Source organism: Elephas maximus, chromosome 2 (genome assembly GCF_024166365.1).
Source record: "Elephas maximus indicus isolate mEleMax1 chromosome 2, mEleMax1 primary haplotype, whole genome shotgun sequence".
Taxonomy (NCBI): Eukaryota; Metazoa; Chordata; class Mammalia; order Proboscidea; family Elephantidae; genus Elephas; species Elephas maximus.
In genome coordinates, this window is record NC_064820.1 from 86346574 (window position 1) to 86923289 (window position 576716).

At 37.9% G+C, this 576716-nt stretch overlaps 3 protein-coding genes and 1 pseudogene across 9 annotated transcripts; 1 reads left to right on the plus strand and 3 right to left on the minus strand.

The window, feature by feature from the left end:
- Positions 1–11757: 11757 nt before the first annotated feature.
- On the plus strand, positions 11758–21571 carry ZCCHC9 (zinc finger CCHC-type containing 9). 3 transcript variants are annotated; one of them, XM_049866916.1, is made up of 6 exons: positions 11758–11839; positions 14208–14614; positions 17583–17733; positions 17989–18081; positions 19707–19775; positions 21060–21571. In XM_049866916.1, exons 2-6 carry the CDS (start codon positions 14234–14236, stop codon positions 21176–21178), a joined length of 813 nt encoding a protein of 270 aa, XP_049722873.1. In that variant the 5' UTR covers positions 11758–11839; positions 14208–14233; the 3' UTR covers positions 21179–21571. The 3 variants fall into 3 exon arrangements, with proteins under 3 accessions (XP_049722873.1, XP_049722884.1, XP_049722862.1); XM_049866927.1 differs by having other exon boundaries at positions 11760–11839; positions 14177–14614; XM_049866905.1 differs by having other exon boundaries at positions 11775–11839; positions 14162–14614.
- An 11617-nt stretch (positions 21572–33188) lies between these two features.
- On the minus strand, positions 33189–111347 carry ACOT12 (acyl-CoA thioesterase 12). The gene is given in 17 exon segments (XM_049867782.1): positions 33189–33734; positions 34007–34129; positions 47549–47689; positions 58442–58525; positions 59203–59266; positions 60803–60862; positions 61497–61643; positions 62983–63102; positions 64662–64818; positions 89437–89498; positions 89500–89567; positions 92761–92862; positions 94486–94546; positions 100131–100200; positions 107827–107960; positions 108078–108228; positions 111263–111347. Coding segments are annotated over 17 exon segments (1809 nt in total). The 3' UTR covers positions 33189–33554.
- Positions 111348–145284: 33937 nt separating this feature from the next.
- Positions 145285–447995, minus strand: SSBP2 (single stranded DNA binding protein 2). 5 transcript variants are annotated; one of them, XM_049866943.1, is made up of 17 exons: positions 447852–447995; positions 355178–355250; positions 332631–332692; positions 322074–322158; positions 241021–241110; positions 212126–212185; positions 198507–198573; positions 197393–197463; positions 190443–190534; positions 184542–184590; positions 174005–174040; positions 172102–172156; positions 168469–168539; positions 165088–165166; positions 162389–162417; positions 157378–157476; positions 145287–147311 (listed from the first exon to the last, which is right to left on the minus strand). In XM_049866943.1, exons 1-17 carry the CDS (start codon positions 447911–447913, stop codon positions 147282–147284), a joined length of 1110 nt encoding a protein of 369 aa, XP_049722900.1. In that variant the 5' UTR covers positions 447914–447995; the 3' UTR covers positions 145287–147281. The 5 variants fall into 5 exon arrangements, with proteins under 5 accessions (XP_049722917.1, XP_049722924.1, XP_049722900.1 ...); XM_049866952.1 differs by having other exon boundaries at positions 145289–147311; positions 190443–190510; positions 447852–447994; XM_049866960.1 differs by lacking the exon at positions 241021–241110 and having other exon boundaries at positions 145285–147311.
- A 55335-nt stretch (positions 447996–503330) lies between these two features.
- On the minus strand, positions 503331–503448 carry LOC126070721 (uncharacterized; annotated as a pseudogene).
- Between the last annotated feature and the right edge of the window lie 73268 nt (positions 503449–576716).

Consider the following 576716-nt stretch of genomic DNA (forward strand, 5'->3'; position numbering starts at 1 on the left):
AATACAAGACAGCTTGCAAATTTTGCCACTTACATGTAATTTAGATTGAAGTATTCCTCTGAAGCACTTGGCACCCTAGCCACTAAAAAGCATGATTAGGAACTTGAACTTGAGAGGCACACCAGAAGAGGGTGAGAGGAGAGTCAGAAGGCTTCCAATGCTATTCTTTTGTATGTTTTAGCACTGAATATAAAAAAGACTCAGGCTCTTCTGAGAGAACATGCAAACTTTATACTATTCCCATTCCGTATTGCTTAGCAACCCGAGGAACTTCCACTGATGTGTTTTTCCTCCTAGACACTTCAGATACCATTTTCTTTCATTTTTTGAAATAAAGCAGTATTGCTTGTAACTTTCTTATTGAGAAAATCACTGATGCAAATGAAAAAATAAAAATATAGGATGACCTCCATTTGCATGTCAGGAGACAAAAAACTCTGTCACTAGCAGATTATGGGGGAAAAAAGAATAGAGCCTCAGGGACCTATATCATAAGAGTCCCAGATGGAGAGGAGAAATAGTTTTGTATAGAAAACATATTAGAAGAAATATTGCCTGAAAACTTTCCAAATTTGATGAAAGATATAAACCTATAAGGAAGCTCAGTGAACCCCAAACAGGATAAACTCCAAAAAATCCATTCCCAGACACATCATAATAAAACTGCTGAAAATTAAATTCAAAGAAAATAATTATGAAAACCACCAAAGAAAAATGACACATTCCTTATAGGGAACCACATTCAGATGGCTGTGAATTTCTAATCAGAAACTATAGGGACTGTGATGGTTAAAATTGTGTGTCACCTTGGTTGGGCCATGATTCTCAGTGTTTATATATGATCACTCCTATGATGGTATCAATCAGTTGAAGGGGAGTTTCTTTGGGGGTGTGGCCTGCATTTGAACATAAGCAGACGTTCTGGCTTTTTGCTCTCTCCGGATCCTGTGGCTGCCTCCTGTTCATCTGACCTCCAGCTCTTGGAGCCTGAGCTATCAGCTTATTTGCCAATCTTGGGATTCATCAGTCTTTACAGCCTGCGAGCAAGAACCCTTCTCTCTGACCTGCCTATCTTGGGATTTTTATTTATTTATTTTTTAAGGCTACACGAATAAAGAGAAGCCTCTATCCTGATCCATGGACTTGGGACATTCTAGTCTCTACAATCATGTGAGCTTTCTCCTTGATATAAATCTCTCTATATATGTATTTATATTCTTTACTGGTTTTGCTTCTCTAGAGAACCCAGCCTAAGACAGGGACCAAAAGGAAGAAGAACAGTATTTTCAAAGTGCTGAAAGAAAAGAACTTTTGATCCAGAATTTTATATCTAGCGAAAATATCCATTAGGGATGAAAGTAACATAAAGACAATCTCAGGCGAAGGAAAACTAAGAGAATCTGTCACCAGGGGGTCTGCTTTAAAAGAACGGCTAAAGAGATTCTTCAAACAGAGGGAAAATAACATCTGGAAAAAAAAAATATATCAGGATCTAAATGGTAAATATCTGGGTATATAATGGACTATTCGTTCCTACTGAGTTCTTTACAATATGTTTGACGGTTGAAAGAAGAAATTATAACATTGTCTGATGGGTTTTTCAATTTGATTAGATGTAATACATAAGACAACTGCAGGTAGTTCCCAACTTACAACAGGGTTCCATTCTGATGACTACTCCCTCATGAGTTGGTTCTGACATAAATAAAATGCGTTTTTTAAAATTTTCATTTTTTTGCCTTTTATTATCAGTATCTCTATAAATCCGGTCTTTATTTGTCTTTGGAGGTTAGAAGCATTACATCTGAGAATAATGACATCAGCAAATTATACGCTACAACATTGTACGTAGTGCATATTACTAACAATAAGATGTACAGAAAAAAGGATGGTCCTAAGTGTGATTCGTCTTAACTCAAATGCGTCATAAGTTGAGGACTACCTGTACAACATAAAGGAAGAAGGGGCCTATGCTGTGATAAAGTTTCAACATTCCACTTGAAGTGGTAAAATTAATTCCAAGTAGACTGTGGAAAGTTAAATATGTATATTGTAATCTCTAAGGCAACCACTTAAAAAACTATAGTAAGAGATAGAGTAAAAAACACAATAAATATTAAAAATTGTTTAAACAGCCCTAAGAAGGGCAAGAAAGGGACAACGGAGCAACAAAAAAAGAGGTGGAAAATAATAAAATGGTAGAGATATTTTCAAAGTACACTACTAAGAATTTGAGATTGATATTATAGTCTTCTTCTCAAATCTCTTCAAGGTAATTCAAGTACAGCTCTGATCTAAAGCTAGGTATTCATATGGGAAAAGCCAGCTCAGATGTGTACACTGTCTTGCTTCACATGCCTCGCAGAATGCCACTGTCCTCTGCTCTACCGCAACAATAGTGCTGATCCTGTTTTCCCTTTGCCTCAGCATTTCTCCATATAGGTCACCTTAAGCCTATAGCCATCCTTTCCCTGTATCTATTTTGTCTTTTTCCTTTTCCTGCCTTCCTTCTGCGAATATAATACACATGAAGAAAACCTGAATTTGTGCTACCTAGTTAAATACATACATACTGAGTGCCTCCTATATGGAAACTGTCACAATAGGAACTAAAGGAGAATTCAACAAAATAACCCTTTCCCTCAAAGGGCTTGCTGCCATTCCTTCTGTGTGCAAAGTTATGTTGCTAAATCTATCTCCGTATGCATATCGGTGTCTTCAATTTTCTAACAGAAAGCCAACAAGGGTTTCACTGTCCTGTCAGAAAATAATTCTTCCCCTCTGGGTTCATGGGACCCTGGGACTTGTAGTAAGAAAGTCTGTCTCACAGAAAAAGAAAATTCTTAGAGTGTAAATTCTGCATCTGAGCTGAACAAGAAACTCAAGTTCTATAAAATATACAAAAGTATCTTTACAACATATGAAATCTTACTTGGTCTGATTCTGCTTGGTTCCCTACTCACAAATTCTATTCAGGTTTTTTTAACTTTATGCAAATATCCTTCCAGACGCCTTACACTGAGTTTTAGCTTTTTATGGTAATTTTCATTATCATTGCCTTTTAGTAAGAGGTAGGCTTCCCTGTACTTACAAATACCAATTTACTCTTTTCTCCTGTAACTGGGCCTTAGTTTAAGCGATTGCTTTGTTATATCATTTCATAGAGTACAACTTTCAGAAATAACAAATTCTACCCCTATAGGTATAAACTCCATAAAAAGGAAAATTTGGCAAAGAGAATTTATTTCTGAAAGTTGTACTCTATGAAATTAGCTTTTATATTAACCAATTTATCAAATTAATAAGTTTTAATTATCTGTAGATTGAGAATTTAAATAGACATCAAGTATGGTACCTTAAAATGCATATTTGGTTTATAAGAGGCATTTAATAAACATTTGCTAAATAAATAACCAAAAAACTACCAAACCCGCTGCAGTCGAGTCGATTTTTGACTCATAGTGACCCTACAGGACAGAGTAGAACTGCCGCACATGGTTTCCAAGGAGCTCCTGGTGAATTCAAACTGCCAGCCTTTTGGATAGCAGCCATAGCTCTTAACCACTACACCACCAGGGTTTCCAAATAAAAGGATTAATTAAAAATTCTATGTGAAAACACTCTCTAAAATGTCAGGTCCTATAATAATGTGAATTATTAATAAATATTATAATAGGGTATTCAGTGAGTGAGTGTTAGTAGAATTAAATCTACCTTTACTGGTTCCTAAAATATTTTGATATTTCTTCCCAATCCATACACTATATTATTAACCTAGATAATTTCTGGACAAAAGAAAATCAGCATTAAGTTGTTTTAAAATTAACTTTGAAGTGTAGTTAAAGCTATATTTACTTCTGAAGTAAATACATAACTGAAATACTTCATGCATGAATATCCTTTATTCGTGCTGTGGGTTATTCTTTACCATTTTTATGCCCCATGTGAAAAATACATTAATACGTTTAAAAAGAATATCTGTCAGTGGTCACGTTCTTAAACTGGATAATGTTTATATAAGCATGTGTTTTTATAATTACTTCATATGTTTTACACCCTTTGCTGTATGTATGATACACTTCATTTTTAAAAATGAGGTACTTCACCATATGATCCAGCAATCCCACTCCTAGGAATGTATCCTAGAGAAATAAGAGCCATCACACAAATAGACTCATGCACACCCATGTTCATTGCAGCATTGTTCACAAAAGCAAAAAGATGGAAACAACCTAGATTAACAAATGAATGGATCAACAAACTGTGGTACATACACACAATGGAGTATTATGCAACGATGAAGAACAATGATGAATCTGTGAAGCATCTCATAACATGGATGAATCTGGAAGGCATTATGCTGAGCGAAATAAGTCAATCACAAAAGGACAAATATTGTATGAGACCATTACTACAAAAATTCATGAAAAGGTTTACACACAAAAAGAAACAATCTTTGATGGTTACGAGGGAGGGGAGGGGTGGGGATGGAAAAACACTTAATAGACAATAGATAAGTGGTAACTCTGGTGAAGGGTAAGACAGTACACAATACTGGGGAAGCCACCACAAAGTGTACAAGGCAAGGTCAGGGTAGCTCCATAAACACAACCAAACTCCCTGAGGGACTGAATTGCTAGGCTGAGGGCTGTGGACACCATGGTCTCAGGGCCCATCTAGCTCAACTGGCATAACATAGTTTATAAAGAAAATGTTCTACAATCTACTTCGATGAGTAGCGTCTGGGGTCTTAAAAGTCTGTGAGCAGCCATCTAAGATACTCCACTGGTCTCACCCCTTTGGGAGCAAAGAAGAATGAAGAAAACTAAAGATACAAGGGAAAGATTAGTCCAAAGGACTAATGGGCCACAATTACCATGGCCTCCACCAGACTGAGTCCAGCACAACTAGATGGTGCCTGGCTACCACCACTGCCTGCTCTGACAGGGATCACAAGAAAAGGTCCCAGACAGAGCTGGAGAAAAATGTGGAACAAAATTCTAACTCACAAAAAGAGATCAGACTTACTGGGCTGACAAGAGACTGGCCACTTGATACCCTTTTAGCTCAGTAATGAAGTCACTCTTAAGGTGCACCCTTCAGCCAGAGATTAGACAGGCCCATAAACAAAATAGACTAAAGGGCACAACGGCCCAGGGGCTGCAGGAGGGGACAGGAAAGCTGGTAATAGGGAACCCAAGCTTGAGAAAGGAGAGTGTTGACATGTTGTTGGGTTGTTAACCAATGTCATAAAACAATATGTGCACTAACTGTTTAACGAGAAACTAGTTTGTTCAGTAAACCTTCAGCTAAAGTACGAAAAAAAAAAAAAGGTACTTCAGCCTTTCATAACCAAAACCTGCACCCTCATTTAACATTTACTCAGCTGATATTTTTATAAATAACACATTCACAGTATTTCAATGATAACTGAATGAGAAAACTGAATTTTAAAAAAATCTCCTAAACTGTAAGAATGAATACATTCTAAAACAAAATACTAACACGGGCAAGAATAACTTAGAAAGTTTGGTTTAAAGTGGGTTCGAGTATTCCAATAATCCTCTGCAGTATTTCAAAGTTGTAGAGCCCACGGGCTTTGCACTGAGAACTCGGTTCAAATCCTGATTTTACCTCTTACTAGCTTGGGACCTTGGATAAGTTACTTCAGCTCTCTGAGCTTGTTTCTTCGCTGTAAAATGTAGAAAATAATAGTCTACCTCACAGTATGTTGGGTGGATTAACGAGATGATGTATGTAAAGCATTAAGACTCCAAAGCAAAAACCAAACCCACTGTCATCGAGTCGATTCCGACTCATAGTGACCCTATAGGACAGAGTAGAACTGCCCCATGAAGTTTCCAAGGAGCACCTGGTGGATTCGAACTGCCAACCCTTTGGTTAGCAGCCATAGCACTTAACCACTACGCCGCCAGGGTTTCCGGCAGATGTACCACCAAAAAACAAACAAACAAAACAAACCTGTTGCCCTCAAGTTGATTCCAACTCATAGCAACCCTATAGGGCAGAGTAGAAAACTGCTCTATAGAGTTTCCAATGAGCTCCTGATGGATTCAAACTGCCGACCTTTTGGTTAGCAGCCATAGCACTTAACCACTACACCACCAGGGTTTCCAGCATAGTGCCAGGCACCTGGAAGTTGTTTGATAAAATTAGCAATTAGTAGTATCTGAATCCCAAAGAATTTCCACGAAGTATCTCTACCCATCATTGTTTGACACACCTACACACGCGTGTGGGCACACACACACACACACAGATGGGATGACGTTCCTTCACAAAAACCTCCTACAGTTTAAAATTCAGCTTAAGCAAAGACAAGTTTTAGTTGAATGCGCCCTCTAGTGGTATATATTATGTGCAAAGTACCTGGGATCTACCAGATAAAACCTCTTTATGAAATGTCACTAGGTTGGTGCTTAGAAGCTGAAGCCACCTGGTTGGTAACGTTATGGTGTGAAGAGCACTATCATGCCTTTTTTTTTTTTTTTTTTTTTGCTGTTGCTGTTGTTAGGTGCCGCTGAGTCGATTCCAACTCAGAGCAACCCTATGTACAACAGAATGAAACACTGCCTGATCCTGCTCCATCCTCATACACCTGTTGCTATGTTTGAGCCCATTGTTGCAGCCACTGTGTCAATCCATCTCGTTGAGAGTCTTTTTCTTTGACCCTGCACTTTACATAGCAATGATGTCCTTCTCCAGGGACTGGTCCCTCCTGATAATATGTCCAAGGTACATAAGACAAAGTTTCGCGATCCTTGCTTCTAAGGGGCATTCTGGCTGTACTTCTTCCAAGACAGATTTGTTCTCTCTTCTGGCAGTCCATGGTAAACTCAGTATTCTTTGCCAACACCATAATTCAAAGGTGTCCATTCTTCTTCTGTCTTCCTTATTCATTGTCCAGCTTTCAGATGCATATGAGGCGACTGAAAATACCATGGCTTGGTTCAGGTGCACCTTAGTCTTCAAAGTGACATCTTTGCTTTTCAACACTTCAAAGAGGTCTTTTGCAGAAGATTTGCCCAACACAACAAATCATTTGATTTCCTGAGTACTGCTTCCGTGGGCTTTGATTGTGGATCCAAGTAAAATGAAAACCTTGACAACTTCAATATTTTGTTTATCATGATGTTGCTTATTGGTCCAGTTGTGAGGATTTTTGTTTTCTTTATGTTGAGCTGTAATCCATACTGAAGGCTGCAGTCTTTGGTCTTCATCAGTAAGTGCTTCAAGTCCTCTTCATTTTCAGAAAGCAAGGTTGTGTCATCTGCATATCCCCCAGTTATTGAGTCTTCCTCCAACCCTGATGCCATGTTCTTCATATAGTCCAGCTTCTTGGATTATTTGCTTAGCATTTGGACTGAATAGGTATGTGGAAAGAATACAACACTGACACACACCTTTCCTGACTTTAAACCACGCAGTAGTCCCTTGTTCTGTTGGAACAACTGCCTCTTGGTCTATATAGTTTCCTCATGAGTAACATTAAGTGTTATGGAATTCCCATTCTTTGCAATATTATCCATAATTTGTTATAATCCACACAGTTGAATGCCTTTGCATAGTCAATAAAAAACAGGTAAACATCTTTCTGGTATTCTCTGCTTTCAGCCAAGATCCATCTAAGTTTTACCCAGAAACTTACAGGTAGATTATTTTTCATGATAGTTACTAAATCTGTACCAAACATTTTGGCCACTTGGTTCTGTTCATTTTCTTTGTAAAGTACTAGCTTACACTCTGATCTCTTTCTTGTATGTTAGCCTCAGTTTATTAGACAGGATGGTTACAGTGGGTATTTCTTTTTTATTAACTCCTCCCAATGATATCCCTCGTTCCATATCCTCTTCTGAATTCAGCTTGAATTTCTCACTGTTCCCTGTCGATGTACTGCTGCAACTGTTTTGGAATTATCTAGAGAAAAATTTTACTTGAGTGTTATAGTAATGATATTGTTTGACAATGTATGCATTCTTTTTGGCCACCTTTTTTGGAATAGGCACAAATACGGATCTCTTCCAGTCAGTTGGCCAGGTAGCTGTCTTCCAAATTTCTTGGCATAGATGAGTGAAAACCACCAGCATTGCATGCATTTGTTGAGACATCTTAATTATTATTCCATCAATTCCTAGAGCCTTGTTTTTCACCAATGCCTTCAGTGTAGCTTGGATTTCTTCCTTCAATACCATCATTCTTGATCATTTGGTACCTCCTGAAATGGCTGAACATCGACCAATTGTTTTTGATACAGTGACTCTGTATTTCTTCTATCTTCTGTTGATGCTTCCTGTGTCCTTCAAAATTGCAGCTTGGGGCTTGAATTTTTTCTCAGTTCTTTCAGCTTGAGAAATGCTAAGCATGTCTTCTCTTTTGGTTTTCTAACTCCAGATCTTTGCACATTTCATTATACTTTGTCTTCTTGAGCTGCCCTTTGAAATCTTCTGCTCAGCTCTCTTACTTCATCATTTCTTCCATTTGCTTTAGCTACTCTACGTTCAAGTTTCAGAATCTCTTCTGACATCTATTTTAGTCTTTTCTCTCTTTCCTGTCTTTTTAACAGATTTTTTCTTTCTTCATGTTTGATATCCTTGATGCCATCCCACAACTTGTCTGGTCTTTAATTGTTAAATTCATCAGTGTTCAATGCATCAAATCTATTTTTCAGATAGTCTCTAAATTCAGGTGGGATATACTCAAAGTCATACTCTGGCTTTTGTGGACTTTTAATTTTCTTCATCCTCAACTTGAACTTGAATATGAGCAATTGATGGTCTGTTCTGCAGTTCACCCCTAGCCTTGTTCTGACTGATACTGAGCTTCTCCATTGTCTCTTTCCACAGATGTAGTCTGTTCGATTCCTGTGTTTTCCATCTGGTGAAATCCACATGTATAGTTGCCATTTACGTTGTTGGAAAAAGGTATTTGGAATGAATAAGCTGTTGGTCTTGCAAAATTCTATCATATGATCTCCAGTGTCATTCCTATCACCAATGCCATATTTTCCAACTACTTATCCTTCTTCTCTACTTCCAGCCTTCAAATTCTAATCACCATTAATTACCAATGCATCCTGATTGCCTGTTTGATCATTTCAGACTGCAGAAGTTGGTAAAAAAAAATTTTTCTTTTTAAAAAATTTCTTCATCTTTGGCATTAATGGTTGGTGCATAAATTTGAATAATAATTGTATTAACTGGTCTTCCTTGTAGGTGTGCACGTTATCCTACCACTGACAACGTTGTACTTCAGGAGAGATCTTGAAATGTTCTTTTTGATGATGAATGTGACACCATTCTTCAATTTGCCATTACTAGCAAAAAAAAAAAATGCAACATATAGTGACCCTATAGGACAGAGTAGAACTGCCCCATAGGGTTTCCAAGGAGCAGCTAGTGGATTTGAACTTTTGGTTAATAGCCTGAGCTCTTAACCATTGCACCATCACGGCATTCCTGGCATAGCAGACCATATAATTATTTGATTCAAAATGGCCAGTACCAGTTCATTTGATCTCACTAATACCTAGGATATTGATCTTTATGCATTCCATTTCATTTCTGATGACTTCTAATTTTCCTAGATTCATACTTCGTACATTTCATGTTCCTTGGAAATCCTGTGGGGCAGTTCTACTCTGTCCTGTAATGTCACGATGAATCAGAATTGACTCAACTGCAACGGGTTTGGTTTTTTTTTTGGTTCCAACCTGTGGGGCTCAACTTCTGGCATTATATCAGACAATGTGCCACTGCTATTCATAAGGTTTTCACTGGCCAATTTTTTTTTTTTAAACTACATCACCAGGTCCTTCTTCCTAGCCTGTCTCAGTCTGGAAGTTCCGCTAAAACCTGTCCACCATGGGTAACCGTGCTGGTATTTTAAATACCAGTAGCATAGCTTCCAGCATCACAGCAACACTCAAGCCACTACGGTATAACAAACTGACAGTTGAGTGATGGAGGCATCTTTTAGGAAGCTCATTACCTTCAAGGTCTGGAGGATTTTTTTGCCTTTAAAAATTTTCCCCACATCTGACCTAGGAGTACTCTTTCATGATATTTACACCAAATTCTGATATTCCTATAGTACTGACTTTAAACTTTCCTCTTAAAAAATTATGGGGTACACTGCAAAGTGTTCTTCATTCAGTTATAAAAATAAATACTGAGCACCAACTATGTACCAGGCAACACACTAGATAAAGAGAATACAATATAAGAAACTGATCACACAATTCATTATGTAATTACAATTTTGAAAAGTGCCATAAGGAAATAGTCATAAGCATACAATATAGAATTTGGTCTAGTTTTGGAGGGCTTTAGAAGACTCCTTGTTGTTACCTGCCATCAAGTCTGCCTCCAACTCATGCCAACCCCATGCAAGACTGTGTTAATCTAGAAGCTCTGCTGAAACCTGTTCAGCATCATAGCAACTCACAAGTCTCCACTGACAGGCGGGTGGTAGCTGTGCTTGATGTGCCTTGGTGGGAACTGAACCCTTGTGTCCCCCGTGAAAGACGTAAATGCTACCATTGAATCACTACTGCCCTCTTGGAAGACTTACATACTTGAGAATAAAATGTTCAAAGACTTGAATAGTGAGTGGAAATTGGGAGAAGAAAAAGAGTATCAAACAAACAGAACAGCTCATGTAAAGGGCCAGGAGTGATAGTAAAGTACATATGGCATTTGAGAAACTGAGGGAAGCTGCCCACAATTAGGGTTAAAAGAAGAGGTGGAGAATTGGGTAAGCCAAGACTGGTGGAGTTGGCAGGGACAGAAGAGGAAAGGCCTTAATATCATGTTAAGTAGTTCAATTTTCTTCCTGAACAATGGGAAACTCTGGAAAAGTTTACAGCAGGAGAGGAATGATCTGATTTGTATTCTAAAAAGTTCATTTGGCTGCAGCATGGAGAATGGGTATGCTGGGTAGGGCAAAAATGGACGCCAAGACCAGTTGCAGCAGGAGCCCAGGTGAGAAATGATGCAAGCTGGGGAAGATGTGGCAGTAGAGATAAAAAGTATTGGGCAAATATTTAAAAGGTAAAATGCATCGAGCAAAATGAGGGGGCAGGAATGATGGGCCTGGTGCACTGGGTGGATGTGATAATACCATTTTTTTCACTGGACACAACTGATAGGGGACTCCATCTGGGAGGGGATGGGGAGATAATGAACTCAGTACAGGAGTCGAGGATTCTTCACTCGTGTGAAATTTCAACTGACTGCTCAACCAGCATTGGGCAGGAAGACTGAGGCACTGCCCACTCCCCCCCACTCCCCCGGGCTCCAAATGCTCTTTTCTGGCTTGTGTCACACTGATCCACTCCCACTTTTGTCTTGTCTCTTCCCGGAATGCCCTCAATTCCCTCCTTCCGCCAATTCCACCAGAATTTTTCTTTTCGTTTTTCCAAGCCCAGTTCAAACGTCTCTTTCTTAGGGAAGCCTTTCCCGGAATCTCACCCCACTGATCCCACAGAGCAATTATTTTTTTCTCCCGTCTGTCTCGCCAACTAAGCTGTTAGCTCCTAGAAAGCACAGATTGAGCCTTCTTCCCATCTGTGTCCCCGACGTCCAACGCAGCACCCTTCAAACGTTAGACGCTCCACAAACTTCCATTCAGCTACGTTTAGCCATCCAAAGGCCGATCCGGGCCCCCAACCGCCCGCCTCCAAGCGTCGGCCCGGGTTTGATCTGCCGGAAGTGACGTGCTCTCAGGGACAATGTGTTTCCGGTCCAGAGTGCCGACGTTGCTGCGGGGACGCGGGCTTCTCTCGCTTGCTAACTCTCCTGCTCTGGAGGATTCAAGCGCGGTAAGAAGCTGCGCGCGGCGTAGCACAGTGGGCGACCTGGGCACCTCGATTCGCTGGGGACCCCTCATTCCTTCTCTGGGGCTTGCCGGGACTGTCTGTGGGATGCGTGGGAGGGCAGAGGAACTGGATGCGGAGTTTCCTGGGGTCCCGGCGCCAGGTGGGGCTGGAGTGCCGGGGTACGCTGCTGGCCGAAGGCGCCCACGGAGGAGAACGGCCTCAGCTGTTAGGCGCTGGCTGCTTGGGCCGGCGCGTCCAGCCCCACTGAAGCCTGGCGCGCGGGTGGGCCTGGCCGACCTGCGCCCTTTCACCTCACCCTCTTGAGACCCAGATCCTGCCCTTCCCACCTATTCGGGGGAACGATGATCCACTTCCTCTTGAACAGTGCCCGTCCCACTGTGACAGTCACAGAATCTTCAGCGCCAAGTGTACGCGCGGTGGGTGAAGTGGCGTGCAACGTCTTACCCCAGTTCATTGGGTCGCGCCTTAGCGTGTGTTGAGGGGCCGTGTTTCGTGACCTCTCGGTGGGCAGCAGCTGGGGCTTTGATGTTGATTGGTGCCCGGGATGCTGCCTCAAAAAGGTGGCAGGTTGATGATTGAAGGTGATTTGAAACCACTAGATTGAAAGTAGTTTATACCCTGATTAATAAAAGAAAGTCCGTATTTTCACATGACTTTAAACACTTAAATATTTTGTTAATCTGCGGGAAAAAGTTGTAACGACAAACTTCAACTTAAAGGACAAGATTTCTGTATAATTACAAATCTACAAATTGTGCTGAGATGGCAGACTAGGATGAAGTGACGTGAGAACTTGTTAGGTGAGTGGAGATGGTTCCAGTTCGTAAGGACCCCTACAACAGAAGGAAGCACTGCCTGGTCCGGCACCATCCTCACAATCATTGCAGTGTTTGAACCCGTTGTTGCAGCCACTGTGTCAGTCCATCTCTTTGAGGGTCTCCCTCTTTTTCGTTGACCCTCTACTTTATCAATCATGATGTCTTTTTCTAGGGACTGGTCCCTCTTGATAACATGTCCAAAGTACATGGCTCCATCCCCACTGCTAAGGAGTATTCTACCTGTACTTCTTCTAAGGCAGATTTGTTCCTTCTTCTGGCAGTCCATGGTATTTTCAATATTCTTCAAAGGCATCAATTCTTCTTCAGTTTTCCTTATTCATTTCCCAGCTTTCACATGCATATGAGGTCATTGAACATACCATGGCTTGGGTCAGATTGCACCTTATCCTCAAAGTGACATCTTTGCTTTCGAACCCTTTAAAGCGGTTGTTTGATTTTGTGTGTGTGTGTGTGTGTGCTTTAGGTGAAAGTTTAAGGAGCCCTGGTGGTACAGTGTTAAAGCAATTGACTGCTGACCAAAAGTTCGGCAGTTCGAAACCACCAGCAGCTCTCCTGGAGAAAGATGTGGCAATCCTCTTCCATAAAGATTTATAGCCTTGGAAACCCTATGGGGTTGCTATGAGTCAGAACTGACTCCATGGCAGTGGGTTTTGGTTTGAGTTTAAGTGAAAGTTTACAGTGCAAATTAGTTTCTCATTAAACAATTAACACACGTAGTGTTCTGTGACATTGGTTGCCAACCCCACGACATGTCAACACTCTCCCCTTCTCTACCTTGGGTTCCCCATTTCCATTTGTCCAGCTTTCCTGTCTCCTCCTGCCTTCTTATCCTTGCCCGTAGGCTGGTGTGGCCATACATGATTGAACTGTTACCGTTCGTCTTACAGGCTTTTCTAATCTTTGGCTGAAGGGTAAACCTCAGGGTGACTTCAGTACTAAGTTAAAAGGGTGTCTGGAGGGGGGGACATACTATCAGGGCTTCTCCAGCCTCTGTCAGACCAATAAGTCTAGTCTTTTTTTTTTTTTTTTCTGAGTTTGAATTTTGTTCTGCATTTTTCTCCAGCTCTGTCGGAGACCCTCTGTTGTGATCCCTGTCAGAGCATTTGGTGGTGGTAGCCAGGCACCACCTAATTGTGCTGGACTCAGTCCAGTGGAAGCTGCGGTCCATTAGTCCTTTGAACTAATCTTTCCCTTGTGTCTTTGGTTTTCTTCATTCTCCCATGCTACAGATGGGGTGGGACCAGTAGAGGTATCTTAGATGGCTACTCACAAGCTTTTAAGACCCCGGACACTACTCCCCAAAGTAGGATGTAGAACATTTCCTTCATAAACTATGTTATACCAGTTGAACTAGATACCTCCTGAGTCCCCAGCCCTCAGCCCAGTAATGCAGTCTCTCAGGGAGTTTTTTTTTTTTTAAATATCTACGTATAGTGAAAAGTGTGATATGGCATATGTCTCTTAGGTTTTTTTTTTTTAGTGATGATGAACCACCCATGCTTGTCTTGAAGTTTGCTAAGGTACGTCTGATGAAGCCATGACCAGGTGGGCACGAGTTACTACCCAAAACACCAAGAGACCGTTGGCTGCAACATCATGGGAGGATATGAAGAAGGGATCTGTTGAGGGAACAAGTCAAAGCCTACCAAAGGGTAAACGTGAAGCCAATAGACTGTCTCTTAAAAATGACACACTCCAAGCAAAACACAAAAAGAACAAAAAGAAGAAAGAGTACTTAAATGAAGATGTGAATGGATTCATGGAGTACCTAAGACAGAACTCACAGATGGTTCACAATGAGGAGATCATAGCAACAGACAGCCAGAAAATAAGGGAAGAAATTGCAGTGGCTTTAAAGAAAGACAGTCGACGGGAAGGAAGAAGATTAAAAAGACAAGCAGCAAAGAAAAATGCAATGGTAAGATTGTTACTTCTGCCGTGCTATTTATTTTTATGTCTGGAAACTCTATCATTCACACATACACACATCTTAGCAGGGTCTGAATGCTGTTATGTACCAGAGTTATAAAGCATCTTTATAATACTAGCAGCTACCACTCCTTTGGAAACCCTGGTGGTATAGTGGTTAAGTGCTCTGGCTGCTAACCAAAAGGTCAGCAGTTCAGATCCACCAGTCGGCTCTTAGAAACTCTTTGGGGCAGTTCTGCTTTGTCCTGTAGGGTCTCTATGAGTCAGAATCGACTTAACAGCAGTGGGTTTGATTTTTGGTTTATAGGGCCACTATGAGCTGAAACTGACTTTGACAGCAACGAGTTTGGTTTTTTTCTATGTTCCCTAGGTCCTTGGGTGACACAAATGGTTTGCGCTCAACTACTAATCGAAAGGTTGGTGGCTTGAACCCACCCACTGGCATCATGGAAGAAAGGCCTGGCATTCTGCTTTTGTAAAGATTATAGCTAAGAAACCCTGTGGAGCAGCTCTACACTCTAACTCGGGGGGTCACAATGAGTCAGAATTGACTTGACCGCATCAAGTTTCTGTGCCCCTGAGTGGGGCAAATAGTATTCTCGGCTGCTAAACTGGTGGAGCTAGGCTACTCAGGTGCCTCTGAAGAAAGGCCTGGTGATCTACTTCAGAAAATCAGCCATTGAAAACCCTGTGGAGCACAGTTCTGTCTAACACACGTGGGGTTTCTGCATCCAATCGGCTTGACAGCCACTGGTTTGGTGGTTTTTATATGCCAGGCATTTGGTGTACTGATTAATCACCGCAACAACCCTGCAAAGATGGTGGCATTACTCCCATATTGTGGATGGAAAACACCGAAGCTCAGACAGGTTTAAATAACTTGGTGAAAAGCACTTAGCTAGCATCAGCTGTGAAATTCAAACCTGGAGTTGGTCTGACTTCAAATTTTAATGTTCTTTACCTTGTCTTCCAATAACTATTTTTCAAATAGCTTTTTTAAAAATATCAAAACGATAAAGATTAAACCCAGCAGGCTAAGTGTGTCTTCTGTTGTCTTTTACCCTGAAAAACTGCAGCACAGGAAGGAGAGCTAACTGAATCACTTGAGTAGTAGGGCAGAATAATAGAGTTAAAACTTGCGATCTCCCTAGTCGTTGCTCCTTCCCTGATTTTAAACTGGGAGGAATGCTGGAGGCAGCAGGTTTATTTCTGTAGTGCGGAGCCCTAGATTTTAAACTTTGTTGGATACAGGAAATGAAATCCTTATGATTCTTTCCCTTCTCAAAGTTCACTTCCACAGTCTTTGAGCAGAGTACTACAGAAGACACAAGACTTTCGTTTATTACACTATTATCTTTTATTAGAATTACTAAATGTAGAGCAATGCAGGCCTAAAACTACAGCTTCTGTGAATGTGCTTCCGACTATTTGCAGGATTAGCTCTCTGCATTGCCATATTTAAAAATAATTATTTGTAGATAGTACTGGTGAAACGTCATGGATAAATTTGAATAAAAAAGACAGTTATTTCTATTTGGATCAGGATAGAGTTATGTTTAGATCTTAAAGTTATGTTTTTAGTCCAATAAGCTAATTTAAAGTCTAAAGATAATTAGATAATTATATTGACGTAGGTAATATGATGAAATGCATACTACTTGAAAAAGTTTAATATCGTGACATTTTAAGAAGAGCTTTCTATTTGTAATTAAGGGTTTTTTTTTGTTTGTTTTAAAGGGAATGCCTTGTAAATAGTATATGGCTTGCTGTAATCTACTTTCAACTCATTTTCTTGCTAATATTTTTAATTTCTCATACTAGCACCAGTTTTTAAATGGAAATAAATTGATTAGGCTGTAGACGTTTACCAGGTACCTCTCCACAATACCATCTACATTAAATTTTAGGATCACTCAAGAAAGTTGTGTTTGGTGATGGTTAGGCTGTAAAGGTCAAGACAGTGAATCGTCAAGTTAATAGACAGCACCTTGCCCAGGAAACCAAGATAAATGCATTTTCTTTGCTTGAATCAACTCATTCTAAATGTAAAAATCATTAAAAGAATTGAAAAATAAAAGGCATCATTCTTTTCCAATGTTAGGAAACCAGAACAAAGGAAAGTGAGGACGTAGTTGCAAAGTATTGCGTATTTTAATGTGTCTGTTTTTTGAAAATGTATGCATACTTTGAAAGATAATGAAATGATTAACTGTTTGCTAACCAAGGAATATATATATTTTTTATTTCCAGATTGAATAAAGTAAATTATCTGTCATCTTTGATTATAGCTGCCATTCTCGTTCATTGTAGTAAGAAAATATATTCTAAATTGCTATGTGGTCTGTAAAGTAACCAAACCATTGTTCATTTTTGGCCAAAAATTTCCTCTTAGACTACATTAATCCTTTAAAAGGTAATGTGTGTATATTTTTAAAATAAAACCTCTATTTGTGAGTATCAAAGAATATTAATGTTGTAAAAAAAAAATTAAGGATCTACTTGATGTGAAAATATCTTATGATTTTAGTCATAATTTAAATGAAATTATTTGACCCAAATTCATTCAATTATGTGAACTTTAAAACTGCAAATATAATTTTGAGTGAAAATTTTACAGCCATTGTTTATCTTCTACATCACCACTAATGAAATAGTCCATATTTGCTTCATTCATTTAAGCAATTGCCTCCTACAGAGCCATTTATAACCTTTTTTCTGAGATTGGTGGGTTTATGCCCTGAGGGTTTTCAAAGGCACTGATGGAAGTGACATTTCTCATTGTTCAGGAATATGTGAAACACTTTTTTCTGAAAAAGCTAAAATATTGAGAATTTTTAAAAAAGAGTTAGATTATAACTTTAAGATAGGAAAAGCTTTAAAGATGCTTTTGAGAACAGGAATTGATGGAGCCAGTGTAGTATTAAACAGTTGTAGGAACTCACCTTTTGTTTTCCCAGGTATGTTTCCATTGTAGAAAACCTGGACATGGGATTGCAGATTGCCCCGCAGCCCTTGAGAATCAAGATATGGGCACTGGAATATGCTATCGGTGTGGGTCCACAGAGCATGAAATAACCAAGTGCAAGGCCAAAGTAGACCCAGCTCTTGGTATGTTTTTCTGTCAGCATTTTGTTCAGTTGGTAGGGAAAGTGGCCAAGAAGTAGCCAACGGTTTTTTGTTTTGTTTTGTTTTTCTTGACAGAGTTTGTTATGAGCATGCCACTTAATGTTTTGAAATTATGAGATTAAATTTTAAATTATGTAGAACAAATACATTTTCTGTGCAAAAATATTTTTAAATAATGTGAATAATGTGACTTGGCACATATATAATAAACTTAACAGGAACTGTTGATTCTTACAGGTGAATTTCCTTTTGCAAAATGTTTTGTTTGTGGGGAAATGGGGCACTTGTCCAGATCCTGTCCTGATAATCCCAAAGGACTCTATGCGGATGGTGAGTACTGCTACCCTCAGGTATAAAAAAAAATGCTGAGTTATCATGCAGAGTTGTGATTTAATTTATTCTCTGCATCAGAATCCTAGCACAAATAGCAAAACCTTGAAAATTTCATAATTTTTATTAAATGTTAGTTGTATGTACTGGGCTTTCCAGGCAATGTGATTTGATATATTAATAAATCAGAAAAAAACTAAGGTGTATATTTCAAACTTTTTGTGTTTGCTTCAGCATCATTTGTGAGAGTATTTTATAAATTTCTACTTAAAACAAACATTATATCGCAAGCTAATATAAGATTTTAAAAATAGTGTTGTGTATTGAATCTCAGCTTAGTGTACCATTTTGAGTAGAAGGGCTGGTACACACTACCCTGTCCATGTTTGTCCTGATTTTGTTTCTGAGTTTTTTTTAGTTAATTACCTGGCATGGGATCATGTAACTTCTTTATCTTTAGCTCAGCTAACATCTTAAGATCCTGAGTTAAAGTCTGTGATGTTTAAACTTTTAAGGAGGAGATTATCATCTGTTAATATGAATCCACACACAGGCCAGTGTGCCTGTGGCTAGTGCCCTGAGGTTCTAGACCCCTCTCAGCTCATGTCCTGGGTTCCCTGGCAAAGCCCAATGGAAAAACATAGCTTTTTGAGTCAGTCAGACAGGTTATAACCCCAGCACCACCACTCACTAGCTGTGGGACTTTGGCCAAGTTATGTAACTTCTCTCATCCTCAGTTTCCTCACTTATAAAATGGCAATGATAAAACAGTATTTCATTGATTCAAAAATGTATATATTTTTCACATTTTAATATCTCTGAAATCAGGATGCATTTTACCATTGGTTGGTGTCACATAATTGGCAGAATTTTTTTTCTTTCTGAGTGGCATATAAATTAATGATACATTTATAATTAGTGGTATCTTAAATTGATGAATTATGGTTATTTTCCTGGAAGAGTTATTATGAGAATTAAAATATATTATTTAAATGCCTCTTCTTCTTTGGATTATAAAACAATAAAGAGGCCTGGGCCTGGAAAATGCTTATAGGTGCCTTTCAGATGTGAACTTATGAAATAGGCCAGATAACATGGCTAATGAGCAAAGACAACTTTGGACTGTCAGCCAGAATGACTGGATATTTAAAAGAGCGCAGCAGGAGAAATCGAGCACACAAAAGTAAGAGTTAAGCAGGCTTATATTCTGTAGGGCCGTTTTTCTAAGTGGCTTGACACTGTGAGAATGATCATGATAATGCTTGGCCATTAAGCAGTAGTGTTTGACCATTAAGTGGAAGAGTCATTTTAAAATCACAGTCCTAGAATGTTGCTTAAATCAGGCAAATAGGTATTTTCATAAAGATTAGGGTGTCTGACAGATAGAAGGCACCTGGAACAAAAGGTCATTTTATTCCTTTCCTGACTGCTCATCCCCATCTGAAGTGTAGAGCAGAGCAGTGGTTCCTAACTTTTTTGGGGGGCCATGGACCAATTCATGTCAGAAAAGCAGCGACCTTTACTATTGATGATGATGTGAGAATTCGATATGATAATGAAAGTGCTTTGAAACGTTAAAAGACCTATGTAAGTATGAGGCGATATTTAATTTGTTCTTTTAATAGGTGGTGGCTGCAGACTTTGTGGCTCTGTGGAACATTATAAGAAAGATTGCCCAGAAAGTAAGAATTCAGGTGAGATCCCTGACCTCCACTTAGAAGGGGCCAGATTAGTATTTCTCCGTGTGTTTTGTTGTTAATTACTGTCATTGAGGACCATTGATTGTAAGGCAGCCTGTTTTCCCACTGCAGTGATGACTTAATCACTTCACTGTTGACAGCAGACGCAGTACTGAGTAACTGAGTGTTACCTGCTATTCTCAGTTCGGGGGACATGACCATTAAGCCTTAGAGGAGACTGGTTTTATAAAGCATTTTATTTATAAATGCTTATATTTATGAATTAACTAATGAATTTATTAATCTCTAATTAATTACAATAGAGCCAATTCTCTTCCTTACAGAAAAGTCTTAATTCACTAAGAGAAAATAAAAAATATGAAAATTACTTTCAGTCTGCTTATGATTGAGTATCTTCATATGTGTGTGTGCCTAAAGGATTCAGTGTTGACTGTGATAAATGCTGAAAATATTAAAAATGCATTATCCATGCAGCATCTGTCCAGTTATTGTCTTCCTAATGAAATACTAGCTGTGGTAGTAAAAAAACTGTATGTTCTGTATACCTAAGGTGGACTTTAGGAGATGTGGAAACCATTATTGCATTAGTTTATCTGGATTAGAATAACAATAATCTATGTGAAAGAAAGTGAGACAGTAGGATAGTCCAATAGTGCTTTGTAGGGAAAAAACACATTTCTTTTTATTTCATATAGTCATAGTACTACACAGAATGCATTGCCCATTCGTACTTCCTACCCCTAAAATTGATCTGAAAATCAAGAGTCCTTGTTTACAACCTTGGCTAGAAGAAGAGAGTTTTTACTATATTGTAGGCAGTGAGATTGAAATGATGAAGTGGATTTGAATTCCCCCTCCTGGGAGGATTGCCACTTTCCAAGTGACAAGACTGACAAGCAGATGTTGTATAATTTTACAGGTGGAATCTTGTGCATTTAAAACTGATGCTTCATAAGTCGTGCTGTTTACAGACTCTTGGAATTCATTGAGTATAATGATGAACTCTGGAAAAGAATGAAAGCGCTTTCTCATCAATTTGTGCATTGCAAAGCAGTTGCTGCATTTCCCTAATTGGAATGAGAAATTGCCTGTGGTACTCTGAAATCAAGGGTTATAATCAATTACGGAATTGCTCACTTTCCTTTAGTGATGGAGTTTTCCCTGCTTGTGATTATTCATGTCAAAACTAGTTCCTTTGCTCAACCAATACCTTTCTAAGTGGATGTCTTTGATTACATTCTGTTTTTCTTACATTTTGACTTTTCTATTCCTTTACAGATCAGATTGTCACAGTTGGTCGCTGGGCAAAGGGAATGAGTGCAGACTATGAAGAAATTTTGGATGCTCCCAAACCGCAGAAACCCAAAGCAAAGATACCTAAAGTTGTTAATTTTTGATAATATCTACTTCACAAGATGGAGCAGAGCTTCCTAGGAGCCCTGTATGATCGGGACTTCGTCAAAGACCATTTCCTGAGTTCTGCCCATCAAGGAATACTTCTGTCTTTGTTTGGAGAACACCATTGGAAAAAAGCATAAGATGCTTAAATGGAATTGTCTAGAACATGTTTAACAGGCAGAACTTAGATATAACTAAGAGGTTATATTCCTGATTTTAACAATCACCTTTTCTTAAAAAAACGAATTATGTATTAATGTGAACCACCCTTAAACAAAGGGTGTATTTGTGTTTGGAGATGAACTTTTGTTATATTGTTTCAAAAGAGAAATTTTATTATTTTATTATTACAATAGAAATTAATTTATAATCTCCACAAAATTGCTGTATTTTTAAAATACTGAATAAAAAGTTATTATTATTTGCTTGTTTTTTCAGAATACCTAATTCTGACTTGAATGAGCCATTATCCATTAATGTCCAGGTAACAATCCTTTTCAAGACAAGGTCTTTCATGAATCCTAGTGAGGATAAACAAGGTTTGGTAAATTTTTGTTTTAGTTTTGAGCTAAAGAATTAGAAATTTTTAAGGGCAAAATTGAAGGCACCTCAATTTAACAGCAGCCCTTTCTTTGTGGTTTTCAAGAGAGCAATTCTAGCCAAATGTCTTAATTTCATAGTGTTGCTGTAACAGATACCACAAATGGTTATCTCTAATGAACAGAAATTTATTTTCTCACAGTTTAGGAGGCTAGAAGTCTGAATTCAGGGTACTGGCTCTTGGGGAAGGTTCTTTCTGTTGGCTCTGGGGGACGATCCTTGTCTCTCAGCTTTTCTAGCCCCAGCTTTCGCTGATACCTTAGTTATCTTCAGATGGCATCTTCCCCAGTCTGTGCTTGCATCAATACCTTGGTGATCTTCAGATGGCACCTTCCCCAGTCTGTGCTTGAATACCTTGGTGATCTTCAGATGGCACCTGCCTTCCCCAGTCTGTGCTTGGGCCTGTGTCTAATCTGCTCTTTTTATAACTCAGAAGTGATTAGGTTTAGGACACACCCTCACTGATATGGCCTCATTAACGTAACAAAACCCCTATTCTCAAATGGAATTACATCCAAGGTATACCAGAAAACCAAACCCATTGCCACTGAGTCGGTTGTGACTTACAAAGACCCTATAGGACAGAGTAGAACTGCCTCATACAGCTTCCAAGGGGCAGCTGGTGGATTTGAACTGATGACCTTTCAGTTAGCAGCTGAGCTCTTAACTACTGCACCACCAGGGGCTAGGGTTTCATCACATATGTGGGAAGGAAGGGGAGGGCCACAATGCGAACCACAACACCAAGATTCAGTTTGGACTATTTAACCAGAATGATGGCACATAAGAGATTATATATCAAACTTAACAGCATTTTGTTCACATGTTTTAGATGAATCAGGGTGAGATGGATGTATCACCATAATAGAACAACCAATCAGAGACCCATTAGCTGCTTTGTTTGATTTGTTGAATACATGCATACTCAATACATATATTTCACAAGGCTTAGCGCCACCATTGTATAATGGAATGACTCTGGTGGACTGTGTGTTCCATTTGAAATTTTACCTGATTGGATACATTTGTACTAAAGGAGACAGCTGTGATTAGTTACTGATGTCTTGAAAGCAAAATATTTACCAAATAGGAAAAGAAACACTTTTCTCTGTCTTAATGTCTGCACAACTCGACAGTTCTAGTCTTGATAGGAGTTGTTCTGTTATTGTCAGTGTGAGAAGAAAACATGATGACAAAATGCTGCCCAGCATCCCAGAGCTTAAGGAAATGAGCACCATTTGGAAGGAACCGCACAAGTCACGCAGCTGGAGAAGGATGACGATGCTTTAGTCCTAAAACACCCTGATTTATTCATCTGTCTTGTCAGGAGCAGGGGGATCCCTGGGTGGTGCAAATAGTTAGCACGCTCAGCTGCTAACAAAGGTTGGAGATTCGAGTCCACCCAGAGGCACCTCAGAAGAAAGGCCTGGTAATCCATTTCCAAAAAGTCAGCCATTGGAAACTCTATGGAGCAGTTCTACTCTGACACACGTGGGTTTGCCATGAGTCTGAACTGATACACTGGCAACTAGTTAACCGATCAGTTATAGATAGGAACTACAGACTAATAGCAACAGTTATGCAGCAGAAACTAATTGTTATTGAGTCCTCAAGATATGGCCTTTGTTAACGATCTGATATTCTGCTACTAGTTTATCCCTTCGTCGCTTCTTTCCAGCCTTATTGGTGTCTTTGCTGTTCAACACCGGGTATCCTCCTTCCCCGGTATCATTGCATTTATCTATTCCTTTTTTTTTTTCACATCAGTATCTCCAAGGCTTGCTCCCTCACCTCTCCCTAGTCGTTGCTCAGATGTCATCTTCTAGGGGAGTATAGTGGTTAAGAGCTATGGCTGCTAACCAAAAGGTCGGCAGTTCAAATCCACCAGGCGCTCCTTGGAAACCCTATGGGGCAGTTATACTCTGCCCTATAGGGTTGCTATGAGTCAAAATCGACTCCATGGCAACAGATTTGGGTTTTTTTGGAAGGGAAACCTTTCCTAAGCACTTTTTAAAAATTCCCTGCCCTCAAGAACTCCCATTCTCCCTTTTGTTTTCTTGTTAGTACTTACCATTATTTGATTATAAACCAAACCCGATGATGTTGAGTTGATTCCAACTCAGAGCAACCCTAAAGGACAGATTACAACTGCCCCATAAGGGTCTCCAAAGAGTAGCTGATGGATTCGAACTGCCGACCTTTTGATTAGCAGCCTAGTGGCCAAGCTTTTAACCACTGTGTGTCAGGCCTCCATATATATATATATATATGTGTGTGTGTGTATAAATATATACACACATACATATCCTATTTAATGGAGCCCTGGTGGCAAGATTGTTAAGTGCTCGGACGCTAACCGAAAGGTTGGTGGTTCGAACCCACCCGCTGGCTCGAACCCACCTGCTGGCTCCACAGGAGAAAGAACTGGAGATCTGTTCCTGTAAAGATTACAGCCTAGAAAACTCTATGGGGTGGTTCTGCTTCATCACATGGGGTCGCTATGAGTCGAAATCGTCTTGAGAGCACCCAATGACAGTTTATCATCTCTCGCTCCCAACTAGAATGTAAACTTCATGAAAGCTAAGATTTTGCCTTTTTTGTTCATTGCTGTATCCCCAGTACATTACCTGGGATGTACTAAGTATTCAATAAATATTCGTTGAATGAATAAACACCCCTGTCTTCCCCAGCTTGGGGAAGAATTTAAAGTTTACTAGTATCTATTCTTCACAACAACATTATGGTAGAAGATTTAATAATACATTATAATGTAACACTTACAATCTTAGATCTTATACTTAATATCACTTTTCTTCTTCCAAAATACAAATATGGAATTTGTGTTAGTAAGGAGCTATGGGTGGTAAATTCTATCTTGTTTAACTGCCAGTGGCTTAATTTTGTCCTCATTCTTTAAAGATAGGTTCAGTGGGCATATAATTCTAAATTGAAAATTATTTTCCCTTAGCACATTGCAGATATCCCATTGTCTTCTGGCTGACATTGTTGCTATCATGAAGTTGCAAATTGTTCTTTACAGGCAATGCCTTTTCTCTCTGAATGCCTTTCAATCTTCTCTTTGTTTTGGGAGTTCTTCATTCACTATACCTAGGGTGCGCCTGACTCAAGCCATGGTATTTTCAATCACATCATATGCTTGTGGAAGCCGGACAGTGAATAAGGAAGACCGAAGAAGAGTTGACGCCCTTGAATTGTGGTGTTGGTGAAGAATATTGACTATACCAAGGACTGCCAAAAGAATGAACAAATCCGTTTTAGATGAAGTACAACCAGAATGCTCCTTGGAAGCAAGGATGGAGAGACTGCGTCTTACATACTTTGGACATGTTGTCAGGAGGCATCAGTCACTGGAGAAGGACATCATCCTTGGCAGAGTACAGGGTGAGCAGAAAAGAGGAAGACCCTTGACAAGGTGGCTTGACACAGTGGTTGCAACAACAAGCTCAAGCATAACAATGATTGTAAGGATGGCTCAGGACTGGGCAGTGTTTTTTTCTGTTGTGCATAGGGTAGCTATGAGTCGGAACTGACTCGACGGCACCTAACAATAACGACAAAGTTGTGCATATTTTTTAAGATATAAGCATTGAACTTCCTGAAGAAGAAAAAAAATTCCTTAACACTTCTGGAAAATTCTTGACCATTATTTCTTTGAATATTGCCTCTTTGCTATTCAATTATATATTTGTAAAACCATGTCATTCTATCCTCAATATTCATTGATCTCTTTTCATATATTTCTCTATGTATCTTTGTAGGGAGCCTGGTGGTACAGTGGTTAAGCACTCAGCTACTAGCCAAAAGGTCAGAGGTTTCAACCCACCAGCTGCTTCCAGGGATGTGTCAGTCTGCTTCCATAAAGATTATAGCCTTGGAAACCCTATGCAGCTGTTCTACTCTGTCTTACAGATCACTGTGGATCAGAATTGACTCAATAACAACAGGTTAATATATCTTTGTGCTATATTTGAGATAGTTTATTTGAAATTATCTTCCAACTCACTGATTCTGTCTTTATCTTGCCATTTTTTGACCTACAATTGAGTTTTTTAGTTACTGTATTTTTCAATTTTAGACATTTCAGTCGGTTACTTTTTAAATCTGTTTATTTTTTTTTTTAATAGTCTCCTGTTCCTTGTTCAATTTTTAAATTTCCTCCTGATTTCTTAAAACATATTGTCTTAGTCTGAGTTGTCTAGAGGAGCAAAATCGGTGAAGTGTATATAGAGACATTTACTTCAAGGAAATGGCTCATGCAATTGTGAGGAAATGGCTCTCATGATTGGGGAGCTGGCAAGTCTGTGGGTCAGGCCACAGACAGAAGACCTTTGCTGGCTCACAAGGTTGTGGGGGCTGATGAACCCCAAATCTGCAGGTCAGGTGGCAGGCTGGAGATCTCTGCTGGCTCATGGCTTGCTGGGGTTGGTGAATCCAAAATCTACAAGTCAGGCAGCAGGCCAGAGACTTCTGCAGGTTTTTGTCACCAGAACCAGAAGTGAGGCAACGACAAGAGTGCAGTGTCAAGAAAAAGAGTGAACTTTGCCAGAACATCCATTTATATACTGGAGGCAGGCCCAATTCCAAGGAAATTCTCCTTTCAACTGATTGGCTGCTCACATCAGATCACAAAATGGAAGGGGATTACATAGTGTCTGCCAAACCACAGAATAATAGCCTAGCCAAGTGGGCTCGTAACAGTAACCTGGTAATAGTAACCAGGTTACTCTAACTATCACACATATTAAGCATACTTGTTTACATTCTGTATTTGACGACTGCAAAATCTGAAATCTTTGCCAAGCCAATTTTCTACCTGTTGTTGCTGTTTTATTCATGACATCTTATTTTGTGTGTTTTTGTGGTTTCTGATTGTAAAGCCTGGCCCCTTGAACTTTGTATGAATCCTTAGAGGGCTAGGTTAAAGTAGAGTGTTTCCAGGATGGATTAAGTTTCTGCCAGTTGCTTGCAGAGTACATCCAGCTTGGAATGATTTTAAATTAAGAGCTCAACTTGAGCTAATTTTACCATACAAGCAGTAAGAAGGAAGGTTGAAGACCCAAGTGAGAGGACACTTAAGTTTCAAGTTCTCAGGGGACATTTTTTCCGTGCCACTCAGTGTCAAAGTGGAGACAGGCAAGGAGTTTTCTTTCTGTCTCATCCTATGGAGCACGTTTATTTCTCATTCACATTTACACTGAGGGTATAGTTCTTTCAGTCTCTGCCTGATGCAAAGATTAACCAAAAAGAACCCATTGCTGTGGCATTGATTCCGACTAATAGTGACCCTATGGGACAGAGAACTGCCCCATAGGGTTTCCAAGGAGCCCCTGGTAGATTCAAACTGCTAACCTTTTGTTTAGCAGCCAGACACCTAACCACTGTGCCACCAGGGCTCCAGCGCAAAGATTAGACTTCCCATATTAGATGGGCGCTGGACTTTATTTCCTGTCCCTCAGGCAGCTCAAGGTCTTTAGGGCTCAGCAGATGCCCTGAGGTAAAAACTAGCTTCAGTGACTGCTTATCTCCCACAGCTCTTGCATTCACTTAATATTTGGCCTCTGTAGATTCCATGCTTTCCTGTAAACTCAGTGATGTGTTTAAAAAGATTTAAAAATCAATTTACCCCATTTTTTAGTCTGTTTGTTATTTTCAGTGGTAAGATCAATTGGGGGGTCCACCCTCTTGCCACAAACTAAATTCTGTGTCCATTTCTGCCTTTCTTCCTAGGTGCCTCTGGGTGGACTCCAATCACCAGCCTTTAGATTAGCAGACCAGCACATTAACCATTTGCCCCACCCTGGGGCTGGGTGCATAACAACCACAAAATCTCAGAGGCATACAAGGCATTTATTTGGCTCATGTCTGTGGATCAGACTAGCATGAGTTTACTGGGCAGCTCTGCTAATCTCAGTTGGGGGTTTACTCATGTTTATCTGCAGTTTGGTTTGTGTTGTCTAATCTGAGATGGACTCAGACTAAGTAACTGTGTTCCAAGTATCTGTCATACCCCTCGTGTATTAGGAAGCTAGCCCTGGCATATTTTTTTTCAGGACAGTGTCAGAGACGTAAGAGGGCAAGTCCATTTGCAAAAACATTTCTCAAGCCTTTGGTTGCAACATATCTGCTAACATTCCATTGATGAGTCACATGGCCAAGCCCAGAAACAAGAGATAGAGAAGTACACTGTGTTCATGGAGATAGGGAATGGTGGTGAGGGAGTGAATGTTTATGAACAATAATCTCATGTAGCACATATGCCCTTGTAGACTATTGTAAGACTGGCTTTTACTCTATTGTAAACAAAATTGTTTGTGGGTTTTGAGGAAAAATGTAATATGATCTGACTTCTGTGCTGAGAGTAGAGTGAAGGGAACAAGGTAGAACAGGAAGATAGGTTAAAATCCAGGTGAGAGAAGATGGTGTCTTTGATTAGGGTATGAATGGTGTAGTTGATTAGAAGTGGTCAGGTTCTGATTATATATTTTAAATAGAGCTGATAGGATTTGCTGAAGGAAGGGAATTTTATGGGGGGAAGGGCAGCAGAATTAAGCAGTCTGTTTTAGAGGTGTGAGCTCTGAGATGACTTATATTAGTAGAGATATCAAGCAGGTAGTTAGATATGCAAGTGTGGAGTTCAGGAGAGCTTAAGAGTATAGACATAAATTTGGGAGTTATTGGCAAGTGGATGATTTTGAAAACTCAGAGACTAGGTGGACTCACTAAGGAATGGAGGTGGAGGAGAAGAGGACAAGGACAGAGCCTTAGGACAGTCTAATATTTGGAGGTCTGTTGTAGGAGGCAGAACCACAAGAGGAGGCTTTAAAAGTGTGATTAGTGAGGTAGGAGGAAATCCACAAGAATGATATGGGAGCCAAGCAAAGAAGAAGGAACTAGTCAACTTCATCAAAGGCTACTCAGAGGGTAAGTCAAGAACAGGGCTATAGGATTTAGCAGTATGGAGGACATAGCTGATCCTGATAAGAGAGGTACTTGTGGAGTAGTGGAAGTAGAAGTATGATTGGGCCAGAGAAATGAGGATGCAAAGACCACATCTATAGATAACTAGAATAGGTATTCAGGAAATTGGATCAAATGAAGTATTTTTCTGCTATGTCTTGTTATGTTTTAAGATAGAAGATATTATAAGTTATAGGACTAAGCCAATAGATGTGAAGAAACTCCTGAGCATAAAACCAAGACAATTGAAGGAGGAAAGATCTAATAGCCTGTATGAAATAAGGGAGGATAGAAGACACGAGACATTTAAGGGGAGACGAGGCACTGTGAAATAGCAAATATACACGAAATATAGCAAGGTTATCAGAGTGCTGAGTGTCCTTTTGAAATCTGTGGCCATGAATTTCGAGAGACCAGTCCACAAATTTTAGCTTCTTGGGGCAGGGATGAAGTATGATGAATAGAATAATTTAACCAAGGTTGGGTTTTTTCCAGACAAGTTGAATGAAAGGAGAGCGAATTACAGGGAGTGATTATAACGATGGACCATGGAATCTAAGATGACTAAGGAAAGGGAGAGGGGGACTGCACTGTGAGAATGATATAAATATGTGTTTTTAATTTATTGTTAAGTGCCCCTAAAATTGTTGCATTTCAAAATGAGGAAGTAAAAGATAGCTTCAGATGCACAGATTTTTATATGATATGTCATACTTGCAAGTATAAAATTAGAATGGAATTTTAATCTCTTATTTCTCTGACTTTTGAATCTGGAGATGTGTTACTATCAAGAATTGTGAAACATCTGAGATTCTTAATAAGCTGTTACCTTGTTACTGTTTCCTGGATGTTGGTAGAAGACATGAGAATCTTGGTTCAGAGACAAAGGACTGTATTTCTCTGGCACAGCATGTAGCATGGGTATCAGCATATTTGTGTCTCTTCCCTTTGCCTCCAAGTCTCTCAAGAGCGACAAGATGGGCCTAGATGGGTTCTGCACATATAATAAGTTTGCATCACAGTTGAGGAACCCAGCGCTCAGCACTTTTTGAGCAAATAGCAAATACGGTAGCAAGCAGCAAACAAGGTGCAAGCAGTTACACCATACTCATCCTATGTTCACCTTGACCTCCTTAGTTGCCTATGGGCTAGTTATAGAAATTGCTCAGAATCAGAAGACAGATAAGTCTTGCATTTTGGTACACTCAGAAAGAATGTGCAATACCAGTGAGGGCCCATTGTGAACTGCCTCTCTCCATAGTTACATTACCTTCAAATGGGTGAAGTAAATAATGAACAAAAATAAAAATTCTCATTTTAATAATTTATTCTAAACTGCAAAACATTGCTTTACATATACATTTTCAACATGTATTTTCAAAACTACCACTATAAATATATCAATAAAAATTTCCTAGGTTATCTCTGAGATGTTCAAGAAGAAATATGAACAAAGTCATATGACAGTATACTTAAAAACACTCTGGTTTCTTCAGATTTTTATTAAAATTGTTCCTAATTTCCTAAGGCTGAGTATAAGGTAAGGGTAAATTGTATCATCAATTTTCACATTTTTTCCTAGGTACCATCTAAAAAAAGAGATGATAGAAAAACTGAACGTAGATCAGCAAGTTGGTTGCGTTAAAACAAGGAAGAATTAATAGGACTAAGCTTCCTCTCTTAATCAAAAAGCTTTTCAGTTCCATTAGAAGCCCTTGAAAATGCTTACCATCAAGAAAGGCATGAAATTTTGAGTGTTCCTTAAGGATACTTTGATATTCTAAAGGAAGAAATAAGCATGACAACATTTTATGTTTCCTCTGTCCTAAGTCTCTAGGGTTTGAGGGTGATTGCTGATGAACAGCTTAGCTGCTTATCCTTGGAACAAGAGAGTCTGCCTAAAGTCTGGGTACCAAAGAGAGCAGGTGAAGGCTGTCTCTCATTCAGCTATCTTTAATTATGTCTCACTTTATTCCAGCCCCTCCAGCTTCCCTGTTTTTTTCCAGAATGCACCAGAAACACCCCCACCTCAGGGACTTTGCCCTGGCTACTCCTTCTGTGGGAAACATACCACATCCAGAGATCCTCATGGTTCACTCCCTCTCTGCCTTCAGGTTTTTGCTCAGTTGTCCCTCACAGAAGCCTACGCTAAGAATGCTATTTAAATTTCCAACAACCACCTCTACCCACTCCCCAGGAGTCATCATTTCCTTTATTGTGCTTTACTTTTCCACATAAAAGTTATCCTTAAATATCAATATTATTTATCTAATCTATTTTATTCATGATGTGATCAATACAATTCTGTTCCCTGATGAACCCACAGTCGCTAGAAGTTAGTCTAGTGCAAAATACATTTTCAATAAAAATTTCTTGAATGCATGATAGAATGACCAGATGTATTCCCACCGTTGTGTTGTTGTTGGGTGCCATTGAGTTGGTTCCGACTCATAGTGACCCTATGTACAAGAGAATGAAATGCTGCCTGGTCCTGCGCCATCCTCACAGTCGTTGCTATGTTTGAGCCCATTGTTGCAGCCACTGTATCAATCCATCTCGTTAAGGGTCTTCCTCTTTTCCACTGAGCCTCTACTTTACCAAGCATGATGTTCTTTTCCAGGGACCGGTCCCACCTGATGACATGTCCAAAGTAACTGAGACGAAGTCTCACCATCCTCGCAAAGGAGACTAACACCCTTAATGGGAATATCATACTTGCTGGATGGTATTCCCATTAAAAAAGGAAATGCAAACATAAGGACTGACGTAGAATATTACTACTGCAATGCCTTAGTAAATGTGGCATTGTTTCAGACCAAAAGTTTCAATTTTTTTTTCAGGTACCCTAAGTGGAGCCCAAATACATGGCTATCTTTTCCTCTACCATACCTTTTCAAAGTCTCTAAAGTCTAGTAGTCCTGAAAGTGAGCACTTCAATTTAGGCTACCCGACTAATCCAAGAAAAAGCCAAGTAGATGAGCCCTGTCTTTATTCAGAGGCATAAAAGCAAAGTCTTTTAGAAAAGGTGGCCTTTGTTTGGTACAAAGGGAAATGAAGATGGGAAAACAGTAGTTCTGCCTGCATTATAAGACTGGAACAAACTGAATACATCAGCATTACTTACAGGACTTTTCTGTGATGATGGAAATGTTCTATATCTGCACTGTCCAATAAGACAGTCACTAACCCCATATGGCTGATGAACATTTGCAATGGGACTAGTGTGCCTGAAGAACCAAAAATTTTAATTTTATTTAATTTTAATTAATTTAAATTTAAACAGCCACATATGACTAGTGGTTACCATATTAGCAGAAAGTATGCACTATGCCTGTGGTATAAGTTAGGGAAGGCAACATTATGTTTAAAAATAAAAAAAATCAGCTAAGGTTATTTTACTCCTTCAACCTTGGGATATTTCTGTAATGTTAGGAAAAAAGCTTCAAAAAAATACAAATTCAAAGACCTAGGCTAGGCTAGGCAAACAGCATTTCGAAGTGTCTCAATTGTAGGTAAGGTCTGAAAATATAGCATACAAAATTTTAGTGAAATATAACCCCTTTACTACTAACTTCTTTTCTACCCTTTGAAAAAAAAACTGAAACATATTCTCAAAAATCCTTCTGTCTACTTCTGGAATGGAATATGTAATCATTTTAACCTACATATCCACTCTTCTTATTATATACAAACATTAATTCATAAAATTGGAGCACATCCCAAAGTCTACATAAATGAAAACCTGCTGGCATAGAAAAATACAAATAATTATAGCCAGGCCTCCACTATGTGTGTGGTTGTGGGAGGAGATGGAGGTAGAGATTTGGCAAACTAACAGCAGGATATGTGTAAACTTTTAAGTGCTTTAGACTTTTATGGAGAAGCCCTTCAACTTTTAAAAAGGTTGTCCTGCAGAGGAGGCTAATGACATATCCTGGTTTGCCTTATGAGTTAAGTCAAATCACAGGGTAGAATAATGAATGTTGAAGTGTAAGGAATAAAGTGCTAATGTAATGGTTATAAAGGAAGAGCTCAGTTAATATTCTCTTTCTTTGTAATATCACATTTTGCAGGTACTTTGTGTGTATATATAGCAATAGATACTAAATTGGTCAGCCACCTTGAATATATGTTAAATGACACTAGTAAAGTCAGTCCTATTATGAAAATTGATTGGATTCCATTATGCTTTAATGTCTTCCTAGTTTAAAGCTCTAAAACATGTAATACATCTTGTCAGATGCTCCTGACATACAGATACCTGCTGCACATGGAACAAGGCCATATTAAACCTATAACAAATCATTTTAGATTGTATAAAATAAAAACTTCAAACAGAACACATTACACACTGTAGCCTAAAAATGTTTATGAAATTTTAACCACATTTGCACCATTTTACAGAACATATAGTATTATATACAGGCAATTTTCCAGAAGCAAAGATGATTAAAAACAGAATTTTAAAGTCTTTTAATAATCCAAATCACTGACATTTGACTTGAGATGCATTTTGATTTTTAACTGCTTCCTAACCACATTTTGCTTAAACACCCAAAACCCATTGCCATTGAGTCAATTCCAACTCATAGCGACCCTATAGGACAGAGTAGAACCGCTCATAGGGTTTCCAAGGAGCAGTTGGTAGATTTGAACTGCTGACCTTTTGGTTAGCAGCCAGATGCTTAACCATTGCATCACCAGGGCTCCTTGCATTTTGCTTAGACTGATATTATTTTGTATCCAATAAACTTGCCAGATATCAGGGGTAGTATGCTTGGGATTAAAAGTGGGAAATTAACATACAGATAATTGAAAAATTGAACATTTAAATGTGCTTACAAACTTTTCATCAATAGCATTCTTTATGAATTGTATACAAGAGGCTGCTGATTCTTCAATGGATTTTGACCAGCCGCCGATATTTCCAGCAAAGTAAGGAAAGGTGCTAGAAGAAATCTGGTTATAGTAAGATACCTGTTCCAAAAAGAAAATACGATATTTTTATTTACAGTCTTATTGACTTAGAGCTTTTTCAATCAGTGATCTGAATCTAATTGGTAGTAGAGGAGGCTATGACCCTAATCTTCTGGGGACCTTCTGGAATAAATTTGAAAAGTTGATCTTAGGATTTCCCCCGTGCAGACACACATCACAGAATTACAACTAACTAGGAAATTTGGGTAAATTAAGAGATTTCTCTCTATCTGTAAGTACAACTGAGTCTGCAGATGTTTCATCAGATTTACAGTGCATGAGTTGCTGTCAATAGTGTGGATCAGAAACCCGGCACGTATGATTTCACTTCTGATGTACTGTGGGCAAGGCGGGACTGACGGCAGAAGAACCGATTTCACTGCTACCGTGTGTCACTGAAAGATTAAAGGAACGTTTTCTAAATTCTTGCAAGAAATGAAGAATAATTGTTGGAAAATAAATTACTAAAGTGAACGCAATTTATTTATATAGGTAGAAATGAAACTTTGAAGACCCAGATCTCCTAGATTAAGTGGTCTGCACTAGAAAGCATTCTCTATGGCTACATTCAAATATAGGAAATAGTAAGGACCACAGGAATTTTCTGTCTAAGAACTGCATATACTTTGCTTAACTCTACAAAGCTGGAGTCAATCTCCAAACTGATGTTTTATTGTACTGTAAAGAATTGAAATTTCAGACCTCCCCTTTTTTAATTATAAAAATAATACCCATTGCTTAAAAAAAAAAAAAAAAAAAAGTCCTTAAGCAATACAGAAACTTATAGGCTAGAAAATAAAAGTTTTCTTTCATCCACGCTAGCCCCAATTCTACTCCCCAGTCCAGAGCTGACCACTGTTAGCATTTTGTTGTGTATCTCTCCAGGCTTTTCCTTAAATATATGATAACATTTATGTAAGCAAATACACATATATAGATTTTTACATAAATATGGTTATTTTATAAATTGGTCTACAGTTTGATTTTTCTCCTAACAAAATCGTGGAGGCATTTTTACGTCAGTGCATCTATAGCTACTTCATCCTATTTAATGACGGCATAGTACTTTGTAGCATGGATCTACGATAATTTGCAAGAAGGGCATTGTCATAGATTGAATTGTGTCCCCCCAAAATATGTCAGTTTGGCTTGACCATGATTTCCAGTATTGTGTGGTTGTCTACCATCTTGTGATCTCATTATCCTCCATTTTGTGATGTGTTGTAAATCCTAGCCTCTATGCCTATGATTTGGAAACTCTGGTGGTGTAGTGGTTAAGTGCTATGGCTGCTAACCAAAAGGCTGGCAGTTCGAATCCACCAGGCACTCCTTGGAAACTCTATGGGGCAGTTCTACTTTGTCCTATAGGGTTGCTATGAGTCGGAATCAACTCGACGGCAATGGGTTATGCCTGTGATTGTGGTCCCATTTGGGAGTGAGCTGTCCATTATGTTAATGAGGCAGGATTAGGTCATGTTAATGAGGATTAGGTTATGTTTGTTATGTTAATGAGGCAGGATTGGGGGGGAGGTATCTAGAGTCACTGTCCTTCACTGCTTTACCAGCGATAAAAGCAGAGAGAAGCTAGCAGAGGGAGAGGGACCTCCTGACCACCAAAAAAGAAGAGGTGGGAAGGGGCACATCCTTTGGACTGAGAAAATCCTAGACCCAGGGCAAGATTGACAACAAGGACCTTCCCCCAGAGCTGAAAGAGAAAGCCTTCCCACAGAACTGGCTGCCTGAATTCAGACTTCTTGCCTCTTAAACTGTGAGAGAATAAATTTTGGTTTTTTTTTAAAGCCATCCACTTATGGATTTCTGTTATAGCAGCACTAGATAACTAAGGCAGACATTCAGTTTATTTCTAGTATATTTTGCCATGTTAATGATACTACACTGAATATTCATATGCATTAATATTCATATACATGTGGGACTGTTTCTGTAGCCCAGCTCTGACACTAGGCATGATTCTGGTCAGTTCCAGGTGTAGACCTTAACTGTTCTAGCAGTTTCCATATCTTCCCTCTTTGGACCAATTATTCTTGGGACATTTTCTCTCTGAACTTGGACATCATGCTCCAAGAACCCCAATGCACATGGCGAGGCCATATACAGGCACCCTGATTGACAGTCCCAGTTGACAGCCAGCCATGTTTGATGTCTAGCCCAATTGAGCCTTTAGATGACCGTAGCCCCAGCTGGCATATGACTACAGTATCACAGGAGACCTCAAGCAAGGATCACCCAGCTAAGCCTAGTCAAACCACAGAACCAGGATTAATAATAACAAATTTTTGTTTTAAGCTACTAAGCTTTGGAGTTATGACTTATGCAATAATATATAATGGGACATTTTTTATTTGTCTACCTGTCTAATGTTCCCTCCCTCGTTGACTTCTTTTGTACTATCTAAATATGTCTTATTATTCTGCTTCCCCATCTCTTTGTTCAATAGTTATATGATTTCACTGTTCTTTTAATGGTTATCTGAGTGATCACAATATGATCCTTACATAACAAAATCTTATATAATATCATACTTTCATGTATTCCTGGACAATGCAAAAACCTAAAAACACTTTAACTTCATTTATTCTGCTCCTGACCTATATGTTATTGTTGAGGTGCATTTTAATTTCAAAAATATATTTTTATTAATGTTATTATTATTTTATGTAGTCTATATTCATTCAGCTCTACCAATATATTTATTCTTTCTATTGCTTTTCATTCGTGCTTACATCTATGACCTTCAATCTGGAATCATTTTCATTTGGCCTGAAGAAAAACCTTCATTATTTTCTTTAGTGTGGGTCTGCTAGTGACACTCTGTTTGTATCTGAAAATATCTTTATTTCACCTTCATTCTTAAAAAATGCTTTTGCTGAGAATAGAAAAATTGGCGATTGTTTTCTTTCAGCACTCTGAAAGTACCATTTTAATGTCTCTGGCTTCCATTTTTTTTCTTTAAATTAAGCATGCTTTTTTTTATTTCTGTTTGCTTTAAGATTTTATTTTTGTTTTTGATTTTTAGTGATTTTGGTATGGTACAATTTTGTGTGGTTTTATTTTACTTATCTTGGTTAGGGCTTGGTCTTCTCAAACATGGAGCTTGATGTCTTTAATTAGGTTTGAAACATTCTCTGTTATGATCTCTTTAAATGTTACTTATGCCCCCTTTTCTCTCTCTTCTGGACATTCAATTACCTGCATATTAGTTTTTCTTGATATGTCTTATCTGTCTTATCTTATCTTTGATAATGTCAATCCTTTTATACCTCTGTGTTTCAAGCTGGATACTTTCTTTTACCCTATCATCCATTTCACTAATCCTCTCCTCGTCTATGCCTAATCAGCTGTTAAAACCATCCACTGAGTTCTTATATATGGCAATTCTAGAATTTCTATTTTGTTCTTTCTATAGTTTTCAATTCTCTGTTGAAATTTTCAATCTTATTGTCTGCCTCCTTGAATATGTTAAATATAGTTACTTTCAGACTGTGTCTAATAATCCCATTATCTTCTTGTTGCTGTTGTTGTTAGGTGCTGTGGTGTCAGTTCTGACCCATAGTGACCCTACATACAACAGAATAAAACACTGCCCAGTCCTGACTCATCCTCAAAATCACTGCTGTGTTTGAGCCTGTTGTTGAAGCTACTGTGTCAATCCATCTTACCAAGGGTCTTCCTCTTTTTTGCTGACTCTCTACATTACCAAGCATGATGTCCTTCTCCAGGGATTGGTCTCCCCTGATAATGTGTCCAAAGTATGTGAGATGAATTCTTACCATCCTCATTTCCAAGAAGCAGTCTGGCTGTACTTCCAAGACAGACTTACTTGTTCTTCTGGCAGTCCATGGTATATTCAATGGTCATCACCAACACCATAATTCAAAGGCATCAACTCTTCTTTGGTCTTCCTTATTTATTGTCCAGTTTCCCTATGCATATGAGGCAATTGAAAATATTATGGCTTGGATCAGGGGCAACTTAGTCCTTGAAGTGACATCTTTGTTTTTGAACACTTTTTTTTTTATATAATTTTTATTGTGCTTTAAGTGGAAGTTTACAAATCAATTCAGTCTCTCACACAAAAACCCATATATGCCTTGCTACACACTCCCAATTACTCTCCCCCTAATGAGACAGCCTGCTCTCTCCCTCCACTCTCTCTTTTCGTGTCCATTTCGCCAGCTTCTAACCCCCTCCACCCTCTCATCTCCCTTCCAGGCAGGAGATGCAAACATAGTCTCAAGTGTCCACCTGATCCATGAAGCTCACTCCTCACCAGTATCCCTCTCCAATCCATTGTCCAGTCCAATCCGTGTCTGAAGAGTTGGCTTCGGAAATGGTTCCTGTCCTGGGCCAACAGAAGGTCTGGGGGCCATGACCACCAGGGTCCTTCTAGTCTCAGTCAGACCATTAAGTCTGGTCTTATGAGAATTTGGGGTCTGCATCTCACTGCTCTCCCACTCCCTCAGGGCTCTCTGTTGAGTTCCTTCTCAGGGCAGTCATTGGCTGTAGCTGGGCACCATCTAGTTCTTCTGGTCTCAGGATGATGTAGTTTCTGGTTCATGTGGCCCTTTTTGTCTTTTGGGCTCGTAATCACCTTGTGTCCTTGGTGTTCTTCATTCTCCTTAGATCCAGGTATGTTGAGACCAATTGATACATCTTAGATGACTGCTTGCTAGCATTTAAGACCCCAGATGCCACTCTTCAAAGTGGGATGCAGAATGTTTTCTTAATAGATTTTATTATGCCAATTGACTTAGATGTCCCCTGAAACCATGGTCCCCAGACCCCTGCCCCTGCTACGCTGACCTTCGAAACATTCAGTTTATTCAGGAAACTTCTTTGCTTTTGGTTTAGTCCAATTGTGCTGACCTCCCCTGTATTGTATGCTGTCTTGCCCTTTGTCTAAAGTAGTTCTTGTCTACTATATAATTAGAGAATGCCCCCTCCCACCCTCCCTCCCTCCCCCGCTCTGGTAACCACAAAAGAATGTTTTCTTCTCAGTTTAAACTTTTTCTCAAGTTCTTATGATAGTGGTCTTATACAATATTTGTCCTTTTGCAACTGACTGGTTTCACTCAGCATAATGCCTTCCAGATTCCTCCATGTTATGAAATGTTTCATAGATTCCTCACTGTTTTTTATCAACGCATAGTATTCCATTATGTGGATATACCATAATTTATTTATCCATTCATCCTTTGAGGGACACCTTGGTTGCTTCCATCTTCTTGCTATTGTAAACAGTGCTGCAATAAACATGGGCGTACATATATCTGTTTGTGTAAAGGCTCTTATTTCTCTAGGATATATTCCAAGGAGTGGGATTGCTGGATAGTATGGTAGTTCTATTTCCAGCTTTTTAAGGAAGCGCTAAATTGATTTCCAAAGTGGTTGTACCATTTTACATTCCCACCAGCAGTGTATAAGTGTTCCAATCTCTCCACAGCCTCACCAACATTTATTATTTTGTGTTTTTTGGATTAATGCCAGCCTTGTTGGAGTGAGATGAAATCTCATTGTAGTTTTGATCTGCATTTCTCTAATGGCTAATGATCGTGACCATTTCCTCATATATCTGTTAGCTACCTGAATGTCTTCTTCAGTGAAGTGTCTATTCATATCTTTTGCCCATTTTTTAATTGGGTTATTTGTCTTTTTTGCAGTTTAGTTTTTGCAGCATCAGTAGATTTTAGAGATCAGGAGCTGATCAGAAATGTCATAGCTAAAAACTTTTTCCCAGCCTGTAGGTAGTCTTTTTACTCTTTTGGTGAAGTCTTTGGATAAGCATAGGTGCTCGATTTTTAGGAGCTCCCAGTTATCTAGTTTTTCTTGTGCATTCTTTATAATGTTTTGTATACTGTTTATGCCATGTATTAGGGCTCCTAACGTTGTCCTTATTTTTTCTTCCATGATCTTTAACATTTTAGGTTTTATATTTAGGTCTTTGGTCCATTTTGAGTTAGTTTTTGTGCATGGAGTGAGGTATGGGTCTTCTTTCATTTTTTTGCAGATGTATATCCAGTTATGCCAGCACCATTTGTTAAAAAGACCGTCTTTTCCCCATTTAACTGTTTTGGGGCCTTTGTCAAATATCAACGGCTCATATGTGGATGGTTTTATGTCTGGATTCTCAATTCTGTTCCATTGGTCCATGTATCTGTTGTTGTACCAGTACCAGGCTGTTTTGACTACTGTGGCGGTATAATAGGTTCTAAAATCAGGTAAAGTAAGGCCTTCCAGTTTGTTCTTCTTTTTCAGTAATGTCTTATTTATCCAGGGCCTCTTTCCCTTCCATATGAAGTTAGTGATTTGTTTCTCCATCTCAGTAAAGAATGTCATTGAGACTTGGATTGGAATTACATTAAATGTATAGATCACTTTTGGTAGAATAGACATTTTTATAATGTTAGGTCTTCCTATCCACGAGCAAGGTATGTTCTTCCACTTACATAAGTCTCTTTTGGTTTCCTGCAGAAGGGCACTGTAGTTTTCTTTGTATAAGTCTTCTACTTCTCTGGTAAGATTTATTCCTAAGTATTTTATCTTCTTGGGGGCTACTGTAAATGGCATTGATTTGGTAATTTCCTCTTCGATGTTCTTATTGTTGGTGTAGAGGAGTCCAACTGATTTTTGTATGTTTATCTTGTATCCCAAAATTCTGCTGAACTCTTCTATTAGTTTCAGTAGTTTTCTTGAGGATTCCTTAGGGTTTTCTGTGTATAAGATCATGTCATCTGCAAACAGAGATACTTTTACTTCTTCCTTGACGATCTGGATGAGTTTTATTTCTTTATCTAGCCTAATTGCTCTGGCTAGGACTTCCAGCACAATGTTGAATAAGAGTGGTGATAAAGGGCTTCCTTGTCTGGTTCCCGATCTCAGTGGGAATGCTTTCAGGCTCTCTCCATTTAGGGTGATATTGGCTGTTGGCCTTGTATAAATGCCCTTTATTATGGTGAGGAATTTTCCTTCTATTCCTATTTTGCTGAGAGTTTTTAACATGAATGAGTGTTGAACTTTGTCAAATGCCTTTTCTGCATCAATTGATAAAATCGTGTGATTCTTTTGTTTTATTTATGTGGTGGATTACATTAATTGTTTTTCTTATGTTGAACCATCCCTGCTCACCTGGTGTGAATCCCACTTGGTCATGGTGAATTATTTCTTTTGATACGTTGTTGAATTCTATCTGCTAGAATTTTGTTGAGGATTTTTGCAGCTACATTCATGAGGGATATAGGTCTATAGTTTTCTTTTCTTGTGGTATCTTTACCTGGTTTTGGTATCAGGGATATGGTGGTTTCATAGAATAAGTTTGGTAGTATTCCGTCCTTTTCTACGCTCTGAAATACCTTTAGTAGTAGTGGTGTTAACTCTTCTCTGAAAGTTTGGTAGAACTCTGCAGTGAAGCCATCCGGACCAGGGCTTTTTTTGTTGGGAGTTTTTTGATTACCTTTTCAATCTCTTCTTTTGTTATGGGTCTATTTAGTTGTTCTACCTCTGTTTGTGTTAGTTTAGGTAGGTAATGTGTTTGTAGGAATTCATCCATTTCTTCTAGGTTTTCAAATTTGAGTATAGTTTTTCATAGTAATCTGATATGATTCTTTTAATTTCAGTTGGGCCTGTTGTAATGTTGCCTCTCTCATTTCTTATTCAGGTTATTTGCTTCCTCTCCTGTTTTTCTTTTGTCAGTTTGACCAGTGGTTTATCAATTTTGTTGATTTTCTCGAAAAACCAGCTTTTGGTCTTGTTAATTCTTTCCATTGTTTTTGTTTTCTATTTCATTTAGTTCAGCTCTAATTTTTATTATTTGTTTTCTTCTGGTGACTGTGAGTCTCTTTTGTTGCTCTCTTTCTATTTGTTCAAGTTGTAGGGATAATTCTTTGATTTTGGCCCTTTCTTCTTTTTGGATGTGTGCATTTATTGATATGAATTGCCCTCTGAGCACCGCTTTTGCTGTGTCCAAAAGGTTCTGTTAGGAAGTGTTTTCATTCACATTGGATTCTCTGAATTTCTTTATTCCATCCTTAATGTCTTCTATAATCCAGTCTTTTTTGAGCAGGGTATTGTTTAGTTTCCAAGTGTTTGATTTCTTTTCCCGTTATTGATTTTCACTTTTATGGCCTTATGGTCAGAGAAGATGCTTTGTAATATTTCAATGTTTTGGATTCTGCTAAGACTTGCTTTATGACCTAATACGTGGTCTATTCTAGAGAATGTTCATGTGCACTAGAAAAGAAAGTATAGTTGGTTGCTGTTGGGTAGAGTGTTCTGTATATGTCTACGAGGTCAAGTTGTTTGATTATGGCATTTAGATCTTCCGTGTCTTTACTGAGCTTCTTTCTGGATGTCCTGTCCTTCACTGAAAGTGGTGTGTTGAAATCTCCTACTATTATTTTGGAGCTGTCTATCTCACTTTTCATTGCTGGTAGAGTCTGTTTTATGTATCTTGCAGCCCTGTCATTGGGTGCATAAATATTTAAAATGGTTATATCTTGTTGGTGTATTGTCCCTTTAATCATTATATAGTGTCCTTCCTTATCCTTTTTGATGGATTTAACTTTAAAGGCTATTTTGTCAGAAATTAATATTGCCACTCCTCTTTTTTGATTTTTGTTTGCTTGACATATTTTTTTCCATCCTTTGAGTTTTAGTTTGTTTGTGTCTCTAAGTCTAAGGTTTGTCTCTTGTAGGCAGCATATAGACGGATCTTGTTTTTTAATCCACTCTGTCACTCTCTGTCTCTTTATTGGTGCATTTAGTCCATTTACATTCAGGGTAATTATGGATAGGTATGAATTTAGTGCTATCATTTTGATGTCTTTTTTTGTGTGTTGACAGCTTTTTTCCCACTTGATTTTGTGTGCTGAGTAGATTTTCTTTATATATTGTCCTTTCCTCATATTTGTTGTTATTAATTTTGTTTCTGCTGAGTCTTTATTTTTCCCTTGTATTTTATTTTGATGAGTAGGATAGTTTGTCTCCTTTGTGGTTACCTTATTATTTACCCCGATTTTTCTAAATTTAAAACTAACTTTTATTTGTTTGTATATCTATATCTTCCTGTCCATATGGAAGGTGTATGATTACATTTCTTAGTCCTTCTTTATTATTTTAATGTTGTCTTCTTTTATATAGTAACATTGCTGTTATACTGTTTTTTTTTTTTTTTTTGGTATCATCTTGCTTTGTTTTTTTGTGGGGGAGGTTCCCTGTCTGGGTTGACTTCTGGTTGCTCTGCCCAGTGTTCTAGTCTTGGGTTGATACCTGATATTATTGGTTTTCTAGCCAAAGAAAACCTTTACTATTTCTTGTAGTTTTGGTTTGGTTTTTACGAATTCCCTAAAATTGTTTTTATCTGGAAATGTCTTAATTTCTCCTTCATATTTAAGAGACAGTTCTGCTGGATATATGATTCTTGGCAGGCAATTTTTTTCCTTCAATTTTTTAAATGTGTCATCCCATTGCCTTCTTGCCTGCATGGTTTCCTTCAAGTAGTCTGAGTTTATTCTTATTGGCTCTGCTTTGTAGGTGACTTTTCATTTATCCCTCTCTGCTCTTATAATTGTCTCTTTGTCTTTGGTTTTGGCAAGTGTGATTATATCTTGGTGACTTTCTTTTAAGATCTACCTTGTGTGGAGTTTAATGAGCATCTTTGATAGATATTTTCTCATCTTTCACAATATCAGGGAAGTTTTCTGCCAACAAGTCTTCAACAACTGTCTCTATATTTTCTGTTATCCCTCCCTGTTCTGGTACTCCAATCACTCGTAGGTTATTTCTCTTGATAGAGTCCCACATGATTCTTAAGATTTCTTCATTTTTTAAAATTCTTTTATCTGATTTTTCTTCAAATATATTAGTGCCAAGTGATTTATCTTTGAGTTCAGAAATTCTAGCTTCTACTTGCTCAATTCTGCTCCTCTGACTTTCTATTGAGTTATCTAATTCTGTAATTTTATTGTTAATCTTCTGAATTTCTGATTGCTGTCTCTTGTCTATGGATTTTTCCAGCTTATTGAACTTTTCATTATGTTCCTGAATAATCTTTCTAATTTCTTCAGTTGCTTTATCTGTGTGTTCCTTGGCTTGTTCTGCATATTGTCTCATTTCCTCCCTGATGTCTTGAAGGTTTCTGTATATTAAACTTTTGTATTCTGCATCTGGTTATTCCAGGAATGCACTTTCATCTAGAAGATCCCTGGGTTCTTTGTTTTGAGATCCTGTTGAGGTGATCATGGTCTGTTTCTCTATGTGACTTGATATTGACTGTTGTCTCTGAGCCATCTATAAGTTATTGTATTAGTTTATGCTTGCTTACTGTGTCATAGCTGCTTGTTTTGTTTTGTTTTGGTATACTCCTATGGGCTGCTTGCGTGAGCTTGCTTGATTATTTTCACCTTTGGAGCTCTGGTGTCCTGTCCCCAGCTGGCTAGAGCTGTTATCAGGTATATGAGTCTAGGATTCCATTCAGTTTTCTTGTATGAATTCAGCTCAGGTTTCCAGGTAGCTGATCATCACATGTGTGGTACAGGCTCTGTCCTACAGTCTTGGAAGGGCGGGGTGATTGGCGTATATACCGGTATCTGATTACAGCAGGGGGTCATGCTTTTAACAAGGCAGGGGGCTGAGAACCGACCCCCAAGTGTCTCTGAAGAAAATGTGTTTCTGTTCCCTAGAGCGTGCTGGTGGGTGGGTTCTGTGGAGGGACCATGGGCACCCAAAGTTTTTGGTTGTAAGGACTAGGAGGTACCAGTTTTTGGTTGTAAGGACTAGGAGGTACCTGTTGTGGGTGGCTGGATGACCTGAGTGGAGCTTCCAGTCCTTCGGTCCCTGATGTGGGTAGGTGAGGACCTTGTTTAATAGGCAAAGCAATGTCAAACATCAAACACCCACCTCTCCACTGCACAGCTGAAATGGTTGGAGTCTGCCAACAAGGGCCTGTTCTCCGGAAATAAGCCTACACATGTCCATGCAGAAGGGAAAGGTACTCAAGGTCCACGGATGGTTTATGCCTGGACAGGAGCCGCTTCTGTCCTGAGCTCCTCTGGTTAATGGAGCTAGCAAATTATCTTTTCCCCCCAGCTACAATTTTTTTCCTTCCCCAAGGCCGGGAGGATGGCTCTAGGTGCTCACCAGGGCGTATCTCATGCCCAGGGATTCAGCCGCTCAGGCCGGCTTGGGGGCGGGGGGCGCGGTAAAATATACGTAAGTACTTAGCTTTTGCCGAGAGTGCTGTTCTCCTCAGGTTCCGGAGGTGTGAGGGGGCTGTGTGGCTAGCTGCTTCTCCCTGAGGAAATTGAGGCCAAGCGCCAGGACCAGCCCACTGCCGCCGCCGCTCTGGGAATGGTGCCTGAGGGCTCCCTGCGATTCAGGTCCGGTAACTCCTCTCCACTTCTAAACAGTCTCTTCCTTCCCCTGCCCCTCAGTTCATTGTCTAAGCTTGCCTTTGATGCTCAGGTCTCCCAGCTTGTCACAAATATACTCATTTCACTTGTTTTTTCCGGTCTTTGTTGTAAAAAGGGCTCGCCAGAAGTGTCTGTCTATTCTGCCATCTTGGCTCCGCCTCTCTTGAACACTTTAAAATGGTCTTTTGCAGCAGATTTGCCTGATGCAATAGGTCATTTGATTTCTTGACTGCTGCTTCCATTATCTACAGGCCCTATAAATCTGTTTATATTTTCTTTTGTTTCTCTTGGCTTTTATTTACATTTTCAAGTCTCCTGTGTGCCTGGTTATTTTTGAGTGAATGTCAAACATTATCATTCTGGCATAAAGCTATAGAAATAATTTGAGGTATGAAGTGACCTATTTTGGAGAGGATTTACATTTGCTTCTGGCATACAGCTATGAAACTAGTTCTCCAGGATCATTTCAATCTAATTTTAGAGTCTTCAATGAATAAAAAATGTGTGTCAGTCCCTTGGAGAGCCAGTCCAGTTTTAGTTCACCTTTACTGCTAGGAAGTAGTCCTATAGGGTCTAAATCCCATGAGTGGAGGGTTAACCACCCCGCCTCTTCCCATAAGTCTGTCAAAAAAACCCTGCTCAGCTTCTTATACATCAGCTGCCCCTTCTGCAATCACCCAAGGTTCCTAAGGAGAAAATGACCCCAAAATGGCAACCTCACCTTTCTGGGCCTCTGTTTTCTCTAAAATCTTGCCTTATTATTTTTCACTGCTTTGTTTGTATTCTGATAGCTTTAAAAAATTATCTCCCTTAAACATGTTGGCAGTTGACTATATTAATTATCTAGTGCTGATGTGACAAATTACTACAAACTGGATAGTTTAAAACAACAGAAATTTATTCTCTCACAGTTCTAGAGACTAGAAGTCCAAAATCAAGGTGTTCGCAGGGATATGCCCTCTCCAAAGGCTCTTCCTAGCTCTGGTGGTTACCAACAATCCTGGCATGCCTTGGCTCATAGGCATCACTCACATTTCTGCCTTTATCTTCACATGGGCTTCTCTGCTATGTGTCTGTTTCTATGTCTCTTTTCCTCTTTTTTTTTTTTTAATTTTTTGATTAATTATTTTTTAAATTGTGCTTTAGATGAAGGTTTACAGAGCAAATTAGTTTCTCATTAAACACTTAATATACACATTGTTTTGTGACATTGGTTGCCAACCCCACCACATGACAACACTCTCCGCTTGTCAACCTTGGGTTGCCCATTACCAGCTTTCCTGTCCCCTTGTCATCCTTGCCCCTGGGCTGGTGAACGCATTTAGTCTCATTTTGTTTTATGGGCCTGTCTAATCTTTGGCTGAAGGGTAAACCTCAGGAGTGACTTCAGTACTGAGTTTAAAGGGTGTCTGGGGGCCATACTCTCAGGGTTCCTCCAGTCTCTGTCAGACGAGTAAGTCTGGCCTTTTGTTGTGAGTTAGAATTTTGTTTTACATTTTTCTCCAGCTCTGTCTGGGACCCTCTATTGTGATCCTTGTCAGAGCATTTGGTGGTGGTAGCCGAGCACCATCTATTTGCACTGGACTCAGTCTGGTAGAGGCCATGGTAGTTGTGGTCCATTAGTCCTTTGGACTAATCTTTCCCTTGTGTCTTTGGTTTTCTTCATTCTCCCTTGCTCCACATGGGGTGAGACCAGTGGAGTATATCAGATGGCTGCTCACAAGCTTTTAAGACCCCAGATGCTACTCACCAAAGTAGAATGTAGAACGTTTTCTTTATAAACTATGTTATGCCAATTGAGCTAGATGTTCTCCAAGACTGTGGTCCCAAGCCCTCAACCCAGTAATTCGGTTCCTCAGGGATCTTTTTCTTATAAGGACACCAGTCATATTGGATTAGGGCCTCCCTAGTTCCAGTATGACCTCACCTTAATTTGATCACATCTGCAAAGACCCTATTTTTGAATAAGGTCACATTCACAGGTACTGGGGTTTAGGACTTCAACATATATTTTTAGGCGACACAATTTAACCCACATCATCCTAAGTTAGGAGACATTACTCTGTGGATTCTAACTCAATTCATGGTGTTTTATTTGGCTTTCAATGCATTTTGACTGATAAGGTAGTGTTCTAAAGATTTTCTAAATATCAGTTTTGTATCTGCATAGAGCAATAGTAAAGAAAATTGCTTCAGGAACCTTGCACTCAATCGATGATTATTGCTTTCTTTTTTTTGGTAATAATAGCTAAAGTTCCATCTAGAAAAAAAATCAAATGAGCAACATTCAAGACCAGAAACGCCTACACTGACTTTCTTATTTTCATATCACTTTTTACTTATACTCTATGCTCTAAAACATTGGTGTAACACTTGAACTGTATATACTCACCCATCTCCAAGAGGCTTTCTTCATGATACAAGTACTACAAAGTCTTTGGGTTTGTCACCATTCACTACAGGACTGGTGATGTGATATATCTGATCATCTTCATTCACCCAGTCTATGACTTTACAGGACCTACCAGACTAGTGGGGAAAAGAAAAAAAAAAACAAAAAAAACGTATTATTCTACCTGCTATAATAAGGCATTCACTTCTCTTATTGGCTTGCACAATCTCATTATTGGTGTTCATGTTCACTCCTTCAGCTCCTGTCCCTTCAAAGTCAGCTTCATTGCTCAAAGTCTGTCTTTAGAATGAACTGTGTGGTCAGGAGGAATAAGTCTGCATGTAACAGAGAGGATGGTGGCCATCTGACTCTAATGTCATTGTCTTCAACACTTCATAGAAAGGCATTTCATTATTTTCTACAAGATTATTTTTCTCAAGATCAAGTAAAAATATTTTGACTACTAGTGAATTATCTGAATACTCCACAAAGAACTATTAAGTAAAGAAATGTGGTATATGGGAAAGAGCACTAAGTTTGGAGTTAAACAATTCTCCTTTGAACTCAGGTTTCCACTTAGTAGCTATGTTACATCAGCTTTATTTTTTTCATCTGTAAAATGTAGACAATAAAACATATTGTACTGGGTTATTGTGAGGATTAAAGAAAGCATCTAACACAGTGCCTAAATCATAGTAGGTGTACAAAAAATTTAGGGTGAACTGGAATTCATTCATTCAAGTTGGAATTGGCTAGAATGTCAGGTTACATAGAGAATAGTGGGGGAAACATTTAAAAAAACATTAATACCAAGGTTTAAACATTGTTCTTCCTAAAGGTTTTGTACTCACAGAACATCTACAGATGTTGATGCAAAAAAACAACTGTTTCCTCTTTCTCAGAGTGTTTTCTTATGATAGCATTAATCATGGTAGATCATTCTGGCATCTGTGCCAGTATAATTTATGATACCAGAGACATTTCACTTCGGTGGTATTAAATTGTCTGTTAAAACCAAAACCAAACTTGTTGATGTCAAGTTGATTCCAACTCATAGCAACCATTTAGGCCAGAGGAGAACTATCCTGTAGGGTTTCCAAGGAACGGCTGGTGGGTTTGAACTGCCAACCTTTTGGTTAGCAACTGAACTCTTAACCACTGTACCGCCTCTATTTCATGGTATTAATCACAGTAATTTTTAAAAGTTTTAAAGATGAAGCTCTACCTTGTCAAGATTAGGAAATATAGATAATGCTTAAAATACTAGGAAGCTTATCTCACCAATCCTTCCCTTCCAACAAAGTATCCATGAGGCCCTGAATGGTGCTGTACCTGAGGTGGCTGTGTCTCAGGCTGCGGTACCTCTCCTTGGAGGAGGGGGCTGGGTCTGAGTGCAAGCAGTCACTGTAGGTGCAGTTGACAAGGAAAGGAGGAAGAGTGGAGGAGACTGAGTTAGGGATGCAGGAGGTAACAGATGTAGGGAGATGGAAAGAGGCTTTGATCAGACAGGGAGGGCAGGAAGAAATGCATTTCATATCAGTATGCGCACAGCTTCCTCTCCTACTTTTTCACAGGGAGTACTGTTTCACAGGAAAACAATGAACTGCCAATTAAGTATGAAGAGTAGGAAGTGGGAAGGACAATGAAATAACCACTTCCATAAAGCCAGAGTGCAAGAGTGTGAAACTCAGAGCCTGACCTGGATTCAAATTTGAGGTCCGTCCCTTTACTGTCTGTGCAATCTTGGCAAGTCTCAGGACCTCTCTCCCACTAAAACCCCCAACCACCCAAAAAACAAAAGCAAAAAACAACCCGTTGCTCTCGAGTCAATTCCGACACTAGCTAAGGGAGAATAATATTAACCCTGAAGAGCTCTTGGGAGAATTACACTAGATGTGGGTAAAGCATGTCAACTCAATATGGGTGGTGAACAAATGATTATAATACTCTTTGTGTCTCTCAATAGCATCTGATACATTATTCTACGCAAAGCAAGCTTTACAAAATACTTTTTAATTAGTAATTGAGTGACACGTTGGGCAATAGAGATGAACTACAATATGGAGGTCATCTTTTACATTATGTAAGAGTTGACTGAGAGAAAATTTTAATTTATTCTTATACGTAATGCTGATCCCACAAAGGTCGCTTTGTAAAATCAGACAAGAGATGATATGCCAAGTGTGATGGTCTTTCCACATGCTTTTCAACCCAAACACATAAAACATTGTACTCCTCCAAAGTATATATTTTTATCTGAAAGGAAAAATAGATAAATTACAAAAGAAAAACTTATGTTTATATATAAACATACACATTTATATATAGTCTGAGATTGATCGTGCTAGCTAAGACATCTTGCTACGTGGATAAAATGAAGCTAAGATGGCAATTTGTGACTTGAGGGTGGTTTGTTTAATTACTATGCAACAGTTTTTCTTATAAAAAATGAAGGGCATTAGCCTTTCTCTCCTTTTCTCTTTGTAATGTTTCCTTGCCTCTACTCAGGAACAACACAAGATATCAGAATACTAGGCCTCATTTCCCTCAAGAAGCCCTGGAACCAAGGTTATACTCTAGGCCATTTTCCCAAGATGTCAGGTGTGTCTCTAAGTGTGCCGAGGGGACCAAGGAAGCAAGCAACCCACCTCCAGAACCAACCCAATTTCTCAAGAGGACTCCTGAAGCACTATATTTATTCACCACAAAGCATTTTTTTCATTTCTAAATCACAGGGGCTCATCCTTCTGGGAGGTCATTTCCTGGGTTTCTATTATATATTTTTTTTCTTTATTATATACCATTCCCCTAGAAAAAGAGACTTCTCTTGGCAAGCTATTTGACCTATACCACTCGTTACTCTGAACTTTCCTTCTACTGTGCTTTTCACAATAATCAGAGTTATGTGTTCAGCTAAGAGCATATTTCTATCCTGCCCATTTTCCATTTTCCATTTCTTTGAAGTTAGGGTTGAAATATGCCATCTTATAATTATTCCCATGGCAACAAGCTGTGAGGAGACAAACAAACATGAGGTTAAGACTTCACCGCAGGAATCAAGCAGATGGAAAAACCAGGCTGCAAAAGAGAAAACCTTTATTTGAACACAAATGTCATCAAGAGAATGAAGAAATGGGAAATTAACTAAAAACAGCTTAGAAAGGAAAGAAATGACTATTTGCTTATGCCATTTTACCTTTTCTATTGACCTTAGTGCCAACCCTGTCAGTAAGCCTCGCCCTCAAAGAAGGACATGATCTAGACTGTGGGTACTTATCAAACAGAAAAGAAAATACGAATGGGACTCCAGTAGATTGGTGCAGCTCATGCCAGCATGGACAAGCCAAGTTTTACCCCCAGCACAGTGAGGGTAGAAGAAGGTTCATTGGCATAAACCCAGAGGGAAGTTACCTTATCAAGCCTTGGAGGCTGGTGGCTCTAGGCCAGGCTGCTGGGGGTCTACAATCTCAGAAGAGCTGAGGGCAGGTGACCTGGGTGAGCTCCACAGTCCTAGTCAGATTTTGGCCTTGGGGCAACCATTAGCTACCCCATGAGTAAAGGGATGCAGTATTGGGTTGAGCACTTTTCAAGAAGTTGCTACTCAGGCTGCAGAAACATTTTGCTGCTTCCTATCCTGGAGCCAAAGCAAACATCAGCTATGTTGTTGTTAGGTGCCACTGAGCCCATTACTACTCATAGTGACCCTACACACAACAGAATGAAACATTGCCCAGTCCCACAACATCCTCACAATTCTTGCTATATTTGAACCCATTGTTGTGGCCACTATGTCAATTCATCTTGTTGAGGATCTTCTTTTTTTTGTTGACCCTCTACTTTACCAAGCATGATGTCCTTCTCCAGGGACTGACCCCTCCTGATAATATGTTGAAAGTACATAAGATGAAGTCTTGCTATCTTCCCTTCTAAGAAGCACTCTGGCTGTACTTCTTTCAAGACAGATTTGTTCATTCTCCTGGCAGTGCATGGAATTTTCATTATTCTTCACCAACGTAATTCAAATGCATTAACTCTTCTTCGATCTTCCTTATTCATTGTTCACCTGTTGCAAGCATATGAGGCAGCTGAAAATATCATGGCTTGGATCAGGAGCACCTTACTCCTCAAAGTGACATCTTTGCTTTTTGAACACTTTAGAGAGGCCTTTTTCAGCAGAATTGCCCAATTCAATATATCCTCTGATTTCTTGACTGCTGCTTCCATGTGTGTTGACTGTGGATTCAAGTAAAATGAAATCCTTGACAACTTCAATCTTTTCTCTGTTTATCATGTGGCTTATTTGTCCAGTTGTGAGGATATTTGTTTTCTTTTTGTTGAAATGTAGTATGTGTTGAAGGCTGTAGTCTTTGATCTTCATCAGTAAGTGCTTCAAGTGCTCTTCACTTTCAGCAAGCAAGGTTGTAAAATCTGCGTAAGGCAGGTTGTTAATGAGTCTTCTTCTAATCCTGATGCTGCATTATTTTCATGTAGTCCAGCTTCTTGGATTATTTGCTCAGCACACAGATTGAATAAGTATTGTAAAAGGATACAACCCTGATGCACACCTTTCCTGATTTTAAACCACTCAGTATCCCTTTGTTCTGTTCCAACAACTGCCTCTTGGTCTAGGTACAGGTTCCTCATGAGCACAATTAAACACTCTGGAATTCCCATTCCTCACAATGCTATCCATAATTTGTTATGATCTACACAGTCAGATGCCTTTGCATAACCAATGAAACACAGGTAAACATCTTTCTGGTATACTCTGCTTTCAGCAAAGATCCATCTGGCATCAGCAGTGCTAGCCCTCATTCCACGTGCTCTTCTGAATCTGGCTTGAATTTCTGGCAGTTGCCTATCGATGTACTGCTGCAACAGTTTTCGAATTACCTTTAGCAAAATTTTACTTGCATGTGACATTAATGATATTGTTTGATAATCATATTCTGTTGGATGACACCTTTCTTTGGAATAGGGACAAATATGGATCTCTTCAAATCAGTTGGCCAGGTAGCTATCTTCCAAATTTCTTGACATAGACTAGTGAGTGCTTCTAGCATTGCACCCATTTGTTGAAACATCTCAATTGGTATTCCATCAATTCCTGGTGCCTTGTTTTTCGTCAGTGCCTTCAGTGCAGCTTGGACTTCTTCCTTCATTGCCATTAGTTCTTGACTGTGTGCTACCTCCTGAAATGGTAGAAAGTTGACCAACTCTTTTTGGTATAGTCACTCTGTGTATTCCACCTCCTCTTGACACTTCCTGCGTTGTTCAATATTTTGCCCATAGAGTTCTTCAAAATTGTAACTCAAGGCTTAATTTTTTTCTTCAGTTCTTTCAGTTTGAGAAATGCCAAGCATGTTCTTGCCTTTTGGCTTTATAACTCCAGGTCTTTGCATATTTTATTATGATACTTTGTCTTCTCAAGCCACCCTTTGAAATTTTCCATTCAGCTCTTTTACTTCACCATTTCTTCTAGTCACTTTAGCTACTCTATGTTTAAGAGTAGGTTTCAATCTCTTCTGACATCCATTTTGGACTTTTCTTTCTTTTCCATCTTTATAAGCAGCCACCATTAAATTCTATACTTACAAAACTCACTACACTTGTCCAGTAGAGTATCAAATAAACAAATTATATTTTGATCCTTCCCCTTGAAGGTGCAGGCTGCAGAAATTTCTTTTAATTGCCTTGCTGTTAAAATCAATAACACTGATTCAAAAGAAACAGACAAGGAAAGGCAGCTGTTAGTTTTGTCTCTCCTTGTTGTCGTTAGGTGCTGTCAAGTCAGTTCCGACTCATAGCGATCCTACGTACCACAAAACAAAACACTGCCCAGTCCCGCACCATCCTGACAATCCTTGCTATGCTTGAGCCCATTGTTGAAGCCACTGTGTCAATCCATCTCCTTGAGGGTCTTCCTCTTTTTCACTGACCCTCTACTTTACCAAGCATGATGTTCTTCTCCAGGGACTGATCCCTCCTGATAACATGTCCAAAGTATGTGAGATGTAGTCTCGCCACCTTTGCTTCTAAGGAGCACTCTCGTTGTACTTCTTCTAAGACAGATTTGTTCATTCTTTTGGCAGTCCATGGTATATTCAATATTCTTCTCCAACACCACAATTCAATGGGGTCAATTCTTCTCTGATCTTCCTTATTCACTGTCCAGCTTTCATATGCATATGAGGCCATCGAAAACCTTAGTCCTCAAGGTGACATCTTTGTTTTTTAACACTTTAGAGATCTCTTATAGCCCATTTGCCCAGTGCAATGCCTCTTTTGATTTCTTGACTGCTGCTTCCATGGGTTTTGATTGTGGATCCAAGTAAAATGAAATCCTTGACAACCTCAGTCTTTTCTTTGTTCACCATGATGTTGCTTATTGGCCCAGTTGTGAGGATTTTTGTTTTCTTTATGTTGAGGTGTAATCCATACTAAAGGCTGTGGTCGTTGATCTTCATCAGTAAGTGCTTTAAATCCTCTTCACTTTCACCAAGCCAGGTTGCATCATCTACATAATGCAGGTTGTTAATGAGTCTTCCTCCAATCCTGATGCCCAGTTCTTCATATAATCCAGTTTCTCAGATTATTTGCTCAGTGTACAGATTGAATACATGTGGTGAAATGATACAACCCTGATGCACATCTTTCCTGACTTTAAACCACACAGTATCCCCTTGTTCTGTTCGAACAACTGCCTCTTGATCCATGTACAGGTTCCTCATGAGCACAATTATGTGTTCTGGAATTTCCATTCTCTGCAATGTTGTCCATAATTTGATATGATCCATACAGCATAGTCAATAAAACACAGGTAAACATCTTTCTGGTATTCTCTGCTTTTAGCCAGGATCCATCTGACATCAGCAATGGTATCCTTGGTTCCAAGTCCTCTTCTAAATTCAGCTTGAATTTCTGGCAGTTCCCTGTGGATATACTGCTGCAGCCAGTTTTGAATGATCTTCAGCAAAATTTTGCTTGCATGTGATATTAATGATATTGTTTGATAATTTCTGCATTCTGTTGGATCACTTTTCTTGAGAATGGGCATAAATATGGATCTCTTCCAGTTAGTTGGCCAGGGAACTGTCTTCCAAATTTCTTGGCATAGACCAGTAAGCACTCCAGAGCTGCAACCGTTTGTTGAAACATCTCGATTGGTATTTCTTCAATTCCCAGAGCCTTTTTTGCCAGTGCCTTCAGCGCAGCTTGGAAAACTCCTTCCTTCAGTACCATAGGTTCCTGATCATATGTTACTTCCTGAAATGGTTGAACGTCGACCAATTCTTTTTGTCATAAAAAAAAATTTTTTTGTTGTTGTTTATTCCTTCCATCTTCTTTTGACACTCCCTGCATCACTTAATTTTTTCCCCAAAGAATCCTTCAGTAGAATCCGATGTGTCTGTCAGTTTGTTGTACTGTGGGGGTGTGTGTGCCATGATGTTGGACGCTTTGCTGTTGGTATTGTCTCTCCTTAAACTCTGAGAAATGCCAGGTTTTGCTTAATGAAAAAAATTCTCCATACCAATTTTCCTAGAATATGAGTTCTCTCATGCTCTGCAGAATGCATGTTAGATTCCTCTATAACTAACTCAAACTACCTTCAAATTCTTTTTGTCGTTTGGTGGTTGGTGATTTTTATTCTATGAAATGAACCTTCAGGTAAGGGAGCTCAAAGTCTGCTAGGGCTTGCTAACATTTTATTAATGATATTATTTTTTATTCTAATAAGATCATATTTAATGGGTTTGGAAGTCTTATATAAATTGCACAAATTTTAGAATTTTGTACTATTTGTTGACGAATATGTTTTTTTTTTTTATGTTATTGCGACTACAGTATGGGAAGAGGGCAAAATTGGTTTTCACAGAGGCCTGGGGAGCCCTTAATTTCCTTGGAGGTGTCTGAAAGCTTACCACATGGATATGGGCTAGACAGATGGAGTTCAGAGCCCACCCCCTCACCCAGCTTTGGTGAGAATAACTTCACTTTGCTTTGTTTCCAGTATTGGGGTTTTATCCTGAGTAAAGGTTTCCAGGTGGCTCATATCATCTGGCTTTTACCACAACTTTTCTAGTACAGTCTCAGCTAGTCCCTAAGTAAAAAGCTGCTCCTGTCAGGCCAGTCTCCTTCCCATGCTAATTGTCCATCATCAGGACTTGGCTCTAGCTATCCACTAGCTAGAAAGCCCTTTTCTCCTCCAGCAATCTATTTCTTATACTATCTGCAAGGAGTCTTGTAAGAATCACCTCCTCCTTGACATTCTCTCTAAGTAATTGTCTTCTGTTACTTTGAATTGCCTAAGAGCTGACCTTTACGGTTTAAACTTGTTTATGAACTACCTTAAAATATTCTTCCCTGTTTCAAGTATATGTGTGATGGTTCCGAAATAGACTATAAGCTTCTTTAAGATGAGGGTACATCTTTTGCTCTGTGTATTAGCACTATTATTAATTCCTTCATTATACATTGAAAATAAAATATGGATTAAAATAATACTGTCCAAATTCCTTATGGATACCAGAAGTCTTATATGTTTGCCTAATTTATATTGAAAATAAGTGGAAATTTTAAAGCCTGTAATAACCATGAAACTTAACAGATAATAGTGTTGTAAGAATTATTCAACTAAAAAGTAACAGAAAAATAAGAGAGCTGATTTTTAAATTTAAAACATATGAAATCTGTAAAAAGTGGGAGAGAAAAGGCAAGTAACTCAAAAGGAAAATATCCAATTTTTATTGCAAATATAATCTGAAAAAAGGAGGAATTCAAATTCAACAGAAATAATATAAGAATACTTCCTTAATTATACAATATTCTCTGCTAAGCATCTGCACAAAAATTAAGAAATAATTATTGATAGCTTTTCAATGACCTCAGAAAATACACTATTTATTTGTTTAGGTTTGTTTATACCCCTTATCTCCCAAAGAACCGATATTTTAATATAGTATATGGCTTCACTAAATTAATTCCATGCATGAGTTTGTCTTTTCCAATGCTGCTCATGAATATTGAGATGCAAGAAGAAGATTTTATGTTAGTAAAAGGAAATAAAGTCTTGAAGTATCTGTTATGAGAACTAAAGAGAAACAAATAATTCTGTAATGTTAAACATGCTGCTAAAGCAAACAAGACAGAGACCTAACTATATCTGGAGGAGCAAGGAAGCCTCTCAGACTTCACTAGTGAGAACAAAGAAATAATAAAAGCAAAAAAAAAATGCCTGCCAAGAATCATATATCCAGCAACACTGTCTCTTAAATATGAAGGTGAAATTAAGACATTTCCAGTTAAACACAAGTTTAGGGAATTCATAAAAACCAAACCAAAACTTCAAGAAATACTAAAGGGAGTTCTTTGGTTAGAAAATCAATAATATCAGGTGTCAACCCAAGGCTAGAGCACTGGGCAGAGCAATCAGAAGTCAACCCAGATGGGGAACTCCAAAAAAACAAAGCAAGATTATAAGGAAAAAAAAAAAAAAAAGCCCAAAACAGGGTAACAGTGATGTTATTATATAAAAGAAGACAACATTAAAATAATAAAGAAGGACTACGAAATGTAATCATACACCTTCCATATGGAGAGGAAAATATGGTGATACAAAGAAATAAAACACAATAAAAAAAATTAAAAAAAAAAGAAGTAATAAAAGCAAATAGGGAAAAACAAAGCATACAGAGAAGGTCAGTGTCAAAGTTAAAAAGAATTGATGGAGTATCTGAATTTTCTTTGATTTCAGGGTAAAGTGATCATGTAATTTGTCAACCAACCTGGGTTACTGAGGCCTGTTAATAATTATGATGGCACAACAGGTAGAAACCAGAGCTTTCCTGGAGAAACCAGGACATCTGGTCACCCTATTTTAGGGGCTACTGCTTCATTGATGATGAAGACTAGTGTACACTGAAACATGAACACAACTGAAGGGCCAACATTATTGAGCGTTTCCTGAATGCCAGGCAGTATGAAATTCTGGGAATATAGTGGCAAGAAAAATAACCTTCATTGAACTGCCAGTCTGGTGAGTGTGGGCATCAGCCTCAAAGGCTCTCTGAAATTACATACAATTAAAATCCAAATTATATGTTTATTTACTGCTGATCACATGAAAAACACTATAAAAGGTACTAAGGGAGATAAAAAGTCAAGACTGGTTTATCTTTATTGAAGTTTATAATCTAGTAAAGGAAAGAAGATCATGTATAAAAAGTTAAATTACTATGTAAGAGTTAAATATCAATTCAAGGTAGCCATAGGATAAATGTCACAGGATAAAAACAAACAAAAATACCCCAAACCAGTTGCCATTGAGTAGATTCCTACTCACAGTGACTCGTGTGTCGGAGTAGAACTGTGGCCATGGGTTTTCAATGGCTGTGCTCTCTCAGAAGTACATCACCAGGCCTTTCTTCCAAGGTGACTCTGGGTAGATTTGAACCACCAATCTCTCAGTAACCAAGCACTTAACCATTTGTGCCATGACAAATTAATTTTAATGAAATAATTGCTAAAGGAATTCCTAAAGGGAGAAGTTTCTTCAGAGAGGGGTGAGAGGAGAGACTTTATCAAAATGGATTTGCCTCGGGTTCTCAGGATCTGCTAGGGTTTGGGTAGATGGAGAAGAGAAGGAAAGATAGAATATGAGGCCCAAAACTCAGCAGCAGGAACACGTAAGATTATTTGAGGGACCCCAAATCAGCCATCATGGAGTAGTAGGGCCAGGGCTGGACAAATACTTGACTCTTAGAAATAGTTTCCTCAAAAGATTTTTTTAAACTTTTTTAAAAGCAGCAGTAGAAGCAGCAGAACCACCACTACCATGACTTTCATTTGCGAGGGACAAGGGGTTGTGTATATATCTGGACACCTCCTACCTTTCCCACAGCACTGGTGACCTCCCAACCACTTTTGGCTGCCAGTTTTCTGAGAGCTTCCACATTGCCATTACTCAGGGACACCTAAAATAAAGATACTTTAAAAGCTGGGTGTTCAACATGCAAGTACAGGATTAAATACCTTCTGCTTAGAGGATGGACACCGTTAGAGGAGGTATATGTTTAGTCAAAATGTTGGTGTTGACTTTAGCACTAAGCTGCAGCTAACATAATTTCTCTCTCAAACACTTAATTCAGAATTCAGACAAGGTAGTTAGTGTAAGTCCTGTATGCTTAGAAATTACTACCATTTTAATTGGTGTCCTGAGCAAAGATGGTTTATGTTTCAATATGATTTATAATCCACATGTAATAAAGAAACTTGGAATTCCCTTTGATTTTTATGATCTAAAACTTAAAGGTGACTAATAATACCTTGTTATTGTTCTATAAAAATACAAGCTTGTGAGCATGCTATTCAGTACAAATTATGATAAGACGCCAGATCTCAATGTATAGAGCTGCTCCAATCCGTTTGATGGCAGGGATTCTACATTTGTAGTTTGGGAACTGCAGATATAATTCAGAAAGGCAGTTACTGAGAGCCTGGCTTTGTTTCATTTTGAAATGACTGGTGGATATCATTCACCTTTTCAGCTAACCTGTGTAGACATGATCCGATTCAGTTAAACAAGTGGATTTCAGCTTTTTTAAAAAAATGTGATTTTCACATGATGATCTCTAGATCATAAAACTGTCACCTGGTTGCTTATATCCCAGTGCACACAAAGTGGAATCTCTTCTTTGTGGGAAATAACATATTTTCTGGAAAAAAAAAAAAGAGTGTTAAATAAGAGTTTTCTACTCCGCATTTGACACACAAAAATAACCATGGCACTTTCTTGAATGGAAATCAGCAGCATTAAAAAGCTGGTTTTGCTGGTGGAACAATCAAGAACAATTTCCATCATAGCCTCAGAGAACCGCAGAACTTCTTGCTCTGCATATATGTATATAGAGACCCAGAGAGAGCCCTTTGTTATGTAACATATCAGATAACTGAAGATTCCATAAAAGTCTTATCTGTTACACGTAGTCCTCAACTTACAAAGTATTGAAGTTACGATGAACCGCACTGATAACTGTCTTTTTTTTTTATATACATCTTTTGGCTAGTAATATGTAACACATATGATGTTGCAGCATGTAAATTGTTTCATCTCAGAAGTGTGTCCCTACTGCCTTGAAAAGAGCATTTCTTTCAAGATTCTGCTATTTGTCAATGCCCCAGGGCATCTTCCTCACATGGCTGATCTAAATCAAGATGTGAAAGCGGTGTATCTACCTCCCTGTACGACAGCTGTGATTCAGCCTGTGGACCAAGGTGCAATTACCACTTTCAAGGTATACTACCTACAGACTACATTTGCTCAGGCAATAGCTGCAACAGATGGCACTATGGTAACATTATGTGATTTCTAGAAGAATTACAATGTTCTTCAGTGTCTCTGGAACATTGCATCTTCCTGGGAGGAAGCTATGGGAAAATGCATACAGGGGATTTGGAAAAAATTGCTAAGTTATGTGAACATGTGCCAAGCATTTGATCAGATAATATGATGAAAGAGGTAGAAAAATCATCCACATGGCAAAAATGCTGAATTTAGGATTTAATATGGCCAATGTAGAACAGCTCGTAGAGCACATAGAAGGGGAATTGACAGATCAGGACTTAATAGATTTTCAAAAGGAAAAAATGCTGAAGAAGAAAGAAATAATGAGGAAGGGGAAGAAGAGAAGCTGTCAAAGATTTAACTGTGAAAGGATTAGCTGAAGTTTTTTTCTAAACTAAACCAGGGGTTTTTCAGTTGCTTGACAACATGGACCCAAATGCTGATCGCTTTGCTAAAGTCAATAGCAGATTCAGAAAGCAGTGAGATGTTAGACTGAAAAATATATGCAGAAAGAAAGAAAAGGGCCACACAGACAACTCTCACTAATTTTCTGACTAGAAATGCCATCCCTATCCCCAGGAATAATCCAGATGATCCAGAAATTATCACCACAACCGAAAAAAAGCCAATGCTGTCCAGCTTTTCCTAGTTGTTGGAAAAATTTTTATGATTTGTGTATTTTTTATGTCCGTATATACTAAAATATATCTGTAAATCTATGTATGTTTCCAGCCCCCAAAGACAAATAAAAGTTGAATTTGTAAAGATACTGATAATAAAAGGAGGCAATAATGAAACCTTAAAAAAAAAAAACAAAGAGGTATATGGCTTACTTCAGACCCAACTTATAAGGGAGTCATCAGAACGGAGCCCTGTCGTAAGTCGGGATCACCTGTATATCCCTTACCTGCCAAGGCGAATTCTCCTGCGTGCAATTGCTCCACGATACCTTCTAAAATCATCCTTTAATGAAAAAGCAAAGTAAAATCTATATGTTATAATTTGGTGCTCTCTCAAGTCATTTGAAAGGTCTGTTGGGATGTGTTGGCGCTACATGAACTTTCCTCATCAATCAGAGCTGCCTTGGCCGAACCCACAACAAGGCAGACTTATGGATAAAGGTGCAACTATCACAGCTATTTTAGTTCTTTTTTTTTTTCTTAAGTGGAGATTGTTATCATATCTGTTACCAGAATTATATATATATATCATTACAGAGTTTTTAGAAACGGTGAAAGATGGCACTAACACAATTCCAGAATGAGGGGAAGAGATACAGTTCAGAAAACTGTGCAGTAGCACAGAGAACTGGGTGTAAAGAAATGAGAGAGGAAGTCAGAAAGGGGACACGGAAAATGATGTGCCACCAACAGGAGCATGTGGTCAAGTACAGGTGAAGTTAAGGGCCCCCATCATTTCAGCAAATGATCAAAAAAAGTCTACTTTACTTTATGATGCAGAAAAGCAAGAAAATCAAAGGGATGTAGCCATGGAGATTGTTGATGATGCCAGGAGATTATGGGAAGAGAACTCTGTACCCACAGCTTCCCCCAGAATAAGTGGTCTGATTATCGAGCCTCAGGTGATAATAACTCATCTCTGAAATCGGTTTGATTCTTGGAAACGTGATGAGCTTTTCCTTATTATCAACAGCATTATAAATAAGAAAAGCCCTGTTGATGTGCCAGCCACGGCGTTCAGACCATTCCTGACAGTTAAAGGCCTCCATGCATACTCCAACTTCAACACTGCAAGATGAGCACACGGGGCGGTGGGCACAGACAGCCAGAGCACCAGTAGGCCGCCCTGCCCACCAACACCACCACCTCAGAGCAACCAAGAGAATGAGGGCTCCTCGTTTTTTTTCTTTGTCATCTGCAAATCTCTGCCATTATTCAAACCCATTTTATCAGCTCAATGGATCTGTTTGTACAAGCCCTTGGGAGCATTTCCACTTTATTACCCATGTACAAGTGGGGCAAAGGTCACTTGGGGCTTTATATATTCATGAACATATTTTGGTATGCGGGGTGAGAGTGTGGGATTAAAGTTCTCTTCCCTATAAACAGTAGTTTTGTAATAAAAAAAGAATCAAACACCAAAATTAGGTAAGAACCATAGATATTCTCTTTTACACTGAAAAAGAAAAAAAAAAAAAACACTAACTTAAATCTTTTCATTGTGTAACAAGAATTACAAGAATAAAGAGAAAGTGGTACGGATTTCATGGTGGTAAATGACAGGTCCCTTATGAGCTGGCTGATCAGACAGTCACTGGGATGCTTATTAACTTATATTAATTATTAAAATATTTTAGCTTATGTTGTTGTTGCTAGGTGCCCCTGAGTCGATTCTGACTCATAGCGACCCCATGTGACAGAGTAGAACTGCCTCATAGGGTTTTCTTGGTTGTAATCTTTATGGAAGCAGATCACCAGGTCTTTTCCTGTGGAGCTACTGAGTGGGTTCAAACCTTTTGTTTATTAGTCAAGTGTTTACCTGTTTGTGCCACCAGGGCTCCTTTATTAACTTATAACTGCATTATAATTTATCAGAAAAAACAAAACAAAAAATATATATATAATTTATCAGAAGGACAAGTATAAACTGAGATGTCCTGGGCAGACTAGGACATACAGTCATGCTGTATGAGACATTTTGAGACAAAGCCAGCCCTCACAACTTACTTGAGGAGGCCCCAGGCAGAAAAAGGAATTAAAATATGTATCTACTGCTTTTGAAGACTGAGGGCAGTTTTGAGGAGGAAAAAAAAAAGAAAGAAAGAAATTGGCAGGGTCTTGGTTACGGAGTAGTCTTCTACTTATGTGCAAACTTTGTTTATAGCAGCCTAAGGAGATCCTGGGCGACACAAACAGTTAAGCACTCAACTAGTAGCCAAAAGGCTGGTGGTTTGAACCCATCCAGAGGTGCCTTGGAAGACCTGACTCTTACTTCCCAAAAGGTCACAGCCTTGAAAATCCTAGGGGGCAGTTCTACTATGCACAAGTGGGGTTGCCGTGAGTTGGAATCAACTTGAGGCAACTAAGAGCAGCAAGAAGAAGCCTAAGAGCCTTGGGCACACTTCACCAGTTCTGAAATGCATTGTTGACAATGGCATTGAAGACAAGATGATCTCCAACTGTAGATGGACCCTGGAACTTAAACATGTCCACGGATTTCAGAAGAGAATGTCCTCCACAGAGGCGACTGATGAAACAAAGGAAAGGAGAAAGAGAGAAGAAGGCAATCATTTTCCAAAATATTTTTATGAACTGCTAATTTACTTAATGGATGCAGTAGACAAGTACTCAATATGCTTTCTAAATAAGCATTTCTTTTAATTCAAAAGTGAAATAAATAACCGGATTGTGTTGAGAGTAGTACCACACACTATCTGCAAATATTTGGGGGAAATACCATCTCCCCAAGCAGTGGGGTCTTTACAAGATGCTGGTACTTTTACTCTGTTCTGCGGTGACAGCCCAACTCTTGTCTATGAAAGTCCCTCCAAACAACAAACCAATACCTTTTGTTTTAATCTGAGGGTCAGTTTCCTCCTGATGGGTCATGGGCACAGTGACAGGGAGAGTGTTCCAGGTTGGAGTGGGGCACGTGTGAAGGTAACTGCCAGCTGGTGCCATTCACACTGAAGCCTCAGTCTCAGAGTTAACTGAATTTGCCCACATAGGAAAAGAATAATTTTTTTTTCCCCACAGAAAGAAATTCCCCGGATTGCTTGCTGTACAAAGCCTGAAAGGCTATGAGATACACATTTTACAATTTGTGTGTGTGAAATTTTGAAATAGTTATGAAGAATATTTAATCTAAGAAAATGACTTCCATAATTTTCTTCATTTTAGATTCCTACTGTAGTCATTCAATTACTCTAAAGAATTGTCAACATTAAGTGAACAGACTCAGCCATGGTTAATTACATTGTAAGCCTTTCCAACAGAACGTGTTCAAATGCTTTATTGTCATTAAGAATGACAATCTCATTTTAGAAACAAGCTCCCTTATTTGTGCATATTTCATAGGAAGCAGAAATACAGGTTTCTAACTATAGTTATAACTCTAGGCATATTAATAATAAAATTCTTTTAATTTGGGGAAAATAAAACCCTAATAATTTTCAGTGGTTACAAAAATTTTCAGAAGGGCAGATACTGTTCAACTGTTTTTTCAGAGTACACAGTGTTCCTTAAAGCTCCTCAATTACCTACAGGGTTCCATTAAGAATAAAATAACCTTGAAATTGAGGAGAGTTTAAAAGTATTCTTCTAGTACTCGCCTCTTCCTCCTCTTATTTTTCAGTTAAGCCTTTGGTTGTAATGATTCTAACCAACACCTTCAAAGGTCTGATCCAATTGTGAGTTGCCTTTAAAAAGGTTTGTAACTAGATGGACTATTTTTAAGCGTAGAGGCTGTCTTCTACATCTATTCTGGATCTCATTTTTCATACACTGTCTTTACAATGAGTTACAGTGTCACAGGAACAGCAACCGTAATTCTGAATAAAGTATTAGAACTGTCATTTCATTTTTATTTTTAAACCAAAGACTGAAATATTTACTTTCAAACAAAAAGACAGATCTATTCTAAGGTAAACAGGTAAATGATTTGTAGTTTTCTCATTTTGATAAAAGGCCGCATTTCCCTCAGTCCTTTCTTTGTCTCCTTAACTAGCCCAGTAACTAAATCTGGAGCTCTTTTTAGTCTCTCCCCACTGAGCCCCAAATCACACACCAAAGGTTAAAGCAGAGAACCTTGCAGAAATAGTAGCCACGGTCTCGATCCAAGCCATAATCTGACCACCAAATGTATTCCCATGATGATCTCCATGAGGTGGAAGGACTAGTTCAATGCTCTGAACAGAGGTGCCCTCTGTAGAAACTGTTCTTTCTTCTTCATCACAACTGGGATCTGAAAAGCGGATATAAACATTAATGAAGGAGCTAACCACAGAACCTGGGGTTATGGCTTTTCCTTTCCAGCAGTACACTCAAATCATGGAATTTTTATAAAAACTAAATTATTTCCAAAGATTTAAACCCCTTGAGGAGGCAAACACATTTTATTCAAAGTGAGTGACTTTCAACTGAATGGCAGATATTTCCAGTAAATTGAATCAAAATAGCATTTTAGAGATTGTATTCCAACCGATGGAGTTCTGGGGTGGTGCAAATTGCTAACACACTCGGCTGCTAATAAAAGGTTGGGCATTGGATTCCACCCAGACGTTCCTTGGAGGAAAGGCCTGGTGATCTACTTCTGAAAAATCAGCCACTAAAAACCTGTGGAGCACAGCTGTACTCTGACACTCGTGGGGTTGCCATGACTGAGAAATGACTTGATAGCACCTGGTACTGGTTTATTCCAAATGATCTAAAAATCCTACTAGAATTTTGATTAAAAGAATGATTAAATTTAAACCTGAGTCATTTGGGGTGAAAGGACAGATCAAGGGGCAGAGCGGTGAGAAGAGACTTCGGCATTGACGGATATGTTCATTATTTTGATTATGGCGATGGTTTCATGTCAAAACTTACCAAATTGTACACTTTAAATATGGACCATTTATTGTATGTCAATTATACTTCAATAAAGTTGCTAATAAGAAAAGAATTTGAATTATGAAGGGCCATAGACACTGAGAATCTGAAACATGTTTGTTGTACTATAAACTTCAGAAGGGGAATGTGGCCTTCTGTGGAAGCTGTTTTGTAACGGATGCAATCACGAACGGAAAAGACACAATACATTGCATTTCCAAGTGTCCTCCTGCTTCTTTTGAATCATATCTGCTTCACGTACTGACTAAATTGGTTTTTACTCTTAACAATGAAGTAATCATTTACTCTGGCTGCAAAGAAGTAAAATGTTTCCTGCATCATCAAGTGACTCACCAGCTTGGCTTAAATCTCACTTGCTGTTGTTGGGGGAGTGGGGAGGATTTACAAATTAAGGGACCTATCCCGGTGGTACTGTCAGAGGCAGAGTGTGAAAGCAGGGTACACCCAGCTGGTGTTCAGAACTGAGAACTGGGCCATTCTCAGCACAGCCACATATAGGTGAGCAAAGAAGTATGGCTCCAGAGACCTTTCATTCCATTTCCTAAGGCAATTTTTAGAGTTATAACTAACTGATGGTCTTTTTCTTTGCTTTTTGTTTCCTCGTTCACTCCAATGATCATTTCAGTTCCCAGCTTAAAACATCAGTAACTTCCCATTGCTCTGGTATAAAGCCCCAAAACCTTCCCATGACCTACATGCCCTTCCTTTTTCATCTGGCCTGTGCCTACCTCTCCAGTCCCATCCAGTTTATTCTCACTCACACCTGTTCACCACCCTAACCAGCACATCCTCACCCTTTCCGTCAATCTCTCTCCCTCTTTGCTCCAGTCACACTGGCAGGTTTCTTTCAGCTCCTCCAACTCAGCTGTTTTGATGTCAGGACATTTACATAGGCTGTTCCCCCTTGTTAGCAATTCACCTGGCCACCACCTATTCTTATTCTTTCTTCAATTCCTATTCTTTCTTGGCTCATCCCAGTCATTACTTCCTCTGGGAAGCCTACCCTAATTTCCACAGCTAATTCCCACTATTATAAGCTCTCATATATACATTTCTTTCACAGCTATTGCTTTGTTTATTTGTGTGATCTTTGATCCTCTGACCCACTAGACCCTAAGCTCCCTGTGGGCAGGGACTGTAAATTTGTTTTTCTCTTCTAACAATTCCTGAACATGGGTGCTCAATAAATATTTGTTGAATGAAGGTATCATGGATTGAATTGTGCCCCCCCAAAATACGTGTGTCAATTTGGCTAGGCCATGATTCCCGGTATTGTGTGATTGTCCACCATTCTTTCATCTGATGTGATTTTCCTATGTGTTGTAAGTCCTACCTCTATGATGCTAATGAGGTGGAACAGGCGGCAGTTGTGTTGGGGAGGGAGGACTTAATCTACAGGACTGGATTGAGTCTTGAGCCAGTCTCTTTGGAGATATAGAAGAAAGAAGCAAGCGGAGAGACAAGGGGACCTCATACTACCAAGAAAGCAGTGCCAGAAGCAGATCTTGTCCTTTGGACCCAGGGTTCCTGCACAGAGAAGCTCCTAGTCCAGGGGAAGATTGATGACAAGAACCTTCCTCCAAAGCTGACAGAGAAAGCCTTCCCCTGGGGCTGACACCCTGAATTTGGACTTCTAGCCTACTAGACTGTGAGAGAATAAATTGTTTGTTAAAGCCATCCACTTGTTGTATTTCTGTTATAGCAGCACTACATGACTAAGACAGAAGGAATGAATGAACTTAACTTTGCTGAATTATTTTACACTTGTATTCCCTATTCTCAAGAGAATATCTTTAAGTAACATCTTTGCTGCCATTTAAATAGGGAAACTATAAGGTTCTACATCATTTTTGTTTTTACAACTTCTAATGGCGAGGTGCTCCTCCCCAAAGCTAGTATTTGTTATTCTAAATGACTTTTAAACTCTGTTACCACATAGTAAACTCTGCTGTTTATAGGTATTAAGTCTACATCGTCATTATAATAATATCATCACTACTTTGTGGTGCGCTCCATTGCTTGTATTATCTCATTATAGCTCTTGAAGGTGGGTATTATTATTCCCAATGTACCGGTGGGGAAACAGATTCAGAAAAGTGAATGGCCTCTGAAGATCCCACAGCTGGATCATGGACTGGGTAAGAAGTCTGTCTGATTCTACACTCCATTCTTTTCACTACACCATGCTAACTTTATGTCAAAGTCAACATTGTCAAAATAAATCAAAGCCTCAAAATGAATACGGTTTCTTCTGTATAGTGAATACAGAGGTTCTGAAACTTTCTAAGCCTTTGTTTTCTGATCTACAAAATAGAGATATTACCACCTGCTTTGTGATGTCATAGAGTTAGTAAGTGAAAGTGAAAACTTAAAACTGTTTTTTGTTTTTAACTCAAGTCTAGTGCTATTTGGGGGGATATAATTATATCACAACATCTATAACATGTATTACGTACTTGGAATGAATTGTGGTGTTGGAGAAGAATATAGAATATACTATGGACTGCCAAAAGAATAAACAAATCTATCTTAGAAGAAGTACAACCAGAGTGCTCCTTAGAAGCAAGAATGGCGAGACTACATCTCACATACTTTGGACACGTTATCAGGAGGGATCAGCCCCTGGAGAAGGACATCATGCTTGGCAAAGTAGAGGGTCAGTGAAAAAGAGGAAGACCCTCAAAAAGATGGATTGACACAGCGGGTGCAATGATGAACTCATGCGTAACAACTATTGCAAGGATGGCACGGGACCAGGCATTGTTTCATTCTGTTGTGCATAGGATCGCTATGCATCAGAGCTAGACTTGACGGCACCTAACAACAACAACATTTCTTTGTCTGATTTCAACCTACTCCCTCCCATCATAATTCATCAAAGTAAACACTATACACGTAGTCCCTGATTTACAATGTATTCAAGTTACAACGAACTGTACTTATGACCATCTTTTTTTGTCCATCTTATCATTAGTAATATATACTACATACAATGTTGCAGCATATAATTTGCTGATGTTATTCTCAGATGTTCACTCACAATGTTATGATTTAAAAAGACACTGACGGGGCGGGGCCAAGATGGCGGACTAGGTAGACGCTACCTCGGATCCCTCTTGCAACAAAGACTCGGAAAAACAAGTGAATCGATCAAGTACGTAACAATCTACGAACCCTGAACAACAAACACAGATTTAGAGACGGAAAAGGAAGAAATACAGGGAAGCAGCGATTGTTTTTGGAGCCTGGAGCCAGCGTCCCAGTCAGGTAACCTTTGGCGCCCGATTTAGGGCAGAGCCCAGGGAAGCTGATGGCACAAAAAAGGAGCCCAGCCCTACCCCTCTGAACTCACCCTGGGAGGGGACCCAGCTGGTTCCTGTGGGCGGCATGGCCACGCAGCTGGTGGGAGAAGTCCCCGGGAGACAGTGACTGGTCTTGGAGCTGGGAGAGCAGCGTCCCAGCCGGGGAATCGTGCTGCCGGGATTTTGACTGGGCGCTGGCACGGCACAAGCATGGAGAGCTGCTCCACTCCCCTGAACTAACCCCGGGATGGGGCCCAGCCGGTCCGCGGCGGTGGCGCGGCGACGCGGCTGGCGGGACGAGAAGTCCCTGGGAGGCAGCAACTGATTTTGGAGCCCAGCAGGGGAACCTTGACACTAGGATTTGGACTGGCAGCGGGTGGCTTCAGAGAGCCAGACCCCCGGGGGCAATCTCCACACAGCCAGCACACATAGGCGACATGCCCCGCGGGAATCTCAGATATAATAGTCATTCCAAGCAAGACAAGCAACTCTGGCTATATTCTGAGGTGCTACTCTCCTATCTCTCTGATCCCTCCCCCACCCTCCCCAGGCGGCTTCATTAACATTGGAATTGCCTGAGCCGGAGGGAGAACGGCTCCGGCTCCGCAGCGGCTTTGCTTTCCCCCTCTATTTTTTTTCTTTTGGTCTTTTCCTAACCCACTCTTTCAGCCTGAGAGAAGGAACAACAACAACAAAAAAAACCCAGGGACCAAAAATCCACCACTAATTGGACTAAAAACACAGAACCAGCTACAGCCAAGCATATATGATCCAAATCTCAGACTTTCATCCTTACAGGGAACAAAGTGGCAGTTATAATCCAAAGGCTATTCTGATAGGGATCTGACTGCATTTTTTTTTAGCGGATTTTCTGGAAAAACTAGTTTCCCAGTGATGGCTCGGAGACAGCAGTCCATATCAAACCACATAAAGAAGCAGACCATGACAGCTTCTCCGACCCCCCAAACAAAAGAATCAAAATCTTTCCCAAATGAAGATACAATCCTGGAATTATCAGATACAGAATAAAAAAAACTAATTTACAGAATGCTTCAAGACATCACAAACGAAATAAGGCAAACTGCAGAAAAAGCCAAGGAACACACTGATAAAACTGTTGAAGAACTCAAAAAGATTATTCAAGAACATAGTGGAAAAATTAATAAGTTGCAAGAATCCATAGAGAGACAGCATGTAGAAATCCAAAAGATTAACAATAAAATTACAGAATTAGACAATGCAATAGGAAGTCAGAGGAGCAGACTCAAGCAATTAGAATGCAGACTGGGACATCTGGAGGACCAGGGAATTAACACCAACATAGCTGAAAAAAAATCAGAGAAAAGAATTAAAAAAAATGAAGAAACCCTAAGAATCATGTGGGACTCTATCAAGAAGGATAACTTGTGTGTGATTGGAGTCCCAGAACAGGGAGGGAGGACAGAAAACACAGGGAAAATAGTTGAAGAACTCCTGACAGAAAACTTCCCTGACATCATGAAAGACGAAAGGATATCTATCCAAGATGCTCATCGAACCCCATTTAAGATTGATCCAAAAATAAAAACACCAAGACATATTATCATCAAACTCGCCAAAACCAAAGATAAAGAGAAAATTTTAAAAGCAGCCAGGGAGAAAAGAAAGGTTTCCTTCAAGGGAGAATCAATAAGAATAAGTTCAGACTACTCAGCAGAAACCATGCAGGCAAGAAGGCAATGGGATGACATATACAGAGCACTGAAGGAGAAAAACTGCCAGCCAAGGATCATATATCCAGCAAAACTCTCTCTGAAATATGAAGGCGAAATTAAGATATTTACATATAAACACAAGTTTAGAGAATTTGCAAAAACCAAACCAAAGCTACAAGAAATACTAAAGGATATTGTTTGGTCAGAAAACCAATAATATCAGATACCAGCACAACACAAGGTCACAAAACAGAACATCCTGATATCAACTCAAATAGGGAAAGCAACAAAACAAATTAAGATTAATTAAAAAAAAAAAATTCTCATAACAGGGAATCACGGAAGTCAATATGTAAAAGATCACAATAATCAAAAAGAGGGACTAAATAAAGGAGACATAGAACTGCCATATGGAGAGTGATACAAGGCGATATAGAACAATACAAGTTAGGTTTTTACTTAGAAAAATAGGGGTAAATAATAAGGTAACCACAAAGAGGTATAACAACTCCATAACTCAAGATAAAAGCCAAGAAAAGTGTAACGACTCAACAAACATAAAGTCAAACGCTACGAAAATGAGGATCTCACAATTTACTAAGAAAAACGCCTCAGCACAAAAAAGTATGTGGAAAAATGAAATTATTAACAACACACATAAAAAGGCATCAAAATGACAACACTAAACACTTATTTATCTATAATTACGCTGAATGTAAATGGACTAAGTGCACCAATAAAGAGACAGAGAGTCTCGGACTGGATAAAGAAACACGATCCGTCTATATGCTGCCTACAAGAGACACACCTTAGACTTAGAGACACAAACAAACTAAAACTCAAAGGATGGAAAAAAATATATCAAGCAAACAATAAGCAAAAAAGAAGAGGAGTAGCAATATTAATTTCTGACAAAATAGACTTTAGACTTAAATCCACCACAAAGGATAAAGAAGGACACTACATAATGATAAAAGGGACAATTGATCAGGAAGACATAACTATATTAAATATTTATGCACCCAATGACAGGACTGCAAGATACATAAATCAAATTTTAACGGAATTGAAAAGTGAGATAGACACCTCCACAATTATAGTAGGAGACTTCAACACACCACTTTCGGAGAAGGACAGGACATCCAGTAGGAAGCTCAGTAGAGACAAGGAAGACCTAATTACTACAATCAACCAACTTGACCTCATTGACTTATACAGAACTCTCCACCCAACTGCTGCAAAGGATACTTTTTTTTCTAGCGCTCATGGAACATTCTCTAGAATAGACCACATATTAGGTCATAAAACAAATCTTTGCAGAGTCCAAAACATCGAAATATTACAAAGCATCTTCTCAGACCACAAGGCAATAAAACTAGAAATCAATAACAGAAAAACTAGGGAAAAGAAATCAAATACTTGGAAACTGAACAATACCCTCCTGAAAAAAGACTGGGTTATAGCAGACATCAAGGAGGGAATAAGGAAATTCATAGAATGCAACGAGAATGAGAATACTTCCGATCAAAACCTCTGGGACACAGCAAAAGCAGTGCTCAGAGGCCAATTTATATCGACAAATGCACACATACAAAAAGAAGAAAGAGCCAAAATCAGAGAACTGTCCCTACAACTTGAACAAATAGAAAGTGAGCAACGAAAGAATCTATCAGGCACCAGAAGAAAACAAATAATAAAAATTAGAGCTGAACTAAATGAATTAGAGAACAGAAAAACAATTGAAAGAATTAACAAAGCCAAAAGCTGGTTCTTTGAAAAAATTAACATAATTGATAAACCATTGGCTAGACTGACTAAAGAAATACAGGAAAGGAAACAAATAACCCAAATAAGAAATGAGAAGGACCACATCACAACAGAACCAACTGAAATTAAAAGAATCATATCGGATTATTATGAAAAATTGTACTCTAACAAATTTGCAAACCTAGAAGAAATGGATGAATTCCTGGAAAAACACTACCTACCTAAACTAACACATTCAGAAGTAGAACAACTAAATAGACCCATAACAAAAAAAGAGATTGAAACGGTAATCAAAAAACTCCCAACAAAAAAAGCCCTGGCCCGGACGGCTTCACTGCAGAGTTCTACCAAACTTTCAGAGAAGAGTTAACACCACTACTACTAAATGTATTTCAAAGCATAGAAAATGACGGAATATTACCCAACTCATTCTATGAAGCCACCATCTCCCTGATACCAAAACCAGGTAAAGACATTACAAAAAAAGCAAATTACAGACCTATATCCCTCATGAACATAGATGCAAAAATCCTCAACAAAATTCTAGCCAATAGAATTCAACAACATATCAAAAAAATAATTCACCACGATCAAGTGGGATTTATACCAGGTATTCAAGGCTGGTTTAATATTAGAAAAACCATTAATGTCATCCATCACATAAATAAAACAAAAGACAAAAAACACATGATCTTATCAATTGATGCAGAAAAGGCATTTGACAAAGTCCAACACCAATTTATGATAAAATCTCTCACCAAAATAGGAATTGAAAGAAAATTCCTCAACATAATAAAGGGCATCTATGCAAAGCCAACAGCCAACATCACTCTAAATGGAGAGAACCTGAAAGCATTTCCCTTGAGAACGGGAACCAGACAAGGATGCCCTTTATCACCACTGTTATTCAACATCGTGCTAGAAGTCCTAGCCAGGGCAATTAGGCTAGACAAAGAAATAAAAGGCATCCGGATTGGCAAGGAGGAAGTAAAATTATCTCCATTTGCAGATGACATGATCTTATACACAGAAAACCCTAAGGAATCCTCCAGAAAACTATTGAAACTAATAGAAGAGTTTGGCAGAGTCTCAGTTTATAAAATAAACATACAAAAATCACTTGGATTCCTCTACATCAACAAAAAGAACACCAAAGAGGAAATAACCAAATCAATACCATTCACAGTAGCCCCCAAGAAGATAAAACACTTAGGAATAAATCTTACCAAGGATGTAAAAGACCTATACAAAGAAAACTACAAAGCTCTACTACAAGAAATTCAAAAGGATCTACTTAAGTGGAAAAACATACCTTGCTCATGGATAGGAAGACTTAACATAGTAAAAATGTCTATTCTACCAAAAGCCATCTATACATATAACGCACTTCCGATCCAAACTCCAATGTCATTTTTTAAGGTGATAGAGAAACAAATCACCAATTTCATATGGAAGGGAAAGAAGCCTCGGATAAGCAAAGCATTACTGAAAAAGAAGAAGAAAGTGGGAGGCCTCACTCTACCTGATTTCAGAAGCTATTATACAGCCACAGTAGTCAAAACAGCCTGGTACTGGTACAACAACAGGCACATAGACCAATGGAACAGAATTGAGACCCAGATATAAATCCATCCATGTATGAGCAGCTGATATTTGACAAAGGCCCAGTGTCAGTTAATTGGGGAAAAGATAGTCTTTTTAACAAATGGTGCTGGCATAACTGGATATCCATTTGCAAAAAAATGGAACAGGACCCATACCTCACACCATGCACAAAAATTAACTCCAAGTGGATCAAAGACCTAAACATAAAGACTAAAACGATAAAGATCGTTGAAGAAAAAATAGGGACAATGTTAGGAGCCCTAATACAAGGCATAAACAGAATACAAAACATTACCAAAAATGACGAAGAGAAACCAGATAACTGGGACCTCCTAAAAGTCAAACACCTATGCTCATCTAAAGACTTCACCAAAAGAGTAAAAAGACCACCTACAGACTGGGAAAGAATTTTCAGCTATGACATCTCTGACCAGTGCCTTATCTCTAAAATCTATATGATTCTGTTAAAACTCAACCACAAAAAGACAAACAACCCAATCAAGAAGTGGGCAAAGGATATGAACACGCACTTCACTAAAGAAGATATTCAGGCAGCTAACAGATACATGAGAAAATGCTCTCGATCATTAGCCATTAGAGAAATGCAAATTAAAACTACGATGAGATTCCATCTCACTCCAACAAGGCTGGCATAAATCCAAAAAACACAAAATAATAAATGTTGGAGAGGCTACGAAGAGATTGGAACTCTTATACACTGCTGGTGGGAATGTAAAATGGTACAACCACTTTGGAAATCTATCTGGCGTTATCTTAAACAGTTAGAAATAGAACTACCATAGAAACCAGAAATCCCACTCCTCGGAATATACCCTAGAGAAACAAGAGCCTTCACACAAACAGATATATGCACACCCATGTTTATTGCAGCTCTGTTTACAATAGCAAAAAGCTGGAAGCAACCAAGGTGTCCATCAGCGGATGAATGGTTAAATAAATTGTGGTATATTCACACAATGGAATACTAAGCATCAATAAAGAACAGTGACGAATCTGTGAAACATTTCATAACATGGAGGATCCTGGAAGGTATTATGCTGAGCGAAATTAGTCAGAGGCAAAAGGACAAATATTGTATAAGACCACTATTATAAGATCTTGAGAAATAGTAAAAACTGAGAAGAACACGTACTTTTGTGGTTACGAGGGGGGGAGGTAGGGAGGGAGGGAGAGGGTTTCTTACTGATTAATTAGTAGATAAGAACTGCTTTAGGTGAAGGGAAGGACAACACTCAATACATGGAAGGTCAGCTCAATTGGACTGGACCAAAAGCAAAGAAGTTTCCGGGATAAAATGAATGCTTCAAAGGTCAGCGGAGCAAGGGCGGGGGTTTGGGGACCGTGGTTTAAGGGGACTTCTAAGTCAATTGGCAAAATAATTCTATTATGAAAACATTCTGCATCCCACTTTGAAATGTGGCGTCTGGGGTCTTAAATGCTAACAAGCGGCCATCTAAGATGCATCAATTGGTCTCAACCCACCTGGATCAAAGGAGAATGAAGAACACCAAGGTCACACGATAACTAAGAGCCCAAGAGACAGAAAGGGCCACATGAACCAGAGACCTACATCATCCTGGGACCAGAAGAACTAGTTGGTGCCCGGCCACAATTGATGACTGCCCCGACAGGGAGCACAACAGAGAACCCCTGAGGGAGCAGGAGATCAGTGGGATGCAGACCCCAAATTCTCATAAAAAGACCATACTTAATGGTCTGACTGAGACTAGAGGAATCCCGGCGGCCATGGACCCCAGACCTTCTGTTGGCACAGGACAGGATCCATCCCCGAAGACAACTCATCAGACATGAAAGGGACTGGACAGTGGGTAGGAGAGAGATGCTGATGAAGAGTGAGCTAATTATATCAGGTGGACACTTGAGACTGTGTTGTCATCTCCTGTCTGGAGGGGGGATGGGAGGATAGAGAGAGTGGGAAGCTGGCCAAATTGTCATGAAAGGAGAGACTGGAAGGGCTGACTCATTAGGGGGAGAGCAAGTGGGAGTAAGGAGTAAGACGTATATAAACTTATATGTGACAGTCTGACATGATTTGTAAACATTCACTTGAAGCTCAATAAAAGTTAATAAAAAAAAAGCTAATATGAGATGGAGAGGTGAGAGGGATAGAAAGTGAAACAACAAGGTAAATATATTACACAAAGTAGCAATCAATTAAATATTTGGAATCAATGGTCTCTGAATGGCTTAAGTAAAAATTCCCCCTTCCTGGTGGTCTTGGGGAGCCCTGGTGGCCTTGGGGAGCCCTGCTGGCACAGTGGTTAAGAGCTCCACTGCTAATCAAAAGGTCAGCAGTTTGAGTCTACCAGCCACTCTTTGGAAATCTTATGGGGCATTTCTACCCTATCCTATAGGGTTCTTATGCATCAGAATTGACTCAATGGCAACAGCTTGGCTTTTTTTTTTTTTTTTTTTTTTGGTGGCCTTGGGCCCTCGTGGATGTGGGACCAGGCATCCTTATTTTACCAGCTTTGCTGAGGTGCATGAGCCCCAGACACACTGTTTAATTTTGTATTGTGTAACAGCCATTTGTGCCCATCTGTTCCCAATGAACAGAAAGAATCAAGGAGTAGACTGTATCAGAGTACCCTTGGATAAGCATGCCAGGTAAACTGGGGCAGGGGCAGCGTTCAGTGTTTTGGGTTATGAGAATGTTCCCCTCACCTGTGGAGACTTAGCTGCTGGGACAGTACAGTGTTGTGAAGCTTGGGGTAGTCCTTTCCCACAGGAAAACTTGTAAGAGTTATGGGCAGGGGGAATAAAAGCCTAAAATTGTTAAAAAAAAAAAAAAGACACTGATAATAAAAGGCAATAATAAAGAAAACTAAAAAAAAAAAAAAATGAGGCATTTGACATGTCAGAACTGATTTATGACGGTGTCAATTGAATGGGACCCCATCATAAGTCTGGGACTACCTGTATTGAATTTTGGGTTAATCATCCTCTTACTAATCATATTTTCTGTTTTATCTTGTGCCTATTTTGTTAAGTTATATTTTTTAAGGAATGTGTTCATGTCCTCTAAATTGTAAAATTAGTCGACAGAAAGTGTTTCATAATATTCCTTTATTAATCTTTTGATGGCTGTAGGATCTGTAGTGATAACTCCCTTTTCATTCCTAATATCAGTGGTTTGTTGTCTCTTTTATCTTTGAGTAGCTTAACTAGACATTTGTCAATATTGTTGATCGAATAACCAACTTTTGACTGTTAAATTTCTGATTAGTTTGTGTGTTTTCTATTTTTTAGTTTCTCTATTTCCTTTCTTCTTAGGTTTACTTTGTTCTTAAATCATAGATTTTAGACTTTTCTTCTTTACAAATATATGCATTTAAAGCTATACATATCTCTCCAAGCATTACTTTGTCTGGATCCCATAAATGTTAAATTTATTATCATTAAATTAAAAATATTTTTTAATTTCTCTTGTGATTTCTTCTTTTATTCCTGGGTTATTTAGAAATGTTCATTTAATTTCCAAGTATTTGGGGGTTTGCTAGACATCTTATTGTTATTGAAGTCAAATTCTATCAGTTTTCTTTTCTTTGAAAATGTTGTTTCACCTTTATTATTTTATAGGTTGGTAGTTTTTTTTTCCCCCCTCACTTTAAAAACATTGTTTCAACTGTTTTCTGGACCCCATTGTTACTGATGATAAAGCATCAATCTTTTAAAATATCATTTCTCTGTATGTAAAGTTTCATTTTACTCTGACTGCTTTTAAGATTTTCTCATTATCTTCAATTTTCAGCAGTTTGACTATAATAGGCCTAGATGTGGCCTCCTTGAAATACATTCTACTTAGGGTTCACCGAGATTCTTGAATCTGTAAATATATGCCTTTCACCAAATTTGGGAAATTTTCTGTTATTATTTCTCTAAAACTTGTTTTGCCCCATATTCTCTCTTCTCTTCTTTTGGAACTCAAATTACACACGTTAGCTCTTTTAATACTGTCCCAAAAGCCTTTCATTCCCAGGTCTTTTTTTTTTTTAATCATTATTTCCCCTTAATTCTTCGAGTTGTCAATTTCTTTTTATATAGCTTCAAGTTCACAGATTCATTCCTCTGTCTCCCTCTATTGTACTATTAAGCCCATCGAGTGAATTTTGTATTGAAATAATTTTTATGAAGTATTTTATTTATTGCATTTTTTGATAATAGAATTTTCAGTTAGTTCTTTTTTGTATTTCATATTTCTCTGCTAAGATTACCTATCCATTCATTAGGAGTATACTTTCTTTTACCTCCTTTAGTTATAGTGTTGTTGTGTGCTGTCAAGTTGATTCTGGCTCATGTTATAATAACTGCACTAAAATTGTTGTCCACTAATTCTAATATCTGGATCATCTGGGGGTTAAATAAACCAAAACAACAACAAAAAAAACCATTGCCATCAAGTCAGTTCTGACTCACAGAAGCCCTACACTACAGAGTAGAGTTGTCCCATAGGTTCTCCAAAGCTGTAATCTTTCTGGAAGCAGATTGCCACAGCTTTTTCCCCTGAAGCAGCTGGCAGGCTTGAAGCACCAACATTTTGGTTAGCAGCTGAGCATTATAACCACTACGCCACCAGGGCTCCTTATCTTGGGGTTAGTCACTATTGATTGTATTTCCTCATGAGAATGGACCACATTTTTGTGTTATTTCATATGTAAATTAAATTTGTATTACCTTATAAACAATATGAAAGTTATTGTGAAACTCTGGATTCTATTACGTTTCTCTGAAAATGTTTATGTTTCTGTTTTAGCAGGCAATTAAATTAAATGTTCTCAAAAGGCAAACACCATCTCATCGATAGCAGCTCAAATCTCAGGTCAGTTCTTTTAGGCTTAGCAGGGCTGCTTGGAATCTGCCCAACTGCCAATCTGTTTTAGGGTTCAGCCAGAGATTTGGGAAGCTTATACACAGAATTTTGGGCTCCCCTTTCTGGCTATCTCCTTATAGGATTATCCCTGTCACTTTTAAACAGCTGTCTTGTTTTAGATTTTTTTAGGCCAGAAGACATCAGGGTTTGTTTTAAATCAGTTTCAGCCACTCTACCCAATGCCAGCTGAGGCCTGCCTATAGGCTAAAAGCAAAAAAAAAAAAAAAAAAAATGAAATTCACCATATGCTGTTCTTTTCTTTGATGGGCTGACGTCCCTCCAGAATATTCCCCCTTTTGTAATCTTGTAGTGCTTTCAGATAGTTGTAATATTTTTGTTCAGACTTTCCAGTTGTTATCTGCAAATGGGTTGATCTAATAAAACCTTACAGACCACACCGGCATTGGAATTCTCTTGCTTTTCTTTATGGTTTTAGCCCTTATGTGTGCTTCCTTAAATGATATATTGATTTTGCCTGTTTTAGGCATTTATATAAGTGAAATCAAACTCAGTTTTTCTTCCATGGCTAACTTTTTTGTTCTACATCATAATTTTAAGATTTAGTAGTTAGTTTGTTTATTCATGTTCATTGCTATACATTATTGTAGTCCAGGAATATGCCACAAATTTATTTATCCATTCTCCTGTTGTACTATCTGTTCTAGGGCAGGCATTTTTATTGTCTCCAATTTGGAGTCACCAAAATGAATGCTGTTATGAGTATTTCTCTCTGTGTGTGTGTATTTCTTACTGTACATATGGAAGGGTTTCTCTAAGGTATACCTCTAGGAGTAAACCTGCCATGCAGTAAGTTATGTTGCTATTCAACTTTGCTTAGTAAAAAAGGTTGTACCGATTTACACTTCTGCCTGCTGTTTATGAGAGTTACCACTGAATCCCATTTTTGCCTAAACTTAGTATTATCAGACTCCTGAATTTTTTCCAATCTCATGAAAGTGAAATAGTATCTCATGGTGGGATTGTTCACATTTCCCTGATAAATCACGAGGTTCAAATCATCTGGGCGCAAGAGCACTGTACCACCAACACAGTGCCACTTCACACTAAATTTTACCTGGTCTATTTTACCCCAAACAGGCAAAGTGAATTTCAACCCTAAATCTGTGTAAGAATGTACCTGTGACTGAATTCTCAAAGGTAAAACAAAAGTAAAAATGTCACTTTAAGGACTAAGGTGTGCCCGACCCAAGCCATGGCATTTTCAATTGCCTCATTTGCATGCAAAAACTGGACAATGAATAACAAAGATTGAAGAAGAATTAATGCCTTTGAATTACGGTGTTGGCAAAGAATATTGAATATACCAAGGGCTGCCAAAAGAATGAACAAATCTGTCTTGGAAGAAGAACAACCAGAATGCTCATTAGAACAAGGATAGCGAGACTTCGTCTCTATACTTCGGACATGTTATCAGGAGGGACCAATACCTGGAGAAGGAAATCATGGTTGGTAAAGTAGAGGGTCAGTGAAAAAGAGCTCAAGCATAATGATTGTGAGGATTGCACAGGACCGGGCAGTGTTTCGTTCTGTTGTACATAAGGTTGCTATGAGTCAGAACCAACTTGCTGGCACCTAACAACAAAGTTAAATTTATTTGCTTACCCTTTCCACTGCTTTTGCTAGGTTATGTTCTATATGCATCTGGAACTAATAATGACTGAGATTTTTTTCAAGCTAAAATATCTTACACAAATGGTACTTTGCTATTCAAAATAAAATAATATAAATTGACTCTAAAATATATTAAATGAAAAAATTCAAAGCGCATAATTCTGTGGTAATATATTACCACTGTGAGCCAGTGCGTGTGTGTGTGTGTGTGTGTACATGCATGTAACAATGGTTGTCTCTAAAGATGAGAACTGGGTAACTGAAAGACACAGATAGTAGGAAAACTTACTTTTATACCTTTTGAATTTTTCACCTATATAAGTGACGGCACTGAGTTTTTTTAGTTTTTATATGTGTTATGGATTTGCATCCCCCAAAAATATGTGTCAACTTGGCTAGGTCATGATTGCCAGTGTTGTGTGATTGTCCACCATTTTGTCTTCTGATATGATTCCCCTATGTGTTGTAAACCCTGCCTCTCTGATGTTATCGAGGCAGGATTAGAAGCAGTTATGTTAATGAGGCAGGGCTCAATCTATAAGGTTAGGTTGTATATTGAGTTTATCTCTTTTGAGATATAAAATAGAGAAGCAAGCAGAGACACAGGGGGACCTCATACCACCAAGCAAGAAAAGCCAGGAGCAGCATGTCATTTGGACCTTGGGTCCCTGTACTGACAAGCTCCTAGACAAGGGGAAGGCTGATGACAAGGACTTTCACCCAGAATCAACAGAGAGAGAAAGCCTTCCCCTGGATTTGGCATCCTGAATTCAGGCTTCTAGCCTCCTAGGCTGTGAGAGAATAAATATCTCTTTGTTAAAGTCATCTACTGGTGGTATTTCTGTTACAGCAGTGAGATAGGCAGCCTCAGAGCTCAACACTTCAAGGAGACAAAGACAGCTTCAGAGCTGAGCACTTCTAAGAGACACCTGCTCTGCCTTATCCTTCTACACTGAGCAAAATAGGCTACATACTCTTCTGAAACTGTCCTTGAAAAGATGGCTATAGAAAGGGCCAGAAATTGTCCTTGACAAGATAACCTCAGAACAGCCATAGTGTGGGCCCCAACCTGTCTCAGCAAACCTTTCTATGCTATCTCAACACTTCAAGTGACCTATTTGCTTATTAAGTGCACAATACATATAAGCACTCCACCAGAGAATCAAACCCTTGTCTAGAGAAAATGCAGGATCATCCCCAAGCCCTGAGCACCTGCCTGAATGTCAATCCTGAATATTCATGATGAATTTGCATTTCCTTTTCTGCTCTCTGTAAAAACCCACCTCCCCAAGATGTCTGCAAGCAGTCTTGGAGACAGCAGCCCCGGTTGCTTCTTTCCTTGAACAATGAAATAAAGGCATCTTTCTGCTCTCCCACCTCAGCCCCTTGTTTATTGGCTGTCACAAGTTACATCGAGCAAAACCTGGGGTTTTTACCTGGCAACAGCAGCACTAGATAACTAAGACAGCATGTACTGCTTATTAAAAAATAATTATAAAATAAAAAATGTAAGAGAGTGCCTAATAATAATATGATAGACATTGTAAAGTCTCAAATATAAGGCAACTCCTTCCTCTCTGATTGCTAGCTTTAAAGAAAAAGCCAATTACTTTCTATTAAGGCATATATGGCATATGTTGTGATACGTAGAGGCATGTGCTAGGACAGGTCATACGTACACAAGCATCAGCTATGATATGTATGCAGAAGTGTAATGAGTATAGGTGACTTCAGTGCAGAAATACGCCTATTTGCAAGTAATTGCCAGCCAGTAAATAAATAGTACTTTCCTGGGTTCAGAGAGCAAGTCAGGCTAACAGCTCTGGCTTGGGTTAAGGATATAGTAAACAGATCTTGTCCTTTCTGTAGGCTTCCAGATAGGAGTAATTATTGCCCAGTGGTCAATTTCAACACTTGGACTTTGAATATTCTTAAAGTAACATGTCACAGTCCTGGTAGGACTACAGTAATTCATTCCATATTTCAGGTGAGAAACTTTGACCTGAATTGAGAATAATGCTTATAGGACCTGATTCCTTACTGAAAAGTTGTAATTAAAATGTCTCAAATCTCAATCTTATATGCTAAACTTCCAAACAATGACCCAGTGGTACGAGAGCATATCCCTCAGAAGTTTTGCCTTTACATTTCTGATATCGTCTTCTCTTTTCTTCTGCAAGTATATGATTTGGGTTCAGTTTTCACACCGTTCTAACAACATGCATTTCAATCATACAACATCTTGAAAAAGATTCCCTTTTTTACATCTGATATTACAACCAATGCAGAACCATGATTTTCTCAAAACCTGATTCAATAACAGAGATGATCTAGCTATCTTCCATTTCAACATATTGTCTAGTTTAAAGCAAATTCCATCACAGCTAAGGGACAGCTGGTAGACAAACCACACTCTATGACAATTTTATGTTTTGGGGTTTGGCTCTTACATTCTTTAAGAAAAGTTTTTTGAAGTTCTTAGTGATGCCTTTTATGGCATGGAAGTTAGTAAAATTTCTAAAAAGAAGATCGAATCAATGACATTAGGTGAAAAGTTGTTTTGTGGAAAGGAATGTAGAATCATCTATTTTAGTGCAGATTAGATAAAACAGATGATAAAAGCAGGCTTTAAAAAATCTACCAGACATGTAGATCTGATCTGGCCAACTGTCTAACAAACTAAAAATTAAAGTCATTTGCAATCATTTTACTTTTACATATGAATGATGGTAACACAAGCCTGTTATTAATTAATTCAAAACGTCTCTAGTATTCAAAGTACCTCTGGTGTTGTGGAGAGAGGGGTAGAAATTGCTACAGATTTTGTTTATTGATACAATCTGTACAACACCAGAGAAAGCAATTGCTGCCACCCAAGTTCACCTGGCTTGTGTTGCCCTTGACCGGGGAGTGAAGGAGGTTTAATCATCAGTCCAACCAATCTTTCCCAATACACGGACAATTGGGAGAGAGGTCACATTAGCAGAGATCGTCAATAAATTCCTTCCAAGAAAAATAAAGAACAAATTTCAAGTTCTTCAAGTACAGGTCTGACACCAATTATCTTTTCCTCCTATAATAAATCTCTCCTTCTGTAATGATTTTTGGCCCCTCAGGCTATAATTATGATCAAGTTTTTCCTAGCCTGTAAAACAATTCCCATTGACCTTGGGAGTCCCCTCTAGCTCCAGGCTGTTTCTTCCATCCTTCACAGCCAGGTTCCTTGAAAGTACAGCCTTCAACTGTTGCCCCCAACGCTTCCTGTCAAAGGAGGCCTCTCAATAACAGTAACACTTTGCATTCCTGCCATTGTTCTAAGTGATCTATCTGTGTTACTAATTTATTTAATCCTCACCTAAACCTATTAAATAGATACCATCATTCCCATTTTACAGTTCTGTTTTTATTTAAATTTTTAAATAAAAATTTTAAAATTAATTTTAAAAATAGCAAATATTTTTAAAGTTGCATTAAACACAAAAATGTTTTTAAAAAGCCTAGTGTTAAGAGTGTTTAATTTGGCCATGTGACCATGACATAGAGCTATTTCCCATCCTCTTTATTCCACTTACTAGTACGGGCTCATCAGAATGTTTTGCTTTCCATACTCAATTTATTGTACTCATGTTAGTGGGACCCCACTCTTGCCAGCATCACCAATAACTTCCCTATCCAGTGGACAGTTTATATTCCTCATTTACTGGAACACAGTTGACTACTCATGTCTTCTTGTAACGCTACTCCCTTGGCTCTCTGATTCCCCTTGTGTCTCACTGACTAGTACCTCCAGGTTTCCCATGTAGATTCATCCTCCTCTTCTGATTTCTTAGATGCCAGTGTTCCTTGGGTTCCATCCTTGAACCACACCCTTGTCACTCATGAGCTTTCCCTGGGTGGTTGCCATGTGCCATTCTGGTTTGAATTACCATCTGTAAGCTGCTGTCTCTTCCTTTTTGTTGTTCCATAGGCACTTGACTCCATATGCCTAAAACTGAACTCCTTATACTCTCCATCAAAATTGCCCCTATGGAAAGATTAGTCCAAAAGAATAATGAACTGCAAGTACCACAGCCTCCACCAAACTGAGTCCAGTACAACTAGATGGTGCCTCGCTACCACCATCGACTGCTCTGACAAGGATCACAATAGAGGGTCCTGGATAGAGCTAGAGAAAAATGTGGAACAAAATTCTAACTCACACACACACACAAAAAGACGACACTTACTGGTCTGAGAGAGACTGGAGAGACCCTGAGAGTATGGCCCCTGGACACTCTTACAGCTCAGTACTGAGGTCAATCCTAGGGTTCAATCTTCAGCCAAAGATTAGACAGGCCCATAAAACAAAATGATACTAAATGGGCACACCAGCCCAGCGGCAAGGACAAGAGGGCAGGAGGGGAAAGAAAGCTGGTAATAGGGATCCCAAGGTCGAGAAGGGGAGAGTGTTGACAAGTCATGTGGTTGGCAACCAACGTCACAAAATAATATGTGTATTAATTGTTTAATGAGAAACTAGTTTGCTCTGTAAACCTTCATCTAAAGTACAATAAATAAAAATATCACCCCTCTGTCTGCCCCTCATATTCATTATCTCTGTTTATGGTATCATCATTCAAACCTGAAAGGTACACAAACTCCTCCTTCTCCACCCCTCACATCCAATCAGTGACCTTATTCTGTCGATTTTACCTCCTATATATTTTTGTGTGCGTCAGGTTTGTATCCTTTCACCATACTCATTCAATCTGTGTGCTGAGCAAATAATACAAGAGGCTGGACTATATGAAGAAACATGTGGTATCAGGATTGGAGGAGGATTCATTAACAACCTGCATTATGCAGATGACACAATCTTGCTTGCTGAAAGTGAAGAGGACTTGAAGCACTTACGGATGAAGATCAAAGACCACAGCCTTCAGCATGGATGACACCTCAACATAAAGAAAACAAAAATCCTCACAACTGGACGAACGAACAACATATGTTGAAGGGAGAGAAGACTGAAATTGTCATGGATTTCATTTTACTTGGATGCACAATTGACACCCATGGAAGCAGTAGTCAAGAAATCAAAAGATGAGTTGCATTGGGCAAATCTGCTGCAAAAGACCTCTTTAAAGTGTTCAGAAGCAGAGAGGTCATCTTGAAGACTAAGGTGTGCTTGACCTAAGCCAAGGTGTTTTCAATTGCCTCACATGCATGCAAAAGCTGGATAATTAATAAGGAAGACCGAAGGAGAATTGATGTCTTTGAATTGTGTTGGTGAAGAATACTAAATACACAATGGACTGCCAAAAAAGAACAAGTCTGTCTTGGAAGAAATACAACCAGAATGCTCCTTAGAAGCAAGGATGGAAAGACTAAGTCTCACATAGTTTGGCCATGTCATCACGAAGGATTAAACCCAAACCCAGTGCCGTCGAGTCGATTCTGAGTCCCCGGAAAAGGACATCAAGCTTGGTAAAATAGAGGGTCAGCGAAAAAGAAGAAGACCCTCAATGAGATGGATTGACACAGTGGCTGCAACAATGGGCTCAAGCATAACAACAATTGTGGGGATGGCACGGGACCAGGTAGTGTTTCATTCTGCTGTACACAGGGTCACTATGAGTCATAACCGACTCACCGGCACCTAACAACAGCAACAACAACAATATGTGATTTTGACTCTTTCCCTCTTCTCTCTCTCCACTACCATTGTCCAGTTCAGGCACTCCTTGCCACTTGCCTGGTCTCCCTCCATTTAGTATTCCCTGGGGGGCTATCCTATGGCCAGAGTGATCACGTTGGGTGTAAACCTAATCATGCAACGACTGTTCTCAAAGCCTTTCAGTGGCTCCCATTAAGGACAGAAGGAAGGCCAAGTGTCTTAACATGACCTAAGAGAACCTTCACCACACTGTCCTTTCTTTTTCATCTCTCGCCTTCTTCCATCTTGAACTTCCTCTCTAGTAATACTCTTGTGATGGTGGTTCCCTACACACAGCAGTCCTTTGTAGTATTTACATGCAAATAACCCAAAACTTCTACTTTTGTTTGCCAACCTAGCCCTCCCCCAGAGGTATTTTCTATGCCAATTTTTTAAAATTGTTTCTGTAAGAAAAAATTAGTATAGTGTGCTTAAGAAAATACCTGGTGGGGAGGAGGAGGTTGTGGTTGGCAAACAAAGTAAAAGGCCTGCGCTATTTGTGTAAAAATATACAGTACAGTTCTACTCTGACACATATGGGGTCACCATGGGTCAGCATTGACTCGATGGCACATGGTTTTATGGGTTAATGTATCTATCTCTGGCACTAGACTACAAGTTACTCAACAGCAAAGACTCTGCTTTTTCATCTTTGTACCTCTTGCTTGGAGGATATAGTTCATGGCACACTGTAGATTTTTGTGTATTCTCTTCCTCCTTCCTCTCTTCACATTCGTATTTATTGGGCAGAACTAAATAGTCAATGTAGTATTCTTTCTTTCCTCTGCTAAGAGGAAAGCAGCCCATCCATCTATATGATTTTAAATGATCTTATCCACAATCACACATGCACTTCATCCAGCAAGCAGTGGACTAACCTGACCAGCACCTCAGTTTGCATAGACCACCATCTTTCTAGTGGCAACAGCTAGAATTGTAGGTTAAGAGGGTGGAGAATTATCCTAGGATATATGACTATGTGAATGATATCTGGGAGAAGATGGAAGTACATTCTTGCAAGGATCTCTGGGTAAATATGCATTGATTTAAAAAAAAAAAAAAAGTTTTCTGACATTACCAACCAGGGTTCTGGTTGTTTAGTAGCTTATTTCTACTTCCTGCTTACAAAGTCAGATAGTGTAATTTCAATGAGGAGAGAAGGTTTTCTTTTTAAAGGCAATTATGAAGAAAGGAAGGACAGTGAAGACAGGATAATTGCACATACTTATTAATAGCCATGTTAAAGGCCTGAGTTTTCCTAAGATATCCCTAGTTATACATAGTAAGGGTTTGAGCATTAATAAGTATTTTGTCTGTCATTTCATTTCTTTCCTGGGATTTTAGGAGTGCAGAGAAAGCAGGATGCATTTGGAATTGATTGCTTTCTTGAGTTTTGTTTTTTATTAATGCTTGTCTTGTCTACCTTAGAGTTGTTCTCATGGTTCAACTATCTCGTTACTTCAGCAAAATGCATTTTAAATACATTTTGGTACATGGAACATCTTTGCTAAAGGAGACTCACTCTTCTCAAAACAGTCATTTAATGATGCAGAAGTCTTCATTTCCTTACACATTTCTTGGTAATGGGTATGTTCTTTTAAAAGGTCAGCAATGCACAGATGCGTCTTGAAACTTTTTTTTTTTCCCAATTTAGAGGTCTTCTGTGGGGCTGTCCCAGGATAAAGATGCTGTCACCCGGGGCAAAATAAAACTTACACATTTCCATCACCCCTGCTTCTGCCTTTCCTCTTTTCTCTGTCTTTGTGTATTCTCTTCTTCCTTCCCCCCTTTTCATATTCTTACTCTGGTCCTTTCTTGTCTTCTGCTTTCCTTCTTCTTCTTCCTGTGTCTTCTCTTGGAGCTGTTATGGATTGATTTGGGTCCTCCAAAAAGATGTGTTGAAGTCCTAACTCCTATACCTGCAAATGTGGCCTGATTTGGAAATACGATCTTTGAAGATGTTAAGATCAGTTAAGTTAACATGAGATCATGCCAGAGTAGGGTGGACCCAAATCCCATCTGAGTGGTATCCTTATAAATGAGCAGAGGAGACACAGAGAGGCAGACAGAGAGCGATGATATCCATGTGCAAGCCAAGTGACACTTGGAGCTTCCAGAATCTGAGAGAAATGAGGACGGCTCTTCCCCTAGAGCATTCAGAGAGAATATGGCCCTGAGGACATCCTGAATTCAGGTTACTAGCCTCCAGAAGTATGCGACAGTAAACTTCTGTTATTTAAGGCCAGAAGCTCTGGGAAAGGAACACAGAAGTTACAAAGAGTGAAACCTTCTGTGAGCCTCCGTGTCCTGGCAATGGTGAGTAAGGGGGGGCTTGGCTGGATCACTCTGCTTCCTCCTCTCACCTGCCTCTTGTCTACCATAAGTCACTGCCCCTGGGCTGCAGGAGTCCAGGTAAGACAAAAAAGAAGAACAAGGCCCCTGCCCTTCACTGCCATTCTGGCTCCTTTAGGCATCAAAGAGCCAGGCAAAACACTGCCAAAGAATGAAGAAACTTTGGGACATAAAAATCCATGTTATTATGGAAAGAGCCAAGAAACGGGAGTATAATATTTTATCTTCCATTCATTTCTCATACGATCTTTAGCAATTTCTTCATTTTTTGAAGTTTCAGTTCCCCCATCTGCTGAGATTATTATGCAGCTCATAGGAAATAAGGGGCTCTGGTGACACAGTGGTTAAGAGCTATGACTGCTAACCAAAAGGTCAGTAGTTCAAATCCACCAGCTACTCCTTGGAAACCTTATGGGACAGTTCCACTCTGTCCTATAGGGTTGCTATGATGGATGAGAAACTGCTTAGTAAACTGAGAACCTGTTGCCTTCGAGTCAGTTCCAACTCGTGGTGACCCCACATGTTTCAGAGTAAAACTGCACTCCATAGGGTTTTCAATGGCTGTAATCTTATGAAAGTAGATGCCAGGCTTTTCTTCCATGGCACCACTAGGTAGATTTGAACCACCAACCTTTTGGTTAGCAGCCCAGTGCAAACTATTTGCTCCACCTAGAGGCCTAGTAAACTATGAAGTACCATATAAATGTATGACATTGTTACCAATCCTTCATTCCTCAATAATTGACCACACACTGTTACCAATAAGGACTGCCTGATCCCTCTCGCCCTAATTCTCCTCTTCTTCCCTGGAGATGCTCCAATTTAAATAGGCCTTAAGTTGTATTCTGAATGGCCATCTCATCCTTTTCCAGCCACTGGGATTGTTGGAAAAGATATCTAGCATTACCAGGACTATATGATAATAATGAGGTGAAAATAAGTGTGCCTTACAAAGGACCCTTTTGCTTGTCACAGTCATATAATTAAAGTTCCTATAAGTAGATTTACTGACTATCGAACGTGCTACTTTCCTTCTTTAAGCTGTTAAAGGTACGCTCATGTTGTAGTCGAACTTCTCTCAGTGGCCAGATTGTGCTCCAGGTGATCTTGTTCAGTCAAAAGCATGACTGGTTTTAACTGAACCTAGAGAAAGAAAAAAACATTCATCTCGTACTGCCTTGTTAAATTCTAAAATCACAACACGAGTTTTGCAAAAACAAAATGAAATAGGCCATATTTTCCCCAATTCAAAGTAAATAGAACATTAATGAGTGTTTTCACACACATATTATTTTGACTAAAATTTTTGCCTTAAAATATTTTTTAAACTAACAAAATCAAATGGGTTGAATTAGTGAAAACACTGTGTAACTATGCTGTTTCTTCACGGAGTAAGAGATATGCTTTCAAAAGTTTTCCAAATATTCATTTTTCCTGATTTAAAAATTTCCCACAGAACTACAAAATAAGAAATTCTTCAAATAAATGAGTGAGGTGAGAGACCACGCTGAATTCCTATTAAGTGTTTTTTACCTTTTGCAAAATTAGGACATCGAAGGTAGGGAAAAAGATGTTCACTAGAGAAAGTGATCATGTACCAAGAGGTTCCCATTTTTGGAAATCTCATCTCATGGTGAAAGCATGATTTAATAAGAAAACTGAAAGGATCGATATGTCAGAATAAAGCTTAAACTTGCTTCCGCTATACTGGAAATATGATGCAACAGAACCAAGAGCTCGTGTTCCTATCAACTCCTTCTTTGCTGAGCCTGAGTGTGTAAGAAGAGTTACCTTCCAGCTGGACAGCTGGACACGGGAACCTCTAGGCTGATTTCCAGGACACGTAAAGCCTGCTACTGACCCAAGATAAGGGTGAGATAAGGTAGTGATTTATATTACGCTGTTAAAGTCCAAAACCAAGCTGGAGATGCTCTGTACTGTTGCTGTCAGGTGCCCTTGAGTTGGTGCTGACTCATGGCGACCTTATGTATAATAGAACAAAACATTGCCCAGTTTCTGTGCCATCTTCATAATCATTGCTCAGTTTGAGCCCACTGTTGCTGCCACTGTGTCAGTCCATCTTGTTGAGGGTCTCCCTTTTTTCCACTAACCCTCTACTTTACCAAGCATAATGTCCTTCTTTAGCAGTTAGTCCCTCCTGATGATGTGTCCAAAGTAAGCGAGATGAAATCTCGCCATCCTTGCTTCTAAACCGTTTAGGAGTGTATAGGTTGATGGTTTGCACTGATTTAACTGTTTACACAGCCTGGTTTTAGTTATATGACCAGTGGGATATAAGGGACCGGGTGGTAAATTTGTGCCTTGGCTCTCCAGTAACCAACTCATAGCGACCCTATAGGACAGAGTAGAACTGCCCCATAGGGTTTCCAAGAAGTGGCTGGTGGATTCAAACTGCTGAACTTTTGGTTGGCAGTCAAGCTCTTAAGCAACCTCACATGTATCTTGGTGGTCCATAATCCACAGAAAAAGTGCATCTTGCGTAACAAAATGACCCTGTGTGCTATGCTATGCCTGGGGGTCTGGAACCTCTCTGATGTTTGCCTGTACTCTCTTTTTCCTACTGTAATGTTACTAAAGGCTTGTGTGAGCATGCCTGATGGAGTCTTGTGAGCCCTTTCAATTATCTGATCCTGTGCAATTGTTGAGCTAGGCCTAGTTAATCATTGCCGATTTCATCCTGGGAAATGCACTTTGGCCAGAAATCCAGGTCAGCCTGTAGGCTCAAACCAAACCACTGATTTTTCATGGTTCTTTTCATGATGTGCTAATGAACAAAAATGTTACCAACTGGAAAATAAGTTTATCTGGGAAAGCTGTTCCACAATTAACATTATCTGGACCAACCAATTATGGCAGGGCTGTAAGGTACCTGACTTCCCAGAAATGCCTTCGAAAAACAATTCTTCAGGCTCAGCAGACATTGGACTGAAGTGTAACTATTATATTCTCATCCCACCAGTCCCTGAAGTCAGAGTGGTCTAAGGTTGGTGGGGGAAAGTGATGACCCTCTTTTCTCCTCCATCTGAAGAAATGGGACAGCAGGTTGCTATTCCATTCTGTTACTTTCTCTCAGATATTTCTTTCTAATACAGGAACTTGGCACTCACCCCCTTACCCTGTCATTCCAAGGATTTAGAGGTTGTTTGGTATTCCAGGGAAATTCCAAGAAAAGCAGAATGGTTGGTAAGACCTATCTCAATGCCTTAGATTTTAATATACATAATACTCCTTGAGGTGCTTTGCCAGAGTATACATTCTGAGCTTCTATAGCCGTGATTCTAATTCTGTAGGCCTGAAGTACAGCTCAGAAAGCTGCATTTTTAATGATATATTAGCTGATATCTATGAACTTCGGTTTGAAAAATATTGCCTGTGGGTAATATAAACTTGCCTTGGAGCCTTTGTGATGTTAGGCAGAGAATGGGAGTAGTGCTCCAGTGAACAAAACTCTGCAGGGATACCTGCCACCGTGGCACCACGGTGGCTAACTCAGCCTAGCCCATCTCTGTGCCTCCCAGCCTAAGGGAATAAGAGCAGGTGAGTGAGGCTCTGCTGTTACCTCTCTTGGATGCAGTGGAAATACTGCTTTGTCCCAGTTCTACAGCTGGAGGCAATCACAGGGAGAAATACTCCTTTTCCCTTCAAAGGGAAGCTAGGAGAGGTACTGTGCTTACATCTGGAGGGAGTCTTGGATGGAAAGATTTAAATTCTAAATGAATTCTTACATTAAAAAATGTTTATTCCCAATGGAATCCAGGTAAGCCTGTGGGACACTCATATTAGCCCATGTATTTTTTTAAGGGTGTTTTTAACCCATATACCTTGAAGCTTATTTTTAAACTTTAACAACTCAACAACTTTGACATTTTTCCTTCAGGTATTAAAAGAAAGAAAGAAAGAAAAGTGCTTGCTAAATTGCTCTTCCTTTTTTTTAAAATTAAAAAAAGACAAAACTAAATTAAATTTTGCGTTATATAACCACAAAAAGAGAACAAAACCAGTGAGCAATATTTTGAGAACCTGATATGACCTTCAGATCATTTAAAATACAGCATTTTTCCCTCTTTCACAACTGGCTACATTTTCTTTTCTTTAAAATAGAGAGCTCATAATACTGCAATGTTACTATGGAATGTTAACTTTTAAGAAAAATATTGGTGAATAACAAATCTCAGGAAAGTACATCTCATGGTAAGAAGAAATGTCTATTTTTCCATAATAACCTGAGAAAAAAATTTTTTTTTTTTTAATCTGAAGCAATTGCTAGTATGCCCCTGAATTACATACTAAATACCTCTTCATACAGACAATTTACCTTTTCTTTTCCAACTGGTTTGGCTACAAACGTAGAGAAAGCCACACTAACAAGTTTCTCAATGCCAGTGAACACGTCCTGTATTTTGACCGCGATAATGATCTAAAGTGAAAACAAAAATAAATACATAAACTTTCAACCACCCAGATACAGATTCAATTGTAGCATCCAAAATTCAATTATTCACTTTACCGTTCTTTTCTTTCATTTTTAAAAATGAAACCAGTATTTTATCTTTAAGCAACGCTCTTTGTTCACTGATGTTCTATAAAATTAAACAATAACTATTTTTCTGATTATAGAAAATATATTTACTATAAATTTTTTTTAAATATATAAAAATAGGTAAGTGATAAAAATGGAATCAGAATACTCAGAGTAAATATTATCAGTAATTATTCTACCACCCAGGGATAATCATTATTAACCTTTAGATAAATTTCCTTTTTCTGAAAGAAAAAAAAAAGAAATACACACACACACATAAATATATAATTGTCATACTGCATATTATATTCAAGGGGCCCTAGTGGAGCAAATGTTTAAGTGCTCCGCTGCTAGCTGAAAGATTGGAGGTTCGATCCCGCCCAGTGGCTTCACCACAGAAGGACTTGGTGATCTGCTTCCATAAAGATTGCATCCAAGAAAATTCTATGGGAAAATTCTACTGTCACATAGGTCACTATGAATTGAAATCGACCCTACAGTGCCTAACGACAATGACAATACTCTATTTACAGTTTTGTATTCTGATTTTCAAAAATTTGGCATTATGTTAAGAGCGCTTTCTAATTCCATTACTAGTGAATAAAGGAAAAGGGACTTTTATCTGTTTGAGATGAATATAAAAGAGAATGTGAGTCCCTGAGGAGAGAGGTCAAGCCCCCAGGCTACCTTGTGGCAAAGGGCACAGAGCCCCACAGTTGGGAAATCAGGGTCTGGAAGCACCATTACAACTGTCACTGACAGAGCCGAGCTTTCACAAACATTTCCTTCCTGACTTCTCTAAATGTTTGGTATTCTGTTTATTTGGATACTGGGTGAAACGGACTAACACATAGTAAAGTCATAGGTATGGTAGTGATTGCCAAAATAGTCCTTACAAGGCTTGTGTGCCCAAAACATCAAAGGGACTGCTACTAACCAATCCAGAAATTGTCCTGTGGGATCCAGCAACTCTCATCCTACTAATTTAACCTGGATAAAAAAATAGAGACTCCAAAAGCCCCAGAGAATGTTGTATTCACAACTATGGTAAAGGAAGGAAAGTCAAGTGGATTCAGAAGAAAAATCATCTAAACTTACCTTCTTACCAATCGGTTACTCAGAAAACTACTAAACCACGGGGCTAGTTTCCACTGGGAGGTGAGGGAATGGAGAACAAGTAGAGCCAGAGTAATAGTTGTTGTGAGTTGCCATCAAGCAGGAATAACTGAGAAAGAAAACCCATACCTTGCAAAGAACGAAGAAAGTGCCCTTCTCCTTTGTATGTTTACTTTCTGTGTGTTCTTCTATATAAAGAATACTGCATTCTATTGCATTACATTTTAGAACAACGGTTGGCTGGGAAACACCAGCTTCTTATTATTTGTCTGTGAGCCTGACTACAGATTCAAGGGCCCCATGAAATTTTAATTTCATATATTATCTCAGGCCTCCTACTCCTCCCTCTGCAGTGAAGAGAAAAGCACTAATAGGTAGAAGTAAGGAAAGGGTGCCTCTTACCTCCATGCTTGTGATGAATGCTCTAGTAACTTTTGCTTTGATGGTTATAACTTGTCCAACTCTAGTTAAAAAAAAAAAAAAAAGACTATCTCAGTAATCCTAGTAAATTTCATTTCAGACTTAAAGATTTACTCAAATGCATGTCCTATAGAATAGTTCCAGCTGACCATGCTGATGACGTCCATGCTTGGAAAATTCATTTTAATAATAACAGAAAAAGACAACGCTAACAAACAGATGCTGATCATTGTAAACTACACTAAGGGTTTCATACATTAGTTCACTCCCTCTATTTAAACAGAAAAAAGAGTCTTTTCAAAGATAGGATGCAACTTGATTTCCAAGTCTTCAATAGATACTTTGACTAAATAGCAATGTTTCTTTAAACCCAAAAAACCAAACTCTTTGCTGTCAGTCAATTTTGACTCACAGTGACCCTACAGGACAGAGCAGAACTTCCCCAACAGGGTTTCCAAGGAGTAGCTGGTGGATTCATGCAGCCAGCCTTTTGGGTAGCAACTGTAGCTCTTAACCACAGTGCTACAAGGGCTCCATTAAGAGATGTTAAAACAAACAAATAAACTCATACAATTGATATTTATTTTAAAATTTTAGCTAAAATAAGTAAATAAAGGAATAAACATAAAAACAAACAAGCAAGCAAACTGACCAGCTTTATTAGGTTTACATGGGCCCTTGATGTTACTAGATGATCAATTTACTCCCCATTATTGGAACTCTGATCATGTGACCCAGAATTGTTCCTTCTCTGTTCAAGCCCCTCACCCATTTCTGATACCTCCACCTCAACAAAATGTAAGAATGCCTCCAATATCAGGCACCTTGATTTTTCTCCCATAATTTCAAAGTCAAGCTAACCCTTCATTGTTCTTTTCCTCATCCTTTTGTTTCAGGGGAAAAAAGATCTCTTCAAGACCTAACCTCTTTCTTTACCTGTGTCCTTGATCCCATCCTCCCCCTTTCCCTCTTCCACTATCAGCCTTGCTCTGTCACCTCCTTCCTCTTTTGTACCTTCAGCCTTTCCCTATTAGGTGACTCCATATCAAGCTATGAAAATGTTCTCCTCTTTCTGAAAATCTTTCTCTCAAACCTATTTTTCTCTCAAGATCTTTTCTCTTTCATATTCAAACTTACTGAAAGAAGTTTATTTTTGTAATTCATACATTGATTCTCCAGTCAAAATGTAACTTTCAACCACCCCATAGAAATGAGTTTATATTTCCCCCTAGGCATGTATTTCAATCATGCTTTCCATTTTGATAAGTGTGTGTTTGACTCTTGCCAGCCTGAGTGGCCGCCATCCTCAGGAATTGTGTCACACTCACCCAAATAGCCTATGGAGCCTAGAGTAGTAGTTTTTGCATAAGCAACAGATGTTTGTGAACTTCAGAAAGAGAAATATCTGATATAACTTAACTTAGTGATTTCTGTATGTAACTTCCAATTTTTTTTTTTTTTTCTATTGGTACAGGTCTCATAAAAAATACAAGAAGTTCCCCATCCCTGATTTTAATGACCACAAATCCTTTCTGATAACGCAAACATAAAATGGTACAAAATGGCAAAAGCACGTTTTATTGATGAGGTTACTATTTAAGTCAAAGCTACAAAATTTGATATTGGAAAGGGCATACTAGATGTTTTATCATTATACTGTTAATATTCATATATCTAATTTACTGTTGTTACTGTTGGGTGCAATGATCTCGCCATCTTCACTTCTATGGAACATTCTGGATCTGCTTCTTCCAAGACAGATTTGTTCATTCTTCTGGCAGTCCACAGTATATTCAATATTCTTCACCAACACCGTAATTCAAAGGCATCAATTCTTCTTCACTTTTCCTTATTCATTGTCCAGCTTTTGCATGCATATGAGGTGACTGAAAATACTACGGCTTGGGCCAGGTGCACTTTTTGCTTTTGAACACTTTAAAGAGGTTTTTTGCAGTAGATTTGTTCGATGTAATATGTCGTTTGGTTTCTTGACTGCTGCTTCCATGAGCACTGATTGTGGATCCAAGTAAGATGAAATCCTTGACAACTTCAATCTTTTCTCTATTTATCATGGTGTTGCTTATTGGTCTAGTTTTGAGGATTTTTTTTTTTTAATGTTGAGGTATAATCGGTACTGAAGGCTGTAGTCTTTGATCTTCATCAGTAAATACTTAAGTCCTCTTCACTTTCAGCAAGCAAGGTTGTGTCACCTGCATAACACAGGTTGTTAATGAGTCTTCCCCCAATCCCTATGTCCCGTTCTTCTTCATGTAGTCAAGCTTCTCAGATTCTTTGCTCATCATACAGATTGAATAGGTATGGTGAAAGGATACAACCCTGACCCACACTTTTCCTGATTTTAAACCATGCAGTATATCCCCTTGTTCTGTTCAGCAGCTGCCTCTTGATCTATGTACAGGTTCTGCATGAGCACAATTAAGTGATCTGGAATTCCTATTCTTCCTAGAGTTATCCTTAATTTGTTATGATCTACACAGTCAAATTCCCTTGCATAGTCAATAAAACACAGGTAAACATCTTCCTGGTTCTCTCTGCTTTCAGTCAAGATCCATCTGACATTAGCAATGATGTCCCTCGTTCCATGGCCTCTGCTGAATCTGGCTTGAATTTCTGGCAGTTCCCAGTCAATGAATTTCTGGCAGTTCCCAATGTACTGCTGCAAATCCTTTTGAAATATCTTCTGTAACATTTTACTTTCATGTGATATTAATGATATTGTTCTATAATTTCTGCATTCTGTTGGATCACCTTTCTTTGGAATGAGCACAAATATGGATCTCTTCCAGTTGGTTGGCCAGGTAGCTGTCTTCCAAATTTCTTGGCATAGACCAGAGGGCACCTCCAGTGCTGCATTTGTTTGTTGAAACATCTCAATAGGTATTCTGTCAATTCCTGGAGTCTTGTTTTTCTCCAGTGCCTTCAGTGCAGCTTGGACTTCCTCCTTCAATACCATCAGTTCTTGACCATATGCTACCTCCTGAAATGGTTGAATGTTGACCAATTCTTTTTGGTACAGTGACTCTGTATATTCCTTCCATCTTCTCTTGATGCTTCCTGGGTTGTTCAATATTTTGCCCACAGAATCCTTCAAAATTGCAACTCGAGTCTCGAATTTTTTCTTCAGTTCTTTAAGCTGCAGAAATGCCAAGCATGCTGTTTTGGTTTTCTGTTTCCAGGTCTTTGCACATTTCATCGTAATACTTTATCTTCTCATGCCACCCTTTGAAATCTTCTGCTCAGCTCTTTTACTTCATCATTTCTTCCATTTGCTTTACCTACTCTACATTCAAGAACACTTTTCAGAGCCTCTTCTGTCATCCATCTTGGTCTTTTCTTTCTTTTTAATGTTTTTGCTTTCTTCCTATATGATGTCCTTGATGTCATCTTACAACTCGTCTGATCTTCGGTAATTAGTGTTCAATGTGTCAAATCTCTTCTTGAGATGGCCTCCAAATCCAGGCAGGATATACTCAAGGTCATAATTTGGCTCTCACAGACTTGTTTTAATTTTCTTCAGCTTCATCTTGAACTTGCATATGAACAATTGATGGTCTGTTCCACAGTTGGCCCTTGGTTTTATTCTGACTGATGATATCGAGCTTCTCCATCACTTCTTTCCACAGATGTAGTTGATTTGATTCCTATGTATTCCATCTGGTGAGGTCCACATGTATAGTTGCCATTTATGTTATTGAAAAAAGGTATTTGTAATATATAAGTCATTAATCTTGCAAAATTCTATCAAGCAATAGACATACATCTAATAATGGTTGTTTAATCTATCCCAAATAAGGAAACCCAGATTCTAAGCTCCCTGGGTCCCTTGCTGGCTCTGGACACTAGGATTCTAAATCCTGCCAAAAATTCTTCTAGATCAGTTTTGAGGAAGTAGTTTTTTTTTTTTAAATTGTGGTTTTATTTCACTTAATTTTGTTTATAAATCCCTCTCTGTACGTGTATATATATATATATATATGCAGCAAAGCTGGAGGGATGAACTGAGAATCTCATTGACTAGTCTACTTAAGAAATGAAAACTGGTGGCAACTGTTCCATGGTCCTTGAGGGTAGTCCCATTCTGGAAGCAGATGATCTTCTTTCTTCTCTTGTAAAGTGTAAATTTGGCTGAATTATCTAGAGTCTACATTTTTAATTATTGACTGATGTTAAATTTATTTAGTCTTCTTTTTTCTAAGTGGTCACAGGGTTGTTTAAATTGTTGATGTCATCTACATTTCGTGGAGTTATTCTTTGTCAGGCAATGCCCATTATATGACTTGACAAATGAAATTAGTTCTGGTTCGGTGTCATCAACACTGGGAGTTCCTCCAGAACAGAGATGATAATAATGAGCTAACTAATAAACTACAGTGAGGTGAAATGGCTTGGACAAATAAGTGAGTGCTTTCTTGTTAAAACAAGGATTTTTTTCCCTCTCATTCTTGTTCTTCCCAATTTGCTGCCTGGGGTCTATTTTTTCTAATGAAAAGTTTACAATATCTAAAGAATCTAACATTTCCCAAGGAAGAATGTCTTGAGAGAGCATTATTTGCTCTGTAACTAATAAAGTAAGCTGATAAAACTTATCAACTATAAAAAAAAAAGAATCTAACATTTCCCAAGGAAGAATGTCTTGAGAGAGCATTATTTGCTCTGTAACTAATAAAGTAAGCTGATAAAACTTATCAACTATAGGTGATGACAACTCCAAAGAAATTTATATCAAAACATTTGAAGATAAAACTGATTCACAAACAAGACCAAATACTTATACATAGAAGGCACAAGTTCTTTAAAAACAATAAAAAGTTGTGTGATCATAAAAAGCTTGTAAAAGAATTATTGACAATTCATGAACAATAAAAATCCTTGCTACTAATTAAAAGTAGTACTGTTTCTCAGCCTGACTATACTAATAATGACTACCTTTCATTTAATGATGTCTGTAAGCCAGGTACTGTGCTAAATGCTTTGTATCATAATCTTACACCATGTCACTCACTGTGCAAAAACCCTATGAGGGAGGCATGATCATCCCCATTTCACATCTAAGATAATGATCTTAGAAGGTGCCATAACCTAAACTGGCTAAGTTATATTAATATGTTTAAGAAGCAAGTTAGTCAACATAAAATAAAATGAGATGTTAAAGCACAGACACGTTCCCACACATAAAAATGTTTTTCATAATTTACTCCCTCTACTCATCTCTATTCATCTCTACTCAGATGAATTAGTGTTTACCCAACAACCTAATGATGAAATTCACCATCATGGAGATACTTATTATAATTAATTATTCTTCTTATGGAGGAAAGAACCATTAAGAATGAGCTTATAGAAAGCCTGCTATGCCTTATCCTAAAATGCATCTAATGCTGAATGCTGCTTCTCAGCAAAATTAAGACTGTGATTTTACACCTACAATGTTTACTACAAATAAACCCTGTGATTTTTTTCATTGATTTACATTGGGTCAAATTTTAGTGATTTTATTAACAAATCAAATAACTGTGGCCAAGTGAATAAGTTCAGGCGTCACAAATGCATGGCACGAATGAACCAAAAGACCCAGAAGAAAGGAGTGATGGAGCAACACCACCTACCTAGCAGTCTCCTCAAATTGTATGTCATCCACTGAGGCTGTAACGCAGGAAATCCCAGCATGCTTTTCAGCTTCAAAAATAGATAAAAATATGCTTCGCTAGTAATTACATTTGAATATTTCAGCATAAAGGAAAAGGAGTAAAATTTAAATGGCTGTGTTCTAGTAACTCATTCTCTCATTCATTATAGCAGCACTGTGACCCCGTGGTACAGTGGTTAAAGTGCTTGGCTGCTAACCAAAAGGCTGAGAGTTTGAAGCCACCAGCCACTCTGTGGGAGAAAGATATGGCAGTCTGCTTCTGTAAACATTTACAGCCTTGAAAACCCTATGGGGGCAGTTCTACTCTGTCCACTGAGTAGAATACGACTCAAAGGCAGCGAGCTTGAGTTTTTGGTGAGCACTTGTCATGATGATCTGGGTCAAAAAGAATTCCTTTGCTCTATAAGTTATGTTTTTATTGCATAGTTATTGCTGTACTTTACACAACTGATTTGAAATTCAATTCCAATACCCAACATATCTATTTAAATAGCAATTTTAGTACGCTGCTGCCAATTTTAAATATTTTTCAGTCACTCCTCTTCATTTGTATCCATTACTCCACATAACCACATAATCAATATCCCACATAACCAATAAACCAAACCAAACCAATCCTGTTGCCATCGAGTTGATTCCAACTCATAGCGACCCTACAGGACAGAGTAGAGCTGCCTCATAGGGTTTCCAAGGAAGGCCTGGTGGATTCGAACTGCCAACTTTTTTTTTTGGGTTAGCAGCCACGCTCTTAACCACTGTGGAACCAGGACTCCACATAACCAATAGCCGAAGATATTTAAATTACATAACAACTCTAAGCACTGAGCAGTATAGCATATCCTGAAATAATATCCCATATCATAGAGGAACTTCTCTGGACATGACAGAGAGAGAGAGAAAGACATAGAACCAAACTTGTTACTGTCAAACTGATTTTAATTCATGGTAAACACATGTATTATAGAGTAGAACTCCTCGGTAGGATTGTCTTGGCTGTAATCTTTATGGAAGCAGTTCGTCAGGCTTTTCTTCCGTGGAGCCACTGGGCGGGCTTGGACTGCCAACCTTTAGGTTAACAGCCGATTACAATCCTTTTGGGCCACCCAAGCTTGTAGGTAATCATTGTCTATTATTTAGTATTGCCAAATTAACACCAAATATATTATGCATTCTGTTGGAGGAGAAGAGTTTTGATAGGGTGGAGAGACACTAGGGAGGAGTTTCAGTCATTTCTGTGTTCCATATCTGCATTTCATTTGTTCAGAATTTTCTTTTTGGATTGCTGGTTTTGCTTCATATAAAAAGACCAGAATTTATTCTCTTTGGGGAAGGTTTTGACACATGCTTCTGACTGAATCTGATTTTTTGATAACAGTCAATTAAATACCGGATTGCTTTGGCTTTTTAAGAACTTTGAACTCCCCTTTTATTTTGGAGACATCACTTCTGATGCCATACTATGAAAAGAAAAGAGATAAATAGTGACTTATGCTGAATTTATATTCCTTCTCTACGATGAATTACTTTCACTGAAATATATATTTATTGATAGTCTCAGGTAAAGAGAGTGAGAAAATATTACAGAGAGCAAGTATTTAACACGTTGCTCTCTATGATCTAATTCTACAGAGAGTTGGTTATTCTAGTTTTACTAGTTGAAAGTAACTTACTGTTCTTCTAAACATGCACATAACATGAATTAAATTACCAGAAAACTATGCATAATAGAAATCTGTATGCAAGTGATGATGAAGGATGGTGGGCTTCCCAGCTATAAAGCTCAGTGAAAGGAAGAGAACATGGAAGTATCAGTCTTAGAAATGCTTAAGGCAGGCTTAGTTTAACTCAATGTGTTAAACCAAAAACCAAACCCATTGCTGGGGAGTTGATTCTGACTCAAAGTGCCCCTATAGGACAGGGTAGAACTGCCCCATAGAGTTTCCAAGGCTGTAAATCTTTAAGGAAGCAGACTGCTACTACATCTTTTTTCCACGGAGCCCCTGGTAAGTTCTATTATATACCCAATAATTTGGCCTGGCGATCTACTTCTGAAAATCAGCTAATGAAAACCCTAGGGATCAAAATGATTTGTCTGCAACTGATTATGGGGCAGGTGCAGGACCTGGCAGTGTTTCTTTCTGTAGTGCATGGGGTTGCAATGAGTCAGGGTTGACTCAAAGGTAGCTAACAACAACAGCAACAATTTCCCGATAGTGTGCTGATTCAATTCTATTTTTCACCAGTCTATCAGTGACAGTTAGAGATATAGCCATAGCCAATGCCCTTTAGGGCCTTAAGTTTTTCAGAGAACTGCCAAACACTAGCAAATACACACAGTAAAACATTGGCCAAAGAGTACCTTATAGACATTAATTCCAGTTGCCTGACATGAGGAAATGGAATGTTGAGGTTATTAAAATTTTCTTAATAAAGTGTTACCATGTATCTCAATCATGAGTTACCAATTTTGAATTATTTCAACAATAATTAAAATATAATAATCAATAATGACAGTTTTTATTATATATATTGGGTATTTACTAAAGTCAAACACAAAAAACCAAACCCATTGCCACTGAGTCGATTCCGACTCATAGCAACCCTACAGGACAGAGTAGAACTGCCACCTAGGGTTTCTAAGGAGCAGGTGGTGGATTTGAACTGCTGACCTTTTGGCTAGCAGCTGAGTTCTTAACCACTGTGCCTATACTAGACAGCACGAAGCATGAAGAAGAAACAATCACAACAATAAAAAAAAAAATCACAACAATGCACTGGGGCAAGCATTTATGCATATCAAATCCATGAGGTTGGTAATATTATGATTTCCATTTTATGAAGACATTTAGGCTTAGCAAGATTAAATACATTGTTCTTATTAGTGGTTTTGACTATAAAAACAATATGAACCCTGAGAAAAGAACAGGGTAGACCAGTCAGAAAATGCTTCCCAGACAACCTGGCTGACAATGGGCTTCAGAGGCTCAGTAAGCATGGTTCTCACACTACAGGTTTTTAAGGGTCACTAAATTGAAAATAAAAAGATAAATATCTGGGACTCAACATACGGTCCACACTCTTTTTTTTTTTTTTTTAATTGTGGTAGAAACACACAAAACATATGCCATCTCAGTAATTTCTACATGTACAATTCAGTGACATTGATTGCATTCTACAAGCTGTGCCCCCATTCTCACTATTGTTTTCCAAATCATTCCACCATCATTAACATAAACTTAAAGCCCCCTAAGCATAAATTCCCCCCTTTTCACATTCTTATGAGTGATTATATTTCATTGTTTTCTTTTTATAAGTGTATCCATTAGATAACATGAATTCAACAGGACCAGCTAGTTCTGGTTTTTCATTTTGATTGTCTTGCATACAGTATGTCAATATTGTTGTTCTCAGGTGCTGTTCAGTCCAGTCCAGCTCATGGCGACCCTGTGTGTTACAGAGTATAACTTCTCCATAAGGTTTTCTTGGCTGGATTCTTTACAGAAGCAGATCACCACGCCTTTCTTCTGTGGAGCTGCCGGATGGGTTTGAACCACCCATATTTAGGTTAGTAGTTGAGAGCAAACTGTTTGTGCAACAAATCAAATGGAGAGGAAAATGTGAGTCTAGGATATTTCAAAATAAAAGTGGACATGGGAGGCAGAGAATGACTCTGAGATTGCTTCAAGCCTCTAGTCTTGAGGGACTGGAAGAATAACAGGGCCACTGCCAGAAATGAGGTTTAATGTCAACATAATAGTGAACATATTTAATCTTTCTTTAAATACCAAGAAGACATTTCAGAATCTAACAGTGCTTGGGGCCGTAGCAGTGCCTTGGGGCCATGGTGATGATCATTATTTATCAAAGTAATGTAGCTATATAGAAAAAGTGCTGGCCAATAGGGAACTCTGGTTGAAAAAATGCCAGGAAAAAAAAAGTTTTTTTTTTTTTGTATTACTCCTATCGCTACAAAGTAAAACACTATGGTGGAGCATTTTTCTGTCACAGATTTAGTTACACCTAGGAAGCCCTGGTGGAGTAGTGGTTAGAGACCTATGGCTGCTAACCAAAAGGTCAGTGGTTCAAATCCACCAGGCACCCCCTGGAAACTCTATGGGGCAGTTCTACTCTGTCCTATAGGGTCACTATGAGTAGGAATTGACTCAATGGCAATGGGTTTGGTTTGGTTTTGGTTCACGTTAAATAATCCCTTGCTTAGTTGGTGCCTCTCTCACCATAGAATGTTTAACACAGGCATTATCCATTTTCCCAGACCAAATTTGTCATAAAGTTTTCTTTAATATTATATTGTTAGCAATGTAACTATTCACCTCCAGAGCATCCAAACCTTAAATGTTAAACCTTAGAAATGTTTAAGCCAATTACAGAAGGGGCAATTATTTCTCCATTGTAGGATAGAGGTACTAAGCAAGGTAACTTTAAAAAAAGCCGTATCAATATTCACATAATGCATTCAGTTGCCTTGGCAACAGGCATCATTATTACTAGCAACCTCAGTGGCTTCTATACTTGTTTCTTTCTCCTGCATGAGGATTAATTTTATATTCATATTTCCATTATTATGTTATTATAATCCACCTCAAATCCTATTAAAAACTACTGATGCAAAAACTAAGATCTAACAACAAATACAAAGCAAACTAACAGATTGGCATCAAATATATAAATGAATTTGCAGATGGTTAACATACAGGGTATGAGAAATTCCATTAACACTCATTGGGAAGAGCAGGGTGTCCATAATCATTTGAGCTTAACTTTTGTCTACTGTAAAATAAAGGGACTGGAATACATGAACTTTAAAGCCTATTTCAGCTCTAACATTTCATGTTAACAGTTTTTAGTTTAAATTGTGCATTTGTTGAGTCTATAATGTGCTTTTACCAAGTCTGGCATCCTTTCAGAAATGAGATTCCAAGCTCTGCATCTGTCCATCCACCCATCCACCCATCCACCCATCCACTCATCCACCCATCTACCCATTCATCCATCCAACCATCCATCCATCCATCTACCCATCCTTATAATCAGTAGGTTTTTATTTAGCACTTACTAGGTGCTAAAGAAGGAACCCTGGTGATGCAGATCGTTAAGAGCTCCGCTATTAACCAAAGGGTTAGAGATTTGAACCCACCCAGAGGCTCCTCAGGAGAAAGGCCTAGCTATCTGCTTCCATAAAAGCTTACAGTCCAGAAAACCCTATGGGGCAGTTCTACTCTGTTACATGTGGTCATTATGAGTCGGAATTGACTTGAGAACACCTAACACTGACGACACTGACATACTATATGAAAGACAATCAAAATCAAGAACCAGAAAAAGCTTTGACTGACATGCTAATTGGCCAGACAAAAAATAAAGAGGTGAACAAATTAGTATGCAAAATAATTACAGACTATGCTAAGTGCTAAGAAGGAAATAGGAAAGTGCACGTGATAAAAGTGGTGAAAAGGTACAAATATAAACAGGTATTCAGGAAAGATTTCTCTGAGGAAATGACATTTTATAATATGTAATGCATGGAACTGGCCAAGAGAAGAGTGTGAAGGCAAAGAGAAGAGCAGGTGCAAAGGTTCTGCGCAGAGAAGAGCTTGGCAAGTTCTGGGAAATCTCAGAAGACTATTGTTTCTGGAGCTCATGAATCAAAAAAAAGGAGTGTACCAAACAAACTGGGGAAGAGACAGAGGCTGTACCTGTGGCCTGGTCCACTGCACAACGTTCGTCTGTGCAGTATAGTGCTATAATTTTCCTTAACAGTAAATCCTTTGATGAAGCACTCTACAGTTTACCAGGTAACCACAATTCCCTGATGTCCTAACCTGGATTCGTCTCACATTTATTGTTATCTGACTGGCCCCTCAAAGAATATGAGTCTTTCATTCTTTCAAGAATGAAAAAGGGCTTGGATTTTATTCCGGTGAGACGGAAAAGCACTGAGAAGTTTTAACTCAGGGGGTGGCATATCTGATTTAAGTATTTGAAACTCACTGTGGATTCTGGGGAAACCCTGGTGGCATAGTGGTTAAATGCTATGGCTGCTAACCAAAAGGTCAGCAGTTTAAATCCACCAGGTGCTCCTTGGAAACTCTATGGGGCAATTCTACCCTGTAGGGTCACTATGAGTTGGAATCGACTCTACGGCAATGGGTTTGGTTTGGTCTTGGTGGTTTCTGGTTGGCGAACAAATCTTAGAGAGACAGGATAGTGGCAGGGAAGCCATAGGAAGCTTTGTAAAAGTGAGGGATGGAGGGACTGAACTGCACCAGAAATTGCTTTTCTTTTTTTTTTTTTTTTGCTGATCTGAAGATAAGAGAAGTAAACTAAGGGCACAAAAGACCCACTTTGCAAAAATACTGCCCCACTCACCCTTTCAATTAGTAATGCATTTACATTACAGCCTGCTTTTTTTTTTTTCAAAAGTAGAACCTTTATCTCTTGAGGTATGTCTAAGTGAGAGGTTCTCAGTAGTCTGGAGCGTCCTTGAGGTCGAAACTATTTTCATAATAGTGTTGTTGTTTGTTGCGACAGAAACTGCTCCATACAACAGAACAAAATGTTGCCTGGTCCTTAGCCGTCTTCACCGTGATTGGTATGTTCGAATCCATTGTTGTGGTTATTGTGTAGCGCCTTCCAGCCTAGAGGGCTAGTTTTCCAGCACTACGTCTGACAACATTCTGTTATGATCTATAAGGTTTTCATTGGCTAATTTTCAGAAGATCACCAGGCTTTTTATCCTGGTCTGTCTTAGTCTGGAAGCTTTGCTGAAACCTGTTACCATGGGTGATCCTGCCAGTGTTTGAAATACCAGTGGCATAGCATCTAGCCTCTTAGCAACTTGCAGTGCTTGACAAACTAACAGATGGGTGGTGGTTCATAGTAACCCTAAAGTGTTATTTGCTTTTCACTCTCTCACAATAGTACAGTGGAGCTTTCCAGAGACTACACAAGGGTCTGGTAAGCCACAAATTAAATGCAGAAGCAAATATGAGAATTCAGTAATCTTCTATAAAACCAGACACGAAATAGATTTGCAAAAATGTAAACTAATACTACTCGTCTGCCTATATTCCTTTTGTTGTGTGAAATTGTTACTTTTATAAAAATGTGTTATTTATGTTAACATATAATTGGTTTACTCTTGTTCTTTTAAAATGAATTAATATCTTTTAAACTTTCAAATACGGTAAACGTCAACAGAAATATCCAGGATCTTCACTTATCTATGGGTGTAATGGTATCCTAAAACTGAAACGTTTCAGAACCGCTGACTGGTCTAGGTCATTCCCGGTGTTGGATGAATTGTCTCAGTCATCACCATCCTTGGCTGCAGAGGTTACAGTTTCTCTGTAAAAAACCTCCTCTCCTGCCTTCAGGCCTCTGCTCCTGATTCCCACCATCCCCGACCCCCGCCCTCGGGGCCCTCCTCACTCCCGCAGCCGTCCTGTATCCCCCACCATCCCAGACCCCTGTCATCCCGCACCCCCACATCCCAGCCAGCCTCCCACACACCGGACCGTCCCCCTGCCATTCCGGACACCCCCGCCTTCCAACCCCCTCTCCCCTACCATGACCCCCGGGATCCCGGCCCCTCTCCGTCCAGTCTCCCACCCGCGGGGCCACGCCGCTCCCTCTACCAGCCAGACAGGCGGTAGCGTCGATCCACTTGAGCAGCTGCCCGGCGCTCAGCTGGCCACGGGGGTTGGTGTGCGCCGGCTGCACGGTCTGGCTCGTGAACACTTCGGCGGACGCCGACCCCTCCATGGCCAGGCTGTAAGAGCCAAGCCCCGGGCAGAAGGCGCCCGGCCAGACCCGCGCCCGCCCACCGGCCCTCCCGGCTCCAAAGGGCACCTGAGCGTAGACGACCTTTGCCCGCAGTGGCGCTCACCGCTGGCCGCCAGGCTCACCCGGTGCGTTGGTGAGGTCCAAGTCCACCTGTTGCCCCAGGGCGAGGAGGTGAAAGACAACTCTCAGGTTTTGGAAGTTAAAGTCTGGGGCCACCGTGGTAGGCAAAGCAGGGAGCAGCCGCGGTTTATTATCTGTAAAGGGAAGATAAATATTTATTTCGTAGGCTGTTGAGAGAGTAAAATGAGATAATATAAAAAAACCCATAGCATGTCTTTGGCTGAGGTGATATAAAAAAAAAAAAAAAAAAGAGAGACCAAACCAGTTGCTTTCAATTTGACTCAGGGCGACCCCATTGTATATCAGAGAAAGGCTGTGCTCCACAGGGTCTTCAATGGCTGATTTTTTGGAAGTAGATTTTCAGGCCTTTCTTCCTAGGCACCTCTGTGTGGATATACCAAAAAACAAAACCATTGCCGTTGAGTCAATTCTGACTCATAACAACCCTGTAGGACAGAGTAGAACTGTCCCACAGGGTTTCCAAGGAGTGCCTGGTGGATTCCAACTGCCGAACTTTTGGTTAGCAGCCGTAGCACTTAACCACTATGCCACCAGGGTTTCCGTGTGGATATAAGTATTTGCTAAATAGATAAATAAGGTTATCATCTGTATGAAGAACTTGACAGGCGATGGGGTGTTAAGAATTGATTAATTAAATGCTGTGCAGAAAGTATAAACTGTTTCCTTTAGAAGCTGATTTTAGAGTACTTGAATCTCTTTTCTTCTGACTGTTGCCCACCAAGCAGAGAAGACACTGCTCAACCTCTGGTTCAAAATTAACCTTCTGATTCTTAGGATAGTATAGTGACTCTACAGAACCATTTGTTACTGATCATTTTGCCATGAAATTACCCCACTGCCAAACAAACAAAAAAATGTTGATGTGTGTAAGCGCATCAGAACCACCCAAAAAGGGAAGGCTGCCTTTTGGTTTTTATCTAGAGAATTTAAGATTCGAATTTGTCACCTAGTTGCTAACAGTCCCAGTGAACCATAAGACAATCTCTCTTTGTGGGAGACAAAATTCAGAACTGTAAACGAGAGTTTCTCATCTCAGCCTTCAGCTTACAAAAGCTGGGGCACTTTCTGGAGCTGAAATCAGTGACTACAGAGCAGTTCTCATTAGAGAAACAGTGACCCAGAAAACCTCCAGCATGTCATGGATTTGTAGATGTCATGTGGTTAGGCTGCACCTGGGAGAGCCGGGATGAGGAACTGAAGACCAGAGAGGTGAAGCAAAGTGCCAGGCATGTGGCTAACATAGCAGCGGGGCAGCTAAGGTAGTGGGAGCACCAGGCTTGAACCCAGGACTCCTGACTGTTCAAGAAACCTAATTGACTCAGACAAATTGGTGGTACTTTTCCATCCTTATATATCACTGGGTGGTTGTTCCGTATGTTTATATAATGCTCTCAAATCCCATAAGGTATAAGTCACTATTATACTTTCAAAATACATATGTGGAAGCACTCATAATACAAACTTAGAAAATGTCTGCCTTTGTGAGTCTCTCTAACATTAACTGTAAGTCGTTAGAAACCTGTGAGTCATAAGAAAGTTGTTTAGAAATGTTCTGAACTTAGACAGAGAAACATAGAAGCATGTGAAGTATGTAAACAGCATAAACAACTTTTAAATTCTCTTTGACCCAGCATGTTTTGACACAGGAAAACATAACATAATCTAAACAACCTCCCTAATCTCTAAACTTGAAGAGAAGATAACGTCATTTAGCTACTCTCTAACCCTGGAGAAAAGACAGAACAATACTACTCTTTGATGTCATACTGGCCCTTGTCGTATGGAGCCATGGTGACAAATTCACGTATAAAATCTAAATTTCTACTCACTCACTGAGAGAAGGTAGAGATGGAACTGAGATTCTGCTTGCCGCCGCTGACCTTGGACCCTAGCCACGAGAGACCTCCGCTGAGTTCAAGCTGTGTTTAAGCCTTCCTCTTGAGACCTCTCGTTAAAGGTAAAATCCTGAAGTCTGAAGATTTGGACTCTAACCATTGAACTAACATTGTAATTTTAATTGTTAATTCTGACTCTCTGGTTCTAAATGAATGTTATTGTGAGATCTTACTTGTGTGCCTTGCAATAAACTAAAGGAATTGTCAAATCTAAGTATCTCTCTATTAATTTCATAAGATTCTAAAATCCTGCACAACAGTAGTGCAACGGTTAATGTGCCAAAATGTTGGTGGTTCAAGTCCACCCAGAGGTCTGGTGATCTAATTCTGAAAAATCAGCTGTTGAAAACTTTGTGGAGCACAGTGGTGCTCTGACAGCCTGTGGTTGCCATGAGTCAGAACTGACTTCATGGCAACTGTTTTTTTCCTTTTTTTTGAAATAGCTGGTCTGCCAAGATCCAGCATGGAAACATCAGAATGGAGATTGCGCTAATTTTGCTTCCCCTACATTTTGTTTTCTTTTAATGTGGAGGAAATAAGGGAACGTTGACTTAAGATAGCTTTTAGGAGCTTCCGTGGGTATCTTTCCTTCCCATGTAAGCATAAATAAGAATTGGACACATTCAGTTAGGTAAGCATGAAGGTTGATTATACCAACAAATTAAAACTTGTGTATCCAAGATGGCCCCCTTATGTGGCCATATACTTATTTTAATGACAGTGTTATTGCTCATGTAACTTTTGACACTCCTCTTTGGAAAATGCCTCTAGGGTTATTAATACTTTCTTCCCAATATCTTCTGTATTGACAAATCATCATCATAATTTAGGAATTGGTAAATTAGATTATTGTTCCTTCTCTCTCCTGGCGACAATAAGAGAAGCATTTACTACTTTCCTACTTTACTGATGTTGAGCGTAACCATGTGGCTGTCTTTGGAATGGAATGTGGGGAGGTGACAGTGTATCAGTTCCAAACCTATCCCTAGATCTGAAAAACTGAAACAAGAAGCATGGAATGTAAGGAAAGGGATGAGGGTTGGTGGGGGGGAGTGCTTACCTGAACAGAAATGTAACTATACTGCTCCTCCCAGAAGCAGACACTCTGACAGGATTTTGAGATCAAGTAGTTCATTTCAAAGCCACCACATGTTCCTGTTCTCATGGAACATCTGCCTTTTCCATGACAAAATGACCAGCTGGAGTGGCTGCTGCGCCATCAGCATCTGGGCGCCAGAATGAATGCACGTACTGCAGACCTTCCTAGCCACCTGCTGACCTGCATTCTGAAGCAGAGCCAGCAGACATGCAGACTCGTGAATGACACATAACAACATATTGCCACTGAGATTCTGAGGTTGTTTGTTATGCAGCAATAACTGACAGTTACATGAATGAATTGTATTTATTAATATTTTAGGAAATTTATTGTTGTTGTTGTTAGGTGCCGTCCAGTCAGTTCCAACTCATAGTAATCCTATGTACAATAGAAGGAAACACTGTCTGGTCCTGCATCATCTTCACAATCATTATGTTTGAGCCCACTGTTGCAACATTGTGTCCAATCTCACTGAAGGTCTTCTTTTTCACTGACCCTGTACTTTACCAAGCATAATGTCCTTTCTTGTTCAGGGACTGGTCCCTCCTGATAACATGTCCAAAGTACATGAGACAAAGTCTCATCACCCTCGTTTCTAAGGAGCATTGTGGCTGTACTTCTCCCAAGACAGATTTATTCATTCTTCTGGCAGCCCATAGTATAGTCAATATTCTTGGCCAACACCTTAATTCAAAGGCATCAATTCTTCCTCTGTCTTCCTTATTCATTGTCCAGCTTTCACATACATATGAGGCAATTAAAAATACCATGGCTTGAATCAGGCGTACCTTAGTCCTCAAAGTGGTATCTTTGCTTTTTAACACTTTAAGGAGGTCTTTTGCAGCAGATATACCCAAAGCAATACGGTATTTCATTTTGTAACTGCTGCTTTCGTGGGTTGATTGTGGATCCAACTAAAATGAAACCCTTGACAACTTCAATCGTTTCTCCATTTATTGTGATGTTGCTTATTGGTACAGTTGTGAAGATTTTGGTTTTCTGTTGAGGTGCAATCCATAATAAAGGCTGTAGTTTTGATCTTCATCCGAAAGGGCTTCAAGTTCTCTTTACTTTCAGCAAACAAGGTTGTGTCATCTGCATATCACAGGTTGTTAATGAGTCTTCCTCCCGTCATGATGCCTGGTTCTTCTTTGTATAGTAGGGCATCTCAGATTATTTGCTCAGCATACAGACTGAATAAGTATGATGAAAGAATACAACCCTGACATACACCTTTCCTGATTTTAAACCACACAGTATCCCCTTGTTCTGTTCAAATGACTGCTTCTTGGTCTATGTACAGGTTCCTCATGAGCACAATTAAGTGTTCTGAAATTTCCATTCTTCGCACTGTTATCCATAATTTGTCATGATCCACAGAGTCGAATGCCTTTGCAGAGTCAATAAAACTCTGGTAAACATCTTTCTGGTATTCTCTGCTTTCAGCCAGGATCCATCTGACGTCTGCAATGACAGCCCTCATTCTACATCCTCTTCTGAATCCAGCTTTACTTTCTGGCAGCTCCCTATCAATGTACTGCTGCAACTACTTTTGAATGATCTTCGGCAAAATTTTACTTGTGTGTGGTATTAATGGTATTGTTTGATAATTTCCACATTCTGTTTGATCACTTTTCTTTGGAATGGGAACAAATGTGGATCTCTTCCAAGTGGTTGACCAAGTAGCTTCTAAATTTTTTGGCATATATCAGTGAGCACCTCCAGTGCCGCGTCTGTTTATTGAAACATCTCAACTGGTATTGCATCAATTCCTGAAGCCTTGTTTTTTTGCCAGCACCTTCAGTGCAGCTTAGACTTCCTTCAGTACCATTGGTTCTTATCATATGTTACCTCGTGAAATGGTTGTAGGTCGACCAATTCTTTTATTAAATTATTAGAAATAAAGCTTATATTTAAGCTGGGTGGTATTGTTTGAGTAAAAAACAGTGACTAAAGTTACCACTTTATTAAATATACAAGTAATTCAATATTTAATAAAGTGGTAACTTTAAAACCCAAAAAAAAACAAAAAAATTTTTTGTGAACTTGATTTCTTGTGAGCTTGAGGAATTTTAAAAAATATTTTAAGCATAAGTGTAAGAGGGTGGCTTTCCAAAGCGATTACCTGGAAAGGGGCAACATGTATCTGAATATATATGTCTAGGGAAGTTTGATCAAAAAGCAGACACAGTGTACACACTCAGTGTTGTATCTTCTCATATTTATTATTCCCTATTTATATGTTCTTTGATTATGATTTCATATCTTTTGTTGGTTTTACATGGATTTTCATTGTAAAAGAGCCTCTGCCTAAAACCACTGTTCTTGTATTTTACTGAATAGTCTCTTTCTCTCTCACATAATGCAAATGTCATCTGCATGTGTGAAGATTCCTTAAATCCATTTATCTCTGACGTCAAGAATGTTTGCTATTATGTTCGAAGAAAGGGCCTCCATTCTTCATTTCTGTTTAGAGACATCATTTAAAGATGAGCAGGAGGCGCAGCCAGCTTGATTTGAAAAGGTCATGCACAAGAGCAGGAAAGCTGTTAGGGAAGAGTGTGGAAAGTTCCATAATCACTAGGATACTGAGAAAATCTTGAGAACGTTAGTGCAGGGAGGAAACTAGTCAGTGTAACCCTCTCATTCTACAGATGAAGAAATGAAGTGTTTATCCTGGGTCACACTGTAAGGTAGTGGTCAGGCTCTGTGGAAACTGAGAAAAAGAAGCATAGACTATAAGAAGGATGGAAAAAAATGCTTAACTGAACAGAAATGTAAACATACTGCTTTCCCCGGGAGCACGCCCCTCTGACAAGAATTTGAGACCAAGCAGTTTATTTGTAACTTGTAGGGGAGTTGTTATAGCTTGAATTTTGCCTCCCCACCTTCCCCCTCAAAAATATATGTAGGAATTCTAACCCCTATACCTGTGTAGGCACCCTAGTGGCATAGTGGTTAAGAAAGCTACAGCTGCTAACCAAAAGGTCAGCAGTTGAAATCCACCAGTTACTGCTTGGAAATACTGTGGGACAGTTCTACTCTGTCCTATAGAGTCGCTGTGAGTTGGAATCGACTCGATGGCAACAGATTTGTTTTCTGTTTTTCACCTCTGTATGTAATCCTATTTGGAAATAGGATTTTTGTTATGTGAATGAGGCCACATCAGTGTAGGCTGTGTCCTAAAATAGAATCACTTTTGAGAGCTATAAAGAGTCGCACAGACAGACAAAGGAGCAGACACAGGTGGAAGACAAACACTGCCTGAAGACAATGGAGGCCGACGAGTCTAGAAGCCCAGGAACTGGGAGGACTGCTGGCTATTAGAAGCTGAAACAGACAAGAAAGGACCTCCTCCTAGAGCCACACACTAAATTCGGGCTTCTAGCCTCCTGAACTGTGAGGAAATAAGTTTCTTGTTTCTTAAAGCCACCCACTTGTGGTATTTTTGCTACAGCAGCACTGGTTAACTAAGCAAATATGCTGCAAAAGACCTCTTTGAATTGTTAAAAAACAAAGATATCATTTTAAGGACTAAGGTGTCCCTGACCTAAGCCATGATATTTCAAATCACCTTACATGCATGAGAAACAGGACAGTGAATTAGGAAGACCAAAGAATTGATGCAATGGACTTACGGTGTTGGTAAAGAATGCTGAGTATGCCATGGACTGCCAGAAGAATGAACAAAGCTGTCTTGGGAGAAGTATGGCCAGAATGTTTATTTGGAGGAAGGATGGTGAGACTTCATCTCACTTACTTTGGATGCGTTATGAGGAGAGACTAGTGCCTGGAGAAGGACATCATGCTTGGTGAAGTAGAGTGTCATTAAAAAAGAGGGGGACCCTCAACAAGATGGATTGACACAGTGGCTGCAGCAGTGTGCTCGAACATAGCACCAATTGTGATAATGGCCCAGGACCAGGCAGTGTTTCATTCTGTAGGGTCGCTATGAGTCCGAAACGACTCAACGACACCTAACAGCAACAGCCACCACAACAGCAGCTAGCGAAGACAAGAGTCAAAGCTTGTTCCCCAGAACAGCTGCGTTGGCATCCTCCGGGAGCTCGCTAGAAATGCAGAATGAGGACCCTACTCCAGACCTACTGAATCAGAAAACGCATACTGTTAAGACTCCCAAGTAATTCACAAGCACATTAAAGTTTGTGAAGAACAACCTTACAACAGAGGCACGGAAGCCGAAGTGTTTATCCTCCAGCTCTCATTGGCTGATGGCTGCTGGAGAGGGGGTTAACTCCCCAGCACCTACCCCCAGGCAGAGCTTCTCCGAGCTGCGGCAGGACACTGTCTGTCTGCAGGTGCTGGAACCCGGGAAGATGAGTGCTGAGGGGATGTGGGCAAGGCACAGACAGTGTCTTCTTCAACACTTACACTGTTAAGACCTTTAGAGGTGGCTGCAACTCCACATGTGTCAAAGTAGAACTTAGGTTTTTAATGGCTGATTTTTTGGAAGTAGATCACCAGGCCTTTCTTTGGAGGCACCTCTGGGTGGACTCCAACTTCTAAGCTTTAGGTTAGCACCCAAATGTGTTAGCCGTTTCATTACCTGGGGACTCCAGTAACACCTTACTGTCCTTACAGCTACAGGATTTTATCTTACTAGGGCTAGCAAATGTTGGACACAGTTTCACAGAGTTTGTAAAGCAGGCAGGCTCTAAACCAAAAACCAGATCTGTTGCCGAGTAAGGTAGGTTTGATTCAAAGTGTCCCCATGTGAGGAGTGTAGAACTGTCCCATAGGATTTTCATGGCTGTGACTTTTCTAAAGCAGATCACTAGGCCTGTCTTCCAAGGCGTTTATGGGTGGGTTTGAACAGCCAACCTTTTGGTTAGTAGCCTAACACTTAATTGTTTGCACCACCTGGGGACTCCCAGGCAGGCTTGAAGTGGCTAAAAATCTGCTTATTTGGGCTATTTTAGCAAATAATTGGATGTGTACAAATTTGAGTTTGATGTCAGCAGGCTTTTTTGGGCACTGGCCTGTCCCACCCTGGGATACATGATAGGTACACCACACATCTGTGCTAGAATTGGTTGAGCCTGTATGTACTTACGTAAGTGCAGAGTACTAGGACATCGGATGTGAGCACGGCACAGTGCGTGCCCGTGGAGCCGCCTGGCTGCACACACCGCTTGACCAAGGAGTTCTCTTCCACTGCTGTGGGGCCATCAGCCGTGTTGGCCCGGGGGGTGGTGGTGTGAGGTTAAAACCAACCCGAGAGGACTTAGAGGCTTTATTTCATTTAGGAAGAGGCATGAACCTAAACATCAGAGGCCCTTCCTGATGGCAAAATGGACAATATTGATCCCATATAAGATAGGGATCAATCTTCCCTGAAGAAGCTTTTAGAATAAATTTCAGAGATGTAACAAGATTAGTCCTGACAGGTATATAGAGCCTCAGAGAATACGCACTAACTCCTCAAAAAAGTCACAAATATTTTTATGGCAGTTGGCACTTTGTAAAGAGCTGCTATTACTTACATCTGATAATATACTGCCTTAAATTTAAAAATTATTTAAGGAAAGCGTGTCATTTCTCTCTGAGGAGATTCATTTAGCTATTAATTCATTCAGCACAGATTGTTTGAGTACCTAATAGTGACTGGGTGGGCAGTGATAGTTCAGTGATAGAATTCTTGCCTTTCATATGGGAGACCCGGGTTCCGTTCTCGGCCAATGCCCCTCACGCGCAGCGACCACCACAGTCAGTAGAGGCTTATGTATTGCTACGATGCTGTCTCAGTTACCTAGTGCTGCTATAACACAAGTATCACAAGTGGATGGCTTTAACAAATAGGAAATCTTTTCTCTCACTGTTTAGGAGGCTAAAAGTCTGAATTCAGGGTGCCAGCTCCAGCAGAAGGCTTTGTCTTCTTGTCAGCTCTGGGGGAAAGTTGTTGTCATCGATTTTTCCCTGGTCTAGGAGCTTCTCAGAGCAGGGACCCCGGGTGCAAAGTATGTGACCTGCTCCTGGCTGTTCTTTTTTTTTTTTTTCTTCAAATAACAGAAATTTATTCTCTCACAATCTGGAAGCACAAATCCAAAAGTAGTGTGTTGACAGGGCCGTGCCTGTGCTGGAAGCTCAGCAAGAAGACCCTCCTCGCCTTTTCCAGTCTCTAGTAGCCTCACATGTTCCTTGCCTCTGGGCAACATAATCATCAAATTCTGTCAATCACTTACATTTAAAATTCAGGGCCTCAGAGCCTCAGGTCAAAGCAAGTGATTTAAACTATAATAAGCTGTATAAAGTCAGATACTTCCTGGGACATCAGAACTTGCTTTGCAGATAGCTATCCCTTTCGGAATAGGGTACATTTGTCTCCTCACTTTTTCCCAGTATCCACGATGGTGCTGTTATTAGAACAGGAATGAATAGGCTTGAACGAAGTATTTCTTTCCATTTTCTTTGAAAAATAAACTTACATTAGAAGATGAAGACACTACATTAACTTCCTCTGTAGTATAGACACTGCACTTAGGGAAACACTCTGTCATAGATACTCCCAGGGTACTAATGTGTTTGTTTCTTTTTTACCTCAATTTCCACATGCCTAATGTACCACAGAATTTTTTAGTCTTAAGAATCTTTTTGTTTTTAATTGAATTTTAGATGAAGGTTTACAGAACAAACTAGTTTCTCATCAAACAGTACACACATGGTTCTATGACATTGGTTAACAACCCCATGATGTGTTAACACTCTCCCTTCACAACCCTGGGTTCCCTATTACCAGCTTTCTTGTTCCTTCCTGCCTTCCAGTCTCCGCCCCAGGGCTGGTGCGCCCCTTTAGTCTTGTTTTGTTCCACGGGCCTGTTTAGTCTTTGGCTGAAGGGTGAACCTCAGGAGTGACCTCATTACTGAGCTGAAAGGGTGTCTGGGGGCCATACTCTCAGGGTTTCTCCAGTTTCTGTCAGGCCAGCAAGTCTGGTCTTTCTTTTCGAGTTAGAATTTTGTTCTATATTTTTCTCCAGCTCTTTCTGGGATCCTCTACTGTGATCCCTGTCAGAGCAGTCAGTGGTGATACCTGGGCACCATCTGATACTGGACTCAGTCTAGTGGAGGCCACAGAAGATGTGGTCCATTAGTCCTTTGGGCTAATCTTCCCCTTGTATCTTTAGTTTTCTTCATTCTTCCTTGCTCCCAAAGGAGTGAGACCAGTGGAGTATCCTAGATGGCTGCTCTCAGGCTTTTAAGAACCCAGACGCTACTCACCAAAGTAGAACATAGAACATATTCTTTATAAACTGTGTTATGCCAGTTGAGCTAGATATTCCCTGAAACCATGGTCCCCACAGCTCAGCATCTGGTCCCTTAGGGAGTTTGGATGTGTCTATGGAGCTACAACAACCTTGCCTCGTACAGGCTGTGCTGACTTCCCCAGTATTGTGTACTGTCTTATCCTTCACTGAAGTTCCCACTTAATGTATTGTCTATTAAATGTTTTTCCATCCCTACCCCTTCCCTCCCTGGTAACCATCAAAGATTGTTTCTTTTTGTATGTAAACCTTTTCATGACTATTTACAGTAGTGGTCTCATACAATATTTGTAGTTTCGTGATTGACTTATTTCACTCAGCATAATGCCCTCCAGATTCATTCATGTTAGGAGCTGCTTCACAGATTCATTGTTGTTCTTTATCATCGTGTAATACTCCATTGGGTGTACGTACAACAGTTTGTTTATCCATTCATCTGTCGATGGGCATCTAGGTTGTTTCCATCTTTTTGCTATTGTGAACAAAGCTGCAGTGAACATGGGTGTGCACATGTCTATCCACGTGACTACTCTTATTTCTCTAGGATATATTCCTAGGAGTAGAATTGCTGGATCATATGATATTTTTATTTTTAGGTGTCTAAGGAAGCGCCATATCATTTTCCAAAATGGTTGTATCATTTTGCATTCCCACCAGCAGTGCATAAGAGTTCCGATCTCCCTGCAGCCTCTCCAACATTTGTTATTTCCTGTTTTATTGATTAGTGCCAGTAATGCTGGGGTGAGATGGTATCTCGTTGTGGTTTTCATTTGCATTTCTCTAATGGCTAGAGATCGTGAGCATTTCCTCATGTGTCCGTTGGCCACTAGAATGTCTTCTTTGGTGAAGTGTCTGTTCGTTTCCTTTGCCCATTTTTTGATTGGATTATTTGTCTTTTTGTTGTAGAGGTATTGGATTTCCTTGTAGATTTTAGAGATTAGACCTTTGTCTGATTTGCAATAGCCAAAAATTTCTTCCAGTCTGTAGGTTCTTTTTTTACTCTTTTGGTGAAGTCTTTTGATGAGCATAACTATTTAATTTTTAGAAGATCTCAGTTATTTAGCTTATCCTCTATAGCTTGTGTGTTGTTGGTTGTGGTTTGTGTCCTGTTAATGCCGTGTATTAGGGCCTCTAGCATTGATCCTATTTTTTTCTTCTGTGAGATTCATACTTTTTGGCTTTTATATAGGTCTTTGAGCCATTTTGAATTAGTTTTTGTATTTGGTGTGAGTCCTGGCTGTTCTTCCTTTACGGTAATGAGGTCCCTCTCATCTATTCTTGATTCTCTCTTTTATATCTCAAAATCTAACACTGTAGCTTGAGTCCTCCCCCATTAACATAACTGCTGCTAATCCCACATCATTAACATCATAGAGGTTAGGATTTACAAAACAGGATAATCACAGTATATCATAAAATGGTGGACAACCACACAATACTGGAAATCATGGCCTAGTAAGTTGACACACATTTTGGGGGGACGCAATTCAATTCATAACAGATGCCGAACAGGTTTCAGTGGAGTTTCCAGACTAAGATAGACTAGGAAGAATGGTCTGGCAATTTACTTCTGAAAAATCAGCCAATAAAAACCTTATGGGGTCACTATAAATTGGGGGTCGACTGGACAGCAGCTAACAACAACAACTCTATTGACTAGACACTAGGCTAAGCATGAGGTAAAGTCCCTGTTGTCAGGGAGCTCTTGGTCAGCTGGGGAACATAAACAGGTAAATCAGTAGTGTAGTGTGATAAGGGCACATCAGAAGATGGTACACAGTGCCATGGAGTAGAGAGGCACTCCTTCTAATGAGCATCCCCAGAATGGCTTCACCACTCTGTCAGTCAAGCAGCAGAACCGAAGCAACCTAAGCAAAGGAGAGTTGACTAGGTATGGAGAACCAGGCTTGGCAGTGGGCAGTGGCAAAGACTATGCTGCAGATCTGGGAAGCACAGCAAATGTTGCTTAGCAGGAAAATTCTGATACAGTCTGTTCCATGCTCTTTTCATCCTTGTGGAACTTGCTCGAGATTCAAAGTGCCAGGAGAGAGCATCTACTTGACCAAGCTGGTCATGACCTGAGGTCTGGGGAAGCGGCAGCAGAGGGAGAGGTGAAATCTGCTACTCTCAGTTTCAATAGAGATTAGACAAGTGCCTGGAATAACCATTTTACTAAGAGTAAGCACAGTGGGGGAGAATTTATTCCCCAAAAGGAAATTGGGCTCTGATTAGGAAGGGAGAATGGAAGCTAGACAAATATCAGAAATTACCAACGACTGCTACAAGGTCACTCAGGCATAGAGAAGACATGGGTAAATGCACGTAACAAGGTCATTGGTAATGATGAGCGGCTGGATGAAGCCTCACCTGAAACCAAGTACCTTGTAATTTACCAATCGCGTACACAAATTAACCTCCCCCTTCCTTTTTTTTCTTTTTTGCTCTAAGCCAATTTGCGTTTGGTTATCTGTCATGTATAACTAATAGATTTCTAACTGACACATCCTCATAACGCTCTTCTAAAATTGCAGGCAGTCCTTTATTTTCCTTTCAGTTCCTATGAAGATGTTCATTTCTGTGTATTATTCTCAGTCTCGGAGTGACATCAGTGATACTCATTTACAGCTCGTATCAGGCAGGCAGTTGAGCCAGCTCATAATCTAACCCTTTTAAGTCACTTTTCTCAGACAGGTGGTATACATTTATAATGAAGTTTGATTACACCTTCGATAGTACATAGCCTAATAAAACAAAGGCAACATTACATTAAAATGTTTTTGTTTTGTTTTATTTTTTTTACCGTACTTTTAAAATCAGCTTTTCAGCCACGTAGCTGATTGTATAGAGATGGAGAAACCTACACGGTCCTCTGTATGTGATCTGAGTGATGTGTCCTCAGATCAGGCCACCGGTCAGCCACCAACAGGTCGCACCTGTGCAAGTCCTGCCATCAGTGCTGTGGGGAACACAAAGGGGCCCAAACAGGATGCAGGCCAGTCCTCTCCTATTGGACACTAAAAGAAAAATAATCTAACTGCATGCAGTGTATATCCTCAGGGGCGTTATAACCATTAGTTCACGACAGATTCTGCATGGGGTTGACCATTATAATTATGACATTTTTTAAGTGAGAAAATGAAGATTCAGAAATTTACTCCAAATTACACAACAAATTAGTAATCAAATCTGAATTCCTGAGTAACACTACCGTTGGATTCACATGCTGAAGGCACTAAAACCACTTGCCACTTGCAATATTATTTAGACAAAATAATATTAAATTTTTTTGTAATACCCTAATAAATCGTTATAAAGCATTTGAAAGGAAAGGAAATGTTTTCCATAATACAGATACTGACATCCTGGATTTTTCATTTAGGATTTCTTTTTTCCTCTTACTTTTATCACACGTAAAAAGATGGAAGAAGAGAAAATGTGGGAAAGTAACTTGATGTCAGTCCACAGCAGTTTGTCCGCATTGCCAGTCTCCAGCACCGTAAGGAGTGTGCTAGAGTATGACTGTGATTGATGTGATTTTAATAGTTTTAAGAATGACTGTCTACTGTCTGATTCCTTTAATGAATTTTAACACTATTCACGTTTACTTAAAAACAACTTCTCATTGTTGTTGTTGTGTGCCATCGAGTCAATTCTGACTCATAACAACCCTACGGGACAGGATAGAACTGCCCCATAGGATTTCCAAGGAACAGCTGGTAGATTTGAACTGCTGATCTTTTGGTTAGCAGCCAAGCTCTTAACGGCTTTGCCACCAGGCCTTTAACTTTACCTTAGATATCGGTAATTTGTAGGCCAGGAAATGCTGGCTTACATATAAGAACTAATAAAGATAAACCAATAAATCCTAGAAAAGTAATGTTTCTTACCTGTTGGAATTTCGACTCTCTCTCACATCCTCCTCAAGAAAGAGTTATATATGAAGATTCCTATTCCAAAGGGACAAAAAATGGGCTACCATTGCATTTTTATTTGAGTCCCTCATCTCATCAGTTAAACTAGGTCAGAAGAAATTTGGAGACAACTGACAGCCATAGAATCATCTTTCAAAATCCTAATATGAACCGGAGTGGAAATACAAATGAGTACTATTTCTTCAACAAATATTGAGGGCTTGCCCTTTGATAAGCCCTGATCCAAGAGAGTCTATTGTATATATACCATCCTATGATAAACTTGGAAACCTTGGTGGTGTAGTGGTTAAGTGCTATGGCTGCTAACCAAAGGGTCGGCAGTTCAAATCCACCAGGCGCTCCTTGGAAACTCTATGGGGCAGTTGTACTCTGTCCTATAGGGTCGGTATAAGTTGGAATCGACTTGACGGCCCTGGGTTTGGTTTGGTTTTTTGGTTATGGTAAACTTTGGTCAAGTTAAATAATTTCCTTTTTCATTTACCGGAAAATTTCTCTCACTCAAATTCCCCCCACACTCCAAAGAAATGATTAGCTCTGACAAGAAAAACCATCACCTTTAATAAATTCAGACACAGTTCTCTTTTGATTGAGGACTTAGGGCAAGAAATAAGAAGCATTTCCCTGGGGTCTGTTACTCCTCAGAGGGCATATTTAGGGTTAAGGATGCTGCTCTGCCAGTGAGGAGTGCCAGGTCCCTAGAGACAGAGTATCTCTTTGTGGTTAATACATTTGTGTGCCTCTGCTTGTGACACATGCAGCTTTTTAAAGTGCAGGACCTGGGACAGGGTCCCTTTTGCCTGGCTGTAAGGGCATTGCCACTCATTGTCCCATGATATGCAGACAGGTGTCTTAGAAACAATGGTAGAAATCTCCAGCAGTGCCCCGGGCGGAGGGGGGGGAGGTGTGCAGGGGATGTGGACCTAACTGAGTGACACTGTTAGAGGGGCTGACACCAAAATAACTGTCAATAAATTTTTTGTGCAGTGCTTCAGCAGAAATTTATTATTTTTTATAAAAGCATCCCTGCAATTAGTTATAACGACAAAAACATTTTTCATAAGCCCAGCTTACATGTATCAATACACCTACAAGGCTAAAGCTCTATGTTAATTTACTTTTTGAACCTTCTAATGCACTCCATACATGCAAAAGCTGGACAGTAAATAAGGAAGACCCAAGGAGAATTGATGCCTTTGAATTGTGGTGTTGGCAAAGAATATTGAATATATCATGAACTGCCAAGAGAATGAACAAATCCGTCTTGGAATACGTGCACCAAGAATGCTCCTTAGAAGCAAGGATGGTGAGACTGCATCTCACATATTTCGGACATGTTATCAGGAGGGATCTGTTCCTGGAGAAGGACATCATGCTTGGTAAAGTAGAGAGTCAACAAAAAAGAGGAAGAGCCTTCACGAGATGGATTGACACAGTGGCTGTAACAATGGGCTTAAGCATAACAATGATTGTGAGGATGGCACAGGACCCGGCAGTGTTTCATTCAGTTGTGCACAGGGTCGCTATGAGTCGGAACCAAATTGAAGGCACCTAACAACAATGCACTCCGGGAGCCCTGGTGGCATACTGGTTAAGACCTCAGCTGCTAATCAAAAGGTCAGCAGTTCGAATCCAACAGCTGCCCCTTGGAAACACTACGGGGCAGTTCTACTGTGTCCTATAGAATCACTATGAGTCGGAATCAACTTGACAGCAGTGGGTTTTAATGCACTCAGGTCAGAGCTGTCATTATTACCCAATTGCAATGATGCTTTGAATCACCTTGTTTCATCTGCTTGGTGCTACAAACGTGCGCTGTTGTTTTCATTGCTGCCAGTGTTTTTATAGTCACTGATTTTGTCGCATTTTCTGATGTTTTAACGACAATATTGTGGTGAGTAGTATCTGTGAACCGATATCGATAACTTTTGAGAATGAAGTAATTAAAGGAAAAGAAAGGGAAAAATTTAAAAAAGGCTTCCAGTCAGTTACTAATAGTATAACTAATAATGTGCAATGTAGAAAGATTTTATGAAACAGTTTTGTTGCTAATATTCCTGTAATATTCATGTAAGAAATATTACATTTAAGCAATTTACAACTATGTCACGTATTATTCTATGGTTAAAGTTGATCATGAACAACAGTGACTGATAATATAACTCTTTGATAACTAAATAGAGACATTGACAGTTTAAAACATGAACCAGGGGAAATGCTATGTTTCTTGATACATGTTTAGAACTACAACTTAAATTCAGTTTTTAAAATATTTTTTAGTTTTCTTTGAAAACATCACTGTCTTGCAAATGCATATGTGATTTTAATGAAATTTTCAGGGCTTAAGTTTGAGTTATGGTTTTAAAATAGTGACATATTAAAATTTATATTTGATAGAACTAACATAACCAATAGTTTTACATCTTCTTTTTTTTAAAAAAAAAATTGCTATTTTATTTTATTTTTTAATTGTACAAGGATATCCTATCATGCCACATGGAGTGCATAAACCAAAGAGGCCAAGTGGATTCCAGCTAAGGAAAGCGAAAGAGGCAAGAATGAAATCACTCAGAACACTTGCTGGATCCACGCTTCAGTATGTCAAAAGCTCAGATGATGCCCAGGGTTCATCAAAAGACACGACTTGTCAGTCTCCAATCGATAAAGCTGATTCTCCTGATGCTAGCATGCGTTCTGCAGAGTAGGGTGGAAAATGGCAGAATATGAAGCAGGAGAGAGTGCTGAAAGTGACTCCAGCCATGACACTATCAATGACATGAGCGATGTTAAGGACAAAGATCTGCAAATTCTCTGGGATGTTTCCTCCTGGGAGACACCCACTCCAGATCATTTTCTGGTTGAAATCACCAAAAGGGGACATGCTTCTTTCTAGAACAAAGATGGGTCTTTCAATGCTGTGGCAAGGCAAGATGTAAAAGCAAAGGGAGATGTGGGAGAAAATTTTGTGCTCATGGACAGTTTACTCACTCGTCAGCGAGAATTTATACTGTTTTTGCTGCTGACTGTTTGCCCTTAGTGCTACAGATTCAACATCCAAATTTGTGACTGGGTTTCAGAAGTGGTGGAAACTGAGCTGTAAAGTACATAACCATCAGGCGTCTGAAGGGCACATATGTTGCCTTGAAAGTGGAAAATCCCACTGGCAACAGGACTGAGGCTGCACAGCCCATTGACACTGAAATGGTTGCTTTGATGGAAACGGGGAAGAAAAAGTGGAGGGGCTTTTGCATAGATTGGTTAATAACATTTTTTCTTGCCAAGCAGAACCTGGCATTCTATAGCCACCAGGAAGATGAATCTTCATTGAATAAAGGGAACTTTCTTGCAATGGTTGAGATGCTTTCAAAATGTGATTCATGCTGAAAAAATACCTAGTGAGATTAAAGCGGAGCACACGCAAACTTAAAGTATTCGCCTCTTCTCTTGCACCAGAAGCACAGAATGAGTTTATAAGTGCTCTGGCAAACCATGTGAAGGAGAAGCTTGTCATGGACGTAAAGTCTGTGAAGTACTTTGGGATCATGCTTGACAGCACGCTTGACAGATCACGTGCTGGCAAGATGCCCAAAGTGATCAGATATGTAAAAATCAACAATAGGAAAGTTGAAGTGAAAGGAGTTTTTCTAGGAGTTTTCCCCTTAAGGGGGGTTGGGGCGGGGGAAGCTGCTGACCTCAGTTCTGACATTCTTTACAAACTGGAAAGTGATGGACTGGACATAATGATGTGCTGTGCACATGGTTAGGATAATGCTGCCACTATGGCTGGAATCCATGGAGGTGTACAAGCCATTCTTAAGGGGAAGAACAAGAAAGATATTTTTAATGGATGTGTGGACCATTCGCTTAACCTGTGTGGTCAGCACTCTTTTGCTGAGAACGCATCCTGTGTGGCATTTTTTTGAATTCTTGAGACAATGTTTTCTCTCTTTGCTGTTTCACCCATCGATGGGGTGTGTTAATTGATCATGCTGTAGTGTCAGCAAGAAGGCTGTCAACAACATGCTGGGGTGCGCTTCACGCTGCCGTTAAGCCAGCTGAAGAAAAGGTGGGTAAGTTTATGGCGGCGATTGAAGCTCTTTGTGATCCACATGAAAATTTGGACACAAGAGGAGCAGCACAGAGTCTTCTGCCTGCTGTCTGTGATTTCACTTCTCTGTGCTACCTGTACTCCTGGTGTGATGCACTTCAGGAAGTTAATCCTACACAGCAGTACCTGAAGAATAAGGGTTTAACTCTCAACAATGTGGTGATGAAGTTAGAGGCACTAAGACTTTTTCTGCACGAGGAGTGCAGTTACCTAGTGGAGCACACAATTGAACAGGCACTTTTAAAATCAGATGAACATGGCATTGCAGTAGCGAGAACAGCCAGGTTCAAGAAGAGGATGGCAGGGGATGTGGAGCAGACAAGCAATGCTGGATCCACTCTGCAAGAAGAAAATAAGAGGGTAATGGTTGAGTGCGTTGATCCCTTTCATTCTGGACTCCAGATCAGATCAAGAGCCATCAAGAAAATAGCAGCCATGTATGAGGCTGTTCAACCGAAGAGTACCGTAGCTGCCACTGAGGAAGAGATAAAGGTATCCATTCCAAAACTGACCACTGTCTATGATGAAGTACCTGAAAGTGAGCTTTTAACAGAAATACCAAAGCTGAGAAGGCACCTGAAAGCAGCAGAGATTGATCTGGAAGAAGCCAGAGATTGGGCAACACTAGACGTTTTGAATTCATAGGTGAATGGGACTTTGTAGAATCTCTCCCAACCCTTTCGCTAAGCTGAAAATTATTTCTGACTACTGTGTGTCTGTGGCTTCATGTGAGAGGAGAGTTTCAAAGCTGAAACTTACTTAGAAATATTTGCCACCTATAATGGCACAATCAAGGCTTCCTGATCTTGCAATATTATCAACTGAGAGTGAGTTGGTGAAAGTCGTTGATAATAACAAAGTGATTCACAAGTCCAAAGTTTTGAAGGCCAGGCAAGGAAAGTTCTGATTTAGTTGAGATGTTCAGTTAAGTGGTGAAATGCTCGTGTGTTTGTTCCTGTTTATTCTTATGCTATTATTTCCTTTTTGAATATATTTCCCTATGCATTTATCTGCAACTTCTACATTACTTGGGCCACTATTGATTATGCAAACCTAATCTATTAATGTATCTCATGTAAAGGTGAAGTTTTCATTAAAACGAACATAATTTTGATGTAGCTCTTAAATGATTTTACTTCGAATTCTACTTTTTTTAACCAAATTTTCACTTTAACCACATGAAACTATGTAAATGTAAATACATTTATGCTATGCGTACTGTAATTTAATTTTGCTAGTCATTTATGTCACTACTACTGCCATTACAAGGGAGCACTGGTAGCACAGTGGTTAAAGCACTCAGCTGCTAACCAAAAGGTCAGCAGTTCAAACCCACCAGCTGCTCCAAGGGAGAAAGATGTGGCTGTCTTCTCCTGTGAAGATTTACAGCCTTGGAAACCCTATGGGGCAGTTCTACTTTGTCCTATAGAGTCAGAATGAACTCAACTCCTGTGGGTTTGATTGCCATTACATTCAGTGACATATGGGAGTTAGGATTTACCAGTGACATTAGTACAAAAAAAATTACTAAGAATTCTGTATGGGCTGGTATGGGAGGAAGTCCATAGGTGGGCTTTGATATCTTGAGTTACTGTACTGGGTGACATCAACCCTAGTGACGCTACTGGGAATCTAACTAATGTGGGGTTTTATCCATTCCCAATCCCTAGCCCTCCAGCAATATAGAACAGTAAGGAAAGTTCTGACTTAGTTTATGCGATTCACATTCAGCCATTGTTTTCATTCATTCATTCGTTCACTCAGCATTCACTATTTGCTAGATGTTGTGAGCAAGGTAGATAGAGTTCCTGCTGTGATAGAGCTCACATTCTAGTGGGAGAAGACCAAAGACAAACACATAAACCAATTAATAAGTAAGATAATTTCACATGGCAATATGTAGTATAAAGAAAATAAAGCAGCAAATGGGATGGGGGTAGGAGACTATAGCAAAGGTGGTCAGGGAAAGCCTCTCTGGGGAGGCCACATTTGGGCTGAGGCCCAGATGGAGAGTAGAAACCAGTGATGCAAACTTCGGAGAGAAGCTTCCTGGGCAGATGAATAGCAGGTGTGAACCCTCCAAGATGAGAATTAGCTTGGCCTATCTGAGTGATAGAAAGAAGGCCTTTGTGGCTAGTGCCTAGTGAAGCTGGGAGGGTGGGAGGAGAACTGGTAGGCAGGGGTTGTCCTAGGGCCTTGTAGGCTGCAGTAAGGAGTTTGGATTTTACGTATCTCTAACTGTAAACCCTGGTGGCATAGTGGTTAAGTGCTAGCGCTGCTAACCAAAATGCTGGCAGTTCAAATCTACCAGGTGCTCCTTGGAAGCCCTGTGCAGCAGTTCTACTCTGCCCTGTAGGGTCGCTATGAGTCAGAATTGACTCGACAGCAATGGGTTAAGTGTAATGAAAAGTCCCTGGAGGGCCATAAGCAAGGAACGTATACGATCTGATTTATGTCTTTAAGAGATAACGTTGACTTTTGCATGGAGAATGTATTAATGTTTTTAAGGGGGCAAAAGCAGAAGCAGGGAGGCCATTCAGGAGGCTCCCGCAGCAGTGTAAGTATGTAGGAGTGGAGATGATGAGAAGTGGGTAGATTAAGTTTATATTTCGGAGGTAGAATCAGTAGAATGTGCTGATGAATTGGATGTGATATGTGTAGGGAAAAGAGAAGATTTAAATTTTGTGCCTGTCCCCCGCCCTGACCAAAATTGGGCAATGGGATGCCATCTAACAAGATAGGAAAGACTGAAGAACTAACAGATTTGAGAGAGAAAACCAGTAATTCAGTTTGGGACATAGCAAATTTGAGACACTCGTCAGACACCCAAGAGGAAACACTGAGTGCATAGATGGATGCGCACACCTGAAGCTGAAGGCAGCTTACGGATTTAACCAGCGTTCCAGATCTGACTACCGCCATACTGATAGCATTTGAAGCTTAGAGTTGGAGTGCTTCTAAGACTTTGCATGGTAAAATGTCCGTGCACTCTGGGTTGAGGATTACTGAACATCCAAAGACACAGTAAAATACTGATGCTGAACACGCCTGAGAAAGAGGGTAAGATTAGCTAAATGGGTTTCCTGTATCAGAAGGTTAAACAGAACCACTGTTTAAACTTCAACGCTTGATGAAGATGTTTTTCAAGTACTTTGGTCCATTTTCTTGGCAAAGTCAAGAGTACAATGAATATAAAATCTTCTGATTTCAGCACACCTTCATGACCAAAAAATAGAATACATGCTGTGATTAGACCAACTCTGACCTGAAACCAGAATAAAACTCTGACCTGAAACCAGAATATACCCTACAAAATGCATTGTGTTAATAGGCTTTTTATATCAGCTAGTTTTCTGTTTCTCTCTCTCAAATAGTGGCAAAGTAATACAAAGTTGAAAATCATTGAGATTTCTGATTAATTAATGTTGTCTGCAATTGATTTCAATATAAAGACTGAATTTAGCCAGGTAAACTTTTATATAGTTTCTAGACTATATATTTCTGGCAACTTTAGGTTCATAGAAAAATTGAGCAGAAAGTACAGCATTCCCATATAGTCCATCTCCCCCGCCCACAATTTCCGCTATTATTAACGACTTGCATTCATGTGGTACAGTTGTTACAATAATGGACCAATATTGATACATTCTTAACTGAAGTCTATAGTTTACATTACAGCAGGTGCATTTATACTTTACATTAGACTTTAGTTTTCATTTAGTTCAAAATATTTAAAAATTTTTCTTGAGATATCTTCTTTGACCCATGTGTTCTTTAGAAATGTGTCATTTAATCTCCAAGTATTTTGGAATTTCCAACTATCTTTCTGTTATCCATTTCTAGTTTAACTCCACTATGGTATGAGCATTTGTGGTATGTGATATGAAAGTATATTTTTTATCATTTATATTCTTTTAAATTTGTTAAGATGTGTTTTATGCTCCAGGTTGTGGTCTATCTTGGTGAATGTTCATGTGAGCTTGAAAAGAATATGTATTCTGCTGTTGTTGAGTGAAGAAACCCTGGTGGCATAGTGGTTAAGAGCTACAGCTGTGAACCAAAAGGTCGACAATTCGAATCCACCAGGCGCTCGTTGAAAACTATGGGGGCAGTTCTACTCTGTCCTATAGGGTTACTATGAGTCAGAATTGACTCAACGGCAATGGGTTTGGTTGTTGGATGAAGTAGTCTATAAAAGCCAACCGGACCCAGCTGATTGATAGTGCTGATTTTCTGTCTGCTGGATTTGTTAATTACCAGTAGAGGGGTGTTGAAGTCTCTAACCATGATAGTAAATTTGTCCATTTCTCCTCGGAGTTTTAGCAGTTCTGTCGCACGTATTTTGATGCCCCGTTGTTAGGCACATGCATATCCAGGACTGTTATGTCTTCTTGGAGAATTGATCCCTTTATCATTATGTACTGCTTCTCTTTATCCCTGATAATTTTCCTTGCTCTAAAATCTACCTTATCTGAATGTAGCTACTTCAGCTTCCTTTTGATTATTGCTAGCTATCACGTTGTATCTTTCTTTATCCCTTTGCTTTTAATCTATTTGTGTCTTTACATTTAAAATGAGTTCCTTGTAGACAACATCTAGCTGAAGCTTGTTTTTTATCTACTCTGATGATCTCTTGTAGATGTATTTATATTACTCACATTTAAAGTCGATTACAGCCAATCCCCAGGTTAGGAATGTCTGGCTTACATACAACCCGTAGTTACAAACCAATACCCATAAAACTTATTATATTTAAAATTTGAGGTACATACAATGGTTCGTAATAACAAACAAGCACTACTTTGCAATGTGCTTCAAAACATTACTATTACTGTAGTATTATGTTAAAGATGTTTTAGTGTATGTGGAAGTGTTTTTTTAAAATGTTTTTATGCAAAGAAAGGTACACTATTACACTAAGACAAACATTTGACTAACTGACATTGATACAAACTGTACCTAACTGTTCAGACAGAATTAGGAATGGAACTTATTTGTAATCTGGGGATTGCCTGTACTGATATAGTGAAATTAATGTCTACTGCAATTGTAATTGTTTTCTATTTGTTGTCTTTGTCCCCTTTTTTATCTTCCACCGTTTTTCTCCCTTCTCTGGTTTTACTGAGCATTTTATATGGTCCCATTTTCTCTCTTCTCTTAGCATATCAACTATGCTTCCTTTTAATAATTTTTTTTTTAGCAGTTGCCCTAGAGTTTGCAATATTCATTTACAAATAATCAAAGTCAATTTTCAAATAAAATACTGCTTCACAGGTTGTGCAGGATTCTTGTAACACAGTATTGCCAATTCCTTTCTCTCACTGCTTATTACATTGCTGTCATTCATTTCACTTATCTGTAAGCTACATCCAGGAGCCCTACTGATGTGTGTGAGGTAAGGTAAGGTGTGGGGAGAGGGGAAACATTCTATGGTCCTATGACTAGGTTTCAGTCTTTTAGTGAGCATGGATCTCTGGGCTGTGACCTTCACAGGTTCTTCTCAGCACCTCCCCACCTCCAACCTTAGTCAAGACTAGAAGTCGAGAGGGTGCTGGAGTTGGTGCTCTTTTCCTCCAGGTCACCTAGACTTTGATGAAACCAAATTGATTAGGCTCTGGTAAACCAGTTTCCCTTAAGGGCAGGCCTTCTTATGAGAACAGAGAACTCTGGGCAAATTTCAAAATGGAGACTTTTGAATGGGTTCCTCTGCTGGAATCAGGAGGAAATTTTTCTCTGATCTTCAGAGTGAGAGCAGAATCAGGCTCCTGGAGGTAAAACTCATGAAAGTGTGGGGCTTCCCCCAAGACCGGCTTCCCCCAGAGTTTTTAACTCTCAGGATAGATCACACTGAGCCTCCAACAATCCATCAATTATAGTTTTAAGTGTTCGTACTAGTACTGGCTGCAGCTGCAGGCAAGCTTCTCTGCTCCTAGCCTTTTGTTCCAGGTAATCTGTGATTCTCTGTTTCCACCTGCCTGTCTTGCTGTTGTAGGGTAGGAGTTTGCCCCATGACTTCAATTCTCTGAGGGATCTAAGAACAGTTGTTGATTTTCAGTTTGTTCAGCTTTTTTCTTGTAGGCAACCACTTCCAAGGTCTTTTACATGTTATACCAGAAACCGGAAGTCCCTCCCAGGTAAGTTTTTTAAAAAGCTAAATCAACATAGAATGTGATTCTTGTAAAACGTTTTTAATAATTTAGTCCTATACACATTTCCTGAGATTTTTAATTAAATTAAGGATTCTTGGAGTTCAAAGTCAGTTGACATGCTCAGAGAGAAACATAGCAAAAGCTTAATTTTTTTCAATTAAAAAAATTAAATTTACCAATTGATCTTAAGAAAAACATGCATGTGTAATTTGAGATTACTTTTGTAAACCCTAAATATTTATTCATATAATAAGATCAATTTAAGAATCGTTTTTTCTTTCAATATTTCCTACTTACAAAAGGGAATCATTACTTTATTATTTTAGCAGTATGTATAGTAATTAAAAAAAATTTTTTTACAGTAATTATAGTAGCATTTATTGTGTCCGATGGCATGCAAAATACTTTATATGATTCATGTCATATAATTGTCATAATACTCACATAGACTGGAATAGAGCATTATTAATAATTCTCATTTTATATTCAAGAAAATAAGCACAGAAAAGTTAAATACCTTGTCCAAAGTCACACAGTGGAAAATGGTAGAGACAGATATTGAACCAGGGCAGCCTGACTTCAGAAAGAATTTTGTACTGGAGATTATGACAATAATTTTCTGGATGTTTTATACTATTATTTTTTGACACAGTGGTTAAGAGCTATGGCTGCTAACCAAAAGGTCAGCAGTTTGAATCCACCAGCCGCTCCTATGGGGCAGTTCTACTCTGTCCTACAGGGTCTCTATGAGTCTGAATTGACTCGCCAGTACTTAAAAAAAAAATTCTTTGCAGTATTGTAATGATTACAAATTTCATCATCATAATTAATCTGGAATTTATTTTATCCTAAAGTTTTTTTTTTTTTAAGGTTAATAATAATGGCAGAAATTCAGCACAATTTATCAAAATGAAACCTTATTTTAAAACATATCCAAAATTGCAAGAAACAAGCACCCTTGAAACAGATAAATGTGTATGTATAGAGAATGGTGAGACATAAACAATATAAATTTAAGCCTTTTTAATGTGCCTTTAACGATAAAACACAATTATTTTCTCTTTCAAAATGATTTAAATTATGTACATTGGCTCTAGTATATTCCAAAATTATAGCCAAAGTCAAATACAAAACAGTGAGGTCAAATATAAAAACAACATACGTATGTATTTGATGAATCCATGCAGACACAGAGTGCACCAAATTAATTATCATCTAATTCAGTGCAAATTGCACAACCAAGGAAAAATGTTCATAAGAAACCACAGTCTAACTAGAACAAACATTTTACAAAAAGATTGTCAAAGGATTTATTTCCAAAATCTCTTATATGATCTGGCAACTGCCTCCGCTTCCCCTTTCCCTACCTGCAAAATAAATCAGGCTCTGTCAACTCCGTTGTGAAACTATTGCATGGCTTCTTAGCCTTTGGGCATTTTAATTAAGATCTTTTCATTAAATATGCCTTCCCGTGGCATCTTTTTTCATCAGCTTGTCTTCTAAATTTCTAAACTTGCAGGTACTAAAATCTCATTACTACATCAGTACTATTATTATGGTAGATTTCTTCCTCAAATAGACATTTAGAATTCTCTTTAAAAAAATGAAAAAGAATAGACAATCTTCACAAGAACAAGATGATGTAATTAAAAAAAGAAAACAACAACTATTTTTATGGTTAACCTCAGCCCTTGAAGTACTATTAACAGCTCACCAGGGCACAGTTTCAGAGCTCAGAGTCAAGTTCAGAACGTAGTTGAAGGGGACAAAAGTTAGTCCTGTAAAGACTTAGACTTTTTTTCATTCTTGTTAAATATTGTGTGAATGAGCTTAAGGCATGGGGGAATTGTTGTTAGTTGCTGCCCGTGGAGTCAATCTGACTCACGGAGACCCAATGTGTGCAGAGTAAAACCATACTACAGAGTTTCAAGTCTGTGATCTTTTGGAAGCAGAGCCGCCAGGCCTGTCTTGCAAGGCACCTCTGGGTATGTTTGAACAGCCAATCTTCCAGCTAGTAGTTGAGTGCTTAACCGTTTGTACCACCCAGGGACTCCTGCATTAGGCAAAGGATGTATTTACCCACTGTAGCTCCTGACTTTTATCAACTCTTAGTAGCTTTTTTCTTTAGGAACCTAGAATCATCTGGGAAGATTGACATTATTGGACTGTTCCCCTGGTGAGAGCTGATTAATTAACCTTGAAAGTAAACTAAAAAATAGTGGCAACTTTTTGAAAAGGCAGGTCCCAAAACTCACTCTTATTGGCAGAAAAAAGGAAAGATTTAAAATTTTTTTCAGGTTGTTTCTCTACTTCAATACAATTTTCCAGTTATTTATAGGACCTCATTTTGACAATAAGTGTCAAGGTTATTGCATTGTTGTTGTCAAACTGCGATAGCCAACACTGAAAAGAGAAATTTTATCAGTTACTGCCTTGAGAAGTTTTTAGTGCTTAGGGATTTTTTCAAACAATATTCTTACCTTAGAACTGAAAAAAATGAGGCTGTGAGAGAACAGTGAGATTCGAACCCATGTTTTCTATCTGCTGATACTGTGGTCTGTCACTCTGATATTCACACTGCTTCTACTAAGAAGCCTTTTGTTTCTTAAATTGCATAAACTAAAGAAATTTCAGGGTACTTTAAAAATTAAAAAAAAAAAAAGTTAATACTTGGAAAGCCAAAATCCCAGTGGAGGGGTTACTTGGGGTGGGGAGGGGGTGGGGTGGAATGTGCAGAAGTTATATATATTCCATTTTAGGAGTATATCTCCATCTTCCTGTCTGGAGTGAGTTAAATTTTCATGTTTTGTTTAATTTTTTGTATGTGAGGGGGCAATCAGTAAATGAAATAGCATAATGATTCAACATTAAGGCTTTAAACGTTTTAAGAATGTTGCTGTTCTTGACATTTGCAGTGATCATGCCCTGAGAACATACTACTACTGAGATTTCTGGGGACCTTTGGGCTCCCACACACCTTTCAGGCTCAGGGAGGCGATGCTTACTCTGAGAGGACTTGTGAGTATAACCGCTCTGTGGCCCAGCTGCCGAGTTGGCGGACTTGGACAGCGGAGCAGTTGGCATGCACTCCTCGACGCTACCTACCTCCTAGCCCCTCAGGTTTAGCCTTTCAGCATATATGTGGATCATTTTTTATTCCAACTTATGGCATAGGACTTTCAATGGATGAGTTTTCGGAAGTAAATCACCAGGCCTTTTTTCCCCAGGCATGTCTGAGTAGACTAGAACCTCCAACCTTTCAGTTAGCAGCCAAGCACTTAGGTTAGAGCCACCAAGGTCTTGCCTATTTATAAAGGATCAAGTCTTAGCTTGGGGATGTAAGCTGTTAATTTTTATTACAAGCAATCTTTACATACTCAGGTTTCAGAAATACGTTGGATTATGATTTAATTATTTTTAAAAAATAACGCTTAGTCTTTTAATATTTAATGTTCATATTATTAATCAATTGCAACTGGGTGTAACAGAGGATTGTCTCACACCCTCCCCACTGCCACTGCCCATCAGATGTTCAATTAACTGAATGGTTGTGTTTGAATGAAAACTACTAGAGTGCTTTAGGTTCACGGAGAAAATCCATAGATGAAATGGGTATGCAGGCTAAAATAAATTTATGTAACTTATATAACACGTTTTGGGAAGTCTTAGAAGCCTAGATGTATTTACCAAATCATATTTAGGAACTTTTGATTTAAGAGGTGGACGTGGCTTGTTATAAAACAATCATGTCATACTTCATCCATGTCAAGGACCCGTAATTAAGGATGAAGAGACATATTCTCTCTCTCCTCATTGTTTCAAAGCATGAAATATTCAGAAGTATTTGACTAAAAACGTTACTAAAAAAAATGTTACTACGCACTTATAATACTCCATTAAAGCTAATACATAAAATATTAATAGACATTTGTCTCAGTGTTATGCTGTGTAGCATAAAAAAGCAGCGTTGAACTCAGGCTCTTCGAGGGTCATTTGCCTACCATTTATGATATGCCTCACATTTATCAGTATAAACCAGCCTGTTGTTGAACTATCATTTTCTATCAGTCACCAAACATTTTGTTTCCTTTAAAAACGGCTAAAACACAAAGCTAAAAAAAAAAAAAAAAAAAAAAATTTGACAACCCAAACTATAGAATTTCTGAAACATCTTGATAAAAAATTAAAGTTGAAAGTAAAATTTATAACAGCTAATAGCAAAAAAGAGGAAGACCCTCAATGCGAAGGATTGACATGGTGGCTTCAACAATGGGCTCAAGCATAACGATTGTGAGGACCACGCAGAATCAGGCAATGTTTCGTTCTGTTGTACATGGGTGGGCTTGCTATGAGTCCGAACCGACTTGAGGGCAACTAAGAATAATGGTTTTATGGGTCTCCACAGAACTACCGGCAGCTAGGGGATTGGTGAGGAGAGGTACCGTGGTGGTACATTCTAAGGAGTTGCTAATGTTGACTCCAGGAGCCACCTGCTGATGGTATGATCAGTGTTCACTAACATTGCTCCTATAATAGGATGCTGGGCATCAATGGCGAGGGCTACAATGAGGAACAGATGGAGAAAGATTGCTGTAAACTGGGTTGAATGCAGACACTGGGTCTTGTGGTAGAGTTGAGGAATATGGTTAGACTCAAAGCAAAACATCTTGAAAGACTGCTTAATGGAGAAGTAAAATCCTTTCATCAAAATGTAAATGATTGAGAAATCATTCATTACAGGTAAGATTACAGTAATAGTGAGATGCTGTTACTACTTGCAACTGTAGTTTAAGATCTGTATTGACTTGGGCTTCTAGTTAACTAGGTAACTGTTTTCCTAGAGTCTTTTTTGTCTTAAAAATGTTCTGAAAAAGATTGGGCTCTGTTCTTACCAGTGTCTAAGTTACTCCTTAAGGACTAGAGTAGGTATTTCAAAAGCTACTTGAACTCTTTTAAGCTAATGGCTACTTCTGAAGGTGCATTAACTTTTCAATAATTCTAAATGGTACTTTAATGAGTTCGGTAGGTAAAATAATACAACGCTGTTTGCACACACATATCCTCTCTCTCCCAGGACAAAATCACTTAGGGATTTGGCAATTCTCTTTTGGGTGAGTCCCTAGTTTCCTAATTCAACAAATCTTTCGCAGCTCTTTTTCTGCCAGAAATAGATTTGAAATGCTTTAATTATTGGCATTTGTATCTGAAAGCAGTTGAAATCATGTAGCTTATTTTTGGCAAGCAGAATCAAGATAAGAACACAAAGTTATCTACAATATCAAGGCTATAGGATAAACCTTCATCTTCAGCAGGAAGAAATCCCCAACAGGTCAGCAGTTACCCTGTATGCATTTAAATTCTGAACAAGTAGATATGGCAGTTGAACGATTAATCACTGATCTTGGTAAATGGTAAATGTTCTACTTATTAAAAAGAAGAACATCTATTTGTGCAACTCTAAATGAAAAGGTTGCTGATTAATTCACTTGTCTGCTCCCAAACTCCTCTTCAGTTGGATAGGCTTATCTATTTCCAGTTCTGCTTTAATGTACAAGTGGGGTGAATGGAATCTCAATTTTTGAGGTCCAAATGCAAGAGCTTGAGTTATGGTAAACTTGATGAAACTCAATACTGCCAAGTAAACCAGAAAGATATTTTATTTTAAACAAACTTCAAATGAACATAAACGTTTTACAGAACACACACTTCTGCAATCTGTATTTCATGTCTCTTAAAGCGCCTACTGCCCAAGCAAAACAGAGAGGTATTTCTGGTTACTTGAAGGAAAAAAATTTGGTATTAGTTATTCATTTTTTAAAACACACAGTTCAATAACTCTTACACAGAAGCATTATGCAGATCTTCCTAGGACTTAAAATACAGCAGTAAATATCTTTCCAAACAGGGTTTTAAACCATCTCTTAAGAGATGTAACCAGAGACAGCCTGTCAGACTTCTATTCACCCAGACCATTCTCCTCCGAAATGATTTCAGAGGCTCGTTTTAGAGATACTTGTGGCATCCAAATTCTACACAGATTTGGACTTTGAATGTTTTGCATTCTCAGCTGAGCTTCACTGGACCATGTAATTTTGCAACTAGAAATCCTTCAGCAAGATTACTATTTCCGAGAACAGCCTGAGATGATCGTGCTGCCCGTTTCAAATGGTACTTTTTGCTAAATGGGTTGAATTTTAAACTCTGTGACTCAATATTGAGAATTTGGTTATGGTCTGATTTTGTAGAGATCATTATCTTAGAAACACTGAGTGGGTTTACTAATCCACCTTTGATGCAAATTAGATATGGTTCTTCAGTTGGTTTTGGTTATTTGCGTCAATAAACATCTTCTCGTTATTAATAGGTCTACTGAGCAGTTTGATTTTGAATTTGAGCATTAGTTTGAGAACTTCTATGGTGAGATGGATCTCTTGCAATTTCTAGTGCTTCTGTTTTCACTGAAGACTTTCATTTATGACTTGTATTTTTGAATGTTTTAATTGGATTCTAAGTGAATTTTTCAGTGAATATAATTTCAGCTGTTTTTTTCCATTGAATAAAAATTGTGCCTAGGTATTTCTCAAATAAAGATGACTATATGAAAATTTGGTTAATAACTGTTGAAATAGCATGCTGAGTTCTCAAAATTAACATCACTTCCAATGGTTGATACATACACATGTTGTTATAAAAATTTTGTGACCACTGTTGCTAGGTGCCATTGATTATCAACTCACAGTGACCTTGTGCGACAGAGTAGAACTGCGTCATAGGGTTTTATAAGCTGTGATCTTTACGGAGCAGTTGGCCAGGTCTTTCTCCCATGTAGCTGCAGGCGGTTTTGAACTGCCGACTTCTAGGTTAGCAGATGAGCGCTTAACCATTTTGCCACCAGGGGTCATTTTGGGACCTCTAAGTATGTTCGACTCAAAGGCACTGGGTTTTTTAAAGTATGTTTAATATTCTTCAGTCGTAAGTGAATAATGGCTAACTTGATGACAAAACAGTGAGCACCAAATTATAAAAGACTATATAAAGAATGCATGTCTTTTCAATTCAGAAGCCATTTCTTTAAAACAATATTTACATGAATAAGTAGTGCTGAATTTCTTTTATACCACCTGTAACAATCTACATAATCTATATGATTACTGAGATTAAATTGCAAACACATTTAAAAGTATATTCTTCCATAAATGACTAGATATCAAGTGTTCTCTCCCTATTTCCATCAAGAACTATGGACTGTAAGATGCAGACTCAATCTTGTGAGTAAAATTTGAGAGCACAGCACACTGAGAAAGGCAGGTAAGCCAAGCAGAGCCCAACCTTTCTTTCAAGGGAAGCTTTGCAAGATGGATGACAGTCAAACATTTGTTTGTATAATGTCTACTGGCTCCAGAACTTTCTAAAAAGCTGCATCATACACATTATCAGAAAATTTGTGTAGGGAATAGAATTTCTGGGATTTTCTTTAATCTTCATGACTCTTTTGATGTAAAGGGTTTCTTCACCATGAGAACACACACTTGATTCAGATTGCTTAGGGGCTAAGTACGCACTCTCATCCCCTTTTATTTTGAGCGATTTTGCTATTGGCTATCTCATTAACCAAGAGGAGCTGCAAGGAAATTAAACAATTCTGTTGACTTTTATCTATTTACACTACTGCTGCTCTACATCTACATAATGCTACCGCCACTAATAACCATTTTGTACCATTGTTGTTAGGTTCTGTCCAGTGGCTTCCGACTGATGGTGACCCCATGTGATAGAGTAGAACTGCCCACAGACTTTTCTAGGCTGTAATCTTTATGGGAGCAGATCACCAGGTCTTCCACCTACAAAGCTGCTGGGTGGGTCAAAATGCCAACCTTTTGGTTAACAGTCTAGCGCTTAACCATTGTGCCACCAGGCACCATTAGAGATAAGTTAAATATCAATTTCCAGAAAAGCTCTTAGTTATATGACCTCTGCCTGTTTTAAAGGACCCTTCAGTTGTCTTGCTACTTACCCTCTACCCCCTAGAAATCCAGACACCTTGCTAAAATTTCCTGGCAAGTTACTAGAGGTAAACTTTGGCTCAATAAGGTGTCTGGCCAGTAGGGATTTAGAGCATTTTCCTTTCTAATCATTATGTACAAATGTGCTGCATCACTGAACTGGAAGACCCCATTTTGATCAAAGTCATAATAAATGATGTGAAGCCGATGTTTAAGAATTTACTGAAAATAAGATTTTTGGGGGGTGTTGTGTTTTCATTGATATCTAAGGAGGGATGCTTAATCTTAATTATAGAACTTCCTCCTCCTATATTCATATTTATCCATACAATAGTAGGCAGAGCTTACTTTAAAGTCCCTATTTGGGCCAAAGCTCATAGTGAACTGAGGCAACCATCTGTCCAGGTCATCGGAAAGATTAATGCAGTTGTGGAAAAGTATGCTTTTGCACGAATTATCTGCATAATTGCTTTAGACTTCTATGTTATGTGTAATCTTATTTGTAATAAAATACCCAACTTTTATCCATGAACAGATATCTACTTGCTAATAGCAGTTTTTTTTTTGTATACAAAATTTGTTTATCTGACCACATACAGCCAGCTACTCAGTCTTTTCTTAAATGCATAGAAATCCTTTGATATTAGGGACTCCTGGTTTTTACATGAGGCATATGTAATTCAATTATATATACAGAAGTTCACATTAGTTAGGTTTTGATTTGCCATTCAAAAAACATATAAGCTTACTTCATATGGATAATTTCTTTTACATTTTTAATAAATAATGTAGTAGAAGCTAGAAATGAAAGGGTAGAAATTATAAATGAAAAGCTGTGTTTTTAAAATTGAATATGCAACATTCATGTACATTTTTATGGCAACCTTCCCCATTACACGAATAGCTCACGTATTTGTACAGAAACACTAAGTGATAAACCCATTTGAGAATAAATGTAATAATGCACACACACACACACAGAAGATGCTATATTTTTAAGATGTGTCAAGTAGCTGGTGGCCTGGTTGAATTAAGACTAGTAGAACACTAAGCGTCATCCCAGTTTCCAGTTATATTTATACATAAACTGTGCATTTATAAAAACCTTACAGATCTGTTTTTTCCAGGAAGACATTATAGGTAACAATGTAACACATGTAGTAAAAAAAAAACTTAAAATCTTACAATCACAATTAGATAAACTAAAAGGTTACACAATTCAGTAAGCTGATGGCTATCTCAAGTAAGGAATTCTGTTCATAAAGACTTTTTCATTTTTCATGTCTGCAACAACAGCATGTCCTTTATTCATTTCAACATATAGCTTGTGTCAGTTTCGACTGTATTAATTCAAAGAAAGTAAAACATTTTTGAAATAAGAGCTGATAGAAAACCATATACATGTTTCAATCAGTAATCAATGAAATTTCTAAGATGTTGCTAAATTTAAAGTATATTTGCTTTCAAATTATGTAAATTGGCCAGATTATTTGATTTTTTTTCTTAATAAGTAGGTGTGTAATTACATTTAACGGAGCAATTTTAGCAGAACGATATGATGGAAATTTAGCTGACAACCTATTGTATTATGTTCTGAGAACCCCGTGAGAAATCTAGATTTTGCTGTCTTGGCAATGCACTGAGGTCATTTGGTGCAAAAAGAGAAAGTGGGATCAAGTTTTAATGTTAACTGGGATAAACCTTTCTATAAGTTTTTCTGGGAATATTAAAATTCACCTCTGTCATGTTAATGGTGAATCTCATTTTAAAAATGAAATGTTTAATATTTCTAGAAACAGATTATAACATTTCAATGACTGGGATAATCAAAATGAGTCCAACAGTTATCCTGAGAATAGTAAATCTGCAAAGGGAGAAGAGACAAACTGTAATTCTCATACATGGAAACACCTATTACCACTTTAAAATTTACAATATCTATGATTTCATTTTTAAAGTGTAGACAGCAAAAATATTCACATCTAAATTAGTTACAGAAATTATTTTCCCCTTTATCAGGAAAACCAATTATATTGAGTTAACAAGGAAAACATAACAGAGGAAATTCTCCTTAGGAGATTCATTCAACTGAGGATTTCTCTTTAGAATATAGTTTAGAAAAGTAATTAAAGAGGTCTCAGGTGTTTTTTCATCTGCAGGTCATCCTTTCAATCTGAACTACAGTTCATGGGTAAAGTTGATGGTTCTGGTAAATAAATTAATAATGCCAATTAATTTTCTTGTAAACAAACGTCTACAGAAAAAAATTACAATTATTGCACAATTCCTGGCAGCAAGGACTTAATGATTACCTATGCTCTTACCTTTAGATGTAGCACCTTCGTGAGAAGGCATAATGTGGGCAGGCTAAGATGAGTAACTCAACAGTGAGCTGGGCACAGGAGACTCCATTTGTTTATGTGCTATATTCCTCTCTTTCCATCCCAAAACCCCTTTATTCAGCTATTTTACCATTGAAATAGTCAAAGAATTATGTTTAAATAGTTATCTGTTGTGCTACAAAATAATGTAAATCACAGTGGGAGTGTTTTGTGAGCAAAATCCATACCACTACCCCTGACACACATGTGAGTGCACATATTCATACTCTGTGTGCAAAAAATGGAAGTGTTATTAATAGTGGTTCACCCTTCTTTTACTTTTCCAATATTTCTCAAGGTATGGTTCACAGATCCAAGCAGACTTCACACATGGTTAAAACTGGGTACTCCTGCTTTAACTAAACAGGGATTTCTGCTTCTCATGGCAACTGGGTATCTTATTCCAGCAGGAGGGAAATCAGATAGAAAAAAAGGACTAATCTATTTTTGGAAAATACATGGCAACTTTTCTCCCCTTATTGGACTTCTGTGTCCCACACTATACACTCATGGGCTACTCATGTAAATTAGTGTTTTCAAGGAAAGAGACATCATCATACATAAAACATAAAAGAAGGGAAAACCAGTGTCAAAATACCCTAATGCATTCCAAGGCCAAATAGATATGATTTGTGGTGCTGCCGCTGATTAACAGTGATAATCAAGAAATGAAAACTGTAATTATCTCCCCTGGGAAAGCTACTACTAGTACTAAATACTACACATTCTTTCAGGCGCAAATCCTAATGGCTGAGAAGGTAAAATCGTTCAGGCTGTATCTTATTTCTCCTTGGGGATGCCGGGATTGGGAGAGAGGCCTGGGGAGGGCTGTGGAAACACCAGTCAGGACTCCACTGAGGAAGCAGTTCTCAGTGCTTTGCTGCATTCCCAGAACGACATGATGAAGAAAGGATGTGGAGAGATGGGGGCTCCTCACGCCCTAAATTAAATTTACCAATTTCCATATGCTGTTTTTTATACTACAGAAGTGGTGTTGACTGAATGACTCTATGAAAAGCAAGAGTTGAGATATCTTAAAACTCCAAAACCCGAACTCACTGCCGTCAATTCCGACTCATAGCGACTCTAGAGGACACAGTAGAACAGCCCCATAGTTTCCAAGGAGTGCCTGGTGGATTCGAACTGCCGACCTCTTGGTTAACAGCCGTAGCACTTAACCACTATGCCACCAGGGTTTCCTCAGATATCTTAGAGAATCATAAAAATAGAAATGGAAGTTGTTTTCTCAATTTTATTCCCGGGGGAAGGGGTGTTTTGAGCACTTTCCATGGCTTGGGGGATAGAACTGACTTGTTCATCCTTAGGCAATAGAGAAATAAATCCAGACCTCAGGTTCCTAGCTGTGAAACAGCTATTCACCAGCAATGGAGTCCAAACTGGGAACACTTTTAAAGGGGTGCTGAGATTCTCCCATCACACATGTGGGTTATTACCAGATCGGTGGCACCTCATAGCCTTTGTTTCCATGGGCAACTTTGCTACAAAAAAGCTGGTTAAGAATCATACATACCTTAGGAAAAATGTGACATGTATTTTCAACTGTAGTTGAGTTAGGCAGAATGCAGAGTAATGAGAATGAATGTTTTCACCTCTCAGGTATTTTCAAACTCTGTGTGTTTATTTTATTTGCAGGTAGCAGGTTATGTTCCATGCAGCCAAGAATGACTGATGTTATTACTGTGATGGGAAATGTGTAAAAGCAACCGTAACAACAGCTAGTTTATATCAGGACCAACACAAATGCATGGGTAGAGATGGAAAAGATAAGAGAAAGGTTAAATGCTCATATTATAAAAGGATAAGATTTAAATGACTCAAAATTAGAAACTAACACACAGATACACTATTTTCTGTTCAGTGCATAAGAAAATTATTTGGATATTAAGTCTCTTTATATTGTGGTTTTCAATATTCTCCTGAAAAATAATTTTTCAGCTTTTCCAGGAAATTTTCTATCTGTAAGTTCCAGGAGAGAAAAAGAAATATGAGTTGATTGCTCTAGCTTGAAAAAAAAAAATCAAATTTTCTTTTTTGACCATATAGGTTGGAAATAATGGAACCCCTGGTGCCATTTATATTCCAGTATTACTCCTAAATAAGGGCAATTAAAGTCAGGTTCATGATTTTTTTGTGATGATAAGAAATAATACCTTCTCAGAAGGCAAAAAAAAAAAGAAATTCAAGATCAGTAACAATGGAGAAAACAGTCAATGAAATGGAGAAAACAGTCAAGACAATGTTTGAAAATTCTAGCATTATAAGGTTAAGCCTAAAAATCAAACAATGTCACTTTCTGCAGAAACTGTCATAAAAAGTGATAGTTAAAATTACCCTTGGTATATTCAGATGTCTGTACAAAGTGTTTGTCTTCACGTTTCCTCGGCTTGAGTTAAAGATGTCTTAGTTTGAATTTTTCATGAAAGGTCCCTGCAGCTTGAGGCCTTGGAGCAATCCGAGGCTCCTGCACACTGTGTAATTAATGCTGACTCATTTTATTAGAGTTTAAATCTGTAACATAAATTTAATTCAGTTTCTTTTTTTCCCCCTTCGACTGTTATGTCCAGCATCCCTGACATGCACAGGAAAAAATCTTTATTTTCAGAAGGAATAAATCATTATGGGTTTGAGAGAAATAAGTCATTGGGCACCAGGAGTTAGCAAATACACAGACTATAAGCCTAAAGGAAGCAGAAGGGTCCTCTTACCTGAGATGAAAAAATGCTTCTCATAGTCTCTGGAGTTTGGATATATAGTTGATGTTAGTGAATATTCGTATCACAATTATAAGAGTAAGGATCACCAAGTTATCTTTTAGAGTGTGAAATCAAACTCTTCTCACTTTCCTATTGTGATTTAGGTGTCTGTACATGTGATGGGACACACACAAGTGAAAGATCTGGAAAGCGCCATAGAACGAGATATTTTCATAAGGGAAGTGGAGAATTAAAAAAAAAATTTTACCTTTTTCTGAAAAGTCAGTTACCCAACATGGACTTAGCCTGCTGAAGTCAACAGGCAGATGAAGCAAAGTTACTAAGATGATTTGCCTCTGAATCAAACCCCAGTATTCTGAGAACAGAGCAGGCACTTTGCTGCCAGTGAGGAGGTGTGCGCAGAACGGACTTTTACCAGTCAATTCTGGGGCTGGTAAGGAAGCTACCTGGGTAGAAAGGCAGCACCCTAGAGCCCCTCACATATGGCAAAAATTCCTCTTCCTCTGGTGCTGAAGGTCTCAATCATTTCACTGCATCTGCTTTGCAAAGTCTATGTGGAAATGTTCACAAGAAGGCTGACTAAAAATCAGACATCATTTCACATAAGTGTGGTATTAAAAATTTAGCTTCAGTACTCCTTCTGAGAAGTGACAAACCCAAGCAAATGACTCTGTTATCACTTGTGGGCTTTATCACGTTAAAGAGAAAACATTTCTAAAAATACAACAACTCCTGTTATTTTATTGCTGTGGTCTGAGCAATGGGACTTAATGATTTTCTGTATCATCTAAGACAGACAAATCAAAAATTCCACTGAAAGCTGTTATTGCAGAAATATATCATTAGGCTCCACGTAAGCTTTTGTTGATTTTAAGCGTCTAAGTGAAAAGTCCACAAATACTTTTCACTGAAGGTAACTGAGAAGTTGTTTGATTTGACATAGACATGACGGCACGCTTCCTTCTGTTCTGTGAGACAGTACACTTTGTGACTCACAGGATAACTGGCATCAGACGCAATTTAATGAAAGCTCTCAAATAAGCAATTTTATTCCTATCCATGATCGCAGACATTTACAAAACCATAACATCTGAGTTCACCTTAAAAAATAACTTATATAAAGCAGTGATATACACAGCACAAAATAGTTCAGGGAGGGGCAGGAGCAACTTTTAATAATTAAAATGTAAACGTGAAAAAAAGGATGGAATAAAAGTCCCTACTTACTTCTACTTAATATGTCATGTGATATTTTACAATGTCCTGTGGGTCAATGCATGTATGTGCGAATGTCCATATAACATACACATATACAATGCATTCTCTTTCCCACACATATACATACACAGATAAGTATTTTCAGTTCAGTTTGGGGCAATTCTAATATGCCACTCCGTACAGTTGTTTGAATCACGTTTGGACCCGCTTTCTTCACAAAATAGGGGAGAGAGCAGGAAATAAAAAGGTTGGTTTGGTACGACTGAGATTCCTTTGTTTAACTGTACACTGCGATGAATAATTCTCTTCCGTAGGAGTTCTGTGAAGGACTGACTCACTGTGGTTTTCATGAGGAGACTTGGTAATGGATCACACACTCATTGTCATGCTAGGGGAGTACTGGAAGGAAAGAAGAAACCATATTTTAACAACAATTCTTTTACAGACCACTAAGGTTCTTCTTGGTGTAACAACAGTAATTGTGAATTTTAATTTCTTATCGTCTTTTATGCTCAAGCTTTTAACCTCAGACACCATAAAAATAAGAACCTATAAAAAAAGAGTTAATTTATGTCACCTTAGTCCTAAAATTTTCAGTATTTTCTCTGGAAACCAACCAGTCCCATTTTCTCCCTAGGCCTGCTGCTGCTTACCCATCACCACCCACTGCCTTTGAGTCAATTCCGACTCATAGCAACCCTATAGGACACAGTGGAACTGCCCCATAAGGTTTCCAAGTAATGGCTGGTGGATTTGAACTGCTGACCTTTTGGTTAGCAGCTGAACCATTAACCACCACACCACCAGGGCTCCTGTTGTTGTTTTAGAGGCTGATACTTACCCAGTCCTTCAGTCTTCTCCTTCCTGTTTCCTGGGCACTTGTAACAATTTGGGTTGGATCACAATGAAATACCTCTGAGAACAGTCTCTGCTATCTACTAGCTGTGTTAAACTTGAGAGGCTGCCTAATCTCTCTGCTTCAGTTTCCTCACTTGTAAAATGGGTTTAATGATAGAATCTATTTTAAGGGGTAATTGGGAGAATTAAATGTAAAACCCTTAAAGCGGTGTATTTATTGAATACATAGAAAGTGCTCAATAAACTTTAGATTAGTAGTATGGGGAAACAAAACAGAACAAAATAAAACAAAAAGCAATGCCCAGCTGGCTGACAAGTTCTCATTAAAAGCATTTAAAATACTTAAGAGTCTGATTTATAGTTCAGCACGTAAGCCTCATGCCCCTCATCTGTGGCTCCAACTTCAATCCACAATTATTTTTAGCTGGGGTGGGGGCATTTTTTTACACACTTACTTGGCAGTTTGATGGGGCTGACAATTGATAAAGGTGAGGCATTCAGAAATTTAAAAAAGTGGTCTCATACAGGGACTGAGAGGAGGACAAAGAGCAATTATTTTGATAATTATGCCAATCTACCCTCATATTTTGGGGGAACGGGCTATCAAAGAGAATTTCTATAGCAGTGCTGTCCAATAGAACTTTCTTCGCTGAATGACATGCTCTATAATCTGTGTCCAACATAGAAGCCACCATATTGATACCGAGCCTCTGAAATGTAGCCAGTGAATTTATTTAAATTTAAATATCCACATGCAGCTACTGACTACCATTTTGGATGGTGCAGGTCTCAGATGTGTGAGATGTGGGGAAGGCATCTACTCCCAAATGGTAATAATCTCCAGATGATGAGGGTTTCTAAATAAAAATATAAATGTAGACCCTTAAATATTTTTACATGTTATACTAAAAACCTCTATTAAAAAAGACCAAGGCAAAACGGGATTCCTTTTAACTTACTCATAATGATTATACCACATTGAAAGAGGCGATAAAGTCAAATGGATTGGTCTCAGGCTGCAGGGTTTAACCAGGAACAGTGATAATCATGGGTGAGGGGGCGGCAAACTTTTTAGAAAAGTGCAGAGAACAGAATGAAGTGAATCCCACACGGGCTGAGACAGACCACAGGAACCAGAAAAGAGGTATAAGGTGTGTACTGAGGTAAGAATGGATTATATATGAATGGCTAGAAAGCAGTATTTCCCAGGGAAGAAACCAGAGTGACAATGGCTCAGGTGGCAGAAGTCTGGACCAGCAGTCATTAGGGTGGACCTAGGGCTCAAATAAAAAAATACGATTGATGAGTCAAGGCAGATGGTTAGGCCTGGAAAAAGGGTCACTGGGCCATGGTGGGAGGATTGCTAATCCTTTAAACATGTGTCAAATCAAGACAAACCTACTTCTTAATCACTTAATAGCCTAAAATTTCCTTTTAGTACAGAAAAGCTAAATTAGATTGTAATGCACAGGATGATAAAAGGGGAAGACCGCCAGGGAAGAGAAAGGGGTCCAGTTTGACAGAAAAACCTCTCCTCCTTTTGCCCTGCATAGTAGCAGCAAAAAGAAAGCAAAGCAAAACAAAACAAAAAAAACCCCAAAACAATCATAGACAAGAACTGAACAAATGGATAGCTACGGTTATTTACAAGAAGAATGGCTGATTTGATCAGCGCTGTCTGGTAGAACTTGCTGTGATGACGGAGATGTTCTATTCTGCGCTGTTTAATACAGTAGCCACCAGCCACATATGGCTACTGTGCTGTTGAAATATAACTAGTACAGTTCCATTTAGGAACCAAAAATTTAGCTGTATTTAATTACTCTGAATTTAAATAGCACTGCTAGATCATCAGTCACTACTTTAAAACAAAGTTCTTATTGGTTGTACTGTAGCAATAATTTAAAACAGTAAAAGATACCAAAGCATTTCAAAAAGATTTCAAAGAAACTGCTTGAAAAAAATGTGGGTAAGCCACACTTAACTCTAGAGACCATCTCATTTAATGCACATCCTAGATAACTGGGTTTTAAAAATTCTTGAATTATTTTTCCACAAGGATTACTCCAGTTCATTCAAATATCATATAAAATTGGGGAAAAGGATAAAAATATATTATAACCTTCATTGTGATATATACATTGTTAAAAGTACATACATGTAAATATATATATGTAAACACACACACAGGCACATATTCTGTTACCAAGCATTTTTATTGGTGACTGCTAACCAAAAGGTCGGTAGTTTGAATCCACCAGCTCCTCCCTGGAAACCCTATGAGGCAGTTCTACTCTATCTATAGGGTCACCATGAGTCGGAATCAACTTGAGGGCAACAGGCTTGTTTCTTCAACCATCTCTTGGCACTACCAATTATTAACATTTTTAATCAGTGAGATTTCAAACATCTTAAGCAAATCTTACAGAAAAATGGTAACACTACAAATTCCTTGGGATGTTGAGAGTTAGGTTTGCCTCAGAAAGAAACTGAGTGAAAAACAGTGTACGACAATAGAGAAAATAAGGGCCAGATGCAGTCAGAGAGGATGGAAGCATCAGCTCCAAGCACAATGACTCAGAAAAATTAACAAGCGTCTAATAAAATTTATTTTTGAGTAGTACAAATAACTGTAAAATGATACTCTCAGCATATCTGGTACAGGAAAACAGAACATCTATTACATCTGTCTGTATAAGCAATGTGCCATTTGCACTCCTGAGGCTGTAAACTCTTCATCTGCTACCTCCTTGGTTAAAACTGCTTCAACTAAGTGCAATTTAGGGAAATCACAAGACTGCTCAGAAAACTCACAGAGGGCACAAGCAAAAAGGGATCTCAGCCACTGATCAGTATTCAAGGTGGAAGAGAGATGGTTCATCCTTTCCCAGAAGTAAAGGAAGAGCAGGTATTAAATGGAGTATCAGAATGAGACAAAAAATATCCACCGTGTGCTGTCCGAGACTACGCTGCAGGGTTTCTACTGTACTGCTGCACCAACATGCGATGACATGTTGCAATGTTTGTGCCCAAATGCTGTGATACCAGGTGGCCCTTTTTCAAAACTATTTTGTGGGACTGGTTCTGCTCAGGTGATAAAATGGCTCTTGCAAAGGTGCTGAGAGTATCACCATTTGGTTTAGCAAAAGAGTAAAACATATATATCTCAAACATACACTATCTTATTTTACCTTCTTATGGAAGATATATTTTGAAATGGCCCTAGTATGAACTAAAGAATCTGTGATTTTCCCCTTGTTATACCCAGTTCATGTACCATGGATGCCATTAGAGGTGTCCACTAAATCTCTGAACAATGTGTATAAGTTCCTGTCTATACATTGCAAGAAAACTTCAAATCTCACTACATTTCCATTTCTAAGCATCTACGTAATATTTTTATTTTCTTAACAGGAGAGAAATAAAGAACATTTCAGGTGCTCCAAGGTAAAGTGAAGTGAAATAGATTTAGTGTTTATGTGACTACGTAAAACAATTTAGGCTTATATGATTTTTTTACAACAGCAGAAAATAACAAAGCGTGTGTAAACCCTTAGTCACATCCGTATGTATGACAAATATAATGATCTAAAGAAGTAAACAGGTTAGACATTTCCAATAAGTAGGCTTCCCTATAATCAAGGAAAAGCAGAGCTATTTTAAAATTCAAGGACAACAGGAGATAATCTACCACCTTGTTTGTAATGCCTATTTGAGACCATGATTTTAGTATCATGTTTACTCAATCTATGTAATGACAAAGGGAAACTATTCTGTTAAATTAATTCAAGAAATTAGACAAATTGCTTTCTTCACTTAAAAAGCATGAAAAAACATTGTGAACCCAACCAAGCCTTTTGGCAGTCTGTACTTTCAAAAACAAACATTTTACAGAATTTGCACACTAGGGGGCATCTTTGTTTCTTGAAATAAAGGGTCTTGCTTAAGATCAAAAAAGAAAGGGGTGGGGGGAATGATAAAGAGGCGGGATAGTGACTCTGGTTCACATTTGGCTGTACAGTAAAACATGCTGGCACTGCAAGCTTTCTCACTCTGGGTTGGGTATTTTCATTTCTATATTAATTAAATGAAGTAACACATGTGAAGTGCCTAGGATAACGCCTGATACATAATAAGCACTCCTGTGGTTTAAACTCTACGGGGCAGCTATACTCTGTCCTATAGGGTCGCTATGAGTCGGAATCGACTCGACGGCAGTGGGTTTGATTTTTTGGTTTTCTGTGGTTTAGGAAACTGTGGTGACAGTGGTTAGCTATAGCTGCTAACCAAAAGGTCAGGAGTTTGAATCCACCAGGCACTCCTTGGAAACTCTATGGGGCAGTTCTACTCTGTCCCATAGGGTCGTTATGGGTTGGAATCGACTGGACGGCAATGGGTTTGGTTTGGTTCTGTGGTTTAAAGAGCCCTAGTGGTACAATGGTTAAAGCGCTTGGCTGTTAACCCAAAGGTGGCAGTTCAAACACACCAGACAGCCACTCTGAGGGAGAAAGATGTGGTAAATCTGCTTCTGTAGAGATTTACAGCCTTGGAAGCCCTATGGGGCAGTTCTACTCTGCCCTACAGGGTCGCTATGAGTCAGACTTGACTTGACAGCAGTGGGTTTGGTTCTGTGGTTTAACTTCACGATAAGGACTGACAAAATCCTCAAAAAGCAGGATGCTCAAGAAATGAAAAAAAAAAAGGACCTCTCAGAGTTATCCGCGTTAAACAAATCCTCAAATTTGCATGTTCATTTATTGGAAAATATTTTCTTTTTGAATTCATTAAATTGTCCTGCTTTTCCTTAATTACAGGGAAGCTTACTTATTGGAAATATCTAGCCTGTTTACTTTCTTAAATCATTATATTTGTCAGCACTGAATCTCTTCTGTCTTCTTTCCTCATTGCTCTCATTTCTTGATCTTTTAAAAAGGTCTGAACAGAAACGTGTGGTGATGTGATAGAGAGAGCCCTGGATAACGATGACATCATTCATAACACTGCAGCTCTCCTCACCAGAGACAAAAGAACAGAGCAGCCAGTCTGGACCTGCTTCCAAAGCTACAGTACCCTCCAGGGTAGTGGTGCAGTTTCTCAGTCCACCATCTAATTATATTTCCTTTTAGGATTTTTTCTGGTGCGAATAGAGGAGAAGAAGGAATGGAAAAGGAAGGAGCGTCTGTGTTCTGCTAACTCTGCCCAGTGCCTTTACATTTTACCTTCTAGCTGTGGTCTGCGTGGGGAGTCCGGGCCAGGAATCAGGGAGGAGGGCAGCCCTGCTCCAGCTACTCTTTTCTGTACACGTATTTACAGAAGGATGTGCTGTTTTGCGAGTGCATAGTCCAGCTATGGTGAAAGGGTGAGGTTGATGTTTATTCTGTGCAAAGAAGTTCTTTGTTGTTATTGTTGTTAGGTGCCATCTTGTCGATTCTGACTCATAGCAACCCTATGTACAACAGAAAAAAACAGTGCCCAGTCCTGCACCATCCTCTCAATCATTTTGCTTGAGCCCAGTGTTACAGTCACTGTGTCAATCCGTCTCACTGAGGGTCTTCCTTTTTTTTGCTGGCTCTACCAAGCATGATGTTCTTCTCCAGGGACTGGTCCCTCCTAATAACATGTCCAAAGATGTGAGAAAAAGTCTCGCCATCCTCACTTCTAAGGATCATTCTGGCTTTACTTCTTCCAATACAGGTTTATTTGTTCTTTTGGCAGTCCGTGGTATATTCAATATTCTTCACCAACGCCATAACTCAAAGGTGTCAATTCTTTTTAAAAGAGTTATTTAAGTCTTGCTACATCTGATATGGAAACCCTGGTGGTATAGTGGTTAAGCACCATGGCTGCTAACCAAAAGGTCAGCAGTTCGAATCCACCAGATGCCCCTTGGAAACTCTATGGGACAGTTCTACTCTGTCTTACAGGGTCGCTATGAGTCGAAATCAACTTGACGGCAATGACTTTTTTTTTTATCTAACACAGCAGCCCTGATGCACAGCAGTTAAAATGCTTGTCTGCTAACCAAAAGGTTGGCATTTCGAACTCACAAGCTGCTCCAAGTGAGAAAGATGTTGCAGTCTGCTTCTGTAAAGATTACAGCCTTAGAAACCCTATGGGGCAGTTCTTCTCTGTCTTATAGGGTCGCTATGCATTGGAATTGACTCAACGGGCATCGGGGGTTTTATATCTGATACAGTGAAACCTGTGAGAGCCAGAACTTGATGGGACTGCCTTGTTTTTCTGGTTCTTGCAAGTTTTCTTCCTTTCACAGGATGCAGCCTTACCACTTTCCTATCCTCTTTATTAGTGGAAAATATTTTAGTTTTCCTTCTCTGACAAGTTTCTGCCTTACCCAAGTTCCAGCTTTCACAGGTTTTACTGTACTTTGTTCCCCGTGAAGAACTTTCTGAGGCCAGTTTTGAAGTGGTATTCTTCTTCAGACTGTTAAATAAGGCAGCAGTCACCAGTGGAAAATCTGGGAAGGAAGGAGAGAGGACAGCGCCACTTCTTCCTTCCTATAAGGTTAAAGTCATGCTGAACCTTTTTTAAAAAGTTTTTTTCTGTAACTTTAATCATTTCCTCTGTACTTTTAAAACACCTGGCTTATACCTATTAGAGCTCTTGTGAATCTGACTTACGTTTTGGTGTTGTATAAACACCTGTTTTTCCCATCAGAGTGCATTCTTTGAGGGTAGGTGTGTGTTATATTTCTCTCAGAATACCTTGTCCTCAGCCCAGTTCTTTGCATATAGCAAGCTCAGTAAATGTTAAACTGAACTGAAGTAATTATTCTATACTTCACTGAATTATGCCATTTTATTGCTAGCAGAATTGGCAAAAAAGGAAATAAATGTCTCTAATTAGATAAAGAGAACACAGCAAAATTAACTGCAGTCCTGCAGCGTACCAGTGAAAAAACCAGGATCTGGAAAGTAACTTCCATGATTCCAAGCATTCTGAGTTAAACTATATCATTTGTGTTTCTCCTATTTCCTCATCATTGACATATCAGTCTTTTACATTTTTGTATGAATTTTTATGAATACCTTCTTCGTAACTCATTAATGATATATATCCTACAAATAAACAAATTGAAGATATGCATAATTTTATTTCTAGTTTTAAAGACAGTAAACTCTAAAAATAGGGAAGCCTTGTCCCATGCAGAGACCCTAGATTGATGCCAAGAAGTAAAAGAATCCACAGAAGACTCAATCTGTGTTCCACTTTGGTAAGGAGCCACTCCTTTCAAGAGCAGACATGCTACATTGTTTCAAGTTGTGATGGTTCCCTTTTGGTAAAGGTTGGGTTAGGGCAAAATGTGGGTGGTCTTCTCTTCTGATTTTCTTTGGGACTAGTATCTATTACCATACCTGTTGCCTTTGAGTTGATTCCAACTCAGTGACCTTATAGGACAGAGTAGAACTGTCCCATACGGTTTCCAAGGAGCAGCTGGTGGATGCGAACCGCCAGCCTTTTGGTTAGAGCCGAGCTCTTAACCACCGAGCCATCAGGGCTCCTTGCGATTGGTAGATTCTCCATAATAAACTTTTCTGTTGTTACTAGCTGCCATAGATTCGATTCTGACTCATGGCAACCCCATGTGTTACGGAGTAGAACTGCTCCGTAGGGTTTTCTTGGCTGTAATCTTTATGAAAGCAGACTGCCAGACCTATCTTCCTCGGTATTGTGGGCGGAGGGGGGTTCAAATTGCCAACCTTTAGGTTAGCAATCGAGTGCAAACCATTTGCGCCACCAAGGGACCATATTTTAGTGATGTTAATTCATGTGGAGGCACTGATTCAATGGAGATGAGATTAGTCTGGGTGTTGAGATCCTTTCTGCTGTGTTTCAGTTCAGTGGTTCCTAACAGAGGATATGCATCGGAATCACAATAACACTTTTCAACGTCTAAGTATTCCCATACCCACCGCTTGAAGTTAAAATCTATAGGTGACTCTAGTGTGTAATCTCTGTTAAAAAATCATTGCATGCTCACACTCATCAGGATGGCTATGATCAGAAAATTGAAAACTAACAAGTTTTAGTGAGGATGTGGAGAAATTAGAACGCTTGTGTATTACTGGTGGGAATATAAAATGATGCAGCCACTATGGAAAACAGTTTGGCCATTCCTCAAAAAGTTAGACATATAATTGCCATAACCCCCCGCCCCCCCCAAAAAAACCAAACCTGCTGCCATTGAGTTGATTCCAACTCATAGTGACCCTATAGGACAGAGCAGAACTGCCCCATAGAGTTTCCAAGGAGTGGCTGGTGGTTTTGAACTGCTTACCTTTTGGTTAGCAGCTGAGCTCTTAACCACGGCACCAACTGGGCTCCATAACTGTCATACACACACTGTCATATGAGCCAACAATTCCACTCCTAGGTATATACCCAAGAGACTTGAAAGCAAGGGCTCAGATATGTGTACACCAATGCTAATTGCAGCACTATTCACAATAGCCAAAAGGTGGGAAGAACCCAAGTGTCCATCAACAGATGAATGGATAAACAAAATGCAGTATATACAAAAAGAGAAATGAAGTCCTAATACATGCCATGATATGGATGAACTTTGAGAACATTATGCTGAGTGAAATAAGTCGGACACAAAAGGACAAGTATTATATCAATATTTATAATACTTATATGAAATATCTACACTGAGCAAATGCACAGAGGCAAAAGTTTATTAGTGGTTACCAGGAGCTGGGGAGAAAAGGGAATGGGAGTGATTGCTGAAGGGGTACTGAGTTTCTGTTTGGGGTGATTTAAAAGTTTTGGAAATGGATAGTGGTGATGGTAACACAACACGGTGAATGTAATTAATGTCACTGAATTGTACACTTAAAAATGGTTAAAACCACAAACTTTTTGTTATATAGATTTTACCACAAAAAATTTAAAATACAAGATGAAACAAAAATCATTGCATTATGTTAAGCTCCTTGAAAAAGGTACCATACTGTTTTTTGATCTTTCCAGTGTCTAGCATATTGCCTAGGTGCTAAGTGCTCTGCAATTGTTTGCTACATGAATGCATGAACTTTAGTGCTTCACTCTTTGCTTCTGTTTGCTTCTGAGGAGATATGGAATGATAGTCTTGGTTAAACACTATAATCATACTCAAAAAATGACTTGTGCATCCAGCTCAAGTTAAATGTAAATAACAGGTTAACGGACTGTCAATATTGGCCCTCAGTCCAGTGATGTCCACTACATGAAGAAAGGACACACTTATAGGTAATTTCTGGAGCCTTCAGGTCAGTACTGAGAACAGACCTTTGTCTGCAGTGACTTCAGGTATTGTAGTAACATGGAAACTTATAAAAACTATCAACCTATTTCCATTTTGCTCCTTCACAGTGAGTGTTCTCTATGAGAAAATTAGTATCATGGGTTTTGTAACTGGGTACATAAGTGTAAAAAAGAAAAAAATTTGTAATTTTTTTAAAAGAAATTCTACTTAAAATTCTAACTTTTAAAAGATCAACCTTATTGAACTCTAAATAAATGACAGTAATAATGGCTTTATTAATTCTAACAGAAGAGCCTCAGAAATAAAATCTGGATGTAACAGTATAATCAAAAAACTACTTACACTCTCACTCTGAAAAGGGTTTAAGAAATTTCCCCCCATTTCGCCATCATCCCTTGGAGTGCCCGGCTGATTACTCAGGCTCATATTATTGGGAGAATTCTGTAAACAAGATTTAGAAAACAAGGCATTGTTGAAGATTTTAATTTCCCTCTTGCATTGTACTGTTTCAAAATGAAATCTGTAGCAGTACCTCTAAGAGTAAAACGGAGTTATAATTTTAATCTTAGACTTCTGCCATATATTCTAGTTCATTCTTTGCACCTTGACAAGAACCAGTGCTTTCCCAAATGAAAACAAAAAGCAAAAACAAAATTACCCGTCACATTTTTTTTTCCTAGTCTCAGAATCAATACTTATTCAGTTTCCCACCCTCAGCTTATAGAGTTCCTAAAACTCTGGAGAGTTTAAACCACATTCCCAGTAGGGGCATGATGAAGAGAGCCTACCCGCTGGTAAGGTGTGGTAGGACAATCACTTCCCTTGGTAATTTCACTAATCAGATTTTAAATAAACGTTTGCCTTTAATTCTACATGCATTTTATAGAAAAACACTATTTTAACTATTTTTTTTTTATGTGAATCATAAAGAAAAGATAGCTAACTAATGCAGCTAAGAACAAGAAAAACACCTTAGGACTTGAAAATACAATGTATACTTTAAGAGAAAAGAAGGCTCAAAAGTAAACTGCTTTAGTAGCTTTTCCTATCATTAGTTTGAGTAGATTTACTTTGAACCTTTTCTACAAAATGGCTAATATTAGCAATTCAATCAAACACTAAGACAGCAGTACGATGCTTCATGTTCTCTTTAAATCTGCTAGTCTCATTACTACTGTGCAATTTTAGCCCTGTGAGGACATGTGATAATCCCACATCAATAGGAAATACAGAATGCCTTTGGCATACAAAGTATGTTTATACAGTATTATGGTTGTGACTGAGGGGATCTTCCAAGGTCCAATTTATGGGCTTGCAAGAAAACTTCAGGGTTAAAATTTTTTATCAACTCAAATGGAAGAAAGCTTTTAGAATTTTTCCCTAATCCATGGCCACTTTATATTCTGTTCTGGAATAAGTTTTTAGATGTTGTAAGAAAATTGCTCACAGGGTTTTGACTTAACTAAAAAGTTATGTCATAAACATTAAAATTTTATGAAGGAGTTATTCCCAAAAGAATGTGTGCTTTTCCAGAACATGGTTAAGCTGTAAAGCAGAGGCAGGTAGATGAGCTGGCGGAGATACAGCCTGTATCTCATCGTGCTGCGCGCCCCACAGGGAAGATCTGAGAACGAGGATTCTCTGAAGGCCATACGAGCTCTATATGCCCATAAACCTCAGGGGCTAAGGAACCATAGTTAATAACATACAGACGATTCTATTTTTTTTTTCTGAAAATGCTAGTTACCCAAGTATATAGAAAAGAAACTTTACTTTGAAATGAACATGGATAACCTGAACGCCTGAACAAATAAACTTAAGTAAAATTTAACTAAGTGTATTATTTTATAATAAAGTTTATTATTAAAGTTATTAATGAAATAATAAACTGTGCTTTGAAAACGGGAATGATAATGCTGACTTAGCTCAAAAAGGAAGCTTAATTTAAATATTGTCAGATTTACCTAAAATCTAAAAGTCCTTTTAGTGATGAGAGATTTCTATCATTTCATACATGATAGGGAAACTGATAATGGCAGAATAAAAAATGATCTAATATGTATATGAGGAAGTTTAAGGATGCATTTGGAAGCTGCCTACTTTCACATATTTAAATAAATGTATGAAATGAGCCCTCTCAGCACCTGTGTAACATTCTCATCCCCAGGAGTACACGAGGAGCCCTGGGGGCACCATCTCGCTCACTCTCCCGGTGCTCTCATTCTCTGCTACAGGACTGCCTTGTGTCATTTCTAGATTTATACTTTTGAAAGTTTGGTTGTCTTCAGATCTGATTCCTGGCTCAAAGTGTTGACTTTAAAATATTTAGAATTAAAAGTTACATTGCATTGTTAATATAAATACTTATAAAATATAGTCAGTGTTACAGTAATTTCTATCTTCTATGCAATCTCTTCATAGCATGGTAGCTTAGCATTACACATGCTCCCCCTCTCTCTTTTGTTTTATAAAAAACACTTAATGGAGAATTAAAAGAACATAGGCAACACACAAAACCGGGCTAGTATCAGATCTCTGAAACGTATTCCCACCCAGCTCACTGGACCATATTTGAAAAGCTTGAAGTGATAGGGCAAAACGTTTTTCACCTTAAGTCATCTCTACAAAATGTATGACCACAATAAAAGCTCCTCAATGGGGAGTCTTAAAGAAATCGCACTGTCCATGATCACTGAGTGACATAATGAGGATATTGGGCTAAAGAGCACACTTAATACAGGCACTTGAGGAACAGCTATGACAGTGATACAAAAGCCAGTCCAGAGCAGGTTATGAGGGTGGCAATGAAATGTATACAGATACGTTACATTTACCTGTAGCCACAATTCTGTGCAGTATCCTCAGTAGATTTTATCATGAAAGTAAGAATGTAATGCACAGAAAGGGGTTAGGTTGGTCTTAAAGTTTTCCAAAACTGTAAATCTTTACAGAAGCAGGCTGCCCCATCTTTCCCCCATGGAGTGGCTGATGGGTTCAAACCACTGACCTTTTGGTTAGCAGCCGAGGACTATAACCACTGCATCACCAGGGCTCCTTCAATATTCTCCCATATTTGCTCTTAATTTAATAAGTTTGTCCCTTCTTCTACCCATTCTCAGAAAATTATTCCAAATCTTTCCCATTACTGAAAAACTCAACACCTGTAGAAACTTTAGCTCTGTCTATAACTAGAATAAAATAACACTGACATTATTCCAAGCCTTTTGGAAGTTGATTTTGTATTGATTTCTCACAGGCACAAATAACAAGTTTTATAGAGTGTGTTTTTGACTCTGCTAGTCCTCAAAAAGAATGAAATGTCAGTCTTGGCTTTCCCAAGGGGTACAGCTGAGCTAGAATGCAGACCAGCACACTGAGGTTATGGCCAAGATCTATGGTTGTTGATTAGCTTCCCTTTGAATGGTATGAGGTCTCTAACTGGGACTAAGGTTCTGGAAGTCAGACAGCTTCAGTTGCAAGAAATATTTTCTGGAGGCACAGGAGGTTTGAATTTTGCTCTGTAAAAGTATTTCCTTATTATATTTGTTTGGTTCCCTCAGATATACTGAGCTTGAGGACAGAGAGCTACCTTGTTTATCTCTGGATTCTCAGAGCCAAGCATAATGCCTTGGCACATTAACGTTTCCTGACTGAAGGAACTCCTGCCTAAGTATAAACCACTTGAACACAGAGGTTATGTTGTATTTAAAGAAGTCTTTTATATAAAATCTCCCCATAGTGCACACAAGGCAATGCCCAGTACACAAAAGTACACAATAGGTGGCCAATTAATGCTTACAAAATAACCAATACATCATGAGGCAGGAGAATATTATCAGCAGTAGGCAAAGCGTAGTGGAAAAACCTTGTATGCAGGAACAGGAATGGGAAAATAACGACCACAGAAATACCAAATGATTTGATATAAGAGCAGAATAGAAGATGGTATTTAATTAATCATTATGACTCTGAATTTCTAAAGTGCTTTATAAATTACAAAGTACTTTCACATACAGACTTATGTTTACATCTAACGTACAAGGTTATGGGTCATTAGTGGAAATTTTTAGGAAGACGGCCAAAAGCAATGTGGGTGATCCCACCCTTGTATGACTGAGAATTATCTCTAGATACTGGAACATACATCTCAGATATGGCATTAGAAATTTTCCTGAGGACCACAAAGCACAATGCAGCTAGTATCAATTGTTAGAATTACCTGAGGTAGCCAACACAATCATGGTCATCTGATTTGCAAAGGCACTTCCCAGAGGGAAGGCTTTAATGCAGATATATGGGGCATCTTATTTTGAAAACAGGCTTTTGAAGGCTCTCTATTAAATGTATCTATCTATTTCTAGAAAACAAAAAGACCTTCCCGAATGTTCCTAACCAGACATCACAGTGCCCGCAGAACTTGTCAGGCCGTGCAGCCAGGCAGTAAAGGGATAATGTCAGAATGCCAAATAATTTTTTTTTTTTTAGCTTGAAGTTGTAATTTAAAATGTGCTGTACCTCAATCTTCTTTTCCTTGGCATCAGAAATTGTACATTACTATACATGAATATGATTAGAAGTAGAAAAACTAAGCAATCTTTAATGAATTTTTGTATTTATCAATAGAGAGCAGATTTGTAAGACAATCATTCTAGTGGTAATAAATAATGAGTTCTTATTAGCCATTCTAAATATATTTTTGATCTGCACAGAACTATTTTTAATTTATAATGACCTAAAGAGTAGTTAGGTATCCTTCTTCTTCTTCTTCAAAAAAACAGAAAGCATTTAATCAAAGGATTCATTTTAGGTACTAAAATTACTGATAGAGGAAAAACAAATATATACTTTCTTACTTGTTTTAATATTATTTTTCTCTAACTACATTTTTACTCCATTTTGGGAAATGAGAATAATGTTTGAGGATATCAGCATGGCCTACTGAAGGCTTGAAAGGCTAATGAGATGTATAAATGCAATGCCCTCCTGACACATAATATTTTTTTAAAAATTCACTTCTTTTCATGTTCTCTAGGCTTCTTTATATTTTAAAAAGGTCATCTAAACTATATCATAATGTGATTGAATTGGTTATAGCTTCAGTGTCAGTCATATGTAGTATCTCCTGTAAATGAATCTTAGCATGTTTAAGAACATTCTTAAAACAATAGCTTTTATCCTTCTATATAGATTATGTACATTAGTATTTTTAACTTCCAATTAATTATATCTGGACTTCTATTTTCAAACTCTTATTCAAGGACAAGATTGATAAGGTTACTCTATAACCTTAGTGGGAGTTCCAAGTGGAATGAAATATTCACAAAAAATAACACAGAGGACAGGAAGAACTCACCTTGGAAATACTGTCCATATCTCCTGAGCCTGAAAGAAAATATAAAAAGAAAGCCTTCATTAGGTAATCATTTCCTTTAGAAATTAAGTACTCTAAATAGATGTAGCAGTTTGTATTTTCTAGTGTATAGCTCCTAAGTTTTTGAATTTGAAAAAATTCCTTTTCACTTATACAGTGAATCAGCATGACAAACGTTAAGGAAGAGCTCTATCTCTAGTTCCCAGTCACCTATTTTTTTTTTTTTTTTGGTAATGCCAGAATGAAGAAAACCATCATTATCATAGATTCCTGAAAGGGAATAAAAGGATCACTTATATATACTCCCAGAAAAACAACCCAGTGCCGTCTATATATATACTACTCAATTCGAATTTTCAAAATGCACATATATTGATTGTTGTTGTTAGGTGCTGTCAAGTCGATCCTGACTTCATAGTGGCCCCATATGACAGAGTAGAACTGCCCCACACGGTTTTCTAGGTTGTAATCTTTACAGGAGCAGGTCTCTAGGTCTTTCTCCTGCAAATCTCTGGGTGGGTTCGAACCCCTAATTTTTCTGTTAGAAGCTGAGTGTTTAACCATTGCACCACCACTGTTTCTTAATATATCAATAGATTACTAAATATATTTTCGGAAAATGATGCTTCTGCAAATCCGTTAAAATATAAAATGGTTATTTCAAACAATACCTGATAATATTTTGAACCTATTTTGCTATGATAACCAAAAGCAAAGTATTCTTAAGGATAATAACAATTTGACAACAGTCAATAAATATTCGTGGTAACACATCCAAACTAAAAATGTCTTCAAAATAATATTGTGTTTTTTATTTAGAGTCTTGGGAGGAATGAATAATCAATATTAATTTATGATGCAGGAAATGGAATCATATATAGAACAACGATCAGATCTTTACCACAATATTAATTTATTTTTAACTACTTTATTTTTAAAATTAATTTGTCTGGTATTATATCTTAATAGTTCAATATTCAGTCAATAGTTACAAATGTTATTAGAATTTATTAGCATAATTAATAAATCCCCACCCCCAAATAGGCATAATAAATTGTTAAATACTGAATATATATTGCAATCATGTACATATATAAATATGCGTAACTGTACAAAGTAATGAGCCATATGCCAAGTATATGTGAAACTCTTCTACAAATTCTATTCTAGTGAATAATATAACTCAGAACCTTCTAACTAAGACCAAATATCATGCTTTGTGAATAATTTAAAAAATAACAAGATTGGAAAGTGAATTATTTTGTAATAAATTGGAAAAATAAAATTCTAGACCAGCACCATCCGATAAAACTTTCTGGGATGATAAAAATATTTGTGTGCTGTCTGTCATGGTAGCACTAGTTACATGTGACTACTGTGTGCTTGAAATGTGGCTAATGTAACTGGGGAACTGAATTTTAAATTTTATTTAATTTTAATTAACTTAAAAAATATAATAGTCACACCTGGCTAGTGGCTACTATAATTGGACAAGACTAGGCAAAATCTAGGCAAAATAGGTATGGATCCCTAAAAGCACAAAGTCTGTCAATGCACTGCAAACAATTTACTGAAGTTATGCAGTTTTCCAAAGTATCAGAAAGGGGTAATCGCTGACCTCAGGTAGAGGAACGGAATCTGTGTATAACCTAAGTTATTCATGGGCAGTTTCTCCAGCCTTGGTAAATTATAAACACTTTTCAGAAAAAAAAAATACCACAAACCTCACCTCCATTGTCAACTTTCAGTTTATTATGTTACTTAAGTATCTATATATATATATAAAACGAACAAACCAAACGTGTCACTTTTAAGACCATTCTGACCATAGCAACCCTACAAGACAAAGCAGAACTGCCCTATAGTATTTCCAAGGCTGTAATCTTTACGGAAGCAGACTGATACATCTTTCTCTCATGGAGTGGCTGGTGGGTTCAAACTGCCAGCCTTTTGGTTACTGCTTAACCACTACCACCAGGGCTCCTTTAAATATATACAAACATAAAAGAAACGCCTTCTTTTTGGTTTTGCGTTCAACCTCCCTATACATACGGTGTATCTGCCAGTTCCTCTATTTCTTACTATTGGAAATGTTTCATTTCCCTTGCAGGTATTTGGCTTCATTTGCTATGAGGCCATCATTTATGAAGTATGTTTTCAATCATTAAAGTCATACTACTTGAAATCAGCTTTATCATGTATACAAAGTGAGTAGGCTCATCTACAGAGGAATCATTCAGATTATCCAGAATATTATTACCAATATTATTTAAAAGAGAGATAACTACCAAAATGCAGAAATCCCCTGAGACTGTGTCTATAGACTTCTGGAGGCAAAGAAACAAGCTGGGAGGACTACAGTCTTCTAGGCCAGGCATGCATTACATATGCCCAAAGCACGAATGTTTCCTTTACCATGAAACACTGCCAGTCACAGAGTGACAAGTTAAAGTAAATACCTTTGAATACGAGGGAGGCTAAAGCAATTCTCACATTTCCCATTTTAATGGTTTCCATTCATCTTAACCAATTACAGAGATTAACCAACCATCAGTCTGAAGTAAAAGGTGAAGCATTCAAAATGAAATGCTCTACGTGGAAAAACTTTGCAGCCATCTGCTACATAGAATTAACTCTTTTGCTCTGAATTTATTACTAAACATCAAATTTAACATCCTTACCTAAAGAGCCATTCATGTGATGTGACTCCATTCCTCCTAAGCCACCCATTGGACCATCTGACCCAGGGCCCATTGGAAACTATTTAAAAAATGAAGAAATGACTGTGATCACATTGAAAACAATGGCTTATCTCAATGTTACAGTATTTACCTTTAACACTGTTAAGACATTTTCACAATTTATTTTCACTTTCAATTTATGGAAATTTTTCCCAGACTTTTTTCATTCCACCTTGCAGATTCTCTCACTGGATTGATCCACCTTCTTCATCCCATCTTCTTTATGCTCCAGCTTTCTAGGCTAACCCTCATTATATCCCAATTTTTCTTCTTCAGATATGCTCCACTTGAAAGCCCATATATCCCGGTGCAAATGAAGAGATAACTATTCTACGACACTGACAAATTTGGCTGTTAGAAACCAAAGGTGGTTCCTAAGAAGCAGCTAAAGGTGTTGGCTCTTTAATAAGAACAATTCAACATCATTATGCCAACATTCACATTTTTCTGAGCAGATGATATATCTTTGTTCAAATGGATCATAATAAATAATTTCATCTTACAGGTTAAATACAGTTAGCTCCTTAGGGATAGCTGAGTATAACTAATTCTTCTTGGCAGTCTCAATTAAGTCAATTCGATGACAACCAGATATTCTATAGCAGTTATATTAAAGTTTTTCTAAAGCAGTGGAATCCTATTTTTTAATGAAATTTTACATTAGATGCCCAGTATAAAACCGATGTGAATAGATGTACTGTGGTAGAACTGATGGCAGAGAGCCCCTTCCCTTCCCACTGAGTCTTTCCCTCATCTCCCTGGAATACTTCTGAGTATATTCAGAGCCTAGTTCAAAGAGAAGTTCTATTGTTACTACCTTACTTTTACGGTGAAGACAAGTCTACTGAAAACACTTGCTAAAAAATTTTCATGCCAAAAGTGTCTCTTCCATGCCTTATGGTACAGACTGTTAAATCTGGTGTGTGTATGTGTATACTGCAGTGGTGGTTACTAATCATACAGGCTTTTGGGGAAGAAAAAAAATTGCCCCAAGCAGGCAACCCTCCAACTTCTCTGTGGAAATAAGATGGCCCTCCATCACTGTGAGCATATAAACCACATGCTTATAAATGTTCTCAAGAGAACGACAATTTTGTTGCCCAAACGTGACTATCTAAAAGCACATGAGTTGCTTTTCAGTAAACAATTTGAAATATGTATGCTTCAATGATAATGCAAGAAGATTAACTTTGAACCAACTACTGTTATTCAACTTTTGCCAGAAGCATAGTTTATTTAGGTCTGGGTTGAGACTCTGGTGCCATTAGCCTGTGAACTTCCTTGGATCTGACCCTTTTTTCTGGACCCCCAGGGAGTTTTAAAAGACACTACGACTATGTGTATGTATGCTTGGTCAGTTTAGCACTTAAACCTGCAAGGTTGGCCCGGAAAAGGCTCTTGCTTTTTCTACCTCTCGTTTAGATAAATGACATTTGAAATGTTGACATGTTCGTCTTCTACTTTTCTTGGATCTCTTATCTTTGTATCAAGTTGGAGAATCAGAATGGAACATACTGGGATCAGTTTAGCTGCCCACAGAAATCAGGGCTTCAAACCGGTTCATTCTGATTAGGACTCCTGCTGAGACTTTGCATTTTCACTCCAGATATACTGAATGAGAGTCTACATTTTAACAAGATCTTCCGGTGATTCTTACGTGTAATAAAATTTGAGAAACACTCCTCTACTAGTGGTTCTCAGATTTGGTGCCTAACCAGCAGTATTAGCATTGCCTGAGAACTTGTTAGAAATGCAAATTCTCAGCAGGGGTTCGAGCCAGTTCAAAGCCCTGACAGAAATGTCTTCAGCTCTATGTGCTCTTGGTTTCCTCCGTCCTTCCTTCTTCTCTTTCAAATATTACCAAGTTTTACGATACAAAATTGTAGTATGAAGAGCTTTTCTGTATCTTTTGCAGCACTTCTAAAGACATTATTCATTATCATATTCACTGTGCCTTTTCATATCCAAAATGCCTTTAAGACAGTGTTATTGTGTGACATCGAGTTGATTCCAACTCAGTGATCCTATATGACACAGCAGCATTGTCCCACAGGAGCAGATCGTTAGGTCTTTTCTCCCATGAAGCCGCTGGGTCGGTTCAAACCACCAACCTTTCAGTTAGAAGTAGAGCACTTAACCATTGTACCACCAGGGTTCCTTTTCTAGATATTAGTGATTAGAAAGTCTCTTTTTCTTGAAAAACAATTGTATAAAAAGAATTGTGATAATTAAAGGTAGTATTGTCTAAAAGAAATATGCAAATCAAAAATGTGAGCTACACAAGTAAATTCAGATTTCTAGTAGTGATCGTTTCATAATAAAAACAGGTGAAACTAATCTTAATAATATTTTATTAACTCAATATAAAAAAGTTATCATTTCAACATGTAATCAATGTAAAATTTCAATGAAATGTTTCACATTTTTTTAATACTAAGTCTTCAAAAAAATTCTGTATTTTATATTTACAGCACATCTCAATCTGGACTAGCTATTTTTATATCTCAAGTATCCAATAGCCACATGTGGTTTTGGCTACCATATTGGACAGAACTGATCTAATGTTTCCCTTTGTTGTCTTCATTGCTAGGAAACTCAGTTATAATTATTTCATTGCTGGTTTTTGGTGTATTTATGGCAATTCCTTATATGTCTTCTGATTCTTCTTTAAGTCAACCTATATTTTTTTTATATAGATATGTATTTGTGTATAAGCTGTTTTAAATATTCTTTTTGTTGGCAGGTAGGTCTTTATATCATAGATAAATAAAATATTATTTCACTATAAACTTCTGTGAAAAAATCATGACCATGTGTTTTATTAACATCCAAATTCTCACTGTAGAACTGCCTCAGTTCCATATTTAAACTCCAGATGATTTCCTAGTCTATAGAAAAACATGCATATCCAATTTCATACTTTATTATCAGGATCCAAAAACATAGATGATCACATTAAGTAAAATTTAGTGATGCTAAAAATGAGGTTAACCTAAGTGATTACATATTACTCATCATTTTTGAATAGTCAGTACTAATCATTAAGTATTCTTTGGAAAATAAGACTAGAAACCAACATTTTATAGATGATTAGGCTCAGTTTTACATTTACATTCAATCAATATAAAAATATTGTTATATTGTTATATATATTATGTATTATGTTTTTTCAGCCCAGAGTATAAACTTTTTTTTTTTTTTGCTATTATCCAATAAGCTTCTGGAAAATAAAATACACAGTTTCGATAATAGCCTGGATAAGGAATTTACTTAAAGCTTCAAAGTCTTCAAAAATAAAACAAAACAAAAAGTCATATTTACATTAGGTCTGTTAGGTCCAGGAGGTACTGCATTCATTAAAGTATACATATTGTCTCCAGAGTTGGTTGAATCTAAAACAAAATATTATTTAATTAATATCTTTCTTTATAATCTACTCCCAAGTAAGTCATCAAAAAGATTTAATAAATAAAGCATATCTGGATACATATCCATACTGATAGCTGCAGAACTTGAAATGGTCTTACTAATAATACTCAAAAAAAAATACCTGGCAGTCATTTTCCAATTCAAGAAATACCATTCAGTACATTAGGTATGTGATAAGAATAATAATCACCTGAATAATTCAGGTAAAAAGGGATATTACTTAAAAAACCTAAAAAGTTACAGGAAAGCTTTTATGTTTTTAAAAACATGGATGCTTTTAGAATTCCTACTTAAGCAAGGATATCTATACATATAACAAAAATCTTTTAAAATTCAGATTTAGTAGCTCTGGATTTCTCATTATTTCCTTAGGTTTTCTATACACCAATATAGCTAATAATTAGTAAAAGCTGGTGACGTATCTGGCTTAACACAAACAGAAAGAGATTGAAAGGAGACTATGCAATTAGAATAAAAAACTCTCTTATTTGAGGTAAAACTCAGCTTTCTCCAGAATGAGTTTTGATAATTTTTTTTTATTCATTTAATTCTTGATTTATTATTAAAAAATAAGTGTAAAGCATATGAATATAAACGTGTTTTTAACATTTTAGCATTTCATGTCTATTAGTTAATTCTCAATAAATCTCTGAGCATATAGGTGTTCTTATAATGGAAAACCTAGAGTGAAAGGCTGGCTATTTTACATTGAGGAAACATTAATTATAAGACATAGCTTTCTATATTTTATAATTACACAGATTTCTTAAACATAATGCATTACGGCATCTTTTTTTTTTTTTAATGTGTTTCAGAATGTACTGAACAAGGCAGAGATAAAAACCATTTGCTTTCTCATGGCAGTAACTAAAGAATGGGGGATAGGAATTACTTTTTCTCTTATGTGTGATTACTTATTAGACTTAAAAAGTTTACTATTATTATTTTTGAGTATACCATTTACAGAGTAGGTTAGATGCCATTTGTAGGTTATCTGGAAACAGTGATCCATAAATCTAAATATTATTTTTTCATTTTTAGATTAATATTATATTGTTGAAAAGCTGACATGCCCACCACAGGCTGACCCCTATTTGTTTATACTAATTAAGGTCCTAACCTACATTTGTGGCCCTAATTCTTTTTATATCTGTTTTGTACATTATATTCCTGTGAACCCAGGACATTTGCTCTTTCCAGTGTATACCTTTTGCAACCCCATATTTTCTTGCTCTTTTTTCATCCAAGCATGTTCTGCCTCATCTTCACCTACTGAAATTCTACTCACTATTCAAGGCCAATTTCAAATGCCACCTCTTAGATGAAGTTTTTTTTTTTTTTCCCTTGACATTTCAAAGTGCACAGGAGCTCCCTCATCGTTGAACGTTGGTTTGCATTACAGTTAATATTTTATCTGTCTATTTTCCCCTCCCTGCTTCCAATTAGGTTATAATAAGCTCATTGAGAGAAGCAAAAGGACCTTCAGTTGTTCATCTTGCACATGGCAGACAATAAATATCTGTTAGCTTTAACTAATGGATTAGTCTCTATGCCACAAAAAGTTATCTTTCAAAAAAACTAGGATTGCTTTTTGAACATAGAAAATCTTCAAATGGTTTTTAACTTTATTAGCTTTACTCTTGGTGAAAGGAAAATGAGCTGAATGAATATTTAACATGCTGAAAGAAAAATAAATTTATCATTTTTAACACCAACCAAGAATATAACCTGATCTGAAAAACAAAAGCAAAACAAACAAAAACATTGAAAGGAATGAAGTTGGTATTTTCACCAGAGATTTTCTAGTCTGGCTTCCCTTTACATATAGAAAAAATTTATAATAAAGTGGATTTTCTTGGGGTGGGGGAGTGGTTGGCGTCATATCACCAGAGTGACTGTGATAAAGGATTAGTACATAAAAGAACACGCAAAAAGGCTTGGAAGATACACTGGTGCCAATTCCTGGCTTGAAAGGGAGAAATTATCAGACTACCTACAATGTTTAGTATTACTCCAAAAAGATTTTTTTTAGGCTTATAGTGAAACATTTACTAATCACATGTTAGCTTTGTAAATTACAGAATAATATACAGGAATGCAAATGTGGGTAAGATGAGCAGTTCTGTTCCATTTCCAATGAAGATGCTCTGAGGGCAGAGAACCATGAAATATTTATAGCTCTAGTCCAAGGAGTTGGTGAAGCAAAGGAGAATTTTGCATTCATTATGAAATTCATACTTTTTTTCTAAATTTAAAACATTCAACTTAAAATTTATTATTTATTGGCATAATTAATGATACTTACTTTCAAGCTTCTCTATATCTTGGATTCAACAAACCAAGTAAGAACATGTGAATTTAACAGTAAAATACAATTAAAATTTTTTTCTAATTACAAAAATAATCGTCACTATGAGTCAGAATTGACTTGACAGTAACGGGTTTGTCTTTGTTTTATAAAAAGCTTTTAAAATTAAACAAAGAGAACTAAATAAAAAATACCTAATTTATTTCATCATCCAGAAGTAATCACTGATCAAGTTTTAGCTTAAATTATTTCTAGTTTCCAGATTTCTGTGTTATATGTATTTAAAATAAAATTGTGATCATATTGTATTGAATTACGAGCATTTTTTCCTCTGTCATTAAAAATTCTTTGAAAATAATGTTAATGGCTACATTATATTCTATCAATTCCATAAATGATTTATCTAATAATTCTTTTATAATTAGATTAGGTATGAATTAGGTATTTCACTATTGACTATAATAAATGTGTACCCTTATTCTATATAAAGGATTGTGTCTCTGATCATCTTCAGTAGTAGAATTATAGGGTCAATTGAGTATGAACCTTTTCATGGCTCTTAATGCATGTTGCCTGGACACTTTCTAGGGAGGCTGTGCTGATGTAAACTTCTACCATTAGAAGTATTTAAAATTATTATATAAAATGACTAAGGAAATATTAAAGTATATTCTAGTTTAGAACATTTTAAAAAAGCCTTTCTCACTACACAGTAGATTGAATAGTTAGCTAATAAACACCTACAGACATGTAGGATAAATAAGACCATAAGCCCATCTATCTATCTTAGTAAGGTGATAGATGTGATGGGTTTGATTTGCTATTTGAAACCTAATGGATCCATACATTTCATGTTTTACTCATGTAGAATTTTTCTAAGTTGTAAGATTTGGATATGTTGACTGTCTTCCTTAGTCTCAAGGAATCTTTTAGTTTGAATTACTAGTCAACAGTATGAATTATTGGGTAATTCATACAAATCAATATAGTTTTCACGTTAAGTATGTTATTCATACAATAAGAATTTGCCATATGCTTAAAGCAACTGGACAATAGTTCTTAAAGAGCAATATTTCTTTCTACTTGCCTCCTCTATTCTACTTCTTTAACCATCATGAAATAATGAATGCTATTAACCTCCTTCCAAATACAATTTCTGTATTATGTGATCTTATTCTAATGATCAAATGCCCGCAAGACTAGTTTGATTACAATACCTGCTGGACTAGGCATGATGGGTGTTCCTGGTGGCCCTCCACCTCCTGGAGGACCCTAAATAATTATATAAAGTTTCAGCATAAATAAGGCATTTCATTAAACAATGTAACAAAAAACAAAAGGTTAAGACTTATCTCTGTGATCCAATTTGAAAATAACAGACAAAATATATTTTCTCCATAATTAATTTTCTTTGAATGCCTAATCATTTCAATATTATTCAAAACATAATTTAGCTTAAATATATTGAGATTGTTTTGACAAGTTTCCAAAAACAATGAGACCATAACACTAATTTATTATTCACGACTTAATCACATCAGATATAATGAGGTTAAGGAGAAACCATTTAACAGAGTCTTTACAAATCCATAAAGTAGAAATAATTCACGTGTGTCTGTGATTTAGTTTACTGTAATTTTCTTACTTTTTTGTATACTGGTTTATATAAAAACTGAAAACCAAAAGATATTCTCTTAGAGATTCATATATTTGAAAATACATGGATGCTCCTTGCTCCTTCTGACTATCAGCATCAATTTCAGCACCTCTGGAACACTGTACCTTCAGCTGTCACATATATTAGAAATGAGAGCAATGCTGACTAATGCTGTGGCTCACTAAGGCTGCAGCTACACAATCCAAATGAAATGGAAATCAGGTAATTCTAAAGTTAATTCAATTATTTCCAACAACCAAAATGGATAATTCAGTCAATGGGATTTAGAATTTAAATTATTCAGATGCTCTATGTACAGTGATCAAATTAACTATTAAATGGCTACACTTGCTTCAGTCTGACTGCACAGATACAGCCTACCAATTATTTCAAATAGTACACATATTTACTATTTAATAAATAAGTTAAATTTCCTTTCAAACAAGTGTCTGTTATTTCACAAAAACATGTATCAGGCTTATTCTTAAGTGGCTTTAAAAATATGTTAAAATGCTTTTTAAAAACTTTGTAAAAAAATTTCTGACTTTCATTTTTGATTCATAGGAGACATAAAAAGAAGTTAGACTTTCTTAAGTGTCCATAGCTTAAAGAAACCCTGAGCACTAAGTTCACAGGTCCAAATCAACAGTGTCCTTTTCATTATGATGATAAAAATACTTTTTACTGAAGATAAAATATTCACCAATATTCTTCTCAAGCACTCCATTTTCCCCACTCCAGTTAGTCACAAATCTCCAAAAATTCCCTTAGGAAATATTTTCCTTTTTACTACTTTATCCTTGCTTTTCTGTTATGTATTTCCCTGTAAGTATTGTAACAAAACTTCCCCTATGGTGGCCCTGAGATGTAGCAAGGATTAAAATATAATGAAGGTTAAAAGACCATTTGCAAATTCAAGAGACTGTGTAAAACTTGCGAAACATGACTTCAGGTGTATACAAATTATTGGAAAAATTTAACATGTGCAAGAAAATACGTATTTTGAATTTCTAAGGATGACGAAACCCTAGAAGGTTCCCCCCAAATTACTAGTCATTATTCTGCTGTCTAATTCACTTTGTGATTGGGAGAAAGTTTAATGTCTTCTTAGACGTTGTGTGGGGAAAGTGGTGTAGGGGAGGGGGGTATAGATTATTCTTCTGGAGAACTGCAAATTCAAGCACATCATTGTGTAACTGGGGATGACTCTCTTCACGATTGGACAGAGTGTACTGTACTAGTTACAGAAACATATGCTGAAGTAAAACACAGTGCTTAGGGTAATTCTGGCCAGATTGATAACTGTTTCACTAATGAACATCAACATATGTACTGAGGTTGGCAGATGAATTCACTTCTTGGCCAATACACAGGGGCTCTTCATAACATCTGGACGACTATTTCATTGCTTAAATAAAACGTAACATCAATTCTTATGAGCAAACAAACCCAAATGTACTTACTACATAATTCCCAGGAGATGCTGAGGAGTATGGTATCTGGAACATGAACAGGATGGGAAAAAAAAAAATTGATTTATGTGGCAGTATGGAGACTGACCTAAAATGAATTTATTTCCTGACTTTTATCAAGTCTTAAAATGTATCCCACAGATGATAAAGAAGAAGGGTATTTATATCTGTTTGAGTGCTAGACAACGGGACAATTGCAATATTATCTTGGATTTACAAAACAGGAGAACAAATTTTAGTCAAGAGTAGGTTAGAATTACAAATTCACATTATATTGGTTTCACAGCAGTTGTACTCACTGCTCAATACCAATGACACTTCTTCTGTAATTACAAAGATATGTATTAAAGCAGCTAAAAACTAGAAGTCTTCAAATAGGAGTAGGCTTTAGAGACACAACCTCTAGCCTGTGCGCATTTTGGGAAGCATTATTTTTTTTTTAAAGACAGGTTTCAGGCTACTACATTCATGCAGTATGGGTCAATACTTGATATACAGACCTCATCTTCCACACCCCCTTTCTATTTAGCTAATAGGAAATAATATAATGAACAAAGAAGAGGCTGTCAACATGAGTCCTCAAAGACTACTGATCTGTGGGAATCAGACACAGTAACAATTTCATCTTTCCCTTCAAATCGAGCTTTTACCAAGCTCTTTTCTAGAGATTAAAGGTAGAAATACCACATCTTCTGATAACTAAAAAAAAATTAGAAACTGAAAAACATACATATAAAATTAAGCCCTTGAATATAAATATTAACAGAGAAAGTTGAATCCAAGTATTTTCTTTTTTCACATAAGCTTACTTACATGAAGACTCTGCTCATACAGAAGAGATATTTTTGCCTTGTTCTGAAAAAAGCCAATCAATTACTGTCTACTTAGATGAGCCTGACATCCAGGGCCAGAGTAAAACCTTTATTGTAGTGAAAAGATTATAGGCCTGTACCCTAAACCGTCCCTCCACTCCAACATTTGGCATATAAATAAACAAAAATAATATGAAATCATAAAGTAAGCGTAAGAAAAGTCGAACAAAGTTATGATTTTTTGATGATAAATAATACTTAGATGCTTTTTGGGAAATATTTAAGGTTAAATTATTTGAAAAGCTTTTCTCCTCATTGTTTTGCATCCTTGCTTTGCCTCAAGCACAGACCATATGTTTCTGAAGCCCCTGTTTCATCTGCCTATGAGTAAGTCAACACTGCAGATGGCCATTATGGAAGTACCTAGCATCACTAGTGATAGGGACTACTTCCATTGTAAGTACTGAGATCTCTATGGCAGTGAACATTTACTTGACTGTGAGTGAACACCACCTTGTTCTCTTGTGCCCCTTTCAGTTCATGATCCACCATGCATCCTCTGCTTCTCATTATTTGAAACATGTGCATCTGCCTCTCCAAATCACCAACCTGTCTACTGGCTCCTAGGACCAACTTTCATCTCCCTATTACTTTAGCACTTGGCTCATGTTCTTCTGCCTCTCTTTATTGCCCACCGTATTCTTAAGCAACTTCAAGATACATTTTGACCACCCTTTAGGTCTTTGAAATTTACAGTTCTTTGCCTTCCTTTACAACACACTTTCCTTTCTTTCATTTATGACTTTGTCCGCCTCCTAGAAATGTTTACACTGAGATCTTTATTTAGCATCTCCTGTTCTTCTGAACTCCCTTGCGAAATATCTTTCTAATTTCTTATGACACAAACATTATATTCCAACCAGAATCTTTTCCCATTAAATGCTTAATTCATTAGTTCCCTACTAATTTTCTCCTAGTTAAATTGCGTTTGTTCCTTTACCATGCCACTTTTGGCATTTTATTTCTCTCTCTCCAGTATCTTAAATTCCCTATCCTAAAACCTCCTTTGTTAATTTCCATCTCCTAGATCACCACCAGCTACCTTTTTTTTTATTGTACAGCAGTGATTTCCTGAAAGGAAACATCAAACAGGGGTGACAAAGTCCAAAATACAATCATGCTCTCCAACTTCAAATCAGTCTTTACTAATATCTAAGTGTTTTGGGGCTCAGTCTTCACCAAAGCCCTGAGGTACAGTGGTATGCTGGTAAACCCAGTAACCTTCGGGAAAAACAAAAACTGATTTGAATAGCATTTGCCAGTTTTTGTGGTATAAATATGCTCACCATGACAGACTCAAGCTATCAACAGTTTAACAACCAGCTCACAAAATTCCTGAATATTTAACACTTGACTCTTGCGAGCTAGCTCCAGTGGTGATTCTACCTTCCTGAGTTAATACTTTGCCCTCCTGTCACAGATAAAACCATCAAATTCTTCCTATGCCTTCATCTTTAGTTCATCACTTCACTGTTGTAAAATTTAAATTTGCATTCATTCATTCCAGAGGAAAAAAAAACTTTTTTTTTTCCAAAGCTAGTCCCTTTCTCCTAAGTCCTTGCTCCTTTTGTATTTTTAATTTTTCCCTCTTCATGGCTTCTTCAAACACACTTCAATACAATAAATTTTTAAAATACTTAAAAAAAATTGTTGCCTCATCTAGTTATTCAGTTTCTTTCCATTCTTGCCTGGTCGAACTCTTTAATTTCGGCTTATATTCAATGTTTCTACTTTATATTCTTCCATGTCCTCATTAAAAATCGGCCTTTGGCTCCTAACCTAAGTACTGAATCTGCACTCTTGAAAGTTACCAGCAGGATTTGACAGCCTAGTGTGAGAGGCATGAAATATAAAAATGTAGATAGAAGAACTACTGTGTGGGTACAGAGGACATATTTCAGCTGGGAAACTCGGACTTAAAGAGAGTAGGCATCCCCCAGAAAGACATAGAAGGATCAGCATAAAAAGAAAAAGAAACGTGTATTCCATAGTTTATTTGGGAAATGGTATATTATTGGATATAGCTACCGCAGTGTGGGGCATATGGGAGGTGTGGTAATCAATGAGGCTATGGTAAGGCTGTTAATGAATTTATATCGCAGAAAATATTAAGTCACAGGTGTTAGTTATGTTCAAATTTATGTTTTAGTAAGATAACTCTGGAGGCAACATGGAATATGAACACAAGTTAGGAGGCTACTGCAAAAAGTTCAGGCAAAAGATGATAAAGGAGTGGTCTAGGCAGTGATGATCAGGATAAGCAGACCAAAGAGAATTTGAGAGACATTTCACAGATAGACTTGACAGGGCTTGGTTTTGAGACTGTTCACCAACTTAGCCTTAGAGGAAAGTTCCAGTCAACAGAAATGGATAGACTGAAGATTCTTTCAGAAGGGTGAATGAGCAATATATGCAAAGAAGTAACAAGAGGTGGAATAAAGAGAACAGATAGTAGGGTCAGCATTGAAAAGAAAAAAAAAAAAATTCTTGTTCTGAGATAAGAGGGAAGAAACATCAGCAAAGGTCTCAATATTGCAGGTGAAGGGTAGACTCAGAAGGAATTTGAGTCTAATGGTCTTGTTTTTTTTTTTTTTGTCTGTAAAATATGAGACTATTTCAGCTGACAGAGAAATGACCAATGATAAGATAGGAACACAATGAGAATAATAAGGAATTGTAACAGCCTCTGAAGAGAGAAGGAAAGGTAGCTGACCAAGGAAGGGTAAAAAAAAAAAAAAAAGCCTGAAGTTGAACATGGTAGATTTGAATTACAATATAACATGCAATAGAAATATGCAATAGGCAAGAACAGACGAAGGTATTCTACAAATACTTCAAAATTCAACATCCCAAAAACACTGCCTACCTTCTAAACCTGCTTCTTTCTCCTGTGCTCCTAGCTCAGTTAATGTTATCGAAAGACTGTATTTAAAGAATATTACCTTCAACTTCTTCCTTTTCTTTATTTCCAGATTCAACCGATGACCAAGTGTTTTTGATTCTGTCTGTGAAATGTCTCTCCTCTTTTATTGCTACTCCACCTCACTCTGATTACATTTTATGAGACCTATTACTATAACTTCCTAATTTTGTTTCCTTATTGTATTCATTTTATACATTATCTTCCTACACAGCTCCCTTTCACACAAATAATAATAAAAGCCAGATTTCTCAGTATTCAAAGCCCTGTACACATTGTGGTCCCCTTTTTCTTTTTTCAGGTTTATTTCCCTCTATGCCTTCCCAACGAAACCTTGGTGGTGTAGTGGTTAAGTGCTACAGCTGCTAACCAAAAGGTCGGCAGTTCAAATCCACCAGGCGCTCCTTGGAAACTCTATGAGGTGGTTCTACTCTGTCCTATAGGGTCACTGTGAGTTGGAATCGACTCAATGGCAAGGGGTTTGCTTTTAGTTTATGCCTTCCCAAACAATATATCCTACCAGTCACTAACAGTCTAATCATTTTTCCTCGTTCTCTACATTTTTTACAAGTTCCTCTCTACTTCTAATGTCTAGATTCTTCCAGATATAATTAATCTCCTCCTCCCCCCATCCCTATCCAATATGAAATGTCCATTAAGGTGAAAATGAAGATGTACAAGATAAAGCAGAATAATAATATTTTAGAGCTAGAACAAACTTGCATTTGAAAGATAAGAAAATGAAGGGTCATAGATATTATCTGGCTAAACTAAACATGTAATTCAAGAGGTGTAACAAGAATCCAAATATTTTGAAATAATATGACTCCTAGTACCTATGGCTGTGGTGCTAGAGAAGAGAGGCTGGAGATGTTTTTGTTTCTTTTAAATGATTATTAACAGTTAAACAGCTTTCTTTAATACTGATGTTTGTTGTTGTTGTTGGGTGCCATTGAGTTGATTCCGACTCACAGTGACTCCATGTGACAGAGCAGAACTTCCTCACGGGATTTTCGTGGCTGTCATCTTTATGTAGGCAGATTGAGTGCTTAACCATCTGTGCTACCAGGGGGTCCTTTTGTGAAGTTTAAAATGACCTTATAAACACTGGTTTATTAGGACATTATCTGTGCCAGTGAAAATACTACTTTTTCGTCCTCTTAAAAAAAAGAGCATCTATTTTTAGTGAGTAGAGCATTTTTAGAGTAAGATATTTGTATTCCCTTAGGTTCAACCACTGTAAGAGATCCCAGTTTTTTTTTTTTTTCCTTAAAGGTGTTTCCTCTGCTTCTCGCCTGTGGAGTTAGTGAGTTGATGAATACAACATTATATTGAACATTTGCTGTTTTGCCTACTAAATAGCCCTTATTCTGTTAACAATTCCTTGGATTTTCTTTGGTGAACCATACCTCCCTTATTTTTACTCCATATGGCTTGAGATGGGGGTCAGGAAGTAGGCATGTGACATAGGCCTGGCCAATAGAACAATGTATGCCCCAGTCAGAACTGGTTGATGAATGAGCACGTGACACAAGCTAAGCAAATTCACTTCAGTTGGAGTCATTCCCAATACCTTTATTTAAATGATAAAGAGCTGTGCTCTTTTGTTCTCAACTGGGAGCTGTGAAGATATAAATCTGGAGCTTCTTACAGCATTTTTGACATTGCAAATGAAACAAAGGTAAGCGATGGACAGAAACTAGGTCCTGATAACATTATTTGAGCCCTTGTGCCCAAAGCAAAATTTATAGAATATTTTTACTTATATGCTTAATCCTTGGCTATCCACAATTTGTGGTAAACCACATTGTGTAGAAGTATTTTGATAAAAAATATATTCTGTATCCTTCCACATGTCTGGAGAGACATCTTTAAGGGCAAATTCATGAATTCAGAACAAAACATGTAATTTGTAATTTAACTCTGAGCATTACATGATTGGTCTCAGACTCTTATTTAAAAGTTTATTTACAAATTCTCCAATTCTGTATTTTTCCTTTTTCAAAGGAAACTGTGCATTTGAGTTTAGCTATACAGCACATTCTAGTCATTAAGTAGCAAGCACTTTTTATTGAAAATACCTTAATTTTCTGCATCTGTAGACATTTTTTATTACAAGAGACTGAAAACCTATCAAATCATACTCATACTGTAAAAGGATATTACTGGATTACGTACCTGAAGAATTCAGATGTAAACAACAAAACAAAACAAACAACCACAGGCCTCTTACTTTCAGAGAAGTGAGTTATGAATACAGAAAAAAGGCTAGAATGCGCTCTGTGGTGGTGGACTGAAATGAATATATCAGTGCAAACTCATGTTTTAACACATATAGAAAGGTAGAACAGAAAGGTATAGATGTGTGTGTCTACATACATCTATTTCCTAGTTTTGTTTGTTGAGAGAGCCTAGGAACCATGTCATTCCAAAAGCAAAACACATATTTAGTACCCAGGCCTTGGGTTCTAAATGCTTTGCTACACTAAAAGGAGCCAGGCTCTTTACAGAAATGACTGTTTCCAGGGATGAGGCTGGAAAAATATAAGATGATCTTCAAGGTACTCAAAGATTAATGGCAACATGTCAAAAAGGCAAAGGATCTGGTTTGAAGGGGTTCCCACTGGCCAAATCTGTGGCAATTTGAGCATCAAAAACTCACTGAACAAAATAAAAACCCAATGGTGCCCAGCTATCACCACCTACCACCTTGACTAGGATTACAACAGAGGGGCCCAGACAGAATGGGGAAAAACACTGTAGAACAAAAAATCAAATACACAAAAAAGACCAGACTTACTGGCCTGACGGAGACTGGAGGAACTCCTGAGGCTATGGCCCTAAGACACCCTTCCCAACTGGAAATGAAGCCAGAGACCATCTTTCAGTGAAACATAGACAGGCCCATAACATAAACAGCAACACTGAGAGAACATGCTTTTTAGGACAATCAATTACATGAGATCAAAAGGGCAACATTTGCCCAGAAGCAAAGGTGAGAAGGCAAAAAGGGGTAGAAAATCAGGAGAAAAGGAAAGGGCACCTAGGATGGAAATGTGGAGAGTGCTGACACATTGTGGGGAATGAATCCAAGGTCATGAATACTTTATGTACAAACTATTGAATGGGAAACTAATTTGCTCCAAAATTAGAAATAAAATAAAAACCCATGAGTCCATCTGATATAAATGAGTGAATGAATGAATAGGGAAGAAAGAAAACCTCTTTCTATAGTAGAAAGCCAACTAATAAATGAAGAAGGAAAGATAAAATTAAAAATATCCACGTGGCAACAAAAATAATAAAAAATTATTTGGGCAAGAATTATCAGTGATGCCAAAACTAGTGGATGAAAGTATGAGGAGGAAGAGGATATTTACTCTAGTCTCAAAGTATGTCTCCATAAGTTAATAATTACAAAGGCAAAATCAGTAATTCCACAGTGGAGAAGCCTGTCAAGCACTACCTTAACCAAGTGGTTAAAGTTAAAATTACCAATAACTGGACAGATCGTCATCATATGCCTCCTAAAATGATACACTGAGGAAAACGTAAAATTACTTCTGTGTTATTCCTGCCAAATAGGCATAACCTGAATCTAATATGAGGAACATCACACAAACCCAAACTATAGAACATTCTACAAAATAACTGGCTTGCATTCAACAAAATTGTAATGTAGAGAAAGATGACAAATCAAGGAACAGTTTCGATTAAAGGAGACAAAAGAGATATGACAGCTGAATCCAAAAAACGATCTTGAATTTTCTTTTGTTATAAAGGACATTACCGGGACAATTGACAAAATCTGGAAAAAAATCTATAAATTAGGAAACAGCATTATGTCAATGTTAGTTTCCTTATTTTGATCACTGTACTTTGGTTATGATAATATGTTTGTTTTTAGGAAACGCACACTGAAGTATTTAGGTATATAGGGTCATCATGTCTGCAACTTATACTCAAATGGTTCAGGGAAAAAATATGTGTGCAGAAAGAGAAAATAATTAAGCAAATGTGGTCAAATACTAACACTTGAGAAATCTGGGTAAAGAGTATATAGGAATTCTTTGTATTATTCCTGCAACTTTTCTGTAAATCTGAAGTTACTTCAGAATAAACACTTAAAAGAAATGAATACAGCAACTTGAAAACAGCAAAAACAAAACTAAACAAAATGAACAACTACTTTAATACACTTCTCTAAGGAGTCAGAGACTTAAGCTATTGATATGAAATGAAAAGTGTTTGTAATATTAAGTATGAAAAGGAAGTCTAAAAAGTGTGGAATTCATAATACAGATAAGTTGTTGCTACAACACAATCAATGATATTTGGGGGAAAAAATCCCTCCTGAATACTTTTTGCTCCTGTTTCAGAGACATTATATTTTTGCTAGAATGTTACTTTTTCTTGTTTTCCTAATAAATCATTTTCAGAGGGATGCTTTCTCTTTGCATATTCAGGATGACGTTCCCTTTCTCTTTCTGAAGAGAAAATGATTGGTCTCCCTCCCACTTCGTTCTCTATTTGCACACAGAGTGAGGTGAAACGTATCCAGATGTGGTGCATATTAACAGCTGGGGCTGTTTTCAGTGTTACTACCTGCTTACATGTGTGCTGGTCCAATATCAATTTCAGACTGGCTGTTGAATAACACTTTGATTGTACAGCTCCTAGCCTAATTCCGAATGTTTCCCAGGCTCTAGGATAATGCAGAGCTGCTGACCTGATAAAGCACATTCTTCTACTCACAGTGCTTGGCTCTATGAAATCCTGGAGAGATGGAGTAACTAACAAACCAAAACTCACCAGAATGCACTGCTACAGAGCTCTTCTGATTTCTGCCTTTAATACTCTTTACTTGGGTAATATACCTCTGAGTTACAATGCCCTATCTTCAGTATCAGCCCTGCCCATATTCTTAAGTGGACTTAGGGAGAAACAGTCTCTGAATGGGTACATAAAAGGCAGTACTAATGGGAATAGGCACTATGAGTCAGAATCGACTCGATGGCAGTGGGTTTGGTTTTGGTTTTTGATGGGAACAGGTAGTAGTGGGCATGACCTACACTCAGGCTGCCTGTGATGAACAGTGGAGAGATGGCTGGCTGAGCTCACAGTGAGGAAAGAGAAAAGGGTCTTCCTGTTTCTAGGTGGGAAGGCTTACATAGTTAAGGCCAGCCATCAATAGTACTTTTTAATTCAGTTTCTTCAGACATGCAGATAATGAAAACTCTTTCCAGATTCTGGCAATAGGAAGAATGTCAGTTTAAGTTTTCAGTTATTAAAAAAAAAAAAAATCCCCTACATTCTTAAGGGTATTTTAATAGGAAGTTGAAAGAAGCGTATCTTGAACCACTAGCCAGGTGTCATTTTAAAGTGAAATCTTGAATGACCTGGTGAAGGTCAATACCAAGAAGCAAAAAGAAACGTAAACTCTTCAAAAGCATATAAGCAAACTAAATGAATTTTGGAGAAGGTATTCATATTAAAACATATTATCTGGAAAAACAGTCACTTAGAAAGAAGATTCCTTGAAATGACAAAGTCCATTGAAGACACAAATGGAAGCAACATCATAATTCTGTCCACCCCAAATAATTTCATTCAATAGTTTAAACTCATTCAATAATTTTGTTCACTATTTAAATTGAAGAGGCAGGTAATATAAATTAGCAATGTTGTTGTTCTCCAAAAATATGATAGTTACCATCTATTTAATTGAGAAGAAATTTCTACCTTAGAATGGTATGACCAATGGATTTAGGATGATTCTTGCTATACCACACACACCTCACTTTTAATTTTCCTGAAGTTTAAATGAACCTTAATCAATGGATCAGTTTTATGTATATTTAGCATTAAACTGCCAACCAAGGAAGGTGCCTTTGTGCATATTAGTAAAAGACATCCCTGCTGGGAAGATGCCTATATGCTTCACAGGTGGAACAAGGTTGTATCTCAACCCCCTACTGACTCTTTTGGCCCAGGCCTCTTTGTGCAGTGCACAGACTACCCAAATGTATACAGTAGTCCTCTCCCATACTGAGGAACTCAAGGTTTCCAAGTCAAGAAAGAAAAACATCTCTAGGACCACATTAAAACTGATGGCTTAATTTTCAACTTGTACATATATTTATGTGACACTATTATGAAAAAAATATTTGGGTAGTCAAACCACTGCCAAAAAACATGTAAAGAAAATTCTCAGGTTTTCAGGCACATAAATGGAATGTCCTATGATGGCAATTTTGCTCACAGGCACAAGGCAAATGATGTGCACTTGCTTCCTGAAGCAGTGAGAGAGCAAGGCTTGGTGTAACTAGTACAGCAAACACAAACATCAAAACGTGGATTCCTCAGAGAGAATAATCTTACTGCAGACTTAGTGATTATATAATTATTGTAGACGTTCAAGCCATTTTTAGAATAAATATAGACCACTACATCCCTACTGCAGTATACTTAAACCACAATATTTCTGTATTTTTAAAGTCTGTTAATCTACACAGAATGCATGTCTATGTTAGACCTTCAAGTGAAATAAACTATATATTTTCAAGAAATATGTTATATCTTTCTGAAACTATATACAAACTTCTTTTTGAATGATTATTTTTAAAAAAGGTTAATGAAATTTATCATATCAACCCCAGTGCCATCGATTTCAAAAATAACTTTGTTATTGTTAAATATTACAAATTACACACAAAAAAATTCAAAATACACTCACTGAATTGGCATTTGTTGGGTTTGGCCAAGGTCTGCCACCACCTGGACCCCTGCAAGACAATATGATAAAATAAATTTTTTTTTAAATAATTTTTATTGTGCTTTAAGTGAAAGTTTACAAATCAAGTCAGCCTCTCACACAAAAACCCATATACACCCCGCCACACACTCCCAATTACTCTCCCCCTAATGAGACAGCCCACTCTCTCCCTCCACTCTCTCTTTTCGTGTCCATTTCACCAGCTTCTAACCCCCTTCACCCTCTCTTCTCCCCTCCGATAAAATAATTTTTAACCTATGCTTTGAATCCTTAACAATAAGCAATAACAAATCATAAAATACTAATATTCCTAATTCAGTTACCATGAAGTTCTAGTTCAGCACTGAAGTTATTTTTTACATTTATTTTCATAGTTTTTTAACTTCTAAAATCAAGTGTTTTTTTATTCCATTAAACAGGTTTCTTCCCAAATCAAAACACTCTTAGTAAGCTGACTTTTATTTTAATATTAAGTTTGGTTATTGTAATAAGCACTAAAAGTAGTAATCACAATAAAGCAGTAATTATAGCCATATATCTAAATCATTATAGAAACATACTTTTATAGAAAAAGCACTAATTATGAAATATAAACCATAATTTCTTATATCAATGTGTCAACTGTATCTGATTCAAAATGAAATTATTTAAAAAATACATGTGTGTATATATATATACATATATAAAATGTTTACTCATATCAAGTTACAAATAAATGTACATAACAGGGACATAAAAAGTAGCCTTTTTTTAAGAAAATCACATCTATACTTACAGAATATTATACATGTTACTTTACATATCTATATATTAATCTATCTGCCAGTGCCACTGATGATTTAGTTACTATAAAACAAAGAAATCACATTTCTTGTTTTCATAAGTTTAGGTCAAGACAGTGGCCAGTGTAATCTTGGAAAAAGTAGGAGGTAATGTATATCAATATTTTACCAGATTTTAGGGCAGAGGAGAAAGTTTTGTATTCTATAGCTTACAAAGATAGAAAGATTTTTTAAACAAAATAAATGTCCAATTAAATAAAAAAGGTCATTTGTCCTGAAGCTTTAGGACAAAGTACACCTGAACACATACTGCCTGACGACAAGCAGACTCCTGTCATTTGGTCCTCTGTAATTACGGTTATTCAAAATCCCCTCTTCTCTAATAACTAAAAAAACTAAGACAATGAAAAATTTTAATTAAAAGAAAAATTTTTTTTTCCCCTGGTTCTCATTCTAGAGACCTTACCTAAAGTTCTAAATGTTAGGTAAAAAACTTGTCCAACTTAGTTATTACATTACCCATGTTTGCTTGAATATTTAGAACTATTTTTAATTTTCTTTTGGGTTTCCTGAGGGGTGCAAACTGCATACAAAGACATGAATCCTGTCCTTAGACTCTATTAGGGATGCTAAAGTCGTGTTTTTCCCAGTTTGGCTTGAGGAATAGAAGGGGAAGGTAAGATTTCCAGAGGTAACTTGTTCAAAGTATCACATAGGGAGAAGGTGAGAGGAGTTTATGTTGTCTATGAAAACTGCTGCCTCTCCAAGATTGGCATTATATTAATTATTTTACAATTAGCTATGGGAATACTTTAGAAAGGTGATGTTACATGCAGGCGTCAATGCGCTCACGGACAGAAGCTAAACTAAAACATAGGATATGTGCTGATCATGCAAAACATTTGGTCAGTAAGACCTACCCACATGGTTTGTTTGATGATAAGTGAAACACGGTAGAGAAAAACAGAATATTGGGAAACATTTATCTTCAGACAACATAAAAATATACCATGTCCAAATCATGGCAAAAATTTGTATAAAATTATGTAGATAATGATCACATAAGTTTGAAATACTATGTTTAAAAAAAGACTGTATAAACAAAAAGTATTAAAATAATATAAAACAATAACATCTATGCATTCTGATTGTTTGATAAACACTAATATATGTATTTTGTATTCAACTGAATTATGTTATAATAGAATAAATATTAACAATTCGTATTGATAGATAAATTTCCCCCAACATTACCACCGTCTTTGAAACACAGTTTAAATTCACAAATAGCACTGAATGAAGCGGGGATTGTAACAGTGAGTACTTCTATTAGAACAACTATCTAAGCTCAGTAATTCCCACTTCTTTTGAGGCCATCAGAGTTATCAACAAAGTATTCTTAATTTTGAATAACAATTTCTATATAAATATAGTTTGATTAGAATCAGGGTAGCATCATTTAAACATAAAGAGAAAAATGGAATTTAAAAGAAGTCTGTATTTTTTGGTAAGGGTTTATGCGTATGATGAAATCAAAGCAACAATGACTACCAAAGGGGGAAAAAAACAAACACCAAAACAAATAAACAATATACAAACCTGATTAATTAATTCTTTAATTAATCCTAATTAATCCTTGATTAATTAATCCTTTCATTCCTCCTTGAAATAAAATTCACAGTTATTTAATTTCGAGATAATAACTACACAAACTTTATAGTTCTAGGGGACATTACATAAAGCAACAAGATTCTTGGAATCTTTTCCGACTCATAGTGACCCTATAAGGACAGAGTAGAACTGCCCCATAGGGTGTCCAAGGAGCACCTAGTGGATTCAAACTGCCGACCTTTCGGTTAGCAGCCATAACCACTATGCCACCAGGGTCTTAGTTTCCATAAAATAGCAAGGTATCAAAGTTGAATTAGAAATGCTTTAATGCTGAATTCTAAATTCTTTGGAAATTTGCAGTTAATACAGAAACATGTAACTATTCAAGATTCTTTTTAAAAATAATCTATAATGCATTTGAAAGCATTTACATTGTGGCAATATGCCGTAAATTCTACTTTAAACCATATAAATTAATATTAATGATTTATGTTAGTATATTAATATTTATTTTATATCAAGCTTTTACTTTTAAAGATATTAGTTACAGAAACAGTAAAAGTATAATTTAAAAAATTTTAAACGATACTTTGTGTAATTTATCCTGTGTTTACAGCATGGAAATGTAAGATTATATCAGAATAACCATTTGTTGTGAAGGAAGCCAGTATTTTTTAACAGCAAAATCATCAAAATTTTGTTGTAAATGGTTTATGCTGCAATATAGCGATAAAGTTGTCAGTAAAAATACAGTATTTAGTTACTTTAATGACCAGGATTGCTTATTTTTTATTATCGTTGATACTTTCATTGTAAACGATAAAAAAATGACAAGCTAAAGAAAAAGGATCCAGATATGATTTTCCAGCGTCTGCCCTGACGCACCATACACAAATCTTTTGGACTGTTATAAAGATAAGACACAGCTTAAGGTAACACCATTCTACTGTCTTTTCCTTTGATTTTTAAGTTGCCTAACATGGAAACATATGACAGGAAGAAAGCCACAAATAAACATTACAGTTAGAAATGCTTGTCTTTCACACAGTAAGACTTATTTTGTTTTAAAGATGATTAAATTTTGAAATGAACTTTCAATAAAGCCTACTCTATTGAGTACAATGCAGATAATGTGTTTCATTTTTTTATGTCTCTTGAAATTCACTTTTGCTTTGTTGGAGCCAATATCAATAAAGGAAGAATTCTCTCTGGTTGTATCTTCCACTGTATAGAACTTTCCCTACTATAGGGTTCATATAGGTAAATATTTACATTTTCACTGTCCTTCAAGAAATACTAATTTATAGAAAATTAAAAATAGTATAATGCTCCAAATAAAAGACAATAATAACAAATCATGGAAATCTGAGTCTGTAAGGCCTATAGGTTCATTAAGCCTTTATATATATTTGCTATATAAATAGCAAAATATTATGTAATAAAAGAAATTTAAAAGTACCTGAGTACACTTAAATAAGAAGCTCAATTTCAAATATCAACAAAAATAATCATATTAAAAATTTCAGCCATGTTTTTAGTCTCCTTGGCACAGTGGTTAAGAGCTTAGCTGTTACCCAAAAGGTCAGCAGTTCAAATCCACCAGGCACTCCTTGGGAACTCTAAGGGGCAGTTCTACTCTGTCCTATAGGGTTGCTATGAGTTGGAATCGACTCAATAGAAATCAGTTTGGTTTGGTTCTAGTCTAGGGATTTAAATGTACCCATATGTGTATGCTCATGTATATGTGAAAATGGAACTAGACAATTTTAAGCATCAGTTTGAATCTCCCAATGGTCACATAAAATATTATTTTTTCTCCCTACTGGCAAAAACGGGTTTATTTAAAGTTGGCTACACAGCCAATGTGAACCCTGGTGACATAGTGGTTAAGGCTATAGCTGCTAACCAAAAGGTCAGCAGTTCGAATCCACCAGGCACTCCTTGGGAACTCTAAGGGGCAGTTCGACTCTGTCCTATAGGGTCGCTATGAGTCAGAATTGACCTGATGGCAACGGGTTTTTGTTTTTTTTTTTGACACAGCCAATATAATGCAGAGTTTAGTATAGAACGATATTAGGCATATTCTTAACATTTAATGATAATTCTGGGTTGATCACAGTATTCAAAATGTGATCACAGTATTCAAACTGTTGCATTTTAAAGTGAGAATCTCAGGTAAGTAAATTTTACTATATGTATTCCCATTCTACAGGTAGGAGTTTCAGCCTTTGACACAAGCACAAAATATTATTCACTCTTTTTTGTGGTAACCATTATAAACGGCTACACCTCTGAGGAATTTAAGAAGAGTCAGACTTTGTGTCAATCTATTTTTACTTTAAAAGTAAAAAGACATGATAGGAAAATTTGAACTACTTTTTCCCTTGTCTGTCAGTTTTGAGTCTGGATGGTACCTGCCTATTAACCTCTTTTCTTTTTAGGCAAAATTGCTTTTTATGAAAACGGTTTTGGAAACTTAAAAAGATCCCTTTGTATATTAAAAAAGCTTTTATCATAGCATATCTTCCATGTCATTAAATGATGGCAGAGTTGTTTAATTTGATATGTAGGTAACCAAAACATGGACTGATAGAAAGTATACTTGAGAAGACTGGCCACAACCCTGTGTGAAGCACTCATTATTTCTGGTAAGCTGTCTTTAGGCCACATCATGGAACTGATCCTATGGTGAATTCACGAATGTCACTAACAAGCACCTGAGATATATGGAATTTGGAAGGCAAGTCGGATAATGAAAAATAAATAAAAGTTCCCTAACAAATTTCATTATATTGACTGATAGAAACAAACTACTTCTTTTGGACTGGAAAAGGCCTTTTCAGTAACAACCTTTAGTTTATTCCTTATCTAAGTATAGCATAAATTTTCAAAAGAAAAATCATCCCATACCAAGGAAAGCTTTAATCTGGAAGATACTACCAGAGAGTATTCTTCCTGTGCTAACAGTGGTCTTGACAAAGCAAAAGCGAAGACGTCTGTATTTATGAGCGTTAAAAACTCCACTCTTAGTAATTACTATGTATCTGTTATTTTATTTTTTTGTTGTTAAAATTGGGTTAAAGATATTCAATTATCTACTTCTGTTTTGTTTTTTTTGTAGTTCAAGCTGCTCATGGTGTCAGCATCTATACAGCAACTATGTGCTTATGTGTAAGATTCACTTCTACGATGATTAAACAAATAAAATATGAACAATAAAAAAGAAACAGGCTAAAAGTTGGCATTTATGACACTTGAAAATGAAAAAAAAAAATTAAAGGTTGCAAAAGAAGGAAGAAAAACACAGAGGCTATGTTGTGAAAATGAAGCAAACACTATAGCTCATGTTTAGTTCATTCTTATACTACACAGAGATTTAGGAACTCAAATTGTTTTACAAATTAATATTGTTTTACTAAACAGAAAATATAACAATTTACTGAACAGGATAACATAGCATTTTGCTTACATGTTCATTCCAGGCATTGCAGGGCCACCTAAAGCATTCAGTGGGGGTCTCATTGCACCTCCATAGTTCTGTAATGATAACCAAGGGTCAGACTACCACAAAACAAAAAAACAAAACCAAAGAGGAGGGGGAAAGAAAGGAGAGCAGGTTAATAATTTCCCTACATAACTCCTCATTGGATAAGGCCTGTGCAATTCATTCTCTGAAGGTTCCACTCTTGTACTTTTGCTACTATTTTCACAATTATACTTTGGTTTGTGTCTTTTAAAAACTATGTGACTGTGTAAGACCATTGGAACATGTTAAATGATTAAGGTATAGCTGAAATTATAATATTCAACATATGCTTATTAATTTCCTAATGTCTGGACAATAGTGAACTTTTTCAAAGACAACATTCATAAATCTCAAACTGTTTTTAAAGGAAAGATTTAGTCAACATGTTTGAAATTGTTAGGTCCTTAAAATCACATAAAAACAAAACAGATGAACTCAACGTAAGGAAGTTGAATGTAAACTTCTGCCCATGAATATATACAACACAGAAATGCACTAACACACAAATACACAAAAATATATGAAAATTAAAGCATACTTGAAATATGTTTGCATGAATTACATGACTCAATACATTTATTATGTGCATTCAAAGGATAAAAGCATTGTAATGTTTTTAACATGCATATCGTATTAGTTAAATATGCCATAAGGGCCAACAGATTAATTTTATCATTATCATGTTATTATATTTTGACACGTTCAACCATTTTCATGTCTGCCTGCTTGATACCACTATCCTTTCAGCCTTTCTCATTATTGATTTTCAGTTTCCTTTGTTGGCTGCTTTGATTTTGCTAACTCTTTAAATGCTGCTTTTCCCCAAATCCTATCAACTGCTTTCTTTTTTTAATAAAAGCTCATTTATGGGTAATCTTATTTGCTGGTGTTCAACAACTACCTGTATGTTAGGAATTCCAAATCTTTTATCTTTTGTCATGATATCTCTCCTAAGCTCCTATAGATAACTCATAGGCTGAACTTCCTATGGGTCATTTCCATAGGGATACCACCCCACACTCATCATATCTAAAAGCAAACTCATTATCTTCTCAGGAGTGTTTTTCATGCTGCCTTCTCCAGTTAGTTGACGATATCACCTACTATACAATAGTTAAGGCTAAGAAACTCTTGGAGATCTCCTCTTTTTCCTTCAATTCTCATATCCAGTCAGTCAACAAAGTCTATTGATTCTACATGTGAAATATCTCTTGAAACAGTGCTCTCCTTCCTATTGCTAATCTTTGTCATTTACTGAGATTACCGTAGTGTCTTAATTTGTCTTGCTGAGTCTCGTCTCTCCTCCTTTCAACATATTCTTCATATTGCCTCCAGAGCGATCTTCTTAAAGCTCAGTTCCATTCATGCCACTTGAAAGCCATGATGGCCCAAACTGCCTATTAAGTTGCTATTAAATACAGTCTAAACTCTTCAGCATGACTTTATGAAGTTATTCACAGCTCAATCCCAGACTATCTTTCCTGCCTTCATGCCCTACAATTCTCACCCTCTTCCTCTACTCTGAACCACACCCTCTCCAGCCTACTGGATTTCTTGTGTTCAGATATACTCAGTACACTTGTATACTCATTGTTGACTCATTTGCCTGGCCCTTTTGAGTAGTAAGTCTAAGATTCAATGAAACATTCAATGAGATAAGGTCTGTTAACTTAAGAGAGTGAGCCACAGTTACTAAATCCAATTATCTAGTTGCATGTTATTTTCATTGTTTATTTACTTTTAATTTAAGGAAATCTTATTTAAACATCCCAATTTGTGTGTTTTGGGGATACAAGAGTGGTCTCTATGCACACCTGAGCCATCAGCTAAAGGGCCAGCTATTTCCTTTAACCTCTGAATCAAGCATGGTGGTGGCAGTAGAAGTATTAGCCAGGAGTTTCTGAGAAGAAAGTTAGTCCACTGGGAACAAAATCTGAATGGTAAAGTATAGTAGAAATGATTTACAAGCAAAATCTCCTCTCACTGTTGGTCTTAGAGGATCTGTGTTTTATTTTATCACAGAAATCATCAAATCTCCTTGTAGCCCTGGACATAGAAAGACATTGGTTTGACTCTCTATTGTCACTGTCCTCTTTCCTCTGCCCCTCCTTCTAGATGTGTGATCTGGGGTCATGATTCTCTCAACTTTAACTTCCTTATCTGTAAAGTGATAAAATCATCCCCTTATAATATCATTGGAGGGTAAAATGAAATCATATAAAGCACCTATCACAGTGCTTGGTGCGCTAAAAACATGCTGCTTGATACTAAAAAATGGTAGCTGCGATTTATTATTACCATAAATAATCGATTTAAATTAATTTGCATCTCATTAGCTTACCATGAGCCTACAACCCTAACAGAATAACCTGCTTGCTCATCTAATGATTTCACTACAGAGTATGCAAATTTCTACTCAAGACTTTATTCTACTATTTAAGAGTTTTTCGTTTCCTCTATGTCTGCATCTCCAGCTAAACCAAAAACACCTTGAAGGCAGGGACTCTACTCATCTATGGGTGTATACACCTGGTGCTCAAATATGGTGTCTGGCACACAGCAGGCTTGATGGATTAATTAAAATGAATTGTCGTAAGAAATGAGTAAGAAATTTTCAATATATAACTTGATAAAACCCACTGCCATCGAGTCCATTCTGACTCATAGTGACCCTGTACGACAGAGCAGAACTGCTCCATAGGGTTTCCAAGGCTATAATCTTTACAGAAGTAGACTGCCAAACTCTCTCCTGTGAAGCAGCTAGTGGGTTCGAATTGCTGACCTATCAGTTACAGCCGAGTGCTTTAACCACTGCACCATCAGGGTTCCTTATATAACTTGATAGATTTACAAAATATTTTCATTTGTGAATGAACTAAAGCAAAAAGGAAACAGTAAGATACGAAAGAGTAGCAACTGGCTTTCCAAGTGGTAACAACAAAGGCAGAATGGAAGAACTAAATTAGAATTACCGAATTTTAAAGCTAATGGTAACTATACAATTCCATCTGGTCTAATCTCTCTGCTAATGCAATGTTCCTGACAAGATAGCTGTTCAGAATCTGCTTGGGAAGTTTATAAAAAGTTTTCTTCATGATTGGGCAGTTTAATTCCTACAAAGTTCTTCCTTATACTGAGCTGAACTCTACCGCCCAACTTAGATTTGAATATACAGAATCAGTCTACTATCTGTTTACATGAAGGCCCATCACATATTTCCATCTCATCATTTCTCCATCCCAACTACTGGATTTGGAAATCATGATATGTTCCTACTTGTATATATTATTTACTCTTCAGGTTTCTAGAGAAACTAAAACTAGTTGAGCAGCTTTGGTGAATTTTTTTGTTACTTACATGGCACTCACTGAACATAAGAACACAGTCTAGCTAATTACACCTTATTACAAAAGCAAGGAGAATATTACAGATGTTTTCTTGATTAAAAAGAACATTTTGCTTTTCTATTGAAAGGACATTGATATCAATTTTAAAATCATGTCCCATCACTGTACTCAGATCTAAAACAAATTAAGGGCAGAAAAATATGCCAGAATTTGGGGGGAAATTTTGTTTATCCATGTAATAAATATTAATTACATGTTTACTATGTTCTAGGTGTGCACTTTGCGTAAATAAATATTATCCAAGGATATACTACATATATTTTTTTTTATTCTAGGAATTCATTGTTCCAATAGATAACTACTGTCCCCTTCACTTCATTAATCTTAAACTCAGAAAATGATAGAATACCTATGATAAAAACGAGATGTGTATTTTGTTTGTGCCTAAAGCTAGAAACAATATTCCAGAGACTGTTTCTACAATAAGGCAGATGGATTCTGCTCTTGGGCAGCATCTGTATGATTAAATATCTATTATCAGAGTTGTTTTGCCATTATCTTTCAAGAAACACAGCTAACCTTTGTCACAAATCTCACAGATTATAATATGTTCTATAGACCAGACATTATGAAATAAATCTCATAAGAAACCCCCCATTCAAATGATTTCACCTGACTTTTTCCCTATTGTGCCATTCACATGAATATGACTCCTGTTTTTATTTAATACATGTTAAAAAAAAAAAAACTGTTGCCATCGAGTCAATCCTGACTCATAGCGATCCTATAAGACAGAGTAGAACTGCCCCATAGGGTTTCCAAGGAGTGGCTGGTGTATTCAAACTCCTGACCTTTTGGTTAGCAGCCTGAGCTGAGCTCTTAACCACTGTACCACCACAGCCCTGAATACAGGTTAAAACTCCAAAAACCAAACTCAGTGCCATCGAGTCGATTCTGACTCATAGCGGCCCTACAGGACAGAGTAGAACTACCCCATAGAGTTTCCAAGGAGCGCCTGGCAGATTCGAACTGCCGACCCTTTGTTAGCAGCCATAGCACTTAACCACTACACCACCAGGGCTTCCTGAACACAGGTTAGGTATATATAATCTCTCTTACCCCTTTATACTTTGTATATTGTGATTTTAAAAAGTTGCTATAAGTCGTTCTGGTTTCTGAGTTAAATTCATACCAAAATATTTCCCTCAAATTATGCAGTTAATTCAAACGGGAGAGAGAAATTACTCTCTTTGGATGTGAAAAGGCAAAGAAAGAATTCGTGCTTGCATAATAAATTTCATTATTAAAACTCATCAGTAAGAGATTACTCACCTGAAATAGAAGTTTACTTATTTTTCCATTGTAATTTACTTATAATAAAAAAATAGAGCTAGATATTTATAGCATAAAGCACATAGACCAGCATGCTTTTTATTTCTGCATTTTCAAATGAGATCTAAGTATTCTTACAGTATTGGTATGCCTCTTCACACACTGAAAAACTGATTCTCAAATCAGACTTTAGTTTTCAAATCATATTAAAAACAGTGGTCTGGGAATGAGAAAAGCCCAAAGAGCAGCTAGTTGAAAAAGAAAGTGGACTAAAAGAATGACAACTAAATTATAGGCATTAAGTTTCTAACGTATATTTAATTTTTTGTCTATTAAAAAAATCTTTTAGGAAAAAAACATCTGTAAGTTCTGTGCAGCCAAATCGGTTGACTTGGTTTAGTGGAGATTGAAAGTACTTTCAGTCAATGAAATATCCCACATATCTAATAAATTCTGCTACTAATAGGTTAATGATGAAATAGAGAAAAATAACTGAAATATCCAAATGTGAAATTTATAAGATATTCTCTTAAGGAAATAGGAAAGAACTGAATCAAAGTTAAAAAAAAAAAACAAAAACTTTCTGTTAACTTCGGGGATACCACATACACATACAGTGTTTTCTGTTTTCTCCATGTCATATGGCATCTCTAAAAAATTTGGTTATATAAGCCTCATGTTTCAATACAAAAAAAAAAAATTTACAGTTAATATATATTATTGTACATTGGTTAGAAATTCCTAGGCCTAAGTCACATTATCTGGATGTTAGGTACTTAATTCTCTAACTCCTTGGGAGCAGGGGGCACAATAAAACATTAATTAAAAAAAAACCAGATACATGAAATAAGTTTCTAAAATTGTTAGAGGACCACTTAGTTCATTAAAAAAAAATTGTTTTAATTAAGCACAAGCATTTGTTATCTATTTGATTGAACCATATGAAATGGCTGTTTTTGTAGGTCAAAAATGGTCGTATTTGATTTATTTCACATGGTTCAATCTAATATATAAATTTTAATTCATTGGATCTGAAAATATAAGAATGTGAAAGCTTTGGAAGAATGAGACCACTAGGTTACTTTTAAATAACTGAAGAAAATAAGTACTGATGGATAAATACTAAATAATGAATAAAATAAGCTATAAAAAATCTAAAGTAACTATTTCAGCACAAGACAATATGACCAAAAAAGTTACTCATGTGTATGTAGCATCCAAAATGAATTTACAATATGACAAATATAAACCAAAAATGAAACTCGCTGCCTTCCAGTCAATACCGACTCACAGCGATCCTACAGGACAGAAGAGAACTGCCCCATAGGGTTTCCAAGGAGTGGCTGGTGGATTCAAGCTGCTGACCTTTCCGTTAGCAGCTGTAGCTCTTAACCACTGAGCCACCTGGGCTCCATATGACAAATAAAAACAATAATAATACTACTGTTTTCATTTCTAAACAATGTAATCAGATATCCTCTAAAAGGACAAGATCTTATAATGCTGTTCTTGGAACGGGAAAAAGAAAAATTCATTCATTCTTGTTAACCAGTTTTATGACAGGCTAACCTCTGACTCCTAAGTAGAAATTTCAAATTCTGAGTTTAAGAAAGATGACAAGACACTTTATCTAAAAGAAATGATATGTGGAACAGTGTGTTTAAAACATCACCAACATCTAGGTCTGCCTCAACCTCAGTGTATACTTCTGGGAAATTGTGGTATAGAAATAAGCTAACACCCCATGTATAATGATAGCATGCTGTTCAATAGACCCATTTTAAAGATTATTTCTAAATGGTTCTTGATTTTTTTTCATAACCTACAAAAAAATATGGTTATAATTACCAATGGCATTCTTTAAATGATCTATGGAAATATGTTTTATGCTTATTCTACATAATATTTTCAATGAGCTAGGTTCCAACTTAAAATAACCATTTCTTCATCATAACTAACCAAATGGTATTGTCTTTTTATAGTAATTTCTACATAGTGTGTTTTCTCAAATGAACCATAGGCATATATGATAGCACCTTTTACAATATGGTTTGTCATCACATTGATTTGGACATGTTACAGATATTATGTTCTCAAGAATCTAACAACCATATTATATCAACACATATAATAAAATGCAGCAAATAACACAGTTTGTTTATATAAGGTGAAGGCAAAAAGCCCAGCATCTAACTTTCTGCACTGATTATTTACCTGTGGTCCTAAGGGCACCATTCCTCTTGGAGGAGTCATTCTCTGCATCGGCCCACCCATATTTGGATGTCCTAAGGAAAAAAGAACAAGTATGAAGATACTAGCAATGTAATGCTAAACTAGACCCCAGTAGCCTCCTCCCTGCTTGGTGTTATAATGGCTTATTTACAAAGACAGTTTCTCAAACGAACCAAAGGTATATATGATTTGGAGCCATGGTGGCAGAGTGGTTAAGCATTCGGCTGCTAACCAAAAGGTCAGCAGTTCAAATCCACTAGCAGCTCCTTGGAAACCCTATGGGGCAGTTCCACTCTGTCATACAGGGTCATTAAGAGTTGGAATCGACTAGACGGCAATGGGTTTTTTTTTTTTTTACAAAGAGACTAAGTTACTGACACCATCTCTTCTTGGCTTCCGAGGCCACTTTTACCAGTACATACCCTCACTCCCCAATACTGTCTTGTGATTGCAATTTTCTTCCTATTCTGTGCTGAACGACTTCTGTTACACTACTTGCTCCTCTTTGCTTGGGCAAAAAAGTATACGATAAAGCCTTACACACCTGTGGTACTTAAATGTCTCTGTGGAAGGATCTGATTACCAGGTTCGTTAAACTAATAAGACTCCTGTTACTTAGCACCCTTTTCCTACTCCTGATCTTTCAGGTGAACTAACTCCTCCAAATGAAAAAAGCAAAGGCAATGATAAGATAATGATAAGATCATATTTTAATTCTCCTTATTAGAAGTTATATAAGAGATTTTATGAAGTTATTAGGTAAAATACAGGTTTTTAGATAATTTGTATATTGTTTCTTATGTTTTCGCTGTCCCCACTATGGTACATGCATTAAAAACCCCATGGAGCAATTCTACTCTGCACACATGGGGTCGCCATGAGTCAGATTTGACTTGATGGCAACTAACAATAATAACAACAACTATTGTACATAATTAAGAGCTAGCTGAAAATATAAATTATTTGGTCATATTACCAGCAAAAATGAAACCAGTATCATCATGGAAGATTTATACAAATAAAACTTTCCTTAAAAAATAAAGGATTTCCTTTGAGGTTCTGCACATCAATGTCACTTTTACTCTAGAGCAGTCACCTTGTTGTCGAGTTGGGTCCATTCCACTGGGAAGTAATGGCTGACTTCCTGGGACACCTCCAAGTGCCTAGTATATTTAATAAAGCAAAACAAAAGCAATATTGTAAATACTTATGAAATAAGTGCTTTAACAATTCCCCTTTAAAATTGAAATACTCTTCCTATAATACAATTGCAGAATGCATTTTTGTTTATTTCTCAAGATTTCTCACATTTCACACTCATTTAGAAACATTATAGGTCTATATACCTAATACTAGTTTTTAATTCTAAAAGGATTCTACTGTTGCCCAGTTTTGTTGTGAACAAATTAACTTATTTTAAGGGAACAAGAATCTAGGCAAGAATTGGCCTATTTCTTTTTGAGAAGTAGTGTTGTTTCCAAAAATTAATTTTGTAAGGATACTAAAATAACTAATTTTGCTTCTTAAATGTAAGCTCTCTATTTCTAGAGAATGTTTTACTCACTTGGGATTATAACAGCAACGGGACTAATATGCCAAGGGGCTGATAATATTTTTTGTAGTCACACTTTCCCTAAGAAGTTGTTAGAAAATAACACTCCAATTACGTTAAAAGATTAGCTCTATGGAAAAGGAGAATTAGAATTGAAAAAGACGGAGATTAACAGACAGGGCTAGTTTTTTGCTGGGATACAATACTGAATATATACTGAACCACAAGTGTCTACATACAGTTGTCTGAGCAAGCACTTACAGGTGGATCAAGCTATAAAGGGTTTATCCTGGTGATCTGATCGAGAACATATGCATACGTATACATACACAATCCTGACAGTTGTTGAGAATTTCTACAAAGTTTCACTAATTTAACTTAAAGAAGGATAAAACCTGTCTGAATTCGTTAAATTTTTCAAATATTTCAAGAGAAATTTAACATTAAAGAACTTAGATATTCAGATCAGAACCGTTGACTTGTCACCTTGGCATGCAGTAGAAAGCTGCCATTTCTCAAGCCATTTTTTAAATCTTTTCAAATGTTCCTACTGTATGATCAGTTCCTGCTTACATTTCCAGCCTCATTTCTTGCCACTGCCACATTCACATTCTAATCTCCAATCATACCAAACTTCCTTCAGTTTCAATTCACGCATTCAACTGACAAACAACTAAATGCCAGCCATTAAACACAAACAGTTTAAACTGAACTAAAAAATCTCTCAAGGAGCTCACAGACCCTTAAGTGACTACTGCCAATTTACATTTTAGATTTCAGTTTAGGGATTACTACCTAATAAAATTCTGTCCTATAGCCCCAGTCTGGGGTAAGTTCTGTTTTTTAGTGCTTAAAAAAAATTTTTTTTCAAACTTACAGAAAAGTTGAATGAACAATACAAAGAATTCCCGTATGCCCTGACTCTGATTCCCCAACTGTTAACATTTCGTCTCATTTTTCCCATCATACTCTCTCCCTTTCTCTGTTATCATTGGTCTTTTCTGGAGCCACTTGAGAGTAAGTTATAGACATGATGCCTCATCATACCTTAATACTGTAGAGTGTAGTTCCCAAAACAAGGAAATTTTCCCACATAACCAACACACAATCTTCTAAGTCATAAAGACAGCACTGATAAAACACTACCATACAGTTCACCCACAGACCTCATTCAAATTTTGCCATTTATCCCCAAAATGTTTCTTTTCAGGACCAGAATCTCATGGAACACATGTTGCATTTAGACATCATTTCTCTTCAGGCTCTGTCAAGCGGGAACAATTCTTTAGTCTTGCCCTATCGTTCATGTCCTCAACAGTTTTAAGGAGAACAGTGCTTAAATTCTACAGGATGATCTTTTTTTTTTAAGTAATTTTTATTGTGCTTTAAGTGAAAGTTTACAAATCAAGTGAGTCTCTCACATATAAACTTATATACACCTTACTACATACTCCCGCCTGCTCTCCCCCAGTGAGTCAGCCCACCCTCTCCTTCCAGTGTCTCCTTTCATGGCCATTTTGCCAGTTTCTAACCTCCCTACCCTCCCATCTCCTCTCCAGACAGATGCCAACATAGTCTCAACTGTCCACCTGATACAAGTAGCTCACTCCTCATCAGCATCTCTCTTCAAGCCGTTGTCCAGTCCAATCCATGTCTGACGAGTTGTCTTCTGGAATGGTTCCTGTCCTGGGCCAACAGGAGGTTTGGGGACCATGACCACCGGGATTCTTCTAGTCTTAGTCAGACCATTAAGCCTGGTCTTTTTATGAGAATTTGGGGTCTGCATCCCACTGTTCTCCTGATCCCTCAGGGGTTCTCTGTTGTGCTCCCTGTCAGGGCAGTCATCGGTTGTGGCCAGGCATCATTCTAGTTCTTCTGGTCTCAAGATGATGTAAGTCTGTAATTCATGTGGCCCCTTCTGTCTCTTGGGCTCATAATTACCTTGTGACCGTGGTGTTCTTCATTCTCCTTTGATCCAGGTGGGTTGAGACCAATTGATGCATCTTAGATGGCCACTTGTTAGCATCTGAGACCCCAGACGCCACATTTCAAAGTGGGATGCAGAATGTTTCCTTAATAGAATTTATTTTGCCAATTGACTTAGAAGTCCCCTGAAGCCATAGTCCCCAAACCTCTGCCCTTGCTCCACTGACCTTCGAAGCATTCAGTTTATTCAGGAAACTTCTTTGCTTTTGGTCCAGTCCAGTTGAGCTGACCTTTCCTGTATTGAGTGTTGTCCTCCCCTTCACCTAAAGTAGTTCTTATCTACCATCTAATCAGTAAATAACCCTCTCCCACCCTCCCTCCTTCCCCACCTCATAACCACAAAAGTATGTGTTCTTCTCAGTTTATACTATTTCTCAAGATCTTATAATAGTGGTCTTATACAATATTTGTCCTTTTGCCTCTGACAATTTCGCTCAGCATAATGCCTTCCAGGTTCCTCTATGTTATGAAATGTTTCACAGATTCGTCACTGTCCTTTATCGATGCGTAGTATTCCATTGTGTGAATATACCACAATTTATTTAACCATTCATCCGTTGATGGACACCTTGGTTGCTTCCAGCTTTTTGCTATTGTAAACAGAGCTGCAATAAACATGGGTGTGCATATATCTGTTTGTGTGAAGGCTCTTATTTCTCTCAGGTATATTCCAAGGAGTGGGATTTCTGGGTTGTATGGTAGTTCTATTTCTAACTGTTTAAGATAATGCCAGATAGATTTCCAAAGTGGTTGTACCATTTTACATTCCCACCAGCAGTGTATAAGAGTTCCAATCTCTCCGCAGCCTCTCCAACATTTATTATTTTGTATTTTTTGGATTAATGCCAGCCTTGTTGGAGTGAGATGGAATCTCATCGTGGTTTTCATTTGCATTTCTCTAATGGCTAATGATCCAGAGCATTTTCTCATGTATCTGTTAGCTGCCTGAATATCTTCTTTAGTGAAGTGCGTGTTCATATCCTTTGCCCACTTCTTGATTGGGTTGTTTGTCTTTTTGTGGTTGAGTTTTAACAGAATCATATAGATTTTAGAGATCAGGCACTGGTCAGAGATGTCATAGCTGAAAATTCTTTCCCAGTCTGTAGGTGGTCTTTTTACTCTTTTGATGAAGTCTTTAGATGAGCATAGGTGTTTGACTTTTAGGAGCTCCCAGTTATCTGGTTTCTCTTCGTCATTTTTGGTAATGTTTTGTATTCTGTTTATGCCTTGTATTAGGGCTCCTAACATTGTCCCTATTTTTTCTTCCATGATCTTTATCGTTTTAGTCTTTATGTTTAGGTCTTTGATCCACTTGGAGTTAGTTTTTGTGCATGGTGTGAGGTATGGGTCCTGTTCCATTTTTTTGCAAATGGATATCCAGTTATGCCAGCACTATTTGTTAAAGACTATCTTTTCCCCAATTAACTGACACTGGGCCTTTGTCAAATATCAGCTGCTCATACATGGATGGATTTATATCTGGGTTCTCAATTCTGTTCCATTGGTCTATGTGCCTGTTGTTGTACCAGTACCAGGCCGTTTTGACTACAGTGGCTGTAAAATAGGGTCTGAAATCAGGTAGAGTGAGGCCTCCCACTTTCTTCTTCTTTTTCAGTAATGCTTTACTTATCTGAGGCTTCTTTCCCTTCCATATGAAGTTGGTGATTTGTTTCTCCATCACATTAAAAAATGACATTGGAATTTGGATCGGAAATGCATTGTATGTATAGATGGCTTTTGGTAGAATAGACATTTTTACTATGTTAAGTCTTCCTATCCATAAGCAAGGTATGTTTTTCCACTTAAGTAGGACCTTTTTAGTTTCTTGTAGTAGTACTTTCTAGTTTTCTTTGTATGGGTCTTTTACATCTTTGGTAAGATTTATTCCTAAGTATTTTATCTTATTGTGGGCTACTGTGAAAGGTATTGATTTGGTGATTTCCTCTTCGATGTTCTTTTTGTTATTGTAGAGGAATCCAAGTGATTTTTGTATGTTTATCTTATAACCTGAGACTCTGCCAAACTCTTCTATTAGTTTCAGTAGTTTTCTGGAGGATTCCTTAGGGTTTTCTGTGTATAAGATCATGTCATCTGCAAATAGAGATAATTTTACTTCCTTCTTGCCGATCCGGATGCCCTTTATTTCTTTGTCCAGCCTAATTGCTCTGGCTAGGACCTCTAGCACAATGTTGAAGAAGAGCGGTGATAAAGGGCATCCTTGTCTGATTCCCGTTCTCAAGGGAAATGCTTTCAGGTTCTCTCCATTTAGAGTGATGTTGGCTGTTGGCTTTGTATAGATGCCCTTTATTATGTTGAGGAATTTTCCTTCGATTCCTATTTTGCTGAGAGTTTTTATCATAAATTGGTGTTGGACTTTGTCAAATGCCTTTTCTGCATCAATTGATAAGATCATGCGGTTTTTGTCTTTTGTTTTATTTATATGGTGGATTACATTAATGGTTTTTCTAATATTAAACCAGCCTTGCATACCTGGTATAAATCCCACTTGGTCATGGTGGATTATTTTTTTGATATGTTGTTGAATTCTTTTGGCTAGAATTTTCTTGAGGATTTTTGCATCTATGTTCATGAGGGATATAGGTCTGTAATTTTCTTTTTTTGTGATGTCTTTACCTGGTTTTGGTATCAGGGATATGGTGGCTTCATAGAATGAGTTAGGTAGTATTCCGTCATTTTCTATGCTTTGAAATACCTTTAGTAGTAGTGGTGTTAACTCTTCTCTGAAAGTCTGGTAGAACTCTGCAGTAAAGCCATCCGGGCCAGGGCTTTTTTTTGTTGGGAGTTTTTTGATTACCGTTTCAATCTCTTTTTTTGTTATGGGTCTATTTAGTTGTTCTACTTCTGATTGTGTTAGTTTAGGTAGGTAGTGTTTTTCTAGGAATTCATCCATTTCTTCTAGGTTTGCAAATTTGTTAGAGTACAATTTTTCGTAATAATCCGATATGATTCTTTTAATTTCAGTTGGGTCTGTTGTGATGTGGCCCATCTCGTTTCTTATTCGGGTTATTTGTTTCCTTTCCTGTATTTCTTTAGTCAGTCTGGCCAATGGTTTATCAATTTTGTTAATTCTTTCAAAGAACCAGCTTTTGGCTTTGTTAATTCTTTCCATTGTTTTTCTGTTCTCTAATTCATTTAGTTCCGCTCTAATTTTTATTATTTGTTTTCTTCTGGTGCCTGATGGATTCTTTTGTTGCTCACTTTCTATTTGTTCAAGTTGTAGGGACACTTCTCTGATTTTGGCTCTTTCTTCTTTTTGTTATGTGTGCATTTATCGATATAAATTGGCCTCTGAGCACTGCTTTGGCTGTGTCCCAGAGGTTTTGATAGGAAGTATTTTCATTCTCGTTGCATTCTATGAATTTCTTTATTCCCTCCTTAATGTCTGCTATAACCCAGTCTTTTTTGAGCAGGGTATTATTCAGTTTGCACATATTTGATTTCTTTCCCCAATTTTTCTGTTATTGATTTCCACTTTTATGGCCTTGTGGTCTGAGAAGATGCTTTGTAATATTTCGATGTTTTGGTCTCTGCAAAGGTTTGTTTTATGACTAATATGTGGTCTATTCTAGAGAATGTTCCATGTGCACTAGAAAAAAAAGTATACATTGCAGCAGTTGGGTGGAGAGTTCTGTATAAGTCAATGAGGTCAAGTTGGTTGATTGTAGTAATTAGGTCTTCCGTGTCTCTATTGAGCTTCTTACTGGATGTCCTGTCCTTCTCTAAAAGTGGTGTGTTGAAGTCTCCTACTATAATTGTGGAGGTGTCTATCTCACTTTTCAGTTCTGATAAAATTTGTTTTATGTATCTTGCAGCCCTGTCATTGGGTGCATAAATATTTAATATGGTTATATCTTCCTGGTCAATTGTCCCTTTTATCATTATGTAGTGTCCTTCTTTATCCTTTGTGGTGGATTTAACTTTAAAGTCTATTTTGTCAGAAATTAATATTGCTACTCCTGCTCTTTTTTGCTTATTGTTTGCTTGATATATTTTTTTTCCCATCCTTTAAGTTTTAGTTTGTTTGTGTCTCTTAATTCTAAGGTGTGTCTCTTGCAGGCAGCATATAGACGGATCGTGTTTCTTTATCCAGTCTGAGACTCTCTGTCTCTTTATTGGTGCATTTAGTCCATTTACATTCAGCATAATTATAGATAAGTATGTGTTCAGTGTTGTCATTTTGATGCCTTTTTATGTGTGTTGTTGACAATTTCATTTTTCCACTTACTTTTTTGTGCTGAGACATTTTTCTTTGTAAATTGTGTGTTCCTCATTTTCATAGTATTTGACTTTATATTTGTTGAGTTGTTACTTTTTTTTGGTTTTTATTTTGAGTTATGGAGTTGTTATACCTCTTTGTGGTTACCTTATTATTTACCCCTATTTTTCTAAGTAAAAACCTAACTTGTATTATCCTATATCGCCTTGTATCCCTCTCCATATGGCAGTTCTATGCCACCTGTATTTAGTCCCTTTTTGATTATTGTGATCTTTTACATATTGACTTCAATGATTCCCTGTTTTGAGCGTTTTTTTTTTTTTTTTTTTTTTTAATTAATCTTAATTTGTTTTTGTCGTTTCCCTATTTGAGTTGATATCAGGATGCTCTGTACTGTGACCTTGTGTTGTGCTGGTACCTGATATAATTGGTTTTCTGACCAATTTCCTTTAGTATTTCTTGTAGCTTTGGTTTGATTTTTGCAAATTCTCTAAGCTTGTGTTTATCTGTAAATATCTTAATTTCGCCTTCATATTTCAGAGAGAGTTTTGCTGGATATATGATCCTTGGCTGGCAGTTTTTCTCCTTCAGTGCTCTGTATATGTCATCCCATTGCCTTCTTGCCTGCATGGTTTCTGCTGAGTAGTCTGAACTTATTCTTATTGATTCTCCCTTGAAGGAGACCTTTCTTTTCTCCCTGGCTGTTTTTAAAATTTTCTCTTTATCTTTGGTTTTGGCAGGTTTGATGATAATATGTCTTGGTGTTTTTCTTTTTGGATCAATCTTAAATGGGGTTCGATGAGCATCTTGGATAGATATCCTTTCATCTTTCATGATGTCAGGGAAGTTTTCTGCCAGCAGATCTTCAACTATTCTCTCTGTGTTTTCTGTTACCCCTCCCTTTCTGGGACTCCAATCACACGCAAGTTTCCTTCTTGATAGAGTCCCACATGATTCTTAGGGTTTCTTCATTTTTTTTAATTCTTTTATCTGATTTTTTTTCAGCTATATTGGTGTTAATTCCCTGGTCCTCCAGATTTCCCAGTCTTCATTCTAATTGCTCGAGTCTGCTCCTCTGACTTCCTATTGCGTTGTCTAATTCTGTAATTTTATTGTTAATCTTTTGGATTTCTGAATGCTCTCTCTCTATGGATTCTTGCAACTTATCAATTTTTCCACTATGTTCTTGAATAATCTTTTTTAGTTCTTCAACTGCTTTATTAGTGTGTTCCTTGGCTTTTTCTGTAGCTTGCCTTATTTCATTTCTGAGGTCATCCCTGATGTCTTGAAGCATTCTGTAAATTAGTTTTTTTATATTCTGTATCTGGCAATTCCAGGATTGTATCATTTGGGAAAGATTTGGTTCTTTAGTTTGGGGGGTTGTAGAAGCAGTCATGGTCTGCTTCTTTATGTGATTTGATATCGACTGCTGTCTCTGAGCCATCACTAAGATATAATAAAAAAAAAGATATAATAGTAGTGGTTTATTCTATATTTGCTCACTGAGTCTTATCTTTTGTTTTCTTTCAATATACGTAGATAGGCTACTAGATTGCGCTGTCTTGATTGTTGTAGCCCTTGACTCACTTATGACCTATTACCAGCTGGTTTGGGCTGTTACCAGATATCTATGCCTGAGTCCATTCACTAATCTTGAGTAGAATCTGATTTTGGGTCATCAAGTGTGCGATGCAGACTGTCACCTATCCACCTAGAGAAGTAGTGGTGATAGTTGTGTGCACCAGATTCTAATAGCAGCTGAGTGAACTTCTAACTTTTTTAAGTCTCTAAATAGTTAGAATTTTACACTCTGGATTTTGACTAAATTTATGAATCTCATTGGAGACATCATGTTCTAGCAACAGTTACCATTTTCTTCAAAATTTTCCTTTTTCTAGTTTATCTTAGAATAGAAGAACAATTGAAAAGTCTTTGTTTCTATTCCTCTATGAAAAATAGAGCATAATCTTTATAGAAATCTTGATTAAGATTTCTTTACATTTAGTTCTTTATTCATCATTGTTTCTTGGTTGGGAAAGAATGAATTTCCTTTTTTGCCAAACATGATTTGTTAATCACCTCTGGCCTACAAAGGTAGAAAATAATTGAAAAAAGATATATCTGAGGATATAACTCATAATTCAAATTTATAAGGAAATAATGCTTTTAATCCTGTTTCATTGGCTTTCAAACAATAGTTTAAATATATTAATAGTATAATTATCATAACAGCAAACTATAAGGATAAAAGAGGGCATTTTGAACTAGCCAAAGAAGCCACTTTATGCTTTCATCATTACCCACTAATTTATATTAAACAGGTACAATATATTTAATTTTTAAAGTTACTTCACTAAAGTCATCATCTTTACAACATCAGCTGTAAGACTCCTATTATCTACTCAATGAAGAACATATTTCTCTTTATCTGGCTAAGTCAAGTCTTTCTCTTATATTTTTATCATTTAAAGAAAAGCCAAACTCTGCATGTGAAAAATTTTTAAAAGATAGGAAATTACTGGCAACAGACATGAATGGTAAATAGCATTAATTCTGAGTAAGAGAACATGTAATGAAGAGTAAACATGTAGTTTGTTTGAAATACAGATACCTTGGTTGATGATAGATTTATCTTAAATATAAAATGTAAATATAAGAGTAAATGCCCCCACCAACTTGTTTTCTGCTCAAATGCCTTACCGGTTTTCCCCTGTCTGAAAACTGATGAAAAAATTATCTTTAAGATTTTTCCTATTTTTAGCATCCATTGTTTTCCTTCTTACCATGTGAGCACTAAGTATTCAATAATAATAAAGAATATTCCTATCTATGGAATTTCCAGAAGAATAAAGTATCTTTTATTTATCTATATATATAATTAATCATGAATATATTTTTAATCAAAAATTGAATGCTTGCTTAATGCAAAACTTAAAAAAAAATTTTTAAATAATCCCACTACCCATAAATAAAAGATATGCTCCTTATAGTCTTTTTGACAAACCTGTATTTGTGCGGGGGGCGTGAGTGGGGAGAAGTCTGAGTCTGTACATCTATACAGCAAAGATGATATATTGCATATATAATGTTTTGTGGCTTTCTTTTTTATGTTTGGTTATAATTTTTTATAGATTATGAATATTTTATCATATCAGTAAATGTAATCCTATAGCATCCTTCTTAATAGCTGCACATCACTTCATTATATGGATATACCATAATTCATTTAATCATTCATCTATTATTGGACAGATAGCTTTTAAGGATTTTCAGTAGAGTGGCTGATACAGTATGTTTTGAGAATACTAAATTGAGCTTTAAAATATAAAATGGACAAGACCACTAACCATGCATCATTTCAATTTATAAACCTGTTGACAGTGTTTCAGGAATGTTGAGAGATAGAGTTTAAAGTCTCAAAACTCTATAAAACTCACCGTCGTCGAGTCGATTCCGACTCACAGTGAAACTATAGGACAGAATACAGCTGCCCCGTAGGGTTTCCAAGGAGCAGCTGGTAGATTCAAACTGCCAACCTTTTCCTTAGCAGCCTGACCCCTTAACCACTTTGTTACCAGGGCTCCTCACAATTCTATAGGATCAATAACTCATATTTTTAATTATTCTTGGTATCATCCATCTCCTTGATAGTCTGATTTCTGCTTGCCTCAATTTCCTTAGTATAGTGTTGAATAAATACTGTGAATTTTCCTGATTATACATTTTATCCATGAAAAGGAGACTGTAAGTTATGGATGCTACAATATCAGTGACTCTTTCCCTTTTCCGGCATCTGAACGAATTTCAGTGTAAAACTGTATAGTCAAATATATTTTGTGAACTTCATTTCTATGTTTAATATATGTTTCCTCCTATAAGTTTATCCTCTGCCTTATTACCTATTTTTCCAGATTTTTAAATTTTACTTTCCTTTCATAATTTTGGAAACTATTATCCTTCCCTATAATTTTTTCAGCATAGTGACATTATATCATATTCTAAACATCTAGGCATATAAATATACAAACAGTTTAAACCATTGTGGATTTAGTCCAGAACCATGAAAACCATCTTGGGAAAACTTAAATTAAAATCTACAGTCTAATAGTCTAATCATTAAAAAAAAAAAAAAAAAAAAATCATTAGTAATCATAAATTCTGAAGGCTCTGTTTATGTAAGGGATGTCTTTCGCATATTTAAAATGACCAATCAGTATCACTGAAGAGGTGAATATTTCACTTTTTATTTTCTTAGATAGGCCTTAGCAGTAAAACAAATTTCATTACTTTGTATCAATTTAAATGAAAACTGAAGCATGAAATATTTATCAATATTTGTGTTTTCATATACATTATTCCAATTAATCACTAATTCTACTTAAAGTCAATTCTACCTTAATGACTAGATAATGAAATTGAAAAACCATGTTTATTGTTTGAAAAGGTCATCCTCCTAAATAGGTTAAACATTGTTCATACAACACTGTTTACGATATTGACGTGATTCATTTACTCAGAAAATTCTTTTTGAAAAATAGTGTAAATGTAGAATATTTTTACTTTGAATGAAGGAGTTTGAATTAACTAAGTGTAACTATATATGGGGAGCCCTGGTGGCACAGTGGTTAAGAGCTCGGCTGCCAACCAAGAGGTCAGCAAGCAGTTCGAGTCTACCAGCTGCTCCTTGGAAGTTCTACTTGCAGTCCTACTCTGTTCTACAGGGTCGCTACGAGTCGAAATCAACTCCCCGGCAACAGGTTTTTTTTTTTTTTTTTAACTATATATGGAGAAACACAAAATAAAAAAGAGCCATTCATAGAAGAGTACACTTGTTTTAAAATACATTTAGGTAAAGACTGTTTAAGATTCTTGAGGAAAGAGAGCCTATATACAAACCTTCATTGTTTTCTTTAACTCTGTAATATCCCTTTTAAAAAACCCAAAGGCACTACATACTTGTTCTTAAGAAAATTCAAACGATCTACTTTTACAGTTTCACACCCCTACCATCAACTCACTCCTCTTCCTGAAAGTGGATCTTACTTTCTGTTATTCTGTAGATATGAAACCTAGCATAACACCTTACACATAGCAGGCATTCCAACAAGTCACAATTCCAATAATTCTGTCACATTTTTCATCTTTGATATGGATATACAGAGTCAAAAACCTTCCTAAGAATCTCACATTTCCCTATTTCAGATTTTCAGGAACCTCACACCTGTGTAATATACAAGGCTGTGGACGGGATATTTAAACACCATAAAGACGCCAATAAAAGATGCAAATTTCTGCTCTTTAAAAAGAAATTTAAAACACTAGGCACCTACAGTCCAACCTGTAAAAGCCAGAACATGTGTGAGGCAGAAACCTGTCAGAGAAGGAAAACAAATTATTTTCCACTAATAAAGAGCATTAGGTAAGTGTTAAGACTGTACCCTGTCAAAGGCAGAAAACTTTTAGGACCTGGAAAAACAAGGCAGTTCCATTGTGTTCTGGCTCTCGCAGGCTTCACTGTACATAAGTAGATCTGACTGTCAATATATACAGGTTCACCCACAGAGAAAATAAAATTCCCGTATGTTGGAACACTTGGCGTCTGTGCACTTCCCCTTCCTATTTCATGCCATTTTCCCCTGGCCCCATGCACTGAATGCAGATTCAGTCTGGAGAAACGCACTCCAGCTGCTACGCGAAGACTGGCAAGCACTGAAACCATGAGACATCCAGCACTGCCTCCCGTTTAAAGTCCTTCCCTGGGGGTGGATCTGGTACTGGCACTCCTCGCTGTGCACTAGAAGTAGAGAATATTGCTTCAGTTGGGACAAATTCAAGGACTCTGCATAATTCCAGGAAGAGGGGAAGCAGAATTCTATTGCTAATAGGTGTTTCAGTAAGTACAACTTTCATGCATTATTTTTAGTCAGAAAGGAAGCAGAAATTGAAAGATCATAAAAATGAAAGAAAAACAGTTGTGATGGCAAGCCTTACATCAGATCTGGGATAAAGCTGAGGTATATAAATAACAGAATTTGAGAAAGTGACAACTGTCTTGACGTAAATATTCCATACAGCTCAGCATTTAATTTCTTGTGTCACATACGTCACATTTCCTGAATCCCCAAATTAAACTGTAAACTCCCTGAAAGCAAAAATTCTGTTTCATTCTTTTTAGCATAATAAAAAGATATTGATAAAGACTAAGAACAAAAGTTTATGAAATCTCAGAGCTCTTGTGGTTAACAAAAGAAAAAAGGTGGATGATTTATTGTTAGGTTAACAATTTATTCATTAATAGATTCAACCCTTCTGGAACCACCTAATTATATGCCTGGTATGCCATTATTTAAGCTATTTGATGCGAATGTTATAGGCATGATATTAAAACTACCATGAAAATAAACCAAAATATGTTCATAAAAATATTCGATGCCATTCTTTAAACAAGAAGATAATCCGCATTTACCAAAATGACTTTTTTTTTTTTTTTAATTAGGTTAAAAGTATAAGGCAGAGTCCATTGATCAGCTAACTCTTTAAGAACCTCTTATTTCATTATTTCAGATTTCAGGAACCTCACACCTACATAATACAGAAGGCTATGGATGAGCTATTTAAGCACCATGAAGACCCAGACAGTAAATACTTAAGGCTTGCAGGCCGCATACGGTCTCTGCCATCACTCTGCTCTGCCGCTGTCATGCAAAAGGGCAATACAATGAGAGTGGCTGTATTTCAGTACAACTTTATTTACCGAAACAGTCAGCTAGCCTATGCGCTGCAGTTTGCTGACCCCTGAAGTAGATTATATGTAACTAAAGTAGCATTCCACAGAATGGAGCAAGGATACTTTAATAATTCTATCAGACAAGAAATGTTTGTAACATTTCCAAGCTCGTTATTGATTCTTAATAAAACTTAAATTGCACATAAATCTTACCTGGTTAGGTATCCTCAAGGGGGGCCTTGGACCTCCAGGGTACCGAGGTGACATAAAAGGCTATTGAAGTCAAACAAACAAAAACAAAAGAGAAAGCACAATGTGAAATACAAATTTGAAAATAAATTAATGGCAAAAAATTTTTAGAACTATACAAAACTCAATTTACTTCTCTACGTGGCTGCTTTTGGTGGAAAAAATGATTTTAAGAATGATTACCATCTTATTTTATATTTTGAAGACTAAATGGAACATGTTCCAAAGAAAATGTAAAAACATTAGAGATGACTGAGATAACCATGGCAAAACTTTTTCCAATTATATATTATTATTAGAGTAAGGATATATAACTGGTAAAAAATAAGATTATGAAATTTAGATAATTTAATCTCAGGAAAGACTTCAGGAGGAGGCTTATTGGTTAAATTATACAAATTAGTTCCTGAGAGCATACTTTTGACTGAATTGTCCCGTTTTTTGGTTATCTTATTTCCTTAATAGTCTCAGAGTTGCCAGATTTCTTCACCTTTTTTTTTTTTTTGTAGCTCTGTTTAAAATGGTAAAGACATTTCTTTTCCGAGGGTCATTTGTGGTCAGAAAAGCTTTGACTTTCCCTCATTACAGGTTTGCTATAATTCAAAATTTATTATAGATTTTAAAGTTGGAATTTCTTTGTATTTTATGAGCCTAGTAGATTATGAAGTATATTCTTGTAATAGAAGATAAAATGCTCTTAATGCTAAAACTTAACTCAATTTATATTGTTAGGTGAGTCAGTGGCTCCTGAGATGTGTTGAAACTGTCAGTCCAAAAACCGCCTGAAAAGTGTCCTAAAAGGATCATTTTAGTGATCGTTGAATGTTGGGTAGGAGGAGAATATTTCTGATCACTCTGCTTTGGGTACCAAATTTAGACGCTAAGTCAAACATTCAAATTGTTTACTATTATTCAAACAATAAAAATCCAAAATTATTCAAAATTCAATTTTTTTACTGTTTTCTTTGAGAAACAATAAAAAAATCACCACGATATAATTTTGTTTAATTATAGCTGAATACACAATTTACTGAAATGTAAGACTATTCCTTTCATATAAGCAAACAGCCCTCTAAGGGGCTGAATACTATTAAGTAAAATATTAATAATAGATTAATATAAATTAAGAATCAATTTATCATATAGCAAATGAACAAACGCCTGATCACGCTAAATCTATAGAGCTCTTACAAAATTAAATTCTACATTTATAATGTATTTTTTATAAAATTTTTCTTAGAAATTAAGGCTGTAATTCATGGTTACACAAGTTTTCCACAGCTGCTTTAAAAATACCATTGGAAAAATAAAATCCTAAAAAAATTCATGCCATACAGGCTTTTTCTATGTTATCTGTTACAGAGTCTGACAAACCAACAGGAAGAACTTTAGAATTAAGCAAATAATTAGGCTTTTTGCTCACTGTGTTCTTATATGTCACGGTGCTTCCAGGAGCCCGTTTTACAGGGCCAGAAACAGATCATTCTGATAATACTGTCACCTCCAGCTGATAAAACCTAAGTGGATTTTTCAACTTCAACAAAGTTGATTTAAAAACATTAAGTTTTCACATATTTGATCAAAGTTGCCCCTTATTGTTTATCATTTCTGAAACTCTAAATTGGATTAATTAACTACCAACTAGAAGCTTATTCCAATATTCACACTCCTTTTATTTTCCCTTACTTTTTCTAATTATATTTGTGAAGCTGTCTTTTAAAATATGAACTCATTTAAAATTAATAATTAAATATAGTGTCATTGTTCTTGGAATGGTTGCCCTTCTCTCACAAAATGATGTTTTATGATATACTTACTTATCTAAAATACAGTATCAACTTAGTTTTTGAAGCATGGGGAAATAAAAACATGTTACTAATCATTCCTGTTTGTAATAAGATCACTTTGAAATAGAACACAGAGAAGAAACAGAAATGATGCTAAAATACTACTAAATAACAAATGCTAAGATAAATATTGAGAAGTGCCTTATTTAAAAGAGAACACTAAATATTTGCATGGTCTACTGAAAGTAAAAATACTAGGGTCAATTTAACAGGATATTTAAAGAGGAAAATTTTGCTCTAATCTATGGCACTGTGAATTAATGTATTTTAATGGGACTGTCTGTACATGCCTAACTAACTGTGAAGGGTCCCATCAAGGGACTGCTGTGAGATAGAGGCAGTGACTGTGGTGGCTGTGAATCTACAGGTCCCTACAGAGTACGACTGGGACAGACCTACAGAGACTCTCATTTCAGCCAATTTATGTTCTCTTCTATGCCCTCCTCCAAGAAGTATAAATCCATAGGTTTTTTTTTTTTTTTTTTTTGGCAAAAGAGAGAGAAAATAATCACTTAGAAACTCTAATCTAGATAAACTCCAATTTAGATAAAAATCCACTACTTTTATCTAAAATATGAAGATTGCTATGGTTAAAGCATTTTTGTGAAAAAAATAGTGCTGCTATAACATAAGCTCTTGATTGATCCTTTCCTTACAATTTCTAGATAACTGCCTACTTCATCAGCCTGTACCTACAAGCAACAGAGCCCAAAAGAGTCTATATACTAGTAAATGAGAATATTCTGTACTTGACTATTCAGATTCCAATTTGCTTTTAAATATAATTTAAGATACTAAAACAGATTTAAATTCTTTTATGGTAAAAGTAATAATCTATCCAAGAGATTACCTATGGACAATATGAATGATATCTATCGACAGGCAGATCTGTACTCCCTGCATTAGTGACCTGGAAGGTACAGACTCTCCAAAGAGTCCTTGGCTATGCAAGTGTGCTCACTTTTTATATCGTACTTTTATGCAAATAATGTTTACCTTCTACATTTGTTTGCCAACTGTGCCCTCCCCCCAGGAGGCATTTTGCATAGTGAGCAAGAGGGAAGGGTGCAGCTGACAAACTTAGAAAGCACACATTAAAAAAAAAAAATTATTTACTTAAAAATATGGTATTTGTGACAAATCCTTTTTTTTTAAATAGCTTGGGCACCAAAATATTTGCCTGAAGAAGTCATGATGGTGACTCAATATTTCAACTGGAAAAAAACTTCCCCGTCAGGAAATTATTTATCATGTGTATGGAAAGAAGATTTGACCAGCACCTGGGGGGCTGGTTTTTAGTTTTTGCAACCACCAGTAATTAGCACAGTGGCCTTGAGCTAATAACATTTCAAGCCTTTAGTGTTCTCAACCTTAAAATGAGTAAGTTGGACCAGATGACATTTAAAATTCCATACAAAATTAAAAAATAAAACTCATGATACTATATTATTTTCAGCATTGCCTTTAAGTATAAAGTTTAGCATACTGTACATCACTATGAATATTTGACCCCCACGTATCTGTCAGTTTGTCATGCTATGGGGGCTTGCATGTTGCTGTTATGCTGGAAGCTATGCCACTGGTATTCAAATACCAGCAGGGTCACTGATGGTGGACAGGTTTCAGTTGAGCTTCCAGACTAAGACAGACTAAGAAGAAGGACCTGGCAGTCTACTTCTAAAAAGAATTAGCCAGTTTAAGCCTTATGAATAGCAGCAGAGCACTGTCTCATACAGTGCCGCAAGTGAGCCCCTCAGGTTGGAAAGCACTCAAGATATGACTAGGCAAGAGCTGCTTCCTCAGAGTGAAGTCAACCTTAATGACGTGGATGGAGTCAAGCTTTCGGGACATTCAGCTGCTTACGTAGCAAAACTCAAAGTGAGAAGAAACAGCTGAAGACATCCACTGACAATCAGAACACGAATGTACGACATACAAATCTAGGAAAATTGGAAATTGTCAAAAATGAAAGGGAATGCATCAACATTGATATCCTAGGCATCAGTGAGCTGAAATGGACTGGTACTGCCCACTTTGAATCAGACAATCACATGGTCTACTACACTAGAATGACGACTTAAAGAGGAATGGCGTTACATTCATCATCAAAAAGAACATTTCAAGATCTATCCTGAAGTATAAAGCTGCCAGTGATAGGATGATATCCATAAACCTACAAAGAAGACCAGTTAATACAACTATTATTCAAATTTACGCACCAACCACCAAGGCCAAAGATAAAGAAATTAAAGATTCTTACCAACTTCTGCAGTCTGAAATTGACTGAAAAGGCAATCAGGATGCACTGATAATTACCGGGGACTGGAATGCAAAAGTTGGAAACAAAGAAGGGTCCATAGTTGGAAGATATGGCCTTGGTGACAGAAAAAATGCTGGAGATCGAATGATAGAATTTTGCAAGACCAACGACTTCTTCATCGCAAATACTTTTTTTCAACAACATAAACGGCAACTATACACATGGACCTTGCCAGATGGAATACACAGGAATCAAATCGACTGTATCTGTGCAAAGAGACAATGGAGAAGTTCATTATCATCAGTCAGAACAAGGCCAGGGGCCGACTGTGGAACAGACCATTAATTGCTCATATGCAAGTTCAGGTTAAAACTGAAGAATATCAGAACAAGTCCATGAGAGCCAAAGTATGACCTTGAGTTATATCCCACCTGAATTAAGAGACCATTTTAAGAATAGACTAGATGCGTTCAACACTAATGACCGAAGACCAGACAAGTTGTGGAATGACATTAAGGACATCAAGCATGAAGAAAGGAAGAGGTCATTAAAAAGACAGGAAAGAAAGAAAAGACCAAAATGGGTGTCAGAAGAGACTATGAAACTTGCTCTTGAACGTTGCGTAGCTAAAGCGAAAGGAAGAAATGATTAAGTAAAATAGCTGAACAGAAGATTTCAAAGGGTGGCTCAAGAAGACAAGGTTAAGTATTTATAATGACATGTGCAAAGAGCTTGAGACAGAAAACCAAGAGGGAAGAACACACTTAGCATTTCTCAAACTGAAAGAACTGATGAAAAAATTCAAGCCCCAAGTGGCAATAGTGAAGGATTCTAAGGTGAAAATGTTAAATGACCCAGGAAGCATCAAAATGGGAATACACACAGTCACTATACCAAAAAGAATCGGTCGATGTTCAAACATTTCAGGAGGCAACATATGATCAGGAACTGATGGCACTGAAGGAAGAAGTCCAAGCTGCACTGAAGGCGCTGGCGAAAAAAAAAGCCTCCAGGAATTGACGGAATATCAATTGGGATGTGTCAACAAATGGATGCAGCACTGGAAGTGCTCACTCGTCTATGCTAAGAAATCTGGAAGACAGCTACGTGGCCAACTGACTAGAAAACATCCACATTTATGTCTATTCTCAAGAAACGTGATCCAATGGAACGCAGACATGATATCACATGCAAGTAAAATTTTGCTGAAGATCATTCAAAAGCAGCTACAGCAGTATATCCACAGGGAACTGCCAGAAATTCAAGCTGGATTCAGAAGAGGACGTAGAACCAGGAATATCACTGCTGATGTCAGATGAATCCTGGCTGAAAGCAGAGAATACCAGAAAGAAGTTTACCTATGTTTTATTGACTACACAAAGGCATTCAACTGTGTGGATCATAAGAAATTATAGATAACACTGCAAAGAACAGGAATCCCAGAACACTTATTTGTGCTCATGAGGAACCTGTACATAGATCAAGAGGCAGTTGTTTGAGCAGAACAAGGGGCTACTGCGTGGTTTAAGGTCAGGAAAGGTGTGCGTCAGGGTTGTATCCTTTCACCATACCTATTCAATCTGTATGCTGAGCAAATAACCTGAGAAGCTGGACTATATGAAGAAGAAGGGGGCATCAGGATTGGAGAAAAAGTCTTTAACAACCTGCTTGCTCAAAGTGGACTTCAGGCACTTACTGATGAAGATCAAAGACCACAGCCTTCAATATGGATTGCACCTCAACATAAAGAAAACAAAAATCCTCACAACTGCACCAATGAGCAACAACACGATAAAGAGAGGAAAGATTGAAGTTGTCAAGGATTTCATTTTACTTGGATCCATAATCAACACCCATGGAAGCAGCAGTCAAGAAATCAAAAGACACACTGCATTGGGCAAATCTGCTGCAAAAGACCTCTTTAAAGTGTTGAAAAGCATAGATGTCACCTTGAAGACTAAGGTGTGTCTGACCCAAGCCATGGTGTTTTCAATTGCCTCATATGAATGTAAAAGCTGGACAATGAATAAGGAAGACCAAAGAAGAATTGATGCCTTTGAATTACGGTGAAGACAAAGAATACTGAATATACCAAGGACTGCTAAAAGAACAAACAAATCTGTCTTGGAAGAAGTACAACCAGAATGCTGCTTAGCAGCAAGGATGGCAAGACTATATCTCACATACTTTGGACATGTTATCAGGAGGGATTAGTCCCTGGAGAAGGACATCATGCTTGGTAAAGCAGAGGGTCAGTGAAAAAGAGTTAAGACCCTCAGCAAGATGGGCTCAAGCACAGCAAAGATTGTGAGGACAACAAAGGACAGGGCTGTGTTTTATTCTATTGTGTCCAGGGTCGCTATAAATCAGAACCGACTCGACGGCCACTAACAACAACAACCTAAATATTTGAAGTGTTTGTATGAGTGGGGAGAGGGATACATGCATGTGTCCTGTGCTTTTATAGAATAAAGATAATATAGCTAAAGAAGAAATAGGTCAATCAGGAGAATAAAAAAGCTATACTTAGTGATTAGAAGGTATGCTAGAAATTTATTCCATCAACAAATATTTGTTAAACACTTGCAAAGGTACTATTTTAAATGGTTGGATATATCAGTGAACAAAGCAGATAAAGATCCCTGCCCTCTGCTGAGGATTTTTCAAGTTTCATAGTCTTGTAATTAATAGAAGAAACAATTATTCAGAAAATTTTTTTTTCTACATCAGTCTACCAATCTAGAACAAATAGAATGTTCTCTTCACCAAATGGCAAGCATCAATGAAAACATGAAATATTTCAGTGTGGTGCCTACCTTCAGAAGTCATATTGCATCACCCCGACTTAATAGAATGAGTAGTAACTAAGAATAACTGAAAAAATCAGGGTTATGCTTTTTAAGAAAATTTCCAAAATTAGGCTAAATGCACAGAGTAAGCATCTTTGCTTTATGATATAAGATAAATTGGATAGCATGGTTAGTACCCTGGCACATGAAAACTACATTTACAGGTATAAATTCTCATTTATACATGTTTCAGTTATCTGTCTAGAATAAATGGGACAAGCCAAAGTGGAAGGAATAAAAATATATACAAAACCAGGAAATCAACAAATATTTGGTGACTTAAAAAAAACAGTACTTTAATTGAAATACAAACCAAGTGTTCAGCTCATTTCCCCCAAGTAGTGCTTTAAAGAAAAGATGGTACCTTTTAGAATCATAATTTATTTCAGAATGAAAGTCGTTACATTTTAAAGGATTATTTCCCATTATATCAAGATTTATTCACAGAATTTTAAACTTCTGCTTTCCTAAAAGAGAGATTTTCTTTTGTTCCTTGCCCTTTCTGCTACCAAGAAGTAGGAGTATTTGTCTTCTTATTTGATCTTTTATAAGCCCTCAGTTTTATCTCAATTCTCTAAGAATTAGAAAGAACCAGCTCTTTATCTTCCCTCACATTAGCTGAAAGTAGACTGCTCAGTACAATTCTTTCCTTCTGAAGGTCCTCGACCCCTCGAAGGAACTGTTTTATAAATAATTTACTACTACTGAAATTTCAAGTGATATGAACAATTTTAAGCACTAACTTATTTTAAGATATGTATGATAAAACTGTGCATCTTTAACGATACATTGCTGAAATGTTAATATTGTTAATATTTTCTAACATTGTTAAGGTTGTTGTTGGTAGGTGCAGTAGAGTTGATTTGGACTCACAGCGATCCCATATGACAGGGTAGAACTGCCCCATAGGGTTTTCTTGGCTATAATCTTTACAGAAGCACATCGTTAGGTCCTTTTCATGCAAAGTAGCTGAGTGGGTTCAAACCGCCAACCTTTTAGTTAGCAGCTGAGCATTTAACTGTTATTTCTTAAAAACTACGATTCATCCATAACAAAATATCCTCTCTTTCTTGAGATTACTCTCTACTTTCTTCTCTCTGCCAAGTAAATATCTATGAATCCCACAAAAGCCAGTATAAATGCCACTTCCTTCTTTAAAAAATCTCTGTAGGCTCCTTCCCCACTATTCCCTTAGCACTTTGTTTGTACCATTGTCCTTGAGGACTTAGTACACGGCAATAAAACAGAATGTGTATTTGTGTTATCAGAATGTGAGATCCTGGAGGGCAGGGATTATACAATATTCATCTCTGGATCCTCTAAGCCTAGTACACGTATTGACATACACGAGACACTATGACAGCTTCAAGGATAAGAATCAGCATGCAACCAATCCCCATAATGAGGACATTGACCAAGCCTCTACCTGTCTACTTAATCATTTCTGATACCAACCCCTCCATGGCACATACTCTCGCTCTGTCCCTGGCCACCGGGGGCTAGGTCAGACCTTACGAGTTAAGAGGACACCGTCCTTGGATTCATTAATTCACTAGAATGACTCAAAGAACTCAATGAAGATATTATACCTGTGCTTACTGCTTTTATCACAGTAAAACGATATAAATAAGGGTCATCATAAGGAAAAGATGCACAGGTGAGGTCTGGGAATCTTCCCAATGTAGAACTGTCATGTCTGAAGGACATACCACTCTCCCTTTGCCAACCAGGAAGCTCCTTGAGACTTCGTGTTCTGGGCTTTTATTGGCCAGTCCTGAAAAAAAACTAAATCATGCCTCCTGAGGTTAGTTGATATGGTCCTTGTAGGTGTATCTTTTCTGCTGTACCAGCTCCCACTTGCCAGTGCAAATCCTCAGGTGTGGACTGGAAGTCCCAGACAAAGGCACCCAAATTACTCCAAGGGTTATTTCTCTGGAGGCAAGGGAAAAGGCCACCTTACTTAAGGGGGAGTTATGGTGACATGAATTATGGAGTTTGATGGCAAAATGTGGAACAAAACCCAAAACATTTCCATTGTCTTAAGTATATTATGTAGAATGAAACACTTGTTTTTGGATGATCAATTTGATTATCTATATCAATAAAGTTGAATTATACCATGATCAAATCTGAAAATTTTAACTATTTTTATATTAAAATTATCTTTATGTGGGTGGTTTTGATCATCTAGAATTTGATACTTCAAAGCCAAATGGTGAAATCTATTGACAGGATATAATTTAGGAGAAAACAGAATTATGCCTTCTTGTTAAAAAAAACTTCTTAATACATTTTCCCAAAAACAATTAAGCATTTACGAAGTGACTACAATATTTAAAAAACTATTACACGCTTACAAAAGATCACATGAGATTAAGTGTACCTTCAAGAATTTTGTGTCTATCTCTGGGTTCCCTGAGAAGGAGCAGAGAAACTTGACAAACTTGATATAAAATTTTTTATTTTTTTTTTATAGTTGTCATAGATTAGCGAGAGAACTCCAATCTCCTTTCTTTTAATCATTTATGCTATTGACTATTTGCACAATGAAAGAAAGAAAAATGGTGTTCACAAGAGAATGAAAAGACTTCTTGTTTGTACCTTCCCTGTTAATGAAAACTGGCCCTTATCCCAAAGTGGAAACCTAAAATTAGGGCTAACGTTATAGTTTTAAAGATCACTGAGAGTTATATACATGAGTAAGCATTTTTTGCTAGTTTCTTTTCAATTTCTTTTTTCTCTTTATATTGTCCTTAACTTAGATTAACTCAGTTAATCTCAGAGAGTGAGCTAATCATAGTCCTCAACTCATAGCACATATAATCACTGGTCCATGTAAGACCATTTCTTTGGTAAACTTTAATCCTATACTTTCCTCCCATTCTCCTCCCCCTTTAGGAAATATTTCATGTGTTTAATTAGTATCTTTTTGTTGGTATATCTTCTTGTACAAAAGAAAACAAGTAGTTTTTAACTTGCTTAAACGTTACATTATCTCATTGTATATCTTTTTTTACTAAACATGTTTTTAAGATTAATTTATATTTCTATGTTTGCATCTAATCTGTTAATTTCAACTGCTACTTAACACTCTTTCACAATCAACACCCATGGAAGCAACAGTCAAGAAATCAAAAGACGCGCTGCATCGGGCAAATCTACTGAGACCTCTTTAAAGTGTTGAAAAGCAAAGATGTCACCTTGAAGGCTAAGGTCTGCCTGACCCAAGCCATGGTGTTTTCAATCGCCTCATATGCTTGCAAAAGCTGGACAATGAATACGGAAGACTGAAGAATTCACACCTTTGAATTATGGTACTGGCGAAGATTATTGAATATACCATGGACTGCCAAAACAATGAAGAAATCTGTCTTGGAAGAAGTACAACCAGAATGCTTCTTAGAAGCAAGGATGGCAAGACTATGTTTCACATACTTTGGACATGTTATCAGGAGGGATCAGCCCCTGGAGAAGGACATTGTGCTTGGTAAAACAGGGCCAGTGAGAAAGAGTAAGACTTCAACTATGGATTGACACAGTGGCTGCAGCAACACACTCATGCATAACAACGATTGTGAGGGTGGCGCAGGACTGGAGTGTTTCATTCTGTTGTACACAGGGTTGCTGTGAGTCAGAACTGACTTGACAGCACCTGACAACAACAACAACAACAACATAACACTCTTTAAGTGTATCCACCATAATTTTAATTTGGTAGATAACCAAATTTCTTCTAATTCTCTGCCACCCCAAGTATCACTGCATTCTACATCATTGATCATGTCCCTTTATTGGTCTGGGTACAAATTTCTTATGATAAACAACCGAGACAAGAATTACGGATCTTCAGATATGAATATACTGTACTTAAATTTTGCCTGGTTGAGACTATTTACGTCACACTGTGAGATCATAATTTAAATATATGATTGATAATGTCTCCGATCCTTCTCTAGGATAATGCTCCTTAGCTTAATATCTAAGACCCTTCACAATTCAATCTTCAACCAACTTTCCATCTTTTCCCACTCTTTTTTCTTAGTATGTTTTATGCTGCAGACAAATTAGACTGAAGAAACTGCTCAGAAGAAAATTTAATTTTAAAATTAAAAAAAATTTTAACATGTCTGCTATGAACACTAAAGTATATTCAAGGAAGTCTAAAATGTTGCTTAGAAAATATATTTGAGCTTCCCTAAAAATTACCAGGACTCGTAAGAACTTAAGCATTCTCAAAATATGGTAAAACATTGCCTTTTACTGAAAATATTTCTTTTAAAAATTTCAAAGAATTTAAGAGAAAAGGGCATTTATATTTTTAAATGCTTTGTTTATGAGAAGGATGACTCCAAAACATCCTGTGTGTTTTGATATGAAGGACAGAGGACAAAAATTATCTATTATCGGAATAAGTAAATACCTTAATGACAAGGTAATTAGTCCATAAAGTAAACCTGTTAATTCTTACAATCCTTAAAAATGTGCAGCAATGTATAAATCACCATCTATCTTATTTTAAATATTTCAACTTGGCTTTAACAACTCTCTAAATCTTAGTTTTGAAGGACAAATTGATTTAAAAAAAATTTTAAATCATTAAAAAGTGAAAATGCTTTTTTTAAATGCCAACAACTTAAACATTTTCTATTCACTGCATTTTAGTTTATAAGCACATTTTAGAATAATTCAATGTCGAAGAGAACATTAACTTCTATAGAATGGAGTAATATATTTAAGACAGTTATACCTCAAAAAACTTCAAGTCTCAGGTGTGTTCTAAAACATATGATTATACATGATTACCTAATTCTAAGTAACTTAGGACTTCTGCTTTTTGGAAGACAAAACTATCCCATGAAATTTTCTTCTAATTAAAAAAAAAAAAGTCTTTTTAACAATTGAAAGAAATACACATTTATCAAGTATAAGAAAAAATGAACTTTCAAAACAATTCAGTGACCACTTAAAAAATGACGTTTTACTTCACAAAATGACTTGCTTGAAATTTTATAAGTTCTGTATTGTACATTTAAATAAAATTTGACTTATACAATTTTACTTTAATATGCCTTTACGGGGGCCCTGGTGGTGCTGCGGTTAAGTGTCCGGCTGCTAATCAAAAGGTCGGCAGTTCAAATCCACCAGCTTTTCCTTGGAAATCCTATGGGGCAGTTCTACTCTGTCCTATAGGGTTGCTATGACGGCAACGGGTTTAGTTTTGGTTTATATTCCTCTATGATGCATTTTAGAGCAGAAAGTTTTACTTTTTACAGTTTACTAGGTTAATCTAACTCATATAAAAGAAAAACAAAGACCAAATCTCTTAATAGCTCTTCTAGTGTTCTAACCTTTATGACATACTGTTACAGTGATACCTTTAACTGATAAAGGAAGGTCTACATACTTCATTCTTATGACCAACTGACCATAAATAAATTGCCTGAGTTGGCACTTCCTTCTAGGTCCCCAGCAACTGTGCAACCTTTCACTTAAGGCATAATTCTTTACCCTTACTACCATTCAACCACAAAAAGCTGAAAAGGCAGTGGTATTTCAGGTAAGAAAGTTAATTTGCATATAAAGCACTAATTAGCATGTGCTCTTGACTCCCCCTCTAAAAGAAATGAGACAACTGAAATAAGTTTACAGAGCTTTGCCTCTGTTTTCTAGAACTTTTTTGGTTGATTTTTGAAAAGAATATATGCAAACTTTAGTCATTTGTTTTTTTTAAGTCAAATGCTAACAGGGAATACTTGAAGATGGGTGGGAATGGTGATAAAAGGATATGGCATTATTTGTGGAATACCATCGTTACAATAAAACTGTTCACTATAACGTGCTAATTTGTAACAATGTTCATGAAGAAGAGAAAGAAGCAGCTAGCACATTATAAAAGAATTAGAATATACAGAACAGGTATTCAATAACCATTTGGACAGTTCAGTAGCTGGCTCACTGAGTGAATGAATAAGGTTGTTCGGAAACTCTAAAACCCAGTTAAAAATGTCTTAAAGCTTGGTTTTCTTGTATAAAACTTGACCAATTTATTTGTCTTACTAAAAATAGGTTGCATCAACTGATATTGTGAAAAGTAAATCACAATTTTAGAAAAGTTTATATGGTTGTCTAAAAAAAAAAAAAATACCCATTGCTGTCAAATCGGTTCTGACTCATAGCAGCACTACAGGACAGAGGGGAACAGCCCCACAGGGTTTCCAAGGAGTGGCTGGTGGATTCGAACTGCTGACCTTTTGGTTAGCGGCCAAGCTCTTAACCCCTGCACTACCAGGGTCCAAATGTTGTCTAGTGCTTATAAAATTTGTCTACAGGGGGAAATCCTGCTTGTTTAAACAGGATAAATTATAACTTCAGAAGATGGTAAGAACAAGAGTAGGTAAAGAGCAAAGAGTGAGCAACCCCAAGAAGATACTGAATGTAATTATAATATCCATTATCATCAGCATATAAGAGAACTTATGAAAAATACAAACCCATTGCCATTGATTGGATTGTGACTCATAGCAAGGCTACAGACAGATTTTAACTGCCCCATAGCATTTCCAAGGCTGTAATCTTTATGGAAGAAGACGGCCACATCTTTCCACCACAGAGCAGCTGGTGGGTTGAACTTCCAAACTCTCAGTTAGCAGCCAAGTACTTAGCCACTGCACCACCAGGGTTCTGATGTTATAAAAACCCCTTTTTATTCTCTCCTACTACTTTCAGATTTTTCTTTTTTGGGGGTGGCAGGGTTCTTAGATAGTTTTACAGAGTAGCAGTATTTTGTAACCACTTTTTTTTTTTATTTGATATAAAAGGATGCCAGGTTAATTTATGTATGATTTGGCAAGAAAAGCATGATAACTTTATTAATCTTTTTCTCAAGTACAGACTAGCCATGAGAGCTGCTAATAATCCCATATAGCAGCTCATATCTCTCAGTTGTTTGTCTCAGATACTGCTATGTTTACACATGGGATACTAATCTCTTTAGACTGAAATACAGTCAAAAAGTTATAATCTTTAGGTCTCCAAAACAGTTTGCTTTGCCTTACAGTTTTTATTTCCATTAAGAAAAGACTGAACATTTAAGTAAGAATATTAAACTCATCCGTCTGCTTCGTTAATACTATACTGTCTTTGGTACATAACCATCTTTAGTCCAAAAACCTGTAAGAAAATGGTTTTTGCCTAAAGGCAATTTGCTTTCGTCAACATTTAAGCAAAAACACAAGGTACAAAGTAAAATACAGCCTGGAAAAATATGGGTTATCTTCAGCAATTGTATTAAATTATATAAAGATCAAATACATACCTCAGTTGGTCCTACACAAATATGGCTTTAAATGCAGACAATCTTTTTTTTCTGATATTGTCAATGTGCTGTTTTAAGCAGACTCATGGAATAAGACACAATTCTATGACAAAAATTATTCTAGAATTTTTGAAAGGAAAAAACTTCTTCCAAACATAATTTTAGAAAATGATAAGGCAGGATTTAACTGTTTATTCATAATCCTGGAAAGTTAATAAAAATATGTTTACTATAAGATTTAACCAAAAGCATAAATATTCTTTTTAAATATTGCTTTTTACTCTCTGTGTCCTTTTTCTTTTAGTCAATTTTCTTTATTGCACATGATTTTCTCTATTTAGATTTCTATTCTACGCATTTCTATTTTACTTAGAAGTAATTTTTTTTTTTTACTTTAATGTGTTAACTTTCTTCAAGTCATGTGCTATTAATAATAAATAATGTGCGGAATATGATTTCAAAAAGATTATTACTGAATGGTGCATTCCTTATTTTATTTCCACCATCTTTCATATGGTAAGAATGTTGATGTTTTAATTTTAAAAATTCCATGAGATGTTTCATGAGTATTCTGAAGAAAAGTAATGAAGCATGGATTATACATCCAATGAATTTTGTCAAAGTTACTTTACAATTCATATATCTTAATTTGTTTAGTCTTTTCTGTTTTTCACGAATGTCTCCATCAGATATTACTGACACCACAGTGGATAAGACACTCTTGATTAACACATTTTAATTCCAACAAGTACTAAACTAATTTAGCTCACAAAATGACACACTTGTGCAGGCATATTCTGCTGATAAGCATAAATGTGTCATTATCTCCCATACATCTTAGCTATCCTATCATCACGAAACAATTAAAATAACTCACATAAAATAACTGTAACGTAATAACAGATCCAGTCTCCTTTATATTATTTTGAGAAGGCTAACTTAATACTGCCTGGAATTCCAAGCAGACTGATTCTTTGGACGTGGAGTAGTTTATACGGTTGTCTTAAAAAAAAAAAAAAAAAAAAAAAACCTACTGCCATCGAATCGATTCTGGCTCATAGCAACCTTACAGGACAGAGTAGAACTGCCCCACAGGGTTTCCAAGGAGTGGCTGGTGGATTCCAACTGCTGACCTTTTGATTAGCAGCCAAGCTCTTAACCACTGTGCTACCAGGGCCCCAGTGGTTGCCTAAAAAACCCAAACCCAGTGCCGTCAAGTCAATTCCAACTCATAGCGACGCTATAGGACAGAGTAGAAGTGCCCCATAGAGTTTCCAAGGAGCACCTGGCCGATTCAAACTGCCGACCCTTTGGTTAGCAGCCATAGTGCTTAATCGCTATGCCACCAGGGTTTCCAATGCTTGCCTAGTGCTTATAAAATATGTCTAGAGGAGGAAATTTTGCTTGTTAAACAGGATAAATTATAACTTCCAGAGGAAGATAAGAATAAGAGTAATAAGGAGAATAGAGTAAGTAACCCCAAGATACTGAATATAAATCAAAACTGGTCACTCACATTACGGGCCTTTCCAAGAAGATGAGACTATTTCTCAAGCCTTCATTACTATATAGCCTTTGGCTACAGGGGTGCGCCAATGGACTTTGGAATGTGAACGGGGACTATACTATCTGCTAGCCTAATACATTATGAAAGTTTGAAAAACACTCTAGAAAAACTTCAAAAATTTATTTTACATGAATTTATATTCAGAGATACACACACGTGTGTGTGTGTGTACGTGTGCTTGTGAGACAAGTAGTTGGAGCTCTGCATAAACTGAATCTGGCTCTGGTGCTGCCTCTCGTTAGTGACTGATGTCACAAGGCAACCCCAGGCACAACAGAACGAGACGATGCCTCGTCTTGTGCCATCCCCACGATCAGCTGCAGATCAGACTGCTGTGACGAACTGGTGGATTTTCAGAAATAGATCACCAGGTCTTTCTTCCTACTCCATCTTTGTCTGGAATTTCTGCTGAAACCTGTTCCGCATCATAGCAACACGCAAGCCTCTACTGGTAGGCAGTTCGTGGCTGCGCATGGGGTACCTTAGCTGGGAATCAAAACCAGGTCTCCTACATGAAGTATGAAAATATTATTGAGGATTTATAATTTAGGATAAGACAACAAGCTGAGTCAATTAAAATAGAAGCTAAAACGTAAAAAAGTAATTTTTGAAAACCGCTCTTGAAAAAGAAAGAAAAAGTTTCTAACTAATCGTTAAAGAATACAAAAGTATTCTTCCCGTTTTCACACTGCTATGTAAACTTGGTCTGGATGAGAGTGCCGGGAGACAGATACTCTAATTTACTTAAATGTACCACTGCAAAAAACACGCCTCTTAGTTCTCACACTTCTGATATCTTGATATGCTAGCAAGGCTTTTACAGGGTAAACTGTAGTCCTCTCAAATTTGCATGCAGACATAACAGATGTTAATGAAACTAGCTCGTGCTCACAGACTTCTGATATAAGTAGCAGATTATACATACTTTTACTATCCTTAGAAATGAAATGATATGCTCGTATTTGTTTGCTTGCTTCCCTACAAACATGGAGTCTATATTTAGGCTACTCAATTCACATCTGAACTGTATAAGATCATCCTTCTACAGAGGAGATTTTTACAGAAATTATTAAGAAGTTTATCTTGCAATTGAAGTTTAGTAATTTGACTAAGCTACAAAGTATAAACATAAACAAGATGAGAGCATACAGATTATACTAAACCAAAACCAAACCCACTGCCATCGAGTTGATTCTGACTCATAGTGACCCCACAGGACAGAGCAGAACTGCTGCATAGGGTTTCCAAGGCTGTAATCTTGACGGAAACAGACTGCCACATCTTCCTCCTGTGAAGTGCCTGGTGAATTTGAACTGCCAGCCTTTTGGTTAGCAGCTGAGCACTTAACCACTGTGCCACCAGGGCTCCTTCATGGCTTTTACCAACTGAAGATATTTCTGCATCCCCTTTTTAAAATATGCATTGTGAAAGATATGTGTATTAAATAAATACATGTACACAATAAAACCGATAAGGCAAATCAAGTGGAAAAATATTTACTAATGTCAAAATATTTACAATGTCAAAATATAAAAAGGACAGAAAACAGGTAGCATTCACATTTCTAGTCATTGTAAGTAATTAATTCTATTTTATGCTTTCTTAATGCACAGAGGGTATCCGATTGCTCTAGTCCCTGAAATTATATCTTATATATAAGATTATGATTGCTGGGGAGAATGGGTGATACCTGGCACTAGTCTATGTCTATGTTCTCCCCGCCCACAGGTGCTGGCCGAGCTGCCAACACCTCACTCCCAGCAAAACTTCTCTGACCAACCCCCCTTCTCCATCTAGCTGCTACTGCCTCATTTCTCTTTCCCTTTATAACTCCTTTAAAAAGACGACCATATCCATTGCTACCCATTTCTCTCTCCCCAGTTTACCGTACCATCCCCTTTTACGAGGCTTCCATCCCCACCACTGGACTGAAATCGGCTTTATCAAGGCCACCAATGATCATCTAGTTGTTAAATCCAATGGTCAGCTCCTAGTCCTTGAGTAACTTCAGCTGTAGCAGCATCTGACACAGCTGATCATTCTCCTCCTTGAAACATTTTCTTCATTTGGCTTCCAGGATACCACATTGTCTGGTTTTCTTCCTATCTCATTCCTCTTTATTGGTTCCTTCTGGTCTTCTTCACTTTTTAACATCAGAGTGCCTCAAGATCTGTCTTTGTACAGCTTCTTGTCTCTATGCTCACCATTTTGGTGATGTTATCTAGGCCCATAACTTTAAATACTATCCATATGCTAATGATTCCCAAAGTTATATGTCTAGCCTGGGCCTCACCCCTAAAACTGCATACTCTGACATCTTGCTCCCTATTCAGTATCTCTTGAATAAGTAATAGCCATCTAGACCTTAACAGGTTCAAAACTGAGCTTCTGATATCCTCCTCATGCCTCCTCTTGAAATTTTACTTACCCCAGTAATTGCCAATTCATTCTTCCAGTCAATAGGCTACAAGTCATGTAGTCCTTGACTTGTCTTTTTCCTCTCATAACTTATATACAAATATGTTGGCTCTAGCTTCAAAGTACATCTACAATCCAACCACTTCTCACCACTGCTACCACCTCAATCCAGGCCATAATAAATTCTTGCCAAAACTTTAGCAACAGCATCCAAACTGGTCTCCTTGTTTCCACTCTTCCCTCCTACAGACTATTCTCAACACAGTGGCCAGAAAAGACCTTGTTAAAACCCTCCAGAGTAAAACCCAAAGTTCTTACAAGGACTTACAAGGCTCTACTTGATCTGAACTTCTATTATCTGTGACTTCATGTCTAATTATTCTTCCCACTTCAGCTACACAGAACTTTTTGTTGTCCCTTGAAAAATTCAGTCATGATTTGAACTCAGGGTCTCTGTACTTGTTTGCCTCTCAACCTAGAACTTTCTTCCTCTAGCTACATGAATGGCTTGTTCCCTCACTTCCTTCAGATCTTTACCCAAATGACATCAGTCCTTCCCTGGCTGCCCTATCCAAAACTTCCCACCACCACCTATCTTTCTCTTGTTTCATTTTTATTCCTAACCCTTATCACATGTACCATATGGCATATTTTAAAATAATTTTTATTTTGTTTACGGGCTGTCTTCTTTAGTAGACTCTAAGTGCTACGAAGGCAAGGATTTCTATTTATTTTGTTCAATTCCGTAACCCTAGCATAACCCAGTGCCGTTCAGTCAATTCCGACTCCAATAGGGTGTAACAAATATTTGTTGCTGAATGCTGTGAACAATCTTCGGCAGTGGTTCTCAAGCTTTGATTTGTAAGACTCGCCTGTGAAAACAAAATAAAAACCCCAGAAAAACACAAAGGATTTTCAGCTTTTTTTTCACCCCTCCTAGTGTTTTTTTTTTTTAGTGTATTCTGATATACTAGCAGTGGGGTAACTCCCAGTATTCTCGTATCAGCAGTCCACAGGACACAGTTGGAGAAATATTATTCTTAGTCCTTTATCCTTTTGAATCTCTTAAAAACTATCTAGTGGTGACCATGTTCATATAGAACAGGAGCTCGGCCGCCACTTGTTTCTATAAATAGCGTTTTACTGGAGTGAAGCCACGCTCATTAGCTTGTGTATTGTCTATGGCTGCTACCACACCTCAAAGGCAGAGTTAAGTAGCTGTTAGAGAGATGTGTGGCTTACAAAACCAAAATATTCACTACCTGGCTCTTCACAGAATAAGTTTGTCCACACCTGATATAGAATATAAGACTCATGATTCCTGAACATCGCCTAGTGATAAGGTGTGCATAAAATATGAAGACATACTAATGCATACTTAACACAAACCATTCCATCTATATAAGGAATTTATAACAAATCTAATAACCCCTTCCTTATCTTTAATGTCCTAAAAAATGGTGACCATTTTTGTTTCTGTTACTAATATTAAGTAAAAAACTAAAATCAAATTATAAATGGCCTTTGCATATTTGCAATTTGTTATATATAAATTCATTTTTTCCCCAACTGGGCTTTAATCAAAACTGTAGCACTCTAGGAAGAATTTTCAATAGTAGGAAATTTAAAGAATAATTGCATTTTCAAAATATCTGAAAAATAACTAAGCTCTTTTTAAAAAATAGAACAGTTTATTGTTTCATACTACATATCTTGACACCTTTAGCTTGCATGAGCAGAATGAAAGCAAAAGAAAAACCAAATAGTGGTCCAGGATGGCCAAACTAACTTTTTCCTAAATACTAATTTTGACAAAAAAAAAAAAAGTAGGGTTTCTAACAGGAAGCTATTTCATTCTATTCTAATTGGAAAACTCAAGACTCAGAACACCTAACATTCCCTTCTCTGCTCTCTGTCCATCTAGTCACTGCTATAATGTCTTTAGTTGTTTGAAATTGCAATTTTAAAAAATGCTTATTTTAGTTACTCAAGCTGAGCAGTTTTAATTTGTTTTAATAGTTGAGGCCAGAAAAACTATTACCACAACTGCAGGATAGCATTATCAAAGCCAGCAGCTGTCAGGCATCTTTATTTTTTTAGGCCGCTTTTATCTTTATACTAGTTCTATTTTTCTATGTTTAGAGTTTCTGTTCTTTAAAGATTCAAAATTACATTTTTAAGAAAATTAAACCTCACTTTTTATTTCTTGAAGTTTGATAAATAAGCAGTCCCTACCACCCCCACCATCCAAACCCTGGCATATTTAATTCTGAGATAAGCTACTTTTAATGTCTGACTTTTTAAACTATATTTATGAATACCATCAGATGTTATAGTTCAGTAAGTCAATTCTATTTGAGATTTCCAGAACCCTACTTATTCAAACTAAGACAGAATATAATAACTAATCTTTTGGTTCATTACCTAAGATCAAAGATGGTATCTACAACTTCCGGGGGCGGCAAAGGGATTTTCTCCTGGTGTCCAGTGCTTCCTAAAACTAATTTCTGAAACAGCCACGCTCAGGAAAGGTAGGAAGAAAGGCAAACCATTGAGAGGGAAGACCATGCAAAGATTAACAACAGAGGGAATCTAACAGGTATGTGCAGTATGAATAAAGCTGGTGCTACCGATAATGCAGTGGCTGGATCCCGAAAGCACAGGACTAGGAATAGCAGAGCAGATGAATATATTCAGGGACTAACAAAACGCCAAACTAAACCAAAGCCGTTGCCGTTGAGTCATGCTGACTCATAAAAAAATAGCTATCTTAAAAATGTAGGTATTATTTCCAGGAATAAGTCAGATACATATTTAACATTTAATCAAGAGCTTTTAGAAGCATTTCTTTTAGATTTTCTTTTAAGTTTCAAGTGTTAGATTAAAGAATTATTTTCCCCATCTTCGATTCATTTTGTTTGATCCTTTTTTCTTCTAAAATATCAAGAATACTGCATTACCCTGAGCTTTGTTTTTATCCTTGGTTGCTTTATGAATGTTATTTATATCGCACCTTTTTAGTCAATAACACCATGAAGAAAAGGTGAAATTTCTATTTTCTTTCTTCTTTTTGCGTTATTATTATGTCAAAGCATTAGGTCAGCTTGCCACAGGGCAGTCTTGCTAAAAATAGCATCTTTTGGAAACTGCGCCCTGAACAAGTGGCTATATCTGCAAGCCACCACTAGATGGCAGAGCAGTTTTACTATTGCTAACGTTATGCCTGAGAACAAAATGTGACTTAGAAACCTGCAGCAATGAATTTTCTACCATGCCAGAGTTCTGATCAATTTAGATATTAAAATATAATGACCATCTTGGTCTGAAATGAAATTATTTAGTAAACTTTATCTTCGACAAATATTTATAATCTCATTCATGTCAAAATCCTAAATTTATAATCCAACATCAACATATTATTAGTTTGCAGTGATTTCAGTTAAGAAAACTAAAGATCCAGTGACTCCAGTGACTAGGATACAATAAACGTATCAAGATAAAAATCAAAACAAAAAATGGTACCTGGTAAAAATGAATAAAGAGCTATCCAGTGTTCAAAATTAGATATATACAAGCATATCCCACATTAGTTATAAACTCAGATATTATCTATATCAGCACCTATTAAAAGATTGTTTTTATATAAAATATAAAAATCTGTTCAGTTATTAAAAAAATATATTAGGGTGATAAATATATATATAGTTTCCTTAAACGTTTTCTTGTGGTAAAGAGAAGGGAATAAAAATAAAGCACTTTGATCCCCCTCAAAAATTTTTCTGACTGAAGTAAGAAAAGTCTTTTTCTTTAATGTTGTATAAGTTACAGGAAATTCACAAGGAAAGCTTTGCTGTTACTTACTCCATAAAATTAGAGAGTTCTGTAAAAGAGTTAATAGTCTAATTTTTTTAAATACAAAAGGGTTAAGTGCTTTCCCTTTGTTTTAATTTATACCTTTTACTAAACTATTTTCATCATTGTACATAAGTGAAAAGAAATCGAATTGGTCTAAGGAACCCTGCTGCCTATTCCAATAAACTTGCAGGAATCAAAGCCCCTTGCCTGTTGTTTTGTATAAATGCTATGAAAGTGAATAAATGGCAGACCAATGCTTTGAATGCATAATTCAGATTTCTAAGCATACAATGAAACTTTTGAGTTAAGACTCTAGCCTGGGACGGGAGAGTCAGGGTGCAGACTGAGTTCTGGGTGTCTACACTGTGTGCTCATGCCATACCACAAGGCTGCTTTTTCTTCCACTGAAATTGTCAAGTTCAATTCTCTAGTTCCATCAGTTGCTGCTTCTCCTGTCTTTCCTCTGACTCCAGCAACAAGACTTAACAATTTAAAAAAGCTGCTCTAAAGTCATTCACCAGTTTCATGGTAGGTGTCAACTTTGAGAATTTACAGGGTTTCTTAAACAAATTCCTGGTTCAATAAAAGACTCCCCGTAAAAGAAATACATGTGTCTTATTTTCAATGGCTTTCATTTTACTAAATTGATACCTCCTTTTACATATCTAATTCTTCCCATTGATTCTACTTCATTGGTCTACTTGACAACAGAGGCACTCCCATTTCACTAAAAACTTCAAAGTTTAATTATAAACAATGTTAATATCTGCCATAAACAGAAGGCTAGTCATCTAAAGACTGCCTTTCAGGATGGACTTATTAAATGTATGGGGTATGATCATAAGTATTTGTTTTAGAGTTTAAGTTAATTGCTATTTTTCAAATGCAGTTGTTATGAACTCGCAAATTCAGTTTGTATAAATGCCACTTGGAAATGAAGTCTATACTTATAATGGAAAAGAAGAGGCATGTTCTGCAATGTAAACAGGCATAAAGGCAGTGTGTTTATTTAGCAGAAGTGTTTCTATGTACTTGTTATAGTATGATCACATAGTGAATAGAGCTCAAAACTACTTAAGCTGTTCCTTGATGTACTAATTACATGGTATTTTTCTTTCTTTTCATTTATCCATTAAGTTCTAATAGGTGCAATCTTTTCTTGGTCTAGTTCCATTCACACTCACTAAAAATTTTGCATTTCCTCACTTATAACTGGGGTTAAAAATAATCTCATGTTCTACCCAGAGGCCAAAGGCAATTGGAGTTAACTACCCTTTAGAATTTAGAAGCTGCAACCAAGTTGAAACACTGGACAAACTGTTTAGCACTCCTCTGATTAAGTCTTTTCAAATCAGATATTCTCTGATATCCTAGTCTTTGGCTTCTGGGAAAACCTGAGTCTACCCCAGACAGTCTTTTGGATTTCCCTACCCATTTTGAGAAACAATGGCCAGCTCTTTTCCAGTTGCTTCTGATCTTTTTTGCCTCATTCTGAACTAATAGTTAGGATTGTGCGTGATCTTGGACATTTCAGTTTATGAACTCTGAAATGTTACCCCATCCTAGCTTCTTCAGATTCGGATCATTCTTGAAGGTCAATACCTCTTTGGAACTCAGTTAGAAATTGGTGTTTGAACTTGAATTATGATTATCTGCTACAGATTCTACTCACAGAAAATGGCTACTCTTCATTAACAACATGCATTGTTGCCAGAGTCACACTGAAGTGCAGGTAGTCCCTGACTTATGATGGGCTTCCGTTCTGACAGCTACTCCACCGTAAGTTGCTTCTGACATAAGTTGGATACCTCGTTTTTTTTTTTTTAAGTTTTCATTATTATTGCCTTTTATTATCAGTATCTTTATAAATCCAATCTTTGGGGGTTTAAAATATTACATGTGAGAATGATAACATCGGCAAATTACATGCTGCAACACTGTATACAGTACATATTACTATGAGAACACTGTATGTAGTACATTTTACTAACAATAATACATACCAAAAAAATAACAAAAACGAAAACAAAAAACAGCCTTAAGTGCAGTTCGTTACAACTCAAATACATGGTAAGTCAGGGACTACCTTTATAACCAAACTGCTCCAAGACACCAATGCCAATATTTAGGAAACACTTGATTAGCCTTATCCCAACACTGTATGTACATTTAAGCCTGTTGAATACAGGAAAGAAGTATTTGGGGTTAGTTGGAATAGTCTGTATAAAGAGGAAAGACTTATGTATCAAACTCAAATGTATCTAAAACTTTTCTACTTCCTGTCTTCCCTTTCTCAGATTAAAAAACAAGAACAAAAAACCAGTTGCCTTGCCATCAAGTCAATTCCGACACATAGCAACTGTATATGACAGAGTAGGACTGTCCCGTAGGGTTTCCATGGAGCAGCTGGTGGATTCAAACTGCCAACCTTTTCTGGTTAGTGGCCAAGCTCTTAACCACTGTACCACTAGGGCTCCCTTACTCAGATAATGACATCAAAATTATCCAGTAGGAAACTCAGAATCATTCTTGTTTCTTCCAACTCTTTCTCTTCTATTCCTAATTTGGCTAATCAGCTAAGAAACATAACTATGTTATGTTTCAGCCATCAGACATAACTATGAACTGCTTGTTCCTTTCCAATCCTACCACCACGGCTCTTGAATAGGTTCAGAAAGTCTCTTCCTTGGGCTACTGCAATAGCCAATCAACTGTTACCCCTGCATCTGGTCTCTTTAGTGGCGTCTGTTCCCCTTGTTCATCATTTAAATGTTAGTGTTTTCTGGAGTTCTGCTTTACACCTTCTTACCTTCTCATTCTCTACTTCCTCCCTGAACAATTAGTCTAACCCTGTGGATTCAACTCATGGCCCTCCAATTTTTATTTCTACCCTAAAATCTCTAGGCTTCAAATCTGTAGGTTCATCTGCCGATAGGATATCCCCAATTCCAGGTCCCAGAAGAAACACCACTTAACCACCTCAAACCTAGTCATTTTGTGGTCCTCATTTCAGAAAATAATAGCTCCATCTGCCCAGATTACAGCTCCAAACCAGGGTATTATCCTTGATTTATTTCATTCTCATCCCCTACATTTATTTTTATCACTCAAATCTGTTCATATCGCTCCATACCTACCGCCACTACCTTAGTTCAGGCCATCATTAAATCTCACCTGGATTATCCTAACAGACTCCGAAGTAGTTTCCCCACCCCTAGACTTGCTCCTCTGCAATTCCTGGTGATAGTTGGGGTGATTTTTCTAAAAATGGACATATGAACGTGCCACTCTCCTACTTAAAATCCTTTAATAGCTATTACTGCCCTTAAGATCAAATGCAAACTCTTAACTAACCTACAAAGCCCCTTAAGCTCCCTCTTGAGCACCATCACCAGCCACTCTCCCTTTCAGTAATTAAACTTCAGTTCTGCTGAAATACTTGATCTTTCCTTGCCTGTCGCGGTCTTTGTACATGTTCCCCCCCTACTCCTGGAACGGGAGTCCTGGTGGCGCAGTGGTTAAGAGCTGAGATGAGCTATGGCTACTAACCAAAAAGTCTGCAGTTTGAATCCACCAGTTGGTCCTTTGGGAACCCTATGGGATGGTTCTACTCCATCCTACAGGGTCACTGTGAGTCGGACCAGAAGATGACTCTATGGCAATGGGTATTCCTGAATGTTCTCCCCCCACCCCTGCTCTCTGCCTCCTTTGCCTAACTCTCAGCTTTTGATGTCCATTAGGATTTTATTTACTACTTTGGCACTACTGCCCTGACTATGCCCCTCTCAAGACTGGGTTTAGTGGCTTTCTGGTTTGCTCCAAGAGCACATTGTATTTACTCACTGAATACAGCCATTTCTCTATATACTCTAACTGCCTCCTCTCTTTCATTCACAACACCGTAGTTTTTTGAGGGCAAGAAGTTTTTACACAGTTGTATCCAAGATGCCTAATGAAGGCTGAATCCACTGTACAGCATGGATTCAGGTCACTGCTCTTCTTAAATATACATGGTGGCTAGCACATGCCTACTGAATAAAGTTTCGATTTCTTTACACAGCATATAAGGCTCTTTTCAATATGCTAGAGCTTATCTTTCCAATTTTATTTCCAGGAACTCCTGCCTCCCATTCCCCCTATCCTCTATCCATATTACTCTCAACAACTCTAGCACCATTTATCCATGTTGATGCCTCTACAATTTTGTTTATACTGTTCTTACTTTCTGGAATGTCACTCCTCTGCTTGTTTGCCTGGACAACTTTTTCCAAAGAAGACTCAATGGCTCTCTCCTCTAATCATCACAAAACTTTACACTTTATTCTCTTATTGCACATATCTCACTGTATTAAAGTTATTTGTTTTTATTCCTGCCTCACTGGCTAGATAATGATGTTCAAGAAGGTTACAAAGTATATCTACTGATCTCTGATGCCTACCACAATGCCTGGTATCTAGTACTACTCTAATATTTATCACGGTGGGATAATTAAAAACAAAGTTAACTCTGTTTCAACTACTCTTACCAAGATATTGAGACAGAAGACAAGTAAGAGGAAAATGGTTCATTCTACAAAATGTAAAAACGAAAATACATGGATTTGTACATCTTTGATGAACCCTAGGATAAAAGAATTTGGGTTCCTCCCCACCCCATCCCTTCTTTTTAAAAGTACCACAGAGAGCTTCTACTAATTCTCATGCAGATAAACTCTTCTGATTTACTCCCTATTCCAATCCATCCTTGCAAGAAAAATAAGAGCATGAGGGAAAAATAAAACGGGCTGGAAATATTTCATTAGTAATGATCAACTATGAACTTCAACTGGTAAATTCAATGGCAGAAGTCCAGACTGCCTTGATTTGAATGCGAGCCCTGTGACTTTCTAACTTTGTGCAAATCGCTAATCTATCATTTGTTAATCATTGTACAGATAAAGAAACCTCAAGACTTAAAATCTGTTCCTAGATTATAAGAGTACTAAAAAAAAAAAAAAACACACCAAACCCATTGCTGTCAAGCTGATTCCGACTCATTGCGAACCTATAGGACAGAGTAGAACTGTTCCACATGATTTCCAGGGAGCGGCTGGTGGATTTGAACCGCAACCTTTAGTTAACAGCAGAGCTCTTAATCACTATGCCACCAGGGCTCCAAATTATAAGAAAGGATCCCCAAAACTGAATATGAATTCTAAAGAAACTTTTGCATATTCTAGACCAGTTGGGTATTAAATATATAGTAGCTGAGCAAATAAGCATGTCCTAAAGGACTTTATGGAAACTCTGATGGTGTACTGGTTAAGTGCTAGGGCTGCTAACCAAAAGGTTGGCAGTTCAAATCCACCAGGCACTCCTTGGAAACACTGTGGGGCAGTTCTACTCTGTTCTGTAGGGTCGCTATGAGTCAGAATTGACTTGATGGCAATGGGTTTGGTTTTGGTAAAGGACTTTATGGAAACCCTGGTGGTGTAGTGCTTAAGTGCTACAGCTGCTAAACAAAAGGTCGGCGGTTCAAATCCACCAGGCCCACTATGGGGCAGTTCTACTCTGTCCTATACGGTTGCTACGAATCAGAATCAACTCGACAGCAATGGGTGTGGTTTTTGGTTTAAAGGACTTTATATTTCAGAGTTGGTACTAGGTTCTAACTAAGACCTTTTTTGTTATATTTTAGAAAATTACTTCTAATTTTATTTCTTCATCTTCATGTGTATTAGTACACTGATCTAGCCTTCAATAATGTTTTTGTTGTTGTTAGGTGCTGTTGAGTCGGTTCTGACTCATAGCGACCCTGTGCACAACATAATGAAACACTGCCCAGTCCTGTGCCATCTCTTCAATAAGGTATGGTTTAATTAATAAACAATTATCAAGGGCTTTGAAAAAACAAAAACACTAATGTGATGAAGTAGCTTATATAATTCATTAATGATACAGCATATTATATTAATTCCTGTAATGTTTTACCACTCTAGTTCTTAACATCTAGGTTCTTAATTTTCTCAAAGCTTGCATAAAATGATGTATTAAAAAAATAAACTTCAAAATCTGTGTTGGTTTTGGTTAGGAAATTGGCAGATTTAAGATGTGAAAAAAAAAAGATGTGGGTGCTATAAAATTAAGACGTTATATTGTAATTCTAATAAATACTGTTATCTTCCTTGCTAAAATAAATGATCATTTTGAAATTTTAAAATACTAACATATATATCTGACAAATGGATCTAAAAACAGTATTGTATAATATTAATAAAAAAATTTCAACATAAAAGCCACAAAGATGATTCTCAAAAATATTTTTATATAGCCTACAATTTTTGGTAAATGAATAGATTATGATTTAGCTCCATTTTGAAAGTACAGCCAAATCTTGATTATCTTTAGTCTGGAAGCTATGGATAGCTTGAATAATTAAAATCCACATACCTTTCCTGAACCTTATCTCTAGCCTCTTCTCTCACTAAATCTTTACCACTATTAACTTAATGGTCTAGTTTGCATTTCAACCTTCTTTCATAATTAAGCAATGAAATGGCAAAATAAATTACATAAATATGTTTTTTAAAAAAAGGAAGCAAGAGCTAATCTATACACTAGATAATCAGTCTCTGAATAATCAAGAGTTGGCTGCACAGTAGTATGTTTATCTCACGAATTAAAATAAGCTTATCCTTCATATCTCTAAATAAAATCAAACAAGGAGTTCCTACGCCTTAACATTCCCAGGCAGAGTTTCTCTGAGTACCTGAAAGAACCCTGGTGGTACAGGACCTACTGGCATGCCATCTCCTGGGGGAATGTTTCCTAGCACTGGGCTGGGAGCTGCTGCAGCACTCTGCAAGAATAAAGGAGAAACAAACCTGTATCATTACAGGGAAGGCACAAAACCAAAGACTGATGATAATAGATTGTAGGAAGGGACTTTTTTGGTTCCCGGGAACAAATCCTTGTGATGTTCTTCACTCCAGGGGTAAAGTGAGATCCAAAAGTCAGCTTAGTATATAACCGGTTAAGTCAGTTGATTTAAACAGATCTTTTTAAAAAAAAATTTGTAGTCACATAAGTTTAATAAAATGGTAGGTATGAGTGATGTATATACTTATATATACATATGCTAACAGCAACATAACAAATGATAAAGGTTTAAGTAAATGCTTTATTTTAAGGCACAGGTGCATGAAATGACAACATCAGTTAACAGAAATATGTAAACAATAGGGTAATAAGTACGAAGATGGTGATTGTAGGAGTTAGAAAAAAATAACTTTTTTAAGCTTATGATTTTTTAATGTCATAAAAAGGTGCAATTAATTTTCTGCCTACAGGTGGCAACACTTACATTAGCTATTCTCTGATAAGCTAAAATTGGTAGCCAAAGTTTAGCTTCTAGGGTGGTGCCAAAACCCAAAACCAAGCCCAGTGCCGTCAAGTCGATTCTGACTCATAGCAACCCTATAGGACAGAGTAGAACTGCCCCACAGAGTTTCCAAGGACCGCCTGGCGAATTCGAACTGCCGACCCTTTGGTTAGCAGCCGTAGCACTTAACCACTACACCACCAAGTAGCTAGGAATTGAGTAAGAAAAAGGAATTCCTTTTGGAGAGATTAGTTTCATATAAAAAATTTTGGAAAAAGTCAGATTGAAAATTCAAAGTCTACTTTCAATTGCAAAGTATTTTACGGAATCCTAGGGCTTCATGAATTAGGAGTATGAAAAACCTTGGGATAGAATCACTGTTATCAAATCAGGGTTACAGCCTTAATACCCAAGACAGGGCAGTTACACATATAACTATTCCACAACCACGGATTTCATCTCTCAGCGCGGTCCGACGGATTACAAATATTAAGTAAGAATAGCCAGGATGGGACCAAAAATATGCTGAAGACAGATGACCATGAAGCCAATACTTCTGTTATGAAAAGAACTCAAAACAAATATTAGATCTAGAGTATCTGTTGTATTGTCCTCACTATATGTGGCAGTATATTCATTCATGCATTAATATTTCATTAGGAGAATGATGTAATATCTAGTGTATTTTAGCATATATTTTGTGGTATGGAAATTGGTAAAAATACTAAACATGTTTATTCTATAGTACTGGCAGTTATTAATACCAAAGGCCAATGATTTTAATATTTCCTGAAAGGGAGTCTAGATTTAAATGTGGTTATCTGAAATGCTGTTTACTTATGAATGCTAAAATTTTTAACTTATTTTAAATCTCTGATAAAGCATATGAGTATAAAAGGAGAAATAGTATTTTAGATATTAATATATTCTTTTAAGTAAAAACATGCGATTTCATTCAACGTGCATTAGTTGAATACCTACCATTTGCTCAATACTGTTTAATTTAGCTTTATACATCAACATCCATGTTTTTAAACAGGAAAGGCAAATTGCTTTTTTTCAGTTTTCATTAACTTCTGTAAAATTTTAAACCGCGATATTATAGTGTGAGGCCAAATTACCACCAATCACTTGTCCTCTTTTAGTTTAAATATTATTACAGGAGGCCTGGTTGTGCAGTGGTTAAGTGCTTGGCTGCTAACCCAAAGGTTGGTAGTTCAAACTCACCAGCCATTCCATGGGAGAAAGATGTGGCAGCCTGCTTTCGTAAATATTTACAGCCTTGGAAACCCGACAGGGCAGTTCTACTCCATCCTACAGGGTCACTATAAGTCGGAATCAACTTGACAGCAATGGGCTTTATGTATGATTACCTGTTGCCGTCGAGTCAGTTCCCACTCATAGTGACCCTATAGGACAGAGTAGAGCTGCCCCACAGAGAATCCACCAGGAGCGCCTGGTGGATTCAAACTGCCAAGCTTTTGGTTAGCAGCCATAGCACTTAGCCACTATGCCACCAGGGTTTCCACTATATATTACCACAACCTGTCAACTACTGATGTATAGAATTTGTTGTTAGTACTAAAAGTTAGACGCAGGATGTCACTATTGTTCTAACTAATTGTTGTATAAAACACTTTTGCAATTAAAAAAAGATGTATGTATAAAAGAAACACATTTGTAAAACATACTGACCTATACTTTTACAGAAATTATACTCTAACATGGGGTTTTTTTTAATGAATGTTTACAACAAATATGGGTTTTTTGGTTTTTTTTTTATTGAATGTTTACAACAAATATGGGTTTTTTGGTTTTTTTTTTATTGAATGTTTACAATAAATATATGTAACATACATATGTAAAACAACAAAATGGTATTCTCTTAATCATTTCAACTTCTTAGTGTAGTTTAGGGGCTGTGGTGGTGCAGTAGTTAAGAGCTCTGCTGCTGACCAAAAGGTTGGCAGTTCAAATTCACTAGCCGCTACTTGGAAGCCCTATGGGGCGATTCTACTCTGTCTGATAGTGTTCCTATGAGTTGGAATCAACTCGACGGTAATGAGTTGTGTTAGTGTAGTTTAAAGATACTATTTCTCCCTTAATTCTAGTTGTCTAAAAACTACACAAAGGATGCTCATAACTGATCCAAAGGGGGAAAATGTTTGTTTACGTCTAAAGTAAAACTCAACAGGTAAAGATTCTGGGCTATCATTTGCTCCTTTATTTTTCTTTCCTTTCTAGGGGGACTACATTGTTTTAAAGGAACCCTGGTGACACAGTGATTAAGTGCTCAGCTGCTAACCAAAAGGTTGGTGGTTCGAACCCACAAGCCTCTCTGAAGGAGAAAGATGAAGCAGTCTGCTTCCGTGAAGATTACAGCCTGGAAACCCTATGGTGCAGTTTTACTCTGTCCTATAGGGTCCCTATAGGATCACAACAGTCCTTCCTGATAATGTGTCCAAAGTAACTGAGCCAAAGTGTCACCATCCTCATATCTAGGGAGCATTCTAGTTGTGTTTCTTCTAAGGCTGAGGCATCTTTTCAATGATTACTGTGTAATCTGCACTTCTTAGCGTATCTCAGAACAAGAAATGAGGCAGTCTATCTCTTTTTAAAGTTTGCCTAGTGACACGGTATATTAAAGATCTTCTTGGGAGAAATACTATAACTCAGTTTCCAAGAAAGACATAGAACAAGAAATATTTAAAAGGAATCATTGGTGGGAAACAAAACTAAGACTAAATATGTTGATATTTCACTTGTTCAAAGGAAAAAAAAGGCCAAACGAAAACAATAACGCTATCGATTTGGTGATGAAGGACATGTGGTAAAGGGTGAATGTTCACTAAACCCATTTTTTTTTTCTTCTTGAGCACATGGCCAGACTACATTTCCCACCCACTCCTCTTTGTGTTAGGTGAGGTCACGTGATTCTTGTTGGTGTTAGGTGCTGTTGATTCGGTTCTGACTCATAGCAACCCTATGCACAACAGAACGAAATATTGCCGGGTCCTGTGGCATCATCACAATCGTTGCTATGTTTCAGCCCATTGTTGCTGCCACTGTGTCAATCCATCCTGTCAAGGGTCTTCCTCTTTTTTTGCTGACCCTCTACCTTGCTAAGCATGATGTCCTTCTCCATGGACTGGTCCCTCCTGATAACATGTCCTAAGTACGTGAGATGAAGTCTTGCCATCCTCACTTCCAAGGAGCACTCTGGCTGTATTTCTTCCAAGAAAGACTAGTTCCTTCTTCTGGCAGTCCATGGTATATTCAATATTCTTTGCCAACACCATATTCAAAGGCATTAATTCTTCTTCAGTCTTCCTTATTCATTGCCCAGCTTTCCCAAGCATATGAGGTGATAGAAAACACTGGTCCAGTTGTGAGGATTTTTTTTTTTTTAATTTTTATGTTGAGGTGTAATCCATACTGAAGCCTACAGTCTTTGATCTTCATCAGTAAGTGCTTCAAGTCCTCTTCACTTTCAGCAAGCGAGATGGTATGTATCATCTGCATATCACAGTTTGTTAGTGAGTCTCCCTCCAATTCTGATGCTGTGTTTATTTATATAGTCCGACTTCTCAGGTTATTTGCCCAGCATGTAACTGAGTTATGGCAAATACAATGTGGGTGGAAGTGATACATGAAGATTTCAAGTCTGGCCCATAAAACCACCCACGCAGTCCCCTATACATGCTCTATTATTCTCTACCTACTGGCTGAACGTAGATGAGAATAAGGCTCAAGAACACAAAGTAGAGCTCTCATCTCTTCCACCCATTATCACTTGCCCATATTTAGGACTGCTAGATTTAGCAAATAAACATACAGGACACCTAGTTAAATTTGAATTTCAGATGCACAAAAAATAAATTTTTTAGTATAAGTATTCCTCACTAAATATTTTTTGTTGTTAGTTGCCATCAGCTGCCTCTGACTCATGGCAGCCCCATACACAATAGAATGAAACATTGCCTGATCCTGTGCCGTCTTCAGGATCATTGGTATACTTGAGTCCATTGTTGCAGCCACTGTGAATTGTGAGTGACTTCAGACCTATCTTCCAGCACTGTATCGGATAAACTCCTGTTGTGATACACAGGGTTTTCATTGGATAATTCTCAGAAGTAGATCACCAGGCCATTCTTCCTACTCTGTCTTAGTGTGGAAGAGCCAATGAAAACCTGTCCACCATAGTGATCTTTGAAATACTGCTGGTATAGCTTTCAGCATCATAGTAACACATAAGCCACCACAGTATGACAAACTGATAGACAGGTGGTAGATGAAATATCTAGGATGTATTTATATGTTCATGCAATATTTAGGATATATAAAACTAAGAATAACTAATCATTTATCTGAAATTCAAATTTAACTGGGCATCCTGTATTTTATCCGGCAATTCTACTTATATTGGACTGTTACATAAGCAACAAATAAACTTTTATTGTATTAGGTCACTGAGATTTGGGATAGTTTTATAATCACTTGCCTATCTTCACTAACACAAAAAGCAAAAAATATTATTTTAAAGAAGAATAACAGAAATAGTAGTAATGATACTAACGATAGTTACAGAAATAATTAGGTTTGTGAATAAAGTTTGAAAATATCACCACATAGTTTTTTGCAGCTAAGCTGATAAAGAACCAAGTACCTCTGACTCTTAGAAGCAGTATATGGAACAACAGATTCATGGTATTAATTTATGATACTTATTGAGTACATATTAGGTGTGATGTACTCTGGGATATATAACAACGAGTAAGACACATTTTGTGCTCTCAGGGGCACAGCAGGGCAGCTTAGACAAGTGTTAAAATAACCCTTGCATAATGTAAAAAGCAATACATGCCAAATACAGAGAGAAAATGGTGTTAATGAAAAATCTTTAATTTTGACACCATAAAAGGTGTTACAGAAATGACAGGAAGAGAAAAACTTACTTGTAAGAAGACAGAAAGAGTATTTTATTTTTAATTTCTTTGTCATGGTGCTATGCTCCCAGAATCTAGTGCCCACTCCATTCTTGATAAGCTAAAAAAAAAAAAACAAACGAAATTCCCTTCCCTTCTTTTTTCCTTTAACAGTTTAGAGACAATGTTTAAATACAAGCCTGGTTGATCTTATTAAAAACAGGAACAACGGCTATCATTTACTGGGCCCCTACTAGGTGCTAGGAATTGTATTGAGTGCTTTATGTAATCTACTTTAATCATTACAATAGCCTCAAAAAGGTATTATCTTTCCCACTTTACAAATAAGAAAGCTATAGAACAAATATGTTATGCAACAGAATAACAGACTGGCTCATAAAATAAACAGTATCACCCTTGAGTATCGTGCTCCCTTAAAAAAAATCATCTATATGAGACCAAATTGTCAACTTTTACCCTACCTAAAGCAAAGGTGAGAAAGTCAGGGGCAGGGAAGCTAGATTAATGGAACTATAACAACCAGAATGGAAATAGTTAGAATGTTGAAGCAATGTGGAAAATGTAACCAATGCCCCTGAACAATATATGCAGAAATTGTTAAATGGGAACCTCATTTGTTGTGTAAATGTTCACCAAAAACTCAATAAAATATTTTTTAAAAAATAGTGAGGAAAGTAGAAAAGAAGAAAGATGAAGGAAGGACGGAAAGAAGAGCCTAGCAAATCCTAAGGAAGGGAGAGAATCTGAGTTCTAGAACTATCACATTACATTATTCACAAGCTCTATTTTCAATAACAGAAAAAAAATTCACAAGATACACAGAGAAACAGGGAAGGCTGGCCCATTCTAAGGAACAAAACAAATAAACAGAAACCATCCCTGAGGAAGACTGGGCATTGGACCTACTATATACAGATTTTAAAACAGCTGTTTTATATATGCTCAAGAACTAAAGGAAAATATAGGTAAAAACTAAAGGAAATCAAGAAAAGAATGCATGAACAAAATGAGAATATTAACAAAGATATAACAATTATAAAAAGAAACCAAACAAATTCTGGAATAGGATGGTACAATAACTGGAATTAAAAATTTATAGAGGGGTTCAACAGTATATTTGAGCTGGCAGAAAAAAGAATTAGCAAAGTTAAACATGGGACAATTGAGATGATCTAGTCTGAGAAACAGGAAGAATAAAAATGAACAGAGAATAAGAGGCCCATGAGGCACCACTAAGCAGACCAATATATACACTATAGGCCTTCCAGAAGGAGAGAAGAAATGGAATGGGGAAGGAAGATATTTGAAGAAATATTGGCTGAAAACTTTCCAAATTTGACAAAAGGTATGAATTTGCATATACAAGAAGCTCGAAGACATTCAAATAGAATAAACCCAAGGAGATCCTATGCCAAGACACATTATAATTAAACCATCAAAAAAATGGAGAAAAGAATTTTGAAAAAAGCAATAGAAGAGTGAACCATCTAATGTACAAGGGAAGCCCAATGAGACTAAGTGTTGATTTCTCCTAAGAAACCATGGAGGCCAGAAGAAAGAGGAATGATATATTCAAAATACTAAAAGAAAAATACCTGTCATTTAAGAATCCAGTACCCAGCAAAACTGTACTTCAAAAATGAGGATGAAATTTAAGGCATTTCCAGGTAATCAAAAGCTGAGGGACCTGGTTACTACCAAACCTGCCCTAAAAAAAATTGTAAAGGGAGTCATCCAATTTGAAGCGAGGACACTAAATAGTAACTTGTAACTGTATGGAGAAATAAAGACGTTTGGTAAAGGTAATTTCAAGGCAAATATAATGACCAGTTTTGATGTATTTTTAGTTTGTAACTGTATTTGTTATGTCTTACATGATATAAAAGACAAAAGTATAAATAATAATTACAAATATGTGATTCTGGGCACATAATGTATAAAGATGTAATTTGTGACATCAGCAACATAAAGAGGGAGGGAGAAGTGGTATAGAAAGTTTTGTATGTTATGAAGTTGGTATCAATGTAAACTAGGTTGTTATAAGTGGCACAAATGGTTAAGCACTGGACTACAAACCGAAAGGTTGGAGGTTCAAGTTCACCCAGAGGAGCCACGGAAGTAAGGCCTGGCAATCTGCTTCTGAAAGGTCACAGCCTTGAAAGACCTATGGCGTAGTTCTACCCTGAACATATGAGGTTACCATGAATCACAATCGACTCAGTGGCAACTAACAACAGCAATAACAAATGTAATCTGCAATGGTAACCACTAAAAAATTCCTTAAAAATGTATGCAAAAGGAAATGAGAATCAAAATGATTCAACACAAAAAAATCAACAAACAAAATAAGGCAGTTTTCAAGGAAATAAGGGACAATAAAGTTATAAGACACAGAAAACAAACAGCAAAGTGGCAAAAGTGAATACTTTATCAGTAATTACATGCTAATGGTTAAACTTTCCAATCAAAATGCACGGATTGGCAGAATAGATAAGAAAATATAACCCAACTATATGTTGCACACAAGAGACTCATTTAAAATCAAAAGACACAAATAGCTTCAAAGTGAAAGGATGGAAAAAAAAAAATTCCATGCAAATTGAAACCGAAAGAGAGCTGATGTGGCTATATTAATATTAGGCAAAATAGACTAACAGCCATGGATTGGAAGATTTAACATTGTTAAAATGGTGATATTCCTCAAATTGATCTGCAAATTCAATACAATGCTTACCAAAATCCCAGCTTTTTGTTTTGTTTTTTTTTAATTGGCAAGATGATCCTAAAATTCATATGGAAGACAAGGGTCCCCATATAGCCAAAACAGTTTTGAAAAAAAATTATAAAGTAGGAGGGCTCACACTTTCCAATTTCAAAACATATTACAAAGCTACAGTAATCAAAATATGTGGTTTAGACATATAGAAGAATGAAATAGAATTGACAGTCCAGCAACAAACCCATATATCTATGGCCAATTAATTTTTAATAAGAGTGAAAAATCCATTCAATGGGGAAAAAATAATCTCTTCAATAAATGGTGGGGGCCAAACTGGATCTCCACATGCAAAACAAACTTGGATCCATACCTCATACCATATAAAAATGAGTTAAAAATGGATCAATAAGCTAAATATAAGAACTAAAACCATAAAACTCTTAGAAGAAAACATAGGGGTGAAGCTTCAGCACCTTTTTTTAGGCAATGGATTCTTAGCTATGACACCCAAAGCATGAGCAGCAATAGAAAAACATAGATAAAATGGACTTCATTAAAATTAAAAACCTTAGTGCATCAAGTGGCATTACCAGGGAAGTGAAAAGACAACCTAGAGGGTAGGAGAAAATATTTAGAAACCATAAATCAGATAAAGGTTTACTATCCAAAATATATAAATTATTATTAAAACTCAAAGACTAAGAATCCAAATAAAAAATGGGGTAAGGATATAAGTAGACATTTCTCTAAAGATAAACAAATGGCCAACCAACATATGAAAAGATGCTTAACATCATTAGTTATTAGGGAAATGCAAATCACAACCATAATGAGATACCTGCAGTTGCTGCAGAGAACAGTTTAGTGGTTCCTCAAAAAGTTAAACACAGAATTACCATGTTGTTGTTGTTCTTAGGTGCTGTCAAGTTGGTTCTGACTCATAGCCACCCCACACATAACAGAAAAACATTGCCCGGTCCTGCGCCATCCTCACAATAGTTGCTATCACGACTCAGCAATTCCACACCTAAGTATATATCCAAAAAGAACTGAAAACAGGGACTCATACTTGTACCCAAAGGTCCATAGCAGAATTATTCACAATAGCCAAAAGGTAGAAACAATGGAAGTGCCTATCAATAGATGAATGGATAAATAAAATGTGGTATATACATACTATGGAGTATTACTCACATGTAAGGAGAAATTAAATTCTGATACATGGCACCACATGGATGAACTGTGACATTAGGCTAAGTGAAATATACAAAAGGACAAATATTTTATGATGCCACTGATATGAAATACCTAAATAGGTAAATCCATCAAGACAAAAGAAGATTAGTGGTTACCAGGGCAACAGGGAGGTGGGAATGGGAAGTTTAAAATAAAGCATGACACATCCATAGAAAAGAAAAAAATAAACAAATTGCCCCAAATCACAGATCTTTCAAATCCATTGTCTCTTCCTAAAAAAAAAAAAAAAAAAAAGGTTCAAATGTTTCAACTCACATCTAACTACCTACCTACTAAAAATATTTGTGATCTCTCTCACATTTCTTTTCCAGTTAAAGTCATTTGGGATTAGGAAAAAGTTGGGCACAGATTTATTTTGTTTTGCAGTATGAAGCTAATAACATTAGCATTAAGATAACTTCTTGAGTGTGTGAAGATTTGTGTTAACGCTTACACAGAGAGATCCATAAGCAAACGAGACTTTTAAAAGTTGACTTAGCACCAAGTTACCAAATTCACATGATAGAATGAGGTTCATACGGAATAAATACATAAAGTCAGGTTCACTTAGAATAAATATCTATATTTAAAATGCAACCAAAAAACCCCAAAACAAAACAAAACAAATCCACTGCCGTCAAGTTGATTCCAACTCATAGAGACCCTATAGGACAGAGTAGAACTGCCCCAGAGAGTTTCCAAGGAGTGCCTGGTGGATTCAAATTGCTGACCTTTTGGTTAGCAGCTGTAGCTCTTAACCACTATGCCACCAGGGTTTCCTTAAAAAGCAAAGTAACCAAATATTTAATTAGAATCAGACATTGTATAAAGAAGCCTGAGATTGACACAGTCAAACAAAATAAAACAGATTCATAAAAAATAATGTAAAAATGTTCAGAAAGAAGAGTGGAACAGTAATATAGCTTTGAATAAAGTGTTTACTCTTTTATTAACCTGTGATTCAAAGAGTGATAGGCTTTTAGTAACTATGAAGAGCATGGAAATGCCAAATATGTTCAGGATTTATCAGCTCTTCTTTATTCATTTTGCACAGCAATGTATAAAACACAGCATGCAATATTATCTCTTCACCTGAAGAGTCAACATTAAAAATAGGTCACAGCTTTTGAGGGAGGAGACAAACTGCCAGAAAGAGAACTACAAGCACAGTAGGGAGTCAAGAAATGATGACGATAATGAGACTGCACAAGTGCTGAGAATCAGGCAAGGAGGCATGAATTCTCATTCCAGGCCTATCACCCATTGCTATGTGGCTTTCTCAGTGATTTGGTTTTTAACAGTAATGCTGAGTTTACACCCTCACAAATGTATTGTGAGGTCAAAGAGAGCCATGATGAAATAGCATTTAATACATATTCCTTAAGTCATGAGTCTAGTCTCTGTAGCTACCTTCTGTTTTTATTTTCTCTATGACAACCTGAATATTTACATAAATCACAAAGTCTAATTAGAGGTGAATTATAAAAATATGAGAATCTTTTTTTTTTTTTTTTTAAAGGCTTATTTTAGAGGGAAAAGGGGAGGAGAGGAGAGGTTTCTAAAATATTGGTTGTACTTTTCCCTTGCTCTAAACAAAACCAAACCTGTTCCCGTCAAGTCAATTCTGGCTCATAGTGATCCCACAGGACAGAGCAGAACTGCCCTATAAGGCTTCCTAGGCTGTAATATTTACTGGACCCGGTCACCAGGTCTTTTCTCCCACAGGGTGGCTGGTGGGTTCAAACCACTGACCCTTCCATTTAGCAGTTGAGTGCTTTAACCACTGTGTCACCAGGGCTCCCTATTTAACAGCAGTTGTATGAAAATGCAGAAAAAAATTATAACTAGAGCAACTCTCCTTTATGGCTCAATTACTTAGAAATTCGATAACAGCAATAACATCATCAAAAATATACATATTGCTTCATGTATTTATATATCAATGAAGTAGTATCATCAGGGAAGCAAAGGGTAGAAATAAGACAATGACAGGGTCTTGCTCTTTTAGCAGAACATTTAACATTTTATTTATTTTTGTGTAAGTGAACTAAATGTTTGTATAGTTAGCTTTCTTCCCCCCCTTCCATTTTTTCTTCTCTTCTTTCTCTCCCTTCGTCCTCCCCCTCCTTCCCTCTTTTCCTCCTTCCTACCCTTCTCTGCATCCTCCTTTCCTTACTCCTTCCTTCCAACATTGGTTTTCGGCTGAGATGACAATTTCAACAAGAAATGAAAACTACATTACTCAGGAAGGAAGCTAGTAAGTTTTCCCTCGCCCAAATGCCATTAGACTTCCTGAATAAATAAGAAGCACATTCATTAAAAAAAAAAAAAAAAAGGTGCTTGCATAAGCAACAAAAACAGATTCTGGTCTCCATTATGATAAAAAAAACAACCTGAATAATGAAAGTCAGATATGAAAAGACCTATTAGGACATCCTGTACATCTATGGCCAATGCAGTTTTGCCCCCAACAATGTGTAGATTTTTCAGTCCACTGTTAAATAACAAGTAGTGGGATTCCAACCACTTCTCTTTAAGATAATTCCAGAGCATCATAGCCTAATAGATTTCATCAACAGGAAATGTATTTTAAATATACTTATGACTGAAGCTTTCTCATTCAAAATCACTTCATTATTTGTGGTTATACTAGACTGGGATGAATGAGTATACATAATATGTATACGTGTACATACATACATAAAACCAAAATAAATAAACCCATTGCATCAGTCAATTCTGACTCCTAGTGACCCTATAGGACAGAGCAGAACTGCCCCATCGGGTTTCCAAAGAGCACCAAACTCTTAAACACTATGCCACCAGGGTTTCCACTCCTTGGAAACCCTATACGGCAGTTCTACCCTGAGTTGGAATGGACTCAATGGCAACAGGTTTGGTTTGGCTTGGTTATATATGTACCTACATGTATATATGTACACACACACACATACACACATGTCTGTGTGTATAATTATAAACATATAATTAAACCTATATTTAATTTTTATATAATTATTATTTATATATTTACTTGACACACAGGCTCAAATTTTACATTTTGCATAAAAACATTATATATATTGTGTTTATATTCTTGTTCTACAGCTCATTTTATATTCTTTCTTTACAAGGTTAAATAAAAATTTCTTTTTTTAACAAAGTATAATAATAGTTAATGAATCACCAAACTATTTGGCTCATATTTAAAGAACAAACAGAACAAGCATTTTCTGGTTTGCTTTTTACTTTGGTTTTCTGTTTGTTTGTTTTGCATGACAATTTATTGTCAAGCCAGCAGTTTGTGTACTATGCTCCAAACTTGAGATTGCTCTCAACAATTGATTTGATCATTATAGAGATAATAAATGCCATGCATAATGATAACTTAAATAAAAAACATGTTGACTTAAGAGATGAAATTTGGTAAAAACTGGCTTCTCTTCTGTTTCAATGATTCTAACATAGTACATCCACTGAAACCAACTTAATGCTTGTCAGGATCCATTGAACTTTATTGTCAGCATCTGGGTAGTGCTACAGTGCAGATGTTGGAATAGAACACCACAGTAAAACTACTGTCAGTCTCATCTGGTTAATAACAGGACTTCATTGAAAAGACTACTTTCTGTAATTTCTGACTTATTTTTGCCCAAATAAAATCTGTTCTCTGTTTTTTTAAGGCTTATGCCTTGTGGCTCCTTGCAAAACCAACAAAGCTCTCAACTTCTATGATACATTATAGATTTTATTTACAGTTAGATAATTAAATTTGATATTTCTAATTAAAATATACCATTAATATAAAGCATTATCTACAAGTCACAAAATTAAGAACAACCCTATAATCTAAATTTTAGAAGTCTGTATATCTTTTTGGAAATGAATCTTCTCTTTTCCCGTTCTTTTTTTTTCATTTTTTGTAGGAAACCATTCTTGGGGAGTACTCATATACCAGATCATGCAGACTGTAGTTAAATATAAGAAATCACAGGACCTGGAAGTGTTATTAGAGGCATTATCAAAAAACTTCTCCAACTACTTTGGTAACAAACACCGAGAGTTTTCTTTAAGCATCTTCTATGATGTGTCATCTTTTCCTGACCCTGCCAAATTTTCTCTTCACATCCCAATTAACTGTGGCTTCTATGTTCTCATCTTGGTCTACTATTTGTTGCTCTTCTTAACAACATATAACATGTGCTCAATGCAGAAAAATCGGAAAACACATAAGAACTAGGAAGAAAATAAAAATTAAGCATAATCCCACCAGTCAGAAACAAGTACTGTTAACATCTTTATATAAAATTTTAAAGTAAAAATTAGACTGATTTTTGTAAAGTGATTTTTAAATTTAACAACATAAACATCTGCTTTTCAAATCCTTTCACATTTCTAATATCTTTCTCTTTTTCTCAAATTTTTTTTCTAAATCTTTCTTTCTTACTCTAGACGAGAAGCCAGCAAGTCTTCTGTAAGGGGCCAGATAGTAAATATTTTAGATCTTGTAGGCCATATGGTATTTGCTGCAACCATTCAGCTCTGCCACTGTCTTGCAAAAGCAGACACAGACATACATAAAGAATGAGGGGTGGCTATTTTCCAGTAAACTTCCAAAAAACTTTATTTACAAAACCAAGCAGCAGGCTGTAGTTTGCTGACCAATGTTCTAGATAATTTTATTACATATCAGCAACCCTGGGTGGCACAAACAGTTAAGCGCTTGACTACTAGCCAAAAGTTTGGTGGTTTGAACCCATCTAGAGGCATCTCGGAAGACAGGCCTGTCGATCTGCTTCTGAAAGATCATAGCCTTGAAAACCTGATAGAGCAGTTCTACTCTGCACACACTGGGTCACCATTAGTCAGAATCGACTCGATGGCAACAACATTTATATATCACAATTACTATCACCTGTAGCTGGAAATTTCACAGATTATTTTTATATACCAGGCCTTTCTGATCAATACAGATTGACACAGTACATGAAACCAAGGACTATGTTCACTTGCAGAGGTAATCGCAAATGTAATCTTCAAAAGTAGTAGGAAATCCTTCACGCTGGAAGGGTGCCAGTACAATTTGTATCTTAGAAACCTGTATTTCAAAAACAAAGTAGGATTCTCTTCTCCCTCCCCTTTAGCCAATAAAAGTTCAAGTTAAATGGGTAGTAACTTGCTGAAAAAGTTAGAGAATTTTCACCTCCATTTCAAATCTGTGATACAGAGAGACTAAGATTAAAGGATTTGGGATAGTAAGACACCAACAAGTTTATATGCCCCCACATCCACGCTCTCCTCCTTCCCCTAGGGCCCCTCTGTCTACTTCTACTATGGATATTCCTTACTGCCTCTTTATCATGGCTCAGAAGCCCTCTGTGTTTATTTTCTCTCTCTGCCTCTCTAAGTCTCTTTAATCTCCCTCTCCCCCACACCATTACTTGCTTGCTCCCATCAGCATTTAAATTTATTCGGGTCTACTTTAAGAAAGTCTTTCCTAATCTCAAACAGTACTCTCCTACCACCCTCACTTCCTTTCCACAGCAAGTTTCCTGAAAGCATCATCTACACTTCCCTTTTCCCATTTATTCCTCAATCCACTCCAATCAGGTTTTTGCCCCCACTGATGCACTAAAGCTGGCTAAAGTTATCAGTGAAACGCTTGTTTCATCAGTTGTCACTTCTCATCCCTTATCTTGTTCAAAGGGCAGGCTGGTGTACTGGTCAAGAGTACAAATTCTATAGTCAAATTGCATGAGTTCAAATCCTGATTCTGCTACTGACTAGCTGGGCATTCTTGTGCAAGTCATTTAACCTTGCTGTGCTTTGGTTTCCTCATCTACAAAATAGAAATATAATAAAACCCATCCCAAAGGACTGTGGTAAATATTAAATTAATTAATGTATGCAAAACTGCTTAAAACAGTGCTCGGACCATAGTAAGCTCTACATAAAAGCTCGTTATTATTGAACATCTCACCAGCATTTGACACTATCTCTCCTTCCTGAAAGCATCTCTTTCCACGGTAACACATTTTATGGAGTTTTCTTCCTACCTCTTTGATTCATCCATCCTAGTCTTACTTCCATGTTCCTCTTCCTTTATCAGCCGTTTTTTCCTCCCAAACCCACTTCTCTTCTTCAAACTACACCCTGTCCCTGGGTAATCTCTTCCATTCTCATGTTTTCTACTACCACCTGATGTCTCCCAATCTTTACCACCTACCAAAATCTTTCTCCTTATCAAGATACCTATATAACTTGCCTGCAGTACAGGTGGATATCTCAAAAGTATATAAAACTAAAAATGTCTAAAACTCACCTTATCTTCCCATTTCCCACCTCAAGACTTACTCCTCTCTCCTGTTTTATGTACAGGCAGTATCCCAGTTACCAACATCCGACTTACGGACAACTTGTACATAAGAACTGACTGCCAATTATATTAAAAAATTGAGTTAAATACAATGGTTCATAATAATGAATACATGCACTACTTTGTGACACTCATGAAAACACTAAGTGTTATGGAAGTGTTTAAGTGCTTCATATACATAGAGAAAAAAAAAAAAAAAACCCACTGCTGTCGAATCTATTGCAACTTACAGTAACCCTACAGGACAGAGTAGAATGGCCCCACAGTGTTTCCAAGGAGCGGCTGGTAGATTTGAACTACTGACCTTTTGGTTAGCAGCCAAACTCTTAACCACTGGGCCACCAGGGCTCCTTTAATATGCATAAAACAAAACAAAACAAAACAAAAAAACCCAAACCCACTGCCACTGAGCCAATCCCAACTCACAGTGACCCTACAGGACAGAGTAGAATTGCCCCATAGGGTTTCCAAGGAGTGCCTGGTAGATTTGAACTACCGACCTTTTATTTAACAGCCATAGCTCTTAACCACTATGCCACCAGGGTTATATTTATATGTGTGGTAGAAAGGTAAAATATATACTAAATACTAAGCAAAACGTTTGACTAACTGATGCTAAATAAGAACCATAGGTACCTGTTCCAACTACATACAAACTGAACTTAAAGACAGACTTAGGAAAGGATCTCGATCATAACCTGGCAACTGCCTGTATCTCAGAGAATGGCACCATTACCCATCCATTGTGCCAAACCTGAAATATGAGAGTTTCCCTAGACTCCTCATTCTCTCCCCCGCCTTCCACATTCAGTAAAGGTTCTGCCAGTCCCACCTCTTCATAGCTATCATAGCTACATCTCTCCATTTCCACTGCTACTATCTCAGTCTAGGCCACTATCATCTCTAACCTATATTTCAATTGCCTTCTAACTAAAGTCTCTGCCTCCAGTCTTAAGGCCCTCCAAAACATGCTCTTCAATTGCAATTAATACATATACTCTAAAATGCAAATCTGATCAATGCAAAAAAAGCTTAATGGAAAGTTTAATGGCTACATATTGCCGTTATGAAACTGTGGCATTCCTTAAGGGGATAAAAAGACTCTTCATGGCCTGGCCCCTACTTATCTCTTCAGCCTGATATCATATCACCACTCTCTCTCCATCTCTGAAAGCTTACTACCTACATTCCAGCATAATTTAATTTTTTTTTAATGTTACTTAAAAGGACCACTCTCATTCACAATTGATGCTTCAAATACGCTGTTTCCTCTATCTGAAATACCTCTCTCTCACTTTTTACCTAGCTAACTACTCTTTGGTTTAAATACCATTTTCTCTAGGACATCTTCTCAGACCCCTTTAAAACTGTGCTCAATATCTCTGCCAATGTACTCTTTTAAAAAAAATTACTGACATGCAATAAACAGCACATACTTAATGTATATAACTGATAAGCTTTGACATATGCATGTAGCAGCATAATCAAGATAATAAACATATCCATCACCCCCAAAGTTTCCTTTAATGCTCCTTTATAATCCTCCTTCCTACCACCTCCAGGCCACCATTTATTTGCTTTCTGTCACTATAGACCATTTTGTAATTTTTAGAATTTTATATAAATGGAATCACTTAGAATGTGTTCTCTCTTTGTCTGATTTCTATAACTTATAATTATTTTGAGATTCATCCTTGTATGTCTGTATTCTTCATTCCTCTGTGAGATCCATATTTCCTTTTGGTGTCATTTTCCTTCTGCTTGAAGGAATTCCTTTAACATCCCTCTCCTCTCCCTCAACCTCTCCCCAGCCTCCCAACCCTGCCATGCCAGGGGCTGCTTGTAGGATTTTTATCTTTGTCACTGGTTTTGAAAAATTTGATCAAACACTTTGATGCATCTTTCTTCATGTTGTGCTTGGAGTTCTTGGGACATCTTGGATCTGTGGGTTTATAGTTTTTCTTTGAATTTGGAAAACTTCTGGTCATGACTTCTTTAATTATTTCCCTGTCTTCCTCCTCTCTCTTCTTTGGAGATTCCAATTCCAACTACACTGGGCTCCTTGAGGTTGTCCCACAACTCACTGATGTTCTGCTCTTTTTATTTTATTTTCTCTGTTTTTCATTTCAGATCGTTTCTAATGCTATGTCTTCATATTTACTAATCTTTGCTTCCGCAATATCTATTTTGTATTAATTCCATCTGGTGTATTTTTCATCTCTAGATGTTTTGTTTCCATACATACATATATCTACATGTATATTCCATATCTCTACAAAAATGTTCAATCTTTGCTGTAACTTTTTAATATAACATCCCTGTCAGTTCTGGGTTAGTTTTGATTATTTTTCTCATTATGGGTTAGATTTTCCTCTTTCTTTGCATTGCCTGGTAATATTTGATTGAAAGTCAGACATTATGATTCAAATATTCTTGAACTTTGTTCTAGAAGGCAAGTAAATTAATTGGAAACAGTTTGATCTTTTTAATTCTTACTTTTAAGATATGTTAGGTGGGATAAGAGTAGCATATAGTCTAGGAATAATTATTCCATACTACTGTAGCAAAGCCCCATCGAGTATTACCCAATGACCTATGAATTATGAGGTTATTCATTTTGACTACCATATATGTCTATAGCACCCTGAACTTCCCATAAATATAGCACCTTTCACACTTCATGGAAATTGCTTGTGTGGTTGTCTTTTCATTACACAGTTCTTTCTCCATACTGTTGCTATATTTAAGTTGACACTTAAGCAGTATGTATTTTGTATTCCCAACATCTGGCACAGTCCTGGCACATAATAGATGCTTGTTGAAAAATTAAAACATTCAATGCACACACTGACAAAATAAAAAATTCTACATATTTAAGCAAAGTTTGTATCATAAATTCGTGTTTAAGACCGAACTATTCTTTTTCTAACTCACATAGAAAGATTGGGCAGTCTGCTTTCATTAAGATTTACAGACTTGGAAACCCTATTGGGCATTTCTACTCTGTCCTATAGGGTTGCTAGGAATCAGAATTGACTCAATGGCAGTGGGTTTGGTTTTTGTTTGCACACTTAAATCTAAAAGCTTTGCTTTCCCTCTCTTTAAAGATGTCTTTTACTTCTCTTCCTATCTCTTTGACAAAGACTCCAAACCAAATTAATGGTCAAAGAAAAAAGATTTATTCTGCAAAATACCAGTAGTGTCTATATTTATTATAGCTTGTCACACCTGGGGAAACCCTGGTGGCATAGTGGTTAAGTGCTATGGCTGCTAACCAAGAGGTCGGCAGTTCAAATCCGCCAGGCACTCCTTGGAAACTCTATCAGGCAGTTCTACTCTGTCCTACAGGGTCGCTATGAGTCGGAATCGACTCGACGGCAGTGGGTTTGGTTTTGGGTTTGTCAGACCTGGACATCTGGTCTCTTAAACAGTGTTATAATACCTAGAATTATCAGAGCGATGTCAGAGAAGCTCTTTTAAAAATGCATTCATAATGTTATAAAAACCAAAAATGCAAAAGAACTTCAAACTAGTAACAGATTTCTGCCTTAAATTCTTAAGTTATTGAACAGTACAATCAGTGTGCCTTCTTATCAAAATATCACTTAGCCACATTTCTAAAATTAATCCTTCATTTTAATACACATTATACTCACTCCTCACTTGTCGACATGGTTAAGTTCCAAAGACTAGGTTGTTATGCAAAAATTGGTGTTATGTGAAAATGGAAAATGACCACATCAGGTCACAAAAATAGAGGATGACTACATCATTACATAACTGTCAAATTACATTATTACATAACCACCCAACCACCAAGAATCATGGCACAGCCAAGTTGACACATAACCTTAACCATTACAGCCAGTGTTACATTTGCCTTGCACCTCAGCATTTGTTACTGCCAGATATAAGTTGTTAATGCACAGAATAGTCAGATAGATTTTTTACTGTTGTCATAAATGTGAAATGTCAGACGAGATAGTGGATAAGTGAAGAGTGGGTATACTAATACGTATTTAAGTAATTAAGCCTTTTATATATTCAAGTCTGTACATCAATAAAATGTCTTCATATAAAACAACTATCAATCTTGAGGTTTCCTCCAACAAAAGGCTATAATACCACTTGACTTCACAAAAAATAAACATTCGAAGGAGAACTGCATAATAAAGTATCAGAAGTCTAGTTTTATTTGTCAGTAAACCACCTGCCACTTCATCAATTCTGACTCATAATGATCCATTTTTGTCAGATTAGAATTGTACTCCATAGGGTTTTTAATGGCTGGTTTTTCATAAGTAGATTGCCAGGCCTTTCTTTCAAGGTACCTCTAGGTATATAACTAACCTAAAATTACTAAATAAGCTTTTAATTAGCTTGTTAAAGGAAGAAAAATTGTCCTGAATAAGCTAATGTTCAATTTCAATTTTTTTTATTTCAATATATACAGTATAATTTCCACAACAGAAACTGAATAAAGTTATTGTTTTTTTAATACAGAGTACAACAGAACACGAAGCCTTTTACTATGTGCCATAGCTATCTGCACCACACTTCCTATTTGGTTAGAAAGAAAAAGTCATGCTGCTACTAGATTCTTATGTCATTTCTAATTAAAAAAAAAAAAAAAGCTGTGCTAAATTTTCAAGAATATGCATCATTTTCATGACTAAAAACATCAAGTTCCCAAACTAGCACTATGAAATCCTTTTGATTTCACAGCCCTTATCTGTTTAGTTAGGACAGAGCTACGGCTATATAAGCTCTATACTGCCACAGGGTTGAAGGAGAAAAAAAAAAAAAAAAAAAGACAAAGTTTAAGCTTTTCCTGCAAAAAGAAAGGAAAATAATTCTTTGGAAGAGCTTCAGAATCAGCTTGTGTGTGGCGTGGAGGGGAGCTTATGGCAATATAGGGAGCAAAAGTATTATTCTAGTGAGATAGAAAGCTACTACAGTGCATCTATTCCCACTCCCAATGGCCCTGGTCCATTACTCTCTTCACACTCCATCAGAAGAGAAGCAGCATTGGAAGCCAAAAAGTAATGATTCTCATATTCTACAAAGAAATACATTTTAAGGCCCTGGATAAGTATGGCATTAGTGAAGAAGAAGAACAAAGTGGGAGGCCTCACTCTACCTGAATTTTGAACCTGTTATACCATGGTGATAGTCAAAACAGACTGGTACTCGTACAAAAACAAATACATAGACCAATGGAACAGAACTGAGAATCCAGGATTTCCATTCACCTACGAGCAGCTGATATTTGACAAAGGTCCAAAGTCCATTAAATGGGGAAAAGACAGTCTTTTTAAAAAACGATGCTGGCATAACTGGATATCCATCTGCAAAAAAATGAAACAAGACCTATACTTCATACCATGTACAAAAACTAACTCAAAATGGATCAAAGACCTAAATATAAAATCTAAAATGATAAAGATCATGAAAGAAAAAACAGGGACAATACTAGGAGCCCTAATACATGGCATAAACAGTATACAAAAAATTACTAACAATGCACAAACACCAGAAGAGAAACTGGATAACTGGGAGCTCCTAAAAATCAAACACTTACGCTCATCCAAAGATTTCAGCAAAAGAGTAAAAAGACAACCTACAGACTGGGAAAAATTTTTTGGCTATGACATATTCAGTCAGGGTCTCATCTCTAAAATCTACAAGGTACTGCAAAACCTCAACAACAACAACAAAACAACTCAATTAAAAAATGGGCAAAGGATATGAACAGGCACGTCACCAAAGAAGACATTCAGGCAGCTAACAGATACATGAGGAAATGTTCATGATCATTCGACATTCCAAAAAACCCAGCACTGTTGAGTCGATTTCGACTCATAGCGACCCTAAAGGACAGGGTAGAACTACCCCATAGAGTTTCCAAGGAGCACGTGGCGGATTCGAACTTCCAGCCCTTTGGTTAGCAGCCACCGGGGTTTCCAGCATTTGACATTAGAGAATCGCAAATCAAAACTACAGTGAGATACCATCTCACCCCCACAAGGCTAGCATCAATCCAAAAAAATACAGTATAATAAATGTAGGAGAGGTTGAGGAGAGACTGGAAAACTTATACACCGCTGGTGGGAATGTAAAAATGGTACAAACACTTTGGAAATCGATTTGGTGCTTCCTTAAAAAGCTAGAAATAGAAGTACCATACGATCTACCAATCCCACTTCTTGAAATATACCCTAGAAAAATATGAGCCACCACACAAATAGATATATGCACACCCATGTTCATTGCAGCACTGTTCACAATAGTGAAATGGAAACAACCTAGGCGTACATCAACAGATGAATGGATAAAGAACGATAGAGAACAATGATGAATCTGTGAAACACACCTCACGACGTGGATAAATCTGGAAGGCATTACGTCGAGTAAAATTAGTCAGTCATAAAAGGTCAAATATTGTATCAGACTACTATTATAAGAACTTAAGAAAAAGTTTAAACGCAGAAGAAAACATTCTTTGATAGTTGTGTGGGTGGGGAGGGAGGAAGAGGGGAATTCACTAACTAGATAGTAGACAAGAATTATCTTAGGGGAAGTCAGCACAGTTGGACTAAACCACAAGCTAAGAAGTTTCCTGAACACAACCAAATACTTCAAGGAACAGTGTAACAGGGGAGGGATCTGGGGATCATGGTTTCAGGGGACATCTAGGTCAACTGGTATAACAAATTTTATTAAGAAAATGTTCTGCATCCCACTTTGGTGAGTGGCATCTGGGGTCTTAAAAGCTTGAGAGCAGCCATTAAGATGCATCAATTGGTCCCAACCTGCCTGGAGCAAAGGAGAATGAAGAGCACCAAAGACACAAAATATTAGCCCAAGAGAAGGAAAGGGCCACATAAACCAGAGACTCCATCAGCCTGAGATCAGAACTAGATGGTGCCTGGCTACCACCAATGACCACTCTGACAAGGAACAAAATACAGAGTCCCTGTTGGAGCAGGAGAAAAGTGTGGTACAGAATTCAAATTCACATAAAAACACCAGACTTAATGCTCTGACTGAGACTAGAGGAATCCTGGAAGACACGGCCCCCAGACTCTGTTAACCCAGAACTAAAACCATTCCTGAGGCCAACTCCAGGCAAAGATTAGACTGGACTACGAAACATAAAATAATACTCTTGAGGAGTGTGCTTCTTAGTTCATGCAGATACATGAGACCAAATGGGCAGCTCCTGACCAGAGGTGGGATAAGAAGGCAGAAAGGAACAGACAGGAGCTGGGTGGATGGACTCCGGAAACCTGGGGTGCAAAGAGGGAGTGTGTTGTCACATTACCAGGATTGCAACTAGGGTCACTTAAAAATATGCTTATAAATTTTTGTATGAGAAATTGAGCAGTAAACTTCCACCTAAAGCACAATTTTATATATATATATATATACATATTTAAAAAATACATTTTAACCGGCTTAACTGTAAAACTGTTTCTTAAGTTCAGTTTTCACTAAGTAACCCAAAGGATAACAATATTTAGAACTGAAGAACCTGTGAAGACGTGATAGGACTTTAAGCACCACTACAACTGCTACGAGATTTTAAAAAAGTGCTGGTGTCACACTCCTCAGACCTTACCACCATACACTTCCCCTCCCCCTTTTTTTTAAATAATTTTTGAGCTTGAAGTGAACGTTTACAAATCAAGTCAGTCTGTCACATATAAGCTTATATACACCCTACTCCATACTCCCACTTACTCTCCCCCTAATGAGTCAGCCCTTCTAGTCTCTCCTTTCGTGACAATTTTGCCAGTTTCTAACCCTCTCTATCCTCCTATCTCCCCTCCAGACAGGAGATGCCAACACAGTCTCAAGTGTCCATCTGATACAAATAGCTCACTCTTCGTCAGCATCTCTCTCCAACCCATTGTCCAGTCCCTTCCATGTCTGATGAGTTGTCTTCGGGAATGGTTCCTGTCCTGAGCCAACAGAAGGTTTGGGGACCATGACCGCTGGGATTCCTCTAGTCTCAGTCAGACCATTAAGTCTGGTCTTTTTATGAGACTTTGGGGTCTGCATCCCACTGATCTCCTGCTCCCTCAGGGGTTCTCTGTCGTGCTCCCTGTCAGGGTAGTCTTCGGTTGTGGCCAGGCACCATCTAGTTCTTCTGGTCTCAGGATGATGTAAGTCTCTGGTTCATGTGGCCCTTTCTGTCTCTTGGGCTCATAGTTATCGTGTGACCTTGGTGTTCTTCATTCTCCTTTGATCCTGGTGGGTTGAGACCAATTGACGCATCTTAGATGGCCGCTTGTTAGCATTTAAGACCCCAGATGCCACATTACAAAGTGGGATGCAGAATGTTTTCATAATAGAATTATTTTGCCAATTGACTTAGAAGTCCCCTTAAGCCATAGTCCCCAAACCCCCGCCCTTGCTCCGCTGACCTTTGAAGCATTCAGTTTATCCAGGAAACTTCTTTGCTTTTGGTCCAGTCCAGTTGAGCTGACCTTCCATGTATTGAGTATTGTCCTTCCCTTTACCTAAAGTAGTTCTTATCTGCTAACTAAGCAGTAAATAACCCTCTCCCACCCTCCCTCCCCCCCTCATAAACACAAAAGTATGTGTTCTTCTCAGTTTATACTATTTCTCAAGATCTTATAATAGTGGTCTTATACAATATTTGTCCTTTTGCCTCTGACTAATTACACTCACCATAATGCCTTCCAGGTTCCTCCATGTTATGAAATGTTTCACAGATCCGTCACTGTTCTTTATCGATGCATAGTATTCCATTGTGTGAATATACCACAATTTATTTAACCATTCATCTGCTGATGGACACCTTGGTTGCTTCCAGCTTTTTACTATTGTAAACAAAGCTGCAATAAACATGGGTGTGCATGTATCTGTTTGTGTGAAGGCTCTTATTTCTCTAGGGTATATTCCGAGGAGTGGGATTTCTGGGTTGTATGGTAGTTCTATTTCTAACTGTTTAACATAACATCAGATAGATTTCCAAAGTGGTTGTACCATTTTACATTCCCACCAGCAGTGTATAAGGGTTCCAATCTCTCCGCAGCCTCTCCGACATTTATTATTTTGTGTTTTTTGGATTAATGCCAGCCTTGTTGGAGTGAGATGGAATCTCATCGTAGTTTTAATTTGCATTTTTCTAATGGCTAATGATGGAGAGCATTTTCTCATGTGTCTGTTAGCCGCCTGAATATCTTCTTTAGTGAAGTGCGTGTTCATATCCTTTGCCCACTTTTTGATTGGGTTGTTTGTCTTTTTGTGGTTGAGTTTTAACAGAATCATATAGATTTTAGAGATCAGGTGCTGGTCGGAGATGTCATAGCTGAAAATTCTTTCCCAATCTGTAGGTGGTCTTTTTACTCTTTTGGTGAAGTCTTTAGATGAGCATAGCTGTTTGATTTTTAGGAGCTCCCAGTTACCTGGTTTCTCTTCATCATTTTTGGTAATGTTTTGTATTCTGTTTTTGCCTTGTATTAGGGCTCCTAACGTTGTCCCTATTTTTTCTTTCATGATCTTTATCGTTTTAGTCTTTATGTTTAGGTCTTTGATCCACTTGGAGTTAGTTTTTGTGCATGGTGTGAGGTAACCACCATACTCTTATCAAAGGAATTTTTCCTATTCCCAGAAATCTTTTTCTATCATGAATGTTCTTAAAACTTACTTTTCTCATTACTTGAATAAATAAATGTCTACCAAACCTAGAGCAGTAGCTCTGGTGGTGTACTGGTTTTAAGTGCTACGGCTGCTACCAAAAGATCAGCAGTTCAAATCACCAGAAACTGCTTGGAAACCCTATGGGACGATCATACCAAATAATATAATCCCTGATAAAGCCTTACCCAGGAAGGTTTCTTTCCTACTTTATTATGGAGACATCCTATGATACTGAACAAGGAAAATAAGAGCTGAAGAGACTGAGAATAGAAAAGGACGCAGAAATTTTGCTAACGGTCTCTTAAAACCTAGAAAACAACAATGAGTACTATTTCTAAAATGTAGCTATTATGTATCTTTAAAAATCATAGCTTCTTATTCACAGAAGTAAAAGATGGCAATACCTGCAGTACCTGGAAAAAAAAAATCATCTGTGCTTTTCCCTTTATCCATTTATTCCACTTAAAAAAGAATTCTTCTTAATGACTTCTAGTCCCAAGTAGTAGTCTTAGGTTATGTCTCCCAAAAACAGTGTCTGTGGAAAAAAATTAAAAAATCCAAAACCAAAACAAAACGTAAGCTCAAATTATTTCATAAAACTCTTCTAAAATACTAATATAGGAAAAATTTTGTTTTAAGAGCCCCTTAAAAAATAACTAGTTAGAATCAAGTCTTTTTGTTTTCAAAGGCCCTTTTTACTGAGAAGAAAACCTGAGTTGTAGCAATGCAGAAGAAATCAATACAGCACTACAGAGTAGAATTGCATCCAGATAGCAACTGTACACTATAAATGCTTCTCATTCATCATAATCTGCTCAAATTAAAGATTCATTTTTAAGGTCCTGAGAACTCACTAAAGCAATGTCACAACTCGTTTTTTAAAAATCACACAAAATATGAAGGCAGCCTTGAACATTGTTAAAATGATTAGACCTTTTTAGGCTTATTTAACAATAATGACTAAGCAGTGCAAAAAGAAGTACAATTCTAGTGAGAAGGTATTTTCCATTTTTATCATTTATCTGAGTTGCCTAGAGCAAGAAAGATACACATTGTTTTAAATCCCACTAATAGAAACATTCACTTCCCTGTATGTTACCTTTTATGGAAACATATAGCATGACTATGTAAAAGTAGGGCATTTTACATGAAATAATTAAGCTGATTCTTGATGCCAAACTATTGAAACTAAAAACAACCAACTAAAAGCAAAAACAAAACAAATCATAGGAACCATATGGTATATATATAAAAACAATCACCCCATGCACTAAGGATCTCATGAATGAAACAAAATAAATTGTACTCTTTTGTAGAATACTAGGTAGACATGATCATCTACATATAAACTAAAAAAAAAAAAAAAACTACAAAAAGTTACTAAAACTAAAAAATGAGTTTAGCAAGGTAGAAAATCAGTATTTCTATATATGGACAATGAACAACTGTATATTGAAATTTAAAAATCACCTTTGAATATACCACAAAAATCATAAAATACTTTAGTATAAATCTAACAAAATATGTTCAAGATCTATATGGGCTGAAAACTAAAAATCTCTAATAAAAAAATTAAAGAAGACTTAACTAAATGGGCAGATATATGTAGTCAGGAATGGGAAGACTCAGTATGTTCAATTTTCCTCAAAATGATGTATAGAATCAGCGCAATTCCAATCAGTATCCCAGCAGGACTGTTTTGTAGAAATTAAAAGCTGATTCTAAAATTTATATAAATGGAAAAGAACTTGAATAGGCAAAACAATTTTGAAAAGGAACAGCAAATTTGGTGGTCTCACACTACCTGCTTTCAAGACTTAGTATAAATATAAAGCACAGTGATGAATACAACATGGTAGTGGACAAAGAACCAATCAACAGAATAGAGGATCCATGCATATTTTTAACAAAGATGCAAACGGAATTCAATAAATAAGGAGAATCTTTCCAACAAGTGGTACTAGAATAATTGGATATAAATGACAGAAACAAAAAACCCACTTTAATCCTAACCTCAATCCTACACAAACTTCAATAAAAATGGATCATAGAATGAAATGTAAGAAAAAGCAAAAACATAAAACTTCTCAAAGAAAACAATGGAAAAAAATATCTGTGACCCTGATTCAGATAAAGATTCCTCAGGTACATCACCAAAAGAAAAAAAAGATATAGTGGACTTTAGCAAAAATAGGAACTTTGCTCTTAGGAGGACACTCTTAAGAAAAAAAAAAAAAAAAGACAAGTCACAGATGGGAAGAAAATACTTGCAAATCACATTTCTGATAAAGTTCTTTTATTCTAAATATATAAAGAACTCTCAAAACTTAATAAGAAAACAAACAACCCAATTTAAAAAAAGAGTAAAAGATTTAAACAGACATTTCACCAAAGAAGACATATGGATGGCAGGTAAGCACATGAAAATATGTTCACATCATTAGTCATTAGGAAAATGTAAATTAAAACCACAGTAAGATTCTACTAGTGCACAATGGTTGAGCTTGGCTGCTAAACAAAAGTTTGGCAGTTCAAATCTACCAACTGCTCCTTGGAAGTTCTACTTTGTCCTATAGGGTTGCTATAAGTTGGAATCGACTCGATGCCAACGAGCTTTAGTTACACATTATTAACGGCTAATTAAAAAAAAAAAACCTTACAGTTACAGGTGCTGGTGAGGACAGGGGGCAACTAGAACTCTAATACCTTGCTGGTATATATAAAATGGTACAGACACTTTGGAAAACAGTTTGACAGTTTCTTGTAAGTAAAATGAACACTTACTAGATGACCCACTAATCTTACTCCTAGGTATTAAGCCAAATGGGAAAAAAAGCTATTCCACGTGAAAGTGTATTTGAGACTGTTTATAGAAGCTTAGTTCATAATTGCCCCAAACGCAAATGTCCATCGACTGGTGAATGGATAAACAAACTGTGGTATATCCACACAATGGAATCTACTCAGCAATAAAAAGGACAAGCTATTGATAGACACAACATGGATTAACCTCAAATGCATTATGCTGAGTAAAGGTAGCCAGGTCAAAAGGCTACATACTGTACTATTCCATTCATATGGCATTTTAGAAAGGGCAAAACTATAGGGTTAGAAAACAGATTGGTGGTTATCAGTGGCTGACTGTTGGAGGAACGGTTAAATACAAAGGGACATGGGTGAATTTTCTTGGGTGATGGAATTGTTCTATATCTTTATGGTTGGTGGTGGCTGCGTGACTCTGTTTTCAACCCTTGAAACAGGTACATTAAAAATGGTGAATTTTGCTGTATCTAAATTATACCCTAATATAAAAAGTAGGGAAAAAGTAATCAGGCAATAAAAGACATCCAATGCTAAGTTGTTTGATAATGAATGTAGGTTGAAAAACCTAATCTTAAATTGTGTGCTAGTTCTGGAGGTCATACGAGGTTTACTACCATAGGCAATATTCGATCATTGAGTAGGTAATATAACATTTTTAAAATATAATTTAAAAAATAAATAACTGGATGCCCATTATATACACAAGTGATATGTAATAATAAGCAGGGCAAGCATTACCTCTATTCTCAATAATATCTCATCTTATATACTGAACACATATTTAATTCAAGTAACAATAAAAGGCAGGATATGTCACCAATGCATGAACAAAGTATTATGACACTCTGGTAGGTTTGGAAACAATAACGGACCTTGGGGATAGAGACACTGACAGGACTAACTCAAATTCCAGTTATGCTACTCACTGTGTAACTTTGGAAATGTCACTCAAATTACCTTATCTGACTATACAAAGGCTAACAGAAAAGAACCTCGAACTCAGTGCCTGGCATTTAAACATTCCATAAATATTTTCTCTCTCCTTCCCTTCTTTCCCTACCTCGCTCTGAAAGCCCAGGTTTTTCCAATAAGCACCACACTCTGATAATGAAAGGTAACTAGTTTTCAAAAGAAAAATGTTCTTATTAGGAAAATCCACATGAATTAGTCCCACACCAAGCTTCCCTCTCTCATTTATATCACTGCAAACATTCATTGGGGGAACATCATTGATCTATTACTATCAGTAAGTGGTTACTGGTCCAGGGGTAGCCCATTAATCAGTGACCTGGGAGATGGGTAGATTTGAAGGGCTCTCCTTAAAAAACTGATGGTGATCTGTTAAACCAATCAGACTGAATCCTTCTCCAATATACATAAAACTGGCTAATCATCAGCAAAAGAAAGAGCTTGCACACAGAGACAAGTATAGTTGAATGAGTATATGAATATATGTGTATGTGCCTGTGTATACTTGTGTATCTTCAGTACTTAACAGTTTTCAGTTTCAGTTCTATGTCAAGTTCCAAATCCATTGCCGTCGAGTAAATTCCAAATTATAGCGACCCTATTTTTTATAGGACAGAGTAGAACTGTCCCTAGGGTTTCCAAAGCTGTAATCTTAATGGAAGCAGACTGCCACATCTTTCTCCTGCAGAACCACTGGTGGGTTTGAACCACTGACCTTTCAGTTGGCAGCCAAGGGCTTAACCTCTGTGCAACTAGGGCTCCTCTCATGTCCAGTTCAGGAATCCTTAAAATAAAATTCCTTTTTCTTAAAGTGGTATATTATACACGTTTGACTATTGTGCCCTTAAACTCTTTCAGAAATTTTCTTTACTAAAGCTCCTGAAATTGTCATCCCTAAGGATTACATGATCCTCCCCACAATAGCTGACTGGTCCAAACAAAGATATCCCAAACAACCTACCCAACAGGTATTTCAAGACTGTGAACCAAGTCACTCATACCTATACAGCCAGTGGTTGATGCTCAAGCTGAGAAGTCATGAAGAGTTAGGCTGTAGTCAACATCTTATAAGGTAAAATCACATGCAAAATAAAGTTATGAGGTACCAGAAATCAAGAGAAAGGTGGATTAAAGAATGGGTCAGTCATTTAAAAGCTTTGGTATTTAAAAGGTCTTCTCTCCTGGTCTCCTGCCCCTTGTAATGTCAAATTCATCACCTTACCAGATCCTTTCATTTCAAGCAAAATAGTTCTAGAAATGTCTTGCCAGCCACTGCCGAAGGAGACCTCTATATCCTTCCACTTTTGTGTTCTCTGTCTACTAATACACTTCAAACACAATAAGATAATATCTTCAAAGAATCAATTCCTCAAACCCTCTCCACCAATCAAAGCGAACTGTGCACAAGGATAAAGTATTCTCTATGGCTTTTTGTGTATCTGTTCCTCTCCATATCCCTTTCCACATGTGACAGTAATGATTCTTTGCCATATAATAGGAGAAGTTTATTACCTTCTTCAAGCAATATATTTCTACATCAAAAATTGGGATTGGTTTTCTCAGTCTGATAATGAAACACAGTATCTGAAATAAATCTCATAAAAAAATCTAGACAAAGTCACTTAAACAGGAGTTAATGTCTGTTACCTTCCTGTGATAGCAACTATTTTAAAATAGCTCTTTAAAAAACATAATTTTAAACACATACAACATTGCAAAAAAATTTTTTTAAGTTATAATAGACTCATTTCCTTAAATCTCTCATACCTAAGCCTAAGAAAAAAACAAAAACAAAACCTGTTGCAGTCAAGTTGATTCCGACTCATAGCGGCCCTACAGGACAGAGTACAACTGCCTCATAGGGTTTCCAAGGAACTGACCTAAAATTTTTGAGATCAAAACAAAATTCTTTCAAAGGTCACACAAGATTTATCTGAAATGTCAAAATATAAAAATAATGCGGGTATTATTTTTGAGTATTTTATAATTGTTTCCCCTGTCCCATAATATAAATTCATCTTAAATCATAGGTCTAACTGTGCCCCCCATGGCATTTTGTACATAGCTCTATTACAGATATGTCAAGCCATATTATAGTTATAGAATCATAGAGAAAGAAACCACTATATCCTTCATCTTGGAGTTCTCAGGACCTATAATAGTGCTTCCTCAGAGGGAACATTTTTAAAGGATTTCATGAATAAAATAAATATACATTTTATTGAAACTATCTGTCAAATGGTTAAATACTACGCCTTAAAGTTGTAGCAGCTCTTGTTTAGAAAAAAAATGTTCTCCATCAATATACTCATCTTCCTTCGTAATCTGGCTAAAAAGGAAGGTTGCTTGTTCATATTTCTCAACTTTTATTTGCTGAAAAATATTCAACTCAGAACAATGCTTTCATTTCATTCATCACTTAGCAGAAAGAACTCAGAGGAGAAAATATAAAGTTCACAGAAGACTATAATAAAGAAAAATTCCTTGATCACTAACTACATATGCGTACAACAAATGATAATTATTTGAGGACAAAATTTTTGGATTATTTGTTAAAGACAGGCTTATAAGTAATATATCTTCATTTAGCTTATTAATAGATTTGAACTCTCATAAATAACTGTGCTAAATAACACTGTTTCTACAATTTTCATGCATTGTATATATAAGGCTTATACTGTAAGCTGAAGGAGCCATGGTTGCCAATGGTTAAGTGCTCGGCTGCTAACAAAAAGGTCAGCAGCTTGAACCTACCTGCAACTCCACAGGAAAAAAGACCTGGCAGTCTACTCCCATAAAGATTACAGCCTAGATAAGAACAACCCTATGGGACAGTTCTACTCTGTCCTACAGGGCGGCTGTGAGTCGGAATTGAGTTGACAGCACACAACAACATTGTAAACTGACTGTATCTTCTCTGTAGTTTATTCTGAAAATGCGTGCTGTTATGCAGAAGGAAAAAGAGAGGAAACAATGTACAAACATCACTATCACTAGAAAATAATATAAAGCAAGTTTTTGGAAGTGAGTCTTTAGCATGTGTATGTTCTTTACATTTAAAAATTATTCAAAAATTTATCCGTATACATAACATACTTTTCTATAAATAACAGGGCAATATTTAGAGTTGGGGGTTTGTCCTGTGTAAATGGCCATAAGAGATCTAGCTGGAGGGATAGTCTATGTTAGAAATGTAGACATATGTGTAAAAACACCACAGAGTTTCCCATAAGAATGTTAAGGGAGGGGAAGGAGGGAGGGAGGATATATCCCATGATTAGAGACCTTCCAAAGTCTTGCCCAAATATCAGCGTCTTCTGAAGCCCTTCTGGATCACAAAGGACTGGCTTAGGGGCTTTAAGCTTAGATTCCCCTGGAAGGTTAGTAATCTAGGTCTTAGAGCAAAAGAAAAGGGCAGGAGGGATACCAAGTTTCTTTAATATCTACTGAAATTTCTAAGGAAAGAAAGAATTACTTTATTTTTTTTTAATTTTCTTTTTAATTACTGTATTTTTACTCAAATAACACACACCTTCTATATTTGCCAACAGGGCTCTCCCCTCATGAGGTATTTTCCTAAACTCGCTATGCTAATTTTTTCACAGCAACATGCAAAAAAAAAAAAAAAGAAAATGCCTTGTGGAGGGGAGGGCACAATTGGCAAATCAATGTAAAAGGTGTGTTATTTGCATAAAAATATGGTATACATAGTAAAATTCACTCATTTTACCACACATTTCTATGAGTTCTGACAAAAATATAGTGTAACCACCACCATGATCAAGATAATAGAACAGTTCTATCACCCCAAAATTCCCTCCTCTTGTCTGTTTGTATCCCAAGTCTTATTCCAACCATTATCTTCAAAGTTAGCATGATGGTTAAGATTGTGTATCAACTTGGATGGGCCATAATTCTCAGTGTTTTGACAGTTGTATAATGTTGTGATCACTTTCCTGTTGAGATGTGATATGTGATCACTTCCATGATGGGATCTGGTGTAAGCAGCCAATCAGCTGAAAGGGGGTTTCCTTGGGCTTGTGGCCTGCATCAAATATAAGCAGACATCCTGGCAAGGCTCAGGGGCTTTTTGCCCACGCTGGATCCTGCAGCTGGCTCCTGTTCGTCTAACCTCTCATTCTTGGGACTTAAGCTAGCAGCTTACCTGCGGTCTTATCTGGCAATCCTGGGATTCATCTTTCTTCACAGCCTGTGAGAGAGAGCACTGCTTTCTGGCCTGTCAATCCTGGGTTCGTCAGCCCCTGTGGCTACGTGAGTCAAGAGAAGCCTCCATCCTGACCCACAGACTTGGGATGTTCTGGCCTCTACAACTGCATGACCCATTTCCTTGATGTAAATCTCTCTCTATATATATATTTATATGCTTTACTGGTTTTGCTTCTCTAGAGAACCCAGCATAAGACAGTTATCTTTTGGTAGCGAGAAAGTTCAAGAAAGGTAGATCTGAGGAAGCAGGTACCTTTAAGTAAACTTTTAAAATTCATTTACAGGATACACACACACACACATATAACACCCACATATACATACAAACCAGGAGGAATTCTCCATGCCTCCATGACATTACACAGAATATTAAATTACAGAATCAGACTGGTGACTTTCTCTAAATACCTGATGGCTCTCCTATCTAGAGAGCTTCTGCTGCTGGTGCCATCATACCAAATCTACTTTGTTCCACAGAATTAAATCAGTAATTTCCTGGAAAAAAAAAAAAACTACAACAAAACTCAACCTCTACAAATATAGTGGCAACTAGTATAGTTATAATTTAATAGGCATATCAGACTGCCTTTTGCTAGCAGGGTTTTTTTTGTCTTGTTTTTTTAATCCTCTCACTGGTAGAGCAACAGCTGTTGCTGAATAGTTCTAGTCACTAGAGAATTTCTTTTAGCACAGTTTGACATCATAGCCTAAATTCAAAGTGACATCAAATTAGAGCTTGTTATGGTAATAATCACGGCAGAGTAAAGTGGTTTAGGAAAACCTACAAGTCTGAGTCTTTAAAATTACTTTCAATTATTTCACCCCTGGCTCTAGATAGCTTCAAATCTTACTTTAAGTTAAAACTAGTAAGTGTGTTATGTTAGGTGCTGTCCAGTCGGTTCCAACTCGTAGCAACCTTGTGTACAACAGAATGAAACAGTGCTCAGTCCCAAGCCATCCTCACAATCCGTGCTATGCTTGAGCCCATTGTTGCAGCCACTGTGTCAATCCATCTCATTGAGGGTATTTCTTTTTTCCACTGCCCTTCTACTTTACCAACCATGATGTCCTTCTCCAGGGACTGACTGGTCCCTCCTGATAACACGTCCAAAGTACATGAGACGAAGTCTCTCCATCTTTGCTTCTAAGGATCATTCTGCCTGTACTTCTTCCAAGATAGGTTTGTTTGTTCTTCTGGCAGTCCCTAGTATATTCAATATTCTTCATCAACACCATAATTCAAAGGCATCAATTCTTCTTTGGTCTTCCTTATTCATTGTCCTGCTTTCACATGCATACGAGGTGACTGAAAATACCGTAGCTTGGGTCAGGCATACCTTAGTTCTCAAAGTAACATTTTTGCTTTTCTACACTTTAAAGAGGTTTTTTGCAGCCAATTTGCCCAATGCAATGCATTGTTTGATTTCCTGACTGCTGCTTCCATGAGCACTGATTGTGAATCCAAAATGAAATCCTTGACAACTTCAATATTTTCTTCATTTATCATGATGTTAAGTTAAAACTATAATAACTTTAAAATGTTTAAAACTTAAATTTTAATAAAAGGCATACCATGATAGAACAAAAAATTGACAATATTCCCTTCTATTTAAATGATGCATTACTAGCCATGCAGAGTCTATATCCTTTCAGAGGCAAGGTACCTAACTTTACAGTTTTTCTTGAGTTGCAAACAGTTAAAAATAACATTAAACACACATATAAACAGACACACGTGGGAGGGCGGTCTCTGAAGATGCTACCTCCAATATCAATATTATATTTGGTGCTAGAAATATTATAATCAAACACTGTGCTTCAATAATAATAAATGAAATCTTCCTGCTACCTGAGATCAAAGTAAAAAAACTTTTTGTTAAAAGAAGCTCCATTTCATTTGGAAGAAACAACATGTTAAGTAAAAATATTTATGTTTAATGTTTTAGTTATCTCTAACAACAGAGCTAGCGATAAGAGATATGTAACAAGATCACATTACACCAGAAGTCTGTCTAGAGAGAAATGCTCTAAGTACACTGGCACCAAGCAACCTGAGCTGCAGGTATGGCTGCACACGGTGTGTAAATCGTTCCTCACAGGGGCACGCGGCTAAGGAGGCAGGGAAGCCTGCGTTCCATCCACGTCACTAGGTAAGCCACGCTTCTGGAGGGTCATCCACAGAAACTGCAAAGGTGAAATATTATAGAACATTGTCTGGAAGATATTATCTTGTCCATCTTTAAAGCAGCTCAATATAGTACTTCCAGAGGAAGATCTCAACTAGAATGTTAAAGTCAGAATTAATCTTTGGTCACTGACTTTACACTGCCTTCTAATAAAGAAGTCCATGCTATACCATTCCAACCTATATTTGAACGCTGCCATGGACAGACAAGACATTGTCTTTAAAAAACAAAAACAAAAACATTGCTGTTCAATCAATTGCAACTGATGGCTACCCTATGTGTTACAGAGTAGAACTGTTCTATAGGGTTTTCTTGGCTGTAGTCTTAATGGAAGAGATCACCAGACCTTTCCTCGATGGTATCACTGGATAGGTTCGAACCACCAATCTTTACATTAGCAGTCAAGTGCTAACTGTTTGCACCACCTAGGGACCCTATGACACTGTTAAGGACTCAGGAGTAGTCACTGTCTAGAAATACGTCATGTAATAACAAAACAAAGGAATTGGCACTGTTAGGTGTTTTTTTGCTGTATTTAGCCAGAATTTGCCTCCCTGACACTTGTGCCCCTTGTTACTATTGTTATTCTACATGATAGCTCTAAAGAATTTTTTAAGACAGCACTGGGTTATCATGTCTGTTTTTTTGTCTCCTCTTCTCCAAATCCATGTAACTTCAAGTTCCTACACAGGCAAGTTACGGGCTTGTCTTGAAGTTTCATTTTCAGAGTAAGCACACAGTTTTTACTTAGCATTTCTGCGTTATGGTAGTTTTTGTCTTTCTAATAGTTGTCCAATTATTCCAAAGATACAAAAAAAATTTTTTTCCTTCGAGTCGATTCTGACTCATAGTGACCCTATAGGGAAGAGTGGATTCAAACCGCCTACCTTTTGGTTAGCAGCCGAGCTCTTAACCACTGAGCCACCAGGGCTCCATTCCGAACATAGATTATGGCATTTACTTCGTTTCTCCCACAAATAGAGCTTTGATATATCAGCTACAGATTTCAAAATACACTTTTTTAAATTTTCTTTTTCTTATTTTTCTTTCGAATGGCTTTAGTGAGATGTTTTTTGTTGTTGTTACTGTGGTGGGGAGAGGAAGTGGCCAAAACCCATTTTGTAGCCCTCTAATAACATCTAGGCTGGTACACATACTCCTTAAAAAGTCATGTCTAGGAAGAAATCAAAACAAGCAATAACAAATTATTGTTGATGCTGGGTTCCATTGAGTCGATCCTGACTCACAGCAACCCCACATGACAGGGCAGAACTGCCCCAGTGGGTTTTCTTCTTAGTTGTAATCTTGACGAAAGCAGAGGGCCAGGTTTTTCTTCCCACAGAGTGGTTGGGTAGGTTTGAATACCCAACCTTTCGGTTAGTAGCCAAGTACTTAAGCAATGTACCATTAGCGCTCCAAAAACAAATTAGTGTGGAACTATTCTTTCTTGCAATGCTAGAATATTATATTCAACTTCTAATTACCTAAAACTCCCAGTTATATTTTCCTTAAAGAACCGCTATCTGATCAGGCCTCTCTAGATTTGAATATTTTATTTTTTTAACTTAAATATAAACCTGGTTTAATTTATGTAACTGGCTTATATTGGTTATATACTTTTTAAAAATTCAAATACATAAGTTCAATTAGGTACATGAAATGTCCAGTTTTTATTTTAGTTACTGGAATCAAAATTTTAAGAGTAAATAAAATATTCAACAATATTATATGTTAGAAAGTTCTGTAGGCAGAATGTTTCCAGATCTCCTGGCTGTCTTTTCCTATAAGAGTTCTAATAAACTACAAGGAATTTGAATTTCAATATTACAAACAAAAAATACCTTAGAAAAATATTTGAACTTAGTTTTAAAATAATTATGGCAATTCATCTAATTCAAGATAAAATTTATAGCTTTCTAACTCTTCTACCTCAATGAAATTGATTTTTTGCATTGAAAAAGTTATTAAACTTCAAAAAAAACAGCAAATTATCAGTTTGGGAAAATCGACCACAGGTCTCTGAGCATAGTATTACATGGACATTTAATGAAAAGGGCATTTCAGTTTTCACACCATTTTGATGGCCCTGTACACATGTGCTTTCTAAAGGATATGAATTAATGGGCTTCCAGAAAAATAATGAATAACCAGTTAACCTGAAAATAAACCTCGGTAACTACAGGAACGATCTGAGTTTATAGTAACGTTTTAGAGCCTCTGGGACCAAGTTTGGGAATAAGTTTGTTTTGATTTCTAATGCCAGTGAATACCTTTGTGGCAACTTTTAAACCAAATGGAATTAGTATCCCATTTGGAGACTATAATTCTCTTATAAGATTTCCTTCCCAATTAAGGACTACATTATAAGAAGGCATGTCAGTAAACATTATGACTCCATGGATAAATCCAGAGGGAAGAATTAAATGGTCATTAAGAAGGTAGTTTATTTACATTAGATTTGCAAGTCTGTAAATAAATTCTAGCAGTAAAGGAATGCCTATTGGAAAGAAAAGAGCTAAGTAAGGCTTTCTTCTTTATACCAATAAGACCATAGGATCAAATATTTTGGAGCTGAAAAGGAACTTCAGAGATTATATAAGAAGTATATGGGAAAACTTTTATTTTACAGAGGTGAGGTGACTGTCCAAGGGCACAGCCATCCACAAGAAATTTGACTTCAGCACTTTTCCTCTTATAACTTGCTTCATTTCAAACGAGTTTCTGAAAGCATCTCTAGAACATCATCCTAACAAGACAACACCACCCCATTAACTGTCACATAATTTGTATTTCAGAATAAGAATGCTATACACTGCTATCATCTCCGTCATCTCTATGACTTGGCGGTCCCAACCTTTATCCCCAGACAGAAGGAATGGAGAAACCAGCCATACTGATGCCCTCTCTTCCCTGTTACCCCACCCACAGACCTGCGGTACTGCAAACCAATGAATCATTTAGTGATTAAAGTTGACGCCTTTGAGTTGTGGTGCTGGTGAACAATGTTGAATATACCATGGACTGCCAAAAAAAACAAACAAATCTGTCTTGGAAGAAATACAACCGGAATGCTCCTTAGAAGCAAAGGTTAGTGAGACTATGTCTCACATACTTAGGACATGTTATCAGGAGGGATCATTCCCTGGAGAAGGACATCATGCTAGGTAAAATACAGGGTCAGCAAAAAAGAGGAAGACCCTCAATGAGATGAATTCACAATTTTTTTTTTGCAACAATAGGCTCAAGCATAACCATGATTGAGAAGATGGTGCAGGACAAGGAACTGTTTCGTTCTCTTGTACATAGGATCGCTATATGTCGGAACTGACTCAATGGCACCTAACACCAAGACAGTCTTTCATGAACATCTATTATTTCAAGAGAAATAATTAAAGTCAGAAAACACTGGAATGATATTTTAAACATACCAAAAGAAAACTGTCAACCTAGAATTCTACAACCAGCACAAATGTCCTTTAAAAAATGGTGGCATAAACCCTACGAGCCCTAATTCATGGCATAAACAGTATACAAAACATTACTAACAATGCACAAACACCAGAAGAGAAACTAGATAACTGGGAGCTCCTAAAAATCAAACACTTATGCTCATCCAATGGCTTCACCAAAAGAGTAAAAAGATTACCTACATACTGGGAAAAAGTTTTTAGCTATGACATTCCTGATCAGTGCCTGATCTCTAAAATGTACAAGGTACTGCAAAAACTCAACTACAAAAAGACAAATAACTCAATTAAAAAATGGGCAAAGGATATGAACAGACACTTCACTCAAGAAGACATTCAGGCAGCTAACAGATACATGAGGAAATGCTCATAATCATTAGCCATTAGAGAAGTGGAAGTCAAAGCTACAATGAGATACCATCTCACCCCCACAAGGCTAGCATTAATCCAAAAAAACACAAAATAATAAATGTTGGAGAGGTTGCGGAGAGACTGGAACACTTATACACTGCTGGTGGGAATGTAAAATGGTACAACCACTGCTTTGAGACTGGACCGCCAGATGCAAGCTGTGTGTTGAAGTTGGCAGAGTGACAGGACAGGAGGACTGTTGGGCCCTGATATTTGTGGAGCCGCCGTATCACCCCAGACATTTCTGTGAGGGAAAAATAAATTTTTATCTTATTCGGGGGTCTCTTAGTCAGTGACCATGAATCCTAACCAATTTTGAACTAGAAAGCTAATCATCATAAAGTGGATTCTGTTTTCACACAAAGAAGATGTAATTAGGGAATGTTTCTATCCTCAGTTTTAATCAGAAAACAAATAGTAAATATTGCCAACAACAAAATAAAAAGGTACAAATAACAATACTACCATTAAGCTTTCTTACAACATAAAATCATAATGTTACCATAAAATAAGATAAATACACTCTGTACATTGATCATATATGGCACCTATAACTGATGTGTGTAAGCACATAAAAATATATATCACAATTTTATACAGTATTTTTTTTATCATAAATGTGACCTAAAACTAACATCCCAGCTGTAACAGTCACTAAACATTTAATATTAATAAGTTGGTTGCCCCTCTGTAGCATAATTAAAGTGAGTTTTGCTTATTTCTCTATTGTCATAATGAGGTAGGGTTTCTTGCTCTCTTAAAAATCAGTCTAAATCATAATTTTTTTTTCTCAAAAAATTTCCTGAATGCAATGATTTCACTAACTACACAATTGTGTTTTGTAAAAGCACCCTGAACTTGTTACCCTTTAGTTTGGCACTTAATGGCAAATTTGATGCACTATGGGTGAGTAAAGGAGCCCTGGTGGCACAGTGAGTGGTTAATTACTCAGCTGCTAACTAAAAGGTTAGCGGTTCAAACCTGCCAGCCACTCCATGGAAGAAAGATGTGGCAGTTTGCTTCCATAAATATTATAGCCTTGGAAATCCCATGGGGCAGTTCTACTCTGTCCTATAGGGTCACTATGAGTCAGAATCGACTACAAAAAAAATGGCAATGGGTTTTTGGTTTATGGGTGATTAATACAGGATACTAACCAGAGTTCTTAATACAGGATACTAACCAGAGTTCTAAACTACATTAAATCTAAGTAGCTGGGCCCACCTGGATTCAAATGTTTCTAATAAACACCTGAAGGAGGCTCTTTTAATAATTAATTTTTCTCAGAATTAATTGAGGAAAATCAAAACAACTCTGCAGACAATCTGTGTACAGGATTATCTGCTGTATCTCAAAGCTGTGGTTTACCTGCCAATGATAGACCTCTACAGATTAGACTGAAAGAAAGAAAGAGAGAGAGAGAGAAAGAAAGAGAAAGACAGACGAGGAGGGAAGGAGAGAGGGAGGGAGGGAGGGAAGAAGGAAGGAAGGAAGGGAAAACCTTTAAGGCACAGGTAAACAGAGGCAAAATCCTAGATCTAGCCTCATATGGTTCCCTTCTTGAGCCCTCCATCATAGTTCTATTCCCATCTTGGCTAGGCTTATTTTTGTTCATCTCTTATTATAATGTACCCATCGATGTTGTTATGTGATGTTGATTCTGGCTCATAGTGACCCTATAAGGACAGAGTACAACTGCCCCATAGGGTTTTCAAGGCTGTAATTTTTTTTTTTTTAACTTTTATTGAGCTTCAAGTAAACATTTACAAATCAAGTCAGACTGTCACATATAAGTTTATATACACCTTACTTCATACTCCTACTTGCTCTCCCCCTAATGAGTCAGCCCTTCCAGTCTCTCCTTTCGTGACAATTTTGCCAGCTTCCAACTCTCTCTATCCTCCCACCCCCCCTCCAGACAGGAGATGCCAACACAGTCTCAAGTGTCCACCTGATACAAATAGCTCACTCTTCATCAGCATCTCTCTCCTACCCACTGGCCAGTCCCTTCTATGTCTGATGAGTTGTCTTCGGGAATGCTTCCTGTCCTGGACCAACAGAAGGTTTGGGGACCATGACAGCCGGGATTCCCAAGGCTGTAATTTTTATGGGAGCAGACTGCCACATCTTTCTCCCCCAGTGAGGCTGGTAGTTTCAAACCATCAACCTTTTGGCTAGCAGCCGAGTGCTCAACCACTGTGCTCCTTGTAACAACCCTAGTGCAGATAGACATGTACGCTGATGTTAGAAACTCCTCACCTCAGACTTTTCCATTTATATGAGTTCACTTTGTAAAGTATTAATTTTTTCATCTTTTGCTGCTAGTCTGACGGTTCTCTCATCTTTTGTCAAACTCTGACTTTTGCATTTGTGCGGGACAAACACTTCTCTCAGCTGAGTAAGGAAAACATCACTTTTCCATTAGAGCTACACTATCAGTACTCAGTTTCCCACTGTTACAGTATAGCGCTAAACTAATCTGAACTTCCTTCTTGGGTAGTGTACGGTTGCACATTTTCATTGACTTCCCGGCCCTAAGAAGACTATTTTCCTTTTTTTACTGTCTTTTATTTTTATATAATTTATCTTACATATTTTGTCAGATCAGTTACAAAACATGTTCATATGCTTTCAAGTGAAAAATTTCTCTATATTTTAAGGTACTTAAACGTTGTAGATTATTTATATAGAAAACAAAATATAATTTCTTCCCCCCAAATTTTAAATAGCAAAAACAGTTATATTTATTTTTCGGTGTCTCTGAATTCACACCCTCACAGTGATCATCAGTGACTATCATACAATAAAATAAATTCTGAGAATAAACCTAAAATTAATTTCCCCTTTACCTTTTCTTTCTTATGTAGCTAATTAGAGTCAGTTCTTTATAATCTATTTTCCCAAGGATTTAACCATTGTCAATCAATATAAATACTAAATATAAATCTTCCCCTCTTAAAGACTGGCTGGTCCTAGAGGTATATCAAACAATGTAAATACGTAAACACTCCTTGAGAGAAATGGGATGTTTCAGAATTAGGAAGAGGAATGAACAATATCAAGGTCTTTTCAAAATACTGTGAGTTCCCTATGTCTCCTGCCATTTCATGTGAAGCCAGAGTAAAACTGTATACATTTGGAAGCAATTCTTTCCTTGACAGATTAAAAGGAAATGGTATTCCACAGCACAGTAAAATGCCAACTAAGAATGAATGTAGCAAATACTGAATCGTGAACAGATTACAGACAAAGTTAAAGGACAATTAGAACAAAGTAAGAAGGAAAGCAAAGGCACTTATTTTGAAAAACAACGAAATTCATTTATAATTTTAGAACATTCTACTTTTCCCATATAAAAATTACAATTTCAATGTAACTTACGCCAAAGAAAGGTAATACTAGTCCTGTATCAGATAATTATTATATCCTTTTTTCTACCTCTTTTACCCCACATTGAAATTAACTTTTAAAGTACAATAGAAAAACTTACTAAAATAGTAGAAGTAGCAACTGGTATTAATAAGTGCTTACTGTATATCAGAATGTGCTAAGCATGTTACATGAATTACCACATTTAATCTTGGTGACACCACAATAAACCCCATTTTAGAAAAGAAAAAAGCAATTAGGGGAATTAAGTCATTTCTCCAAGACAGTTTGTAAATGGTTCAGTTGGGATTTAAACCCAGGTAGGTAGAACCAAAAGCACATTTACAAACTTTCCAAAAATATAGTAAGAGCGCATTACAATTCTGTAATTATTTATTAGATTCAGATTTTCCTTTAATCAGCAATTACATGTGTACAGCCTAAATAACAGGTCAAAGATAACATGTTAGTAATTACTTTCAAATAAGAATGAGAGGATGCTTGAGTTACAGAGCCACCAGAATCCTACAGTGACAGCAATTCTATGAAGTGCTCTCTTCTCCATGTTCTCTGCTGCTATTCCAAAATCCCAAAGAACTTTAGAGCTTAGAAAGGATCAGTGACATTATAAAAACCACACTGACCCTTTATGTAAATTAGAAAATAAATGTTACTTATAGTCACTATACAATTGTATAAAAATTGTTTCCTGATTTTATTACTATATACAACTTAATGAGAAGAAAGGAAAAAGCCAGAGATAAAAAGTACTAAAGAAATGGAAATAAAAAAGAAGAAAGAGGAGTAAGAGGAAAAGCAAAAAAGGAAAAGAAAATGGATGAAAGAGAAAAGATTATTTAAAAATGAAAATGATTACAAAAAGTAATTTATAAAAGTAAATTACAAATACAAGGCATAAACAGAATACAAAACATTACTAAAAACGACAAAAGAGAAACCATATAACTGGGAGCACCTAGAAATCAAACACCTATGCTCATCTAAAGACTTCACCAAAAGAGTAAAAAGATCACCTACAGATTGGGAAAAAATTTTCAGCTATGACATCTCTGACCAGCGCCTGATTTCTAAAATCTATATGATTCTGTTAAAACTCAACCACAAAAAGACAAACAACCCAATCAAAAAGTGGGCAAAGGATATGAACACGCACTTCACTAAGGAAGATATTCAGGCGGCTAGCAGACACATGAGAAAATGCTCTCCATCATTAGCCATTAGAGAAATGCAAATTAAAACTACGATGAGATTCCATCTCACTCCAACAAGGCTGGCATTAATCCAAAAAACACAAAATAATAAATGTTGGAGAGGCTGCGGAGAGATTGGAACTCTTATACACTGCTGGTGGGAATGTAAAATGGTACAACCACTTTGGAAATCTATCTGGTGTTATGTTAAACAGTTAGAAACAGAACTACCATACAACCCAGAAATCCCACTCCTCGGAATATACCCTAGAGAAATAAGAGCCTTTACACCAACAGATATATGCACACCCATGTTTATTGCAGTACTGTTTACAATAGCAAAAAGCTGGAAGCAAACAAGGTGTCCATCAACGGATGAATGGTTAAATAAACTATGGTACATTCACACAATGGAATACTACGCATCGATAAAGAACAGTGACGAAACTGTGAAACATTTCATAACATGGAGGAACCTGGAAGGCATTATGCTAAGTGAAATTAGTCAGATGCAAAAGGAAAAATATTGTATAAGACCACTAACACAAGATCTTGAAAAATAGTATAAACTGAGAAGAACACATTCTTTTGTGGTTACGAGAGGAGGGAGGAAGGGAGCGGGGAGAGGGTTATTTACTGATTAGATAGTAGATAAGAACTCCTTTAGGTGAAGGGAAGGACAATACTCAATACAGGAAAGGTCAGCTCAACTGGACTGGACCAAAAGCAAAGAAGTTTCCAGGATAAACCAAACACTTCGAAGGTCAGCGGAGCAAGGGTGGGGGCTTGGGGACTATGGCTTAAGGGGACTTCTAAGTCAATTGGCAAAATAAATTCTATTAAGAAAACATTCTGCATCCCACTTTGAAGTGTGGCGTCTGGGGTCTTAAATGCTAACAAGCGGCCATCGAAGATGTATCAATTGGTCTCAACCCATCTGGATCAAAGGAGAATGAAGAACACCAAGGTCACACAATAACTACGAGCCCAAGAGACAGAAAGGGCCACTTGAACTAGCGACTTACATCATCCTGAGACCAGAAGAACTAGATGGTGCCCGGCCACAACTGATGACTGCCCTGACAGGGAGCATAACAGAGAACCCCTGAGGGAGCAGGAGAACAGTGGGATGCAGACCCCAAATTCTCATAAAAAGACCAGACTTAATGGTCTGACTGAGACTAGAAGAATCCCAGCGGTCATGGTCCCCAAACCTTCTGTTGGCCCAGGACAGGAACCATTTCCGAAGACAACTCATCAGACATGGAAGGGGCTAGACAATGGGTTGGAGAGAGATGCTGATGAAGAGTGAGCTACTTGTATCAGGTGGACACTTGAGACTGTGATGGCATCTCCTGCCTGGAGGGGAGATGGGAGGATAGAGAGGGTTAGAAACCGGCAAAACTGTCACGAAAGGAGAGACTGGAAGGAAGGAGCTGGCTGACTCATTAGGGGGAGAGTAAATGGGAGTATGTAGTAAGGTGTATATAAGTTTATATGTTACAGGCTGACTTGATTTGTAAACTTTCACTTAAAGCACAATAAAAATCATTAAAAAAAAGTAAATTATAAATTTGCAAAAGTAATTTATACAAATAAAGGTAAGTGACAAAAAGTAGACCAATAGCAAAAATGAGACAAAGGAAAAGAAAAGTCTATTTCTGTGACCATTCTTCTTGCAAGCATCTACTTACTATAGAGCTCTTCATTACCTTCTTTCTAGACTTCTTTCACAGCTAGTCAGACACAGCACTTGCTATTTTGTATGATAGGAAAATACTAATGAAATGCCCTGTTCCCTTAGTCACAGTCTATCTTCCTCTGTCAACATTATTTTATTTTCTGAAGTACATAAACTATAATTCAAAAGCCTAAGTGGTTATGTGAAATATTTAAAAGTAATTTACCTATCTTTAAAAAGCAAATACGTCACTTTGAGGACCAAGGTGCACCTGACCTAAGCCATGGTATTTTCAATTGTCTCATATGCATGTAAAAGCTGGAAAATGAATAAAAAGACTGAAGAATTGATGCCTTTGAGTTATGGTGTTGGCGAAGAATACTGAATATACCACGGACTGCCAGAAGAACAAACAAATCTGTCTTGGAGGAAGTATAGCCAGAATGCTCCTTAGAAGCTAGGGTGGCTAGACTTCATCTCACATACATTGGACATAATATCAGGAGGGACTAGTCCCTGGAGAAGGATATCATGCCTTTGTAAAGCAGAAGGTCAACAAAAGAGAGGCTGACCCTCAACAAGATGGACTGGACACAGTAGCTGCAGTGATGGGCTCAAGCATAGCAACGATTGTGAGGATGGCCCAAGGCCGGGCAGTGTTTTGTTCTGTTGTACACAGAGTCACAACGAGTTGGAACTGACTCGACATCACCTAGCAACAATAATGACATCTTTATTTTATCTTAAATGTATTTTATTAATACACTATTAATCATCTTACACTGTTCTTCTGTAATGTATTATAACAACAGAAAGTATATTTGCTTTTTAAATTTATTATATTACTTATAATAGGCAAAGCTAGAAAGCTTTTTCCAACCTGCCAATAATATATTTGTCATAAAGAAACCAAAATCAAAATACTCTTACTTTCCAGATGATGCTTTCCTGTCTGGACTTTCTCCAGGCTAATGCTCATTTACATAGATAATTGTATTTATCTTAAAACCTGGAATTTATTACAGTGAATATCCAAAATTAAGAACAATGATTTAACTAAAAAAAAAAAAAATTTTTTTTATATATAAATACATATTCAACCATAAGGAAACTTTATTTCATAAAATTAAAAGAAGGTGTGATGATACTAGAGCTTATAATAAAAATCAACACTGATGTTTCCTCTAAAGCAGATGAAAATTTGATTATAAATGTAATCTGCTTTGATAAGAAAATTCCCAGGCCTACTGAATTCCAACTAAATAAATACATTTAAAAACTAACTTCTGGGAGCCAAGATGGCGGACTAGGCAGACGCTACCTCGGATCCCTCTTACAACAAAGACACGGAAAAACAAGTGAATCGATCACATACATAACAATCTACGAACCCTGAACAACAAACACAGATTTAGAGACGGAGAACGAACTAATACGGGGAAGCAGCAATTGTTTCCAGAGCCTGGAGCCAGCGTACCAGTCAGGTACGGCACAAGCACAGAGAGCTGCTCCACCCCTCTGAACTAACCCCAGGAGGGAGACCAGCCGGTTCCGCGGGCGGCGTGGGACGCAGCCAGTAGGAGAAGTCCCCGGGAGGCAGTGACTGGTCTTGGAGCAGGAAGAGCAGCGTCCCAGCCGGGGAACCGTCTCGCCGGGATTTGGACTGGACGCAGGCGGCTTCATTAACATCCGAATAGCCTGAGCCAGAAGAGAAATCTGATAGGGGTCTGACTGCATTTTTTTTTTTAGCGGATTTTCTGGAAAAACTAGTTTCCCAGTGATGGCTCGGAGACAACAATCCATATCAAACCACTTAAAGAAGCAGACCATGACAGCTTCTCCAACCCCCCAAACAAAAGAATCAAAATCTTTCCCAAATGAAGATACAATCCTGGAATTATCAGATACAGAATATAAAAAACTAATTTACAGAATGCTTAAAGATATCACAAATGAAATTAGGATAACTGCAGAAAAAGCCAAGGAACACACCGATAAACTGTTGAAGAACTCAAAAAGATTATTCAAGAACATAGTGGAAAAATTAATAAGTTGCAAGAATCCATAGACAACATGTAGAAATCCAAAAGATTAACAATAAAATTACAGAATTAGACAACGCAATAGGAAGTCAGAGGAGCAGACTCGAGCAATTAGAATGCAGACTGGGACATCTGGAGGACCAGGGAATCAACACCAACATAGCTGAAAAAAATCAGATAAAAGAATTAAAAAAAATGAAGAAACCCTAAGAATTATGTGGGACTCTATCAAGAAGGATAACCTGCGGATGATTGGAGTCCCAGAACAGGGAGGGGGGACAGAAAACACAGAGAAGATAGTTGAAGAACTCCTGACAGAAAACTTCCCTGACATCATGAAAGACGAAAGGATATCTATCCAAGACGCTCATCAAACCCCATTTAAGATTGATGCAAAAAGAAAAACACCAAGACATATTATCATCAAACTCACCAAAACCAAAGATAAACAGAAAATTTTAAAAGCAGCCAGGGAGAAAAGAAAGGTCTCCTTCAAGGCAGAATCAATAAGAATAAGTTCAGACTACTCAGCAGAAACCATGCAGGCAAGAAGGGAATGGGACGACATATAGAGAACACTGAAGGAGAAAAACTGCCAGCCAAGGATCATATATCCAGCAAAACTCTCTCTGAAATATGAAGGCGAAATTAAGATATTTACAGACAAACACAAGTTTAGAGAATTTGCAAAAACCAAACCAAAGCTACAAGAAATACTAAAGGATATTGTTTGGTCAGAGAACCAATAATATCAGATACCAGCACAACACAAGGTCACAAAACAGAACGTCCTGATATCAACTCAAATAGGGAAATCACAAAAACAAACAAATTAAGATTAAAAAAAAAAATACATATAACAGGGAATCATGGAAGTCAATAGGTAAAAGATCACAATAATCAAAAAGAGGGACTAAATACAGGAGGCATTGAAATGCCATATGGAGAGTGATACAAGGCGATATAGAACAATACAAGTTAGGTTTTTACTTAGAAAAACAGGGGTAAATAATAAGGTAACCACAAAAAGGTATAACAACTCTATAACTCAAGATAAAAGCCAAGAAAAACGTAACGACTCAACTAACATAAAGTCAAACACTATTAAAATGAGGATCTCACAATTTACTAAGAAAAACGCCTCAGCACAAAAAAGTATGCAGAAAAATGAAATTGTCAACAACACACATAAAAAGGCACCAAAATGACAGCACTAAAAACTTATTTATCTATAATTACCCTGAATGTAAATGGACTAAATGCACCAATAAAGAGACAGAGAGTCACAGACTGGATAAAGAAACACGATCCATCTATATGCTGCCTACAAGAGACACACCTTAGACTTAAGAGACACAAACAAACTAAAACTCAAAGGATGGAAAAAAGTATATGAAGCAAACAATAAGCAAAAAAGAAGAGGAGTAGCAATATTAATTTCTGACAAAATAGACTTTAGACTTAAATCCACCACAAAGGATAAAGAAGGACACTATATAATGATAAAAGGGACAACTGATCAGGAAGACATAACCATATTAAATATTTATGCACCCAATGACAGGGCTGCAAGATACATAAATCAAATTTTAACAGAATTGAAAAGTGAGATAGATACCTCCACAATTATAGTAGGAGACTTCAACACACCACTTTTGGAGAAGGACAGGACATCCAGTAAGAAGCTCAATAGAGACACGGAAGATCTAATTACAACAATCAACCAACTTGACCTCATTGACTTATACAGAACTCTCCACCCAACTGCTGCAAAATATACTTTTTTTTCTAGCGCACATGGAACATTCTCTAGAATAGACCACATATTAGGTCATAAAACAAACCTTTGCAGAATCCAAAACATCGAAATATTACAAAGCATCTTCTCAGACCACAAGGCAATAAAACTAGAGATCAATAACAGAAAAACTAGGGAAAAGAAATCAAATACTTGGAAACTGAACAATACCCTCCTGAAAAAAGACTGGGTTATAGAAGACATCAAGGAGGGAATAAGGAAATTCATAGAAAGCAACGAGAATGAAAATACTTCCTATCAAAACCTCTGGGACACAGCAAAAGCAGTTCTCAGAGGCCAATTTATATCGATAAATGCACACATACAAAAAGAAAGAGCCAAAATCAGAGAACTGTCCCTACAACTTGAACAAATAGAAACTGAGCAACAAAAGAATCCATCAGGCACCAGAAGAAAACAAATAATAAAAATTAGAGCGGAACTAAATGTTTAGAGAACAGAAAAACAATTGAAAGAATTAACAAAGCCAAAAGCTGGTTCTTTGAAAAAATTAACAAAATTGATAAACCATTGGCCAGACTGACTAAAGAAATACAGGAAAGGAAACAAATAACCCGAATAAGAAACAAGAAGGACCACATCACAACAGAACCAAATGAAATTAAAAGAATCATTTCAGATTATTATGAAAAATTGTACTCTAACAAATTTGAAAACCTAGAAGAAATGCATGAATTCCTGGAAAAACACTACCTACCTAAACTAACACATTCAGAAGTAGAACAACTAAATAGACCCATAACAAAAAAAGAGATTGAAACGGTAATCAAAAAACTCCCAACAAAAAAAAGCCCTGGCCCAGACGGCTTCACTGCAGAGTTCTACCAAACTTTCAGAGAACAGTTAACACCACTACTTCTGAAGGTATTCCAAAGCATAGAAAATGACGGAATACTACCCAACTCATTCTATGAAGCCACCATCTCCCTGATACCAAAACCAGGTAAAGACATTACAAAAAAAGAAAATTATAGACCTATATCCCTCATGAACATTGATGCAAAAATCCTCAACAAAATTCTAGCCAATAGAATTCAACAACACATCAAAAAAATAATTCACCCTGATCAAATGGGATTTATACCAGGTATGCAAGGCTGGTTTAATATCAGAAAAACCATTAATGTAATCCATCACATAAATAAAACAAAAGACAAAAACCACATGATCTTATCAATTGATGCAGAAAAGGCATTTGACGAAGTCCAACACCAATTTATGATAAAAACTCTTACCAAAATAGGAACTGAAGGAAAATTCCTCAACATAATAAAGGGCATCTATGCAAAGCCAACAGCCAATATCACTCTAAATGGAGAGAACCTGAAAGCATTTCCCTTGAGAACAGGAACCAGACAAGGATGCCCTTTATCACTGCTCTTATTCAACATCCTGCTAGAAGTCCTAGCCAGGGCAATTAGGCTAGACAAAGAAATAAAAGGTATCCGGATTGGCAAGGAAGAAGTAAAGTTATCACTATTTGCAGATAACATGATTAGATACACAGAAAACCCTAAGGAATCCTCCAGAAAACTACTGAAACTAATAGAAGAGTTTGGCAGAGTCTCAGGTTATAAAATAAACATACAAAAATCACTTGGATTCCTCTACATCAACAAAAAGAACACCAAAGAGGAAATAACCAAATCAATACCATTCACAGTAGCCCCCAAGAAGATAAGATACTTAGGAATAAATCTTACCAAGGATGTAAAAGACCTATACAAAGAAAACTACAAAGCTCTACTACAAGAAATTCAAAAGGACATACTTAAGTGGAAAAACATACCTTGCTCATGGATAGGAAGACTTAACATAGTAAAAATGTCTATTCTACCAAAAGCCATCTATACATTTAATGCACTTCCGATCCAAATTCCAATGTCATATTTTAAGGGGATAGAGAAACAAATCACCAATTTCATATGGAAGGGAAAGAAGCCCTGGATAAGCAAAGCACTACTGAAAAAGAAGAAGAAAGTGGGAGGCCTCACTTTACCTGACTTCAGAACCTATTATACAGCCACAGTAGTCAAAACAGCCTGGTACTGGTACAACAACAGGCACATAGACCAATGGAACAGAATTGAGAACCCAGACATAGATCCATCCACGTATGAGCAGCTGATATTTGACAAAGGACTAGTGTCAATTAATTGGGGAAAAGATAGCCTTTTTAACAAATGGTGCTGGCATAACTGGATATCCATTTGCAAAAAAATGAAACAGGACCCATACCTCACACCATGCACAAAAACTAACTCCAAGTGGATCAAAGACCTAAACATAAAGACTAAAACCATAAAGATCATGGAAGAAAAAATTGGGACAACCCTAGGAGCCCTAATACAAGGTATAAACAGAATACAAAACATTACCAAAAATGATGAAGAGAAACCCGATAACTGGGAGCTCCTAAAAATCAAACACCTATGCTCATCTAAAGACTTCTCCAAAAGAGTAAAAAGACCACCTACAGACTGGGAAAGAGTTTTCAGCTATGACATCTCTGACCAGCGCCTGATCTCTAAAATCTACATGATTCTGTCAAAACTCAACCACAAAAAGACAAACAACCCAATCAAGAAGGGGGCAAAGGATATGAACACACATTTCACTAAAGAAGATATTCAGGCAGCTAACAGATACATGAGAAAATGCTCTCGATCATTAGCCATTAGAGAAATGCAAATTAAAACTACGATGACATTCCATTTCACACCAGCAAGGCTGGCATGAATCCAAAAAACACAAAATAATAAATGTTGGAGAGGCTGCGGAGAGATTGGAACTCTTATACACTGCTGGTGGGAATGTAAAATGGTACAACCACTTTGGAAATCTATCTGGCGTTATGTTAAACAGTTAGAAATAGAACTACCATACAACCCAGAAATCCCACTCCTCGGAATATACCCTAGAGATACAAGAGCCTTCATACAAACAGATATATGCACACCCATGTTTATTGCAGCTCTGTTTACAATAGCAAAAAGTTGGAAGCAACCAAGGTGTCCATCAACGGATGAATGGGTAAATAAATTGTGGTATATTCACACAATGGAATACTACGCATCGATTAAGAACAGTGACGAATCTCTGAAACATTTCATAACATGGAGGAACCTGGAAGGCATTATGCTGAGCGAAATGAGTCAGAGGCAAAAGGACAAATATTGTATAAGACCACTATTATAAGATCTTGAGAAATAGTAAACCTGAGAAGAACACATACTTTTGTGGTTACGAGGGGGGGAGGGAGGGAGGGTGGGAGAGGGTTTTTTATTGATTAATCAGTAGATAAGAACTGCTTTAGGTGAAGGGAAAGACAACACTCAATACATGGAAGGTCAGCTCAATTGGACTGGACCAAAAGCAAAGAAGTTTCCGGGATAAAATGAATGCTTCAAAGGTCAGCGGAGCAAGCGTGGGGGTCTGGGGAACATGGTTTGCGGGGACTTCTAACTCAACTGGCAAAATAATTCTATTATGAAATCATTCTGCATCCCACTTTGAAATGTGGCGTCTGGGGTCTTAAATGCTAACATGCGGCCATCTAAGATGCATCAATTGGTCTCAACCCACCTGGAGCAAAGGAAAATGAAGAACACCAAGGCCACATGACAACTAAGAGCCCAAGAGACAGAAAGGGCCACATGAACCAGAGACCTACATCATCCTGAGACCAGAAGAACTAGTTGGTGCCCGGCCACAATCGATGACTGCCCTGACAGGGAGCACAGCAGAGGACCCCTGAGGGAGCAGGAGATCAGTGGGATACAGACCCCAAATTCTCATAAAAAGACCAAACTTAATGGTCTGACTGCGACTAGAGGAATCCCGGCGGCCATGCTCCCCAGACCTTCTGTTGGCACAGGACAGGAACCATCCCCGAAGACAACTCATCAGACATGAAAGGGACTGGTCAGCGGGTGGGAGAGTGACGCTGATGAAGAGTGAGCTAATTATATCAGGTGTACACTTGAGATTGTGTTGGCAACTCTTGTCTGGAGAGGGGATGGGAGGATAGAGAGAGAGGGAAGCCGGCAAAATTGTCAAGAAAGGAGAGACTGAAAGGGCTGACTCAAGAGGGGGAGAGCAAGTGGGAGTAGGGAGTGAGATGTATGTAAACTTATATGTGACAGACTGATTGGATTTGTAAACGTTCACTTGAAGCTTAATAAAAGTTATTAAAAATAAATAAATAAATAAAAATAAAAGACTTAAAAAAAAAAAAAACTAACTTCTGAGTGGTCTGAAGAGGTATGTCCATGGAACCTAACTGGAAACTGATAAAGACATAGCATGTTACTCTCTTTGGAAAAACCCTTGGTTCTGTACGTGTTCAAGAATAAGAATCCATTCTGTCAAAATAGCTACCAAGATTGCTTGAGTAGCTTCCTAATTACCAAGGAATGTTTCAGCACAAAATCAAAACAATAATGGCCTTCCAGCCATTGCAACTTGGACTGGATCAGAAACACCACTTTGGTTTTTAAAAAAATGAGGGAAAATTTTAATATACCAAAAGAGGTAGTAAATAATGAAAATGGATTCTATTTACAGAATCAGCTATGTAACTTAGCAATAGATTCCTATGTTTTAAAACAAAACAAACAAAGAAAAGAAAAAGAACTTTGGTCATTAAAGGCACAAATACCTGAGAATACTCTAGGAACAGTCTCTAGAATGTGTCGGGTAAAAACTGATTTACAATGTTTTACTACCATAATATCTTAGAAAACAACCAACTCGATTTTTAAATGTGGTTTTCAAACTCTTTGTTTTTATGAAATCACTTAAAATTGTTATTCATAATCTAAAACTCATTACCTAGATGGACCCACTGCCGTCAGGTCCATTCCAACTCCTAACGACCCTATAAAAAAAAAAAGACCCTATAGGACAGAGTAAAACTGCCCCCAGAGGGTTTCCAAAGGCTGTAATCTTTACAGAAGCAGACTGCCACCTCTATATCCTGGGGAGCAGCTGGTGGGTTCGAACTGCCAACCTTTTAGTTAGCAGCTGAGTGCTTAACCACTGTCCCACCAGGCTCCCTGCTACCTGGATGTACCAGAGGAAAAATATCACGTATCTACCACAACCAAATTTTCTTTCTCAAATTCCATGTACTACATGACACACATTTCCTTGAAAATTTAATGAAATTCTGAAATTCTCTTAAATGGGTCTTCATTCCCTAGTTTATTCCTTTGAAAAAAAAATTCCATGTTTTGTATATAATATGGCATCTTATCTATCTCCTTTAATTCTTTGAAAGCAGTTTATACAAATTGTTAGTATAATTCACAACAATAATAACAGCAAAAATAATATTTTTATTTATAGAGACTTTACTTATAGCTGGAAACCCTGGTGGCGTAGTGGTTAAGTGCTACGGCTGCTAACCAAAGGGTTGGCAGTTCAAATCTGCCAGGTGCTCCTTGGAAACTCTATGGGGCAGTTCTACTCTGTCCTACAGGGTCGCTATGAGTCAGAATCGACTTGATGGCACTGGGGTTGGGTTTATTTATACCATCCCATTTGAAGTGATCCACTCACCTAGTCTGACAAGGAGGCAGAAAATACAAAGGGGCAGACAAGAAACAGCACTGTGACCTGGGATGAACCTCTTGCCTTCTCTTCCATCACTTCTTAGCAAGGCATAGACCCCTAAGCAATGACGACCTTCTCTGATATTGCCTTTCTCTCCCCATCACACTCTCCTCAGCATGAATCTCAATGGAAAACGGGACCAACCAATCAACTTTGATGTAGTAAATCTGCTCCAAATCCTGAAATATATAACTTTTAAAAAAATGTATCAGCACAAAGTAAATAAGATATAGGCTGATTGAGTTAAAATATTTAAACATGTTTATACATTTGTGTGTATATGTTATACCTGAAAAAAAGTTCACTTTATTTTAAAGATCAGAAAAGGAACTTCAGAGAGATTCATTAGCATATTGTTTATGTTACAGGTAACATGGCATGTAAATGGAAGAACCTGAATTTAAACCTAGATCTATTCATGTGCCTGACTCTAAAGCCACTGTCAATAATGTAAAGATAATCTAAAGATACTACATTATCTTCCATTCAAAATAAGTACAACAAAATAATCAATTTTTCCATATTTATAAAATGCCTATATGATTCTGGCAGAGAATACCAGAAAGATATTTACCTGTGTTTTATTGACTACATGAACGCATTTCACTGTGTGGATCTTAACAGATTTGGATAACATTGTGAAGAATGGGAATTCCAGAACACTTAACTGTACTAATGTGGAACCTGGGCATAGATCAAGAGGCAGTCATTCAAAAAGAACAAGGAGATACTGCATGGTTCAGAATTGGAAAAGGTATGCAGCAGGGTTGTATCCTTTCACCTTACTTATTCAATCTGTATGCTGAACAAATAACCCAAGCCAGAATATATAAAGAAGAACACAGCATTGGGTTTACAGGAATACTCATTAACAATCTGCAATATACAGATGACACAACCTTGCTTATGAAAATGAAAACAACTTGAAGTACTTACTGATGAAAGTCAAAGCCTCCAGTATGGATTACAGCTAATGTGAACAAAACAAAAATCCCAGACCTATAAACAACATCATGATAAATGGCAACAAAATTCAAGTTGCCAATGATTTCATTCTACTTGGATCAACAATCAATGTCCATGAAAGCAGCAGTCAAGAAATCAAATGACATATTGTATTGCATAAATCTGCTGCAAAAGATGTCTTTACAATTTTAAAAAGCAAAGCTGTCACTTTGATGACTAAAGCATGTCCAACCCAAGCCATGGTCTTTTCTGTCAACTCATATGCATGTGACAGTTGGATAATAAAAAAGGAGGACAGACAAATATTTGATGCATTCAAAGTGTAGTGCTGCCAAAGAATATTGAATATACTGGGCTGCCAGAAGAACAAATCCATCTTAAAAGAAATACAACCAGACTCACTTTTAGAAGCAAGGATGGCAAGACTTTAACTTGCTTACTTTGGGCACATCATCAGGAAAGGCCAATTACTAGAAAAGGACATCATGTTTGATAACACAGAGGGCCAATAAAAACAGGGGAAACCCTCAATGAGAGGGATTGACACAACAGCCACAACGATGGACTCAAACGTACCAATGATTACGAAGAAGGTGAGGACTGGACAATATTTGGTTCTGTTACATATGAGGCTGCCATGATTTGGAGCCGACACAAGTGCAATTAACAACAACAACAACGTTCATTGTGCTAAGCACTGTGAGAAAAAAAAAGATGTTTAGAAACAAATTGTTGCCCTGTTGGTGAAGAATTATACCCATAATTGCCATTTATTTTTGTTTATAGACACCGATACCGCTATACACGAAGAGGTAAAAGGTAAACCCTATATAGAAGTGCATCCATTGACAGGCTTGAGAAAGGCTTTATGAAGAAAATAGTATTTAAAATAGGATCTCAAAGGATGGATTAAGACCTGACAGGTGGAAAGAGAGTCTGGCCATTAGAAAACCTAAGGGGAATCTCCAAAGCTATGTGACAGAGAAAGGGCCGGATAGGTTTTTTAAGAAATGGGTTTGAGCATAGCTCTAATGCAAATTTATAAAACAATACATAGGCAAGCTTTGCTGAAGTAGATGGGAGCAGAAACTTAATAATGAATACAGAGAATAGAAGTAGATAATCATAAAACTGAATGAGAAGTGAAGAAATCTGAATTTTTTTTTGGAAAATACTAAGAAATCATTAAAGATTTCTAAGTAGAAGAATTACTTGATGAAAGTAGCATTTTCAGACTATTGTTCTGGCATTGGGGAAGGCAGCATGAGACAAAAAAAAGATAGTTTGGAAGATGCCGGCAGAGAGAGGGAGGAGTCAAACATTGAAGTTTCAAGTCATGGAAGAATAGAAGAAAAACAATTATCAGGAATAGAATTAGGAAAGCCAGAAAGAGAAAAGCAGTTTCTTACGGTTTGGTAATACAGGTTTTTTTTATTTGTTTGTCTAGGTTTGATCGAAGAAAGAGGTGGTTGATTTTAGTTATCTAAAACACTGCATGACATCCAAGTACAAAAGTCTAATGGACCAATTGGAGAACAAAAGCTGAAGCTTGAGAGAGATTGGGGAGTCATTCCAATAAGGATGATAAAATGAATTATGAGGGCTGAAGAGAAAAACAAGCAAAAGGGCAGTTCTGAGTATTAAGGTATAAGAGAAGAGATTAACCAAAGGGGGGGGAAAAAAAGAGAATGATGACATCATATTACAATATATAGCCCTTGTTCAGGATTATTTAAAGATTACTTAATTGTTTTCCATTTTAATCTTAGTTTTCTCTGTCCTCATTCGCTGCAGAAAGAGGAGTCGAAATATACTGGTTATGAAAACTTGTTTTCTACTGTATTATTTCAAGTAGCTGACAGTAAAGTAAGGAGCCCTGGTGCACAGTGGTTAAGATCCCAGCTGCTAAGTCAAAGGCTGGCAGTTCAAACCCACCAGTCACTCCAAGGGAGACAGATGTGGCAGTCTGCTTCCACAAAGATTTACAGCCTTGGAAACCATATGGGGTCGCTATGAGTCAGAATAGACGCCACATCAATCGCTTTTTTAGGGTTTTTTTTTTTAGGACAGTAAAAACAGCACCTAGCCCCTGAGTACACACACGTTCTATAATCAGATAAAAGCTTTCACAATAAGGACGGGAAGCTGTCAAGCAGCCCCTAGACACTATCTGGTGAATAGCTTCGCCAGTTCCTGTCCTGACCAACTGCCAGTAAATGTTTTCATATGGTCATTAAATTAACCTAAAAAATGTATAATAAATAGACTTCTTTTGTAGCATAGAAGTATTCATGAAAAAGTTGCAAGTAAATATAATTTTAAAACTTAAGAGAGGCTTTATCTTAATTTCTGATTGTGCTTAATTTGGTGGTGATTCTGAACAATTGCTTTCAGCTTATCTGCTCTCTAGCCTTTCAGTTAAGAAGTTAACGTTCCATAAATGATACATATATAAAATATTTAATGCATTAAGAAAGCTTATGAAGTCCTGGTGGCTCAGTGGTTCAAGCGCTTGGCTGCTAACAAAAAGGTCTGCAGTTCGAACCCACCAGCCTCTCCGCCAGAGAAAGACATGCCAGTTCACTTCCATAAGTATTTACAGCTCTGGAAACCCTATGGGGCAGTTCTGTTCTGCCTTACAAGGTCACTATGAGTCAGAATTGACTTGATTGCAATGATTTTTTTTGGTCAAAGGAAGCTTACTATTTTAACGGGCCTTGAGGGTAGGTTCTATAAAACGAATGAAAATTACCACCACTTGGTTTCTACTTTGAAATTTTGCGTTGTGGAGAAAGGGGGGGTAGTATGAAGCTGGGAATAGAAGCTTTTCTATAGGATAAAAATTCCTGTGTTTCTATTAAATTGTGGTACCTACAATGCAAGATATTAAAGCAGAACTATAGAAATGATTTACTTACTCCACTTCTGCTTCTACCACTATCAAAATAATCTATCTTTTAAGCCATAAAATGATTTAAAATATCTTCAATACAATCATCTTCATTATGAAGGTTGTTAGACCACATAATATCTCTAAATGAGTGAAAACCCTAGATATATTTAGCTACCAAACGCCTATATCATTCCAGGAAAGTCCACACATAATTTTCTAGCTTTCATTGTTTCAAATCCAGCTTCTCCAAACGTTATTTTCCAACTAACTAATGTTAACACACAGGGCAGTGGTGGTTCAGTGGTAGAATTCTCATCTTCCACATGGGACACAAAGGTTTAATTCCCAGTCAATGCACTTCCAATGCAGCCACCATTTGTCTGTCAGCGGACGTTTGTGTGTTGCTATGGTGGTGAACAGGTTTCAGTGGAGCTTCTAGACTAAGACAGACTAGGAAGAAAAGGCCTAGTGAGCTACTAATGAAAACCTTATGGATCACAACGGTCCAATCCATTGTACATGGGGTCACTGTGAGACAACGGTCGACTCAATGACAGCTAACAGCAACAACAGTGTTAATACAACAGATGCTAAACATAACACTTGCTATGAGGTCAAATATATAGTCCATTGTTCTGGTTCTAGTAGGTACAGATAAGAACCAATTATTTACAATTCAATCTTTTATTGCCTAGGTTTATACAGAAAGCCCTGGTGGCGCAGTGGTTAAGCAGCTGGTTGTTAACTGAAAGGCTGGTGGTTCGAGCCCACCAGCCCCTCCATGGAAGAAACATGCAGCAGCCTGCTCCCGTAAAGATTTCAGCTTTGGGAATCCTATGGGGCAGTTCTACTCTGTCCTGGAGGGTTGCTATGAGTTGGGGTCAACTCCATGGCAACAGGTTTTTACAAAGGACAGAGGAAAAAGGAATAGTAGGGGAGGGGAGGTATTCTGCAAGTGAGATCAAGAGTCCCTGTTACGAACTGAATTGAGTCTCCTGAAAATATGTGTTATAAATCCTAACCCCTATACCTGTGCATGTAATCCCAGTTGGGAATAGGATCTTTCTAAATAATGTTGATGAGGCCATATCAGCATAGGGTATGTTTTAAGCCAATCACTTTTTAAATATAAAAAGAAAATCAGGCACAGAAGCAAGCAAGCACAGATGGGGAAAGATGGATCCTGTGCCACAGGAAGATGACCAAAGAACTGAGAAACAGAGCTTTAAAGAGACAAGGGCCTTCCCCCAGAGCTGACAGAAAAAAAGCCGTCCCCTAGAGCTGGTGCCCTGAATTCAGACTTCTAGCCTCCTAAATTGTAAGAGAAGCCCTGGTAGCGCAGTCAGTAAGTGCTTGGCTGCTAACCCACAGGTTGGTGGTTTGAACCCTCCAGCTACTCTGTGGGAGAAAGATGTGGCAGTCTGCTTCTGTAAGGATCACAGCTTTGGAAATCCTATGGGGCAGTTCTACTCTGTCCTATTGGGTCACTATGAGCTGGAATTGACTAAATGGCAACAGGTTTTATAAACTGTGAGAAAATAAATTTGTTCGTTAAAGCCACCCACTTGTGGTATTTGTTACAGCAGCAGCACTAAGAAACTAAAATAGTCCTAAGGGACAGAAATTTGAAGCTGAAAGTAACCATGAGTATACAATCCCTGAAGATATGTGGCACTACTAAAGAGGCCACAGGACAAAGAGAAGGCTTGAGATAGCACCAAGGTTGAGTGTAAAATTTTGCAGAGGCTGTACCCTGTTTACATAAACGTGCAAAGCCAAGTGGGAAGATCTAGTAAGAACAGGATGACTCTAAGTTGAAAAATTCAATTTCTGCCTTTTAAAACTGTTGAGAGAAAAAATGATGACATGTTTCTGCTAGAAGAATCTATCACTTCTAGTACCCTGTTGCCTAAAACTGACCATACGATGATGATTTTTTTTTTTTTAAGTATATGAGTTTGGAAGATAAGATGTTTTTCATATTTTGTAGAAAAAGCTAAGAAGAATATTCTTATTCTCATAATGGAGTCTCTGCACCCCATCTCCTCAATATTCCCTATTTGACCGGATCCATTTAAACACTGATATGTGCAGGAAAATGCACCTCAGACACAGGAAGGTCACATCATAATTATATCAAAAATACTTTGATAATTTAAACTGTATTCTAGCCATAAATTCTAACTATAAAATGCAAAATATTCAGAAATTAAGATTTAAAGAGTATTAGATTAAAAATAGAGAAATGTCCTTATCAATAGTAATCAAGTTATATCTCAGCTAAGGCCTTTTGCTCTCACTCGGTTTTTCAGAAGTCTTCTTAACAAACTGAGTCTCAAAGTAAATAGCTTTTCCCTTGGCACATAAACTTAGTTTGTTTAAGTATTAGGTTAAAGCTCTGGTTGTTTTGTCTAAGAAAGGCCATCTTCAGAGAACAAAAATATTCCTCTTTGTTTGGGGCTGAGGTTTATGAGCTGCTGTTATTTTTCCCCTTAACAAAATTTAAAGAAATACTAAAAAACGTCAAGAGGAGTTAACAAAATTAAGTTTTCTTTATTTTGAGGAAATCATACTTTTAAAATTTCATTATACAAAAGGATGAGGCTTTTCCATTTTAATAAGAAAAAATAATTTACCTAGTTCAATGTTTTCTCATAAATTCACAAAAAGCATTCTTTTGAAAACAGTTTATATTGAACCTAATACAAATGTTTTCAATTTTTGTTTTAGACTATTACACAGTATAATTCCCTTTCTAACATGCATTTCTCATTTATAGAAGACATATGGACGACAAATTGGAAGAAAACTTCATAATGATTATTAAAACTTGATAATATACACTTATTATATCATGAACAGAGCAATTACTATCCTCTTTCATTTAGATCTGCTAAAATAACAACAAATATAGGAGCTATTCTGAAAACTACCATCAGATACAAAAATAGCTGCTATCCATGTGTACGTTTCTCCTTCATTTTAAAAAGTAATCATTTTGACACATTTCCATCTGAAAATGTGGCTTCCCATCCCTGCCCAACTAATTTCAGAATATATTAGTTTACTGGTGATAGATACAGAAACTATTTCTACAAAACAGCTTCTGCTTTTAAACAGAACATAGTATTTTTGTTCAAATTTAGCTACCAAATCCCTATGTCATTCCAAAGAGGTCCACCCTAGTTACCATTTTCCAGCTCTTGTCATTTCAAATTCAGCTTCGCCAAATGCAGTTTTCCATCCAACTAGTGTTAACACACCAGATGCTAAACATAATATTTGCTATTATTGAATTTTTTTAATACAGTAACTATATTACAGCAGTCTCTATGTTCAAAAACTGGCTTGATACAAGTGAATTACAGTTAGTAAGTATAGCACCGATGTGTTATTTGATAGACTTTAAGGGTATTTGTACAACACCATACCTTGAGCTGTTCACTAACAGTTTTTTTTTATAGTGATCAGTGAAATATTCAAATTCTTAGTCTAAAATTTTTCATGTTTCATCTAGATATTTATCAAGAGTTTGATCTACTAGCAGGCAATGATTATTTAGCTGAATTTCTAACAAATCCTTTGCCTATAAGTTGATTCTGACTGATAGTGACCCTCTAGGACAGAGTAGAATTGCCCTGTAGGGTTTCCAAGGAGAAGCTAGTGGATTCAAACCGCTGTCCTTTTGGTCAGCAGCCGTAGCTCTTAACCACTGCACCAGCATGGCTCTGAATTTCTAATAGTTGTTGTAATATACTTTATATTTGAAAGAATTACTGAATATGCTCAATTTTTCACATTAAGACAATAATTATACATACCTACAATGTGCTAGGTACCTTTGGTCTAGCCACCAGGGACTCAAGAAAATTATCTCTACCTCTTACTAATAAAAAGATCTTTTGTTATATAGCTTTGGTATCCTGGACCTGACAACCCTTAAGTTGTATTTTACCCTTTTAAAATATTACAAAGGAACAAAGTACATAAGATTAATTTTTACAAAATTTGCTCTTCAAATAGTCAAGTGGTACGCCAGAGAAAACAAAGGCCAAACAAGTAACCAATGTGTTGTGATGGAACAGAAAACCAAAGCCAGCCCACATACAAATGCTAGGAGCCTAAACTATGAGAGAACTATAATGTTTAGCAGCAGGGAGACCTTCTTACAAAAATATTCAGTGAAGTGGTAGAAAAACAGGTAAGAGAAAACTGAGGAAAATACATAATATTGCTGTGTGTGGAAATTCCACACATAATAAAAAACATATGTTAAGTATACGCCTAATCTAACTTACTAGACTGAGACAGGCTTAAAAAAGGATGGCCATAAATACTTCTACATAACTTTTTCACATATATTATCTTAATTTTCACAACAGTCCTGTGAGGTAAGTAATTTAAAACAAGTAGGCATAAAAAAGAAACTTTTACAAAGAACACTTATATCCCATGTTGTTGTTGTTCGTTGCCAATAAGAAAAGTCGTCTTCCTAAAAATAGCTTTAGAATCCACAAAAGCAGAAAATACATGGGTCAGGCATCTGAGTCTCAGCAGCACTAGGACAAAAAGTGATTGTGAGTTTACATTTGCTTCCGAGTGATAATATACAATTATTTCTCTCCTATCCCATATTCAATCCTCCCTTAGTCACGCTATTTCCTGTTTTCACCCTTCTTTTCTAACTCTCCTTACACTATGCATCTTCAGTTCAATTTCTGCCTCCTCCTTAAAGCCTTCCCCAAAGAATCCAGCCTACTTTAATTTCTTCTTTTTTGTATGCTGCATAAAGAAAATCCAAAATCTATGTTTTATTCTAAAATTTTACTTGCAAATCAGTGGTTTTAAACCTGGAATAAAATTTTACATAACAAGATATAAAATGTTGTCACATTTCCAGGCTATCTCACAAAAAGTCTTTTAAACTCATAATAGTAGAATACTATTTGAAGTGAAGAGCAATGGAATAGTATTTCATAATAATAATTACTAGGTGGAAATAAAATCGATTAAGAATAGCTTACTACAAATAATAATCAGTAAAAGGAAATAAAATTGAATAACAATAGCTTATTACAAATGCCAGTGTTTGCTCAATCCGCAGAACACAAGGAAATATACCGGAGTTCTGTACTGATTCTGAATGGAGCTTCTGGATGCTTTCTGAAAGGACCTTCATAGTCTAAAAGGCAGCGTGCAGAAAACAGTTAACATAGCAGGCATGATACTGTTATCCTCAGGAGGGCCTGCTTACAAGGCTAGCCTTTGGCTGGCATCTGGGAACTTGGATTTTGAACAGGTTCCCACCATTCCCTAAATGATAAGGGTCTAAAATGTTTGTACAAACACTATGGTTTAAGCTGAACACCTACTTTGCATCTGGAAGTCTGAAATTTTGGTATGTGTTAGGAAGAAGAAAGTACCCATGTGATCAGCCCAGAATAAAAACTTTGGGCACTAAGTCTCTAATGAGCTTCCCTGGCAGACAATATTTCATATCATTCTTCACAATTAGTTGCTGGGGGAATTAAGGGCATCCTGTGTGCCTCTACCGAGACAGGACTCTTGGAAGCTTGTGCCTGGTTTCCTCCAAACTTCCCCCAATGAGCTTTTTTCATTTCTGATTCTGCTTTGTCTTCTTTTGCTGTAATAAATCATAGCAGTAGGTATGATTATAGGCTGAGTCTTTTAAGTCCTCCTGGTAAGTCATCGAACCTGGGGGACTCCCTCCCAACAGGTAGTTGCTATATTTTGTCTCGTTTCCATTAAAAGTATGACTATTTCATCCTTAATAAAGGTAAATTAGTATTGTTATTCTTCTCATCTCCAATTAGGGTTATTTAAGGTTCTTTGTACACAACAAGGGAAGCAAAAGAAAAATATTGTACCATAATAACTAGGCCACATTGAGAAAAGAAGAAAAATTAAATAGTAGGCCAATGTGTACATGTGAGAAAAAATAATGCTGCTTAAAATTGAAGAAACTAAAAAAAAAAAAAAAAATAGAATGAGATGTGAGTTGGGAAAAGGGTGCAGCATTAAAAGACGAAAGGAAGAAAATCCGGTGCATAATCCTCTTAGAAACATCCTGAATCCAGTTATTCTGTGTACTTGCCCTGTGTACTTGGTACAGAGCAAAATGTTTGCTAAGGCCTAATGAAGGAACAATTATTGATATCCTATTGTGTGTGCCAGGTACTCTATTCACGTTATTTTCTTTTCTCCTCACAGTGACTTAATTAGGTATTTTCCCTATTTCGTAGATGAGGAAACAAACTCACAAACTTGCCCCAAATCACTACTAAATTGCAGGAGCACCTGAAGGTAGTCTTTACGATTTCAAAGCATATGCTCTTTTCATCATTCCGTACTCCCTTGTAGGGCATTCATTCATGTATCTAAAATGATTCAGTCAGGTGTAAGTATTCATAACTCAAGAGATGTTCACACTATCTTCTTTTCTATCAAAAACGCTTTTATAACAGGTTGTAAATTTATTGAGGGTAACTTTCTTTGCAGCTCATAAAAGAATTAGAAGAATATTAAACACAACTGGGTGAGTATTCAGTAAATACTTGCTGATCTGACTCAACTTTCTCAAAAAACAGCTATGTGGTCACCAAATTTTCAAAAAGTTATGAGTAAATGAGACATTATTTTCAGATGAAATTAAAAAAAAAACTTAAATCCTAGAGGTCTGGAAATTTTACAACATACTTATTAAAAATAAAAAGACATGTTGCTCACAAATAAAAAAAAATTAGGAGTTCAAAATATATCAACCAAACAGTAGCAAATAAAAAAGCCTTACACGGGAAACTGATAAAGTGAAAGAAATCTTTAAAGGTGAAAAGTCATATTTTGAGATAAGAAAATTCTGACCACAAAAGAAAAACAGGGAAGTCTATGAAACAGAGCATGAGAGGTTCAAATCAGAAGTTGGGTAAACCAAAACCAATCTAAGCCCTTACACCAAGGGGCTTTAAAACAATAATAAAAAGTTCTTTAAATATACCAAAAACAGGAAGTCAGATTATAGCTGGTCCACTTAATTTTGGTAAAAATAAATTCATTCATGGGTGAAACAGAGAGGGAAAATCAAAATTTGTATATAGTTTTTCATTTTTTCAGAGATCATTTATACATATCTCATTTGAGTCTTATAACAAGAGAGATATGAAGGTCTTAAGCACACCCCTCCCCCTTAAGGTCTTAAAAAGCTCGTAAGCGGTCAACCAAAGTACAACAATTGGTCTCTATTCGCCTGAAGCAAAAAAGGAAGAAAAAGGGTCAGGAATAGGAAGAGGAAATTGAATTTGTGGCTGGTTGCTCCAGGAACAACAGGCTCCATTGTCGTGAGGCCAGAAGAACTGGATGGTGTCTGGGTACCATTACCGAACGTTTTAATCGAAGATTCTGTAGAACATCTTGATCAAAAGGAGAAAAAAATGTGGAACAGAATATCAATCCACATGGAATCCAGACTTTCTGGAGCCAGTAAGGTTTGATAACCTCCCAAAACAACTTAAACCTAAAAAAAAAAAAACACCAAATGTATTGCTGTCAAGTCGATTCCAACTCATAGTGGCCCTATAGGACAGAGTAGAACTGCCCCATAGAGTTTCCAAGGAGCGCCTGGTGGATTCAAACTGCTGACCTTTTTGGTTAGCAGCCATAGCACTTAACCACTACGCCACCAGGGTCTCCTGAAACCTTAAACTAAAATTATCCCCGAAGCCTTCTTTAAACAAAACAATAGTCCAGGTTAACTAGTAAAGAATGTCTGCCACGAGCATTGTGCTTTTTTAAAGAACTATCTATATGGGCTCAAACTGATAAAAGCAACTCAAAAGGTGAGACAGAAAACTTAGGAGGAAGTGAATTTGGAAGAAAAATCAGAAAAGGAGGGTGAGAATGTCTGTACAGTTTGAAGAAATGTAATGAATGTCACTGAACTATACATGTAGTAATTGTTGAATTGGTGTATGTTTTGCTGTGTATATTTTCAGCAACAGTTTAAAAAAAAAGCCTTTCAAAGGTAAAACGAGAAAGGTTCAGCTAGATAAGTGATTGATTCCTGACACCAGCAAGAGCTGACACCAGGACTCAGATATCTTTTTCCAATCCCTAAAAATGGGATTTCCTTCCCCCACTAATATATTCAATAGTGATCTCATAAGTACCTTAGAGATATGTCTGGGGTGGGGAGAAGGGTATTACAGAGAAAAAGTATCAAGGCTCTAGTCAGATATTTTTAAAGAATGTGTCAGAAAGTAAACCAAAGTGGGAATTGTGGATCTGCCAGGTGAAATGTGTAACCCAGTAAATATAATAAAAGACACGGTTTAAAGGAGTGATTATATATTGAGGAGCCTGCTCAGATGATCTCCACGTAAGATACAGAAAGCTGGAATCAGCATCGTTCCAGAATTTACAACAAAAAACATTTAATCTACAAAATCACAAAGTTTCACGTATCCATCAGAAAGCAGATCTAAGTGAAAACAGGCAACTCCAAGAAGAAACAAGATGTGAGCACCCATTACCTGAAGCAGATGCAAATGTAATACAAGCTGGTAAGAAGACTGTAGCTAAAAGTTTTAACAAATTGCTAAAGGCCGAGGGTGAGCTAGCATAACAATATAGATTCCTGACAGCCAGAATCGCCAGGGGGATCCCCATCCACTCTCAGGCCATCCTCCATGTACCTCACAAGATGCTCACAAGAAAAACTGGGGGAGGGTAAGACTGGAGCTTCCTCAAGGAGCAGGCCTGGGGGAGAGGAAAATGGCTAAGGTGAGAAAAGCACAAAGCTCCACCCAGTCCTCTCTCCCCTAAGAAATAAAAAACCATAAGCCACTGAGAGAAGAGCGAAAAAACTGGTATCCTTCAGTGAACAAGGAAAGACCCATTGCAGTTGGAAAAAACGAACACAGAAAAGAACTCTTCCATCTCTAAGGTGGAATGTCCTGGGTCAAGACTATTTGAGATCCTCTTTTACCCCTGGGCAGGATTTCCAAGAATATGATAGATACCCTTAGGACTCTGGAAACAACCCCTGCCTAGGACTGATGCTGAACCAGATTAACAGAATGTCACCTCTTTTCCCTCATTACCAGACTAGTAAGTATCAAGTAACAAGTAATAACAGACAACTGCTGGGGGAGAGAAAAGACAGTGGAAAGACGTCCTCTCTAAGGCTCAGGAGCAAACTAAAGACTTACCGGTGAGGGGAGGCCAGATGCTGAATTCCAGCAAACCAGTTTCCATCATAAACACAAAGTAAGACTAGAGAAATGTAAAGACTGTGGAGCACTGATACCAAAGCAACAACTAAATCCAAACCTAGCTCAACCCCAGACTAGATTAATAGCCAACCCCTCACATTAGACTAGAAACATAAATAAAAGACATGTCATTTTTCAGGCATAAATAAAACTTACCTCAATTTTTTTTCTGTTGTTCACAAGGCATACCAAAAAAAGCACTGGGGGGGACCCATTGTCAAGAGACAAAGAAATAAAGAGAAACTGATATGACAAAGTTATTGGAATTATTTGACAGGGAATTTAAAATATCTATTTTTTATGACTAATATGTTTAAGGATCTAGTGGAAAAGATGGACACAAACATGAACAGACGGGAAATTTCATCAGAGAGATGGAAACTATGAAAGAAAATAAAATTGAAATGCTAGTAATAAAAAACAGTAACGGAGCTGAAGACTGCCTTTGATAAACTCATCAGTAAGCTCAACACACTGAAGAAAGCATCAGTAAACCTGAAAACTGGTCAATAAAAATTACTCAAACTGAAACATAAAGAAAAAAAAGTGAGAGAGAAAAAGAATAGATCATCCACAAACTTTTGGATAATATCAAACAGTCTAATATATATAAAACACCAGAAGCAAGAGAGAAACAGGCAGAAAAAATACTTGAAGAGATAATAGCTGAGAATTTTCCTAAATTAATGAAACAACATACCACAGATCCAGCAAGCTCAGAAAATATCAAGCAGGATCAAAGCACAAAAGAAAAAAAAAAAAAAAAACACAACTAGACATCTCACATTCTCAAGATAAAAAGGACGTTACGAAGGCATCCAGAAAATGAAAAGACGTATTACATACAGAAGAACAATGATAGGAATTATAAGAGACTTCTTGTCATAAAATTTGCTGTACAGGAGACATTTTACTTTTAAAATATTGAAAAGGGAAAAACATTCTCAACTCTCATAATAAATTATTGTTTTACACCATTTTGGGGTAATTTGTTATGCAGCCACGGTACTGTATTTTTACACAAATAACCCACACTTTGTTTGTTTTCCAACCATGTCCTCTCCCCCACAAGGTATTTTTGTAAGCACATTATGCTAATTTTTTTACAACAGGTAAAATATTGGCATAGCAGCACTTATGAAAATACCTCACAGGGTGGGGGGAGGATGCAGTGGGCAAACAAATGTAGAAGGTGCATGTTATCTGTGTAAAAATATGGGTTAAATCTACATGCCTACCTCTCTAATTTTGCTTCCTCCAACCCATCCTCTATATTGATGCCTGAATGGACTTTTTAGAAAAATACAAATGTGATCATATTACTCCCTCTGTAAAGTCAAAATCATCAGCTCCAATTTGCCCTCAGGAAAATTCAAAACTTCTAAATGAGATTTTCAAAATCCTTTCTGATCTGGCCCTGGCTACTACTTCCGATCTCATCTCTTAGCATTCTCCCTCATACTTTTTATTCTAGCTGTATCAAGCCACATGAAATCTCTCAAGTATATCATACTTAGTCTAATTTCTGTATTACTTCATGACTTAACAAAATTAGAGATGCTTCCCTTTAGATCAGACCCTACTTTGATTCCATATCATAAAAATTATAATCCCTCCCCCACCTAAAGTACAAATAAATCTGACATGTGGTGTCAAACAATAACTGCTTTTACCATCACTACTCTTATTCTCCTGAGAGAACTGATCTTAAATCATCTAAAGATCCAGTACCCCACAGCTGGACCAGCATTTGGGGATGCTTTGTAAAGGAGTGCTTGATACCTGAAGTTTAGCCTCTGCCAATGGGACTATTCTGAGGAGAGAAAGATGAAGAATGCCCAACTTCTTTTTCCAAGACCAGATACTGTTAGCCAATAACAATCCCCTCACATCCTTGCCAAAATGTCCAACAGTGAACCCAATTACATCTTTCTTACCTTCTTCAGGATTTAGAGGAACAAGTTTCTAGCACTTTTCCCTTTTTTTAAATTAAAATGTGTTTTACAAAAAGCAAATAAGCATAATTTTTAGACCACGAAGACCTTTTCACAGGGATTTTGCAAAATGTTACAAGTCTTATTTTCTTTCTTCTAGGAAGAGATCACAGAGATACTCAACATAATTTACTTAAAAATAGTAGACAGTAGTAGTTACAGTCTATTGACATGAGAAAGAGAAAGAGAACTTGCTCTGGACACAACAGTAGGTGTTGTGGAAATGTAGAGAAAAATATAACCTCAATTTTCTACACTTAAATAAATAAATAAACCAAAAAAACCAAACCCATTGCCATTGAGTTGATTCCAACTACTCATAGCGGCCCTATAGGACAGAGCAGACCTGGTCTGTAGGGTTTCCAAGGAGCACCTGGTGAATTCGAACTGCCGACCTTTTGGTTAGAAGCCATAGCTCTTAACCACTATACTGCACTTATGAAGAAGCTTAACAAATTCTAAACCCCCTGAAAACTGTCCCTCACAACTGCAGGCTAAGTTTAAAGCCCAATGCTCCAAATGCTTCCATAATATCCTGTGTTTATTTTTCTGTCAGAGTATAGTGTATCGTAATTACATGTTAACTTGTCTCCCCTATTAGAAGGAAGCTCATTGAGAGCAGGGACGCTGTATCATTTTTCTCTTTAGCATGCAGGCTTGTGCCTGGCAAGGTCGATAAATGTACGTATTTTTAATTAAAGAAAGAACACAATTAAAAAGAGAAAAGGGGGCTTGAGATGGTCTAACTGCCTTTTCTTAAAATAACAGAAGGTATAGATTAGATGCTAGGAATTAGGTAAATCCCACTTAATAGATAGTGGTTTTTAGATACTTCAATCTGTGGATCACAAATAACGCAAACAATGCACTAAAGTATTACAAAGTTAAAGACCTTCATACCATTTAGGAAATAAAGCTCACATCAATGCTGCATAACAATTCTGGCAATGTGAGGAATAACACAGAATCACAGGAAAGGACTGTCAGGAACAAATGAGCACATGAGAGGAACAGGAAGAAGGGAGGGAGAAACCAGAAATAATTTGGTCATCAAAAATTTCAAAAAGAAAAACTATCTAAAAGAAAACACTAAATTCCTGGCTTTTTTTTTTTTTTTGCCTATTTTTCTCACCACAGTAACAAAACAGTAAACTAGAACGCATACTAAAGTAGCACAGAAAGGCAATTCTTTCCTTTAAGAACGCTTCCCTTTTAACTTTTCACACTTGGTTACCTTTGACTGAATGTACTAAACAATAGTGAATAAAAACCTCATCTTTAGGGTATACATTTTCTTACGCAAAACCAAAAGAATTACACTATTACCTAAGTCCATCTTGGCCGCATGCACATGAATGATTTGTATCAGTGTTTTAAACTATTCCTGGACAGCAGGGAAAAATAGTTAAGTTAAATTAGTCTTTACCAATACAATAGTTGTTTATTTTATTAACAGGTAAATTCTGAGTTTGGAAAAGTCAACCATTATATATCTCCAAACTGAGGCCTTTGTTAGTAACCTTCATAGTCTTAATTAATGAAATGATCCTAATTGTAATGTATATTCATTTTTTTCCCAAAGTGTATCTGCATTTATAATATGAGCTACTGCTACAGTAAAAACTCAGTCTGGCAGGGGTTGGGAACAGGGAGGGAGGGCTTGGAGGGAGATGGATATGGCTAAAAAAGGGCAACAGGAGGGATCTTTGTTATTCCGCACCTTAACTGTGATGGAGGATATAGGAACCTACACGTGATGAAATAGCACAAAATAAACACGCACACACAAATGAGTAAAACTGGAAAAATCTGAATAAAAAATAGATTACATCAAAGTCAAAATCCTACCGTAGTTATTGTACTAGAGTTTTGTAAGATGTTGCCTTAGGAGAAACCTGGTAAAGGGTATTATTTCTTACAACTTTACATGTATCTACAATTATCTCAAAATAAAAACTTAATTTAAAAAAAGCCAATTCACATCCATCCAAATACAAGATAAACTCACCCCCTCCTCCATAATTCTCCCCAGGCTCAGTCCCCCCAAAGTCTCTTCCTAATTACAGCATTAGTCCAAGGTCCAGCATCGTATCATCTAAATCAGGTCGAGATGAAAATGAGGCCCTTGGGTACTCTACCATGAGTACAATTCCTTGCAATCTGAAGACCTGTGAACTCAAGACTTATCTGCCTCTCATGCATCCAAAACACCCAGTTATTCAGGAATAGAATCATCATCATAGACCTCCAATTTTGTTTTATATGTCCTCTAAAGTTATTTTAAAATATTTGAATCATATCTATTTTCAAAGCATTAAATCAATGCAATTACAGAAAACAAAAACAAATTACCCTGGGTACTTCAGATGAATGTGCTACCTTTATAATGAATTCTTTATTAAGTAACAATAAATTCTCTCACTTCAGCTTACACATGTAATAAAATCATAGGCCTTATTTATAGCGTACCTCATTTGTTTTCCATTCAGTCTTGCTATTACTTTATGTGCAAGTTTACAAAAAAGGAGGAGTCCAAATCAGGTAGAGCACTGACAGCCAACCTCACACTCTTAATTCATAAAGTAGGTAATTCACTAAGGTTGGAGTAGTCAGAAAAGTCCTCACTAAAGAGGCAGAACTTGATTCGTATCTCAAACAACAGAAAGCACTTGCAAAGGCAAAGAAGGGAGACTATAAGAGGAAAGCCTATCTTTTCCCCTCTGTGTAAATTGTTGAAGTTTATTACTGTTTTAATAGAATTTAAATTCAGGAAAGAAGGCTGAGAGTTGAATCAGAGAGGATGTGGACAACTAACCAGAGCAGGTAGGCCACCTGAGCAACACCACTCATCATTTTTGTTCTGCAAATGAGGATCTCACAGAAATAGGAATTCAGTACATGACTGTGATGGTTAATTTTATGTGTCAACTATGCTAGGCTATGGTGTCCAGTTGTTTGGCCAAACACTCATCTAGATGTTGTTATGAAGTATTTACATAAATCAGCTGGCCTTCAGTAAAGCAGATTACCCTCCATAAAGTGGATGGACCTCATCCAATCGGTTGAATGCCTTAAGAGCAAAAAGGGAAACTTCCTGAGGGAGTATTCTGTCAGAATTACTCTATATCTCCCATTGCCACCTGCCAATTTTGTGACCTACTGATTTTGGGATACAAGACTGCTAGAATCTCTAGCCTGTCGCCTTACAGATTAAGGACTTGCTGGACACCCCAAACATGTGAACCAATTCATCAAAAATCGATCAGCCGATTGATCAACATCTATCATCTACAGAAAGAGATTTATTATTAATTCTTTTTATCTAGAGAACCCTAAGACAATGAACCAAACCTGTTGGACTGTTTTGAAATAGGAAAACATGGGAGCCAGCTAAAAGCAGATGAAGAAAACTAGTAATATAAGGCAGAAGGCTTCTCTAAGGAACACATGCTATTAAAACCTCATTGGCACTGAAGAAACTAAGCCCAAACAATCATTAAGAACACAAAAGCCTAGATTCTGTCAAAGGTAGAATTAGCCTGAAAAGACTAATAAGTGGACAAGCTGATGGAAAACAATAGTAAAAGGCAGTTGAACAGTCAGGAAAAGAATCTTTGAGGTTCAACTATAGAAATACCTTCCTTATTCTTTGTGGCCTTTTAGAGAGACCATTTAGAAAAGTGAGAGGTTTTCAAGGGCACCACAAGTTCTCCAGGACCTAGCAGTGGTGCCAGCTCAACTCTATCTTCCTCTGAACTCTAAGAAGCTTGATCTCTTCTCCAATCAAGATAGGAGTTAGGTGAGATTGATTTCCAGACAAAAATCATATGAGACTTACAATTCCCTAACCACCCCCACTATCCCCACAAAGCCCCTCCATTAAATAAACATATGAGTAAATAATCAGGAACTTGAATTCAGAGACAAAAATAGGTATGTTTTAAGACTGATTCAAAAATAAAAATCATGAGACTTACAATGCTTCACCCATTCCACTGTCTCCACATGCCTCCTCTGTGATGGTTAAGGTCGTATGTCAACTTGGCTGCACCATGTTTTTCAGTGGTTTGGCAGTTATGATATAGTTTGAGAGCTGTGTAATGATGTAATCATTTCCATGATGAGATCTGATATAATGTTATCTCCTCCATGATGAGATTTGCTATGAGCAGCCAATCAGTTGAAAGGGAGCTTCCTTGAGGGTATGGCCTGCATCCAATATATATGGACTTTCTGGCAAAGCTTGCTGGCTTTTGCTCTGCTCTGGATCCTGCATTTAGCTCATCATCTGAACTCTGGTTCTTGGGACTTGAGCCAGGGGCTTGTCATTTTACCTGCCAATCCTGGATTCATCAGCCTCCCCAGCCCATAAGCCAGCAGCCTGCCGTCTAACCTGCCAATCTTGGATTTGACAGCTCCTACAGCTACATGAGTCAGAAGAAGCCTCCAGCCTGATGCCTGACCCACGAACTTGTGACTTTCCAGCCTCTATAACTGCATGAGCCATTTCCTTGATATAAATCTTCGTGCGTGTGTGTGTGTACACGTCACTGGCTTTGCTTCTGTAGAGAACCCAGGCTAAGACATCCTCCAATTGATCAATCAAGTAATCAGGAATTCAGACTTGAAGTAAAAAATTGGTATTTTTCACTTACAATTCAAACATAAAAACTTGATATTCCTAATTCTCTAACTTTTCCAGTGTTTGTTTTGTTACCTCCTGTATGCCTCTGTAGTGACAAAGTAAAATCATCCACATAATGATAGTAAAGATAGTAGGTTCTATGGGAGGGGAAAATGACAAAGAAAAATAGAAAGATCAAAGGTTATATTCATGGTCAGGAAAAGATACGAAGGCAGTATAGGTAAGCAGCCTGTGATGGAATAAGTCCACGATTTAAGTTACAGGAAGCTCCAAATGTTCCTTCAAAAGGATATTTCAGGTTAGACAAAAGAAGAAAGAAGGGAGTTTGGTATACATGGAGAATGGTGATGAAGAGATCGGCATATGGAAGATATCCCCATCATTTCTAAAACATACATTAAATTAAGGCATGCTATTGTATTTTTTTTTTATTGTAAAGATGACAGAAGTCATTTTGTGATATCTAAACATTTTCCATTTCCTTTATGTATTTGAGCTTTTGTCCATAATAAAAATTATAACATAATCTCAGCTCTGAAATAATTTTCTTTATGTCCTCTTTTTGGTTATGTCTTACCTATCTTAGGGCTGGTAAAGGAAAGGAAATGATGAAGAAAGGGATAAGATAAAGTGAAAAGCAGGCTAAGGTAATAATAAAAGGAAAGTAAAAAGGGATAGTGAATGGATCTCATAAGAGTGGTACAATGTTCCCACGGAAGTAGGGGCACTCAGTTTAGACATACCATGTCCTAAAGAACGTACATTCTTTCTTTATCTATCTATTCTTTCATCAAGTATCTACTAGTACTGATTAAGTACAAACCAGTAAACTATCAAAGTGAGTATCATATGTTTTCATAATCCTTAAATATGCTTACCTTTAACTCCCCAAGATGAGAATTTTTACACTGCTTTTTACTTGACAGGCACTACGATCCATGCTTGCTACAACAAAGTTGCAATGAAGAAAGGGCTAATATGTTGAGGTTTTCCTACCTGTTAATCCCAAGTTTCAAAAACTTCTAGAAGAAATGGATTTAAGTCCATTTAGTTTTCCTCCTACATTTGAATCTATTTTGCCTCCTATACACAATTGCTTTTTAAAATGAAATTGTAGCCTATAAAAATCATTCAGGCATTGACATAGTTTAAGTCTCAAGTCTTGCTTCAACTACCATAAACGGCTTTTGAGTATCTTAGGAACTCAAGATAGTAAGTTAACACCAAACACATTTGTTTGGTTGCCCTGGGATACAGAGCTCAAGTTGGGAGCATTCTAAAATAGTGAAGAGATTTGGGAAATTTACCAGGTTACAGAACATACCAGTTATGGTAAGTCAGTTATAGAACATACTAGTTACACTAACTGGAGTGGTATTTACTTACCTTACATTGTGTTGTATTTCTTTTCCTGACTCTTATAATGCTAGTGCCTTCCCTTTTATCACTTTCTAAATGTCAGTATTTTTTCCCAAGTTTTTTTTTCCCCAAGCCTCAATTCTTATATTTTACCCTTACTCCCTCATTAATTTAACCCACTCCTATAGCTTAAACTGGAGCCATAGTGGCTTATTGGTTAAGAACTTAGCTGCTAACCAAAAGGTCAGCAGTTCAAATCTACCAACTGCTCCTTGGAAACTCTATGGGACAGTTCTACTGTGCCCTATAGGGTCACTGTGAGTTAGAATTGACCTGATGGCAATGGATTTTTATAGCTTAACCTACTTTCTCTACGTGCTTCCTTCCAAATTTCAGAATCTAGCTAATGGTTCACAAGTCTCAGTTCATCAGTCATGTTAACTACAAACTATTTTTAATTTTTCGCCCTTTCTGAATCTTTACAACTAGACAATTTCATTTTCAGCCTTTATTTTCTATTTCAGTTGTCCCCACTCTAGTTCAATGTTTCTTAGTTCATACCAAGGCTATCAGGATAGCCTCCGTGCAGTCTTTGCATTCAGTCCTTTCCTTTCTTCAGTTCCTCTCACACAATGCTTCAGATTAATTGTCCTAAAATATGATTTACTACTCTATTCAAAAAATGACTCTCCATTGCAGACAGAAGTTTCATCCAGTACAGTCAAAAGAGTACTCAATGAAAATTTGGTAAACCTGAATTTTCCTAGATAAATCATGCTCAATTTTTAAACAATGGTACATCATTTACTTCTCTGAGTACCAAGCTTCCTACCAATAAAATGACTAGGCCAGCCCACACAAGTAGTTTCCACATTTATTTTAAGCTTTTTGGGTGTTTTGGAATCATACTCTATAAATATATAAAAGATTTTATAAAACAAACAAAAACAGCTTCTTATTTAAAGATTTTAGCAAAAACCCTTGAAAGAGAATTGCTGGACTCTGACGAGAGGAGGGGGAGTAGACAGACCCATAGATAGCTGTTATAATGCTGTTGCAAGAATGGAACAAGATAAGGGCCTGAGCTAAGGCATATGCACTGGGGTTAGAGAGGAGAAGACATGTTTAAGAAATGTGTAGGTGATGGAATTGACAAGTTTTGATGACCAGCTGGAGGTGAAGGAGAAAAATAATAAAGGGGATTAAAAAGAAGATTCCTTTGTGGCATGAATAGCTGGTTTTATGGAGATGCCATTTAATTAGAAAGAGAAAATAAGATGAATTGTGGGATGGAGAGAAGTGAGCCGTTTTGTTAAAACAGAAGGCCAAGAGCTTCTCTACTTGGGTATCTGCTGTCCTCATACTCTTAAGCATCATCTGTGACCTTCCCACTATATCCCAAGGGTCTAGAGAACTCGGCCTGAAACCACTGAAAAGAAGAATTCACCATCTCCTTAACAGTTTTAAAATTTTGCCATCTGTTATCTAAGCACTGAAGTCTTTCCATAACGAAGCCAATGATCTCCCACGAGTCCTGTATTTCATATTTCCACTCTGGTGAAATATATGTAAAAGAAAGCCAACTTAATATTCAAAACATATGCAATCAAATTTATGTATGTTTCTTGAAGTCTGATATTAGGTAATCCATTCTTATTAGTACATACAAAGTGACATCATTCTACCTCTATCCATTATTTCTTGGGTAAGAAACTATTGCTTAACCTCTTAGTATATAGATACAGTACTGAAAACTATGAGACACTTATTTATCTTAAAAAGAGATAGAAACCTCTAAACAAAATAGAAAAAAAAAAACACAACAATAATTGAAAACTGTGGTTTAGGATAAGTGAAAGATGAGTTTTGTGGATGATTTTAGTTCCCCTCAAATCATAGGGAAAAAAATAAACATAAGACACAGATCTTCATTTTTTCTAAACTGCCCAAAATATAATCATTTTATATGAAGTTGTATAAAATATAAAAAGTAAGCAAAGTGGCTATATAAATATGACACTACAAGTTTTTATTATGAATATTGATATATTTCTCCTTCACATTTTAAAACTCCCCAAAATAACTTATTTTTCATGACTTCTAAAATTATAAATTTTCCATTTCTAATATTAAGTGCTTCACAGTTTCCTTGATTATCTTCCTTTATTCATGTTTCTCATCGAATGACTGAAATAACATTGCCCTACAGAAAATCTCAGAATCAAGAAAAATAGGGAAAACTAGGTGATATAGTCATCAGCAGTACTTAGAAGTCGCCCAGAAGCAATCCTGGACCCAAATGACAAGTTGGGAATAGAGCCACATGTACCCCACAGGTAAAGCGGGTGAACGTACTTCTGCAAATCAGCACAGTTTACACACACACACACACACAGAGTAAGCAAACAAACCAAATGCTAGAAAGAACTTAAGGTAATCGTAAGATTTATGTACGGACAAAGGAATTAAAACTGGATCCTAAAGAAGTGAAATCAAGAACAGAAACAACAGGGCAGACTAGAATGAGGATAAAAACAAAACTCATAATGACCCTACCTGCTGAAATGAACAATAGACTACACATTGATGAAATTAATATATACTATAAGAGTTTCTATTATCCTACTGGATTTAAAATGTAACTTTATTTATTTGTTCCCAGCCTATTATGAACTCTGTATTACATGGGCTAAGAGAATTGTTGAACATTTACAAAGTACCTACTATATGGCAAAATCTAAACATGCATTGAAAGTTATGTGTACTTTGTTACAACAATCCGTTTTGATTTTCCTCTAGATTCTCACAAATCTATAAATTTTGATTGATCCAGCAGTATAAGCCTATACTGTATTTCTACATGTATTTCACTTTTTGATATTGCAAACTTCTTAGAAAAAGTTGTCTTTTGCTAGATGGTAAGCCCATGACGGTAGGAACTGTATCTATCTTGTTACTATATATTCCCCAAGATATAAAGCCTTCTGATACCTGCTTTAACTCAACTTGTTATGTATTTACAAGTTACCATCTTATCTAAATTGGTATTGACATATAAAGTAAATAAAAGTTGTATTAAATGGCCTTCCTGCAACTACATATCCTGTTATGTTAAAATAAGAAACAACAAAGATTTGGATGATATTTTATACAATCATTCATTTATATAAACACTGAACATCTATTTGAATATCTCATGTCAGGTACTATCCTAGGCATAGAGGATGAAAAAGATATATAGGACAAAGCCTCTTCTCTTAGGAAGCTCACAAGTTATTAGGGAAAACATTCCATTACAATAATCTATCAGGGACATTAGGAGGTACGCAGAAGACGCTGCAGAATCAGAGCAGAGGAAGTACCTAGCACTCTGGGGGATAGTTTCTAGAGAAGCATTTTCCTAAAATAGTAGATGATTACCCGTAAAACTCAGCATTTGGTATAAATAAAATCTATTATTTTATTTATATAGTATCACTAGTACTTACATATGCTTTTTTTAAAGTATCTCCTTACTGTAAACTTTTAGCAAAACCCTTTCTAAATGTTATAAAGACTCTCTTAGGCAAGAATAGAAAAAACATACACGTTATCAAAATTATGACTCAAACCTGTCACTTTACTTGAACAATCTGAAACATTTCCAATTTGAGTTAGGCTTTACGAATCCGAACTAACAGGCTACTACATTCTGTTAATATTTATTGAACATCTTTTATTTGACAGAACCTGAGGAAGACCAACATGATTCTCTGCTCTCAAAGAGCTCCTTGTAACACTGTGGTTCCATCACCATCACAATGAAGTGATAATATATTTTGGCTCCATCTTTACTTGAGAACAATTAAGGTGTATCTTCCATTCACACCAGGAAACTAAAATTATAATCGCCGTTTTTATTTTTCACTATAAACTCAGTAGCATATATATTGCTACTTCTCCTAATATTTTGGACACGAATGAAATCAGAAATAGTTAAATAAAACAATTCAATATTAAGTTGTAGCAGAAAAAAAATCTGGGAAACAATTAATTCCAGGTAAAAACACTGCTTGTGATTTCAGAGTAAAATAAATTTTATTTGTGGAACTGAATTCAGGGGCATGGATAATTTTGCAAGATGATATATAACCAAAAAGTTGTACAAGAGAATAGAATATTTCCATATATCTTATGAGCAAAAGGAGAGCTTATAATCTATAGAAATCTTATGATGAGTCTTTTTTGCAGAACAAAGAACTTAATTTTTATATATCTGAAATTTCACAAATCAAGTATGCTTAAAGTTAAGAAATACCATTAGTATCTTGGAATTATGACTACTCTCTTATCCTAAGCTTCTTCAGCAAGACTCAGAAAGCCATCTGTACTCTACTTTTAAAGTTATGACTTTATTTTTCAAGAAACAAAGAAAAACCAATTATCTAAAGTACCAAAGGAGAAGAAGAGTGGGCCAATGCATTTTCAGGAGCAGTGGTTTAAAAAGAAAACTGATAATGTAACTTAGTAAAATAATATGTAACTTACATAATCATGGAAGGCTTTTGCTTCACTTGAGTGTTCACATGTTTCCCGTCTTTCAGGAGCTGCACAGTAGAGATCCCAAAATACACTAAAAAAGTAATCATGGTAATATTAGGAAAGTCATATAGTGCCAATATGAAAAATCACAATTTCAAAAATAACAGAAGAGATATTTTTTTTTTTTTTTTAATAACAAAGTGCGTTTTCTTCTTCGGGACAAATATTTCTTTTACAGATTTAAATTTGAGCAAGACCCTTCATAGGGTACCACTTGGTCATCTTTCAGAAATGCAAAGTAAAATTTTTCTAAAAGAAAATAATTTTAAAACAGTAATTTAAAAAATGCTTATTCTTAACTGGTTGTTTACATGAGTTAAAACACTTGATTGAAGTAATTAAATTCTTTTCAAATTTTTCCATGAAGAATAAAAATGGTAAATAATATCTTAAATTTAACCACTGAGGAATAAAGAAGTTCATCAATTTTTCTCAAGATAATTTTACTGTCAAACTCCCAGGCCAATCCCCCTGACCATTAAACCACATTGGTTAAACAATTATATTTCTTAAAATATCCTCTTGTTTTCTCCTGCAAGTACTAAAACAGGTAAAAACAGGTAGGTAATTAAAAAAAAAAAAAAAATCCATTCTAACATCTCTCTCGTTTTTTTTTTTTTTTTTTTCCTCCCTCCTACTCAAGAATAACAGGCAGCTAAGGCAAAAAAAAAAAAAAAAAAAAAAGTGAAGTGGCTATGGGAAAAATTAAACTTCTTATAAAAGATATGATTCTGGTCATCCTTCCACCCATCAAACTAACAATACACATGAACACAGGATTCAAAAAGCAGGAAAGCAAACAGCTAAATGTACTGGCTATCAACAAGGCAATTACAATGATCAACAGTATTCTTTATTATAACACATTTCCTACTCTCTGTAAGTGCAGAGCCAAGCGGTTAAGCCAAGTAGGATACACCAAGTGGTTAAGAGAATAGATTTTGAAGCAGGACATATCTGAGACAGAAGCCAGCTCTGCTATCTGTGACAGTTCTTGATCAAGTTGCTTAAACCAATAGGAAACACAAGTTCCTTTTCTACAAAATAAAGTTATTCAGAATTATATAACACACACAGTTCCTGACATATAGTAAGCATTTTATTAATAATATCACCAACACTATAAACAGCTTGCACAAAACCTTAAAATACAGATATATTTTTAAGGCAGGATATTGTGTTGAGGACACAGGTAACAATGGTACAATAAAATCTGCTAAAGTAAACCCTGACTATTTTGGCACTGAACGACTCATTTAGTCTGGATGTCTCTCCTCAGCTAGGAGAATGTTTTCTGTAGGCATTACAACACAATTAAAGCCACTATTCAGCAAGAGAAGATTACTCTCAGAGGTGAAAAACATGAAAGATTGAGTACTGGCATCATTTCCTCTGAAATTTCTACAATCATTAAGAAAGATGAAGAAAGCAATACAGACAAAATAATATAAGTAAATTTTAATTTTTTTACAAAGGTGAAAGCAGTTAAAAGTTGTACTTGGCCTTCCTGCAGCCCCACTAGGATAAAAAGTCTAAGACTCACAGATATACAAGGATACAGGTAGAAGTTCTTACATGGATTGAGTGGTATAAATTTTAGTATATTAAAATTACTCTTATTTTTATGTTCGTAAGGAACTGTAAAGCTCTTGAAACCCAAATTTGTAAGGTAGTCTTTAAACTGTATTCAGTTAATCATAGAATATTATATTCAATATCATGACAAACAGTTTAATTTCTCTTCTTCTTCCCTAATTTTTCTAATTTCCTATTAAGCACTATAAAACCTCTCCTGAAAAGTATCCCAATGCATTACTTTTAAAAGGTTATCTCACAAAATGAACTGGGAAAAAAATGATAATCTATTGTTGAGGTCCTAAAAGTTATTAAAGAAATACTACATATAATTATTTAAACATACAATTTAATTAAATGTTTACCTTAGAATATTAATATTGTTCTACTTCTGTTTTCCAGTTTACTTTTATGGATTTAGTGGGAGGTCAAAAGTTTACAAGATCAAGCTTAGGGATAATAAAGCTAGTTACTAAAATACTATAATTCTATATATGATATTCCTGAGATCTAACTATGGGACATACACGACTGGATCCAAAACTAGTAACGAGTGGAAATGAAAATTGCATCTCAATTTCCTAAAGCATTTAAAGGTAGCTCTATGTAGAAGTTATATGTCATACCCTATTAAAATTTAACAAATGCTCTTGGCAAATGCTTTTGGCTGATATTATGACAACGTGACAATTGCCATATGAAAGTGTGGACTTATTTCCCAGAGAAAGAATTAGGCTTTTAAGCAAGTGAGGCTCACAGCAATACTTGATTTCTCCTTAGTTAGGGGGATTATATTGAAACACTTTAGTAAGTTCCTCTGATGACTCACTGAACTGGTTTCTTTTCCACAGGACCAAGGGCAGGAAACTAGGGGCCTCTAAAGACACGGGTTTCCTTTCTCTACAACCTGAGATGCTGGTGACTGAAGCGCATCTCAATTCCTCTCATCCACTGCATGTATTAAACTTGAAACCAAAGCACTATCCTTAAAGTGTGGTGAATTTATTATCATGTATAATGCTTTTAGATTTGCATGGTCTCTTTATTCCTAAGCAGAAAACAAGAGAAAAATGTATATTTTACAGAGGAAGAAGATAAGACTAAGCACAGAGAACCAGAGAATACTTGAAAAATATTAAAATCTACGATCTTGTATCATTTATTATGTGCTTCTCCACGTAACTCAAGGGAAAGCAAGAGGTCCCCAAGCTGAGGATCCGCACCCAAACACCGTTTGCCCTTCTGTTCCTGAGGCTTTGAGGAGAAATGACTCAGCCAGCTATCAATATCTCAAGGGAAGGCAGGAAAAAGGTTGTCAGAGCAGGCTTCAAGGGTGAATGAACATGCCAGATGTGCCCCAGAAGATGGGATGCTAACATAATTACATAACCTTAATGCCACCAGCCATATCTAAGACTACCTGAAAATAAAAATGTAAAAACAACATTTGTATAAAACATTTTTTCCCCCCGAGGAGCAGGCCATGTTAAAGTTCAATTCTTAATAACTAATAGTCACTTCTCTTTCAAGGCCCCAAAATATAAAATCGATGAATATTAATTACTCATAATCCCTACTGAAGAAAACTATCCATTCATAGACCACAACAGGTTTTACGTGAAATGTACGTGTACCTGATCTGCACCTTGGAACTTTGACTATGCGTACTTGTATTATTCCTTAGCATTATTTAATACTTTTTAAAATGCAAGAATTAAATTTTTCTCCACTCTCATAAAATTTTCACCATACTCTAGCAATAATTTCATATTTTAAAGTATGATCTGCACATTTATTGAACATACACTAAATTCAAGCACACAGTAAGTACTGTATAAAAAAAAAAACTGTATACTCAGCATTTAATCTTCTTATTACTATCCCCACTTTATAGATGAAGGAACTGAGGCATGGGGGGTTAAATAATTTGTTGAAGGTCACACAGTTAATTAGTGGCAGTTGGGCTTGAATTTTTAAATTATTACCTTATTTTCTTCTAATGTGAATATGGTATTAGAGTTTATATTTCAAGACTCTATTCTGATTAAAAAAAAATTTTTTTTTTTTTTTTTATGGGCAGGTTAATACTGCTCTGGTAGTCTGAGCAGCATCAGCTATGAGCTTAGTAGATACCTGTTCTAGATAAGATAAAACCAAACCAAACCCATTGCCACTGAGTGGATTCCAACTCACAGTGACCCTCTAGGACAGAGTAGAACTGTCCCATAGGGTTTCCAAGAATCAGCTGAGGGTTTGAACTGCAGACCATGCTCTTAACCACTGTACCAACAGGGCTCCCAGATAAGACTGTTATTGTTGTTGTTAGGTGCCATTGAGTTGATTCCGACTGACAGTGACCCTATGCACAACAGAACGAAATACTGCCTGGTCCTGCGCCATCCTCACAATTGTTGCTAAGCTTCAGCCCAAATAAGATATGTCTATGTTACTGTACCTTTGACCCATGTATTCCAGTTCATTTCCTGAGTATCCTGTAGCAACCACCCTCTCACCCTACACACAGGTGCTGGTGATCCATGGATGCCTCTACACAGATGGAACTCAAAACGGACAGCTTTTCTGAGTCCCATTTATATCAATTATCTGGAAGTAGCCACTTCACTCCCCATACTCAAAAAAGAGAAATGTAATTATGTAATGATATTAATAGTGGGACACTGAATTCAGCTCTATGTTTAAGAAATATTATCTGTTTCTCTCTCCTTCTCTCTCTCACATATCTTCAACCCCTCCCTGTTGACCTGAACCTGTACATATGCTCAAGTCTATTCTAGCTTAAAAACAAAAGTGTTAGGTCCTATTCTGTTGTGAATCATGAAACTATTACAGTAGCCTTCTAAATTTTACTTATACCACTCCACCAAAACTCTTCTCCCCAAGACCACCTAAGTTTTCTTACTTCCAAATTAAGGGCAATCTTCGGAATTTTTTTTTTTTTTATCTTACATTTACTGAGAAACTTGAATTTGACTGTTGAATGTTCTCTCCTTTGAACGCCTTTCCTGGTTCTCAATCATTATTCTCTCCTGATTGTCCTCCCTCCTCTCCAATAACTTCTTGGAGGATTCCTCTTCATCTGCCCACACTTAACTGTTGACTTTCTCCAGGGCTTCAACCCCAGGCCCTGCGCTAACTATACTGCACAGTTTCACCTATGAACACTCTTAACCTACAGTATGACGCATGCTGTTAAGTCACAAACCATTACGGACCCAGATCTCTGTGAATGGACATTTTTATCTGAATGTTGCACCCAAAAAACTCCCCACAGTCCAATCAATTCCCACTCATTGGGACCCTGTAAGACAGCGCAGAACTGCCCCATCAGGTTTCCAAGGCTGTAAATCTTTAGGGAGCAGATTGCCACATCTTTCTCCCATGGAGTGGCTAGGCTGGAACCGGCAGTTAACCAGCAGCCAAGTGCTTAACCACTGTACCACCAGGGCTCCTCAAACATCACTCAGTCATCTAAAAATTTAACTTCCTCATGCTAAGTTCATTGTCTTTTCTCCAAAACCTGCTGCTCTTTCTGTATTTCCTTACTTGGTCAATGGCATCATTATTCTTTCCATCATCCAAATCTAAAACGTGGGAGGCTTCTCCTTCACCTCTATCACCAAACTATTCGACACATTCTTCACTATCTAGAATCCACCATCTCATCACCTTTCACTGGACAATTACAATTGCCTTGTTAACTAATCTTTACCTCTGCTCTCAACCCTGTTCAATCCATCTCTACACTGATGCCAAGTAAACATCTAAAAACACAAATCTAATCATTCCACACACATTGTAAAATCTTGGAATTGTAGTCCAAAATCCTTGATGTACTCCAAGACTTCATATCTGACCATTGCTTGTGTCTCTAACCTTATCTTCTATCACTTTCAGGTACTACACTTAGAGGTCAACGGGCCCAAACTTCCTGTCATTTCTTAAACACAGTAATCCCTTTTGAGCCATCATACTAACAATTCCTCGCCCAAAATACCTTGCTCTCACTAACTTTCAGCTCAACTCTACTTTCTCTATGAATCCTTTCCTAACTCTCACAATCTGAGAGTGTATTGTGTTGCTATTATAACCAGTACATATCATTATAACACTTTTTTTTCTTTTTTTTAAATCATGCTTTAGGTGAAAGTTTACAGCTCAAGTTAATTTCTCATTCAAAAATTTATACACATATTGTTTTGTGACATTGGCTGCCATCCCCACAATGTGACACTATGCTCCCCCTCACTACCCCAGGTTCCTTGTGTCCATTCGTCCAGTTCCTGTTCCTTCCTGTCTTCTCATCCTGTTTTTGGACAGGAGCTGCCCACTTGGTGTGGTATATTTGACTGAACTAAGAAGCACATTCCTCATGTGTATTATTTTTGTTTTATAGGCCTGTATAATCTTTCTCTGAGAAGTGGGCTTCGGGAATGGTTTCAGTTCTGGGTTAACAGAGCATCTGGGGGCTATAGTTTGGGGAGTTCCTCTAATCTCTGTCAGACCATTAAGTCTGGTCTTTTTACATGAATTTGAATTCTGTTCTACATTGTTATAACACTTTTAATTCTCTCTCCTACGACTGAGTCCTTAAGAGTAGAATAGCTTTGCACTTTATAAATACTTCGTGAACAGGCTTAAACAAGGTAATTTCATTTTCAAATATTACATAAAAAACGCAAGTGAAAAAAGTTCGTAAAGACTTCAACTGTTCAATGTAACAAGGACCATGAGTTTGACCCAATAACCACCTAGTAAGGTGTTGAAGGACACACATTATTCTAATTATCTGGACCAGCGCCAGCAATAGCTTTACTGGTCAACATAAAAAGGCAACCATTATTATAATCCTAAATTCCTAACCCTGGAGCACAGATTACGAAGCCCAGCTCCAAAGAGTTTAGGATAAAATGATCAAGCATCTGCTGGATTTAAGGCCCACAAGAATGGCTGGCTACACAAAATGATTAAGAAAGCTTAGAAAATGAGCAGATGGACATTTTTCTGGGAAAAAGGATCCATAGTCTCATAGCTTCATCAGTTCTCAAAGGACCCCATGACTTCAAAACTGTTAAGATTCACTAATTTATATAGACAAAGCAGGAATTGCAAAGGGTATGTTAGTAGTTTTAGGGAGAAAACATTTAAACATCAAAAATACCTTACCTATATATTTTGCATATGCTAGATTTAAACTGATCAAGTATAGTCTAAAAATATTTATGTGGTTATATTTTATTTATTTTACATCTCCAGCTAAATATACATGAAATTATTTAAAATACCAAAGTCACGGAAGGAAAGGCTCCCCTGAATCTCTGTGCCATAGAAAAAGGAAGAGCCACGGCAGATTTAAACGCTGTACCTCTGACAGCTGAGACCAAAGAAGCAAAAAACCAAGGTATACACTAAGTTATTATCAACCATCTAATGTATGGGAATAGGTTAAATCCATGAGAAAGTGAGTAAAAGAGAAATAAAGGCAAGAAACACAATTAGTATTATAATTGAAAACTCTTAAAATCCTCACTTTGTTAGTCCACTGATCCAACAGGGACAGACTACTAAAATAGTTTCTTATGCCACTTTTCAGACCTAATTGAAAAAATACAAAATGTAAGCGTGTCAATAGATGAAGGAATTCAATTATATTCCACAATTAAGTATTTACAGCCTAGATTTAGATATCATAACTATACACCATCTAAAATGAAAATTTGATTTTTATACTATTACACATTTTTAAAAAAATAATTTTTAAACCCCAGGAAAACAGCACAATGATGGTGCTCAACTACAATGAACCGTTGTTCCAAATACAGGAACTCTGAACCAAAACACTGCACCTGTTCCTGCCATATGTATGTGAGACAAATAAGGGAAACCCACAAGTACAACCACAACTGACCAAGTGTGGTTCCATTTATCACGGGACTTCTAGTAAAGCATGCTTTCAGGAGCGAGGTTAAAAAGATGATGGCATTAAATAACGTTCCAAGGAGACCATGTGCAATAGCATCAGCAGATAGCCTTTGTTTATAAAGCTCTGAGCAGGAAATGCTTCTAACTGAAGAAAGGCACAAAAAAATAAAAATAAAGGGAATGTCTTTTCCATGCATACACCTGGACTACGAATTACTGCTGGGGAAAAGTCACATATCTGGGCATACTGGTGCCACAATGCTCTGACAACCAAGTAGCCCTCCAACACTGCCTGGTGATCTTTTTGTATGTTCCTAGTCAGTTCTCTCCCTGACTCGATAAACAACTATTTCAAACTCTTTTTAGGCTATTCTTCACTCTACTAAAAATTCACACGACCACCACCATCAGCAGAAGACCTCACATCCTATTCTACAGACAAAACAAAAGCCATCAAAGAAAGTACACAGTCTCTTGCCAGCAAACCCACAAACGCCCTTGTATCTCCTCTCATCACAGTGGTAGAGATGGTGCTCTCCTCTTACTTCCCACCACCTGTACTCTGTATCCCCTTCTTCCTGGCTTCTGCAGGGGTTTTACATCACTGATTATCCCCTCTCTCCTTGTATCTTCAACCTCTCTTCCTCTACTGATTCCTTCTCATAAACACTAAACATGCTAATATTTCTCCCACCTAAAATGAGAAAAATTCTCTCAAATCTATAACACTCCTTCAGGTATCACTTTTTCAGGTATCACTAATTTCTCTTCACAGCTGAACCTTCCAGTCAGAACTGACTGTATCTACCATTTCCCACTTCCTAACTTCCTGGTGGAGTCCCTGGATGGTGCAAACGTTTAAGCACTTGGCTACTAACCAGAAGGTTGGTGGTTTGAATCCACCCAGAGGCACCTTGGAAGAAAAGCCTGGCAATCTTTCTGAAAGATCATAGCCACAGAAAACCCTAAGGAGCACAGTTCTACTCTGAAACACAGGGGGTTGCCAGGAGTCAAAGTCAACTCCACAGCAACTGGTTTAAACTCCTAGTTGCTTCTTAACCCATTACCCTCCGGCTTCCCAGCTCATCGCTGGCTCACATCAGTCATTTTCACTAAATCCATAAAGGGCATATTCACTCCTATTATGTTACCCTGCAGCTGCATTTAACACTACTGACCTTTCTTCCTCCTTCTTAAAACAAGCCCTTACAACATTCCCTTTAGTTGTTCCTTCTGTCTCCTGTTCACACACCTCAAATGTTAGTGTTGCAAGGGTTCTGTACTAGGCCCACTTCTCTCCTCATTCATGTGCAATTCCACCCCCTGGCCCGCTCTTTTATATCAGACCCATCTAACTGCTGCCTGCTCAACATCTCCACTTGAATTTCATGTTTCTCAACTTCAGTGTGCCTAAAAAACTGGACTCTTCATCTACTTCCCAGACTTAGCCAATCACCAAATCCTGCCAATTCTACTAACGTCCCTCAAATCTGTCCACTTCTCTTCCTCCCCATTACTTACTCCCTAGTGCAAGTGACCATTCTCTATCCCTTACTGCCACAGCCTTCTAAGTGTCTCTAGGCTTATTCCTGTTCCACCCACTCTCTATAGAACCAGAGTGATACTGCTAGGATGTAAATTCACATTACTTTCCTACTTAAAAACTTAACTGCACTGTATTGTCTTTATGATTAAATTCGAAGTCTTAGTTTATCAAACCAGACTTCTCCGTAATCACTCTTATCACCTTCCATTTAATTTCCAACATACAGAAGTTCTATCCTTCTTACAGGCTATACTCTCCCTGATTTTCATCTCCAGGTCCTTGCCCGTGATACGATTTATCAGAACAGTCTCCTTCTCTGCCTTTTCATGCCTCTCTGGCCAACTCTTAGTCATAGTTAAGACTTTGGCTTAGATATCAGCTCCTCCTATGAGTCGTCCTTGACTCTTATGCCAGGTGAAATGTATTTGGTGTGTGCCTAACAATACTCTACATATTTCCCATAAAACATATATTTCTTTTTTACTGCTTATTTAATTATTTGTTTTCCTCAATAAACTGCCATCATCAAGAAGGTAGGGATGTGTGCCTGGTGTGTCCCTAGTATCTAGCATAGTGCTTAGCATATAAGAACCTTGATAAGTATTTGTTGACAAAATGGAATAAACAATAAACTTTATTAGATTTGCATGGCGAAATATGCTCAAAACCTAGTAAGTAAATAAAATTTAAAAAGACACCACCACCACCACATGGCAGAAATATAAAGGTACGAAAGGTACATCTTCAGGGCAAAAAACAAAAAACCCATTCAGTTAAGTATCTGCTGAGCAGTGCTTCAGGTAACTGTTTTTCATGAATATGTTTTTCTATCTCAAGAGAATGAAGATAAACTTATTTCAGTATCTGCTCATTTGCAACCTGTTCCTCTCTTGTTCTTGGGAGTTTTTTTTACTTGGTGACGAGTTGTTACTTTTGAACAGGACTGGCCTATTACAGAAGATGCAGTCAAATTATTCACCTGAGTTGCTTCTCCCACTCCCCATCCCTCCAGGAGGAGAGGCAAGGGTTTAAAGAATGAACTGGAATAGCATGCTAAACTGTATAGTTATCTAGTGGTCTGGGGTTATGACAACTTGCTAGCCCGCTTTGCAGAAAACCAACCTTATAGCTAGTTCAACAATCAGATAGCCAAGAAAAAGTGCCATCCTTATTTTGCCACCGTAAGATGAGAAAGGAATCATATTAACAGTTGGAAGATTCTACACACTGGTCCCTATTCCAGCATGACTCAGTAAAACTATCTTAATGTCAAATAACACCAATGCACACTCTGAGTTTTTTGTTTTAAGTGCCACTTTTCAGAAAAATAATTTTTAAAATAAGAAGGAATAAAAGGGAAGCATAAGATCATAAATAGGTATGGTACAGGCCTTCTGGAATGCATCGATCTAGTAAAAACTGGAATAAAACAAGATACTTACCACCACCAAGAATGTAAGAATCCTGGTGGTTCCCCCAACGTGATGTTTTTTTCCCATCTTATCTAAAATGAACAAAAGAGATATTAAACAGTTTCCTAATAATACTTCTTTCCATACATATTAAAAACAATATTTTCTAATTTAAAATATTAAGGTAGTATATAAGTTTGTCATTGCTATCATATTATTCTTTATTCATATTTTACAAGTACTCATTTTACATAGTAATTTAAGTAATTTAAATTTTAAGTAATTTAAAACTGTATTCCTTTTAAGCAGAATGAGGTAAGGGCTTAACTTTAGCTTCACTACTTACTAGCTGTGTGAGCTTGGAAAAGTTACTTAAGTCTTCTGTGCCTCAGTTTCCTCATCTATAAAATGGGGATAATAATAATTACCTACCTCACAGGGTTGCTGTGAAATGAAAAACATTTAAGAGTACCTGATATGTATTAAGTGCTTAATAACCATTAGCTGCTATTATTTTTTCTTTACCTCAAAGAGCATTCCTCTAAAAATTTATTCCACCAGCACGGTCACCAGCACTCACAAAATCCTATTAATATTCCATGTAAAAACATTCAAGTGCTTAGGGATGTGCCAAACAATCAGAATAGGGAGCACAGTGGTTTGTTTTTTATTTGAGTCAGAACAGTGTAAAAGACCCTGGTGATGACAGTTAGATGATGTACAATGGAGACAGGATTTTACAATAAAAATAAATTTGTTTTTGTCTTTGTTAGGTGCATTGAGTCAGTTCTGACTTATAGTGATCCTATGTACAACAGAATGAAACACTGCCTACTCCTGCACCATTCTCACTATCATTGGTTGCTATGTTTGAGCCCCTTATTGCAGCCACTGTGTCACTCATTCTCGTTAACGGTCTTCCTCTTTTTCACTGCCTACTTTATTAAGCACGATGTCCCTCTCCAGGGACTGGTCCCTTCTAATAACCTGTCCAAAGTACATGAGATGAAGTCTCACCATTCTCACTTCTAAGGAACATTCTGTCTCTACTTCTCCCATGACAGATTTGTTCATTCTGGCAATCCACGGTATATTCAATATTTTTCTCCAACATCATAATAAATAAGTTTAAGTGGTTAAAATTCTTGTATTTTATAAAATCCTGATAGCTTACAAAACGTTAAATGCCTAAAAACAAAAACCAAATCCATTGCCATTGAGTTGAATGGTCCCATAGGGTTTCCAAGGAGTAACTGGTGGATTCAAACTGTCAACCTTTTGGTTAGCAGCTGAAACTCTGAACCACTGTGCCACCAGGGCTCCAATACCTAAACCAAAAACCAAACCTGTTGCCGTCGAGTCGATTCCGACTCATGGCGACCCTATAGAACAGAGCGGAGCTGCCCCATAGAGTTTTCAGGGAGCACCCAGTTGATTCAAACTGCTGAACTTTCGGTTACTAGCCGTAGCACTTCGCCACTACACCACCGAGGTTTCCCCAATACCTAAGGGAAATATAAATTCAATATACACGCTTTAAAAATCATTTAGTAGAGTTCTGTGAAATAATCATCAGATTTCAGTCACCAGGTTTTTTAAAGGATAATAATAAATCCTACACTTGTTAATGTATTCTGTAATTTTGTGGACTGTAAGGTAGTATATAAATTTGTAAGTTAAGATGGCTGAGAAATGCAACCAAGACAGGATTATAGAAACTACACATATGACTAGGAAAAATAACAGAGTTGGGAATAAGGAAGAATTTTCTATGATCCTGGTATAAATGGGAGAATCAAATAAAAATTAATCATTTAAACAGAAAATTAAGCTTCTAATTACTTTTAATAATCATTTTTTGGATTTGGTGTTCTGTCTAACTGATAGTTAAAATGTATACCAAATTCAGGTGAACAATTAAAAACATCATCCTTAAGAGAATTAGATTTTTGAGATTTTTGTTTCTCTTTTGTTTTGGTGAATCAGAGGCACTTGAGGAGCTCACAATTATTAGCATCAATATGAACATCAGCTATCACTACTAACCCAGAAATCTGAAGGAGACTGGGCTTCATTTGTACAGGCTCTATATTATAATTTAAGGATTAAGTTTTTGAAAAATTCCTGATTTGATGGGGTGGGAGGGAGAAGATATATGTCTTTCATAAAATAAGAGTTAAAAAAAGATGGTGATTTTAATTTTCCAACTGTTTCCATTTCAGATGAGTTAAAGTATGGAGCCCTGGTGGAACAGTGGTTAAGAGCTCAGCTGCTAACCAAAAGGTTAGCAGTTTGAATCCACCAGCTGTTACTTGGAATCCCTATGGGGCAGTTCTACTCAGTCCTATAGAGTTGCTATGAGTCAGAAATGACTCAACGGCAATGAGTTTGGTTTTCTTTTTTATATGTATATTGTAACAAATTTTAAACAAGGCAACTTCTCTCCAAATTTAAAAATTCTAAGTAAATACTCTTTACAAATCAAACTTATAAATTTATTTTGTGCCTGTACTAAATAAACACTGTAGCAGTAAGCACAAAACATAAAAATCCCTGCCTTGAGGGAATTTACACTTCAGTAGGGAAGACAGACCCCTAAAGCAACACTACTTCCCCAACAAACAAGAAGTTACTTGTGTTTACATTAAAAACCCATTAAATGTCAAGTCGATTCCAACTTTTATCAACCCTATATATTAAAACCATTGCTGTTGAGTCGATTCCAACTCACAGCGACCCGACAGAACACAGTAGAGCTGCCCCATAGGGTTTCCAAGGAATAGCTGGTGGATTCTACCCACCAACTTTTTGGTTAGCAGCTGAAGCTCTTAAAAAAATTAACAAATGCTATGGAGAAGAACAAAGCAGTGAAGGAGAAAGAGAGCAGGAAAAGGTAAGAAGGGAGTTAACAATTTTAAATAAAGTGATCCAGAAAGGTCTCAACGAAAAAAGAGGCCTGAAAAACAACCAACCTATGTGTGTAAGTATATGCCATCGTTTTCCAGATAAAATAATTTAAAAAATTTTTAACAATATCGCAATCAGCAAAATATGCTCATAGGTCTTTAATACCACAAGTAGTAAGCAACTATAATTACAGATTCCAGAAAAATTCAAGGAATTCTTTCTATTATGAAAGAAGTTGGGAATTCTTATCCCAAAAGGACTTAAAAAGAAAGCTTTAAGACAGGAACTCAGAGGGTGGCCTTAAATTTAAAAGAAAAAAAAAAGCTCTTTAAGGACAAGGTTCAGGAAGACATGAAAAAACCCTAAATGCCATTAAAATCACTGACACTGGTTACATTTTTTAGAGTTCTTAAGTAAGTAAAAAGTGAAACAAGAGGAATACTGATGCAGACAACATTTAATTTGTTCTCAAAAAACAAAGTAAATTTTTGAAATTAGAAAATTACATATGTAATGGCCATTTTTAAAAAGAGCTAAAAGGAAAAATCTCAGGAATTAAAGAACTTGAAGTTAGGAAGACTAAATAAAACAGTATACCAGAACATGCTATATAAATGTAAACCAGGTCCTAACCTGAATACTTCTAATTAGTAACACAAAGAATTTGTGCATCTATGCCACCTTTATCTGATAATTTCAGCTGATCAATATATATCTTTCTAGTTCATAAAAAAATAAAGTACTTAATGAGTTTTATGAAAAATAAAACTCTGATATCCTGCTAAAGTTACAATTTAGTAAAAATCGTGTGTCTCATTCTCCTAGTCTTCATTACTATTTTTTCACTAGTTGATGTCTTCTGGAAAGGGCAACAGGACCTCCCGCAAGTGTCCCAGGAACACTAATATTCCTAATCACTAGAATCATATTAACCACATGAAAAGCAAGGTTTCTCAAATTAGTGACCTTGGATTTCAACTCAGTTCCTTCAATAATATGAAGGTGAAATAATGCAAATATTACTATTCTCAATTAAAAGAAAAATGAGAGATGAGTTACAGAGAAGTTAAGGTAGTATGACTAAGTCTCAGTGCGTGCTGAAACTGGGCTTAGACTCCCAGTCTGAGTCCTACTCCACCACATCAGTTACTAAGCAATCTCCGTCCTACACTCACGCAACTTCCACAACCAATCACCAGCTATTTCAGGAGATGGAGCGTCTAGGAAACTATCCATACGGCTCATACGTGATACGGTCCTTTATGAGAGGGAAACTGAAAGTAATACATTTGTCTTTTACAGAGTATCGTATCTTATTCCTCAGAGAAACTCAAAATGCTTCATATACATAATCACTTTCATCCTCATAATATTCTTTACTAAAAGTAGAACTCATCTTTCTCACTTTAAATTACAAGTCTGTGGCAGAAGCAGCTAGAACCTCAGCCCATGAGACTGAAGTTACCACAAAAGCCATCCATTTACAATTACGAAATGACCTACACTTACAGTTCTTCTTTAGGCACCTCCTACAGAAGAGATCTTGAAACCCAATAGAGCAGTTCTACTCTCTCCTGTAGGGTCTCTAGGAGTCAGCATCAACTCCATAGCAACAGGTTTTTGTAGAAGATATGATTTCACATAAGGAATATGTTTACATATAAATGGTATTGTTTACCTCCAAACCAATCACAACTCAAGATATTACTTGTTTACAGAAAGCATGATATACTGTTCAAGAAAAGACAAACAGAACCCTGACTTATAGAAAACTAAATCATATCCATTGCAGCACTCTTAGAAACAATGAAAATTAGAAATAACCTATGTTTTATCAATAAAGAAAAAAAAATTTTTTTAATAGTGAATACAAAATAAATTATATACTGCAGCACAGAATGCAATAATTTCAAAGAATAAGATATATGTGCCTCGTAAAAATGTCATCCTGTATTGGTTTTTGATGTTGGAGAAATGGAAGGCTGGAGAACAATATGGCAGTATGAAACTTTTTCTGTTTAAAAAACAAAGTGTGCAAATACATGTATGTATTTGGGTAGTGTGTATTTTGAAGAAATCACACTAAACTCTTACAATGATATCTCTAAAAAAGGGTCAAGGAGGACTTCCACTTTAAAATTATATTCATCTGTGTGGTTTGTTTTTGGAAAAGATGTATTAGTGATGAGTGGGGTTGCGAATGGCAAGAAAATACACCTAAATGTCAAACTTTATATTAGAAACAATTCTTCTGCTACTTACAAAGAGGCATTTTCTGTTGAGTTTCTTTAGCTTCAGGCTTGTTTACGTGACGTCTGTACAATTTTTCTCTCTCTATTCTGTTTTTCCTTCTTCGATTACTTCAGCCCAATGTATATTTTCTACTCCCAGGGTATTTTGCTATTTAATCACCCAGGTCCCCTTCCTTCCCTCATTTGCCCAGCTAGAATCTGTGTTCTCCTAGAACTTAAATTTTCTTGAGGCCTATTTCCTACTTCCAGCTTGCACATCTGGGGGCCTTTTTCTGCGATTATGCTGTGTCTCTATCATATGAGCTGAAGTTTTCAGCAACTTGTGAAATGAGTTCCTTTATGTGGCCTTTTGCCTTGGTTCTGGGAACAAACAGGTTGAGAAATTTTTCCCCTAAATTCTGAGGAGTTACCTTTGCCCTGATTTTCTACCCCAGAGTGTTTTTACTTTTGTCCAGGTTGATCAACAATTCTTGTGTAAGCAGCAAAAACCATGATGCTTTGATACTTTTTGTCTGGCCCTGAGCTGCAGCCTTCCCTGTGATTGGTCTATTTTACGTACTTTGCAGGGATTGGTCAATATACTACAGACTATCCAAATGAAGTGACTATAAAAAAAAACAAAAACAAACTCCTTGCTCTCAAGTCAATTCTGACTCATAGTGACTACAGACTACACAAATGAAGTGAGTATGCTCCAGCAAGGTTATTGGTGAGCTCATGGCCTTGCTTGGAGGGCCATGTCTTAAAATTAATAAGGAGTTTGCTTATATACACAGCCAATCCCATGGAGGTTTCAGAAAGGAGAAAAGGCAAGAGGGAAGAAAGAAGCAGAGAGAGAGGAGATGAAGAGCCTCCTAAAAGAGCTGTAACATGGGTCAAGGACTATAACACTGAAGACAGCGAGGGGGCCAGAAGGGGCCCTGCAGCAGAGCCAGCATTGACAGATTAAGAAGGGGCCCTATAGTAGAGCCTGCGGCAACAGTTTCGGGGGAAGCCTGTATAGGATGGCAAGTCCCAAGTCTGTGGGTCAGCCTGGGGGCTTCTCCGGAATCACATAGCTGCAGGGACCGGTGAATCCAAGATTGGCAGGTCAGAGAGCAGGCCTCTGGCTCCTGGATTCTGGAGGCCAATGAATCTCAAGATCAGCAGATAAAGCAGTAAGCCACTGACTCACAGGCTGCAGAGACTAAGGAATTCCAAGATTGGCAGGTAAGCTGCTAGTGCAACTCCCAAGAACCAGAAGTCAGATAAGAAGCTAGCTGTAGGATCCATCAAAAAGCTGTGCAAAAGCCAGCAAGCTTTGCCAGAAAGTCCGCATACGCTGGATGCAGGCCACAACCCCCTAGGAACTCCCTTTCAATTGACTAGATGGTCATAGCAAATCTCACAATGGAAGTGATTACATTATATCAGATCTCATTATGAAAGTGACTGCATCATTACATAGCAGCCAAATTATACCCTAACTGCCAAATCACTGAGAATCATGGCCCAGCCAAGTTGACACACAACCTTAACCACACAGTCTACTCCTTGTGAACTTGGCACCCATACACATCTCCCTAATCCATACACAATCTCTAAATAAAGACAATTATAAAGTCATACTTGTGCCTAACATGATACAACTAACATGCATACAACCTGTTTACATCTTATATAAGTGAAGAAAACAAAAATATTTGATGTATATATACAAGGAAGAAACACTCAGAACAATTACAGTCCTCGTTTCTGCAACTAGTCATTTAGAATTATCTTCCTCCACCATCTACTCCATACTCCTTTACCCTCAGCAACTACCTCAGTGTGTCATGGTTTTTTGACTGGTGGGGTGACCCAAACCTTCCTGAAGGGTCTGGGCCATTAGCAGTCATGTCAGAATTGGGTCACTGTAGTTTTCCATTGATTTTAATCACAGGGCACTGTAGTACTAAGAGACATCCTAAAGGATCTCCTGTATTCCAGACTTTACCTCCATTATACAATATCAATCAGATTTCCTCTTGGTAATCAGGATCGATTATACCAGCCAAATCAGTAACTCCCTTCTTTGCCTGATGATCCAGAGGCATAAGGAGCCCTAAGTGGTTGCATGGCATTCTTAACTCCCAGTTCAGCAGAATCTGTGTTGTGTCTCCTGGTGAGAGCATTCCTCCCTTTAGAACTAAGACCTCTAGATCTGCAAAGCATAGGGTCACAGGGACGGGAAGTAAAAATTTTGCAAGTGGGACGCTAGGGGTAATAGTGAGTGGTGTCACTCCCATCTCCACCCCTTGATTCCTGAATTCATGAATCCTGACCATGGGAGAAATAGCACCATATACTGGATGCTGATTTAGAGCATATACAGTTTCCTGGAGAAGGCTGCCTCAACCCTGCAAGGTATTGCCACCTAGCTGGTGCCATAATTGTACCTTTGGAAGGCCATTCCATCATTCTGTCAAGCCAGTTGCTTAAGGAAGACGGGGAACATGGTAAGACCAGTGAATTCCATGAGCCCACTAGGCATGTGCCCACTGCCACACTTCACTTGCTGTGAACTGAGTCCCTTGATCTGAGGTGACGCTGTCTAGAATACCATGATGGTAATAAGGTATTCTGTAAGTTCACAGATGGTAGTCTTGGCAGAAGCATTTCATGCAAGGAAGGCAAATCCATATCCAGTGTATCTATTCCAGTAAGAACAAAATGCTGCCCTTTCCATGATGGAAGAGGTCCAGTGTAATCAACCTGACATCAGGTTGCTGGCTATCACCTTGAGGAATGGTGACATATCAGGGACTTAGTGTTGGTCTCTGCTGCTGGCAGACTGGACACGCAGCAGTGGCTGCAGCCAAGTCGGCCTCAGTGAGTGGAAGTCCACGTTACTGAGTCCATGCATAACCTCCATCCTTGCCACCATGGTCACCGTATTCATGAGCCCATTGGGGCAATGATGGGAGTGGCTGGGGAAAGAGGATGACCGGTTTCCACAGAATGCATCATCCTATCCACTTGACTGTTAAAATCCTCCTCTGTTAAGGTCATCCTTTGGTGGGCATTCATGTAAGACACACATATCTTCACTTCTTTGGCCCATTCAGAGAGGTCTATCCACACACCTCTTCCCCATATCTCCTTGCCTCCAATTTTCCAATCATGTTCCTTCCAAGTCCCTGACCATCCACCCAAACCACTGAATTAGTATACAATCACATATCTAGCCATTTCTTCCTGCAAGCAAAGTGAACAACCAGCTCCACTGCTCAAAGTTCTGCCCATTGGGAGGATCTCCCTTCACTACTGTCTTTCAGGGAGGTCCAGCAAAGGGCTGTAGTGCTGCTGCTGTCAACTTTTGAGTGGTACCTGCATATTGCACAGAACCATCTGTAAATCAGGTATGAATTTTTTCTTCCTCAGTCAACTGATCATAAGGAACTCCCTATGAGGCCATAGGTGCAGACTGGGAGAGAGCAGATAATGTGACAGAAGTGGAGATCATGAGCATTTGGGCCACTTCCTCATGCAACCTGTGCCTTCAGGTCCTGCGTGGGCCTGATCTCATATTTATCACTTCCATTTAGTGGTTGAGCATTGCCGTGCACGTCTAACTTTATGATCTGTGGGTCAAACAATACCCAGTTCATGATGGATAACTCAGGCCACATGGTGACTTAGTGGCCCATGGTTAAGCATTCAGTCTCTCCTAAGGCCCAGTAAGAAGCCAAAAGTTGGTTTCTGAAAAAGGGAGTAGTTATCTGCAGAGAATGGCAACACTTTGCTCAAAAAATCCTAAGGGTCTGAGCTGTGATTCACAAACAGGGGACTGCTAGAGTCCAAAAAGCATCTCTATCTTCCACTGATACTTCAAGCACCATTGGATCAGCCAGATCATATGGCCCAAGTAGCAGAGTAGCTTGCACAGCAAGCTGAACCTGTTGCAGAGCCTTCTCTTGGTCTAGTCCCCACTCAAAACTAGCAGTTTTTTGAGTCACTTGATAAACAGCACACCTAAATGAGGAACGTGTTGACTCCAAAATCCAAAAAGGACCACCAGACATTGTGCTTCCTTTTTAGTTGTGGGAGAGTTCAGATGCAGTAACTTAGCCTTCAATTTAGAGGGAATATCTCAACATGTCCCACACCACTGGACCCCTAGAAATTTCACTGAAGTAGAAAGCACCTGAATTTTTGCCAGATTAATTTCCTACCTGCTAGCACACAAATGTTTTACCAGTAAGTCCAGTCATTAACACTTCTTCTTTACTAGGTCCAATAAGCATAATGTTATCAATGTAATGGACCAGTGTGATGTCTTGTGGAAGGGAAAGATGATCAAAGTCCTTGAGGACTAAATTATGACATAGGGCTGGAAAGCTGATATAACCCTAAGGTAGGACCGTGCGCATTGCTGGGCTTGCCAGCTGAGGGCAAACTGCGTCTGGTGGTCCTTCGAAATAGGTATGGAAAAAAAGGGATTGGCCAGATAAATAGCTGCACACCAGGTACCAGGAGATGTATGTATTTGCTCAAGAATGAAACCACATCTGCAAGAGCAGTTGCAACTGGAGTCACCACCTTGTTAAGTTTTCAATAATCCACTGTCATTCTCCAAGATCTATCTGTTTTTTGCACAGGCCAAATAGGTGAGCTGAATGAGGATATGGTGGGAATCATTACCCCTTCATCCTTCAAGTCTCTGAGGGTGGTGGTAGTTTCTACAATCCCTTCAGGAAGGCAATATTGCCTTTGGTTTACTATTTTTCTAGGTAGGACAGTTTCCATTGTCAAATGTGACTTACATAAAATAGCAATCACAGTAGACTTCAAAGATGCCAGGGCTCCCTTCACAAATTTCTTCCTCATCATTGTCATAAAAGGTGTGTCCTCTGGGTATTTCATGTGTGGGTCTGTGGGTCTAACCTGATAAATTCACTCTAACATGCCAATTTCCCTAAACCCTTGGATTCCTTTTTCTACAGTATACCAAGGCAGGTCTGTCACTTCAACTTGATTTAGCATGGGCTACTGCATGATCTATGCTTCAGCGAACCAACTAAACTATTAGATCCTTTTCTAACCTCTTGAGCTGAAACAGTGAAGAATCTGTGCTTAGTGTACCCATATCAATGAACTCAGACTGATCCAGCTTTATGCTCTTTGCACCATTATCCCACACCCTTAAGAGCCATTCCCACATATATTCCCCAGGTTTCTGTTTGTTCATATTAGAAAATTCAAGCAATTCTTTTGGAGTGTAGTGTACCTCCTCCTGGGTCATACTTTGTACTTCACCTCTTAGGGCTCACTGGGACTTAAATCTAGCTATAGGTCTAGAAGTAAAAATGAGTGGTGGGGATGTGCTCTGAGAACATTCGGCCATGTCTTGTAAGATATCTGAGCCAGGTGATGTCCCAGGCAATGACTCAGATGCCTCCCTAGGGGATAACTCAGACAAGGGCTCTTCAGACACAGCTGGGTTAATCTCATCAAATGGGAATGGTGGGGCTAATGATTTTACTGTGGAAAGTGGCTTAGCAGACAAAGATGGAGTAATCTCTTCACATGGGACTGAGAGAGCTAGTTCTGTCAGCAGGAGTGATTCAATAGAATTTAGGGGCTCAGTTTCCCCAGCTTCTTTATTATCTGCCCATATGTCCCATCCCAAGTTTCAGGATCCCATTTCTTCCCAATTCATGCCTTCGTTTTAATATCAGACACCATTTAATGTGGGAATCCAACTGGTGTTATAATTCAGCCACTCTTATGATAAGACTCTGGGTTTTGTTTTCAGCAATATCAGCTCTGTTACTACAGGAAATAAGGCTTTCTTTCAAGGCACAAATGGCAACTTTGGAGTCATTTATGTGGCACTTGAGTTATGACTCTGAAGCCCTGAGTTCATCTCTTTCACCATTTGGTTGAGCAAAAGAGGACCAATCGGCTTCTTTACACTTCTCATTTTGATAAAATTGTAAAAAGGTATTAAACCTGATCACCCAGAGCCTCACCTCTCACCAATATCTGATCTATTGGTGGCGATATTTTGAGTATTTCTATTGCCACCTCAAGCCATGGATTAGCAGTACCCTCTTTACTACTGTAAGCAGAGTCAACAACATCTTTAAGACTAATCAGACTTGAGAACTAACTTAGAAAACATATCTTTACAATTTCGTTTCTCTAGAACCACTCAGTATGAAATGTCTTCGTCTGGGTTCTCTAGAGAAGTAAAATCAGTGAAACGTACATACACAGAGTGAGAGATTTATATTAAGGAAATGGCTCAAGCAGTCGTAGTGGCTCAAAAATCCCAAGCCCATGGGTCAGACTGGAGCCTTCGCCTGATTTACATGGCTGCAGGGACTGGCAACCCAAGATTGGTAGGTCATACAGCAGGCCTCTGGCTCACAGGCTGTGGAGGCCAACGAAGCCCAAGATCAGCAGGTGAGATGGCAGACTGCCAGCTCACAGGCTGCAGAGGCTGATGAATTCCAAGATTGGCAGGTAAGCTGCTAGCTCAAGTCCCAAGAACCAGAGGCTAGATCAGGAGGCAGCTGCAGAATTCAAAGACAGCAAAGGCCAACGAGCTTTGCCAGAAAGTCCACATATACTGGATGCAGGCAATACCCTCAAAGAAACTCCCTTTCAACTGATTGGCTGCTCATATCAGGTCTTATCATACAGGCGATTATACCATTACACAGCTGCCAAATTATATCCTAACTGAGAATCATGGCCTAGGTTGAGGTTGTACGTCAACCTTAACCAACACAGGTCCTGTGGCAGAATCTGTTATGACAGCAGAAACCTGCCACTAGGAATGCAGCTGAGAGAGAGCTAAACAAAGCTGGCATACTGGCAATGAGCTGGGTCAGTTAACAGCAGAGTAGCTGACAGCAGGGAGGCAGAAGGTAGAGAAGCCTACATGCCTGAGAGGAAGCATGCATGGCCAAAAGGAGGCCTGTCCTTGAAGGGGCCAAGAGGAAGCCTGTCTTGAGGAGGCTGAGACGAGGCCTGCACAGCTGAGAAGTGGGTGTGCACAGCCAAAAGGAGGCCTGTCCTGAGCAGCCCAGCCAAGAGGAGGCCTGTCCTGAGGAGGCTGTGAGAAAGACTGTCCTGAGTGGGCTGAAAAGAGGTCTGCACAGTTGAGACGGAGTGCGATCAAATGAAGGCCTGTCCTGAGCAGGCTGACAGGAGGCTGTGCTGAAGGAGCTGAGAGGAGGCTTGAACGACTGAGAGGGGGCATGAATGAATAAATGAAGGCCTGTCCTGAGTGGACTGAGAGGAGGCCTGCACGACTGAAAGGGTGTGCATGGCAGAGAGAAGAGCTTGCTTGCTTGCACGGCCAAGAGGAGCTGAAAATGCTGTCCTACACTGAAGAAGGGAGGGATGTCTTCTCCACTTCAAGGGAGCCTTCCAGACTTTGTCTACATGCTTCCTGATCCTGATCCTGAGTTGTAGCCCATTGGTCCTGATCCCCAGTTGTACCCTGTTACTTCCTTAATAAACCACTTAACTATAAGTATAGTCTGTGAGTTCTGTGTGGCCATTGCAATAAGTTATCAACCCCAGAAGAGAAGTAGAGACTGCCGTGGAAAAGACAGCTGGTGTCAGAAATGGTTAAAAGGTTGGAAAGTGGAGTTAAGTCTGATCTCTACCTTACAGGAATCAGCTTCTGGCTGATGGTGATTCTCTCTCCTCCTCCTGAAGTTAGAGGACTTTAGGTGCTACGTGAACACTACAGTATCCTTACATAAACGTGGAACGTTAACATTAAATCATGAACAAACGATGTATTGGCTGAGATAAAACATGACATATGGTTTGTAAATGATAACTATAAATAAACTACAAATGCACGTACTATTTGGTACAGCAATTCCTCTCCTAGGAACTTACACTCTAAATATAGTCAGATGTGTAAAATTATATACAAACGTTGTTGGTAATGGCAAAAGACTGGAAACAACTAAATGTACCTCAGCAGGGAGCTGATAACTATATAATAGTACATTACATAGAAGTAGTCCACAATTATAAAAAGAAAATTTTGAAGTTTCAAGCATCAATATTACAAGTTTCTAAAATCTATTAAGTGAAAGAAAAATTACAGAACAGCGTGTATAATAAAGTAACATTTGTGTAAAGAAAAAAATTATGAACATATACACACATATATGAACACACACACAACTTATTTAACGTTTTATCATTTTTGCTTCTGGCAGGGTATACTGGTTATTTACCTATTATCTCTCAGGCCCACACTCACCCTTCTATACTCCATTCCATACTTGGGGCTGGGATTCTGAAAATTACATATCCCAGGCTCTCAAACTGGCTTCTTATTAAGTTCTGCTATATGGAGACCCTAGCTTGAAATCAAAAGGCAGGAGGAAGAAGAGAAGTTTCCTGCCTCTAGCTCCAACAGTGGAATCTGCACCAATATTCAAAAAAGTTTTTTTTTTCTTTAATATCATAAAAGGACAAAACTAGTCCTTGTGTTAAGAAAAGGACCTTAGATATAAGTTTGTTCCCAGTCAAAATTCCTAAAACTTCTAATTTAGATATAATCTACTCTACCCACTAATTTTCTAAAATCTTCCATGTGTAGAACTACAGATAGGTACAATCCATACACTGAGTTAAAAAAAAAAAAGTAAAAATTTTCATGTTTTAATTAAAGAATTAGAGCCAATGAATCTGTAACAGGAAGAAAAATCTGACTACACTATGAAGCAAATACTCTAAAACTGTGCTGTTCAACACAGTAACTACTAGCTACACATGGCTATATAAATTTAAAATGTAGCTACTGAATGTTCCTCAGTTGCACTTGTCCTATTTCAAGCATTCAGTAGCCATATGTGCCTACTGGTGACCTTACCAGTTAGGGATTAGCACAGAATAGAGGTCGTTTCTCCACAAACACAGAAAATTCTATTCGGAAGCAGCTCTAGAAAGAAGGTAGAAGTCCTCTTAAAGACAGCTACCTTTTATTGGATCCTTTCTGCTTTTCATTTTTGTTTTTTGGCCCAGAAAGGCAGAGGACCCTAGGAATGGTTTAAAGGAAAGGTCTGCATAGCAGAGAACTGATACTTAATATTCCACATAATAAAATAACAAGAATTTAGGAGATTGCTGGTGGTCTCTGAAAGAGAAGAAGTTTGGAGGATCTGGAAGGATTCAAAAAAAATGAGAAAATGAGTAAGACTGCAGAGAGTCAACAAGATGAAGTCAAACTGAGCCCTCAGGAGAACAGCTAGTGAGAAATTCCCTGTGGCAACGAAAACCAAAGGAGAGTTTAAGGGTAGTTGTGTTTAATAGTCAAGAAAATGTTGTTGCCTGTACTGTGCAATGCTTAATCTACTTCAGTTATTCCCCAACCTTCAATAACAAACTTTTATATGCAGGAGCAATGAGCTAGTGGTGCTTTAAGGCTATAGGGAAACAGAAGACTTCGGGCAGGGAAAAGGGATTAGCCATAGAGGAAAATGCAGAGTGGGGTTGTGATACCCAGCAGGAGTAAGAAATTAGAGCAAGAAGTGATCAAAAGAACTCCCCCAAAATCCTTGGAGATATTGGAGAGGTCCTCAGGTGACCTATAATATTCACGATTAGAGCTGGAGCCATTTTGGTAGAAAGAATAACCCCAGAAGGAAGGAGGATTGTAGACCGCCCAAGTAACACATATATTTTAAAGATATTACATACATTATTGGTGCTGCTGAGTGCATTTTGACTCATAATGACCCCGTGTGACAGAACAGAACTGTCCCATAGGGTTTTCTAGGCTGTAATCTTCACAGGAGGAGACTGCCATGTCTTTCTCCTGTGGAGCTGCTGGGTGGGTTCAAACCAACAACCTTCTGGCTAGCAGCCAAAGCACTTAACCATTGTAGCACCAGGGCTCCTTATATTACACATAGGATATATATTTATAAATACACTCGAAAGAAAGAAACTAATACAAGATAAAAAAAAAAAAAAAAAGAGCTGGTCAAGAATTAAAAGAACAATAGCTAACACTTTTGAGCACTTGTCTGTACTAACTCATTTAAACCTCAGCATAACTCTAAAGTATTTTTATTATCTTCCTTTTACAATTAAGAAAATTGAGCAAGTAAATAAGATATGGAATCTAATTCAAATAGTAGTCTGGCCCCAAAGCAATAACTCTTACCCACTACACTATATTGACTCCAAATTAAAGTTCAAGAAATTATTACTATTTTCTCTCTTCATATATGTGAAAAATAAACAATAGAAATTTGGAATTTATCATGTTCAATAACAGCATTCCTAATAAAATCTGAAAAAGCAATCTATCAGATGTTGGCATTTATGACAAACAAGAGCTAATAATACAGTATAAACAATGTAAACATTTTAGTGGTAACATTTTAAGAGGGGGAAAAATGTAGAATCTCTACAATACTCAATTCTTGAAACTATTTCTAAAGAATACTCAACTTTCTTCCCTTGGAAGGGAAGGAAATGAAAAGTCATACAAACTATATTTAGGATTCAGGTAGTGGTTTAAAATTTATCGTGAATCAGAGATAACATTGAGTAGTTAGCACAATCTACTGAAGAAATGTTTTGATTTCTACTGTTAGTCTAATGCTACTGCTTTTAACTGAGAAAAAAAAAAAAAGCTGAGCTCACAGCAATTATGCCCTCCACTCTTCTGACTGATTTCCAGAGCAGTCCAATTTTTGATGGCCCAGGTCAAGGACACTATTAGAAAGGCTAAATCCAAGTGAGAGACTGAGTTACTGAGATACACAAGATCTTACTTGTTTACATGATGCCTGGAGTTCCAATCTGACCTTACAACTTCCTCCATAAGAGCCCAAAAAAACCCATTGCCATCGAGTCGATTTCAACTCATAGTGACCCTATAGGACAGAGCAGAACTGTCCCATAGAGTTTCCAAGGAATGCCTGGTGGATCTGAACTGCCAGTCTTTGGGTCAGCAGCCCTAGTACTTAACCACTATACCACCAGGGTCCCCCCTCCCCCATAAGAACAAGCCTATACAAATGAAAATGGTGGCTCAGCACAGGTAAACAAACAGTTGCCAGTTGAGATGATTCAGACTCATGGTAATCCTGTGTCCCAAAATACAACAGCACTCCACAGGGTTTTCAATAGTTGTGATCCTTTAGAAGTATATCGCCAAGGCTTTCTTCTAAAGTACCTCTGGATGGATTCAAACCTGCAACCTTACCTTTTGCACCACCCAGCGTTCCTAGCATAGGTTAGTCCTGGCTCAAAGGGCTCATTAACATCATAGTCATCCCTGCCCACATCCAGAGGAACAATGTCAAAAGTGGAAGAAGTATTCTACTTAGCCTTGAACTGGGATAGAAACATTGGATGTTTGAGTAACTGGTGCCACTTCAATCATGTCATTTTAATCACAATACCCAAACCAAATAGATCTGTCTCCCTAATTTAATAAGTGCTTTGTGTAAAAGTTCTGAATTAGGTAAAAACCTGGAGACAGACTAGAGAGGATTTACATAAGGTGGTCCTTTGTTACTCTGTCTAATTAAGAAGTCATTCTACAACAAACAGTCTTAAATTTTCCAAATGAAACTAAGAGAAAAAGGAACCCTAAATAGGATCTAAAGCTCTAAAACATTACAGATACCAAAGTATTAATCTAATAATGTTATTCTTTTACTTAAAAATCTTCGAAGACTTCCATTTGCCAAAAAGATAAGGTCCAAGCTTCTACGGCATAGCCTCTGGTTTGGTCTTCATGTTCAGGCCTCTGCGGAATGCACCACCGGCACAGAGAGGTGGAGCCCTGAGAAAGCCTTCCTATAAGAAGCTACTTCTAAGCTAATCAGGTATAGGAGAGGAGGAGATTTTAGGCAGAGTTAAGGCCCTGATGACAGAAGCCTATGGTACAGACAAGCAAATATAAGCAGATAGGTATTGTAGAAACTTAAAAGTGTGAGAAAGGGAATAGCAAGCTACTGAAATTTAACCGACTGAAAATCCTCAAGAACTCTAGAGTGTACTCAGCAATGGCCTCTCCCGTATCTGACTCAGGCTTCCATCTGTAAATTCAGATAATTTAAGAGAATATGTTTTCTCTTCTATTATTTATACTTTTCAATAACTTATAAGCTACACACACACACACTTCTCTTATTTAAAAAATCCTATAACAAATAAGGGTCAAATCAAATGCCCTTTGAGCCTTTTAATAGCCCCGCTGCCAGAAGCAAGCAGTCTGGCATGTATATTATTTCAGGCCCTTTGCTATACATTCATAAATATGCACCCACAAAAACACACAGAATTGCTTTATGTTCAAGAGAGTTCCATATAAATGGCATACTTCAGCTTGCTTCTTTTACTAGACAATGTTTTGTTAGTCTATCCATGTAAGTCCAAATAGATCTAACTCATCCTTTTAAATTATGGTAAACAAGCACCTCAATTAATTTAGCCATTTGCCTATATTGGTAATTTATGTAATGAGAGTATATTTTCACTGAGCCACTCAGAGTTAGACAACCTAGAAAAAAAAAAAAAAGTGAAGAATAATTCTGGGAATCATATTACACTCATCTCCAAAGTCCAGAAACACTATGTCTTCTTGGTGACAGTAGTTTGTTTTCAGCTTAACTGATGCCTCTTGTGAAACTGAGCCAGGCTGATAATTCAGAGAACTCCTCAGATTTGTATTCCAAATGAAGCCATAGGGGAAAAAAAAATCATGGTAAATACTTGGGAAAATGTGTGAATCTCTTCCGAAATAATAATTTCTTTTCTACCAAATAGCCCCGGATATTGTGTGTAACCATTATTCCACTGAGCTCAGGGCATGAGTAAAATATCCAGTTATCTGTTCAATCCACATAACCCACATGAATCCAGATACCTGATCTTCCTTAATTAAGTTGGTAACATTTTTCTTTTTTGATAAAATTTAATAATTGCTGCAACTGATAGCTTCTGATGTTGGTAAGAAAATACAGTCTTGAGAACGCTTGGGGATTCAGCAAGTTGAGTCAATTCAAATGGTCCCTGATCTAAGGAAAGAGATCAGTGAATTCTTTTATCAAGTTTTCAACTGCAATAAAATTTTAATATTTTATTGGTTTTATTGCTGTTAGCGGCTGTTGAGTCAGCCTCCAACTCATGGCGACCCCATGCGCAACGTAAGAAACGCTGCCCAGTTCCGCAATGTTCTCATGATGGGTTGCCGATCCAGACCACTGTGATCCCCAAGGTTCTCACTGGCCGATTTTCAGAAGTAGAGAGCCAAGACTTTCTTCCTAGTCCATCTGAGCCTGGGAGATTGGCTGAAATCTGTTCAGCATCACAGCAACACACAATCTACCACTGACATAGTGGCAGGGAAGAGGGGTCATGGCTACACATGAGATGCCTCGGGCCAGGAATCAAATCAGGGCCGCCACCGTAAGAGGTAAGAATTCTACCACTGAATCACCCATGTGGCTCTAGTTTCTTTCAAGTACAAGTAGTCCGCATATTACCAACTAGCTCCATTCCTGTATCTGTCTTTAAGTTGAATTTGTATGTAAGTCTAAACAGGTATGGTTTGTATCTAATGGCAGTGAGTCAGCTGTTTGTCTTAGTGTGTAGTACATGGTGTACCTTTCTACACATAAAAACATTAAAGAAACACTTCCAGACACACTAAAAACATCTTTAACAAAATAATACAGTATTAATAATGTTTTGATGTGTGCTACAAAGTAGCATTTGTTTGTTATTACAAACCATTGCATATACCTCAAATTTTTAATACAATAGGCTTTATAGAGTTTGGTTCGTAACTATGGATTGTAGGTAAATCAGACGTTCGTAACCTGGGGACTGCCTGTACACTATAAATTGGGAATGATGAAGACTACAAATATTAAGAGCACCCTTTTTGTGATCTCAGTCACTTCCTCTGTAATCTCATGCACTGAATGGGGCTTGAAAAGGTCACAGCTCAAAGTCTTCTAAGAAATGATTTTATGAAATGTAGATAAACCAAACTTCTCTTTTGATTTGAATAAACTTTTCAAACCAAATTTTCATTATATATTGTTTCATGGTAAAACAGTTAATGAAGCCTCTCAAGTTCCATATTTACAAATAGCTCCTACTAGTTCACATAAACTAATTAATTAGATAAAACACTCGGGTCGGGGGCCATGTTTGTTTGCTTTGTGTTTGTTTGGCAAGCAAGTAACCTGTACCTCAGGCAGGGCACTCTAATCAATGGTTTCCTGGTGTGTATCCTAATGTGGCAGGGGCCAAAGTATTGAGATCCCAAAACATATGATTTCAAGCTGCACTGTCCAATAGAAATATAATGTGGGTCACAAATGTGAGCCGAAGAAGTGTTTTTAAATTTTCCAGTAAACATACTAAAATATTTTTAAAGATAATATTAAATTTGTTGTTATTATTAGGTGTCGTTGAGTCAGTTTCAATTCACAGCGACCCTATGTACAACAAAGCAAAACACTGCCCGATCCTGCACTATCCTCACAATCATTGCTATGTTTGAGCCCGTTGTTGCAGTCACTATATCAATCCATCTTATTGAGGGTCTTCCACATTTTCACTGACCCTCTACTTTACCAAACATGATGTCCTTCTCTAGGGACTTGTCCTTCCTAATAACATGTCCAAAGTACATAAGATGAAGTCTTGCCATCCTCACTTCTAAGGAGTATTCTGGATGTACTTCTTCCAAGACAGATTTGTTTGTTCTTCTAGCAGTCCATGGTATGTTTAGCATTCTTTGCCAACACCATAATTCAAATGCATCAATTCTTCTCTGGCCTTCCTTATTCATTGTCCAGCTTTCACATGCACTTGAGGCAACTGAAAATACCATGGCTGGGGTCAGGTGCACCTCAGTCCTCAAAGTGACATCTTTGCTTTTTAACACTTTAAAGAGGTCTTTTGCAACAGATCTGCCCAACGCAATATGTCCTTTGATTTCTTGACTGCTACTTCCATGGGCGTTTTTAGTCATCTAGTGCTGCTAGATGACTAAAAACGCCCATGGAAGTACCACAAGTGGATGGCTTTAACAGAAATACCACAAGTGGATGGCTTTAACAAAGAGAAACTTATTTTCTCACAGTCTAGTAGGCTAGAAGTCCATATGCAGGGCATCAGCTCCAGGGAAGGCTTTCTCTCTCTGTTGGCTCTGGAGGAAAGTCCTTCTCACCAATCTTCCCCCAGATTAGGAGCTTCTCTGCACAGGAATCCTGGGTCCAAAGGACATCCCTTGCTCCCAGTGCTTCTTTCTTGGTGGCACGAGGTCCCGAACTCTCTGCTTGCTTCCTTTTCCTTTTTATCTCTCAAGAGATAAAAGGTGGTGCAGGCCATACACCAGGGAAATTCCATTTACATTGGATCGGGGATGTGACCTGGGCAAGGGTGTTACAATCCCACCTTTAACATAAAATTACAATCACAAAGTGAAGGACAACCACGCAATACTGGAAATCATGGCCTACCCAAATTGATACACACGTTTTTGGAGGAACATAATTCAATCCATGACAGGCGTTGATTGTGGATCCAAGTAAAATGAAATCCTTAACAACTTCATTGTTTTCTCCGTATATCATGGTGTTACTTACTGGTCCAGTTGTGAGATTTTCTGTTTTCTTTATTGAGGTGCAATCCATACTGCAGGCTGTAGTCTTTGATCTTCATCAATAAGTGCTTCAAGTTCTCCTCACTTTCAGCAAGCACAGTTGTATCATCTGCACATGGTTCTTCCTCCAATCCTGATACCACATTCTTCTTCATACGGCCCAATTTCTCAGATTATTTACTCAGTATACAAATTGAATAAATATAGTGAAAGGATACAAGCCTGACACACACCTTTCCTGACTTTAAATCACATAGTATCCCCTTGTTCTTTTCTAACAATTGCCTCTTGGTTTATGTACAGTTCCTGCATTGAGAGCACTTCTCAACTCAAACCAGTAACATTTCAAGTGCTCAAAAGCCATATATGGCTTATGGCTGCCATACTGGACAGCACAGATACAGAGAGAAAACCAGAGGTTTTAAAATTAACATGGACCTAGTTTTGAATTCTAATTCCATTATCTGTGTAACTGTGAACCAGTTATAAAAACTCTCTGAGCCCTGCTTTTCTCATCAATAAAACAAGAATAACACCACCTGCCTAACAAATTTCTTCTATGAATCTTAGATACCATATGTAAACCATCCTGCCTAGCACATACTAGGACTTGATAAAAATAATTAGCATCCTCACCACCATTACATAGACTGAAGAGGAAAAAGTATCATTGTAACAAAGCTCAAGTTCAAAGTTTAAAAAAGTGTGGAAAAGATCAGAAAGCAAAATAAAAACTTGAAATGATTATCAAAAAATTAACTGAAATTTAGTCATGAAACAACTATTATCCATCCCAAATAAAAACAAACAAAAACCACATTTTCCAAAATTGTGAATAATGCCAAAATAAGATATTGCTAGAACTAGAGTTATGATAGTTTGGTATTTTGGTTGTTTTTTGTTTTTTTGGTTTATGGTATTTTTTTACAAGCAGATTTTGATTACTAATGCTAAGGCTAATATTAGCTTTCATTTCTAAGGGGAAAAAAAGCCTGAAAAGTAGGAGGTTATTGAGTGATACTGACATGATATTTTGGGATACTAAAAATGCTCACAAATAATCTATAAAGACTATATTATACAAGGTCACACGACAGCTAAGAACCCAAGAGACAGAAAGGGCCATATGAACCAGAGACCTACATTATCCTGAGACCAGAAGAACTAGTTGGTGCCCAGCCACAAACGATGTCTGTCCTGTCAGGGAGCACAACAGACAACTCCTGAGGGAGCAGGAGACCAATGGGATACAGACCCCAAATTCTCACTAAAAGACCACACCTAATGGTATGATTGCGACTAGAGGAATCCCAGAGACAATGCTCCCCAGAACTTCTGATGGCACAGGACAGGAACCGTCCCCGAAGACAAATCATCAGGCATGAAAAGGACTGGTCAGTGGGGGGGAGAGAGATGCTGATGAAGAGTGAGCTAATTAAATCAGGTGGACACGGGAGAGTGTGTAGGCAACTCTTGACTGGAGGGGGGATGGGAAGATAGAGAGAGAGGGAAGATGGCAAAATTGGCACGAAACGAGAGACTGTAAGGGCTGACTCAATAGAGGGAGAGCAAGTGGGAGAAGGGAGTAAGATGTAAGTAAACCTACATGTGACAGACTGATTGGAATGGAAAATGTTCACTTGAAGCTTAATAAAAATTAAAAAAAAAAAAAGACTATATTATGCATACTGATAACTAAGCATTTACTATATAATATGTAATGATCAAATTTTTCAAATAACTGTTTCAAAATACAAAAAATATATAAAACATACCTCTGATAAAAATGTTTGGGCAGATTTCTGAGCTCCTACATGGAGCAGATATTCATATACGTAGAGTGCTAACCTAGAAAATGAATAAAACATTTATTGAGAAAAGAAATATTTAACATTCATTCTTTAAATAATGCATACCTTTTACTTGCAAAAATATTTTATGCCATAACAGTTACAGAAAATCATTCCTTCTTATACCCTCTCAATGGGAGTTTATGCATATATTTTCAGAACAATCTTAAGCCTAACTAAAATAGCATATAAAGAAAAAGACAAATACATATTTTCTTGACAAGAAACATCTAAATAAGGATTTTGTCTTGAATCATCACACTTATCATGACCTCAATTCCTCTGTTATACCTATCATAATTAATAACATAACCAAACACTAATTACCCCCACATCCTATTTTAAGGTATAATTATTATTTTCATTACCAAAATAAATGAATTAATTTATTGAATCTTTCCAACAATTTTATGTCCTTTAATCTTTTTGGTGCAACGTTAGTATGAACCCTATCTGTTTACACACCCATAGGCCTAAGGGAGTGTTGAATATACATTTTAATATTTGTTCACCAACCTCTCCTTATTCTGTAGAGGTTTGATTGTTAAACCAATAATATTTTAGTTTATAAGGCATTCAAATTCACAGCAAACCACAGTATTAAGTAAACTTTAAAGGTATCAGATCATATTAAGCATTTGTTGCTTACAGTTTAAAGGTTAACACAAAATTGTATAGAAATTTATCACTCAAATACAGAATATTAACTGTGCAGTATGCACTTATACTGCTGTCATTATCTGTGAATTCACAATTTTTAAGATACACCATGTGGCTCAATTTCAGTCGAGCTGTTAACAAAATATTATTCATAAACTCAAATTAGTTTGAGGCAGTATTTTTAATGATATCTTGGACCGATGCCCAGATAGCTTACAACAGTTCAGTTTCTGCTACACTGTATTTACCAATATTGCATCAGGTTTACAGTAAACAATACAGTGTAACAATAACCCCAATTCTGTATAGCTGTACCACTTTTCTTGCCAAATGAATTTCTGATTGTTAAAGATTGATGACATTTGCAAAAATGAATATTTTCTTCATTTTCATGAAAACATATCATGCATCTGTCATGAAAAGAGAAAGCCTGTGTAAATTCAGTTGTTCTGTCCATTTAATTATCTCTCCATTCCAAAACTGCCAAACACTTAAAATGGGAATTATTCTGTAGTTACCAAGCACCTTAAAAAGGAGTAGACATCTGCTGAAGTTACTCACAGATGAAGTGTTTTATTGACAGTGAACGTATTTATGTAGTTTAGAAACAACTCCTAATGTCTTCAAGTTGAATGATATTTCCTAGATCATTGCTTCTTAACTTTTATTCCTACCCGAACGCTTGAAGGATATGATCCTGCTCCTTTTGGTAGCAGTGTCTCAGTGTGAGTCTGGCTCATCCCCAACGTACATAAGGGATAAGGGATTGCAGTGTCTTTGTAGTTTCAAAACAAGCAGGCAAACAAACTCTACAGGTGATTCTCATCCCAGATTCTTCAAACACGCATATACCACGCACCCTGTCCCTCCACTAACCATTCCCAATCCTATCTCACCATTTGCTGACCATGACGGTAATTTTTACCTTGAAAAAAATGAGAGTATTTGTGAACTTTTCCAGGAAAGACTGTAAAGTCTCAAAATTACCTGGTAACTATTGCTCAATGCCCTACTTCCTAAGTGAAAAGAAATGTAGCCTCAGGTAACTTCTAGTGGTTTGTAAAACCTCAGGCCTAGAGCCAAAAGGCTAGTGCAGTCTAGATAAGATCCAGGCCTGAGTAAAAGGCTGAATAATAAGTTTGGAGTAGCTGGAAATGAGAGGCAGAGAGTAAAGCGGAGGTGCGGTGATGGGCCTGGGGGAAGAGAACAGACACCAGAACAGTGAAGGCCAGAGCATACCTATTACTGTTTCCTTGCAATAAACCCCATTCCTCAACGTTAAGTGAGTCATTTCCTTGTAATCCCTTCTTCGCAATACTAAAGAAGCTAATAAATTTTTAGAGATCCCGGAGTGATAAAAACAGTTCAGCACTTGACTACTAAACACAAGGGTTGACCGTTTGAACCCCCTCATAGGTGCATCAAAAGCAAGGCCTGGAGATCTATTTCTGAAAGATCACAGCCTAGAAAACCCTACGGAACACAGTTCTACTTGGCGACAACACATAGGGTTCTCTATGAGTCAGAATAGACTTGACTACAGCTGGTAGTAGTAGGAATGTATTTCTCTGTTTTCCCAATTAAGTAACAAAAAATACCTCTTTACAAGTAGAACTAAAGCAGCAATCTGCACTCTTGTTTTGTGGGTCTAGGACCAAAACCCAAAAACCAAACCTGTTGCCACTGAGTTGATTCTGACTCATAGCGACCCTATGGGGTCTAGGACAGTGATTCTAAAAAAGTGTACCAGAAGGGGTTCATAATCAACGGGAGCAAAGGACTTTAAACTACACAACTAGAGATTCTGAAGCATTTTCCAAGATGGTGTACCTGTCTTCCTATGCTTAGACATTCTGATGTAGCAGTCCACATCACCAACAGGGATGTTGACGTGAAATGGTCTAAGCAAGCCTGGTCTGTCCATGTTCTGCCATCTCTTTTGAACAAAATTAATGCTTCCTAGGCATTTTTTTTTTTTTTAGGCAGTTAGGTTATGTTCCAAAAAGAGCAGTAGTGAGCAATGGATGGGTGAAGATCTAATAAACTACCGTCACGATGACTCCATAACACATGACGGGAAAGTCTCCAATATTTTAACTATACCACAGGATTTCCAAAACTATCCTTTTAGCCCCATCTTCTCTCCCAAGCTCCAAACCTACTTCTTCAAATTACTCTTTGAAGTTTCTCACAAGATATTCCTCTCTAGCACCTTAAATTGATCATGTCAATTTCTACCTGTTTTCAGTAGCTGTGCTCAGCCTAAATGGAATGCAATTTCCCTGAGTCTGTTTCCTCATTTGTAAATCAGGAAGAACAATGCTTTCCTCATAGTATTGTTCAAATGATTAAAAAGCACAGTAAATGGTAACAAGTACTGTTAAACTTTTGCCTGAATCTCTCACATCCAGGAATATATTACCAAGGCATGTACTGAACTCTAACGCTACAATCTTTCCCACATTTGCCAGTCCTTTCTATCCCCCTTCCTGCTCCTGAGGAACCACTAGGAGCCACAGCAAAAGCAGGAGCTATTTGCTCTAGCATCAGATACAGAAACTGCACATGAGCTCCCCACAACAGGCACTGGGGCCACCAGAAATAAGAATCTCCAGGGAGTTCTTGGGAAGAAAACCTGCAATAAAAGATACTGTTTAAACATGTTTGAACAAATGGTTCCAGGCAAGTGGGGAGTATGGAAGGTGACATTTGTTGGCCCTGTGCCAGAATATAACAAATGTCCACCCCGCCAGGAAAATCACAGCATGGTCCCTTAGGCAGTGACATGAGATCATCAAATATAAGAAGGTAACATTTTATTTGGATTTACTTTCAGTTCAACAGTGAAAATTCAAAGATAAATATTGAATATACAAATATTTAAACTGCACATACTCTGAAAATTTCCTTTTCTTTGTTTTCAGAAACTTTAAGAAATATAACCACTTCTGATAGAGACGCTATTTAACCTAGAAGCTTATAATGTATCTAAAAGCATAGGAAAAAAATAACAACTGTATAGTAAATTACATTGTAAAATGTAGACCAAGTCGTTTTTTTTTTTTTTTTTTTAACACTGATTAATGAAAAAAGCCTATCAATGGCATGGGTTACATGTCTTTAAGCTATCTTCATTCCATTGTAATTTTCAACTGTATATCAATGGCCAAGCTACCTAACTTCTGGCCAACAATTCCAGGGAGGAAGCCAAAGCCACAAATGCAACCTTCTTTCCTCTCTAGTCAGTACAGGTTCTTTAAGCTTAAAAGTAAAAGCAAAAGAGAGGTTAAAATGGGAAGAAAATAAACAAGAGTCAAAGCCTGAGCTCTCTTGGGACTGCTCTCAAAACGGTAACTACTTATCACCTACTTATGTAATGCCCCACTATGCCTACTACCCCTCAATTACACACACATGCACTCACAGATGTCCTAGGAGACAGAACAGAAAACTCAACCAAGAATGATAAAATTCCACAATTCAAATTTTATCAGCCTCCAGTTCTGATCATGTAAAATCTCCTTCGACAAGGCTTCACGAATTCAAAATCTCTAGTAATTTTGATGTGGCGAGGTCTACAGTTTAATCTTTTAACCTATTTAAAAAAAAAAAAAAACAGAAAAGAGTGAGGGAATCTCATCTATTCTTTACACTAATTCCAGGGAAAATAGTGTTTTTTTTTGGTTGTTATTGAAAAACTATATAATTAGAAGAGAATGAAAGATACAAAATAATGTTAAACCTCTGATTGCCCCTTTCAAAATTCAAGTGAGATTAAAAAGCAATAACAGACAGAAAAACATGGGATATGCAATCAATAGGAAGACAGAAAGCTAATATGCTTTATATAAAAGGATTTGCCAGAATACGAAGACTTTAATTTTTAAATAGTGAGCAAAGTATGAAAATGAAAAGTCAAATAAGAACAAGGGCTACATATGGCTAGTAAGTAAACCTAAGGAAAACTATTCAACCTCTTTTTAATTTTAGTCATAAAAAATATTTTAAAACTTCACCAAGGAGTATAGCAAAGTCTGTAAAAACATTAAAATATTCAATGCCTATAAGGGCAAAAATGAAAGTGTAAACGGAAAATACCATAGCAAGGTGAAAAGGTAATTGAGTAAGTGAAAAAGACAAAGCACAGAGCAGCTTGTATAGTACGCTCTCATCTGTACATACACGTATATTCTTCCAGAGATATTTTATGTGCACACAAGCACAGAAGCAACAAGTATCACCGCCCACAGTCCCCACTCCCAGGGTATTACTTAAGTTCAAACAGTGTCTTTCACTGCAGGGCTTGTCCTAGGGACTAATGGCCTGGGGTGAGAGAGCATTTATTTTCACTGCATAACTTTTCTTCAGTTTGATTATTTCCCCTGTGCTTGTATTATTTAAAAACAAGCAAGCAAGCAAATAGGAAAAATATTAAATAATAAACATTTTATATCCTTTGACCCAGTAATTTTTATTCTAAAATACTATCTAAAGAATTAATTAGAATCCAAACATTAATTTACAATGATGTTTGTGGCAAAATTCTATCAGTAAAAAACCAACAACCTAAATATCTCATAATTAGATTGTGATATATACACACGATGGGAAAATATATTTTGGGGGAATGTTTAATGAAATGAAGAAATGCTCATAATTCACTGTTAAAATTAAAAAGATCCAAAGTATATTTAATGTGTACACAAAAGAGTAGAAGGAAAGTAAGTTACTGCCACTAGTTGAAACATTAGTAACAACAAGAAAGGACAGATGAAGTCCAACTAGCATGGATGGGGCAGAAAAGCTCAGCAAAGCCAGGATGGCCTACTGGCAGTAAACAGGAACATCCCCCCCGCCCCCCTCACTCAGATGGCCTTGTACTCTAACAATTATAGTGGTAACTTTTTGTCTCCAGCAAAAAAAAATTATATTTTGTGTCATTCATATTACATAAAATTTAACGTATTTGGCTACATAAAAATATTATACCTCTCGCCCATCAACAGATGAATGAATAAACAAAATGGGGTATACAGAGACAATGGAACAGTATTCAGACATACAGAGAAATGAAGTTCTGATACATGTTACACCATGGATGAACCCTGAAAACATTAGGCTAAAAGTGATACAAGCCAGACACCAAAGGACAAATACTGTATTATCCCACTTACGAAGTATCTACAAGAGGCACATGTGGAAAGACAGAAAGTAGATTAGTGGTTACTGTGGCTGGGGCCTGAGGGAGGGATGCAGAGCTACTCTTTAATGGGTACAGAGTTTCTATTTGGGGTGAGGAAAAAGTTTTGGAAATAGTGTTCCTAGGTGCACAACATTGTAAATATAATCAATGCCACTGAATTTATACTTAAAAATGGTCAAACTGGCAAAGTTCGTGTTATATATATTTTACCACAAAAAAAAAAATAATAGCTAAAAAAAAAAAGCCTTGGATATATTTTCTGCAAACATTTTTTCCCCAGTTTGTTGTTGGACTTAATTTTAGTCAGTTTTTTAACGGAGGGGCTAGTGGGGCAACCATTTAGAGACTTTTAATTTTTAAAAACAGAAATAATATGAAAATAAAAATGCTAAGCCCTCATAGATAAATGAGCAGAGACAATAACAAACATCACAATTAATTTTAAAACATGGAAAATGTTAAACGTCACTGGTAATCAAAGTGATACGCACACACATACATATATAAATGCAGTAATGAGATTTTAAATGTTGCTTAAATTCATATAGATAATGAAATGGATACTCACACACTGCTGATAACTCAGTATAATTCTTTTCAAAACCAGTTTGGCAATAAGAACACATCAAGAACCTTCGAAAAGAAGTTCAAGCACTTTAAAATTATCCTAAATATAGAAAAGCTTTAGGCACAAAGATTTTTAACCAAAAATTATGTACATAATAAGAAAAAAGAGAAACTGACCAGATTTCCAGCAAAATACATTAGTTGATTTCATAATTAAAAATATAATCCAGAATTTAGACATTTCCAGTAAAATAAATCACATTATTTAATTTCATGATTAAAAATACAATTCAGTATTTTGTTGTTAGGTGCTGTTGAGTCAGTTCTGACTCATAGTGACCCTATGTACAATAGAACGAAACACTGTCCCATCCTGCGCCATTCTCACAATTCAGTACTTAGGCATATTCATTCAGTAAGCAGAAACCTCGGTGGCGTAGTAGTTAAGTGCTACGGCTGCTAACCAAAGGGTCGGCAGTTCGAATCTACCAGGTGCTCTTTGGAAAATCTATGGGGCACTTCTACTCTGTCCTATAGGGTTGCTATGAGTTGGAATTGACTTGGCGGCACTGGGTTTTTTCGTCTGGTTTTTCTGGGCTGGGATTCAGTAAGCACTTAAGTAACTTCTTTTTAAATCTGAGAAAATGTCATTACCACACCACCAAATAAAATTATTTCATATTTGCCTTGTGAAAATTACAAATTCTAAGAAAAAGAAAACTTAGATTTTTCTATTCATGTGAAAGAAATCTATTACCTGCCAGCCAACAGGTGTCATCTAACAGTATTAGGAAAGATTGACTATTTAATTAGTTATCTACAACAGACACTGTCACTTAAGAATTCTAATTACAGCAAATTCTCAACTATGCCTACACGGTATAGAGAGCTAAGAACTATGCACAAATATCATTAGGTAAGTGCCTATACAATGAAAAACACAACTACCAGTAAATAGCCATGTCTGTCAACTTGACCATATCCTAAACATACTTTTTACTTAGGCCTTTTACCTATTAATGAGCCCTGGTGGCACAGTGGTTAAGGGCTACAGCTGCTAAGCAAAAAGTCAGCAGTTCAAATCCACCAGACACTCCTTGGAAACCCTACGGGGCAGCTCTACTCCATTCTATAGGGTCGCTATGAGTCAGAACCGACATGATGGCACTTAACAACCTTACCTATTAACGAACATCTCTTTTACACACTATTCTTTTAATATTCCACAAAGATGTAGTGTTGAAGTTCAAATATTGGATAATTCACATCTACCCAAAACCGCGGAGATAACAAATGACTTTGTGAGCATTTTGCCATTTTCTTACAAATAGCAAGGAAAAAGAAAAAAAAAATACTAATAGAAATAAATCCCTCAAATTAATGGATCCCCATTTGTAATTTTAAAATTCTTTTGGGTAATTAATGATCTCTGCCCAGTGATGATCCAGTTTTTGTACCAAGAGAGTAATATATGTGGAAACGTGGAGGGGAGACAGAGTAAAATAATAGCCTCAAAAAAAATAGTTGTTCTTAATTTTACTCTTCAAATTAAACTAACATAATGCACTTTAAAAAAAAAAAAAATTTTTTTTAATGCACTTTACATAACATATGTCTGAAAAATGTTCAGAAGCATTTTATGTAAAATCTAAAACCACAATTTTTTCCTTAAAGAGCAAAATCCAGAAAGAACACATACGGCTACTGGAATGAAATACAATGAACTGGTCAACAAGCCTTGTCATTGCCCACTCCAAGGTGTACTTTAATTTTTAAGTAGTAAGTGGTTTTTGTAGTGGAATCGGAGCCTACTGAAAAAAGAAAAGAGCTACACTCAAGTCCTGATACAGCACTTACTAGCTTTGTAAAAAAACCAAAAAAACCATGGACAATTATCTAAAACGTGCAGAAACTCAGTTTATCCATAAAAATGGAGAAAATAACAACTTTCTTGTGCACCTCCCCATGCACCTCCCACTGTGAGAATTAATTTAGATAATATATAGAAAATATGTTAAAGCATGAGATAAACACTGGTTTAACTTTTCCGAAGGGTATCTCTCTCACAGGTTAAATCTGGTCAGGTCATTTCTTTACTGAAACTCTGAATATTCTCTTCTGCCCACGAAATCGTGTCCAAGCTCCTCAGCAAACATGGCACAGTCCTACAAAATCTGGCCCCTGCTTATCTCTCCAGTTCCATTTCTCACCATGTCCTCATATTATCTATGTTCCTGGTTTCACTGATCAGCAGCTTCCCAAGGACTGCAACTGTGGGCCTTGGGACTTGCAGCCAAGTCCTCCTATGTCTAACTCTCCTATCTCCCTGGAGACTTGGTCCAGAGGCACCTTTTCTAAGAAGCATTTCCAGGCTCTACTTCTACCAAACTCTGCTTACGGTTCATGAAAAACTGATTGCTATGCATTACGAATACCTTTTAACTTGTCAGTCCCACTTGTTACCTTTGAATTGCTTGACAGCAAGACCTATGCCTCATTAATGGTCCCTTATCGGAGAGTAAGGACTTCCTGAGTGGTACAAACAATTAAGGACTTGACTACTAATTGAAAGGTTGGAGGCTTGGATCCAGAAGTGCCTCAGAGGAAAGGCCTAGCAATCCACTTCTGAAAAGCCACGGCCTTCAAAACCTTATGTAATGCAGCTCTACTCTGACACCATGGAGCTGCCATGAGTCAGAATTAACTTGATGGCAACTGGTCTGGCTTTCTGGGTTTTTTATTGGACTGTTAACCCTTTTGAGAAACATTCTATCTAGGCTCATATATTTTCCTTTCTTCCCCAAATAGAATTTTAGACTACATCTTACTCCCTTTTTTTAGGTGGCTTGCTAACCAACTAGCGAAAGTATCAATGGATAACGATATATATAATGTATTAACCTTCCCAGGGTGGTAATATATTTATATTTTAGTAAGGGCCCCAATATTTTAACCCAAAAGAGAAATCAGATCACCATCCCTCAGATGAAAAACACATCCAGCTACACTGATCTGGTAGGTTGAGACTACCTTTATTTATACTATTTCGCCCATTATTATATTGACATTGTTGGTTAATTATAGTTGTAATAAAGGAAGTGCTTTTCTTATTCTTGAATTCTATGACTTTTAGATAAAGCACAGTAAATAACATATATTGGCCAGCCTGATTGATACTGCCATTTGAAAAAATACGTTGACGATGTGTTGGTTATTTTCTACAGAGGTGAACTGTTGTATGTTCTAACGAATTTAAGCTAGTTTTGAAAGGAGAGGCTTCAAATTAATAGCGTATACCCAAAATCCTGTATCCAAAATCTCCTCTCCACCTTTGCTCGTTACATCCCAATGTCAATGACCAGAGACACCTCGGTTATAGAGAATTTAGAACAGATTAGGCTCTCCCAAGGATCTTTTAGAGTCATGCTGGATCTTGAAAAGAGATCTCTTCTATTCCTGAGTCACTGTATCATTCCCATGTTGACCAAGGATACATAACAGTGTCCAAATGTGACTCCTGGGTGATAAAATGCAAACAGTTGGATCACAGCTAGCTAAAGAGTGTCAGGGAGCATTTGGCAGCCACTGAAAGGCTGCTCATGGGACTGTAAGTAGCTATTAACAGTGAAACTAGATCAACCTGATCAAATTTTCAACAGAGCTTACAACCTGGTGTTAAGTAGGTGTGAAAAATTAGAAATCTGCTTCTAACGTTGTCTTTTAAAAGTTCCTCAACATTAACACTGAAGTTAAAAACAGATTTAGAGTGTCAGAAACTGTCCACGGAACCACACAATAATACTAATATGCAGCTTTTGTTTTACACATACATAGAACACCTTTTTTTAAAAAAAAATATTCTCACTATTAGTGAGAAAAAATAGATACCTAATAGACATACAGGTGCCACAGATACTAAACTGGACACTAACAATGTTCTGGGGCAGGAACGACTGCATCAGTTAATATAAACACGGACACTAATGAAAGATCTAACAATCAAATGGATAGCTGAGCATAAAAAAATATTACTTGATGTTTCACTGAAAATACACAGATATGCAATGCTGGGAATATAAATTTGTAATTAAATGATTTTGTGTGCTTAGAAACAGAAACACTTGTCTTATACAGACAGGCAAGATCAAGATTAAAATGACTACTACCAACTTTGGGGAACTGAAAAAGGGTAAGTATAAAAATGAGAATTAATAAAAAAACTAATTAAATCAACAGCTTGTAAAACTACAGTAATTCATAGAATTCAGTAAAGTTTTCCATTCAATCTTTTAGCTAAGATGTGTACACAGGATAATTCTGTACTGGGTGTACTTGATAACAATGCTTAATCCACTTCAATCCAATTTGAAGATCATACATTATACTCAGGATCGCACTTTTCTATGAAATCTTAATATCAACAGTTTAAGTCACAGTCTTTCCTTTCTGTATGTTTGCTTTATTTTCACAAAAAGTAGACTTATTCTTTACATACACTCAGAATATTGTTATTGTCACTTGTCAAGTTGATTCCAACCCTGTATGACCAAGTAGAACTGCCCCATAAAGTTCATAAGGCTGTAAATCTTTACGGGAGCAGATCACCTGGTCTCTTCTCTCCCAGAGACAATGGTGGGTTCGAACCACCAACCTTTCAGTTAGCAGCCAAGCGCTTAACCATTCTGCCACCAGGGCTCCTCCCAGAATAATAGTAGCTTCCTAATACTTGTTTGACTAGACTTGGAAGACTTTCCATATTCTATTTTGATGTTTTAACATCAAAATTAGTACCAGATATCAGACTTCTACTTATGCCATGAAGGAGTAAACGGGACTGGACTTGCCCTCCTGCTATAAACAAACAGAAAACTGGACGTAAATATGAACCAACTGTTTTTAGACACTGGAGGACAGGCAGAACAGGCCTGTAACACCTGAGAAAAGAGGAACAAACCAGGTGAGTTCTACCATCACCCTGGCTTTCTGTCTATAGGTACATTACAGAACACACAGAAGGGAGAAAGAAACCAAAGTACAGAGCAGCATTCTCTTGAATTGAGGAGATGAAGAGATGGAATTTGCAAGGCAGAGTACAAGATAGGAAGTAGGTGTGCATAAAAAGGGCTCCAACAATTGCATAGAGGTCTCTTTGTACTTGAATAGGGTAAAACTTCAAAAAGAAGGTATTAGCTCCATAGTAAAAGCTACTGTAGACCCACCCTAACAGAAGTAAGTGGTTTCAACAACCTTAACACCAAGCCTCTGAACAACATGCAAGTGTAGCCAGACTCATTTGGCTAAAAGATTGACCAGTAGCTTTGAATGAAGATAAGTACTAAAAAAAAGTGATATTGGGTATGAAGTCAGAGATACTAAAATGGGTTTCAGGTTGGTAAAGACTTGGTCAAATTACTAAAACTGTAAGAATTGTTATGTCTACAGAGAGAGCAATATGAAACAATAAGAAAAACCAACATAATAACAAAGATTTTGTTACCACATTTTCACAGTAAGCTTTTTTATTCTCTGACATGCTAGAGAATTCATAGTTTTTCTAGAAGATTATATCTCTGATACTGAAACGAGATCAATGGAGGGGGAAAAGTTCACTTAAAATTTTTAATTGATGCCAAAACGTCCTACAACAGTTATTTCATCAAAGGACACTTGTAGTTATATTTAAAGCCAACATGACTTAACCTTCCCCACCTGAGACATAAGTGGTAATACTAAATACTATAACTGGTAATGAGTTACTTTTCCCACATGGATTAACTGAGCACTGCTTTATGCTGGGATGACACAGTGGGTATAAAGATTTAACTCAGACCCAATTACTGTTGATAAAGATATCCTAGGAGCTAAATGCAAACCAAGAAACATTACTGCATCAATTCAGCACTATCCTATGGACCCAGGCTAAAGATAGAGGCTACACAGAGGTAAAAAGAAAAAAGTATTTTCAAATAAAATTTCATTTATCAGTTTTACAATGAATTAATATTTCTTCATACATTCAAATGTGAATGGTCAAGGCAAAATGACACAAACCAAGCATTCTTATGCAGCTTAAAAACAATTAGGCTGTGAAACTGTACCCAGCCTAATTACCTTCATTGAAAGTTAAAATTTCCTTTAAAAAATAAAAAACTAGATATAATGATAAAGCTTCCAAAGTAAAGATGAAGCTTTATCATTATATTTAGTTTCTTTTATTTTCTATTTTTATAGGAATTCATTTGAAATTAACATATTTAATTAAGGTCTTGTTAAACATTACCTTACATTTATTCAGGATTCCCAACATTTGTACAGAAAATCAAAAGGCAGAAAAGAAGTTTTTCTTTGCAAATTATATCCCAAAAGAATAATTTTAGCTAAGCACATAGTAACCTTAAAGAAGACTTTTGAAACTTTTAAAATATGTATGTATCTTTGGAAGAAACCCTGGTGGCGTAGTGGTTAAGTGACATGGCTGCTAACCAAAGGGTCGGCAGTTCAAATCCACCAGGTGCTCCTTGGAAACTCTATGGGGCAGTTCTACTCTGTCCTATGGGGTCGCTATGAGTTGGAATCGACTCAACGGCACTGGGTTTGGTTTTTGGTATCTTTGGTAGTACAAATATACTTCTAGGAATTTATCCTAAACAAAAATACATACAAAAGGATTTATATAAAGGATTTTCACGACAGAGACTTACTGTCAGCAAAAGAATGGAAACAATCTTTATGTCCAACTATATGGAACTCACTAAAGTACAGTGTACTATTTACACATGAATTGCATAAAATAAGGGAAGCATACAGGATAAAAGGTTAAAAAGTAATTACAGTGGGTAGTAGAGTTGCCTATTCTCATCTCTACACTTCTTTGTATTTATAATTAAAAAATTATTTAAAAAATTAGTCACAAGTTCATGCCTCTTCCTACAAGTTTAGTAAATCATCACCTATATGTAACATTTCCTCAAGTATAAAGAGTAATAATTTACCCTAAAGTTATTTCAATATAATGAAGAAAATATCTTCTTTCTAAATGGCCAAAGTTACATATTCCAAGAAAATAAGATGAGTGAAAATGCTTTTTAAAGCATTCTAATGTTTTTCTTTTGACTACTAAGCACGGAAAATAAAATGTTCAAAATATCTTTCTGGCTTTACCACTCTTATTTTTTACTTCTTCCTATGAATTCTCTTTTCTAATAATTGCACATGCCGTCTTTCTAGAGCTACTCTGCTTTACTTCTGCTTTCCTTTCCCACTCACATTACATTCCCTATTCCTCCTTGTACCTTTTTTTTTTTTTTTAATGTTTCACTTTGTTCCTTCCTTAATTCTAGCCAAGTCCCAATGCTTATATAGCTATGACACGTATTTGGTGACATTTTTTGCTGGAGCCTTGGTGGCGCAGTGCTTAAGAGCTCAGCTGCCAACCAAAAGGTCAGCAGTTCAAATCCACTAGCCACTCCCTGGAAACCCTATGGGGCAGTTATACTCTGTCCTATAGGGTCGCTATGAGTCAGAATCCACTCAAAGGAAATGGGTTTGGTTTTTTTAGTTATACCTACCTCATCATTCATATTTTTAAGTATCCACATGAACCATTAAGTGGTGCTAATGCTTATAGTCCATTTTCTACTTCCCGCAAAGAAATTATGGAAGACTTGTTCTCGTAGCAAATGCCAGCAATGTCTCTGACCAGGACTTCTTAGGACAAAGGCAGAACAGGAAAAAAAGGCTTTACAAGAATGCACCTGTAGACTCAGGATCCAGAATTTTAATAACACAGAAGGAAGTGGGCAGATATTCAAAGGAAAGCCCCAACTCGAGAAAAACAAAAGATAATTCTTTTCCTCTGATTTTCGAAGGCATAAATTTATGGTAATCAGAGATATTATTTGTTTTTCAAAAGCCAAATAAAATACTCAGATTCACAGGATTTTCTCTAAGGGCTTAAGCCATTTCCGAGCTTTAGTCCTATGTGTCTAGACATGTCGTTGTTAGGTGCCTTCGAATCAATTCCAACTCATAGCGACCCTACGTGCAACAGAACAAAACACTGCCTGGTCCTGTGCCATCCTCACAATCATTGTTATGCTTGAACCCATTTTGTTGCAGCCACCATGTTAGTTCATCTCGTTGAGGGTCTTTTTCTGTGACCCTCTACTTTACCAAGCATGTTGTCCTTCTCCAGGGACTGGTCCCTCCTGATAACATGTCCAAAGTATGTGAGACAAAGTCTCACCATCCTCGCTTCTAAGGAGCATTCTGGCTGCACTGCTTCCAATACACATTTGTTCCTCTGGCAGTCCATGGTATATTCAATATTCTTTGCCAATACCATAATTCAAAGGCATCAGTTCTTCCTCGATCTTCCTTATTCACTGTCCAACCTTTGTACGCATGTGAGGCAACTGAAGACATCTCAGCTTGGATCAGGTGCACCTTAGTCCTTAAAGTGACCTTTGTTTTTTAATACTTTAAAGAAGCCTTTTGCAGTACATTTGCCCAATGCAATACATCATTTGATTTCTTGACTGCTGCTTCCAAGGATGTTGGCTGCAGATCCAAGTAAAATGAAATCCTTGACAACTTCAGTCTCTTCTCTGTTTATAATAATGTTGCTTTTTGGTCCAGTTGTGAGGGTTTTTGTCTTCTTCACACAGAGGTGTAATCCACACTGAAGGCTATAGTCTTTGATCTTCATCAAGAAGTGCTTCAAGTCCTCTTAGCTATCAGCAAGCAAGGGTGTATCACCTGCATATCACAGGTTGTTAATGAGTCTTCCTCCAATCCTGATCCCATATTCTTCTTCAAATAGTCCAGCTTCTCAGACTATTTGTTCAGCATACAGATTGAATAAGTACAGTGAAAGGATACAACCCTGACGCATATCCTTCCTGATTTTAAACCACACAGCATCTTCTTGTTATTTGTGAATGACTGTCTCTTAGCCTAAGTACAGGTTCCTCATGAATACAATTAAGTGTTCTGGAATTCCCATTCTTCATAATGTTATCCATAATTTGTTATGATCCACACAGTTGAATGCCTTTGCATAGTCAACAAAACACAGGTAAACATCTTTCTGGAGCTCTGGTGGCACAGTGGTTAAGAGCTCAGCTGCTAACCGAAAGGTCAGTAGCTCGAGTCCATAAGCCACTCCCTGGAAACCCTATGGGGCAGTTTCACCCAGTTCCTATAGGGTCGCTATGAGTTGGAATCGACTCAATGGCAATGGGTTTGCTTTTTGGTAAACCGTTTTCTGGTATTCTCTGCTTTCATCCAAGATCCATCTGATATCAGCAATGATAATCCTCATTCCATGTCCTCTTTTGAATCCAGCTTGAATTTCTGGCAGTTCCCTTTCAATGTACTGATGCAACAATTTTTTAATTATCTTCAGCATAATCTTACTTGCATGTGATATTAATGATATTGTTCACTTACTTCCACATCCCACTGTATCACCTTTCTTTGGAATGGACATGAATATGGATCTCTTCCAGGAGGCTGGTCAGGTAGCTGTCTTCCAAATTTCTTGGTACAGATGAATAAGTGCTTCCAGCGTTGCATCCGTTTGTTGAAACACTCAATTGCTATTCCATCAATTCTCGGAGTCTTGTTTTCACCAGTGCCTTCAGTGTAGCTTAGACTTCTTCCTTCAGTACCACTGCTTCTTGATCATATGCTACCTCCTGAAATGGATGAACATCGACCAGTTCTTTTTGGTACAGTGTGATCATGTATTCCTTTCATCTCCTTTTGACACTTCCTGTGTTGTTCAATATTTTCCCCGTAGAATCCTTCAATATTGAAACTTGAGGCTTGAACTTTTTTCTTCTGGTCTTTCAGCTTAAAAAATGCTGACCATGTTCTTCCTTTTCTAACTCCAGGTTTTTGCACATTTCGTTATAATACTTTATTTTGTCCTGTCGAGCCTCCCTTTGAAATCTTCTGTTCAGTTCTTTCATGTGTCATCATTTCTTCCATTTGCTTTAGCTGCTCTATGTTTAAGAACAATTTTCAGAGTCTCTTCTTACATCCATTTTGGTCTTTTCTTTCCTGTCTTTTTAATTTTTAGACATCTATAGCATTTACTGTTTAAGGCCATTTATTTATCTCTTCATTAGACAACTCTTAAGTAACTATTTTGTGTAAAGTACTGAGAACTGATGAAATATCATTAATTTAGAATTCACTAGTACAGAATTTATGGCAATATGGTCAGAGAATATATCTTTGGACCAAGATAGAGTTTAACACATTTGTAACATAAAGATAATTTCAACTATCTAATGCTAGAAACATAAACTAGTTTCATATATCCTGAGAAACTTTACAAATAAACATTTATTATGCCAATCACCATCAACATTACTAAGCTCATATTGTTGTTCTAAGTCTTAGACAAAAACATAATGAAGATACAAATCTTGCTCTCAAGTAATTTTCAGAGTTATTAATGGGACAAGACATGTAATTAAAAATAAGAACAATAATACAAAGTAACATACTAGGAGCATGCAGGCAATGAAAACATCAAGAATGGAGGAAAAGACCACAGAAGTGACCCTTGAAGAAAGGGCTTTAACTGACAGAGGAAATGGCACTTAAGCCAGATGTCATGGACTGAACTGTGTCCCCCAAAAATATGTGTCAACTTGGTTAGGCCATGATTTCCAGTATCATGTGGTTGTCCTCCATTTTGTGACTTTCCTATGTGTTATAAATCATAATCTCTGTCTGTGATTAAAGAGGATTAGGGTGGGATGTAACACCCTTGCTCAGTTCACATCCCTGATCTAATGTAAAGGGAGTTTCCCTGGGGTGTGTCCTGTACTACCTTTTATCTTACAAGAGAAAAAAGCAAACAGAAGCAAGCAGAAAGTTGGGGACTTCATACCACCAAGAAAGTAGTGACCGGAGCAGAGCATGTCCTTTGGACCTGGGGTTCCTGTGTGGAGAAGCTCCTTGACCAGGGGAAGATTGATGATAGGGACCTTCCTCCAGAGCCGACAGAGAGAGAAAGGCTTTCCCTGGAGATGACACCCTAAATTTGGACTTGTAGCCTACTAGACTGTGAGAGAATAAACTTCTCTTTTTTAAAGCCAACCACTTGTGGTTATTTCTGTTATAGCAGCACTAGATGACTTTTTTTTTTTTTTAGATGACTAAGACACCAGGCATTGAGGGAAATGAGATAAGCAGGAAAAAAAGAGGATTTTCAAAAAAGGGTAATGGCATGAAAGTATCGGTTAAGAGCTATGGCTGCTAACCAAAAGGCTGGCAGTTTGAATCCACCAGGCACTCCTTGGAAACCCTGTGGGGCAGTTATACTCTGACCTATAGGGTCGCCATGTGTCAGAATCGACTCGACAGCAACAGGCTATATACAATGCCAGTGGACAAAATAAAATTCTTTATGTCCCTGAAAGCAACAACACGGCTTTTAAAAAATATACTATTATTTTCTCTACGTATCAGCATGCAATAGAAAGATTTTAGTCTATTATTCTGAAATACAAAATAATAAAATACCAACCTCTATTTATAATACTTTATAGCTTATAAAGGGTTTTCACAGTTAAAAATAATTCTTTAGTAGCAGCTTACAGTAATTTTATTTTATTAAGAATTTTTTTCAGCTTATATTAAAACAAACCTTACTATGTGCATTTGTAACACAAAAAAATGTCCATCTAGATGCCACTCCCTATGGCATTCCCTAATTAAAATTTAGGTCACCATGAAAAGCTTTGGAATATAGAAACTTATTTAATAGTCAAAAACATAAACTCATGAAAAAAGCAATTTTTTAATACCAGAAAATCGAGTCTGTACTTCTCAAATTTAGAAAGCATTAGTCTGACTCTTCAAGTAATTACTGAATCTAAAATAAATTTTAAAAAATTATCTTCACATTAGAAGCCAAAATAATAGCTAAAACTTAAAAAAAAAAAAAAAAAAGACAAGGGAGAAAAATAGAATTAAACACAAAATGAACATCTGCTGAATTAATCTCCAGATACTCAATTTCCAATCAATTGCACCAAGAAGTGTTTATCACTTGTGGATGCTCAATTCATTGCAAAGAGTCTGAGCTAAGAGGTCTGAACTGCTCTAAGTCCAGGTCTACTATCAGAACTGAGACAAACTCAGAATTGTATGGCTGGGAATAATCAGAGTAACTGCTTGATTTCAGATAAGAAATCACATTGTAATTATCAAATTTGAAAATAAAACTAAGGCAATGGCTAATATATTTAGATTCTTGAATTAGTATCCTAGAAGAATAAAGCACTCTGAAACACTGTGCTAAATCTAATAATATTAATTTAACAAAATTAAATTTAGAATCCTGTGCTTGAATCCAAAAGCCTGTACAGGACAGACAAATATGGCTTAACATCGGCCCGTGTGAAAAGGATTTTAGCTGACTGCAAGTTCAATACGAATTAATAGTGTATTTGACTGCCACTCCAAAAAAGCTAATTTTATCTTAAAATATATTAATAGAGCATAAGAACTAGAAAGGGAGAGATAATAGTCCTAGAAAGATGAGGAAAAATTAAGACAAGTCATAAGGAATGGTTGAAAATGCCAGTGATGCATACCTTGCAAAAAGAAAAGGCTCTAATACTTAATGGGTTGTCAGGTAGTAGAGAAACTGGTCTTATTTCACATGGCTAAAGAGGGTGGAACTAAAATCAATGGCTTAAAGTGATAAGAAGGCAGATTTTAATTCAATATACCAAAAATCTTTTCTATAACCATTAGGGCCATCCAAAACTGTTATGAGTTGGTTAATGAACCATTCTGGGGCTGGGAAATGTCAGTGTCCAATCTCTGAAAGAGTAAAGGTACTTGCTGAAGCTGGGGATGTTGCGAGGACATTATACATTAAACAGAAGTTTGGACCAGGTAACGTTTAAAATACATTCCAAGTATAAGATCGCACGATCCTACTGTTATGAAGATGAGTCCCAGACGGACTGAATGACTCCCGAATCAACATAACTAGTTGGTAGAAGATTTGATATTAGAATGTATGACTCTTAAAGCTTAGTCCACTATACCTAGAAAAATACTGCATAACATTATGATTCAATATCTTCCCTCAAACAATTGATATTACCCATAAAATATCACTTTGTAACCAAGGAAAGGAACAAGAAGTTGCAAACTCATCTGCCAAAGTTGAACCTAAGGCAACTGCCCCTCTACCCGGCCTCTCCACTCAATCATTAGGAGGATAAACTCTGTTTTTCCATAATATAAGTCTGTGTGGTTTCTTATGGAGTCCCTGGGTGGCACAAACAGTTTACATGCTCAGCTGCTAACCAAAAGGTTGGAGGTTCAAGTCTACCCAAAGGCACCTTGGAAGAAAGAGTGGGAGATCTATTTCAAAAAAACAGCCATTAAAAACCCTATGGAGCATAGTTCTACCCTAACATACATGGAATTGCCATGAGTCAGTATCAACTCAAATGCAATCAGTGGTTGCTTCCTTTTTCATAAGTGGACCAAAGTTCCAAAATTTACAAGCCAAAAAAAGGTAAGATTAAATCATGATATCTACAGCCATAGGAAAGATCTGGCCCTATCAGTCAAAGGTTATTCAACTGATTCCATGAACGTATATATAATATATTCAGCCTGTTCCATGGGTAAATTCAGAGCAAGCAGAGTTCCAAATAATAAATGGTAAGAGATATATCACTATAAAATGCTGTATAAAAGAATGTGCAATTTCTAAAGATATTTTATTGTTGGTAGCTGCCGTCAAGTCAGCACCCAACTCATGACAACCTCATGCAAAATGGGATTGGACTGGCTGTGATCCACAGGGCTTGCATTGGCTGATTTTTCAGCAGTAGATCACTAGATCTTTGTTCCTAGTCTGTCACAGTCTGGAAGCTCTGCTGAAACCTGTCTGGCATCATAGCAACGTGCAAGCCTCTACTGACAGACAGGTGGCAGCTACACTTGAGGTGCACTGGCAGTCTTTACATGGAAGGTGAGAATTCTACCACTGAACCACACCATTGCCCTCCTAAAGACATTTTCTCCTTCCAAATTCCTCCAGATGTTAGATTTTTGAAGAGCACAGGATTTCTACATCCTATGTTAATTTAATTCTTTTAACCTAATCTACTCTGTAATTCAAAAAACACTTTTTTTATTCCAAAAACTTGAAGGGGATAAATTACACCAATATTGACAATTACAAAGTCAGCTTAATAGAAAGTGTGTTATAATAGGTTCACGGTATTAAATGAGATTACTATGCCATTTCAGTGTTTGTTTTTTGTTTGTTTTCTTTCTTGGCATATCAAAATATAATTTATAGAATGTAAGTAATATATTTTAGCAAAGGCCTGCCATTCTTAATTGACTGCCCTAAATATCTGCAAAATTAAGTTTGAAGGCAGAATGATTTGAAGATCAAAGAGCATGTCAGGTGCACAATCTACTTCTCTATATTTTAACAGTTCCCTCTTGATTATCCATGGTAATAAAAAAAAAAAAAAATTCAGGAGAAATACCATGAAAATGGAAAACAGAAGATTAACCAAATGCATAGGGCCTCACTAAGCATCTATTCTCCACAACATCCCCAAACACAGACACAGACACACACACACAGATACACACACAGATACACACACAGATACACACACACACACACACACACACACACACACACACACTTTAACCCTTTAATGGCAGGGTTGCCTCCAGGTTTTCTCCTGTAGTAATAAGAAACCAAATTTTTAGCTAGACACATTATTCCCCAACTAAAAGACAACATACGCCATCTGCCATGCAGCTAAGTGTGTTTATTTGCTAGCATTTTGTTCAAGAAGCTATAAAGTTGTAAGACTTAAAGAAGGGGATTCACTCTTCTGTTTCTTTACCCAGCCACCAGCCTGTAAGGCAGATGCAATGGTTTGAGTTTTAGCCTCCATAGTGGATTATGAGAATGAGACCATTTTAGGGGTGCTGTATGGCTCCCTGACAACTTCATGAAGCTGCCAGTTGAGCCCTGGATTTTCAGCCCCCTAGACTTATTTTATTTAAGAGAAAATACATTTTAGTCATTACTTGGGGTTTTCTGTTATATGTAACCTAATCAAATCCTAACTAGTAGAAGTACTGTTAAGTCAAATTTGCTCTCCCCTGTCTTTCTGTAATATGACTTCCATACGACCCTACCCCAATTGTTCTTGCTGCTGTCAAAAGTGGTTATTCTGCAATACTTCTTTAATGTATTTGACTGTGGTGATAACTCCCTCAGACTTAAACAATGAAATCACTCTCTACTCATTCTCGCCCATATCTTAAATCATGCCTTTGTGTATCCTGCACATTCCTCCATCTATCCCTAAAACGCTGGCACTCCCAAACGTTACTGCTTGGTCCTCTTTTCATTCTACAGGCTTTCTTCAGATCTGCTATGCTAGTAAGTAGAAAACAGTCAATGCTTACTCTACTAAATCTCTATTTCCAACACAAAAGTTGCTCAAAGCTCAAGATCTATTTATTCCACTGTTTACTGGGTACATCTACCTGAATATCCATCACCCAGACAACTTAAACTCCACATTCCTCTCTGTTCCTCCTCTTAGTTAATGACACGATATCCATTCAGATGCTCAAACCAAAAACCTGATGGTCATCCTCATTACTTCACTCTTGTCGGATATCCAATAAGTCACTTAAGTATTCTGGATCCTATCGTCAATGGCTCATTCCATCTTCCTTGGCAATGTCCTCACTGTCTTTCTCTCAGGTTACTGTAACAGTATTTGAACTGTTCTTCCTTTCTCCCCTCTCCATAATGAGGTCAAAGAGCATTCTAAAGCATCAATCTGTTCAAGTTGCTTCCTTTCTCCTAAGTGGATCCACATACCAATAAAATAAGGGCCACATATACCTAAACATGGCAAACACGGTCTGCCCGAATTTGGCATATGCCTCTTTCTACAATCTCATCTCCCATCTCAACCCACCTAGCACATTCTCACTGAAACCATACTGAACAGTTCCCTGAACAGACACTATCTGCTTCTGCACAGTTGTCACTGCCTGGAAAATGGCTCTTTTTCCTTGAAGAGCCTGATGCAATATTTCTTAACTATGAAGCCTTTCCTGACCACCACCCTTTCCTCTCAACTCTCCTTCTCCTCTCTCCTTTGTACCATCATTGTGCCTTTATTACAGGAATTATGCAAATAAATAATTATGACAGTATACAATATTAGTTCTCTTAGAATTCGAGACTGTAATTAATCATTATCTTTACATCTCTAGTACCTCTCTGATATCTAGTACGGGTTAGTGAAAGGAAGGAAGGAAGAAAGTGATGGAGGGTGGAAAAGAGAAAGGAAGGAAAGGAAAAAGAGAAGGAAGAAGGGACAAAGGAAAGGGAAGAAATCCTCATAACAACTCTGAGGAAAATTAAGACCCAGGGATATTTTAAAATTTATTCAAGGTCACTCAGCAATTAATAATAAAAAAGAACAGCAATTAATATGTAGGGTAAAATATATGATAATCTTCCATCTGTTTCTCAAGTTTACTTCAGTCTCAGTGTAATGATCTTCCTTTTGGATCTACTGTCTCTTTCCCCTAATATTCCAATAATCTCCACTTTCTCTAACAGTGGCAAGAAATTTGTTTACAAAAACTAATGTGCTCTCAGAGCATAAAAAGTTGCCTCTCTATAGAACTAGAGAAGGGAGGCTTATCTGTTAATCTTTGCAGAGCTTGCAATATTCACTTTTTTTGTTCCTGAAATAAGGAGCACAGATGTTTCCACTGCTTCATGGAGAAAGGCTGCCACTTTGGTGCAAAGACAGCAGATTCTGAAACCCCAACAGGTGGGATTCCAGATACCTAAGTAATAAAGGGTCTTGTTTATAGTGTTGTGGGCCAAGGGCATTTTTCGTCACTGAGTGCTCTGCAAAGTAGAAACTACCCAAAATACATTTAGTCTGCCTAAAATTAACTAGAACACATTCCATTTGCTTTAGAATAATGCACAATTAATAACCAAAACCTGCGTTAATTAGACAGTCTTCTTTGTGGAAAAGTTCTGACTTCTCAAAATTTCTCCCCAAAGTTTAGAGGGTAACAGAGGTAGAATCAACTTCAGCAAAAGAAGAATTAACTCGATGCATTTAACTTAACTTTTTAATTGAATCCAGAAAGCCTCACTGTTTCATTCAATTAGTCATTTCTCTAATCAAAGAGCCACATTTATCACATTCCCATTAAATGCCACCAAAAGGATCATCTCCATTTGAAATATACATGCTTTATAAATGAAACGAAAGTTAATCCTAGTTATAGTTACATAGAGAAGACTTGCTGGAAATTTGTTAATATAAATCAAATTCATACCATAAATGTAATGAAAATTTAATATTTGCTAAGTGAATGACACGTGCACATATACATGGCCTCTCACTTTATAAACACAAACCAATTTTAAGCAAGAATGTACTTAAATCTCCAAAATCAACTTGCAAAAACTGAGAGAAAAATTTAATTTTTATACAGTGAAATCTGTGAGAGGTAGAACGAGATGGGACTGTCTTGTTTTTCTGGGTCTCGCAAGTTTTCCACCTTGGACAGAGTGCAGTCATATCACTTTTCTATTGCTGGTTTTAGTGGAAAATATTTGAGTTTTCCTTCTCTGACAGGTTTCTGCCTTACATAGGTTCCAGTTTTTGCAGGTTTTACTCTATTTAAAATTCTTTATTCTGAGTTGTATTTTCACAAAACATATTGGATTAGAAAAGCTGAAACTATCTAGTAAATGCAGAATAATTCATGCAAAAAAAGTACATTTGGGAGTTGAATTTTCCAGATTTGCCATCCTCGTTAACCTGATTTTAGAATCAAGAAATTTTTCTTCTATCCACAATAAAACTATTTATTTCAATTTTTTAAACCCCTATTCCTCCTCCCTGACCCTTATCATTTTCCCTCTCTTCCATCCCCCCTTACTACCCCCAAGTTTTAAAGGGGCAGTGCCATATCAAAATTCCAATAACCAGGTCTTACACCTTTCAGTTTATCTCCTATTAGAGATAATATTCGAAGGACTATATTTTGAATAATCAAGAAAATATTGATAAAAACACTGCTTTAACTGAGATTTCATTATTGAGTATATAAATACAAACCAACCTTAAGAAAACTTCCATAAACTTATTTATATAAATATAAACCAATCTTAAGAAAAAATATAATTGAATAATACCAGCTTGCAAAAGCTGAGGAAGAGCACCTAAAGTTTTTGTATTTAAAAATCCCTATTCTTAACAGTTGACTCTTAGCTGTAACACTAAAAGCATGAGCAAAAAAGGACAAAATTGATAAACTGAACTTCATCAAAATTAAAAACTTTTGTGCATCAAAGGGCTTTATTAACAAAGTAAAGAGACAAGCTAAGATAGAGAGGAAGTATTTGGCATATATCTGATAAGCATTTAATATCCACAATATATAAAGTATTCCTACAACTTAACAGAAGTCAAACAACCCAATCAAAAAATGGGCAAAGGAGTTGAATAGTCATTTCACCACAGAAGAAACACACATGGCCAACAAGCACATGAAAAGAGCTTCTGTGGAAAACAGTTTGGTAGTTATTCAAAAAGTAAAAGACAGAACTACTATATGACTCAGCAATCCCAATCCTACGTATACACCAAAAAAAAAAAAAATCAAAAACAGAAATTTGTACACCAACGTTCATCACAGCACCATTCACAATAGTCTAAAGGTGGAAACAACTGAAATGTCTATCAAGAGATGAATGGATAAACAAAATGTGATACATACATTTACTGACATATTAATCATAAAGAGAAACGAAGACCTTATACACACTACAACTAGCCGAATCATGAAAACACTAGGCTAAGTGAAATAATTCAATCACAAAAGAATAAATATTGTATTATCCCATTTATATGAAATACCTAGAATAGGAAAATGCATAGAGACCAAAGTTTATTAATGGTTACCAGGGGCAGGCAGGAGAGGGAAAGGGAGAGTCATTGCTTAGAGGGTACTGAGTTTCTGTTAATGATGACTGAATAATTAGGAAATGGATAATGGTGATGGTTGTATAACAGGATGAACATAATCAATGTCACTGAACTGTAAATGTAAAAACTGTTGAACTGGTGTTTTGTTATATATATTTATGCCCCAATAAATCAAGCTTTAAAAATTCCTTATTCTGAGGTTTTATGTATTCATAATACATACTGGATAAGAAAACCAGTGATTACCTAGCACATGCAGAATAAATCACACCATGAAGTGATTAAGAAGAATTATTCTTGCTTAATCTTTAAAAGATTTTTAAATCTTTACTTTTTACATCACAAATTAACTTTGAAAATTTAGATATTAGTAATATTACTTTTCTGTGCTCAGAATCCATAAGTAAACTATGTTTCCTTTTAGATTATTATTGGTAGAAATGTCTTTTTATTTACCTAAATGAAGCTTAATTAGCATATTTCCTTAATTAATAGTACTTTCTTCTTTTAAGAGATTTTATTTTACACTGTTTTAATTTATGCTAAATGTTGTAATTTTTATCTCTGAAAAAGATTCCAAAGATTATGTAATTTTAAAGGAAATTTAATAAAGACTTTCAAATGCATAGAAGCAACGTCATTTTTAAAATTGATCCATATGCTCTATGGATATTTAAATATTTCCTAATGCTATTACTGATTTAAAAAAAAAAGTATCAGTAAAAGGAAGCAGTGTACAGGTTAGTACCTGACTTACAAATGTTCACCCTACAAGTCTGCCTCATCTGAGGAATTCCAGTCCTTGGCCAGACTGACTACAAAGATTCCAATTCCCTAGTGCCATTGTTAAAACATTCTCCTTCAGTTCCCTGTCCTACCACATCCAACCTACTCTACCTGACCCCCTTAGAGACAACCTGACCCCATTCCAATATTATCCCATCTCCTCTGAACTTCCATCCTTCCTTCTCCAGTTCCACTCCCAGAATGATCTTTCATATATCCATCTCCAGTTACAACCACTTCACCCATTTCCCTAACTCCCAAGAGTCTCATCCTCCTCCCTTGTCATGGCTACAAAAGATACTCATTCCCATCTTGCCATTGCCACTACCATAGTAGACTGAAAGAAAAAATCCCTTCTTACTGTCAGTGGGCTAGGAAAAGAAATGGAAAGAATCCCTCTGTTTAAGAAGTATGGCGGGGGGGGACCTTTTGGTTATTGAAGTTGCTTGTAGAGCAAAGTAGATTCTCTAAATTTTGGGTTTACAGGTGGAACTCATATCCCTACAGGCAGTGGGAAACCTCAATATTGCTGGTTCTGTAGCTCAGCTACTTATGGAAACCATCTGAGAAGGGAACTACAATTTATAATATTTTCTCTTGTGACTTTACAAGCCACCTTTTGAAACTAACCTATTTGAACACTGGTGGTAGCATGGAGAGTTATTAATTCACATTTTCCCATATGATGAAATAAACAGTATGGGGAGATAAAATGTTAAGTTCCTGAACGGCAGGAGCCTTGAGTGTCTTGGTCAGCATTTTATCCCTCACCCAGCATTTGATATACTTTAAGAAGGTTGGTAGAGGTTGGGATGGGGAGAGGCCCAACATTTCCAAGAGACTCCATCCACAATGAATTTGTGTCTACAATTAGAGAGAAACAGGGGCATTTCAGAGATCTGAAAGAACAGAGCTTTCTTTATCCTCCAGGTTACACAAAATAAGTGGAGATTCCTTTTCAAATAATCTTAACTTATCCATGGCCAAAACCCTTATCTACCCAGGACACACTGTCAAAAATTAGGTCTCTCCAGTTAAAATTTGAGATGTAAGTTTCCTTTCACTGGGAACACTACAAGACAACTTAAAGTGATAAACGCTTTCAATTTAAACCAGTCAGAAAAGTAAAACAGAGGGCTGAGAACATTCTCTGAATAAAACTGGGGAGCAGGGAAAGAAGACTTGCTGTAGCAGAAAACCCTTTCAGCCTAATCCAGATTGGTTGTTTTTTGGTTCCACTTCTTATTTCATTACTTAAATAGAAATACTCTTAAAGAGATACACATAGCACACAAGTATGTGTTCACAGCAGTAGTCTTTGACAGCATGTACTGAAATTTATAACCTAGCATTTATTTACTTAAAGTAGTTCATTAACATCCCTTGCCTGGTCTTCTAGCTTAACTAAATTAACATCGAAACCATTGCAACAAAAGATAAAGCAAAAAAAAGGTAAATATAATAATTTACTACTATGATTACTGGTCCAAAATTTTTTTATGTTGTCGTTTTTAGAAATACTTGGAAGATATGAAGAACAGAGAGAAACAGACCTGTAGTTCCAACTCTGCTGTTTATTGTTCTAGAGATCACTAAAAACCCTTAAAGAAGGAATAAAGTTGTCAAAATAGGCAAGGTAAAAACACTGAGAAAAATTATTAGAAGTATTAAGCCCCCAAATCCAGTAATAATTACGAAGTATCCAAATGATGCATCAAGATAGAAGAAACATACAGACCAAACAAATACTGGCATTATAAAAATATAACTAATTATTTGCCACTTAAGTAAAATTATCTAAAATCTCATCTATATGCTCCTTTGAAAAATAATTTCTTCACATTATGCTTTATATCCCTGCTAAAAGTTTTATTTTCAATTTCTTCTTCAAGACACTATCTCCTCAAGAGTTAAAGACGATATTGGGAAATTTACTTGGTCACTTAAAATAATCAAACTATACCTAACATAGAATATGAAGGAGCTACAAAAAATATACAGAAAATGAAAGATTTTCAATATAAAATACCAACCATAAAAATAACAGTTTACAGTGAAAATTATTTTAATTTTTTTGCTTATTAAGCTTAATTCTTCCACATTATGTTTAAACAATAAAATAGGTGTCATAAGGTAGTATGTAATACTGTGTACCCTATGGGTACTTAAATACTTTTGGTCTGAATGTTCCACATATTTCTATATTTCTTAATTTATAGCAGTTTCCAAAAAAACAAAACACAAAGATAAAACAGTGAACATAAAAGTTATTCTATTTTTTAACAAATAATTCATTTTCAGCCATAAGGAGAGGTAGAGGGATGGCAAAGAGACTGAGAGGAGAAGACAGACACTCATTTCAACTGATAGACCAGGTCCTAGTAAAATACTAAATGCTGAACTCCATTGCGCAACTTATGTAAAAACAAAATAACCAATGGTTGGCAGCTGGCTCTAACAAACTTTTACAACTTTAGTCTGACAGGAATCAGCCTAAGGAATAATAAAGCAAAAGGTGCGCTGGCATTTAATTTAAGCTTCAAAGCAAGGCTTCCGAACTGTTTGAAGTGGTTCAGTCATGGCCAATGAAGCAAAGCTGGAACAGGCCTGAATTTTTAAAATTTGGGTGATCTGGATCCATAACCAAAAAACCAAACCCACTGCCCTCCAGTCGATTCCGACTCATAGGGACCCTAGAGGACAGAGTAGAACTGCCCCACAGAGTTTCCAAGGAGCGCCTGGCGGATTAGAACTGCCGACCTCTTGGTTAGCAGCTGTAGCATTTAACCACTATGCCACCAGGATTTCCAGATCTGTAACAGGAACTTGAAAAATTACAGGTCGAAGCCCTGGAATGAGAGACTCGGAAGAGGCATAGTGAGCTCTTTCAGGAGCCTGATGCCTAAGACTGGATTTTTGCCAGGAAGGAAGAGAACGACACACGTTCAAAGCAGCACAGTCAGCCACCATCTTTGATCCGGCACCTCTGTTTACAACTCTGCACAGAATCCCACAGGCAAGAGATTTGGTTGCTATGTAACATGTATGCTGCCCTTGTTTTCTCTGACTCATAATTTTTCCCACTCCGGTTATGGTCTTGGGTCAGCCAAATTTGAAGAATTTGGGTCATTTCGATGTTACCTCCTCGGCCATGATCAAACCGGAAAGAACCAGTTCGAAGCCCTGTTTCAAAGATTTGGTAAAAGAACTCTGCTTTAGAAGGTTTAAAAATCTTTAATAGGTTTAGACACCTTAGTAGAAGAATTCTGCTTTAATAGGTTTAGGCACACTGATACTCATTAGTTTAACTAACTGAGCTAACATAACACCTGACCCCAGTTACAAAGTCCTTATTCATGACATGATGTGAAGTATTGAGATTAAGGAAGATTCCAGATCAAAACAGGAGAAACATAACAGTCCAAAAAAATAATTGCTAAGCGTAGTGTAAACGAAGTACTTTTCTTTGTTGTTGAATGCTCAATGCAACTATTTTGGATAGTCATTCTTAAATTTCCATGTCACCAAAAAATTTAAAAAATCACTAAGAACTCCCAGGCACTTTCTGGCGCCACTATTTTTGCCCAAGATGACAGTAGGATCTATCCCATCACCATAGCCTTTGTATTCCCTCAATATTCCTGACCTCTGCAACAACTGCCACTGCCCTTTGTATGCCTAACCTCGCTCATGATAATGAAAGCCATGGGGGTAGTAGTGGAAATGAAGCTGATTAATTCCTTGGACTCAGCATTTTCTTTTCCACTGGGTTACTTCTAGGCAAGATACATAGATAGCAGGAAACCAAACCATGTATTAATCCAATGGGTCAGGAAAATATATAAATGAGTTAAAATAAGAGTGAATTTAAAAAGAAGAGAATAAAATTTTTTTCCCTATTATCACTCTCCAATCCATTGTGATTCTCACTAAAGGCTTTAAAAACAAGTTTAGAAAAATAAATTACAGGCAATTTTATGGGAGGAACTGCAACAAAAGCAATATATAAGCTCTCAGACGGTTTCTTACCTGGAAAATGGGGTAAACTAGTAGCTACCTCTTGGGGTTTTGGTCAAGATTACACATCATCTGTGTAAAGTGCCTAGCACAACGCCTGATACATTATGGTTAAAATAGTAACCATTATTACTGTGGTTAACACTTGGATGTGCTGAAAAATGGATAAACTTTTTTACACTAGGCAAATTTACTTCATTCCCCTTCAAACAGGACTAAAGGAGCTAGAATTGTAAGCCTCCAAGTTGTAAAAGCCTCAAAGACTTAATAAAGCAGAATATTATAGTCTTAAATACAACTGCCCTGGTTATTTCCAATTCAGCATCATCTTCAGCTGCAGCCCTAGAAGGACACAGACAAAACAGCCCACGCATAAGGATGGAAGGAGAAACCAGCCCTACAGGGAGCTTTACCACAGCCCCTGAGGGAGCTGGGTTCAGGGTTACAGGATTCCTAGGTCTTCCCATCCTCCACTTCCCTAGCTCTTGGTAGAGAGCTAGACAAAGCCGGCTGGATAATTAAGGGAGAATGTTTCCTAGGGCAATCAAAGGAGCAAGATTCTCAAGAAATATCAGACACTACAAGAGGCCGATCTGTAATTCTAAGGTCTTTGTATTCCACTTACCATCTCTGATCGGTCTGATCAAAAATTCTTCTCTTCATTAAGCATCTACTATGTGCCAAACACTATGCTAAGTGATTCTATTAAAGATACCTCAAGTGAAGTAGAGCTTTTTTACTAGGTTAATTTTATGAAGTATTTTATTTTAGTCTTATTAAATAAGCCCATCAAAATACAATAGCACTAAGGCAACAGATATTCTTGCCACCTTATTCTATTCCTGGCCCCCAAAGAAACTTTAAACAAGATCATTTACTCCGCAACTCTTAGAACCTATATTATAATGTATATTATGACTCTCTAGAAAGTGATAAAGTATGTACCACTAAATAAACCCATCTGACCTCAGAATCCTTTTATCCTGGCACATCAATTTATATAGTAATTATTGAAAATTTTGGAAAATCTTACACTCACATTTTCACAGAGGATTAAAATTTAAGTTCAACTGCTTCATTAATAGGCATGATTAGTAACTAAGTTATATGGAGCTTATAATGTATACATTGAGAGAAATTAATACCATTATTTTTTTAATAATAATAATAAATTTTGTGGTATTTAGAAGAGGCCAAAATCTGTAAGATAGACTCTTCCTACTACTCAATCCCACTTATATATATGGCTCTTCTGCAAAGCAGTGGAAGCTACAAAATGAGCATCTGAAAATACAAAGTGTATGAGACACTATGCCAATAAATGCTGAACAAATGCAGGAAGGCTTTTTTTTTTTTTTAACTAAACTTATCATTTTACACTTTCATGTCACAGCTCATCCAGACACTTGGGTGTGAGCTTTCTGCTAGTGCTCAGTCCCAGCAGACAGAATCCCTGTGGCACATGGCCCAAAAGCCAATTCAAACTGGGTCACTACGTTCTCCTGTCATTTTGTTACAGGCGGATAGGATTGAGATTTATTTTTTGCCTCTTTCTACTATGTCTCCTTGAACAGCTACATAATATCTTCATAGCCTTTAGCCAGCTAAGAGATCTGTGACCTACTCCAAACTGCCATTAAAGTCTCATACTAAAGTGCCTGACAGTAAAAGAACTTTGATTTCTCATGCTGTGCTGAAACCTGAATGCACCCAAGCTCCAATAACTGGGAATAAGAGCAGATATTACACACAGTCCTCACTATTTACTACAACAGACAAGCTGGTTATTTTAAGGAGGGATTTTCTCTCCCCTCCCTCCCCCCGCCCCGCCTTTTTTTCCCAGAAAGCCACCTGCACATATCTTATTCACTATTCTTTGTGTGGTGGCTACTTTGTTAAAGTGGTTCAATATTTAATTAAGGATTAAATGGTAAAGCAGTCTGCCCATTAAATAATAAAAACCTTCAGTGTTTGCATAGTTTTTTTCTAATTAATTAAATAACTTAATATTTAAGTTTAAAAATTATATTTTAAAGTTATCTTTGAGAACACACAGTTATTTCTAAGTTGTTAAGCCATGAACAAAACATATATGCCAATCACGATAAAGCACACATGTAGTGCCAGCAACCCCAGAGCCTGTATTTGAAGGGCCCTTTTTTTTTTTTTGAAGCTCAGGTATCCTGGGCCATAATCTGCAATGCCTATCAGATGAACACATAAAATCTGGCATTGATATACTGACTCCCTGGGACAGGAGAAGCACATTAGGTTATCTGAGGTGGCCCAGAGGGAAACACAATACATATTTCCGTAGGGAAAAAAGTAAAAAAAAAAATTTAATTCAATTTTTAAAATTCAATTTCTGCTTCACTTAACTGTTAAATATTGAGTCTAAATCTTGCATTTATTTTCGTAGTAACAGACAACACTGGATTTTATTAATGTTTAAGTTTTCTCTGAAAAGAGAAAATCCAAAAAGGAGCCTAGTAAAGTCAACTCATTTCAGATTATCTTTCAGTTTACTTTAAATGCATTTTTTTGCTTGTAAATCCACAGATCCATAATTTGGTGCCAAGTTTTTCCTTGTAACCTCTGACGAATTCTACTTTTGTTTTCGTATTATATTTTCCTGTATAGTAAATATTCTCAGGCAGAGCTAAAAATGTTTGGCACCTAAAATGAGTAAGTGCTCAGAGTACCTGGCTCTGGAGCTTTCCTGCTGCTTTAGTTACTTTGACATGTGAACAGAGCACCGGGAGCTGGGGAATTTGGGAAGAACAGCAGTGAGTAAATACCCCAGCTAGGCAAAAAGCCAGGCAATCTGAGCCATGTGCAATGGCTCCTGTCACAGAGCAGTAGTGGTATTTATGCTACACAAGCAATGAGGTGGAGGACTGGGGAATCTCCTTCTTAGGTATCTGGTGCTCTTTTGTTCTCCTTTCTCACTTCTTCCATTGTGGTATGTAACTAATGACAGCTTTATTACAATTTGTGAAGGGTATCACAGGCTTTCCCCACCTCAAGGTAGACAGCTGCCCTCCAGTCAACTCCGACTCATAGAGACTCTGTACAACAGAACAAAACGTTGCCTAGCTCTACATCATTCCCATGACTGCCAGTATGCTTGAGTCTATCATTGAGGCTACTGTGCCAATCCATCTCATCAAGGGTCTCCCTAGCCCTTTTTGGCCCTCAACTTCACCAAACACAATGATAACATGTCCACAGCAAGAGAGATAGACAAGGTTATGTTGTGATCCATACATCGGGTTTTCACTGGCTAATTTTTAGAAGTAGTTTGTAAGACCTTTCTTCCTGGTCTGTCTTAATCTGGAAGCTCTGCTGAAATCTGTCCACAATGGGTGACCTTGTTGATATTAGGGAAGTCCACAATGGGTGACCTTGTTGATATTAGGGAAATACCAGTGGTATAGCTTCTGGCATCATTGCAATATGCAGGCCACCATGGTATGATAAACTGACAGAAAGGTGTTGGTCATTATCTCTAGTTCACTGTAAAAAGTGCATTCTTACGTATGCTTCCAGAGTTATCTAAGGGTATTATAAAATACCACCATTGGCTCCCATCTCCCTGCCACAACACCATTTCTTTGCTTCTACTGCATACATTAAATAAAAAACCTATCCCACTGTTTCCCAGATTTTGCACATACATAAATATATGCACATACACACACACACACTTTAAGGATTTAATTAGTTTTGGAAATTCTGGCCTCAGTTTAAAGGAGTGTCTTTACTGCTGAACTACTCGAAACCTTTAATATGCTGATCTATGTTAGGAATTTCTTGACAGAAACATAATATGCCACATTTCCAAATCTACTCGGCTATAGAGACCCTTTTCAGGGAACACTTTCACAAAACACAGTTTGGAAAACATTTATCCAAAGTATTCAAAACTGATGACTGAATATACTCATTTATTCACTCATCCATTTACCCACCCATTCCACCAGCCAGCCAACAGACAGTGTATATATTGAGGACAGGTAGTCCCTGACTTACAGCGTATTCGAGTTATGATGAACCACACTTAGGACCATCTGTTTTGGGGTTTTCTTGTACATATTACTGTTAGTACTACATAAAATGTTACAGCACATAATTTGCTGATATCATTTGCAGATGTTCACTCCCAGATGTTCAAAGATCAGATATATAAAGATACTGATAATAAAAGGTAATAAATAATGGAAACTTTAAAAAAAAGGTATATTCGACTTATGTCAGAACTGAGTTACAACAGAGCAGTCTGAACAGAGCCCCGTTTTAAGTTGAGGACCACCTGTACAGTCAATCCCACCCAGCGGCTCTGCAGGACAAAGACCTGAAAATCTACTTCCATAGAGATTACAGCCAAGAAAACTCTATGGTGCAGTTCTACTCTGTCACATAGGGTCACTATGAATATGAGTCAGCCCAACAACAACAATGTAGTCAACCATCATTGCTTCTGTTCTCTGCACTCAAGAACAAGTTTCAAGGTCTCTTCTTACATTTATTTTGGGCTTTTCTTTCTTTCCTGTCTTTATAACAACCTTTTACTTTCTTCACATGTGATGTCCTTAATGTCATCCAAAACTTTTCTAGTCTTCGATCACTGCTGTTCATTAGATCAAATCTATTCTTTCAATGGTCTCTAAATTCAGTCAGAATGTATTCAAAGTCATTCTATGGCTCTCTTGGACTTGCTTTGTTTCTCTTCACCTTCAACTTGCAATTGCATATAAGCAACTGATGGTCTGTTCTACAGTCAGCCCCTGGTTTTGTATTGACTGATACTGTTGAGATTCTCCATTTTCTCTTTCCATAGGTGTAGTTGATTTGATTCCTGTGTAAACCATCCAGTGAGATCCACATGTATAGTAATCATTTGTACTACTGAAAAATATTTCCAATGAATACATCATTGGTCTTGTAGAATTCTATCCTGCAATCTGTGTCATCATTCCTATCACCAAGGCCATACTGTCCAACTAGTGATCCTCTTTTGTTTCCAGGTTTCACATTCCAACCACCAATAATTATCAATGCATCTTGACTGCTTTTTTGATCAATTTCAGATTGTAACAGTTCATTAAAATCTTCAATTTCTTCATCTTTGGCATTTGTGTTTAGGGTATAAATTGTAATAGCTGTATTAATTGGTCTTCCTTGTAGGTGCACAGATATTAACCTATCACTGACAGCATTTTACTTCAGGATAGCTCTTGAAAATGTCATTAAAAACACAGGAAAGAAAGAAAAGACCAAAATGGCTGTCAAAACAGGTTTTGAAACTTGCTCTTGAGTGCACAGCAATTAAGCAAACAGAAGAAATTATGAAGTAAAAGAGCTGAACAGAACATTTCAAAGGGCAGCTACAGAAGACAAAGCAAAGTATTATAATCAAATATGCAAAGACCTGGAGTTAGAAAACCAAAGGGAAGAACACAATCAGCATTTCTCAAGCTGAAAAGACTAAAGAGAAAATTCAAGGCTTAAATTAAAATACTGAAGGATTCTATGGGCAAAAAATGGAATGACACAGAAAGTATCAATGGAAGATAGAAGGAATACAGAGTCAGTATACCAAAAACAATTGGTTGACATTCAGCCATTTCGGAAAATACCATATGATCAAGAACTGCCAGTACTGAAGGAAGAAGAACAAGCTGTCTAAGGGCACTGGTAAAAAACAAAGCTCCAGGAATTAATGGAATACTAACTGAGATGCTTCAACAAACAGACACAAAGATGGAAGCACTTACTCATGTATATGAAGAAATCTGGAAGACAGCAACATGACCAACTGCATGGAAGAGGTCCAATTCATGCTCATGCCAAAGGTGATCAAATAGAATGCAGAAATTAATTATCAGTTATTCATATCACATGCTAGCAAAACTTTGCTGAAGATAATTAAAAAACACCTACACTTATATATCAACAAACTATCAGAAGTTCAAGCCAGATTCAGAAGAAGACTTGGAACAAGGAATATCATTCTGATATCAGATGGATCTTGGCCAGAAGCAGAAAATACAAGAAACATGGTTACCTGTGTTTTATTGACCAACCAAAGGCACTTGACTGTGTGCATCATAACAAACTATGAATGACACTGCTATGAGAGACTGAATTGTATCCCCCTAAAATATGTGTATCAATTTGGCTAGGCCATGATTCCCAGTATTGGGTGACTGTCCACCATTCTGTCATCTGATATGATTTTCCTATGTGTTGTAAATCCTATCTATATGATGTTAATGAGGTGGGATTAGTGTCAGTTATGTTAATGAGGCAGGACTCAATCTACCAGACTGGATTGTGTCTTGGCCAATCTCTTTTGAGATACAAAAGAGAGAAGCGAGCAGACAGACACGGGACCTCTTATCACCAGGAAAGCAGCACTGGGAGCATAGTGCATCCTTTGGACCTGGGGTCCCTGTGGTGAGAAGCTACTCAAACAGGGGAAGATTGATGACAAGGACCTTCCCCCAGAACAGACAGAGAAATACTTCCTCTGGAGCTGGCACCCCGAATTTGGACTTCTAGCCTCCTAGACTTTGAGAGAATAAATCTTTTTGTTAAAGCCATCCACTTGTGGTATTTCTGTTATAGCTGTACTAGATAACCGAGACAATGCAAAGAATGGGAATTCTAGAACACTTAACTGTGCTCATGCAGAACCCACGCATGGATCAAGAGGCAGCTGCTGGAACCGAACAGGGAATATGGAATGGGTTAAAATTGGAAAAGATGTGCTGCAAGGTTGTTATTATTTCATCTTACTTATAACCAGTCTGTATGCTGAACAAATAATCCAAGAAGCCGTGCTATAAGAAGAAGAATATGGCATCAGGATTGGAGGAAGACTCATTTACAACCTGTGATGACGCAGATGACACAGCCTTGCTTGTCAAAAGTGAAGAGGATTTGAAGTACTTAGTAATGAAGGTAAAAAGACTACAGCCTTCAATATGGATTACATTTGAACATAAAGAAAATGAAAATCCTTACAACTGGACCAATACACAACATCATGATAAATGGGGATAAAATTGAAGTTGTTAAGGATTTGTCTTGGATCAACAATCAATGCCCACGGAAGCAGCAGTCAAGAAATCAAACGATGACATACTGCATTGGGAAAACCAGCTGCAAAAGAACTCTTTAAAGTGTTAAAAAGCAGAAGATGTCACTTTGATGACTAAGGGGTGCCTGACCCAAGCCATGCTATTTTCAGTCACGTCATATGCATATGAAAGCTCTACAGTAAAAAAGGAAGATCTAAGAAGAACTGATGCATTTGGATTGTACTGTTGGCGAAAAATAATGAATATACCATAAACTGTCAGAAGGACTAACAAATCTGTCTTGGAGGAAGTGTAGCCAGAATGCTCCACAGAAGCAAGGATGGTGAGACTTCATCTCACTTACTTTGGACATGTTATCAAGAGAGACCAGTTCCTGGAGAAAGACATGACATTTGGTAAAGTAGAGAGTCAATGAAAAAAAGGAAGACCTTCAATGAGATGGGTTGACACAGAGTCTGCAACAATGTGCTCAAACATAGCAGTGACCATGAGTATGGCACAGACTGGGGAACATTTCATTCTGTTACACATAGGGTCGCTATGAGTCGGAGCCAACTCAGCAGCACCTAACAACAATATACAGTGCATCATCGTTATTCACTAATTCCATATTTGCAAATGTGCCTACTCACTAGAATTTATTTATAACCCCCAAATCAATACTTGTGGCACTCTCACATTCACTTGAGGACATATACATACGATCGCAAAAAATTTGATTTTCCCAACGTTCACATTCCCAGCTGAGATCGAACAAGAAGAAAGGAAAAAATTCAATTGAACTAAACAGGCCAGTTAACTGAGTTCTAGTTAATCAGGATATTGTCTAAGTAACAGTAAAAAGTTCCTTGTCTCCCTCTGAGTCATATTGTTCAAGAAGTCTTCTCATCATTTGTTTATGAAATAAGCTAAAAAAAAAAAAAAAAGTAATACAAAAACAAAACAGAGCTAACTATTTGGTAGGCTAATTAACCTAAACTTTCCTTCTTAGATTTTTTTGCTCATCTGCCTAAACTCTCCAGGGAAGCAGGGCCATTTAGATGCACGGGAGAACAGCTGGTGCATGAGGTGACTGACAGAGATTAAGAAATTAGCCCCAAAAGAAGAGCTTCATTCTCAGTTAACTTTGTAACCTCACTTAAAATTCCCGGAAAAAAAAAATTATTAATATGGGTATCTTTACAAACTAAACTAATCATTACATAGCTCCATGGCCCTAGGGACAGAACAAGGATAGTTCTGTCAAAGCTGCTTTCCATTGTCATTTCCTCTGAGAGGCAACAGAGCAGCTAAGACCAAATGAGGAGTTTCTATTAAGTTTTTGGAAAGAAAACTCCACATCTCCAGTCAGGTGTCTTTTATTAAAGGGTAAAAAAACTGAACCTGGTCCCATCAAGTCAATTCCAACTCACAGGGACCCTACAGGACAGAGCAGAACTGCCCCACAGAGTGTCCAAGGAGCACCTGGTAGATTTGAACTGCCTACATTTTTTTTTTTCCTTTTGGTTAGCAGCCGTCGCACTTAACCACTATACCATCAGGGTTTCCACTAAAGAGTAAGCAATATAAATTAATTAAATAACTATAAAGAAGACTGTAAGGTAAATGAAAATAGCACTGAACTGAAATTTGAGAATCCTAGATTCTATGTTTTAAATGTGTAACCCTTGGCACAAATCTCTGCCTCAGTTTTCTTAGCTGTATCTCTTGCAAACTCTTGTAATGACAGGATTTAATAATGTGTGTGAAAGTTCTTGGAAAAGTACAATGTATTAAACGAACAGAAGATGTTATCATCCAGCATTTACAACTGACCTCACACATCTGGTTTTTAGGTAAGAAAAACAACTGAAGGGAAAAGTTATAGGTAATTCTTACATTTTTTTCCTCAGAAATCAGAAACTAATGACTTGAAATATTAATCAAAAAAACTAAATCCAATACACAGGGCAAGTTAAGCCACTTCACAGTCTCATTCTATTGTCAGTTTTTAAAACTGCTATTCCCTGTCCCCTAAAAGAGAAGCATTCAGAGTAACCAAGCCAACATTTGTTCAGTATCTACTAGGTACTAGAAAGGAGTCCCCTGGGTGCAAGCAGTTTATGCACTTAGCTGCTAACTGAAAGGCTGGAGCTTTAAGCCCCAGCGGCACCTTGGAAAAAAGGCCTGGCAATCTACTTTCAGAAATTCTGCCGTTGAAAACCCTGTGAATCACAGTTCCACTCTGACACACATGGAGTTGCCGTGAGTTGGAGTTGACTCGACAGTAACCGGTTATAACTGAATAGAATGGTATTTAATTTTCTGGAATTAGAGTCGGAATTGACTCAACAGCAATAGGTTTGGGTTTTTTGGTTTTAGATAACATGACACGGCAATACTTAAATGAACAAATTTAACTGAAAAATTATTCAACTGTCCTTCTTAACCCTTTGCTGATCATTGCTTCATTTTAGCATTAGCGAACTTCATGTCTACCATTTTTTCAAAGCAGATGTAAACAAAAAATATTTTTCTTTAAATTTGCGTCATTTGCATTTTATTATTCCACTGTGCTGAACCAAAAAACCAAAACCAAACCTGTTGCTGTCGAGTCAATTCCGACTCGTAGCGATCCCATGGAATAGAGTAGAACTGTCCCATAGGGTTTCCAAAGAGTGCCTGGTGGATTTGAACTGCTAACTCTTTGGTCAGCAGCCACAGCTCTTAACCACTGTGCCATCAGGGTTTCCTTATGCTGGGGAGAGGGGAATTACAGCTAAAGCTAGCTAACTGGATTTTCATTTTCCTAAGAAGAAAACAGAAAATTCTTGTTTCAACTCTTACTGAAAATCCTTCCCAAATGTACCCTTTCTTCTTTAGTTTTTATGTATGGTCACTGTATCCCAATTAAAGCTGTCTTTGACGGCTAAAGATCTTCCATGTCTTGGGATTCCTCTGAGTATCAGTGTGATCCAGGCATGGTACTAAATACAGAGGATACCGTATACTGGACTGATCTTTACTCCATAGGCGTTGGATGGGGGAGACAGGGACATAAAATCCACTTAAAGATAATTAAATTCACATACAAAATAAACCACTCATATTGTGAACTGCATTTTTTTTTAAGAAAAAAAATATAGTTTGTGAGATAACTACTCCTTTTTAAATCTAAATTAATCAAAGTTTGACAATGAGCATTTGCATCTAAGTGCCAGGCTACACAGGAATGTGAAGAATAAGCAGGAAATAGTGAAATGATTCCAAAAGTCTTTATCACTCTCTTTGTTTACATGTGTCAGTAAGAACTTGAAAGCTCTATTTGCTAAAGCTGAAACACAATTATTATTAGGATCTGGGAGTTTCAAAGACAGCAGAAGTCATGGCCTCCACTTTCCGGAAGTTTAAAATTCAGTAGGAATAGAACAAGTAAAAATAAATAAATTGAAATAGAAGCAAATATCAACTATAGCTGTAGCAGGTAATTCTATTTCCATTTATTCTCCTGATCTCTTTCATCTGTCTTTTCTGTATTGTACTTCTTTCCCCTTTCCTAATTTCTCTTTTATAAAGTAGTTAAGCACATACCTCTCAAACACATAATTTCCTCCATTTTTTCCACCAATACACGCACCAAAAAGCCAAAACCAAACCCAGTGCCGTCGAGTCGATTCCGACTCATAGCTACCCTACAGGACAGAGTAGAACTACCCCCAAAGAGCTTCCAAGGAGCACCTAGTGGATTCGAACTGCCGACCCTTTGGTTAGCAGCCATAGCACTTAACCACTATACCACCAGGATTTCCTAGTAATTCCTCAATATCTTAACCATACTCATATCAACAAATTGTGATCTAGTTCATGATATCTCAGAAAATACAGACATTTGAAAGTGTGACAAAGAAGGAAAAAGAAACCCTAAGGTCCTGACATATTCATATTCATATCTGATTAGAAAAATTTAAGGAATTCAATCATATATGCAGAAAGGAAAGAACAGACTTCTAAATCTCCAAGAATTTAGCATAGTTTTTTTTTTTTCTTTGAGTCTGAAGTTTTAACAAAAATATTTCCATTTTTGTATTCCCAACCAAACTAAACTCACTGTCATGGAGTTGATTCCGACTCATAGCAACCCTGTAGGACAGACCACAACTGCCCCACGTGGTTTCGAAGGAGTTCCTGGTGGATTTGAACTACCCATCTTTCCGTTAGCAGCCAGACTCTTAACCACTATGCCACCAGGGTTATAAACCTTTATTTTAAGAAGGAAAAATAAACTATAAAAGTAATCCAATGAAAAGAAATGTATAAAAGCCATCAGAGCTTATGTGTAACACTTTTAGGATGCAGAGTTTCCCCTCAATTCAACATTTTAAAAATTAATAATTCATCAAGAGAAGGAAAATAAGCAGACATAAATTTTTACCAATACTCTAGTTTGTGCTTTTAAATTTACGCCAACAATTCTAATATTCAAATAAACAGGTGGTTCTTGCATAGTGTTCTCAAATTAAGCCAACTTAATCTTTGTTAAATTAGAAGAGAAAAAAAGTTCAAGAGGCACAAACCCTATTAAAATAACTCAAAATGAGACTATTTCACTGATAGAAAAAACTCCACTTGATCCCAACTGCCATGAATTGGCAAGGCGATGTGGTGCACTGGTAACTACAATGGGATGTCAAAAGTAAATTAAGTAATGGGGGCTGGATGTGGGAATTATTTTGTAGAAACCTTGGTGGGGGGAGTGCTTCTTCACAAAGACAGTGCTTTCAGATGTTTTACTCTAATCTGAATACGCCTTTCCATTTTACATCAGTTTTACCTTCTAAATGAATCCGAATAAAGGAATTATGTGATCAAGACTACTTATTGGCTCATGTTACTCTTTATTAGAGCTGGGCGAATGCTGATGAATGTTTGAATGACATGATGAAGACCTACAGAATCAGGAAATTTAGTTCGATTTTTACATGAAATTGCTGTGTCAACAATTATTGATCATCTTCTTGAAGCCAAAGTATATTTTCTTGAAGCCAAAGTATAATATGAGGGGCTGATGGATGAATAAAGAACTAAAGAACCAAAATTAGAATACAGCTTCTTACCCTTAACTAAAGAGTGCAAACCTATGAACAGGAAACTAAAAAGCACATTTCCATAGAGACAAAACATCACCTGCAACACAGTATGAACACAGGAGCACTGAGGGTCCCCCAAGCATCACTCTTACAAGAGGGAGGTGCGATAAGCAACAGGTGAACCCTTAACAGAATAAGAGAGCTAGGTTTAACACAAGGAACAAGCAAAAACTGGCAGGGAGGGCAGAACTGCTCAGGCATGGAAACAAAAAGTAAAAAGGATCCACAAACCAAGTAAAAAATTAAATGTAGTTCTAGAATTTGTGTATATAAGCAAACAGGTAATTATTTTTAACACCTTTAACATGTCATGATAAACAAAGCTAAAGTATCAGGTAAGAAAATATATTTTTTGCAATGTGCATTTGAATATAACTATGTCTAATTCTCTTAAAATTCATTTAATAACAATAAAAATAATAAACCTGATTCTTCCTTGTCAGGCATAAATTGAGATACTTAAGAGACTACAACAGCCTAAAGCAGTCTACCAAAAACAAAAAGCCTCTTTATGTTTTAAAGGACTAAACTCAACTATCAATTCTTCTCAGTAAGTTGTCAAACAAGTATCTGTTCCAAAATACCTAAACAGAATAATTATCTTACAAGATAATAAATATTTAAGTGTACCTGAAAAAGGCATACTTTCCTATAGCTCACTACTTGGCCATAAATTTATCATATGCTTAAATAACTGTATAATAAAACAACAGGTAGCATCCAAAAAGTCTGAATACATAATAGTTCAATAAAAAAGGTAATATAGCTTTGCTCATCAGAAACATATGCATTACGTAAGGGGTGAAAACGTTGAGCTTTTTAGGATGCCACAGAAACCTCAGGTAACAAAAAACTCATCTTCAGATAAAACACAGTTTTAGAAACCAAAAGTAAAATAATATTTTTAAGTCTGTAAATGAATTATGATATATAATGCCTACAGAGATCTATAAATTTTAGTAGACAAAATTGATCATTCCACCTGATTTAAAAATAAATAAATAAAACCTTTATTTCAACCAAGAGAGGTAATCTCAATAGCACACATAAAGGTAGGATACACAATGGTTAAGAGTACAGGTTCTGAGCCAGACTATCTGGATTTATGTACTTATTCTCCACTTCGTAGTTTAGCTGTGTTGATGTCCACAAAGTTACATAACCTTTCTGTGCCTCAGTTTCTTCTTCTGTAAAAGGGAATACTATCTATCCCACAAAGCTGCTGTGAGGTTTAAAAGAGTAAATACATAACCAAAGAATTTAGTACCTGGCACATTAAGCTATTTAGGCTATATTTATCATTACTATTATTATTATAGCCTAAATTTGTTGCTGTTGTTAGGTGCCCTCGAGTCAGTTCTACCTCACAGTGACCCTATGTACAAAAGAATGAAACACTGTCTGGTTTTGCAAGGTCCTCACAAGGGTTGCTATATTAGAGCCAATTGTTGCAAGCCACTGTGTCAATCCATCTCGTTGAGAGTCTTTCTCTTTTTCATTGACCCTCTACTTTACCAAGCATGATCTCCTTCTCCAGGGACTGGTCCCTCCTGATAAAAACATGTTCAAAGTACATGAGATGAAGTCTTGCCATCATCACTTCTAAGGAGCATTCTGGCTGTATTTCTTCCAAGACAGATTTGTTCATACTTCTCGCAGTCCACAGTATACTCAATATCCTTTGACGACACCATAATTCAAATGCATCAATTATTTTTCAGTCTACCTTAATCATTCTCTAGCTTCCTCATTCATATGAGGTGACTAAAAATACCACAGGTTAGGTTAGGAGCACCTTAGTCCTCAAGGTGATATCTTTTCCTTTTTAACACTTTAAAGAAGTCATCTGCAGAAGATTTGCCCAATGTAATATGTCCTTTGACTTCTTTGCTGCTTACATGGGCACTGATTGTGGTTCCAAGTAAAATGAAATCCTTTACAACTTCAATATTTTCTCCATTTATCATGATACTGCTTATTGGTCCAGTTGTGAGGATTTTTGTTTCCTTTATGTTAAGGTGTAATCAATATTGAAGGCTATAGTCTTTGATCTTCATCAGTAAGTGCTTCAAGTCCTCTTTCAGCAAGGAAGGTTGTGTCATCTGCATACTGGAGGTTGTTAATGAGTCCTCCTCCAATTCTGATGCCACATTCTTCTTCATATAGTCCAGCTTCTTGGATTATCTGCTCAGGATACAGATTAAGTATGATGAGAGGATACAACCCTGACACACACCTTTCCTGATTCTGAACCGCATCCCATACCTTATTCTGTTCAAACCACTGCCTCTGTATGATTGCCTCTGATTGGTTTATGTACAGGTTCCACATGAGCACAGCTAGGTGTTTTGGAATTCTCATTCTTCACAATGTTATCCATAATTAGTTATGATCCACACAGTCGAATGCCTTTGCATAGTCAATAAAACACAGGTAAACATTTTTCTGGTATTCTCTGCTTTAGCTAAGACCCATCGGATGTCAGTAATGATGACCCTAATTCCATGTCCTCTTCTGAATCCAGATGAAATTTATGACAGTTCCCTGTTGATGTACTACTGCTGCGGGTACTTTTGAATTATCTTCAGAATAATTTTACTTGCATGTGCTATTAATGATGTTATGTTGTTGTTAAGTACCACTGAATCAGTTTCAACTCATAGCAACCCTGTGTACAACAGAACCAAGCACTGCCTGGTCCTGCACCATCCTCACAATGGTTGCTATATTTGAGCTCACTGTTGCAGCCACTCTGTCAATCCATCTCATCGAGTTTTAGCTGACCCTCTACTTTACCAAGCATGACGTCCTTCTCCAAGGACTGGTTCCACCTGATAACATGTCCAAAGTATATGAGACTAAGTCTCACCATCCTTCCTTCTAAGAAGCATTCTGGCTGTACTTTTTCCAAGACAGATTTGTTTGTTCTTCTGGCAGTTCATGGTATGTTCAATATTCTTTGCCAATACCATAATTCAAAGGTATCAATTCTTCTTCAGTCTTCCTTATTCGTTTTCCAGCTTTTGCATGCACATGAAGTGACTGAAAATGCCATGGCTTAGGTCAGGCGCATCTTAGTCCTTAAAGTGACATCTTTGCTTTTTAACATTTTAAAGAGGTCTTCTGCAACAGATTTACCCAATGCGTCTTTTGATTTCTTGAGTGATGCTTCCCTGAGCAATGATTGTGGATCCAAGTAAAACGAAAGCCTTGACAACTTCAATATTTTCTCCATTTATCATGATGTTGCTTACTGGTCCAGTTGTAAGGATTTTTATTTTCCTTATGCTGAGATGTAACCCATACTGAAGGCTGTAGTCTTTGAGCTTCATTAGTAAGTGCTTCAAGTCCTCTTAACTTTCAGCAAGCAAGATTGTATCATCTGCATAACGCAGGTTGTTAGTGAGTCTTCCTCCAATCCCGATGCCTTGTTCTTCTTAGATTATTTGCTCAGCATACAGATTGTGTAAGTACGGTGAAAGGATACAACCCTGAATGTGTGTATTCCTTCCACCTCCTTTTGATGCTTTCTGTGTCACTCAATTTTTGCCCACACAATCCTTCAATATTGCAACTCAAGGTTTGAATTTTTCTTCACTTCTTTCAGCTTTAGAAATGCCAAACACGTCCTTCTCTTTTGGTATTCCAACTCCAGGTCTTTGCACATTTCATTATAATACTTTAGTTTGTCTTCTTGAGTCACCCTTTGAGAATGTCCGTTCAGCTCTTTACTTCATTGTTTCTTCCCTTTACATTAGCTACTCTACGGTCAAAAACAAGATTCAGAGTCTCTTCTGACATCTATTTTGGTCTTTAATGACCTTTTGCTTTCTCCATATATGATGTCCTTGATGTCATCCCACAATTCATCTGGTTTTTAGTCATTAGTATTCAATGAGTCAAATCTATTCTTGAAATAGTTTCTAAATGCAGGTAGAATATACTCAAGGTTGTACTTTGGCTCTCAAAGACTTGTGTTAATTTTCTTCAACTTGAACTTACATACGAGCAACTGATGGTCTGTTCCATAGTCGGCCTCTGGCCTTGTTGTGACTGATGATATTGAACTCCTCCATTGTCTCTATCCACAGATATAGTTGATTTGATTCTTGTGTATTCCATTTGGTGAGGTCCATGTGTGTAGTCACTGTTTATGTTGTTGAAAAGGTATTCCCAATAAACAAGTCATTGGTTTTGCAAAATTTTATCATGTGATTTCCAGCATCACTTCTATCACCAAGGCCATATTTTCCAACTATTGATTGTTTTTCTTTGTTTCCAACTGTCACATTCCAACCACCAGTAATTATCAATGCATCTTGATTGCACGTTTGATCAACTGCAGACTGCAGAAGTTGGTAAAAATCTTCAATTTCTTCATCTTTGGTATTAAGGGTTGATGCATAAATTTAAATAATAGTTGTATTAACAGATATTCCTTGTAGGCGTATGAATATTATCCTATCTCTGACAATGCTGTATTTCAGAACAGATCTTGAAATGTTCTTTTTGATGTTGAAAACGACACCATTCCTCTTTGTCATTCCCAGCATAGTTAGACCATAGGATTGTCTGATTTGAAATTGCCAATACCAGTCCATTTCAGCTCACTAATGCCTGGCACATCGATCTTTTAGTGTTCCATTTCATTTTGACAACGTTCAATTTTCCTTGATTCATACTTCTTACATTCCATGTTCTAATTATTAATGGATGCCTCCAGTTATTTTTTTCTCATCTGTTTGTCATACTGTGGAGGCTTATGTATTGCTGTGATGCTGGAAGTTATGCTACCAGGATTCCAAATACAAGCAGAATCACCCATGGTAGGTAGGTTTCCCCAGAGCTTCCAGACTAAGATAGACTGGGAAGAAGGACCTCGCAATCTACTTCTAAATAAATGGCCAGTGAAAACCTTATGGATAGCAGTGGAACATTATCTGATGTAGTGTCAGAAGATGAGCCCCTCGACTTTGAAGAAACTCAAAATACAACTGGGGAAGATACGCCTCCTCAAAACAGAGTAGACTTTAATGATGCGGACGGAGTAAAGCTTTTGGGATTAATATTTGCTGATGTGGCACAACCTGAAAACGCAAGTAGCCTAAATAGCTATACCGAAACTTTAGATATGTCTTTGAATTACCTACTGTAGCTGTCACTAGCTACTAGTTCTTCAAATCAAATTCCTAACGTTATAATCTGAGTAAGATTTTAGCTGAAATAGAGCTTGTGAATACACATATGGGTGTTTACCAGACCTCCTAAAAAAGAGACTGGCCAATTAGGAATAATCCTTATCATCTATTATATAGTCAAAAAGGAAAAAGATCATGTCTTTAAGTACATAAAGATTGCAGCGTTCTGCTTAAAGATGGTGGGATGAACTCACATTTATAGGTCCATTCTCCCTCTAAAATGACAGTAAACAAAAACAAACAAAAAACCAAACTCATTGCTGTACAGTCAATTCAGGCTCATGGCAACCCCATGTGTTTCAGATGAAAGCTGTGCTCCATAGGGTTTTCAACGGCATTAATCTTATGGGAATTATATGGTCATGCCTTTCTTCTACAACACTGTGGGTTGGATTCACACCACCAACCTTTTGGTCGGTAAAAAATAAGAAAAGAAAGAAAGAAAACATTGCCATTAAGTCAATTCCAACTCATGGCAATCCCATGTGTGTCAGAGCAGAACTGCACTCCATAGGATTTTCAATAACCGTAATCTTACAGAGGTAGGTTACAGGGCTTTCTTCTGCTGGAGCTGCTGGGTGAATTTGAACTGCCAATCTTTCAGTTAGTAGCAGTGTGCAAAAGTTTGTGCGTGTGTGTGTGTGTTATTTAGGCTTAAATGTACAAGGGCAAAGAGTCTAAGAGATGAGACAGCGATAACAAAATTATGGTAAATAACTGTTCAGACCCAAGAAAGCGGATTACTAAGCAGACAAAAGGGGAAGTAGAAACAATTTACACTCCAGAATCTCCAAAATGCTAAATTGGCAGATACCTCTGAAAGTGGGAGAGAAGGATTACAAACAGGAAGGTTGGTTAAAAATCTTTGTAAGAAGCTGTAAGGTCCCTAATTCCTCACCTGCCCCCTCCATTCCACATAGCTAGGAGACTGCGCCTCCCCTACCCCTGCAGAATAAACAAGAAGTTTATTCTCTGGAGGAGATTTAAGGTAAAAAAAAAAAAAAAAAAAAAAAAGGTCTTATTATTAGTGAATTAAAACAGAGACATTACACTAACAAAAGAGCCAAACTTGGCTTCCAAAACACTGAAAGGTAGGCTTATACCCTTCAGATGGGTAGCAAAAAGCTTTCTCTGGGGAATCTGACCAGCCAAAGATAAAACAGCTACTAAAAATACAGATATCAGACATTCCCCAATAAAACAGTCCAGCCAGATCACCCTATACTGAAGCCCATACATCTACAAACCTCACCCAGAGACACAGAGCTACTAGTCCACTCTTTAGAACTGTTTATAGAACTCTTAAGAGAACAGATAGCCAAGGACACATGGACATTTAATGACAGCCTGAAATAGGAAAGACAGACATAGACCCTAGACAGAAAATAAAAAAGAGTAACTTGAAAGAAACAGATAACATGTAAAGAAAACTTCCAAAAATTGTCATTAATAACTCTCAAAGAACCAACAGAATGTAAGCATTCATGAAATAAGAGCAGAACAATATTTTAAAAATTAGAGGTCCAAAAAGTGAAAAAAAAAAATTTTTTTTTCTATCTACAGGAGGGTTAGAAGATAAAGCTGAAAAATCTCCCAGTAACGTAAAACCAAATAGATGTGGAGAAAAGGTAAAATAATTAAAGGACTAGTCTAAGCTGCTACAATATTCAAAAAAAAATAGGAATTCTTAATCAAACACAGAGAGAAAGTGAGAGAGAGAGAACTGTGAGAAGGAAATCAAGGAACTCAAAATTGCCAAGGTGGCAATGGGTTTTGAGGGGCATGATTTTCTAGGTCAAAAGAAGCCACCAGTTACTCAGGATGCTGTTCAAGATGTGTCCACCAAACTGTGGAATGAACAAGAAGGAAATCAGGAAACGGGATCCAACACAAGAAAGAAACAAAAGGAATCTCTGGAGAGTCCAATATGTCAACTATACAAAAGGCCCGGAACAACCAACCCAGATTAGAGCAGGTCAGAAGATTCTGAGAGCTCTATTTTCAAGAACATGAAATTAACAGAATAACTAAGAAGATACTTATACCACAGGGAGAGTTTGGTGATTAGTTAGTGTTAAGTACATAGAAAACAAAGCTACCTTTGAACAGGCCAATTCATTCCAGGGAAAAGAAAATATACAAGAAAGAAAAAGTAATCATAGCATACTACTACATGGTCAAGTTGTGAACAGCACATAATAATATAAACATTAAATACTGTTGTAATCAAAATTGGAATAATTGTATTGGGAGGATGGGAAGGCAAGAAGAAATGTATGTATGGTTGTGGCAAATGAATAAGTGAGAGAACAAAATTCTCATCTTCTATTGTGGGAAGTCAGTATACTATTATTATTGGGTACTGTCGAGTTGGTTCCAACTCATAGCGACCCTATACACAACAGAACAAAATAGTGCCCAGTCCTGCACCATCCTCACGATCATTGCTGTTTAAGCCCATTGTTGCAGCCATTGTGTCAATCCAGTTAAGGGTCTTCCTCTTTTTCAATGACTCTCTACTTTACCAACCATGATGTCCTCCAGGGACCGGTCCCGCCTGATAACATATCCAAAAGTACATGTGATGAAGTCTTATCGTCCTCACTTCTAAGGAGCACTGTGGCTGCACTTCTTTCAAGACGGATTTTTTCCTTCTCTGGCAGTCCACAGTATATTCAATATTCTTTATCAACACCATAATTCAAAAGCATCAATTCTTCTTTGGCCTCGCTTATTCATCGTCCAGCTTTCGCACACACGAGGCGATTGAAAATACTGTGGCTTGGGTCAGGCTGACCTTAGTCTTCAAAGTGATGTCTTTGCTTTTGAACACCTTAAAGAGGTCTTTTGCAGCACATTCGCCCAATGCAATGCGTCTTTTGATTTTGTATAGTTTTCTTTTCCCTGGAATGAAGTGGCCTGTTCATTGATATTGTTTGTGGATCCAAGTAAAATAAAATCCTTGACAAACGTCAATATTTTCTCCATTCATCATGATGTTACTTACTGGTCCAACAGACAATGTCTAAAAAATTAAGTAGCAGCAATATAAGCTTGTTACATGGAGAGATGGCAGTAAATACCAAAAGAATCAATCAGCTAGACGAGTTGAAAGTGGTTATCCCTAAGCAATAGGAAAAGTGCTTAGGGTGATACTAGACACTGCAGTTTTCCATAGCAAAACTCAGAACTATTGGACTGATACTTGTTAAACCATAATAAACACTGATAAAATGCACATTAAACACTGAATAAATTAAAAAATAATGTTCCTAATTATATTAATACATGTTCATATAATTTGAAGCCTGCACAAAGAGACCAAGAATAAAAGAATTTCACCAAGCAGATAAAAGTACTGTTAATATACCATTACACTGCCTTTGAATATTTTTGCTACACACACACACGTGTGCATAGATTAAAAAAAAAGTATATCTTGAACATGTAAATTTACATTATGATTTTTTTCAATTAACACTGAATCCTTAAAATCTTCTGATGTCCTTATTCTTTTAAAACACCATAATATTCCACCTTAACCTTAGGCATCACCGATTTAAACATTTTCCTACTTATCCTTTGGCATAGAGGTAGTTTCTCATGTTTTCCTTTCTCAAACCCTCTTCCCTTGACTTCTGGTATCTTGCCTGGCTCCCCTCCTCTCTTCCGCTATTTCTGTCTCTCCTTCGCAGAATCCTCTCCTCAGCCTACCTCTTGGTGGCCCTCAAGATTGCATCCTCCTCATTCTGGATGGCCCCAATAACAAAATGATACTCTGAATAATGACAATCACCAAGTTCTATTAATTCTACCTTTTAAATACTACTCCTATCTACCAACTTCCTTCTGTCTGCACTACTACCGTCTTAGCCTAAGCCATCATTATTACTAGCCTAGAGTCTTAACTGATCTTCCAGATTCCTCAGTGCCACCAACGTGATTTTTTTTTTACAACTACTACAAACTTGATCCGGTCATGCTTAGAATTTTTCAATTCTTTTCCCCACATATGAAATACTACTTCAATACTGCTATACTACTGGCAGGTCCCCAGATACAATAAATTCCCTTATCTTTTATGCATTGTCCTTTCCTGTCTGTCTGTCAATAATGACAATGCTCTTTTATCTATTTTGTTAACTTTTTATCTTTTAAGATTCAATTTAAAAGTCCCAGGAGACTTTTCCCGACCACTTCGTGCCAGACAAAGTTGGTGGCTCTTCCTGTGTTCTGCAGCAACCTGGGTTTCACAGCATTTATTACACTATACTATACTATGACATCATTATCTGTCTTTCCATTTAATCCTGAGGTCATGGAAGTCAGGAATATGTGCTGTTAGCTTTGTATCCCCAGGGTCTACTAATTAGTAAGTACCCCAAAACTATTTGCAGCATGACTGCCTAACTTAATGACTTATTCTAAGTACATTGGTAATATGAAATTTGGTATAAATTTTATATTTTTTGTACAACTAAGGAAGTATATGAGTTTAACTACACTAGAAGAATTATCTTTTTTAAAATTTCCTTAATTTAGTTAATTGTTCCTTAAATACTACACTTGTAGTTCTAACTCTTAAGAAAAAATAGAAGATCATTTCTTAATATAACCTGTTAGGAAACACTCCTCCGCGTGTCTCTCGCATTCCTACCTGTCTTGCTAGGCATGCCAAAAACGCAAGATCCTGACCATTCTTCACCCAGGCCCTTTCTCAGGGTTGTATTTGTAGTGAGGAAACTTGAGGAATGAGGTAAAGTTCCTTGAGGATAAAGAACAGTCTTGCTTACTATAAAAAAGCAGTGGATTCCCCAAGCTCAGTGTTCCTCAGCTGTAGCCCACTGCATGTACAGCATCTCTCTGCACCATACTGTATCACCTTCATGGAAGCTGGGAGCAAAAAGTACTGAAGCAAGCATGCTAATAATGCTCATGATGTGCCATGAGTAATAAAGTTCTTTTCCCTCGACCTAGGGGCCTTCTACCTTATACCAACATCCATGAAATAGTAACCAAGAAAGACCCAAACCAAATCCGTTGCTGTCAAGTCGATTCCGACCCACAGCAACCCGAAAAGACAGAGTAGAACTGAACCACAGGGTTTCCCAGGAGCACGTGGTGGAGTAGAACTGTCAACCTTTTGGTTAGTGGCCGAATTCTTAAACATTACACCACCAGGGCTCCTGAAACGATAACAGATTAATTAAAAGTAGGGTGAAATCAAATCCTTGACCTACCAACTTACCTCTTGGCTATTCACAGACCCCTGACATTTAATAAACTCTCTCATTGTGTAAATATCTACTTAATTATTGAAATGATATTTACTCTCATTGGCTAAATGAATAATAAATAAATGAAGAGTACTATCATTTCTTCCTTCACCATTTTAAACAAGTATAATATACGGAACTCCATGTTCTCCCACCAAATTTAGCTTACCCATACATTTTAAAATTTTCTACCTGCCTATTTTTACCGCCTTTTTTTTTTTACTGCTACTCTTCTTTTTTCCTTTTCCCCTACCAAATAAACTCCATAATCCTACCTATATTTTCATTTCCCTTCTCTTATGCTATATACTCCCTTAGATGAAAGAGTTTGTCACTACATTGTCTTTTCAACTATTAAGATATAAAACTGGAACCCAAGTTATTGACAAAGTCTACCTAAAAGACAATCAGAAACAGTCAGTGGTGCATACATAGTTGTGGACTCTCCGCATAAAAAATGTTACCAATATATACCTGAAGCTTGTTAGTACCTCTTCTGACTTGTGTTCTGATCTCTAAGAACTCTTTTGTACTACCCACTGGATGTTAAGTGTGCTTTTCCGTCATTTATCTAAAAGTTTTTCTTTATGACACTAGACCTTTACACCCTCTGAGACATTAAGCAAATAATTAAAAGATTATATTTTTAGAAAAGGCAGGAATAGCAGACAAGGGAAACTAATGTCACATTATCAACAAGGAACTATGTTTTAGGAATTGACATAAGAAGGGGTAGATGAAGGAGGAAACTACCTGGGCTTTTCATTGTGGCTATAATATAAATAATGTACCACAGATGGAGATAGAATTCACGGGCTAATTGGACTGAACTTCTGGGAGGATTACAGGAAGAAGAATGTGGCATCAGGATAGGAGGAAGACTCATTAACAACCTGCATTGTGCAGATGACACAACTCTGCTTTCGGAAAGCAAAGAGGGCTTGAAGTACTTACCGATGAAGATCAAAGACTACAGCCCTCAGTATGGATTGCACCTCAACATAAGGAAGACAAAAACACTCACAACTGAACCAATAAGCAACATCATGATAAACAGTGCAAAGACTGAAGTTGTCAAGGATTTCACTTTACTTAGATTCACAAACAATGCCTACGGAAGCAGCAGTAAAAATATCAGACGACGTATTGCATTGGGCAAAACTGCTGCAAAAGATCTCCTTAAAGTGTTGAAAAGCAAAGATGTCACTTTGAGGACTATGGTGCGCTTGACCCAAGCCATAGTATTTTCAATCACCTCACATGTACGTATGCGAAAGCTGGACACTAAATAAGGAAGACCAAAGGAGAACTGATGCATTTGAATTACCGTATTAGTGAAGAATGTTGAATATACTATGGACTGCCAGAAGGATGAACAAGTCTGTCTTAGAAGAAGTACAACCAGAGTGCTCCTTAGAAGTGAGAATGGCAAGACTTTGTCTCATGTACTTTGAACATGTTGGCAGGAGGGCCCAGTCCCTGGAGAAGGACATCATGCCTGGTAACATAGAGGGTCATCAAAAAAGAAAATAGCCTTGGTGAGATGGATTGATACAGTGGCTACAACAATGGGCTCAAACATAGCAACGATTGTGAGGGTGGCACAGGACCAGGCAGTATTTTGTTCTGTTGTACAGAGGGTCACTATGAGTTGGAACCAACTCGATGGCACCTAACAAGAACAACAACAACTGGAATGAGTAGGCCCAAAGTGACTAAGTAGCAAAGAAAAACTACACAAAAACCAATAAAAATGAAAGATGACAGTGTAAGAAAAAGCAAACAGAAAGAGATCTATTAGTTTTGAAAGCAGGCAAAGTAGGCTCATGCACATTGTAAGTTATCTAGCAACCACCAACCAGCCTCCTACTAGAAACTGAGCTCAGACTGCTGAGATGGGAAACAAATGTGAAAAAATCTCCCATATTCAAAGGAGAGTGACTAAGACTTAAGAGATCAGGTGGTTGACAGGCACTGAGGATTTCACCAGCTTCACTGAGCAAGCTCCGAACTGATGTTTTACCTTGGTTGAATCTATTAACACAACTAGGACAAGAATACAAATTCTGCATCTCAGATATTCCCAGGAGTGCTACATAAGAAAAGGGACTACGCCAACTTGTCAATATTCAATGAGATTAAATCCCTAGAGAAAACTATGTAAGAAATGCACTGAGTGGGGTCTTCACTACTACTTAACCACAAGTATTGCCATAGCAAATAAGTCTGTAGCTTCCTTAACTCAGAAAGGCAGTTTGAACCACAGCAATTCTGATGTAAACTTCTAAGACCATTTCTGATCTAGACATTGCTATAAACTCTTACATACAATCTCTTACTTGAAATATTAATATTTAATGAACACTAAAAATTGTTTTTCCTCCATCTTTCCATCATTTATATTCTTTATAAAACCATGTATTTTAAAATATATTTTTCCAGAATTAAATAGTAACATCCTTGCTTCACTAAACATTTATTATGTTTATTCCTACAGTGTTTCTATTGAACATCACTGTTTATAGACTAGGATACAGATTAAGTAACCACAGATTTCAGAATAAAGTATAATAAACTCCTGCTACAGAAATTCATGGGTTGTTTTCAGGTCATGGAGTCCTTTTGTGACCCAAATGGTTAAGCATTGACTATTAACCCAAAGGTTGGCAGTTCAAACCCACTCAGAGGCAACTCCGAAGAAACGCCTGGTTATCTACTTCTGAAAGGTTATAGCCTTGAAAACCCTCTGAAGTTATACTCTGTAACACATGGGGTTGCCATGAGTAGGATTTTTGTTTTGTTTTGCTTTTTTTTTTTTCAGATCACAGGTGGCAGCAGTGTGGGGGAAATCTGGTTCCATGCCTTCTTCAGCAATGAGTACCTGCTGCAGGTATATCCAGTTCCATTTATCCAGGGCCCTATAGACACTACTGCTTTCTCTCCACCCCATCCTCTACCTCCAAGAGCTAAAGACAACCCCAAAGAAGGAGGGAGCAGATTACGATCTTCATCCAGCCAGGCCTGTTACTTCTACTCATAGGAGATGCCCTACGCAGGCCTCAATATCCACAACAATGGAACAACGGAGGTGGGGGGGGACAGTGCAGAACATAACTTCTCAGAAATCACAGTAACCATGGCAACACCAGTAGGGACCCAAGATCTTTCCACCCATCTTGATCATGAGCTGAACAGAGGCTGGCCAGAGATAGGTAAGGGGACCCAGAAGAGAGCTGGGCTTAGATTATACTTCTGGGCTCAAAGTTCATACAGATTGTTCTTCTTTTTCAAACTCTGAGATACCAACCATTCTCAGCTCCAGAGTTTCCCTAAGATAAAAGCCTTTCATGATCCCAGAAGCACTATCAACCCTACCGCTACGCCATGTCACCACTGTCATACACTGGTGGAAAGCACATCAGTATATTCATTCCATGTTCTCCCCTAGGTTTCATAATGATCATTTACATCACAACTTAAAATCTCTATCACAACCCATCGACTTTTTACGTAGTCACACTACTGCTGTCAGAATTATTCAGAACACTAAAGGCTCAGGTGCTAAAGGCATACATGCCAAGCTTTTCAAGCTAGACCATTAGCTGCTGTTTAGATGTTTGCATGAATTTCAACAAATGTAAAAATAATGCCTCTGGATTTCAAAGACATCCCTAGTGTTTATCATCTTCTAGAAGAAAGGTAAAAGATCTGACAAGATAAATATCAAGACATCTCCCCTTCTCTGCTGTTCAGCTTTTGCACAAAATTTCTGTTCGACTTTAAAATGTTATCAGTCCTGCAATTTTCAGATTCCCAATTTGGCTTTAACCATAGCTCAGTGCAGTAGATATTCAGGCATAGGAAAAATTTAGATCACTATATTGATTTTTTTAACTGGTTAAGATGTATCTTACTGTTGAATTGTTACATACTTGTGCTGATTATTCCATGTAAAAGTAAAATTAGACCTGTTTGAAATACAAGCACAAATATAGTACATCAATACACAGGTGTTTATTGTTTCCACAATTATAGGCATGCTTACTAGATAGTATAATCATCACAGAACAAAATATTAGGTAGAATACTGGACTTAAAAAAAAAAAAAAACCTTAAAAAAAAGAAACCAGATATATAGACGGGCTCAGTTTCACATTCTCTCCTATGTTTATTAAACATCCAATTTAATAATGTATTTGGGGATTTTACAAAACAGTCACAATAGCTGTTGTTGTTGTTAGGTGCCGTCGAGTCAGTTCCAACTCATAGTGCCCCTATGTACCACAGAATGAAATACTGCCTGGTCCTGGGCCATGCTCACAATCGTCGTTATGCTTGAGCCCACTGTTGTAGTCACTCTGTCAATCCATCTCGTTGAGGGTCTTTCTCTTTTCCCCTAACCCTGTACTTTACCAAGCACTATGTCCTTCTCCAGGGACTGATCCCTCCTGACAACATGTCCAAACTATGTAAGACATAGTCTCACCATCCTTGCTTCTAAGCAGCATTCTGGTTGTACTTCTTTCAAGAGACATTTATTTGTTCTTTTGACAGTTCGTGGTATATTCAATATTCTTTGCCAACACCACAATTCAAAAGTATCAATTTGTCTTCGGTCTTTCTTATTCGTTGTCCCATGCCCTACATAGACTTCTCAATACCCACAACAATGGAACGATGGAGGTGGAGGGGGGAAAAGTGTAGAACATGACTTCTCAGAAATCACAGTAACCATGGAAACACCAGTAGGGACCCAAGATCTTTCCACCCATCTTGATCATGAGCTTGAACAGAGGCTGGCCAGAGATAGGTAAGGGGACACAGAAGAGAGCTGGGCTTAGATTATACTTCTGGGCTCAGAGTTCATAGAGATTGTCCTTCTTTTTTAAACGCTAAGACTCCAACCATTCTCAGCTCCAGAGTTTCCCTAAGATAAAAGCTTTCCATAATCCTAGGAGCACTATCAACCTTACCTCCCCCCCCCCCCGCCATGTCACCACTATCATACACTGGTAGGAAAGTACATCAGTATATGTACTTAAGAATACAAATGATGGAGAGATGAAGGAAAAACATAATTTAGTGTTCATTAAATATTAATATTTCAAGTAACTGAGTGTATGTAAGAGTTTACAGCAATATCTAGATCAGAAATGGCCTTAGAAGTTTATATTAGAATTCCTGTGGTTCAAACTGCCTTTCTGAGTTTAAGAAGCTACAGACTTACTTACTATGCACTTCGACTCAACGGCACTGGGTTTTTGGGGTTACTTGCGGTTAACTAGTAGTGAAGACCCCGCTCAGTGCCTTTCTTACGTAGATTTCTCTAGGGATTTAGTCTCATTGAATATTGACAAGTTGGCATGGTCTCTTTTCCTATGTATCACTCCTGGGAATATCTGAGATGCAGAATTTATATTCTTATCCAGTCCAGTTTTCTGATGTGTAGGATGTGACTGAAAATACCATGGCTTGGGTCAGGCACACCTTAGTCTTCAAGTTGACATCTTTGCTTTTCAACACTTTAAAGATGTCCTTTGCAGCAGATTTGCCCAATGCAATGAGTCTTTTGATTTCTTGGCTGCTGCTTCCACGGGTCTGATTGTGCATCTTTTCTCTGTTTATCACGATGTTGCTTATTGGTCCAGTTGTGAGGATTTTTGTTTTCTTTATGCTGAGGTATAATCCATACTGAAGGCTGTGGTCATTAATCTTTCATCAGTAAGTGCTTCAAGTCCTCTTCACTTTCAGCCAGCAAGGTTGTGTCATCTGCATAACACAGGTTGTTAGTTTTCCTCCAATCCTGATGCCCTGTTCTTCTTCATACAGTCCAGCTTCTGGGATTACTTGCTCAGCATACAGACTTGAATAGTTACGGTGAAAAGATACAATCTGGATGCACACTTTTCCTGACTTTAAACCACATAGTATCCCCTTGCTCTGTTTGAATAACTGCCTCTTGATCTATGTACAGGTTCCTCATGAGCACAAATAAGTGTTCTAGAATTCCCATTCTTCGCAATGTTATCCATAATTTGTCACAATCCACACAGTAGAATGCCTTTGCATAGTCAATAAAACACAGGTAAACATCCTTCTGGTATTCTCTGCTTTCAGCCAGGATCCATCTGACATCAGCAATGATATCCCATGTCCTCTCCTGAATTCGGCCTGAATTTCTGGCAGTTCCCTATTGATATCCTGCTGCAGCCACTTTTGAATGATCTTCAGCAAAATCTTCCTTGTGTGTGAAATTAATAATATTGTTTGATAATTTCCACATTTGGTTGAATCACCGTTCTTGGGAAGAGGCATAAATATGGATCTCTCCCAGTTGGTTAGCCAGGTAGCTGTCTTCCAAATATCCTGGCATAGATGAGAGCACTTCCAGTGCTTCATCTGTTTGTTGAAACACCTCAGTTGATATTCTGTCAATTCCTGGAGCCTTGTTTTTTTTTACCGATGCCTTCAATACAGCTTGGACTTCTTCCTTCAGTACCATCGGTTCCTGATCATATGCTACCTCTTGAAATCACTGAACGCCAACCAATTCTTTTTGGTATAATGACTGTTGTATTCCTTCAATCTTCTTTTGATACTTCCTACATTGTTTAATATTTGCCCCCATAGAATCCTTCACTATCACAGCTCCAGGCTTGAGAATTTTTTCTTTGGTTCTTTCAGCTTGAGAAATACTGAGCATGCTCTTCCGTTTTGGTTTTCTATCTTCAGCACTTTGTGCATGTCATTATAATACTTTACTTTGTCTTCTTGAGCTGCCCTTTGAAATCTTCTGTTCAGCTCTTTTACTTCATCATTTCTTCCTTCTGCATTCAAGAGCAAGTTTCAGAGTCTCTTCTGACATCCATTTTGGTCTTTTATTATTTCCTGTCTTTTTAGTGACCTCTTGTTCCTTCATGTATGATGTCCTTGATGTCATTCCACAACTCATCTGGTCTTTGGTCATTGGTGTTCAACGCATCAAATCTATTCTTGAGGTGGTCTCTAAATTCAGGTGGGATATACTCAAGGTCATACTTTGGCTCTCGTGGACTTGTTCTAAATTTCTTCAGTTTCAATCTGAACTTGCATATGAACAATTGATGGTCTGTTCCACAGTTGGCCCCTAGCCTTGTTCTGACTGATGATATTGAGCTTTTCCATCGGCTCTTTCCACAGATGTAGTCGATTTGATTCCTGTGTATTCCATCTGGCGAGGTCCATGTGTATAGCCACTGTTTATGTTGCTAAAAAAAAAAAAAAGGTATTTGCAACGAAGAAGTCGTTAGTCTTGCAAAATTCTGTCATGCAATCCCAGCATCGTTTCTTATCACCAATGCCATATTTTCCAACGACCAATCCTTCAGCTTTGTTTCCAACTTTCACATTCCAATTGCCAGTAATTATCAATGCATCCTGATTGCATGTTTCATCAATTTAAGACTGAAAGAAGCTGGTAAAAATCTTCCATTTCTTCACCTTTGGCCTTAGTGGTTGGTGTGTAAATTTGAATAACAGTCATATTAACTGGTCTTCCTTGTAGAGATATGGATATTATCCTATCATTGACAACATTGTGCTTCAGGATAGATCTTGAAATGTTCTTTTTGACAATGCAACGCCATTCCTCTTCAATTTGTCATTCCTGACATAGTAGACCATATGATTCCAAATGTCCAATGCCAGTCTATTTCAGCTCACTAAAAAAAAAAAAAACTAATGCCTAGGATATTGATCTTTATGCATTCCATTTCATTTTTCATGATTTCCAATTTTCCTAGAGTCATACTTCATACATTCGATGTTTCGATTATTAGTGGATGTTTGTAGCTGTTTTTTCTCATTTTGAGTCATGCCACATCAGCAACTGAAGGTCCTGAATGCTTGACTTCATCCACGTCATTAAGGTTGACTCTACTTTGAAGAGACAGCTCTGTCACAGTCGTCTTTTGAGTGCCTTCCAACCTGGGGGGCTCATCTCCCAGGACTATATCAGACAATGTTTTGATATTCCTAAGGTTTTCACTGGCTAAATCTTTTCAGAAGTAGACTGCCAGGTCCTTCTTCCTAGTCTGTCTTGGTCTGGAAGCTCAGCTGAAACCTGTCTGCCCTGGGTGACTCTGCTGGTATCTGAATATCAGTGGCTTAGCTTCTAGCATTGCAGCAACACGCAAGCCCTCACAGTACGACAAACTGACATACAAGCCCCCACATGTCTGTCAGTTTGTCATCTGTCACAATAGTAGGAGACCTTAAATCTGTCAGCTACTGATCAAGTCTGGATGGACACCACAAAAAATACTAACACTGCTACTTGACCGGCTGTTCAGTCACAGCATCTGAATGTAGCAATCCAATCCCTATGTTTCATAATAAATCATCTGTCTAGGCTTGCAAATCACAGGACCTACAAATATTCCCAAATATCTTTCTTAATTTCCGGAGAACTCTTTCAAATCGGACAACAAGCAAACATAATCCTAAAGGTAGTCACTCAGGATTACTATACCATTAAAGCAATCCAAATAAAAATATCATGAACTAGTTCATACACTTAACAAAATGCAAATAACTGAAAAGAATTAAGGTTAAGATGCAACCAAATCCTACAGACAAACCAAAGACTTTTACAATGCTAAAAGCTGTCACAGAAATCTAACCCTTAGGCAGTTCAGTTGTCTAAAAAAAAAACCAAACCAAGCCCGTAGCCATCAAGTCAATTCCAACTCATAGCAAGTGACCTTACAGCAACCCTATAAGACAGAGTAAAACTGCCCCACAGGGTTTCCAGGGAGTGGTTGGTGGATTCAAACTGCCAACCTTTCAGTTAGCAGCCATAGCTGTCAACCACTGTGCCACTAAGGCTCCTACTCAGTATGCAAACTGAATACAAACTAGGCAGCCATCCAGCCTTTGTGAAGACTGGCAGTCAAAAGTTTACTGTTCTACAGCAAATTCAAAACCTAAAATAACAGTCTCAATGATTGTAAGGATGGCGCAGGAGCGGGCAGTGTTTCGTTCTGTTGTGCGTAGGGTCGCTATGAGTGGGAAGCAACTCGACGGCTCCCAACAACAACATGACAATGATATTCTCTAATAGATTATGACATCACAGACATGACATTTGGTTTCTTGAACCATTTCATTAACGTCACTGGAAGGAATCAGATACCTCAGTAAAAATGAAACAAAAACTCTTGAAGGTTCACTGATGGGAAATGGGCAACTGGTCCAACAAAATCTGACCCTATTCCCATGGATGTCAGTCCTTATTTGGGTTTTTACACATTTTCTGCTGCCCCACGCCTACACTGGTCCATCAGGGCACTGTGATCCTCATTTAAACTTATGTTCTAAACACAGACAAAAACCCTTACCTTCCCTCGGTTCTCCTCAGCATGGCTGACACATTCAATCGTTCATTCAAAAATCTGTGACTATCAGCTGTGACAGGCCAAGCTCTATACTATTCATTTAAATTTTCTAAAAGATGTCACCAATATTAATAGAACATAAAAGTAAAACGAACAGAAAAAGGAAAAGCCTGGATTACATAGTATCAAGAATTAGGAACTTACGTGTGTGAGCAGGTACTATGGCATGAAGGCCTTGTCAGAAATATTGCTGTGATAACCGTATTACATACAGCCCTCCAAAGCTGAAACGTAAGTGTACAGGCATCCTGCAAGTATTCGCTGCTTCCCAGCTCAAGGCCTGCACGTTACTTTCCTGGGCAGAACTTCATTCTAAGGAGGACAACTGTAATCCTGCCACTTAATTCCTATTTCTGGACTAAAGACTTCCTTTTCTTCTATTTAATAACTTTAACACCCTTTCACAAGAATGGTACATCCTACTGAAGAGAGGGGGTGGAGAAATGAGAGGAGGAAAGGGGAGGCTAGAGGGCATAGACAACGTCCTTCCATCAGTCAACTGCAAATTCTTTTAAACATTAAAAGTTATGAGGCTAAACCATAATTTTGGTATTGAGGCAGAATCTGTATGTTATTCTTGAAATAGTAATCATCTTAACTAATATGTACAACACTCAGATAACAGCTAGCAAATGGAGATCCAAAGATTACTGATAAAGAAACCACCTTATTCGCTAGTTACATGACCTACATACAGCAGGTATTTTACTTCTCTACACTTTTGCTTTCTCATCATATGGTGCTAATAAAAGCTATTAGTGTTGGTGTAAGGGTTAAGTGTACCAAAAAAAATGAAGGGCCTAGCATAATACCTGCTACATGGTAGAAAACACATAGTAGGTCTCTTTCCTTTAAGTGTGCATAAAAACTCAATATCAAAGAAAGAACAAAACTGACACATTTATCTACGCATATACAATTACAATATCAAAATTCCACTTTGGATAGTCCAGCTCAAATGAACCCTTCCCCAATTTGTCTAGCAAAAGATGCTTTCTCCCTCCTTTGAAACCTCATAAAGTTTTGCTAGTACCTCTCTAGGGCACAATGGTGGTTCAGTGGTAGAACTCTTGCTTTCCACACAGAAGACCCAGGTTCAATTCCTGGCCAATGCACCTAATCCACAGCCACCACCCATCTGTCTGCGGAGGCTTGTACATTGCTGTGATATTGAACAGGTTTCGGCAGAGCTTCCCGACTATAGCTGACTAGGAAGAAAAGCCTGGTGATCAAGTTCCAAGAACCCTGTAAATCACAATGGTCAGATCCACAAACAATCATGGGATGGTGCAGGACCAGGGAGCAGCATTTCCTTCACTGTGCATAGGGTCGTCATGAGTTGGGCAACACCTGAAGGCAACTAACAATAAAAACAGTACCTCTTTAATAACATTATAATTATTTGTGCAAATGTTTTATCTCTTCCATGTGAGAAATCAATTTAAAGCCAGAAACTCTTATTTTTGTTCTCTTTTCTTTTTGCTAATAAAAGAAGTTTTAAAAAATAAGTTAAAACAAATCTCTTTTAATGCTTGTCCATTTAGTAAACATGGCTATCTTGAGTAACAAAAAAAGGCTTCCATACAAGTTAGAAATGAGTAGTTTGCACCTTGCTTGAGATCCTGTGACTCCTTTCCAAACTGCTACACTTTGTTAGATGAGTTATAATACACAGTAATTTGCCCTTGAGAAGGTTCTTGGTTTTTTGGAGGAGGGAAAATTCATCACGAATCTTTAATATAATATCGATGAAGTTGATTATGGTTGGCAATAGAATATGGAAGTCAACTTCCCTCAACTCCATTTTTCTCCTACTTGCAGTCCTCATAAAAACATAAACAGTGGTTTTATTCTATTTTCAGCTTGTGAGTGTACACAATTGTACACGCACGAGATTAGACAGAGTAAAACTTTGACTCTATGAAAATTGAGAGGAGTAGCTCTAGGTGCTCTTGTTTTCTAAATGGATGAGAATGAACACCAAGTACAGGTATTTTTTTTTTTTTTAACTGAAACTCTCTAACACTTGTTTCCCTGCTACTTTAAACATCAAGAATATATCTGAGATTACTCATGGTGAAAACCATCAATTATTGAGCTACCTCTCAGAGATAGCTGCTATAGATGCTATCCCCCAGGAAGTTAAGTATTCCTTACAGACTGCTGAACTAGACATGACACACGTCATTCGCATGGCCTAGCAAAGGCACTATACTGAGCAATATTACAGGTGTCTGTCTGTCTCCTGTTCTCTTACCGCATACATTTTCTCACAGTTGAGGAAGGAGTAACTATTTGTCCAACAACCCCTTAGTGTTCTACCTTGTATCTTTTCTATGTTTGTCTGGTGTGAGTGCTACTTGCTGCCACTGCCACCATTTCTATCTCTTCTAAACAAAACACTTACCTCTGCTGCTTTCTTCCTGCCTCTGCTGCCTCCAACCAGCTGCCCTTCATGAGAATGAAAAAACTACCAGAAAACAGTATAAAAGGTACTACAAAAGTATACGTTTCATTTCAAAAATTGACATATATTTGCAATAAGTGCCACATAAATTTAGAATAAGTGTATTGAGGTCTGCAAAAATATCTTGCTGAAATTTTGATTGCAGTTGCACTGAATTTATCAATTAATCTGGGGTGAACTGACATCTTTATAACATCAAGTCATTCCATGGTATTTCTCTCCTGCTAGTCATGTCTTCTCATATGTCCTTTAGTAAAGTTTTAAAATTCCTCCATAATGGTTTTGTGCATTCTTTTTTAGCTTAGTTACTTGATTTTTTTGTTGCTATTGTGAATGTTAACTCAATTTTGAAAAAGAAGAGCAAAGAGGAAGGACTTGCCCTTATCAGGTTTTAGAACATGGTGAAAACTCATTGTAATAAACCTATAGTGATACTAGATATAAATGGAGCCCTGGTAGCATAGCAGTTAAGAGCTCGTCTGCTAACCAAAAGTTTGGCAGTTCAATCCACCAGTCGCTCCTTGCAAACCCTGTGGGGCAGCTCTACTCATCCTATAGGGCTGCTATGAGTCAGAATTGACTCGACAGCAATGGGTTTGGTATTTTTGGCTAGATATAAATAGATAACTGACCAATGAAACAGAAGAAATAACTCATACAAAATAAGGGTATACTACAAATCAGCAAGGAAAGTATTGATTGCTTATATTCTACCAAGAGAAAAACAAATCAGACACTACAGCTCACATGTTACGCACAGGTAAGCTCCTGAGGGAGTACAGACACCACAGACAGAATTAACAGGTTATTTTACAATGCCTAAAAAAATAAGGATTCACATCTAGGATATTCTAGGAATTTCTGCTAGTAAGAAAAATGGGCAAACGATATAAACAGCCAATTCGCATTCATTCATTCAACAAACACTTATTGAGCACCTACGTTTTTAAGTGCTACGGATACAAGTGTTAACAATACAGAAAGGTCTTAAGTCCAAGGAACTTAAGCAGGGAAAATAAATAAATACAAAATATAATTAATATGTTTTACTTTGACAGATGCTGTGAAGAAAAATAAAGCAGGACACAAAGTGATGGGACATGCTCTTTTAGATAAAGTGGTCAGGGAAATTCTTTCTGGGGAAGTGGCATTTAAGCAGAGATCTGAACAAAGTGAGTGAGCTATGTGATTAAGGCGGAAGAGTTTTCTAGACAAAAGCAGCAGCAAGAACGGGAGGCTCTAAAGGATAATACATAACAAGGGCATGAACTGATAACCAATCTCACAAGTTATCAGATAAATGTTTGTGTATGTTCGAAGTTTTCCATCATTAAAATTATTAAGTGTTGAGTAAAAAATGACATAGACCTGTAGCACAATACTATTTAGCTAAATTAAGAACACCCACATGCAGCTCAAATCCTCCAGGCGCTCCTTAGAAACTCTACAAGGCAGTTCTACTCTGTCCTATAGGGTCGCTATGAGTCAGAATCGACTGGACGGCACTGGGGTTTTTTTTTTTTTTTTTTTATATGTGCATAAAGCATCACCATATATTTTTTAAAGATACATACATATCCAAAAAATTGGAATGGATGTCTATGAAAGGTAGAGAATGAGAATGGAAAATGGGAATAAATGAGAAATATCTTAAATAAAACAAGAGAAGACTTGTACCTGTCAAAGCTGATAGTATGCCATTATCTGAGGAATTTAACTCAACTTTTTGCTCCTGAGGTCAAAAAATAAAAAAATTAAGGAAGTGCACTGGGATCACAGAGTGGGACAGCTAAACCAGACTGGGAGGGTGGGGATTCCCTTCATCCCACATCTTAGTCCCACTAAATCAGAATCTCTAGAACTGGACAAAAGGCACTATTGCTGTTCAGTTGCATTTCACAGAGGAGAAACTGAAGGACAGTAAGTGAAATAAACCAAGCTCATAAACCTGCAAGTACAAAGAGGTGGAATTCTAATCCAGGGCCAGAACTATCACTCTTACTCACTATACTACCAATGCCACATTATTTTAATTTAAAATCTGAACACTGTACTGGACCAAACTTCCCAAAATATTATTTTATCTCCCAATACCACTGCTCTTAACAACTACAGAAAAAGTTAAATCTTGTTTAGTTTATATGTCACCCCTTCCATTATCCTCATCCACTTTTTCGGTGAATAGTTCACTTCTCTCCAGTATAAATTTTCTCTTCCAGTTACACTGAGGCTCCTTATTCTTTTCAGGACACCCACAATACCCCCAAGCCTCTCAGCACTTTCTCCAAACTGGAGCGCCCTCTACTCTCCTACTCACTTGTATCCTATACACCCTACAGGGTCCACTATGCAGAACACTTCCATCACATAACCTGAATGGACTACTGCCCCACAGCTCCCCCAAGAAGTTTCCCTGATGACTTCAGCATATACCTTTTCCTTCTTCAATTTCTTTTGCACTTGTTCTCTGTGCCATTCAATTAGCACCTTATTACAGTAACAACTATTTATCCAGCATTACTGGGAAAGGAAGTATAAGTGAATTTTCCAGATATCTTAAGCATTAATTTAGTAAGCACCAAAGTAGAGTGAAAATAGAGTTTTTTTTTTTAGTTATAGACAGACCTAAGTTCAAATCCCAGTTCTGCCACTTACTAGCTAAGTGGCTTTGGGCAAGGACCAATGAACCTCTCTGATTCTGTTTTCATCATCTACAAAGTGAGGATATACTACTAATTTCACAAGATTGTTGTGGACATTAAAGAAATCACATGCACAGAGTCTAGTACCCCCCAAAAAACCCACTGCCTTCAAGTCAATTTCAATTCACAGCGACCTCACAAGACAAAGTAGAACTGTCCCATAGAGTTTCCAAGGAGCACCGTGTGGATTCGAACTGCCAACCTTTTGGTTAGCAGCCATAGCACTTAACCACTATGCCATCTGAGTTTCTGATACAAGCACTTTAACTACTGTGATGCGCTGAAACATTAGACAATTTCTGATGGAAACCTTCATCAAATGTATATATACTTTGAATTTTTTCTCAGGGGACAGTGAATATAAATTAACAACTCTTGATAACTGTAAAAAAAAAAAAAAGATTACTCCTTCAATAGCCACTCATTCAATAAATATTTCTTGAGGGCCAACTATTTATTGAAGCAACTAGGGATTCAGTGATGAATAAGACAGGCATGGTCCTGGCACTTATAGAATTTAAAGCCTCTTAGACATTAGTTTCACTTTGTGTTATAGGATATGAGTGAAACCAACAAGTGCTGGATGGAGAATAAGGGAGGATCTACTTTAGAAAGCGTAGTCAGGGAAGGCCTCTGAAATCTGATGTAGCCAATAAAAAGGAGCAAGCCAGGGAAAGTGCTGGGGAAGTGAAACACAGGCAGAGGAAAAGCTTATACAAAAATCCAGAACTGTGAAAGAGCTAGCACATTCAAGAACTGAAAAGGAGCACAGGGACTACAGGGTCACCAATAAGAGGGAAAACAGGAAGAGGTGTATTTGGAGAATTAGTCAAAGACCACATCATTCAGGGTCCTGCAAGGCACAGTAAGGAGTTTGAGTTTTATTCAAAATGAAATGGGGGATACGAAGACAAGACAGATAATATAAGCGCTGCAAGTATTTCAGAACTAGCAGAACTTTTTTCTCATGCCTTTGTGGAGGTAACACTAACTTAGAGCTTCCAACACAGAACCAAGTAGCAACAATTACAGACCACAGTGATTTTCAAACTTTTATTAAAGAAGCAGAACCTTTTTATAAAAATAGAACATTCTTTGTATCCTATGATATAAAAATGTTATACTATAAGATGGTCCCCACAGTCCCCAACCCATACGATTGTCATCTCCTTCAGAACCTTTTAGAACAGAGTTTGAAAACACAGGTACAGAATAAAGAACATTAGTTTAGAAGTCAGAAGGCTCCAGTTCTAGTCCCGTCTGTGATGTACTTAGCCATGTAAATTTGTGCAAGCCACTTAATACCTCCATTTCTCCTTTATTAAAATGTAGCTAATATCTGACATGCTTACAACACATGATAGCAGTGAGGTAAAAAGTGATAATGTTAGTGGGAGCAAGTGCTGTCAACAACTAAATTGTAAACTAGAAATTACATTGTTTATTGCTTTTAATAGATAAATTCTGCTTGCTAGGTTGATAACCAAATAATTTTGCAGTATTTAGGCCCCAGAGCAGAAATTAACATTTATAAATGGCCAAGGCAATTTACATATCAGTATGTGTGTGGTACTAAATGGAACCAACACATTTACTTAATCCCTAGTAAATGCGAGGTTGTATCCAATGATATAGCCAAGTACCAAAAAAAAAAAAAAACTAACTTCGGTGCTTAATAGAAAATAAAATATATTTTATTTTTTAATTTAGTTACGGAGTTTAAAAAAAAATCTGTACGTTAAAGAAAATAATACACTCCTAGATTTTTCAGTGCTTTCGAAGTGTTAAATTTATTCACTGTTTTAAACCACTGAATTTGACCTTAATTTGAACTAGCAAATCTTCAAATAGGTGGGATTCGCTATTTAAAAAAAAATTAAAGAACTTATGAGACAAATTCTCAAAAAGACAATGTAAAATCGTTAATCTCCTTTGCAACAGTTAGTAATAGAGACTGGACATACAAATGAAAGATGGATAGTCCTAAAAATACACTGCTCTCTGAAAAAACTAAAAAAGAGATCTGATTGACACAGTTGCTGCAACAACAGGCTCAAGCCCAACAGTGATTGTGGCAACGGCACCGGACTGGCAATGCTTCGTTCTGTTGTGCACAGCAGCTCTACGAGTTGGAACCGATTTGACGGCACCTATTTTTTTTTTTTTTAACAGCAAAAGCACAAAAAAAATTAAGAACACTGCACTCAAAACAACTGATAATTGTTTTACAAGAGAACAAACGGGACACATACCAAATACATTACAATGATTTCTTACGGAGCTGGGGGTCATAACATGGGAAATAAGAGTAAATAAGAACAAACGAATGAGTGAAGGAATTAATGAATGTCAATTAAACAGTAGCAGGGCCTAACATGGACCAATGATGAGACTGTGCCATCAACAGAAAAGTACTATTAACTCAACCTTCTACGCTTGAAGTCTAAATAAATAAATAAATAACCACCCACAAAACCCGCTGCCATCGAGTAGATCCTGACTCATAGTGACAGATACTAAAAACAAACCTGTGGCCCTCGAGTCGAGTCCAACTCATAGGGACCCAAAAGGACAGAGTACACACTTAATTGTCAAATACGCACTTATTACTCCATTTTTAAAATAAATACTTTACTCTCATTACTGAAAAACACCTAGGGAAAAATGGTGTCTTTAAAATAAATTCTACACAGTCAAAAACACATCTGTATCTCTAAAAATCTACAGGTTTCCTTGAGTTTTCTCTCCACCGAATAGTGGACTTCTCATTCTGTGTGACAAAATGAAATACACTTATTCCCTGGTACCATAATCCTGATTTATATTTTATCTTTTAAATTTTCATCATTGACTAGATTTTTAAAAGAAATCCAATCTTAGACTTTTTAGAGCTTAATCGAAATCTAAGTAAAAACTCCGGTTCCTCTTACATGGTGAAATTTAAGCAGTTTCAATTGGGATAAAAGATCAGCCAAAATAACGAACATTTTATCTCCTGTTATTTTTCTCTAAAAGTTTACCTAGTAAACAAAATGAAATCACTTCCGTTAGAATTTTAATGCTTAATGGAAACACCTAGGTTCAAAGACGGACTCTATAAATACTGAAATGTATGACCTTAAGTTTCTACCTGCTTTCGCTTCACATTCCTTGCCCATAAAATGCAGTATAATAAAGACTGCAAGAAGATGGATGAAGGCATCAGCTTAACATCCTTAAGTTCCTTAGGTCATTCAAATATATTAATAGTTTATTAAGAAACTATACATGAACACTTTATCTTTTTTAGGTAACCATGGATTTAAAGAATAATGATTAGTATTTTCATGGGATAGAATTATTGTACTCAAGAGTCAATCACAAAACAATCCAGGTGGTAGCCAGCCAAATGAATCTCTGGCAATATCATACAGAAAATGATCCTGACTTATGCCAAGCAAGGGAGAAAGATTTCCTGGCTGCCTTACCAAGCTTCAGACAAAAATGCTTATCCGTTCCATTAACCATTCCGGTTAAAGACCCCTAAAAAATAGAAAGTCGATTACCTTATCCAAACGGTTAAAACCCTGGTGGTGTAGTAGTTAAGTGCTACGGCTGCTAACCAAAGGGTCGGCAGTTTGAATCTGCCAGGTGCTCCTTGGAAACTCTACCGCGTAGTTCTACTCTGTCCTATAATAAGGTCGCTATGAGTCAGAATCGACTCGACGGCACTGGGTTTGTTTGTTTGTCTGTTTTGGTTTTTAAATGGTTAAAGTTTAATTAATATGATTTTTTTTTCCAGTTTCCAGGCTTTAACACATTTACGGAAGAGGCCATCATCCAACTTAGAAGATACCTTTTATCCTTTCCCTTAAGAACAACGAATAGTTTATAGATCCTCTGGCCAGAGCACAGTCCTCTCCCTGTTGGTGCTGTATAACTTGGACAGGTGAAATGATAAAATTCAAAATGGATTTTTTTAATATTATAATATTAACTTAAAAAAGAAATGAATATTTCTATCCTCATTTCATTTATCATGTCAGGAGAACAAAAACTTCTGCTTTTCAACATTGCAGTGAATTAATTAAAATTAAAACTGGCTTCCTGAGATGGTCTTTGATTTGATGTAAAGCATCAAAGTTATCTCTAATATCACCTACTTATGTCAATTAGAAAGTCTTAACTGTAATCCTTAAAATGCTACATCAAAAGTAGAAAACAGAGTCAATGAGAACCATAATGTAAATTTATTTCAGAAATTAAAATTATTATGATGTTATGGATGTTGAACCAGCTGGTTCTTCAACTTTTTCTTAATTCTTCTTCCTCCCTTTCTAAATTCTCCCTTTTCATAATAAAGTGGTAAACCATGATCCTTAGTATGGATAAGTACTTTAACTTAAATACATACTAAAAATGAGTGGTCTTTATGAAACAGAGTAGTAATAATTTACAGCCTGGGGTCCAACACATGCACTAAACAGTTGAGCAAATATAGTCTATAAATATACTCAGCTTTTTGTAAATTATGATTTTAATGAGATAGTTCTGTTTTTACATGTTCAAGCTCCTATAAAAACTTTACCAAGATTAAGTGGACTCTCTCAAACTTAGTTTAACTGTTTTTCAACTAAGCTCTGAATCAGAATCTTTCAGAATAGATACAACAATTTGCTTGTTTTTCCTGTTTGTTGCTTTTTATAAGAACTTCCCTTTTCACAGGTACAATAAGTTACACGTGCAAATAAAAAAAAAAAAAAAAAACAAGCAATCTGAATGCTGCTGTTGTATGTGGTATAATGTTTGCAGCCTGGTTACCTGAGTGGGTTCATATAGAAGAAACATGACTAGAGGTACTATTGAGTTTTGTGCAGATACACCTATCACTAAAATAAGAGTACCTTATACCTTCCTAGTCAGCATTAAAAAAAAAAAGACACCCTCTCTCTTCCCCTCTGCTATTTAGCCTCCTGCATTGCTGTGTCAGTGATCTCTTGTCATTTTAAAAAACAGCACATTCAAGAAACATTCAACTTCCGACTTTAAAAGTTAAATAAGTCATTCTCTTATCACTGGAAGGAAAGAAACATCAGGGAGTAATTCAAAGATCTAAAGACCCTCCACTCTGGAAATTTCAAAAAATTTAAATTTCTAAAACATTCTAAGAGATCTGTTAAATATTGTATGCTTCTTTGTCGAGCAAAATAAATATGCCCAGAATCTTCAGTAACAGATAAAGGTCTTATTAAGTTCATCTCACTGTCAATCAACAAGATGAAATATTATCAGCCACCAACGGAAAAAAAAAATTAAGCCCCAAAAATCTCAGAATTTCACTAAACAGAATATATAAATTGGAAGTCAGCCAGAGATGTGAACTAGTCATATAATAATAAACAAACATAGAGGGACTAGAGAGGGCTCTCATGAATTTCAAACAAGAACAAAATGAATGTCCCTCAATCATACTAAATGACGGTTGTAGGGATGCCCATCAATACCTCCACAGCTGGAAAAGAAGGGTTAGAAAAGGTCAGAAACCCACATTAGAGGTTCACTACTTTTAAAACTGTAGTATTCTCACTAATAAACTACATATTTCACATAATATTAATGTATTGGCACAGTGGTTAAGAGCTCAGCTGTTAACCAAAAGGTCAGCATGTTTAAATCCGCCAGTCGCTCATTGGAAATCCTATGGGGCAGTTTTACTCTGCCCTATAGGGTCACTTTGAGTCAGAATCGACACCAGGGCAATTGGTTTGTTTTGTTTTTTCATTTTTTAGGATGGATTATTTAAAATCCAACAGGCACAAGAATTGTCTTTTTAATTCTCCATTTTTGTTAAAAGATCGGATCTCTCATGAAATCAAAGAAATTATGAACTATATTTTATTGATTCCTTTCTGCTTTCTAAATAACTTACTTTGAACTGACCAAATGCCACAAATAGACAACTTCCTCCTCAAAACAGAACAGTGTCTGTAGCAATATAACTTAGGAAACTAAAAGATTGCCCATAAGTCTCAGTTGCAGTGGCTATTTTTGTCTTACTTTTTTTTTTAGGGTCCTGAACGCTAAATAGCACTCATTTCAACTAGTTAAATATCCTCATATTTTAAAAGATATGAAAATATTCTCTGCTCTGTCAAAGGAAAGGAAGTCCAAAATTTTTTAAAGCATCATCAGCCTTCCAAGTATCTGAAAAAATTAAATATAACTAAAGACAATCAGAAATGAACAAGATATACCATAAATACCTATTTATTTGAAGTAAATGGATAAAAGCACGACATTGTCTGATTAGAATCCGGAGTTAAGACTCTGCTTTACTTGAGTTAAAGCTACTTAACTAAATTGGTAGATGATAGAGAAGAATGACACCAACCGGGACCCATTTCTTTGCCTTTGATTATTTCTTAAATACAGAGATAAAAAGGCCATTATTTTAAGTTGTTGTATTACTTCCATATTAACAACTTTTTTTTAATGTGATAAATAGGCAATGTAACAAAATATCTCTACACAATCTTTAGTTCCTCAAATAGCCAGTCAACCTAAAAAAAAATTATTTTTTTCATCTTGGTTTTAAGTTTGCAGTTTGAGGCAAAAATCTCCATCTCTCAGTTCCATTCTAAATGGACCACATACACAGTTCTTGTACATTTTAAAGCTCCTAGAGTAAAACAAGTAAGAACTCTATGTGTAACATAAACAAATTCCCGGTACTCATCATATGCTATCAGACAATCAACCAGCAAGTGAAATGGACTTACAAAGGCTCATAGAGTAGAAACATTTTTCTATATTTAAGGAATATTCGTAAGAACAAACATTTAAAGACTCTTAAGCCAGTCATCACTACTTCTCCTATCAATAACTGGTAATTTTACAACTGATATTAAGACTACTGTTCTTACTGGAAGGTATTCCAAATAAATGCTACTTAAGGTCCCAAGAGAAAAATCAAATTGGCCTGCATACGCTCCTCGTTGTCTTTGATCAAGTGAAAATACTTAAAGAGTTTTGCTTAGAATAGCACTGGCTGTAAGCTTAATTCATCTCAGGCTGGATGTAGCAAAATATATTAAATATATATTGATAGAAGTTAATTTATTATATCTTTTATAACTATATTAAAAAGAAACCCAGTGCCGTCGAGTCAATTCTGACTCATAGCTATACAGCAAAAAGAAATGGCAACCCTAATCCTGTCAGTTGCATTTGAAAGCTCTAATAAAAGTCTTGAGATTTATTCAAAAGAAACATGCTATTAACGATATATAGAATTTATTCTAACTTATACTTTTAAATTTAATACACTTTTAAATAATAAAATAATTCTGAATAGAGAATTAGTGTTTCACAAATGACAATTCTTAAAATACATTGTAAACTTCCCCACTGAAAGAGTATATACATTTTATTATATGGACTATTAGGTGAAAATAAAATACCAATAATAAACCATTTTATATTTTATATCATATTTTATATAAAATATCATTTTGATATATTTTATATCATTTCAACATATCCATTTGCTTTCCTTTGAGCTTAAGCTTCTCCTGTTACAAACAACAAAAGGTATTCATCAACCCATCTGTGCTTTATTACATCTGGGTAAAATGAAATTGATATTTGCTAACATCTCATGTTATTTGTTTCCTGTTTTCAGAATGGTAGAACGTGAACTCTGATCAAATCATTCCCTGCTTAAAGCCTAACAGACAACACCTCTGACCTCAGAATGGATTCAGAATTCTTAGCTGGACTTCAACAATTAGCCATTGCTTATTTCTGCACCCTCTACCACCATTCTGAAAACACCCCTCCCTAACCACATAGGCTCTACAGCACTACTGACCTTTCTGTTTCTAGAAAGGGTCATGGTCTTTCTTTCTCACTTCTACACTTCTCCCAAGCACAAACCATTCCCTATGCCAAATGCCCTGTTTATTTCTCTAACAAGGTTTAACTTGCTGTTACAACCCCACTTCCTTATACAGTGCCCGGCACAGAGCAGGACCTTAAACAAGTATCAAATAAGTGAATGAATAAAATAAAAAGTGTTTTTTTTTTTTTTTTTTAACTTTTGTATTTAAGGAAGATATTTATTGGGAACTCAGAAAATAATAAACGCTCACAAAACTTTTTGCTGCCTTTTTTTCTCTTACTTGAAAAGGTGGTTCTTGATTTTATTAAATAATATCAAAAATTTTACACGCATGTATGGATATTAAAAGTGTGGAAAGTTATACGGTTATTTTTATTTTCATCTTTTGTCTGTATTTTCTAATTTTTTTACTATGAACATTAATTACTTAAATAATAAAAAGCATTTTAAACAGTGCTAGTAAGCTAATCAAATGAACTCAATTTTGTGCCCTGAATATCGGGGTTTTACTCAAGTATTCTCAAATGGCCCTTCTACAAATTTAAATAGTAGAAAGGAGACTCAGAGAAACTTTATTGGGGAGAGTTGAAGTTTGCTAACCAGAGGAGATGTAAAAAATACATTTATCGTTCCCCAAAAATTTTTCCTTTAAAATGCTAAATGCCTACCAATTGGTAGCCACAGCAGGAAATTATTATTTTGGTTTTCTTAACTATACCACACTCATCAATTGGAAATGATTTCTTTATTCTAATTATTACGTCCTAAGATTTTTTTTAAGATTCAAAAAAGCTTTTAAAAATCAGTTGACAAAAGCTAGCAATTGTAACCACACCAGAACATCTCCGCTCATACTAAAAAATTCTAAAAAATTCACATACAATCACTTCCAAAGCCTATCTACAAAAGCTAAAACCACTTTACCTACTTCCTTCTCTCGCTTCCATGACCCTCATGGCATCCCAGTATTGTCATTCTTTAAAAGAAAAAGAACTGCTGAAGGCAGTTAACAAAACCTTCTTGTCAGGTGATAAAATCAAATAGTGTTCGCCTAATTAAACCCTACCCCTGCAAAATTCCCCAAGTCAAAAATCTATATCCTCTTCAAGTCAGTATTCTCTCTATCCTTCCTTTCTCAAGTGGTGACCTTTTACATTTGACATCTCCACTCCATTACCTTATACCCACTCCTCAAACCACTGCATGCTAGCTTGTGTTCAGCCACTCCACTGAAACTCTTTTCCCTAAGGCCACAGATGATTTCTTAATTTAAAAATCTAGACATTTTTCAGCCCCCATTTAACCTCCGCATTAATTTTACGATGCCTGAGATGGTGAATCACACTTCTATTCTCGAAACTCCCCTTCCTTGACTTCTGTGATGCCAGTCCCTTAGGGGTTTCTTCCTATCTCTCTAGTATTCCTTTTCAGTCCCAATCTCAAACTACTCTTCCACCTACCTCTTAAATGTTCCCCCAAGGTTCCGTCTTTGTTCTCTTCACATCCTCCACTTGACATTCCCATGAAGAATGGTTTTATTACCATGTCATGGCTTCAGATAATACATATACAAAGAAAAAATGGGCCATATATATGGGTCAAAAACAGGCAAAACTCATCTATGCTGTCAAAAGGCAAGGGTGAAGCATGTGGGGAGTTTCCTGAGTGCTGATAATGTTCTCCGTCTTGACGGGGGTGCTTGGATTCGCTGGTGAACTCAGTTTGTGAAAATTCATCAAGCTATTACTTATTTTATGTGTGCTTTTCTGTATAAATACATACCTCAATAAAGTTAGCTTTTAAAAAAGAGAAAGGCTAAACTAAGCCTGAGTTCCTATTCCCTCCAGTTCCGACATATGTGACTAAATTACTTATTTTCTTAAAGACTCAGTTTCCTTACCCATCAAATGGAGACATTATACTATACCTACTTCACAGCACTGTAGACAATGAAATAAAATATATAAGTACCAGATACAGTACCTGAAACACAGGCACCTTATGCTTATGTTACTGAAGTCTCTCCCCATTCTTCTCCATCTGTAGCCGACACTTCTCCCCTGAACTCAAGAGCCACATGCCCAATTTCCTCCTGAATTCCTCCACCTTTATGTCTGAATGGCACCTTAAACTGAACTCATCATCTTCCTCCTTAAATCAACCTAACCTTCTTCTTCCTGTATTCCCTCAAACTCTGACTGAAACTTCTACCAACAATAACAGCTATCTTAAAAATCTTGATTTTTTTTTTTTTTTTTACATTTAAGCCACCCCAAGTCAAAAATCTATATCCTCTTCAAGTTAGCCTTCTAGCAAGTACTTTCTATTCTACATCCTAAAATATCCACTGCACTGCCAGTGGTGTAGAAAAATGACGAGGACATAAACATTTGTATCATTAGCACAGCTTAATTATTACAGTAGCTTTAAGAGACCTGTCTCCTTCTTTAGCCTACCCTCCACATTGCTTCCCAGATGATTCTTCTAAAATGTACCTCGTAAGATACAATTTTTTCTGTTTAAAATGTTTATCAACTTCTCCCAGGTCAAACTCTCATTCAAGGCCATTCTTGAAATAGTTCCTGTTTAATTTGCCAAACTTATCTCCTACAGTACATCCAGCCATGCCAGTGTTCTTAAGTTCACCAAATATATTATGCCCTTCGATGCCTCCATATTGCTGGGCACATGTCTCTCTCTCTCTCTCCATAGAATATTCTTCACTTGCCCACCCCCCCAAATAAGGCCAATGCCTATTTGTCTTTTAATATATATCCTCTCCTGACACTTTCACAGAACCTAGGCTGAATTCAGGGGACTTTTTCAGAACTCCCATAGCACCTTCTGCATACCCATTACAGTACTTGCTACCTGGTGTGGTAATCACCGATAGAGCGCCCCCTCTGGATAGTGAGCTCCTGGAGAGCAGAGGCTGCTGTGTTATTCAGATCTGACTCAGGAAGGCTCAACAGAGACTGACATGTAACAGACAATTAACATTTCTAAACGAATAAAGCAATGGGAAGACAATGGAAACCAGGATGAACATCATACACCTCATAAAATTTATTCTACCATAAAATAAAAAAGTTTTTAAAACTTTTTAAATGCTATTTTGAAAATTTAAAAAGAAAAAACTTCTTCAAATGCTCTATTTTCTCAGGTCATTTCATACAACGAACTGGAAGACTTGTTTCAAATTTTAAAAAATAAATAAGAATTGAACATGTGCAGGATATTCTCCATTTGGCCAGCCAGGTCTACTCTTTACTCTTTCTGCCCTGCTGTGGCCTGGGAGGCTGATATCCATAGATTATACTGCCTCGGTTCCCTCACCTACTGGCTTTCAATTGGGTTCTGCAGAAAGGAGGCTCCAACAGCTCAGAGGGCAGGAGGAGAAAGAAGGCCTTCTCCCTGCCAGGCCTCAAGCCTCTGTTTAACGGTGGGTTTGACAGCGGCTGTGGTCCTCTTCATAAAACCACAACTCCAGGAAGCTGGCCCTTCTCCAACGACCACAGCTCTCACCACATTCTGGTAACTACTCTCTCCTCTTACCCCTTCAGACCTAAGGGTGGTAAGGCTTCCCTTGTTGCTAATGCCTGGGTGTTTCTTCATCCCTTGTTGGTTTTAATGCTGCACATACTTTCATTAAGCCCACTGCCGTGGAGTCGATTCCGACTCATTCAATTATCCCTTTAAGGGAGCCATCTGTTTCCTACTAGGGACCTGACTACAAAGACAAAAACATTTTGTCATCTAGCAGCATTTTTCCCAGTAACTGCTGTAGTATCAGTTCTCAGGTCAATGATATATTCATAGGAAAGCATCAACAGCTTTTAATGTTTTAATAAAAACTTGCCTATACCCTAATCTTTCTGGCCCTGAATTTATAAATCCAACTCACTTACATAAATGACCCAGTACGAATCCAAATTCAAAATGAATTAGCAAGTCATTTCCCAAGATGAAGTGCTACCTGAAAACTACTCCCCACATGTGTGTGTGTAAGTGTAATGTACTTATTACTAGATAATAGGCGTGTGTGTGTGTATGTGTATAATGCATTTTATGGTAAAAATCTCACTCAGGTTTTTGATTATAACATTTTCTAAAGGAAGGAATAACGATAGCAGTCACTAATTTTAATTCAGGATAAAAAAAAAAAGCATATTGAAACACCTTAACAGCTTCCTAATAATAGCTATTGTTTAAATGAACTGATAAAGTGTAATCATCATATAATTTTAATCCAATTATAAATGAAAAATAGCACATGATGCTGTAAAAAAAAATGCAAAAAATGAATTGTTTCTATTTTTTCTAATAGTCATTACTACAGAAATTACTAGCTAATAGACTCAGTATGGTTATACAGTTGCTCCTGGGCCACATGGAACTTTCCAGATGCCCTAGTCCAAAAACAAACAAAAAAGTCAACAGGCCATATGCTGGGTGGAAGAGACAAGAAGGCTCATATTAGAGAAGAAAGTTTTTTCTAGACATTATACATTCCTCTTCTATTTCTGATTCCAAAGCTTAGCAACTAAAGTAACTTATGCCAGATTACTTTGCCTCTAGATACACAAAGAATGGGGAAACAGCTAGCTCTACCTGAAATCAGACCCTGTGTTCCCCATTTCATCTTCCTCTCTGACAAGCATTATATCCAAGTTGTTAAATCAGATGCTGGCTAAGAATTTGGATCTATTTGTGGAGCTCTTTTGGTACCTATAATGCTGTCCACTTTTTCAGCAACTGTGAACTGACTCTAATCTTTCCTTAATCTCGCTCTTCTTCCCTATTGCCCCCTGCCCCCAACTAAAAATGTTAGATACATGTGAGAAGTACCCAAACATTCTCCTATAACTCCCATTACAAATGTTTCCCCATGTTCAACAATAGGACACAATGAGGCAAAGCGGTTAAGGTGGCCACTAGCGTTAGAAACCTGAGTTTGAATCCAGACTATGGAACTTACTGTGGCTTTGGACAAGGTGTATAACCTCTCTGAGACTCAGTTTCTCCATACATAAAACGAGGATTATATCTACTTTCTGAAGTTGCTGTCAGAATTAAACAAGAACTGCCTATCAATAACCCATATCAAAAGCCTTTTCCTCCCTTATTGAAAGAGGCATGAAAGGAAAAAAGCCTTCCTTTTCTCTATGCCTACCCAACTCTCCAAAATGGAACTAATTGGCAAAGGAATAGGGAGGAATTCATTGATCAAAATTGGCCTAAGTCTTCACACAAATTAGAAGACCAAAACTAACTTAAATCCCATACTAATTCATTTATAAAACAAAAGCATAAGGATTTTGAACAAAAATCATATTTTATTTATTATGTGCACTTTTGGAGTAAAGTAACTGTATAGGATTGTATTTAGTTCATGGCCCTGGTGGCACAGTGGTTAAGCATTTGGTTACTAACCAAAAGACTGGCAGTTCAAATCCACCAGCTGGTCCTTGGAAACCCTATGGGGCAGTTCTATTACGTCCTATAGAGTTGCTATGAGTTGGGACCAACTGCAACAAGTTTTTGTTTTGTTTTTTTCTGGGTGTTTAACTCGCACTATAGCAATGTTTCTCATTTAACCAAAGCACTGACATAAACTTTTAACTATCATCTAATCCATTTTCTGCTGAATCAGATTCATATCTAAATGTTCTTTAAACATATATATGTGTGACTTTCTCATCTTAAAAGAGGCAGCTTTAGTATAATGAAAGGAACACTGACTTTGGAACCACAAAAAATCTAACTGTGGATAGGCTCTTCCACATATTAACTGTATGATCTTGGTTGCATGAGTCTATTTCCATTTATAAATCTCAGTAGTCAATGGGGATACCATCTATACTTCACAAGATTACTGTGAGGCTTGTATAAAATTAGTACTTTGAAATATCTTGAAAGCTATCAATTTTTTCATTTACATTATCAAATCTGTTAAAACACAGAAAAAAGGAGATTCCATTAAAAATATACACACATTTCATAGGAATACAACTAGGTAATCCCCTGTGGTCGGCAGTCCTGAAATTCAACAGAAACTGCTACGTGCCTATATTATAGATAATGTTTCTCAGGAAATTATATGCTAATCCTGGTACCAAGTATTAGAAACACAGGAAAAAATGAGCTCCTTCTAGCTAGTGATAACCTAATGTGACATATTTACAAAAGGTGACATCCTTCATTCATTTATTCCATAAATACCTAATCACGTTCCAGTCCCTGCTCTAAGCAGGGGGAACAGAACGGTGAAGATGACCACAAGGTCCTTCTCCTGACAGAGCTTCCAATCTAAGGGGGGAGATGAGACATTAAACCAAACATTACACAGATAATTCCTAGAGAAAAAATAGAGGTTTCTATGAGATCACAGAATAAAGGGTACTAATCCAATTCACAGTGACCCTATAGAACAGAGTAGAACTGCCCTATAGAGTTAGGGAAGTGTAGAGAAATAATTATGCCAGCTATACCATCCTTTGTCAATCCATTAGGCTTTAAGTGCTCAGTAAATCTTAGATATTTCTAGTCAACACCATTGTAAAAGCCATATGCCCCACTGTCCTCATGTTACCAAAAATCAAATCCATGGCTGCTGAGTTGATTCCAACTCAGTGATCCTATAGGACAGACTAAAACTTCCCCATAGGGTTTCCAAAGAGTGGTTGGTTAGCAGCAGAACACTTAACCTCTGTGCCACCAGGGCTCCATCTTCTTGTTAGAGAGACCTATATCTCTGGATTTTAGGAGGTAATACTAGATAATCAGCGCTATTATTTAGGGGAGAAGCCCTGATGGTGAAGTGGTTAAGTGTTCAGCTGCTAACTGAATGAACCCACCAGCCACTCAGTGGAAAAAAGATGTGTAATCTTTTTTCCATAAAGATTACAGCCTTGGAAACCCTATGAGGCAGCTCTACTCTGTCCTACAGGGTCTCTATGAGTCAGAATCAACCCAACATCAATGGGAATTTTAACGATGATGCTAATGCTGACGTTTCCTCAGCTGCAGTAGTTTACAGCTGTTGCCTCTAACTGAAATGCTCTAAACCCAAGTCTTCCCCTGACTGGTTCTTTCACTACTACTCAGGTTCCTGCTTAAATGTCCCCTTCCCCTAAGAACCTTCCCCGTACTACCCAATGTAACGTAGCCTCCCAGTCACTCTGTATATTATGTAATCTGATTTTATTACTTTTATAGCACTTATAACTATCTGAAATTGCCTAGCACATGCTTGTTTAGTTGGTTATTAATATATGTCTCTCCCTCCACCTTAAAAAAAAAGTTCCATGAAAACAGGAACCCATTTTATTCTTCCCATATCCTCAAGATACACCTTCCTTCTAAAGATCCACGGTTTTGTTTAGGAAGTTCAGGTACAGGGGAGCAATGTACCCAGCCCGGCGGATGAACAACAACTGATTTAAGGCAATTAGGGTAATCCCATTACCTTTGCCAGTAATTGGTTTAGGGGGAGGGCATTTTATGGTTCTCACCAATAAAGCATAAGAGGATATCTGCTAAGCAACATCATGAAAAGGTTTTCATCCCTGCTTGATGAGACATGAAGAAGAAAAATCCTGACTTTACACTTGGCAGTAAGAGAAGTGATGCTTGGAGCCTGATGTAGCCATCTTGCATTATGAGAGGAAGACCATGAGGATGACAGAGAAGTTAATCCTGAACCCTGACGTTCTGGATCCACTCAGTCAACTGTGAAACTACCTCCTCCAGCCATCCAGTCAATTAAGCCATTCTCTTATCTCCAGTTTTGATACCTGCAGCCAAAAGCATCATAATAAACACTCCCACCTTTTTTGATTTCTTCTGTACTGTTAGGAGAAGATACTATCTACAACCTACTGGATTCTTGAGGGGATTTAACAAGACAATGCAAGTAAAGTGCTACACATAAACAAAATACTCAATAGCATTGCTGTCATTATTACTACTAGACAATAACTTTTTATGACAAAACTACAGGAACTCTACATAGTATTTAGGATTTTGCTATTTTACAGAAAACATTTATTTTAATACTGCTTAAATAAAATCATTTTTAATAGAATTCATTTATCTAAGCTTTCTTCCATCAAAAAGTAGCTTTAAGTTATTTCTTAAGTTTGAGGTAGGTAAATAAAAGGAGAATCAAGGGAAGTATAAGATCACTAAAGAAAAACAGCCACATTAATTTCAGGTGAGAGCCTATTTTTGGCATTGGCTCCTCTCTTATCTTACTTAACTTACATGGACAGAGCCTCAGATACATTTTCATCTAGTAGAGATAAAAAGGGCTATGCTTTTGCCTTCACAGATATTTCGACAGTATTTTAACATGGCTTAGATTATACTAATAGAGCTGTATTAGTTATTAAAACTATATTCTTTAATACCTACAGTTACAAATAATTTCTTTAAAAAAGAAAAAAAGAACAAAGTGCTGTATTTCAGTCTCTAAAATTTTCTCTCCTAAACTACTTGTTTGACATTATGTTCATAAGAAAAATTAATACAGAAGACCAAAAATGAGATTGCCAGTCACTGGTTCAAGCTCACTGTAGCTGAGTTGTGATTTTAAAATATTATAACGGCTCATTGTTGTCTGAAAGCTGTTTAGGGCCCTACAAGAAAATATAATAATCAAGATTCTTAAAGTACTATGATGGTAGTTTTGCCATTACTAAAACATGACACCAACTCAAGTTTATCTTTTACATGTAAATTAAGAATGAATCTGAGTCCCTCCACTGCACTACGAGTGTTCTCAGTCCAGGCTGTTCTGAGTCCAGATAACTTTTTGATTCTGTCAATACTACAAGGATACAATTAGCTCCACTTTTCAAAATCTTTAACTATTAACCTACTCTGACAAAAACTGCCATTTATCCATTACGATCAATCATAAATTTGGGCAGCCTCCAGGGCTATTAAGTTACCTGGAAAAATTCTCTTCTTCCCTGGGTAGTTCATTTGTCCATCTGTTTTTCAATATCCTTACACAGTTAACAAGAGACACAGTTTGAGAAAGATAAGAACAATATAATTTTTGTAACATTACTGAAAACAAGTAGAATGTAAATCTTGATGGGCTGCTTTTGTAACATGTGAGATTTTGGTACAATAATCAAATAGCTTCTGTAGTCCTAATTATGTCAAGTATATACATACGCTAACAAAACACTACAGGAATAAATGTTACGTAAAATATAGGAAACGCTGGTGTCATAGTGGTTAAGTGCTATGGCTGCTAACCAAGAGGTCGGCAGTTCAAATCTGCCAGGCGCTCCTTGGAAACTCTATTGGGCAGTTCTACTCTGTCCTATAGGGTCGCTATGAGTCAGAATCGACTCGGCGACGGTGGATTTTCATTTTGGTATGTAAAATATATACAAAATATGATAAGCAAAGTTTTAAAATCTGAATATAATCACTCAATTTTTATTCCCAACTCTCTTCAGATATTAACAAACATCTTACTCTCAAGCTATAATGCTACGTTAAGTCCTTCCTCTGGAAAAAAAAATAAGTTACTAGTGAAAATAATATTTTATCATACATTTACAAAAATTCACATATAACTAATCAATATCACTATCATGGAAATATTTCCTCTATCATCACCACAGCAATGTCAAAGCAGTAATGTACACACAATAGTACATTCCCGTGTATTGTAAAACAGTTATAATTATCTTCAATTCATACTTTAAAATTATACATTCCTAGCAACAGCATCATGTCTTTTAATTCCAGTACTTAAGTTCTCAAGCCAATGTCCTGAAACTAATACAACAGTTGTGGTTGCTATGAAAGAAAGAAGACTCTAAATTCAAATTGGCTTTTTCCCAAATTTTACTCTCAACTCTAAGCTCTTGAGGTGAGATGTTAATAAAGTGCAACCCGGGTATTCCAATTCCTGTCCCACAGAGTGGGTTCTAATTTTAAAACAAAATAATCATACTTTCTAGTAGCAGTTGAAGATATAAGACACATTTGGTCCACTACAGCACTGCAACCAAAATTTAATGATTTTTTTCATGCTGAATTGGTTTTATGTGGCAAAATGGCTTTCAAAGTGTGGGAATAAGCCTTTAATTTTTTCTCTCACAGCTCTGAAAAAATGCATTACAATATTAATACTGTTTCTAAGAGTCACAATAAATCTCTGGGTAAACAATACTAAAACTGAGCCTTAACATCTCATAGATTTTCTTTCTTTAGGTTTGTTCCTTCAAAAGAACAGCTTTTTTGATATGTGTCTTAAGTTGGTGGAAAAAGATCAAGCAAAAGAAAAACTCTTAACAGCTAAGATGCCATTTTAGGTAGAAGCTGTTTACTATTTCGGAGGAAATACCTTGGGGACTGGGAGGAGGAGAGTCAATTTAATAATACAGCATATTTCATACTCATTAAGGTATTCCTTTGTTGGTTTTAGAAATCTTGAATTATATTACCATAGATGCTTGTTATACAAGTGTCTGACGGGACTCGCATTATTTTGCTTGCCTTTACTTTTTTCAGAAAGGAAGAAAACATTTCTAATTTTTAAAGGGGTAGCTTAATAGCAAAAAGGAGGGGAGATAAAGAGATGCTAGTAGATACTAATCTGATAAGCTCTTTTTTATATGGAGTATTTAAATGTTCATTAGATTGTAACCACCTAAAAATGATCATATGATATTTGCTTCTTAGTATATTCAACTAAAAGATTCACAATTTAAAGACCACAATTACTTTTCAGAGCCCCAGGTTATACATACACTTTGATTTCTGCAGTTTCTTAATAAATATCACTGAGTGTCTACTATATACTACCTTATGTTCAACTTTGCTATATAGCAGATTTATCTTTCTGTGCTATTATGTAATTTTAAAGGGTCAAATTAGCTTAATAAAAAACTATTATCACTACTCATCTATTTGCAGGTACCAGTTATTCTTTTTGGCGTACAGTGTTAGCTTAATGTCCAGCAATCTTTCATACGGGAATTGTTCACAATTTTATGCCTAATTTGAAACTTAAGTGATCAAACAAAATTCCTAGGGAAAAAATCTGAAGTCACAAGGCATTCTTCATTCATTCATTTTGTCTTTCACTCCTAAAATTTTTCTCAGGCCACATACATATCTGCAGTCTGCCAAAATGGAGGGTATACATCAGGGTGCACAAACGGTTAAAATCACGTATCTAATTAAATCTTTAAAGTCTGTTGAATCTGATTATGTAACTCTGTTCCCTAAATCTGTAGCATCCTACCCGAGATCAGGGAGGCAATCTGGTATACCGAAAAATGTGTCTTTCAGCTTCAACCACAGCTCCTAAAGTTAGAGAAAGCTGTATTAGAAATCCCTATTTCTTATTTTCTAGCGATGTATCACTGAGCAAGTTACTTAACCATTCAGAGTCTCAGTTTCATTTTTTTTTATTATTTAATTTTGGTGAAAATATACATTGCAGAACATACACCCATTCAACAACTTCTACATATATAATTCAGTAACATGGGTTATATTCTTCACCTTACGTCACCATTCTCACTTCCTCTACCCATATTATTTCATCACCATTGATTTAGACTCATTACCCCCCAAACGTCTTATACATGCTTTAGAGTTAATGCTGTCAGTTTGATCTCATATAGATAACACTCTAAAAGACAATGCTCATGGTCAACATTCTGTACTGATTTAACTAAGCTGTGTAGTTTAAAGATTATTTCAGGAGATAATCTCAGTTCACGTGTGAAGATTTTCTCAGAGTGATAGATTCAGGGGTTCCTTCCATCTCAGTAGATCCAGCAAATCTGGATTCTGTAAGAATCTCAAATTCTGTTTCACATTTTTCCCCTTTTGATCAGAATTCATCTACTGATCCCTTGATTAAAATGTTCAGTAACAGAGGCTGGGCACCATCCAGTTCTGGTCTCACAGCAAGGGGGGCAGTAGTTCATGGAGGCAGTCAGACCTACAGTCCAGTTTCTTCTCTGATTCCTAGGTCTCCTTCTTCCTCTCCTGCTCCAGGTGATTAGAGACCAATTGTTGTATCCTGGATGATTACTCGCAAGCTTTTAAGACCCCAGGCACTACTCACCAAACTAGGAAGTGGAATAATGACCCTAAAAACATCATTAGGCCAATTGACTGGACAGTCCCACAAAGCCACGACCCTGGAACTAAGTAGTATCAGCAACTTGGGCCTCCTTTTATCATTTGTTGTTGTTGCTGTTGTTGCAAAATTATATATATAATACAGTATTTGCCATTCGCCCTTTTTCTGGTGTACAACTTTGATATCACATATAGTCAAGTTGTACAACCACTACCCTTACTTAATGCAAATTTTCCCATCACTATAAACATAAACCCACTACTTCCCAGAAAATGATTCCCTCTCTTCCTCCCCTGGCTCCCCACCCTCAACTGGAGCCCTGCTGCACAGTGGTTAAGAGCTTCAGCTACTAACCAAAAGTTCAGCAGTTTGAATCCACTGGTCACTCCTTGGAAACCTATGGGGCAATTCTACTAAGGAGCCCTGGTGGTGCAGTGGTTAAAGCAATTGACTGCTAACCAAAAGGTCAGCAGTTTGAAACCACCAGTGGCTCCTCGAGAGGAAACAGAATGAGTCCCTCTTTTACTCCCCCCAACCCCACTCCCCACCCTAGGTAACCACTAATAGCCACTGGTGTCTATATATTTACTTACTCTCCTCTTCTCATGTAAGTGAGGTCATACAGTATTTATCCTTTTGTGACTGACTTATTTCACTCAGCTTAATGTCTTTCAGGCCATCCATGTATCAGAACTTCATTTCTCTTTATGCCTTAGTATTCCATCATATGTATGTCCCGTATTTTGTTCATCCATTCATCTGCTGATGGGCACTTAGGTTGTTTACACCTTTTTGCTATTGTGAATAGTGCTGCAATGAACACAAGTGTCCATATATCTGTTCGATTCACTATTTTTAGGTCCCTAGGGTACATAACTAAGGAACCATGGTGGCACAGTGGTTAAGCATTCAGCTGCTACCTGGAAAGTTGGCAGTTAGAACCCAGTAGCCACTCCATGGGAGAAAGATGTGGCAGTCCGCTTCTATAAAGATTACAGCCTTAGAAACCCTATAACACAGCTCTACTCTGTCCTATAGGGTCACCCATGTGTCCGAAATCAACTCGACAGCAACAGGTAGGGTATGTACTTAGGAGAGGAAGTGCTGAGTCAGATAGTAGTTCTATTTTAAATTTTTTGAGGAACTGCCATATTGTTTTCCACAACAGTTGTACTTCCTTGTTTCTTTGATGGGGAAAATATATCACCTATCTTGCAAAACTGTTGGGAGAATTACAGAAACTATACATGAAGTGCTGAACACAGTGACTGGCACATAGATGGCAAACACATAAATAGATAATAGTTACTGTCACATGGTTGCTATTGTTGTTGACTATTGTTGAAAAATAACTAAGGCAGTAAATGTGAAACCCGAACTTCCAAGTCCTTATTTTGAAGGTTATTTTTAAAAATATTTTTCACACTGAAAAATTCCCCAGTCTAACATCTTCATTTATTCAAAAAGTATTTATTTGGTGCTTACAACGTTAGAAGACACTGTTCTTAATGCCAAAGATATCTCAGAAAATAAATTAGGAGTATCATTCCTACCCTCAAGAAACTTACATTTTAGGGGAAGATAGACATTAAGTAACAAATTACACAGTTATTTAATTACAACTGTAATCAGTGTTACAAAGAAAACGTACAGGATGCTATGAGAACTGCTAAAGGGGGAAATGACCTAACAGGATCAGAATTTAAATTTCTACACAGACATCCCACCTCCCTCCAAGGGTTTTCAATCACTCCCTCTGTAATTAAGTCTAATCCAAACCTTCATATAGACTTGATCTGTCTGGTTTAAAAAACAACAAAACAAGTAATTAACCTGACCCTGACCATTTTTATGTTCAGAATTGTACACTGAAATTGCAGGAACTGTGTAAAATCTAAAAATTAATATTATGTATTCCATGTAGTGACTTACTGAAAGAGAAAGCAAAGATACAGGTAAGCAGTTGTCAGCTATCCACTAAGAACTCATGTTAGAAAACACGTTTCTTGGTAAATTATAAAAACAGTATTTTTACTTCATGTGAATGCCATTATTTAAAATGACTCATTTTATTAAAGTATATATAATTATTACTGAAAACAAATTTCTTCTGTGATTTTTAAGAACCAGTCCAAATTTGGTTACTAAAGAGAATTCTTCATTCAGGTACCTTTTAAAATTTGCCACCTTAATAGTTAAAAAAAACTGGTGGCAAACATTTTAAAGATAACTTCAAGATTCCTATCTTCAGAAGTTATTACCCTTGGAACTGAACCATAAAAGTCCCAAGTAAATATAAAGGGCAAAACTGAGTGATCAGATCAACTCTCCCACTAAAAAGCAATTAAGTTTATTTTATAAAATAGAACCTAACCCACTGCTGTCAAGTCGATTCTGACTCATAGCTACGTAGAAGACAGAGGAGAATGCCCCATAGGCTTTCCAGGCTGTAATCTTTACTGAAGGACACTGCCACATCTTTCTCCTTCCGAGTAGCTGGTAGGTTCAAACTGCTGACCGTTCAGTTAGCAGCCCAGTGCTCAACCACTGGGCAATCAGGGCTCCTGAATAGAACCTACTTCAAGGTTTCTCTTAGATTCCAACAACATTCACCTAGAAATTCATGCAACAAAGATTAACCCAAAGCAATCATAGTCAATTCTCCAAAGTGGTCTCTTCACCTATATTTAGTTCAAAAGCCAAGCCAGTCCCAAATTCCTGCTGCCAATTATACTGAGTGGAAGAAATGTATCTAAATCAAATAGCACCATCTAGCAGAACCCTCATCATTTTGCTCACAAGAGTAGATGTTACTTGGTGCTCAGTTTGATATATTTGACAGCAAAAGTGGCAATTACTTGTTTTAGTGACAAAGTCACATAATTAGAGCTACAGACACACCAAGTCTAACTTCCTCTATTATCTCAGATACAAAATTAAAAAAAAAAAAATTCTTCCAAAGTCATCAAGATAGATTGATGGGAGTCCACCAAAAATCCAAAACTACTTTGATTCTCAAAGTTAACCGCCCCCAAGTTAAAAAAGATTATACCTCAATGCATTTCAATCCTCCATCCCAACAATATGAAATCCAAATATTCCGTAATCATGAAAACATTCTCCTTCAGATGTTTCTATTTTATCAGATGCTACAACCAAATTATTAACAAATTAAGCTGTTATTGCAAAACTTGAATTCCAGTTACTGCTGCTTCCCAACCAGGCTATAATTCTATGCCTCAGTTATTCCTTGTCACAGCAACAAGATATTGAATGTAGCTCCTCAGAAAATCTCTCTGAAAAAACAGCACTTCTCCGATAATTTTTTTTGTTTTGCTACAAGGCCTTCCACCTCAAAATCCTATGGGAATTGTGTGTATTGCTGCCAACACGAAGATTAGGAAATGTTCCCATCCCTAGGGCACAAAAAACTTTCAGAGGGAGACTAACTGCCTAATGCAAGGAGGGAAACTTCGGTTGTCTGCTCATTCCGCTTTTACTTACACAGCTATTTCTGTGTGCAAGCACCTTTTGAGAGATGCTCCCAAACCTCTCCCCACTGACACCCCTTCAAAACGCTGTGTGCGTTAAATGACCAGGAAAATCCCGACCCTCAGAGTTGAGATGATTACTGGGAATCACTGTTAGATGTCCTGCACAGAAAAGAGGGGTTCTTCCTCAGTGGTCACAGTCACTATTTGCTCTCATTTTTAGTAACAACCAAATCACCGTTACAAGTACGTAAGAATAGCAGCAAACAACCCTGCTTCGCTGTGTGCTTAACGGTGGCATCCCAGGGCGGGAGGAGCTCTTTGCTCGCCAGCTTTCTCAAGAGCTCCCACCTAAGTGAACACCTGTATCTGCCCACAACCGCGACCTAACAACTCCTCCCAACCTCAGAGCCTCTCCCCTTCCGGCAAACACCTTTTCGGACCACCGCCCCCTCCCCACCGTAGAGAGCCGCTGCCACGCACACAACTTCCCTTCCACGCGCCCCACGACCACCGCCCCGCGGGGACTGCCCCGCCCGCCGCCTCCCGCCAAGGCCGCCAAGGCCCCCAGACGTTTGGGAAGCAGCACGTCGCCACTAAAAGTTCTCCAGCCGCCGCCGCGGAGTTAGGTCTGCAGCGAGAGACAGGAATGTCAGTCTCCTCCAGCAGAGAACCCGCTCCTCGCCAGCACACTTTTCGTCCCCGGAAACTCGGTCCTTCTCTGACTCTCAAACTTCAGCGGCGCCCCCGGCGCCCACCCGCCGCCGCCCCTGCTCCGCCAGGCACCGGGCTACGGGCGCCGAGTCCCTTTGCTCGGCCCGGGAAAACCCCGACGCCCACCCTGCCCACGCCCGCACACGCCCTCTGCGCCCCGCGCGCGTCTCCGCGCCCCGCGAGGCCCCGCTCGGCCGCTCCGCGCTCGGCTTCCGCCCGCTGCGCGCCCGGCTCCACCACCCTGGCCTCGCCCGAAGCTCCTAGACCCGAGCCCCAGCCCCCGAGCCCCCGCCGTGGCACCCCACGCATTCCCCGCCCCGACCCCAACCCACCCTTCAAACACCCACATTCCCACCGCGCGCCCTCCTCGCCGCAGCTGCCCTCTCCCCGCGACCCCCGTCGGATCTCCGGGTCCCCGCAGCCCCGGAGCCCAGCTCTAAAGTTACTTTGTGAGAAGGTAAACCCGCGGGTTATTTCCCTCAATCACCCAAACAAGTTTCCATCCTCCCCACCAGCACCACCGCCGCCACCGGCACACTCGTTCCCTCCGGCGACAGCCCCCCACGGCCGCCCGCCCCGCGCAAGCCCCTCCTGGGAAACCACCACTCCCCGCACCACACGCCCCCACCTCGCGCACCCCTCCTCCTGCCATCCCACCCCCGGCTCTCCCCGGGCGGAGAGTGTCTGTGTGTCTGTGTCTCCAAGAGAGAGTGTGCGAGTGCGTGCGTGTGTGTGCGCGCGTGTGAAGGCGGAGGTGGGTGAGAAGCGGAGACACTTACTTCTCCCGGGCCTGGCTGTCGGACGGGACGGCGCTGCTGTTACTCTTGCCTTTGCCGTACATGCTTGTGCCGAGAGCAGCTCCCACTGTCACGCACCTGTCAACCCATCACAGCCTCCCCGGGAACAGCCCCGTCCCCATGGCGACCCACGCAGCCACCCCCACTATTGGCCGCCCCACGCCAAAGCTCCGCCCCCTTCTCCCAGGCAACGCGCGAGACTGACAGGCCTCCCCCTCCCTCCGGCCTTCCGAAACGCGCGGTGGCTGCTACAGCCCAAGCGGCAATCTCCTCCCTACTTCCCTCCCTTCGTGGGTCCCTCCCTCCCTCCTTCCCTCTCCTCTCTCCTCCCTCCTCCCGCTCTTCTTCCCCCCTCCCCCCTCCGAACCCCGGCGCAAGGGGGGAATTAGAAACTGCTCTAGAAGGATTTTAAACAACTGGCTGTTCTCTCCTCCGCCGCCCCTCCCCCCGCGCCGCCCGCGCTCGGCTCCTCACTGGAGAGAAGGCGCCGGGAGGAGGGGAAAGTGCGGCCTGGAGTCTATGGCAGGAGCCGGCGGAGCTGGAGCCGCAGCGGCCCCAGACTTCGGGGCGCCCGCCGAGAACACAGACCGACTCACGGCCCCAGCCGCCCTGGGCGCCCCAACCAGCCCCTACTCCAGCTCCTCTCCTGCCTTTGCCCCCGCGCCGGTACCCACGATTGATCTCTGCCTCCCACAGCTCTACTCCCTAGAGTGGCGCCCCCGCCCAGCTCCCTGAGGGCCGGCTGGCTGGGGACAACGCGCTGTTCCCTCGACCTTCGAGCTGGGCGACCAGGAGCGATTCGCCTTCCCTCCTGGGGAGGGACTGCGCCTCCGGCCTTAGGCGCCGCTGGGGTGGCGTCGCCCGGCTCCTGGGGCCGCGCCCTGCGCCCCGGGAGAGCGCCCTGCCTCGGGCCTGCCTCGTCTCCAAGGAATGAGCTGGCCTCCCAAAGACAGCCAGGTGGCTCCGGGGGGCGCAACTACCCCCCTACCCTGGCCCCTCCACGCCCAGAGCCCGACGATGCACCACACGCCAGCTCCCCTGCCAGATCAGCCGCAGAAGAAGGCCCCAGGCATCCCCTACCGGCCTGATTTTCCAGCCTTGCATGGTGGTGCCAACTCATCCTGACCCTTGGCGTGGAAAAGGCCTTAAAAGACATCCCCGTCCCCGTCGTTTCTCATCAGAATAGGGCCCAGCAGCGCCCCAAGGTGTGCAAAGCTGTGCCTCAGCTAAAAGGTTGCCCAGGGATATTTCTGGGTCCAATTCACTAATCCCATTTCCGTAAATGAGCGAAAGTTTCAGAAACACGCACAACCTGGTTCCAAGTAGAACTCCATCCTTCATCTTGCGGAGATCCTTGGCTGTAAAATCAGGCAGGGTGCAAAAGGGCTTAGAAGAGATGGACATCAAATGGGGAGTGAAAGAAATGGGGTGCAGGTAGGGCTGGACCCGTGGGAACGTCAGGGAAGGATGAATAGAGTGCAACAGCTCTGGGAGGGGAAGGGAAGTGGAGTTCAAATGGGAAAGGTACCTTTATATACCTCACATATAGCTTTAAGCTGTTAGTAAAAGGATCATAAAAATGCATATGGAGATACAGAGATATATGGAATGGAAAGAAATGGACTTGTGTGGGCATTGATAGCAAGTGATAGGAACAAAACATCAACAGAAGGTAAAGGAAGGGCAGTTAGCAGAAATGAAAGGTGGAGAATCAGGAAAGGGGTTGGCAACCAAACATAAATCAAAGACTGGGAAAATGAAGAGGAAGGACCTGGTCTCCTGGTATTAGGGAAAGTGAAAAAAGTAGCATGTAAAGATAGGACAGTAGAAGCAGGATTAAATCAAGAAGCCACAGAATACGATAATAAAAGAAAATGGCAAAAATAATAGAGGACTAACGTAATTTTTGAAAACGATAGGAAAAATAAAGCACTTTTAGTAAAAGGACAAAAATTCAGAAAAAGCTAGCACAAGAAACAAGAATAAGGAAAGTGGGAAAAAATCACATTGGCCTGAGTAGATTAGTTTCCATGAGAAGTAATTTGCCCTTTCTAACTGAAATTCTCTGCTGTTTCTAATGATCTACAGTGATTCGGTGGTTGAGACGTTGCATTCATGGTCTCTGAAGAACTGGGAGGGTGGAGGTTGAGCCAGTAACCTCTCTTTTAATGAAATTTTGCTTAAAATGCTCAACTGTGTATGAGGCTACCACTGTTTACAGACTCCATCTTCAAGGTTTGTTATTTAGTGATCTACTTCCACTGGCTTTAAAACTCAGAAAAACATGAGCATCTTCAGGCTTCCATCGCCCATAGAACACTCCCTGTAAGATGCTTCTCTAAGAATGTTGTCAGGAGAAAGCTGCGGTAACTGCTGATCCACTCTCCTGCCCGCTCCTGGAATAAAGGAAGACTTCCGCTGGAAACCAAGAGTGGGCTTTGTATTGTTATCAACAGAAAATTGGTTATTATTCTTCTCCCGGTGTCAGGATCAGCTGTGGTTCTAAGTCATGGCACATTTGCATTGCCTTAGGAAAATTTCTTTTGTTGTTGTTGTGTTTAAACTTAATGTCTGGAATCCCGCTCCAGACCAACAGAATCAGAAACCTTGAGGATAGGCCCAGACATCTGTATTTTTTTTTTTTTTTAGCTTCACACTGTTCTTATCTATAGCCAGGGCTGCTTACCTTTGTTCTTCAGTATCCATTTAAAGATAGCCAGTGGGTACAATCTTGCTCCAAGTTTCGAGCAAGATTTTTAAGTTGTGGCTGTACATAGTGACTTCACCATGATCTGACTGTAGCATTAAGACATTTTTCTTGACTTTGCATTCCAACACTGATCCAACAAGCTTGTTAATAGGATGAAAATGTGTGACCACATGCGTTCTTATAGTACAAGACCACAAATAGCTATGGTTTAATCTGCTATTTCCTAAAGAGAGAGGAAAAGGAAGAAAAATAGGAGAGGCTTTTTGCTGTCTACTGCTGTAATTTATTCATTTGATTGGTTTTTACCCAAATTTGGTACATGGAAGATCCTTTGGGTAATGGCATATTTTCCGATATTTCAAAAATAAATAAATTATAGACGTGCACAGCAGGGTATGGAATTCAGAACAGTTTGGTCTCAGTATCTGGAAAGAATGAAATGCTAAAAGGTCTTAGTTCAGAATTTGCCAAGTTAATGTCAGAGTTACCTTTACAGGAATATTATCGTCCAACAAATATACAAAGTCAAAACAGGACTATTCTTGTATATGGAAACCTTAAAACTTAAGTAATCAAATCGATTATCGTTGAAACATCTCCACAGCTACCTGACCCATCTCTGTTTTATTTTTCTCTTAATGTTTACACATGTAGATAAAATGCTTCTTTGCCCTTGTTCAAATTATTTTGAGTACAAGGAGTGTTCTTTGCATCAGCAACTGTGTCTCGTGGGGCCAATATTGTAATTAATGAGATTTGAAACACATATTCTGAGCCAAATAAGCGATTTTAGACACAGAATTGAAGATCATTGTTATATTCTGATTTTTAAAGGGGAGAAGAGAGAGAAAATTTAAAGCTTCCTAGTACAAAAAATCTATTTTATTTTTTAGAGGGATTTTGTGGCTGTGTTCGTTTTTTAGCCTCAGAAATGAGATTGATTCATTTGCAGGGCGGGGGGTGCTGAACTTTGGGCAGGGGAATGCTGACCAGCGGAGCCACCAGAATGGAGCATTTGGGGTTGATTTTTTTTTTTTTTTAACTTTGTTCTTTCAGATATAGAACACCACAATTACTCAATCATTAGGTCTTTTTTTTTTTTTTTCCTGTTTTGTTTTGGCACGTATGTACAATTTTCTCTTTCTGGAACCTGCATCTTATTCTTGGAAGTCTTTATCATTTTAAAGCAGGCAGTTCGTTATACCACCCTGCTCAAGCTCTAGATTGACTATACATTTCTTTGATCCTCATTTTTTCTCTAAAACATTAAGGTTAATAATGTCTACATTCTTACAGTGCTGGAGCCTCGGAAAAGCTTTCCCTGCGTTATTTAGAACAAAGAGGCTACCTCTTCATATTTAAATGGAAGCTAATCATGAATTTAATTATTGGCATCACGTAGAACACATAGCATGTTAACTTACAAAAATAACACATTAAGAATAGAAATATTTATTTAGAAGAGTAAAAATAAACTATTTGGACATTAAAATGAGATTTTTTTTAATTTTAGGAAATCTTTAAAGGACAAAACTGTTCTTGTTTCATAAAAATGAGTTCATAGAAATAATGTCTCCTTAATTGCACTCATATCACTTTTCATTTGAGAACATTTAACAAATAATCATTCATTAATACTCAATATACCTCAGTTAGATTCTCCCAAACAGCTTTTCAAAAGTGGTAAACTGAGTCCTAGGAAGATTTGTTAGCATGACCTGATCCCTAAACCAAATAGAAGTAGTTTCTGGAGGAGAACGCTGTGTTCCTGGCTGATAGTCCTGTTCCCAGACCACGAAGCCACACCTCTTTCTCTCAAAAGTGACTATTCCACAGAGGAATGTGAGCAAGCTCTGAGATGTTTGTCACTCAAACTACCTTATGAAACTTCACTCCCAGGCAGAACAGGCCAATATGCTCAGATTGACAAACTGCTCAAATGCTGTGAATCAAAGTAATGGAATAAATAGAATCAGTGCAACTATACTACTAAGCAACATAGTCACTTACACCAGAATAATAAATGAAATGGGGTCTCAGGTTAACATTATTTGACGCACTGTTGTTGATTTAGCATCAGTTCATCTGAGGCAATGTCTGTTTACTTAACCCATTGCCTTGGATTTTTAAAATCCCAGTTTACATATTCATAAACACTTACCAATGGGTTAGAAGAGAGACTGTACAGAGTCGACCACTTCCAAAATGTTACATCTCTAGAGTGCTTAGTCTTTTTCAGCAGCCATCAAGAACTTGAAGGTTAGTAACTTGAAGTAAAATAAAATAATCCTGATACAAAACATTGTACATAAACTGAAAATGAAGAAAGATGAAAAACCAGGGCAACCATGTATGGCAATTTCACACACTTTAACACATTTTGCAAAACAAATTCCAAGTGTTGCAGTGTTCACAAGCTGGATTTTTGTCATTAAATATTGAGAGTTTCTTTGGAAGTGTGCCAAAGAGTGTTTCTTATTCAGAAATATTACTGTGTATTTTTTAATGCATTCCAAAATCTTCACAATGGTTTTTCACCTCGTGAGGTTATGCCAACATGCCTTTGCATTCTTGGAGTTGACAAAAGCCCCAGTCTCAAGAGAGTGGATGTGCAACACTCCAAACAATGTCACTTTCTTTTGTTGGGAATGGAAATATAGAAGAAAAAAAAAAACAAAAACCCTGTGTCATGGATTGAATTGTGTTCCCCCAAAATACGTGTCATCTTGATTAGGCCATGATTCCCAGTATTGTGTTTATCCTCCATTTTGTGATTGATATAATTTTCCCATGTTATAAATCCTTATCTTTGCCTATGGTTGATGAGGCAAGATTGGGTAATGTTAAAGAGGATTAGGGTAGGATGTGACATGCTTGCTCAGGTCACATCCCTGATCCAATGTAAAGGGAGTTTCCCTGGGCTGTGGCCTGTACCATCTTTTATCTTACAAGAGATAAAAGGAAAAGGACGTGAGCAGAGATTTGAGAATCTCATACCACCAAGAAAGAAGCACCAAGAGCAGAGCGTGTCATTTGGGCCCAGGGTTCCTGTTCAGAGAAGCTCCTAGTCCAGGGGAAGATAGATGACAAGGACCTTCCCCCAGACCCAACGGAGAAAGCCTTCCGCTAGAGTTGACACCCTGAATTCAGACCTCTAGCCTACTAAACTGTGAGAGAATAAACTTCTGATCGTTATAGCCATCCACTTGTGGTATTTCTGTTATAGCAGCAATAGATGACTAAGACACCCTGCTACTTTTGCTTTTCATGATTTTCCAACATAATGAGATTCTCTTAACCAAGTGGGGCAGGATCCCTGGGTGGCCCATTTAATCACTCAACTACTTGTGACTCGGAAGATAGGCCTGTTGATCTACTTTCAAAGTCACATCCTTGAAAAACCCATGGAGTAGTTCAATTCTGCACACATGGGATCCCCATGAGTCAGAATCAACTTGACAGCAACTAGCAACAACAAAACCCATCAAGGGTGGCAGAAAAGAAAGATGACGAATTATACCACCATCACATTTTATTTACCATGAAATAATTTATGAATAAGGGGTTAAAAATATATTAAGTAGTGGTGATAGTTGCACATTGGGAATATGATAAATGCCAATGAATTGTGCATTTAAAAATGGTTAAAATCTTATGTTACATATATTATTTAGAATAGATATATACCCAAATAAAATCTAAGACAAGTGCTGAATATAGCCATTGCTAATCTTAAATTGAGAAGGTATAAAAATCTAATCAGGGCCGTATATACTTATTAAAAATAGGGAGGATACTTTAATTTTTTTTTTTTTTTTTTTGGTGCTCAAAAAGTCTTTGAGACCAGCTAGGCTATGTCCTATTATTGCAATACATTAAGTATAAACCCACTGCTGTCGAGTCAATTCCAACTCATAGCAACCCTATTTGGACAGAGTAGAACTGTACCGTAGGATTGCCAAGGAGCAGCTGGTGGACTCAAACTGTCAACCTATCGGTTAGCAGTCATAGCTTTTAGCCATTACACCACCAGGGCTCAACATTAACTTTGGTAGCTCCTAAAAATTGATAAGTATTCTATGGTGGTAACTGCTGCTTGCCAGCATCATCAGGTACCAATAGATGACATATGTACAGTCAGATTCCTCAACAGATACATAATTTTAGAGTCTTAATGTCATTTGTTTTCCACACTCCTCAGGAATTTTTCATTGGACCTAAATTCTTGAGGCAGAGTGTGACAGATTGAGTTGTTGTTAGGTGCCCTTGAGTGACAGAGACCCTGTGTACAACAGAACGAAACGCTGCCCGGTCCTGCGCCATCCTCACACTCATTGCTATGTTTGAGCTCATTGATGCAGCCACTGTGTCAATCCATCTTGTCTTTCTTTTTTCTTCCTCCTTTTCACTGACCCTCTACTTTACCAAGCATGGCGTCCCTAAAAAATATGTGTTGTAAATCCTAATCCTTACAGTTGTGGAATGGAGTCCTGGTGGCTCAACAGATAAAAGCTGGGCTGCTAACTGAAAGGTTGTCAGTTCAAACCCACCCAGCAGCTCTGAGGGAGAAAGACCTGGTGATTTACTCCATAAAGATAGGAAGAAAACCCTGTGGGGCAGTTCCATTTTGTCACATGAGGTCAATGAGTTGAAAATCAACTCAAAGTCACCTAACAACAATAACAGGTTGTAATCTTATTTGGGAATAGGGTTTTCTTTGTTATGTTAATGAGGCCATATCAGTGAAGGATGTGTTTTAAACAGATCACCTTAGAGATATAAAAAGCAGATTAGGCACAGAGAAGGAAGAACAAGCAGAGAGGAAGATACAGGCCACATGAACATCACCAAGGATGGGAGGTACAGAAGCTGAAAAGAAGTAAGGACCTTCCTGCTGAGCTCACAGAGACGGAAAGCCTTCCCCCACAGCCTGCACACTGAATTAGGACTTCTAGTCCCATAACTGTAAGAAAATAAATTTCTGTTTGTTAAGCCACTCACCTGTGGTATTTCTGTTATAGTAACACTAAGAAACTAAGACCCAGAGGATAAAAAGATCCCCCTGCCACCTGGTACTGAGGTATTGACAGTAACAAAGCAAACCCGTACTAGCCTTGACCAACTTCTGAGAACCACATTTCTGTGGTATTGGGAGCCAGTGTCAAGAAAGTTAAAACGAATACATTTCTGTCTTATGCTCTGCTACTGTGCCCCACTCTATGCTTACCTTTGACACTGACCTGCCTCTAACACTCGTGGAATTTTTGGTACAGTGACTGTGTGTATACATTACAAAGAACCTTGATAAGATCTACATTTCCATGGATGCTACTTAGGGCTGAAGTTGTTGATACCCTCTGGGTTAAGGATAGTTTTTAACCAAGGATTCTGGCCTCTAGAATATTCTTCTTTGGTACTACTTTTGATACTGAAGTCCCAGAAATGAGAATCTTCAGGAATGCTACATCCATTTACCCTCACTCTTTAGCCTGGTATAGGGATATCAGCAATGATATCCCTCATTCCATGTCCGCTTCCGAATCTGGATTAAATTTCTGGCAATTCCCTATTGGTGTACTGCTGCAACTAGTTTTGAATTATTTTCAGCAGCATTTTACTTGTGCGTGATATTAATGATATTTTTCAATAATTCCCACATTCTTTTGAATCACCTTCTTTGGAATGGGCACATATATGGATCTCTTCCAGTTGGTTGGCCAGGTAGCTGCCTTCCAAATTTCTTGGCATAGATAAATGAGTGTTTCCAGTGTTGCATACCTTTGTTGAAACATCTCAGTTGGTATTCCATCCATTCCTGGAGGCTTGTTTTTTGCTAATCCTTCAGTACAGCTAGGACTTCTTCCTTCAGTACCATTAGTTCTTGATCATATGCCACCTCCTGAAATGGTTCTACATTGACCAATTATTTTTGATACAGTGGCTCTGTCTATTCCTTCCATCATTTTTTGATATTTCCTGTGTAGTTCAATGTTCTGCACATAGAATCCTTCAATATTACAATAAAGCTGGATTCAGAAGAGGACATGGTGTAAGAAATACCATTACTGATATCAGATGGATCATGGCTGAAAACAGAATACTAGAAAGATATTCATCTGTGTTTTATTGACTACTTAAAGGTGTTCAATTGTGTGAATCATAATAAATTATGGATAACAGTATCAATTTTGGGGATTCCAGAACACTTAATTGTGCTCATATGGAATTTGTACACAGACCAGGAAATAGTCATTTAAACAGAACTACATGGTTGTTGGGATACTGCATGGTTTATAATCAGAAAAAGGTGTGCATCAGAGTTGTATACTTTCACCATACTTATTCAGTCTGTATACTGGGCGAATAATCCAAAACATTAGACTATGTGAAGGAGAACATAGCATCGTAATTGGAGGAAGACTCAATAACAACCTGATATGCAGATGACACAACCTTGCTTGCTGAAATGATGAAGTGATGAAGATCAAAGACTACAGCCTTCAGTATGGATTACATCTCAAAATAAAGAAAACAAAAATTCTCATAGCTGGACCAATAAAGCAACATCACGATAAATGAAAAAAATATTGAAGTAGTCAAGGATTTCATTTTACTTGGATCCACAATCAACACCCATGAAAGCAGCAGTCAAGAAGTCAAATGACACATTGCATCATGCAAATCTATTGCAAAAAACCTCTTTAAAGTATTAAAAAGCAACCATGTCACTTTGAGGATTAAGGTACTCCTGACCCAAGCCACGGTATTTTCAATTTCCTCATATCCTTGCAGAAACTGAACAATGAATAAGAAAGACTAAAGAAGAATTGATGCCTTTAAATTATGGTGTTGGCAAAAAATACTGAATATACCATGGACCACTGGAAGAACGAACAAATCTGTCTTAGAAGAAGTACAGCTAGAATGTTCCTTAGAAACAAGGATAGCGAGACTTCATCTTATGTATTTTGGACATGTTCCCTGGAGGGACTGGTCCCTGGAAAAAGGACAGCATGCTTGGTAAAACAGAGGATCAGCAGAAAACGGGAAGACCCTCAATGAGATGGACTGACACAGTGACTGCAACAATGGGCTCAAACATAGCAATGATTGTGAGGATGGAGCAGGACCAGGCAGTTTCGTTCGGTTGTACATAGGGCCACTATGAGTCAGAACCAATTTGATGGCACCCAACAACCACGACAGTTACTAGAAAGGAGGTAGCAAAGGGTATACTATGGTAATCAATTTAGAGCGGTGTAGAGAGAAGGGTGGTCAAGAGAGGACAAAGTTCTGGGCTCTTTCTCCTATTCCACCACACTGAAAAAGTTGTCCCTATGGCCAACCTTCCTGAACTGCTTCCTTTGTTCTTGCCTCAGCTCTTCTGTCCTAGAGGTACCTCAAGCTATGGCTGCTAACCAAAAGGGAGGCAGCTGGAACCAGCCGCTCCTTGGAAAGCCTATGAGGCAGCTCTGCTCTGTCCTATAGGGCTGCTATGTGTCGGAATCAACTCAACACCAACGGGTTAGTTTCTGGTTTGATTAGTGCTGTTTTTTAAGGACCCTTAATGGCACAGTGGTTAAAGTGCTCAGCTACTAACCAAAAGGCTGGCTGTTTGAAACCACCAGCCACTCCTCTGGAGAAAGATGTATCAGTCTGCTTCCCTAAATATTTACAGCCTTGGGAACCCAATGGGGCAGTTCTACTGTGTCCTCTATGGTCACAACGAGTTAGAGTCAACTCGACTACAGTGGGTGTTATGTTTGGTGTAGTGCTGTTTTTTTTATGCAGTGCTGGTGGTGCAGTGGTTAAAGTGCTCAGCTGCTAACCAAAAGGTCGGTGGTTCAAATTCATCTGCTGTTCGACAGGAGAAAGATGTGGCAGTCTGCTCCCATAAAGATTACAGCCTTGGAAACCGTATGGGGCAGTTCTACTCTATTCTATAGGGTCACCAGGAGGTGGAATTGATTCTATGGCAAGGATTTTTTTTTTTTTTTTAGTGCTTTTTTTATAGTCTGGGTTTTTTTCTTTATTTTAAAGGAGTGTTTATTATTTGTAGCATAGGAGATATATGCCACGTTCATGTCTTTAGAATTTCCTAAAGCCCTATAAAGCTTGCTAAAGGAGTATGCTAGGAAATGGGACTGCAACCCAACACCTCAGCACCTAGTAGGTACAGGTTGCCTAAAAGGATTTTACCCCAAAATCCTCCACCTTCCCATTTCTTCCTTTACCTTTTCTTCCTCTCTCATCTTGACCCCTGAAAAAGGGACAAAAGCGTAAGAGAATTTTGTAGGTGAAAAATCCTTGACTGCTAGCAATGTTACATGGTTCAGCCATGCAGGCATTTCAGTTCTTCATTCCACACCTCAGACTTCTTCTATGATAACAACACTAACATTTATCAAGCTCTTACAATGGGCCAGGCAGTACTTGCTTTACATAGAGTATCTCATTTAATGCTTTTAACAATTCTTTGATTTAAGTGTTATTATTAATATTAACATATTTTTCTCTCACACGCATTGATTAGATGACAGGATTGTAATTCACAGTGAGGCAACCTAACCCATCAGGACTCTGATACACAGATCTTTCCAACTATCCCTTAATATTTACTCTTTCATGTACTGTGATTTTAGAAGGGCAAACATCTGGTGACTTCAGGTTCAGTTAAATGCAGTTGGAGCTGTGAGACCAAGGCTTGTGGGATCTCACTTTGGCATGGTAAGCATCAGTGGATTCTTTCCTTATAGTTAAATTCCATTGATTGGGCAAAATCAGAAGCATCAAGTCACACCCTGCTTTACTGGAAACTTATCTTTTATCAAGTTCATCAGCTCCTCCATTTTGACTATTATTAACTGAGTACCTTGGGTTATAATAGGATATTAAAGGAAGAAATGATTTGTTACGTGTCTGCGTCTATTTCTGTTTTTTAAGCATTCTCCTTACTCCTACTGAAATGGGGTCCGTTCCTATCGTCTTTCCAACCACCTTTTTTATTCAGGAGCCCTGGTGGTACAGTGGTTAAAGCACTCAGCTGCTAACAGAAAGGTCAGCGATTTAAACCCACCAGTCACTCTGCAGAAGAAAGACACATCAGTCTACTTCTGTAAAGATTACAACCTTGGAAACGCTACGGGGCAGTTCTGCTCTGTATTATAGGGTCACTAAAAAAAAAAAATTTATTTTTTTTTTATGAGTCAGAATTGACTCAATGGCACTGGCTTTAGGTTTTTTGTTTGTTTTTATTTCTGTTTTGTAAGTATTCTCCTTACTGCTACTGAATTGGTCAGTTCCTATACTCTTTCCAATGTTCACCTTTTTTATTCCTCTTTCGGTCAATCAATTTAGCAGTTCTGTATGCCTGTGTGATTTGTGGTAGGTAAAACCCCAAACTAAGATCTCTGTTGTAATTTGTATTCTGTTTAGGAAAGTGGAGAGAGACTGGGCAGGGCCAAACTTTCACCGGATCTGTGAATAAAGTACCCTCGCCCTGGAAACAGTCAAAAACTGGTTGCAAATATTTAAACCGGCAGATTGTAATTTCCTTTTCTTTTTCCCATGTGGTTTTCCTTTCCTCGCGGATTATTGCAGTTCACTGTTACTTTTCCTTCTTCTCTTGTTTTTCTGGCTTCACTTCCTCCTTTTGTTGTAGCTGTCTTTTTGCTCTCATCACATTTCCTGTTGCCTTTACAATCCATGGAGCTCACTTTCTGGCTCCAGAGTCTTTTTGGTCTTTGGGACATCAGAAGAAAGATTCCAGAGACTAAGGATCCCCAAAGTTTTACTTTATTGATTTTATATTAGAATGGAATACAACATTGCAAACTAGGAAAAAAAAAAAACAAAACTCATCCTCTTTGTCTCCTAGCCCCAGACCATTCTGAACTCTGACAGCACCAACATCCATCAAATCAAACAACAAAATCAACTTTGGTTACTTAGCATGATAGAAATAAACTTTTAATATTCTATTAGTGAAGGATCAATGTCTCCTGTCTTGAAAATAAACGTCAGAGCTTGGCCTCAACATTTATGTATTAGCAGGAGACCATTATTTTGTGGCAACATTCAATACATTGACATCAAGACAAATTTATTAAATTAATAAATAGTACATGATTTCCAGCCTTTCGTTTCCAACCCTCAACACCTCCTCTCTCCCCAAAGTGACCTTCTGAAACCCTTGATCCATGTTTTTGGCCCCTTATTATCTATGACCTTTATTTCATTTTTGGTTTTTGTCAGTTTATTCCCAAATTAATTTTTTAAATACTCATTTTTTTTCAGATAGAAAATTTAAGTTGATTACTAAGAACAAAGTTAATAAGGGGAATCATTGAATTGCTAATTGTTAAAATATTTAACTGGCATAGTGTTTGAAGAGGAAAGCAATTCAGATGTGCTTTTGAAAATTCTGAGTATGGCTAATGGCAAAAACCGATGATTCCTGCAGTCTCTTCCTCTAACTTCCAGCCTCAGGGACTTTGCCCTGGCTGTATCTTCTGCTTTGCATGCTGTTCCCTCTGCTATTTGTGTGGCTGGCCTTTTCTTATTACAGTATTTTCGCGCCCCCTCCCCCACCACCACTTATCTGCGGTTTCACTTTCCGCAGATCAACTGATTAAATGAGTAGAGTGATGAAATCTCTGGCAGTTCTGCTCCTTCTCACCCAGGGCCTGAACCATCCCTTTGTCCAGAGTATCCATGCTGTATAGGCTACTCGTGCCCATTCATCACTTAGTAGCTGTCATGGTTATCAGATACACTGTCGCCTATCACAGTGCTTCTTATTTTACTTAATAATGGCCCCAAAGCGCAAGAGTAGTGAGGCTGGCAATTCAGATATGCCAAAGAGTAGCAACGAAGTGCTTTCTTTAAGTGAAAACGTTAAAGTTGTGGACTTTAATTACAGTATATTGTTATAATTGTTCTATTTTATTATTAGTTATTGTTGTAATCTCACTGTGCCTAACTTATAAATTTATCATAGGTTTTTTTTTTTTTATGTATAGGAAAAAACATAGTACATATAGAGTTCAGTACTATCTGTGGTTTCAGGCATCCACTGGGGGTCTTGGAATGTATCCCCATGGATAAGAGGGGACTACTGTATTGAAATTTGCTGAAACATCATTTCCATAGTGAGTTTTTCTCTGAGAGTCCTTTCTAAAGTGCTTACACCCTCATCTTCAGTCACTCTCCACCCTGTTGATCTGTTTTTGTTTTGTTTTCATTAGAATACATACCACTATCTGAAATGTCTATGATCTGAATTACCCTACTAGCTTGCATACTCCATGGTAGAAATGGTTACTGTACTTCTCACACTAGGTCCGTATATGTCTAGACTTAGAGCAGTACCAGGTACACAGTGGCACTCAATAAACAAATACTTATTGAATGACTGACTCACTGAACTAAATGGATGAATAAATGAATGAATAGATAATTCTAAAACTATCAACCACCACCTGTTTGTTGTACTGTAATGGCTTGCATGTTGCTATAATGCTGGAAGGTATGCCACTGGTATTTCAAATAACAGCAGGGTCATCCATGGTACACAGGTTTCAACAGAGCTTCCAGACTAAGAGAGACTAGGAAAAAAAGATCAGGTGAAAGCTAGCCAATTAAAACCTATGGATCATAAGAGAATATTGTCCATACCAACAACTGTGAGGATGACAAAGGACCAGGCAGTGTTTCTGTTGTCCATGGGGTCACCATGAGTCCAGGGCCAACTTGACAGCAATTAACAATAACAAAGAACAACAAGATTATCATGCATGAATGACCTTAGGTCCTAGCTCTCTTAGATATTTATAATATACAATCTTTCCAGCCCAACACCATACCCTGCCTTCTGGGGGCTCTTTATATTGTTAGCAACAACAGTGATCAGACAGAGAGTGTCAATATACATTTGCTTTTTAGGCTTCTGCTCGTACTCCAAGAAGACCTGGTGGTACAGTGGTTAAAGCACTCAGCTGCTAAAAAAAAAAAAAAAGGTCAGTGGTTTGAACCCACTAGCAGCTTCATGGGAGAAAGATGTAGCAGTCTGTTTATTCACAGCCTTGAAACCCTGTGGAGCAGTTCTACTCTGTCCTATAGGGTGGCTATGAGTTAGAATCGACTAAATAGCAGCGAGTTGGTTTTTGGTGGCTCCTACTCCAATTTATTTTTCCAGTATTTAATCCAATTTAGCGGAGTTTTAGTGAACAGGACACGAGAAAGAGAAGTATTCCCTCCTCTTTTCTATCACCACAGATCTAACTTGCTTGGAGTTCCAAGTGGATTAATGTTGCTGACAATGAGGAAACAAGTAGCACATAGTCAGCAGATTGAGTTTTCAGTAGCAAGCTTTCATCATGTCGCTCTCCTGCTCAAAAACCTCGATGCCTCCTCCCTGCTTAGAGTATTACTTCCTCTCCTCTCAGATTCTCATCTAGCCTGATCCTTCAGTACCTATAACCTTTTGTACATTACAGTTACTTATGCATGTCCGTTTTCCACTACAAGGGTATAAATTACTTAAAAATAGCCTATTCATTCACAGGCACTTGTAGTATACGTACATGTTGTTGTTAGGTGCCCTTGAGTTGGTTCTGACTCATAATGACCGTACGTACAACAGAATGAAACACTGTCCTATCACGTGGCAGGCATCCTCACAGTAGTTATTTTTGAGCCCATCTTTGCAGCCACTGAGTGAATCCATCTCGTTGAGGGTCTTCCTCTTTATTGCTGACCCTCTACTTTACCAAGCATGATGTCCTTCTCCAGGGACTGGTCCCTTCTGATAACATGTCCAAAGTATGTGAGATGAAGTCTCACCATCCTTGCTTCTAGGGGCCATTCTGGCTGTACTTCTTCCAAGACAGATTTGTTCATTCTTCTAGCAGTCCATGGTATATTCAATATTCTTTTCCAATGCCACAATTCAAAGACATCAATTCTTCAGTCTTCCTTATTCACTGTCCAGCTTTCTCATGCACATGAGGTGATTGAAAACACCATGGCTTGGGTAGGTGCACCTGAGTCCTTAAAGTAACATCTTTAAAGAGGTCTTTCGCAGCAGATTTTCCCAATGCAATCCCTCGTTTGATTTCTTTCCTGCTGCTTCCATGGGCATTGATTGTGGATCCAAGTAAAACGAAATTCTTGACAACTTCATCTTTTCTCCATTTATCATGATGTTGCTTATTGGTCCAGTTGTGAGGATTTTGTTTTCTTTAGGTTGAGGCATAATCCATACTGAAGGCTGTAGTCTTTGATTTTCATCAGTAAGTGCTTCAAGTCCTCTTCATTTTCAGCAAGCAAGGTTGTGCCATCTGCATAATGCAGGTTGCTAATGAATCTTCCTCCAATCCTGATGCCACGTTCTTCTTCATATAGCCCATCTTCTCAGACTATTTGCTCAGCATACATATTGAATAAGTATGGTGAAAGGATACAACCCTGATGCACACCTTTGCTGACTTTAAACTACACAGTATCCCCTTGTTCTGTTCGAACGACTGCCTCTTGATCTATATACAGTTTCCTCATAAGCACAGTTAAGTGTCTGGAAATCTCATTCTTCATAATGTTATCCATAATTTGTTATGATCCACACAGTTGAATGCCTTTGAATAATCAGTAAAAACACTGAGAAACATCTTTCTAACATTCTCTGCTTTCAGCCAAGATCCATCTGACATTTGCAATGATATCTTTCCTTCCATGCCCTCTTCTGAATCAGGCTTGAATTTTTGGCAGTTCCATGTTGATGTACTGATGCAGCCGCTTTTGAATGATCTTCAGCAAAATTTTACTTGCGTGGGATGTTAATAATATTGTTCTATAATTTCCACATTCTGTTGAATCAGCTTTCCTTGGAATAGGCCAAATATGGATCTCTTCTAGTCAGTTGGCCAGGTAGCTGTCTTCCAAATTTCTTGGCATAGATGAGTAAGCACTTCCAGTGCTACATCCGTTTGTTGAAACATCTCAATTGGTTTTCGTCAATTCCTGGAGCCTTGTTTTTTGCCAATGCCTTCAGTGCAGCTTGGACTTCTTCCTTAGTAGTATCGGTTCTTGATCATATGCTACCTCCTAAAATGGTTGAACTCAAAGATTCTTTTATGTACAGTGACTCTGTGTATTCCTTCCATCTTCTTTTGGTGCTTCCTGCATTCTTTAATATTTTCCCTGTAGAATCCTTTCATATTGTAACTTGAGGCTTGAATTTTTTCTTCAATTCTTTCAGCTTGAGAAATGCTGAGTGCATTCTTCCCTTCTGGTTTTCTAACTCCAGGTCTTTGCACATGTCATTATAATATTTGTCTTCTGGAGCCACCTTTTGAATATGGTTCACCTCTTCTACTTCATCATCTCTTCCCCTTGCTTTAGCTACTCTCTGTTCAAGAGCAAGTTTCAGAGTCCTGGCTTCTGTTTTGATCTTTTCTTTCTTTCCTCTCTTTTAAATGACCTTTTACTTTCTTCATGTATGATGTCCTTGATTTCATTCCACAACTTGTCTGGTCTTCAGTCATTAGTGTTCAATGTGTCAAATCTGTTCTTGAGATGGTCTCTAAATTCAGGTAGGATTTATTCAAAGTCTTACTTTGGCTCTCGTGGACTTGTCCCAATTTTCTTCAGCTTCAACTTGAACTTGCATATGAACAATTGATAGATCACTCCACAGTTGTCCCCTGGCCTTTTTCCCACTGATGATACTGAGTTTTTCCATTGTCTCTTTCCACAGATGTAGTCAACTTGATTCCAATGTGTTCCATCCAGTGAGGTCCACATGTATGGTTGCTGTTTATGTTGTTGAAAAAAGGTATTTGCAATGAAGAAGTCATGTTAGGCTTAATATGGGGGCTATATCATTGAGGAAAATATCTCCCTGTTCTGAAGCCCCACAATTTTTACCTCAATTTGTGCCTTGCCCTTGTAAAGTGCTTGCTGATGTTTTTGGAATTTGATTTTAGTCCCAGTATGGAAGTATGACAACCTGGGGTTGAATTCCCTACTCCATTAAATATTACCTGTATGATCACAGGCAAGTCACTTAACCTCTCCATGCCTCGGTTTCATCAACTGCAAGCTGAGATGATGTTACTAACTATACATTAGGGTCGTTATGAGGCTTAAAAGAGAAAATGTATGTACTGGGGTTAGCACAGATCTTGGCACATAAGAACTGCTTAGTGAATCTTTATGGTTATTTTCATCCTTGGTGGAGCTGGTCTGTACCTTATAAGGCCTATAACCATATGCAAATATACCTGGCACATCCCTCAACACTGCTTCACTTTGTACATGCAGTTCCCCTTGTCTTGAATGTCCTCCTCTACTTCCCACCAACTCTCTAACTCCTTTGGAAGCCATTCTCTGCTCTTACAATCTGTATCCTACGTTATAATATACTGCCTTTTACTAGACTGTAATTGACTTTGTCTTGTCTCCTCAGTGAGATATAAGCGCAGGGGTAATGCTGTGATTCTCTAACAGTACCTAAGAGAGTACTACATACATAGTATGTACCTGCTGACTATTTCTGAATGTAGCAAATGGTGAATGTAATGCCAAATGCACAGCCTCCTTATTGGTAGCAGTTGCTCACTGTGATGATATAATTTCAAATCTCACAGATTCAAGGGTGAAAACAGGAGTTTTGAGATCTTCTCATCACATCTGCAAAGAGGGAGTTTCCATGGTGTCTCTAAATTCCAGTGAAGAAATTCTTTCTTATCTTTAGCTATTGAAACAACATAAGTACTTTTCCTTATTGAATCAGCTGTAGCAATGAGAAAAAAATTGTCATCATCCTCCCCGTGATAAGCCTACGTATATGTCAAGATAGTCATCACGTATTCCTCTTCTCCCAAATGAACAATCAAAATATTTATTTGCATAGTTAATATCACAAATGGTCTAGGCAAACAGACAATGTTACTCTCCTGTGAACAGTATTAGCTTGTAGTACCTGGTGTAGGTAACTGTTCTGGAGTGAAATGAAAACATCCTTAGGGATTTCTACTGGTCAATCAATACATATTTTACTAAGCTACCCTGGGTAATTAGAATCTTTTAAGCATTTATTGGCAGTAGAATGGTAATCCTTAAAGCAACATTAATACAGTCATCCACTCAACAAACATTCATCGAGCACCTGTGATATGTAGTATTGAGCAACACGGTATTTTACTAAGCAGTGGAGGGGAGGCAAAAATCTGTAAGAAACGTTAACTGCCATAAAGGAGATTAGATAAGAATACAAAACTTTACTGAGTACTTATTATGAGATGGGCACTGTGCTAAGTGTTGGAGATAAACAGATATAATTTCTATCTTTGAGAAACTCATAGGTTACAGGGGAGTATTAACAGTCTTATAAATTCAATATAGTCTTATAAGTACTGTGAAAGATGTTAGAGGCCATAGGTATTATCGGAGCATAGAGGAATACCTCCACCTAGAGCTTGCTTGATACTTGAGTGGGGCTTTGAAAGAATAAGGATTAGAGTTTAGAAAATTAAAAAGTGGGGAAAGGCATTTCAATGAAAGGAACAGCAAGTGCAAAGGCAAAAGAGGAAGAGAGACCATGCACATTCCAGAAGCTACAGAAAATTTGCCTGGAATAGGGTGACTGAGAGGCAGCAGTGGAGATAAAGCTGGAGAGTTAGCAAAAGCTAATTGATGAAGACTTTTGCAAGAATGCCATGAAAAAGACTTTGAGTTTTAAATCCCTTAATAGCCCTGGGGAGCCACTGGAGGATTTTAAGCAGAGGAATGACCTGATCATATTTGCAATTTAGACAAATCACTCAATAGCTGTGTGAAGGAGAGATAGAAGTAGGTGCAGAGAGGAAAACTAGTATAGGGGACACACAAGGATCCTAGTGAGAACTGATGAAGGTCTGACCCGAGCTATGTGCAGTAAGGGATAGAGAAGAGGGGATCATGCGTGATCTGGAGATGGAGAAAAATGAAAAAAACGGGGTTATTATGTGCCCATTTCAAAAGAAAGAGCAAAGATTATCTCCTTGGCCAACCTCCTGCAATATCTATATTAATTAAGTATCACAGAGTACGCATACACAACCAGAGTTCACTCCTTAAAGTGTATATACGAATGAAAAGGTAAGGAGGGGTGGGAAATCTAGACTAATGGAAATAGAACAAACAGAATAAAAATAATGAGAATGTTGACACATTGTGAAAAATGTAACCAATGTCATGGGACAGGAAACCCTGGTGGCGTAATGGCTAAGAGCTTACCAAAAAGTTGAAGCTCTGTAGGGCAGCTCTACTCTGTGCTATAGGGTCATTGTGAGTTGGAATTGACTTGATGGCAAGGGGCCATGGAACAGTTTATATAAAAATTATTAAATGGAACCTAATTTGCTGTGTAAACTTTCACCTAAAACACAATAAAATATTTTTTTAAATTGTAGCCGTGAGTTCTTTAACTATAAATTATTTCATGTAATTGTCACTGCTAGTTGCTATCGAGTTGATTCTGACTCATGGCGACCCCATGTGTGCAGAGTATAACTGCTCCATAGGGGTTTCGAGGCTGTGACCTTTCCAAAGCAGGGCTTTTGGCTAGTAGTCAAGCGCTTAATTGTTTGCACCACCCAGGAATCCATTTTGTGTGATAGAACCAAATATTTTTTCAGGGAGAGTACATTTTTTTTTCGGTAACAGTGAAAGTTCATAGGAAAATCAGCATTTCACTCTCTTTGGGTTTCTAATGCATAGTTACCTAGAGTTCCTCCCAGCAAACAAATAAATGAACAAAACTCCAAAACAAAGATACAAAAATTAAGAGAGCAACCAAACAAAATATAAATCATTCATTTTATAAATATATTCAGTATATATATTCAGGACAAGTAACATTTCAAAACTGTGGCTTAGATCATTCAGTCCTTGATTGGAAAGACTCCGGATTCTATACTACTTGCCTTCTATCACAGGTTGGGTTCTGTAAAAGCAGACTCTAAGGTGAGCTTGGAACATAAGATGTTATTTAGGGATCAACCCTGTGAAAAGAAAGGTGAGAAAGCAGGACTGGACAAAGGAAGAAGTACAACTGCAATTCAGGCCCAATCTGGGAGAGATCTCTGGAGCAAATATTGTCCTTTAGAGTGTCCCATATCTGGGCAAAATGGCCTGGTCTTTATATCCCAGCCTCACTCACTCACCAGATGTGAGCTGCCCCAGGCAGGGTGTGATCTCCTGAGAGGTGGTTCTTAGCAGCTGAGGCAGACCCTGAAGATGCTGACCCTCCCCACAGCTGGGTAACATGTCATTCCTTGAAAGTGGGTCTCTGTGTTCCCAACATCTGCATACCCCTGTTTGAATGTAGCTCAAGGATAGAAGCAGACCATATTACTGGCCTTGGTAGAACCCTATCTAGATCACTCCAGCCAAATGGCTATATCCCCTATACTTAAGCGCTATTTCAGAATTATAGAAACATGGAAATGGTGTGGGGAAAAGAAGAATGCAAAGTTGAATCTAAATTAATTTATTAATAATAAAATACCAATGGAAATTAAAAGAAGCAGAAAAAAAAATATTATTGTGAGGGTATTGTTCTTCTCTTAACTTTCTGAGTGAAATAAAAATAAAAAAAAAACCAAGCCGGTTATGTAAAGGTAAGTAGATACTAGGCAAAAATTTAATTCTGTTGTTGTTGTTGTTGTGTGTCTTCAAGTCGATTCTGACTCATAGTGACCCTATAACACAGGGTAAACTTCCCCATGGGCTTTCCAAGGAGATGCTGCTGGATTCTAACTGCCGACCTTTTCGTTAGCAGCCAAGCTCTTAACCACTGTGCCACCAGGGCTCCCTTTTCTGTATATATAGTGGAAATCACAGAATTAATAAAACATACAAAGCAATAACACAGCTTCATATAACTAGAAGAAACTTTAAGAAGTGATGTAGAGTACTCCAAAACTACAGGAGAAAACTGTAGTTTCCTTTCTCCATTCAGTCAGGGACACCTCATCTGAAATGACTTACCAAGACATTTAAATTCTCTTTGCTTGAGTCACTAATAATTGAATAGTACTCATAACAGGAGTATTATCATGTAGAAATTATGACATAAAGTAGAGAATGGAGGGGAGATAACTTTAAAAACCAATAGCTAAAGATAGTTCACCAGAGTTTAGATTGTAAGTCTTCTCCAACGTGATGGCAGAGAAAAGGTGCAGAAAATGGAGAAGGTCTTTAAATGTGATTCCTGAAATTTGGTACTATAGACTGAGTTCATAAATTCCTCATCCCTCAGAATTTCTCTCTATGGTTAGCACTCATTGATTCAGATCTCATAAATTTGGAATGTTGCAGTTATACAATAGTAGTGTGTCATTCTGACTGAGAAAACATTTTGCAATGATTTTTTTCCCTGGAAATTATAGATTCTTGTGAATAAAGGGCCTACTAATTTTCCCCAAGCATACATTCAAATTCTGAAACTAGTAATTATTTCCATGATGTCTAAGGTGGTCATGATCCATTGCCATGGGTCAATAATGACTTGTAATTATTAAAACTAATTGAACCTATTCTTCACAATATCATGTTTTATTATGCAAATTATTTAGAAAATAATAAAATAGCATTTATTTCAAAAAATTATTTTTCACTGGTTTAGATGGAATTTTTTGCTCTTCTTTCACATTAGGGAGGCTTATCGTAGTTCCCATTGCAACTCCTCTCCCTGACCCAAATAATGGGCTCTGCATGCCTGCCTAGACACTATGCTGTGTAACAGAAAGCCTCAATCCATCCAGGCCTAGGAAAACCCAGGTCAGTGCAATGATACAGATACAAGAAGAGACCAGAAGAGGAAAGAGAAGTGGGTAAACGATAATATCCAAACAAATTATAAGCTCCCATGTACCTCCAAAACACCTGAATGATAACCATGGCACACTAACCCAAAAAACCAGTTTCCCACAAACACTTTGGTCTTTGAGTTTTGTTCTTCTGTTTTTTTTTTTTTTATCACGTTTTTATCGTAAGGTGCCATTGAGTCAATTTTGAATCATAAGCTATATTAATTAACTGTGGAAAATAATGCACTCCAAAGTTACCATTTTATTAACTTAAAAAAATTCCAAAAATCAGGTTATATCCTTTTATTTTCAGAGTGTATGTATCTGATGAACAATTACATTAGATGTCTGTACTTTCTCTTTCTATAAAAAAAAGTCTTGGTCTTAGGCACTGTGTCTATCCGAGTTGTAGCAAGAAGGTCCCATAGCCCTTCACCCATCACAGGAAGCACTGCTGCTAATGCTAGAGAGTGGATACTGGAACCTCCATCACTGTGGAGTTACAAGCTTCCACTGCCACCTTTGCCAAAAAACAGACTCTGAGAAACACCTACTTCCTCTCATTGTTCTCTTCCAAAATAATTTCTCCTGCAAGCTAGATCCATTGGCCAAGGCTGGGTCACCTATTTGCACCTAAAAGAGAAACTGGGAAAATGCTTTTAGGGTTTCTACCTTGCGTATAACAGAAAGCCTTGATCATAATGGGAGAAATTTGTCAAACATAGAAACGGTGCTCAAAAAGTGGTAACTTGTTGCCCTTGAGTCAATTCCAACTCATGGTGACCTCAGGTGACAGAGTAGAATTGCTCCATAGGGTGTTCTTGGTTTTAATCTTTATGGAAGTAGATTGCCAGGCCATTCTTCCATGGCACCAGTGGGTGGGCTCAAACTGCCAACATTTAGGTTAGTAGTTGAATACAAACCATTTGTGCTACCTGGGGATCTCAAAGGTAGTATGTGGCCCCAAAAAGCTACGTAAGTATCCATGAGAATGAAATGCGACCAAATAGAGATCAAAACTTGTACATCAAATTACTGGTAGCCAGTGTCTGTGGAGTGAGTTCTCACTCATGGCAACCCCATATGTTGCTGAGTAGAATTGTACTTCATAGGATTTTTAAGGCTATGACTTTTCAGAAGCAAATCTCCAGGCCTTCCTTACAAGGTACCTCTGGTTGGGTTTGAACCATCAATCGTTCCTTAGTAGTTGATTGCTTAGCCATTTGCATTACCCAGGAACTGGTTGTTGTTATTAGGAACTGTCAAGTTGATTTGGACTCATAGCAACCCCCAGTGACAGAGTAGAACTTCCCCATAGGGTTTCCCAGGCTGTAATCTTTATGGGAGCTGATCTCCAGGTCTTTCTCCAGTGCAATCACTGGGCGAGTTTGAACCACCAACCTTTCGATTAGCAGCAGAGCACTTAACAATTGTGCCACCAGGGCTCCTTAGGGACAGGTGTTGTTGTTGTAGTAAGATGCCATCAAGTCGGTTCCGAATCATAGCAATTGTATGTGCAACAGAATGAAACACTGCCCGGTCCTGCACCATCCTTACAATCTACGCCATGCTTAAGCCCCTTGTTGCAGCCACTGTGTCAATCCATCTCATTGATGGTCTTCTTCTCCTTCACTAACCCTCTACTATGCCAAGCATGATGTCCTTCTCCAGGGACTGAGCCCTCCCAATAACATATCCAAAGTATGTGGGACGAAGTCTCGCCATCCTCGCTTCTAAGGCGCATTCTGGTTGTACTTCTTCCAAGACAGATTTGGCATCCGTGATATATTCAACATTCTTCTCCAACACCACAATTCAAAGCATCAATTCTTCTTCGGTCTTCCTTATTCATCGTTCAGCTTTCGCATGCATAGGAGGCAATTGAAAATACCATGGCTTGGGTCAGGTGTACCTCAGTTTTCAAGGTGACATCTTTGTTTTTTAATACTTTAAAGAGGTCTTTTGATTTCTTGGCTGCTGCTTCCATTGATGTTGATTGTGGATCCCAGTAAAATGAAATCTTTGACAACTTTAATCTTTCCCCCATTTATCGTGGTGTTGCTTATTGGTCCAGTTGTGAGGATTTTTGTTTTCTTTATGTTGAGGTGTAAGTCATACTGAAGGCTGTGGTCTTTGGTTTTCATCAGTAAGTGCTTCAAGTCCTCTTTATTTTCAGAAAGCAAGGTCGTGTCATCTGCATAATGCAGGTTGTTAATGAGTCTTCCTCCAATCCTGATGCCCCATTCTTCTTCATGTAGTCCAGCTTCTTGGATAATTTGCTCAGCATGTAGACTAAGTACGTATGGTAAAAGGATACAACCCTGATGCACACCCTTCCTGACTTTAAACCATGCAGTATCTTCTTTTATTTTTTTTAATAATTTTTATTGTGCTTTAAGTGAAAGTTTACAAATCAAGTCAGTCTCTCACATAAAAACTTATATACAGCTTGCTACATACTCCCAATTACTCACCACCTAATAAGACAGCCTTCTTTCTCCTTCCACTCTCTCCTTTCGTGTCCATTTCGCCAACATAGTCTCAAGTGTCCACCTGATCCAAGAAGCTCACTCCTAACCAAACCATTGTCCAGTCCAATCCATGTGTGGAGAGTTGCCTTTGGGAATGGGTCCTGTCCTGGGCCAACAGAAGGTCTGGGGGCCATGACCTCCAGGGTCCTTCTAGTCTCAGTCAGACCATTAAATGTGGTCTTTTTATGAGAATTTGGGGTCTGCATCCCACTGTTCTCCTGCTCCCTCAGGGGTTCTCTGTTGTGTTCCCTGTCAGGGCAGTCATCGGTTGTAGCAGAGCACCATCTAGTTCTTCTGGTATCAGGATGATGTAGTCTTTGGTTCATGTGGCTCTTTCTGACTCTTGGGCTTGTAATTACCTTGTGTCCTTGGTGTTCTTCATTCTCTTTTGATCCAGGTAAGTTGAGACCAATTGATGCATCTTAAATGGCTGCTTGCTGGCATTTTAAGAACCCAAATGCCACTCTTCAAAGTGGGATGCAGAATGTTTTCTTAATGGATTTTATTATGCCAACTGACTTAGATGTGCTCTGAAATCATGGTCCCCAAACCCCTGCTCCTGCTACACTGGTGTTTGAAGCATTCAGTTTATTCAGGAAACTGCTTTTGGTTTAGCCCAGTTGTGCTGACCTCCCCTGTATTGTGTGCTGCCTTTCCCTTCACCTAAAGTAGTTCTTATCTCCTATCAAATTAGTGAATACCCCTCTCCCACCCTCCCTCCGTCCCTCCTCTCGTAACCACAAAAGAATGTTTTCTTCTCAGTTTAAACTATTTCTCAAGTTCTTATAATAGTGGTCTTATACAATATTTGTCCTTTTGCAACTAATTTCACTCAGCATAATGCCTTCCAGTTTCCTCCATGTTATGAAATGTTTCACAGATTCCTCACTGTTCTTTATTGATGTGTAGTATTCCATTGTGTGAATATACCATAATTTATTTATCCATTCATCCGTTGATGGGCACCTTGGTTGCTTCCGTCTTTTTACTATTGTAAACAGTGCCTTTTTTTTTTTTTTTTTTAAACAGTGCTGCAGTGAACATGGGTATGCATGTATCTGTTTGTGTAAAGGCTCTTACTTCTCTAGGATATATTCCAATGAGTGGAATTGCTGGATTGTATGGTAGTTCTGTTTCTAGCTTTTTAAGGAAGCACCAAATCGATCTCTAAAGTGGTTGTACCATTTTACATTCCCACCAGCAATGTATAAGAGTTCCAATCTCTCCACAGCCTCTCCAACATTTATTCTTTTGTGTTTTTTGGATTGATGCCAGCCTTGTTGGAGTGAGAGGAAATCTCATTGTAGTTTTGATCTGCATTTCTCTAATGGCTAATGATTGTGAACATTTCTGCATGTATCTGTTAGCTACTTGAATGTCTTCTTAGTGAAGTGTCTCTTCATATCTTTTGCCCATTTTTTAATAGGGTTATTTGTCTTTTTGTAGTTGCGTTTTTGCAGTATCATGTAGATTTCAGAGCTCAGGCGCTGATTGGGAATGTCATAGCTAAAAACTTTTTCCCAGTCTGTAGGTAGTTTTTTTACTCTTTTGGTGAAGTCTTTGGATGAGCATAGGTGTTGGATTTTTAGTAGCTCCCAGTTATCTAGTTTTTCTTCTGCATTCTTAATAATGTTTTGTATACTGTTTATGCCATGTATTAGGGCTCCTAACATTGTCACTATTTTTTCTTCCATGATCTTTATTGTTTTCGATTTTATATTTAGGTCTTTGATCCATTTTGAGCTCATTTTTCTGCATGGAGTGAGGTATGGCTCTTGTTTCATTTTTTTGCAAAAGGATATCCAGTTATGCCAGCACCATTTGTTAAAAAGACTGTCTTTTCCCCATTTAACTGTTTTGGGGCCTTTGTCAAATACCAACTGCTCATATGTGGATGGATTTATGTCTGGATTCTGAACTCTGTTCCATTAGTCTATGTATCGGTTGTTGTACCAGTACCAGGCTGTTTTGACTACTGTGGCGGTATAATAGGTTCTAAAATCAGGTAAAGTAAGACCTACCACTTTGTTCTTTTTTTCAGTAATGTCTTATTTATCCGGGGCCTCTTTCCCTTCTATATGAAGTCGGTGATTTGTTTCTCCGTCTCATTAAAGAATATATTTGGGATTTGGATTGGAATTGCATTAAATGTATAGATCGCTTTTGGTAGAACAAACATTTTTATAATGTTAAGTCTTCCTATCCATGAGCAAGGTATGTTTTTCCGTTTATGTAAGTCTCTTTTGGTTTCTTGCAGAAGTGTACTGTAAGTTTTCTTTGTATAAGTCTTTTACGTCTCTGGCAAGATTTATTCCTAAGTATTTTATCTTCTTGGGGACTACTGTAAATGGCATTGATTTGGTGATTTCCTCTTCAATGTTCTTTTTGTTGGTGTAGAGAAATCAAACTGATTTTTGTATGTTTATCTTGTATCCCGATACTCTGCTGAACTCTTCTATTAGTTTCAGTAATTTTCTGGAGGATTCCTTATGGTTTCCTGTGTATAAGATCATGCCATCTGCAAATAGAGATATTTTTACTTCTTCCTTGCCAACCTGGATGCCCTTTATTTCTTTATCTAGCCTAATTGCTCTGGCTAGGGCCTCCAACACAATGTTGAATAAGAGCAGTTATAAAGGGCATCCTTATCTGGTTCCAGATCTCACTGGGAATGCTTTCAGGCTCTCTCCATTTAGGGTGATGCTGGCTGTTGGCTTTGTATAAACACCCTTTATTACGTTCACGAATTTTTCTTCTATTCCTATTTTGCTGAGCGTTTTTATTATGAATGGGTGTTGAACATTGTCAAATGCCTTTTCTGCATCAATTGATAAAATCATGTGATTCTTGTCTTTTGTTTTATTTATGTGGTGGATTATATTAATTGTTTTTCTAATGTTGAACCATCCCTGCATACCTGGTATGAATTCCACTTGGTCATGGTGAATTATTTTTTTGATATGTTGTTGAATTTTATTGGCTAGAATTTTGTTGAGCATTCTTGCATCTATGTTCATGAGGGATATAGGTCTATAATTTTCTTTTCTTGTGGTGTCTTTACCTGGTTTTGATATCAGGGATATGGTGGCTTCATAGAATGAGATTGGTAGTATTCCGTCCTCTTCTATGCTCTGAAATACCTTCAGAAGAAGTGGTGTTAACTCTTCTCTGAAAGCTTAATAGAACTCTTCAGTGAAGCCATCCAGACCAGGACTTTTTTGTTGGGGAGTGTTTTGATTCCTTCTCAATCTCTTCTTTTGTTATGGGCCTATATAGTTGTTCTACCTCTGTTTGTGTTAGTTTAGGTAGGTAGTGTGTTTCTAGGAATTCATCCATTTCTTCTAGGTTTTCAAATTAGTTAGAGTACAATTTTTCATAGCAATCTGATATGATTCTTTTAATTTCAGTTGGGTCTGTTGTAATATAGCCCACCTCATTTCTTATTCTGGTTATTTGCTTCCTCACCTGTTTTTCTTTTGTCAGTTTGGCCAGTGGTTTATCAATTTTGTTGATTTTTTCAAAGAACGAGCTTTTAGTCTTGTTAATCCTTTCGGTTGTCTTTCTGTTTTCTATTTCATTTAGTTCTGCTCTAATTTTTATTATTTGTTTTCTTCTGGTGCCTGTGGGTTTCTTTTGTTGCTCTCTTTCTATTTGTTCAAGAGGTAGGGATAATTCTTTGATTTTGGCCCTTCTTTTTGTATGTGTGCATTTATTCATATAAATTGGCCTCTGAGCACCGCTTTTGCTGTGTCCCAAAGGTTCTGATAGGAAGTGTTTTCATTCTCATTGGATTCTTTGAATTTCTTTATTCCATCCTTAATGTCTTCTATAATCCAGTCTTTTTTGAGCAGGGTATTGTTCAGTTTCCAAGTGTTTAATTTCTTTTCCCTACTTTTCCTGTTATTGATTTCCACTTTTATGGCCTTATGGTCAGAGAAGATGCTTTGTAATATTTCAATGTTTTGGATTCTGCTAAGGCTTCTTTATGACCTAATGTGTGGTCTATTCTAGAGAATGTTCCATGTGCACTAGAAAAGAAAGTATAGTTGGTTGCTGTTGGGTGGAGTGTTTTGTGTACGTCTACGAGGTCAAGTTGGTTGATTGTGGCATTCAGATCTTCCGTGTCTTAATTGAGCTTCTTTCTGGATGTCCTGTCCTTCACTGAAAGTGGTGTGTTGAAGTCTCCTACTATGATTGTGGAGATGTCTATCTCACTTTTCAATGCTGATAGAGTTTGTTTTATGTATCTTGCAGCCGTGTCATTGGATGCATAAATATTTAATATGGTTATGTCTTCTTGGTGTATTGTCCGTTTAATCATTATATAGTGTCCTTCCTTATCCTTTCTGATGGATATAACTTTAAAATCTATTTTGTCAGAAATTAATATTGCTACTTCTGCTCTTTTTTGATTTTTGTTTGCTTGATATATTTTTTTCCATCCTTTGAGTTTTAGTTTGTTTGTGTCTCTAAGCCTAAGGTGTGTCTCTTGTAGGCAGTATATAGACGGATCTTGTTTTTTAATCCGTTCTGCCACTCTCTGTTTCTTTATTGGTGCATTTAGTCCATTTACATTCAGAGTAATTATGGGTAGGTATGAATTTAGTGCTATCATTTTGATGTCTTTTTTTGTGTGTTGTTGACAGTTTTTTTCCCACTTAATTTTATGTGCAGAGTAGATTTTCTTTATATATTGTCTTTTCCTCATATTTGTTGTCACTGATTTTGTTTCTGCTGAGTCTCTATTTTTTTCTTGTATTTTGTTTTGATAAGTAGGATAGTTTGTCTCCTTTGTGGTTACCTTATTATTTACCCCTATTTTTCTAAATTTAAACCCAACTTTTATTTCTTTGTATCGCTGTATCTTCCTCTCCACATGGGAGGTGTATGATTACATTTCATAGTCACTCTTTATTATTGTAATGTTGTCTTCTTTTATATAATAACATCACCGTTACCCTGCTCTGAGCTTTCTTTTTTTCTTTTTTTTTAATAATCTTGACTTGTTTTTTTGGATTTCCCTGTCTGGGTTGACTTCTGGTTGCTCTGCCCAGTGTTCTAGTCTTGGGTTGATACCTGATATTACTGATGTTCTAACAAAAGAACCCCCTTTAGTATTTCTTGTAGTTTCTTGTAGTTTTGGTTTGGTTTTCACGAATTCTCTGAACTTATGTTTATCTGGAAACGTCGTAATTTCACCTTCATATTTAAGAGACAGTTTTGATGGATATATGATTGTTGGCAGGCAATTTTTTTCCTTCAATTTTTTAAATATGTCATCCCATTGCCTTCTTGCCTGCATGGTTTCTACTGAGTAGTCCGAGCTTATTCTTCTTCACTCTGCTTTGTAGATGACTTTTCATTTTTCCCTCGCTGCTCTTATAATTCTCTGTTTATCTTTGGTTTTGGCAAGTTTGATTATAATATGTCTTGGTGACTTTCTTTTAAGATCTACCTTATGTGGAGTTTGATGAGCATCTTGGATATATATCTTCTCATCTTTCACAATATCAGAGAAGTTTTCCGCCAACGAATCTTCAGCAATTCTCTGTGTATTTTCTGTTATCCCTCCCTGTTCTGGTACTCCAATCACTCGTAGGTTATTTCTCTTGATAGAGTCCCACATGATTCTTAAGGTTTCTTCATTTTTTTTAATTCTTTTATCTGATTTTTCTTCAAATATATTAGCGCCAAGTGATTTATCTTTGAGTTCAGAAATTCTAGATTCTACTTGCTGAATTCTGCTCCTCTGACTTTCTTTTGAGTTGTCTACTTCTGTAATTTTATTGTTAATCTTCTGAATTTCTGATTGCTGCCTGTCCATGGATTTTTCCAGCTTATTAAACTTTTCATTATGTTCCTGAACAATCTTTCTAGTTTCTTCGATTACTTTATCTGTGTGTTCCTTGGCTTGTTCTGCTTATTGCCTCATTTCCTTCCTGATATCTTGAAGCATTCTGTATATTAAACTTTTGTATTCTGCATCTGGTAATTCCAGGAATGCACTTTCATCTAGAAGATCCCTGGGTTCTTTGTTTTGAGATCCTGTTGAGGTGATCATGGTCTGTTTCTCTATGTGACTTGATATTGACTGTTGTCTCTGAGCCATCTATAAGTTATTGTATTAGTTTATGCTTGCTTACTGTGTCGTAGCTGTTTGCTTTGTTTTGTTTTGGGATACCCGTATGGGTTGCTTGAGTGAGCTAGCTTGATTATTTTCACCTTTGGAGCTCTGATGTCCTGTCCCCAGTTGGCTAGAGGTGTTTTCAGGTATATCAGTCTAGGAGTCCATTCAGTTTTCTTGTATGACTTCTGCTCAGGTTTCCAGGTAGCTGATCATCAAGTGTGTGGTACAGGCTCTGTCCTACAGTCTTGGGGGGGCAGGGGTGATTGACGTATATACTGGTATCTGATTGCAGCAGGGGGTCACGCTCTGAACAAGGCAGGGGCTGAGAACTGAACCCAGAGTGTCTCTGATGAAAACGTGTCCCTGTTCCCCAGAGTGTGCAGGTGGGTGGGTTCTGCAGACAGAGCATGAGCACCCAAAGTTTTTGTTGTAAGGACTGGGAGGTACCAGTTATCTTTGGACCCCTGTCATGGGTGGCTGGGTGACCTGAGTGGAGCTACCAGTCCTTAGGTCCCTGATGTGAGTAGGTGAGGACCTTGTTTAATAGGCAAAGCAATGTCAACATCAAACACCCACCTCTCCACCACACAGCTGAAATGGTTGGAGTCTGCCAACAAGGGCCTATTCTCCTGAAATAGGCCCACACAGATCCATGCAGAAGGGAAAGGTGCTCAAAGTCCACGGATGGTTTATACCTGGACAGAAGCCACTTCTGTCCTGAGCTCCCCTGGTTAGTGGAGCTAGCAAATTATCTTTTCCCCCAAATGCAAATTTTTTCTTTCCCCAAGGGAGGGTGGATGGCTCTAGGTGCTCAACAGTGCCTATCTCAGGCCCAGGGAATTCAGCCACTGAAGCTGGTTTGCGGGTTGTGGTGGGGGGCGGGGGGCACATTAAAATATACGCAAGTGCTTAGCTTTTGCCGAGAGCACCATTCTCCTCAGGTTCCGGAGGTGCAAGTAGGCTGTGTGGCTGACTGCTTCTTCCTGAGGAAACTGCTGCTGAACGCTAGTACCAGCCTGCCGCTCCTGCTCCGGGAATGGTGTCCGAAGGCTCCCCATGATTCAGGTCTGGTAACTCCTCTCCGCTTCTGAATGGTCTCTTCCTCCCGCTGCCCCTCAGTTCATTTTTTAAGTTTGCCTATGAAGCTCAGGGTTTCCAGCTTGTCACAAATATACTCATTTCACTTGTTTTTTTGGGTCTTTGTTGTAAAGAGGGCTTCCCAGAAGCATCTGTCTATTCCGCCATCTTGGCTCCTCCTCAGGCATTATCTTCTTGCTCTGTTTGAACAGTTGCCTCTTGATCTATGTACAGGTTCCTCACGAGCACAATTAAGTGTTCTGGAATTCCCATTTTTCGTAATGTTATCCATAATTTATTGTGAACCACACAGTCGAAAGCCTTTGCGTAGTCAATAAAACACGGGTAAACATCTTTCTGGTATTCTCTGCTTTCAGCAGGGATCCATCTGACGTCAGCAATGATATCCCTGGTTCCATGTCCTTTTCGGAATCTGCCCTGAATTCCTGGCAGTTCCCTGTCAATATACTGCTGCAGATGCTTTTGAATGATCTTCAGCAAAAGTTTACTTCTATGTGATATTAATGATATTGTTCTATAATTTCTGCATTCGGTTAGGCCACTTTTCTTGAGAATAGGCACGGATATGAATCTCTTCCAGTCAGTTGGCCAGGTAGCTGTCTTCCAGATTTCTTGGCATAGACAACAAGCACTTCCAGTGCTGCATCCGTTTGTTGAAACACCTCAACTTATATTCCATCAATTCCTGAAGTCTTGATTTTTGCCAAAGCCTTCAGTGCAGCTTGGACTTCTTCCTTCAGTACCATGGTTACTAATCACAAGCTACCTCTTGAAATCTTTGAATGTTGACCAATTCTTTTTGGTATAGTGACTCTGTGTATTCCTTCCGTATTCTTCTGATGCTTCTTGAGTTGTTCAATATTTTCTGCAGAGAATCCTTCAATACTGCAACTTGAGGCTTGGTTTTTTTCTTCAGTTCTTTCAGCTTGAGAAATGTAGAGTGTGTTCTTCCCTTTTCGTTTTCTGTCTCCAGGTCTTTGCACATGTCATTATAAAACTTTACTTTGTCTTCTCAAGCTGCCCTTTAAAATCCTCTTTTCAACTCTTTTACGTCATCATTTCTTCCTTTTGCTAGCTACCTGATGTTCAAGAGCAAGTTTCAGAGTCTCTTCTGACATCCATTTAGGTCTTTTCTTTCTTTTCTGTCTTTTTAATGACCTCTTGCTTTCTTCACATATGAGGTCCTTGATGTCATTCCACAACTCTTCTGGTCTTCACTCATTGGTGTTCAACATGTCTATTCTTGAGATGGTCTCTAAATTCAGGTGGGATATACTCAAGGTCATACTTTGGCTCTCACGGACTTGTCCTGATTTTCTTCAGTTTCATCTTGAACTTACATATGAGCAATTGATGATCTGATCCTCGGTTGGCCCCTGGCCTTGTACTAACTGATGATATTGAGCTTTTCTATCACCTCTTCCCACAGATGTAGTCGATTTTATTCCTGTGTATTCCATCTCATGTGGTCCACATGTATAGTGGCCGTTTATGTTGGTGAAAGGTATTTGCAATGAAGAAGTCGTTGGTCTTGCAAAATTCTATCGTGTGATCTCAGGCATTGTTTCTATCACCAAGGCCATATTTTTCAACTATTGATCCTCTTTGTTTCCAACTTTTTCATTCCAATCTTCAATAATTATCAATGCATCCTGATTGCATGTTCGATCAATTTCAGATTGCAGATGCTGGTAAAAATCTTCAATTTCTTCATCTTTGGCCTTAATGGTTGGTGCATAAATTTGAATAATGGTCTTATTAACTGGTCTTTCTTGTAGGCGTATGGATATTATCCTATCACTGACAGTGTTGTACTTCAGGATAGCTCTTGAAATGTTCTTTTTGACGATGAATGCAATATCATTCCTCTTCAAGCTGTTGTTCCCAGCATAGCAACCATATGATGGTCCCATTCAAAATGGCCATAACCAGTCCATTTCAGCTCACTAATGCCTAAAGATATCAATATTTATGAGTTCCATTTAATTTTTGACAACTTCCAATTTTCTTAGATTCATACTTCTTACATTCCAGGTTCCGATTATTACTGGATATTTGCAGCTGTTTCTTCTAATTTTGAGTCATACCACATCAGCAAATGAAAGTCCCGAAAGCTTGACTCCATCCAAGTCATTAAGGTCGACTCTAGTTTGAAGAGGCAGCTCTTACCCAGTAGTCTTTTGAGTGCCTTCCAACCTAAGGGGCTCATCTTCCAGCATTCTATCAAACGGTGCTCTGCTGCTATTTGTGAGGTTTTCACTGGCTAAATCTTTTCAGAAGTAGACTGCAGGGTCCTTCTTCCTGGTTTGTCTTAGTCTGGATGCTCAGCTGAAACTTGTCCACCATGGGTGACCTTGCTGGTATTTGAATACCAGTAGCATAGCTTCCAGCATCACAGCAACATGCAAGCCCCCCTCAGTATGACAAACTGACAGATACGTGGGGATAGGGACTGGTAATGACTGCTAAGTTAGGCCCAATTGGAACTGGGGGAAACTGGTCATCCTTGGAGAACTAGAGAGGAGTTATTTGAGTCCTTCTTGCAGACATCTTTACTGGTGCTCCAGGCTTTTCCAGATGGCAGGATGTCCCTATTGAGGCCTCTGGCTTGGCCTTTCTCCAAGAGCTGACCCTCAACTACTGTGCAGGGGCAAGCTGCCAGAGCAGCAGGAAGAGACAGCTCACCTACTCAGGCACAACCTGCTCTCTGTACAATATGGAAATTTAACTGACACACAGTTGGGAAAAGAACAGGTTTTCAAGCCTTGTTACTGTGCATATGCTAATTATTAGGCAGAGGGGAACATTATAATTGAGTTATGAAACAACAAAATAAAAATGGTATACCTGACAGAGAGCTTTTTTACATGACGTTTTTACAAGAAAATAAACAATGTGCTCTTTGTAGAGCTTAAAAAAAAAAACAGGGTTGGCTTTATTCTGTAAACTACAGTATCTTGTTGTAACTAGACGAATGCTTGTATTTGTTGACATCTTGATTTATAAAAACCTGAACAAGTTCACTTTCAATAATTCTATTCAAGCAACACCAGAGAAGAGGGAAAAAGAATTGATGTCCCCCCTAAAAAGCACGTGTGCAAAAGCTTTAGAATTCTCTTTGTTTAACTCTGGGTCGGATTTCTTGAAAAAACAATTGAAATTCTTTTTTGCTCCCCATCCTTCCATGCATATATGGCAGTTTATGTTCCTAATAAGCACCAAGCTGCTTTTCACTGAATTTTATCTTTGAAAGATAAAATAATTTTTTCCCTCAACTCTTCTCAATCTCGTTTCTCCATTATTTACTCCCCCCATCCCAATTTCATCAAGGAATATGTGCAAATTAATTTACTGTTGAAAATCTAGTCTAATGCCTGGAATTGGTGGCATACTCTAAATAGTCAAGGTAGAACCTAAACAGGAGAATAAAGGGGACTGGGCCCTGTTATCACTTTTTAATGATAGATGAAACCAAGAGTGATTGTACCCATGAAATGACAAACAAGTGATTTGCCCTGTATTAAGATTAACAAATTTGATCTTATAATGCACTTTGAGATTCTTTGTTGAAAAAGAAAGACAAAGAATGAAGATAGTAATATAGAAATAAAATAATTTGGAAACAGTCTCGTGAAAGCCATGCTTGCTCATAATGTGTTGCTCTCCACATCAAATAATAAAAATAAAAGAAGAAAAGAATACCAACATACAGGTTCTCTTGATGGAAAGCAACGAGGCGATTTAAGGAAAATGTCTCTAAATTAGACACTAATTTGTGTTACCTGCAGAGAAAGTCCCCTTCTCCATGCGGCCACTAAACCTAAATGCACATGACCATGGTAAGGGAGTGTCCCTTCTTCTCTGTGGTTGCCTGTGTAACTTACCTTCCCAGCAGCATCCATGACTTCTGCCACTAGAATGAAAAATAATGGAGACTACTTTTTTATTGCTTGTCTAAGCTCAGCGCATCCACAAAATGCTACAAGTTCCATTTTCAAACAAATAGAGCAGGAAATTAAAATTAATTGCTAGTCCAGGCTTAACATACCAGAATCTTCCAGAAAAATGATACCTTATCAGATTACTCAGAGTTCACCTCCTCTACGTCAGCTCCTGACCCAGAGAGGTGGGAAATACTGCTCAAGAATACCCAGAACACTGTGAATGAGATAATTTAATAAATAAGTAAACTGAGAGAGGAGTCCTGACAGTGCCTTGGGTAAGTGCTCAGTTGGCAGTTCAAACCCACTAGCTGTTCTGCAAGAGAAAGACATGTCGATCTGCTTCCATAAAGATTACAACTTTGGAAATCAAATGGGGCAATTCTACTCTGCCCTAGAGGGTCACTATGAGTCAGAATCAACTTGACGGGATGGGTTTGGTTTGAGGTTGGAGAAGAGAGGGCCAAGAAAAACAGCCATGTTGCCGTTGCGCAATGACCCAGTAGCCTTGTTCTGCCCCATCACATGAGACGAACAATGTGTAAATGTGGTAACTAATATTTCCTGCGCTTCCTGATCTTTTTCTTACTCTTCTGTGGAATCAATGAAACATTTGACATTCTGTGAAATCAATGAAACATCAGATGACATTTTAGGTTTTGTCAACAGAGACATGCCCTCGGTTTTCACCAGTGGGAATGTCAAGTGACAGCTAATAACTTGGGCTCCAAAGTTACCACAAACGTCTGAGGATAGAATTTCCCCAATTGCATTGTTTCCAAATAAATCAGACCCCACTACCCAAAAAAGATCAAATGTGACAATGATCTACCTTATCCTGCTTACTCAGTTTGTTAAATCTCAGGCTTCTAATTCCTTCTCATGATTCTACCTTTTTCTTGGCTGCTGCACTATACTTCCACGAGAAAGAACATCTAGAAAGGAAAAAGAAATGAAATTAAAATTCATTAATTTTGTTCCTTATTACCAGAGTTGCAGGAAGTGTTTTGCAATAATAATAATAATATTTGAAAGTTATCTATGGTTTACATCTTTGTCCCGGTTACAAAATCAAGTTAACTAAGAAATAATACGCTACTTTATATATAAAAAATATATATATATATATAAAAAAAATACGCTGTGTTATTTACAAAGTGCTTTCACATCATGATCTCATTGGAGCCTCCCAAAAATCTTTGTAAGATATGCTGACTGGATTTTATTTATTTGTATCATAACATCATCATTAATCACCTGATTTGATTGGTGAAGAAACTAAGGACAAAAAAAAAAAAAGATTGAATGTTGGTTAGGAATACCCAAATAATAGTGGTAAAGTTGAGACCAGTTACCAGCCCTTCTGACCAAAGCTTTCCGTTGGGCTGTTTGCCTTTGCTCTCCGGACAATTGCACAGCTCCTAGCTGGAAGGGTCTTACATGCAGTTGTTCACTGCTGTATTCCAAAAATGCATTTCTGCCACCAGAACAATAATGCCTATGTTCCATAGGCTCCTTTGTCAACTGACGAGAACCTATGCCTAATCCACAGGAGCTGAGTATGTTACTTTAAGACAAAATGTGATTCAGAGAACAATATTCCCTCAAGAAAGTTTCAAGGAAAAAATTCCCAAGGTCAAATAAGTTTGAGAAATGTTGCATATCATATATCCCTCTTGGAGATTCATAATGTACATTTGCATATTAAAGGCTTTAAGAAGTTCTACAAGAAAAAAAAAAAACTGCTTAAAATTGTTCCACCAAGAATTCATCAGCCTTCTTTAACTTTGAAACCCTTTAATTGAGTAACATGTATTAACACCCACAATTTGAGTTCCCCAAAACACAGTTTAGAACTTGCTATCATCAAAAAAAATATGTTGAGTTGCAATGTGAAATGTTAGAAGCTCTCCTGTTCTTGCTTTGAGAGTAAGCGTTACCCCAACTCTAAGTTCCTGTGATATCAGTCAGGGGCTAAAGTCACTGATGATACATGAAATCAGTGGGACATATGAAGCAGAGCCAGATACTAAGGGTTAAGAAACAGCAATAAAATATAGAAATGATGCCTGGGAACACCTAGAAGAGACCAGGATGATGGGACTGGAGGCACATGAATGGTTAAAGGGACAGAAGAGAGCATTTGTCCTGCCTTCCTCATTCTTCTTCCTCAGTACTACAAATCCTGCCACTGTAGACCCTCCCCTAGACCAAATCAAGGGTGGGTTGGAAACAGGAATAGGGCTGAGGATAAAACAGGTGGAGCCCTGGTGACACAAAGGTGAAACATTTGGCTCCTAACCGAAAGGTTGGTAGTTTTAACCCACTCAGCAGCTCTGCAGGAGAAAGACCTGGTGATCTGCTTCCATAAACATTATTATTGTTGTTAGGTGCTGTTGAGTCAGTTCTGACTCATAGTGACCCTATGCATAACAGAATGAAACACTGCCCAGTCCTGCACAATCCTCACAATTGTTTTTATGCTTGAGCCCATTGTTGCAGCCACTGTGTCAATCCATCTCATTTATGGACATATTACAACCAAAAAAAACCCTATGAGGCAGTTCTGCTCTGTCACATGGAGTTGCTATGAGTTGCAATCACCTCAAGGGCACTCAACAACAGCAACGATGGGAGAAAAAGACAGGGGAGGGGCATGCCAGGCAGCTAGAGCAAAGAGGACAGCTGGTAGGAGTACACTCAAATGGCCAAACTGCAAGCGAATGATCACACATGGTCATAAGGGAGCTAAGAACAAAATGGTGGGGGAGTTCTGAGGAGGAGAGACCAGGGGAGGCTTTGTGGAACTGGTAATGTTTGAGCTAGCCATTAAGGATGGGCATATTATTAACAGGCCTGGGATGCAGGGAAAGGAAGATAGAGCTTTTGAGTTGATAGTACAGTACCAACAAGGGAAAAGAAGAGCAAGTATAGAGTACTAATGGAGCACTTTGGGAGATTATGGGATTCATGAAGAGAAATAGTGGGAGATGAATTTAGAAAAGTAGGCTGAGGCAAGCCTATATAAGGACTTGAATCCCATCATTAATCAAGTGGTTTTATTCAGGAAATAATCAAAAAACAGCAACCACGAAGTAGAACATAAGCTCGTCATCACTCTGGAAGTCCTTGGCAATACCAGGGACAGCTCTGAGCTTTGTTGTGAGGCTGAACCCAGACACTTGAAAATATTTGTGTTAAATACAAGTACTAAGATTCTTATCACATTGAAATTAGGCAGCTGCATTAGCTTTCTATTGCTGCTGTTAACAAATAACCACAAATTTAGCAACCTAAAACAATACAAATTTATTATCTTCTAGTTCTGTAGGTTAGAAATCTCACACAGGCCTCAATGGGCTAAAACCAAGGTGTCAGCAAGGTTGTGTTCCTTTCTGGAGCCTCCAGGGATGAATCCATTTTCTTACCTTATCCAGCTCCTAGAGACCACCACATTTCTTGGCTCATGGCTCTCTCCTCCATATTTAAAAGTAGCAATGGTAGGTGGAGTCCTCATATCCCATCTCGCTGATCTCTTCTGCCTCCTTCTTCCACTTCTAAGGACCCTCATGATTACATTGAGCCCACCTGAATAATCCAGGATAATTTCTCTGTTTGATGATTAGCAACCTTAGTTTTCCTTTGTCACATAAGGTAACATGTTCGCAGGTTCCAAGGATTAGGATATGGACATCTTTGGGGAAGGGGGCGGGGGGATTGCTTACCAAAGCAAGCTAGCAGTCAGGATCTTCCGTGATTTCTTACCCTCCCCATGCTCCTATACCGCAAGCATGGGCAGATTGCCCAATCCTAAATTCCTCAAGGCTCCTCTAATATCCATTGTTGTGTGTAACAGACCTTTACTAAAGATTTGTGGATAATGGAGAGTACTCACAGTACCGTAGAGAAAGAAACATGCATAAATTTGAATATAAAACCTCATTGCTTCTGAAGTTCTCTACCACAGGGAGTTTTTTTGTTTGTTTGTTTTGTTTTTACCCATTTTTCCCTCTGGTCTGCTCTCTCCCTCTCCCCAGGGAACTTTTTCTCCCTTTATTCTCCCTTCTCTAGTCCTGGGCCTGCCAAAATACCTCCCTCCCAATTCTCACTGGAAAAGGAAAATTCCTGTTACTTTATTATTTAGAACCATTTGGCTTGTTTTATCTCAGCCTTTCCTATCCAGGATATGTCCTGGACTTCCCTTTCATGACCAAAAAGATTCATCAGCATCTTCTGTGTCTGCAGTCCTTTTTCATTCCTTTTAATACTGATAATCTTCTTCTCCCTACATGCTATTACAGAAGGCTTTAAAAACAATTTTAGAGGGAACATTCTTTTTCTATTATAGGTAGGTGACCTTCTGCAGTCCAGGGACTAACTGGACAGTGGTTTACAAAGAAATGAAACCAACTGGCACACTATCACCTGGGATGGTGAAACTGCCTCAGTCTAGGAATCAGGAGTCCTGGGCACTGGTTCTAGTTGTGCCTCAAATGACCTGGTGACTTTGGGCATGTGTAAAAATGGCTTGGGGGCAGTGTCTGACCTCCTCCAACCCCACAGCGGGAAGGAGAACCAAGATCAATAGCCTAAGGCTGAGTCTGATGAGGCAGGGATCAGGCAAGCCTCCTCTTTCTGCCATCTTCACCAATTCTGACACCAACCGTCTCTCACACAGCATTCTCTACTTCTCTGCTGGTTATAATAATTCATTGCAATGGCCACACAGAACTCACAAACCATACTCACAACTACATGGTTTATTAGGGAAGTAACAGTTACAGTTCAGGCTCTAGAACACTCAAGGATATAGTTCTTTCATCAGGACAGGCTCTTCCCAACCATGCTCGCAGGCACACTTCTCCCTGGCCCTAGGCCTCTGCTAAAAGCACTCAGCTTTCTCTCTTAGTGGGCCAGGAAGCCCACCAAGCCATCTCCTGCTGCTGGGTCTTTGCTGCTGGTATCTTCTGCCACTGCTTCTTACCGTCTTCAGGGTTACAGCCTGCTCTCTCTCTCTCTCTCTCTCTCTCTCTCTCTCTCTCTCTCTCTCTCTCTGTCTCCTGGTCCCAGGAGACTCCCAGCACAAGATCCCAGGTCCCATAGGTCCAAAGGACACGCTGGTTTTTGGCTGTTATTCCCTGGTGGTGGTGGTATTCTCCTCCCTGCTCTGGAATTGGATCTTTTTTAAGGCAAACCTGACCATCCCCCTTGGTTGGTGGGCCACAATTTCCCTATCACATGGTTACACCCAATCACCTGGATGGGTGGTACAAGACCATGACTAGAAAAGCCACGCATAAAAGCAATTAATTGCATCACAGCAAATCACAACCTCTCTGAGTCACCTATTTTGTCGTGTGTAAAACAGGAAAGGTGAATTAGATGTTCCTTGAATTCTAAAATGCCACTTCTCTAAACACCTCCTTTGTACTCTCTTGATGTAATATGTGGCTCTTGGAGAATTCAGCTCTGTGTGGTCTTGGTAATGTCCAGCTAGTGGGTCACTCCTAAAAATGTAGAAGATTTTGATGAAATGATGAAACTGGAATTATATATTAAAGATGTACTTTCCAGTGCCACAGGGCTCTCTGATCATACCATAAATACCTCATTGAATTAGTGGAGTTTATGTTTGTAGCTTGGGGACTTTATCTGACAAAACAAGCAGTTGGAAGCAACCACCAACACAGGAGTTTTGGGGACTCCCAGAAACCCTACTACTGTGATATCTGGCTAATCTTCAGGGATTACATTCAGTTTGGGACCCTAGTTTTAAAAGGGCTGTTGTGATGGTAGCCAACCTGCGAAAGCCGCAGTACCTGAGAGAAGAAACATGACAGAGATCAGTGTTTTTTGAGAAAGATTAATCTGTCAATTAGGTATGAGATGGAATGGAATAGTGGGTAGTAGGAGGCAGGAAAACCACTTAAGAGACTGTTGTAAAAGTCCAGGCATAATAAAAATCTAACAGGATGTTGGATGGGACTTTTCCTGTTGTCCCAGGGTTTCCGCTGAAACTCCATGGCTGAGGACAATAGGTAATAAGAGTTCACACATGCTAAAGACAGTTGCTGAACACATTTATGCAGGACTTGCTAGCTGGCTCTGTTACTGTCCATCCTCTCCTGTTCTCATTCTATATAAATTAGTGAATCATTAGAAAGAAGATTCTGGGACATAAAGGAATTTGTAGGTGTAGAAACTGTTACGGTTTCTGTCTACTTTCAAAGCATATGTTCCCTGGAGTTTGGGGAGTAGGCAGCATGGTGCCTGACTCTTGCCTGGAGATGGGCAGGAACAGAGAGAACAGCAGTGGAGAATCTGCCCTTCCAGAATTTGACAGGCAAAATTCAGATAGTCAGCATAGGAACGGGCTGGGTTCTAGGGTAGCATGCAGGCCAGAGAGAGGATTGCTTTCTTGGGAGAACAGTCCAGTGTTTGGCCTTCTTGGCAGTGCAGAGGTGGAGGGGTAAATGTCCCAGAACAACCAGCAGAAGTGCTCCAGGAAAAGAAAAGACAGCAGTTGGACAGTTTCCAGGATGGAGGCCACTCGATAGTCAAAGAGAATTACAAGGAGCAGCAGCCACCATCTCGTACCTTCCCTCCTGTCTTCAACCCTGAAGGAGCCAGAAGCAGCAGAGCAGTTGACAGAGAAGGCAGAACAAGCAGGGCCAAAGGACAGATGCTGGGCTGCTCCCTACCCTGATCTGTAGAAGCCCTGGCCAGGCAAAGCAGAGATGCTTTAAACTGAGTGGGACGTGAGAGTTGTGATTTAGAGTGAACTCCACTTTTTAAAATCTGAAAGTGAGACTGTAGTCTAATATCCTAAGACAACAGGAAAGTCCACAGAATCTGCCAGAGATATCATCCAGGGGCAGAACATGAGATCAGACAGAACAAGGCTAAAAGCAATGGAATTTAAAAATCAAGCTTTTTCTCGTTTGTAATTCATATAATAAATCGATACGACTGCAATAATAAACAATGACAAGAACAACAGCAATGACAACCATTTGCTGAGTGCCTACAATACGCCAGGCTCTGTGTCAGGTGTTAAACACACATCATTTCATTTACTCTTTACAACACCCCCATGAGGTAGGTACTGCTAAATTTAACCCCATTTAACAGACATTGAGCTGAAGCTTAGAAAGCTTACATAACTTGTCCTCTAACACAGTGAACAAGTATCTGAGCTCAAACCTCATAACCCACTTAAGTCTAGAAAAGAGTGGCAGTTATTAAAAAAAAGGAAGAAGCAAGAAATTAGTGATTGAAATATATGTGCCTTGTCACTCTAATCCAATCATGGATGACATAAATGATAAAAAGAGATGACATAATTCATGAACATTGATAGCACTTTAATGATTATACAACCCACAAATAGCATTTGATGCTAAATATACAGCTACCCATAACCAATTGCCCTTGAATCCATCCTGACTCATGGTGACTGTGTGTCAGAGTAGACCTGTGCTCCGTAGGGTTTTCAATGACTGATTTTTCAGAAGAAGATCACCAGGCCTTTCTTACGAGTTGCCTATGGGTAGACGTAAACTTTTTGGTTAGCAGTAGAGTGCGTTTACTGTTTGTACTACCCAGAGATTCCAAATGAACAACTAGTAAGCGCACATCTTAAATAATTCACTTTTGGTGGAGTTTTTGTTGTAGCTTTTGTGTTTGTTTGTTTTTTAAGAGATGTTGCAGGGCCATTTTGAAATTAATGATCTGGAATACAACAGCCATTGTATTATCATTTATCCTCTGCCTAGGATATTTGATGGAAATAACCAGGTGTGTATTTATCGTTTTAGAGATGACACAACTGCTCAAAACAGACACAGAAATTGAAGACTAAGTTGTGCACTCTGAACTCCCTTAAGGTGGGGACCTTACCTTATCAATCACTGTGCTCTAACCCTCATGCTCACAAAATAAGTATCTGGCACATTGTAGATGCCCATTAACCTGTGGTTGTTATTAGCTGCCATGAAGTCTGCGCTGATTCTTGGTGACTCCATGCACAATGGAACAAAATCCTGCCCCGTCCTGTACCATCCACATGATCAGTTGCAGATTGGAACTTTATGATACAATCCATAGGGTTTTCACTGGCTGATTTTTGGAAGTAAATCACCAGGCCTTTCTTCCCAGTCTGTCCTAGTCTGGAAGCTCTGCTGAAACCTTTGTAGCACCATAGCAACCTGCAAGCCTCCGCTGACAGATGGGTAGTGGCTGAGTTCAAAATGCACTGGCCAGAAATCAAACCTGGGTCTCCTGACGGAAAGTGAGGATTCTGAACCACTGCTGCCCACATACTCATACATCTAGGATCTTTTTACTGAATGCCTGTTAGGTTCCAAGCACTGAGCTGGATTCTGGGGAGCCGGAACCCTGCTTCCTTTCTGCAATGCCACACAGTGTCCCATAACCATCTGTTGAACTGAGTTGAATCAAAATGATTCCCATGTGAGACATCTTTATTTATTCTGGTATCATACATAAATGGAAAAGGCTTACTTCTGGTGTTTGATTCAGAAGAGAAAAACTAAAGTATTAGCCTGGAAAGCAGGCCTGCTTACTATACTGAACTTGCCTGTGGGCCTGATGGTTCATTTTGATGTCCAATCACTCTGCGCCCAGGAAATGGCATTGTTTACCACAAAAGGTTCAGCTAAAACTGTTGCTAAAATTGCTCTGTGGTCATTGATGTTTCTTGAAATCAATTTTCTGACCAGGTAGCTGCCTGATGTAAGAAGTGAGGAGTAAAATGTTTCTTCAAATGGCCAACCAAGTTCCCCTAGACCTTTCAACAGCCAGGTAGTAAGCAAAAAGGTATGCACTTGTTTTTGTGAATTTTCATTTTAGATGTCTTGAAGTAATATTCTCACCTTCTGTCGCCATAGAAACAGTTATAAAATTTCTTATAAATACCTCAGAAACAAGACTACCTACCCCTATAGAAATGGATAATGGGTACAATGGACCTCCAAGGAAATGAATGGCTGCTTGACAGAAAATAATACAACCTATTAGAAGAAATCTGTTTATGATCCAAGTCCTAACAGACAAGCTGAGTAAATGAACAGGTAGAAAGAAAAAAGGTCTGAATGTAGTATGAGGTTGTTTTGAAATAGTTTGCAGATACCACTTTCCAAAGTTGAATAAACTTTCTCTCTTGTTGAGGGACTGTTCCAGTGAGGCTTAAAGGTGGAGTTATTTCATCTATATTCAGAGAGTTCATACCATAGAGCCATTATGGACCAGACAGGGGTTGTATAAAAATGATTTGACCAAAAAAAAAAAAAAAAAAATGCCAGTCTGCTCTGCCAAAATCCAGAGTACTCTTATTCAAGGTGAATCATATCCATTTCAAAATGTCAAGTATACTTAGTCATTTCGATCTTTTTATTAGATTAAAACTTGATACCTTTCTAAAAGCTAAAGGAAATGACTGGAATATAGGTTCTACCACTGACAAATTGTAGGATTTTGGGCAAATTGCTTGGCTTCTCTAAGCCTCGGTTTCCTCATCTCTAAATTAAAGGTGGTGCTTATATTTATGGCAGGATTAAAGGAAATAACCCATGCAAAGCACTTAACACTGTCTTTAGTACTTAGTAAGCTTTCAATTAAAGAAGCCCTGGTGGCACACTAGTTAAGCACTTGGCTGCTAACTGACAGGTCAGCTGTTTAAACTCTCCAGCTGCTCTATGGGAGAAGAATTGGCAGTCTGCTTCCATAAAGATTACAGCCTTGGAAATCCTATAGGGCAGTTCTACTCTGTCCTATAGGGTAGCTATGAGTTGGAATCACTTAACAGCAATGGGCTTTTGGGTTTAGGGAGTGTTCAACAATAAGTATTAGAAATTATTACATATTAAAAATAATAATAAATGTAATAATTGGTAATAAGTTTGCTCAAGTCACCAGCATATATTGTTAATTTTTACATCTTCCCTTTTCCTTGAACTGAGAGACAATATCTGATCTTAAATGACTGAAAAGAGTTTGCTTAGGAATTAAGCACATGTAGATCTTAAAGGCATGGTCAATGTATTTTTGCATAGCTCTGACCCTTCTAGTACTGATGGATCGGAGAGTTTCAAATACCATGGGCATCCTTCTTACAGTATTTCCTCCTGTTGCTTGGAAAGAAAGTCTGCTTTCATAAGACCTTGGGCCTGATTTCCAATGGGAAAAGGGCTGAAGAAATTTGGCTTCATTTCCAAATATCTTTGCACTTTTTCCAATTGCACAGAACATCCAAGCTTCCCCAGATTACCTCGTTTCAATGACATCGAATCTTTCAAAGGGAATGTAATAATTCCACACAGGACTTAGCATTTCTGACAGCCTACCTCCCACTGTCCTCAGTGCTTCATAAATTATGCTGCCTCTGAATGTGAGCTGGGCAGCACCATTTTCCTGTCCCCTCATGATTCATGGTTTCTCTTAACTATGTCAGTGCCTCGTCAGCAAAGCTGTTCCTTCTGGACAGCATGTGATGTGATCTGCTTCTTGGAGGGCAGTTTGCTAATTATGTACCGATTTTTTTTTTTTAACAATTTCAAGGTAACTGATAACTATTAACTTTAGGAATCACTTCCAAATTCAGAAAACATTACTGTTTAATTAACAATCTGCAATACAGTATGACCTGAGAAGCCACTCTAATGGTAATATGCTGTTATCATTAAAATTAACTAACAAACCAGAAGAATGGTGTTGTTCAGGTCAGATATGGAGAGACCATAATTAAAAGAAAGTGAAACTAAAAACAAGGATCAGACCAAAAGATCAACACAGGCAGATAGGCATCTGCAAGCTTCCTTGGTTTGCACTGCCACAGTGGCTCCCTCCTGACCTATGACTCCCCAGGAATTCCAAACCCAGGCACCTCCCAGAGCCCAGGGCTGAGCCAGTTTGTTGGGTGGTTTAGTAGCGAAGGCTCAAAGCAAATAGGATGAAAAGTTCCTGAAAATGACTTTGCCTCTGAGTACCTTCTTCTGTACCTATTATATCTTTACACATAAGGATAGAAAATTCATCCTTGCGGGTAAGTCTTATCTTTCTCTAGCCTTCCAAGTTACACAGGCTCCTCCTGATTTAGGAACCATCCACTCAGGGAGGTGTGCGGGAAGTTGTTGATGTGGGGACTTCCTGGCATTCCCCTTACTTTTATCCCCTCAGGGAGAGTTCTGCCATTGTCAGGATGCTTCTTTGGGCTTATGGAAGGCAGAAGGGGGAGAAAATAGGTAAGAGAAGGAAAAAGTACGTGGCATATGGCTAGGAAATAAGTTTTTCAGGATTTTGTGAAGAAAAATCTAGAAAAGCTAGAGGGTGATACCAGTGGGAGAACAAAAGGAGATTTAAACAAAATCTTTCTGTGGATTATGTATTGACAGCAAGGTGTCAGAATCCATAGAACACATCTACAGCTTTATAATGAAAAAGAAAACATACTTACAACATAGACAAAAGACCAGGAACATCACAAAAGAAGGCTTTAGTATATTAAAAGACCATCAACATCATTAGTCATTATGGAAATGCAAATTAAAATCACTGATATACCACTACACATCCACTAAAATGAATAAATTTTTTAAAAAATTGACATCAAACATTGGAAAGGACGTGGAACAACAGGGATTCTTATCACTGCTGGTGAGAGTATAAAATGGTACTAGCACTTTGGAAAATTGTGTGGTATTTACTATAAAGTTAAACATATATCTAGTCTATGATTCAGCGATTCCACTCTTAAATGTTTATCTATGAGCAATTTGAATAAATATGTTCTCGAAAGACTTGTGCTGTATTCATAGCAGCTTTACTCATTGCAGGTAGCCAAGAAACTGGAAATAACCCAGATAGGAGGCTCTTCCTCATCAACCCCTGGCTCCCTGTCCAGTCACATCTTACATGGCGCACCTTGCCCTCCCCACCTTCCCACTAATACTCTTAGAAGACATCAATCTCTCTCATTTTCATGCTTCTGAATAGTGCAGTTCTATGAACCTAGAATTCCCCTGCCCTCTAGCCGTGTTTTCCCATCCATTTCCCCAGGATCGTTCCAGGTTCTCTCAGTAGGTTTTGCTCACTTTTTGCAGGCTTAAGCTTACTTTCCTTTGAGGTCTTGGAATGATTGTGCTGCACTGCAATTTTTTATATGCTGTTCATCTTCCTCACTAGCTCGTAAACTTCCATCTTCGTATATTCTTAGCGCTGAATGTTACATCTAGCACACAGTTGTTGTTGGTTGCTGTCGAGTCAGCTCTGACTCACAGTGACCCCATATAGAACACAATCAAATGTTGGCGGGTCATGTGCCATCTTCACAATTGTTGGCATCATTGTTACCGCCACTCTGTATTTTGAGTGTGTTCCAAACTAGGGGGTTCATCTTCCAGCATTATATTGGACAATATTCTGTTGTGGTCCATAAAGTTTCCACTGGCTAATTTTCGGAAGTAGACCACCAGGTCTGCCTTCTTTGTCTGTCTTAGTCTGGAAGCTCCACTGAAATCTGCTGACCATGGGTGACCGTGATGATATTTGACATACCAGTGACTTATCTTCTACCATCGTAGTAACGTACAAGCCACCACAGCATGACAAACTGACAGGAGGTACTAGCACACGGTAGGTACTATAAAAAAAAAAAAAAAAGAGTATGCACCATGATGTGTGAGAATCTAGCTTTTTCTACATTTAATACTGAAATGCATACTTCTCATTTCCTTTATTTACAAATGCAGGTAGGTTTCACGATAATGTCGCCAATTGAGTGCTTTCCCTGGCATGATCCCCCGACTCCCAAATAGTGCCTATGGGAAACCTGAATAAATACACCCACCACACTACATAACACCAGTTGCTGTTAAGTTGATTCTGACTCATGACAACCCCATGTGTTCAGAGTAGAACTATTCTCCATAAGGCTTCCAATGGCTGCTTTTTCAGACGTAGATCACCAGGCCTTCTTCTGAGGTACCTCTGGGTGGACTGAAACTGCTAACCTCCCTGATGCTATTGGATAATGTTTGCGCTCTGTTAATTACCACAATTTCTCATTGTCTTTTACCCGATGTTTCCCTTAGCTCTTTCATTCTTTAATGATTTACACTTTAGTGGAAGGTTTTTAAGTAGAGGAGCTTCTAAAAAGTGTGCTTTTCGCTTTTTACAGTGGCCTTGACATATAGGTTCTTAGTTGTTTATAACGTAAGTATGTCCAAAGGAAATATTGTCTTTTTTTCCCCCTCTGTAGTTCATTTTTTTTTTAATTATGGTAAAAATATATATAACAAAACATTTGCCATTTCAACATTTCTTACAAGTTGGTGACATTAATTACATTCATTGTGTTGTGCAGCCATCACCACTGTTTCCAAATTTTGCATCACCCTTAACTCAGTGCCCCTTTAACAATTAACTCCCTGTTTCCCCTCATAAATCTTTGACTCCCAGTAAAATCAAATTGATTGGTAAATTTAATTAATTTGCCTGGCTTAACGGTCTTGCTTGGTAAAAATTTATAAAACCACATGTGCTTTGTAGACATTGTCATTCTTGTTGTTTAATCAAAAATATTTTCATTTTCACCAGGTTTGGAGACAAAAAGGAGAGGGATACAGAGTAACAGGCTGTGGGGGTTGGAGCTGGGTTAGTAAAACTCATGTTTATAGATTCGTCCCTAAATTGCCATACAATACTGTTGTAAATTACAGAACATTGTCTTTTAACAGGAGATACTCTTCAAAAAAGAGGTGGTTGCTTCTACAGTGATCTCTCTTTTTTTTAGAGATGGAAACACAAAATACTTGCCTAAAGACCTCCAGAGCATAAGCCTTTGATATCCAAACTACTCAGACAAACCACTCCCCTCCTGATTCCTTACAACCCTAGTCATTTTTGTATGCATTAATCAAATAAATGAGTGGGATAAAGTGAGTGCTTTGGATGCAATGGTGCTATCTACAACGCTATTCAGATTCTCTGGATTCCTTGATGTCACTGTTGCAATTTACTAGTTAAATGTCAATCTACGCTATATTAATACTTAACCCAGCTGATGACTGCATCTTGAAAAGAATCCTTGACATCCAACAGTAACACAATGCCTCATCATTTTCAAAACCAAAATACCCTTTATAAATTAACTGATGAGAGAACCCTATTTCCTATATAAGTCATTACTTACAAAACCAGTTTTATTGTTAACTTTCCCATAGTGTTCCATTTCAACCAATTCGCTGAGCTCATACCTGAAAGGACTTTGGAAGTTTGGAAAATTTACTGAAACTGTAAAAGCACTGTCCTGAGATCTAGGGGAAATTGATTTTGATTTTTCCTAGCTCTCTGCCCCTAATTTGTATGTGACTTGGGAAAAGCTCTTGGACCTTCCTGAGCCTCCCTCTCCTTGTCTATAAGGTGATTGGACTAGAAAGATATGCCGCTTAACCACTACGCCACCAGGGTTCCAAGAAAGCCTTAGGTAACTGTCAGCTCCAAAATTCAAAGATGCTGTGATTCTGGGTGATTCTTTATGAGTGTTCTCTTGGGAACCAGGTCAAGTCAGTAGTTTTCAGGGGAAAACAAATACAGAAAAAATGTATTTATGTTCTCTAACTTTCCACTTCTCCCAGATTATGACTCTTTCTACTACTTTCAACTGGGCTCTATCTTTCTTCTTTGGTCCAGTAACATGGCTTCCACTTGGAAACTGCCCTGGTGGCACAATGGTCAAGAGGTCAATAGTTCAAACCTGCCAGGCCCTCTGCAAGGAGAAAAGACCTGGTGCTCTGCTTCCATAAAGATTACAGCCTAGGAAACCCTGTGAGGCAGTTCTACTCCATCCTATAGGGTCGTTTGAATTGCAATCAACTCGAAGACACACAAGAACTCAGGCTCCAGTTCCCAACCCAGGAACAGTCTTAGCAAGTCACCCGACCCTTTGCTTCTCGCTCCAAAGGGAGAGTCTGTTTGAGAACATCATAATGGAACATTTCCTCATCACTGTGGACAGAGGGATTTTTATTGTTGGAGTGGCCCATTATTTTCAAATCCAGGGACTCGTCCTTTATTGTTTTCCTTCTCCACTTCCTTGTCCACCATCTGCTTTTCTTTCATGGCTTCGCGTTTCTTGTTCAGTGCTGAGGGCCAGGTCAGCAGCTGCAGAACTTGATTAGTGCCTTGCCTTTGTGCAGAGGCATTTCCCTGACAGCATCGATCCTGGGCGGTTTCACTTTGCAGGCAGCTCCGTGAGGAGGAGCTTGTGCTGCAAAGGAGGTGGACCATTGTCTGGGCAAGGTGAGTTTGGGCAGGCTATTAATTCATTCCTCTTCGCTCAGCTGCTAATTTTGCTTAAATAGGAACTGCCTGCAAATTTTTATTTAAAATCCGCTGCTGACTGAGACCTTGTGATGACAAGTTTCAAAGACAGTTTTTATTGCTAAGTTATTAGTCCTTTGAAAGAAAGAATATTTGATGTTTAATATTTTAACAGTTTGTGTTTTGCTGAATTCTTTGATATCTGAATGTTAACTGTGTAACCATTTAAGGTCCATTTCTGGAGACTTTTCCAGACATTTAAAACACTACAGGGATTTATTTATAATGCTCCTGCATGAAAAATTGCTATCCTTTTCCTGCATGCTGGCCACTGCCAGCAGACACGTCTGTTAGGAATGAAGTAAAGAAGCGTTCTATATTTTGATGCATTTCACTTTGTTTATTATACCAGACTGTTCTTTTCTTGAGGACAGGAACAGATTCCTTTCATCTTTACAATGTTACCACTTGTTTAAATTTGGAAAAATTAACAGAATTTAGCATAGGGAAATTTTGTTTATCTCTGAGCACAGAAGATAACACCAAACTTTTTAATTCAATTTTTTCTTTTCTTAATTTTTGGTTTGAAGTAGAGGCACACATTGGAAAAAAAAAAACTGGCATACCATCCTGGGTGTAGACCTGACTAAGCGGTTGTTTCTCCATGCATTTTAGAGACAATCCTTCACAACATCTCTACATTTGTTAAGCCTGTGCCTCCCTTTAACCAAAATTTCCCAGTTCCACACAACTGTTACATGACATTTAAAAAAGCACGTTCTATTACCTATACAGAATTTAACTACATTATCCTACAGTCCAAAGCCTTGATGGTGCAGCGGTTAAGAGTTTGGTTGCCAACCAAAAGGTCACCAGTTTGAATCTATCAGCTGCTTTTGGGAAACCCTGTGGGGCAGCTCTACTCTGTCCTATAGGGTCACTACGAGTCAGAATCTACTCAACGGCAATGGATTTTGTTCTTTTTTTTTTAATCCTACAGTCCAGAACCATCTATATAACTTATTCCTTTCTTGGTGCCCATAATTCCTACAAGTCCATACCATACCAATATAAGAAAATGTTTTCACAAGCTTCTGACAAAAGAAAGTGCAATGCTAAACTTCAGGTTCAACACAAAAATGTGGTATGGTGAAGGAAGCCAAAACTCACTGTGGTTCCAAGTGAGAAAATTCATCCATGAATGCTGTGAATTAAACTACACATTTTAAAAAAGGACTGTTCCATAAATTGTGTCTATTTCTGTGGACAAAGAGGCAGCCAAACCAAAAAATCAAACCTGTTGCCATTGAGTCAATTCTGACTCACAGCGACCCTATAGGACAGAGTAGAACTGCCCCATAGGGTTTCCAAGGAGTGCCTGGTAGATTCAAACTGCCGAACTTTTGGTGAGCAGCCATAGCTCTTAACAAATACGCCACCAGGGTTTCCAAAGAGGCAACAGTATAGTGGAAAGACCTAGGCCTTTGACTCAAGTCTTGGCTTCTTCACTTACTTTGCCAGATTACCTTGAACAAGTAACTCAAACAATTGGTCACAGTTTTCTTAAGTATAAGATGGCTACCAAGCATTCCAGATCAAAGGAGATTGTGTATATGGAAATACTCCAAGAGGTATAAAGCCATATTCACATACTTTTTGTTTATGCTTGAAGATGTATTGGAAGTCCCTGTTTTACCAGAGTGCCTTTCTCTAAAAATTGCCCATACCTATCACCCTTGCTAAAGAGATGAGCATAACAATCTGTTTATGTCTCCCTCCCTGGTGACACCAGGAGCCACGGTGAATACCTGACCAAGGACACACAATGGCAATGAAGAATAAGATCTTCTCTCGAATTTAAAGAAACTCAAGAGCGTTGTCAGATGGTGGTCAGGCGATCATGATGGATTAGGAGCTGTGGCAGCCATTTTCAGCCATGAGTATGTTGATAAGTAGGTAGAGACAGCTGGAGGATGGATTAGATGAACAGAGAGAATGAACACAGTAAATCATGCAGTAGCAGGGAAAATGGAGGAAGTGCTTTGTTCTAGATCCAGTTCCTAATCCAGTCCATGGGCTAAACATTGATCTTTATTCCCCAAGGATGGCCAGAAAATGACCCATTTTAACCTCTTAATAAACTCCCTTTGAGTGACTTTCTTTTCCGGGAGACGAGTAAAGCTGTGGCTAAAACATTAATGCAACAATTGAATAGGTTGTCGTGATCAAGAACACTAGATTTTATTGTACAAAAGCAGAAGTTTCCAACTGTCCTTTGTAGCTTCCAAGATGAAACTCTTTCCAGATATGCATTTTCAACTATAAAATGCAGACTGGACCACAGAAAATTCAAGACACAATTTTGCAGTGGTTAAGAGCCACTGCTGCCAACCAAAAGGTTGGCAGTTTGAATCCACCAGCCACTCCTTGGGAACTCTACGGGGCAGTTCTACTTTGTCCTATAGGGTCACTATGAGTTGGAATCGACTGGACGGCAACTTTTTTTTTTTTTTTTTTAGATTAACTAGCCTGAAAAAGTGCTTCAAACAATATGAGGTATTATCCTCAAGAGGAATTTTCTCCCTCTGGTCCTCCCTATATGACTTTTCAGATTCCATAGAAGATAGCATGGTACTATGGAAATAACTTGGACTTTAGAGCTAAACTCAGGTTGAATTTTTAGCTCCTCTAAATATCAGTTCAGTGGAGTTGGTCAAGTTATTTAACCTCTTTGAGCCTCAGTTTTCTCATCTGTACATTGAGAATAATGTTTACCTTTAAGCTTGTTGTAAGAAATAAATGAGATAATTTATGGAAAGAACTTGGCACATATCAGGTACTCAATAGATGCTAACTTCCCTCCACCCCCTCAGTTACCATGCCGGTCCCATTGTTTTACAACCCACCACAGAATATCACGCCACACAAATAAGCTGGGTGTGGAAACTGGAAGAAAATTGAAAAAGTTTTTTTGACTTCTTGACCTAGACAGCCAGAAAGTTTCCTACAATACTATCTAAAAGAGGCACACATATAGGGCTTAAATGAAGACTTTAGGCAGAAGGAATTGGAATTGAAGAGAGTCCCACAAAGGTCTCCTTTAATTCAGATATGCATATCTTGGTCAACAAATTACTTTCTCAGTGAAGTAAAATCTGATTCTAATACATGCCCAAACCAGTGTGTGCTTGTGTCTACATGCACTAACAGGATTTGGCCCATAGTGATGTTTTCTTCCACCAAATACAAGGTTGACTTGTTAAGCATATCTGCTCATTTGCATGAAGAAAGCTAGAAAGCCTCCTAAACAGGGAATGCAGCTTCAATGTTCAGTCATAAAATCTATCGAACTCTTTAAGTTATTATTCAGTTTATGAAAGGAAAATTCTTGACAAGGAAGCCCTATGAGAAATGCACTGCATAATATCACAGGAAATGATTTCTGGACGACTGCGATGAATCTAACCAAATCATTTCAGACATCTCCAGCCCTGTCAGTCCATGTAACTCTGTAGAAAAACATGTGCCTTCATTAAAATGTCTCATTTCCTACGTGATAGATATGGCAAGTAATCTTCTGGAAGACAGACTTCTGTGCCTGTGTCCAGGTTGCAACCTGAGATTGAGATTGCACGTTCCCAATGGAGAGGCACAATAAGAGAGAAAAGTGATCGTGCGCTATCTAGCTACCCATTGGAACCAAACTGGTTGCCCTTGAGTCCGTTCCAACATATAGCAATCATATATGACAGAGCAGAACTGCCCCATAGGGCTTCCAAGGAGCAGCTGGTGGATTTGAATTGCCGACATTTTGGTTAGCAGCCTGAGGTTTTAACCCCTGTGCCACAAAGGCTCTTCTTCAAGCCTACAGCACCCAGTATTCCCAGAGGGTCTCCCATCCTCGTACTAACCAGGTCTGACCCTGCTTAGCTTCCAAGATCGATGAGATTGGGCTTATTCAGGGTGGTATGGCCATAGACATTACCTACATACATGCAAAACCATTCTTCAAGCAAGCTGATGGAAAATGTGCAAGAATCCGGAAATGTTCTTTTCTAAAAAGGAAGAGCCAGCTTCTCCTCACGCACTTATGTTCAGTCCTGGGTCCTGGCCCAAATAACCTTAAAGAGAATATAACATGTAGAAAAATATTTATATTCTAAAAGTGCCTTATTCAAAATGAGTCAAAATATATCGGATATACCCAAATGCATTATATTTTTATGTTGATGTTCTTTTGTGGTTATGGAAAATCATAGCTCCATAAAAAATGACAATAAGCTTCTGTTTATATTATTATTCTTAAACTGAGCACATTACATGTTAATTCAACCCTGTAAGAGAAGTGTCCGCAATGACAAATGAAGCCCATGCAGGCTATTTAAATTAGGGCATTTGATAACGTATCAAAATTAATAAACCACAATCCACCCATCCATAGTTTTATACAAGCCTTTGTCTATTTAAGGTCAATTTGGAAAAGTTTTCAAGCAACTACTCTAAACCTAACCCCGTTTTCTATTTTGCTATTCCATTCGTGCTTAACTAAATAAGTTCATGATATAAGCATTATGACTCTCTAAAAAGCCCTCCTCCCCCTCTAAACCCCCACTAATTTAGGTTAAAAACAAAGTAATGGCAGCAAAAAAGTGTCTTTAAGTTTTGCAATAATCCTTCCAGTACTTTTGCATCCCAAAAGGCTCTAGATGTGACCAGCCACTGCAAAATGGTAAGTTGTTTATCAGCATTCTACACTGGGAACTGGCACCTGTAATTTTACTCTTATTTTGCATCAGCATTATTAAAAAACCTAAAAAATGACCAAGTGAAGGTTTTCTGTAATCACACGTACACCCTCAGGGTGAAATGCCCTGTCTGTCGTGTTGAAGGTGACGGCTACAGCAAGCAGCTTCCTTCTCTGTTTTCAGTGTGTAGACATTCTTTCTGTAGGGAGTTTGGGCTGGTAAGTGGGGCTGAGGAAATAATGTTGAACCGTTCCTCTCACAGCCTTTAAAACACCAATTGTTGATGACTTTTGAGAATTTGAAGAATCACAATGCCTTTTTTTTTCATTCATTTTGCTCCCCCCCCCCCTTTTTTTTTGTCAGTGGTCTTTCGTGGCTAAAAAGAGACCCCGTGCCCACCTCAGTCGGGGATCGAGGTTTATGAAACAAACATACTGGAATCATGTGATGACAATTAACCACTTTGTTAAGCCTTAGATCCCACTTCACCCTCACCTCCTCCTGTTAACCCCGGGGCTCCGTTACATTCTGCCTAAGCTTTTCCTAGCTGCCTGCTCCAGCCTGCTCCCATCTTTCCAGTTGTTTAGAAACATGACAAGCTACCTTTTTGCTTGCTGGCACTTTAACAATTCAGATTCTTGGAACTTCGCTTTTGCATGACTGTTGATTTCCAACCCTATATAGGCACAAAGTATAGCTTGGTACTGATGTAAAATCAACCCAGGGTAGAAGTTTGCTTCTTAGAAAGTTTCTTCTCTTTGTTCCTATAAAATGATTGCCCGCTCAGATGCTTAATACATGTCATTTAAAAAAGGGTACATGTTACGATTGTATATCTTTTATTATATGTATTTTCACCACAATAAAATAAAATTAAAAAAAGGCTTCTTATGCAAGACCTTTACATACATATTAAAAGGAGACAAGTGGGGAAAGTGAGGCACAGATGGCTTACATGACTCACCTGGCGCTGCAGAGTAAGTCATCACTAAATTTCAGTGTTCCTCACAGCTGGTGGTCAAAACAGTATAATTGGTTATATTACCTTTGGAGGTAAAGTTCCACAACATTCTCGTTTCTGATTTAGCTTGGGCTTTGACAAGTTTTTTTGTTGTTGTTGTTGACAAGTTTATATTAACCCAAGATCAAAGATAGCCTAGGTAAGGTCATCTACCCAAAAAAAACCCAGTGCCCTCTAGGAACTTCTGACTCCTGCTTTTTATGCATAAGCATCCTGAAGCTTAGAGTGCTGAGAGAACCCATTAAAACCTAGCAGTGTTGCAGTTCGCTAAGTTTTAAAGTCATCTATAGCATCAGTGGAAACCCTAGTGACGTACTGGTTAAGTGCTACAGCTGCTAACCAAAATGTCAGCAGTTTGAATCCACCAAGTGCTCCTTGGAAACTCTATGGGGCAGTTCTACTTTGTCCTAAAGGGTCATTATGAGTTGGAATCGGCTCGACAGCAACAGGTTTTTTTTTTTTTTTAATAGTGTCAGTGATGGTCAAAATGTTTATATTTATCCTAAATGCTTACCACAAAAACAATTCTTAACACCTAGGGATTGACCCATTGCTCAATGTTAGGAGAGTTTCTTATTGAATATGCAAGGCTGTGAAATGTATTGGTGTATGGGAAGACAGAGAGATGTGGAATGGTTATATCCCTGATCTAATATAAGAACTCATTCATAACTGACCACACGAGAGTGACCACGGGACCACAGTGGCAGCCATGTCAGGATGCGTTAGAGTTTCATAAATTATAGGGTCTATCATTAAGCATGCCTGTCCTTGACAGAATTTGGAGTTTTGACCCCAGTCCTCTATGTGTCTCTTCATCTTGAAAGCTGTTTTTCATATTTGGGGAAAACTTCTAACATAAAGGTTTCAAAAGAGAAGTTCTCTAATGGATGATACAGTATTTTCTAGTAATATTAGTTATTTTAAAGAATTAAAGGGAGACTCCAAAGCATCTTAAAAGCTGGAGCCAAAAGGCCTTACTGATTTGGGCGCAAAGAAAAAGACCCTTACCTTCTCCATCACAAGTTCTCAGTGTAGGAGGGTCCCTTGGGAGCAAAAAGAAGTCTAGAGAGAACAAGGATCTCCCCCTGAATCTATCAGAAGCCTGTGGAGGAGGCCTAGAACCACCTGTCTCTAATTAATCTCCTCTACTGTATTCCCTCTGCACCTACACACTCGTAATTATATTTATGATTATGATTGTATTATATTAAAGTTCAGTTCCCCTTTCAATAAATACTGTTATGATGAAAACCTCACTATTACGGAAAGATTTCTGAGACTTAGCCAGTAACTTACTTACATCACACATATTCAATGCAGTAAAATTTGAGTAAAATAATTTGAAAATTCTTTCAATTCTATTGTAATTTGGCGTTGTAACTGTATTCTTTGTCATGTGAAAGTGCATGGAATCTTCCACTGGATTATAAGATCCTTAACAAAATAGTCCCTAATACAATGTTTCATACATAGTAGATGTTTAATATACATTAGAATGAATGAATGGTTTATTGTAGAATTGGCTATAAATTGGAAACAACTTCCTATAATATATAGCAATGGAACCAGCCAGAATTGTTGAATTGCAGTTAGCATGGCCTTCAGAAGGATGCAGAGATGGGGAAGATAAACGGCAAGCCACATGAGAGCTCCAAGGAACCAGGAAACAGCAGCTGAAAAGAAACAAGGACATTCCCCTACAGCAGACAGAGAGAGAAACCCTTGCCCTAGAATTGATGCCCTGAATTCAGATTTCTAGCCTCCTAAACTGTGAGAAAACAAATTTCTGTTTGTTCTTTGTTAAAGCCACTGTGTGATATTTCTGTTATAGGAGCACCAGGTGACTGAGCCCCCATGTGTCTGTCAGTTTGTCGTACTCTGGGGGCTTGCGTGTTGCTGTGTTGCTGGAAGCTATGCCACCAGTGTTCAGATAACAGCAGGGTAGCCCATGGTGGACAGGTTTCAGCTGAGTTTCCAAACTAAGACAGACTAGGAAGAAGGACCTGACAGTCTAAAACTTCTGAAAAACACTAGCCAGTGAAAACCTTATGAATAGCAGTGGGACATTGTCTGATATAGTGCTGGAAGATGAGCCCCCCAGGTTGGAAGGCATTCCAAAGATGACTGGGGAAGAGCTGCCTCCTCAAAGTAGAGTCGACCTTAATGATGCGGATGCAGTAAAGATTTCGAGACCTTCATTTGCTGATGTGACATGACTCAAAATGAGAAAAAAAAACAGCTGCAAACATCCATTAATAATCAGAACCTGGCATGTATAAAGTATGAATCTAGGAAAATTGGAAATCGGCAAAAATGAAATGGAACACATAAACATTGATATCCTAGGCATTAGTGAGCTGAAATGGACTGGTATTGGCCATTTTGAATTGGACAATAATATAGCCTACTATGCTGGGAATGACAACTTGAAGAGGAATGGTGTTGCATTCATCATCAAAAAGAACATTTCAAGATCTATCCTGAACTATGACTCTGTCAGTGATAGGATAATATCCATACGCCTACAAGGAAGACCAGTTAATATGACTATTATTCAAATTTACACACTAAGGCCAAAGATGAAGAAATAGATTTTTATCAGCTGCTGCAGTCTGAAATTGATCGAAAACGCAATCAAGATGCATCAATAATTACTGGCAATTGGAATGTGAAAGTTGGAAACAAAGAAGAAGGATCAGTAGTTGGAAAATATGGCCTTGGTGATAGAAACAAGGCCGGAGATCGAATGATAGAATTTTGCAAGACTAACGACTTCTTCGTTGCAAATACCCTCTTTCACCAACATAAACAGCGACTATACACATGGACCTCACCAGATGGAACACACAGAAGTCAAATTGACTACATCTGTGGAAAGAGACGATGGACAAGCTTTCATCAGTCAGAACAAGGCCAGGGGCTGACTATGGAACAGACCATCAATTGCTCATATACAAGTTCAAGCTGAAACTGAAGAAAATCAGAGCAAGTTCATGAGAGCCAAAACATGATCTTCAGTACATACCACCTGAATTTAGAGACCATCTGAAGAAGAGATTTGACTCATTGAACACTACTGACCAAAGACTAGACAAGTTGTGGAATGACATCAAGGACATTATACCATGAAGAAACCAAGAGGTCATTGGAAAGACAGGAAAGAAAGAAAAGACCAAGATGGATGTCAGAAGAGACTCTGAAACTTGCTCTTGAGCATTGAGCAGCTAAAGCAAAAGGAAGAATTGATGAAGTAAAAGAACTGAACAGAAGATTTCAAAGGGCGGCTCGAGAAGACGAAGTAAAGTATTATAATGACATGAGCAAAGAGCTGGAGATGAAAAACCAAAAGGGAAGAACACACTTGGTGTTTCTCAAGCTGAAAGAACTGAAGAAAAAATTCAAGCCTTGAGTTGCAATAGTGAAGGATTCTATGGGGAAAATATGAAATGACGCAGGAAGCATCAAAAGAAGATGGAAGGAATACGTAGAGTCATTATACCAAAAAGAATTACTCGCTGTTCAACCATTTCAAGAGGTGGCATATGATCAGGAACAGATGGTACTGAAGGAACTAGTCCAAGCTGCTCTGAAGGCATTGGTGAAAAACAAGGCTCCGGGAATTGATGGAATATCAACTGAGATGTTTCAGCAAACAGATGCATCACTGGAGGTGCTCACTCGTCTATGCCAAGAAATATGGAAGACAGCTTCCTGGCCAACTGACTGGAAGAGATCCATATTTATGCCTATTCCCAAGAGAGGTGATCCAACTGAATGTGTAAATTATAGAATATCATTAATATCACACACAAGCAAAATTTTGCTGCAGATCATTCAAAAACGGCTGCAGCAGTATATGGACAGGGAACCGCCAGAATTTCAGGCCGGTTTCAGAAGAGGACGTGGAACCAGGGATATCATTGCTGAGTCAGATGGATCCTGGCTGACTATGCAAAGACATTCGACTGTGTGGATCATAACAAATTATGGATAACATTGTGAAGGATGGGAATTCCAGAACACTTAATTGTGCTCATGAGGAACCTTTACATAGATCAAGAGGCAGTTGTTCGGACAGAACAAGGGGATACAGATTGGTTTAAAGTCAGGAAAGGTGTGTGTCAGGGTTGTATTCTTTCACCATACCTGTTCAATCTGTATGCTGAGCAGATAATACAAGAAGCTGGACTATACGAAGAAGAATGGGGCATGAGGACTGGAGGAAGACTCATTAACAGCCTGCGTTATGCAAATGACACAGCCTTGCTTGCTGAAAGTGAAGAGGACTTGAAGCACTTACTCATGAAGATCAAAGACCGCAGCCTTCAGTATGGATTGCACCTCAACACAAAGAAAACAAAAATCCTCACAACTGGACCAATGAGCAACATCATGATAAACGGAGAAAAGATCAAAGTTGTCAAGCATTTCATTTTGCTTGGATCCATAATCAACAGCCATGGAAGCAGCAGTCAAGAAATCAAAAGACACATTGCATTGGGTAAATCTGCTGCAAAGGACCTGCCTCTTTAAAGTGTTGAAGAGCAAAGATGTCACCTTGAAGACTAAGGTGCACCTGACCCAAGCCATGGTATTTTCAATAGCATCATATGCATGTGAAAGCTGGACGATGAATAAGGAAGACCGAAGAAGAATTGACGCCTTTGAATTGTGGCGTTGGCGAAGAATATTGAATATACCATGGACTGCCAAAAGAAAAAACCTGTCTTAGAAGAAGTACAGCCAGAATGCTCCTTAGAGGCAAGGATGGTGAGACCTTGTCTTACATACTTTGGACGTGTTGTCAGGAAGGATCAGTCCCTGGAGAAGGACATCATGCTTGGCAGAGTACAGGGTCAGTGGAAAAGAGGAAGACCCTCAACAAGGGGGATTGACACAGTGGCTGTAACAATGAGCTCAAGCATAGCAACGATTGTAAGGATGGCTCAGGACTAGGCAGTGTTTTGTTCTGTTGTGCATAGGGTCGCTATGAGTTGGAACCAACTCAACGGCACCTAACAACAACAACAACAACAAGGCTTTCAGTCTTCATCATAGGGTTGCTATGGGTCAGAATCGACTCAACAGCAATAGGTTTGCGTTTTGGTTCAGTCTTCATCACCATTTTTATTATTATTTGAAAAAATTAAGCGTGAAACTATTGCTCTTCATATGAAATCTAGATATTTTTGCCTATCCATAATTTGTCCTTTAAAAAGCGACCAGCTTAATATCCACCAGTAATTCAAAAGGGCAGTTTGTGCCAACACAATGCCGTCTACACTGGCATTAACTAGCTGGTACGCCTTATTCCTGGGATATTTCTGTTTCCCTACAGCTGTAAGTGTACCATTGATACAAATCCTTCGTTAAGACAGGAAAATGATTCTATATAGACACCATAGGTTCATAGTGTTACCTTTATACACAAACCATGGCACATATTTGTGTACTCTTTCAAAAGTCTACATTTTAAAAAGGTAGTGGCAAAGATGCTTTACTAAACATAAAACATTTTAAATTTGAAAAGATAAATATGATAAGCAAAAGTAATTAATTTTTTCCAAATGTGAGTGGGATCTCTGAAACAAGGAAGCAGTGTGAGTATTAACACTTCTACCTCTGCATAATAAGAAAAGACAACATTAGGAGGTGATAGAGTTGGAGGCTTGCATTTTACCCTCTGGAAGGACGCTTTTCTAGGTAAATGTTGCAAACTGCCGTCAAGAAGAGTAATTTAATGTTGAGAGAAAAAGAGTTAAAAATGTGTAGATTATATATTTTACAATCACTTCTTTCATCGTTGGAAGTGGAGGAGAAAACAACTAAATAAAAAGGAATATGTTTATAATTCATAAAAATCCTTAATGGACCAACCTTAAGATGCAAACTAAAGTGGACTGAAGGTCGCTGAGGTCGGGACTCTGGATCTTTTGCGCCAGGAACTTATGTAAAGGTAAGTAGGTATTAGGCAAAAATTTAATTCTGTCATTAGGCATATGTGTTTGGGAAAGTAAGAGTCACTAGGTCTAGTGGTGACAGTTGCACAACCTTATGGATATACTAAAAACCGCTGAATTGTACACTTTAAAATGGCAAATTTTACAGTATGTGAAAAAATGAAGAAAAAAAATCACTAGGTCTTTTACACCTAGTTTTTTTTTTTTTTCATGGGGAGGCATAGTCACCAGTTCCACAAATTTCCAAAGAAGGAGGCCTGGCTGATCCAGAGAGAAGCCGTGTGTTCTAAAACTCAATCAGTCAATAAACCAACAAACAAGGGGATAAACTTATCATTTGTCTGAGTTCAAGTGTGTGTTGCACTCAGACCTTTGGCATTGCGCCTAAACACCAGCCTGTTTCCTGATTGCTGAAGGCAAACATAACTTATGAGTCAGTGGCACAGGCTCAAACCAACAGTCAGACCTGAGATCAGGAGAGTGAACTGACTGAGGACTCCAGTATTCTAGCAAATGACATATTACTAAAACGCCACCTGGTTCTGAGCATGCAACAGAGCCAAGAGCATTTGGTTTTGATGGACACATTTTATAGGTGGTAGTTTGAGTCAGTGAATCCTTCCCTCTAATCATCGCTACCAGGATCAATGTCAACCTTATAATCAAACATTTATTCAGAAAGGTTGAGTGTATGCTGCCACTAAAGGTAGAGGAAATATTTGCGAACAAACTATGCCAGAACTGAGAAACCTATGGCAATATTTTGTTTTGTGGTAGCAGAAAAAGCATGTTTAGAAAAAGCAGATTTCACTATAAATAAACCTCTATCAACTGCTTGGCAGGTGTCAGGCACTGGGATAAGAACTTTGCAGGTGTTGACTAACCTAATTCTTAACCTTTCAAGGTAGATATTATTATCCTCATTGTACAAATGAAGAAACTGAGGTTCTGAGATGTTTAATTTGCCTAAGCACACACAGCTAGTAAATGGTAAAGCTAGAATTCAGAGCCAGGGCTCTTCACCATTATGCTATGCTCCTGCCACTACAGCAGAGCTACCTTCCACAACTGAAAACAACTGATGTTAGGAGAAGTATTTAGTCCTTCTTAATCACAAAAGTAAGGCAGGGCTGGTTCCATGGTAGAATTATCACCATCCTTAAGGGGGGCCTGGGTTTGATTCCTGGCCAATCCACATCAACACAGGCACCACCCATCCATCAGGGGAGGCTTGTGTGTTAGTATGATGTTAACAAGTTTCAGTGGAGCTTCTAGACTAAGACAGACCAGGAAGAACGGTCTGGTGCTCCACTTCTGAAAAATCAGCCTATGAAAATCCTATGGATCACAACAGTCCAATCATGCTGTACATGGGATCATCATGAGTGGGGGCGACTCAATGGCTGTGAATAATAACAACAATAATTGAAGAGAATGGAAAATAACCTAATAAAACAAAATTGTACAAAATTAAGAAAAATAAATAATTTAAGGCCATATCCTATATATATATATAGCCTTTAATAAAGATGTGAGAAAAAGGATGATCTGAAAAAAAGGTCATGGAGATTAATGTTAGAATCAGATTATTGAATCACTGCTGGGATGCTGGAATTGTAGGATTATCAAGTATAAATTATCTTTTCTGTACTAGTCTTCTACTTATATGTCTTTACTTTAGCCATTCTTCCAAAGTTGATATCTAATATCTAGCTCATGAGATGGTTAGATATTTAAGCCCAAAAAGCCACAAGATTTTGGCTAAGATCCCCAAAATCTCTAAGAAGAGAGATTGCAGCAACAAGAAACAAAACACAGGTCTGGAGACAGACTTAGGTTCAAATCTCAGCCCCGTTACTTTCTGCGTGAGTTTAGGCAAATTATCTTTCTAAATCTCTGCTTCTGGTTTGTAAACTGGGGACTATGATAATACTGGTACCTAGTTCATAGGACTGGTCTGAGTATCAAATGACACAATGCAAGAATTACCATACTTGGTGCATAGTAAGCGCTCAATATCATTTAAACATTATTTTTAACATTTCTTTCTTGACAAACTAAAATTGACATCTACTTCTATCAAAATTATTTTCCTTTTTTACATGCCCAAATTCCTTTTACTAGATTCAGTTTTTATTATATTGCCCCCATTAGAGGAAAGAAGTTATTTTCTCTCAAAAAAGAGCTAAATTAATGATCATGCAAACTTCATTCTTCAACATTTTGGTAGGATCTGGGGATTTTGTAGATCATTCGGGAAATAAAACCAAAATTAGTTTAAGGTTCCTAACATTGTTATTGCAGTTAATGATTTTCCTTGGAGTTGAAGATGTTATAATAATTTATTCAAGGAAGTTTTCATCTGGGCTCTAAAATTCTTTCAGATTCAAAACCCTGACAAAAAAAAGTCATCAGGAACTTCAGATAAATAATAAATGGGGCGATGGCTTTTAGAAGATGCTTGGATAATGCTGTCTTTGAAGTTCTCAGGAATTAAAGGATGAGCAATTCTGAATAAAACCAACATGTTTAGAAGTTAGGGTGTTCGCACTGCTGAAGCACCCCCTCACAGCCCAGACTTCCTGCTCTAGAAGGCCTTCTGGATCCTGCCTCAGCCATGGGGAGTCACCCAGTTTCTGCAGACCCAAATACAGCAATTATCATACACAGAAAAAAAAAAAAATCATCTAGTCGATATTGACCTTGTGGTGACACCACATTTATCAGAGTAGAACTGCACTCAGTAGGATTTTCTTGGCTGTAATCAGACCTTCCTTCCACGGCACTGCTGCGTGTATTTGAACCACCAGCCTTTTCAGTTAGTAGCCAAGTGCAAATCATTTGCAGAACCCGGGGACTTATCACACGTATTACCCTCCCCCCCTTTTTTTAAATTGATATTACATCAAATGAGATTTTTCTAAAGAAATTATACCTAAATACATTGCCTGCCTGCTTAAGATCTCTCCCACTGACTCTAGGGAAAAACAAAACAAAACAAAAAACCCAAACTCTTTGTCATGTCATTATGGGTCATTTATGATCGGACCTGCCTCCTTTTTACCACTGTTCCACTGCCTTGCCCAACCACAGTGACCTGTTGCAGTCTGGGACAGGCTGTGCTCCTTCTGCCCTCTGAACTTTGGACCTGCTATTTCCTTACTGGAATGCTGCCTCCGCCCTCCTCTCTTCCCTTCTCTCACAACACTGGCTGCTGCTTATATGTCACTTTCTCAGCAAAGTCTTCCCAGAACTTCCTTCCCCCAGACTGGGTAAGTTGTCTTTGTTGTTGTTAGGTGCCAGCTGAGCCAGTTCTGTCTCATGGCAACCCTGTTTACAACAGAATGAAACACTGCCCCATCCTCACAATCATTGTTTTGCTTGAGCCCATTGTGGCAGCCACTGTGTCAACCCATCTCCTTGAAGGTCTTCTTCTTTTTCGCTGACCCTCTATTTTACCAAGCATGATGTCCTTCTCCAGAGACTGATCCCGCCTGATAACATGTCCAAAGTATGTGAGACAAAGTCTCAGCATCCTCGCTTCTAGGGAGCATTCTGACTGTACTTCTTCCAAGACAGATTTGTTCATTCTTCTGGCAGTCCAGGGTATATTCAATATTCTTCGCCAACACCTTAATTCAAAAGCATCAATTCTTCTTCAGCCTTTCTTACTCACTGTCTAGCTTTCACATGCATATGAGATGATTGAAAATACCACGGCTTGGCTCAGGGGCACCTTAGTCCTCAGACTGACATCTTTGCTTTTCAACACTTTAACAAGGCCTTTTGCAGCAGATTTGCCCAATGCAAGATTGGGTATGGTGACTCGTAATTGTGTTCTCCTCGTTTAGCCAACACATGCCACAATATCACACTTAACACTCTGAGTTGAAATACTTATTTTTTGTGTCTTTCTTCCCCCCTAGATAGTAAGCCCATTGAGGGCAGGTACTGGGTCTTGCTCCCTGTCATAACCCCAGCTCTTAGCCCAGTGCCTGGCACGTAAAAAACCCTGAATCTGCTGAATAAATGAATCTGAGTCTCTATACTTAAATTTACCAAAAATACAATATTGTCTTTCAAATAATAAATAATATGTAACATACGGAGAAAACCTAACCTTCTTTCCAGCTGGTATGAGAATTCCTTTGTGGGAAGAGTTGTGCTTTAGCAAGGATCAGCTGGCTGATTTGGTTACATCTCGAGGACATCGCCAAGCCCGGCCCAGCTTGTAGAAAGTGGAGAAATGAATCTTTAATTCTAGGCCTGCTTCATCTCTGTTAGCTTTGTCATTTCAGCCAATCAATTAACTAATCAATAGCTATTAAATGAGGCTCTATGAATGACAAATGTGTCTGAGAAAAACTGGAGGTGGGATTGTTACTTATGAGTCTACCTCCCTCTCCCTCCTAAGGGTTCTTTTGTCCTAACCACCTGTATATCAGTATGTAACTTTGGGGAGGCTCCAGAAGTTTGGTGAAATAGCTCTGCATGAGACAATTGTAAGAGGTTGGGGCATGGGTCTGGAAGGATGAGCATTATATTGGGGGGAAAAGAGAAAAAAAGAGGTGACTTGCTATTGTGTAGGTCTAGTGGCATGCCAGAGACACTGAGAAGTGAGGCCCTGTTGAATACAGAGTTTATTAGAGTGTGTCAAGAAGCCCTGATGGCACAAGGGCTAAGTGCTAGGCTATTAATCAAAAGGTTGGTGGTTTGAATCCACCCACCGGCTCTGCGGAAGAAAGACTTGATCTGCTTCTGTAAAGATCACAGTTAAGAAAACCCTACGGGGCAGTTCTACTGTCTCGGGGGCGGGGGGGGGGGTTGCTATGAGTTGAAATCGACTTGGCGGCACCCAACAACAATAATCATGGTACCAGTTACCATGGAGTCAATTCCTACTTATAACAACCCCCTGTGTGTCAGAGTAGGACTGTGCCCCACAGGGTTTTCAGTGGTTGGTTTTTCAGAAGTAGATCACCAGGCCTTTCTTCTGAGGTACCTCTGGGTGGACTTGAGCCTCCAACCTTTCAGTAAGAGCTGAGCACCTTGACCTTTACACCACCCAGGGACACCATCATGTGCAGAGGGCAGTATAAAACCTTCTTTGGTCTCCTTCCCAAAAACCTTGGTAAACCTTAAATTTTACAAGTTTTTGCACTTTTTTTTTGTTTGTTTGAATGGATTATTTCTCATAGCATTAGTGTTTATAAGTGATTTTGGATGACTATAAGGACTTTAAGGTAGAGCTTTGAGCCAGTTCTAACAAATTCCTAGGAAATTCCTATGCATAAGAATCGCTTGAGGACGTGGTTAACTAGATTCTGATTCAGTATATCTGGGAGTGGAAATGCAAATTCTCAGTAGGGATTTGAACTGAAATGAATCGGTTCAAAGCTGTGCTATAAAGAAAGCTTCATGAAGGGGCATGTAACTGTCTTTATTCAACAATACCTCTCTGCTTCGCAGATGGCAGAAAATTAATGCTCACAATTTTCCCCTTTTCATCTCACCCCTAAGACATTTTTTGCACAGGCTCTGATCGCAATCACCCCAGACTTTGCACTGGGTCCCTTTCAGAATTGGTATTTTTCTTTCTTCCATGTCCAGTCCAGCACAGCTGGGTGACACCCAGCAGAGCTTTGATGTTTGAACCCCTTTGGCACAAGAGATATGCATAGCTAGGACTCTTCTGGTCGAGGGGGAGAATGAAGCTAAATACCTTTTGCCTGAACTGGAAATTGTTGCCATGCTCATGACATGTTTTCCTAGCTTTGTTACACTTCAAGTACTCTTGAGAAGGAAGAAAGTGAATGCTAAAATGTGAATGAGCCAGGTACCATGCTAAATAGTTTATGAGTTACCTCAGATCCACATATTCCCATATCCAGCAAGGAAATAATGGGCTAAAGAATTCTACCTGAGTATGAGCCATCCAGACCATAGTCTAGAACAACAGCATCCCAGCCATAGAGATTATCTGTAGGGAGAGAACTGAGGAGTGAAGAGCAATCTTGTTTAGAGTGTGTGTCTAAACTACCATCTTGATTTAGGGGCATTCTGGAAGACTTAGTTCTAAACTACCGTCTTGATTTAGGGGCATCCTGGAAGACCTTACTCAAGTTTGTACCAGTCACAGACATTAAGTGAATGGTGGTAGGGGAGCCTAATATTTATTAAGAACCTCCTTATGGAGAGTTGAAGTCTATAGGAAATGCAAATGGTCACGTCCTAACTGCTAACCGAAAGGTTGGAGGTTTGAGTTCACCCACAGGTGCCTCTGAAGAAATGCTTTGATGATCTACCTCAAAAAAATCAGCCGTTGAAAACCTTATGGAGCACAGTTTTACTCTGAAACAGATGGGGTCACCATGAGTTGGAATCAACTCACTGCAACTGTTTTTTTTTTTTTTTTTGACAGAGGAGCCCTGGTGGTGCATTGGTTAAATGCTTACCTGCTAACTGAAAGGTTAGTGGTTCAAACCCACCAAAAGCTCTGCAAAAGACCTGGTGTTCTGTTCTCATAAAGATTACAGCCTCGAAAACCCCATGGGGCAATTCTACTGTGTCTTATAGGGTCACTATGAGTTGGAATAGACTCAATGACACACAACAACAACAGACTACATACTATAAACATCATCTTGAAAACCCACTGCCAAGATTTTAATCGATTTAATACATGGTAGCTGTGGAATAGTAAGAGGTTCACGAGGAGCTAGCACCTCTCTAAATTATTTGGAATCTCTGGTTTTAGGATGGGGGAGGTATAACCTAGAACACCTCCCCCAAACCCCCTTTTTTTTTTTTTTGGTCCAATGATCTTGAGTCAGAAGGAAATCAGCTTGGGTGATTCGAGACTGCAATGAGTTGTCTGTATCCAAAGTCCAATGGATTCAGAGTAAAGCACCCCAGGGTATCAAATGAGTAAACAGACCATAGGCAGGACTCTGGCCCTCTTTGGTTGGTAATTTTTTTGATACCACTTAAACCATTGCTGTCAAGTCGATTCTGACTCATGATAACATTTAGAAAGGGACAAATTGATACTCCAACTTATATTATTTCTTTTTTAAATTTTTATTGTGCTTTAAGTGAAAGTTTACAAATCAAGTCAGTCTGTCATACAAAACCTTACATACACCTTGCTATTTACTCCTAGCTGCTCTCCCCCTAATGAGACAGCACATTCCTTCTCTCTACCCTGTGTTTCCATGTCCATTCAGCCAGCTTCTGTCCCCCTTGGCTTTCATATCTCTCTTCCAGATAGGAGCTGCCCAGATAGTCTCATGTGTCTACTTGATCCAAGAAGCCCATTCCTCACCAGTATCATTTTTTGTGTTGTAGTCTAGTCCAATCCCTGCCTGAAGAGTTGGCTTTGGGAGTGGTTCTTGTCTTGGGCTAACAGAAGGTCTAGGGACAATGATCTCCGGGATCCCTCTGGTCTCAGTCAGACCATTAAGTCTGGTCTTTTCACAAGAATTTGGGGTCTGCATCCCACTGCCCTCCTGCTCTTTCAGGCGTTCTCTGTTGTGATGCCTGTTATGGCAGTCATCGGTTATAGCTGGGCACCATCTAGATCTTCTGGTCTCAGGCTGATGTAGTCTTTGATTTATGTGGCCCATTCTGACTCTTGAGCTCATACTTACCTTGTGTCTTTGGTGTTCTTCACTCTCCTTTGCTCTAGGTGGGTTGAGACCAGTTGATGCATCTTAGATGGCTGCTTGCTAGCATTTAAGACCACAGACGCTACTCTCCAAAATAGGATGCAGAATGTTTCTTAATAGTTTTTATTATGCCAATTGGCCTAGTTGACCCCTGAAACCATGGTCCCCAAGCCCCTGCCCCTGCTACTCTGGCCTTTGAAGCATTCAGTTTATTCAGGAAGCTTCTTTGCTTTTGGTATAGTCCAATTGTGCTGACCTTTCCTGTATTGTGATGCCCGTCCCTTCACCTAAATTAGTTCTTATCTACTACCTAATTAGTAAATCCCCCCTCCCTCCTTTTCTCCCTCCCACCTCTCATAACCATCAAAGAATATTTTTTTCTGTTTAGGCTATTTCTTGAGTTCTTATAATAGTGGTCTCATACCATATTTGTCCTTTTCCAACTGACTAATTTCACTCAGCATAATGCCTTCCAGGTTCCTCCATGTTATGAAATGTTTCACAGATTCATCGTTGTTCTTCATCGATACATAGTATTCCACTGTGTGAATCTACCATAATTTATTTATCCATTCATCCGTTGCTTCCATTTTTTGCTATTGTAAACAGTGCTGCAGTGAACATGGGTGTGCATGTATCTGTTTGTGTAAAGGCTCTTACTTCTCTAGAATATATTCCAAGGAGTGGGATTGCTAGATTGTATGGTAGTTCTATTTCTAGCTTTTTTAGGTAATGCTGAATTGATTTCCAAAGTGGTTGTACCATTTTATATTCCCACCAGCAGTGTATGTGTTCCAATCTCTCCACAACCTCTCCAACATTTATTATTCTGTTTTTTGGATTGATGCCAGCCTTGTTGGAGTGAGAAGGAAACTCCTTTTAGTTTTGATTTGCATCTCTCTAATTTTTTTTTTTTAATGGCTAATGAGCATGAGCATTTCCTTATGCATCTGTTAGCTACCTGAATGTCTTCTATAGTGAAGTGCCTGTTCATACCCTTTGCCCATTTTTTAATTGGGTTATTTGCCTTTTTGTTGTTGAGTTTTTGCAGTAGCATGTACATTTTAGAGATCAGCCGCTGATCGGAGATGTCATAGCTAAAAACTTTTTCCCAATCTGTAAGTAATCCTTTTACTCTTTTGGTGAAGTCTTTAGGTGAGCATAGGTGTTTGACTTTTAGGAGCTCCCAGTTATCTAACTTCTCTTTTGCTGTTTTTGCAGTTCTAGTAATGTTTTGTATACTGTTTATGCCATGTATTAGGGCTCCTAGCATTGTTCCTATTTTTCTTCCATGAACTTTATCATTTTAGGTTTTATATTTAGGTATTTGATCCATTTTGAGTTGGTTTTTGTGCATGGTGTGAGGTATGGATCTTGTTTCATTTTTTTGCAGATGTATATCCAGTTATGCCAGCAACATTTGTTAAAGAGTCTGTCTTCCCCCCATATAACAGACTTTGGTCCTTTGTCAAATATCAGCTGCTCATATGTGGATAGATTTATGTCTGGACTCTCAATTCTGTTCCATTGGTCTATGTATCTGTTGTTGTACCAATACCAGGTTGTTTTGACTACTGTGGGGGTATAATACGTTCTAAAGTCAGGTAGAGTGAGGCCTCCCACTTTTTTCTTCTTTTTCAGCAATGCTTTACTTATCCGGGGCCTCTTTCCCTTCCGTATGAAGTTGGTGATTTGTTTCTCCATCTCATTAAAAAATGTCACTGGTATTTGGATCGGGATTGCATTGTATCTATTGATCACTCTGCGCAGAATAGACATTTTTACAATGTTGAGCCTTCCTATCCATGAGCAAGGTATGTTTTTCCACTTATGAAGGTCTCTTTTGGTTTCTTGCATTAGTGTCTTGTAGTTTTCTTTGTATAGGTCTTTTACGTCCCTGGTTAGATTTATTCCTAAGTACTTTATCTTCGTAGTGGCTATTGTAAATGGTATTGATTTGGTGATGTCCTCTTCATCATGCTCTTTGTTAATGTAGAGGAATCCAACTGATTTTGGTATGTTTATCTTGTATCCTGAAACTCTGCTGAACTCTTCTATTATTTTCAATAGTTTTCTTAAGTATTCTTTAGGTTTTTCTGTGTATAAGATCATGTCACCTGCAAACCGAGATACTTTTACTTCTTCTTTGCCAATTTGGATGCCCTGTATTTCTTTATCCAGCCTTATAGCTTTGGCTAGGACCTCCAGCACAATGTTGAATAAGAGTGATGATAAAGGGCATCCTTGTCTGGTTCCTGTTCTCATCGGGAATGGTTTCAATCTCTCTCCATTTAGGATGATGTTGGCTGTTGACTTTGTATAAATGTCAATATTATAGGAATATAATAATATTTAATTATAATTAAATATATTTATAATATTTAGGAATTTTCCTTCTATTCCTATTTTGCTGAGAGTTAGTATCATGAATTTCCTTCTATTCCTATTTTGCTGAGAGTTAGTATCATGAATCGGTGTTGCACTTTGTCAAATGCCTTTTCTGCATCATTTGATAAGATCATGTGGCTCTTGTCTTTTGTTTTATTTATGTGATGGATTACATTGATTGTTTTTCTAATGTTGAACCATCCCTGCATACCACTTGGTTGTGGTGAATTATTTTTTTGATATGTTGCTGAATTATATTGGCTAGAATTTTGCTGAAGACCTTTAAGTCTAAGTTCCTGAGGGATATCAGCCTGTAATTTTCTTTTTTGTGAAGACTTTACCTGGTTTTAGTATCAGGGTTATGCTGGCTTCATAGAATGAGTTTGGGAGTATTCCATCCTTTTCTATGCTCTGAAATACCTGTAGTAGTAGTGGTGTTAACTCTTCTCTGAAAGTTTGGTAGAATTCTCCAGTGAAGCCATCAGGGCCAGGGCTTTTCCTCTTTAGGACATTTTTGATTACTTTTTCAATCTTTTCTTTTGTTATAGGTTTATTTAGTTGTTCTGTCTCTGTTTGTGTTAGTTTAGGTAGGTAGTGCGTTTCTAGAAATTTGTCCATTTCCTCTAGGTTTTCAAATTTGTTAGAGTACAAGTTTTCATAGTACTCTGTTATGATTATTTCAATTTCAGTTGGGTCTGTTGTGATATTGCCCATCTCATTTCTTATTCAAGTTATTTCCTTCATCTCCTGTTTTTCTTTTGTCAGTCTGGCCAATGATTTATCAATTTTGTTAATCTTTTCAGAGAACCAGCTTTTGGTCTGTTTAACTCTTTCACCAATTGTTTTTCTGTTTTCTATTTCATTTAATCCTGCTCTAATTTTTAATTATTTATTTTTTTCTGGTGCCTGAGGGTTTCTTTTGTTGCTCTCTTCCTATTTGTTCAAGTTGTAGGGATAATTCTTGGGTTTTGGCCCTTTCTTCTTTTTGTATGTTTGTGTTTATTGATATAAATTGACCTCTGAGCACTGCTTTCACTGTGTCCCAAGGGTTCTGATAGGAAGTGTTTTCATTCTCATTGGATCCTACGAATTTCTTTATTCCATCCTTGATGCCTCCTATAACCCAATCGTTTTTGAGCAGGGTATTGGTCAGTTTCCAGGTGTTTGATTTCTTTTCCCTGCTTTTTCTGTTATTGACTTCTAGTTTTATGGCCTTATGGCCAGAGAAGATGCTTTGTAATATTTCGATGTTTTGGATTCTGCTAACACTTGCTTTGTGACCTAATATGTGGTGTATTCTAGAGAATGTTCCACGTGTGTTGGAAAAGAAAGTATATTTGGCTGCTGTTGGGTGGAGTGTTCTGTATATGTCTATGAGGTCAAGTTGGTTAACTGTGGCATTTAGCTCTTCTGTGTCTTTATTGAGCTTCTTTCTGGATGTTCTGTCCTTCACTGAAAGTGGTGTGTTGAAGTCTTCTCCTATTATTGTGGAGCTGTCTATCTCACTTTTCTATGCTGTTAGAGTTTGTTTTATGTATCCTGAATCTCCATCGTTGGGTGCATAAATATTTAATAAGGTTATATCCTCCTGGTATATTGTTCCTTTAATCATTATATAGTGTCCTTCCTTATCTTTTGTGGTATGGAGTCTGTTTTGTCAGAAATTAGTATAGCCACTACTGCTCTTTTTTATTGTTGTTTGCTTGATATATTTTTTCCCATCTTTTGAATTTCAGTTTGTTTTTGTCTTTAAGTCTAAGATGGATCTCTTGTAGGCAGTATATAGCCAGGTCTTTTTTTTTTTTTTTTTTTTAACCCATTCTGCAACTCTCTGTCTCTTTATTAGTGCATTTAGTCCATTTACATTCAGCGTGATTATAGATAAGTATGAACCTAATTCTGTCGTTTAAAAAAAAAATTTTACTGTGCTTTAAGTGAAAGTTTACGAATCAAGTCGGACTCTCATACAAAAATTTATTAACACCTTGCTATATACTCCTAATTGCTCTCCCCCTAATGAGACTGCACACTCCTTCCCTCCTCTATTACTTTTCAAGTCCATTCGGCCAGATTCTGACCCTCTCTATCCTCTCACCTCCCCTTCAGACAGGAGATAACAATATAGTCTCATGTGTCTACTTGATCCAAGAAGCTCATTCTTCACCAGTATCATTGTTTATCCCATAGTCTAGTCCAATCCCTGTCTGAAGAGTTAGCTTTGGGAATGCTTCCTGTCTTGGGCTAACAGAAGGTCTGGGGACCATGACCTCCGGGATCATTCTAGTCTCAGTCAGACCATTAAGTCTGGTCTTTTTACAAGAATTTGGGGTCTGCATCCCACTGTTCTGTTGCTCCCTCAGGGGTTCTTTGTTGTGTTCCCTGTCAGGGCAGTCATCAGTGGTAGCTGGGTATCATCTAGTTCTTCTGGTCTCAGGCTCTTATAGTCGCTGGCTTACGTGGCCCTTTCTGTCTCTTGGACTCATAATTACCCTAGTGCTGTCATTTTGATGCCTTTTTCGTGTGTGTTGTTGACAGTTCCATTTTTCCACTTTATTGTGCTGAGTTGTTTTTCTTTGTGAATTGTGTGTTTTTCTTTTGCATTGTGATTGACATTGTTTTTGCTAAGTCTTTGTGTTTATCTTGTTTTTTATTTTGAGGTGTAGGATTGTTAGTCTTCTTTGTGGTTACCTTGATATTTACCCTTATTTTTCTAAGTTTAAACCTAACTTGTATCTCCCTATTTTGCCTTGATTTCCTCTCCATATGGAAGATCTATGCCCACTTTATCTAGTCCCTCTTTATCGACTATTGTCATCTTTTACATAATGACATTGCTGATTCCCTGTTTGGAGTATTTTTTTTTAATCTTGATTTATTTTTATGATTTCACTATCTGAGTTGATATCTGGTTGCTCTGTTCTGTGTTCTATTGTTGGGTTGACATCTGATGCTATTGATTTTCTATCCAGGAATTTCCTTTAGTATTTCTTGTAGTTTTGGTTTGGTTTTTGCAAATTCCCTAAGCTTTTGTTTATCTGTAAATGTCTTAATTTTGCCTTCGTATTTGAGAGACAGTTTTGCTGGATATACGATTCTTGGCTGGCAATTTTTCTCCTTCAATGCTTTATATATGTCATCCCACTGCCTTCTTGCCTGCATGGTTTCTGCCGAGTAGTCCAAACTTATTCTTATTGATTCTCCTTTGTAGGTGACTTTTCTCTTATCCCTGGCTGCTTTCAAAATTTTCTCTTTATCTTTGGTTTTGGCAAGTTTGATAATAATATGTCTTGGTGACTTTCTTTTGGGATCTACCTTTTATGGGGTTCAGTGAGCATCTTGGATAGATATCCTTTCATCTTTCATGATATCAGGGAAGTTTTCTGCCAACAAATCTTCAACAACTCTCTCTGTATTTTCTGTTGTCCCTCCCTGTTCTGGTATTCCAATCACCTGCAAGTTACTCTTCTTGATAGAGTCCCAAATGGTTCTTAGGGTTTCTTCATTTTTTTTTTAATTCTTTTATCTGATTTTTCTTCACATATATTGGTCCAAGTGATTTATCTTCAGTCTCACAAATTCTGCATTCCAGTTCCTCAGTTTTGTTCCTCTGACTTTCTATTGAGTTGTCTAGTTCTATAATTTTATTTTTAATGTTCTGAATTTCTATAGATTCTTGCAGTTTGTTAAATTTTTTATTATGTTCTTGAATAATCTTTTTAACTTCCTCAACTTCTTAATCTGTGTGTTCCTTGGGTTTTTCTGTTTGTTGCCTGATCTCGTTCATGATGTTGTTCCTGATGTCTTGAAAAGCTCTGTATTTTAATCTTTCGTATTCTACATCTGGTGATTCTGGGAATGCATCTTCATCCAGAAAAGTCCTTGATTCTCTGTTTTGGGAGTTTGTTGAAGCAATCATGGTCTGCTTCTTTATGTGATTTGATATCAACTGTTGTCTCCAAGCCATCTATAAGTTATTGTATTAATTTATATTTGCTCACTGTGTCCTAGTTTCTTGATTTGTTTTGTTTTGATATAGCCAAATAGTCTACTAGAGTGAGCTAACTTGGTTATTGGAGCCTTTGAAGCACTAATATCCTGTTACCAGATGGCTAGAGCTGTTACCAGGTATATGAGCCTAGGAGTCCATTCACTATTTTTGTGTAGATTCAGCTCAGGTGTCCTGATAGTCAGTCACCTACTGTGTGGTGTAGGCTCTCACCTACTATCTTAGAGGAGTAGTGGTGATGGGTGTACGCACCAGTTTCTCATAGCAGCAGGGGGTCACACTCTGAGGAAGGCCAGGGGCTGACAGCCTTCCCCCAAGTGTCAGTGAGGAGGGAGCAACTCTGTTCTTTAGAATGCTCTGGTGGGTAGGCTCTGCAGCTGTACCTTAGGCATCCAGTGCTTATACCTGTAAGGACCGGTAGGCACCACTGTCCTTTTGCAGGTGGCTAGGTGGCGTGGATGGAACCTCCAGTCCTCAGGCCCCTACTGTGGGTAGGTGAAGGCCCTGTTTACTAGGCAGAGTGGTATTGGACCTCTAAAACCTGCCTCTCCACCACAGAGCTGAAACAGTTACAGTCAGATCTCAAACAGATTTGCCCTTGCATCATAATAGCCACCTAGATCCATGTAGGGGTGAAAGCCAAAGTTTGTGGGTCACCTATGCCTGGACTGGAGAGTCGCTACTGCTCTGCGCTTCCAATTGCAGAGTATTTTTCCCCCATTTGTTAATTTGTTCCTTCTTCCAGGACAGGAGAATGGCTCATGGAGTGCAGCAGGTGCTATCTCAGGCCCAGGGAAATCAACTGTTAATGAAGCTGGCTGGGGCAGACGGGGGGAGGGATCAGATAGATAGGAGAGAGTTCTTTCAAAAGAAGGAGCTATTAGATCCACACATGGTAAATTAGGCAAAATCACTTATCTTGTATTGAGAGTGCTGTATTATCTCAGATTTCAGAGGTGTGTGTAGCCTGTGTGTGTGCTGGCTGGGTCCCCACCAAGATGCCCCAGGGGGTTAGGGCTGCGTCCCATGCTTACCTCCTTTCATTGAAGCAGCTGTGTCCTAAACTCCACTGCCAGTCCCGCGGTCATCACACCAGGGGGTTGGGGCACCGGTACTTCGGTTGCCTTCTTTCGTTGAAGCACCCGCTTCCTAAACACTGCAGCCAGCCCCGTTGTAGACACGCCACAGGGTCAGGGGTGCGCCACTCTGCTTGACTTCTCTCCCTGAAGCTGCTGTATCTTAGGGAACTACCATCGGCCCTGCCTCAGTCACACCAAAGAACGTGCCAAGGAATCGGAGCTGAGGTGCGGTGTGGGCTTGGCAACTCAACACTGCTTCTGCACTGTCTTTCCTTCCCCCGTCACTCAGACCGATTCCTTAATTTTGTTTTTGATGCTCAGGGATTCTAGCTTGTCACATACATAATTGATTCACTTGTGTTTTCGGGTCTTTGTTGTAGGAGGCATTGGCGGAAGCTACTGGCTAGTTCTCCATCTTGGCCCTGACTCTCCCATTATTTCTTATATATAACTTCAGAGATGAATACTGTGCAGAAACTGAGAGGCTTAGATAAGGCATATCTGAGTGTCGAAATTTTTTTACTTTTCAAGAAAAGAAAAGATCATACTGGGGCTAAAAGGTTTATAAGTGGGGGGGATAGCATTAAAACATATCTCAGTGTTAAAACCAGGTGGCCTTCTACTTCATTGGTTTTGTCACCATTTTTGGCTTGCAATGTTCAAGATAATTTTCATTCTTAATGGCAAGAAACATTATGCATCCAGGATAAAAATAAAATATGATTTACTAAAATAATAGTTTAATGAAAGATTATTTATTTTTGTTTAAAAATCTTAAGGCACATAGTAACATTACCTTGAATAAACAGTGTTATTAAGTTTCAGGAGTAAAGTGATTTTTAATAATGAGAAGAGGCATAATTGCAAAAAAATTTTTCTAACACAAATAAAAGCTTTTAGAGAGACTGAATAAAAGGTGAGACTGAATCACTGAAACTGGCCAGAGAAAGATGCAAATTAAGAATTTGCCCAAAAATAGAGTAGGAACTCATTTTATTAGAAGTAAAGCAAATGAAGACTCCAGCCACCCCAAGTCTCACACCAGTGATTTAATTGTAAAAGTCTTTCCTTAGAAACAGGATTAATTCCAATTAATGGATTCTCAAATTATGTTTATAAACACTAACAAAACATTATTGTGCCATAGCATAGCCTTTGCACAGCATCTATCCTATGTAGTGTTATAAGACATTTTATGAAAGACGAAGGTTCATTAATTTTGGTAATCCCCTATTTTGTAGATGAAGAAACTGAAGCATAAAACATTTAGAAGACAACCCACTACAAGTTTTCAGGAAAGCAGGAGAAATTCCTTCCCTCTTAGTCCTGTGTGTATGATAGTCCCCCCAAGAAAAAAAGAAAAGCAAGGTTCATGTAGATCAAAAGAAAAAGAAAATTTTATAGAGCCTATAGTAGCAACCCAGGAGAGATGTGGAATCAGAAGTAAGAAATAAACATTTACAAACTGCAAAGACCTAAATTCACTTCTTTCTGGCTTTTCTAATGAGGCACGAGCTCAAGGGTCTTGATACAAAGCTCTTAGGTTCGTAGCTACTGATACCCTCTTCTTTAGCACTTTGCAGACATTTAGTATCCTCTGAGAAAGCTGAGGTTCAGGCCATGGTTGACATCACAACCTACAATGTGACTCAGCAAAGCGAGCCTTCTTTACGGAGGCCTGCCCTCGAGCTGTAATGAAATGTGCAAAGACCTGGAGTTAGAAAACCAAAAGTGAAGAGCATGCTCTGCATTTCTCAAGCTGAAAGAACTGAAGACAAAATTCAATCCTTGATTTGCAATATTGAAGGATTCTATGGGCAAAATATTAAAAGACACAGGAAGCATCAAAAGATGGAAAGAATACACAGAGTCAATGTACTGAAAAGAATTAGTTGACATTCAGCCATTTCAGGAGTTAGCATATGATCAAGAACTGATGGTATTGAAGCAAGAAGTCCAAGCTGCACTGAAAAAATTTTTAAGGCATTGGCAAAAAACAAGCCTTCAGGAACTGAAAGAATTCCAGTTGAGATGTTTCAACAAATGGATGCAGTACTGGAGGTGCTCACTCATCTATGCCAAGAAATTTAGAAGACAGCTACCTGGCTAACTGACTGGAAGAGATTCATATTTGGGCCCATTCCAAAGAAAGTGATCCTACAGACTGTGGAAGTTATAGAACAATATCAATGTCACATGCATGTAAAATTTTGCTGAAGATCATTCAAAAGCGGTTGCAGCAGTACATCGACAGGGAACTGCCAGAAATTCAAGCCAGATTCAGAAGACGACATGGAAAAATGGATATCATTGCTCATATCAGATGAATCTTGGCTGAAAGCAGAGAACACCAGAAAGATGTTTACCTGTGTTTTGCTGATGAAAAGGCATTCAACTGTGTGGATCATAACAAATTATGGATAACATTTTGAAGAATGGGAATTCCAGAACATTTGTGTTCTTGTGGAAACTGTACATAGACCAAGAGGTAGTCGTTCAAACAGAACAAAAAAATACAGGAAAGGTGTGCCTCAGGGTTGTATCCTTTCACCATATTTATTTGATCTACATGCTGAGTAAATAGTCTGAGAAGCTGGACTATATGAAGAAGAATTGGAGGAAGACTAACAACCTGCATTATGCAGATGACACAATATTGGCTGCAGAAAGTGAAGAGGACTTGAAACACTTACTGATGAAGATCAAAGACTTCGGCCTTCCGTATGGATTACACCTCAACATAAAGAAAATAAAAATCCTCACAACTGGACCAATAAGCAACATCATGATAAATAGAGAAAATATTGAAGTTGTCAAAGGTTTCATTTTACTTGGATCCACTATCAACACCCAAGGAAGCAGCAGTCAAAAAATCAAAAGACACATTGCATTGGGCAAATCTACTGCAAAAGATCTCTTTAAAGTGTTCAAAAGCAAAGATGTCACCTTGAGGACTAAGTTATGTCTGATCCAAGTGTGGTATTTTCAGTTGCCTCATATGCATGCAAAAGCTGGACAATGAATAAGGAAGAACAAAGAAGAATTGGTGCATTTAAATTATGGTGTTGGAAAAGAATATTGAATATACCATGGACTGCCAGAAAAACAAACAAATTTGGCTTGGAAGAAGTACAGCCAGAATGCTCCTTAGAAAAGAAGATGGTGAGACCTGTCTCAAGTACTTTGGACATGTTATCAGGAAGAATCAGTCCCAGAAGAATGGCATCATGCTTGATAAAGTAGAAGGTCATTGAAAAAGAGGAAGACCCTCACGGGAGTGGATTGATACAGGGGCTGCAACAGTGAGCTCAAGCATAGCAATGATTGTGAGGATGGTGCAGGACTGGGCAGGGTTTCATTCTGTTGTACATTGAGTGCTGTGAGTCAGAACCAACTTGTTGGCACCTAACAACAACAGCCCTTGAGTTATAGGGCCAGCCCAACCCCTGACTTGCTGCACCAGATCTGTGATCCCAATTATAAAGAGCCCACAGCTAAGCAGGTAGGAGCAAAAGACTGTCCGGCCAACCAGCAGAGAAATAAACCTGCTAAGATTCTCTGTGAGCAACCCAGAAGGCATGGTTGTGAGACTATGTCCCAGGACCTACTTTTACTCCTTTTGTGCAGAAAACACAAGCCAGAAGGACCTTTGTTGTTGCTACCTACCTTCCAGAAAATCTGCTCCTGTAGTTACCTGGCACAGCTTAGTTCTGGAAAGAAGTAGCAGCAAAAGATGAGGCTGAGGAGGAAGGACAGGCCAGGTCTCAGAGGGCTTGCACTGCTCTCCATTCTGACGAGCTCAGATTTCATCCTGAAGGCATCTGGAAGCCAATGAAAGTTTTCAGCAGAGAAGTGCACTTGAGAACGATCATTCTGGCTCACTGCAACGTAAAGTGAAGTGAGAAAGAACTGCCTTGTTCATCATTGTAGCACATTGTCTGGTGCAAAATAGCTAAGTAGATGTTCAATATGTATCTGTGGACTAGATGAATGAGTGAATGGATGAATGGGTGAATTTAGAGGTGGAGGAAGAAGAGCCTGACAAAGAACTCACTTTGTTGAAGGTTATGAGCAACATTTTAACCACTATATGCATGAGATTGCCTAATATGTAAGAAGGGTAGCACTATCTACTTCACAGGGTAATTACGCCTTTTGGAAGCTTTCATTATAGTGGAGCAGGCAGGAAAAAAATAAAAGTAAAGTATTAACAAATTATAGTTGGTATCATGAAGGAAACCAAGGGCTAAAATACAGAATAACAAGGGAGACCTATTTTAGACGGTATGGTTGAGGAAAATCTCCGTGAGAATGTGACAGTTTAAGCTGAGCCCCGAAGGATGAGAAGAAACTAACTACATGAAGAACCGAGGAAAAAGATTTACAGGAAGAGGAACAGCTTCTGCAAAAGTGCTGAGGCAGCAGAGAGCTCATTCTGTTAAAAAAAACTAAAAGGAGACCCGAAAGACTGAAGCTCAGTGCCTGAACGAGAAAGTAGCAGAGAGACAGGGGCCAGACTGGTAGACTGGTGAGTTGTCAGCTTCATCCACCTGACCTCTTCCACTAGGGGAATGAAGGGAATCCAAGAGAGAGAGCAGAATAGATAAGCAACTAGGGTATGAGCAAATTTTCAGAGCAACTTTATTCTAGGCCTTTCCTAAAGAGGGAGACTCTAGGTGGTGCAAACAGTTAAGGCACTCAGCTGCTAACCAAAAGGCTGGAGATTTAAGTCCACTCCGAGGCACCTCAGAAGAAAGGCCTGGCAATCTACTTCTGGAAATCAGCCATTGAAAACCCCATGGAGCACAGTACTACTCTGACATACATGGGTTTGCCATGAGTCAGAACTGACTCCACGACAACTGTTTTCTTTCCCCAAAGAGACTACCACATCTAGAAACACTCAGAAGAGAAAGAATTACATGTATTGAAGACAAAGATTTCCAACTTGGTCAGATGAAATGCTTGGGAAGTCAGATTCCTTTCTCCCCAGGAAAAGTATCATTAACCTGTCTCATGAAAAGAGAGGGCTTTTTGTTTTTCATTTTCTTTCAGCATTATAGCCTATCCCAAAGTGTAATTAACAGCAGTCAAACCATGAAAGAAATAAGCAGGGAGTTGAAAATCCAGCCAAAAAGGTACAGAATGTGAAGTGCTGAAGAAGCAAGTGAGTAAGGGAAGGACTGGTTTTTTTTTTGCTCCTGGTTCAACTCTACCTCATACTCCTCCTCCTGATGGAGTTTGGACTCGTTAAGTGTGGGATTAGGTGGCCCATAGGAAGGAGAGTTTTGGCTTCCTGTCCTCCTTGAGCTTGGTGAATGTTATATTTTTCTCCTGAGCAAAGGTACACCTGCACAGGAAGTTCCGGTTATGGGGGGAGAATGTCTTTTTTCTTTATTCCCTTTGATAATTCCTGACGATTTAAAGCTTTTCAGAATTTGCCTGCAGCTCTATGTAGTTCCGTAATATGTCGAGGAAGAAACATTTTGTAGCTGAAAGTGGGTGGGATCCCACATGTAGGAGGGGGAAATGTGTATCCTCCTAAAACTGGGGAGGTCTGTGAGATGAAGGACTGGTTGTATCTTGGATACCTCTAAATGTCTGGTGGGGCGTCTCTTCCCTGGAACTGGTTCATACTCAGCCAAATAAACCAAAAAACAAAACAAAAACCCAACCCATTGCTGTCAAGTCGATTCTGACTCATAGCAACCCTAGAGGACAGAGTAGAACTGCCCCATAGGGTTTCCAAGAAGTGGCTGGTGGATTCGAGCTGCCAACCTTTTGGTTAGCAGCCAAGCTTTTAACCACGGTGCCACCAGGGCTCCCAGCCAAATAAATACAGTGTGAATTTCAGATCCACTACTTATATTACATGACCTTGAATAAAAGTTACTTTGTTGTTAGTTGACACGGAGTTGGTTCTGGCTGATGATGACCCCACGTACGACAGAATAAAACGTTGCCCGGTCCTGCACAATCCTCACAATCACTGATATGCAACAGTTCATTGTTGCAGCTACTGTGTATTTTGAGTGCCTTCCAACTTACAGGGCTCACCTTCCAGCACTACATCAGAAAAGGTTCTGCTGTGACCCTTAGGGCTTTCATTGCCTAATTTTGGGTGTAGATCACCAAGCCTTCCTTTCTAGCGTGTCTGACGGCTTCACTGAAACCTGTTCACCGTGGCTGAGCCTGTTAATATTTGAAATACCAGTGACATAACTTCCAGTATCACAGCAACACACAAGCCACCACAGTATGACAAACTGACAGATGGGCAGTGGAGCAAATTGCTTAGGTAGACAAAAAACAACTTTTCTATACCTCTGTGTTTTTCCAACTATTTTTTTGCAATCATTATTGGGTCATGAAATCAATTTGTAGGAATGACTTACACTTTTTAAAGAGAAGTAGAATGGCACAGAAAATAATCGAGTGCTTTGCATATGGAAAGGGTTAAATATTGTTCTGTGAAACTAGTTTCAGTAACACAGAGAAGCATGTATTTTACTGGTCACAACGTCGAATGTATTTCTTATTGTGGATAGTGCTCAAGAAGTTTGAAAAATACAGATAACTTGATATCTAGCTCCCATTCTCATTTAGAAGTAGGGTAGGAAAAAAAGTAAAAAATTGCGCATTCAACACCACTCAGCATCTTTTAGTTTCCAATGGTCTATTTTGGGAGTTTTGATGTGCATTCTCCTCTGTCTCCCTTTACTTCCTTCTCCTTCCCTCGCTGGTGTTCCTTCTCCCCTCTTCATCCTCAACCTCGGTGGCCAGCTTAAATGGTATTAGACCTGCCAGGAAACAAGGCCACCAACAATAAACCCCTGACTTACCAACATGGGGAAGAACAGCAGGAAAGGCTTTTTAAAACCTTATCCTGTACTACATATATAACCTATCTGAGACTCGGTTTCCTCATCTGTTAAGCATGGTGGAAACTGGATAAGCTTAATATTTAAATGTCGGCAACATTTTTGGTGCCGGGTGAGTAAGAAGTTGTAGTCTCTTTGGGCTCCTGTATTGCTCAAAAAGGATTTCTTCAAGCCAGCCTTTGTTCTCTGGGAACTTAGGCTGGGAGATGGATGTGTATAGTACATAGATACAGCGAAATGAAAACAAATCAATACGTCAATGGAGTGGAAGGTATTTATATCATACTCAGGCCAGGCGTGTTTTATGGCCCATGGCCAACAGTCTAAGATACCTGAACGGATAAATCCTCCAGGAAACTAGTTCCAACATACACAGATTATTAAAAAAAAAAAAAGTACTGCCCCCAATTACAACTGCCTGGGCACAGGTAGGGCCATCCAACCCTAAGCGATTTGTGGGTAGTGAACTGTCTGTTTCTCAGCCCTCTGCTTGCCACACTCCATAGTTCAGGGTGTGGTGACAGTCTTCTGACTGAGCACCCGGTCGTCCTCATGCACCTTTCACCACCGCCCCCCACCCACCCTGAGAAGATTCTGGTGACACGTAGAATAATTGACACTTTAACCAAAATGCATTCTCACTGAAGTGTTCCTGTGGAATCATACATTTTTCCCCCCTAAAGAAACTTGTAACAGGGACCTAAATGGAACATAATTTAGCCCCTTCAGAGTAGCATGGGGGGCAGGGGAAGAGGAAGAGGCTCTCTGACCTGGCCTGCTCACAGGGTGCCCCCTCCCCAGCTAAAGGCCCTCTGACCTGGCCCTGAAGCAGCCGAGCTAAAGAAAGATGCTTCCACCCTCCTTGGACTGAAGCTTGCCCACCTGATAGTCACTGAAAGGCCTCAGCCACGAGCTCATTATGCCCTGACTTGTCCTCTACTTCCCTGCTAAAGCCCAGAGTGAGCCCTTCCCCAACACACTAACCTTAACAGAACTGTTTTTTTTTTTTTTTTTTAACTCAGACACAATTTCAAAATTTCCAGATTCAAAGTTTTATGTTTTTTGTTGTTGGGTGCTGTTGAGTCAATTTTGACTTATAGTGACCTCATGTGACAGGGTAGAACTGTCCCATAGGTTTTCTTGGCTGTGATCTTTACAGTAACAGATCACCAGGTCTTTCTCCCCGAGAGTTGTTGTGTGGGTTTGAATAGCCAACCTTTCCGTTGGCAGCCAAGGCTTAATTATTGCACCACTAAGGCTCCTTTATGTTCTAGGATATGTAAAATTATTCAAGACTTTAGAGATCATTCATGGTTATAATTCCTTCTCCTTATTTGACACACAGAAAGCATAGTAATATATTAAGGGCAGGATGGCTTTTATACAGATGTTCTCAAGCTTTCTGGTTTCATGACCCTGTTAAACTCTTAAAAATAAGGATGCCAAAGCACTTTCATTTAGATGGGTTATATCTATTAATTTTTTATCATGTTATAAATTAAAACTGAAACATTTTAAAAATATTTGTGAATTTACTTAAAAAATAACAATTACAAAGCCATTATATGTTAGCATAAATAAGATTTTTATGAAATAGAACTGTTTTCCAAAACAAAAATTAATGAGCAGTGTGTCATTCTTTCACATTTTTGCAAGCCTCTTGCATTCGTGGCTTAATAGAAGACGCCAGGATTCTCTGTCTGTTTCTGCATTTAATCTGTTGTGCACTGTTGTTTTGGTTAAAGTATCTGAAGAAAACCCAGCCTCACATAGATCTGTAGTTGGAAAAGGGATGACTCACCCAGGAGTCCAGAACCACAGTTTGAGAATCGTTGGTTTAACAGAAAGATTTCTGCATCGGAGTCAGGGACCTCAAAATCTGGTCTGCTCTATTGGTAACCAGCTGTGCAACCTTGGGAAAGTCACTGAACTATTCTGGGCTGCAGCTTCTTCATCTAAACAAGGAAAGGAATTAACATATTGTTGAGTGCCTACTAGGTGCCAGACATCTATATTGCTTAATTGAATTTTCATAACAACCTACAATTTAAGCAGTTGTGTTAAATGTTCAACAGCCAAATCTATGGGCGAGAGTGGAGAGGAGAGGGAGGGAGTCTGATTTGTCGCATTTGCCAATTGCCATGGTATAAATACTCCCACCATGGATGACTTTAAATTACCAGCCTGATATCTAAGCTACAAAAAGGCTGGGAGGAGATGCACGCAATTGGCTTTCAAGATCCAGTCCCATGTGAGCCTCTCCATTTTATAGTAGAAGGAAACACTGAGGCTAGGAGAGATTAAATGAGTTCCCTGAGAACATGTAAACTTCTCTGAAGTATAGTATCTATAGTCGTTCATGAGAATTAAATGAAATAATTAAGTAAAAGCACTGGGGTAATGCCTGTCACAAACCAAGTGCTATCTATTATTATTATTATGGTTATTATTACTTTTTTCTAGTATACCTAGAATTCCTTTCAACTCGAACATTATACAACTAGGTTTAATTCTATGAAGCACCCTATTTAGAAGGGTGTGGGTATATGGTGTGACATTAGAATATATAGGGTGTTTCTAAAGCTATTGTTTTGTACCAATATTTTAAAGTTGGGAAGATTATGCTTTTCTAGATTTATGTCAAAATTAATTCAATCATTCCTGGAATACTTTCTGAACGAAGGGGGATTTTAGAAAATAAGCAGGTTGTGCAAAGAAACTTAGGAGGCCTTTGACCTGCAATTCTATTTCAAGGAACCGATCTCACAAAATATTCTGTTCAGTTCGGTAATTCCAGTGATAGTGCAAATTTGGAAAGACCCAAAAGTCTATCAATACAAAAATGGTTATACGAATTACTGTGTATCTATAAAATAGAATATTATTCAGCCACTCAAAATAATATGGTATATATCTGTATGTGCTGGTATGTAACTATCTCAGGGGTACATTAGACAAAGTGAATTGCAGATTATATTTAGTATAAACACAGATGCATAAAAAATAACAAAAACACACCTGTGTATAAATTAACTGTAAGTAAATGATACAAAAAGGTCCAGACAGCTATATACCAAACTGTGTATACTGGCTTAGTTGGGGGAAAATATATGAAATGGAAATGAAGATGATATGGGATGTTTAGTCTCATATATTTTGTTTTGTTTTAATTTTTTTTACAGTGAGCCTGTATTTACATATACTTGTATAATTTAAAATAGAACGTTTTTCAAAGATACCTAGGGGTACTGATTAGATCTGTAGTTATATAGATTTCACATGTACACTTTAAGGTAAGGTTTTCAGTAGCAGACTTCTGAGGATGTTGGGAGATTTCAGAAAAAAGAAAGAGAGGAAGAGAAAGGAAATACAGCATATTGATATCATGTCCCCTCTGCTAAGGCCCTTAAAAAAAAAAGTCCCTTAGCAGTTCTCTTTTCAAGCAATTTCTCTCCAGTGGCTAAACTTGAAGTATTGAACATGAAGGGTCCTATATTATCTGGCTAATTGGAAAGGCCAGTAGCTTCTTGAGTAGACAAATATTAAAATGAACCTTGAATCCCATGTATAAGCCAGGACTCAGGTTTTAGTTTGTCAGCACTTACTGAGCTACTTAACTCAGTTGGCTAAATCTGGGGCTAGCACAAAACATCCTTCAAGTTGTTAACTTCTATTCTTCAGGGATGTGTGTGTGAGAGAGAGATGGGAGGAGCTCTTGGTGACTTGGCCTAAGTAAAGAAGCACAGAAAGTCACCCCTCCAAGATAGTTTTATCATACCCAAAAAACCAGTGGCTGTGGGATTGATTCTGACTCTTGGTGATCCTAGGTGTTGCTTCATAGTACTGTGCTTCGTAGGGTTTTCAAGCCAGAGACTTTTCAAAAGCAGATCAGCAGGCCTTTCTTCAGCAGTGTCTTTGGATGAGTTTGAATAGCCAAACTTGCAGTTAGTAGCCAAATGCATTAACCATTTGTACACCCAGGAACTCTGCAATAAATAGTAGTTGTTATAAGTTGAACAGCAAGAGAGAGTAGATAAAGGATTTGAGGAAATCTCTCTGAACTGAGACTATATTTAAATAAGCTTCATCCCTAATAATTAATCATTAATTTAAGCACCTACATATTAGATTGTCACTCAAAGTATTGAAAGTTGGAGCCAGTCTTTTCTTGGAAATGTGGTACTTAGTAATAGGAGTACCAGGAGATGAGAGGCACAAAGAGGGATTTGGAAAGAAGCCAAAGAAAAACACTATTCCATGATGTCAGAGCGCACCAACAATATCAATTTCCACACTAAATGTATTCCTATGGGCAAATGGATGTAGAAGAGTATGGCCCCTCACCATTTCTCTATAACTTAGAAAACAACCAGTGGGCAGCGTAGGAAAATTCGCCCCCAGTGCCATCTTTCTTTTCCAGATCAAGAACAGGGCATGTTAATGTTTACTGTGCCTCATCCATAAATAGCAATGATGCTACCATAACAAATTAGATAAGGGAGGCCAGTCCTCTGCAGGAGCTCTCAATTCAAATAGATGGCGTTTACACTGCGAAGAACGGAATGTATGAAAGGCAGGGCCAACAGGCAGCAGGGAGAGAGATTAGTTTCTCTCATCAGTCATCGCTGACACTGGGCATTTCTGAGATTGTTGTGGTGGTCAAGGAAAAAGCCTTACAGGAGAAAATGAATCCTCTGGAAAGACGTGAGGTTGCTTAATCTGGAGGACAGAGAATAAGTCTGAAGAAGGAGGGGTGCTGGGAGAGAAAAATTACTCAGAGAGAACTTTGAACTGACTGCAGCAAAGAGAGAAATGAAAGGATGTTTGCAAATAGTTGAGGTAATGGCTTGACACCATGGAGGTGGTGGTGATGATGAAGACAATGCTTACAAAAATTGTAACAAACTACCCTTTATAGTTTAGAAATTACTTTCCCATTCATTCTTTCATTTAACCCTCCCTGTAATGCTCTGGGGGTGGGTAGAGACGGTAAACAAATCATCAGAATTCAGTGACTGAATTCATTTAAAAAGCTGCCAATATCAGAACTGGAGGAGGGTCAAATACTAAGTGTCTAAACTATTTCAGATTTATCACAACTTTAAATGTGTTTGTCAAATGTCTGAGGAATCAAAGATTTTGGTATTTAAAAAATCTTTTATTATATTATTTTCCAGGACCATAAATAAACTGTCACAAAAAGTGCCACTTATTATCACAGTCAGGTAGAAGTTCCACAACCCAGGTAGCAATGGTGAAAATCCATTCCACTCAACAACACATACGCAACCTAGACAAACTACCTCTATATACTGGCCATTCCCTCCCTGCTTAACAGAACTGTAAAACACTTGAAAATCTAAATTAAAATAGTTGCTATAAAAACAGACATAAAATATTAAAATAAAAATGGCAATGACAACTGCAAGCGAAGCACTGTAGAGTTAGCTAATATTACATTTAATTCCACATTAATTCTCTGAAGGACTTCAACACAATTTATCCCATTCTAACTAAAAAAAATTAATTTTTGTGTATTGTCCTTGAGATTTGGATTGGGAATGGAAGAGAGAAAACCACTGAAATCATGAAGATTTGATATGAATTAATCAACCAAGATTTCAGACAGTAGGAACTGAAGATTAAACTTTATAGCTTAGAAGCCCAAGGACAGTACTCATGAGTGCACCTCACATCAGAAAAATCTCTACTGATATATATGTCTCATTTACGACATTCAACTGAGGAGGTAATCTTTATGACATCCCAGTAAAAAGGTACAAAGAGGTTACACAATTTATAGAAAAGTCAAGGAGGAGTCAAAATTAGAATGCGATGACCCCAATCCCAACATTACCTTCATTCCAGACACAAAGATAATCTCCTCCCTCTACCCTTTTAAGTTAAAGTTTATGGCAGATTAGACATTTCACTCAAAGACTCAGAGAAAGAAGTTGTTGACCATAAGATTTTGGTACCCAGAAATAAAATTTAAAAGTCTTGGTCACTGCTGTGATATTCTAAGAGGCCACAGTAACGTCAGTTCTCAGGAACTATGACTGGCTTTGTTCACTGCTAACAGCCAGTTGAAGAATTCAGTCCAGAAGATAAGATATAAGTGGGAAGTTTGCACATAGGTTCATCTACCTTGGTGTTCCTTCAGGCCCGATTGGAAAGATGCGGTGGAGCTAAAAGGCAGGCTAGCCCTCACATCTCACTCTGTGGGAAAGAACTTACTTTGTAAGTTTATAGAGCATCTGAGTCTTTCCTAGACCATAATCTAAAAAAGAGCACTCTGGCGGTGCTACAGGTAAGTGTTCAGCTGCTAACTGAAAGGTTGGTGGCTGGAATCTACCCAGTGGCTCTGTGGGAGAAGGACCTGGTGATCTGTTTCCTTAAGGATTACAGCCAAGAAAAACCTGTGGGACCATTCTACTCTGTCACATAGGCTCACAATGAGTTGGAAGTGACTGATGGTGTCTAACAACAACAATCTAAAAAGAAATATGTGAGTGAATAAACCTATAGAATCTGTCAGCTACCGTCACATTCAAACACCAGTCAGTTTATGAAATAGTCCAGAACAACGCATGCTACGATTAGAAGTTGGGATCCATATCTCATAGAGTGAGCAAACTTTTCATTTATGTCATATAAAATCAAGTTGGTAGACTTGATGTAAAAGGGATGCCAGGGATAATTCACTCTGTGCTAGACTTAAAGGCCCTTAAGGTGATTTCTTTCCTCTACACCCCTCTAAGAGCCCACGTTGCTTGTTCTGTGGTAGATATTTTTTTATGTATTCACTCAACAATTATTGGACATTGCCTGTGTGGTTAACCAGGTTGAAAAAAAAAAAAAGTGTAAGATGTAGTCTTTGCCAAAGACTTCACAGTGGAATTGGAAAAACTGAGCTTACAGGAAACAGCTAAAAATGTGTGCAAGGTATAATATTATATACGGAAGCTATGCACCTAAGTATTAAGAAAGGGTCAACATGACTGTATGAATGAGAACCATTAAGGGAAGTAGCTTCTCTGCTATTTGGAGCTTTCAAAATCCTCTTTTCCCTCACTCTTCCTATAAGTGGAAAATTTCCCAAAATACAGAAATTTTTACACATGGAATAGATATACTTTTCTCTATTCCTCTCACTAGATACAACTAAAACCCCTGGACCTTACATATAAAACAAACATAAGAAGACTCTGAAAGGTGGAGAGAAGAAAATGGACTGGCTAGGGACCTTAGAACCTGGGGAATGACATGGTAGTGAATTCCCTGGGTTTTCGTTTTGCTTGTTCAGCCCATCCAAGCTTAGACCTGAAGAAACTGCCACACCTAGAAACAGCAACAGGAACAACAACAACAAAAAAAAACTCCAACAAAAGTCAAAGGACCAGGAAAAGGGGAACCAAGAAAGACAGAAAACTTTTAGACAATAACCACTCTACACCAGCTGAACATCACAGAAAAAATTATTGTGCCAAGGCAGGTAAAGTAGGGAGCAGGACTTCCATCCCCATTGATCAGTAATGAGACCCCTCCCCCACTCATCCTTCAGTGTCAGTGGAGACCACTTGGGGAGCCTGGATTTCTACCCCCATCTGGCAGTAATGAGATGTCTCTCCTCCTTCCCATTGAGGTGGTGTTGGAGGAGATGTAGTGGAAAGTCAGGACTTTCACTACCATTCAGCAAAAACGAGGCCATTCCTTCTGTGGTATAAGTGGAGACTATGTGGAGAGTCAAACTCCCAGCTCCACCAAATAGTAATGAGGAGCCTCCCTTATAGGTGTCAACAGAGGTCAAGGGGGTAATCTGGACTTCTACCACCACCTGGAAATAATGATGTGGTACCCCCTCTTCCCCTGCTGGAGCATTGCCAGAGAAAGGCAGCTAAAATAGGAAGTTTAAATAAGGTCTCATAATGTAATATCAAGTTTTCAATAAAAAACATGATCATCATACCAAGAACCAGGAACGTAAAAAACAATCAATAGATGACAAAAGCAAGATGACAAAGATGTTAGAATTATTAGACAGAAAATTTAAAGCATCCATGATGAAAATATTTAAACGAGCAACTACAAACATGCTTGAAAAATGAAATAGAAAGTCTCAGCAAAGAGATAGAAGATATGAAGAAGAATCAATTGGAAATTTTAGAACTGAAAAATACAATGATCAAAATAAAAACCTCAGTATATGAACTCAATAGCAGGCTGAAAGATACAGATGAAAAAAAATCTGTGAAATGGAAGACAGAACAAAAGAAATTATCCAGTCTGAAAAAGAGAGAAAATTGACTGAAAAAAAAAATTAACAGACCCTCAGGGACTGTAAAAAACAAACAAAAAAACCCATTGCCATCAAGTCGAAATCGACTCATAATGGCCCTATAGCACAGAGTAGGACTGCCCCACAGGGTTTCTAAGGAGCGACCTGTAGGACTATAATAAAAGAACTAATACTGATGTCATTGGAGTCTGGGAAGGAGAGGATAAAGAAGGCAGAGCTGAAGAAGTACTCAAAGAAATAATGGCCACAGACATAAACCTACAGATCCAAGAAGCTGAGCAAAGTTTAAACACAATGAACCCCCAAAACTCACACTAATACACATCATAATTAAACTATTACAACCAAAGACAAAAGATGTTAAAAGCAGCCAGAGAAAACGGTACCTTACCTACAGGGGAAAACAAAGACTCATCTGTCAATTTATCATACTGTGGTGGCTTGTGTGTTCCTGTGATGCTGGAAGCTATGCCACTGGTATTTCAAATACCAGCAGTGTCACCCATAGTGGACAGGTTTCAGTGGAGCTTCTAGACTAAGACGCACTGGGAAGAAGGACCTGACATTCTACTTCTGAAAAAACTGGCCAGTGAAAACTTTATGGATAGCATCAGAACATTGTCTGATATAGTGCCAGAAGATGAGCTCCTCAGATTGGAAGGCACTCAAAATATGATGGGGAAAGAGCTGCCTCCTCAGGTAGAGTTGACCTTAATGATGTGGATGTAGTAAAGCTTACAGGACCATCATTTGCTGATATGGCAAGACTCAAAACGAGAGGAACCAGCTGCAAACATCTATTACTCAGAATGTGGAATGTATGAAGTATGAAACTAGGAAACTTGGAAGTTGCCAAAAATGAAATGGAATGCTTGAGGATTGATCTCCTGGACATTATTGTCATTGTTAGGTGCCATCGAGTTGATTCTAACTCATAGTGAAACTGTGTACAACAGAATGAAACACTGCGTGGTCCTGCACTATCCTCACAGTCATTGCTTTGCTTGAGCCCATCATTGTAGCCACTGTGTCAGTCCATCTTGTTGAGAGTCTTCCCCTCTTTTGCTGTTTCTCTACTTTACCAAGTATGCTGCCCTACTCCAGGGACTGATCCCCCCTGATAACATGTCCAAAGTACATGAGAAGTCTCACTGTCTTTGCTTCTAAGGAGCATTCTGGCTAAAGTTCTTCCAAGACAGATTCATTCATTCTTTTGGCAGTCCATGGTATATTCCATATTTTTCACCAACACCATAATTCAAATTCATCAGTTCTTTTTTGGTCTTCCTTATTTTTGTCCAGTTTTCCCACACATATGAGGGGATTGAAAATACCATGGCTTGGGTCAGGCACACCTTAGTCCGTAAAGCAACATCTTTGCTTTGGATACTTTAAGGAGACCTTTTGCACCAGATTAGCCCAATGCAATACTTGGGCTAATTTGATATCTCGACTGCTTCTTTCTTGGGCATTGACCCAAGTAGAGAAATCCTTGACAACTTCAATGACTTTCTCTGTTTATCAGGCCTACCACCAGTGAGCTGAAATGGACTGGTATTGGCTATTTTGAATTGGACTATCATATGGTCTACTGTGCTGGAATGAAAAATCAAAGAGGAACAGCCTCACATTCATCGTCAAAAAGAACATTTCAAGGTTTATCATGAATTACAACGCAGCCAGTGATAGGATAATATCTACATGCCTACAAGGAAGACCAGTTAATACAACTATGATTCACATTTACACACCAACCTCTAATGCTGAAGATGAAGAAATTGAAGATTTTTACCAATTTCTGCAGGATGAAATTGATCAAACATACAATCAAGATGCATTGATAATTACTGTGATTGGAATATAAAAGTTGGAAACAAAGAAGAGGGATCAGTAGTTGGAAAATATGACTTGGTGATAGAAACAATGCTGGAGATCGCATGATAGAATTTTGCAAGACCAACAATGTATTCATTGGAAATTCCTTTTTTCACCAACATAAACTGCAACTATACACGTGAACCTCACCAGATGGAATACACAGGAATCAAATCAACTGCTTCTGTGGGAAGAGATGATGAGAAACTCAGTATCACCAATCAAAATAAGGCCAGGAGGTAACTGTGGAACAGACCATCAGTTGCTCAATATGCAAGTTCAAGTTGAAGCTGAAGAAAATTAGAACAAGTCCACATGAGCCAAAGTATGACCTTGAGTACATCCCACCAGAATTTAGAGATGATCTCAAGAACAGAATTGAGGTATTGAACACTAATGACTGAAGATCACAAGAGTAGTGGGAAGACATCAAGGACATCATATGTGAAGAAATTAAAAGGTCAGTAAAAAAGTAGAAAAGAAAAAAAGACCAAAATGGATGTCAGAGGAGGCTCCGAAACTTGCTCTTGACTGTAGAGCACCTAAAACGAATGGAAGACATGATGAAGTGAAAGAGCTGAATGGAAAATTTCAAAGGGTGGCTTAAGAAGACAAAGTAGAGTATTATAAGGACATGTACAAAGACCTGGAGTTAGAAAACCAAAAGGGAAGAAAACACTTAACATTTCTCAAGCTGAAAGGACTGAAGAGAAAATTCAAGCCTTGAGTTGCAATATTGAAGGATTCTATGGGCAAAACATTGAGCTACACAGGGAGCTTGAAAACAAGATAGAAGCAATACACACAGTCACTGTACCGAAAAGAATTGGTCGATGTTCAACCATTTCAGGAGGTAGCATATAATCAAGAATTGATGGTACTGAAGTAAGAAGTCTCAGCTGCATTGAAGGCCTTGGGGAAAAACAAGTTCTAGGAATTGACCGAGTACTGATTGAGATGTTTCAGCAATGAGATGCAATGCTGGAAGCGTTCACTCATCTATGGCAAGAAATTTGAAAGATAGCCACCTGGCCAACCAACTGGAAGAGATCCACATTCATGCCTATTCCAAAGAAAGGTGATCCAACAGAATGCAGAAAATATTGAACAATATCAGTAAGCAAGTAAAATTAAGCTGAATATAATTCAAGAGCAGTTGCAGCAGTATATTGAGAGGGAACTTCCAGAAATTCAAGTACCATGGACTTCCAGAAGAACAAACAAATCTGTCTTGGAAGAAGTATAGCCAGAATGCTCCTTAGAAGTAAGGATGGCAAGACTTTGTCTTAGGTACTTTGGAAATGTTACTAGGAGGGAACAGTCCCTGGAGGAGGACATTATACTTAGTAGAGGGTCAGTGAAAAAGAGGAAGATCCTCAGTGAGTTGGATTGACACAGTGGCTACAATAATGGGTTCAAACTTAGCAATGACTGTGAGGATAGAACAGGAGTAGGCAGTGTTTTGTTCTGTTGCACATAGGTTTGCTATGAGTCAGAAGCAACTCATAACACCTAACAACAAAAACAAAATAGTAGAAAAACTATTAGAATGACAATGGATTTCTCATCACAAACTAAGGAGATCAGAAAGATGTGGCACAATATTTTTTCAAGTAGAAAGAACTGCCAAAATCCTACAGCCAATAAAAATATTCCTCAAGAATAGAAGGAAAAGAAGATATTGTCGGATGATGGAAAATTAAAAGAATCTGTTGTCAACTGACCTACTCTAAAAGAATGGTCAAGGAAGTTCTCTAAATAGAAAGGCAACAAACAAAAAATTGTACCTTGGTATATCAAGATGGAAGAATATGGTAAACAAAAATATACATAAATACAACAAGTTGTCTTTCTTCTCTTGAGTTTTCTAAATTATATTTCAGGTTTGAGGACTAACACTATCTGATAAGGTTTTATAGAGAGAGGAAATATTTAAGACAATTATAGTATAAGTGGTGAGGGTAAAGGATGTAATAAAAGGAGGTAAGATTTCTGTACTTTCTTGAACTGGTAAAATGACTGTAGTAGACTGTGATAAGTTATGTGTATATAATATAATCTCTAGAGCAACACTAAAAAATCTATACAAGGAGATACACTCAAATACACTATAAATAAACAAAACAGAATTCTAAAAAGTGTTCAAGTAAGCCACAGGAGGGCAAGAAACGTAAAATGAACAGAAAATCTAAAATTAAACAGTAGACATAAGCCTGGAAATATCAATAATTATTTAAGTGTAAATGATCTAAAAACACCAGTTAAAAGACAAATTGGCAGAGCAAATTAGAAAATATGACCCAACCTATACCTCACAATATATACAAAAATTGCTTGAAAATAAATCAATTACCTAAATAAAACCCTCTGCCGTCGAGTCGATTCCGACTCATAGCTACCCTATAGGACAGAGTAGAACTGCCCCGTAGAGTTTCCAAGAAGCGCCTGGCGGATTTGAACTGCCGATCTCTTGGTTAGCAGCCGTAGCACTTAACCACTATGCCACCAGGGTTTCTATTACCTAATTTTTTATTACCTAAATAGAAGAACTAAAACCATAAAGGTCTTAGAAGAAAACACAGGACTAAAGTTTCAAAATCTTGTTTTTGACAATAGATTCTTAGTTATGACACCAAAAGCATGAGCAACAAAAGAAAAAAAATAGGTAAATTGAACTTCATCACAATGAAGAATTTTCGCGCATCAAAGGACTTTATCGAGAAAGTCCTACAGTATACAGAATGGGAGAAAATGTGTATGTATCTGATAAAGGGAGCGCTGATGGTGCAGTGATTAAGTGCTTGACTGCTAACTAAAAGGTCAATGGTTTGAATCCACCAGCCACTCTGTCTGTTTCCATAAAGAAAGCTATGGCAGTTTGCTTCCATAAAGATTTACAGCTTTGGAAACTCTATGGGGCAGTTCTACTTTGTCCTTTAGGGTCGCTATGAGTCATAATCAATTTGACATCAATCTTTTTTTTTTTTTTTGGTTATGTCTGATAAGGGTTTAATATACAAAATATATAAAGAACTCCTACAACTCAACAACAGAAAGACAGACAACCCAATTAAAAAATAGGCAAAGAACTTGAATAAACATTCCTCCAAAGAAGATATACAAATAACCAACAAGCACATGAAAAGATGCTAAACAGCTAATGCAAATCAAAACTACAATGAAATACCACTTCATATCCCCCAGAATGGCTATTACCAGAAAAAAAGAAAATAACAAATGTTGACAAGAGTGGGGAAAAATTGGAGCACCCATCCATTGCTAGTGGGATGGTAAAATGGTGTAGCTGTTGTGTTAAATGGTTTGGAGATTCCTCAAGTAGTTAAATATAGAATTATTATATGACCCAGCAATTCCACTTCTAAGTATATACCCAAGACACTTGAAAGTGGGGACTTAAACATTGTACACCAATGTTCATTGCAGCATTACTTACAATAGCCAAAACGTGGGAACAACCAAAGAACATATCAACAGAGAAATAGATAAACAAAATGTAGTCTGTCCATGCAATGGAACTTATTCATCCATAAAGAGAAACAAAGTTCTGATGCATTGTAAAACTATGGATGAACCTTGAAAACGTTGTGCTGAGTGAAATAAGTCAGACACAAAAGGACAAATATTGTTACAATCCCATTATATGAAATATCCATAATGTTTCTCTTTAAGGCAGAGGAATGTTCCATTTTATGTAAATACCACATTTTGTTTATCTATTCATTTGTTTTTACACATTTACGTGGTTTCCATCTTCTGGCTATTGTGAGTAGTGCTACAGTGAACACTGATGTACATGCATTTTTTGTGTTCCTGCTTTAAATTCTTTTGGGTATATACCTAGGAGTGGAATTGCCAGATCATATGATAATTCTATGTCCAAATGATTCTTGATAAAGGTGAGAAAGCAATTAAATGAAGGAAAGATAGCCTTTTGAATGAATAGTGCTGAAGCAATTGAACATCTATAGGCAAAATAATGAAGCTTGACCTATGACTCATCCTTCATACAAAAATTAACTCAATGTGAATCAAGGTCTTAAATGTAAAACTTTTAGGAAAAAAAATAGAAGAAAATCTACAGGATCCAGGGCTATGTAAAGAGTTCTTAGACTTGACACCAAAAGCATGGTCTATAAAATAAAAACTGACAAATTCAACTTCACCAAAATTAAAATTTTGCTTTGCTGAATACCCTACTAAGAGGATGAAAAGACAAGCTATATAGTAGGAAAAAATATTTATAAACCACATTTCCAATAAAAGACTAGTATCTAGAATATATAAAGAATTCTCAAAATTTAACAGTAAAAAACAACAAAGAATTAAAAAATGGGCCAAAGACATGAAGAGACATTTTACTGAAAAAGATATACAGGTGGTATGCAAATTAAAACCACAATGAATACCACTACACACCTCTCAGAATGGCTAAAATAAAAAATAGTGACAATACCAAATGCTGACAAGGATGAACAGAAACAATCACTCATACATTGTTGGTAGAAATGCAAAACGGAAAAAGGTTTGACAGCTTACTTAAAAACTAACATGCAACTACCATTAGACCAAGCAATTATGCTCCTGAGTATTCGTCATAGAAAAATGAAGACATATGTTCACACAAAAACCTGTACTTCAATGTTCATAGCAGCTTAATTCATAATTTCCAAAAACTGGAAACAACCCTGATGTCCTTCAATGGGGAAATGGTTCATCCATATCGTAGAATACTACTCAGAAATAAAAACTATTGATGCATGTAACAACCCGGATGAATATCCAGAGAATTGTGTTGAATGAAAAAGGCCAATCCCAAAGGTTACATGCTGTATGATTCCTTTTATATAACATTCCTGTGGCTGCCATAACAAATTTCCACAAATTTCATAACTTAAAACAATGCACATTTATTCTCTCACAGTTCTGGAGGCCAGAAGTCTAAAAGTAGTGTCACTGGGCTGAAATCAGGGTGTTGTGAGGGCCATGCTCCCTCCAGAGGCTCTAGGGGAGAATCTATTCCTTGCCTCTTCCAGATTCCCATGGCTGCTGGCATTCCTTGGCTTGTGGCTGCATCACTCTACTCTTCAAACCTTTCTTTGCTCTGTTCCCATATCACCTTCTGTCTGTGTGTATGTGAAACCCCTCTCTGCCTCTCTCTTACAAGAACACTTGTGATGGCATTTAGGGCTCAAGATCTTTTACTTAATCACACCAGCAAAGAATCTTTTCTCCAAATAAAGTCACATTATAGATTCTAAGAATTAGAACCTGCTGTCTTTGGGGGTGGAAAGGGACATTATTCTGCCTACCACAGTATGCTGAACAATTCATTGCATGAATGTGCTGTAATTCATTGAACAAATCTATACTTGTGGAATATTTATACAGTGTTTAGTTTTTCTTTGCTATAAACATTAACAAAGGTTTTTTTTTTTTTTTTTTTGCATTAACAGTATTTTTTGAGCATCTCCTATGTGCCAAGCCCTGTTCTAGGAACTGAGGACTAAAAACAAAAAAACAAACATGTTGTCCTTGACTCAATTTTGACTTACAGCAACCCCATGTGTTGCAGAGTAGAACTGAGCGCCATCACGTTTTCTTGGCAAATGGCCAAGCCTTCTTCCACGGAGCTTCCAGTTGGGTTCAAACCACCAACCTTTCAGTTAGCAACTGAATGCAAGCTATTTGTCCCACCCAGGGACACAAAAACAAGGCAAAAATTCCCGCCCTCATGGAGCTTATATTCTAGAGGGAGAGAAGTGAGTCAGACAAGGAATAAATGAGTAAAACATATAAAGCATCAGATGATAAGCAAGGGAGATAGGAAGTACTAAGGATCCGGAGGTTGCAATTTTAAAAAGGGTGACGAGGGAAGATCTCATTGAGAGAGTGTCTTTTGAACAAAAACCTGAAGGGGATGAGAGATCAAGCCCTGATTATAACTGGCAGAAGACAGTGTAGGCAGAGGAACAGCAAATGCAAAGACCTGAAGAGCAGCAGAGTCCAGGGTGGCTGGAGTAGAGTGAAGGGGCACTTAGTAGGGGCTGAGAGTTCTCATAGAACCCTTCTCTACTGATATTTAGATGGGGTTTTAAAAGAGATTAATTATTCATGAATGTTCCCATTCTTTACTTCCTCTGCCAATTTCAGTATCTTTCCCTCCTCTGCTCTTCAAGGAAGATCCTGCCTAGCCATATATATTATTGGTCCAAAGGGAGAGAGAAGAAGGAAGTACCTGGGGCCAGGGCAGGCGGGTGCTTAGGGTCAGAGTGTTAGAGGAGCGCAGCTACAAGGAACAGGGCAGTGAATAGGGAGAGAGGATGAAAACGGATTTAAGATACACTTCTGTGATCCCATCCTTTCTGTTGTGTCTGAGACAAATAAGTAAAGGGTTTGAGTTATTCTGAAATTTCCCTGAACTGTGAAATTATTTTGAATGCATGAACTATGTATTTTAAGACACCATTTGTGTTCTGAATTTAATGAGTCCTGGCCTTTATTCAGGATAAATTTCTACTAGTAATATTGCTGGGTCAATGGAATGCTTTAAATGTTGATACACAGTATCAGATTCAGTCCCCCACAAATGCTGTATAATTTTATACCCTTACCAACAACCTGTTCCCCATCCACTCACCACCACTGAGAGTTATCACTCTTTTAATCTTTGCAAAGATTAATTTTCGCAATATTTGAAAATTTTGTGTCTTGAAAATGTGAGGGCAAGTGTCTTTTCCTGTGTTTATTGGTATTTCCTCCTTGGTAAATTGTCTGTTCATGTCCTTTGCCTTTTTCTCTATCGGGATAAGCATCTTTTCCTATTGAATTTGTTAGAACCATTTATATTCAGTGCATTTTACTTTTGTCTGTAAAATGCTGCAAATAGATTTGCCAGTGTATTATCGTCAGGAGTTCTTGGGTGTGTGCAACGGAAACCAGCTATTTCATTCCAGTGGAAAAGGACTGTTTTGAAAGGATATTTGGTAGATCACAGAATTGTTCGAAAGCCTAAAGAACTAGGTTGAAAATAGGCCAGCACCAAAGGATTCTAGGCAGACAAACCACAGCCAAAATCACACTATAGAAACCACCTGTTAAGCACTCTCACAATACTGACATTAGACACTGAGCCATTTCTGGCTCCTCTGCCCCACTGGCCATAGATGCTTAATGCTTCTGCTACCAAAGCAAACTCTTGTCTGTTCCTGATTCAGAGTCCTTAGCCAGAGTGTCTGATTGATCCAGCCTCTGTCATAGCCTGTATTCTAGAACCAGGGAGCAGAGAAAGTGAATCTGGACTTTTGACCTTCTGCAGTAGAAAGTGGACCTTGCCGCTCATCCAGAGCCCTACAATGGTTGTTGTTGTCGTTGTTGTTAAGTGCTGTCAAGTCAGTTTCAACTCCCAGTGAATCTATGTACAACAGAACGAAACACTGCCTGGTCCTGAGCCATCCTCACAATTGTTGGTGTGCTTGAGCCCACAGTTGCAGCCACTGTGTCAATCCATCTTGTTGAGGGTCTTCCTCTCTTTCACTGACCTTCTACTTTACCAAGCATGATGTCCTTCTCCAAGGACTGGTACCTCCTGATAATATGTCCAAAGTATGTGAAATGAAGTCTTGCCATCTTTGCTTCTAAGGAGCATTCTGGAAGTACTTTTTCCAAGACAGATTTGTTCAGTCTTCTGGCAGTTCATGGTATATTCAATATTCTTTGCCGACACCATAATTCAAAGGCATCAATTCTTCTTCATTGTCCAGCTTTTGTATGCATACGAGGTGATTGAAATTACCATGGCTTGGACCAGGGGCACCTTAGTCCTCAAGGTAACATTTTTGCTTTTTAACACTTTAAAGAGGTCTTTGGCAGCAAATTTGCCCCAATTTATTATGATCCACGCAGCCAAATTTCTTTCCATAGTCAATAAAACACAGGTAAACATCCTTCCGATATTCTCTGCTTTTAGCCAAGATCCATCGCACATCAGCAATGATATCCCTGGTTCCATGTCCTCTTCTGAATCTAGCTTGAATTTCCGGCAGTTGCCTCTTGATGTAGTGTTACATTCTCTTTTGAATTATCTTTGGCAAAGTTTTACTTGCATGTGATATTAATAATAGTGTTCAATAATTTCTGCATTTTTTTGATCACCTTTCTTTGGAGTGGGCACAAATATGGATCTTTTCCAGTCAGTTGTCCAGGTAGCTGTCTTCCAAATTTTTTGGCATAGATAAGTGAGCACCTCCAGCACTGCATCCGTTTGTTGAAACATCTCAGTCGGTGTTCTATCAACTCCTGGAGCCTTGTTTTTCACCAATGTCTTCAGTGCAGGTTGGACTACTTTCTTCAATACTGTGGGTATTTGATCATATGCTACCTCCTGAAATGGTTGAATGTCAACCAATTCTTTTTGGTACAGTGACACTGTGTATTCTTTCCATCTTCTTTTGATGCTCCCTGTAAAGAATACAAGAGAAGTCCCCAAAGTAAGAAGGGAAAGTTAGAGGCTAGGCAATAAGAAGAGAGAGAGAGAGAGAGTGGCCAATAATCAACTTGTTGTTTAAATTTTTCTTATAATGCCTTTAGCTATACAGGGAATTTATTTATTTATTTTGGTGACTACAATCTGATAATATTTTCCTTTATGGTTTCTGACCTTAACAACTTTGCTGTGACCCTTGCCCTCTCATCCCTTCCTACTTTCTCCCAGGTGAACTAGCTAGGCCTACATTTTTTTCCTTTTAAGAATTTTCTGTGCCTGTTTCAAGGACTTGATATTTGGGGGATCAGGAGCATTATTCTGCCTGCTATTGTGTGGTACCATCCTTTGAGCTTTTAGGCAACTCAAATATCCAGGTCCTTTCTCACTTGTCGGAGATGTTCTTGGCCCTGAGACGCATGCGATCTGCGCTAGAGGCTAATTATCTTATGAATTAGCCCTATCACCTCCTAGATTTGGAAACTATTGCCTCCGAAAATGTTTAACATTTTGTTTTTTTGACAGGAAAATTTTTTTGAGCTGTTTGCCAAATACGTGTTTTCACGACTAAGGAGTCCCAAACTCTTCTACTGTCTTCTAAAACCAAACCTAACCCAGTGCCGTCGAGTTGATTCCAACTCATCGTGAACCTATATTTTATTACTTAGATTCAGTTGGCCTAGCAAAACGACATGGGGTACTTGACATTTCCATATCTTAGGCACTAAAGTTGATCATTTTCATAAAGTAAGCCTAAGTTCCTTTTTCCTACTCAGAGGGATACTTTATAGTCTTAAGGACACATGGAATATTTTTTACTGGTCTTTATAGGGGCTCCATCGTCATTGCTCTTCTTGTTTACACGGTTAGAAGCCTATCTACACATGTGGAGCAGGCCGATAACCCCAAAGCATGCTAATCCATAGGAGCTGCTGGGTGATTCTCGCCCCATTCTATGTATCACAAGGATGCACAAAGGCTGACTCCCTGTAGGTGATCCCTTCCAGACTCAGCTGTGGAAGAAGGGAAAAGAATTGAGTGTGAGAATGAAGTAGCCACATTCTTCCGCAGCCAGAGCACTCCTTGAAGAGTGGTGTTGTGAAGAACGAGTTGGTCCATAGCAGTGAGAGCTATTCTGGAGTTGCTGGAGCCAACATGTGAGATACTGATTTAGTTGAGCAAGAGGCTTGGAGACCAAAGCCCCTGAGGGTAATGGAGGTAAGGTAGCATCTGGAGGACTTGGAGACAGGCATTAGGTGACAGCCTAAGCAGGAATCCAGGGTAGAGAGGCCTGAAATCAGGTGGAGGGGCCAGGAATGCTGGCCCAGGATCAGGGATAGGGCTTTCAGCCCCAGAGAGGTCTGTGGTGACCATCCAAAGCCCCAGGCAGCCCAAAATCACAAGCAATCACATAGATGAGAACAAGTCTGAGACTAATGCTTTAGTATGGGCAAACAAGCTGGGGGCCAAGACAGGAGAATAAAGGAGAAGCTTAGCTGGGGAGTGGAGACCCTGGGTAGTGCAAACAGTTAACAAGGTCACCTGCTAACCAAGAGATTGGAATCTCAAGTCCACCCAGATGTGCTTTGAAAGAAAGACCTGGTGATTTACCTCTGAAAACTCAGCCGTTGAAAGTCCTATGGGGCACAGTTCTACTCTGACACATATGGGGTCGCCAGGAGTTGGAACTGACTCGATGGCGACTCACTAGTGGGGAAGTAGGGGGAAGGGGAAATTGTTAAGGGCATGCATGACCTGTAGGCAGCTGGCCTGGGTTGAAATCTCCCTTCTTTCACTCACTGCCTATATAATTTTGGTTAAGTTACTTAGCCTGTCTGTGCCACAGTGTCCTCATCAGCAAATTGAGCAAAATAAGAAAGCCTACCTCACAGGTTGTTCGTGAGAAGTAAATGAATTGATACATACATAAAGCGTTTAGAGCAGAGCTAGCATAAAAAAAGAGGTGATTAAAAAGGTTGGTTATTGTTATTATTATTACTAGAATAGGCATAAATAATCAAAGCAAAAGAAGGCACAGGGCGGTCTTGATGTGGAATCACTTAAGTGGTTGAGTTATTCTTCAATTGCTCTGAGTAAGGACAAGCTTGGTCCCAGACCTGGAGTGAGGTTAAGCATACAGATGGGGAAGCATATAAGCTGTAGGAGAGAGCAGCAGGGGCAGAGCTCCAGGAAAATTCTTGCAAATACAGTTGGGAGAACATCTTTTTTTTTTTTTTTGCCATAAAGTTAGAAAGAAAGGTCTGGAAGTCCTTCTGTTTTCTTGGGGATTTTGTCATAGGCTAGCTTCTGTAAATCTCTAGGGTGCATAGTGGCCATGAGATAGACCATGCACCTCTGGCCTCATGCCGGCCCTTAACCAAACCTCTTCGTGGGCCTGCTGGTCCCCAAAGTGAAGCTGGTATTTGAAGCGTTTAAAACACAGACCCTATTTCACAAATCATGGCCCCATGTATCCCTCCCATATACACATAGACAAAATACTGCTTTAAAAAAGTAGTTAATTACAGTAATAACAATGGGTATTATTTTTGAAGAGTGTATCATGTGCCAACCCAAACCAAACCCGTTGCCATCAAGTTGATTCCAACTCATAGTCAGAACAGAGTAAACCCCCGCCCCCCAATTGGGTTTCCAAGGAGCAACTAGTGGATTCAAACCACTGACCTTTTTGGTTAACAACCAAACTCTTAACTACTATGCCACCAGGGCTCCAGTGCTACGTACTGATTAAGAAGCTCTGGTGGCACAGACGGTTAAGGGCTCCGCTGATAATAAAAAGGTTAGTGATTCAAACCCATCCAGCAGCACTATGGGAGAAAGACCTGGTGATCTGCTTCTGGAAAGATTACTGCCAAGAAAACCTCCTGGGACCCTACTCTGCCACGCAGGGTTGAAATGAGTTGGAAGCAACTCTCTGGCACACGACAAAACAACATATTGATTGGCTTATTTAATCCTCATTACAACTCTATGAGTTAAGTCCTACTACTGTTCCCATTTTGCAGGTGAGGAAACAGGTTTGGAGAGGTTGAGTAACTTGTCTCAGATCACATAACTCATAAATGGAAGCGCCAGCATTCCAGCTCAGGTAATTCACTTTTGGAACCTGAGCTATTAATGAGAGGAAATAAAGAACGCTTTGGAGTAGCTATCCTAAAGGAAATGCTGTATTTTTGACAGAAGTGAAATACGTGCTGTTTGCTCCCTTCCTTGGTGACTTGACACCAACTTGAAACATTTGCTCTCCCCCGGGCAGCATCTGTTTTGGTCCTCCAAGGACATTGATTCGCTCTGTGGAAACTCTCTCTGGGAGAGGCCAAAGTTCCTTATAGCTGCTGGGATCATGAAACCCCTTTCAACAAGATCCCTCAGGCCTAGGCCCCTAAAAACTATGTAATAAATTTACCATCAAAACAATCTCACTTGGTCCCTCGGAGACCATTATGCTACAAACAAAAGTAACATGATATTCCAATAAATATTTCTCCTGTGAAGTCATTAGGGTTTTTCCCCCTACACTAAGCTGCATTCTTTAAATTTAATATAATTTCATAGTTCCCCTAAATCATTTATTGGTATACATACAACATTCAAGTATTCTACATCCTGTCATTTGGATAAGAATGATTATTAAAGTTTAGGCTGAGTCTAAAATAGAAGAGCATTTTACTGTTTTTATTATTAAAAATGCCATAATGAAATATTTAAAAAAGTTATAGCAATTATCTTTTCATTTTGAAAACCCACATTGTCAGCTATGCCACATTACAATGTTAAAACACCGTTTTAATATCAAATTACAGAAAGAGTGAGAGAGAAAGAGACCACTAAAACTTATCTTCTGTGCAGTGATTTTTCCCTGCAACATTCTATTACACGTGGTCTGTCATGGTTGGGAGGTGCTGCGTTATACAGGAAACACCACAGATTTTAGAGGTCCCAGAGCTGAAGTAATGAGGGGGTCTAGGGAATGTGTGTTTCTTCATCATTTTTTTAAAAATTGGGATAATTAGCTGTTTTCCTGGTGTCTTAGTTATCTAGTGCTGCCGTAACAGAAATACCACAAGTGGATCACTTTAACAAAGAGAAATTTATTTTCTCACAGTCTAGTAGGTTACAAGTACAAATTCAGGGGGTTGGTTCCAAGGGAAAGCTTTCTCTGTTGGCTCTGGAGGAAGGTCCTGGTCCTCAACCTTCCCCTGGTTGAGGAGCTTCTCAGGTGCAGGGACCCCATGTCCAAAGGGTGCGCTCTGCTCCTGGTGCTATTTTCTTGGTGGTATGGGGTCCCCAACGCTCTGCTTTCTTCCCTTTCCTTTTATCTCTTGAGAGATAAAAGGTGGTGCAGGCCACATCCCAGGGAAAATCCCTTTACCTTGGACCAGGGAGGTGACCTGAGTAAGGGTGGTGTTACAATCCCACCCTAATCCTTTTGAACATAAAAGTACAATCACAAAATGGAGGACAACCACAGAATACTGAGACCATGGCCCAGCCAAACTGATACATATTTTGGGGGGACACAATACAATCTATTACACCTGGGTTCCCAAACTCAAGCCTGCAGGACATCATTGAGAAGCAAGCAGAACCCAGGCAGCTGAGCAACTAAAATGAAATGATTCATGGAAGCCATTATGTAGGTGGTAGGCTCTGGGAGTCCACAGTGTGGTCTCCTCCACTCCTGCCAGGCCAGCTGTGTTGGGCTCTCACTGGTGGAGGTAACAGTGGAACACTAGGGGAGCTCTTGTTGCCCTGAGACAAGTGTTAATGAGGAAGAGGAGCAGAGATGAGAGATACCACACTCAGACTCCAGACTCTTACCTCTCAATAAATCCTGCACAGTTCTCACAATATTATCTATAAAACCAAGCTACATGTCTTGATTGCACTGAATAAAATCATGATGCACAGGACTTTGATTACCCTGTTATGTGATTAAAAAGCCAAAAAAAAAAAAAAAAAGGATATTTGCAATAGATTTCATAAACAGCTAATTGTTTATGACTCCGTTTGCTTATGGGAAACTATCTGACAAGGTCCACGCTGGGTCAGTAACTCATTTTTAAGCCCTTAAAATCACATAGTTTATTCTCTATAAGGTTTTCATTTAAAAAAGGAGCTTCTTATCATCAAAACTGAAAATTCGTCTAAATAGTATCAACAGGTCATGTTATAAACAAGTTGCACTATTAATGGGAATTTTTCAGTCAGAAACTAGGTACCTTATGGGTGCTTAATAAATATTTGACTAATTGATTTGTGCTGGTGTTATTTAAATTAATACATCAAATCAGCCTTAAGGGATGCTATGAATTGAAGGCTTATAATGTAAAACAAATCTATTTTAATTAAGATGGATTATAGTAAAAAAGTAACTTCTCCCACCTCCCCCTCCTCACTCCTCATGTTAACACCTTTGTTTAGTTCCTGGGTATCCTAAATTGGGTCCCCCAGGAAACGGATTGAGATGAAAATATGCTTGCAATAATTTTTTTGGAGTGTGCAATGGAAAACATGACTTGTAAGTGGGTATGGAAAACAGGTTTGGGCAGAAGGAGAACTTGTTGCAACAATAGCCTCAGCGAATCCTATCAGGGGTCTGAAGTTGGAATGGCCCTTCAGAGATGGCCCCAAATTGAGGCAAGAGAGCTAGGACTTGGTATCCCTCATCAACCAGACATTGGATGTGGGCTCTTGTTGGAGAAGGAGACATAACTTTAGGAGAGACAGCTTCCTTTGGCTAAGGACTGTTCCGGGAGAGGGATTCAGCTAAGAGCCAACAACAGGTAACACTCCTAATAACTGAGGGAATAACTCAGCTATTGGTTCTGACAATAGAATTTGGGCAGTGCACCAAAGAGTCTACTACACTGGATTATTCCACATATTCACCACATGGAAACTAAACTCAGGCTCCTCTTAAGTTAAATTCTCCCCTGACTTTCCTCTCTTTGTTATCAACATCATCATTTTTCCTTACCCAAGGTAGAAAAATGGAAATCTTAAGATTTCTAAAAATTGCCTTGGGCAATTTTTTACAGTCTGTCACATTTAATTTCCAACATATTTATCCTTTTAAACAATTTTAAATAATTCACTACAAAGTGAAATTTGGCATGAGTCCTATCTGTCTTTTACTCCCCAAATTACTGAAGAAGCCAAGGCAACAGATTTCTAGGCAGAGTTTCTAGGGTCTGGGTTGGGAACTGGTATTGGAACTGAGGAATGGGGAAGTGGCTGGTCTCTGCTGTTTCTTCTTCCTATTGTAAAGACAATTTGAATCATTGCTTGGATAAACAAAAACTCAACTGTTCTGGAAAATCTAACTCTGTTTATAACAATGCAAATTAATGACCTTGAAAAAGAATGCTGTTTCTTTAAGTAAAGGGAAAAAAAAAAAATAACACGATCTAAATATTTAAAAAAACAAAAAACATTGCTGTGAGTCATTTCTGACTCATAGCAACACTATACGACAGAGTAGAACCACCCCACAGGGTTTCCAAGGAGGAGCTGCTGGATTCGAACTGCTTACCTTTTGGTTAGCGGCAGTAGCTCTTAACCACTGTGCCACGAGGGGTCCATATTTTCAGAGGCTGAGACTGAAAAAAAAAAAACCTAGGTAGTAACCGTGGATGTAACCTCACCTTCCATTAGTATGGAACTCCTGAGGGGTGCAAAAGGTTAACACTCTCAGCTTCTAACCAAAAGGCTGGAGGTTGGAATCCACCCAGGGGAGTTTCCAAAGAAAGGCTTGGTGATCTACTTGAGAAAAATCAGCAATTGAAGACCCTATGGAGCACAGTTTTACTCTGATGCACATGGGGTCACCATGAGTTGGAATCAACTCGAAGGCAACTGGTATTGAGCTATGCTGTCAAAGATCTAACTGCCACTCCAAACACTGTCCTCAAAGTGCTCCCAGGGAAACACAGAAGATATTCAATAATGATGTAATGAAATTAAATTGTCAGTTTACAGCCCCCACCAAGAAGGCTGAGATGGCAACTCTGTTATGGATCCTTGCTCACAAATACTCTTACTTTGGAATAAGAAATCCTTTCTGGCAGAAGCAGTTTCCACTTAGAGATGACTTTGTCGATTACTTGATCTAATAAGCGTTCTTGCACGCTGAAGATTCTTAAGGACAAATATTAAAACATATATTCTTAAGATTTATGGTCTTTTGGCTTTCAAATAACTTTACTTATCCAAAACATGAGTCTATATATTACATATCTGATGATTTCAGGTTCTATATATAAAGCTTTTTGAAAAGCAAAAGGAATATTTTAAAGTTAGGAACTTTTGGATATGTGAAGAAAATACCTATCGAGCCAAACCAAACCCGTTGCTGTCGAGTTGATCCCAACTCATAGAGACTCCTTAGTACAGAGTAGAACTGTCCTGTTAGAGTTTCCAAGGAGAAACTGGTAAATTTGAAATGCCGCCCTTTAATTTAGCAGCCTATCACTTTAACCACTGCGCCACCAGAGCTCCTGAGAAGACAACTATTTCTGAATAAATGGACTAAACCACCAGTAATGATGGTTTGAGGCAGGAGCAGTGAAGGCCTAAATGCATCACCAGAGTTTGTTATCTCCTCCACACCTACTGTATGCACAGCACTTATGAGACACCATAATGATTTTCAGAGTGTGGAGAAAACATGATTTCAGGTTTCTAACAATATAAAAGGGCAGGAAAACACTTGTGGCTCAGTTTTCCTCTTTAAGCCCATGAGTCCTCTTAAGCAAGTCCCATTGGGTACGCTGGGAAGACAAGGTTAATTTAAGCACCACTTGGAAAGTCTCTGGAGCCACAAGGAGTGCATGAAGCTGACGCGAAGAAATGCCCCCAAGTATATTTTAAATGTATGTATTTGTGCCTGTATACACAAGTGCACATTCTCGCTGAAGAGCACATTGCCATGAATGAGCCATATGACAGAACGCTTCCATCCACTCTTCCTTTGTTCTTCAAACTCCCTGGGTGATTCAGGTGGCAATAGGTGGATGTACAGTGGCTGCTGCAAAAGGCCTGCTGGTGAGCCAGCATCCTTGGACCCAACAGTCTTCACTCAGGTATGCTTTGGAGAAACCATCTAAACAAGGGACTATTGAAAGAGAAATTTAAAACAGAAGCTTGCCAAACTTTAGCCTTCATGAGAATCGACTGGAGCGCTTGTTAAAACAAAGATTCTTAGGCCCCATTCTGAGGGTTTCTGCTTTAGTAGGTCTGGGGTGATGCTCGAAAATTTGCATTTCTAACAAACTCCCAGGTGATGCTGACCTTGATGCCGTCGGTCTATGGCTCACACTTTGAGAACCCACAGTTTAATGAAATCAAATTCATTTAAGTTGTTGGGCCCAGTGGTGAGGATGACTACCATGAGGACTGTGTGAGCATCCTCAGGTAATGATTCTTAATGTTCTGTGACAAGCCAGTGATCTGAGGTGGGAACAAGAGGTGTGAAATAGGTCTGTAGCAGGACACAAAAGGCCAATTCGCTCTTCTGTTCCTTTGTGAAGGGTACAGTGAAGTTGTGTAGGTGTCATAGGTGCAACTTGTGCTGTCAACACAGAAGTTTGGTTCTCTTCCCTTGAGGAACTGCTCTTTCCTCACTTCAATTGTGTATTTCTGGTGGGCTTAGAATCATAGCGTTATGCTCCTAGGCCACAGGGGTGAGTGTGTGACCTTAATCCCTCGGTCACATGATTGATCCTGGAATTGGCACAAGGCCAAAGCCTGGCCAGTCAGAGTTCTTCCCCAGGAAATTTCTGCAAGTTACTGGTGAGGAAAGTTCTCATTCCTTTCTGGTCTCAGAGATACAAGAATGTATCCAAGAGCTACTGTTAGCCATGCCCTCCACCATGTGGAACACCTGAGAGAATGAAAAAGACAAAAGTCAAAGAGAACAAATGGGAGAAAACCCTGTTAGCAGCCAGTCCCTGTTTCTAGTCCCTGAGGGCTCGGAGCTATTTGGGTTTTGCGACGATTCCTTCAGTTCTGTGTTCTCTATCAATATTCTCTATACCCACTCCCCTCCTATACCTCACCCCACCATTTGTTTTTGTTTTTTGTTTTTTTTTGCTTTTTGCTTAAAGTAGTTTGAGTTTGCTTTCTGTCACATGCAAAGGAAAGGATCTTTATCAATATGCTACTTGTAATCAAACCTGCCAAGGACAAAGGTAGAAAAACTATAGGTGAGAAATAGAAGATGTTGGTTATAGGATGCTCCTATCAGGCTCTTGTGGCTGCAAGGAATGGAGCCTCGCTCAGGTCTGCCTAAGTATACACGCAAAAGACACATGTGATGAGACTAAAAGTAGAAAGCCACCAAAAAATTGAGACTGGTCTTAGCACCGCCCATTCCCTCTGTCTTTCTCTCCCTCATGGCTTTTCCTCCATGCCATCTCTGCTTCTCTGATGTTCCATTCTCCATTCACTCTGATCTGGGCAACATCCTCCATATTTGCTAGTCCAAATTCCAGAGGAGGACGAGTAATTATTGGTGTCCCAACTACACAGAGCCACTTGTTCCTGGCCACTTATGGGTGGGCAACTACATCTTTGGATGAGGCACCCACCTCTGATCCCATCAGGGTCCCCCCGAACAACAATAACAGATTCTCGGAAATTTAGGATAAGGCAGACACTCCATTGTGTCTGTTGTAGGAGATGTATGTTCCAGAACACCAGAAAAGAAAGGTCATAGTATGAAATGTCAAACAAATATTAAACATTGGCAGCAGGAATTGTAATATGTACCGGAGCTGATCTGGCCGGAGCTGAGTACTTCAGGGCCTAGAAGAAGCAGTGATACCAGAGTGGGCACTTCTCAGCCTCAGAAGCTCCAGGTGTCTCATAGCCACAGAACGGTCACTGACCTCTCTGTTTGGCTTGATACCTACTACACAGCAGGGGGAAACTGGGGATGGCTCCCACATCTTCTGCCTTTTTCACTATCTCTCCAAAAGGACTGAGAGGTCACACAGACGTAAGGTAAAGTCCTAGTAAGTGACCTAGGGCAAACTTCTTAGCTTCCTAATTTTCCTCATCTAAAGATGAGATTATCTGCTTTCATAGAGTTGTTGTGAAGAGTAAATAAGACAATGATTGTGAAGCACTAACTCCAGGCACAGATAGAGTGCTTATTGAATGCTGGTTATCACTGCTATATCATCATCATCATTTTCATTATGATATTTTCAAGGTGAGTGGGTGTAATATGACTCCAGGGATATATTTGTGAACAAAGCTTATCTCTCTACCTGTTTGCTGATACTAGACATTTTTCTAATAAACATCCCCCACCTCCAAATGAAATTAAAATCCCAATGTACTTAAATTGTAAATGTACATGTCTAAAGTGAACACTGCTTTATCCAATTTAGAAGATTTTTATTTTAAAAAAGAAAGAGAGGAAGGAAAGGGAGTGGGGGCAGGGGAGCGAAGGAAAGGAAAAAGAAAATCTTGCTTCTAAAAGTCCTCTTCCACTTCTAAGGTTTTATACTTCACTGTATAGAAGCTTCCTATTGTCAAGTGAGATGTCAGTGTAGTAAAACACCCCTGCCCCCACCACACACACAAAGATACCTAAAAATCTTTAAATTCTAGAATACGATATATCTGGGTATATTTACCTTAGGTAAAAGCATTCATTTGGCCCAGCATGCCCCTAACATTATCAAGAGTTTACTTGAAAAAAAATGTGAAAAGATTGGAAGGGTATGGTTTAAATATAATCTGCAATTTAAAAATTCTGTTTTACATATTGCCACACGGTGCCATTACATATGCAGGAAAAGGAAGAGCAGTGTTCTTCAGCCTTAAAAAATTAATCCTGGTTTTCTGGCATGCACAATGAATGTTACATTTGGAGTACACATATGCACACACACACACATATATGTGTAATGCGAGACCCATTATCTAATAAAAATCATGAAATCTAGCTTGTTCACTTTGTAACTTACAATAACTGGAAGTTGATCAAAGAAAACAACATCCATTTTTATTACATCGTTACTATTTTCATGAAAAAAATGAAATGTATGATAAAAATTCAACCTATAGTAATTGAAATGTACAGTCTGACCTGACACTGCACTGATAAATCTGTTCATTTCTGGCCATTTTCTGTGTTGCTATAGTGAACAGTGTTGAGAAGTGTGGATGAAAAAAGCTTATAAATGGAATTCTGATCATAGATAAAACTGAACATAAACTATCTCCCAACATTTCTGCATGTTTGGAGGCCGGGTTTGTGCCACAGATGGCCATCTCCCAATAATACATAAAACATTTCTTGCTGGAGCGCAGAACACATTGTTGAATGCACAGGTCATTTGAACAGAACAATAATTCAATTCACTTGATAATGACCTCACTGGGAACAAACACAGGCACGGGATGATGCTGGTAGAAGAACAAAATTGTACTAGAGTTTTAAAAATGAAATTCTTAAAAAGCCGCCATGCTCTCTTGTCAAAATAGCACTTAAATGTATTCAGTGTTTTGAGACCAGGCAGGCTCACTGAGTTTATTTTAATCTCTTGAATGTTACTGCTGCGTCTCTGGGCTATGTTGTCTTCAGTTTGCAGGAGGCTTGATTTCCTGAGAAGGTCAGTGGTACCCACTGAACCTTCTGTTGGCTTATTGGCTGAGCTCATTGATGAAGAAGCCTTGAGTTCATCATTTTTTCTTCTCTAATAGCTGAGATGGCAGTCAATGAAGAACGACTGCAGAAAGTTTCAGAAGGACACACGGGAGTCATTTAACCAGACCAATAAAATCTGCTATTTATGTAAGTAACAGTTGTTGGAACCTCAACCATCAAGGCCATATTTCTGTAGAATACTTTCCAGTTTGAGGCTAATTTTGTTTTAGCTTGTACAGCTAAAAGTCCAGGATTCCGTTTGTTGGCAGCAATGAAAAAAAAGAAACAAGAGGAACCCAGAATCTAGAGTGACTTCTTTCCAGCATCCAGCTGCTCCTTAAAGAGATATTTTCATGTTTTGACACCACTACTGTGCATGGGATCAGGCTCCACTTAACTCAGAATGTTTAGTCATGATGCTTGTTTCTATATTTTAAAATTAACCGTAAGTGCTATTGAAATTAGGCACCTTATTTCCATAGTTTAACTATGAATACCACATTCTCTTTTGTCACCCATATTTAATAAACAGCCGGGGGTGGGGGGCTCAAAAAACAGCTGACATGGGGTCAGTTCATGGTGATCCCATGTGTTTCAGAGTAGAACTGTGCTCTGTAGGGTTTTCAGTGGCTGTGATCTTTTAGAACTAGATCACCAGGCATTTCTTTTACTTCTCTGTGGATTTGAACCACCAACCTTTCAGTTAGTAGCTGAGCTCTTAACTGAGTGCTTAACTGTTTGTGCCCCACCAAAACAAAAACCAAACCCGTTGTTGTCCAGGTGATTCCAACTCACAGCGACCCTATTGGACAGAGTAGAACTACCCCCTAGGGTTTCCAAGGAGCGGCTGCTGGATTTGAACTGCCAACCTTTTGGTTAGCAGCTGTAGCTCTTAACCACTGAACCACTGTGCCACCACAGAGGGTTTTAAATATGTTTTTGCTTAATAAAGACGCCTAATACATTTTATTAAAAAGACCTTTAATTTTTAGGATCTAAATCATAAAGTTGTAGAACAGAGGGGTTAAAAAACAACAACAGAGAATTGAGATACAACTTATTAAAATTATTATTAATTTCATGTTGGAGAACAGGGTGAAAATTTGTTTAGGAATCTTGTCAACCATTGTTTTATAGTTTAATTATATTATTCTTTTACTTTTTTCCCCATCTATCCTAGTAGGCTTGAAAAAACAAACTCGACCTACTTTCCTATAAAATAGTGCTTTTATATTTAGAAAAAAGATTTCTCTATAGGAACTAGCCCATTAGTTTATTTCTGTACCTGCCTCATCAATATTAGTGTACTCTGTTAAGAGTGGCAATTTATTAGCCTTCACTGTAAAAGCAGGAGAAAGAACACTTATGAGATTTTTCCATGAAAATGGCAGTTAGGGGAAGGAAGGAGTGTTTAGGGGATGTGGTGGTATGGCGGAAAAAGAGGGGAGGGAGTTAAAGAAGCAGAGTACATTTCCATCTACACACAAATAAGTTTTTAAAGATGAAGAACATATCTCTATTCCAAATAAAGCATCCTTTTTTCTTTCTTCACCCTTCCCTCCCTCCTTTCACTGATACTTCTCCTAGAAGACACAGACCTTGCCTCCAAAGGAACTTCCTGTCTGGTAGAGAGAAAATACAGAAGGTATATAAATAAATACACCAGGCGCAGGTGGTCTGGGGAGCATGTGGGTATTATAGGAGTTCAGAGAAGTGAGGTCAGGAAAGGCTTCTTGAAGGAATTGCAATGTGTGTGAACAGACATTGCTCCTGTGGGGTGGAGGGGGAATAGCCCTTTGTGTCATTGCCCCAGGGTGTGGCTTTCTCTTCCCACCTCCCAGGATGCAGGAGATCTTTCTGCAGCTTTGTCCATCTTTTCGGCTGCAGCAGCCTAGCTTCTCAGTTCACCTGGAACCTACCTGAGGTGTGGGCAGGGTTTGCAGAGACTGAGAAAGATGCTGAAGAATTCCTTTTATCTTCACAAGGGAAAAAGAAGGAGTGGGTGGCGCAAACAGGCACACAACTACCACCAGAAAGGTTGGCGTTTGAATTTACCCAAAGGCGCCTTGGAAGAAAGGCCTGGTGACCTGCACATGTGGGGTTTCCATGAGTTGGAATTGACTTGATGGCAACTAGTTTGGGGCACAAGGAGCACACTCCTTTCCATGATTAGGCCTCTAGGGAGGGGGGATCAGGAGAGAGGAAAAGCCCATTGCATGCTGCTAATAGTAACATTTAGACAGCACTTAATGTGCCAGAAACTGTTCAAAGCACTTTATGTAAACTATTAACCCAAGTAATCCTCATAACAACCCTGTGAAGAAGTATGATTAATATCCCCATTTCACAGATGAGGCACAGAAAGGTTAATTAACTTGCCTAAGGTCAAAAGAACTGATGCCTTTGAATTGTGGTGTTGGCAAAGAATTTTGAATATACCTTTGGCTGCCAAAAGAACAAACAAATTTGTCTTTGAAGAAGTACAACCAGAATTTTCCTCAGAAGCCAGGATGGTGAAACTTTGTCTCACATACTTTGGACATGTTATCAGGAGGGACCAGATCCTGAAGAAGGACATCATGCTTGGTAAATAGAGGGCCAGGGAAAAAGAGGAAAACCCTCAACAAGATGGATTGACACAGTGTCTGCAACACTGGGCTCAAGCATGACAACGATTGTGAGGATGGTGCAGGACTGAGCAGTGTTTTGTTCTGTTGTACACAGGGTCATTATGAGTCAGAACCGACTCAATGGCACCTAACAACAACAACAAGGTCAGGCGGCTACTTAGTCGGCATTGTTGGATCTTGAGCCCAAACAGTCTAACTCTAGCACCTCTGTTCCAATATGGTTCTCAACTCTGGCTGTACATTAGAATCACGGGGAGAGCTGTTAAACAATATTGGCACCTTGGCCTCAATCCCAGAAATAATGATTTAATTGATCTGCAGCGGGGTCCGGGGCATCAGTACTTTTAAAATTTCCCTGGGTGAGTCTAATGTGCAGCCAGAATTGCGAGCCACAGTGCGGTGCTATTCTGCCTCTCATCTCCAGACCGCTCCTCTGTTACTCAGGCGATTCTGCCCTGACCTTAGACTCTACATTTTTCTTACCATGCAAAATAGCCCTTGTGTTGGTTTTAAAATGTGTCCGCAAGTTCCTTATTCCTTTCTTCCCTTCTTACCTTGATTATGTGCTGGATGTAGCGACTCTCCGTTAACAAATGGAATATGGTGAAGGTGATGGTGTGCAACTTCCAAGACCTGGTCATACAAGACGTTGTGGCTTCCTCCTTGCCCTCTCTTGTGGATCATGCATGGCTCACTCTGGAGGAAGCTAGCTGCTGTGTCATAAGAATGCTCAAACAGCTCTATGAAGAGGACTTCGTGGTAAGAAACCAGACTCCTGTCAACAGCCAACCAGGAACTGAGACCTTCCAGACAATAGCCATGGAGTGAGCGAATCTTTCAGTCCCAACCAAGCCTACAAGTACAGCCCTGGTCAGCATCTTTAATGCAATCTCATGAGAGACTCTGAGCTGAATCCACCCTGCTAACCAGCTTCCAGATTCCTGACCCTCAGAAATTATGTGAGATAATAAAGTTTTGTTGTTTTAAGCTGAAAAAACTGTGGGATAGTATGTTAACCAGAAATAACTAATACGGCCATCTATCTCCCCACTTCCAAGTCCTCCCGTAATAAGTTTGGGCTGGAGAAGTTGCCAGAGGGACAATAGAAACATGTTCTGTGATCCCAAATTGGAATTCTGAATGCGTTTACCACAGAAACAGCTATATGCATATTTGAATATGTACATATATGTAAGTAGATACATAAGAAAGTCTGGAAAAAGCAAGTCAAACTGTTAATTAAAAAAAAAAAAAAAACCAAATTGGCTGCCTTTGAGTCAATTCCGAGTCATAGTGACCCTATAGGACAGGATGGAACTGCCCCATAGAATTTCCAAGGAGCACCTGGTGGATTCAAACTGCCGACTTTGTGGTTAGCAACTATAGCACTTAACCACTATGCCATCACGATTTCCCTAAACTGTTAATAGTGGTAGGATAATAGTTAAAAGTGGTAGTTCATAGAAGGATTAGAATGAGGCAGCAGAAGAAGCAAAGCCAAGGTGAATCTTCACTTCCTGTTTTGTATACTACTGTGTTGTTTGTATATTTCATGCTGAGAATGTATCCCTATATTACCTGTTGTTGCATGCTGTGGAGTCATTTCAGACTCAGGGCATCCCCATGTGACAGAATAAAACTACCCCACAGGGTTCCTAGGCTGTAATATTTATGCGAGCAAGTTGCCAGATCTTTTCTCTGGTGGAGCCACTGGTGGGTTTGAACTGCCAACCTTTGGGTTAGCAGCTGAGCACTTAACCATTGTGTCACTGGGACTCCTTCACACAAGGGTGGGGAGAGTTAAAGAAGCATAAACATAGAGGAAGCTCGGTTCTTTTGGAAGTAGAATATTAAGAATATATTTCTGTAATCACACTATGGATACAAAGAGTATAGTTATGCAAGCAAAAAACGGATACAAAGACATTTTGTAGCCTAACCTGGGGGCCCTAACACCGTGCAGAAAATTGTAAATTCTAGGCGCCTTGGTGATGAAGAATTAAACACACAGGCATTAGAGCCTAACCCTTTACACATATTTGATTCCTAGTTCTAACGTCAGCTCTCACATCTAACCTGCTGATCTTAGATGAGCCTATCTCCTCATCTGTAAAGTTGGGATGATGATATGAGAATTCCCACAGCTGTCGAGTCGATTGCAATTCAGAGTGACACTATAGGGACAGAGTAGAACTGCCCCATAGGTTTCCAAGGCTGTAAATCTTTATGGAAGCAGACTGCCACATCTTCCTCCCAAAGAGCCGCCGGTGGGTTTGAACCGCTGACCTTTCTGTTAGTAGCCAAACGCTTCAGCCACTGTGCCACCAGGGCCCCAAAAGAAGAAGCTAAATATGTTAGGGATCTCATACAATGACCGATCCAGAGGGGTATTTGTTAAACAACCATTAAATGGGAAAATGTTTTCCTAGTTCCAAACACATACATTTTAGAGTTATCGCATGTAAATAAAGGAAGGGCTCCATGAATTATATATTTCTGTCAATTTGACCTTTTTTTAAGGTGACTGACACAAAATAGACTGTCAATGAACATTTACTGCATGGATTTTATAAACATTCCAGTAATCAAGTATTTGTTTTCTATTTAAAGCGATAAAGGGCTGAGCAACTCATATTCCACAGCTGCAATGGAGAAACTGGGGGTGGTGAGGGTGATGCCAGTAGAACATAAATTCTAATGAATGTTAGCCCCAAAGATAGTTGGATTGTCACATATATCAGAGGTCACACATGAGGGGCCCACACACTCCAGCATGGCAACAAAGATGTTTTGTTTGACCCATACGGTGTTCTTGAAAAACATTTGAATTTGTTGCTCACATTTAATTGAAGATGTTATGAATTAAATTGTGTCCCCCAGAATATGTTTTGGATGCTTAACGTCTATATCTATAGATGTAATCCTGTTTGGAAATAGGTTTTCTTCATTACGTTCATTAGAACATACCCAAGTAGAGTGGGTTCTAAATCTAATCAGTTTTGAGTTATAAAAAGAGCAGATTAGACACAGAGAGACACACACGGGGGTGGGGAGAGGTGTTGGGGGACAAACACCATGTGAGGATCGTCTGCAAGTCAAGAAACCAAGGAACTCTGTACATGGAAGGAATAGACATGGCCAAGACCCTGATTTGGATTTTTAGCCTCCGGAACTGTGAGAAATAAATTTTTTGTTCTTTAAAGTCATCCACTTGTGGTATTTTTCTCACAGTAGCATTAAGAAACTAAGATTTCACGTAAGTATACAGATTTCAGACTGCTTTTAAAAAATTGACTTATCTGGCTATCTTGGGTCAGTTGACTAGGACTGAATCATGGATTTCTCCTTTAAACACAATACAGGTTCTCCAGGAGACCACAAACCCCACTTAGACTGGCCTGTGTCACTCATTTGTGTACCTCCTGGCACCTGTAGGCAGTAAGTTTGCAACCTCTGAAGCTTTGGATGTTTATTCCAGTGCAATAGGAATGTTGCTGGGATAGGATGATCACATGCTTCTATAATTATAAAAACTGCCTAAGCACACTTGCAATGCAGACATCGGAGAAATGGAGGCAGTCTCTCTCTGTTTACTTTTTAATGAACCAAAGAAAAGGAATGTAGAGCTTTCTAAAATGTTTCTATTGAGGAAAGGAAGAGCTGCTAATTATAATCTACTATACAACCTTGCTTACTGAAAGTGAGGAGAACTTGAAGCGCTTACTGATGAAGATCAAAGACCACAGCCTTCAGTATGGATTGCACCTCAACATAAAGAAAACAAAAATCCTCGCAACTGGACCAATGAGCAACATCATGATAAATGGAGAAAAGAACGAAGTTGTCAAGGATTTCATTTTACTTGGATCCACAATCAACACCCATGGAAGCAGCAGTCAAGAAATCAAAAGATGCATTGCATTGGACAAATCTGCTGCAAAACACCTCTCTAAACTGTTGAAAAACAAAGATGTCACCTTGAAGACTAAGGTGCACCTGCTGAAGCCATGGTATTTTCAATCGCATCATATGTGTGTGAAAGCTGAACAATGAATAAGGAAGACCGAAGAATTGAAGCCTTTGAATTGTGGTGTTAGCAAAGAATATTGAATATACCATGAATTGCCAAAAGAACGAACAAATCTGTCTTGGAAGAAGTATAACCAGAATGCTCCTTAGAAGTAAGGATGGCGAGGCTGCGTCTTACATACTTTGGACATGTTCTCAGGTGGGATCAGTCCCTGGAGAAGGACATCATGCTTGGTAAAGTACAGAGTCAGTGAAAAAGAGGAAGATTCTAACGAGATAGATTGACACAGTGGCTGCAACAACAGGCTCAAGCATAACAACAATTGTGGGCATGGCACAGTGTTTCTCTCTGTTGTACATAGGGTTGCTAGGAGTCAGAACGGACTTGACGGCACCCAACAACAACGACAATAGTTCTACAATTAGCTAATATTTATCAGGAAGACCTTTGGTCTGTCAAATGCTCTGAAGTTGCATGTCCTCACAGCCAGTCTGTTTTCATCATCTTTTCCATTCGACTGAGTGGTTCTTTCCCTCTCCACATGCTCAATTCCTACAAAGGGGAGAAGAACTACGACCCTTGCCTTTGATATATAGAGAGAAATACTTATCAACTTTGGTGATATTGAGTTCATTTTTAATATCATGGAGTCACTTGTGAATCAATACCTGCCTAATACTTGTCTAATAAATGTTCCTGTCTGACAGTTATGAAAAACAAACAAAAAATAGGTCCTATTTCCTTAACTCTGCTTAAAGATCTCTCCATGGCAAAATTACTTCCCATAATTAACAAAATCAAAATATGAGTTTGTTGTAAAAAGGGTCTTTTATTTGCTAGGTTTTTTTTTTTTTTAGCCTAGGTCATTTTTTCCCCAAGATTTTATTGGGAAAAATTCAAATGTACAGAAAAATTGAAAGAACTGCATGGTGAACACCCACATATTCACCACCTAGATTCTGCAATTAAACATTTGCTGTATTTATCATATATCCATTTATTCCTCTGACCATCAATGCATCCTAATTTTTGGATGCATTGCACGGTAAGTTATAGTCATCATGCATATCATTAGAGTTCAATATTTGTTTATGATTTCTTTTTGATATAAAATTTTTAAACAGTGAAATGCACAAATCTTAAGTGTACTATTTGGTGAATTGTAACAAATGCATACTCAGTGTTTTTTTTTTTTAATTTTTATTTTGTTGTTTAGGTCCTCAATATATCTAAGAAATTTTCAGTTAGAATGCTGACACTTTTCAGTGGCCAAAATCCTGATGGAAAGAGTGTGAGCCTGCATGACACCAGGCATCCATTTCAGGATCTATTGGCCTATCTTTTCAACATATTTTGAAGCCTGCGGAGGATCTCACAGAGTCCCTGGGTGGGTGCAAATAGTTAGCACTCTCGGCTGCTTACCTAAAGGTTGGAGGTTCAAGTCACCTCAGAGGTGCCTTGGAAGAAAGGCCTGGCCATCTACTTCTGAAAAATCAGCGTTGCAAACTCTATGGAGCATAATTCTACTCTGAGACACATGGAGTCGCCTTGAGTTGGGGTTGACTCAATGGAAGCTGGTTTTGGGTTTATAAGGATCTCAAAGTGCTGAAATCAGGAATTTGCAAAAGCAATCATCCACATTTTCCACTGTTGACCATAAACACTTTACCTTTCTGTAAGCAGTGATGACAATAGTTTTAAGGGGGGATTTTTAAACAGAAGGATCCATGTTGAGCTGAGTATTTTAACCCCCACTGAGCACTAGGGCTGAGACGTTCTTCCCTTGAATTCATGATGCAGGTTTTCCAGAGTCTATAGTGAGGCTCTTCGTCAAGATGCTAAACAGGCAGTGAGCAAAGCTGACCTTGAAGAGCAAGAGCTTATGTTATTGGAAATGAAAACGAAAACGACATATAGCATATTTTTGCTATCAGACTGGCAAACATTGAGAACAGTCTCCTTGGCGAGGGTGTGAAGAAATAGGCCTTCTCAGATACCATAGGTGGACATTAAATAGAAGAGAATTTGGTAATGCCTGTTAACATGTTTAATGAACCTTATTCCCGACCCAGGAGTTTCGCTTCTAGGAATTTTTCTTACAGAGGTGCTTGTGCAAGGGCACCGAGATATATTTGAACACGGCTGTTCATTGCCACATGACTTGTAGTAGCAAATAACTGGAAAGAACCCAAATATCAGTCAGTAGGTAACTACTAAAAATAAATCCTGATATGCCCACATTTAACTGGTCTAACTTGCTTTACCAGCTTGGGCACAAATAAGGTTACATCTTTTTTATTTTTTTTCAAATTACATTAGGCCCAAACATCTATGTACTAGATTAGTGCCAGAGGAAGTCCACTGCCTGTCTCTTCTCTGGAGGTCTCTCCCCTCCCCCTGACTCATCCACCCACCCTGGGGCTTTACTCCTTGCCTCCTGGAGAGAGAACTCGAGAATCTGATTAGTCTATCAGGAGCCTTATTTTCAGCCACTGTTGCTTCTGTTTGCCGTAATGTGACTGTTGGAAGCTGTCAAAGTAATAAATAGGGACCAACATTGTAAAATAAAGAATAAAAAAAAAAAAAAAAAAAGAGAGAGAGATCTATTTGAGATTTTATTTAGAAAAAAATAATACTAAAGATCCTCTTATTTATCTTTAGATTTTTTTTATTTTTAAATATATGTATTATATATAACAAAATTTAGCTTATACTCTAATTACAACAATGCGCCAAATTTTTGGAAGGAACAAAGAATGAATCAAGTGTGGATTTGGATAGGGGACTAATTTCCCTATCAAAATTATTTTGATAGCAAAATTTGACACCCTTCACTTCATTCACACTGACTTTCATAGCAGAATCCTAACAAAGGTCATTTTGAAAAAAAAGTTGTGAGGGCTTCATCAATTTTCCTGAGAGCCTGTCTTAATCCTTTGATGTTCAAATAATTCTTCCTTTGAAGAATTTATCCTGTTATCATCCTTGTTGTTTTCTCTTGTTTAATTGTTAACTGGTCTAACACTGCCAGATACTCATTTGCTTGTTTGTGGAACATTTCTCTAAAATCGCTTTCAATGACTCCATAAAATCCTGCATCTTTTGCAAGATTAGCAATTTTACATGGCAACTGAAATGCGTTTTATTTACATTATACTGTCAGATGTTTATAACATCTACAATCAGCAAAATTGACTGACTGGGTGGGGAGAGAGGCCGGTATTAAGTTGGGAGGGCTGTTTGAAAGGGATGAATTTAGTAAGCGGTCAGTTCACAAGTGAACCTGTTCCTGTTATGGCCAATTTCTGCTTCCCTACATGACTACTAACTACTGGGATTCGGATAATGATAAGAATATTTGGATAGCAAGAAACTTCTGTACTATGCAACACTAAAAAGGAATGAACTGTGTACTGACATGGAAAAATGTCCACAATACATTGTTAAGTGAAAAAAGCAAGTTCCAAAAGAGTTTGAGTAGTATTATTATTTCTATGAAATAATAATAAATGTCAGTATAAAACCAAAAACCCACTGCCATTTAGTCAATTCGGACTCCTATTGACCCTAGAGGACGGAACACAACTGCCGCATAGGGTTTCCAAGGCTGTAAATCTTTATGGAAGCAGTCTACCACGTCTTCTCCTGCAACTGTCAGTAGATGCATCAAAAATATGAATAAATAAAACATCCTAGAAGAGTATGAGGTGCCCTAGTGGCGCAGTGGTTGTTTGGCAGCTAACCGAAAGTTCGGTGGTTAGAACACACCAGCTGCTCCATGGGAGAAATAGGTGGCAGTCGCTTCCGTCAAGATTACAGCCTTGGAAACTCTATGCCCTATGGGGCAGTTCTACTCCGTCCTATCGGGGCGCTATGAGTCGGAATTGACTGGACGGTAACAGGTAATTTAGAAGAGTATACTCAGTAAAAAAAAAAAAAAAAAAAAACACTTTTTAATGGGTTTTTTACTCCCAACTATTAGCAGTTTTCTGATGAGTGTTCAGGAAGTGGGGAAAGCCCATCTAGGGAGCCTTATTTTTTTAGTGAGTATTTATTACGTTTTTAAACATGATAAAACTCATTAAAAAAATTTTTAACCACTACAGCTGAGGTGGGGCAAAGTAAAAAAAATAAAATAGAAACAGAAAAAAGAAAAAGTGTTATGAGGTTAGTGTCCAAACAGTGTACTCCTAGAAAGAGTTTTTATAGGCCCATTTTGAGGGGGCATAATAAGATTCTTGAGTTGGAACCTGTTTTGTTATAAATAGCCTGGAGCTCATTCTCAAAATAATCAAGCCACAAGCATTTGCTGAGAATCTGTTATTTTCAAGGTACTGTGTTGCACTCAGTGCTCAGAGGAATAGAAGGATATACAAAGCTGCTAGAGCCTTTTCTCAAAAAATAAAAAATAAATAAAAACAACCTTAGAATCTAGTTGAGGAAATAGGAAGATGCTTACTCAATGAGGTAGGCAACAGCACTAGGCCATCAGTAACCGATGCCTGAGAATTATGGTACCATATTTTTTTTTTATGTGAAGGTAGAGAAATTGACTAGCTGATTACTCACAGTCTCTGGCCCCACCCAAGATTCTTTGAGTCCAAGCATGACAGTCAGCACTGAGTGTGAGAGAAAAATGTAACCCTTACTCCTCCATGGGAAGGGAAATCCACAGGTTGGTCCAAATGTCAGTTAGAACTCCACCCAGATTTCATGAGAGCTTCAGGAGGCTTTTGATGGGGATGTTAATGAAGTGAGCAGGTGAGCTGTGAGGGTGGAAACAATGACAGGAAGGGGAAGAGGGAAAGGGAAAGGACAAGACAAAGACCTGAATAACTTACCCAGTGATTATCTCATTGGGTGATTACTAGCCAATATATCAATATATTCGATAGAGAGACCAGTCTGGCCCCACTCCCATATTCTCCCTTATGTCTGAATTCTTGCCTCTGCCTCATCGGGCAATTTTTTCACATGAAAACAAGAATAATAGCCAACATTTACTGAGTGATTACCATGAATCTGGTATGATGCTAAGCATTTTATATTCATTAGCTCATTTAATCCTCACAACACTTGTTGCAGTATGCATGCTTATCTTCTGCCCTGTTTTATGAAAGAGGACTCTGAGGTTCGTTCAAGGTTACATTGCTGCTAAGGGCAAAATCAGAATTTGAACTCAGAACTTCTGACTACAAAGCCTGCACTCTAAACTTTTATGACTCCCTCCTTCCAGCAGTTTTTTGTTTTCACTGTTAAGTGGATTTTGGTTCATGGCAACCACCTGTGTGTGTCTTGTGCTCCATAGGGTTTTCAACAGCTAATTTTTCAAAAGTCGATCACCAGGACTTTCTTCCAAAGGTGCCTCTGGGTGGACTCGAACCGCCATCCTTTCAGTTAGCAACTGAGCAAATTAACCATTTGCAACACCCAGGGTCCACTGCAGACTAAAGACTGATTATCACACTGTACTTGCGCCGCCAAGAGATGTTAGGCATGGCACTAATCAACATGTATATTTACTATGCAGTTTACCCCAGAAGAAAAGAGAAAACCAGGTGCGTGAAGTATCTTGGCAAACAATATCACAAATCGTCAGATCTCTATAGTGTTCCTGGGTAAGAGGTCGCCAAGATTTCTAGACTCGGTCTTCCTTTCCACTCATGGAAATAATCCCTTTAGGGCAGAGTTGAAGCACATTAGCAGAGTAACACTTTCTCTTTTGCCTCTCTTCTGCCTAACCAGTGGAGAGTCAGAGGAGCTTTGGGTTCTGATTTTAGCTGCGTCAACAATCACTTTTTAAATGTTGCTGTTGTAGATACTTCATTTATGGATTCAGTATGTAAAGTATATGCAATATCTGGGAAGGGTTTTATACCTGCTATAATACATAACCTATTTTTTTATAGTGATAATGGGAGCCCATGGATGGCACAATTCCACCTAGAGGCCTCTTGGAAGAAAGGCCTGGTGATTGGCTTTTGAAAGGTCATAGCCTTGAAAACCCTATGGAGTGCAGTTCTACTCTGTACAAATTGGGTCGCCATGAGTCGGAATTGAATTGACAGCAACCGGTTGTGTTTTATAGTGATATTATAGTAAGCATAACATTTACGAATTTTTTGTACCAAATTGTTCTTTACAATTCTTTAAAGTACAGGGAAAGTACTATGTAACTATCATTATAGTTTAGCTTGTATTTGTGACCCATTCCGGAAGAGTAAAAAACTTTTCAGAAGTATTATTTAAAAGAAAAAATAATTTGATTTTTCAGGCAAAATTTCTTATATGTATCAGCTTGCAAAGTAGTATCATAGAAGAATTGAATATTGGAAAAAAGTGGTTTTTGTCCACTACTGTGGTCACAAGACAAACTATTTAGGTTACTTCCCATGTTTTGGAGTGAAAACAAACTGCTCCTTACGTCCACTCTAGGAATAGTACACAAAATGCAAAAATATTCTTCTTTTATGGAACATAT

Excerpts from the sequence above, each read along its gene's own strand:
- ZCCHC9 (XM_049866916.1), top strand. The coding sequence starts at position 14,234 with ATGACCAGGTGGGCACGAGTTACTACCCAAAACACCAAGAGACCGTTG. Across the intron at positions 18,082-19,706 it reads CAAAGGACTCTATGCGGATG|GTGGTGGCTGCAGACTTTGT; the intron begins GTGAGTACTGCT and ends TTCTTTTAATAG. Across the intron at positions 19,776-21,059 it reads CCCAGAAAGTAAGAATTCAG|ATCAGATTGTCACAGTTGGT; the intron begins GTGAGATCCCTG and ends ATTCCTTTACAG.
- SSBP2 (XM_049866943.1), bottom strand. The coding sequence starts at position 447,913 with ATGTACGGCAAAGGCAAGAGTAACAGCAGCGCCGTCCCGTCCGACAGC. Across the intron at positions 172,157-174,004 it reads CATCTCCTGGGAATTATGTA|GGTCCTCCAGGAGGTGGAGG; the intron begins GTAAGTACATTT and ends ATAATTATTTAG. Across the intron at positions 168,540-172,101 it reads CATCATGCCTAGTCCAGCAG|ATTCAACCAACTCTGGAGAC; the intron begins GTATTGTAATCA and ends ATTTTGTTTTAG.